Genomic DNA, 497,610 nt, shown 5'->3' on the forward strand with positions numbered 1-497,610 from the left:
GCTGGTGCCATGTAAACCGGCCCGAGGAGACGCACTGGTGGCCAGATATGTAGGGCCGGCTTCATGACATCCGGCTCAATACTCAATCTAGCCCTGCCAGTGCGGGGAGGTGGAATAACCCGCACCGGGCTATGCACACGTACAGGAGACACCGTGCGCTCTACTGTGTAACACGGTGTCTGCCCGTACTCTCGCTCTCCACGGTAAGCCTGGGAAGTGGGCGCAGGTCTCCTACCTGCCCTCGGCCCACTACCTCTTAGCCTCCCACCAAGAAATGTTTTGGGTTTCTTCACGGGCTTCCTTGCTAGTCGAGTACCCTCATAACTCCGGTTCCTCTCTCCGGTTGCCTCTGCTCTCCTAATCGCCTCCAGCTGTTCCCATGGAAGGCGATCTCTTCCAGCTCGGATCTCCTCCCATGTGTAGCAACCCTTGCCGTCCAATACATTCTCCCATGTCCACGAGTCCTGGTTACTTTGCCGCTGTTGTTGGTTCCGCTCACGCTGCTTGATCCATGGTTGGTGGGTAGTTCTGTCACAATCGTCTATGGGAGAGAGAGAGGACCAAGGCGCAGCGCGTGAAAAATACATCTTCTTTAATGAAGGAAAAAAACAACCACTTACAAAATGAACAAAACAAACGATCGTGAAGCTAAACTGAACTAAGTGCACACATGAAACATAGAACATACATAGACAACTACCCACAAAAGCCTACTGCCTATGGCTGCCTTAAATATGGCTCCCAATCAGAGACAATGAATGACAGCTGTCTCTGATTGAGAACCAATCCAGGCAGCCATAGACATAACTAGACAACTATACTCTACTCTGCCCCATACACATACAACACCCCATAGACTAGACAAAACACACAAAAACAACCCACCCCAACTCACGCCCTGACCAACTAAATAAATAAAAGAAAAAGGAACAATAGGTCAGGAACGTGACAATTACGTATTTTCAACTTTCATTCAGAACCAAAAATGAACCTGATTTTAACGTCTGGAAAATACGTCTTTCAATGTCTTCAGAACCGAAAATGAACCGAACTTCAACGTCGCAAAAATACGTATTTTCGACATCTTTTCAACGTCATTTTGCTTGCTGGATAAGGATTCTAGCTTTTGCATACACAAATTTTGTGATCAGCGTCATCGGAATCTAGGACTTGCCTGGTTAAATAAAAGTTCAATTAAAAAATATATATAAATAGGACAGGTATTTCGTACACTATAAACGAAGGAATGTTGAATTTATTGATTTATTTATTAGCATGGTGCAAGAGAGTACAAGGGTCATTCCACCAATTTGGTACCTTTGGAGAAGTGTAACTTTAACCAATTTTTACATTCTGTCACGTTTTCCCATCTCAAGAGGTTGTTAAATAAATAAAATACTATTAAGTAACAAATAAAGTAACAGGGTTGACCGTAACAGAGTTGACGATTTCTTCTTAAATCAGCCATTAATCCCCTTTGTGACAGGAGGAATGGAAGCTTGTTGTGGGCAACAGGGAGTGCCAATTAAATGCAAGAGTCACAAGAAAAAGTTAATAATTGATGAAATATTTATAGCCTGTCTATGTGTAGAGTTTTGCCCCACCCACTCAGTTTTTCTTTTAAAGACACTCTAATCCAGAGCGATTTACAGTAACAGTTAGGGTTAAATGCGTTGCTCAAGGGCACACATGAGTCAGCTCAGGGATTGGAAATAGCAACCTTTTGGTTACTGGCCCAATGCTCTTAACCCCTAGGCTACACGCCACCCCGTTTTGTGGTCTTTTCCATCACAAAATACAAAAAAATGGCCAACTAGAGTAGAACCAGGTCACCTGCTTTTACTCTATGATTTGACTATTCGATGTTCAAGTCACATTTTCTTTTTTTTGGGGGGGGGGGGGGGGGGTAGTTTCACCACATTAAAACGTTCAGTTCACTTATAAGGGTTGACCTTAAAACGAGTGACACAGGGTTGACAGAGTTGGGTGACAGAGCGACATGTCAAAATACAGATTTTTTCAATTCAATATTGGTGGACAATTTCTACTTAAAATATCAAAGGGACACAAAAAAAATAAAATCCCTTTGAGATGTTACAAGCTTCAAGAACATTATTGAAAATTACTTTATCATGTGGCCAGCATAATGCATCATCATTTTGATAGTTAGGCTACTGTAGGCAACATTAAGCCAAGTTCAGTCAAACAAAAATGTAACTTTCACTATCAAACAAGGATTGCCAACCAATGCATATGCTACCTCTCATTTATTGGAGTTTTTTAACCATCAAAATTCCACGATTGGAAACATAACCTCTACCATATCAGAAAATTGTATTTTTTAGGGGTAAGAATAACTTACTATATAGTGAAGTGAATTGGCTAAAGATGTACAAAATGGCAACAAAATTAGACTACATAAAGGTCTTGGTACTGTATGGTTGTCCTATCCCCCTCTTCAAACCTAATCTGATCAGGTGGTGTAGCACGCTTGACATTAAAATGTATCTGTGACGTTTACAGGTGAATGCGATTTTTGTGAACACAGTAAAATTGCCTTTAAAAGCTACAATGTTGACAGCGCTCATATTTTTGTGCTTTTCAGTACATAACTACCCAAAAGAACTGAGTTCAGATAGTTGATATTAATTTATGATGGATATGAGGCAATGGAATGTAGATTTATGTCCTTGTTTGCTTACAGAGTTTATATCAATACAAACAGCACAGAAGTGCAGTTCCTCTTTCTAATAGGTCATTATTTCCCCAGCTAGTACGTTTGGTTCCTTGTAAGTTCTGCCGACAAATGTTTTTAGTTTCAAATTGGTTGTGGAAACGAAGCCATATGTTTTCTGACCGGTAAAACTGATTGAGTTTCCTGTGAGGTTTTATTAACGCCATGAGAATGGAAATTACAAGTTCTTTGGAGGTTTTTGAATAACTTCCTTAAAATTTACACTGAATGTTTCAATGAGACTTTTATAACACTGCTATCTTATTTTGGGTCAACCTTTTTTTAAACTCCAAGCACAGATAGGACACATGGACATTCATTTCTTCAGGCATTAAGCATGCAAACACATTTATTTTTTATTGTGACACAGAATCAGTCAGATTCAAACCTATAATCTTCTGTTCTCTCTACATTGAATTTGTCCACTGTGCCACCAAAATTGAGCTAGCATGCCATGTTGTTTTACGCATACAAAGCTGTTAATTTGAGTATACTCAAACAGACCCCATTTCAAAGGAAACAGACACTTATTAAGATCACTTGTGGTCAATTAGTGGGCATGGCTAACACACCTAGAGGATAGAGAGAGTTTTGTTGATGCTGAGAACGTAATGTAGGTTTTTAAATAACATTCTTAGAACTTTCTGTGAACAATATTAATGTTTTCTTGTGTTTTTTGGAAAGTTTTCTTAATGTTCTGAGAACAGAATGTATGTTTTTAAATAACATTCTTAGAAAGTTCCCTGAATGTTACTAATGTTTTCTTGTGGTTTTTATGGAAAGTTCTTTCTTTCTTTCTCTCTCTCTCTCTCTCTCTGAGGACCTGAGCCCTAGGACCATGCCTCAGGACTACCTGACCTGTTCACCGGACGCTCTACCTGTCCCAGACCTGCTGTTTTCAACTCTCCAGAGACAGCAGGAGCGGTAGAGATACTCTGAATGATCGGCTATGAAAAGCCAACTGACATTTACTCCTGAGGTGCTGACCTGTTTCACCCTCTACAACCACTGTTATTATTATTATTTGACCCTGCTGGTCATCTATGAACATTTTAACATCTTGGCTATGTTCTGTTATAATCTCCATCTGGCACAGCCAGAAGAGGACTGGCCACCCCTCAGCCTGGTTTCTCTCTAGGTTTCTTCCTAGGTTCTGGCCTTTCTAGGGAGTTTTTGCTAGCCACCGTGCTTCTACACCTGCATTGCTTGCTGTTTAAGGTTTTAGGCTGGGTTTCTGTACAGCACTTTGTGACATCAACTGATGTAAGGAGGGATTTATAAATACATTTGATTGATATTCCACAAGTTACCACCGGCTAAATCTAGGACTTTAATATGCCTATTTACTCTGTTCTATCTGACTGCGCAATCCACTGTCTCACCAGCCCAGGCAGTGAAGTTATCTCCACTATAAAAAGCATCTAGACATTATCTCACATTTCTTTTAGACTAACATTTAGTTTTCAACAGTGGAGATTTATATAAACCTTGCTGTCTGTCTCTCCGACATTTGCAACATTGTTTCAATATTCAAATTCGATCTCCAACTGTCCCATAGTAATGAACATGTAGGGATCGGGAGTCGGGACGAGAGAGAGAGGCAGGCAGCGTTTCTCATCCAGTCGAAATAATGAATCAGCTGGCATAATTTTTATTGATATATACAAAGAAATGTCAATTGAAAAAGGTAAAATGCAGCTAGTTTGCAGTCTTTCCAGCTTCTGTTTGAAGTTATTGTGTTAGCTGTGTTGTTGGCTAGCTCCTCTGAACAATAGTGTCCTAATGAGAGAGCACATTTTCTATTTTTTATTTTTATTTTTTTATTTCACCTTTATTTAACCAGGTAGGCTAGTTGAGAACAAGTTCTCATTTGCAACTGCGACCTGGCCAAGATAAAGCATAGCAGTGTGAACAGACAACACAGAGTTACACATGGAGTAAACAATAAACAAGTCAATAACATGGTAGAAAAAAAGAGAATCTATATACAATGTGTGCAAAAGGCATGAGGTAGGCAATAAATCGAATAATTACAATTTAGCAGATTAACACTGGAGTGATAAATCATCAGATGATCATGTGCAAGAAGAGATACTGGTGTGCAAAAGAGCAGAAAAGTAAATAAATAAAAGCAGTATGGGGGGTGAGGTAGGTAAATTGGGTGGGTAGTTTACAGATGGACTATGTACAGCTGCAGCGATCGGTTAGCTGCTCGGATAGCAGATTTTTAAAGTTGTTGAGGGAGATAAAAGTCTCCAACTTCAGAGATTTTTGCAATTCGTTCCAGTCGCAGGCAGCAGAGAACTGGAAGGAAAGGCGTCCAAATGAGGTTTTGGCTTTAGGGATGATCAGTGAGATACACCTGCTGGAGCGCGTGTTGCGGGTGGGTGTAGCCATCGTGACCAGTGAACTGAGATAAGGCGGCACTTTACCTAGCATAGCCTTGTAGATGACCTGGAGCCAGTGGGTCTGACGACGAACATGTAGCGAGGGCCAGCCGACTAGGGCATACAGGTCGCAGTGGTGGGTCGTATAAGGTGCTTTAGTAACAAAACGAATGGCACTGTGATAAACTGCATCCAGTTTGCTGAGTAGAGTATTGGAAGCTATTTTGTAGATGACATCGCCGAAGTCGAGGATCGGTAGGATAGTCAGTTTTACTAGGGTAAGTTTGGCGGCGTGAGTGAAGGAGGCTTTGTTGCGGAATAGAAAGCCGATTCTTGCTTTGATTTTGGATTGGAGATGTTTGATATGAGTCTGGAAGGAGAGTTTGCAGTCTAGCCAGACACCTAGGTACTTATAGATGTCCACATATTCTAGGTCGGAACCGTCCAGGGTGGTGATGCTAGTCGGGCGTGCGGGTGCAGGCAGCGAACGGTTGAAAAGCATGCATTTGGTTTTACTAGCGTTTAAGAGCAGTTGGAGGCCACGGAAGGAGTGTTGTATGGCATTGAAGCTCGTTTGGAGGTTAGATAGCACAGTGTCCAAGGAAGGGCCGGAAGTATATAGAATGGTGTCGTCTGCGTAGAGGTGGATCAGGGAATCGCCCGCAGCAAGAGCAACATCATTGATGTATACAGAGAAAAGAGTCGGCCCGAGAATTGAACCCTGTGGTACCCCCATAGAGACTGCCAGAGGACCGGACAACATGCCCTCCGATTTGACACACTGAACTCTGTCTGCAAAGTAGTTGGTGAACCAGGCAAGGCAGTCATTAGAAAAACCGAGGCTACTGAGTCTGCCGATAAGAATATGGTGATTGACAGAGTCGAAAGCCTTGGCCAGGTCGATGAAGACGGCTGCACAGTAATGTCTTTTAACGATGGCGGTTATGATATCGTTTAGTACCTTGAGCGTGGCTGAGGTGCACCCATGACCGGCTCGGAAACCGGATTGCACAGCGGAGAAGGTACGGTGGGATTCGAGATGGTCAGTGATCTGTTTGTTGACTTGGCTTTCGAAGACCTTAGATAGGCAGGGCAGGATGGATATAGGTCTGTAACAGTTTGGGTCCAGGGTGTCTCCCCCTTTGAAGAGGGGGATGACCGCGGCAGCTTTCCAATCCTTGGGGATCTCAGATGATACGAAGGAGAGGTTGAACAGGCTGGTGATAGGGGGTGCGACAATGGCGGCGGACAGTTTCAGAAATAGGGGGTCCAGATTGTCAAGCCCAGCTGATTTGTATGGGTCCAGGTTTTCCAGCTCTTTCAGAACATCTGCTATCTGGATTTGGGTAAAGGAGAAGCTGGGGAGGCTTGGGCGAGTAGCAGCGGGGGGGGCGGGGCTGTTGGCCAAGGTTGGAGTCGCCAGGAGGAAGGCATGGCCAGCCATTGAGAAATGCTTGTTGAAGTCTTCGATTATCACGGATTTATCGGTGGTGACCGTGTTACCTAGCCTCAGTGCAGTGGGCAGCTGGGAGGAGGTGCTCTTGTTCTCCATGGACTTTACAGTATCCCAGAACTTTTTGGAGTTAGAGCTACAGGATGCAAATTTCTGCTTGAAAAAGCTGGCCTTTGCTTTCCTGACTGACTGCGTGTATTGGTTCCTGACTTCCCTGAACAGTTGCATATCGCGGGGGCTCTTCGATGCTATTGCAGTTCGCCACAGGATGTTTTTGTGCTGGTCGAGGGCAGTCAGGTCTGGAGTGAACCAAGGGCTATATCTGTTCTTGGTTCTGCATTTTTTGAACGGAGCATGCTTGTCTAATATGGTGAGGAAGTAACATTTAAAGAATGACCAGGCATCCTCAACTGACGGGATGAGGTCAATATCCTTCCAGGGTACCCGGGCCAGGTCGATTAGAAAGGCCTGCTCGCAGAAGTGTTTTAGGGAGCGTTTGACAGTGATGAGGGGTGGTCGTTTGACCGCGGACCCGTGGCGGATACAGGCAATGAGGCAGTGATCGCTGAGATCTTGATTGAAGACAGCAGAGGTGTATTTGGAGGGCAGGTTGGTCAGGATAATGTCTATTAGGGTGCCCATGTTTACGGATTTAGGGTTGTACCTGGTGGGTTCCTTGATGATTTGTGTGAGATTGAGGGCATCAAGCTTGGATTGTAGGACTGCCGGGGTGTTAAGCATATCCCAGTTTAGGTCACCTAACAGAACAAACTCTGAAGCTAGATGGGGAGCGATCAATTCTATGCCATGCGAAATCGTGCCTCATTAGCTCATTGTTATGGATGTATCCAAATAAATGTCACTAGAAAACAGCTTAAACAAATGCAGCTACTGATGTTATTCTGTCTGTACTGTTTGACGTGACAGCTAGGCAATTATCCATAGTTGCCTAGCTGGCAAGCAAGGGATAAGAACTTTTCAGCCAGTATGGCAATGGAACATTTAGAATGAACGACTGGGTCGCGTCCATGGATACAGAACAAAAAGACTGAACAACTGGGTCGCTTCGCTGGCAACCGAACCAATAGAACAAACGACCAGCCGCCTTGGGTAGCAACCTTAGATTTGTTTTTCGAGACTATATCTTGTGGAAGGATGAAATAGTATGAATAAATTAATCAATATAACGTTTTTAATGAAAATCTGTCAATCATTATTTGAATATTTTTATTTATTTTATTTCACCTTTATTTAACCAGGTAGGCCAGTTGAGAACAAGTTCTCATTTACAACTGCGACCTGGCCAAGATAAAGCAAAGCAAAGCAGTGCAACAAAAACAACAACACAGAGTAACACATAAACAAACGTACAGTCAATAACACATAATAAAATAAATATAGAAAAAGTGTGTGTGCAAATGTAGAAGAGTAGGGGGTAGGCAATAAATAGGCCCTATATGCGAAAATAATTAACATTTAGCATTAATACTGGAGTGATAGATGTGCAGATGATGATGTGCAAGTAGAGATACTGGGGTGCAAAAGAGCTAGAGGATAAGTAATAATATGGGGATGAGGTAGTCGGGTGTGCTATTTACAGATTGGCTGTGTACAGGTACAGTGATCAGTAAGCTGCTCTGACAGCTGATGCTTAAAGTTAGAGAGGGAGATATAAGACTCCAGCTTCAGGGATTTTTGCAATTCTTCCAGTCATTGGCAGCAGAGAAGTGGAAGGAAAGGCAGCCAAAGGAAGTGTTGGCTTTGGGGATGACCAGTGCAATATACCTGCTGGAGCGTGTGCTACGGGTGGGTGTTGCTATGGTGACCTGAGATAAGGTGAGATAAGGTGGGGCTTTACCTAGCAAAGACTTATAGATGACCTGGAGCCATTGGGTTTGGCGACGGATATGTAGTGAGGGCCAGCCAACGAGAGCATACAGGTCAAAGTGGTGGGTAGTATATGGGGCTTTGGTGATAAAACGGATGGCACTGTGATAGACTACATCCAGTTTGCTAAGTAGAGTGTCGGGGGCTATTTTGTAAATGACATCACCAAAGTCAAGGATCGGTAGGAGTCAGTTTTACGAGGGTATGTTTGTTGGCATGAGTGAAGGAGGCTTTGTTGCGAAATAGGAAGCCGATTCTAGATTTAACTTTGGATTGGAGATGCTTAATGTGAGTCTGTTACCAAGATGTTGGTAACCCGTTGTATAAAAGTGATAATGCCCTCAAAGCCAGTGTTTGGAGGATATATTGGCACGGTTTGGCCAACAACACCCGTGCCAATATATCCTCCAAACACCGGCTTCTCGGGCATCATCACTTAATTGAGGTTGAGTAGGGAGAGTGAATAGACCAGCCTAGACAGACACCCATGCTGGGAAAGGATATTATGAATCGTTTGAGCTGCCATAAGATAAACAGCACGTCAACACTTCACTATGAATGCTATACACCATGACGACAAAAACAGAAGCTGCTCCGTTGATCATGGTAACTTTGAAGTATTGGGGAGGTAATGTAGCATCCGGGTCCCAAGGATTTTCTTCCCCTTCATATGATACCTGTTCTGGTTCCTGTTGCTATCCTTCCTGTGTTGGGGGCGCCACTCAGACAGAGGGAGGTGGAAGGCCACTACAGAGGAGGGCTGATATTGCTCACTTCTTGGAACTGGCAATGTCTATCAGAGAAATATGCTCAGCCTCAAAATTGCTTTTAATATTTCCAGTGTATTCCCCAAAAACATTGGGCACCTTTCATATGGCCTTTATTGCAGTCACAGCGTTGCAGATGATCAGATCTAATAATGCTGTGTGTGTGTAACATCTCAGGAACTGCACTGATATATATGACGACCTGGAACATAACCATTGTTTTGTACTGTTAACATCCTCTCATACTTATATCCGACACACCGCAACGACAAAAAGCCAAAAGCAGGGGGTGTGTTAGCGATCACCTGCTGGGTGTCGACAAACAGTGGCTGTTTGTGCTGTTTCAACATGTAGAATTGTCGGGAAATGAACAGAAAATGAAGGATATGATCACCCTAGTTTACATGGCAGATGAATGTGTTTGTTCTACACAATGCATTAAGTTCTGAACGTTCTGTAGCATTGCACCCTCCTGAACAGGTCCCTGGACATCCCATAATAATGAACCTTTTTATCGGAAGAGGGTGGGTGGTGCCAATGAGGGCTTTGCCCCCTTCTGCAGTCAGTCAGTCAGACACACTCACAGCATGCAGCCAGGCAGAGGTTGATTTAATGCCTCTGTTTGGGTTGCGTCATTCCAGCGTAACCATGGCGATGCAGTTATCCTGAATTAGAGGAGGAAGTGGCATCATCAAACATGGACAAAAGCCACATTTTCCCCACAGATTACTACTATGAGGGAGGGTATGAGAGAGATGACTCATTGGTGCACTCTGTGGCCTGTTCTTCAACTGTTACTCCCAGAATGTACACACACACGTACACACACACACGTACACACACGCGTACACACGTACACACACGTACACACACACACGCACACGTACACGCACACTTCCTCTTCAGAATAAATATCTTTATTGCATTCATTCATTCTTTGATTTCATTCTCACCCAGCCCATTGTTTTCTACCTGTTGTGCTTCTATTGGAAGACCAATTACTCATGTCTGTCATTGAAAATAAGTCATTTTAATAACCCATGTGCCATGTTAATGGTTTTATTGAATGTATCAAATGTCACGAGGGAGTGTTCATTTTAGTTTAGACACAACAGTGTAAATTAACAAACTGAAAAAAGACTATCAAACATACAGTTAATACAACTTCAAGTTTTCATCTTAGACAATGTCCATAGTCCCAGTTCGCAAGGCATCTGAGAAAGTTTCTGTAACACCATGTTTGAATTAAACATCAAAAAGACATTTGCTATAAATCTCACTTGAATAGTTTTCTTTTGTTAATTCGCAATGAATCAGGAAAGTACCCTGTACACAAACACATTACCATATTTCCTCATCAGCTCTTCTTTTTGAGAAACAGGCCCGTCCTCAATAAGAACTACTAAACACCAACTAATCGCTGAGCCATTTCCTGTTTAAAAAACCTTTGCACATAATGCAAATACAAAAATAAAAGCCTATTCCGTTTAAGTTTGTTTCCATGGGATAGACATGTGTCCTCACAAAGGTCAGATTATTCGACAAATACCAGTGAGAGATGTAAAGAGTTGTTCTTAGACTATAAATGAAAAAAACATTCCTTCTCTCTCGAAAATAGTGTATTCTGACCAACAAAGGCTCCATCATTCAAAAAGTACAGTAAACATCACTCGTCTGGCATCCCACAAAGCACTGTTGTCTACTGCTGTGCTGTAGGCACAGATGTCACATGTCGATGACCTCACATGTCGATGACCTCACACATTGGTGACCTCGATGCCCGAGTGTTTGTGGATTGGACTCCCCTCTGTCCTGGGCGGAGCTTCGTCACAAGCCTCTCTCGGCAGCGAGCTGTAGCTGCTATGACAACTCAAGTCCCGCCCACTGTGGGCTTTGGGGCTGAACCCTAAAGGAGGCTGGGGGAGGAGAAGGAAGTCAAGCCCTGTTCAAATACTTTGAAAATGCATCCTTACTTCCTCCCTTTCTTGAAGTCATCACTGATCTGACCTGTTTGGATTGGTGAAAGCTAAATAGTGGAGCCTGCTTTCACCTATCCAGTAATGTTAGATCAGTGGTTACTCCAAAGGGAAGGAAACAAACAGGGCTTCATTTAGCTTTTCTATAGAGTAGGCCTATAGCCGAAGGAAGATAGTCCTTTACTGTGTAGCCGATATCGTCGCTTCCTCAAGGCTTCAAACTGAGAATATCAGCTACACAGTAATATCAGCTACACAGATACGTGTAGCTACACAGCTACACGTATCTCCCTTGGGCTATATGTTTACACTATATGAAAGCAAATACAAGAGGGACGAAGAGGGACATTCTGGCTTCAAGGCCTTTTTCAACACAATAAAGACTTGAAGCTAAAACATCGTTACAGGAATTTATTTGACAGGGTCAGTGCACGTTGAAGGGATAGTTCAGAGAAATTACATATACAGATATTTGTTCCCTTGCCATCAAATCTGTCTATGGACAAGGAGCGACTGCAATCCACACTTTGGGTTTGTTAAACTAGCCACGGCCAACAAATGCTAATTATTAGCATTGAATTTAACTGAACTATGCCTTTGATCAACATTTTATTGTTTACGTTCAAGTGTGACAGAGTTAACAAAAGAGCAAATTTTCATCCGCAGTCTAGGGGAGTGCCCACCTTGACGGCCCGTCTCCTGAGGGAGCCTTCGTCGTCCGGGTGTGTGTGGCGGTTGGTAGAGCTGGTGGGCCGGCCCAGGGAGGCGTGCCGTAAGGGTGTGGGCGGGGAGGCGTGGCGTAGAGGCGTTGGCGGGGTGCTCATTGTCCCCAGCCTATCATGGTTTTGCTGTAGACCTCCTGACCTGGGGTGTCAGGGTCAGGAGGGAGGGGAGGAATGGGTACATTATTGATTGATTAGGTACAGATTATTGATGAGCAGATTCCTTACTGATTATGTAGTTGTTTAAGCAGCCGTTCTTAGCCAGAGTGACTTGCATGTGATGAACCTCTCCATTTTCCACTCTGAATCTGTCCTGACTTGAATCTGTCCTGACTGAAACAGTTCAGTGTCCTGCACACGTGATCCCACAAGTCCCCTCTTGAATTAGGTTAAGCAACAGATGTTGTCTATTCATCCCTACTTTTCATCCCTTTCCTTGACAATAAGGCTGCCATTTAATCAACTGCCATTTAAATCTTACAGCGCCTGAGAGGGATGCAGACAGGTGGACTTCCACTCTGTCACTTAACCCAGCCATACTGCAGAGTGGGGATCAACGTAGATAAACCATACATCTTCACCCTTACTCTCTCCCTCTCTGTTTCTCTGTTCTTTTCTCTTTGATTCTCCCTTAAGTTATATCAATTTAATCTAACCACATTTACCTCATGACTTTGGTCTTATCCCTCCCTCCCTCCCTCCCTCCCTCATTTGTCATCTCTCTCTCGCTCTCCGTTGCCTCACCTGGCTGAACTGATGAGGACCTTCATCTCCTCGGTGAGGTGGCGGCGAATCATGTGCTTGTTACCGGGTATACCCAATGCCGTTGCCATGGAGTCGGTGTTGAAGGAGGGGTCTAGCACCATTACAGCACCGTGAACTCCACTGTTCTGGAGACTGTCAGCAAACTCCTACACAGGATGAGGAGGGAGAGGGATAAAACCATTTTTTTTAAGGGTTCCTAAAAATGTAAAATAACAGAACCGTCATTATAAATAAGAATTGGTTCTTAATTGACTTGCCTGGTTGAATAAAATGTCATGGAGATTTTAAAAAGCATACTAACCCAACATTTTCACTGTGCACGCATGCAGTGTTGTTCTATCTGCCTACAGGAACCCTCAACATTTACTGTAACATTTGATTGAATAGGGGTTTGACTGACAATATTGAGTTGGGCTCTTCAGATGAAAACATCTTTGATTTTCATAGTTGTTCTGAACTAAATGTAGTCAATATCAATAGAAGGGATATCATAAGCAAAAGCTCCTGACTACTATCCATTTATTGAAGCCGTGACTCACTGTGCGGTAACCACAGAGATGACGAGCGGTTCAGAATTGATCACAAAGGTCCTTTCCTTTATCTTTCTGCACAGACAGGGAGTGTCAATAAACCTGACGCAATTTCCTACACTCCCCCATGCATATAACAACACATAAAAGCTCTCTGTCTATTGTCAATAAACACACTATGATCTCTTAGCATGATTTGAATTGGTTTGCAGTATGCACAATTCTGTTTTAATGCATACTTTGTGTATAGAATGATTCGTAACCATTAGTAAGCAAATGTAACCATTTGTAAGCTTTTTCAGGTTAAATACTGACACCGGTCAGATCTTATCCTAAGTGTCAAAGATGTATCAATGAGAACTGAGTGTAAACGTCAGATACCATGTTCTCACAGTACTTGAGTGTGCCAGTGTTGTTGGGATGATAATGAACCCTAGACCCCACCTTAAGGTCAATGTCTCGGACCCACTTAACGACCCGATGACACGTCCATACCACGGGATCCAGGTTCTGATGCTCACACTGAGCCCGTCTGGCCTGGAGGGCCTGGAGAGAGTTGAGACGCACGCACGCACACACACACACACGCACACACACACCACATTTAATTTGACATTCAAATAAACTTTACTTTCACCCACAGATCACAGATGTGTGTATGTGTGTCCGAGTGAATGAAATGACATGTATTGTAGCCAACATGTATACACACATACATATCTGTAACGTCTACAGTGCATTCGGAAAGTATTCAGAACCCTTGACTTTTTTCACATTTTGTTACGTTACAGCCTTATTCTAAAATAAATTAAATTGTTTGTCTTTTCCCTTCATCAATCTGCACACAATACCCCATAATGACAAAGCAAGAACTGGTTTGCAGAAATGTTTGCAAATGTTTAAAAAAACAACAACTTAAAGATCACATTTACATAAGTATTCAGACCCTTTACTCAGTACTTTGTTAAAGCACCTTTGGCAGCGATAACAGCCGCGAGTATTCTTGGGTAGGACGCTACAAGCTTGGCACACCTGCTTTTGGGGGGTTTCTCCCATTCTTCTCTGCAGATCCTCTCAAGCTCTGTCAGGTTGGATGGGGAGCATTGGGGCACAGCTGTTTTCAGGTCTCTCCAGAAATGTTAGATCGGGTTCAAGTCCAGGCTCTGGCTGGGCCACTCAAGGACTTTCAGAGACTTGTCCCGAAGCCACTTCTGCGTTGTCTTGGCTGTGTGCTTAGTGTCATTGTCCTGTTGGAAGGTGAACTTTCACCCCGGTCTGAGGTCCTGAGTGCTCTAGAGCAGGTTTTCATCAAGGATCTCTCTATACTCAGTTCATCTTTCCCTCGATCCCAACTAGTCTCCCAGTCCCTGCCGCTGAAAAACATCCCCACAGCATGAGGATGTCACCACCATGCTTCCTCCAGACGTGACACTTGGTATTCAAGCCAAAGAGTTCAATCTTGGTCTCATCAGACCAGAAAATCTTGTTTCTCATGGTCTGAGAGTGCTTTAGGTGCCCTTTGGCCAGGCAGCCAGCTCTAGGAAGAGTGTTGTTGGGTCCAAACTTCCATTTAATGAATGATCGAGGCCACTGTGTTCTTGGGGCCCTTCAATGCTGCAGAAATGTTTTGGTACCCTTCCCCAGATCTGTGCCTCAACACAATCCTGTCTCAAATTCCTTTGACCTCATGACTTGGGTTTTTCTCTGACATGCACTGTCAACTGTGCGATTTCATTTAACATTTATTTAACTTGGCAAATCAGTTAAGAACAAATCCTTATTTACAATGACGGCCTACCCCGGCCAAACCCAGACGCCGCTGGGCCAATTGCGCGCCGCCCTGTGGGACTCCCAATCACAGCCAGATGTGATGCAGCATGGATTCGAACCAGGTACTGCAGTGACACCTCTTGTACTGAGATGCAGTGTCTTAGACCACTGTACCAGTCAAACGTTTGGACACACCTACTCATTCCAGGTTTAAAAAAATGTATTTTTACTATTTTCTACATTGTAGAATAATAGTGACGACATCAAAACTATGAAATTACACATATGGAATCATGCAGTAACCAAAAAAGTGTTAACAAATCAAAATATATTTTATATTTGAGATTCTTTAAAGTAGCCATCCTTTGCCTTGATGACAGCTTTTCACAGTCTTGGCATTCTCTCAACCAGCTTCATGAGGTAGTCACCTGGAATGCATTTCAATTAACAGTTGTGCCTTGTTAAAAGTTAATTTGTGGAATTTCTTTCTTTCTTAATGCGTTTGAGCCAATCAGTTGTGTTGTGACAAGGTAGGGGTGGTATACAGAAGATAGCCCTATTTGATAAAAGACCAAGTTCATATTATGGCAAGAACAGCTCAAATAAGCAAAGAGAAATGATAGTCCATCATTATTTTAAGACATGAAGATCAGTCAATCCAGAACATTTCAAGAACTTTTCAAGTTTCTTCAAGTCCAGTACTAAAAACCATCAAGCGCTATGATGAAACTGTCTCTCATGAGGACCGCCACAGTTAGGAGGACCCAGAGTTAACTCTGCTGCAGAGGATAAGTTCATTAGAGTTAACTGCACCTCAAATTGCAGCCCAAATAAATGCTTCACAGAGTTCAAGTAACAGACACATCTCAACATCAATTGTTCAGATTAGACTGCGTGAATCAAGCCTTCATGGTAGAATTGCTGCAAAGAAACCAAAACTTAAGGACACCAATAAAAGAAGATACGTGCTTGGGCCAAGAAGCACGAGCAATAGACATTAGACTGGTGGAAATCTGTCCTTTGGTCTGATGAGACAAAAGTTTAGATTTTTGGTTCCAACCGCCGTGTCTTTGTGAGAGTAGGTGAAAGGATGATCTCTGCATGTGTGGTTCCCATCGTGAAGCACAAAGGAGGTGTGATGGTGTGGGGGGGGGGGCTTTGCTGGTGACACTGTCGTGATTTATTTAGAATTCAAGGTACACTTAACCAGCATGGCTACCACAGCATTCTGCAGCGATCCGCTATCCCATCTGGTTTGCACTTAGTTGGACTATCATTTGTTTTTCAATGGGACAATGACCCAAAACACACCTCCAGGCTGTGTAAGGGCTATTTGACCAAGAAGGAGAGTGATGGAGGGCTGAATCAATTGACCTAGCCTCCACAATCACTCAACCTCAACCCAATTGAGATGGTTTGAGATGAGTTGGAGGAAAAACAGCCAACAAGTGTTCACCATATGTGGGAACTCCTTCAAGACTGTTGGAAAAGCTTTCCTCGTGAAGCTGGTTGAGAGAATGCCAAGAGTGTGCAAAGCTGTCATCAAGGCAAAGGGTGGCTATTTAGAAAAATCTCAAATCTCAAATATATTTTTTATTTGTTAAACACTTTTTTGGTTATTAAATTATTCCATATGTGTTATTTCATAGTCTTTATGTCTCAACTATTATTATACAATGTAGAAAATAGTAAAAATAAAGAAAAACCCTTGAATGAGAACGTGTGTCCAAATGTTTGACTGGTATACTGTAGATAGGTGTGTGCCTTTCCAAATCATGTCCAATCAATTGAATTTCCCACAGGCGGACTCCAATCAAGTTGTAGAAACAGCTCAAGGATGATCAATGGAAACAGGATGCACCTGAGATCAATTTTCGAATCTCATAGCAAAGGGTCTGAATACTTATGTAAATACGGTACTTCTGTTTTTGATATATTTACAAATATTTCTAAAAACCTGTTTTCACTTTGTAATTATGGGGTATTGTGTGTAGATTGATGAGGATTTGTATTTATTTAATACATTTTAGAATAAGGCTGTAAAGTAATAAAATGTGGAAAACGGGAAGGGATCTGAATACTTTCCAAATGCACTGTATGTCTGTATGTACAGTATGTAAGCTCAGTGCACTTTTGAACATGTCATGTATTGGTAATGTTTATATATAGCATATACAGTTTGCTGTTTGCATGACACCTACCTCCTTATCGAAGTGGACCGTGTGCAGCAGCTCGATGCCCAGCACCAGGCTGACCTGGTGGGCCTTCTTGGTGACATTGAGGGACCTCTCGAGGTCCCGGCGCGTCAGAGAGTTGAGCATGCGCCCATCCACCAGGTGTGTGTGGAAGGCCTGAGAGTACTGCGGCAGCCCTACGTCGCTCAGCCAGGCCTTGGCCACCCAGTGGTGGTCCATGTCTGCAGCCTTGGACAGCCTGGAGTGAGAAGAGCGAAGAAAAGAGAGAAGAAAAGAGAGAAGAAAAGATGAGAAGAGATCAAGAGAAGACAGAGGTCAGGTCTGGTAAAGAGATTATCAAAATTTTGGACGTCCTAAATTATTTTTCGGGTTGAAAAGTATAATGAACAAAAATATAAACACAACATAAAACAATTTCTACATTTTTACTGAGTTACAGTTCATTTCAAGAAATCAGTCAATTTAAATAAATTCATTAGGCCCTAATCTATGGTTTTCACATGGCTTGGAAGGGGCGTAGCCATGGGTGAGCCTGGGAGGGCAAAGGCCCACCCACTGGGGAGCCGGGCCCAGCCAATCAGAATACGTTTTTTTTCCCACAAAAGGGAAGCCGTTAGTGGAGGTTCAATTCTCTAAAATGACGTTTGAGGCGGCTTATGGTAGAGAAATTAACATTAAATTCTCTGGCAACAGCTCTGGTGGACATTCTTGCAGTCAGCATGCCAATTGGCCACTTTTTGTTGTTGTTGTTGTACCTTTACCCCTTTTTTCTCCCCAATTGGTAGTTGCGGTCTTGTCCCATCACTGCAACTCCCCTATGGACACGGGAGAGGTCAAGGTCGAGAGCCATGCGACCTCCAGAGCACAACCGTGCCAAGCCACACTGCTAGCTTAACCCAGAAGCCGGCCGCACCAATGTGTTGGAGGACACACCGTCCAGCTGGCAACTGAAGTCAGTTTTCCGGCAGCCGGCCCGCCACAAGGAGTTGCTATAGCGCGATGGGACAAGGAAATCCCGACCCGACCAAACCCTCCCTTAACCCGGACGACGCTCGGCCAATTGTGCATCGCCTCATGGGTCTCCAGGACACGTCCGGTTGTGACACTGCATGGGATCGAACCCGGGTCTGTAGTGACACCTCAAGCACTGCGATGCAGTGACTTAGACCGGTGCGTCACTCGGGAGGCCCCACTCTCTCAAACTTGAGACATCTGTGGCATAGTGTTACGTGACAAACTGCACATTTTAGAGTGGCCTTTAATTGTCCACAGCACAAGGTGCACCTGTGTAATGATCATGCTGTTTAATCAACTGCTTGATATGCCATATCTGTCAGGTGGATGGATTATCTTGTCAAATAAGAAATGCTCACTAATAGGGATGTAAAAAATTTGTGCACAACATTTTTGCGAAATAAGCTTTTTGTGCAAACGTCAGCCTAATGTGATTGCAATCAGTTTTGCTCTCTGGGGTGTAAAGAGTATATCCTCCATATTGGACCTGTATTCCCAGACAGGGGTGTTGGGGTCAGTTCATTCCAATTCCAGCCACTCCAGAGGTTGAATTGAATCCATGTCCAATTCAACATACAGGAGCTAGCCTGGAAATGACCCAAACTCTACTTGAAAGCATTAACAATCCTACTTACATTCTGGTGTTAACTGCTTTGGAACGCTTGATGGCAACGGCTCGAATTCCAAATCTGTGTTTGCCAAACCCTGTATATATCTCTAGCTCTGATGAACGTTTAACCTTGCTTACACTAGTGTGCCTGTCACATATGGTGTTATGCAGTTTGATAGAATAGTGTTATTCATGTTTTACCATCTCACACTAGATGTAGCAAACAGCTACTGTATATTTGTGAAGTAGTAGAGTAAACCTTTAACCGCAGATCCAGGGTCAGAAATTATTTTACCCTCCAAATGTTTAAGGTTAGGATTTGGGGTTGGGTAATCTGTGACGCTAGAGCTGTTTTTTTGTGTGAGAGGGAGTATGAGGAGCTGAGCATCTCACCCCCTGCCGCTCTCGGCTTCCCTGTAGTCCTCGATGGCCAGCCGGAGCTTCCTGCGGTGCATAGAGCTGGTGACCCCTAACCCCAGCTCCAGGTCCTCATCTGACAGGCCCAGCAGCACCTGCAAAGGGGTCAAAGGTCAAACCACACTCTATTGTAGCTGTAGTGGATTTCCAGATTGTGATTTCACAAGTACCTTTGATTTACGCAGCAGCATGTACTGGATGGGTGGAGTTGACAATTGATTTAGAAACGGGCAATCTCTTGACGAGAAGTCTCCAGCACACACAACCAATCTGTCCATTTCTGTATCAAATGTCAATTCTCTCCACCGTCAGGACATGCTGATGTGAAAATCAAATGAATCCACCTCTGAAAGAGATATCCAGAAAGCCACATGGGTTTGATTGAATACTGGCCTAAGTCTTCCTACAGTTTGACGTCATCTCGGATCATACCTTGCCACTCTTCACATTCTCTGAGCAGGCGCGAATGTACATGGGCATCGCCATGACGACCTCCAGCCAGGCCTGCACGGTGCCCGCCCTCCACAGCGACATGGGCATGCCACGGGCAAGCTCCACCTGCTGGAGGCGGTCCAGCTGATCCTCCCCGTCCGATAGGCTGAGACTGAGGCGGGTGGGGCTTGAGAGACTGTCTGAGTCTGGATAGGTGGGCGAGGGGGAGTGGGAGGAGAGATATGAGCAGGATGATTTTGGAAGGTGAGAGAGTGGTAGTAAGGGGGCAGTGGGTCTTCTATAAGAACAGACAAGGATCATAGTAACCAAAAGGAGACAGAGAGCCCTTGCTTTGCTGTTTGGCTTCTGTTTATGAGACAGAACTTTGGAATGATATAACACAGTTTGACTACTTGACAGCTCTAGTGCATAGCCCAACCCAATAGTTTGCCAGGGCTCAAAACAGTTTGTAAAGAAACTATTCGAAGTTTCAAACAAACTTCTGAAGTATTTACGAAGTCCATGCAAACAGTAACTGTTAAACACCGCCTGGCCATTACGTTAAAGCTGTTAAACACCGCTTGGCCATTATGCCTCATCTGTCAATATTAGCCTGCAAGACCAGCTCCTTGACAACAGAGAGGAGAAAACCTGCACTGTAATAACGATATAGTATTGTACTTTGTTATGAACGCAACTGTGTAAGCAAGTGAAGTCCCTATAGATCATAGCTGGGGTCATTAGTTGAATAAGGAGAGTTTATTAACTATCTGATCAACGTGTAGGTGTGCAGTCTCCCTCAGGAGCAATATCCCCTTTGCCTTGTTAGTGAATACGCCAGCAGGTGGCGGTCTAAGGCTTCTTTGGCATGAACTTCTACTGTATAAACTAATGGTATCGTCCCTCAGTGAAAAAAAAAGTATTATCATTATAATATGTACAACATAGAAGGTAATTTTTCCTGTAGCAATAATCACATAACTCATCAGAAATACCAGGGTTATGTTGTCCTTATCAATGAAATAAGAATTACATAAGAATAATGAGATGATCATTTCAAGGTTTTTGTCATCAGGCTTATATTGTAGCAGATTCACATTGCTTTTTTAAATTACCCACTCAACGACAATGTTGTAAGCTGTCTTCAGTCCTTCTGGAAAATTGCTGCCATTTTTGGGGGGGGGGGGGGGGGGGGGGCACCAAATGAAGAATGACTTATAATTACATTATGGCTAAGAGCCTAGTCATATCCCAAGGTAAGGATACAGAAGAATGGAGGAATTGTTCTGCTAGCTTCTTGAAAGGGCCTCCACTCTCTATGGCTGCTTTGTGTTCACACTTGGTTGCATAATAAAGATGTGAAAACATTGAAGCACAACCCCATAGCCTATACTATCAGCACAGAACAGGTGTTTCAATCTCAGTGGGTGTCGGGCAAAACAGAACAACAGGTATTCATTCTGCACAGTTTCCTCCCCAATGATTTCCTTCACCATTCCTTCAGTCTTTCTTGATTCACGGCAGGAAGTGTAGCAAAGAAAAAAACGAACTTTCAGAGATGGTACATTCATTATAGTGTTTGGTTCATGTAAACAAACAGCCAGCTAATTGGTCAGCAAAAGTTCAAGTTTGACATTGCTAGTAGACACTTTCTGTATCCCCTCCACGATAGCATGTACTGTTGCTCAAACAACCTAATAATTGGCTACGAGCTAGAGTAATGCACAAATTTGAGCACACTGTCTGTTTAGGTGCATGCTTATAATACCATATACTGTATATATATATAACCTTTTCACACTACTGAGCCAAACCAAGCTGTACCAAGCTGAGCTGTACTTCACTTGTCTGGTTACACATCGACTATAGTTGCTGGAAAGGGCAATGTGAAAAGAAGATATAAGCGCCAGCACTGTACGGTTCGGGTCGGCACGATAGTGTGAAAAGAGTATTTAAGTAGAGCAGTTGAGTGAGGTTATCTCTGGGACCCTCCCACCCAGTCCAGATGGCTGCTTCAGTTTAAACAGCATGGGAAGGAGCCAAGACGGGCACCACAAATTCAAAACCACCAGCCTCCACTGTCCAACAGACGTTTGAAGAGCAACCAGTTGCCATGGAGATGGGCCAGTCTGTCTGCGTTGGGAGCCGTTTGTGCGTGACACTGTGAAAATGTTTCATTACACCCTGCTCAACACTCACTCTGTGTTTTGAAACAATAATACCAAAGGCGCTGCACCTGGATTTATACATTGATTTGATATGCTGTACTATAAAACAGATGAATAACAACCATTGTCCTCAAAAAAGTCTCACGTGTGAAAGTGTCTACAACTGTCTACGACCCCTATTAATAAATATGAGAGCTACGGGCTACTTCTAAAACAGATTATATTACCCCATATCGACCCTCCGTGGAGATATGCGCTCCTTCTGACTTTTGTGATAAAGCTTATCAAATTAATGGAGACGTTGGAGGCAATCCCACTGGGCACAAACTGGTGACACAGCCTATACGTATCACTCCTGTGTCATCAATCCCACTGGGCACAAACTGGTTGAATCAACGTTGTTTCAACATAATTTGTCATCGTATTGTGATGTGGAAGCTATGTGGGGGAAAAGTAATCAACATACACTGTTGTTTTGAGGGTAAAAAATCAATAACAGGATTATGTCATCATGGTAATCACATTTCATCATGGACAAATTTTGTATAAAATAAGTTGAATTTGTACCTTTAAAACAATGTCAGATCGTCAACGTTATATCCACTATGAGAAAAAGAACAATAGGCTGGGCAGCACCTCCTGTTGGAGAATTGATCTATCTTCAGCTACCCTTTGGTCCCCCATCCAAGCCTTGCTCAACTATTATATTTGTCACTGACTATTACCAATGTGCTATTAAAAGAATGATTATTGAGAGATCTCCACTTGAAAATGAAATAGATTCACTGTTGCTATCAAAGTCATTCCAAAGGGTAGGTTTAACAGAGACAATGAAATGGGACCATACTTTATCACTCATGTCATCAATGATGCTATTTAGGCCTATATAGCATTTGCAAAGTAATCAACATCTATTGTGTCAATTCAACCTAGAATTCAACTAGAAAAATAGCCAATACAATAGACCTAGGGTTTCAACCTCTGGTTAATTTCAAATGTAATGATATTTAGTCATATTGAATTGTGTTTGGTTGTCAACGCAATATCTTCTGCTTGGAAAGTTCCATATGACATGACTTTTGCTGTCAATTTACTAGTGTTAACTGTTTTGAAAAGGGAATGTCCAACCTATTGCTGATTTTTCAAATGGCCTCAATGAATTTAAATTTGACTTAGTCTGGCTTTAATTCCAGTTTGTATACACATTTATAATCGATATGTTGGATTCACGTATCCATCTCAACCAAAAAACTAAGTTAATGAATAGGACTAAGTCAAATCAAACTTTCTTAAAAGTGCATATAAAGTTTGATTATGATTGGATTTAGTCCTATTTAGTCCTGGAATAAAAACCAGACTAAGTCAGTGGCACAGAAGGATCTATCCAAGCAGAAGACAAATTTCCTTCAAATATTGATATTTGGTTGCGTTAACAACAAACACAATTCAATATCACTTTTGAAGTACAATAAATAGCCTATTAACTTGCCTACAAGTTTGATATACAAATACTATGTTGGTTTCACATCTCCAACTAAATTAAAGAATGGTATTAAATCCAATCAAGCTCTTGTTATTATTTTGAATGTGCGTAATAGGTCTTGGTGATTCAATAGCCTAGTTAATCATCATGTCTTTTAACACACTATCTATGTTTTGCTTAGTCTGGCAGTAACCCAGAACTATCAAAAGGCAGAAGATCTCACTTGCTGCTGCTGACAACAACTGCATGTAAGTTGTTTTTCTACATCATAATAAATATATGTCTGCATCAATAGCGGTGAAAATCACTGGGGAAGCCAAGACAGAAAAAAAGCCAAATTGCGTTGTTTTCTCTATAATCTGTTAGTTCATATGCCTTGACACCGTGATATAAGGCCGAGGCAATAAGAAGACATAGTGGCAGAATAAATTCAACCACAGATTTATTTCATCACAAAACCGGAGCGCACCCTGTCCTGTGAAGTCCACAAAGCATATTGCATGTAACAAACAGTTACATGACCTACAGCAAGGTCAAGAAAGCTGAAGTTTCCGACATTTTCGGACCACTAAACGACTATTGATTTAGAACCCCAGAGAGTTACTACAAGTCGCAAAGTGTTAAACAGGAGCTGCCTTCACTACTCCAGCACAATTTCAACTTCAACATCATCAAATCACCTACGCTTCATCTAATACAGCGACAACTAAACGATAACAAAAACAATTTAGTCCAATCAACGTAAGCTAAATATGATGTGGCTGTGGTTCTGATTTGTGTGAAATGTTGACGTTGAAAGGGTGCTGGATCAATAGTTGTTAAGTAGTCTTAAAATGGCGGAAACATGAACTAACTGTTTGTTACATGCAATATGCTTTGTGGGCTTCACAGGACAGATGTTGCTCTCCGGTTTTGTGATGAAACAAGGGTGTGGTTGAATTTATTCTGCCACTCTGTCTTCTTATTGTCTCGGCCTTAGTCCTATATATATTACGGTGTCAAGGCATATGAACTAAGAGGTTATAGACAAACAACACAATTATCACAACAGGTTGTAATATGGCTTTTTTTTACCCTGGCTTGGCTTCCCCAGTGATTTTATCCACACACCGCTACTGTTAACATGTGTAGATCTTTGATAAACTTTCAGATAACTTTCATCACATAGACACACCATTTCATTACTAAATTGATCTTTCTTTATGAACTAGGAAATTACGAGTTGTTAAAGCCTATTTTGGAAAGTTAGGACATTAGAATCTAACTTTAAAACCAAAACATAATTTCTCTACTGTCTGCAATTGCAAAATACTTTCTGTTAAAGAAAACGTGTAAGCGTAAGCTAAACCAATATGACATGGTCTCAGTAATCTGAGCAGGTAAAATAAATATGGTCTCTTTTTACACATGCTGTCTGACATGACAGCTTTACCTGGTGCTCCAGGCCAGAACACGCTCTAGGGGGTCATGGGACATTTTGCAAATGAATGATGTTGTACAGTGTCTTTTACAACATTACACTTAAACACTTTCTTTACCAAGAAGTATTTTGCAATTGCAACCAATAACAGAATGATGTTTTTGCTTTACTTTCCTTTTATTTTTAAACAACTCCTTATTAGAGAAAGACGGATTTAGAAATTAAATGTTGTAATAAATTCTTTAGTCATAAAAAAAAATGTTTTGCGTATTTTAAATAACTTGCAGAAAATACACTTATGACACTGTCATGAAGCATTATGAGCATCCTGTGTCACTTTACTTGGACTACGAAACTGCAGTTTATGATACTGTCAAGAAGCATTTTGACCATCATAATCATATAAGCCAGTTAAGCCTATCACGTACATGCCCTTATTTCAGTCATCAGTCAAAAAGAGGGTGTCTTCTCCTGAAATCTGCTCCTGCATTCATCCCAGTCATAAGCAACAGAGCATTGGGGTAGGTGCATGTCTGACAGCAATGTGTGCGCAATTACAATGATAATTTAATATGGTCAATTTCAGAAAATGTTATATAAGATAAACATACTGTTGACTATGGTTATGGTATAATGGAATGTTTTACATTGTGTGGTAGGTTTTGTGGGTTTTGACAATCTTATGTAGGTGTCATAACCAGCCATAATAAAATAACTACCGTGGCAGGTTTTGTGGGTTTTGACACTCTTATGTAGGTGTCATAACCAGCCATAATAACATAACTACCGTGGCAGGTTTTGTGGGCTTTGACACTCTTATGTAGGTGTCATAACCAGCCATAATAAAATAACTACCGTGCCAGGTTTTGTGGGCTTTGACACTATTATGTAGGTGTCATAACCAGCCATAATAAAATAACTACCGTGGCAGGTTTTGTGGGCTTTGACACTATTATGTAGGTGTCATAACCAGCCATAATAAAATAACTACCGTGGCAGGTTTTGTGGGTTTTGACACTCTTATGTAGGTGTCATAACCAGCCATAATAAAATAACTACCGTTGCAGGTTTTGTGGGTTTTGACACTCTTATGTAGGTGTCATAACCAGCCATAATAAAATAACTACCGTGGCAGGTTTTGTGGGCTTTGACACTCTTATGTAGGTGTCATAACCAGCCATAATAAAATAACTACCGTGGCAGGTTTTGTGGGCTTTGACACTATTATGTAGGTGTCATAACCAGCCATAATAAAATAACTACCGTGGCAGGTTTTGTGGGTTTTGACACTCTTATGTAGGTGTCATAACCAGCCATAATAAAATAACTACCGTGGCAGGTTTTGTGGGTTTTGACACTCTTATGTAGGTGTCATAACCAGCCATAATAAAATAACTACCGTGGCAGGTTTTGTGGGTTTTGACACTCTTATGTAGGTGTCATAACCAGCCATAATAAAATAACTACCGTTGCAGGTTTTGTGGGTTTTGACACTCTTATGTAGGTGTCATAACCAGCCATAATAAAATAACTACCGTGGCAGGTTTTGTGGGCTTTGACACTATTATGTAGGTGTCATAACCAGCCATAATAAAATAACTACCGTGGCAGGTTTTGTGGGCTTTGACACTATTATGTAGGTGTCATAACCAGCCATAAAATAATGCAATATATGTCACAACAGGTCTACTAAATATGTGTCATGACAGTGTTATGACCATATTAGGACAGGTCATTAGGACAGGTTGGGTTATGTCAGCTGTTGACATATTATGTCATGGTTATGACCGTGTCATAACGTGTTATGACAGTGGGTGTCAAGTAAAGTGTTACTGTGTGGGTCATAGCAAGCTAAAGCTCCTTAATGTTGCTGCTGGTCAATGTCATTTCTTGATGAACTACCCTTATCATGCATTTGTCTGCTCCGCTATCGCTCATGGCTACGATGTTGTCGTCCTGTCTTCTGTCTGTTTGTTATATGTGTAACCTTGTCCATAGGTATTCCTAGTAGGTCTACTGTGTGTAGCTTACTGAACCACTTGAAGAAAAAAAGTTCCTTCATGGAAAAATGTAATTATTCTATTCCAAAAACTGGTCAACTTGAAGCAGCACTGGATTTAAAACGAGCATGTTCCTAACATCCGGAGTCCGCACAGTCTGCAACCCAGCTTGACAGTACTGGATCATGTTCATTAGGGCACACAACAGAATATGTTTTGTGAGAAAAAGATTATTGCATCTCTCCCTGTTTCAGTCCATTTTCTTCCATTTGGTGCCCAATGAACACAGCCCTAGTTTAAGGAGGCTAAATGTGCTGTCGAGAACCAATGGAAAGTACTGTAGTATTGGGTGTGAAGTCTACACACGGCTGCTTCCTGGGTTACGAGACTGTGTTGCAAGTCCAGGGGAGGTCAGAGGTCAGGCAGGGTGGCAGTAGTATTAGAGAGGTTAGAGGTCATGGGAGAATGTTACTGACACTGTGCTCACATACAGTAAGGGCTGCTTTCCAACAATCTCAAATGGCACCCTTTCCTCATCTCCTTTATGAAAAACACTCAAACTGCTTGAACAAAAACAAATATGAGATCAGGTTGAAATCAGGTCTCGTCTAATTGGCCATGAAGTGAAGGAGTCAAGAAGGACAAGCAGCCATTTGGGAGAGTTGGGACAGGGCCATGTCAAAGATGGACTCCGCCGGCTGGGGGAAGCTGCCACTCATGTGACAGAAGATGTCAGCCCCCAGCACGACAAGAGGAATTAGGATTAAAGCCATACCACAAACATACATACAAACAAACAAACAAACACAGGGAAGAGAGGAAGGCCACGTGGAAATTCAGTGTTATTTATTTTATTTTAAAATAATTATTCTCATTTAGATCTTTCGCATATTTTGTTGCCATGCCATTAAAAGGTTCTTCACTTTGCCCTCCAGTGCTAAACATCTTCTAGTCCTCATGGCTTGAGCCTCAGTTGAGACCAATTATTTTACTTGAAATAAAACTCTTTAATAGTAATTTCAATAGTGTTTCATAATTTACAAAAAAATGAAAATATTCGACCGTGAAATGAGAGGGAATTTTGTTGCAACATAAAATGATATAATGGTCATCTGATATGGTGTCCCAGCAGTAAAGGATACTTTAATATTCCGATAGAAATTCCGTAAAGCTATTCCTTTTTTTCCTAATATTACTCCGGTTTTCCAGATACTCCTTTTGATCTAAGGACCCTGAATAATAACTTCAATAAATGGACCCTTAATTACACCGTGAATCAATACACTCTCCAACAAAACAGTTATAACTGCTTATGTCAGCTACCATCCACATGGCACATGGGATGGTAGCTTATGTGGATTACCATCCACATGGCACATGGTATGCAACCTGTGGTTGTTGACATAAGCATCTGAGTGAGATGCCTATGAATGAGATAGAATTTGTACAGGGTCCCATATATAATAATCCTCTAAATGCTTATTGAGGGACCTCCAATTGCTAAAGCTGCCCTTTCATTTTAATGAGTGTTTCCATTTTCTAGCAGGTAGGATGACCCGTTAGCCAGCAGTCTTAAATGGGGGTTTCCTATAAAGCTTCTGCTCAGGGAAAAAGGGAAAAGATACTAATTTAATCTAATGTGTTTTGTTCCACAGGGTAAAACACTATTAACCTTTGGCACCTGTTTAATTGCCTTTTCAGCAATGGCTTGAACCTCCAAATCTGACTACTGTTTTTTAGTCCAGCACAGGGGTTACTAGGGGGGGTATAAGGTGTGCATTTGTTTCAATTTGATTAGCCTGGCTCAATTTGGTATTAACACGCAGGGCAACCACTCATCAGAAATACTTCCCTCTCTCAACCCTTCCAACCTCTTGTTCCCTCCACCCCCCCCACACCTGTCAATCAAACCTGAATCTGTAATGTCTGTCAGACTGACCCTCATTTCCAAATAGGTTGCAAGGTAGTGCACTTTTCAGTATGAATCAGCATTGTCTACTGTATACAATTTCAAACATGATTTTTCAATCAATTTCAAATTAGAGTATATACCATATATATTTGAGAATGGCATTCATTTATTCTGCAGAAAGTTTGGAAGACAATGGCCATTTAGAGAAAAATCGGACTGAATTATTTCTGATTTCCCTCTTAACACTGTGATAATCCTCATAATTAAAATAGGATTAACATTCTAGAGTCGAATTTTGATTTGATTTGATTTATTTAACCTTTATTTAACCAGGTAAGCTAGTTGAGAACAAGTTCTCATTTACAACTGCGACCTGGCCAAGATAAAGCAAAGCAGTGCGACACGACTTGCTCTCTGGAAGCTGTCGAAATGTTAAACTTTTAGGAATCCCCCAGAATATGAATTTGAGGATGTCACATTTCCAATACTTTTTTAAATGTATTTTTTTTTTAACTAGTTTGACAAATACATTACAGGGGGATGAGCTATCAATGACTATTTAAGCTATGAATGAAAGTTGTAAAACTAATATTTTAGAACTTGCTAACTCCATAACTCATTTGACTCTCTAGCCACGTTTATAATATGCGTCATTTGTCCTGATCTTGTCCTCATTCTCATTGTGCCCACATTTTTAGACAGGTGTAGACAATTAAAAGACGCATTGTGAACGGATTTTGATCAAATCTTATAAGTGTAAACGTGCAAGATCAGGACAAGATCGAGACAAGATCAGGACAAAGGACGCATGTTAGCAGCAGGTATTGGCGAGGCTACTAAAATGTCTGCCTTGTTCATTATCAATGGCGAAGGTGCAAAGATGACGGCTCCCATGTACTTACAACAAATTCCTCATTTGCTAAGTTCGCCCTACAGTACATTGCTCTCCGTTACTGTTTGTTGTTATGGTATTAGCACAGTAGATGGCAGTAATTAAAAAAAAACTGAAAAAGTAGCTTAGATTGTGCTGATTTACTGTCATATTGAACCATGTTGCGCTCCGCAAGAACTCTGTGGGTAGTGCTAAAACAATGACATCATATCTGAATTCCTCCATATTTATGCACCTTCGCCATTGTTATGTACCTTCGCCACAGTTGCCATGCATTTAGGAAACAGGTAGCTCTACGCATGCACATTTGACATGCTTGGATCGGGGACGATAGAATTGTTAGTCGATTTCCTCCGTTTTCAGCTTTTGTTTCATGTGGGGGATGGCCTTGTGATTTTTTTTGGGCCTGAGCCCATATTAGAAATCCAAATGTTTTGGACTACAGGTTGGAGTCGATTAGTATTCTGACATCTTAAAGGAACAATCTGCAGTTTAAACAATAACAAAGCTATCACCCCACTGCTGTTTTGGTAAAAAGCTGAGGGATGGGGCTGGATAAATGTAACCTCTCTCAAAATCATGGACAGAGCAATGAATACAAGGACTGACCATCCATAATATCAACATTCTAGTTTTAACCATGTTTTGAGGCTATACAGTAAACTTAAGATTACATTGTTTACAAAAAAAAACGTATATTTTGGGATATATATAATTAATTTAAAAGTCTAAATATTTATGTAGCAATCGCAGATTGCCCGTTTAAAATGTTGATTTGAACAACAGTCAAGAAATGTATTTGAACTTTCTTGGTGATTGGGAGGATAATGAAGATGTGGGTATTTAGGGAGTTTTAGACATCAGATCACAGGTTGACTAGAGGTTAGTTGAGGAGTCTTAACGTTAGAATAAACTTTCCTCAAAATGGAGGGAATGGACCAAGCAGGACAATGAATAGGGAGTATAAGTTAAACAAAAAGCAGGGAGGAGGTCAAAAATTATGACAAAAAAAAAGGCATTCAGGGCAAAAAATACATTTACAAGCACAAAGTGCACAATGACTGTTATTTACACATACAGCAGTCCTTCAAGTTTCCAGTTATCGAAAACAAAAGTTAAAAATATAAAGACAATTAAAAGAATCAAACACAACCACTTTTTGCTCTGCAGATACAGTAAACATCCACACGTAGTAAGGATCCCGGCTGTGGTTACACTGTTCACTCTATTTACAGTACTGTACATACAGATGCAATTTGCTTGTAATATTTTAAACTTCAGCGACGCAAGATGCGCCTCAGGCTTCTCACATGGTCTCCAACCATGGACAGGCACACACACACGGCTAAACACACACCCACACGTATGGCCAAACACACGCGCACACACTGACAGAAAACCCTCTTATGCATCACCACTCAGGGACACAGGTGGGACTCTCTGCCACCTTTTCACCAGTCTGCATCTTCCTCTATGTAATAATCAGGAGTTGAAGTACCGTCAAACAGACCCGGGTCCATTGACTTGCGCTGCTTGCCCCGGGCGAAGACACGTGACAGAGAGCCCAGACCCATCTTCTCTTTCTTCTTCTTACGCTTCTGGTCCTCCAGATCCTCTAGTGACTGCAGGGAGAGACAGATGAGAGATCAGAGAGAATTAGATGCAGAGATAAAGAGATGAGAAGAACAGAAATATACAACACATAGCCAGTGAAGGAAAGCAATCGAGAGAGAGAGAGAGAGCGAGAGAGAGAGCGAGAGCGAGAGCGAGAGCGAGAGCGAGAGCGAGAGCGAGAGCGAGAGCGAGAGCGAGAGCGAGAGAGAAGTGAAGAGGTGAGGTGAAGTGATACTGAGTGAACTAGTCAGGCATGTGTCTGTTATCTGATAGGGAGCACATTCAAAGAAATGAATACATGAAGAGAGAGTGGCAAAACCACAGTTGAAGTGGCTGGAATAACATCAACATAAGTTTCACAGGAGCTGATCTTAAGCTAGCCAGAAACCAACACATAATCTGTCAACATTTAATTTCTCCCATTCGTAACGCAACTCTATGTAGACATATTAGGCAGCTATATTAGGCAGCTATCCCAAATAAAACCTACTTTTTTAAAGACTGGCTGTTCTGGGGAAACTTCCTCAACTACAGCACAAGGAGCATGCTTTTAGAGATGGGGAGTAGAGTAGCCTGGTCCAAGATCTGTTTGTGCGGACTTGCCAACGACCATGGGAGTTGGCAAAAAGGCACAAACAAATCTGGGGCCAGGCTAGGAGTAGAGTAATCTCGGAACCCAGAACCAAATTTAGCGCCAGCCACTGGAGATATTGGGAGAGATAAGGATTAGAGTAGAGTTGTGAAGGAGTTGATTACTTGAAGGGGTGGGCAGCTCTTACATTACAGAGGGAGTGTGTCCGGTGGCGGGGGGAGTTGATGTCACTGGGGGTGGATGAGCGGTCGCCCTCCAAGGCCGAGGCATCTGAGATTATGGAGGGCTGGCGGGAGTGACACGGGCTCACCCTGACTGCAGCCACTGGTGGGCAAAGGAAGAAATGTTAAAAACAGGTTTGAAACAAGTAAATGGGTTGACAAAGGTAAATGTTTAAAAAAATATCAACCCCATATTAATCTCCAGTACCACCCCAATATCCACATGGGAACATCATGGATTTCTATGTTTTGTGGTCACAAAGATAGCAGTATTTCTGATGACATCACAAGTAAACACTTTTGACATCATCAAATCAAAGTTTATTTGTCACGTGAAGACAACGTTTATTTGTCACCTTTTTTTTATTTATTTTTTTTATTTTTTATTTCACCTTTATTTAACCAGGTAGGCTAGTTGAGAACAAGTTCTCATTTGCAACTGCGACCTGGCCAAGATAAAGCATAGCAGTGTGAACAGACAACACAGAGTTACACATGGAGTAAACAATAAACAAGTCAATAACATGGTAGAAAAAAAAAAGAGAATCTATATACAATGTGTGCAAAAGGCATGAGGTAGGCAATAAATCGAATAATTACAATTTAGCAGATTAACACTGGAGTGATAAATCATCAGATGATCATGTGCAAGAAGAGATACTGGTGTGCAAAAGAGCAGAAAAGTAAATAAATAAAAGCAGTATGGGGGGTGAGGTAGGTAAATTGGGTGGGTAGTTTACAGATGGACTATGTACAGCTGCAGCGATCGGTTAGCTGCTCGGATAGCAGATTTTTAAAGTTGTTGAGGGAGATAAAAGTCTCCAACTTCAGAGATTTTTGCAATTCGTTCCAGTCGCAGGCAGCAGAGAACTGGAAGGAAAGGCGTCCAAATGAGGTTTTGGCTTTAGGGATGATCAGTGAGATACACCTGCTGGAGCGCGTGCTGCGGGTGGGTGTAGCCATCGTGACCAGTGAACTGAGATAAGGCGGCACTTTACCTAGCATAGCCTTGTAGATGACCTGGAGCCAGTGGGTCTGACGACGAACATGTAGCGAGGGCCAGCCGACTAGGGCATACAGGTCGCAGTGGTGGGTCGTATAAGGTGCTTTAGTAACAAAACGAATGGCACTGTGATAAACTGCATCCAGTTTGCTGAGTAGAGTATTGGAAGCTATTTTGTAGATGACATCGCCGAAGTCGAGGATCGGTAGGATAGTCAGTTTTACTAGGGTAAGTTTGGCGGCGTGAGTGAAGGAGGCTTTGTTGCGGAATAGAAAGCCGATTCTTGATTTGATTTTGGATTGGAGATGTTTGATATGAGTCTGGAAGGAGAGTTTGCAGTCTAGCCAGACACCTAGGTACTTATAGATGTCCACATATTCTAGGTCGGAACCGTCCAGGGTGGTGATGCTAGTCGGGCGTGCGGGTGCAGGCAGCGAACGGTTGAAAAGCATGCATTTGGTTTTACTAGCGTTTAAGAGCAGTTGGAGGCCACGGAAGGAGTGTTGTATGGCATTGAAGCTCGTTTGGAGGTTAGATAGCACAGTGTCCAAGGAAGGGCCGGAAGTATATAGAATGGTGTCGTCTGCGTAGAGGTGGATCAGGGAATCGCCCGCAGCAAGAGCAACATCATTGATGTATACAGAGAAAAGAGTCGGCCCGAGAATTGAACCCTGTGGTACCCCCATAGAGACTGCCAGAGGACCGGACAACATGCCCTACGATTTGACACACTGAACTCTGTCTGCAAAGTAGTTGGTGAACCAGGCAAGGCAGTCATTAGAAAAACCGAGGCTACTGAGTCTGCCGATAAGAATATGGTGATTGACAGAGTCGAAAGCCTTGGCCAGGTCGATGAAGACGGCTGCACAGTAATGTCTTTTATCGATGGCGGTTATGATATCGTTTAGTACCTTGAGCGTGGCTGAGGTGCACCCGTGACCGGCTCGGAAACCGGATTGCACAGCGGAGAAGGTACGGTGGGATTCGAGATGGTCAGTGATCTGTTTGTTGACTTGGCTTTCGAAGACCTTAGATAGGCAGGGCAGGATGGATATAGGTCTGTAACAGTTTGGGTCCAGGGTGTCTCCCCCTTTGAAGAGGGGGATGACCACGGCAGCTTTCCAATCCTTGGGGATCTCAGATGATACGAAGGAGAGGTTGAACAGGCTGGTAATAGGGGGTGCGACAATGGCGGCGGACAGTTTCAGAAATAGGGGGTCCAGATTGTCAAGCCCAGCTGATTTGTATGGGTCCAGGTTTTCCAGCTCTTTCAGAACATCTGCTATCTGGATTTGGGTAAAGGAGAAGCTGGGGAGGCTTGGGCGAGTAGCAGCGGGGGGGGCGGGGCTGTTGGCCAAGGTTGGAGTCGCCAGGAGGAAGGCATGGCCAGCCATTGAGAAATGCTTGTTGAAGTCTTCGATTATCACGGATTTATCGGTGGTGACCGTGTTACCTAGCCTCAGTGCAGTGGGCAGCTGGGAGGAGGTGCTCTTGTTCTCCATGGACTTTACAGTATCCCAGAACTTTTTGGAGTTAGAGCTACAGGATGCAAATTTCTGCTTGAAAAAGCTGGCCTTTGCTTTCCTGACTGACTGCGTGTATTGGTTCCTGACTTCCCTGAACAGTTGCATATCGCGGGGGCTCTTCGATGCTATTGCAGTTCGCCACAGGATGTTTTTGTGCTGGTCGAGGGCAGTCAGGTCTGGAGTGAACCAAGGGCTATATCTGTTCTTGGTTCTGCATTTTTTGAACGGAGCATGCTTGTCTAATATGGTGAGGAAGTAACTTTTAAAGAATGACCAGGCATCCTCAACTGACGGGATGAGGTCAATATCCTTCCAGGGTACCCGGGCCAGGTCGATTAGAAAGGCCTGCTCGCAGAAGTGTTTTAGGGAGCGTTTGACAGTGATGAGGGGTGGTCGTTTGACCGCGGACCCGTGGCGGATACAGGCAATGAGGCAGTGATCGCTGAGATCTTGATTGAAGACAGCAGAGGTGTATTTGGAGGGCAGGTTGGTCAGGATAATGTCTATTAGGGTGCCCATGTTTACGGATTTAGGGTTGTACCTGGTGGGTTCCTTGATGATTTGTGTGAGATTGAGGGCATCAAGCTTGGATTGTAGGACTGCCGGGGTGTTAAGCATATCCCAGTTTAGGTCACCTAACAGAACAAACTCTGAAGCTAGATGGGGAGCGATCAATTCACAGATGGTGTCCAGGGCACAGCTGGGAGCTGAGGGGGGTCGGTAGCAGGCGGCACCTTACAGTGAAATGCTTACTTACCTAAACCAATATTGAAAAAAGATATTAGGTGAACAATAGGTAAGTAAAGAATAAAAACAACACTAAAAAAGACAGTGAAAAATAACAGTGAGTGAGGCTATATACCGTAGTGAGGCTATATACAGTAGTGAGGCTATATACAGTAGTGAGGCTATAAAAGTAGCAAGGCTACATACAGACACCGGTTAGTCGGGCTGATTGAGGTAGTATGTACATGGAGATATGGTTAAAGTGACTATGCATATATGATGAACAGAGAGTAGCAGTAGCGTAAAAGAGGGGTTGGCGGGTGGCGGGACACAATGCAGATAGCCTGGTTAGCCAATGTGCGGGAGCACTGGTTGGTCGGCCCAATTGAGGTAGTATGTACATGAATGTATAGTTAAAGTGACTGTGCATATATGATAAACAGAGAGTAGCAGCAGCGTAAAAGAGGGGCACACAATGCAAATAGTCCGGGTAGTCATTTGATTACCAGTTCAGGAGTCTTATGGCTTGGGGGTAAAAACTGTTGAGAAGCCTTTTTGTCCTAGACTTGGCACTCCACTACTGCTTGCCATGCGGTAGTAGAGAGAACAGTCTATGACTGGGATGGCTGGGGTCAATTTTTAGGGCCTTCCTCTGACACCGCCTGGTGTAGAGGTCCTGGATGGCAGACAGCTTAGCCCCAGTGATGTACTGGGCCGTACGCACTACCTTCTGGTAGTGCCTTGCGGTCGGAGGCCAAGCAATTGCCGTACCAGGCAGTGATGCAACCAGTCAGGATGCTCTCGATGTTGCAGCTGTACAACCTTTTGAGGATCTCAGGACCCATGCCAAATCTTTTTAGTTTCCTGAGGGGGAATAGGCTTTGTCGTGCCCTCTTCACGACTGTCTTGGTGTGTTTGGACCATTCTAGCTTGTTGGTGATGTGGACACCAAGGAACTTGAAGCTCTCAACCTGCTCCACTACAGCCCCGTCGATGAGAATGGGGTTGTGCTCGGTCCTCCTTTTCCTGTAGTCCACAATCATCTCCTTAGTCTTGGTTACGTTGAGGGATAGGTTGTTATTCTGGCACCACCCGGCCAGGTCTCTGACCACCTCCCTATAGGCTGTCTCGTCATTATCGGTGATCAGGCCTACCAATGTTGTGTCGTCTGCAAACTTAATGATGGTGTTGGAGTTGTGCCTGGCCATGCAGTCGTGGGTGAACAGTGAGTACAGGAGGGGACTGAGCACGCACCCCCGGGGGGCTCCAGTGTTGAGGATCAGCGTGGCAGATGTGTTGCTACCTACCCTCACCACCTGGGGGAGGCCCGTCAGGAAGTCCAGGATCCAGTTGCAGAGGGAGGTGTTTAGTCCCAGGATCCTTAGCTTAGTGATGAGCTTTGAGGGTACTATGGTGTTGAACGCTGAGCTGTAGTCAATGAATAGCTTCTCACATAGGTGTTCCTTTTGTCCAAGTGGGAAAGGGCAGTGTGGAGTGCATCATCTGTGGATCTGTTTGGGCGGTATGCAAATTGGAGTGGGTCTAGGGTTTCTGGGATAATGGTGTTGATGTGAGCCATTACCAGCCTTTCAAAGCAGTTCATGGCTACGGACGTGAGTGCTACGGGTCTGTAGTCATTTAGGCAGGTTGCCTTCATGTTCTTGGGCACAGGGACTATGGTGGTCTGCTTGAAACATATTGGTATTACAGACTCAATCAGGGACATGTTGAAAATGTCAGTGAAGACACCTGCCAGTTGGTCAGCACATGCCCGGAGCACACGTCCTGGTAATCCATCTGGCCCCGCAGCCTTGTGAATGTTGACCTGTTTAAAGGTCTTACTCACGTCAGCTACGGAGAGCGTGATCACACAGTCGTCCGGAACAGCTGATGCTCTCATGCATGCCTCAGTGTTGCTTGCCTCGAAGCAAGCATAGAAGTGATTTAGCTCATCTGGTAGGCTCGTGTCACAGGGCAGCTCGCGGCTGTGCTTCCCTTTGTAGTCTGTAATAGTTTGCAAGTCCTGCCACATAAGACGACGTCCTCGATGCACTTATTGATAAAGCCAGTGACTGGTGTGCATCATGTGATTTTAACCGACCTTGATCAGGCAAAGGTTATAGTAAAGTAAGACGCATATACAGATTTGCTTGTTCAAAAGTTACCACGCATCGTGACATCAGGAGGAAATCAGTCGTCACGTTGCTTGCTTAGCGAGTACCACTTCCCCCGGTTAGGCTCATACCTGGCTCAAACTCGGGACCTCTGCATTGCTAACACACTCCTTGAGAACGCTCCAACAGTTTGAGCCACCCAAAAGGTACCAACATTTAATGTTCGACATGGAGTGAGCTTATGGTACGTTCTTTACTCAGTTAAACATGGCTAACAGTCCCACCAGTGTCATCCTTTGTCTGTGTGTGTGCATGCGTGTGTGTGTGTGCGTTTGTGTGCCTCACCTTGTCTGTCTGTGGGGTGGCCTGTGTGGACGTGGTAGAGTGTCTGTTGACTCTGCCGGATGGCTGCGGTGAGGGGCAGGTCCGCATGCATCACCCACTCTTGGTTGTTGCCGTTGACAACCGCCTCTGTGGGCATGGCTAGAGACTGGCGCTTGGGCACATCCTTAGTCAGGGTCGCTAAGGACTGTTTCGCCTTGGAGGGAAGACACACACACACACACACACGCACGCACACACACACAAACATCAGCCCCATGCGGCATTACCATTGCCAATTTTACAATCTATTCCTACAGCAAGATGGCTATTCACGATTCTTTGCAAGTGTGTGTGAACGTTCGTAATGTTTATGTGTGTTTGGGTGCGATCAAGTGTGCACACGTATATAAAACAGCCAACTACAATAGTGACACTGCTGTGTGGGTTTTGGTCTCTGTTGGTCTTTCTCGTCTGTCTGTGTTTCATGAAAAATTCAGCCGTACGCGTGTTCCCCTTTGATGTGTGAAATCTCTCACTGACGCTGAGAGATGTACAGAATAGAAGTGCTTACAGCCAACACACAGACAGAGAAAAAGAGAGAGAGGGAGTGGGGTAGAGAGGGGTGGGGGAGAAAGAGAGGATGTGAGAGAGCGACAAAGACATGGGACAAACACCAAATTGAGAGACTGCATGCAGAATTCTGCAAAAATATCCTCTGTGTACAACGTAAAACACCAAATAATGCATGCAGAGCAGAATTAGGCCGATACCCACTAATTATCAAAATCCAGAAAAGAGCCATTCAATTCTACAACCACCTAAAAGGAAGTGACTCCAAAACTTTCCATAACAAAGCCATCACCTACAGAGAAATGAACATGGAGAAGAGTCCCCTAAGCAAGCTGGTTCTGGGGTTCTGTTCACAAACACAAACAGACCCCACAGAGCCCCAGGACAGCAACACAATTAGACCCAACCAAATCATGAGAAAACAAAAAGATAATTACTTGATACATTGGAAATAATTTACAAAAAAACTGAGCAAACTAGAATGCTATTTGGCCCTAAACAGAGAGTGCACAGTGGAAGAATACCAGACCACTGTGACTGACCCAAATTTAAGGAAAGCCTTGACTATGTACAGACTCAGTGAGCATAGCCTTGCTATTGAGAATGGCCGCCGAAGGCAGACCTGGCTCTCAAAAGAAGACAGGCCATGTGCACACTGCCCACAGAATGAGGTGGAAACTGAGCTGCACTTCCTATTCTCCTGCCCAATGTATGACCATATTAGAGACATATTTCCCTCAGATTACACAGGCCCATAAAGAATTCAAAAACAAATCAAATTTTGATAAACTCCCATATCTATTGGGTGAAATACAACAGTGTGCAATCACAGCAGCAAATGTGTGACCTGTTACCACACCATTGTAAATACAACCTACATTTATGTTGATTTATTTTCACTTTTCTACTTTAACTATTTGCACAACATTACAACACTGTATATAGACATAATATGACATTTGAAATGTCTTTATTCTTTTGGAACTTATGTAAGTGTAATGTTTACTGTACATTTTTTATTGTTTATTTCACTTTTGTTAATTATCTATTTCACTTGCTTTGGCAATGTAAACATATGTTTCCCATGCCAATGAAGCCCCTTAAATTGAAATTGAATTGCGAGAAAGCGAGGGAGTGAGAGAGAGGGAGTAAGAGGGGGGGTGGGGGTAGATGGCGAAAGAGAGGGGATGTGGGGGAAAATAGAAAGAGAGCATGAGAGCGAAATAGATCATCATCATCATCATCATCATCAACATCCTCGTCACCCCTAGGGTTGCAAAGCTAATGGTAATTTACCAAAGTTACTGGAATCTTCTGTAATTTAGGTAATTAACAGGTTATTTATGGCAATCTATGGTAATTTAAGTAATTTATACTTTTATAACGTCATTCATATTTAGTATACATTTTTTATATCTGTGTCCATATTGTCCACGAGTTTCTGGTGGATAGACCATATGGTTCAAGAGGAAATAGCCTAATTACTGAAAGAAGCATCTAATCAACAATGGCATTATTTTCAATTAACTCTGCAACTCCTCCAACTATTTTCTTTTTTCACAACTGCCACCAGTTTGGTGCCAAAACACATTGACATAGTAAAATAAATATTAAACACCAAGTTAATGGTTTATACATTTTTGTTGAAATCATCTTATTTGATTATTGTATATACACTAAACAAAAATACAAATGCAGCACGCAACAATTTCACAGATTTTACTGAGTTACAGTTCATATAAGGAAATCAGTCAATTTAAAGAAATTCATTAGGGCCTAATCTATGGATTTCACATGAGTGGGAATACAGATATGCATCTGTTGGTCACAGATACCTTAAAAAAAAGATTGCGGAGTGGATCAGAAAACCAGTCAGTATCTGGTGTGACCACCATTTGCCTCATGCAGCACGACACATCTCCTTCGCATAGAGTTGATCAGGCTGTTGATTGTGGCCTGTGGAATGTTTTCCCACTCCTCTTCAATGCCTGTTCGAAGTTGCTGGACTTAGTGGGAGCATCCCAAACATGTCTGGTGAGTATGCAGGCCATGGAAGAACTGGGACATTTTCAGCTTCCAATAACTGTCTACAGATCCTTGCGACATGGGGCCGTGTATTATCATGCTGAAACATGAGGTGATGGCGGTGGATGAATGGCACGACAATGGGCCTCAGGATCTCGTCACGGTATCTTGGTGAATTGAAATTGCCATCGATAAAATGGAATTGTATTAGTTGTCTATAGTTTATGCCTGCCCATACCATAACCCCAACGCCACCATGGAGCACTCTGTTCATAACGTTGACATCAGCAAACTCCTCGCCATCTGCCCGGCACAGATGAAACCCGGGATGTATCCGTGAAAATAACACTTCTCCAGTGTGCCAGTGGCCATTGAAGGTGAGCACTTGCCCACTGAATTTGGTTACAACGCCAAACTGCAGTCAGGTCAAGACTCTGGTGAGGACGACGAGCACGCAGATGTGAGATGGTTTCTGACAGTTTGTGCAGAAATGCTTAGGTTGTGCGAACTCACAGTTTCATCAGCTGTCTGGGTGGCTGGTCGCAGACGATCCCAATGCAAGAGGAAGTCGGATGTGGAGGTCCTGGGCTGGCGTGGTTACACGTGGTTTGCGGTTGTGAGGCTGGTTGGACATACTGCCACATTCTCTAAAACAACTTAGGAGGTGGTTTATGGTAGAGAAATGAACACTGAATTATCTGGCAACAGATCATGTATGCTCCCTCAAAACCTGAGACATTTGTGGCATTGCGTCGTGTGACAAAACTGCACATTTTAGAGCGGCCATTTATTGTCCCCAGCACAAGGTGCACTTGTGTAATGATCATGCCGTTTAATCAGCTTCTTGATATGTCACACCTGTCAGGTGGATGGATTATCTTGGCAAAGGAGAAATGCTCACTAATAGGGATGTAAACAAATGTGCGCACAAAATTTAAGAGAAAAAAGCTTTTTTGTGCGTATGAAACATTTCTGCTAACTTTTATTTCAGCTCATGAAACATGTGACCAACACCTTACATGTTCTGTTGATATTTTTGCTCAGTGTACTTTACATGTGATAAGGCCACACAGCGGGCCAGAGATAAGTAGACACCTGTGGTAATCTAAATGATCCAAAACAGCCACTAGATGACTTGTGATAAATGACATAAATCCTTGAAAGTTACCAAAAGGCTGGTACTTTACTGGTAAGCTTCGAAAGTTTCCAGTAATATACCCTTCCTTTGCAACAGTAGTACCCTCATCCGAATGATCATAATCATCAACCCCTCATCATCATCACCACCAAAAACATCACCAACCTCTTAAATTACCCGTTCACAATCCTTAGGACAGAGTGCTAAGCATTTCCCTGGTCAAACCATGAGCCCTTGTGTGGAACTCAGATGTTAGTTCATTAATTCATCAATGCACTTCCCTAACAACTACACCAGATGATCCTTCTAGTTACTCCGAGTTAGATGAAAACAAGAAAAGAGGTCAATCAGATTGAGAACATTCAAATCATTCACAAATCGACTCAAATAGGGATCATTCCGTCAAGAGGTTATCGGACCATTGGCATCAACCAGGGGGTTAGTGATGCACGTGCATACCAGAGCTGGGTTCAAATAGTATTTGATTGCACAAGCCTGTGTGGAGTGCCAGAAGGACGGGATTGGCTCTTTTCTGGACTATTCGAATGGTTTCTGTTGCGCCAGGCTAGCTCCATCAAGCACAACTAAAGCATTTGGTGGATTTCAAATACTATTCGAACCCAGGACTCCCTAAATGAATTTCACACTGGGGAGAAGATCAGGGGAATGGCGGCACGCTTTGAAATAGAGCGACGTGGGGTGGGGTGGGGGGGTCACAAAGAGAGGCGAGCAGGGGGTCCGTTCTTACCGACATGACCCTAGGGGAAGGCTCCCTGTCGACGGGGCGATCAAACACCCAGTATTCCATTTTCTGTGTCACACTGTTACTTATCTGAGGGAGGAGACAGGAAGGGCACACACACACACATACACACGTTGAGAGGGGCTGCTCTTCTCTGTGTGTGTAGAAGGAGTGTAATGGTCCAGCAACAGATGTAGCAAAACTCTGGGTTTCTTACCCTGACTTGCTGAACGGGCTCGAGCGTGTGTGTATTCTTCTGTGTGCTTCAGGCTGTATGTACAGTTGAAGTCGGAAGTTTACATACACTTAGGTTGGAGTCATTAATACTCGTTTTTCAACCACTCCACAAATTTCTTGTTCACAAACTATAGTTTTGGCAAGTCGGTTAGGACATCTACTTTGTGCATGACAAGTAATTTTTCCAACAATTGTTAACAGACAGATTATTTCACTTATAAGTCACTGTATCACAATTCCAGTGGGTCAGAAGTTTACATACACTAAGTTGACTGTGCATTTAAACAGCTTGGAAAATTCCAGAAAATGAGGTCATGGCTTTAGAAGCTTCTGATAGGCTAATTGACATCATTTGAGTCAATTGGAGGTGTACCTGTGGATGTATTTCAAGGCCTACCTTCAAACTCAGTAGCTCTTTGCTTGACATCATGGGAAAATCAAAAGAAATCAGCCAAGACCTCAGAAAAAAAATTGTAGACCTCTACAAGTCTGGTTCATCCTTGGGAGCAATTTCCAAATGCCTGAAGGTACCACGTTCATCTGTACAAACAATAGTACGCAAGTATAAACACCATGGGACCACGCAACCGTCATACCGCTCAGGAAGGAGACGCGCTCTGTCTCCTAGAGATGAACGTACTTTGGTGCGAAAAGTGCAAATCAATCCCAGAACAACAGCAAAGGACCTTGTGAAGATGCTGGAGGAAACAGGTAAAAAAGTATCTATATCCACAGTAAAACGAGTCCTATATCGACATAACCTGAAAGGCCGCTCAGCAAGGAAGAAGCCACTGCACATTGGAACAAAGATTGTACTTTTTGGAGAAATGTCCTCTGGTCTGATGAAACAAAAATAGAACTGTTTGGCCATAATGACCAGCGTTATTTTTGGAGGAAAAAGGGGGACGCTTGCAAGCCGAAGAACTCCATCCCATCCGTGAAGCACGGGGTAGCAGCATCATGTTGTGGGGATGTTTTGCTGCAGGAGGGACTGGTGCACTTCACGAAAAGAGATGGCTTCATGAGGAAGGAAAATTATGCGGATATATTGAAGCAACATCTCAAGACATCAGTCAGGAAGTTAAAGCTTGGTCGCAAATGGGTCTTCCAAATGAAGAATGAAGGTACGTGGTACCTTCAGGCATTTGGAAATTGCTCCCAAGGATGAACCAGACTCGTAGAGGTCTACAATTTTTTTCCGGAGGTCTTGGCTGATTTCTTTTGATTTTCCCATGATGTCAAGCAAAGAGCTACTGAGTACTTCCAAAGTTGTGGCAGAATGGCTTAAGGACAACAAAGTCAAGGTATTGGAGTGGCCATCACAAAGCCCTGACCTCAACCCTATAGAAAATGTGTGGGCAGAACTGAAAATGTGTGTGCGTGCAAGGAGGCCTACAAACCTGACTCAGTTACCTGACCAAACCTGACCAAAATTCACCCAACTTATTGTGGGAAGCTTGTGGAAGGCTACCTGAAACATTTGACCCAAGTTAAACAATTTAAAGACAATGCTACCAAATAGTAATTGAGTGTATGTAAACTTCTGACCCACTGGGAATGTGATTAAAGAAATAAAAGCTGAAATAAATCACTCTCTATTATTATTCTGACATTTCACATTCTTAAAATAAAGTGGTGATCCTAACTGACCTAAAACAGGGTTTTTACTAGGATTAAATGTCAGGAATTGTGAAAAACTGAGTTTATGTAAACCTCCGACTTCAACTTGTATGTGTCTGTGTGTCTCACCATGGCCAGCTCGGCCTCCAGCTCCTTGATCCTGTTCTCCTTCAGGTCCAGTTGGGAGCGTAGGGCGCCGGAGTGCTCTGTAGATTCCTTAGTCTGCCGCCGTAGGTCCCACTTCTCCCTTTCCAACAGGTCCTTCTCCTTAGCCAGCACCTTCACCGCATCCTCACTCTCCTGACAGACAGAGAGAGGGGGGGATAGTGGGCGATATGGAGGAGAGAGAGGGGAGAGTAAGAGGAGAGGGGCACACATTCATTCATCTTTTCAATTACTTACAATGACATAACAAGTTCATGACAATCATTATACTACTTCTATGATTTGTGCACTTTGTGTCTTAATTAAAGCTAATAAAGCCTTGTGTGTGTGTGTGTGTGTGTGACGTGTCATACTTTTCTGTGCTGTTCGTAGTTGCGGATGAAGTCACGGAGCTGCTCCTCTCGGCTCTCCAACGTGGCGTAGAGCTGCTGCATCTGGTTGACCAGATCTGCTTTCTCCGCCTTCAAACGCTTCCGGTCCGCCTTCATCGCTATGAAGACAATAAGAGAGTCAGTTAGCATAGTTTCTATACAGAGGATCTATGTTCAGTTCTATGTTGTTAACATTATTGTCACAGGTGTACGGTGTCCATATTAGGATAGTCTCAGAAGGACTATTCCATTCCAAAGCAGAGTTGAATATCTACTAATACTACTAGTAATATACAGTGTGAAAACTAACTACAGTACCACATTTGTTGACCTGTGAGAAAAGGCAAAGTACACAAAAGCACAATGCACTTCTTTTTAAATTCAGTTGGGGACAAATGAGCAGTATATAGAGATCCTTCGATAAGCCTGTTCTTGCATGTCTAATGCTGAGTGGGAGCTTTTTGATGGAAAAGTGAATCAGAGATGAACCTTTATGTCAATCTCTTCATCTCAACTGCCATTTAAATCTTACAGTGCCTGAGAGGGATGCAGACAGGTGGACTTCCACTCTGTCACTTAACCCAGCCATACTGCAGAGTGGGGATCAACGTAGATAAACCATACATCTTCACCCTTACTCTCTCCCTCTCTGTTTCTCTGTTCTTTTCTCTTTGATTCTCCCTTAAGTTATATCAATTTAATCTAACCACATTTACCTCATGACTTTGGTTTTAGCTGGGAGATGGCAAAATCTCTCTTTCTCCCCATCTCTCACATAGCCAAGCCTCCAGCTGGGTCTCATTAATTAAGTTCCATTGCACACGCTGCAATTGAGCGACGTTCACAGACTGCATCTGGGGGTCGCTCACACACTCGGACGGACGCATCAACCCAGCGCCAACTTTTCACAAGGACAGATTCACCCTCTTTTTACTCCCTCTGTTCACCCGCAGTCCGGGAGACCAATCACCATGCCAACGTGTTGTATGACTGAGCCACCTGGCCGGACCACAAAAACAAAGAGATCCCCCTCATTGGTCAGGCCGACAGGAAGCTCCGCTCCTTTCTGCACCTGCTACAGGAAATTATATCAAAGCTCCCTTTGAGCTGAGAGAAGAAGTGGCAGAGCAAAAAAATAAATCTCGTATTGGCAAGTATTTGGCAACAAAAACTCCCTCTACAACCCATAGAGGCAGAGCCCTGTTCATTGTCACAGTTCATGTGTGGTGCGTTCATAAATAGACAGAATTAGGAGGGATGTGGCGTTGTCTCAGTTCGTTCAGAGACCCAGAGCTTCTGCTTTAAGCCGGACAGGTGAGACAGGAAACCGCCAGGGTGCCACCTTCACTGACAACCATATTAATGACTTCCATTCTCAGAGACACGGATGGCTTCTCCAAGACTCCAGCCACTCCAAAAGTCATTATCAGATGAGACAGGGCAAACCACCAGGGAACCGGGCAAACAGACCTGGAGCTAATGTTGTGTGTAGAGTTGGAGGACAAAAAAAACGAACTGAACGGATGTCTTTTCATACACTGTCTCTATGATGAAACCAGCACCTGCTCTCCCCTCGATGTGTGTGTATGTGTGAATGTCCGTATGTGGGTGTGAGTGTGTTTATGGATGAACGCGTGTGTGTGTCTGTGTGTGCCTGTGTGTGCGCCTGTGAACATACGTGTGCGTGCATCAGCTCAAGGGCATTCCAGGTAACAGCGGGAGTGAAAGGAGAACAAAACACACTGGAAAAACACAAATGCATTACTAGCAGCGGGACACGGACCAATCTTGCTCATCTACCCACGGTTCCTGCAAAACACTTCACAGACCATAACCCTACCCCATTCGCTCTACCCTATCTCAGCATTGGCTGAGATAAAGGCATATGTGGTTTGTGACCACACATTGCACACTCATTTTTGATTACAGCTGTCTTTCTTTCATACTGTGGCACCCTATTCTCTACGTAGTGCACTATTGAGCCCGATTGGCCCTGGTCAAAAGCAGTTCACTATATAGTGGCTTCATTCATTAGTGTGTGTGGTTTGGAACATTATGTTCCTGTGGGAACTTTCGGTGACTCGAGAGGCTCCCACGTCCTGTGTGACTGAACCACAGTGGGTCCCATCATGCTTAGGGTCATGTATAAAAATGCTGGGCAGGCACAGTTGCCTATTATTTTGGCTACCATGGCTAGAAGAAGAGATCTCAGTGACTTTGAAAGAGGGGTGATTGTTGGGGCACGTTTGGCAGGAGCTTCCGTGACTAAGACTGCTCAACTTGCTGATGTTTCACGAGTAACAGTGGCTAAGGTGATGTTGGCATGGAGGTCTGAGGGAAAGGCATCATCAACTAGGGGCAACTGTGATCAATAGCGCATACTCCTCGACCGTGATGTCTTGGTTTGAGGCAAAACAGACAAGCAACTCTGAGAGGGATACATGGTCGTGTTGCAGTGCATAAATCCATTATTACACCTACAAATGCACGTTTGCGAGTAAATTGGTGCAAACAACCCAGGCAGTGGTCAACTGAGCAGAGGAAAAAATAAATATGGCCAGATTAATCGTCCTTCACCCTGTTATCAACGAGCAGACGTGTGCATGTGCGGCCCACGCCAAAAGAAACCTACAGGCCCGAGTGCTTGTTTCCCACTGTGAAGGTTCTGTCGGCTCTGTTATGGTGTGTGGTGCATTTTCCTGACATGGTTTAGGTCCCCTTACAGGCCAATGTAAACACCAATAAATGCACAGCCATTCTGAGTGATCACCTTCAACCTATGGTGAATAATTTCTATCCTGATGGGAGTGGTCTCTTCCAGGATGACAATGGCCCCATTCACTGCACACGAGTGGTCACTGAATGGTTTAATGAGCATGAAAGCGATGTACACTATATGCGACGTGGTGGTACAACACCCTTTATGTTGGTGTTTCCTTTATTTTGGCAGTTACCTGTACATAATATCATATGTTCATATTGTAAAATATTACCCTACATTGTACTACAATGGGGGGGGGGGGGGGGGGTCACTGTAAAACATAATTCCCCTGGCTGACCTTTGACCCTCACTGCTGCAGAGATCCTGTAGTTTACGAGCGAGCCAGGGGGGCAACCATTAAAAATGGATCAACCATTCCTCATTAACTGCTAGTCCGGGGAGTGTGAAGACCAGTAGCAAAGACATTTCAGTGGGGGAATCTGGGCAGAATAGCAGCAGAGACTTTGATAAAAAGATAAAAGTTGAAAATAATTCAAATTAAATTGAGCTTGTGCTGAATTTGCAAAACCCAACAAACTTGATTATTCGATTCAGTCGGTACTGTGTGAATCTGCCACATACAACTTGGCACTGCAGTGTTACTTTTAATTTGAACGCACCCACCATTTATCGACCATAGTGGAGATTTAAATTTAATTGAATTAACTTCTGATACAGTTACTTTGCTATCTTTATCTATTCAGCAGCTAAGACCAAATGTGGCACTGGTGGTTTTTCATCGAAATAAGACAATTAGCAGCAGCTACTGTATGGACACCACGATTCACAGATTCTAGCTTTTCAGACCTCTCTATGTCTGTCTCATTACTCTAGTGTAAGGTCTGTCTTTCCATGCAGCGTATATGAGGCCTGGTAATGAGGAGAGGGGCCAAGCTGATTGTTGAGGCGAGCCACCAATCACAATTCGTTATACTGAGGTGCAATTAATGAAACCTTTAAGAGTTCCTTAAAGAGGACCATCGCTGTAGAGTTTTTCTATGGATTTTGGTCGGCTGATTGGTTGTTCTCTTGATTGGGGATCGGTGGACAAAGGTACCATAGGCAACCACTAGGTGGCACTGTGAACCTAAAATACAACTCTCTGGAGACAAATTGACTGAAGATTGAACTACGAAGCAGTTCGAATATCTCTTAGACGAAACAGCTGCCAGCAAAAATAATTACATAAAGATCCTTGGAAGTTTGGAGCACATTAGCCTGACTGCATTTATGTTTTCCACTTTTCAAATTCAATTGGAGTCGTTTTGAAAGGAGCCTTCATTTGTTAAAGCCTCTAAAACTGTAATTAATTGAACGTGATCGGGTGAAGTGGTCCAACGAGAGCGTGACGACTCTTGGGGGTTGCTCTGTGGTGTTTGTGTGTATTCTACTGAGGAAGGGGTCCAGAGTGTGGGGCTGTGCAGCTTTCAAAACATGTCGTAGTGTGAAACAGCACTAAATGCACTCGGCAGATTGTGCTTTGATGATACATTGGCGTCTGAGGCTTTCATTTCTGACTGCATTGACTGGGAATCCCAGAGAGATAGTCATTGACCATTGTGGAAATAGCTAATTGAAAACTGGCAGCATGGACAAAGTACGCTTTGAATAATTGATGCTAATTAAACATCCAACTTGTTTGCAGAGAAATTGTCCAACCCAAAAGGGGCTCAGATAGACTGCTAAACACATTGAAATGATAACCGTTCAGCTGCAGTAGCTGGACTGGACATTTCAGTTCAATAGATCTAAAATGGCCCTTACTTTTTGCCAAGGTAGGTTAGGCTATGTCTAAGCTGCCCCCTTTACTTGTTTCCTTCTGCTGCAATTGTCTATATATAGCCCTATCCACTCTATGCCTTGCACCTAACTAACTTGGGTATGTTTCTTACCCTGTCCTTCTTCTGCCCACTCCTGCTAGCTTGAGCATTCACGGGCATCACAACAAACCTACAATTATGAGCGGGTGGCAATTACAGTGTTCAAAGCCCAATGACCGACATGGAGTGGGCTGAGCAGAGGGCTTCACACAGAGATGGGGCTGTGTTAGAGAGATACACAATGAGAGGGAAAGAGAGAGAGGGAAGGAGGGAGGGAGATAGCTGATAAGTGCTTAGTGTATCTGTGATTGAGAAAAGGAGGGTGGGTGGATTGAATGTGCCCTTGTTCCACTTTTGAATTAATTTACTCAGATACAAAACTTCAAACATAGGGAACTAACTCACTCAGAGCTAAGGTAGGAACAGCACCCTGTATAAAACCCAATGGAACAATATACTGCAATTCTAAGCTGTCCTCTCTAGTGGCATGCAACAGCAGAAGAAACAAGGTGCCATCCACATCTCTGTCACTCATCTGCACCCCTCCAGCCTTATTTTCCATCCCGACAGATAAACACAAAACCAAACACAAAACCGCAGAGTTGTCCTGTATCACATCAATCTTTAGGAGAGGTAATCAAAGTCCCTGTAAGAGCTTATGCTCTCAAAACTTTGGGCTCTTTTCCCCAGGCGAGGATTTAGTTTGGGTTAAATCAAACAGAAACAACAATCTGCCTCAGTTTAATTTGCAGCAGTCAAGCATCATTCTATTTGACAAGATACTCTCCAGAACACTTCTGTTTCCCACCAGAAGGTACTTCAAACCAAATGGTCCCCCAGCTTGAAGAACTAATGAGTCCTCTAGTTGGCCTACGCTACTTCGCTAACTCAGGTAACAGTAAGGAAAACAGAAGTGCTAGCTAACTGCTTTCGTGTCTCTGACTTCTTTAATATGACATGCTATTTTATCAAATTGATTACCTAACGTTTTAATTAAATCATGCAACAATTAACTCATTAATAACCTGGGGAACCACGGAAGTATTAGTTTATATAGAGCGGCTATCTCCCGAATCCACTCTTAAAGATCTTTTATATCAATAGCAGTCAGTCATTAATTATTCTTAACCTAATATCAGTGTCATCTGAATGTTGTACAATTCTTGGTTATCTGCACAAACCCAGCCTTTAGTTATGAATCATCCATACACAAATTGGCTCAATTATTTATTTACTAACTAATTAAACAATTACAGAATATACAATACATAATAACATTATACAGTAAATACCGTCCCTAGTGGACTGAACAAAAACAGTTTGTTTATAACACGATAGATTCAGAGAGAAGAGAAGGGTTTTTTGGAAGGGAGACTAAGGAACAGCGGTCTCTATTGGACCTGGGAAACTATTCTCACATAAATACATATGGCACTAACGGTCGCTCATTCGGAAAAGCAATGTATTGTATTTACATGAAGCTGGCTTCGATAGTTGAGCTGGTGATGTGAGGCTCTGGTTTGCCCAGTCGATGTCGCCATCGTCCTTTGTGACATCTTCCGGGTCGTCGTGTGAGAGGTTCGCGTGGCCTAAGAGGTTCATCTCACTCTGAAGATGCTTCCGTGTCGGTCAGTGTTCTCGTACTAGATGTGCAACCTTTCCAGCTGCAGTCTGTTAGGCTGGAATCTAGGACTCACTTCTTCTTGAGCGATCAATACTTCAGAGTTCATACCATTTCACGTGTGAAGCAAGCTCTCTCGTTTCCTGGCCTGTATAGTTGAAATTAGCCCTTTTCAACGTGGAGGACAAGTCCTCCCTTTATTTGGAACTTAGGTGACTTTGTTACGGGGGCTTTTATAGAAATGTAGAAAAGAGTTTGGTTCATAATTTCCAACAAATGTCTATTCACTTGGGAGTGGCTACTGAGTAGTTAAACTTTACATGGGAGACAATTCTAATTTTAAAGCTTAACATCACATTACATCATTTCACAAATAGTTATCTTTACTCATTTATTTTATACAATAATTAGATGCAAGCCTCATAACTGAGGAACCTGTATAAACAGAGTTAGAGTAATGTGGCTGTATTGTCTTTCATGAGGTCACAAACATGAAACAAAACAGACCGGGTCATAGCTGGCTTCTCCACCGACTGTTTACACATTCTCCAAAATAGGAATATTGTTCAATTCTCAAATTCTGGGATGTAGTAGAATTTGGTGGGAGAGTTCCTTTGTTCTACTGTGACACTCTCTCTCCCATACTACATGGTCAGGGAGACAAGGAATTTACGACGTGGTTGTAAAGTCATAAAACTGCTCCACCTCCCCTCCTAACAGGAAAGGGGGAGGGGGTTGTTCACATCTCTGTTAGCCAATTCACTGAAAGGGCTAGCGTCATGACACCGCTAATGACCTGTGTGAAAAGGTTACTATTCCTTTAACGGCGCCTAGTGTTCTAGGGTTGCCATAGTTTAAGTACACATGACGACAGCGCTTTGGCCACATAGGTCCGCTCTCCTGGGTTTAGCTCCCATCTTTCAAAACAAACCCACACACTATAATTATTCCTGCTACTGCTCGTAAGTATGCCGAACCAGAGAGAGAAAGCATTCCCGCATTTATGGAAAACAAACAGCACAATAACACAAACATTTAAATGAGCCAAAATGGGGAGAACAGATGTTTCCACGTTCTGCTTGGCCGTGGCTGAAAGTGACACCACTAGGGACGGCTTCAACATAACATGCCATTTCCTGCATCTGGGACCAGTCTGTGAGCGCTATTGACGCTCACGCTAAGACCGCAGTTCCAGTGGTAGGACCTTGACACAGTGTGGTCAGTGTGTGCTAGCCACAGATGACGTCCATCCTTTGATGGTAACAAGGGTGCCACGAGTTGTTATAGTAATGGACCCCCACCTTTAGCTCAATCATGGCACCACTCTCACAATGTGGTTTACTTTGTCATACTTAAGATCACCAGGGGTAATCAGGGGAAATTATATATCAGCCTCTGAGTCATATTTTATTGTATTTTACCCCTTTTTTTCCTCGCCAATTTCAATCTTGTCTCATCATTGCAACTCCCCAACAGGCTCGGGAGGCAAAGGTCGAGTCATGCGTCCTCCGAACATGACCCGCCAAACCGCACTTCTTAATACTGGCCTGCTTAACCCGGAAGCCAGCCGCACCAATAATTCAGAGAAAACACCAATCAACTGGCGACCGAGGTCAGCCTGCAGAAGCCTGGCTCGCCACAAGGAGTCACTAGAGCGCGATGAGCTAAGTAAAGACCCCCCGGCCAAACCCTCCCCTAACCCGGATGACGCTGGGCCAATTGTGCGCCGCCCTATGGGACTCCCGATCACGGCCGGTTGTGATACAGCCTGGGATTGAACCCGGGTCTGTCATGTTTTTGACATTTGCGAGTCACAGCGGGGCCTCACAGAGTGTCATAGTAGCGGGGCAAAAAATGTACAAGCTCAACTATGGGTGTCATGGCAACTAAAGTGGTAGCTAGCTTCTCTTTTACCCTTTGATATCAACCAAAAAAGATAGGGAGGACATATCAGACTCTGGCCTCAGAATTGATTACCCTAGTACCTGCACCAGCCTATAGTGCGGTAGATGACAAAGTACTCGCACGTCACTTTAGTTCTTTGACTATCAGTGCTGAAAGCTATTCCAGAGCAATGAAAACAAACTTCTATTAATTAAGAGATGACAACAAGCAATTTCCTTTGTTCTCCCACGCAGGGGAGCTTGATCATAGAGCAAAGCCATCCTGCTTAACTTCTCTAGACCCAGTAAGATAACAGAAGCCACTTTTAATTCAGCTTTCATTACTTGCGATTGCTCTTAGTGCCTGCAGGAGTCTGTTTGCTTTGGCTTTTATTGCAGACCACTCATAAAATATTTAAGTTCAGAGGCTGCCCACTGGGCACACACTAGTTCAATCAACGTTATTTCCACGTCATTTCAACAAAATTACATTGAACCAACGTGGAATAGATGTTGAATTGACCTCTGTGCCCAGTGTGTAGCTATTCAGAGCTAATTATAGAGGCCACAAGTGTCATATTGTGTTATTGTATTCTATGCTATTATATTCTATGCTATATTGTATTACTTTTTGTGTAAGAGTGTTGGCCGCTGCCGACGAACAGTTGTAGACACAAAATCCCATGACAACCTGTGAAGTGCTTATTTTGATATCGAATGAGATCATAATTGTTCTTTGAATATAATATAAGACAGCGTTATTTCCCTAATAAAATGATCAATAGATGTGTTACTGTCTGCACTCTATATTGGGATGTGTGTTTGGGCCGTTGCACTGTTGTCTACAACAGGGCTAGGCAACCTTGGTCCTGGATCTCTCGGTGCGTTTGTTTATTCCACTTCTGCGTTACACTTTTCACTGTTTAGCCCCCCGTCAGCCCGCTTACTCACCCTGCAGTGCCTCCTTGGCGCGGTCTAGCTCCTGCTCCTTCTGGGCCAGCTGCACGCGGAGCTCGGTGGCTGAGAGCACGTCGGCGGAGCAGCCTCCGTGGCCCTCCTCCAGGTCCTTACTCAACATGTCCTTCATCTGCCTCAGCAGGTGCACCTCCTCCTGGAGCTGGGCCACCTCCTCCCGCAACAAAACTATGGAGGGAGACAAGGAGAAAGAGAGAGGTAATAGGGATCTATTTGTTATGAAATGGTGATACTCTAAACTGTACTGTTAAGTAGGGAGGGAGGGACAGAGATAGTTAGTCCTGCATTGGTTATGAAAATTATGGTAGGCCCACTCTAAACTGTACTGTAAAACAGATAGGAAGGAAGGAGAGAGCAGGGAAAGGAGCTAGGGAAAGATAGAGAAAGAGAGAGAGGTTAGGTCTCTATTTGGAATTGATGGTACTCTAAAATGTACTGTAACACAGAGAAGGGAGGGAGAGAGGGAGGGAAAGAGAGAGACTGGGAGTTTTAATATCACAGTTAGTTGTTGGAATTAATGGTATCTCAAACTATTCCCTGCTCTTGTATAGCAACACATGGTAGGACGGAGAGATGGAGGTAGAAAGGGGGACGGAATGAGAGAGAGTTTGTTTGTTGTAAATATTACTGCAAACTGCTGCCCTTTTGCATGAATGTTAGCTGTTGAACAACACAGAGAAATTCATATCATGCCAATGAAGGGCATAGCAAGAAAGGGCTCCACTGAAATCATCACAGAAATCAACAGGACAGAGATGGTAAAGTGACTGGAAAAAAGCATACAGAAGAACAAAGGTTCAACTGTCATTATGTACAGTATTTAGATAGATGCTTCTACATTCAAACAAACTGAGAACAAGACAGTTCTTCAGAAGGTGTGCTAAGATTAAACTCTGACCAATATGCAGCTAAAACATTGAACGATTTTCATACAATGAAAAAAGTCCTACTTGGATTTAACTGAGACTAATTTATAAAAAGGAACGAGTCGAGTCATCCTGCTCAGGAGAAGCTGGAGAAAACAGCTCATGCCCATCTCGACTGCCAAATATCAAAATCAGACTATTCTCATTTCCCAGCTCCAATATCCCAGCAGGAGACAGAAACTACGCAGTAATGAATGGGGAAGTTGAGCAGAGAAACATAGGTTCAGTTACATACGCCTTGCTAAAGAGCGGAAACAACCGTTTTCAGTGGAGTACCAAGGTTAAGATGTGGCTTGACTAAAAATTATTGTGTGGCTCATTGCAGAGAGCTTACAATAGGATAATAATATTCAGATGTTGGGCCATCTCCAAGAACATAACCTTATGCCTTACATGATGAAGAAACACAAATGTCTGGATGCACATCCTCTGTAATAATCATTTGGCATTATTCCCTTTAGCAAATCCATTCCATCGACAGTTTACAAAGGGTTGCTCTATGAGTTCCACAAAATTTAATACGCTCAGAATTCACACGGGGATGACATCCTTATCCATAACTAATGTCCTTATTAACTTCCACAGTGGCCAATCAAATCAAGACACTTTGGTTGTGTTTGTTGGCTTGATTGTTCCCACCCCCCATTACTCAAATGCCACTACGGTCATGTGATCTCTTTCCTGTGGTGGGTGGCGACCTTTCCCTGGAGCGTCCATCTCAACCCTGCTCATTAGTGCCCAGTGAGCACGTCGCCCACAGCTTTCCCAGCAATCCCCTCTCAGCAACTTGCTTCTCAGCTAACAGGGCTAACTGGAGACCGCTCTAGTATGTTTCCTGTTTCAACTGGGTCATGTTCATTAGGCACCAAACAGAGGAAAACAGACAAACACGGTGGGACTACCTGTATTTGTCTAATAAGAAACGCTCCTTTTTTGTTTTCAGTTCCAAAATGTTTCCGTTGCATTCCCTAATGAACATGACCCTGCATTTGCAAACATACCACAGCATTGGCTTTACCACCCCTCACAGAATGCAGCTTGCTACTCATCACTTTGGAAGAGTCTCTGAATCTATAACAAAGCTTTCAGAGAATGTCAATGCTTTTGTGATACCTGCATCATGCTGTTATTCAGAACTTTCTGTACTTTCTATTTGTGTTCACTGACTGAAATGAACCTGTAAGTGGCTCCAGATAAGGGTGCCTGCTAAATAACTCAAATGTAATGTAAAAGGGTTATTAGGGGAGTGGTTGAATAAAACCACCGGCGTGGCAGTGCGTGTCATTATGCTGAGGTGTAGTTAATGGAGCCGATAATAGACCCACATTTTGCGGAGCATCCCAAGCAGTAATACTTCATTGGGAGAGTGAGACCACAGGCCATTTTGGAAACACAAATTCACACATTTAGTAATGTTTGAGAATTCAATTACTTATTAAGTTAGCCTCTATTGATTGTGCTTGGGCAGCACATTAATGAGTCATAAGGACGTTGCTGAGCACAGAATATTGGGTTTTATCTCGTCAACACACCACACAAATCATACGAAACAATTACAGGGCTGACTGAGGCAACGGTCACTTGGGTCGTATCCAATCGGAACTGATAAGCGCACGTTCCCGGTGGAAGGCAAAGAAGTGTTCCTGAACTGTTCACTGTAAGAGTAGTGGGTTTGAAGTTTTTTTTTTTTTTCACAGAGAAATGAACATAAAGGTCTACTACTGTCTGTAATAACCAGATACACTTTGATTAGATGTTAGGTCTCACACCGCAAAACTCTGGGTATCAGGTTGATTGAATATCATCTATGAAAACATACTATTGCATCAAAGTTGTATGTTAACTTAGTCAGAGGGGATGAGAGAACTAAGTTCACACACCCCATTGAAAGAGACCTCCGGCAAGTACCCAAGCCATTTCTGATGTGTCTGTCTGTGAATATGCTACATTGTAGTTAGCGAGAGTCGCAGCCTCTCTGCAGGCGAGCGAAGCACTGAAACATTCCAGAATGAGAGGTGGTGGTGGCAAGGGAGGAAGATGGCAGCCTATTTGTCAGCGTTTATGCTTCCTTTGAGCTATGGATGAGGCGAGCAAGCACCACAGCTCTGCATGACAAATGACACCCAGAGTGAGTCTCCCGATAAGTGCAATCGCTCCTGCTCTCCTTCCTTTCCTCCTCAGGACTATCTGGTTATTCACCATAATTGAGGCTGCCTGTGTAGTGTGTACTAAGGGGCTGGGCGTGCGCTGTGTAGCTACCCTCATGGCTATGGCCTTCACTGAGACGATAGTAAAATATGAACGCATACTCTATATGCGGATGGATGTGAGGATGGATGTGAGCTTATGAGACAAATACAGAGTCACACCTGTGATCTCAATAAACAACTCCTAGTGCAGTGCAGTTGAATCACTAAGACAGAAATGGCCTTGTGAGCAAAATAAAAACCCGCATAATAAACAATGTGATCTATAATAACCCATGCAGTCATTCAGTTTGCACAGCTAATTAGTATTCAATCACTCTGGCAGCCACACACGGATGTGACACAAAAGAACAGGGGCGCCATTGTGTCACTGACTCGCTGTTGATGCCTCGAGTGAAGAGACGTGTTTACGCTTCTCCCCACTAAACATTGAAAAGCAAATCATCCACACAATCCCTTCGAACAGGCTTTCTCACTGATCGAGACCACTATTAGCATCATCAAAAACTCTTTCAAATTCACAGGAAGAATAGTAGCCTAGCTAGCGTAGCACCTTTAGTGTCAATTCTTCACATGGACGACAATAATGTACAACAATGCAAGGTTTTTGACTGTCAGACCTGTGAGTCCACAGAATGTGAGAGGTGTGTGATAGACGGTGGATGAAGTTGGTACGATACTGAAGATAAAGAAGTAGCAGTGTTCGTTTGCTGTGGAGCAGCACTGTTAGCGACGGTGGGCTACATGCAAGGGAATGAGAGGAATCCGTCAGGGCTGTACACTCTCTCCTCAGGGTTTTGAGGAGTAATGAATCTTCCACTAGCCGAGCCTTCACCGCCACCTGTTCCCCACTGGCTAATACATCCAACTCATTTGTGCTAGCTAGCACACCTGCCAAGTGGCAGCTAGCAGCTATCTCACAAGCCAAACAGGGGCTTGCTTAGCATAGTCACAAACTTTGAGCTAGCACCTGACTCCAGCCAGTTTGAAATGAACTGCTGAAGTGGACCTAGTACACTTGTCAAATGGAACGAACTCAACTGCCTCACTTCAACTAGTACACCTGACTGCAAGAAGCTCATCGGCTCAACCATGACTTAACTACAAATTTGCGCTTTCAAAATGATCAAGCTTGCATATCATACTTGAGCTAGCACATTCATCAACTTGTGGCCAGCACCCAACCATGACTCCAAGATTGATGGAAACTTGCTCTTATACAGTCAGTATATAAGCTACTAGGTCTACAACCAAAACAGTGCTATATGATATTTTGTGTCATTCAATGCCCACAGCACATTCACGGTAAGTTTAAAGTGCATTATACAAATTCTAATCATTCGGGTGTAAATGTTTTTCTTTGACCAACATCTTATATAATTCTGAGGTTTCAAAGGGACACAATTGAGGCTAATGACCAATGAAATTCGGCTGCTTGCTTGAAACTGTGAAATATGTGCATGCATTAACACCCCTCCATCCCTCCAGCCACTCCTCTCCAATTCACCAACCAAATCTGCTTCTACTTATCGTGATTCATAGAAACAGTAAATAAGATATGTCCATGTAAATGACTGTTTAAACGAGTCTATTTGCATAATGGCAGCCATTCTTCAGTTGCTATGCAATGGGATCAGTAAATTATGGGACTGATGTTGCTATCCCCGGTGTCTCTGATGCACTGATGGAGAGATAAACATGACTCTCGCACTATATCAGACAGTAGTAACAAGTACGTGTCAGTTATAAGATGGAGGATAGTCAGGGCTGACAAGACACCAGCTATAAAAACCAAAACATCAGCACCTCTGTGGGAATTCTGAATCAGCTAGCCCTTTCCTGGTATGGAAAAGCATGGATATAGTGATATAAGAAGATAATGCAAATATCACTTCTACACAACTACACTTCTCTTGCCTGCCTATACCAACTCCTTGCTCTGGCTAACAAAATGCTACGCTACGACTGCGGACGCTAGTTTATTCTCTGCAGAAGATCTGAGCACCTACCCAACGTTTTCCAGGACGTAAACACATTCGAACCGTTCTGATTAGTCCCAGAAACAGATGGGCAACTACACATCTTTACATACCAGTAAGCTTACGTCAATGCCACATTGTCTCTATCAAGGCTCTAGTTCATTGTGTGGCTAAACAAACATTAATTCTATGAAAATGTAAGCATCAAGCTTCAAATTTTCCTGCACCACTTTAAGTCTCCATCATTGGTTAACAACAAACAATTGGGAGAGAGAGTGAACAGTTTGCCTGTATACTACCTTAACATAACCTTAAATCATTGCAAGGAGTATTTCATTCCGCTGCACCTCAGACTGTTGTGCACTCCTTTCTCTGGGTTATCTGTGATTAGCTTTCTCTCCCTTTACCTCTCTCTCCTCTTCCTCGCTCCTCCAATAGAAACAGTGGAGATTCTCGAACCTTACCTGTGTGTCTGAACGTTCTGGCAATCTGTCAGAAGGCTGAAAAGATTTGGCATGGACTCCCTATCCTGTTGCCTAGTTACTTTACCCCTACAGTGCCTTCACACCCTTTAGTTTTTCCACATATTGTTGTGTTACAAAATGCGATTTAAATTGATTTAATTGATTTAATTTTTTATCAACGATCTAAACAAAATACTCTGTAATGTCAAAGTGGAAAAAATCTCACATTTGTAAAAAAAAAAATTATATGAAAAAGAAAACACTAATATATGTTGATTAGATAAGTATTCAACCCTGTGCGTCAATACATGTTAGAATCACTTTTGTCAGCAATTACACCTGTGTCTTTCTGAGTAAGTCTAAGAACTTTGCACACTTGGATTGTACTGTCACGATCGTTATAATGAGTGGACCAAGATGCAGCGTGGTATGGTTCCATCCTCTTTATTTAGAAGTGAAACTCAAAGAAAACATTAAATCTCAAAACGAAACATGAAACTACTATAGTGCTCGCAGGCAACTATACAAAGTCAAGATCTCACAAAGCAGAAAGGGGAAATGGCTGCCTATGATCCCCAATCAGAGACGACAATAAACAGCCGGAGATTCCGGGACTGCGGACCGTCGCCGTAGGTTCCGGACCGCGGACTGTCGCCAGAAGCTCTGGACTGGGAACTGTCGCCGAAAGCTCTGGACTGGGAACTGTCGCCGGAAGCTCTGGACTGGGGAGGCGCACTGGAGGAATGATGCGTGGTGCCGGTACAGGTGGCACCGGGCTGGTGACACGCACCTCAGGGCGAGTGTGGGGAGGAGGCACAGGACGTACTGGACTGTGGAGGCGCACTGGAGGCCTGACGCGTGGGGCCGGTACAGGTGGCACCGGGATGATGACACGCACCTCAGGGCGAGTGCAGGGAGGAGGAACAGGACGTACTGGACTGTGGAGGCGCACTGGAGATCTGGAGCGTAGAGCTGGCACAACGCGTCTTGGACAAATGACCACCTTCACACGGCAAGTGCGGAGAGCTGGCACAGGACGCACTGGGCTGTGAAGGCGCACTGGGGACACAGTGATAGGAGCCAGCGCAGGATGTACTGGACCCTGGAGGCGTACTGGAGACAAGGAGCGCTGAGCCGGCACAACTCGTCCTGGACAGATACCCACTTTAGCACGACAAGTGCGAGGAGCTGGCACAGAACGCACTGGGCTGTGAAGGCGCACTGGGGACACAGTGCGTATCACCGCAAAACATGGTGCCTGACTGGTCACACGCTCCCCACGGTGAGTACGGGGAGTTGGCTCTGGTTCAAAACCTGGCTCCGCCAACCACCGTGTGCCCCCCCCAAAAAAAATGTTTTGAGGCTGCCTCTCGGGCTTCCGTCGTGGCCGCGAACCCCGGTGTTGTCGTTGTTGTTCCCTCGCTGCCTCCGTCTGCTCCCATGGAAGGCGATCCTTTCCGGCCAGGATCTCCTCTCACGTCCAGGATCCCTTACCGTCCAAGATATCCTCCCATTACCAGGATGTCTGCTCCTCCTGGCCACGCTGCTTGGTCCGTTTGTGGTGGGATCTTCTGTCACGATCGTTATAATGAGTGGACCAAGATGCAGCGTGGCATGGTTCCATCCTTTTTATTTAGAAGTGAAACTCAAAGAAAACAATAAATCGCAAAATGAAACGTGAAGCTACTATAGTGCTTGCAGGCAACTATACCTAGCCAAGATCCCACAAAGCACAAAGGGGAAATGGCTGCCTAAATATGATCCCCAATCAGAGACTACGATAAACAGCTGCCTCTGATTGGGAACCATACAAGGCAAACATAGAAATATATACAGCTAGATGACCTACCCTAGTCACACCCCGACCTAACCAACATAGAGAATAAAAAGCTCTCTATGGTCAGTGCGTGACATGTACAATATGTTCACATTATTCTTTTTAAAATTCTTCAAGCTCTGTCAAGTTGGTTGTTGATCATTGCTTGACAGTCATTCAAGCCGATTTAAGTCAAAATTGTAACTAGGCCACTCAGGAACATTCAATGTTGTCTTGGTAAGCAATTCCAGTGTATATTTGGCTTTGTGTTTAGGTTATTGTCCTGCTGAAAGGTAAATTAGTCTCCCAATGTCTGTTTGGAAAGCAGACAACCAGGTTTTCCTCTAGGATTTTGCCTGTGCGTAGCTCTATTCTGTTTCTTTTTATCATAAAACTCCCTTGCCGATGGCAAGCATACCCATAACATGATGCAGCCACCACCAAGCTTGAAAAAATGAAGAGTGGTACTCATAGAAGTGTTAAGTTGGATTTGCCATTTTTTGTAGTTTTACTTTAGTGCCTTATTGCATGTTTTGGAGAATATTTTTTTTGCTGTACAAGCTTCCTTCTTTTCACTCTGTCATTTAGGTTAGTATTGTGGAGTAACTACAATGTTGTTGATCCATCCTCCGTTTTCTCCTATCACAGCCATTCAACTCTGTAACTGTTTAAAACAGTCACTTTATGATGAAATCCCTGAGCGGTTTTCCTTCCTCTCTGGAAACTGAGTTAGGAAGGATGCCTGTACCTTTGTAGTGACTGGATGTATTCAAAGTGTAATTAATAACTTCACCATGCTCAAAGGCATATTCAATGTCTGTTTTTTGTTAAAAAAAAAATATATACCCATCTACCAATAGGTGCCCTTTTTTGCGAGGCAATGAAAAACCTCCCTGGTCTTTGTGGTTGAATCTGTGTTTGAAATTCACTGCTTGACTGAGGAACCTTACAGATAAATGTATGTGTGGGGTTCAGAGATGAGGTACTGTAGTCATAAAAAATTCATGTTAAACACTACTATTTCACACAGAGTCCATGCAACTTATTATGTGACTTTTGCAAATTTGTACTCCCGAACTTATTTTGGCTTGCTATAATAAATGGGTTGAGTACTTAGTTACTCAAGACATTTCAGGTTTTGCTTTTAATTAATTTGTAAAAAATTTGTAAAACATAATTCGACTTTGATATTATCGGGTATTGTTTGTAAGTCAGTGACAAAAAAGTCAGCCTTTAACACAACAAAATGTGGAAAAAAGGGTGTGAATAGTTTCTCAAGGCACTGTATCTACCTAAATTACCTCATAAAACTGCTCATCAACACGGTACTGGTACCCTGTGTATATAGCCAAGTTATTGTTACTCATTGTGCATTTATTCCTCGTGTTATAATTGTTTTGTATAATTTTTAGATTTTTCTCTCTACATTGTTGGGAAGGGCCTGTAAGTAAGCATTTCACTGTTAGTCTACACCTGTTGTTTACGAAGCATGTGACAAATAACATCTTACTTGATTTGATTTGTCAATGTCTGGCGGAAACGAGGCTGCTGAAATTGGACTTGGCTGGAATGGAAACTGAGGTCTAAATTGATAGAGAATGACAGCAACTGTCTAGAGGGGGGTGCATTTTTTGATTGTTTTTCCCTCTTCAGACTGAGTTCAATTGGGGAGACAAAATCAATTAATGTGCTCCATGTCCCTGTAGAGTTCTCGTTCTGCTGACTCATTGAGTGGGGAACGGGATGCTAAGGTGTAGCAGAGTGGAAATTCCATCCCAATCTGGGCGCAACCTCACAGCCCCTTTGCACACCAACACAACGCCACTCAATAAGCATCGTCAATACCTCTGAGACCAGAAAAGCCTTTTGTGGCTCTGGCGCAATGGTACTTATAGGTCTCAACGTCACTGCACAATAGCTATCAGACACCTAGTTAACTTTGAATGGGGTATGGTAGTAGGTGCCAGGAACTGCAACGCTGCTGGGTTTTTCACACGCAACAGCTTCCTGTGTGTAGGGGGGTGTAACTCAATACTAGGAAGGTGTTCTTAATGTTTGGTACACGCAGTGTAGGTCCTTGAAAGCTTTTCTGAACAGCTCAGTCTTTAGCTGTGCCTTAAATGAGGCCCGTCACTGTACTCAACTTGAGTGGGTTGAGTCACTGATGGGATCTTCCTGTCTGGTCTTGCGCCCCCTCGGGCTTGTGCGGTGGAGGAGATCTTCGTGGGCTATACACAGCCTTGTCTCAGGGTAGTAAGTTGGTGGTCTGTTGATATCCCTCTAGTGGTGTGGGGGCTGTGCTTTGGCAAAGTGGGTGAGATTATATCCTGCCTGGTTGGCCTTGTCCGGGGGTATCGTCGGACAGGACCACAGTGTCCCCCGACCCCCCGCAGCATCTATGCTGCAATAGTCTATGTGGGCTAGGGCCAGTCTGTCCTACCTGGGGAAATTCTCCTGTCTTAACTGGTGTCCTGTGTGAACTTAAGTATGCTTCCTCTTATTCTCCCATATCTCTCTCCCCCCGTTTCAACTGTTCTGCCTGGGGCTATGGAACCTGTTCACCGGACCTACTGTTTCCCTCCCTCCCTCAGAATGATCGGCTATGAAAAGCCAACTAATATTTACTCCTGAGGTGCTGGCCCGTTGCACCCTCTATAGCAACTCCAGTCCTCGAGAGCCTGATTGGTGTCACACTTTTTCTCCATTCCTAGCAAACACAGCTGATTAATCAAATTGCATTCTAAGCTGAAGATCATGATTAGGTGATTATTGGAGTCAGGTGTGTTAGCTGGGGCAAAACTGTGACACCAATCAGGCCCTCGAGGACTGGAATTACCCACCCCTGCTCTACAACCACTGTGATTATTATTTGACCCTGCTGGTCACCTATGAATGTTTGAACATCATGAAGAACGATCTGGGCTTAATGGCCATGTACTCTGATAATCTCAACCTGGCACAGCTAGAAGAGGACTGGCCACCCCTCAAAGCCTGGTTCCTCTAGGTTTCTTCCTAGGTTCCTGCATTCGTAGGGAGATTTTCCTAGCCACCGTTGCTAGCCAGCATTGCTTAATGTTTGGGGTTTTAGGCTGGGTTTCTGTATAATCACTTTGTGACATCTGCTGATGTAAAAAGGGCTTTATAAATACATTTGATTTGATTAGATTTGCAGCCCTGACAGCGATTGGAAGTGTGTTCCCCAGCCGAGGAGCCACACAACTGAAAGCCCTGTCACCCAGGGCTAATGAAAGGAGATAGACCTGGAGGAGCGAAGGTTGCGTGTGGGGCAGCAGGGTAGGATGAGGTCAGACAGATACGCGTGTTCTGAGTTCTGGATAGCTTGGTAGGTGTGAACCAGGATTTTAAAGTCAATGCATGAGAATATGGTGAGCCAGTGAAGGTTGAACAACACTGAAGTGATGTGCTCGCGGGGTGAGGTGTGAGTGAGGACACGTGCAGCACAGTTCTGGGAATATTGTAGCCTTCTTAGGCACTTGGCAGATGCACCAACAAACAGGGCATCACAATAGTCCAGACGGGATGAGACAAAGGAGTGGATAAGTCCCTCAGTTGCAGGCTGTGGCAGCATATGTCATAACCTGGCAATGTTCCATTTTTTTTATATATATTTTTTAAAACTTTGGTCACACTTTGAAGCGGGCTTCAAACGAGAGTGACTGTCAAATATCAAATCAAACTTTATTTGTCACATGTGCCTAACACAACCTTACCGTGAAATGCTTATTTACAAGCCCTTAAACAGCAATGCGGTTCAAGAAGAGTTAAATATATATATTTATTTCCAAATAAACTGAAGTAAAAAATTATAAAAAATTAACTAAATAAAATAACGAGGCTATATACAGGGGGTACCGAGTCAATGTGTACGGGTAAAGTGACTATGCATAGATAACAGCGAGTAGCAGCAGAGTAAAAACAAATGTCATTAGTCCGGGTGGCCATTTGATACATTTTTCAGTAGTCTTATGGCTTGGGGGTAGAAGCTGTTAAGGAGCCTTTTGATCCTAGACATGGCACTCCGGTACCGCTTGCCGTGCGCTAGCAGAGAGAACAGTCTATGACTCCTCTGACACCGCCTATTATATAGGTCCTGGATGGCAGGAAGCTTGACCCCAGTGATGTACTGGGCCGTACGTACCACCCTCTGTAGCGCCTTACTGTCAGATACTGAGTAGTTGCCATACCAGACGGTGATGGTGCAGCTGTAAAACCTTTTGAGGATCTGTGGACCCATGCCAAACCTTTTCAGTCTCCTGAGGGGTAATAGGTTTTGATGTGAGGGGCCCCTGAGGGGCCCCAGTGTTGAGGATCAGAGTGGCAGACTTGTTGTTACCTACCCTTACCACCTGGGGGCGGCCCGTCAGGAAGTCCAGGATCCAGTTGCAGAGGGATGTGTTTAGTCCCAGGGTCCTTAGTTTAGTGATGAGCTTTGTGGTTACTATGGTGTTGAACACTGAGCTGTAGTCAATGAACAGCATTCTCACATAGGTGCTCCTTTTGTCCAGGTGGGAAAGGGCAGTGTGGAGTGCGATTGAGATTGCATCATCTATGATCTGTTGGGGCGGAATATGAATTGGGTCTACGCTACGCGGGATGATGCTGTCGATGTGAACCATGACCAGCCTTTCAATGCAATTCATGGCTAGTGACGTGAGTGCTACGGAGTGGTAATCATTTAGGCAGGTTACCTTAGCTTCCTTGGGCACAGGGACTATGGTGGTCTGCTTGAAACATGTAGGTATTACAGACTTGGTCAGGGAGAGGTAATTGTCCGAACCAGCTTGGTTACATCAGCTGCAGTGACTGTGGTGAAGGTGCGTAGTACTGGGCAGATCACCTACAGGGGCTGGAGAGGACAGGATAGTGTTGATGTTTTCAATGTTGCTTTGGAAGAAGCAAAGGTATTGATTGCACCGTTCTGGGGAGGCTGAGGTTACAGAGTTGTTCACGAGTTGAGGGAGCTTGCTCACAGTAGAGAACAGCACCGGTAGTTACCACTGCCATTGCTGATCAGTTAGGAGTAATAAGATGTTCGAGCTGCATTTAAGGGCTCTTTGTGGTTTTTCTTATGTTTGTCATACATCTGCACATGTACTGTTAGCTCAGTCTTTTTATACTGTCGTTCTAGACAACGGCCAGTTGATTTGCGAGAGAGTAGCTCAGTGTATCAGAGAGAAGATTTGGAGAAAAACACCAGGCAGGTTTATAAAGTAGCAACTTCATCCAGTGTGGAGGCCAAGGCAGTGTTGTATTGAGCCACAGAGTCAGTAACAGGCAGGTTGGAGATGGATTCAGTAAGCTGGGTTGTGTTTATAGTTTTGAGACTCCTAAATGAATGGGGTGTTTCTAGGGCTGAGTGGGTACAGGAATAACTAGGATGAAGGTGATGAATTTGTGGTTGGACAGCCCTGACTCATGTCCATCCAGTTTGGCCAGATCCACCCCTGTAGTACAGATCAGGTCCAGAGTATGGTCTTTGTTGTGGGTGGAAAAGTCCACATGCTGTTGGAGTCCAAAGTTGGGAGTCCAGGACATCAGCCAGGAGAGTAGAAAGTGCAGTCAGGGGAGTCGACATGTATGTTGAAATCACCAAGCACTAGCATAGCAGGGCACAAGGGGCTCAGGTGTATTAGTAGCTCAGATGGTTTAGAAAGAAGGTCAGAGTAGAGCTTAGGAGGCCAATAAATCAGCACAGTTAGTACTGATGCATTTGGTTCTAACAACCAGTAGTTCAGTTTAGTGACAAATACTTCCCTTCTCTTATCATGGCGTCCCCTTTGACCAAAGCAAGTCTATATAAATTGACAGGCCCGGATTAAGAAATCATAGGCCCCGGGGCTATGTTTTAATAGTACACAAATGACCGAAATGAGTGGCTACTTTAACACTGACAAACTGAGATGAATCTCTTCTTGAATTCAAACAAACAATAGCCCAGGCCAATGAAGCAACACACAGATTGTACAATATTAGTAGACAATGTATATACAGGATATACAGTGCATTCGGAAATTATTCAGACCCATTCACTTTTCCACATTGTAACGTAACAATCTTATTCTAAAATGGATTAAATAAAACATACATCTACACACTATAACCCATAACGACAGAGTGAAAACAGGTTTTTAGAAATAAAAACAGAAATAACGTATTTACATAGGTATTCAGACCCGTTGCTATGAGACTCGAAATTGAGCTCAGGTGCAAACATTCTGTTTCCATTGATCATCCTTGAGATGTTTCTACAAGTTGATTGGAGTCCACCTGTGGTAAATTCAATTGATTAGACATGATTTGGAAAGGCACACACCTGTCTATATAAGGTCCCACAGTTGACATTGCAATGTCAGAGCAAAAACCAAGCCATGAGGTCGAAGGAATTTTCAGTAGAGCTCCGAGACAGGATTGTGTCGAGGCACAGATCTGGGGAAGGGTACCAAAATATTTCTGCAGCATCGAAGGTCCCCAAGAACACAGGGGCCTCAATCATTCTTAAATGGAAGAAGATTGGAACCACCAAGACTCTTCCAAGAGCTGGTCGCCCAGCCAAACTGAGCAATCGAGAGAAAAGAGCCTTGGTCAGGGAGGTGACCAAGAACCCGATGGTCACTTTGACAGAGCTCCAGAGTTCCTCTGTGGAGATGGGAGAACATTCCAGAAGGACAACCATCTCTGCAGCACTCTACAAATCAAGCCTTTATGGTAGAGTGGCCAGACGGAAGCCACTCCTTAGTAAAAGGAACATGACAGCCCGCTTGGAGTTTGCCAAAAGGACCAAAGTGGAAATAAGCTTGTCAGCTTTAATGTGTTATCCTTGATGATTTTCTTAATTGTATGTGGAGGTGTCACCGGCTGGAGCGCCCTTATGTATTTAAAAAAAAATAATAACTCATAAATGTGATTAATCAATCAACTTAAATGACTCTCAGACCATGAGAAACAAGATTCTCTGGTCTGATGAATCCAAGATTTAACTGAAGGAAACCAGGCAACGCTCATCACCTGGCCAATAAGTATGGTTGTGGCAGCATCATGTTGTGGGGAGGATTTTCAGCAGCAGGGACTGGGAAACTAGTCAGAATCGGGGGAAAGATGAACGGAGAAAAGAACAGAGAGATCTTTCATATAAACCTGCTCCAGAGCGCTCAGAAATCAGACTGGGGCAAAGGTTCACCTTCCAACAGGACAATGACCCTAAGCACACAGCCAAGACAGTGCAAGTGTGGCTTCACACAAGTCTAACAAAATGTGGAAAAAGTCAAAGGGTCTGAATACTTTCCAAATGCACTGTATACAGTACCAGTCAAAAGTTTGGACACACCTACTCACTCAAGGGTTTTTCTATATTTTTACATTGTAGAATAATAGTGAAGACATCAAAACTATGAAATAACACATATGGAATCATGTGTTAAAAAAAAAGAATTGTTAAACAAATAATACATATTTTAGATTTTAGATTCCTCAAAGTAGCCACCCTTTGCCTTGATGACAGCTTTGCACACTCTTGACATTCTGTCTACCAGCTTCACCTAAAATGCTTTTCCAAGAGTCTTGAAGGAGTTCCCACATTCTGAGCACTTTTTGGATGCTTTTTCTTCGCATACCGGTCCAACCCAACTCATCCCAAACCATCTCAATTGGGTTGAGGTCGGGTGATTGTAGAGGCCAATTCATATGATGCAGCACTCCATCACTCTCCTTCTTGGTCAACTAGCCCTTACACAGCCTGGAGGTGTGTTGGGTCATTGTCCTGTTGAAAAACCAATGATAGTCCCACTGAGCGCAAACTAGATGGGATGGCGTATCGCTGCAGAATGTAGTCATGCTGGTTAAGTGTGTCTTGAATTCTAAATAAATCACAACAGTATCACCAGCAAAGCACCCCCGCACCATCACGCCTCCTCTATGCTTCACGGTGGGAACCACACATGCGGAGGTCATCCATGCACCTACTCTGCGTCTCACATAGACACAGCGGTTGGAACCAAAAATCTCAAATTTGGACTCATCAGAGCAAAGGACAGATTTCCACCGATCTAATGTCCATTGCTCGTGTTTCTTGGCCCGAGCAAGTCTCTTCTTATTATTGGTGTCCTTTAGTAGCTGTTTCTTTGCAGCAATACGACCATAAACGGACAAGCCTGTCACGGATCTCTCCAGAACTTTCCTCACGCACACCTGTCCCCTATTCCCACAGATTAGTATTTGTATCTGTGTGCCCTTTGGTTTCCATGGTCTTGTCGATTATTGTTACTATGTGTGTTGGTGTGTGTGAGTAACTGTGCTGTGTGTTTGGGGTTTCGTGCCCTTGTGGATTGCGCAGATGATTACGTGTCTCATCCCGTGCGTTAATCATTGTGCGTGTGTGTTATTTATTCAAGGCACTCCTCGCTCTTTTGTTTTGGGTTTCAATCCTGTGTGTTGTGTACGTGTTTGTTTGGTCTTTGTCCCCGTGCCTTTACACGGCACGTCATAGTTTGGGAGAAATAAAAACCCTGTTACGCATTCCTGTGCCTGTCTCCTGAATCCTTTATACCAGCGTGACAAAGCCACCATGACAGCTACAGTGCCAAGAGATCATTCCTTCAAAACAAATGAGTCTTCTAAAGAATGTGACAGTGAATAACAGGAAAAGATGCAGTGTTTATGGAAGGGTTCGCTAACAGGGCTCCTAAACATTCCTCCTCTGAGATTGAGAAGGCTATCTAAGCCTTATCCAAGGCGTTCAATACAAGAACCATTGTATGAGAGCCAGGAAGAACAATAGAACTACCCAAAAGAGGAATGTATTGAATCAAAGGGGGAATGAAAGAATAGTCCGAGTCAGGAATGCGGCGAGCGGCAAGTACATTCTTGACAGGAGGTAACAGCCTACTTCCTCCTATTTGTTTTGGACTTGGCAGCAGTCGAGCTATGGCAATGCAGTGCTTGAATATCAAATTCAAACAGATGGGCTTTGTAAAATCATTAAGAGATAATCTTGCTGAGTAAAGCTTAACCTGTCTCAACCACCACTTTAATTAAGAAGTTGTTATATTCCAAATAGTCTTATGAGTTCTATCATTAAATCATTTACTTATTCATTACCATATTATACAAGAAGAAAAAGTGAATTCAAAAGATGAGTAAAGCATTTGTATTTCTAGGAAACCTTTACAACACTTCAAGTAAAGTACTTCAAGTATTTTACCCCTAGGGCTCCCAGACAACAATAGACTGAGCCATGGCCTCCCTCGTTAACTTCGTCTCTGTCTCATCGCTGATGATGCCTGAAGACTTGAAGAAGCCAGTTGCACTGTGCTGTGGGTATGTCAATTAAACCTAGATGGCCATGACAGGCTCTGTCTCCGGCCTAATTCCAAACCAATCCCTCGCTCCCTATCCCTAGGCCCCTATGGACTCAAGCAGATCTGAAATGCCTGGCAAGGACTAATACCACATTGTTGATACCTATCCAAGAGATATATGAGAAGTCAAGGGTTTAGGGATAGGGCCAAGATATTGATTTGGAATTGAGACTCTGTCTGTCTCCATGGTTGTGCCATTGTGCCAGTGCGTAGCGAACACACCAGAATACTGCACACTCACAACACAGTCACATTTCTCCCATCCCATGTGCTCTTCTCCAGCCACGGAATGCAGCCTGAGAATGAGTTATACTTCATGGATTTATCATTGATTCCACAGAACATTAAAAAGTCAGTGTTCAAACCCACGGTCAGTTAGAGGGAGATTGAAACAAAGTCCTTGTTCAAGCGTGGTGGTTTTTACATATGCAGAAGGCAATGGCTCCTTTTCAAGGTGATACATTCTACCTGCCTTGGTAATAAACCAAACAGAAACGTCTGCAATTTCCAAGGTTGGACTGCATAGGAAACACACACCAAAGCCTGGTTAGCTCTGGCAGTTGTGGCAACGTTAAGCACGCCCTTGCTCCAGTGAATGTGATTCTCGATGTGACTCTCGGAAGAGGTTAAGATGTGAAACAAATGGATGTGTCACTAGCATTTTGAACTGTAAGTAAAAGGCCTGCTCCACATTGCTCATATAGCCGTATAACTATGGTCATCTCTATAAGAGAAAAGTAAATAGACCTTAAGGTGGAATTGTTGTGAATGCCATATTTAACCAACTGGGGTGGGAAAGTTATTGAGAGGTGTGTGGTGGTGGGAGGTATTGCTTGACCATATCCCCACATGACTTGCACACAAAGACACACACACACAAGTTGGATGGGGTATTGATCAGTGTTGCCCTTTGTAGGTCAGCTGTAAGCATTAGCCCAAGGCTGACCTTTCAGTCTAGGAGGGATACATGAGGCTAGTCTGTCTACTTCAGTTTAGGGTTATGGAAGAGTCACATACTGCCGCATATACACCGTATTTGATATTTGCTTTATGCTGCTTTATAAGGGGTTACCTCAATGACAACATAACATCATGCTGTATGGGTTGATATAGATAGCATTCTGTATAATATAAATAACACAGTAATCATGACCTTACTGATCACACGTACACACTAACACCTCAACATCCCCACACACGCACAAACATATCTTTACGGGCCATTGATAGTGAATCCATCAGTGGCTGTGGATCATAGCGCTTGCTGGCTGAGCTCTGACTACTGATGAAGGCAGTGTTGCTGCATCTGGAGAGTCCTCTCTGTGGATTAGCTAGTCAATTCACATAAGCAGAACAATCAGCTGGAGACGCCTGAGGACATTACAGGGTCGGGCAGCGTGACGAAAATGAAAAGCGCAGGGGACGCAGCTCCGGGGGCACTCCATTACAGAAATGCAGCTAACATTCCTTATTGATGGAGACAGTGACGAGGGGGAGTCGGGACTCATTTGTAAGAGAGATAGGGTTGCTCACATTAACACTCATTGATGAGCTGGAGTGTGCTTTCTGCAGAGGCTACACCACTACCCCCACTCTGACATACAACCTTAACTGTATGATGACAGTCAAAACAGAGATGATGAAGATGCTAATAACATTCACAACCTGGGTATAGAGTTAAACCTGTAAAGCCAATTCATGGTGAGAAATGCCTCTGAAATTTAGCAGGCATTGATGATCATGTATGTCAGGGTTAGAACTGCAATACAGCAGGACAGACTAGTGGCCAATGCCCCATCTAGCAAATACTCCATCTAGCCCGAGAAATCTACAGTCTAACATAAAGGAATGTGACATGCCCCACACTGGCAAGCGTATTTCATGCTCCAGGTCCCCAGAGCAATGAGGGATGCACTTTTGGGAGTGTGTTTGGAGAAGAGCGTGACAGTGACTGAAAAACAGTCCAGTAGGAAAGATTAGCTATTTTCCCCAATCGCATACCTACCAAATCTACTCGCATCACCCTAAAAGCCAAATCTTGTCTGTTGATTGTATCAGCCAGACTGGCCATGGCCAGCACACGTCTCAGTGGTGTACGCACGTCCATTTTTTCTCTCAGGGACTAGTTAAAGACAGACAAATTGAATCCAGAAAGGATATGTACACTCTGAGTCATTTATACTCCCAAATAGTGAAGGTTTATTTTTGATAAACTGAGCATGGCTGACTGCGTTGTGAACCATTGCTAATTAACTATTAAGAAGGGTGCAAGTGTAGCATTACAGTACTTTTATATAGAAATGTATTGTGTAGAACAGATATGATTGTCTTTCAGGTACAATACGGAATCATGTCAGCACTATTCATTACATTTCTATCTGCAATGTTTAACAAATTGACCCCTATAGCGCAACCAGCACCTATTCTCTCTAGTCTCGACCCTCACTCTCGACTGTAATCCCTCCACACTGTTCACAGTTAGCTCCCATTTGTGACAAGCGTGACAACACAAACACTGGGATTAAAGTCATTCTGAGCCTACAGATGGACTGATACGTTGGAACTACTTTTCAACCACAGTGACGTTGTCATGGGGATTAGGGAAAGAGGATTCCATAATATGACGGTGCTCCTATTATATAATAGAGAATTAGAATACTACAATGGACATGAACCTTCTTATGATGGGTCAAAAGTCAGCCATGTGGATCAGGGAGTTGGTTAACCAGGGTTTGCCAGTGCTGTGATAAGAAATTGTGTAAAACAATGAATGTGAAGAATGTACAGTGCATTTGGAAAAACATTCAGACCTCTTGACTTTTTCCAAATTTTGTTATGTTACAGCCTTATTCTAAAATATATTAAATTGTGTTTTCCCCCCCTCATCTATCTACACACAATACCCCATAACGACAAAGCAAAGAAATCAGAACCTTTACTCATTAGTTTGTTGAAGCACCTTTGGCAGAGATTACAGTCTTGAGTCTTCTTGGGTATGACGCTACAAGCTTGGCACACCTGTATTTGGGGAGTTTCTCCCACTCTTCTCTGCAGATCCTCTCAAGCTCTGTCAGGGCGGATGGGGAGTGTTGCTCCACAGTTATTTCAGGTCTCTCCATAAATGTTATATCGGGTTCAAGTCCGGGCTCTGGCTGGGCCACTCAAGGACATTCAGAGACGTGCTTTGTCTTGGCTGTGTGCTTAGGGAGCAGGTTTTCATCAAGGATTTCTCTGTACTTTGCACCATTGATCTTTCCTTCGAGCCTGACTAGTCTCCCAGTCCCTGAAAAACATCCCCACAGCATGATGCTGCCACCACCGGGCTTCACTTTAGGGATGTTATTGGCCAGGTGATGAGCGGTACCTGGTTTCCTCCAGACGTGATGTTTGGCATTCAGGCCAAAGAGTTCAATCTTGGTTTCATCAGACCAGAGAACCTAGTTTCTTGTGATCTGAGACTCCTTCAGGTGCCTTTTGGCAAACTCCAAGCGGGCTGTCATGTGCCTTTCACTGAGGAGTGGCTACTGTCTGGCCACTCTACCATAAAGTCCTGATTGCTGGAGTACTGCAGAGATGGTTGGCCTTCTGGAAGGTTCTCCCATATCCATAGAGATGAACCCTGTCAAAGTGACCATCGGGTTCTTGGTCACCTTCCTGACCAAGGCCCTTCTCTCGATTGCTCAGTTTGGCTGGGTGGCCAGGTCTAGGAAGAGTCTTGGTTGTTCCAAACTTCTTCCATTTAAGAATGATGGAGGCCACTGTGTTCTTGGGGACCTTCAATGATGCAGACATTTTTTGGAACCCTTCCCCAGATCTGTGCCTCGACACAATCCTGTCTCGGAGCTCTACTGACAATTCCTTCGACCTCAAGGCTTGGTTTTTGCTCTTACAGGCACTGTCAACCGTGGGACCTTATATAGACAGGTGTGTGCCTTTCCAAATCATGTCCAATCAATTGAATTTACCACAAGTGGACAACCAACACCAATCAACCTGTAGAAAGATCTCAAGGTTGATCAATGCAAACAGGATGCACCTGAGCTCAATTTCGAGTCTCAGGGCAAAGGGTCTGAATTAGAGGTCGACCGATTATGATTTTCAACGCCGATACCGATTATTGGAGGACAAAAAGAGCCGATACCGATTAAATCGGCCGATTTTTTAAATGTATTTGTAATAATGACAATTACAACAATACTGAATGAACACTTATTTTAACTTAATATAATACATCGATAAAATCAATTTAGTCTCAAATAAATAATGAAACATGTTCAATTTGGTTTAAATAACGCAAAAACAAAGTGTTGGAGAAGAAAGTAGAAGTGCAATATGTGCCATGTAAGAAAGCTAACGTTTAAGTTCCTTGCTCAGAACATGAGAACATATGAAAGCTGGTGGTTCCTTTTAACATGAGTCTTCAATATTCCCAGGTAAGAAGTTTTAGAGAGAAATAGTCCAATACAACCTATACCATTTGTATTTCATATACCTTTGACTATTGGATGTTCTTATAGGCACTTTAGTATTGCCAGTGTAACAGTATAGCTTCCGTACCTCTCCTCGCTCCTACCTGGGCTCGAACCAGGAACACAACGACAACAGCCACCCTCGAAGCAGCGTTACCCATGCAGAGCAAGGGGAACAACTACTCCAAGTCTCAGAGTGCGTGACGTTTGAAACGCTATTAGCGCGCACCCCGCTAACTAGCTAGCCATTTCACATCGGTTACACAAGCCTAATCTCGGGAGTTGATAGGCTTGAATTCATAAACAGCAGAGCTGCTGGCAAAACGCACGAAAGTGCTGTTTGAATGAATGCTTACGAGCCTGCTGGTGCCTACCATCGCTCAGTCAGACTGCTCTATCAAATCATAGACTTAATTATAACATAACACACAGAAATGCGAGTCTTAGGTCAAATTTAATCCAATTTAGAATAAGGCTGTAACATAACATCATGTGGAAAAAGTCAAGGGGTCTGAATACTTTCCAAATGCACTGCATCGCTGCTACAGTGAAATAGCAGTTAGTCAGGTATAGATACTCCTAAAAATACCACCCAATGCCAGAAAACGCTCTAGTCAAATTACAGAGACAAAAAATTAAAGAAAATAATTACTCCAAACTTTTCCTGTTGTGTTTACAATGAATGCAAATGGATGCACTAATGAGTTATTGCTTTATAGCTACGGTGAGAGAGGAGATAGACATGACTGTTTTATTTTTCATTCCTCTTCTTGACAGATTATTATTCCAGGCAGAGTGCCTAGAATGAGAATGGGTTGTATTGGGTCAGGGAATAATTACTTCAGTGGGCAATGTGCTGCAGTAGAATAGTCATTTGAAGAGGAAATTGATGCTCTGCTTGATAATTTTCTATATGCTATGAAAGCGAATAACTAATCTAAGATGGCGGTATTGAGCCTTGCCACTCTACAAACTCGGATTCTGTGTCTCTCAATTTTGTTGGTGTTTTTCGTATGGAGGTCTACATGTTTACACAAATATAGTAATTTGTAACTAAAATCAGCAAAAAAAGAAACATCATCTCACTGTCAACTGCATTTAATTTCAGCAAACTTAACATGTGTAAATATTTGTATGACCATAACAAGATTCAACAACAGACAAACTGAACAAGTTCCACGGACATGTGACTAACAGAAATGGAATAATGTGTCCAAGAACAAAGGGGGGGGGGGTCAAAATCAAAAGTAACAGTCAGTATCTGGTGTGGCCACCAGCTGCATTAAGTACTGCAGTGCATCTCCTTCTCATGGACTGCACCAGATTTGCCAGTTCTTGCTGTGAGATGTTACCCAACTCTTCCACCAAGGCACCTGCAAGTTCCCGGACATTTCTGGGGGGGAATGGCCCTAGCCCTCACCCTCCGATCCAACAAGTCCCAGACGTGCTCAATGGGATTGAGATCCGGGCTCTTCGCTGGCCATGGCAGAACACTGACATTCCTGTCTCGCAGGAAATCACGCACAGAATGAGCAGTATGGCTGGTGCCATTGTCATGCTGGCGGGTCATGTCAGGATGAGCCTGCAGGAAGGATACCACATGAGGGAGGAGGATATCTTCCCTGTAACGCACAGCGTTGAGATTGCCAGCAATGACAAACTCAGTCCGATGATGCTGTGACACACCGCTCCAGACCATGACGGACCCTCCACCTCCAAATCGATCCCGCTGCAGAGTACAGGCCTCGATGTAACGCTCATTCTTTCGACGATAAACGCGAATCCGGCCATCACCCCTGGTGAGACAAAACCTCGACTCGTCAGTGAAGAGCACTTTTTGCCAGTCCCGTCTGGTCCAGCGACAGTGGGTTTGTGCCAATAGGCGACGTTGTTGCCGGTGATGTCTGGTGAGGACCTGCCTTACAACAGGCCTACAAACCTTCAGTCCAGCCTCTCTCAGCCAATTGCGGACAGTCTGAGCACTGATGGAGGGATTTTTCGTTCCTGGTGTAACTCGGGCAGTTGTTGTTGCCATCCTGTACCTGTCCACAGGTGTGATGTTCGGATGTACCAATCCTGTGCAGGTGTTGTTACACGTGGTCTGCCACTGCGAGGACAATCAGCTGTCCGTCCTGTCTCCCTGTAGCGCTGTTTTAGGCATCTCACAGTACGGACATTGCAATCTATTGCCCTGGCCACATCTGCAGTCCTCATGCCTCCTTGCAGCATGCCTAAGGCACGTTCACGCAGATGAGCAGGGACCCTGGGCATCTTTCTTTTGGTGTTTTTCAGAGTCAGTAGAAAGGCCTCTTTAGTGTCCTAAGTTCTCATAACTGTGACCTTAATTGCCTACTGTCTGTAAGCTGTTAGTGTCTTAACGACCGTTCCACAGGTGCATTTCATTAATTGTTTATGGTTCATTGAACATGCATGGGAAACAGTGTTTAAACCCTTTACAATGAAGATCTGTGAAGTTATTTGGATTTTTACGAATTATCTTTGAAAGACAGAGTCCTGAAAAAGGTTTCTTTTTTTGCTGAGTTTACTTAACATCAGGGAGAAATCGTTTGGAGTCCACAACATATTTCGTTACCAATGGAATTACTGACTAACAACATACCTGGGCAGTCACTGCCTACAGCTGGGAATACACCCGGACATGGAAGCGAGCCGGAAAACTCTACCGGCCCCCTCTGCCTGCCTTGCTATTATCAAACGTCCGATCACCCAGAACTCTGCCATATCCCCCCCGGGTTTTGACCATCTAACGAGCCAGCAGGTCAATCAAATTCTCTCTAAAATGAATAGACTGTGGTATTTGCTTCATGATTAAACAGCGTACATCCACAGGGATACCTTCAGAGCGTCATGTACCACACTCGATGAGTACATAGACACTGATGTCATACATCTGATTCTGTATAGAGACGTGTATTCCCACAAAAACTGCAACGTCATACGACAACAACAAGCCCTGGTTCTCAAAATAACTATCTTTACTTCATATGGAAAATAACGCCGTAAAATATGAACTTCAAATCAGACAAATATGAACTGTGCTCTGCAATAAGGAAGGCCAAAACAAACCACAAAAAAATAGAAGCACAATTCACTGCCAATGAATCCAGATCAGTCTGGAAAAGCTTACAGGAGATGACAAATTGCAAAAAACGACCCTCCCCCTTCAAATGAGCACTTCTCCCAGACAGACTCAATGTGTTGTATGTGCGGTTTGAGGAAACAAGCGCACAGACACTCAACCCCCCACTTCAGGTATCTCCCTCCCACCAGCATTCACCATAAAGGAGGATGAGGTCAGAACTGTTTTCAAAAAGCAAAACATAAGGAAAGCAGAAGGGCCAGATCAATTTGCCCAGCTGTGCTCCACCACTGTGCAGAACAGCTGGCTCCAGTGTTCACCAACATTTTTAACACTTCCTTATGCCAGTGTACAGTACCACAGTGTTTTAAAGTATCCTTCCTCCTTTATGTCCCCAAATCACCCAAAACAACCTAACTCAACGACTTCAGACCAGTCGCCCTGACATCTGTGGCCATGAAAGCATTTGAAAGTCCTGGCCTACTTAAAACCATGTACATCCCCATTGATGGACCCACTCATTTGCCTACAGAGCTAATAGGTCTGTAGATGATGCTGTTAACACGGCACTCCACTACACATTGCAATCCCTAGAGACACCTAACACCTACTCACGCATCCTGTTCATAGACTGTAGCTCTCCTTTCAATACAGTCAATTCCCACAAACTATTCACTAAGCTGTAGGACTTGAAGTAACAGCCATTACCAGACAAACAATATTTGCCAACACTAGGATGAAAGAGAAGAGTCAGGGCACATCATCTTCTCATGAATGACCAAAGACTGTTTCCTTCATGCTTTTTTGGCATAGCATTTGCTCAGTCACACAAATTCTCTCTCACTGTATAAAATGTAAATGTGTGTGTGCGAGCGTGCATGTGTGCATGTATGTTTGTGGGTTGTTCAAACACAACCTTTTTTCTGGTGCCAAAGGCTAATAGAGCTAGTTGTGTATTTATAGGTTGGGCCAAACATGAGGGCAGCAAACTCTGTCCCCTTGATATTTAATCAAAGAGCGCTGTTTAAGTCTGCACACATACACGCACACACACACAAACATAACCAAAGGAAATCGTGCCAACAAGTCGACCTTCCGTCAAACATGAATGATAAAGCAGCCTTTCTTGGCAGAAAAACGTGTGATTAGTTGCTCACACTCACAGGCCTTTGAAAAGTCCAGCCTTGAAAAAAATATACTATCAAATACATTTTTTCCGAGCCTTGGCAAAATAATCTCAGTAGCATCTTGAAATCCCTGGAAAACTCTTATTTTAATGAGAATAGTTCCATTTCTGTTTCCAGCGAAGATGAAAACATTGGTAGTTCAGACACACAGAACACCTGCGAATGCATACGCCGCACAGAAAGGAAGTCTGTCACTGCTCAGTTTTTTGTCACCTTTTCAGAGAGGTGTATTGTGGGAGGGAAACCCTATGTCTCTGTGTTTTGTCAACTGAGGTAGAGTTAATGGAAAATAGCGGGAGGCATACCGAAAGTCAGTGGGATGAATGTTAAAAGCCACAATGGCCAAGTACTTCTCGTTGGTGTAATAGAAATGTGTTGAACCAATGTTTAGCAAAGCCTTTTGCTTTAAAACTACATTCATGGGCATGGAAGAATTGGAGGGTGGTTGGATACTGGACTATCCACTAAAATAGTATCCTCTGTCTTACAGTCAAGAATAGAAGAAAAGGTTCAACCAAGAATGCCATTGTGAAACGATTCAACACATTCTAATGAAAAATTCTTTGACTAGATTTTACCCATCAGTGCTTCACCGAAACAAATCCAACTATCTAATAATAATAAAATGGCTGTAGATTATACACTGAGTATACCAAATATTAGGAACCCCCCCTTGCCCTCAGAACAGCCTCAATTCATCGGGTGATGGACTCTACAAGGTGCCGAAAGCGTTCCACAGGGATAATGGACCATGTTGACTCCAATGTTTCCCACAGTGTCAAGTTAGCTGGATGTCTTTTGGGTGGTGGACCATTTTTGATACACATGGGAAACTGTTGAGTGCAGCGTTGCAGTTCCTGACACCTACTACAATTCCCCATTCAAAGGCACTTACATTTTTTGTCTTGCCCATTCACCCTCTGAATGGCACAAATACACAATCCATGTCTCAATTAAAAATGCATCTTTAACATGTCCCCTCCCCTTCGTCTACACAGATTGAAGTAGATTTAACAAGTTACATCAATAAGGGATCATACTGTAACTTTCACCTGGATTCACCTGGTCGGTCTATGTAATAGAAAGAGCAGGTGTTCTGATTGTTTGTATACTCAGCGTGTATTTTCAAGTGAAACATTTACCACACCAATCAGGTATCTGCCCCTTTTTCCCTAAGCCCTGGCTTTGTATTGAGAACCTGTTGCCCAGTTGCCTGAACTTCTCATAAAAACACATGTGAACTACCAAAACACATGAAAGGCAGGCCATTCTCTTAGCCCCTTACAGTATCACACAGAGGGTCTCTTACGTCTACCCACTCCACTGACAGTCATGTAATTACAGAGGCAGGATCAGGTCACTCTCATAATTACACAGTCACACTGGACACGGCCAGCCTGCTGTGAAACACACACACACGCATGCATATGCACACACACTCCTACACACACACGCCCTGTCACTTAATTCTGTGTGATGGACAGGCCAGTGGGTGCAGCCAGGATAGGGCAGGAGAGGGAGGGTGGGTGGGCAGTGAAAACAGACACCAGGGTCCCCCACCCAGGTCCCGACTCATAGCAGGGGTAAAAGATCAGGATGGGGGTAGAGATAATGATACCATAGAGCAAATCCCCCTCTCCACCACACCTTTTCAGATTGAGTGATTGACAACTCTGACATGGTTTACTAGTAGGGGATGATCTCTTGGAGTAAATCCATTTGAATTCAATCACTTTTTTACAGCACCCCTTTTCATTTGAACGAAACCTTCCATATTTGCCCATTGTTGAAGTGCTCAGAAAGGTGCTCAAAGTTGAACGATTTTGCATACCATGAGACATCCATGTCTTCATCACTGTAAACATTAGATTGATATAATTTAAAAGCTTACTTTTATTTATTTTATTTTTTATAAAATAAAAATAAGTTCTCACCTTTAAGGTCACTGGTTTTAATACCTGAGCCAAGAAGGTGAAAAATCTGTTTGATGTACCATTAAGCAAGGCACTTAACCCTAATTTGCTCCAGGTGCGCTGTCGTAATATGGCTGACCCAATATAAACAATACATTTCGCTGCACCAATCCGGCGTATGTGACATTACACACTTGTACTGTACATGTATGAAATACTGTAAAACAGTTAAAAGCCGGGTCTCAAATAGCCGCCTGTTCCTTTTAATAGCCGGCAACCACACACATTTCAGCAAATAAACGCCTGTTTCAAATAAACCCAGGTCTAAATTAATTGTTTACAAGGTTACCATGAATTACTATTAATTGTTTGCAGGGTTTAATGTTTGTTTTGTTACATAATTCAGTAATGACTCCGAAAAAATGATGGCAATCTGTTTTTATCGGCAGTAAGAAACTGCTAACCTTTGGCTGCAAACAGCGGAATACTTCTAGCTAACTGGAAAGCATAAAAACAGTCAACAACGTTGGGAGTACAGACCCCAAGAAATCAGTCTGGCGAAAATGCACAGTCAAAGAGATGAATAATTATTCTGTCAAGGAAGTAAACAAATTCTCGAAATAGAGGCATACTAAGAGAAAAGAAACGTGACATAGTGTGTAAATGATAACACAGTGTAGGAAATGAAGAAATTTATAAAAACGCTGGAAGTGAATGCTGGAAGGTGCTGGAAGGTACAATTAACTATGCAAATGAGCAAAAGCTGTGTGCATTAAGGAAATAGATGCCTGGCTCAAATATATGCCTGGCTCAAATAAAAAGAAGCCTGGCTCAAATAAGTGCCTGTTGTGTCCAGTGATTTAAGCAAATACACACCTGGGCTATTAATTGAAGTTTTACAGTAGGACAAATATAAGTACCTACCCAATTATTATTATTATTATTATTATAGGTTAAAAAGGAGTCCATTCGATATGATGCTTTTGTAGTGTACAACTATATTTATAGTTACCACCTATCCACACATCACGGACAAACTGAATTGGTCCACCCACACAGACAGCGTTGTGAAGAAGGCGCAGCAGCGCCTCTTCAACCTCAGGAGGCTGAAGAAATTCGGCTTGTCACCAAAAGCACTCACAAACTTCTACAGATGCACAATCGAGAGCATCCTGTCGGGCTGTATCACCGCCTGGTACGGCAACTGCTCCGCCCACAACCGTAAGGCTCTCCAGAGGGTAGTGAGGTCTGCACAACGCATCACCGGGGGCAAACTACCTGCCCTCCAGGACACCTACACCACCCGATGTCACAGGAAGGCCATAAAGATCATCAAGGACAACAACCACCCAAGCCACTGCCTGTTCACCCCGCTATCATCCAGAAGGCGAGGTCAGTACAGGTGCATCAAAGCAGGGACCGAGAGACTGAAAAACAGCTTCTATCTCAAGGCCATCAGACTGTTAAACAGCCACCACTAACATTTAGTGGCCGCTGCCAACATACTGACTCAACTCCAGCCACTTTAATAATGGGAATTGATGGAAATTATGTAAAAATGTACCACTAGCCACTTTAAACATTGCCACTTAATATAATGTTTACATACCCTACATTACTCATCTCATATGTATATGTATATACTGTACTCTATATCATCTACTGCATCTTGCCATCTTTATGTAATACATGTATCACTAGCCACTTTAAACTATGCCACTTTATGTTTACATACCCTACATTACTCATCTCATATGTATATACTGTACTCTATACCATCTACTGCATCTTGCCTATGCCGTTCTGTACCATCACTCATTCATATATCTTTATGTACATATTCTTTATCCCTTTACACTTGTGTGTATAAGGTAGTAGTTGTGGAATTGTTAGGTTAGATTTCTTGTTGGTTATTACTGCATTGTCGGAACTAGAAGCACAAGCATTTCGCTACACTCGCATTAACATCTGCTAACCATGTGTATGTGACAAATAAAATTTGATTTGATTTGATACAGGAACTCATGTCCCCAGGCAATCAGAGATCAATAATATCTGGCTTTAGCCCTAGATATGGTTGCTTCTAGGTCTACTCTTGAAAGTGACACCACCACTAAAGGTAGACACAGAATAGCTTATCAGTGAGTTGTCTTTCACAAAAAGGGTATTTTAATAACGACACATAGAAGAGGTGACCTGCCCTTGAGCCTGACACCTTGACCTGTCATTTCCCCAGGTCAAACTCATAGTTCAACTCATAGTTCAAAACAGTTTCGGACAAAATAACATTTCATTTCAATTCAGGAATTAAACTGGAATTTCAGTTTACTTCCTAAATTTAAATGGAATTGAGCCCAACACTGGTCACAACTAGTCTGGACTTCAAGCTTCACATATACTGTACTAAACCTAGACTTGACTAAGCTAGAGTAGATTGGACTAGATTTGAGATAGAGGAGTTTAAAAGGGAAAACCGATCTACATTGCCTATCTGAGACATTTGTGATGAGTATTCCTGTTCTGGTTTGAACACAAAAATATGTGAGATGCTATTGGGGCAATGTTAGCATGAATGCCTCGTAATTAAACACAACTGCTAATATGTAGCCACACCTTGGATAGAAGTTAGGCTCTCAGAAGCAATGAATACCATTGAAAGTGTTTGTTTGTTTTGCTTAGGCGGCAAGAATGGTGTCAGCGACCACACCCTGTGGCTAAGCCAGCAGGAATTACTAGATGTGTTGTCACTGCACAGCTGAGTATGTCACTCAACCTACTAGCAACGCTATTGGGACACTCCAATAACCATTATAACTGCGACCCTAAACAGTATCAGCCTCAGGTGGAAGCAGTGGGGATTCAAGTACAGTAGCTAATGAATACTATGCTCTGACGGTTAGCAAATAGCCCCTATGTGGATGGTACTGAGCTGATTTTGGCCCGCATGGTTTGGAATTGATCAGAGGATTGTAAGCAGATCTGACCAGGTCAGTCCTGAAACAGAGGCGCTCATCCACTGAAGACTACAGTACCCATGAACCATCAAAGTTTAACATGTACGTGACATAGACAATGCTGTCACACACTGAAATACACAGAGTAAAATACACATTCACTCTCAGAGAAATGTGAGCTCAATAACCCTAGATGCAGCACTGTTACAAATATATATTTTTAAACAATGCTGCCTTCATGATTCAGGTACAAACACAAATGTACCGTTGTTCTGAGAAATTCAGACACATTGCTGTAGAAATAACCAAGGACAACACTGAGTCACCTATTCACTAATCCATGACAAAAGGTCTTTAGAAAACAAAAAACAACACTGCCTGAAAGAAATGCCTTCACTAAACAACCCACAATGAATTCTGCCGGTGAATTGCAATTAGATAAAACTCATTCATTCAACCATTTCCAAACTACGTTTTTTTAAATAAATGTAAAGATATTCTACCGAGTTGGTATAGGTACACCTTGTTGTCAGTCAGCCTGACACAACTACAGTTTGTTTTAGCGTTGACGTTGGCTCTAGGGTGGCATAGTTCACTCCCATGTTCAAACAACAACAAGCCGTGAGGTCATAGCTGGGTAAAGTAACTGAACGGTTCGACAATGAGTGGCAGCCGGCAGGTGACTGAACATCCCACATGACACTTTTACCCACATGTGAACTCGCTGTTTTCTGAGTTTTAATAATACACAAACACAAAAGCACAAACAGTGCTGAAAAAACAGTCCCACAGGTCTCCGCCGCAGTCCCCCATTCAAACCATTCAAAATACCAGGCCTCACCAAAAGCCTCAGTCACAAGCTCCATTCCAGTGTCAGTGTCACTTGAAACTTTTGGTCAGCACACAACTGCTAAAGGCTACTAGTCAGGGAGAGCGATGACAAGCAGCCACACTCTTCCACTACTCCACTCCTCCTCCACTCACCAGGTTTCCCCTCCTCCCTGTCCGACTTCATCCCCTCCTCACAGGAGAGTTTTCCCAAGGATTCCACTGTCAGGTCTGGGCTGGGAATCTCACAATAGACAACAGGGGAATCTGAACAACACTCCACAGGCAAAAAACACTCTTCTTCCACTGCACTGTGTCCAGGAAATCAGGAAATACTTCCAGAGATTGTCCCTCCCTCTCTCTTGCTCTCGCTCTCTCTCTTTCTGTACCTGTTCTAAGAGACTCCCACAGGTTTAGAATTACATATTCCAATCCTCCCCTCCCCCTCTGTTACAATACTTCACTGGGAGGTGGAGCTAACTAGAGCTGTCACTATTTTCCCACACTGCTCCAACACACAAACACACACAGGTTAGGGGAGGAGTTATGCCAAGGTGCGGTCTTGTAGTAGGCAGGTGAGAGCGTCAATGTGTGTGTCCTCTCACGCAGGTTGGCCAGGCAATGTAGCTCAATTTAAACAGAGCAGGTTTACAAGTTGCTCTCAAGAACCCAAGGCATTAATAAGGCATTCTTCCTTATCCCAAGGGTTCTCATCTATAAGCACTGCTTACCGGTGGGACCATGTGAACTACAATCCCAATGCTCTGTTCAAACATTTAGAAACTATGTGGTTTTCGAAACATATGGAACTTATCTAATTTCTTAGTTTATTTTAAATAAATAAAAATAGGGGCTAGATCAGCTTTAATATTGCAGATAGATTGTAGCTTCCATCAGTGTAAGTGCATCATTTCCAATCCCCAATATATTTTTTGTAAATACACACACACATATATAGACACATACATATAGTACCAGTCAAACGTTTGGATACACCTACTCATTCCAGGGTTTTTCTTTATTTTTACTATTTGTAGAATAATAGTGAAGACATCAAAACTATGAAATAACACATATGGAAACGTGAAGTAACCAAAAAAAATGTTAAACTAATCAAGATCTTATCTATTTTTGCTAACTTTCTATTAAAATGTATTGGAATTAGGTAATTTCTTTCTTTTGGGATATGTATACCGAGTATGTCCACATCCCTGTCAGAACATTTTATTGGTAAACTACACAGTAATGTAAAAGTGATTTTTTTGTGATCCAACACGTAATGTAGTAGACATCATTTGGTTTTAATCCAGAAAGGTTAGAAAAAGTATCTAGATCCTCTATGAGGCTGTGGAGGGATCCAAATTGTGGATCAGCGTACAATGGCACCTTTGTTTTTAAGCCCTGGATTTCTAACCCTTTGATATTATTGTTGGATCTGATTTTAACAGCTAACATTTCGATGGGAATAATAAATAGATATGCCGATAGTGGACAACCTTGTTTCACTCCTCTTGACAGTTTTAAACTTTCTGAGAAGTAGCCATTATTTACTATTTTAGACCTAGGGTTACTATACATGACTTTAACCCATTTCATGATATATATGTATATTTTGACCTAAATTGCTTTTGTTTTAGAGATGAGTACTGAATTGCATGGACTCTAAAGGCACATTTAAAAGTGTCCCGTACAATAAGGGGAACCACTGTACCTATGTTATGTCGAAAAAGTCAGTTGTAAAATCTTCTGTCTTAGTTCAAAACAATTTATCATCCAACAGGCTTTGATTACATTTCCAATATCATCGCCCACGTGGAAAATCTGTAAGAGTAAGACATATGTAAATTATATGATGGTCCGACCGCATTCTGTCCCCTATCAACACTTTTTAAACTTTTGGTGCCAGAGAGAATGACATAAGAAAGTAATCAAGACGACTAGCTTGATTGAGCCCCGCCATGTACACTACCGTTCAAAAGTTTGGAGTCACTTAGAAATGTCCTTGTTTTTGAAAGACAAGCACATTTTTTGTTCATTTAAAATAACACAAAACTGATCAGAAATACAGTGTAGACATTGTTAATGTTGTAAATGACTATTGTAGCTGGAAACAGCAGATTTTTTAATGGAATATCTACATAGGCATACAGAGGCCCATTATCAGCAACCATCACTTCTGTGTTCCAATGGCACGTTGTGGTAGCTAATCCAAGTTTATCATTTTAAAAGGCTAATTGATCATTAGAAGACCCTTTTGCAATTATATTCGCACAGCTGAAAACTGTTGTTCTGATTAAAGAAGCAATAAAACTGGCCTTCTTTAGACTAGTTGAGAATCTGGAGCATCGGCATTTGTGGGTTCGATTACAGGCTCAAAATGGCCAGAAACAAAGCACTTTCTTCCGAAACCCGTCAGTGTATTCTTGTTCTGAGAAATGAAGGCTATTCCATGCGAGAAATTGCCAAGAAGCTGAAGATCTCGTATAACGCCGTGTACTACTGCCTTCACAGAACAGCGCAAACTGTCTCTAACCAGAATAAAAAGAGGAATGAAGGCCCCGTTGCACAACTGAGCAAGAGGACAAGTACATTAGAGGTACTTGGTCACCGACAACGAAGAGACAGCCTATAGGGAGGAGGTCAGAGACCTGGCCGGGTGGTGCCAGAATAACAACCTATCCCTCAACGTAACCAAGACAAAGGAGATGATTGTGGACTACAGGAAAAGGAGGACCGAGTACGCCCCCATTCTCATCGACAGGGCTGTAGTGGAGCAGGTTGAGAGCTTCAGGTTCCTTGGTGTCCATATCACCAACAAACTAGAATGGTCAAAACACACCAAGACAGTCGTGAAGAGGGCACGACAAAGCCTATTCCCCCTCAGGCAACTGAAAAGATTTGGCATGGGTCCTGAGATCCTCAAAAGGATCTACAGCTGCAACATCGAGAGCATCCTGACCGGTTGCATCACTGCCTGGTACGGCAATTGCCCGGCCTCCGACCGCAAGGCACTACAGAGGGTAGTGCGTACGGCCCAGTACATCACTGGGGCTAAGCTGCCTGCCGTCCAGGACCTCTACACCAGGCGGTGTCAGAGGAAGGCCCTAAAAATTGTCAAAGACCCCAGCCACCCCAGTCATAGACTGTTCTCTCTACTACCGCATGGCAAGCGGTACCAGAGTGCCAAGTCTAGGACAAAAAGGCTTCTCAACAGTTTTTACCCCCAAGCCATAAGACTCCTGAGCAGGTAATCAAATGGCTACCCAAACTATTTGCATTGTGTGCCCCCCCCCCCCCAACCTCTCTTTTACGCTGCTGCTACTCTCTGTTTATCATATATGCACAGTCACTTTAACTATACATTCATGTACATATGTACATACTACCTCAATTGGCCCCCACCAACCAGTCCTCCCGCACATTGGCTAACCGGGCTATCTGCATTGTGTCCCGCCACCCGCCACCCACCACCCGCCAACCCCTCTTTACGCTACTGCTACTCTCTGTTCATCATATATGCATAGTCACTTTAACCATATCTACATGTACATACTACCTCAATCAGCCTGACTAACCGGTGTCTGTATGTAGCCTCGCTACTTTTATAGCCTCAATACTGTTTTTCGCTGTCTTTTTACTGTTGTTTTTATTTCTTTACTTACCTATTGTTTACCTAATACCTTTTTGCACTATTGGTTAGAGCCTTTAAGTAAGCATTTCACTGTAAGGTCTACACCTGTTGCATTCGGCGCACGTGACAAATAAACTTCGATTTGATTAGATTAGAGTGTCTAGTTTGAGTAACAGATACCTCACAAGTCCTCAACTGGCAGCTTCATTAAATAGTACACACAAAACACCAGTCTCACCGTCAACAGTGAAGAGGCGACTCTGGGATGCTGGCCTTCTAGTTCCTCTGTCCAGTGTCTGTGTTCTTTTGCCCATCTTAATCTTTTCTTTTTGTTGGCCAGTCTGAGATATGGCTTTTTCTTTGCAACTCTGCCTAGAAGGCCAGCATACCGGAGTCACCTCTTTCAAAAACAAGGACATTTCTAAGTGACCCTAAACTTTTGAATGATAGTGTAAATCTTACTAGGTCAGGAAGGGAACTTATCTATCATATCAGCAAGAAATAATCTTTCAAATAAAAAATCCACACTTCTGTAGAAGGTTTTTACAGATCCTTAAGGCTGTGTGCCTCTAGCTGACAAAATACACCTCCGCTACACTTCCTGTTCAGTTACTCTTACGGCGTTTGAGGCAGTGTTTCGAGCATGCTAGATAACTAATTAGCACAGGTGGTCGTCTATGTCTTCTGTCAGACATGGCAGATCTGCTTCTAGCTCCGAAGAACCTTTGCAGTATTTTGTTTGTGTTTTTATTTCTTACATTATTAGTCCAGAAAGTTTTTTGTGTTATTACATACAGCTGGAAATAACTTTTGGATATCAGCGCAACGGTAACTCACCAGTATTTAACCAGGAATACGACTTTCCCGAATTGGATCCTTTGTTCGTACCTCCCAGGGCAATTGAACTTATCCTGGAGGCTTCTCCAAGACACCGCCGGCGGAGAATAGGTATTCGGAGTGGACTTGTAGTCCGACTCAGGAGGCGTGTACACCATCCACCACTTCCGAGTATACTACCCGCTAGTGTTCAGTCTCTGGACAATAAAGTAGACGACCTCAGGGCGAGGATCTCCTTCCAGAGAGACATCAGGGACTGTAACATACTCTGTTTCACGGAATCATGGCTCTCTCCGAGTATTGTCCCCATCCATACAGCCAACTGGGTTCTCAGTGCATCGCACAGACAAGAATAAAGAAATCTCCGGGAAGAAGAAAGGCGGGAGTGTATGTTTCACGATTAACTACTCATGGTGTGATTGTTATAACGTACAGAAGCTCAAGGCCTTTTGTTCACCCAACCTAGAATTCCTCACAATCAAATGCAGAGAGAGAATTCTCTTCGGTTATAGTCACAGCCGTGTATATTCCCCTCAAGCCAATACCACAACGGCCCTCAAGGAACTACACTGGACCTTGTGCAAACTGGAAACCACATATCCTGAGGCCGCATTTATTGTAGCTGGGGATTTAACAAAGCAAATTTTGAGGAAAACGCTACCGAAGTTCGATCAACACATTGACTGTAGCACTCGTGCTGCTAAAACACTCGACCACTGCTACTCCAATTTCCGAGATGCCTACAAGGCCCTCCCCCGCCCTCCCTTTGGCAAATCAAATCATGACTCCATTTAGCTCATTCCTTCCTATAGGCAGAAACTCAAACAGGAAGTGCTCATGCATGTCTATTCAACGCTGGTCTGACCAATCGGGATCCATGCTATAAGATTGGTTTGATCACGCGGACTGGGATATGTTCCAGGTAGCCTCTGAGAATAACATTGACGTATACACTGACACAATGACTGAGTTAATCAGGAAGTGTATAGCGGATGTTGTTCCCACCATAACTATTAAAACCTACCCAAATCGGAAACTGTGGCTTGATGGCAGCATTCGCGCAAAACAGAAAGCGCGAATGACCGCATTTAACCATGGCAAGGTGACTGGGAATATGGTTGAATACAAACAGTGTAGTTATTCCCTCCGTAAGGCAATCAAACAGGCAAAACGTCAGTACAGAGACAAAGTGGAGTCGCAATTCAACAGCTCAGACACAAAATGAATGTGGCAGGGTCTACAGACAATCACCGATTACAAAGGGAAAACCAGCCACGTCGCCGACACTGACGTCTTGCTCCTGGACAAATCAAATCAAAATCCAATCTAATTTATTTTTCGCCTGCACCAAATACAACAGGTGTAGGTAGACCTTACAGTGAAATGCTTACTCACAAAAAATAAGACATAAAAGTAACAAATAAATAAAGAGCAGCAGTAAAATAACAATAGCGAGGGTATATACTGTGGCTTGCGAAAGTATTCACCCCCTTGGCATTTTTCCTATTTTGTTGCCTTACAACCTGGAATTAAAATGGATTTTGGTGGGTTTGTATCACTTGATTTACACAACATGCCTACCACTTAGAAGATGCAAAACATTTTTTATTGTGTAACAAACAAGAATTAAGACAAAAAAAATGAAAATTTGGGCGTGCATAACTATTCACCCCCCCCAAAGTCAATACCTTGTAGAGCCACCTTTTGCAGCAATTACAGCTGCAAGTCTGTTGGGGTATGTCTCTATAAGCTTGGCACATCTAGCCACTGAGATTGTTGCCCATTCTTCAAGGCAAAACTGCTCCAGCTCCTTCAAGTTGGATTGGTTCCGCTGGTGTACAGCAATCTTTAAGTCATACAACATATTCTCAATTAGATTGAGGTCTGGGCTTTGACTAGGCCATTCCAAGACATTTAAATGTTTCCCATTAAACCACTCGAGTGTTGCTTTAGCAGTATGCTTAGGGTCATTGTCCTGCTGGAAGGTGAACCTCCATCCCAGTCTCACATCTCTGGAAGACTGAAACAGGTTTCCCTCAAGAATTTCCCTGTATTTCACTGTGGGGATGAGGTTCTCGGGGTGATGAGACGTGTTGGGTTTGCGCCAGAAACAGCACTTTCCTTGATGGCCAAAAAGCTACATTTTGGTCTTATCTGACCAGAGTACCTTCTTACATGTTTGGGGAGTCTCCCACATGCCTGGTGGCGAACACCAAACGTGTTTGCTTATTTATTTCTTTAAGCAATGGCTTATTTTCTGGCCACTCTTCCGTAAAGCCCAGCTCTGTGGAGTGTACGGCTTAAAGTGATCTTATGGACAGATACTCCAATCTCCGCTGTGGATCTTTGCAGCTCCTTCAGGGTTATCTTTGGTCTCTTTGTTGCCTCTCTGATTAATGCCCTCCTTGCCTGGTCTGTGAGTTTTGCTGGGCGGCCCTCTCTTGGCAGGTTTGTTGTGGTGCCATATTCTTTCCATTTTTTAATAATGGATTTAATGGTGCTCCGTGGGACGTTCAAAGTTTTGGATATTTTTTTATAACCCAACCCATATCTGTACTTGTCCACAACTTTGTCCCTGACCTGTTTGGAGAGATCCTTGATCTTCAATGGTGCCGCTTGTTTGGTGGAGCCCCTTGTTTGCGGTGTTGCAGAATCTGGGGCCTTTCAGAACAGGTGTATATATACTGAGATCATGTGACACTTAGATTACACACAGGTGGACTTTAACTAATTATGTGACTTCTGAAGGTAATTGGTTGCACCAGATCTTATTTAGGGGCTTCATAGCAAAGGGGGTAAATACATATGCACGCACCACTTTTCCATTTATTTATTTTTTCATTTTTCATTTCACTTCACCAATTTGGACTATTTTGTGTATGTCCATTACATGAAATAAAAATAAACATAAATTTAAATTAAACAGGTTGTAATGCAACAAAATAGGAAAAACGCCAAGGGGGATGAATACTTTTGCAAGGCACTGTACAGGGAGTACCGGTACAGAGTCAATGTGCGGGGGCACCGGTTAGTCGAGGTAATTGAGGTAATATGTACATGTAGGTAGAGTTATTAAAGTTACTATGCATAGATAATAACATAGAGCAGCAGCAGCGTAAAAGGGGGGAAATGCAAATAGTCTTGGTAGCCATTTGATTAGATGTTCAGGAGTCTTATGGCTTGTGGATAGAAGCTGTTTAGAAGCCTCTTAGACCTAGACCTGGATGGCAGGAAGCTTGGTCCCAGTGATGTACTGGGCCGTACGCACTACCCTCTGTAGTGCCTTGCGGTCAGAGGACGAGCAGTTGCCATACCAGGCAGTGATGCAACCCGTCAGGATGTTCTCGATGGTGCAGCTGTAGAACCTTTTAAGGATCTGTGGACCCAAGCCAAATCTTTTCAGTCTCCTGAGGGGGAATAGACTTTGTCGTGCCCTCTTCACGACTGTCTTGGTGTGCTTGGACCCTGTTAGTTTGTTGGTGATGTTGACGCCAAGGAACTTGAAGCTCTCAACCTGCTCCACTACAGCCCCGTCGATGAGAATGGGGGCGTGCTCGGTCCTCCTTTTCCTGTAGTCCACAATCATCTCCTTTGTCTTGATCGCATTGAGGGAGAGGTTGTTGTCCTTGCACCACAAGGCCAGGTCTCTGACCTCCTCCCTATAGGCTGTCCCGTTGTTGTCTGTGATCAGGCCACTGTTGTGTCATCTGCAAACTTAATGATGGTGTTGGAGTCGTGCCTGGCCATGCAATCACGAGTGAACAGGGAGTACAGATGGGACTGCGCACGCACCCGAGGGGCCCCCGTGTTGAGGATCAGCGTGGTGGATGTGTTGTTACCCTTACCACCTGGGGGCGGCATGTCAGGAAGTCCAGGATCCAGTTGCAGAGGGAGGTGTTTAGTCCCAGGGTCCTTAGCTTAGTGATGAGGTATGAGGGCACTATGGTGTTGAACGCTGAGCTGTAGTCAATGAATACATTCTCACATAGGTGTTCCTTTTGTCCAGATGTGAAAGGGCAGTGTGGAGTGCAATAAAGATTGCATCATCTGTGGATCTGTTGGTGCGGTATGCAAATTGGAGTAGGTCTAGGGTTTCTGGGACAATGGTGATGAGGTGGGTGAGTGCTCAAGCTAAACACTTTCTTTGCCCGCTTTGATGATAACACAATGCCACCTATGTGGCCCGCTCCCATGGACTGTGGGTTCTCGGTCTCCATGGCCGACGGCAGTAAGACATTTAAACGTGTTAACCCTCACAAGGCTGCCTGACCAGATGGCATCACTAGCCGCGTCCTCAGAGCATGCACAGACCAGCTGGCTTTAGATTTCGGACATATTCAATCACTCCCTATCCCAGTCTGCTGTCCTCACTTGCTTCAAGATGTCCACCATTGTTCCTGTATCCAAGAAAGCAAAGCTAACTGAACTAAATGACTTTCGCCCCGTAGCACTCACTTCTGTCATCATTTAGTGATTTGAGAGGCTAGTTAAGATCATATCATCACTACCTTACCTAACACCCTTCAATTTGCATACCGCCCCAAAAGATCCACAGACGCTGCAATCGCCACCGCACTGCACACTGCCCTATCCCATCTGGACAAGAGGAATACCTATTTAAGAATGCTGTTCATTGACTATGGCTCCATAGTACCCTCCAACCTCATCATTAAGCTCGGCCCCTGGGTCTGATCCCCGCCCTGTGCAACTGGGTCCTGGACTTCCTGATGGGCTGGCTCCAGGTGGTGAAGGTAGGAAACAACTCTTCCACTTCGCTGATCCTCAACACAGTGGGGCCCCACAAGGGTTAGTGCTCAGCCCCCTCCTGTACTCCCGGTTCACCCATAACTGCATGGCCACGCATGCCTCCAACTCAAAGTTTGCAGATGACAACAATTGTAGGCCTGATTACCAACAATGATGAGACAGCCTAGTGAGGGACGAGACAGTAAGTGAGGGCCCTGGCGGAGTGGTGCCAGGAAAATAACCTCGCCCACAACGTCAGCAAAACGAAGGACCTGATCGTGGACTGCAGGAAACAGCAGAGAGAGCACGCCCCTATCCACATCGACAGGACCGCAGTGGAGAAGGTGAAAAGTTTGAAGTTCCTCGGCGTACACATCACTGACAATCTGAATGGGTTCTTCCGCACAGGCAGTGTGGTAAAGAAGACGCAACAGTGTCTCTTAATAACCCTTGGGAGTCTGAAGAAATTTGCCTTGGCCCCTAAGACCCTTACAAACTTTTACAGATGCACAATTGACAGCATCCTGTTGGGCTGTATCACCACCTGGTATGGCAACTGCACTGCCAGCAACTGCAGGGCTCTCCAGAAGGTGGTGCGGTTTGCCCAACGCTTCACTGTGGGCACACTGCCTGCCCTCCAGGACAACTACAGCACCCGATGTCACAGGAATGCCAAAAAGATCATCCAGGACATCAACCACCCGAGCAACGCCCTGTTCACCCTGTTACTATCCAGAAGGCAAGGTCAGTACAGGTGCATCAAAGCTGGAACCGAGGGACTGAAAAATAGATTCTATATCAAGGCCATCAGACTGTTAAATAGCCATCACTAGCTGGCTACCACCCTGTTCCTCAACCCTGCTCCTTAGAGGCTGCTGCCCTATATACATAGACATGGAATCACTGGTCACTTTAATAATGGAACACTAGTCACTTTAAAACTTGTTAGGGCTAGGGTCCTTTTTTCAGAAATTCCGCATGACTGACGTGCCCAAAGTAAACTGCCTGTTACTCAGGCCCAGAAGCCAGGATATGCATATAATGTTAAAATAATGTATGAGACTATAACACAATTGATATGGTAGGAGAAAATCCAAAGAGAAACCAACCAGAATTATTTTTTTTGAGATCCCATGCTCTTGCAAAGCTTTTACTTTTCTATTGAACATACTTCTTTCCGTATGAAATATTATAGTTTAATTACAGGTACCTGAGGATTAAATAGAAACGTAGTTTGACATTTGTATTAACAAAGTTTAGCGGTAGCTTTTTGGATTCCTTTGTCTACATGTTGAACTCAAATCAATGGCGCCAACTAATGTTATCTAACAAAACGACCATGCATGTTGTAGCTGGGACCCTTTTGATTGCAAATCAGAGGAAGATTTTCAAAAAGTAAGTAATTTGTGATTTTATGAAGCCTGTGCTGGTTGAAAAATATGTTGATGTGGGGCGCCGTCCTCAAACAATCGCATGGCATGCTTTTTTATTTAATTGAATTGCGCGCCCTCCAATTTTACCGGATGTTGTCGACATGTGTCCCGCTGACGGGACGCCTAGCCCTAAAGTTTACATAATGCTTTACTCATTTCATATATATATACTGTATTCTATTCTACTGTATTTTAGTCAATGCCACTCTGGCATTGCTCGTCCTGATATTTATATATGTCACACACTGATCTGTTTCACCTGTCTTTGTGATTGTCTCCACCCGCCTCCAGGTGTCGCCCATCTTCCCCATTATCCCCTGTGTATTTATACCTGTGTTCTCTGTTTGTCTGTTGCCAGTTTGTCAAGTCAATCAGCATTTTTGTTCTCAGCTCCTGCTTTTCCCAGTCTCTTTTTCTCGCCCTCCTGGTTTTGACCCTTGCCTGTCCTGACTCTGAGCCTGCCTGCCTGACCACTCTGCCTGCTTCTGAGCCTGCCTGCCGATCTGTACCTTTTCCCCACCTCTGGATTATTGACCTCTGCCTACCCTGACGCTGAGCCTGCCTGCCGTCTGGTACCGTTGCCCCACCTCTGGTTCACTGACCCCTGCTTGCCTTGACCCGTCTATTGCCTGCCCCTGCTGGATCATTAAACCATTGTTAATTCGACGTGTATGCATTTGGGTCTTACCTTCATGCCTGATAATATATTTCTTAACTCCATTCTTTTACTTTAGATTTGTGTGTATTGTTGTGAATTGTTAGATATTACTGCACTGTTGGAGCTAGGAACACAAGCATTTCGCTACACCCGCAATAATATCTGGTAAATATGGTTAATGTGACCAATAAAATGTGATTTGTAAAGAAGCACTGTAACATGGAGATATAGCAGTGTTGGAACACTAAGCCTAACCATATAAAGGTGTGTAGTAATTTAACCTTTTGAAAAAATGTTCTTGCTGATATGAAAGATGCGTTCCTTATGTTTCCAAAAACGTACCGAAAGTGACGCATGTTCAGAGTGAGCGTCAATATCTTAATTTATAGATGCTAAAGGTAGTTCAAGTCTATGAAGGGCCTAGTCTACCGGCTGCCAGTATGCCAGCTGCTACTGCTAGTGTCACTGAATTAATTTAAAATATCGATGGGAGACTCTGTTACAGAGGAGTGTAAATGCTTTTTTAGGCTGGATCATGTTCTTGTATTGTTATATGTTTTAATTCTGTAATGTATTGATTGTTGCTGCCTTCTTGGCCAGGTCTCCCTTGAAAAAGAGACTCTGGGTCTCAATGGGATTTTCCTGGTTAAATAAAAGGTTAAATAAACAAATAATACAGCTCTAATACACACACACACACAGAGGTGATGCTGCTCACATAATGGCCAATATTGGACGCAAGTGTGCTCAGCTAAGCGACTTTGGATCAATATGAAGCATTGAGCATTAAGAGATGTACACTCACAAATCTACAGTAGATTAGTGGTTCAACAACAGAAATTATAGAGGACATCACTAAAGGATTTACACAGGATAGCTTATTCAAACAGTAATGAAACACTATACAGACTAGCTGGACATGTGTAGTCCCCCATTCACACACTGTACAGTCCCACCAATAGACATCCATTGTTTTTTTTCATACCGCCAACATGTGTGTCAGCAACACTGCATCCAGCCTCCACAGAACGTGGGCCATTTGAGACCCTTTCGATGCAGGCATCTCAGCACCACTATAAAGGAGGCCCAAACCAAGTAAAATGTTGTAGTGTGTTGTCTGTGCATAATGGACAAAGTGAGGAAATGTAATACTGCCGGCTGAAAGGGGGGGGGGGGGTTGTTCAGCCTTACTATCCCCCACACCTCGCCCCGCCAAGCACGACTGATTTGCTACTGATTAAAGTGGAATTCATTGGAACAAATTCCTGCTTTCTGGGGGACTGGGAGAGTTGGGAGGGGATGCTCTGTGCTGATTTTACTCTGTGATAATGCCCTAGGGGGCTGAGGAGATATGGAGGAGGAATGCTAAGGCCCAGGATGTCAGACCAGCATAAGAAACACACATTTTAGTTGTCCATTGCAAAACGTTTTAAGTTGCGTGCCCTGAACACAAACCGGTTGTATTATGGCTACGGGGTCTGGGCCTCAACACTGAGAATGTATTTCTAAGTAGGTCATCCTGGAAAGTGGACAGGACATACAGTGCATTCGGAAAGTATTCAGACACCTTCACTTTTTCCAAATTTTGTTACGTTACAACCTTATTCTAAAATTGATTAAATTGTTATTTTTCCTCAATCTACACATAATACCCCATAATGACAAAGCAAAAACATGTTTTGAATATTTTGCAAAAACAAACAAAAAAAACTTGGATTCATCAGACCAGAGAATCTTGTTTCTCAATGTCGGAGAGTCTTTAGGTGTCTCTTGGCAAACTCCAAGTGGGCTGTCATTTGCCTTTTACTGAGGAGTGACTCAACCATAAAGGCCTGATTGGTGGAGTGCTGCAGAGATGGTTGTCCTTCTGGAAGGTTCTCCCATCTCCACAGAGGAGCTCTGTCAGAATGACCATCGGGTTCTTGGTCACCTCCCTGACAAAGGCCCTTCTCCCTTGATTGCTCAGTTTGGCCGGGCGGCCAGCTCTAGGCAGAGTCTTCATGGTTCTAAACTTCTTCCATTGAATAATGATAGTGGCCACTGTGTGTTTGGGGACCTTCAACGCTGCAGAAATGTTTTGGTACCCTTCCCCAGATCTGTGCCTTAACACAATCCTGTCTCGGAGCTCTACGGACAATTCCTTCGACCACATGGCTTGGTTTTTACTGTGGGACCTTATATAGACAGGAGTGTGCCTTTCTAAATCATGTCCAATATATTGAATTTACCACAGGTGGACTGCAATCAAGTTGTAGAAACATCTCAAGGATGATCAATGGAAACAGGATGCACGTGAGCTCAATTTCGAGTCCCATAGCAAAGGGTCTGAATATTTATCTAAGTAATGTATTTCTATAAAAAAAAACATTAAAAAAAACATTTTTGCTTTGTCATTATTCGGTATTGTGTGTAGATTGATGACGGAAAAAAATATTTAATACATTTTACAATAAGGCTATGTTGTTACAAAATGTAGAAAAAGGGAATACTTTCCAAATGCACTGTATCAATATGAAGATATAGCTTTAGGTTTTGTGATTTATATGAACTATAAATGACCACAGTCACTGCAAACTGTGTCACGTCAGCCATTTTTAAAGCTTGAGAAACCTGTTGAGGAGAGATAAAATAACTACCCAAAACACCGAGGACGAAAGTGGGGTAAGATGGGCTATTTAGTTCATTCAGCATAGCTCCATCAAGGGAAATATAGTACTGGTTCTAACAGAGATATCTACATATATTTCAGGATCTTGTGTATCCCAGGGAATAAATAATCATGTAAACATTACAGTTTTGAGAACATAGCTTGTCCCAAAAAGTGGTCTCTTGGCACAACTTACCCCGGGTATGGAGTAAGTTGAGCGGCGGGACAGCCGAATAGACATTTCTGTACTGAATGAAAGATTACCACAACATTTTTTAAACCATGTCTATCTTTATTTCCCAAACACAATTCAACACAATATTTTTTTTAGATTTTAATCAGGGGTTGGATCAAAAATTACTTTCCAATCGTTTCGTTCCACTGTTCTGACCAGCAAAATAAAGTGGTTAACTGATTTTGGGGGGAAAAAAATGGTTTATATAGTTAATTTCTGTTCCTTTTTAAACCTCTGAAATATATATATTTTTTTTCGTATTTCGTTTTGTTACATGCAATCTTTTGGTTCAACCTTAATATATATTGAACATCATCAACAGGGGAGACATATATGGTGTACGGTAATAAGCTGTAAACATTTTTTTTCAATTCATAAGACTTGTTCAGGAAAATGTAGACACTAGTAGACACTAGTCACATGCTCTCATTGATAGAGGGCTTAGGAAGGATGCCAGAGGGCACCCTGCTGGCCACTTTTGATGTGGAGAGCATGTACACTAACATCCCACACACTGGAGGCTTGCAGGTGCTACAACACTTCCTTCAGCAGAGAGACTCTACCCTTGCTTCATCCAATGATTGCATCTTACAACTTACTGAACTGGTATTATCCCATAACTACTTTGTCTTTGAGTCAGACTTTTTCCTTCAAATTTGGGGTGTAGCCGTGGCTACCCTTTTTCCCCCAACTATGCAAACCTGTATGTGGGACAATTTGAAGAAGCATTCCTTTTTTTAAACAGAGACACACCCCTTACTTTCTAAAATACTTCTATGGAAGAGATACATAGATGTCTTTGTGCTCTGGGAAGGAAGTCAGCAGGAACTAAATTAATTCCAAACTCTACTAAAGGAGAGCTCTGAATACCTCAAATTCATCATGCAGACTGATGAGAGAAAAATAAACTACCTGGACTTATGGATTATCAAAGAAAATGATGCAGTACACACAGACTTATACACAAAGCCCACAGACTGCAATACCTTGCTATGTGCGGATAGTATACATCCCCTTCCCCTCAAGAAGGGGATGTATCCTTCTAGACCTATCGGCTGCCTTTGATACTGTGAACCATCAGATCCTCCTCTCCACCCTCTCCGAGCTGGGCATCTCCGGCGCGGCCCACGCTTGGATTGCGTCCTACCTGACAGGTCGCTCCTACCAGGTGGCGTGGCGAGAATCTGTCTCCGCACCACGTGCTCTCACCACTGGTGTCCCCCAGGGCTCTGTTCTAGGCCCTCTCCTATTCTCGCTATACACCAAGTCACTTGGCTCTGTCATATCCTCACATGGTCTCTCCTATCATTGCTATGCAGACGACACACAATTAATCTTCTCCTTTCCCCCCTCTGATAACCAGGTGGCGAATCGCATCTCTGCATGTCTGGCAGACATATCAGTGTGGATGACGGATCACCACCTCAAGCTGAACCTCGGCAAGACGGAGCTGCTCTTCCTCCCGGGGAAGGACTGCCCGTTCCATGATCTCTCCATCACGGTTGACAACTCCATTGTGTCCTCCTCCCAGAGTGCTAAGAACCTTGGCGTGATCCTGGACAACACCCTGTCGTTCTCAACTCACATCAAGGCGGTGACCCGTTCCTGTAGGTTCATGCTCTACAACATTCGCAGAGTACGACCCTGCCTCACACAGGAAGCAGCGCAGGTCCTAATCCAGGCACTTGTCATCTCCCGTCTGGACTACTGCAACTCGCTGTTGGCTGGGCTCCCTGCCTGTGCTATTAAACCCCTACAACTCATCCAGAACGCCGCAGCCCGTCTGGTGTTCAACCTTCCCAAGTTCTCTCACGTCACCCCGCTCCTCCGCTCTCTCCACTGGCTTCCAGTTGAAGCTCGCATCCGCTACAAGACCATGGTGCTTGCCTACGGAGCTGTGAGGGGAACGGCACCTCCGTACCTTCAGGCTCTGATCAGGCCCTACACCCAAACAAGGGCACTGCGTTCATCCACCTCTGGCCTGCTCGCCTCCCTACCTCTGAGGAAGTACAGTTCCCGCTCAGCCCAGTCAAAACTGTTCGCTGCTCTGGCACCCCAATGGTGGAACAAACTCCCTCACGACGCCAGGTCAGCGGAGTCAATCACCACCTTCCGGAGACACCTGAAACCCCACCTCTTTAAGGAATACCTAGGATAGGATAAAGTAATCCTTCTAACCCCCCCCTCCCCCTTAAAAGAGTTAGATGCACTATTGTAAAGTGGCTGTTCCACTGGATATCATAAGGTGAATGCACCAATTTGTAAGTCGCTCTGGATAAGAGCGTCTGCTAAATGACTTAAATGTAAATGTAAATGTAAGAATGGTCTACCATATAGCCTGTTATGTAGGGTTAAACGAATCTGTGGCCACCAGTCAGATTTTGACAGCAATGCTAAAAGAATGACAGATAAATTCAAAATGAGAGGCTACAAGGACAAAACTCTTGATGCTGCAATGATGAAAATATATCAAAAACCAAGAGCGGAATTACTAAAAACTCAACCAAAGAAGAAAAAACGTATTTTGCACTAAGTACACCAATTTTTCGGAGAAAATAAAAGCAATCCTGAAAAAGCACTGGCATATTCTGCAATCAGACAAAAAAATCGCACACCTCTTCAAGGAACCCCCACTGGTGGTCTATAAGCGTGGTCGCAATATTGGAGATAGTTTGGTGAGATCTGACATGCCCCCTGAGCCCCCTTAGCGCCCTGAGCCGACTCAGACACTCCCTGTTAGGGGTATCATCTCATGCAAGACCAAGGGAGTAATCTATCTCATCACCTGTTCATGTGGAAAAGCCTATGTAGGACAAACGAAAAGACAGTTAAAACAACGCATAGCTGAGCACCGCAGCTCAATCAGGTGTAAGAACATTGACTATCCAGTAGCAGCTCACTTTGTTGAAGCTAACCATCCCATCTCCTCCCTCAAATACACAGGCATTGAGCGTGTTGCTCTACAAAGGAGAGGGGGTAACATCGAGATCCTACTACCACAAAGAGAGGCTTACTGGATATCCTATCTAAAAACATTGACCCCTAGTGGTCTGAATATTGACTTTGATCTCTGGCCCTTCTTATGAACACATTTTCCTCTACGAACGAAGTCTTATAAATTGAAAAATTTTTTTTTACAGCTTATTAGCGTACACCTAATATGTTCCCCCTGTTGATGATGTTCATTATATATTAAAGTTGAACCAAAAGATTACATGTAACAAAAATAAATACGAAATTATTATGTGAAATTGAATGAAACAATAATGTATGTTGATGTTAATATGATGTTTCTATATGATAATAGCATAATACATTTAATGTCATATACTATTTTTTAACAGTTTCACTAATTAATTTTAATTAACTTAATCATTATGACACACCCCTCACTACTGTCATTAGTTACACTAATTGCACTGTGTGTCTACATAACCTGGTTCAAGTATTCATGACATTACCCTGAGGAAGGCACAGTGGTGCCGAAACGTTGGTAAATACACATTCAATTGCTGGGAGATTTTAAATGGAGTGTGCGACTTTCTTTATTTTGATAGTTTATTTGCCGTTAGTCAGCACCTCCATACAAACTATTATTCTGGGTGTGCGCCAGATCAATTTTTTTTTTTTTTTTATCTGCTAAAACTATTAAGAGCATTGTACACTGTTATTGCTAATTGCACCACCATAGACAGAGAACAGACTGTGGTAGCCTAAATGTTATCTACAAGAGCTACATAACATGCCTATAAGAGTATTGAGGTTTATCTGGATATTGAGGTTTATCTTTGCATGTTGCACTACAATTGCTAATTCCACCACCATAAACAGAGTACAGGCTGTGGTAGCCTAGATGCTAGCTATAAGAGCTACATAACAGGTCTGTAGCATATCCTACATTGAGGGTATTGAGGTTATCTTAGCATGTGACGTCAGTAGGAACACTTTCAGCTTCAGATCAGGCCCGGACACTCATGAAGATGGATTGCTAATCAAGTCTGCTGGGCATACTAATTAAAAGGCATTTAGTTGGCATGAGCCTGCAATTTACACTGCATTAAAAGGGCATCAGAATGTGCATCGGCGACAACGGGAGAACAGTGAGCATTCTTTTCAGGAAGCACTGGGCTCAGCACCAGTGAACAATGCCCAAGGCCTGTGGCTGGAGTGTGGCTGGATACATAGACCATGTGGGTTAGCAATAGCTACTGCTAACAACATGCATTTTTCATACACAACCTAGTGGGACTATGCTAGCCACTGCTAACAACATGCATTTTCCTACACAACATTGTGGGTTTATGCTAGCTAACAAAATGTGTTTTCATACTGTAAACAAACTTGTGGGGTTAGGCTAGCTACTCCTATCATTTCCATACACAACCTTGTGAGGTTACACTAGCTACTGATAACATTACCATACACAACCTTGTGGGGTTACACTAGCTACTGATACCATTTCCATACACAACCTTGTGAGGTTACGCTAGCTACTGATACCATTTCCATACACAACCTTTTGAGGTTACACTAGCTACTGATACCATTTCCATACACAACCTTGTGGGGTTACGCTAGCTACTGATAACATTACCATACACAACCTTGTGAGGTTACACTAGCTACTGATAACATTACCATACACAACCTTGTGGGGTTACGCTAGCTACTGATAACATTTCCATACACAACCTTGTGAGGTTACACTAGCTACTCATAACATTACCATACACAACCTTGTGAGGTTACACTAGCTACTGATAACATTACCATACACAACCTTGTGGGGTTACGCTAGCTACTGATAACATTACCATACACAACCTTGTGAGGTTACACTAGCTACTGATAACATTACCATACACAACCTTGTGGGGTTACGCTAGCTACTGATAACATTACCATACACAACCTTGTGGGGTTACGCTAGCTACTGATAACATTTCCATACACAACCTTGTGGGGTTATGCTAGCTACTGCTAACATGTACAATCACAATGGGATGTGGTGGCTCAAGACATAAAACAGACATATTGTCATACTGTAGTAGGCCAATGACATACCTTTGACTGCTTACTTGTGTGCAAACGTGTGTGCAGGTGGTGTCTTCACTGTAATCTATGCACTCTGTATTCACTTTGAAGTGTCTCCAATTATGTCAGATACAATTTTGATCTCAATGAGCACATCTAGACTATAGAGGTCAGATATGAAATGAGCCTCTCTCCCCTCAGTATGCAAATATATGTAAATTTCTACATTAATTCGAAAACTGTGGCGTGGGTTCTATACTAACGGGTGCTTTCACACTGTTGAGTGCTGTTGAGGCACACTTGGGTGCAGTGGCTGGGATGGAGAGAAGAATGATACAGCATTTCCCTGTCCTTGCCCATCTGTAAGGTCAGGCTACGTACCAACTACACACACACACAAACTTGCAAGCAGGCACACGCATACACGCACACACACAATCTTTTGTAGACCTAGAGGTGATGAGCTGAGAGCACAATCCCTTAAATGAAAATCAATGCAAGCAGCCAATCTGTTTTACTGCAAAGTCTGTTTACACAATGACTTTACAGGACAGTAGAACTGCCAAGTCCTGCCAAGAAGATGTCAACTGAATCTCATTGTGTGTGTGTGTGTGTGTGTGTGTGTGTGTGTGTGTGTGTGTGTGTGTGTGTGTGTGTGTGTGTGTGTGTGTGTGTGTGTGTGTGTGTGTGTGTGTGTGTGTGTGTGTGTGTGTGTGTGTGTGTGTGTGTGTGTGACTGTGAGCATGTGTGTGTGACTCTAAACATTTGTGTGTGTATGTAAATGCCCTATGTACATAGTCATTGAACATTAGACACTTTAATTATGTTTACATACTGTTATACCTACTTCATATGTACAGTTGAAGTCGGAAGTTTACATACACCTTAGCCAAATACATTTAAACTCAGTTTTTCACAATTCCTGACATTTAATCCTAGTAAATATTACCTGTTTTAGGCCAGTTAGGATCACCACTTTATTTTAAGAATGTGAAATATCAGAAAAATAGTAGAGAGAATGATTTATTTCAGCTTTTATTTCTTTCATCACATTCCCAGTGGGTCAGACGTTTACATACACTCAATTAGTACTTGGTAGCATTGTATTTAAATTGCTTAACTTGGGTCAAACGTTTCAGGTAGCCTTCCACAAGCTTCTCACAATAAATTGGGTGAATTTAGGTCAGGTTTGGTCAGGTAACTGAGTCAGGTTTGTAGGCCTCCATGCTCGCACACACTTTTTCTGTTCTACCCCCACATTTTCTATAGGATTGAGGTCAGGGCTTTGTGATGGCCACTCCAATACCTTGACTTTGTTGTCCTTAAGCCATTTTGACACAACTTTGGAAGTATGCTTGGGGTCATTATTCATATGAAAGACCCATTTGCGACCAAGCGTTAACTTCCTGACTGATGTCTTGAGATGTGGCTTCAATATATCCACATAATTTTCCTCCCTCATGATGCCATCTATTTTGTGAAGTGCACCAGTCCCTCCTGCAGCAAAGCACTCCCACAACATGATGCTGCCACCCCCGTGCTTCACGGATGGGATGGAGTTCTTTGGCTTGCAAGCCTTCCCCTTTCTCCTCCAAACATAACGATGGTCATTATGGCCAAACAGTTCTATTTTTATTTCATCAGACCAGAGAACATTTCTCCAAAAAGTACAATCTTTGTCCCCATGTGCAGTTGCAAACCTTAGTCTGGCTTTTTTATGGCGGTTTTGGAGCAGTCGCTTCTTCCTTGCTGAGCGGCCTTTCAAGTTATGTCGATATAGGACTCGTTTTACTGTGGATAGAGATACTTTTGTACCTGTTTCCTCCAGCATCTTCACAATGTCCTTTGCTGTTGTTCTGAGATTGATTTGCACTTTTCGCACCAAAGTATGTTCATCTCTAGGAGACAGAACACGTCTCCTTCCTGAGCAGTATAACGGCTGTGTGGTCCCATGGTGTTTATACTTGTGTACTATTGTTTGTACAGATGAACGTGGTACCGTCAGGCGTTTGGAAATTGCTCCCAAGGACGAACCAGACTTGTGGAGGTCTACAATTCTTTTTCTGAGGTCTTGGCTGACATCTTTTGATTTTCCCATGATGTCATGCAAAGAGGCACTGAGTTTGAAGGTAGGCCTTGAAATACATCCACAGGTACACCTCCAATTGACTCAAATGATGTCAATTAACCTATCAGAAGCTTCTAAAGCCATGACCTCATTTTCTGTAATTTTCCAAGCTGTTTAAATGCACAGTCAACTTAGTGTATGTAAACTTCTGACCCACTGAAATTGTGATACAGTGAATTATAAGTGAAATAATCTGTCTGTAAACAATTGTTGGAAAAATTACTTGTGTCATGCACAAAGTAGATGTCCTAACTGACTTGCCAAAACTATAGTTTGTTAAAACAAGAAATGTGTGGAGTGGTTGAAAAACGAGTATTAATTACTCCAACCTAAGTGTATGTAAATGTCCGACTTCAACTGTATATACTGTATCACACTTCACCATCTGGCAGTCCGATGGACGAATCTGTGTTTGACGGATGCCAGGAGAACGCTACCTGCCCGAATGCATACTGCCAACTGTAAAGTTTGATGGAGAAGGAATATTGGTCTGGGGCTGTTTTTCACGGTTTGGGCTAGGCCCCTTAGATCCAGTGAAGGGAAATCTTAATGCTACAGCATACAATGACATGCTAGACAATTTTGCGTCTCCAATTTTGTCGGAACAGTTTGGGGAAGGCCCTTTCCTGTTTCAGCATGACAATGCCCCCGTGCATAAAGCAAGGTCCATACAGAAATGGTTTGTCAAGATCATTGTGGAAGAACTTGACTGGCCTGCACAGAGCCCTAACCTCAACCCCATCGAACACCTTTGAAATTAACTGGGAAGCCGACTGCGAGCCAGGCCTAATCGCCTAACATCAATGCCCGACATCACTAATGCTTTTGTGGCTGAATGGAAACAAGTTCCCACAGCAATGTTCCAACATCTATTGGAAAGCCTTCACGCCCATGATTTTGGAATAAGATGTTCGATGAGCAGGTGTCCACATACCTTTGGTCATGTAGTGTATATATGGTGCCTTTGGAAAGTATTCAGATCCCTCGACTTTTTCAACATTTTATTACGTTACAGCCTTATTCTAAAATGGATGAAATAAATAAAAATCCTTAGCAATCTACACACAATACACCATAATGAAAAAGCAAAAACAGGTTTTTAATTTTTCCTGCACCCCAAAAATAAAATACCTTATTTACATTAGTATTCACACCCTTTGCTACAAGACTCAAAATTGATCTCAGGTGCATCCTGTTTCCATTGATCATCCTTGAGATGTTTCTACAACTTGATTGGAGTCCATCTGAGGTAAGTAAAAAATGTTGGACATGATTTGGAAAGGCACACACCTGTCTGTATAAGGTCCCACAGTTGACAGTGCATGTCAGAGCAAAAACCAAGCTACGAGGTCGAAGGAAATGTCCGTGGAGCTCCGAGACAGGTTTGTGTCGAGGCACAGATCTGGGGAAGGATACCAATACATTTCTGCAGCGTTGAAGGTCCCCAAACACACAGTGGCCACTATCATTATTCAATGGAAGAAGTTTAGAACCATGAAGACTCTGCCTAGAGCTGGCCGCCCGGCCAAACTGAGCAATCAAGGGAGAAGGGCCTTTGTCAGGGAGGTGACCAAGAACCCGATGGTCACTCTGACAGAGCTCCTCTGTGGAGATGGGAGAACATTCCAGAAGGACAACCATCTCTGCAGCACTCCACCAATCAGGCCTTTATGGTTGAGTCACTCCTCAGTAAAAGGCACATGACAGCCCACTTGGAGTTTGCCGAAAGACACCTAAAGACTCTCTGACCATGAGAAGCAAGATTCTCTGGTCTGATGAATCCAAGATTGAACCATTTGGCCTAAAGCCAAGCTTCACGTCTGGAGGAAACCTGACACAATCCCTACGGTGAAGCATGGTGGTGGCAGCATCATGCTGTGGGGATGTTTTTCAGCGGCAGGGAGACTATTCAGGATCGAGGCAAAGATGATGTTCATCTTAGCGCTTGATGGTTTTTGCGACTGCTCTCGAAGAAACTTTCAAAGTACTTGAAATGTTCCATATTGACTGACATTCATGTCGTAAAGTAATGATGGACTGTCATTTCTCTTTGCTTATTTGAGCTGTTCTTGCCATTATATGGATAAGGCTTTCTTCTGTATACTACCCCTGTATACTACCCCTACCTTGTCACAACACAACTGATTGGCTCAAACGCATTAATAACAGGGAAAGAAATTCCACAAATTAACTTTTAACAAGGCACTCCTGTTAATTGAAATGCATTCCAGGTGACTACCTCAAGAATCTGGTTGAGAGAATGCCAAGAGTGTGCAAAGCTGTCATCAAGGCAAAGGGAGGCTACGTTGAAGAATCTCAAATATAAAATATATTTTGATTTGTTTAACACTTTTTTGGTTACTACATGATTCCATATGTGTTATTTCATAGTTTTGATGTCTTCACTATTATTCTACAATGTAGAAAATAGTAAAAAATTTAGAAAAACCCTGGAATGAGTAGGTGTGTCCAAACTCTTGTCTGGGACTGCATATGTTCCGGACTCGGACATTGCTCGTTCTAATATTTCTATATTTCTAAATTATTTATAAAAAAAATTGGGATTTGCGTGTATTTTAATATTTTTTTAGGTATTACTGCACCGTTGGTGCCAGGAACATAAGCATTTCGCTTCACCCACAATAACATCTGCCAAATATGTGTACGCGATCAATACAATTTGATTTGATTTGTATGTGCTCTGCTGTGTGTGTGTTGATCACGGCAGCTCTCAAACCTGTGGCCGGAAACAACACGGTGGCCATCTCTTTAAAGCTTGTCTACCTGTCACCTGCACCGGCTAAATGACACTACCGTCCCCGAGGAAGGGCTTGTCAACACGTACAATGCACCTGTCAGTGGCAAACATACATCAAATCCCTCTTTACCCACTATACCGTTTCCCCAACCTGGCCAAACAAACTTCTTTGAGATAAACACAGGCCTGTTTTTCTTGGTTATTTGCTCTGGGGGTAAATCCATCCTCTTGCAAAGTAGGTGTCTCTTGCAAAACTGGCAACCCTACACATAGTCCAAAGTCCATCAGGCAGTATGGCCATGTGAAAACTACTCTACTGAACGGAAAAGTTACTATAGAAATAGAAAAAAAAACACTGATCTTGATTCTGCCTAAAAGTTGCATCTTCTAATGTGGAAGCACCATTGAATCTTGTTCCAGGTTAGCAACAATCTACCGAGCATGCCAAAACAGCCCTCCAAGATTGCATTTTTTTTATAGCATGTGTCAGTTCTACACACTCCATCTCTATGTTAATTATCACTCCCTCATAAGAAAGGGGCATGCATTTGGCTCCATTGCTTGCTGACCCGTGTCATTTTAAATGGACAGGCAATAGACTGGTCGGTTGTTTAGCAACAAAACCGAAATGTGCGCAACTATGGGGCAAAACAGATGGGTTGGCTTAGATTGTTGACAACATGTAAACTATATATCGTCTCCAATATTTACTAAAAACATAAATACATTTGCACAATGAGCACTTGTTTCTCAAATAAGTTGTTACAGTTGTTGGTTAGCTACCTAGCAAATGTATGCCATATTAGCATAAACACCTCAAAACAAGACATGGTATCAAGGACAACATAAAACTAGCTGCAATGAGCCACCTACGATTCCCCACATGGCAGCTTCTTGTCATTGTTGCCAGCCATCTTGCAGTTCAGAATCACAACAGACCGCCTTCTGCCTCATTGAAGCGCGTGCATCGTTATCGTGGCGTTGCCACCTAACCCATCTAAGGATACTTCATCACTATTAGGGTCAGCCAGGGCTAACTGCATGGGGTGAAGAGGAATGCACAGGTCCCAGACCTGTTGTAACCTCACAGTTGGTGATTTCCAGACAAATAACTGGTGAAGGTGGGGTAGGGTTTACATCTGAAGGTGAAAAATAGTACTAGCATAATATCTTTGTGTCTGTGTCTTGTGAGCAGACGCAAGTAAAACAAAAATGTAATTGTTGAGCCATATCAGTTAGCCCTGGCTTTCTTTCTCTCTGGTCTCTCTCACTCTCTTCTTCTCTCTGTCTCCGTATCATCTCCTATATTCCTGTACTTCGCCCTCCCTGTCCTTCCTCCTTCTCATCTCCTCCTTAGCCCATGCCGTTCTCTCTCTCTCTCTCCCTCACGCTCTCCAACCTTTTCGCTCTCTCATACGCTCTCTTCTTCTCTTTCTCTCTCACTCCCTCACTCTATATATCCTTCTTTCTGTCTTTCATGCAATCTATACCCAGCTCGCTCTCCATCTCTTTCTTTCTCTTGCTCTGTAATCAGCACAGGGGAGCCCTAATCCAGCCGTGCGCCTCATCGCAGCTGCCACTCAGCCAAGCTGCCAGACTGCCAGACAAATCCAGCCCCTGCCACCCCTGCCATCCCCACTGCCGTCACCACACGTCACCCAAGATTAGCTGCCAAGGGCCATTTTAACAGCCACTTGAAGTGCAGGGAAGAAAGGAAGAAGAGAGGTATTAAGAGTAGAATGGGCCTGTCTGTCTGTAGCGTGTGGGGGCAAAGCATTGCACAAAAGAGGGAGGGGGAGAGGGAGAGGTAGAGTAAGGTCAGAGCCACTGACTGGACCGGATGGCCATGTTGCACACAGACAAACTGACAGAGAACTTAGAACTGACAGACGGATGGATGGACAGGCGAATGGACAGATTAACAGATGCTGGGATGCAGGCACACACACAAACACACACCACATAGTGCTCAAGGTCAGAGTTCACGGCCTCCAATGGAGAGTAATACTTCAACCTTGTCTTGACCAGACAGGGAGGACGACCTCTTACACCAGAGTTCACCTTTAACCTTTGACTATAGTCTTCCAGTCTCATTGGGTTCTAATACCATCTAGTGCCATGTAACGCCTGGTGTCTATTTACGATCGGCTGAGGACACACAGGCCGATGCATTGTGACTGGACACTTTTCACTAGATATTAATGATGAGTTTAAATCACACTGGAGGTAGATATTACTGCCACAAGGCAATTAAAATGCCATTCCCCCACTGACTGGTTATATGAGAGGACTGAGGAGGGGTAGACTATGTGGCACATGTTACCATGTCAAAAATGCTAGTACTCAGCAACATCTCTCTCTCTCTCTCTCTCTCTCTCTCTCTCTCTCTCTCTCTCTCTCTCTCTCTCTCTCTCTCTCTCTCTCTCTCTCTCTCTCTCTCTCTCTCTCTCTCTCTCTCTCTCTCTCTTTCTGTATGTACAGTATATGTTTGGTACTTTGGCAGGTATCATACTCTGAGCTATCCTTCCCCTCCCCCCTTTCTCTTTCTCTCTATCTCTCCCCTTTCTTTTGCTCAGAGTTCCTCCACTACCTCTTACTTTCTACCTTACCATTACAGCATGCAGATAGCATACAAGGGTCAGTGGCCTACCATAGAACTCACACACTTTAATGTGCAGATGCAGCACCTGTCTCCTCGTGCTACAACGCTGCCAGTTTAAGGCCCTCCTCCTCTCTCTAAGGAGAAAGCAAAGGTGAGACGGGGAGAGAAAAAGAAGGAGCAAGAGACAGTGGAGTGAGAGAGAGAGGAAGAGGAGAGAGCGACGGAGAGAAAGTGTGAGAGAGAAAGAGGACGAGAGAGAGTGTCAGTGCGTGTCCGTGATGAATTTGCTGATACCACGGCACCCTGTTCCCATTCCGAGGAAACTCACAGTGATATACGATGCCTTTGCCGCTGTGTGTGTGTGTGTTTGTATGTGTGTTTCCCTGAGCTTGCACATTTACAGCACCCCGGACCCAAAATGAATACAGCAGCTGGGTAAAGCTGCTGCTGCTCCTGCAGAGGGATGTGTGTTCCCGCGTGTGTTCTTTCATATGTTTTTATGTTTACATTCTTATGAGTGTGTGCACTAGTAGGCAGCTTGATGTGGCCTATGCTCTACAAGGACGTAGGCCAGTACACCACACTACTTTGCTTCAGTTGTGACAATAAATCACATCAATAACACATGCTCTCTGTAGAAAATGGGAGGTACAGTACAGTATATAGGTGCCCCAAAGCATTGACCCAAGGTCAGTTTTACTCATTATGTCACGTTCCTGACCTGTTTTCTGTTGTTTTGTATGTGTGTGATGGTCAGGGCGTGAGTTTTGGGTGGGCAGTCTATGTTTTCCGTTTCTATGTTGGTTTTGGGTTGCCTGGTATGGCTCTTAATTAGAGGCAGGTGTTTTGCGTTTTCCTCTAATTGAGAGTCATATTAAGGTAGGTTGTTCTCACTGTTTGTTTGTGGGTGATTGTCGCTGTGTCTGTGTATTTTGCACCACACGGTACTGTCTCGTCTCGTTCGTTCGGTCGTTCCTGTTTATGTGTTCCTCGTTTCATGTAAGTTCATAGTTTAGGTCTGTCTAGTTCGTTTTGTTATTTTGTTAATCATTCAAGTGTATTTCGTTTCGTGTTTTTCCATCTTGTCAAATAAACATTATGTATTCATCACCCGCTGCGCCTTGGTCTACTCACTCACCGAGGGACGGCCGTTACAGAATCACCCACCAAACCCAGATCAAGCAGCGGGTTAACGGACAGCCACGACAGCAGCAGTGGGAAAAGGAGGATTGGACATGGGAAGAGATCCTGGACGGTAAAGGACCCTGGGCAGAGCCAGTGGAGTGTCGCTGCCCCAAAGCGGAGCTGGAGGCAGCGAAAGCGGAGAGGCGACGTTATGAGGAGGCAGCACGGAAGCAAGGCTGGAAGCCCGCAAGTACTACCCTAAAATTTCTTGGGGGGGGGCTAAGAGGTAGTGGGCCGAGGGCAGGTAGGGGACCTGCGCCCACTTCCCAGGCTAACCGTGGAGAGCGGGAGTACGGGCAGACGCCGTGTTACGCAGTAGAGCGCACGGTGTCTCCTGTACGGGTGCATAGCCCAGTGCGGGTTATTCCACCTCCCCGCACTGGTAGGGCTAGATTGAGCATTGAGCCAAGTGCCATGAGGCCGGCTCTACATATCTGGCCACCAGTACGTCTCCTTGGGCCGGCTTACATGGCACCAGCCTTACGCATGGTGTCCCCGGTTCGCCTACATAGCCCGGTGCGGGTTATTCCACCTCCCCGCACTGGTCGGGCGACGGGGAGCATTCAGCCAGGTAAGGTTGGGCAGGCTCGGTGCTCAAGGGAGCCAGTACGCCTACACGGTCCGGTATTTCCGGCGCTACCTCCTCGCCCCAGCCCAGTACCACCAGTGCCTACACCACGCACCAGGCTTCCAGTGCGTTTTAAGAGCCCTGTTCCTCCTCCACGCACTCTCCCTATGGTGCGTGTCTCCAGCCCAGTGCCTCCAGTTCCGGCACCACGCACTAAGCCATCTGTGCGTCTCCAGAGCCCTGTACGCACTGTTCCTTCTCCCCGCACTCGCCCTGAGGTGCGTGCCCTCAGCCCGGTACCTCCAGTTCCGGTACCACGCACCAGGCCTATAGTGCGCTTCGAGAAGTCAGTGTGCCCTGTCCCTGCTCCCCGCACTAGCCTTGAAGTGCGTGCCGTCATCCCGGTTCCGGCACCACGCACCAGGCCTATTGTGCGCCTCAGCAGGGCAGAGTCGGCCGTCTGCCCAACGCCTTCTGCACTGCCTGTCTGCCCAACGCCGTCTGAGCCATCTGTCTGCCCAGCGCCGTCTGAGCCATCTGTCTGCCCAGCGCCGTCTGAGCCATCTGTCTGCCCAGCGCCGTCTGAGCCATCTGTCTGCCCAGCGCCGTCTGAGCCATCTGTCTGCCCAGCGCCGTCTGAGCCATCTGTCTGCCCAGCGCCGTCTGAGCCATCTGTCTGCCCAGCGCCGTCTGAGCCATCTGTCTGCCCAGCGCCGTCTGAGCCATCTGTCTGCCCAGCGCCGTCTGAGCCATCTGTCTGCCCAGCGCCTTCTGAGCCATCCGTCTGCCCAGCGCCTTCTGAGCCATCCGTCTGCCACGAGCCATTAGAGCCGTCCGTCAGTCAGGAGCCGCTAGAGCCGTCCGTCAGTCAGGAGCTGCCAGAGCCGCCAGCCAGTCAGGAGCTGCCAGAGCCGCCAGCCAGTCAGGAGCTGCCAGAGCCGCCAGCCAGTCAGGAGCTGCCAGAGACGCCAGCCAGTCAGGAGCTGCCAGAGACGCCAGCCAGTCAGGAGCTGCCAGAGACGCCAGCCAGTCAGGAGCTGTCAGAGCTGCCCTACAGTCATGAACTGCCCTACAGTCATGAGCTGCCCTACAGTCATGAGCTGCCCTACAGCCCGGACCTGCCAGAGTCCCTCAGCCAGGACCTGCCAGAGTCCCTCAGCCAGGACCTGCCAGAGTCCCTCAGCCAGGACCTGCCAGAGTCCCTCAGCCAGGACCTGCCAGAGTCCCTCAGCCAGGACCTGCCAGAGTCCCTCAGCCAGGACCTGCCAGAGTCCCTCAGCCAGGACCTGCCGCCCCTTATCCCGGTGCTGCCCCTTATCCCGGTGCTGCCCCTTCATTTAGGTGGTTTTAGTTGGAGGGTGGTCATTGGGAGGGGGATACAGAAGCGGGGAGTGACTATGGTGGTGTGGGGACAGCGTCCGGAGCCTGAGCCACCACCGTGGTCAGATGCCCACCCAGACCCTCCCCTGGACTTTGTGCTGGTGCGCCCGGAGTTCGCACCTTGAGGGGGGGGTTCTGTCACGTTCCTGACCTGTTTTCTGTTGTTTTGTATGTGTGTGATGGTCAGGGCGTGAGTTTTGGGTGGGCAGTCTATGTTTTCCGTTTCTATGTTGGTTTTGGGTTGCCTGGTATGGCTCTTAATTAGAGGCAGGTGTTTTGCGTTTTCCTTTAATTGAGAGTCATATTAAGGTAGGTTGTTCTCACTGTTTGTTTGTGGGTGATTGTCGCTGTGTCTGTGTATTTTGCACCACACGGTACTGTCTCGTCTCGTTCGTTCGGTCGTTCCTGTTTATGTGTTCCTCGTTTCATGTAAGTTCATAGTTTAGGTCTGTCTAGTTCGTTTTGTTATTTTGTTAATCATTCAAGTGTATTTCGTTTCGTGTTTTTCCGTCTTGTCAAATAAACATTATGTATTCATCACCCGCTGCGCCTTGGTCTACTCACTCACCGAGGGACGGCCGTTACAGAATCACCCACCAAACCCAGATCAAGCAGCGGGTTAACGGACAGCCACGACAGCAGCAGTGGGAAAAGGAGGATTGGACATGGGAAGAGATCCTGGACGGTAAAGGACCCTGGGCAGAGCCAGTGGAGTGTCGCTGCCCCAAAGCGGAGCTGGAGGCAGCGAAAGCGGAGAGGCGACGTTATGAGGAGGCAGCACGGAAGCAAGGCTGGAAGCCCGCAAGTACTACCCTAAAATTTCTTGGGGGGGGGCTAAGAGGTAGTGGGCCGAGGGCAGGTAGGGGACCTGCGCCCACTTCCCAGGCTAACCGTGGAGAGCGGGAGTACGGGCAGACGCCGTGTTACGCAGTAGAGCGCACGGTGTCTCCTGTACGGGTGCATAGCCCAGTGCGGGTTATTCCACCTCCCCGCACTGGTAGGGCTAGATTGAGCATTGAGCCAAGTGCCATGAGGCCGGCTCTACATATCTGGCCACCAGTACGTCTCCTTGGGCCGGCTTACATGGCACCAGCCTTACGCATGGTGTCCCCGGTTCGCCTACATAGCCCGGTGCGGGTTATTCCACCTCCCCGCACTGGTCGGGCGACGGGGAGCATTCAGCCAGGTAAGGTTGGGCAGGCTCGGTGCTCAAGGGAGCCAGTACGCCTACACGGTCCGGTATTTCCGGCGCTACCTCCTCGCCCCAGCCCAGTACCACCAGTGCCTACACCACGCACCAGGCTTCCAGTGCGTTTTAAGAGCCCTGTTCCTCCTCCACGCACTCTCCCTATGGTGCGTGTCTCCAGCCCAGTGCCTCCAGTTCCGGCACCACGCACTAAGCCATCTGTGCGTCTCCAGAGCCCTGTACGCACTGTTCCTTCTCCCCGCACTCGCCCTGAGGTGCGTGCCCTCAGCCCGGTACCTCCAGTTCCGGTACCACGCACCAGGCCTATAGTGCGCTTCGAGAAGTCAGTGTGCCCTGTCCCTGCTCCCCGCACTAGCCTTGAAGTGCGTGCCGTCATCCCGGTTCCGGCACCACGCACCAGGCCTATTGTGCGCCTCAGCAGGGCAGAGTCGGCCGTCTGCCCAACGCCTTCTGCACTGCCTGTCTGCCCAACGCCGTCTGAGCCATCTGTCTGCCCAGCGCCGTCTGAGCCATCTGTCTGCCCAGCGCCGTCTGAGCCATCTGTCTGCCCAGCGCCGTCTGAGCCATCTGTCTGCCCAGCGCCGTCTGAGCCATCTGTCTGCCCAGCGCCGTCTGAGCCATCTGTCTGCCCAGCGCCGTCTGAGCCATCTGTCTGCCCAGCGCCGTCTGAGCCATCTGTCTGCCCAGCGCCGTCTGAGCCATCTGTCTGCCCAGCGCCGTCTGAGCCATCTGTCTGCCCAGCGCCTTCTGAGCCATCCGTCTGCCCAGCGCCTTCTGAGCCATCCGTCTGCCACGAGCCATTAGAGCCGCCCGTCAGTCAGGAGCCGCTAGAGCCGTCCGTCAGTCAGGAGCTGCCAGAGCCGCCAGCCAGTCAGGAGCTGCCAGAGCCGCCAGCCAGTCAGGAGCTGCCAGAGCCGCCAGCCAGTCAGGAGCTGCCAGAGACGCCAGCCAGTCAGGAGCTGCCAGAGACGCCAGCCAGTCAGGAGCTGCCAGAGACGCCAGCCAGTCAGGAGCTGTCAGAGCTGCCCTACAGTCATGAACTGCCCTACAGTCATGAGCTGCCCTACAGTCATGAGCTGCCCTACAGCCCGGACCTGCCAGAGTCCCTCAGCCAGGACCTGCCAGAGTCCCTCAGCCAGGACCTGCCAGAGTCCCTCAGCCAGGACCTGCCAGAGTCCCTCAGCCAGGACCTGCCAGAGTCCCTCAGCCAGGACCTGCCAGAGTCCCTCAGCCAGGACCTGCCGCCCCTTATCCCGGTGCTGCCCCTTATCCCGGTGCTGCCCCTTCATTTAGGTGGTTTTAGTTGGAGGGTGGTCATTGGGAGGGGGATACAGAAGCGGGGAGTGACTATGGTGGTGTGGGGACAGCGTCCGGAGCCTGAGCCACCACCGTGGTCAGATGCCCACCCAGACCCTCCCCTGGACTTTGTGCTGGTGCGCCCGGAGTTCGCACCTTGAGGGGGGGGTTCTGTCACGTTCCTGACCTGTTTTCTGTTGTTTTGTATGTGTGTGATGGTCAGGGCGTGAGTTTTGGGTGGGCAGTCTATGTTTTCCGTTTCTATGTTGGTTTTGGGTTGCCTGGTATGGCTCTTAATTAGAGGCAGGTGTTTTGCGTTTTCCTCTAATTGAGAGTCATATTAAGGTAGGTTGTTCTCACTGTTTGTTTGTGGGTGATTGTCGCTGTGTCTGTGTATTTTGCACCACACGGTACTGTCTCGTCTCGTTCGTTCGGTCGTTCCTGTTTATGTGTTCCTCGTTTCATGTAAGTTCATAGTTTAGGTCTGTCTAGTTCGTTTTGTTATTTTGTTAATCATTCAAGTGTATTTCGTTTCGTGTTTTTCCGTCTTGTCAAATAAACATTATGTATTCATCACCCGCTGCGCCTTGGTCTACTCACTCACCGAGGGACGGCCGTTACAGAATCACCCACCAAACCCAGATCAAGCAGCGGGTTAACGGACAGCCACGACAGCAGCAGTGGGAAAAGGAGGATTGGACATGGGAAGAGATCCTGGACGGTAAAGGACCCTGGGCAGAGCCAGTGGAGTGTCGCTGCCCCAAAGCGGAGCTGGAGGCAGCGAAAGCGGAGAGGCGACGTTATGAGGAGGCAGCACGGAAGCAAGGCTGGAAGCCCGCAAGTACTACCCTAAAATTTCTTGGGGGGGGGCTAAGAGGTAGTGGGCCGAGGGCAGGTAGGGGACCTGCGCCCACTTCCCAGGCTAACCGTGGAGAGCGGGAGTACGGGCAGACGCCGTGTTACGCAGTAGAGCGCACGGTGTCTCCTGTACGGGTGCATAGCCCAGTGCGGGTTATTCCACCTCCCCGCACTGGTAGGGCTAGATTGAGCATTGAGCCAAGTGCCATGAGGCCGGCTCTACATATCTGGCCACCAGTACGTCTCCTTGGGCCGGCTTACATGGCACCAGCCTTACGCATGGTGTCCCCGGTTCGCCTACATAGCCCGGTGCGGGTTATTCCACCTCCCCGCACTGGTCGGGCGACGGGGAGCATTCAGCCAGGTAAGGTTGGGCAGGCTCGGTGCTCAAGGGAGCCAGTACGCCTACACGGTCCGGTATTTCCGGCGCTACCTCCTCGCCCCAGCCCAGTACCACCAGTGCCTACACCACGCACCAGGCTTCCAGTGCGTTTTAAGAGCCCTGTTCCTCCTCCACGCACTCTCCCTATGGTGCGTGTCTCCAGCCCAGTGCCTCCAGTTCCGGCACCACGCACTAAGCCATCTGTGCGTCTCCAGAGCCCTGTACGCACTGTTCCTTCTCCCCGCACTCGCCCTGAGGTGCGTGCCCTCAGCCCGGTACCTCCAGTTCCGGTACCACGCACCAGGCCTATAGTGCGCTTCGAGAAGTCAGTGTGCCCTGTCCCTGCTCCCCGCACTAGCCTTGAAGTGCGTGCCGTCATCCCGGTTCCGGCACCACGCACCAGGCCTATTGTGCGCCTCAGCAGGGCAGAGTCGGCCGTCTGCCCAACGCCTTCTGCACTGCCTGTCTGCCCAACGCCGTCTGAGCCATCTGTCTGCCCAGCGCCGTCTGAGCCATCTGTCTGCCCAGCGCCGTCTGAGCCATCTGTCTGCCCAGCGCCGTCTGAGCCATCTGTCTGCCCAGCGCCGTCTGAGCCATCTGTCTGCCCAGCGCCGTCTGAGCCATCTGTCTGCCCAGCGCCGTCTGAGCCATCTGTCTGCCCAGCGCCGTCTGAGCCATCTGTCTGCCCAGCGCCGTCTGAGCCATCTGTCTGCCCAGCGCCGTCTGAGCCATCTGTCTGCCCAGCGCCTTCTGAGCCATCCGTCTGCCCAGCGCCTTCTGAGCCATCCGTCTGCCACGAGCCATTAGAGCCGTCCGTCAGTCAGGAGCCGCTAGAGCCGTCCGTCAGTCAGGAGCTGCCAGAGCCGCCAGCCAGTCAGGAGCTGCCAGAGCCGCCAGCCAGTCAGGAGCTGCCAGAGCCGCCAGCCAGTCAGGAGCTGCCAGAGACGCCAGCCAGTCAGGAGCTGCCAGAGACGCCAGCCAGTCAGGAGCTGCCAGAGACGCCAGCCAGTCAGGAGCTGTCAGAGCTGCCCTACAGTCATGAACTGCCCTACAGTCATGAGCTGCCCTACAGTCATGAGCTGCCCTACAGCCCGGACCTGCCAGAGTCCCTCAGCCAGGACCTGCCAGAGTCCCTCAGCCAGGACCTGCCAGAGTCCCTCAGCCAGGACCTGCCAGAGTCCCTCAGCCAGGACCTGCCAGAGTCCCTCAGCCAGGACCTGCCGCCCCTTATCCCGGTGCTGCCCCTTATCCCGGTGCTGCCCCTTCATTTAGGTGGTTTTAGTTGGAGGGTGGTCATTGGGAGGGGGATACAGAAGCGGGGAGTGACTATGGTGGTGTGGGGACAGCGTCCGGAGCCTGAGCCACCACCGTGGTCAGATGCCCACCCAGACCCTCCCCTGGACTTTGTGCTGGTGCGCCCGGAGTTCGCACCTTGAGGGGGGGGTTCTGTCACGTTCCTGACCTGTTTTCTGTTGTTTTGTATGTGTGTGATGGTCAGGGCGTGAGTTTTGGGTGGGCAGTCTATGTTTTCCGTTTCTATGTTGGTTTTGGGTTGCCTGGTATGGCTCTTAATTAGAGGCAGGTGTTTTGCGTTTTCCTCTAATTGAGAGTCATATTAAGGTAGGTTGTTCTCACTGTTTGTTTGTGGGTGATTGTCGCTGTGTCTGTGTATTTTGCACCACACGGTACTGTCTCGTCTCGTTCGTTCGGTCGTTCCTGTTTATGTGTTCCTCGTTTCATGTAAGTTCATAGTTTAGGTCTGTCTAGTTCGTTTTGTTATTTTGTTAATCATTCAAGTGTATTTCGTTTCGTGTTTTTCCGTCTTGTCAAATAAACATTATGTATTCATCACCCGCTGCGCCTTGGTCTACTCACTCACCGAGGGACGGCCGTTACACATTACCTCATAAAACATGCAATTTGGTATGGTACACTCATTCTAGATCCCCTCACAGTACAGTAGATGCAACCTTGCACTGACAATAATACAGGTTTACAAGACCTCTCCTTCCTCTGGAGGCCGCCAAACTATATATGCATGCTATGATCTTCTCACATTGGAGATATTGCCTCACATGCTGGTCACAAGCAGGAGCTACTATTCTGAAACCAATTGAATCCCTCTACAAACAAACACTTAAGATGTTTGATAACAAACCAAACAGTTACCACCATTGTCATATCATTTATAAACATAATTTATTTAGTCTGGATAGCTTTAAGCAGTATGTAGATACAAGCCTTGTCTTTAAGATCCTGCATGGTGTTGCCCCTCCATGCCGGCATATCATGCTCAAGGAAAGCACCTCCAGGATAACAAGGGCAGTAACTAGAGGGGACTGCGGTGTCCCTTTTCGACACAGTATAATCGGCCAATCGGCCTTCTCTGTTAGAGCTACAACATACTGGAATGCAGCGCCCATGGACTTGAGAAGCTGCACTGATTATTGTACTTTTACATTTGAATTGAAAACATGGCTAAAATCTGTACACATGAGTTATCTGTCATATGTAAGACGACAGTTGATGATAGTGTTGTTGTTGTTAGAATTATACATGATATATTATTGGATGTAATGTATTTGCATTTTGTATTGTTTTAGTGTGTATGTGTATTGTATAATTGTCCTTAGCTGCCCTGGGGCTACGGGTGCAAATTAGCTTTTGGCTAACCCCGGCACATTTACATGGATGTTGCATTATTGTAATATTGATGTTGATTAATGGGCATTGTCCCCTATAAATAAATAAAACAAACAAACTAGCAGTGAGCATACAAATATTTACACATGTTACATTTGCTGAAAATAAACACAGTTGACAGTGAGAGGACGTTTCTTTTTTTGCTGAGTTTACATGAAATATATTAACGTCACCAAATAATGGATTAAAATACAGTGTTTTGCAAGGAAGGCCTACAGTAGCCTCAACAGCACTCTGTAGGGTAGCACCATGGTGTAGCCGGAGGACAGCTAGTTTCCGTCCTCTGTGTACATTGACTTCAATACAAAACATAGGAGCCTTGTGGTTCTCACCCCCTTCCATAGACTTACACAGTAATTTTGACGCCCTCCAACCTATCACAGCTCTTGCAGCATGAACTGACATGTTGTCCACCCAATCAAAGTATCAGAGAATGCATCTAGTACTGAAAGCATAAGACACAGCTAGCTAGCACTGCAGTGCATAAGAGAGAGAAAGATAATAGTTAAACAGTTTTGAAAATATGAATTTTTTCAAAAATGAAGGAAAAGCAGAGAGAGAGAGAGAGAGATATTTTGTTGTATTTTCTTTCACAATTCACCTACTTAGCTAGAGCTTGCTAGCGATTGCTAGCGATTGCAGCTAGCGTTAGTTTAGCCTACTCAAACACCCGGCTCAAACAGAGAGGGATGCTATGCTAGCTAGCTGTCTATGGCTATCCAACACTGGAACTCTTCCAAGCCAAGGTAAGCTTTTATTTTTATGAATTTTTTTGCACCAGGGCCTGCCGTTGTAACTGCTAAACTGCTTGTTGCTGACTGTACACTTTACTGCATAATTGTAGTGGGTTTACTAACATGTTAGTTCGAGTAGCTATGTTGAATATGACGTTAATATGGTGACAACGATGTAGGCTGTGTGTAGCGGTTAGCAGTTATGATATGAAGGTTTGGCTTGGAAAGTATTTTTTTCCTGGTCACAGACAGCTAATGTGTTGTGCACTGAAGTCCACAAGCAAAGGGAAAAGGTGAGAGGAGGAGAAAGCGTAGATGCGAGAAGGAAGTATACAACAATCAAAGGGATCATGCTGTTTGTATGTGGCTGCTATGAAAGTGAACTGTGTTTGCATGTGATCAGGGGTGTATTCATTCCGTCAATTCTTTTGAAAAATATTTCTTAAGCGGAAGAAAACCGAACGAAACGGGGATAAACATACCTGAATTTTTCCAATAGAAACTATCGCTTGCAATTGTTGGACTAATGACTACACCCTAGATCAGCTAGATGCAGGCAAGAGTATGCAAGGCGGTATTGAATGTGTCAATGTCTGTCACCTTGATTACTCCCATTTCTCTTGACCTGTGCACCTACGTTGTAAACTTTCATTCATAGGCTAGGTTGTAGCAACCTCTTGATGGGTATAGGGAGAATTGAAGTATCATGTACTAGCCCAAACCTATCAATGTTACATTAAGCTGGGTGAATGGAATATGAATGACAGTCATCCAGTGTGTTGCAATAGAAATAAAAGAATCATCCTCCCTAAATCTTAAACGGCACCTACAGCCACTGCTTGCCAGTTACTTCCATTTCAAATTATGTGGTTTGTAAGAGTTGGCATGCTGGCTGTTAAGAAGCAATTAACGTTAGTTATAGCGGTTAACTTAGCTAGCTGGCTAGCCGACAATTACTCAAGTCAAAGCCGATCCTCCACACAACAACAATCTTGCCATTCCCTTCTATTTTAAATCCTGTGGTTTGTAGCTAAAAGTTTTATGTCAAGAGGAAATCTAGTAAGCTGTTGTTGACTGACATATTTAGCAGCAGTAGCTAGCTAGCTAGCTTCAGGACTAGCTAGCTAACAAGTTAAGTAGATAACAACAAAAATATTAGGAATATAGTGACAAATCAAAGGACAGAAATTACTCAAACTTGTGAAATAATCCATCTGCATTTATTGCTGTTATAGTAAAGTTCCAAAGTAGTTCCATCGTGAGTTTCCAAATCCATCCATACTATTTGGCTTGGTGAAGCTGGGCTCTGGCAGTCTTGCCCCAGTGCCCCCACAAGGGAGGTCATTTGAATATCCAAGTGTATGCGTGTCACATTGGCTGAGCTGTCAAATCAGTTTTTTCAGTACACGCCCAAACCACTCCGTTGTTTCCTAACAGTCCAAGCAGGGGCATAGAGAAAAGCTGCTTTTTAACATCCTTAATTATCATTTTTTTGGAAGGACAACTATTTAATTCATATTGTAATAAATGTTATTTAAATTTAACATAACGATTACAAGTATACCCATAACATGATGCAGCCACCACTAAGCTTGAAAATATGGAAAGTGGTACTGTGAGTAATGTGTTGTATTGGATTTGTCCAAAACATAACACTTTGTATTTATGACGAAAACTTAATTGTTTTGCCACATTCTTTGCAGTATTACTTTAGTGCCTATTCTGTACAGGCTTACTTCTTTTCACTCTGTCAATTAGGTTAGTATTGTGGAATAACTACAATGTTATTGATCCATCTTCTGTTTTTTCCTACCACTGTGGAACTGTTTTAAAGTCACCATTGGCCTCATGGTGAAATCCCTGGGCGGTTTCCTTCCTCTAGTTAGGAAGGACGCTTGTGCCTTTGTAGTGACTGGGTCTATTGATACACCATTCAAAGTGTAATTAATAACTTCACCATGCTTAAAGGGGATAGTCAATGTCTGCTTTTTTTATTACCCAACTAGCAATAGGTGCCCTTCTTTGCGAGGCATTGGAAAGCCTCTGTGTTTGAAATTCACTGCCCGACTGAGGGACCTTACAGATAATAGATAAGTGTATGTGTCAGGTACAGAGATGAGGTACTAATTCAAAAATCATGTTGAACACTATTATTTCACACAGAGTGAGTCCATGCAACTTATTATGTGACTTGTTAAGAAAATGTTTACAGTTGAACTTATTTAGGCTTGCCATAACAAAGGGGTTGAATACTTATTGACTCAAGACATTTCATTTTTACATTTTTAATTCATTTGTAAACATGTCTAAAAACATGTGGGGGGAGTTGCACACTATCATATTCCCATATAATACTTGATAGAATGAACCAGTGATTTGGCATTCAGTATCTATGCCAGGGTTGTCAGTTTATAATGCAATACCATGTGTAGGCGGAGGGTGGCTAGTGGCTTACCTTTGTCCAGAGAGGAGTCTGGGGTGCTGAAGTCCATTAGGCTCTTGATGTCACTCTTGTAGCAGAGATCGGTCGCTGGCTGCTTCTGCCTCTGGTGTACAGAGGGATCTGTAGGAGAGGATAGGACAATTGGTTTGAACACATTTGGGTTCTGATAGGAGGTGTGACTATGTGTGTATATACGTGTGTGTGTGTGTGTGTGTGTGTGTGTGTGTGTGTGTGTGTGTGTGTGTGTGTGTGTGTGTGTGTGTGTGTGTGTGTGTGTGTGTGTGTGTGTGTGTGTGTGTGTGTGTGTGTGTGTGTGTGTGTGTGTGTGTGTGTGTGTGTGTGTCTACATGCGAGGGGGGGGACTATTCTTCATATTATAATTGTTCTATTATTTCTACTTTTTTCTCTCTGCATTGTTGGAAAAGGCTCGTAAGTAAGCACACCACTGTCAGTCTACTCCTGTTGTTGATGAAACGTGACAAATTACATTTGATTTGATTTGATAACCGTAGCGGTAGATAGATCAATGGCATTAACAATTTTATCCACAAGAGTTATGTGTTGGTTTGCTTTTGAGTGACTTCAACAGATAAGGATTTTCAAAAAGGAAGGATGAAGAGAGTTTGCGTGTAGATGGGTACATAAAGTGTGAGGGAGGACATGAGAATTTGTTCAAGAAGTACAGTGCCTGTGTTATAGGAAGGAAGTAATGAATGCAGCCACACTAAACACTCCTCATCATGAACGACTCCTCTCAAGGCAAATGCAATGGCCAATAACTCTCCCTCCTCTCAAATCAACATGCACGTACAGTATTTACACTCATAGGCTACTAAGTAGTGTTAGCCACAATGCTGCACCAATATTAATCGGGATTACTGCCAGAGTACTCCTAAAGACTTATATCCACTGGTGAGACATAAGCAACATTAGCATTTCATGACCAGAATAGCACATTTGACTTGTTAGTCATACATACAGTATAATATGTATGTACAGTAGGTAACATGAACACACAAACATATGTATGTTCGCGCTCACATGCACGCATGCACAAACACAGACACACACAGACACACACCATTGCTGTGATTTTACATCACCCAGGATGATAGTTATAGCCACAGTAACATCTGTGTCCTCTTTCTGCCCTTCTCCTCGTCTTCCCTCTCCTCCACCTCCATCCCCATCCCTTCATTATCTACCCACCACTGCCTATTAAGGCCTCGTTATCTGGCTGAAATGAATTGCAATAATTGAACACAGATGTGTGAGATGAATAGATAGGTCTGGAGGCTACATCATGTTGTCACTATGGAGAGATCACTCGTCTTGCCGTTCTATGTGGATATTAAAGAGCTATCAGCCTGTTTGTGCCCTTGGCGACTGCTCTTCATAAGGGAGCATGAGGTGGATGAGGTGAAAGTTAAGTATGGCCGTATTGAAGTGAGTGGTCTAAGGAAAACAGCACCACCTGGCTGGAGGAGCAGACCCTATGTGAACGTGCACTGGATAGTGCCCTAGATGAGGCTTGAAAGTGTTCTAGAGGGTGCTCTATTTGAGATAGTAGTCTCTCTAGACATCTGGGTTACCTCCCACCATTTTTTAATGCTACGGTTTTAACGTCTTTCCCCAATATAATGTCAGTTTGGCATAGAGAAACTATGTTACTGCCTATGTCACTACCTTATCCGCTTGAATAAAATACAAAATAGTAGCTAGCAAGATGGAGATCACAGAGGTTATTCAGTGCCTTTCGCAAGTGGCTAGTTTGCATCAACTACCTTCACTAATGCCAGCAAACTTTGGTTTCGAATCATGAAATTCTGGCATGTCTGCCTTGTGATTTGTTGAGAGAGTTGTCTGTCTGAAGAGGACCCACCCCGGAACACATTTAGTTACCTTATATATATATATATATATATATTTTTTTTTACCTTTGAAGTTGCCAGAAGAGTCCGTCATGGAAAGCAGACCCTAGTCACTGTTTCCCAGGGTTGGGTTTTCGAGACTAGTGAAAAAGTGTCCTATGTGTCAAGAATATTTTGGTGAGGTTCATCCACAGATGTAAATGAATGTAGATGAAATACAAACAAAAAGGTGTGGGGTTCAAGAGGCCTAGGGGCACTGGCCTACGTAAGTAGAGCTAGCTTAGCTAAAGTGTTTTTATTATTGTCCAATATATCCACAGACCTTCTAGGTCTATGAAAGAATCCCATTTTGTGGCAGATGGACTCATTGTGTACCCTCTTGTATTGTTTTCCAGGTCACCTGGATATGTCTCCTGGATCAATGTTTTTTCAGCAAATTGCTTTTTTGTGAGTGTAAATGTCTTAAGGTCTCACTGCTTCATATTGATCTGAAGCCACGTAGCTGAGGACACTTGCGTCAAGGATTGGCCATTATGTGAGCAGCATCACCTGTGTGTGTGTGTGTGTGTGTGTGTGTGTGTGTGTGTGTGTGTGTGTGTGTGTGTGTGTGTGTGTGTGTGTGTGTGTGTGTGTGTGTGTGTGTGTGTGTGTGTGTGTGTGTGTGTGTGTGTGTGTGTGTGTGTGTGTGTGTGTGTGTGTGTGTGTGTGTGTGAGAGAGAGAGAAACAGTAAGTGCAGGTAGGGCTGTGGCGGTCACTAAATTTCGTCAGCCGGTGATTGTCAAGCAAATAACTGTCGGTCTCATGGTCATTGACCATTAATTAACATAAACACATTTAGCATCTCCTGGCATGCATATATAGGACTGTTTCTGTCTGTGGACGTGTGTATGCATGTAAATGTGCAAACAAGATGGAATAATGTGCTCGGTGTGTGCAAAAATGTGTCTACTCTGACAAGTCAAAATCCCAACCAAAACACTAGACCTTTATTTATAGCAAAATAATGTAGGCTGTACATCAAACTATTGATTAGAAACTCAGATTGAGTGGGGGGAGGATAACTGCGTAAAAGTGGGAGCACGTATGGAGGATGATTAGATAGTTAGTCTCTCCCTGTTACCTTGTCTTCTCAGAGCGCCTACACAAGGCTGCGAAGAAGTATTACATTTTATTTAAACCTGATCTGCAGCCGATTTCGCATAAATCATGTTGTTATGGATGATCTCTCTATCTGTCCCATGTTTACCCAACAGGGCAGGCCCGTCTTGTCCGACAGTGGAGGCCAGATAGACATGTCAGCCCCCGGCAACAGTAACCCGTAGAATCTCCCTCGTCCCCTTCCCTTGGCGACACATTGAACTGACAGCTTGCGTCTCTCTCTCTCTCTCTCTCTCTCTCTCTCTCTCTCTCTCTCTCTCTCCCTCTCCCTCCCCCTCTCCCTCTCCCTCTCTCTCTCTCTCTCTCTCTCTCTCTCTCTCTCTCTCTCTCTCTCTCTCTCTCTCTCTCTCTCTCTCTCTCTCTCTCTCTCTCTCTCTCTCTCTCTCTCTCTCTCTCTCTCTCTCTCTCTCTCTCTCTCTCTCTCTCTCTCTCTCTCTCTCTCTCTTCTCTCTTCTCTCAGCAGCTGTAATATTAACCTGCAAAGACGCTGCTCGCCTACTATCTCCGTCGAGTGTGGATATCTGCCACAGGGAGTTAAGGCAGATAAGTCATTTTTGGCAGCAGGCAGCAAACGACAAACACACCCATATCTGCGTGCTTTCAGATCACTAACAATGCATATATTACACGTATGGTAATTCAAGACAAAAGAAAAAGAGAGAAATCTGCACTCTTTGAGTTCCCCTGTTTGTGTTTGTTTGTTTTTTTGTGTGGAAGGTGCAAAGCAAATGAAAACAGCTCATCTATCTCTTTGCTTTTATTCAACTGATTGAAAGGCTTTCAAATCAAAAATAATATTGGTTTCCCAGAAATTCAATCAACTGACTTCAAACAGTCACATCTAAATGGTTCTGACTTCAAAGGCTGTTATGTCACAAAGAAAAGCTGATAAAGGGATAATGTATCTTCAAATGCATAGAACAACATTATTTCAAATCTTTTTCAACATTTCACTACCCATTTTTGTCCTCAACATATTTTTATGATAATGTAATTTCACCAGAAGCTAGAAATGTATGCTTGAAAAAACGCCATACAGATGTAGGATCTTAATTTGAGCCAGTTTGCTACTGCAGGAAAATAATCCTGCAGCAACACAAAATGTGAGTTATTATATGGATTATGATTAATTACCATTTTTGTAGGGGTTGATACATTTTTTTGTAAGGGAAAATCAAGTCTGATTTCAAAGTGGAAATTATAAACTTTGGAAACCTTTTTAAACCTCAAAGACACCACAAGTCTAAAACTTACTTCTCCTGCAACATGGTGACGAAATGAAGATTTTCTTCCAGACCAGCATACTATATATTATAGATACAAATATGTGTCTGCAGAGACATAAAATAATTGTAGCTAACTGTGATTGCGTGATACTGATTTAAACAGAGAGAATTATCTATGCTCTACAAAACAGGGTGCATCACTTCAATGGCAACCCATATATTTCTTTATTAATAATGGGCTATTTAGCAAGTCAAGCACACGACTGAGAGAAAAAAGTTATTTCTCTCTAATGAAATACATAATGATGTCCTTACAGTGAGATAAACTTCATAATGCAATTATGTAAATTGCTGGATCATTGCAGAACAGTGTCAGAGAATATTCCTATTCTCCCTATTCTGTCGAAACTATGCTAGCTACAGAAACAATCTTTTGAAATGACATGACATACATTTTCACATCATGTTGCAAAGGTAGAAAGTACAGATGTAGGATCTTAATTTGAGCCAGTTTGCTACAGCAGGAAAATAATCCTGCAGATAAAGATTCAGCTCTCAGCCACAAGGACCCTTGCTGCCTCAGTTTCACTGAGCCACTTCACGGCTGGAGGAAGATTAAAAAGAGACAAACAGTCACAGAGAAAGAATTCAACAATTTTCCAGAAACAGGCGATCTGTGCCTCCTTTTCCTCTCACAATAAACTGTATGGTAGGGTTGGAGAAAGAGAGAGAGACCAGTTCCGTCAGCTGCATTTACTACAGGTTTCCAGGTTTGGATTTGCCGTTGTTGGGGCTTGGACACCAACAGATCACTGTAACAGATACCAAGAACTCGCTTTAATGCAGTTTACGCAGGCCAAATGACCCACTGGGCACACCACGTCATTTCAACGTGGATAATTAGGTAATATTTGGTTGAGACGTTGATAAATGAGATTATAATTTACAGTATATTCACCCACTCAAAACACCAGACAAAAGTTAGTTGAATTTATAATGTGTTATATGCTTTCAACCATCTAAAAGCAAATTCCAATGGGAAAACAATGCCTGTTTTTTGGTTTAGTTGTCAGGCAAATGTGACCCGCTTCAGGAAACTAGGCGTATAACGCGGGCCACTACTTCACAGGAGAGCCGTTTCAACGTAAACGAACATTGTTCGAACATGTGAACTTTCATGTGCCTTAATAATAAATGTGTATGCCACCTGTAAATACGAATAGAATTGTTAAATTACAAGCCTAGTTGGTTTAGCCACGGAAAAAGTCAGCAACCTTCCCGCTAGCTATGATTGGCTGAGATAATGAGTGGTCTGGACATGCCGAGAGATGAGTTTGGATTGGTCTGCCATATAGCACACTTCTGTCTATAGGAGCTGGTCGGTATATGTAGGTAATCCTGTCTAACGCGGCTTTAAAAAAAATTGTATCACGTAGTAAAACTGCGTAAGTGTTGGTCTCCACTTTCTGGAGGACCAAGTTTTGAAATCAGTGGAATTCGAGTAAGATAGCTAAGAAGATGGAGAAAACACCTGTCTCCGGATTACATCTTCAAACTAAGGGCAACCATGGCATCCGTGACAGGAGACGCATCCATCCATGATGTATATGGGTAAGATAGTCTAGCTACCTACATTTTCAGATATTGTTTCTTATTTTGACAGAAAGTGGTTTCATTTCAAGTTAAAGTGTACTGTTAGCTAGCTAATGTTAGCTGGCTGGCTCGCTAGCTAACGTTACGTGTATGATCTTATTATTCGTATCTCAGAACCATTTGCTTGGCTAGTTATAGCCTAATGTTAGATAGCTAACATTGAACCTGGTTGGTTAGCTACCTGCAGATAGTAACATCATGCAAGGTAGTAACATCATTAGTTGGGATTATGGTTCATTGTTTAGCTAGCTACCTAGCTAGCTACATGTCTTAACAAAAGACTCCACTAATCAAATAACCATTTAGGGTGCGTTCGTAAATTCAGTCTGGCCATCTACTCCAATTTCAGAGCACTCTCGTCTGAGTGTGCCAGAGCACAGAACAACTGATGAATTTACAAACGCTCAACGCTCAGTGTCAGTAAACGTCGGCAAAAAAGTTTAATTAAATTGTTGCCAACAGCACAGTTACAGTCACCAGTGCTCTGGATAACATGATAACAGCCTAACCAGCTCTGCTATGGCGAGTAAAATGGTCAGAGTTTGGGTGGGGGCTAAAGCTTAAGAGGGTGTGAATGATGCTGAATGGGTGTAGACAAAGAAGAGCTCTCCAGTAGGTACCAAAACATTCAAAGCCCATTTTCTCAAAAGCGTGGTTACAAGTTTTTCAACTTTCAAAGCAGAATTACTTTCTCATTGTTCCTCAAATGCAGTGTATGATATACCATGTTGTAGTTCTGTGTCTTTGCTTTTATCCAATGTAAAATACAACATTTTGCTACATAAGACCCAATCAATGGGGTCGATCAAAAATGTCTATCGCTGCACTTTCAACCATTTAAAAGCACAGCAAAGTTCAAATGGAATACAATGTCAGATATTTTGTTTATTTATACAACAGAATAATCACTTTGCTTCATCTAATAGCAGAACCAAATGACCTGGATTGCAGTTGAGATTACATTACATTGTGTAAGTGATCAACGCCATTCAAGATTATTTCAGCAATTGTGACAATCTCCAAAGACCTGCAACGACCTATGCATGCTATCTTGAACATGCCCGCTTTACATGATTAGACCTACATAAGAGGAAATGTATAATGTAGTTACAGTAACCTCAAAATGTTACTCATTCCTAAGGTTGAATGTTACATAGTTTGTAAGAACTTTAGGCTATTCATTGTTATTTAATTAATATTGAATTGTGTTTGGTTGAATCAATGATGTTTCAATGCAATTTGTCAACGTATTGTGACGTGGAATCTTAGTGGAAAATACATTAGATTCGAAAAAAGTCCTCAACATAAACTGTTGTTTTGAGGGTCACAGGATTATGTCATCGTGGTAACCAAATTTCAATATAGACAAATCTTGTTTCAAAATATGTTGAATTTATAACTTTAAAACAACATCAGATTTTCAACGTTATATTCACTATCAGAAAAAATGTATAGGCTGCTCAGCACCTCCTACTGGAGTATTGATCTATCTGCAGCTACCCTTGGGTCTTGCATTCAGGGTTTTAACCAAGCCCTGCTATGATATTTGTCCCTGACTATTACCAATGTGCTATCATGAGAGTGATTGTTGAGAGATCTCCACTTGAAAATGAAATAGATTCACTGTTGCTATCGAAGTCATTCCAAAGGGTAGGTTTAACAGAGAGAATGAAATGGGACCATACTTTATCACTCATATCATCAATGATGCTATTTAGGCCTATATGACATTTTCAAAGTAATCAACAGTTATTGTTTCAATTTAACCTAGAATTAAACTAAAACAGACAATACAATAGGCCTAGGGTTTCAAGCTCTGGTTGATTTAAAATGCAATGATATTTTGTGGTATTGAATTGTGTTTGGTTGTCAAGGTAACCACATATCAACATTTAAAGGAGCTGTATCGTCTGCTTGGATAGTTTCATATGTGCCGCCTAACTTAGTCTGGCTTTCATTCCAGTTTGTCTACAAATTAATAATTGACATGTTGGATTCACGTATCCATCTCAGCCAAAACTCAAAGCTAAGAATAGGTCTAAGATTAAAGTGTATTTACATTTTTGATTTGATTTAGTCCTATTTTTTTATGTTTGGTTGAGATGGAGACGTGAATCCAACATATACATTTTGAAGCATGTCATATGTGCACTATTGGCCTACCACTGGCCAATTAGATAGCTCATGCCCCGATCACACCTACAACGTCATTGCGCAAATGGTACGCAGCATCATCTGGATATGTGTGCAACAAAAGTTCAATATTCACCTTCTGCTACCATTTCTGTCAAGCCTTCTACACATACAATGTGATGCATATGGTCGATAAATCCAACGTATGCACCACACAGAACGCACTGCAACTGCCTCTGCAACGCAATGCTGCAAGGCAAATGCAGCGTTCTATTGGAAACCAATGTATTTCTGGTGTACTAAAATGCAATGACGCTGTCGGTGTGAATGAGGCGTCTGATTACCGTGGCTGCATTACCTGTCTTCAGTATCGTAGCAGGCGTAAAAGAAATCTACAGCAAAGTTGATACTGTGAGATCTTTAAACCATGACTAGAGAGAGACTCAACGAATACAGCAAAGAGCTGCTGTTTTTATGAGTGAGTTCAGGTTTAAGTTTTTACTCAGCACTGTCTATTCAACACTTTTATAAACCATAAAATGCACGTTCTCCCTACTTCCGCTCACGCTGCAACCAGCACTGCAGCTGCAATGAATGAGTAGGAAAGTGTATTGATAGGTTTGCGTTTAATATTGAGGAATATTTCACTTTCTCTGGTCATAGGAGTAACAACACAAATTTGTGCATGAGGCAGAAGTAATGCGGTGCGACTCGAATTTCGCCATCATCTGGAAGACGGTTTCCCTTTTTGGTCAGAGTCAGTGGAAGAAAGGGAGAGGATAGGGACTTTGAGAGGCGGACCCTCAGTCCGCTGCCCTCTCCCTCCACTGAGACTGACCATCAGGCTCCATCAGCACACTGACCAGCAGGCTCCATCAGCACACTGACCATCAGGCTCCATCAGCACACTGACCAGCAGGCTCCATCAGCACACTGACCATCAGGCTCCATCAGCACACTGACCAGCAGGCTCCATCAGCACACTGACCAGCAGGCTCCATCAGCACACTGACCAGCAGGCTCCATCAGCACACTGACCAGCAGGCTCCATCAGCCCACAAAAAAGGTAATTATTTAAATGTATGCTAACTCAGCTGTGTGATCATATAGCCTACCTCAAATGTTTAATTATAATTTTACAAATATGGTCTGATATATATAGCCTACTGCACAAACCTAATTACTACAGTACTGTTTTTAATATGTTAATGTTGCCTAGATTTATGTCATGTCCCCCAACAATTGGGGGGTAGATCTCGACTTGCATTTTGACTCAGAAAGTGATCTCGACTCAAAAATAGGTTGGTGACCACTGCTCTAAATGGTATTCAATGATTGGAGGGCTATCTTCTTATGTATCCCATTTACATAGCAGCATATGGTTCTGTTTGAGTATGCATACAGAACCAGGCAACACGGTACCTGTGTCAAAATAAGCTTCTGTATAATCCTCCTGAAGACATGACAATGATGCTGACCATTGGCAAACGGACGGATAAACTTCCTTGTAGGTGCCCTGACTTCAATGTCCCCCTCTCTTGCTGTCTCTCTGTCCTTTCACTCTCTTTCTCTTTCTGATTACACCATTACATTTCTCTATATCTCCTCCCCTCTCTCTCCCTACCTCTCTCCCTCCCTACCTGCCTCTCACGCTCTGTGTCCCACTCTATCTCTTTCCATCTTTGTTACCAGCTGCCAGCGGGCCCGACTGTTACCACATATATACTTCAAGCCCCTGTCATCTCCGTGTCCCCTCTACAGGAGCCAAATAGCACACAGTGAAGAGACCTGAGTTAGACAGTCAACACAGAGCCACACCAGTAGTCCCATTCTAAAGCTGTAGACTAGTAGAGGTAGTAGAGCTAGAGTCTGACTGCTAACGTCTAAAAGGAACACCCTTGGACAAAGAGTAAAGTTGTGTGATTTGTAGACTAGTCAGGGGTGTTTCCAGAAAATATCAAACTTGTCACTTAATTTCTCTCAACATCCCAGCCAAATACAAAATGACACGTGTCAGCGTTTGTGTGTAATGTTTTTCTGTGTATGAACAAACAGAAGCAGGGGCATCATGCACCCCAAAACTCTGAGGACACAAAGTCTGAGGATGGCTCGGTGGTGGTCCAGAGGGGGGCTAGAATTTGTTGTTTTCTTTTTTAACAAGATAAATCTGAGGGGGCACGCGCCCCTGTGCCCCTTATGGGTATGATGCCTATGAACAGAAGTACCATGACGTTAGCTACGAAACTTTAACAAAACTCACTCCAGACTGGTAAGTCAGGCAGTAAGACTGGAGTCACTGATAGACCCACTAAAACAGTCAGTCAGAGAGCTGTAGTAAGTTGGGTTGGAGTTAAGAGGTTGTGATGGCCGATGGGTCCTGTTATAAGTATCAAGGCCCACGGACAGTAGAACCATTAAACCACTTCTATAAAGCCCCCTAATAATAATTCCTTTCTTCTCGCTCTCCTCTGTACCCGTCACCTCTCTCCTCCCACGAGACATTGCTTCTTCCTCAGCTGACTGACTTTCCCATGCCCCCTCCTCCCATCTCCTCCTCTTGTCGTTCCTCTCCCACAATTTAATGAGGTTTCTCAAAACCGCCATCCGCCGAAGCCCAAGCAGCTCGGCGTTCTGTCTTCTACTTTTTCGAGCTGCCATATTTTATCCGCCCGTACAGGCAAAAAAAAAACATGAAGACATGAGAAGTGGAACAAAAGCAGCTCCTAATGAGAAGTGGAGGTGATAAACTAATTGAATTGAGCGGAGCCTTCTCCAAGAAACATTCCCAACCCTGTCTGTAATCTGCAGATAGTCATAGCCTCTTTTTCTTCCCTCTGCCATGGCTTTAATTGCATTGACACTGGTCCTGAAGCTGCCGGACTCCTGATAATCCCCACTGGATTAAGGGTATTAATCACTGCTAGCGGGACAGCAACGAGAATCACCTGCCGCATGACCACATTCAAGGTGCCCTATAAATATCCTGCGCGTAAATAGGCTTATGGACCCGCTTGTGAGCAGCTACAGCTAGCCACCCACGCTAACCATGTCCGTCCAGCCTTACAAATGGTTGTCAATTCAGATACTAATAAAAGGTTGTCAACAGCACATCAGAGAGTAGTATTATGGAAGGTATTTAAAGGGATGGTGTACGTAGGTAGAGATAATACTGTATAAGCAACCATTCTGTGAGGAGGAATCATTGGAAAATAGGCCTGTGAGTCTGAATGAGTCAATCTAAGGCACTCTTTTTTTGACACACAAATGTAATTTCACAGTTGCCTGGAGAGGGATGAGCACATGGTCAACCCTGTATGTTAAGTATTACTAGCTTTTTAAAAACCTTATACATTGACAAAGAACTGAGCTGCCAGTGAGTAATGTAACCTTGAATGAATTCTTGGGAAATTGATTGGTGTAGTGAACCATTAATAAACACACCCCCAATATTGATCTGTTTGCCAAGTAAGCGGTAGCACTTAAAATCAAGGAACTATGGAAAATATAGGTGTCACACTGGTGTAAAGGATTTGGAGAGAGGCGCAGGAATACATCATCTGTGCTTTTAATACACCCAAAACAAACACGTATACAAAAAACTGGGATGTACCCAAGCAAAAGAGCCAGGGTAAACCTCATAGCACGATACGGAATGAGACCCGTGCAGCACAGGCTGAGACAATGCATAGGTACTCACACGACCAACAGACATGGGAATAATGATCGACAGCCCAATGGGGACACAAAGGGCACATTTATACAAACACAATCAGTGAGGAATTGGAACGAGGTGTGCGTAACGACACAGTTCAGTGCAGCCTAAAAGGACGGTGACATCAACCTCCGGAACTGGTGAACAGAATGAGCAGCAGTACCGGGGGATCTGTGACAATATGGGCGAGTTAGTAACAATAAGATGGCTCAAATTATGAAATATCTGGGAAATATTGTGTTTTTGTTTGACAAACAGGCTGCACTTAATTCCATCTCCAAAGCCTTGGATTAGTATGTGGGTTCAAAATACTATTTTATTTATTTATTTATATATATACTGTACCTGTGCTTGATTGAGCTTGCCTGATGCAATGGAACAAATAGAAAAGTCTAAAAAGTGCAAACCCCGCCCACCTGGCACTCCAGGTAGACTACAACAAACAGTACCGTACTGAGCAGTATTTCAAGTTTCAGAAAGTACAGTAGCTACAAGTCTTATCTCGACACTGCAGTACTGTATAGCTGTTGACGTTGAGTGTTTATGTTGACAGCAGAGATGATGGTAGCAGATTAAGAAAGGAATACTGTGATGACATGGAGCGTAATCTCTTCAGTCTATAGTCTATACAGTCTATAGCTCAGATATCTCTCACTGTTGTTGACATGATGGCTATCATTAAGGCATGATTAATGTGATGTTCTGATTATACTATTAAGAGATTAAATACAGTATTCATGCCATTTGGAGGATGATAATCTGCCTAATAAACACACCATAACCACCAGACGAGAGCCACCATATTCACAAGTGTTCACAAGTGTCATTCATAAAGGGTCAAATCAAGAGAAAACAGTATCGGTTCTGTTTATCAAGTAAAACAGTAAGAGATACTACTATATATGATGGTTATCTATATAAAATATATACACATCAAATCTACATCAAATATTAATATTGAGAGCAAATTACAACCGATTTAGATGGGCAAAGAATAAATGTGTAACAACAGCCCAGTGTTTTTTCATAGTTTACTACAACAATGGTTTGCTCAAACTGTCAAAATAACAGACTGCTTCCGGCTCCGACTGAACACTGTCTTGGTCCTGTGTTTCTTTAATCAATTAATTAATTAATTGACAGTGAATTAGAGTTGCTTTCATGCAATTAACCTCCTAACGAAGCCTGAACAGCAGGGAATATACCAATGCTAAATTAAGACGTTCTACATTTGCCTTGAGAATAAATAATTATGTGGAAATGTGAATAATCCTGGGAGGAAAACAAAATGGATAATAACTTATTTTGAGCTTTGTTGAAACAAATGATTACTATTAACCTACTTATCATCCCCCATTGTATTTCATAAGAGGCTTTTAACAACTCAGGACTCAAAGCGAAAATGTCCCTGAGAATTCCTGTCCTCAGAAAGCTTTGTAGGAAAAAATCCAACAAAAGGCATCAACAATGTGTATTTACCTTTATAAACTTAGAGTATATTAGTCTGTGACTAATGTGCATGTACAGCTAGTAAATCAATGATATATGTTGAGTATGGTTAAGTGAAATCTCTGGAATTGGGCATGGTATTGACAACACCATGGTTGTGGGTTTTATTTCCACACTGAATATACTAAATATATGTTTTATATAGGCAGTGATATCACTGACCATGGTAAGAGACAGACAGATCAGCCTCTATGTATCAGCATCTCTGTCACGTTCCTGACCTGTTTTCCTTTGTTTTGTATTCATTTTAGTTGGTCAGGGCGTGAGTTGGGTGGGTTGTCTATGTTTGTATTTCTATGTTGGGATTTTGTGTTCGGCCTGGTATGATTCTCAATCAGAGACAGCTGTCAATCGTTGTCCCTGATTGAGAATCATACTAAGGCAGCCTGGGTTTCACTTGTGTTTTGTGGGTGTTTGTTCCTGTGTCAGCGTTTGGGCCACACAGGACTGTTTCAGGTTAGTCACGTTTGTTGTTTTGTTAATTTGTAGTGTTTGTTGGTTTGCCATTAAATCATGAATACTTACCAATCCGCATCTTGGTCCGATCCATGCTCCTCCTCGTCTGAGGAGGAGAACGACATTGACAGCCGTTACAATCTCATCATGTATCCACACAGCAAATTGGCCAGTGTTGATTCTTCTAGTGTTGATTCAGGAGTTAAATTAACTCGGTAAAAGTGAAATGAATACTCAGTGGTGTAAATAACCAGAGTTACTGTTTTACACTTTGGAGAGTAAAACAGTCCTATCAAACCATACCCATCATTAACATATTTTCCAGCATGCTCTACGGCAAGTAGATTTTTTAGGATTGTTTTTAATATCTGTGTTTTTGCGTGTACATTGATTGATTAATCTTATGCTACACAAAAATAAATAACATACCTTTTTCTAAACGAATTCAATCAGTTAGTTAGATTTATTGCACTCGTTACTGAAATGGTTGTTCCAGTTTAAATGGTTTAGGTAGTCTTCTTATCAACTTTCCTAATCCTGACAGTCACTCTGAATGCAGGTTGCAGGTGAATAAAAATATATCCTAACTCTAGCTGGATTCCAACAGGAATTACACATCACTTTGCAAGCCAGCATAACATGATTTGCAGGCATGTAAACCAGGAGTTTCCTAGCACTACTGTGTTAGGAAAAACCTAGGCCATAAAACTAAGGCCTTAGGATGTATGTATTGTCATAGAGCTTCATTTTAATTATAGCATTCACCTAGGTACTTACTTGATGAAAGCCACAGGCCTTTAAAATTAAATAATTCAATAACCATGTCTCTGTCACTAACAAATAGTCATGGGGTGGTAACTCTTCACTCGAAAAGAAAATGCACCCTGGGGAATATGCTAATTAGGCTTTACACCATACTGTGTTAAAACACAATTCTTTTACTGTAACACTACAGGTGTTAATGTCTTGAACTGAGAAAGTGTAACAGTGTCAGCACTTAAAGAGAGTCCAGTTTACTTTAAATCAAGTGTTATGTTTTACACTGTAGATGTTACGTATTACTCTACAGTAGAGCTGTGCAAACACCACAATCAAGTTCATTTGAACACTTTAAGAGTTGAATGGGGAACACTGCAACAGAGTTAAATATTTAACACATTAAGTGTTATTTTAACACCAGTTCAGTGGGACTCATAAGTTAATTTACAGTAGTATACATTTGACACTTTCAGAGTTAAATGTAAACTATTGATTTCGCTGTGTAATCTCAACTCACTCCTAATCGCATTGGCCTGGGAGATTCATAGCCAGGCCACATGAGGACTGACTGAAGCAGGTATCATTCAGGTACTGTAATTTTAGAGGGGTTAGCGTTAGTGATTAGCTTAAGTGTTCGACAGTCTGTGGAGGACAAAGCTATCACTAGACTAGCGAAACATGGCAGGAACAAACACCACCTAGCCAGAATAATGCTATGCAAATGAATCCGCTTCCCTGGTTCCCTGATTCACTTCCCTGCTTCCTCATCAAGCTCCCCAGCAGTGTTATTGTATGAGATTGTAATGCTCAAGACAAGTCTGTGGTTCACTACTATCCTTTGGTGAGCTAAGCTTTTGGTGAGCTAATTTCCAGGGGACTGTATGTGCTCAAATTCACATCTGATGCATACACATGACAGAGTGTGCAGAGGTCATATTTATTTAGATGAAATTGCCTCTGTGAAAATTAGCTCTCTCTAAATCAGGGATTTGATATAGTGATTTGGGGTGTAGAGGGGCTCTGTGAGAGGGTTTGACTTTGACTCTTACCGCATGCCTCTTACATTTACATTTAAGTCATTTAGCAGACGCTCTTATCCAGACTGACTTACAAATTGGAAAGTTCATACATATTCATCCTGGTCCCCCCGTGGGGAATGAACCCACAACCCTGGCGTTGCAAGCACCATGCTCTACCAACTGAGCCACACGGGGCCTCTTGGTGGCTGGTACAGAGACAGCTCAGTTATGTACTGGGTGCAGGTTGACGACACTCACACTTCACTTAGAATCATAAGTCATGAAGCCTGCGTAATGTTATCGCAAATGTGGCATGATTTTAGGGACGGCAGAACAACCTAATGATGTTTGGATGAATTCAGACTTATGCTGTGAAAACAAAGTTATAGCCAACTTGTTTTATCTATGGGTCATGACTAAGGTTGCAAAAGGTCGGAACCTTTCCGGTAAATTTCCGTACTTTTTCTGGACATTTTCTATGGGAAATTAAGCCCGGGAATTTTGGGGATTTTGCTTAAATTTATCAAAAAGTTAGCTTATAACAATGAACCCTTTTTGTGGGATACAGATAAGGCAATTCTTGGTCTTGTGGCATATTTTGGTTAAACTATCCCCAATTGAATTGAATTGCAGTCCTCTGTGTGCACAGTCCATTCTTCCATCACACATGCAGTGCACTCCTCCATCACATGTACAGCTGATTCTCAAGATCTTGCACACTAATGACATGCTATTTAGCCCACACTACTACACTGTCTGAGCCAAGGACTACATGCTTTCAGGTAAGTTTTGATTACAATACTGGGTGGGGTGAATATATTTTATATGACGTGATTTTTGTTAACTAGTAGCCTACAGCAAAGTGTGTTTAAATAATTTCTAACTTGTTAGCAATTTCTGCTAGTTAGTTTTTGCTACCATGTGGGGTTTAGCTTGCTTGTGTCTGCTAACTGAGGAGTGTTAATTCACCTGTTTTCATACATGTTTAATTTTAAAACATTTATCTTACAAAGGAGTTGTTTAATCTAACTGCTTAACTATTTATCTGTAAATGGAATTGTATTTGTTTTTTTAAACAATTTTTTCCCCCTCAGCGCTCACAACAAGCAACCTGTGACAAAAGTCCCTCTACTTCTGAAAATGATGAGTCAGACACCTTATCGATAGCAACAGCTCATGGTCCTCCTAGAATCAGAAGGTTTTTTCACTCAATGAACGTAGTCAGAGGAATGCTGTTGAATGTCTTGCTTGAGTTGTGAATGCAACTGGTTCACCACTGATGGTCACAGGCAATATGTATTGGAAGAGATTTCTGAATGTTCTTCACCCAGCATACACCCCTCCAACCAGACATGCTTTATCTACTCATTTGCTGGATGCAGAGTTCAACAGAGTTCACGTGAAGGTCAAGCAAATCATAGAGAAAGCAGACTGTATTGCAATCATATCTGATGGGTGGTTGAATGTTCGTGGGCAAGGAATAATTAACTACATCATCTCCACCCATCAACCAGTATTCTACAAGAACACAGACACAAGGGACAACAGACACACCGGTCTATACATTGCAGATGAGCTGAAGGCAGTCATCAATAACCTTGGACCACAGTAGGTATTTGCACGGGTGACAGACAATGCTGCGAACATGAAGGCTGCTTGGTCTAAAGTGGAGGAGTCCTATCCTCACATCACACCCATTGGCTGTGCTGCTCATGCATTGAATCTGCTCCTCAAGGACATCATGGCACTGAAAACAATGGATACACTCTACAAGAGAGCCAATGAAAGGGTTAGGTATGTGAAGGGTCATCAAATTGTAGCAGCATCTACCTCACAAAGCAAAGTGAGAAGAATAAGAGCACCACATTGTAGCTGCCCAGCAACACCCATTGGGGTGGTGCTGTCATAATGTTTGACAGTCTCCTGGAGGGGAAGGAGCCTCTCCAAGAAATGGCCATATAACAGTCTGCTGATCAAGAGGATCCACCTGGATGATGTATTTTGGGAGAGAGTGGTAAGCAGCTTGAAACTCCTGAAACCTATAGCAGTAGCCATTGCACGGATTGAGGGAGACAATGCCATCCTGTCTGATGTTCAGACTCTGCTTGCAGATGTAAGAGAAGAAATCCGTACTGCCCTGCCCACTTCACTGTTTCTCCAAGCAGAGGAAACTGCAGTTCTGAAATGCATCAAAAAGCATGAAGACTTCTGCCTGAAGCCCATACAGCGTACATGTTGGACCCCAAGTATGCTGGCAAGAACATCCTGTCTGGTGCAGAGATCAACAAAGCCTATGGTGTCATCACTACCGTGTCTCGCCACCTTGGCCTGGATGAGGGCAAGGTTCTTGGCAGTCTCGCGAAGTACACTTCCAAGCAAGGGCTTTGGGATGGAGATGCAATATGGCAGTCGTGCCAACATATCTCATCAGCCACCTGGTGGAAGGGACTTTGTGGATCTGAAGCTCTTTCCCCTGTTGCCTCCATCATTCTCCAAATCCCACCAACATCAGCCACCCCAGAACGCAACTGGTCCTTGTTTGGGAACAAACACACCAAAGCACGCAATAGGTTGACCAATACAAGGGTTGAACAGTTGGTGGCCATCCGGGCAAATTTGAGGCTTTTTAAGCCTGACAACGAGCCATCCTCAACAAGGTTGGAAAGTGACAGTGAAGATGCCTCAGAGTCTGATGTTCAAGAGGTGGCCATTGAGGAGGTCCAGGGAGAAGACATGGAAGCCTGAGAGGAAGACAACCAAAGCTTTAGTTTCTAGACTATCATTTTACAGATGTATGTCGAAAATGTTTTTGGGAGATGCGATGGATCATTCAATATTCCCTTTCTTTTGTTGTCCAGTGAAATCATCCCATGTGAAGAGTCAATTCATTTAATTAAAGTTCAATTTGTAACTAAAGTAATTTTTATTTCTATTGGAAGGATTTAATCATTTGCAATTATGTCTACTTATGATAAGGTAAAAGGTTTATGTTTGTCTCCATATGATATGGTAAATATGTCCAATGCAAAAAACATCCACATTTAAATGGTGTTAATAATCATTTGCATATATTTCCGTTAATTCCCGTATATTCCCATTAATTTCCATATATTCCCGTTAATTCCCACGGAAAGTTTCCACCTCTGAATACTCCCCAAAATGTGCAACCCTAGTCATGACTATTTGTCATAGAAAAAGATTCATTGCTGTTGTGGAATAAACTATTACAAGAGTTAAGGCTATAATTCGAAGTAGTTTAATGTGTCCACTATAATATACAAATGTCATGATGTTGGCCTGTGGGTAAGGTTTATGACCCCCCCCCCCCCCCATAAATACCTTTCTCCCTTCCCTCTCTCTTGACTCTACAGAGGGACTCTTGAATAGCCTTTGTTAAACATAGAGAGTCTGGGAACATCAAACAAGTGGTGGGGAAAGGAACCATAGTTCGGTAATAGAACCAGTTGAAAATATGCATTGGTACTTAATGAATATGATGTCAGTTTGGTTGTCATCTGAGACATTATGACTGATGACAGGACGACCTAAACTGTATCTGGGAAAGTCTACACATTATAGTTATCAGATCCACATGGAATTGTTGTGCAATTCAAATGTTTAAATATAAAATTATTGGTGAAGAGATTAAATGTAATTTTAGCTTCCAAATGAGAGATTTGGGTTTTCATAAGGTTAGGGCTCTGCTCAATCAGTGGCCCGCCCCTGTGAAGAGACATGGGCTGTAGACTGTGAAACACGCCCTTCTCCCTCCACTATATAAGCCCTTGACGAAAATGTAACCTCCTGTTCCTGGTACATTAGGATGACGATCCGATGTCAGAAGGGTTCAGATAATAACTACAGAACGAAGCCAACCTCAGCGTGAGCTTTAGTTGCGAATGGTATGAACTTTGAACTCTTATTCGCTACAGAAGTGATACCTCCTAGCCGTTGAGTTAGCAGCGGCCGCTGTAAACTGGGCTAGGAGAGGACAGACAGAGTATCCCGTCTACCACACAACGACGACACTACAACGTTTCCCGTTCACCACCAGAGACACTCTTCAAAGGACGAAGGACTCTGTTGGGCAACGCGGGCTTCCATCTACCACCAACCGATTGAAGCGCAGCTCAGAGTGAATATTTATTGCATTTTCCTTTTCCAAATGGGCGGTAATTTAGAATGCATAAGATTCTGTATTTACAATAGAGTAGCTGCCTACGGCCCGATAGAGACATCGCTTCTCCCTTTGTTCTTCAGTCTTCCCGCTCTTTCACTCAAACCCAGCCCCCTTTTCTTCGTGTAACCAGCTGTCATATCTGTTCTGTCCGCTAAGGACGTTTTCCTTTATGACAATTTGTAATCAATGTATTATCTTTTCGATATATGTAATTCTGTGTGATTAGTTAGGTATTTAGTAAAAAATAATGAAACCCATTTTTGTATTGCTGATTTAACTTGTTAGCTAGGGTTCGTGAAGATAACCAAGAATTTACCACTTTCAGATGAGACTGAATAAGGTGCCGATTTAAATATTGACTGCTAATTGACGTAAAAGATTACCAGGTCTTTAAGAGTTTATTCGGAAGATAACAGCTCTATAAACATTATTTCGTGGTGCCTCCACTTTCTAGTTAATTATCTACCTGATTAGCTGCATCAGGTATTATTAATTTACTGAGAAATGATTTTATAGAATAGCAGGTCATATCACTTAATCTGGCATAGTTAACAACACGACACAAATTACCTTTATAACATAGGAGAACGGTAGGCTATATGTAAAAATTATTGGAAACCTTTTCAATAGATAAGATGAGGCAACACTCTTCAGTCAACACATGATTGGCTAAGGGCCCGTGCTCCGGCGCCCCACACTTTAATGTTGTCAGGTTTGATTGGTTCTGGCTTTAATAACATCATGTCTTAATTCCCCAGCCTGTCTGAGACAGAAGGTTAATGTGAAATGCCTCCCGGCCAGACCTTCATCACCCAGAGTAGTACATCTCAGAAACAGCCCTCGTCATCATTAATACTCTCTGCTCGATAACATGATCTTCCCATCTCCCGTCTCTCACTTCTCGGAATGATGAAGAGCAAGTGGGAAGAAAGGAGCACTGCTCCAGGGCTTTTGGGAATGCTGGCAAACGGGAAGTGGATGGATAGAGAGAGAGAGGGGATAGGGGAGAGAGAGAGAGAGACAGGGAGAGAAAATGGGGGAGAAAGAGAAATGGAGAGAGAAATAGAGGAATGATAAAGGAGTGAGAATTTCACCATCACTTCTAATATCTGTACGTGTGTGTGTGTGTGTGTGTGTGCGCAAGCATGAGTGACTCCACTTTCAGTCCTACATTGCACCAACCACTGACATCCCTACATACTCCTACTGCAGCAAGTCCAAAGAGCAGTTTATTAGGGCTCTAAACATTCTGTTCAGGCCTACACTAATCCTATGTGTAACATTATAAGCACTGACCTTGGGTGAGATTGGGCATGCTATTACTGTACGATCTTCGACTGCTTCAGGGATCACATACAGTGAGTCTGTTCAAGGGCACACATTAAGTCACATAATGTGTAATGTAACATTTATGAAGCCACCTTGTCTGGTGAAGAGCCCATTATATTCTTTTTTTGCTTATAATCTTTTGCTGAAGTGAAGAAACAGACTGATCCCACTGGTTGAACCACTGTTTTTTCCATGTAATTTCAACAAAAATAATTCTGTGATGACATTGAATCAACATGGAAAACTGATTGGATTTGACTTTGGATCTGTCTTTTTATCATCTACCTTTTAACCTTAATCCAATGACATGTTGAAATGTTTTGTTGATTTCACGTTCAATTCAGATTATTTGACAACTCAACCAAGTATAAATCAAAACTAGACGTTGAACTGACGTCTGTGACCAGCGGGATGCCTGAAGCATACTGTAACCTCAAAAGATGATGTGCATGGTATGGTACGGCAATGATTTATGCCTGCAATTATACAGCTGATGCAACATCACCTTTCTGTCACCAATGCATTCAGACACACACGCAAGCGCACCATAATTATTTTTCATTAAAAAAGTCCCTCTTTTCCCAAGCTTGTCAATTACATGTGCTGTACAACTTTCTTCTCTCCCTGCCCCTCTCCCTCTACCTCTACAGTTTAACATTAGCATAATGTGTGTGGGGGGGGGCATTTGGCCATTGGTCTGTGTTTGTCTGTGTTAACTTTAAATTATCCCATTTAAAAGATCTGTGACCAGGCTAACAAATGTTGACAAAGCCTCCAACAGTCTCCCTGTAGGAAGTCCATCAGCCACCCTCTGTGACATCAGAGGCTCAGAACCTGGTCCCACTGCACTGCGGTGCTGGTCACCGAAAACTTAACCTCTGCCTTTTCAGCAGAGTGCCCTGGCCACACGGCTCTTTAAATCCACCTGGAGAGGGCAACTGAGAACAATGCAGCTTTCAGCTTTACTCGGCTGCAGCAAGTTGCCTTCTGGGTCTATGTCTGGGTGGGTTTGATCTAAAGCAGAATGTCTGAACCCAACAGGACTGAGAGGAGGTTAAAGAGCTCACTATACTGTATGTACAGCCTCTTTGCAGCAGATTGGCCAGACCAGACCAGGCACTATCCTGCTCAGATCTGAGGTTTGTACTGTGTGTATGGTACTTAGGACCCTGTTCAGTCAAATCTGGGATTTTCTGTTGTAAGACGAAAATTCTACTTATCACCGGTAAGGATTGATTAGAGCTCCAACTGACTAGTAATACATTATAGGGAAAGAACTCAGAAGCATATGTACATCAGAATAGGAAGAGAAATAGCAGAAGGGAATTTTGTGAATTTTCATCTTAGCTGTTAGTGATAGTAATTTTCTGTCTGCTTTAATATATTGGATTTTTTTCTCCTCAATTATAGGCTGTTTAAGGCAGCTAGGGGAGTCTGGCCATGCTGTAATGATTATGCCTGACTGTGTGTGTGTGCGTGTGTGGTGTATGAGAAGTGTGACAACAGCACCTAGAAGCAGTTGCAAATGTTAAACCATTTAAATAGCACAACATGAGAAAACTGGCTAGGGAGAGAAGCAAAAGAGAGAGGCAGAGAATGGAAGACGTGTGTGTGTGTGTGTGTTGTGGTGCGCTGCGCTGCGTGATGGAAAGGCAGTGTCTAGCAGCTGCATCTTAAAAGGACCACTTTAAACTGAGTGACATTCAAGCATATGTGCAACTATGTAATAAGACGTAGAGTCATTTGATCAGTAATAATGACTATAGTGTACCAGAGCAGAGGGATGTTGTGTTGTTATCATAATACAGTGCTGTGTGGTTTATAGAATGATAGTCATACCGTATTGTGGTAGTGTAGTTTGGAGCTGAGTAGGGGTGTACTCTAGAGAAGTCCAGACAGTACAACAGAGCTCTGAGTTCACCAAGGTCTAGCCTCTTAAGCTGAGAGAGCAGGAAGATGTCTTACGCACGAGTACTTCTACAATATTTTAGCCTGAAAACCAATTTGGCAGTTAAGCATGGCTTACGCAGCCTCCTTCAAGGCCAACCAGCTGTATGGGTTTAAAACGATGCTTAAGGCATGAAACATCCAACGCGTGTTTTCATAAACTCAGCATTTTCCCTTCGACCAAGAATATTCAGCGTCATGCATACGAAATGAAAAATATCTTAGTAGAGGAAAAGAGGGGTTGTGCCATTCTGGGGTTGCTATGTGATGACTGGCTTGAGATGATGATTAGAAAAAGGACATTTTCTCTCATTGACCAAAATGTTATCTGTAACAGTATCCATGTGATGACAGCCTCAAGCGTTCAGACAAGGCTACATTTACTGTAAGTCTACTTTGCAAGGCAATGAGTCAGGGTTGGCACCAGCTCATGTAATAAGATCAACATTCCTTGGCAAATTTGTATTTTCTCTTTCATAAAGTTGAACTGGGGTTGGTTTGGATGAAATACAGGCAGTGGCGTCATGCACATAGGGGGCACAAAGGGACGTGCCCTCTCAGATTTGTACAGTAAAAAAAAAAATATGATGTTGAATTAATTACAAAATGTAATTTTTAAGCCTGCGTTTTATCATAATTATTTATAAGATCTGTCAGTGGTATTTTGCAGAGGGGGCAAACTGACTGGACCAGGCAAAGAGTGTCCCCCCTATTCTCCCTAGTAAGTGGTTCCTTCCAAGGTGCACGGAGAAAATAAATGCCTAGGCAGGATGCCAGATATTCTAGTGCATTGTCAGTGGAGGAGGAGAGAGAGTGTAGTGATACACCGAGTGGTTGATTTGACTTTAGCTGCCAGTGATGAATTTGATCAAGTTATGTAGCCTATTGATTCCTTCTTGATGAATAAATAAAACAAATATGTTTTTGTTGTTTCTCTGTAATACTAGCCACCTAGCAATTTTATGAAGTTAGCTTTAGCTAGCCAGCTAGATAGGTTCCCAGTCTTCCCAAACTCATAACTAGCTACTAAGCCATGTCAGACTATCAATCAAGTTATAGAAGCTTGTCTAGCTATCTTAGCTGTCAAGGTTGCTAGACTTTACTAAATGTACTGAATAAGACATAGAATTATGGCTCTAGATTGTAGGAAAAAGCTATTTCAGGTGTTTGAAAAATGCTAAATTCTCCAACTCTACAAGCCTCTATCTGAGTTTTCCTTCTCCCCCTTCTCTCTCTCTCACTCATGTTTTCAATTGGCCTTCGATTCACGAGGTAAATAAGTTGAATTGTGCCAATAAAGGATGTTTTAAATTCTCTCACACATACCAAATAAGGTACACCGAAGAAGAGCATTGGCGTGCTCTGCAGTGATCGTTTAAGAGCAGAGGCAATCTCCAGGTGCTTGTAAGATGGCCGTTATTGTTCCATAAAGCTTGACAGAGCCTCTCCATCACCTGCCAAAGCAGCCCGGGACACAACCACTCATGTGTGCCATGGATGTCTATCGATTGGCTACTGTGGAGGGGTGGGTAGGGGCTTCTATGGTCTGGGGCTTGTAGAGAGATCAGCAGGGGGGTACTGAGGCGGTACAGATAGCGGTCAACACCAATCAGCATCAGAGCTTCAGCCGAGCTCTCAGCCATTATGGATCAATCCATATTAGCGGATTAAAGCACAGCAGTAAACTAACAGTTACTTATCTAACTAACAACATGTACACTGTTTATTTCCAATGTACATTAAAATAAGGACAATGGACTCACAAAAACATATCTGACCAGGAAAATATGACCCATGTTGAAAGATGCATAAAAAGTTATGATTGAAGACTGGCGCACTCAAACGTAACAACAAAGCTCAACATTAACCCTCATTAACCCTACACTGTAAAGCCTAATTCAGAAACAGATAAACAATGCACAACAAGAAGAGGTCAGAGAGGTCAGAGTGTCTGTAAAAGCTTTGCTCAGAGCTTCAAGCTGATCCTACAAGGCATTAAAAAGAGCTGCTAAAAAGGTTCCAATCGGTTTTGAGCACCCAGGGAAAATTAAAGATCTATTGGGTCAATTCAGGGATGCAAGCTCATGTGAGACACATTGGTGGAGAGTGGATGGAGAATGGCCAAACGTGTCAGTCGATGTTATAACAGAGAAAAGACTAATGTGGAAAATTGCTGTAGTTCAAAAACCCAGCTCTCGCTTTCCACAAAGACTAATGTGTAGAGACTTGAACCCAAACGTTGAAATGGCCCCACAGCATGATGCACCACAACCAAGGCATCACAGTGGATCACAACACTCCTATCTCAGCCAGGGGTAACATTGAGGGGAAACATGCCGGGACCAATTTCCAAACCTTATTTTGAAATGTATGTTTTTGAGCTGAATTCCCATGGATTTTTACAGTGATGAGTTCTCGGAGGGATATTTTTCTCATTAACACCTGATCTCAGTACTGACAATAAGATGATGACTAAGACACATAGTGTGTTATAAAGTGGATGAAGACACTCTTGGATTGCTGGATAAGACGAGTGACAAAACTGACATTATTACCAGAAAAAATTGCTACATAAGACAATGTCTCTAGTCAAGAATCCACAAAACGAATGTGTTTTGAAAAGGCAAAAGTCACCCCTGTCATACTCAGCTTTATCTCCACTTTCGTATGAGGACATACAAGCCCGGAGAAATATAATGACTAGAACGGGCATAGCCAGTCCATCCATTACGGCACTTGAATGGGAAAGCCCAATCTAGAGATTATATTTCTATGTACAAACCATCAGGAAATGCTGACATCATGTAGTGTTAGGTTGCATTATGAATAGGTTAAACCACAGCACCCCATACCACATCAGACAGTGGTGGCATTTACTGTCCTGTCCTTTCAATTAGGGTTACAGTCACACTTGCATAGCAGATATGTCTCACTGAGATTTTTATATAGCATGGGCCTCATACACGATGAGCTTCATATTACACGAGCCCACATGAGCCTCACATTGCATAAGCATCAAGTATAGCCATGACTGGATGAATGTTCCACTGCACATTGACCTTCTAATACTCATATAACAGCATAATGAGGGGATGAGAAAGTATGTTGGCAAATTAAATGGTTTACCTTTTGAGGAGGGAAGTAGAAGCAATGGAGGTCCACAGCAAGACATGGCTCAATTAGAGCTAATGAAAGATGTGTTCCCTGTGTTCCCTAGGTGTTTATCTAATAAATGTCTCAGAGATGTTGAGTTACTGATGTAGGAAATAACAGGAGATGTCATTTCCGATGACTCCTGAAATAAACTATACCCTTGTGGATTAAAGTAATTTGATTAAATTCACAACACACACACACATACAAAATATCAACAAATGGTAGACAACAGCAGAATGGATGTTGTGTGGCATGAATTCAGACAAATGATCAGTAGAGATGTAACATTTGGAGTCCCACTGGCAATACAATTCACTAAATGGGCCTAATTGTTGGCCGCAGGAGGCAGTTTTAGATAGCTTGTCACTTCTTTGTATTTCCCAGGCTTTTATTTTCCTTCCATTTCTGTCAGATAGCCACAGACAGCTTGTTGGTGAGGAGACAGTGTTGCTGTCTGTAATTGGGCTTGTGATGTAAGCTGTCAGTTCAATGTGTCGCCAGGGAAGGGGACGAGGGAGTTTCTACGGGTTACTGTTGCCGGGGGCTGACATGTCTATCTGGCCGCCGCTGTGGGACAAGACGGGCCTGCCCTGTTGGGTAAACATGGGACAGACAGACAGACAGACAGACAGACAGACAGAGAGAGAGAGAGAGAGAGAGAGAGAGAGAGAGAGAGAGAGAGAGAGAGAGAGAGAGAGAGAGAGAGAGAGAGAGAGAGAGAGAGAGAGAGAGAGAGAGAGAGAGAGAGAGAGAGAGAGAGAGAGAGAGAGAGAGAGAGAGAGAGAGAGAGAGAGAGAGAGAGAGAGAGAGAGAGAGAGAGAGAGAGAGAGAGAGAGAGAGAGAGAGAGAGAGAGAGAGAGAGAGAGAGAGAGAGAGAGAGAGAGAGAGAGAGAGAGAGAGAGAGACGCTTTGTGCTCTTTGACCCTGTCAGACTGCTCCCCCCCTCAGATTTCATACTGGCCAATATTTTAAATAGTACTGTAGAGCAGCCAATGAGCAATCCCAGTCACAGGTCACCTAGCGGGGATGCTAAAAAAAGCTTCCTGAAACAGATACTGTAACAGAGGAACTGTCCATGATTGCAGTTTCAGACCATGCATTTAAAAAACAAGTACACATCAGTGTACAGCAGGGGTGGGCAACAGGTGGCCCGCGAGCCAAAACCGGTTCGCACGTGTTGTTTTTGCTAACTTAAGTGTATGTGGGGTGGGGGTTCATTTTTGGTAAAAAACAGGAATTCAGTTAAAAATGAGTTTCATTTACAAAATCCGTTCACCAAGTATTCCCAGGAATAAAAAAAGAGACGTAATCGTGTCTCAATGTAATCAAGATATGATTGTTATTTTGACATATAGTTATTTTCAATTTGACGTGTACACATTAAAGTTATGTTAAAGTTATGTTCCAGACCCCCGATTATCCGCTCCGACCAAAATCGTCCCACGGCTGAATCTTGTTGCCTACCCCTGGTGTACACTGTACATCATCATAGTGTAACAATTTGTGCCCTTGATAACAGGCTTACCTAGAAACATGAATATACAGAAGCTTCTCCATGGTTTCGACCCTGCACAGTGAGGGGGCAGTCAGTGTGTCTGTGGCCTGGGCCATCGCGCTATATCACCCCCTTTGCTCTCCCTCCCCCTATTTACTCCTTTTAACCACTCTCTCCCTTCCTCTCCTCTCTGTCTCCCCCCTCCTTCCTCTTCATCTCCACTCCCTCTCTCAATGTAATGTGTGGTGAGTGCAGTTGGGGGGACACTGGCTCCCTCTCCCCTCCTCCCCCCTCCCAGTCTATGGGGGTGGGTACTGGTCGTGGGCCCTGGCTACCTCTCTGTCTAGCAGGCGAGCCGGCCGGCTTCATTACTGCTCTGGAACCAGCTGTGTGTTCTGGGTAAACAAGCCCGGGATCTGACCTCACATCATTAATCCCTCCGCAGTATCGCCCCATGCCTCCATGCCGCCCTCTCTTTCTCTCTTTCTATTGCTCGGTAGCTTTCTCAACTCTCTCGCTGTATCTCTCTCTTTCTTACCCTCGCTCTCTCTGTCAATTCAAATTTGAGGTGCTTTATTGGCATGTTATGCATTATGAAAATGCTCCAACATCTCATTCCAAAATCCTGGGCATTAATATGGAGTTGGTCGCCCCTTTGCTGCTATACAGCCTCCACTCTTCTGAGAAGGCTTTCCATTTTCCCCAGTGGCGCAGCGGTCTAAGGCACTGCATCTCAGTGCTAGAGGCGTCACTACAGACACCCTGGTTCGAATCCAGGCTGTATCACAACCGGCTGTGATTGGGAGTCCCATAGGACGGCGCACATCTGGGTTTGGCCAATGTAGGCTGTCATTGTAAATAATAATTTGTTCTTAACTGATTTGCCTAGTTAAATAAAGGTTAAATAAATAAAAAAAATTATATTGGAACATTGCTGCGGGGAGTTCCATTCAGCCACAAGAGCATTAGTGAGGTCGGTCACTGATGCAGGGCAATTAGGCCTGGCTCATAGGCTGCGTTCCATTTCATCCCAAAGGTGTTCGATGGGGTTGAAGTCAGGCCACTATACAGGCCAGTCAAGTTCTTCCACACCAATCTAAACAAACAATTTTGGTATGGACCTCGCTTTGTGCACGGGGGTTTTGTCATGCTGAAACAGGAAAGGGCCTTCCCCAAACTGTTGCTACAAAGTTGTAAACACAGAATCGTCTAGAATGTCATTGTCTGCTGTAGTATTAAGATTTCCCTTCACTGGATCTAAGGGGCCTAGCACGAACCATGAAAAACAGCCCCAGACTATTTTTCCTCACCCACCAAACTTTACAGTTGGCACTATGCATTCGGGCAGGTAGCGTTCTCCTGGCATCCGCCTAACCCAGATTCGTCTGTCAGACTGCCAGATGGTGAAACGCGATTCATCACTCCAGAGAACGCGTTTCCACTGCTCCAGAGTCCAATGGTGGTGAGCTTTACACCATGCCAGCCGACGCTTGGAATTGCACATGGTGATCTTAGGCTTGTGTGCGGCTGCTTGGCCATGGAAACCCATTTCATGAAGCTTCTGACGAACAGTTCTTGAGCTGACGTTGCTTCCAGAGCCAGTTTGGAACTCGGTAGGGAGTGTTGCAACCGAGGACAGACGATTTTTACGAGCTACTTCAGCATTCGGCTGTTCCGTTTTGTGAGCTTGTGTGGCCTACCACTTTGCGGCTGAGCAAAGTTGTTGTTCCTAGATGTTTCCACTTCAGCTCTAGCAGGGCAGAAATTTGATGAAACAACTTGTTGGACAGGTGGAATCCTATGACGGTGCCATGTTGAAAGTCACTGAGCGATTCAGTAAGGCCATTCTACTGCCAATGTTTGTCTATGGAGATTACATGGCTGTGTGCTCGATTGTATACACCTGTCGGCAATGGATGTGGCTGAAATAGCCAAATCCATTCATTTGAAGGGGTGTCTACATACTTTTGCATATATAGTGTTCATCCTCCTTCTCCCCACAAGCAAAGACAGACATAATCAGGCCTGGATACTGTATCTCAGTTTCTAACTCACCAGGCTAGTAGGTTACATAGCAAAGAACAGAACGCACCTTGACAAGACATGTTGGAGTTTCATCTCTACTAATCATAATTAGCACACACATACAAACACACCTATGCACACACACACACACTGGATAATCTATATCTTAGCTAACTAACAGCAGCCTCAGGTGGGATAGGATGAACTGATGCAGTGGCAGTGGGTCCCTATATTGCCACAAGATTTTTGAAAGCAATTTAAATTAGCTTTAAATGAGTCACAGTCTGGTATTAGTTTGCTGCTGACAGACAGGTGTATGTCAGAGCCTGCGGCTCAAGTTGCTCAATATCACAGACTAAGGACAAGCTAACAGTGGAGCTGACACTTAATGTGAAAGACTGTTGGGAAGACAGCCACAATCCTCTCTCTCGACCATACTGCAACACACAAACACGTGCATGCAAGCACACACACACAATTCCTCTCTCTCTCTCTCATGCACACACACACATCCCATCTCTTATTCTCTCTCTCAGTCCGACACATCCCGGCTGGTTCACTCCAGGGATGGTGTGTGTGTGTGTGTGTGTGTGTGTGTGTGTGTGTGTGTGTGTGTGTGTGTGTGTGTGTGTGTGTGTGTGTGTGTGTGTGTGTGTGTGTGTGTGTGTGTGTGTGTGTGTGTGTCTTGTTTTCAGGCTGAGGACAAACCTCCACGCATGACCTGGGTTAGCCCTTCTGCCCGTCACCTGCCTGACCCCAGAGTGGCATGGTACGTATGGGTGAGGCTAGGGCAAGAGAGAGAGCATAGCGTGATAAACACCCTTTTACAGATTATCGTGAAATAGACACACATTTTCTTCATAACGCATACATGTCCAGTAGGCCTACATCCTTCATAAAGAATTCCAATTTGTTGGTACTAACTTGAGCTAGATAGCTAATGTTAGCTAAGCTAGGGGTTAAGGTTACTGGTTAAGGTTAGGGTTAAGTTTAGGGTAAGGGGTAGGGGTTTTAAGGTTAGGTAACATAATAGCTAAGTGGTTAAAGGGTTAGGGTTAGCTAACATGCTAGCTAAGTATTTAAAAAGTAGTAAGCAGTTGCTAAGTTGCTAATTAGCTAAAATGCTAAAGTTGTCCATCATAATTTGAAAATGCAATGTTTGGTTTGCTAGACCTTTGCGTTATACCCCCCTGACCAACCTCCCATCTATCGTTTCTGTTTCAGTCATAATCACTAATGGCTCCTTAATATGTCGCTAGAAGTCGCTAGATTACGTTTTGTCGGAATGAGGTCACAGCACCAATTTGCCTTACTGAGCACAACTGCGGTCCCAGACGTAGCGTTTTTGCCCCCTTGTCCTTCTCTGCCTATATATGCTGCGTTGCTGTGGCTTCTGCTGCACAGCTTCTCCCACTCTCGTGTGCAACATTATTGAATGGGAAAAGTCGCTAAATGCTATCAAAACCTTAGAAATCCTTGGTGTCAAAACTCCCCAAAGGCAGCTTGAAAAGTAGCTGAATTTGTCGCTAGCCTCTTTACCAATAAAAGTTACTGGAAGGGTCTGAAAACTTGCTAAATATAGCAACACTATTGGCAATAATGTGTCTGTAGTGAATTTTGTATAAGTAATTTGTGTCTAATTGTGATAGTGGGTTGGCATGAGTGGAGGAAGCTGTGAGTGGAGGTCAAATGATGTCGATGCAACACGAGACAAGACAAGGAGTTGAGTACACACACACACACTTTGGAGTATAGAGCATGCACAGACACACTAACACACATACTTACAGAGACAGACACACACACACACACACACACACACACACACACACACACACACACACACGTGCCAACAGAGACACACACACTCACAAGCACACACACTCACACACTCGCAGTCACACACACACACACACAAACGCTCACACTCACGCACGCACGCACACACACCATAGATCAGATCAATCCAGTTATCAACTCAGAGAGAGAGAGAGAGAGAGAGAGCAGTCCAACAAACAGATCAAATGAGAGAGGGGTTAGAAGAAGAAAAAGGTGTAATGAAGTTTTGAAGGGAAGACATGAGTGTTTGAGAATCAACTGCCAAGCCTATCAGACTCAAGGGGGTCTCAGGGGAGAGGGAGAATGCTCCAAACCTCTTTTCCCTTTTGCTTTCACGGCTCTTTTAATGGGAGCCGACAGAGCGCCACGCTGGTAAAAGGGGAATTCACAGAAAGCGGTGAAAACTCCACAGGCAACAAGAAGAAAGGAAGAGTTCAAACACAACACTATCAAAAATTAAACATACTTCTCTGATCCTGAGAGAATCTCCGAAAGAGAGTGTCACTCATTAACTTTGAATTATACCACAGATACAACAGATCGCTGGTGTGGAAGGAAAAGATAGTGAGTAAACCTTGTGAGTGACAGACTTGTGAGGTCCCTAGTTAACAAACACCTGCATATGAAACTAATGTCAGTGTGCTGCTGACAGTGTAGCTTCCTCCACTGTCCCTGTCCCATACCGAGCTCAATCTAGTGATCCTCTGCTCACAAACACATGTGACCGCCCTCCTTGACAACGTACCAACCGATTGAGCTATACAAAAAGATCCAATTGGATAATACCATCGGCGCCATTTAAAGATAGCTGTGGAGTGAGCTTACAGTACGTTCTTAACTCCTTTACACGTACCCTTTTCACATGACTGAGCCGAGCCTAGCTGAACTGTGTTGGCCTGTTTACGGATCCACCATAGTTGCTTGAACAGTGCTGGAAAGGACAATATGAGAGGAACATATCCAAGCTAGTACAGACAGCCAGGGTCTGAGAGTTCTAAGGGTGAAGGCAAAACAACTTTCTTCCATGGGCATCAGAGAGCTGAATTAATATGCTGCTAGTTTCTGTCTGATTCAAATTGTAAATAAAGTGCTGTTGTTTACAGTATATGCATCCTAACTTGTACTTTTGCGTCACAAGGCAAATATTGCTTTTACTCACCCCAATAACCTAGGTAACCATTTTTGATTGATACGGGCCCAGAGTCAATATCATCACATTGCTTTCTGCAAGTATGTTTGATAGTTTCTTTCTGTAAGAGTGGGCTTTTGCTTGAGACTATGTTTGCTGCAATTTGAAAATGTTCTGCATAATATTTACAAAATTGTTCCAACTGTTTGTACTAGTGTTTCCAATTTATTAGGTGGCAAATATGTTTAACAAATTGCTTTTGGCACCGTCGACAAAGGCTGACATTCTAAAAAGTATCTTCATTATCAACAAAAAGCAATTTACTTTCTATCAGGACCCTTAAATTTACAAGGACTTCAAACTCTTGTGCAAAAGAGGCTTTGTGCAAGAGAACTACAACTCCGTTCATACGACTTTGGATGGCTGTAGTCATCTCGTCAATGGATGTGTGATGATGCGGTCAGTCCGTCTAGCAGAGGGTACGGGAGCTACCTGGCAATACCATTCCCTTTAATTGAGTGCTCGGAGAAGTCGATGCATTTTTTTCCAGCACTGCCACTGAGGTTAAGCAATGTACCACATTACAAGGATCGATATCTTGGGGTTGGCCAAGCGCAAAAAAAATACATCAACCCTATTTACTGAGTATATCCTAGTGGCGGCCATTACTCCGGACAGGGAGGGCTAACGTTATATGGAGGGGGTGATATATCGCAGGTGATGATCGATGACAATATGGCCGCCGCTATAATGCCTGATGGAGTGTGATGGTGGGCTTTGGCTCGCTCTTCAGTACCTGTGAAAAATGTGGCAATCTCTCCATCAGAGCCAACTATTAGATCCTGCATTGATTGTTTGAGGAGTGCTATCAGAATGATGGGACAGGCAGAGAGAAGGCCATAGGTCTGAATGTGGCGTAGTCAGTCGAAACCAAAACAAGTTCAATAGGCCATTATCAGCCTTAGCCAAGCCTTAAACAAAACAAGAAATGATACATAAGATGAATGCCCTTGGCACAGCAAAAGTCACCCATCTCATTTAGGCTTGTATGTAAGATCCCTCACCTCTATTTCCTGTATTCATACGGGCATCATCCACATGGCAATCATATAGAAATGTACATGTCAACTCCCTCACTCTCTTTTGAAACCATCGAGCACACAACATTCTGAGACCATGTTTCTTAGAACTTGGTGAGAGCGAGGTTGTCCTATGGTTATTTTGCATACAACCTTCCCCCAACTTTCTGGGAATGGTGAAGGATAGATGCTTGGCTTTGGAACATTCTCAGCACATTTAAGGAACAAAAAAAGCATTATTTTCATTACTTTTAACAGAATGTCTCCTAAAGGTTCAAACATGGTTACATTTAATTTGGATTTTGGAAATGTTCTAGGACTGGTTTGACATTGGGAATGTTCTCAAATACACTGAACAAAAATATAAACGCAACAGGCAACAATGTCAAAGATTTTACTGAGTTAAAGTTCATGTGTATGGAAATCAGTCAATTGAAATAAATTAATTAGGTCCTAATCTATGGATTTCACCAGACTAGGAATAAAGATATGCATCTGTTGGTCACAGATACCTTAAAAAAAAGTTAGGGGCGTGGATCAGAAAACCAGTCAGTATCTGGTGTGACCACCATTTGCCTCATGCAGCGCAACACATCTCTTTCGCATAGATTTGATCAGGCTGTTGATTATAACCTTTGGAATGTTGTCCCACTCCTCTTCAATGGCTGTGCGAAGTTGCTGGACATTGGCGGGAACTGGAACACGCTGTCGTACACTTCGATCCAGAGCATCCAAAACATGCTCAATGGGTGACATGTCTGGTGAGTATGAAGGACATGGAAGAACTGGGACATTTTTCAGCTTCCAGGAATTGTGTACAGATCCTTGCGACATGGGGCCCTTGCATTGTCATGCTAAAAACATGATGTGAAGGCGGAGGATGAATGGCACGACAATGGGCCTCAGGATCTTGTCATGGTATCTCTTTGCATTCAAATTGCCATTGCTAAAATGCAATTGTGTTCGTTGTCTGTAGTTTATTCCTGCCCGTACCATAACCCCATCACCACCATGGAACACTCTGTTCACAATGTTGACATTAGCAAACCGCTTGCCATCACAACACCATACACGCTGTCTGCCATCTGCCCGGTACAGTTGAAACTGGGATTCATCCGTGAAAAACACACTTGTCCAGTGTGCCAGTGGCCATCAAAGGTGAGCATTTGCCAACTGAAGTCGTTTACTAAACTGGAGTCAGGTCAAGACCCTGGTGAGGACGTCGATCAAGCAGATGAGCTTCCCTGAGATGAGTTTCTGACAGTTTGTGTAGAAATTATTCAGTTGTGCAAACGAAGCCGGATGTGGAGGTCCTAGGCTGGCGTGGTTACATGTGGTCTGCGGTCATATTTTCAAGCATGGTGGTGGCTGCATCATGTTGTGGGTATGCTTATCATTGGCAAGGACTAGGGATTTTTTTAGGGTAAAAAGAATCGGAATAGAGCTTAGCGCAGGCAAAATCCTAGAGGAAAACCTGGTTCAGTCTGCTTTCCAACAGATACTGTGTAGTGTCTTTGGCATCATTAAATTGAAGACTGTTATTTTATCAAATAAATTCTCTGTAATTATTATTATGTGATTAAACCAATCATGTAAATGTAATTAACTAGGAAGTCGGGGCACCAAGGAAAATCTTCAGATTACAAAGTTATAATATCAGATATTTTAATATCTGACCAATTAGTCTTCTAATTAATTAATCATAACTTACCTCACGTTAGTCTCATTTCAAACATCGAAAGTTGTTGGTTATCTGCACAAACCCAGTCTTTGCTATGAATCATCCATACATCAATTGTCTTAATCATTTATTTACTAACTAACTAAATAATCACAGAAATGCATAAACAAACGACAATATATATGGTTACAAGGAAATGATAGGGGATGTGGGTGTGGACTGAGAAGGTCGGAAAAGACAAGAGACACTACACAGTTGACAATTATAATAATTGAAATGCTAATCCTTTGCACATGAACGCTCACTCATTCGGGAATAATTGCAATCAATATATATATTTACGCTCAGTGTATCGTCATGATCTCTGTTGGAATCATACGTCTTTCTGTTGGAAAGTTCATCTGAACTTCTCTTTGCGTCCCTGGAGTCTTTCGTGGTTAGTGAATACTTCAGAGTCCCATTCAGAAATGTTCTTATAGAATAGATGTTTCGGTGGTTGTCGGTCTTCGCATTCCAGGTCGACATAAATTCTAGCTGCAGACTAGTAATTAGTATCGAAGATTTAGTATCGAAGATTTGTTCTTATTCTGTCGGTATTGATAGTCTCAGAGTTGAACCATTTCCACCAGTGTAGCCAATGCTCCATGTGGTTTGGTTAGGAATTCAACTACCGTTACAACCTTAGCTCCCTCAGATGACCAAGGAATGCATGGTCTCTACTCAAACCTTAGCCCTCTCGGTAATCGAGGTACACATGGTCTCAGTGGGCTTCTCCAGGTGGGGTTTATATTCGGAACAGAGCTGTCCCATGACGCCAGATCAATGTCTATGCTCATGGGGCGGGCCAATGAGTCAGTTAAACTTTAAAGGGAATTGGATTCTCTTTCATTAAGCAGTTTAAAATCACATTACATAATTTCACAAATAGTTTCATCTTTACTCATTATTTTTATACAATAAAAACTCATAACGGAGACTCTTGTATAAACAGAGTTATGGTAATGTGGCTGTATTGTCTCTCACGAGGTCACAAACATTATGGACCGGTCGTAGCTGGATTCTCCACCGACCGTTTACACATTCTCCAAAACATGGACATTGTTTAATTCTCAAGTTCTGTGATGTAGAATAAGTTCCTTTGTTCTACTGTGAACCTTTCTCTCTCTATACTGCATGAGGGAGAGAGTCTCCTCCAGGAATTTACGACCTGAGATAACAGAACCTGGGTTCTCGCTATACCCAAAGAGGGCCACGTCATGACAAATGGCAGACAAATTCACCTTTCAGGAGGACAATAACCCAAAACACAAGGCCAAATATACACTGGAGTTGCTTACCATGAAGACATTGAATGTTCCTTAGTGGCCTAGTTACAGTTTGGATTTAAATTGGCTTGAATATCTATGGCAAGACTTAAAATGTCTGTCCAGCAATGATCAACAACCAACTTGACAGAGCTTACATTTGTTTTACTAATAATGTACAAATATTGTACAATCTAGGTGTGCAAAGCTCTTAGATACTTACCCAGAAAGACTCACAGCTGTAATAGCTGCCAAAGATTATTCTAACCTGTATTGGCTCAGGGGTGTTAATACCTAAAATTTCAAAAAACATATTTTCACCTTGTCAATATGGGGTAATGTGTGTAGATGTGTGAGATAAAAAAACATCCACTTAATCCATTTGGAATTCAGTCTGTAACACAACAAAATGTTGAATAAGTCAAGGGGTATGAATACTTTCAGAAGGCACTGTATATTCCATTGTCAGCATCAACAAAACTCTCTCTACCCTCTAGCTTGTTGAGTGTGTTCAGGTGTGCTGGCCACACCCACTAATTGGCCACACCTGATCTTAATGTGTGCTTGTTTTATTTGAAATGAGGTCTGTTTGAATAGAGAACGGGATCGGTGTCCCTTCCACGGGACAGTTGAGCTAACGTAGGCTAATAAGATTTGCATTAGGTTGTAAGTAACAAGAAAATTTCCCAGGACATAGACATATCTGACAATCTAACTGCACTGTCCAATTTTCAGTAGCTATTACAGTGAAATAATACCATACTATTGTTTGAGGAGAGTCCACAATTTGGAACATTAAAAGTTATTAATAGGCCTCCCGGGTGGCGCAGTGGTCTAGGGCACTGCATCGCAGCACCAGCTGCGCCACCAGAGACTCTGGGTTCGCACCCAGGCTCTGTCGCAGCCGGCCGCGACCGGGAGGTCCGTGGGGCGACGCACAATTGGCCTAGCGTCGTCCGGGTTAGGGAGGGTTTGGCCGGTAGGGATATCCTTGTCTCATCGCGCACCAGCGACTCCTGTGGCGTGGCGGGCCGGGCGCAGTGCGCAGTGCGCGCTAACCAAGGGAGCCAGGTGCACGGTGTTTCCTCCGACACATTGGTGCGGCTGGCTTCCGGGTTGGAAGTGTTAAGAAGCAGTGCGGCTTGGTTGGGTTGTGTTTCGGAGGACGCATGGCTTTCGATCTTCGTCTCTCCCGAGCCCGTACGGGAGTTGTAGCGATGAGACAAGATAGTAATTACTAGCAATTGGATACCACAAAAATTGCGGAGAAAAGGGGGTAAAAAATTACAAATAATATTATTAATTAACAAATTAGGCACATTTGCGCAGTCTTGATACAACATTTTGAACAGAAATACAATGGTTCATTGGATCAGTCTAAAACTTTGCACATATACTGCTGCCATCTAGTGGACAAAATCTAAATTGCACCTGTGCTGGAATAATACATTATGGTCTTTCTCTTGCATTTCAAAGATGATGGTACACAAAAAATACAAAAGAACGGTTGGTTTTTTCTTTGTATTATCGTTTACCAGATCTATTGTGTTATATTCTCCTACATTCCTTTCACATTTCCACAAACTGCAAAGTGTTTCCTTTCAAATGGAACCAAGAATATGCATATCCTTGCTTCAGGGACTGAGCTACAGGCAGTTAGATTTGGGTATGTCATTTTTGGAGAAAATGTTAAAAAAAATTTAAGAGGATTTATTAATATGAGTTAAAAAATATGGTATGCTAGCTCTATCCTTGTACACAGTGGACTAATTCCATGGATAGAGAACAGGGTTTGCTTGATTAATGCCTAAGAAATTACCGGTCAGGAAACTCATGGCTTCATTCCCAGAACAAATGAGAAACCAAGAATTTACGTTCCCACAACTTCAAAGGAACCAAATATGCTAGCTGGGATTCTTCTTGCTCTAACATTTGGTAAACACTACAATACATGACGCAGACTTTAGATTTTTTTGTACACATGAGTAAGAGGGCAGATAAAGTGAGGAAGAGAGAGAGAGGGAGTAAATGTGTGTGAGGGAGAGAGGTAGGTAAATTAGGCTTTATCACCACAGGAGGTTGGTGGTACCTTAATTGGGGAGGAAGGGCTCGTGGTAATGGCTGGAATTAGTAGAATGGTATCAAATAGATGGTTTCCATGTGTTTGATGCCATTCCATTTGCTCCGTTCCAGCAATTATTATGAGACTTCCTCCGTCTGCAGCCTCCACTGTATATCACATACAACACATTGTGAGTATCCAAGATAATATTTCCTATTGAGATGCACAACTTTCCCCCTGTGCTCCTTCCAGCTGTTCATATGAACAGTCATTTATTTTAATAATGTAAAGGTTTTCTTCCTGGGGTGAAGGAGAGGACCAAAATGCAGCGTAGCCAGTGCTCAACATGTTTAATTATAAGAACAAGTGAACACTACAAACAACTTACAAAATAACAAACGTGCAAAACCGATACAGACCTATCTGGTGCAGAACACAAACACAGAGACAGGTAACAACCACCCACAACGACCACAGTGAAACAACCTACCTAAATATGACTCTTAATTAGAGGAACGCAAAACACCTGCCTCTAATTAAGAGCCATACCAGGCAACCCTAAACCAACATAGAAACACACAACATAGAATGCCCACCCAAAACTCACGCCCTGACCATCACACACATACAAAACAACAGAAAACAGGTCAGGAACGTGACAAATAAAGCGAGTGTGATCTCCTGTGGAGAGAGAGATAATGTGGACAGGCAAGGCACATCTGCACCCTAAATAAGAATCCTTGATATTTAACTAGACCCCAGAGGGGACAGCGCAAAGGCAGCCCAAGACTAAGCTGGCCTCAATAACCAGAACATTAATAATCATTCAAATGAGATCCAAAAATGTCCAGACTCCTTTGGTCACTAGGGTACCCTCCTGATTCTTTGTGACCTCTGACCTCACTGATAAAACTCCTGGTTCGTGTTCATTTGGCACCAAACAAAATAGGGAGTGACTTTTGAAGTTGCCTTTCGAACTGTTATTTTCATTGCCTGTTACAAATCATGCTGCAAAATGTTTTATTCATTGCATATCCTAATGAATCCAACCCTGCTAGCTAACTAACAAACTAACTAGCCTAATATTAACCGCATTTCAAGTCCAATACAAGTCCAATAGTAATTAGTTCCCAAAAGGAAAATCACGTATCTTGTCTGGGACCAGGAAGAAACATTGTCTATCTTTCTAAAAAGCACAGCCAGATGAGAGCAGGATCTAAGATAATTATATTTAATAAAAGAGTCTATTGACCGTGCGTCAATCTAAGTAACGTAATAAAATAATCCCCATAAAAATCTGTCAGTTTAAACTAGAGATATCCTTTTTTGCATGAGCTGCATCTCAATCCATTGCATCCGTCTATGTCGGCCTTTTCGCATCTGCGGTGGAAGGCGGCCGAGCTACAGCGCCGTTTGTCAGACAACCCGAAAAATGAAAACGTCTGTACTGTTTAGCAAACCATAACATGACCCCTCTCTGGAAAGATGAGACTCTCACGAACACGATGGTGTTCTCTGTTTTGCTCTACGACCCCCACAAGCCCCACAGGACTCGTCTGAAGTCGGTAACACTGTCTGTAGTGTCCGAACCGTTTGGGCTACACACTAATATGACCCCACAGTGGAAAGGGGAGACTGACGAACACGATTATCCATTTTGCTCTACGACCCCCACATGGGACTTGTCTGAAGGTAATCCATACAAATGAATGGAAGTATGGAGGTAGTTCTGTGCCAATAAAAATAAGGGGTTAAATATGTGTCAAATATATTATTATTTCCTGAGGTTTCTTACATCTCCTAGATATAGGACAAACGGTTCAAAAACATATTCCTTATGATTATTTTTTTTACATTTATGAATGGGCTATAACTTTGATACCTAAACGGGTCCTAAAATTCAAAATCCATGGTATGCATGGTATGACCATCTTTAAACAATTAATTTATGAAATATAATTATCTTAGATTAAACATTTTACTGTCTTTTTTGCCATTTATGAACGTGTTATTCAATACGTTTCTGTAGGCTATAGTAGTAGAGGCCAAATTAAATATTTTATTAAATAATTTTGATACCAAAAGGGTCCTAATTCAAAATCTAATATTGATTAAATTGGGATCTTGACAACAAGTTACCATTTTACATTGAATACATAATATTTGCACTCAAGAAAGAAGACACTCGAATTGAAGTCAAAAAACATTTTCTAACTGAAACGTTGGATGATTCTGTGTGGGAGGAGATCAAAAATTGACTAGCATCTGCTTGACGTTCGCCAAGCAGATCTGTCTGGCATTTCAAAAGATGTTCTATGGGAGCGTATCAGTGCTGTTGACATCTTTGCGTCATCAGTGATGATGTTAATCACAGACAGAGAAAGAGAGAGAGACAGACAGACAGGCAGGGTTGTCACATACAGGGATGACTGAGGACGAGCTTGCTTATAACGCAGTTTGTTCTCAGTGCTTTATCAGTCAATCTCTGTTATCTTGTATAGGACAGGCAGCGGGGGTAAGAGGATCTGATAGACCTGTCTGTTTTCAAACTGATTATCAGACAATCTGTTTCCTGACTAGTTATCAGACTTTTTGACTGATAGCCAATCAACAACATTGAATGTGTTATCGGGAAATTTTGCGTGTACAGCTAATACTGCTGGTGGTACGTTTTGTTATGTTATTGTCAGGGCATTTGAAATTGTGTTTCACCACTTTTGTGTGCATTATTCTTGCTGACTCCTTACCAGGTCTCCATCACAAAAGAGGTGTCAACTCAAGCGATCTACCTATTTAAATAAAGGTTAAACAATAAATATGATTGACAATAAACACATTTTTCATTATTTTTCTATTGCTGGGGGTTAGATAGGGTAAAGACAGACAGAAATAGTGGGCTGTTGCCAGAGTAACAGAGAGTGCTCTCGCTGAAAGACAGAAATATCTGAAGACAAATCAGTATGCTGATCACAGCAGCCACACGGTCACCTGATCTGAAAGAAAAATAGAGTTGACTGTCTGTAGCTGTGTAATGTTTCTCGTTGAAAATACAGAGGTCTTATTTTTGACCAAATCACATAATGTGTCATGTTTAACACTGGAAGCTAAAACTGAGGTTGATAGATATGACACGGTACAATAAACCACTCTTTGTCAACTTCTCAGAAGCAAAAAAACATAAAAACTGGTTGTGTAGACCCACATAGCCATTTTGTAACAAAGGTAATTGGAAGGCAGTAGCAACAGACAAATAGGCTTTGCTTTAATTCAGCTTTGCAATTGTCTCACTATCTCATACACCTGGAGACAATGACTTTAGGAAAACAATTTCCTTGCATATATACACTGAGTGTACAAAACATTAGTGTACACACATCCCTTATTCATGTCACTTGTTAAATCCTCTTCAATCAGTGTAGATGAAGGGGAGGAGACAGGTTAAAGAAGGATTTTTAAGCATTGAGACAATTGAGACATGGATTGTGTATGTGTGCCATTCAGAGGGTGAATGGGCAAGACATACTCTCTTTGAACAGAGTATGGTAGTACTGTAGGTGCCAGGCGCACCGGTTTGAGTGTGTCAAGAACTGCAGCGCTGGTGTGTTTTTCACGTTCAACAGTTTCCAGTGTGTATCAAGAATGGTCCACAACCCAAAGGACATCCAGCCAACTTGACACAAATGTGGGAAGCATTGGAGTCAACATGGGCCAGCATCCCTGTGGAACGTTTACGACACCTTGCAGAGTCCATGTTCCGACAAACTGAGGCTGTCCTGAGGGCAAAAGGGGGTGTAACTCAATATTAGGAAGGTGCTCCTCATGTTTTGCACTCTCATTGCACATGCCATTCCGAAGACGCTTTTATCCAAAGTCGAAATGTTCACATTAGTGGTCCAAGCTGGTATCGAAACCCACGACCCTGCTGTTGTTAGCACCATGCTATTACCAATTGAGCCACACAGGGCCACCTTGGGTTTATGCTTTACAACAGCTTATGATAATGTCTGCATTACATCTGCAACCATGCTTATGGAAGTGTTTGAAAGTGCTACTTCAATTTGCTTCTGTACCCATGCTTGGTGGTACCGGTATAGCAGTCAGAGAAAGATTAGCCCTGATGTTCATCGCTAATTATTTCATTAATGCCTGGCTGGCTAGCATGGTTGGAAGCTGGGTATTGATGTCCCTCTAATGTACACTGGCGTGGTGAGGGGGTGCCAGGCTAATGGGATCCCAACATCGGATTTGATAGGAGGGGGAGCTTGAACCTGTGCCAGAGGAAGCGAGCGGTACACAAACAAACGGGCTAACAAATGACCGGCTCATTAGTGAGACCCCAGAGTGGGACCGTGACTCACACACACACACACACACACACACACACGCACACGCACACGCACACGCACACGCACACGCACACGCACACGCACACGCACACACACACACACACACACAGGCTTTGTACACAGGAAAAGGGGAGCACACAGAGGAGCCCCAGGAAAATCACAAGCTCTGTTCAATTGACTACTTAACACGTCCAGAGTAGACTAGGGAGCTAGCCTAGCACTGTGCTGTGCCTTGGATGATACCACTCTATAGAATATAAGAGAGCCTTTGCAAACAACACTTGCAAGCTGGTTCATCTGAACTTAAACAAGGCTAACTGGCTCAGCTGGAGCATTAGCATTGATTTCTTTGAATCTGGCTGTGAAACCCCTAGCCCCCAGGTGGTTTACACCATGCCCAATCTCTGTTCACTACCCCAGAACTGACCAGGGGGGAGTTGAGGGTTGAAGCCCTTTCCCGCTGGGACGAGTCGATGAACAATCTTTACCAGCATTTTACCGGCTGACGCCCTCCCATTATCTCAATAATGCATGGAGTTTGTGTGGACTGTCTGTCACTCAGGCCCTGCAGTCATTACTGGCAAGTAACATGCTGACTACACTGTTGATTTTGTCCATCCACACAAGATGCGATCAGGACACGCAGGTTGAAATATCAAAACGAACTCTGAACTTGGGGACAGTTCGAAACACATGAAACACTAATGGAAATGTTGATAGCTAGTTTGCTGTTGCTAGTTAATTTGTCCTGGGATATAAATATTAGGTTGTTATTTTACCTGAAATGCAAAATATCCTTTTTTTTCAAGGATCTTTGTAGAATTTGGACCAATTTTGAGTCACACAAAATCTTGTGTTACTCTATGTAACCCTCTCACAACAGGCTCAGATAAATCAATACAGTAGGTATGGTGAAAAGGACACTCTCAGTATATATTAAACCTGGTGTGACTTAACTCGCTTGGGAAAAACCAGAGAGACCAGAGTTCTTACCTACAGAATATTTATACAGAAAATAATGAATAATGAATGATGAATGATACACTTGCATACAATCTGCAATACACATGACACAATACAATTTTAAGACAGCCTAAACCTGAACCGAAACCCGGGTGCTAAACTACAAATGTTTGCTGACGCAGTTGGAGCGCCAACAAACATTAGGCTAACACACGGTTTCTTAGAAACCCCTTGAAATCAACAGTTCCACGGCCGTTGCCTATTTGGAATCTAATTAGCAGAAAGTGCCCTGCATGCATTCGAAAACTGTCCCAACATATTTAAAGTAACAGTGCATAATAATTTAACCAACATAGGCCCAACAGGGCAGGCTGTAGTAAAACGTAGAGTTTATGAAAATAAAAGAAATCTGATTAAATGTATACAAAGTATACAAAATATACATCCACATATTATTATTATTATTTAACCATAGTTCCAAATACATGTTTTAACAGGGGATTATATCTACTCTGACAATGAATCCACAGATAAACGTGGAAACCTAGTTCGTTTCGAGTAATCTGTACTCCTTCAGTCTTCTTCTATGGGCTTTATATGGTGGTTGGCAACCAACTTTAAGGTGCATTACCACCAACAACTGGACTGGAGTGTAGACCTCAGTTCAGCTTTCAATCACCCGCATGGGTATATGCTCCTAAAAACCAATGAGGAGAAGGGAGAGGCGGGACTTGCAGTGCATCCACCGACAAAGTGCCCAGAGCAGGTGCAATTTGGATGGAGGCTCAGTTCAAGACAAAGCAAACTTATAACCCCTGGCTTGTCAAGCAAAATTCAAAGACTGGAGGGATGGAACTAGAAAAATAATAGGTGGAATGTACAGTAACATCCTCTGCCTCCAACGTAAAAAAAAGCAACAAAGAACCCTCAGAAAAAAGGTTTTTGAACATTCCCAAACCAAGGCCCATTTAGTGGCAGCAAGCATTGTAGACAAGTCTAAAGAGGACACCTTAACACAGGTTGTAGTTAATGCTCAAAATAAAAGCACAGACACTACAGCCAGAGTCTTCAGAACAGCTTACAAGGAGGCTAAACGTCACAGACCCACTCACAGTTTTGAGCAACAACTTGACTGTCATGCTGGAACGCAAGAGAGGAGTAGCAACAAGGCTCCAGGCCCTCTTTCTTAATATAACTGTTTGGCACTGCTCGGCACACAGGCTTGAGCTCACAGTAGGAGATGTGGTAAAAAAGATGGGAGCTATCATTCATTTAAAAAATAATTATGGACAAGCTATATGCGCTTTATAGCGTATCCAACAAAAAATGGAGCTGAGGAAGTGCACAGAAAGTTTAGACATTCAGCTGTGCAAAATCGGCAGGATGTTGGACACTAGATGGGTGGCATCCAGTTTTAGAACTGTAGAGCCTGTGTGGAAAAATGACCCGGCTCTTCACAAGCATTTCATTACTGCAGCTGAGGAAGCCTCCCGCGATGGTGTATCCCGTCAGAGCTATAGTGTCCTTGCCATGCGCATATCCTCGCATAAGGTTTGTTAACAATCTAGGCCTTATGTGTGATGCCCTTCAAGAACTATCTGAACTGTCACTCATGCTCCAAAATAGAGACTGCACAATTATTACTGCACACAGGGCAGTCACCAGGGAAGCGAGGGTGTTCAGTGCAATTGCAGAGCAGCAACTCAGTCAGAGAGTGATTCAGGAGAACTCTTTCCAAGGAGTCAAACTGAATGGTGGAAGACCCAGTGACAGTCCTTAATCAGAGGGAGTTTTTCAAGAGTTTGGCGAGGAACATGGAGGCTGGCTGCTGACGGGCTGGTCCTGGGGCTGGCTGAGGGTCAATCTGATCCTCTTCTTCCAACTCACTGTCAGACTCCGAGTTGACAGAGACATGATCCTCATATTCTGAAAATGATTCATCTTCCAAAGTGGAAGACACTCCTTCCATACTAGCTTCTCTCTCTGCAAAAAGTATTTCTGAAGCCCACTGAGCAGAGATTCTTTTTGCCATACTGATTGATTGTAGTAAGGAGCCACACATGCAAAGCTATTTATTTGTTGTGTCCCTCCCCCAATTTGCACCTGGGTATGGGAAAATACAGATTTTTTTTTTTATAATGTATCGAAATAATGTAATGTACTGTAACATTGTGCAGGTTGGCGCAAGACATTATGTAGTTTCACACACTACAAAGGGTAAAAGCGGGAGACAGGCAGACAGGCAGAGAGACAGACAGGTTATTGGTGCTATGTTGAAACAGCAGGCCCAGGGAGGAGGATGGCAGAGTGAAACAAACATTTTTGTTTAATTTTACTTGTTTTCACCTACACACACACTTTCCCACACTTTTATTACCCTTGGGTCCAGTGGACCCGGACACCACAAACTGCATGTGATATAAATGTGTAGGAGTGTGCACAGTGTGCAATCAATGAAAATGTGTTATTTTACGTGTTCTTCACAGAAAATGAGCCAATGTGTGCAACTTCTGTTTGTGCCTCTACTCTACTGCTCTATGACATTACGGAAATGTGATTATATGAATGCAATGCTTTATTATAAAGGAGTTTGTAACATTTTTACGCATTCCAGTAACTCAGAACTCCCCAGGTCACCCCCCTCTCATGCTCACTGTTTGTTCCGACACCTCCCGATTTACAAATTAAGCACTGGGTACCGGTTATCCCGAATTGAACTCAGAGTTGACCAAAGTTACCTCGGTAACTCCTCAAACCTGATTCGTAGTATAGGGCTCTGGAGATGTAGTCTGTTGATGATTGGTTCAGGGCCAACATCAGATTGGCATGACATCTTTAGGAGGAAGAAATCAGAGTGGACCAAATTATAGTTGGCATAGGGGCACTTTCACACACACACCTTTACCTGGCACTGACTATCTCTATACAAATATTCACTGTGTGAATGTACACACACACACACACACACACACACACACACAAAACACACACATTTTAAATACTTAAATCCACCAATCAAAATAAGATTAAAAAAGGATCCAAACATTTCAAAGGTCCCTGCATGCATGGACACTCAAGGATACAGAAAACACATCCTTCTCCAAACAGCTAGGCTGCCAACGACAGCTGAAACAGAGCAGTACCTAGCCAACTGCTTTGCCCTAGTTTTTCTCAGGCCCGCAATCTGGAGAGACCACACACTGCAAGCCTGCGTACGTGGCCGAGACTGCCAAATATCAGTGCCACCAGCTTGCACCTACACGCGAGGCTGTCCAAGCGTGCCACAAGGGGCTTGTATTTAAAAAAAAACTTGTCTGCAAAGGCCTGCTCCACGTAGCCATCAAATGAGCAGCCCACTTCCAAAATGAGCACCTCCCACTGGCCTCCCCCCACAACGTTTGGCACACAGGAAAACACATAATCAACATCAAACTAGCTTCCTCTTCCACAATAATGTTTATGGATGTGTGCTGTTGGTGAGACTACCTGTCTCACCTTGCTGACTATCAGGTTGACAAGGCAGTCATGTCAAGCAATTAACAAATGATTGTATGAACAGCAACCATTCACAACATCGGCAACAGACTCCATTACATTTGACTCATGTAGAAAACAAAATGGATCATGGTTTGCAGGGTACCAGAGTACAAGGTAATATGTTGTTGGTAGAACTTTCAGCCTCTCAAAAATGTTTTCTTGCCTAACATCATTATTTGGAAACGGTATATTGATGATATTTTTGTTCTATGGAGGGGTGATGCAAAACAGCTCCAGGCATCCATGCTTTTCTTAACTCCTGTTCTGAGCATCTGAGATTTACTATGCAATCTGATACACAAATCAGTTTTCTTGATCTTCTGATCTTGTGTGAAGATAATGTTCTATACACTGATCTTTACAGGAAACCTACTGATCCTAACAGTTTGTTGAGGGCTGATAGATGTCACCCACTTCCCTTGAAAAACAGTTTGCCCTACAGCCAATTCCGTCGAATCAAAATAATTTGTAAAAAACAATCAGATTTCGACAGAAATATGGCTGAGACGCAAAGAAAATTCAAGGAGAGGGGTACAAAAACGGTCAGATTAATACTGCCATTGAGAAAATTCAAAACAAAACGAGACATGACCTTTTTCAAGGTCAGTCTCGCAAAAATAAGCACTCTTGTGTTCTAACTACCCGCTATTCAAAGTGCTCTGAACAAATTAAGGAAATTGTTCACAAACATTAGCACATTCTAAGATCCGATGATAGTATCGGTAATGTGTTTTCGGACCTTCCCTTGGCCGTATTCTCGCGGGGCAGAAACCTCAGAGATCAATTGGTAAACTCTGGTTTACCACCCCAAGATATCCCTGCACAACGTCTATTTGCGCCCCTACTGGATGGAAACTACAAATGTAACGGCTGTGCTCAATGCAATGGCACTTATATATGTAGATCCTTCAAACACCCCCAGACAGGGAAACAGATTAAAATCAAAGGTGTTATCACGTGCTTCACTAAGGCAGTTATTTATCTTATAACTTGTCCTTGTGGTAAAAATGATGTGGGTAAAACAAAGCGCGAATTAAAAGTACGAATCTCGGAGCATCGTAGCACCATTAGGTGCAGAAACGCGGCTTACCCAGTTGCGGCCCACTTTTTGGAAGAAAACCCTTCGATTTCGTCTCTACGTTATATTGGCATCGAACATGTCACCCTCCCTAGGAGAGGGGGTGACCTCGACTATTTATTGTTAAAACGAGAGGCTGCCTGGATCTTTAACTTAAAGACCCTTGCTCCCTTCGGTCTCAACGTAGACTTTGATCTGAAGCCATTCTTGTGATTATTCTGATTTTGCTATTGTAAATGTTTGTAAGCTTATGTAGCCAAATTGTATCTATGATCGTACGCTATCCATTTATGTTTTTTGTATGCTATTTTAATATATGAGAATTAACCAATGATATCAGGCCACACCTGGGCATGATTACAGACACCTGTGTGAGTCTTTTGACACTATATAAATAAGTCTCGCAGTGTTTGTCATTATACCCTGATGAAGACAGCTTGTCTGTCGAAACGTTGGACATAAATATTTTTGCATCTGAGCTCCTATAGTGTGCGGCTCTCCTTTATTTTTTAAGTGTTCTACTCCGCTAGCCAGCACCTCGCCTAAATAGGTGTGCGTTTCTTTCGCCTCTAGAACTTTCAGCCTCGCTTTAACAGTAAAGGTGAGTATGTCCTTGCCAATGGCAGCATTCTGGTACATGGAATGGGAGAGTGGTCATTACAGTCCAGAGCAGCGAGTTTCCCCTGAAGCCTCAGGCCAGTCCAGTGCTGCAGTAGCTGCATCTGTCTGATACCGAGGAATGTTGTCCTGGATGTAGGATGAGATGTTCCATCATGGGTGACAGAAGTCTCCACAATTGCATCAGAGGCAGTCACTGGCTCGGTTTGTGTTAATCTGAGCTGCATTCCAGTCTTCTTGCACAGGTTGTTGAGATCAGGCCAGTCTGACCAGACTCCAAAGCCCACAGCACGAGTGTCCAGTTTTCCATTGGCCCTCCTCCTGAAGCCCAGGAAGTTGTCCTCAGTGGCCTTCTTCCTCCGTATGTCCAGAAGGAGGAAGGCTCTGGCTAACTCCCTAACTGTCACATCGTCACTGTTGAGCATATTCAACAGGTGAGTCAGTGTGGTAGCAGTGTAAATCCACTCAACATTCGGGACACCCAAACCCCCATCTCTTTGGCTCAGGAAGAAAATGTCACGTGTGGTATGTGTTTAAGCATAGCCACTTTCTCACCACTTGAACAGTTGTGTTATTATTTTCCCTCAGAGCGTTCTGTGGGATATGCACATTGGCAAACTGTGTCTTTCATAGAACACTGCATATTTTGTGTCTTTCACTTCCAGCCCAGACCATTTCAAAAAGTAATTTGTGCGAGGGAGCATGTCTTTGATAACAAAGTCATCAGCTTACCCCTGTACTGGGTTCGGTAACCACACATGGGCTGGGACACACTGGCATAGCCATTTCAGCTACTGGTTGATGGCTAGGATGAAGTTAACCGGACTCCATTGCCCACCTTGAGTGGGATTGGAACAGTCAGCTGCTTCCCACAGATAACTTGGAGAAAAGAGCTGTTGTACACATCGTATATAATAAGTCTTGGGAAGTTGTATTTCCTCATTACACCATGTGACAAAGTACTAAGGTCGAAAAACACAGTGTCAAACTTTGTGGATTCATGCTTGAAGTCATCAGTTCCAGTTTTTTGGCAGACAATGCATGTACTGTCTGCCTATATATACACCTGTTGTTTGGGAGAGAAAATGCTTGTATCTTCAAGCCATGGTAGAATCTTGGGAGAAAGCTTTTCATGAACACTTTATTTTTTATTTAACTAGGCAAGTCAGTTAAGAACAAATTCTTATTTACAATGACGGCCAACCAAAAGGTAATTTATTGTCAGAGGGCAAGAGGGAGATGTCTCTCCATGTAGATGGATCCTCTGGAACATTGTATTTTGGGTGTATTCTGTGGATAAGAGCACCCTTCCATGAGTCAGGTACCTTTAATCTGATCCACTTGCCTTGTTTGGTATGGAAGTCAAAATATTATCTACCTCCTTAAGGGTGAAATTGCATGTCTCTGGGAAATAGTCTAGTCATACCATTTCCATAGTTTCACACCAAGGGGGCATGGCCTTGGTACACTATCAGGCAGGGCTTGGCATTTGTCATTATAGTAGTTCTGTACATTAGCAACATTACTATACTGGGCGGGAGGCTGGGGTATGCACTATTGTTCAATTTAGTTTAAATCACTTTAGATTTACGATGTTGCCATAGGTATGCCAATTTCTCCCGGCATACCTGTTTCTGATGGTTGAATGGTATCCCAAAAATCCTGCGCTGTCTCCTCCGCTGGGTGATCCTCGCGTGTAAGGAACTTTCTCAGGATCCGTGCAACATATTTCAGGAGGGGAGCACCGAAGGGTATCCCGTCCCAAAGTTTTGCATAAAGGATGCCGTTCTTGTAGAAAGCTCCATTCAGAATAACCGCCAATTTATTCAATTTCCCTGGATCCCCAAAGGAGATAAAGTTTGTATTCTCCTGGAGCAGTTTAGTGTTTAGGCTTTTTCTGAAGGCTCTTTCTTGAGTCTGGAATTGTCTCCATTCATGTTGCGACAGCCGATATTCATACTCTGAGAAATCTGGCCCGCTAACCCCGCCCGCCAGGTGAAATGGGGACGGGTCATGAATATTCCATTGCTGCTGGTAGACTCGGCCAGTGGATAGGGCTTGTTTGAATGCCGATTTTAGCTTTGCGACAAGGCACATTTGTACCGAAAGTGTTCAAAACATCATCGGACCTTTACTGCATTAACGGTGGCAGTTACAACGTGCATAAGTTATATTGGTAAATAACCATGTTTTGGCACTGAGCTGGGAAAGGAAAACCTAGTCAGTTGCACAACAGGATGCATTCAACCGAAATGTGTCTTCTGCATTCATCCCAACCATCTATTCCATTCCAGCCATTACAATGAGCCTGTCCTCCTATAGCTCCTCCCACCAGCCTCCACTGATATCTAAGCATAGCTCTTGAGCTGTCTGTATCCTCTTGACTGGTGGTTCTAAATATGCTTCTCTGCATCTGTGCTAAAATATGGGTAAACAATTGAAAGGAATGTGAGTCTTATTCAGTACATTTAGTAATTGCTTGCTTTTCTCAAGTCTAGCCACCTTGCCAGCAGGCATGCCAGCTAAGATAGCTAGACAAGCTACTCTAACTTGATTGATGTGGATAGTATTACAGAGAAACACCAAAACATGTTTGTTTAATTCATTAATCAAGAAGGAATCAAAAGACTACATAGCTTGATCAAATTAATTTACAAAATCCCTCCTGCGTGTCCTGCCCATTCCCAGCAGCTAAAATGAAATTAAACGCTGTGTGTGTCACTCAACACGCTCTCTACTCAATGTCTAGCATCTTGCCTAGCATATCTTTGCTCCATGTAGGAACCACTTACTAGAGAAAATATGAGGACTCTTTGCCTGGTCCGGTCAGTGTGCCCCCTCAACAGTGGCAATAGGGAGAGAAGTGTAAGGAACTGGTACTCATCTGGTACAGATAATTATGAATTCAGTTTAGTAATTAGTTAAGACTTAAGTTAATAATTAATTTAACACACTCACTCACACACATGCCTGCATGCTTACAGGCTCTTTCATTATAGTGTGTTTTGAGCTCTGTCACTCTTTAATGAATAGGTTTTGTATCAGGAAAGATACCTGGTGCTATTCATACCTATATCCAAGAATGCCTGAGTGAAAAGATTGTGAACCACTGCAATAACAATATAACTTTTTAATGACAAACAAACCATTGTTTGGCAATGAAAATTCCCAGCTAAATTGGAAGGGGTCTCTATGGATGTAAAAAAAAACTCTACCCCCATATTTACACAGGCAATCAATAGACACATTTTGTCTGACCCAAGAGTCTAAGAGCATCTGATTATACAGCATAAACTTGAAAACTAACTTCAGAGCATCTATTTGATGTGGATGAGCTTTTGAATGCAACAGAAATCCAATGTACTTCTACACAAGTATAGTCCAGGTGGTCAGCAGGGGAGGCTTTGGATTGGTTGGCCTATAGGCTTTGATTTGTGAGTCTGGGCCAGAGTATACACAATATTCCTCATGTAGAGCACTCGACAAGCCACTGGAAAGTATTGTAGTGCACTACATGGGAAATACACCATTTGAGACAAGTCCAGTGAAAAATTGAACCTAGCTTTCCATGTGGGTTCCGTACATGTATGTGACAACAAGTGTCCCGTACTGGAAAAAAGAAACCCAGTCTAATTTTATTTGTAACGTGCGCCGAATGCAACTGGTGTAGACGTAACTTTGAAATGCGTACTTACGAGCCCTTTCACAATGATGCAGAGTAAAACAAATAAATATAGAATTAAGCTATATAAAGGGAGTACCAGATCAACTTGTAGGGGTATGAAGTATTTGAGGTAGATATGTACTGTACATATAGACAGGGTATAGATAATAATAATAGAAGTCAAAAAGGAACAGAGTAGCAGCAGCGTATAAGATGAGTGTGAAAGTACAAAATGTGTGTGTGTGTGTGGGTGGGTGGATGGGTAGAGTCTTGTGAGTGGGCATAGGGTCAGTGCAAAATAGAGTCAATGCAGATTGTCTGCATAACCATATGATTAACTATTTAGCAGTCTTATGGCTTGGGGATAGAAGCTGTTTTGGAGCCTGTTGGTCCGAGACCCGAGGCTCCGGTACCGATTGCCGAACGGTAGCAGGGAGAACAGCCTATGGCTAGGGTGGCTGATGTCTTTGGCAATTTTTCAGCCCTTCCTCTGACACCGCCAGGGATGTGTTGGGCCATCCGCACCACCCTCTGTAGCGCTTTGCGGTCGAGGGCGGTGCAGTTGCTGTCACGTATGCTCTCTCTCCGGCGCTCCAGGTCGCCATGCTCCCACGCCTCAGCCAGATCGACAGGTTCCCGCACTTTAGATGACCGGTCCACTCCTGATCCCCGGGATCGTCATTTGGTCGGCGTCCTGCAGCTGGGGCCGCGCATCGGGGAGGGGTTATTGTCACGTGTGCTCCCTCTCCGGCCTCTAGGTCACCAGGCTGCTCGTTATGGCGCAGACCTGTCACCATCGTTACGCGCATCAGCGCATAATGACGCTCACCTGTTATCCATCACCTCCTTGATTACCTGCCCTATATATGCCACTCCCTTTGGTTCCTTTCCCAGGCGTCATTGTTTCTGTTTCATTTTCCTGTCTGTGAGTTGTTCGTGTTTCTTGTTTTGTTCATGTTCGTTTATTTCTTAAATTATTCACTCCCTGAACTTGCTTCCCGACTCCCAGCGCACACGTTACAGTTGCCATACCAAGCAGTGACGCAGCCAGTCAAGATGCTCTCATTGGTGCAGCTGTAGAACCTTTTTAAGATCTGAGGGCCCATGCCAAATCTGTTCAGCCTCTTGAGGGGGAAGAGGCGCTGTCATGCCATTTTCATGACTCTGTGTGTATGTGTGGACCATGTCCTTAGGGATGTGGACACCAAGGAACTTGAAGCTCTCGACCCACTCCACCACAGCCCCGTCAATGTAGATGGGGCATACTCGCCCGCCTGTTTCTTGTAGTCCACAATCAGCTCCTTGGTCTTAATGACAATGTGGGAGAGGTTGTTGTCCTGGAACCACACTGCCAGGTCTCTGACCTCCTCCCTGTAGACTGTTTCATCATAGTCGGTGATCAGGGGCCCCTGGGTTGAGGATGCTCTGATGAAAACATAACTGCTGAAACGTGCTAGCCTGCCCGGCCACAAATAAAAAGGGGAAAAGAGGTGACGTCTTTTTGGAGTGTCGTTATTTCCCAATGTTCTTGAATTTGGGATTTCATTTGAACCCCGCGTTGAGGGTCAGCGTGGCAGTGTTGTTGCCTACCCTCAGCAACTGGGGACGGCTTGTCAGGAAGTTCAGGATCCAGTTGCAGAGGAAGGTGTACAGTCCCAGGATCCTGACCTTGGTGTTGAGTTTGGAGGGTACTATGGTGTTGAATGCTGAGCTGTAGTCAATGAACAGCATTCTCTCATAGGTATTGTTCTTGACCAGATGGTAGAGAGCAGTGGGAAGTGCAATTAAGATTGCGTTATCTGTGGATCTGCGAATTGGAGTGGGTCCAGGGTGTCTGGGATGATGGTGTTGATATGTGCTATGACCAGCCATTCAAAGCACTTCATGATTACAGATGTGAGTGCTACGGGACGATAATGATTTAGGCAGGTTACCTTGGAGTTCTTGGGAACAGGGGCAATTTGGTAGTCAGCTTGAAACAGGTTGGGATTACAGACTTGGACTAGGAGAGTGACATGAAGTGACACCGAAGAGACCCGAGCATGTTCCCACTACCTTCAGAGCAGAAAACAGTATATACTGTTCTACCCGCCCAGTCACAGTCCAGTACCTTAATGTTGTCCACTAAAAGCCTGTGTTTAGCAGCAGAAAACATACACATATTAGGAAAAAAGTACCATTCCAACTACAAGGGCTGTTTTTGATGTCAACAAAGTCCAGATACTCACTGACTGGAAGGCAGTAGATAGAGGAAAGCTTTTAGGTGTATATTTGAAGTAAAAACTAACGCTGTAAACATGACGGCTCTTTGAAGTGCTAGTTGATATTCCTCTGGCCAACTTTTAACAGAGCCGTGTTCCACAATAACATTTCTGGCCCAGAAATGTCAACCTGACAAAATGAGACAGGAGGCTTGTGAAAATGTTTACGGTTGATCGTTCAAGAATCTTGCACAACACTCAAAAGATTTATATGAAACAGCAAATTAGCATACTGAGTGTTCAAAACAGAGCCTTAAGCCAAAATCCCACAGATAATAAAACTAAAGTGGATTTAAAATACTATAATTCAACAAATAGCACAAACCTAAACCGTTACAAGCCTCGCTGCTAAATTCGACATCAACTTTTTTTGAGAGAGAAAAAGTACAAAATATAAATAAATCGTAAATATGTGGCTTCAAGCAAGCACTGCCACAACAACCATTCAGATAACACACCCCCAACAATAATTACCTCTTCTGTCTGTTCATAACTGACTGTATCAAGATTAGACGTTCTGTCCTCTAATGTATCATATCATAATACCTCTGGATAGCATTACAGCATGTGACGCGCTCTACTTTGCTTCAGGATCTACACATCTGTTCCTATCTACTGTACTGTACTGTACTGTACTGTACTGTACTGTACGCTTCATGACAACATAAAAATGCTCTAAAAACGTTCTTGGAACATTATTTCAACAAGAAATAGTGACTGCACAAGATTGTTGTTCTATTAAAGAAACTTTAATAGAACACTATTTCAACATACAGGACGACACAAGACAATTAGCCGTAGTATATTGGTCATATATTGGTCATATACCACAAGCCCCCGAGGTGCCTTATTGCTATTATAAACTGGTTACCAACGTAATTGAGCAGTAAAAATAAATGTTTTGTCATACCCGTGGTATATGGTCTGAAATACCAAGGCTGTCAGCCAATCAGCCAGCATTCAGGGCTCGAACCTCCCAGTTTATAATTAGCGATTAACCACACTTGCTGTCTGAGATAAAATTAACAGTAGGTAGTCTCCCAGAACATGAATGGGAAACTGTTGGCTATTGGCTACATTATAGTTTGTTAACCGTTACCTCCATGTGTCCCTGCTGCTCCGGGCTCCTGTCTGATACATATCCAAAGTGGCAACCGATCCCCGGCACTGTGCCGGGACGAGAACTCCATCCTCCTTTTTCTCTTCCTCTCTCTGTCCCTCTCTCCTCTACTCTCTCCCTCCTGCGGATGTTGTTTGCTCAGCTGTTCCCCTCTCTGACCGCATTTATCCCGGGCGAGTTGTGCAGCTTAACACTGTTAATCTGTGTGTGTCTGTGTGTGTGTGCATCCTCAGCATCCTCTACTCTGAATGGCCCCCCACTATGCTTCTGTTCCTTTACCAGAAACACCCTGATCGGAGCAGCACACTCACACGCACACACAAGCACGTACACACACGCACACACAAGCACGTACACACACGCACGCACGCATGCACGCACGCACACACACTATGAGGTCAGAGTCAGGCATGTCGAAGACACAGTGAGTGTGAGTAACCCTGATTGAAGGGTCATATAACTCTTATGTACGTGTCATAACAGTCTAATGAACACTCATAGGAACAATGTAAAACTGTGAGTAGACATACTGCATAACCTCACCAGAGAGCAACCAGCAGGGCTCCAATAATAAAGCATTAACTGAAGGTGGGTGGTCATTTGGGGATGGGGGGAGTTAGGGAAGCATCAGGAGGTGGAGGAGGGACCCTCACCTCCATTTTCCATTGGGCTGGCAGCTGGTTTATGGTGGTGGTAGTCCCAGGGGAGTGAGGGAGTGGGGAGGAAACCTCCCTCTAGTCCCATCCATCAGGTCAAACAGGGGTCACTCAGGGCCAAGGTCTCTAATGCAGATAACTCACTAGGCCTAGCTACAAAATGGATTTGTGACCTGCCGGGTATCACATGGACATCTACAGACAATTTATCTACCTATCGATATGAGAACAGAGCAAATGAAGCACAGGCAAACAGCGAAAGTCCAAATCAAATTATCCCACAGGAGCACGACACTGCTCTATCAGTTCCATCTCTCCAATATACCCCCACTCCCACCAGCTACCAGCCTCGGAGCCAATCCCCAAGGCAGGGTCAATGAGCTCCAGGTCCAGCAATACCATCCCCTAGACACCCAACAAAGTGAAACAAATGACTCATCTCACCCCCTTTAAAGAAAACACTTTGAAGGCACTACTAACATTTATACCACGGAGGGAAGAAAATGGACGGCAGGTATCTTTGAGCCTAAGTGTTTGCTTTGTTTTTCTTGCCGGTGAATGTTTTAGAGTTATCCATCATGGCTGCCAATGAGAGGTATGATAGGACAGGTTCTCCTGCCGATTCCTTGCTTGGGAGGCGGTGGAGGGTGGTGTGTGTGTGTGTGTGTGTGTCCCTGGCCCACAAGGTAGTGTAGAGCAAAATTCTGTGTTACTAGGAAACAGCCTTACAGGCTCACTTGAACGTTGGATCGATTTGCTTCAAGGCTAAAAAGTCAGAAGATCAGAAGCTCAAGCTAGCCAAAGACTGCTGAAACTAACTAAATAAGCCAAACTGTGTACTTCGTGACCCGTGAGAAGAGTCTAGGTAATTGGAGAACTGTGTGCATTTGTAATTTTGGTGAACTACTCCTTTAAATGTACACCCCAACCACTTGGCCAATCAGAACAGGTTTTAACCTGATTATTAAAAAGTTCAGCGAGTCAGCCAGGTTAGTGGTGTGACAAGAATTTAACACTCAATCTTTTCTGGAAGACCACTAACGCCTTAAATGATGACGTATTACGATGCAATGGCCTCTCCTCACTTTTAATTGAGACTGATAGAGGGAATAGTATTACCCTCTGTTCACCAAGTTAACTTTCCGCATTAGGAGTTGAAGGAGTTTCCGGGAGATTCTATCAGCGTGGCAATTAGGATTAAAGAAAATGCTTTCAAAAGAGTAACACTCTCGGAAGCCCTATAAAGAAGGGAAATGTCAGTCAATCAAACGTGTTTTGATGTTTTGCGCATGTTACCAATCTAAATGTCCACTGAAAAAATACACTCCTGCATGCATACATGAACAAACAAATACACATTTTCAGAGTCGTGTCAAGCATTGTGAGAAATGATTGACAAATCAAACTCTTGACTTATTCCACATTTTGTTGTGTTACAGTCTGAATTCTAAATTGAAAAAATAGAGTGTAAGCCCGGTGGTTTACATACACTTAGGTTGGAGTCATTAAAACTCGTTTTTCAACCACTCCACAAATTTCTTGTTAACAAACTATAGTTTTGGCAAGTCGGTTAGGACATATACTTTGTGTATGACACAAGTCATTTTTTCAACAATTGTTTACAGACAGATTATTCCACTTATAATTCACTGTATCACAATTCCAGTGGGTCAGAAATGTACATACACTATGTTGACTGTGCCATTAAACCGCTTGGAAAATTCCAGAAAATGATGTCATGGCTACAGAAGCTTTTGATAGGCTAATTGACATAACTTGAGTCAAATGGAGGTGTACCTGTGGATACATTTCAAGGCCTACCTTCAAACTCAGTGCCTCTTTGCTTGACATCATGGGGAAATCAAAAGAAATCAGCCAAGACCTCAGAAAAAAAATTGGAGACTGCCGCAAGTCTGGTTCATCCTTGGGAGCAATTTCCAAACGTCTGAAGGTACCACGACCATCTGTACAAACAATAGTACGCAAGTATAAACACCATGGGACCACGCAGCCGTCATACCGCTCAGGAAGGAGACACGTTCTGTCTCCTAGAGATGAATGTACTTTGGTGCCAAAAGTGCAAATCAATCCCAGAACAACAGCAAAGGACCTTGTGAAGATGCTGGAGGAAACAGGTACAAAAGTATCTATGTCCACAGTAAAACGAGTCCTAGGCCGCACAGCAAGGAAGAAGCCACTGCTCCAAAACCGCCATAAAAAGCCAGACTATGGTTTGTAACTGCACATGGGGACAAAGATCGTATTTGGAGAAATGTCCTCTGGTCTGATGAAACAAAAATAGAACTGTTTGGCCATAATGACCATCATTATGTTTGGAGGAAAAAGGGGGAGGCTTGCAAGCCGAAGAACACAATCCCAACCATGAAGCACGGGGGTGGCAGCATCATGTTGTTGGGGTGCTTTGCTGCAGGAGGCACTGGTGTACTTCACAAAATAGATGGCATCATGAGAAAGGAATATTATGTGGATATATTGAAGCAACATCTCAAGACATCAGTAAGGAAGTTAAAGCTTGGTCGCAAATGGGTCTTCCAAACGGAAAATGACCCCAAGCATACTTCCAAAGTTGTGGCAAAATGGCTTAAGGACAACAAAGTCAAGGTATTGGAGTGGCCATCACAAAGCCCTGACCTCAATCCTATAGAACATGTGGGAACTGAAAAAGCATATGCGATCAAGGAGGCCTACAAACCTGACTCAAATACACCAGCTCTGTCAGGAGGAATGGGTCAAAATTCACCCAACTTATTGTGGGAAGCTTGTGGAAGGCTACCCGAAACGTTTGACCCAAGTTAATCAATTTAAAGGCAATGCTACCAAATACTAATTGAGTGTATGTAAACTTCTGACCCACTGGGAATGTGATGAAAGAAATAGAAGCTGAAATAAATAATTCTCTCTACGATTCTGATAGTACTATTACAATTCTCTATTATTCTGACATTTCACATTCTTAAAATAAAGTGGTGATCCTAACTGACCTAAGACAGGGAATTTTTACTCTGATTAAATGTCAGGAATTGTGAAAAACTGTGTAACGGCAGCCTTCCTCCTCTTCACGAGAAGAGAGGGTGTAACAGGGATCGGACCAACACGCAGCGTAGCCAGTGCTCAACATGTTTAATAAAACGATAAACAGTGAACACTTACAACGAATACAAAATAACAAATGTGGCAAACAGATACAGCCCTATCTGGTGCAGAGAAAACACAAAGACAGGAAACAACCTCCCACAAACCCCAACACAAAACAAGCCACCTATACAGTGGGGAGAACAAGTATTTGATACACTGCCGATTTTGCAGGTTTTCCTACTTACAAAGCATGTAGAGGTCTGTAATTATTATCATAGGTACACTTCAACTGTGAGAGACGGAATCTAAAACAAAAATACAGAAAATCACATTGTATGATTTTTAAGTAATTCATTTGCATTTTATTGCATGACATAAGTATTTGATCACCTACCAACCAGTAAGAATTCCGGCTCTCACAGACCTGTTAGTTTTTCTTTAAGAAGCCCTCCTGTTCTCCACTCATTACCTGTATTAACTGCACCTGTTTGAACTCGTTACCTGTATAAAAGACACCTGTCCACACACTCAATCAAACAGACTCCAACCTCTCCACAATGGCCAAGACCAGAGAGCTGTGTAAGGACATCAGGGATAAAATTGTAGACCTGCACAAGGCTGGGATGGGCTACAGGACAATAGGCAAGCAGCTTGGTGAGAAGGCAACAACTGTTGGCGCAATTATTAGAAAATAGAAGAAAATAGAAGAAGTTCAAGATGATGGTCAATCACCCTCGGTCTGGGGCTCCATGCAAGATCTCACCTCGTGGGGCATCAATGATCATGAGGAAGGTGAGGGATCAGCCCAGAACTACACGGTAGGACCTGGTCAATGACCTGAAGAGAGCTGGGACCACAGTCTCAAAGAAAACCATTAGTAACACACTACGCCGTCATGGATTAAAATCCTGCAGCGCACACAAGGTCCCCCTGCTCAAGCAGGCGCATGTCCAGGCCCGTCTGAAGTTTGCCAATGACCATCTGGATGATCCAGAGGAGGAATGGGAGAAGGTCATGTGGTCTGATGATTCAAAAATAGAGCTTTTTGGTCTAAACTCCACTCGCCGTGTTTGGAGGAAGAAGAAGGATGAGTACAACCCCAAGAACACCATCCCAACTGTGAAGCATGGAGGTGGAAACATCATTCTTTGGGGATGCTTTTCTGCAAAGGGGACAGGACGACTGCACCGTATTGAGGGGAGGATGGATGGGGCCATGTATTGCGAGATCTTAGCCAACAACCTCCTTCCCTCAGTAAGAGCATTGATGATGGGTCGTGGCTGGGTCTTCCAGCATGACAACGACCCGAAACACACAGCCAGGGCAACTAAGGAGTGGCTCCGTAAGAAGTATCTCAAGGTCCTGGAGTGGCCTAGCCAGTCTCCAGACCTGAACCCAATAGAAAATCTTTGGAGGGAGCTGAAAGTCCGTATTGCCCAGCGACAGCCCCGAAACTTGAAGGATCTGGAGAAGGTCTGTATGGAGGAGTGGGCCAAAATCCCTGCTGCAGTGTGTGCAAACCTGGTCAAGAACTACAGGAAACGTATGATCTCTGTAATTGCAAACAAAGGATTCTGTACCAAATATTAAGTTCTGCTTTTCTGATGTATCAAATACTTATGTCATGCAATAAAATGCTAATTAATTACTTAAAAATCATACTCCGGCGGCTCCGGCGCTGGACGAGGACACCACTCCACCATTGTCTTTGTCCCACTCCTTAGCGTCCTTTGAGTGGCGACCCTCGCCGCCGACCTTGGCCTAGGAACCCTCACAAAGAGCCCCATCAGACTGAGGAGACAGCTCCGAACCGAGAGGTAGCTTAGGACAGAGAGGTAGCTTAGGACAGAGAGGTAGCTCAGGACAGAGAGGTAGCTCAGGACTGAATGGCAGCTCATGACTGAATGGCAGCTCATGACTGGAGGGCAGCTCATGACTGGAGGGCAGCTCATGACTGGAGGGCAGCTCATGACTGGAGGGCGGCTCATGACTGGAGGGCGGCTCATGACTGGAGGGCGGCTCATGACTGGCGGGCGGCTCTGGCAGCTCCTGACTGGCTGGCGGCTCTGGCAGCTCCTGACTGGCTGGCGGCTCTGGCAGCTCCTGACTGGCTGGCGGCTCTGGCAGCTCCTGACTGGCTGGCGGCTCTGGCAGCTCCTGACTGGCTGGCGGCTCTGGCAGCTCCTGACTGACGGACGGCTCTAATGGCTCGGGACTGACGGACGGCTCTAATGGCTCGGGACAGACGGGCGGCTCTGACGGCTCGGGGCAGACGGATGGCTCAGATGGCGCTGGGCAGACGGATGGCTCAGATGGCGCTGGGCAGACGGATGGCTCAGATGGCGCTGGGCAGACGGATGGCTCAGATGGCGCTGGGCAGACGGATGGCTCAGATGGCGCTGGGCAGGCAGATGGCTCAGATGGCGCTGGGCAGGCAGATGGCTCAGAAGGCGCTGGGCAGGCAGGCAGCTCAGACGGCGCTGGGCAGGCAGGTAGCTTAGACGGCGCTGGGCAGGCAGGCAGCTCAGACGGCGCTGGGCAGGCAGGCAGCTCAGACGGCGCTGGGCAGGCAGGCAGCTCAGACGACGCTGGGCAGGCAGGCAGCTCAGACCTGCTGAGGCGCACAGTAGGCCTGGTGCGTGTTGCCGGAACTGGTGGTACCGGTTTGTAGACACCACCTCAAGGCTAGTGCGGGGAGCAGGAACAGGGCATACTGGACTCTCGAGGCGCACTATACACCTGGTGCGTGGTGCCGGAACTGGTGGTACCGGGCTGGAGACCACAGGGAGAGTGCGTGGAGGAGGAACAGAGTTCTGGAGACGCACAGGAAGCCTGGTGCGTGGTGTAGGCACTGGTGTTACTGGGCTGGGGCGAGGAGGTGGCGCCGGATATACCGGACCGTGAAGGCGTACAGGAGCTCTTAAGCACCGAGCCTGCCCAACCTTACCTGGTTTAATGCTCCCCGTAGCCAGGCCAGTGCGGCGAGGTGGAATAGCCCGCACTGGGCTGTGCTGGCGAACCGGGGACACCATGCGTAAGGCTGGTGCCATGTACACCGGCCCGAGGAGACATACTGGAGACCAGATATGTTGAGCCTGCTTCATGGCACCTGGCTCGATGCCCACTCTAGCCCGGCCGATACGTGGAGCCAGGATGTACCGCACCGGGCTATACACACGTACAGGAGACACCGTGCGCCTTTCCGCACAACACGGTGTCTGCCCGTACTCTCGCTCTCCACGGCAAGCCCGGGAAGTTGGCGCAGGTCTCCTACCTGACTTCGCCACACATCCCCTTTAGCCCCCCCCCCCCCCCCCAAGAAATTTTTGGGGTTTCTTCTCGGGCTTCCTGGCCAACCGTGTTCCCTCATAACACCGGTTCCCCTTCGCAGCTGCTTCCGCTCTCCTAGCTGCCTCCACCTGTTCCCATGGAAGGCGATCCTTACCAGCCAGGATCTCCTCCCATGTGTAGCAACCCTTTCCGTCCAACACCTCTTCCCAAGTCCATTCCTCCTGGTACCACTGCTGCTGCTGCTGCCGCTGCTGCCCGTTGCTACGCTGCTTGGTCCGAGATTGGTGGGTGGTTCTGTAACGGCAGCCTTCCTCCTCTTCACGAGAAGAGACGGTGTAACAGGGATCGGACCAACACGCAGCGTAGCCAGTGCTCAACATGTTTAATAAAACGATAAACAGTGAACACTTACAACGAATACAAAATAACAAATGTGGCAAACCGATACAGCCCTATCTGGTGCAGAGAAAACACAAAGACAGGAAACAACCACCCACAAACCCCAACACAAAACAAGCCACCTATATATGATTCCCAATCAGAGACAACACAAAACACCTGCCTCTGATTGAGAACCATATTAGGCCAAACATAGAAACAGACAAACTAGACACACAACATAGAATGCCCACCCAGCTCACGTCCTGACCAACACTAAAACAAGCAAAACACACAAGAACTATGGTCAGAACGTGACAAACTGAGTTTAAATGTATTTGGCTAAGGTGTATGTAAACTTCCGACTTCAACTGTTGATTTTTTTGTCACCCATCTACAATACTCCATAATGACAAAGATAAAACATGTTTTAGGATTTTTTTTTAAATGTATTGAATATGAAATACAGAAATATCTAATTTGCACAAGTATTCACACCCTTGAGTCAATACTTTGTAGAAGCACCTGTGGCAGTTATTACAACGGTGAGTCCTTCTGGGTAAGTCTCTAAGAGCTTTACACACCTGGATTGTGCAACATTTTTTTCTAAATTCTTCAAGCTCTGTCAAATTGGTTGTTGATCATTGCTAGACAACCCTATTTAGGTCTTGCCATAGATTTTCAAGTAAATTTAAGTCAAGACTGTAACTCGGCCACTCAGGAACATTCACAAACATTCAATGTCTTCTTGGTAAGAAACTCCATTGTAGATTTGGCCTTGTGTTTAGGTTATTGTCCTGCTGAAAGGTGAATTAACCTCCCAGTGTCTGGTGGAAAGCAGACTGAACCATTTTTTCCTCTAGGACTTTGCCTGTGCTTAGCTACGTTCAATTTTTTATCCTGAAAAACTCCCCAGTCCTTATTGATTACAAGCATACCCATAACATGATGCATCCACCACTACGCTTGAAAATATGGAGAGGTACTCAGTAATGTGTAGTATTGGATTTGCCCCAAACATAACACTTTGTATTCTGGACAAAAAGTGAATTGCTTTGCCACATTGTTTGCAATATTACTTTAGTGCCTTTTTGCAAATATTGGAATATTTTTATTCCGTGAAGGTTTCCTTCTTTTCACTCTGTCAATTAGGTTAGTATTGTGGAGTGTTGTTGATACAATGTTGTTGATCCTTCCTCAGTTTTCTCCTGTTACAGCCATTAAACTCTAACTGTTTTAAAGTCACAATTGGCCTCATGGCAAAATCCCTGAACGGTTTCCTTCCTCTCCGGCACCCGAGTAAGAATGGACGCCTGTATGGTTGTAGTGACTGGGTCTATTGAAACATCATCCAAAGTGTAATTAATAACTTCACCCTGCTCTAAGGGATATTCAATGTCACTTTTTTTTACCCATCTAACAATAGATGCCCTTCTTTGCAAAGCATTGGAAAACCTCCCTTGTCTTTGTGGTTGAAATTCACTGCTCGACTGAGGGACCTTACAGATAATTGTATGTGTGGGGTACAGAGATGAGGTACTAATTCAAAAATCATGTTTAACAATATTGCACACAGAGTTTTATTTTACCGTTATTTAACTAGGCAAGTCCGTTAAGAACAAATTCTTATTTTCAATGATGGCCTAGAAACAGTGGGTTAACTGCCTTGTTCAGGGGCAGAATGACAGATTTTTACCTTGTCAGCTCGGGGAATCGGTCTTGCAACCTTTCAGTTACTAGTCCAACACTCTAACCACTCAGCTACCTGCCGCTCCATAGTGAGTTCATGCAACTTAATATGTGACTTGATAAGCACATTTTTACTCCTAAACTTATTTAAGCTTGTCATAACAAAGGGGTTGAATGATTATTGACTCATTTCAGGTTTACATTTTTTATTAATTTAATAAAAAAAATCAAAAACATAATTACACTCTGACAATGGGGTATTGTGCGTAGGTCATTGACACAAAATCTCAATTGAATCAATTTTAAATTCAGACTGTAACACAACTAAATGTGGAAAAAGTCAAGGAGTGTGAATACTTTCTGAAGGCACTGTATGTCTCCGTCTCTCTTGGCGCCATGTCCTCACTCTCTCTGCTCCCTCTCGCTCTTTCTCTCTCTCTCTCCTTTCTCTGTATCTGTTTCCGGCTCCCCCTTCCTCTCCTCCCCTGCCTTTGCTGCAGTGCAGATGTAAGTAAACCCTGGAAATCCTCCTCATCACCCAGAGCAAATACCATCTGTGGCGGGTTAGACCTCAATCCCCCAAACCTCCATCAACAGTTACATACTGTATGTTGTTATCTAGGACAGCCTAAGACACTTTCGTGGAGGGAAAATACAACATAAAATGTAGTTTTGTGGGATGTTACTGGACCACTGTGCTGTGTTGTCATTGAAATGAAATGGGTTCATGTAGGGTTAATTCTTCTGGGCAGGTTAATGAGCAAAGAGCCTAAGGGTAAATCTCAGGTTTAGAGGGAGTATCGACCGGACAAGAGTGGTCCAGGTGGAAGCATTAGCACCTAACCACAAGGGCCACCATGGGCATGCTTTGGACGAAAACAGATATCAAACTTCCACAACCAAACTTGCAGAACCCAAAACATAACAACAATGCTTTAGCCATCGATGCAGTGATGGAAATTATTAGGGAAAGATTTATTCCAATCTTTTCATCCAACGAATCAATCATGGACACTCCACAGTTGTGGCTGCTTTGCGTGATGTATTGTTGTCTCTACCTTCTTGCCCTTTGTGCTGTTGTCTGTGACTAATAATGTTTGTACCATGTTTTGTGCTGCTACCATGTTGTTGTCATGTTGTGTTGCTAACATGCTGTGTTGTCATGTGTTGCTAACATGCTATGTTGTTGTCTTGGGTCTCTCTTTATGTAGTGTGTCTCTCTTGTCGTGATGTGTGTTTTGTCCTATATTTATATTTTATGTATTTTTTTATTTTTTATCCCCGTCCCCACAGGAGGCCTTTTGCCTTTTGGTAGGCCATCATTGTAAATAATCATTTGTTCTTAACTGACTTGCCTAGTTAAATAAAGGTTAAATAAAAAAATGTAAAATTAAAAGGCGAATGACATACAAAGATGACCTCTGATGACCTCAAAGTTATTACATGCCTATGACTAGATCGAAAAGTAATTTAGGGAACCAGTAGCTACAGTATGTTAGCACAGTGATAACATAATTTGAGTAGGACCATAAACACTACTGTAGTACCATTAGGAGAAAGGATTCTGTGAATTTGTTATCTGTCCGACATCGAGCACAAAGGCAGAAAATGAGTGGACATAGCAGCTTTGTTCCCCCTGTCTAGCATTAAAATATTAATAATTAAAGTGAACAATAAAAGGAAGCAGCCTTGGGAAGAAACTGGGGAGCAGTTTGAGAGGCGCACACAAAGAACAAGCAGCTGCAGGAGGACAAAGAGGGCATTTAATTCCACAGCAGACATAGAAAAACCTCCTCAGTGAAGTTAAGTGAACATGTACACAAAAAGTTAGAGCACCAAAAATGGTGGGCGTCTAAAGGCTTGCTTTGGCAACAGAAGAGCTACAGTGTTGTTACTGGAGTTCATTTCAAGATGAGAAAAAAAGTAAATGTATGGGGGGAAAGGGTGAGAGGAAGAGAGAGAAAGGTAAAGAGAGTTGATAAAGAGAGGTGGTATGTCAAACTTTGCTCAAATAAAGGGCAAGAACAGAGAAAAATATAAGGCATTCCCGAGACATTCTCAGCACTTAGTGCGCCTTTCATACACTGACCAAAATCCCCCTAATTTACAATGCCTGCATTTTTATACCAGCTTTTTCGTATATTGGGGTAGGTGGTAAAAAACATGGAAAAATAAAAGCCACCTGAAGACCTATGATTTCTGCATTTTCACAGACCCTGTAACCAAAATACAGGTATGAATAGTTATCTTCTTTTCTGCATTAATTAATACTTCCATTGTTTAACACCTCTCTATTTTGAACTACAAACAGCCCCCATGGTTTAATAACATCAACCCACTCCTCACCCCTCCCCATTTGCCAGTTACCCACTGATATGTATACTGAACAAAAATATAAATGCAACAATTTCAACGATTTTACTGGGTTACAGTTTATATAAGGAAATTTGTCAATTGAAATACATTCATTAGGCCCTAATCTATAGATTTCATGACTGGGCAGGGGCACAGTCATGGTTGGGCCTGGGAGGGCATAGGCCCACCCACTTGTGAGCCAGCCAATCAGAGTTTTTCCCCACAAAAGGGCTTTATTACAGACAGAAATACTATTCAGTTTCATCAGCTGTCCAGGTGACTGGTCTCAGATGATCCCACAGGTGAAGAAGCCTGATGTGGAGGTCCTGGGCTGGCATGGTTACACATGGTCTGTGGTTGTGAGGCCGGTTGGAGATACTGCCAAATTCTTTAATTAAGGATCGGCATCCCGTCAAGATCGCAGATTTTAGAGTAACAACAAATGTCAGTACATAGAAGTGTCTTATATCGACTGAAAGCTTAAATTCCTTTTAATATAACGGCACTGTCCAATTTACAGTAGCTATTACTGCGGAAAAATGCCATACTATTGTTTGCTCTGATATATCATCCAAAGGGTCCCAGAGATAATATGAAGTGTAATTTTGTTAGATAAAATCCTTTTTCATATCCTAAAAAGGTCCATATAGCATGCACGATTGATTTTGTATTTCCACTCGTTCAATTTGCAAACAAAGGAATCTGTGAAAATCTCACCCTAAACGTTGTTTGAATGAGTCAAATCACGTTCCCATCGATTTCTCAGAGATCCTAGAAGGTAACAAGACTTCACTATTTCATTAGGGTTGTAGTATATCCTATAGGACACCATATTTGATCAAAGAGCGAAGCCTTCATGGCACGCCGATGGCGCGGGCGGCCATCTCTTGAACGACTGTATCTTTGTCAAATAAGCACCAATCGGGGTCAAACAAAGCTAGCTAGATAGCCAATGAAATCATGTATATGTTGTAAAATGTAGCTTCTAATCTTGTATGACAGCATGCCTTTTCATTTTGGACAAAAATTATAAGGATATTCAGAGTTATGAAGTTATGAAAACTGGTTGTTTTGCAAATGTTGAACTTATAATATGGCTACTAATACTTGGAAAGCTAAATCAAAGTCCAAGTATACAGATTTGACGATATTCTTACAGAATTGTTTTATATGAATGCAAATGTCTCTCACGATTTGCCCAAATGTACATGGGGACTTCACACTAAAAGTCTTGAAGATCAGTCATTCTCCAAGTTATCCATCTGAAACTTTGCACATACACTGCTGCCATCTTGTGGACACTATAGGATTTACAACTAGAGTGATGCTTTAACAGAGACCTTTCTCTTGCATTTCAAAGATGGTGATAAAAAAAACCTGGTTGTTTTTTTCTTTGTATTTTCTTCTACCAGATCTATTCTATTGTGTTGTATTCTCCTACATTCAATTCACATTTCCACAAACTTTAAAGTGTTTCCTTTCAAATGGTACCAAGAATATGCATATTCTTGCTTCAGGTCCTGAGCTACAGGCAGTTAGATTTGGGAGGCATGTCATTTTGGCAAAAATTGTAAAAAGGTGGTCTATTATGTTAAAATGGCGCCGGAAGAAATGGCAGCAGTTTTATGAGCGCCCAACCAATTGTGCTATTGTGCGGGGGGGTTTTGCGCTATTTGTAACTTATTTTGTACATAATGTTTCTGCAACCGTATCTTACGGCAAAAAAGAGCTTCTGGATATCAGGACAGCGATCACTCACCTCGGATAAGACAAAGATTTTTTATTCAACAAGCAAGACGCACAGGGCATTCTCCAAACACCCGACAGGGCCAACATCCCCGTTATTTGCAAGAGGAAGCGACACAGGTACAGAGTACAAAGAGCCGGATGCCTGGTCAGGACCCGGAAAAAGCGAGTTGGAAAGCTGCCGTTACCGATAATACTACTCGCCAACGTGCAATCATTGGACAATTAACTAGACGAGGAATGATCACGAATATCCTACCAACGGGACATCAAAAACTGTAATATCACAGAATCGTGGCTGAATGACGACATGGATATTCAACTAGCGGGATATACGCTGCACCGGCAAGATAGAACAGCGAACTCCGGTAAGATGAGGGGAGGCAGTCTGTGCATATTTGTAAACAACAGCTGGTGCAAGAAATCTAAGGAAGTCTTTAGATTTTGCTCGCCTGAAGTAGAGTATATTGTGATAAATTGCAGGCCACACTACTTGACTAGTGAGTTCTCAGCTATACTTTTCGTGGCTGTTTATTTACCACAACAAACAGATGCTGGCACTAAGACCGCACTCAGTCAGCTGTATAAGGAAATAAGCAAACAGGAAACCCCTCACCCAGATGCGGCGCTCCTAGTGGCCGGAGACTTTAATGCAGGGAAACTCAAATCAGTTCTACCAAATTTCCATCAACATGTTAAATGTGCAATCAGAGGGAAAACAATTCTAGATCACCTGTACTCCACACACAGAGATGCGTACAAAGCTCTCCCTCGCCCTCCATTTGGTAAATCCGACCACATCTCTATCCTCCTGAATCAGGAGGATAGAGATGTGGTCTGCTTACGTCTGCTTACAAGCAAAAATGTATGCAGGAAGCACCAGTTACTCAGTCTATAAAAAAGTGGTCCATGGATTCCAGGCAACATTCGCACAAAGCTAAAGGGTAGAGCTGCCGCTTTCAAGGTGCGGGACTCTAGCCCGGAATCTTACAAGAAATCCTGCTATGCCCTGCGATGAACCATCAAACAGGCAAAGCGTCAATACAGGGCTAAGATTGAATCATATTACACCGGCTCCGATGCTCGTCTTATGTGGCAGGGCTTGCAAACTATTACAGACTACAAAGGGAAGCACAGCCGCGAGCTGCCCAGTGACACGAGCCTACCAGACGAGCTAAATCACTTCTATGCTCGCTTCGAGGCAAGCAACACTGAGGCATGCATGAGAGCATCAGCTGTTCCGGACGACTGTGTGATCACGCTCTCCGTAGCCGACGTGAGTAAGACCTTTAAACAGGTCAACATACACAAGACTGCGGGGCCAGACGGATTACCAGGATGTATGTTCCGGGCATGTGCTGACCAACTGGCAGGTGTCTTCACTGACATTTTCAACATGTCCCTGATTGAGTCTGTAATACCAACATGTTTCAAGCAGACCACCATAGTCTCTGTGCTCAAAAACACAAAGGCAACCTGCCTAAATGACTACAGACCCGTAGCACTCACGTCCGTTGCCATGAAGTGCTTTGAAAGGTTGATAATGGCTCACATCAACACCATTATCCCAGAAACCCTAGACCCACTCCAATTTGCATACCGCCCAAACAGATCCACAGATGATGCAATCTCTATTGCACTCCACACTGCCCTTTCCCACCTGGACAAAAGGAACACCTATGTGAGAATGCTATTCATTGTCTACAGCTCAGCGTTCAACACCATAGTACCCTGACAGCTCATCACTAAGCTAAGGATCCTGGGACTAAACACCTCCCTCTGGAACTGAATCCTGGACTTCCTGACGGGCCGCCCCCAGGTGGTGAGTGTAGGTAGCAACACATCTGCCACACTGATCCTCAACACTGGAGCTCCCCAGGGGTGCATGCTCAGTCCCCTCCTGTACTCCATGTTCACCCACGACTGCATGGTCAGGCACGACTCCAACACCATCATTAAGTTTGCAGACGACACAACAGTGGTAGGCCTGATCATCGACAATGACGAGACAGCCTATAGGGAGGAGGTCAGGGACCTGGTGATGCCAGAATAACAACCTATCCCTCAACGTAACCAAGACTAAGGAGATTATTGTGGACTACAGGAAAAGGAGGACCGAGCACGCCCCCATTCTCATCGACGGGGCTGTAGTGGAGCAGGTTGAGTGCTTCAAGTTCCTTGGTGTCCACATCACCAACAAACTAGAATGGTCCAAACACACCAAGACAGTCGTGAAGATGGCACGACAAAGCCTATTCCCCCTTAGGAAACTAAAAAGATTTGGCATGGGTCCTGAGATCCTCAAAAGGTTCTACAGCTGTAACATCAAGAGCATCCTGACTCGTTGCATCACTGCCTGGTACGGCAATTGCTCAGCCTCTGACTGCAAGGCACTACAGAGGGTAGTGCGTACGGCCCAGTACATCACTGGGGCTAAGCTGCCTGCCATCCAGGACCTCTACACCAGGCGGTGTCAGAGGAAGGCCCTAAACATTGTCAAAGACCACAGCCACCCCAGTCAAAGACTGTTCTCTCTGCTACCGCATGGCAAGCGGAACCGGAGTGCCAAGTCTAGGACAAAAAGGCTTCTCAACAGCTTCTACCCCCAAGCCATAAGACTCCTGAACACGTAATCAAATGGCTACCCAGAATATTTGCATTGTGTGCCCCCCCAACCTCTCTTTTTACACTGCTGCTACTCTCTGTTTATCATACATGCATAGTCACTTTAACTATACATTCATGTACATACTACCTCAATTGGGCCGACCAACCAGTGCTCCGGCACATTGGCTAACCGGGCTATCTGCATTGTGTCCCACCCACCACCCGCCAACACCTCTTTTACGCTTCTACTCTCTGTTCATCATATATGCATAGTCACTTTAACCATATCTACATGCAAATACTACCTCAATCAGCCTGACTAACCAGTGTCTGTATGTAGCCTCGCTACTTTTATAGCCTCGCTACTGTATATAGCCTGTCTTTTTACTGTTGTTTTATTTATTTATTTACCTACCTATTGTTCACTGAATACCTTTTTTGCACTATTGGTAAGTAATAATTTCACTGTAAGGTCTGTTGTATTCGGCGCATGTGACAAATAAACGTTGATTTGATATCCCTAAGAAATACCCCTTAAAACAATGTTGGAGGTGGCTTATGGTAGAGAAATGAACATTCAATTATCTGGCAACAGCTCTGGTGGACATTCCTGCAGTGAGCATGCCAATTGCACGCTCCCTCTAAATTGAGATATCTGTAGCATTGTGTTGTGTGACAAAACTGCACATTTAAGTGGCCTTTTATTTTCCCCAGCACAAGGTGCACCTGTGTAATGATCATGCTGTTTAATCAGATTATTGATATGCCACACCTTTCAGGTGAATGGATTATCTTGGCAAAGGAGAAATGCTCACTGACACGGATGTAAACACATTTGTGCACAAAATTTGAGAGAAATAAGCTTTTTGTGCGTATAGATCATTTCTGGGATCTTTTATTTCAGTTTATGAAACATGGGATCAACACCTTACATGTTGCATTTATATTTTTGTTCACTATATAAAAGGATTATACCTGCAAATAACTGCTAAATAATGGGCTGTTTGAAAGGTGGTCATATAAGCATTGCCTTATATTTTTTACAGGTAACATACCACATCTTCTGTCTGAAATGGGTATAACGTCAGACGACAGACATGTTAACCTTGACTGTGTTTACTCTGGATACGGCCTTCAAAGAAGACTAGGAAGGGGGAGTGCCAACAGATTTACTCCGTCGCCATAGCGACAGGGCACTTTTGGCAAGAAACTTTCTAGGCTCATTACCGCATGAGTAAAAGGTTCTACCTCACTGCCTCGCTCTCTGTTTGCTCCCCCCATCCACACAGCACACAGGACAAAATGCCATAGAGAGAGGAGGCAGACAGAGGGAGGAAGAGGAGAGATAGGGAGAGAGAGAATAACTGGAGGCAATGTTTCTTAATGTCACCCACCGAGAGTGTTTCACAAGGGCAATCAGCCAACCACCATACTAATGGCTCATTTTAAAAGGAGAAGATAGAAGGGAGAATAGGGAGGGAAAGTGGACTTGTGTATTCCTTGCTGAAGTATCAGATCCAAAGTTTGTAGTAGGTCGCTACACTGACATGTTGCCTCTCGGCTATGGCTATCAGATTGACAACTAAGGTAAGAGAGTTAAAGTGATACAACAGAGATTTTGTATACTTTTAAGCCAGTACTTTTCAAAGTAGCGCTCTAGAGCCAAAAATGGTTCCTAAAAATTGTGCACATATGTGTATTACGTCGTTGTTCTCGAGCCCTGCAGGGTGTTCAAAAAGAGAGTAAAAATACTGTGCTGTGCATGGCGTTTGTATGTCCATGGACCACCCCGCAAACCTGATTGGACAATAATGGGCCGACCTGATTGCGCCCCACACTTTAACCATGCAACCTCATTGAGCATGATTCTACCTGCCAATAAACATTGAGGGTGTTTGATTAATCTTGAACATGTAGGCATGCTTCGCATCGGTGAAAGTTTGCATTTATTTTGGAATCTGAGTTTCACATGCAAAAGTGATTGCTTTTGAGCTTTATCTGCCTTCCCAATGAAAATGAGTTAGAAAATTCGAACATTGATTTTATGGAAATTACATTTATGTTTCTTGATGCACCATGCTGGCTTGTTGACCAAATGACCAAGCGGCACAAATTACTGTTCCATTTGAGAAGGGTGCTCCTCTCTCGCCGCTTTCGCCCGATGGCGTAACTGATGCAGTGGACATGAGGTGGGGCATGGGGTGGGGTCCTTTTTGGCAGGAGGGGGGATTCTTATTCATTCAAAGAATGTTTTAGGGCGACTCTCATATTTATTAGGCTAGGTGTCACAACCGTCAAATCATTTCTGACCACGAACAAGAAAAATCCTCCTCAAAATAATTTCATAATTGGAATACCTGTTGTGAGTAATCAAGAAAAAAAGGGCAAAAGACACTATGTAATTATTCATTTGGATGGTTGACATTACAGTAATTTAGGCCGCACAGTCCTTATCTATACGTGGGTGAAAACAGTTTGCTGCTGTAGAATACATTTATTGAGAAAATAAAAAGTTGTGCGTATAGGAACGGGATATCTATGGAGGTATGCTGGAATCCTTATCGTGACATATCGTCCCCAAATTCAACGAGATAGCTAAATTGTGACACCGTTTAGGAAATAAGATTGTGACCAAGATAGTTCTGATCAGGTTGAACACTATCTAGTCATTTATTTTCAGCTGAAACGTCATCTGTAGGCCATGCTTTTCAGTTAGATTTTTTTTGTTCTGGTCCAGCTAGCAGCAGCAGTACTTCATTACTTGTTTCCGAGGAAATGCATTGAAAGAGAGAAATAAAAAATATTGTGATGCTTCTAACTTCTGATGCATTCATATAATAGAGGGTTGCCAGATGACATACAACGTCTCATGGCGGCCATGTTGGAAGACCCCCGAATTATTTACATTTATGTAATTTAGTAGACGCTCTTATCCAGAGCGACTTACAGTAGTGAGTACATACTTTGTTGTACTGGTCCCCTGTGGAAATCGAACCCACAACCCTGGCCATGCTCTACAAACTGAGCCGCAACAACAGCTGAGTGGTTACCCCAAGCTGCATGATAACAGTGCCTAAAACTACCTGATTCATCACCATGGTCAATTTCTGTGCCGTATTTGGCTGCTCTAACAAGCCAGGAAAGAGAAAATATTTTTGATGATTACTGACAATCATCAAACACCAAAGAGACAAGACTCAAGAACTGTCAGAAAAGTGAAGAAACCTTTTTGCCCGTCAAGACCTGAACCCAGACAACTGTCAGTACAGGGTTTGCTCCGATCATTTCATTACTGGTAAGTGATTTCGACTTTAGTTTAGCTGTTAGCTAGCCAGGAGTTAACAACTATAATAAGTAGCCAACATTAGCGCCGCATGAGTTTCAAGTTTTGGGGAAGCAATTTCTTTCACTATAAAAATGCATCTTTATAATAAAGCATTGCATGCATCTGTCATCGCATTTGTAGACTAATGTAAGCCTCCTATTACTAATGTGATGAGTAGATTGGACAGTGTTTCTACTCTTTTCTTTGCACGGGAATAATGTGGCCTTTGATAAACACATTTCATGCAATTCTACTACACTTTATATGACTGGAGACATTAGTATAATCTTTTTTAATGCTACAAATCACGGGGTAGCCTTTCTCTGCTGATGCTGACAAACAGATTATTAAAAACGACCTTGTCTTGAATGCAACCATCTAATCTAGGCCCACGAAAAGGTGAGATACACATTGTTCAATATGACGTCTCTCTAGCCTGGAGGAGGACATTATTGTCCCCAAAAAACTCAGTGTATCTGAAATTTGTTTATATACAGTGCCTTCGGAAAGTATTCAGAACCCCTTGACCTTTTTCCACATATTGTTACGTTAGACTTATTCTAAAATTGATTAAAAAATTACAAAAATCTTCAGCAATCTACACACAAAACCCCATAATGACGAAGCGAAAACTGTTTTTTACAAATGTTTGGAAATGTATAACAAATTTAAAACAGAAATACCTTATTTACATAAGTATTCAGACCCTTTGCTATGAGACTCGAAATTGAGCTCAGGTGCATCCTATTTCCATTAATCATCCTTGAGATGTTTCCACAACTTCATTGGAGTCCACCTGTGGTACATTCAATTGATTGAATATGATTTGGAAAGGCACACACCTGTCTATATAAGGTCCCACAGTTGACAGTGCATGTCAGAGCAAAAACCAAGCAATGAGGTCGAAAGAATTATCCAGAAAGCTCTGAGACAGGATTGTGTCTCGGCATAGATATGGGCAAGGGTACCAAAACCTTTCTGCAGCATTGAATGTCCCCAAGAACACAGTGGCCTCCATCATTCTTCAATGGAAGAAGTTTGTAACCACCAAGAAAAACTCTTCCTAGAGCTGGCCGCCCGGCCAAACTGAACAATTAGGGGACAAGGGCCTTGGTCAGAGAGGTGACCAAGATCCCGAAGGTCAATCTACTAGAGATCTAGAGTTCCTCTGTGGAGATGGGAGATCCTTCCAGTAGGAAAAGCATCTCTGCAGCACTACACCAATCAGACCTTTATGGTTGAGTGGCCAGAAGGAAGCCACTCCTCAGTAAAAGGCACATGACAGCCCACTTGGAGTTTGCCAAAAGGCACCTAAAGACTCTCAGATCATGAGAAACAAGATTCTCTGGTCTGATGAAACCAAGATTGTACTCTTTGGCCTGAATGCCAAGCGTCACATCTGGAGGAAACCTGGCACTATCCTTACGGTGAAGCATGGTGGTGGCTGCATCATGCTGTGGGGATGGTTTTCAGTAGCAGGGACTGGGAGACTAGTCAGGATCGAGGCAAAGATGAACGGAGCAAAGTAAAGCGAGATCCTTGATGAAAACCTGCTCCAGAGCACTCAGGACCTCAGACTCGGGCGAAGGTTCACCTTCCAACAGGACAATGACCCTAAGCACACAGCCAAGACAACGCAGGAGTGGATCGGGACAATTTTCTGAATGTCCTTGAGTGGCCCAGCTAGAGCCCAGACTTGAACGAGATCGAACATCTCTGGAGAGACCTGAAAATAGCTGTGCAGCAACGCTCCCCATCCAACCTGATAGAGCTTGAAAGGATCTTCAGAGAAGAATGGGAGAAACTCCCCAAATACACATACAAATATGTGCCAAGCTTGTAGCGTCCTACCCAAGAAGACTCAATGCTGTAATCGCTGCCAAAGGTGCTTCAACAAAGTACTGAGTAAAGGGTCTGAATACTTATAAAAAAATATATATACATATCACATTTACATAAATTAGCAAACATTTCTATAAACCTGTTTTTGCTCTGTCATTACAGGGTATTGTGTGTAGATTGATGAGAAAAACAACAACAATTTAATCAATTTTAGAATAAGGCTGTAACGTAACAAAATGTGGAAAAAGTAAAGGGGTCTGAATACTTTCCGAAGGCACTGTAGCATAGGACAAAGGCCTCAATGGGAATGGGAGCAATCCTACGGTAACATAATTATGATTACCTATTTATTTTTTTGGTATACAGTACCAGTCAATAGTTTGGACACATTTACTCACTGAAGGGTTTTTCTTTATTTTACTATTTTCTACATTGTAGAATAATAGTGAAGACATCAACCCTATGAAATAACACATATGGAATTATGTAGTAACTAAACATTTTTAAACAAATCAAAATATATTTTATATTTGAGATTCTTCAAAGTAGCCACCCTTTGCCTTGATGACAGCTTTGCACACTCGTAGCATTCTCTCAACCAGCTTCGCCTGGAATAGTTTTCCAACAGTCTTGAAGGAGTTCCCACATATGCTGAGCACTTGTTGGCTGCTTTTCCTTCACTCTGCGGTCCAACTCACAACAAACCATCTCAATTGGGTTGAGGTCGGGTGATTGTGGATGCCAGGTCATTTGATGCAGCACTCCAGCACTCTCCTTCTTGGTAAAAATATCTCCAGGCTGTGTTGGGTCATTGTCCTGTTGAAGAACTAATTATCGTCCAACTAAGCGCAAACCAGATGGGATGGCGTATCGCTGCAGAATGCTGTGGTAGCCATGCTAGTTAAGTGTGCCTTCTTTGCGAGGCATTGGAAAACCTCCCTAGTCTTTGTGGATGAATCTGTTTGAAATTCACTGCTTGACTGAGGGACCTTACAGATAATGTGTGGGGTAAAGAGATGAGGTAGTCATTCAAAAATAGCTTGAGAACATATAGCTGAACAATATGTAAACAATGTGTGAGTTAATTAAGCTATTCTCAGCTTCAGATGCACAATGCCAAGGGGTGCCTTGAAAATGCCCATAAGGCTAATGCCATCATACTGTATGCCTATGGCTGCATTGTTCCTTTGCATGCCATTTTCATCAGCTGCAAAATGTGTTCACATGGCTGATATCCTGAGAAAGAGAGAATGACAATCAAATAAAACTAATTGGAGAGCTTACAACTGAACAAAAAGGTAATGTTCATTTGAGAATACAACACAGAACATTTTGAGACAGATTCCGTTCTCCTCTTTATTGTAGAAATTATTGATCTGTGATTAATCAACATTGACACTAGTTTATCTTGAATAATAGTTTTAAGTTAACGATAAAGTTTAAACACTTCCCTTCAAAGAATCAACACTTTATTTCATATCATTTCAAATTGTACTCATATGTAAAGGCTATACATTTTACTAAAGCATAATTTCAGGTGAACAAAGAAAAGTTCATACCTGAGGTGACCAACCTCGCTCCACTGATCCCTGATCTACTTGGTGAGCAGACTTCTATTCCAGCCCAGCAATAACACACTTGATTAATAACTAATTCGATTTTATAAGTTGAATCAGGTGTTAGTGCTGGGCTGGAACAGAAACCTGCACACCCAGCAGGGTTGGCCTGTTCCAGTTGTGATAGGTTTATACACTGTGTGTGACTTCTAAACTGTATTTCTGTTTCAACATATGCTAACTTAAGTACACATATAACTCATAGTATACAATGATGTACCCTTATTCTCTTGGGACTTCTCTCTGCATCTGAGGACATAAAATATCACAAGGAAACCGGCTTCATCATACTCAAATTATACAGCACTGAATATTATGTTGCTATATCTCTCTGTCCTCATAGTTTTCCTCGCTAGGGAGTAGAACTGGAGACTGTTTCAATAATGTCCTCCCACAAAATGTAGCTGCCCTTTGCAGAGTAGCCTACTCTCTCCCTTCTCTGAAAGCTGGAGCTGCTAATCCTTTCACCCTCTTCCATGGCTGGTAGCTATCTAGCTAGCTACCTAGCTACAAATCCATTTCGAGTTGGTGTTTTTTTATTTACAATGATACATACATCAAGATAGCTAGCTAGCTAATATGAAGTTAGCTAGATGGTGATATATAATTCACTTAGCTTGCTAGAATTACATTAGAAGCTCAGTTGAGTTAACGTTAGCCTGCACAGTAGCTAGGTAGCTAGGTAATAATGCATTTGTTTTTCTCAATTGTTCTAAATATGTTTACTTAATTGAATAGGTTCTCCTACTGCCTCCGTTTTCTGGGTCTTTAGAAAAATGAATTAATGGTCAATCTTTTTGATTTTTTTCAGTGGTAGCAAAACGCAGCCAGCCATGTGGCCGATTGGAGGAAACACAGTGCAACAAAGTTTCAGCAGACTGACTCTGATCTTACAATATGGCGACTGGTGTGGTTGCTAGGTGATTTGTGACGCAACTGCTACCGCTTTATAGTTTGTATTAGATTTATTCTTGCTGTCCATTAGCTGGTTGTTGCATAGGCTTGTGTCTTCTTGTGTCTATTGTTGCTGTTTCCATGCATAGCACGCGCCGCTAAATGAATGAACGCGCATGGATACGTGCACTAAATATTTTAAGAATTGAATGTAAGGATTATTATTATGTGAGCTTTACTCAGAAACACTTTAATTAACTAGCATAGGCCTACAATTTATTCATTTTATCTCAGACTTTTATAGCCTACTGGACTCAGAGAGCTACTCTCTCATGTTATTTTGCTGGGACGAGAGACTCTTTGAACTTGCAATGGCTAGCTCCAAGTCGTTTTACATTTTTCATGTGCTTTGTGCTATTTGCTCCATGCTTTGTTGACTAATAACTTGCTCGTTTACCTGACCACTCGTGACTCTGACTCTCTATCGGTTACACGGACTCTTGGCCTCCCATCCTATTCTAACCCCCTCTTGCTGGCTTCATGTTACCTGATGAAATTGCTGTAGAAAATGATCTTATTGCCATCTGATGCACATTCAAATGTCATCAAACATCAACACTGCAAGCTCTCCTTGTCCTCTGCTGTGCCCTGATTGTATTACTGCTGATGATATCTGGAAATGTGCATGTACACCCTGGCCTGTCTGCTGTTGCTAGCCCCAATTCTGACTTGTGCTCTGATGATTTCTGCTTCCCTGATTTCTACTCCCGTAAAAGCCTTGGTTTTCTGTAAGTTAACCCCCTAGAGTCAAAGTCCACCCCCCGTGGAAATATAATCAGCATAATAAAAAATCTGTAAATTCAAGCTAGAGATATCTGTTTTTATGCATTGAATGTGTCACAATCCACCATATTCACTGATGTCGCACTTCCGCATCTGCGGTGAAAGGTGACAGAGCTAGAGCAGTGTTTTCCAGACCATGAGACATCCTGAAAATCTGTCTTCTCACAAAATTGGCTGTAGCGTCCAAACGGTTCGGGCTACACACTAGTATGATCCCTCTATGGAAAGATGAGACTCTCACAAACACCTACAGATTGTTTTTCTCTAGGATGTCCAGACTGTTCCCCGGTAACAGTTGAGAAAATTAATGGAAGTATATGTGGAGACTGTTTAGTGCAAAAAATGTAATAAAATGTTCCTGATCTTTCTTATATCTCTCAGATATGACACTTCAGAAAAAACTTCCTTTTGATGTTTTTGGGGGGACTCTGTTGTTCCATGTAGTGAATCTGTTATTCAATGCGTTTGTATGGGTTACAGATCAGGGTGTGACAAAAGCGTTGGAAAAACGTGTTAATATCTTTTTTCTCAATTTTTTTTTTATTTGGCATTTTTTATGATAATACAAATAATATATACAGAACACATAGAAGGAAAAACACACACGGATCTCCTACCAGATCAAACCCATCCCAACCCCCCATGCTCTGGAGAAGGTTGAACGTTTTAAGTTCCTGGGTGTACACATCACAGACAAACTGAAATGGTCCACCCACACAGACAGTGTGGTGAAGAAGATGCAACAGCGCCTCTTCAACCTCAGGAGGCTGAAGAAATGTGGCTTGTCACCCAAAACCCTGACAAGCTTTTACAGATGCACAATCGAGAGCATCCTGTCGGGCTGTATCACAGCCTGGTACGGCAACTGCACTGCCCTCAACCACAAGGCTCTCCAGAGGGTGGTGTGGTCTGCACAACGCATCACCGGGGGCAAACTACCTGCCCTCCAGGACACCTACAGCACCTGAGGTCACAGGAAGGCCAAAAAAATATAAAGGACAACAACCACCCGAGCCACTGCCTTTTCACATCGCTACCATCCAGAAGGCGAGGTCAGTATAGGTGCATCAAAGCTGGGACCGAGAGATTGAAAAACACCTTCAATCTCAAGGTCATCAGACTGCTAAACAGCAGTCACTAACTTAAAGAGGCTGCTGCCTACGCTGAGACCCAATCACTGGACACTTTAATAAATGGATCACTAGTCACTTTAAACAATGGCACTTTAAATAATGCCACTTTAATAATGTTTAAATACCTTACATTACTCATATCACATGTATATACTGTATTTTATACCATCTACTGCACCTTGCCTATGCCGCTCGGCCATTGTTCATCCATATACTTATATGTACATATTCTCATTCACCCCTTTAGATTTGTGTTTACTAGGTAGTTGTTGGGGAATTGTTAGATTACTTGTTAGATAGTACTGCACTGTCAGAACTAGAAGCACAAGCATTTCACTACACTCACATTAACATCTGCTAACCATGTGTATGTGACCAATCAAATTAGATTTTATTTGATTTTGATTTCTAACAAAGCCCCACCCCAGAACCAGACACGATATAGAAGTTGAGTAATAAAGTAAAGAGTAAAAATAGTGATACAAATTCAAATTTGGGTTGGTTTAAGGAGTTGTGAAATTAGCTGAGTCCATGTCTTCTACAAAGGATAGGAAAGTGTCACACCCTGATCTGTTTCACCTGTCTTGTGCTTGCCTCCACCCCCCACCAAGTGTCTCCTATTTTCCTATTTTTATCACCTGTGTACTTATACCTGTGTTTTCTGTTTGTCTGTTGCCAGTTCGTCTTGTCTTGTCAGGTCTTACCAGTGTGTTTTCCTGTTTTTCCAGTTTCTGTTTTCTAGTCCTCCCGGTTCTGACTATTCTGCTTGCCCTGACCCTGAGCCCGCCTGCTGTTCTGTCCCTGTTTGACTCTGCCTTGGATTACTGACCTTTGCCTGCACTTGTACTGCTGTTTGTCTGCACCCTGTTTTCTAATAAACATCTGAGATTTGAACTGTCTGCCTCCTGTGTCTGCATCTGGGTCTTTTCCTGAGTCTTGTCATTACGAACTGGCCATGACTGACCCAGCAGACTCGTACCATCTCCACAACGCCGTCTCATCCCAAGGAGCAACAATTGAAAGACACAAGGAGTTACTTCAAAATCTTGGCGAAACATTTCAATACATTGCTGGAGCAATTCTGCGGATTATCTATTAGGCAGCCAGCCACAACAGTAACCTCCCAGCCTATCAGTAACCCCGCTGTCAGCAGCGCATCTCCCCAGCCCACCCCGGCTCCCCGAGAACCCAGCTTACCTCCTCCAGAGTGCTACGCTGGAGATTCAGGAACCTGTCGGGCGTTTCTCTCCAAGTGCGCCCTCATCTTTGAGCTACAGCCCTCTTCTTTTCCCTCAGACCTCTCGAAGGTAGCGTACCTTATAACACTGACGTCCGGGAGCGCTCTTGCCTGGGTCACGGCCGTGTGGGAGCAACAATCCACCGTGTGCTTCAGTCTGGAGGAGTTCATGGCAGAGGTACAAAAGGTGTTTGATTCTCCGTTGTCCGGGAGAGAGGCTGCTCGAAAGCTACTCCTACTACATCAAGATGCCCGTAGTGTGGCAGACTATGCGGTTGATTTCCGCAAGTTGGCCGCAGAGTGCCTGGAACCCAAAATCCCTGTTCGACACTTTCCTTTTTGGATCATCGGAGGAGGTTAAAGATGAGCTCGCAGCCCGGGAACAGCCCATGGATCTCGACTCTCTCATCGCCTTGACCATACAGATCAATGGGCAGCTATGCGTACCGTCCACGGATATCCCCTCACCCCCAAGTAATCCCGGAAGGCCCTAGCATCTACATTACCATTATTTTATAGTATTTTATAGTATGAAGAATACAATTGAACATAGCTGAATAAAATCAAAAGGATATTTTCTCTAAACAATTTGAGAGAGTACGGCTATTCTGTGTTGAGCGGTTAACAAAGAAGAAGGTGATGCTCCTATAGTATATATTTAATTTAGAGTTATTTATGTAGCTTTAGTTGTAATACAAATGTTGCGCTATATGTTTTGATTTGTAATACCATCTAAGGCTGCATGATGTGATTCTAATGATGATTTGAAAAAAGTTGCATAAAAGGCATGAGCTCTGCTTTGGTTTTTTGAGCAGGCTGTACACACGTCATCAGTCTCTCATTCACAATTTGACAAGGACTTCATAATGCCTCGAAATTCCCGGCTGCATCCCCTTTGTGGAGGTATAATGTACCCCCAAAAAAAATCCATGCCTTTTGCAGCCGTTCTACCTAAATGCTGGAGTTGTGAAATCTGTGAATGTATTGTAATGTTTTTAAAATGGTATAAACTGCCTTAATTTTGCTGGACCCCGGGAAGAGTAGCCAAGGCAGCAGCTAATGGGGATCCATAATAAATACAAATACAAATAATGGTTAAATAAAACACAATTTTAAAGAGAAACAAGACAAGAAGAGGAAGCTAATTTACAGTATTGAGACAAAGAAGATAATTTAGACATTTGAGATCAGCCCCAAGCGGATAAAGGAGTGTGGTAAGAAGAAGAGTATGATAAGTAGAGGATGAGGTAAAGAGAGATGAAATAAAAGGAGGTAGAATGGAGAGTAGAAAGGTAAGAGGACAGATAGCTAGCTTTATGCTACTGATGTGATGCAAAGCAGCCAGTGGCATTCAGTGTGGGTAATGGAGCAGAAAATAGAGGAGTCACACGAAAGAGCCTTTCTATCTCCCCTAATCTCAGTCTGGATGGTACATCTCTGCTCTTTCTCCCGGGATGGCCTGCCTCCAAGACCTCCAATGCTCAACTGAATGCTCACCAGTCAGGCTTTATGCCAGGACACAGCACCGTCTCAGCTGCTTCCCTGGTTATAAATGATATAGTGAACTCACTGGTTAGGAAGCAGCATTGTGCTGCCCTCTATATTGATCTAAAGCATTTGATACTGTCGATCATGCACTTCTGCTACAGAGGTTATCCGACATTGGTTTAGACCAAGTATCCTGCAGTTGGTTCAAGAACTACCTGCATGATATAACTCAATGCACATCTGTTGATGGAGTTCAGTCAAAGGTCCAATGCAGCCGTTATTTCTCTATATCAAATCACTTCTGGTTAACAAGTAAGCACCTTACTGTGATTGTTTTCAATTAAAATGGTCAAAAAGAAACAACTGCTCAAATGTTCTTAAAGGTCCAATGCAGCCATTTTTCTCTATATAAAACCACTTCTGAGTAACAATTAAGTACCTTACCGTGATTGTTTTCAATTAAAATGATAAAAAAGAAACAGCTTCTTAGCAAATAGCAATTTCTCAAGCAAGAATTTTGCTAGGACTGTCTGGGAGTGGTCTGATTGGGGAGGGGAAAACTGAAAACTAGCTGTTATTGGCAGAGAGGTTTGGAACTCTCTTTCTTATTGGTCTATTGACTAATTTACTGCCTAGTGATGTCACCAGGCAAGCCAGAACTCCATCCCACCAAAACAGGCTGACATTTTTGGTGGTCTTTTCAAACAGCTTTTACACTAAAAGGGCATTATCATCTTCACAATTTCACAGTATAATGCCAACCTCATAGTGTAGAAATATGTATAAAACACAGTAAAAAATGTTTTTGCCTTCACTGGACCTTTAACATCACCAAATGAGTGCCACCTAGGCCCCTTACTGATCAATATTTACATTCATATTGTTGCTTTGTCCCTGAATAATAATAATTGTGGGTTGCATCTCTTTGCGGATGATGAAGTTATTTAGGGCAGCCTAGCGTTTAGAGCTTTGGGCCAGTAACCGAAAAGTTTCTGATTTGAAAACCTAAGCCGACAAGGTAAGAAATCTCTCCATTTGCCCATGAGCAAGGCACTTAACTCTAACTTGCTCCAGAGGCATCATACTACTATGACTGTACTACTATGGCTGCCTCTGCAAAACAACACATTTCACTGCACCTATCCAGTGTATGTGACAATACATCAATTTTTTGTGTGTCACCCCAGTACAGACCATAGCACCAGTTCCAATCCAAGTGTCAATGCAGTTTATCAAAATCCAGGCGGCGCTATGGTCAGATGACATGAAAGAAATGGGCCTCTTTGGCAATGCACACCAGTGGTAAGGTTGAAATTGAAAAACAGAAGCATATGTACCTCATACTAGAGTAAAACTTGGTGGTGGATCTTTGATGTTATGGGACTATTTTGCTTCCACTTGTCCTGGGGCCCTTGTTAATGTCAACGGCATCATGCACTCTACTAAGTACCAGGACATTTTAGTAAAAACCTGGTTGCCTCTGCCAGGAGGTTGACATTTGGCCACAAGTGGATCTTCCAGCAAGACAATAAACTGAAGCTAATCAAAATCCACAAATAAAATGTTAATTTACCACAAAATCAACATTTTGAAATGGCCAACTCAGTCCCCGGACTTGAACCCCATTGAAAACCTGTAGTTTGAATTTAAGAGGGCAGTCCATAAGAGCAGACGAATGATATCAAGGATCTATCAAGGATCTGGCTCAGTGTCATTATCCTCGCAAGGGGAGGGTTCTAGAGTAATGAAAACAGTGGTGCCAAAAATGTTGACCCCTATCTTGTGTAGATTCTTTTTTATTACTTGTTAAACAAAATCTCTTTCTCTTAGCAATTGTATTAGTATAAAATAACATAATTTCCCAATTTATTTGAGCATACAATACAGCTCAGTATTAGTATCATTTATTTTATACGGTCGTTTTTTGCTCATCTTTATCAAGCCAATCATTTTGGACCTGACTGTAATTCTGTTGGATGGGAGTCTCTGACTGCCAGAAGTGCCCAACATTCTCCAGAAACTCCATACTACATCACCTCACTTCATAATTGGCTGGTTCTAGAGGTTCCACGGGTCTCCTCTGAGTTGAGGAAGACTGCATTTAGTTACTGTGCCCCTCACTCCTGGAATGACCTTCAAGTCACTTTAAAACTTGGTTCTCAGGTCTGAAAAGGTCGGTTTAAGACTCGAATGAGGAATGTGATCAATGAGAACTGCACTTGTTTTCATTAAAGTATCATTTGTATCTACTGCTCCCTTTTGAATGTAATGTCATTTATTTGTAATGTTGTAATTGTCATTTTATATTATTTTATTGGAATGATCATGCTTGAATTGCTGTTCTCAGGGCACCATTGGAAAAGATACCCTGGTCTCAATGGGTTCCCCTGGATAAATAAACCTCACCCTCCTACCACCCCATTACCCTACCAAACCTACCCATACCCCCACCATGTTAATCCTTTCTGCCTTTATTAGCATTGTTAAGCACCTAATAAAACTTTGAACTATCTGAAACCTTGTCATCAAGCTATTAAGCTAGCTAGTATCATCTTCCTACTACTCTATCTGGAGCTGAGGCAGCTCCATTTAGCATATCCATCCTCATGAGGCCTACATTCCTTCCCGCCTGCCCAGCGGTACTTTGGACTCCATGCTCCGCTCTGATCTATTTCTGCTCCTCTGCTGCCTCTCCTCTCATCAGCTCTTCTCATCTCCTCCCGACTCGGTGACTTCCACAGAATCTTAATTAGAAAAAAATCCATCTCTTTCTCTCTCTTTCTCTCTCTCGCTCTCTCGCTCTCTGAGAGGTTAGTGTAGCATTAGCATAGCATTAGCGTTAGCGGTTATGGAAGGAAAAAAGTGTCACTGTGAAGGAGTGCTCTCCAACGGCAGCCGCTCACATCTTGTTGTCCTGTTAACATATTTTAAGCTCTCGTGCAGGACAGTCCTGAAGCGGGGGTAGGAGGCTTTGATGCCTTTATCGTGCGGCTGTGATAATTGCATCGCCTGGTTTGGAAGCTAAAGCGTGGAAATCTGTCATTAATCTTCAAAAGATAGTTCTGATCTGGTGCTGCAAGTCAGAGCCCTAAAATGTGTGTTCACTGGCTTTACAGTAAGGTTTTTGCAGGTTTTTGCTTGGTTGATAAGATATCCTGTTTGCTTAATATCCCTAAAATTGCAGTTCAAATCTAGATTAAGGTCTTTTAAACCACTGTAATATGATTATAGTCTTTCAAAGCAGAAAACGATGGGGTATTGATGTCCCTGTTTCTGAAACATTATACGCTTCCCTGTATTGTATGGGTAAGTAAGCTCTAGGGCTATGATTAAAACTGTACCCATGGCAGAGATGGTATGGAATACATTCAGTCATACATTTTCAGTTGTATATCCGTTGGGGGACCACAAAGCTGTGACACTGAATAAACTTGCGATGAAAAAGATACAGTAAAACTTTGGTGTCATGCAGTGAAGCAGCTTAAATAGAGGAATCCCAGCTTTCCTGTTTTGGTGTGTGTGTGTGTGTGTGTGTGTGTGTGTGTGTGTGTGTGTGTGTGTGTGTGTGTGTGTGTGTGTGTGTGTGTGTGTGTGTGTGTGTGTGTGTGTGTGTGTGTGTGTGTGTGTGTGTCCTAGGTCTCCGAGGCATTGGAGAGGGGCAGAGACGTGGGTTCTTAGGTCTGTAACTGGGTTCTTAGGTCTGTAATAGGTCTGTAACTGTGCTGTGCCGCCCAGTCTATACTCTTAACAGGGCAGTTTTAACTTGTTGAGCTAAAGCCAAGGCTAGCCCCTTCAAAGCAGTACCATGGTAATAAGTAGTACTAATGTGCGCCTTTGGCTTTTCACAAAGCTGGCAGCACAATGATGACCTCACACAGCTGCCCATTTGACCATGTCAACCTCTGAGAAAAATTATTTACTCAGAGACTTTGGCTAGCTAGCTTTCCGGCGGCTCCTGCGGTTCCTCTATTGTGTGAGGGGAACATTGCTCTGTGGGCAGGTCAGCTATGGCCCAGTCTAAAAACGGGAGTCTCCAAGGGAAACTGTAGACCACGGCGACCTGTAGGAACAATGACTGTGACTATGGTACAAATAGAAGCAGACCCCTTCTCCACCAGACCTGGGTTCAAATACTATTTGAAAACATTCAAATGCTTGGAGCATTTGTTTTAGCCTGCCTGGAGTGCCAGGTGGGCAGGGTTTGCACTTTTCTATTGGTTCCATTGTAACTGCAAGCCTAATCAAGCACAGCTTAAAGAGATTGAACAGGATCTTAAACACTTACAAATTCGTAACTTATTGTATGAATTAGAATTCGTAACATGTCACACAAATAGTAGGAATTGTATTTATATATTTTTTTAGCAGGAAGTAACATATACGAAATGGATGACGATTTACACGATTGTGCACAGTTTTCAGGGACCCATTTTGGCACCTGAGCGCTACTTTCAAAACTACTGGCTGAAATTATACAAAACATTTTTAGCATTTAAGTATTTTAAATGATTTCAAATAGTATTTGAACCCAGGTCTGGTTTCCACCAATATTTATACTTTAGTAGACCATGAAGTCATAACATTTATTCTATTTCTAGAATATCATTTGATGGGGGAAATCATTAATTTTTTTATTGGCGAATTCAAGAAAAGTGTGTTGTTTCTTATGTGGTTTGCAGCATGTGAGTGTTCTTCAAGACACATTTGTTCCAATGGCTCAGATAGTTGGCTGGAGCACCGGGCTTCCAACTCCAGAGTTGTGGGTTTGAGTCCTGTTAGGCCACCCTGAATGTCGCAAATACTGAATAAGACACTTTGTTAAATAGCATCTGCTAAATAAGAAGACTACATTCAATTCCTTTTCCACAACTGTCCTTGAGAATTGGTCTCCTCAAACTTTGCACACATCAACAAATGCCCTTAATGTAAAGAAAGGCCAATGACAAATTCAGGCACAACTTGAAACCTATGAAAATACTAAACTCACAAAGGCACATATCAAATAACATAAATACAGGAAACATATTGACAGTGCACTGTGACCCTAGTGTAACAGCTCGAGAGCTTGGGTCTATAAGGTTCTATCTGCAAAAAGGTGATTCTGAGATAATTGGCTTTAAAGTTCCGAACCCTCATTGGTTTGAATGGTGTCAGTAATTTTGATATTGTATTCTTTTGAACTTACCAATATGAATTGGGCTATTTAGAATACTATATAGGTAGAGAACATTGAACAGAAAAAGGCTATGTCAATAACTCAATTTTGACAAAAATGCAGATAGAACCTTATATGCTCTCGAGCTCACTAATCCAATAGCAATATCAGGGCTAGAGTCTATTATAAACGGGTAGTTTGGGTCCTGGATGTTTATTTGCTGAAACAAAATTCCAGGCGTGTTTATATCAGACAATATACCATGGGTATGATGCAAAACAACTTGTTTACGGTGCTTTAAGAAGGTATTCACACCCCTTGATTTTTTCAAAATTGTGTTTTGTTACAAAGTGGGATTCAAAATTATTTAATTATATACTTTTTGGGTCAACGATCTACACAAAGTACTCTGTAATGTCAAAGTGTAAGAAAAATTCCAAACATAAAAATAAATAAAATAAAACATAAGATAAGGTAAATATTTACCCCCCTGAGTCAATACATGTTAGAATCACCTATGGCAGCAGTTACAGCTGTGAGTCTTTTTGGATAAGTCTCTAAGAGCTTTCCACATCTGGATTGTGCAACATTTGCCCATTATTTTATTCAAAATTCTTCAAGCTCTGTCAAATTGGTTGTTGATCATTGCTAGACAACCTTTTTCAGGTCTTGCCATACATTTTCAAGCAGATGTAAGTCAGAACTGTAACTCGGCCACTTAAAAACATTAACTTTCTTCTTGGTAAGCAACTCCAGTGTAGATTTGGACTTTTGTTTTAGGTTATTGCCCTACTGAACGGTGAATTCATCTCCCAGTGTCTGGTGGAAAGCAACCTGAACCAGGTTTACCGCTAGGATTTTGCCTGTGCTTAGCTCCATTCCGTTTATTTTTTATCCTAAACAATTCCCCAGTTCTTAACTATTACAAGCCACCACTATGCTTGAAAATAATGGAGAGTGGTACTCAGTAATCTGTTGTATTAAATTTTCCCCAAAAATAACACTTTGTATTCAGGACAAAAAGTGAATTGCTTTGCCACATTTTTTGCAGTTTTACTTTAGTGCCTTGTGGCAAAGAGGATGCATGTTTTTTAATATTTTTAATCTGTACAGGCTTCCTTATTTTCACTCTGTCAATTAGGTTAGTATTGTGTAGTAACTACAATGTTGTTGATCCATCCTCAGTTTTCTCTTATCACAGTCATTAAACCCTGTAACTGTTTGAAAGTCACCATTGGCCTCAAGGTGAAATCTCTGGCGGTTTCCTTCCTCTCCGGCAACTGAGTTAGGAAGGACGCCTGTATCTTTGTAGTGACTGGATGTATTGATACACCATCCAAAGTGTAGTTAATAACTTCACCATGCTCAAAGGGATATTCAATGTCTGCTTTTTTTTACGTATCTACCAATAGGTGCCCTTCTTTGTGAGGCATTGGAAAGCCTTACTGGTCTGTCATGGTTTAATCTGTGTTTGAAATTCATTGCTCGACTGAGGGACCTTACAATTATCTGTATGTGTGGGGAAAAGAGATTAGGTAGTCATTCAAAAAGGATGTTAAACACTATTATTGCACACAGAGTGAGTTCATGCAACTTATTATGTAACTTGTTAAGCAAATTCTCAATTTAATCCATTTTAGATTCAGACTATAAAACAGAAACAATTGGAAAAAGTCAAGGGGTATGAATGAATACTTTCTGATGGGACTGTATATGTTGGTAACCGGTTTATAATAGCAATAAGGCACCTTGGGGGTAGGCGTTGTGCCTAAGAATAGCCTTTAAAGTGGAACTCACAGCGTTTTAGCAACATGAAATCTTATTAAAATCTGTTCATATACACCCCCAGGAAGACTATGAAGCCTTTTTTTACATTTTCTGACAAGCGAAAACTTAGATATGGTTATTTTCACAGTTGCATACATTCATTGAATGTTTGTGAATGACGTACTGTAGAGTAAGGCATTTGTGAAAATTTTATAAAAATATTTAATGGGAAACCGGCCATGCGTTTGGTCAATTAATATATTTTGCAGTAAATAAAACGTAATAAAAACATATGCCTTGTCCAGGGCCGGAGTCTACACAGACCGATACCCATATGTAGGCCTATTTGCAAATAAGCCATTTGCCACATGGGCAGTGTTGCCAACAATATTTAGTGAGTTTTCAGACCCTTCCAGTGACTTTTATTGGTAAAAGATTCTAGCGACAAATTCAGCTATTTACACGGGCCTGCCATCATTCACGTTGTACTGAACTGTGTGTTTACAGGCAGTAGCAACAGTGTGACTTTAGATCACCAAAACAAAAAGTATTCACCAAAAGCCCCAAAGTACACCTGAAGGGATTTGTGCAAATATGTAAATACCACGGGAGTCCTCTTACATTTGGTAACTTTACAGTCCTATTGATCAAACAACCATGAAAATGTAGTCTCTCTCCCCCCCAGTTGCCTATGCACATCAACAACAACAAGAACAACAACTAATGTTAGCCAGAGCAAGATAAGCTAAAATCTAACGAGGGAACAATAGATAAACCCTCTCAAACTTTTTCAGCTTGTAAGTTAGTTGGCCGTCAAACTTGCACTGATAAACGATGGGGAATAGTAGGCAGCTCGCCCTTCTGCAGCTTGCCTGCCAATGCATGCTTGTCCCAACCCATGTTTTGACAACTGAATGGGAATTTGCCTGCCTGCCCGCCCATTTGATCGATGTCAAGTACATTTGATTGACAACTAAGAGATATTCTAACTGTAACAGTCGTTCAAGTTCAGCATAGCTAGCTAGCCAAATGAGTCACATTTCCTGCATCTCTAGCTGTAGCCACAGAAAAAAATGATATTGGGGGGAAGTCAGCCACTCACCCACTAGTCCAATGACAACATCCTCCAAGCAGCTAGCTAGCCACGTTATGACTGACTTGTGATCATTGCCCTTGTTAGTTTGATTGTATTGACATTCCCAGCCTTGGTTACATTTGTCAGTTTTTGTCAGAAATGTTGAGTCATTGAAACTGAAACAATACATCCCGAATGGCTGAAGGAAGCAAACAATGTACCAGGCCAGCTGTGATTTACAACCTGATAGCAATATTTGTTGGACTACTGTGCTTATATTTGTTGGACTACTGTGCCTATACATCTGCATTGCTTGCTGTTTGGGGTTTTAGGCAGGGTTTCTGTGTAGCACTTTGTGACATCTGCTGATGTAAAAAGGGCTTTATGTTATTTTATTTTATTTGACTACCAAGAAATGTATTGGCGAATTATATTAATCATGCATTGAAATGCATCCATCTATTATACCAACAATGCTGTACTCTACGCAATGGAATTTTGAGTCAAATAGAACCTATTTTAAAAGCCTCTTATAAAGTAGGTTTTGTAGAATAAACTGCAAAGTAGTTAAAATGCTGTCAGTTCCACTTTAAGGGTGGTATATTGGCCAATTTACCACACCTCCTCTGGCCTTATTGCTTAAATATAAACCAACATGGCGGAGACAGCCACTGCTTTGGTTTTCCTATTACTCACGACAGAGATGGATTGTCTGTGAAGAGATAGACTTTGTTCATCTTCAGCTTGCTTGCCTGTCTCTCTGAGGAGCACTGAGGCTGTCTATCCAGACCCCATTTGCAAAGAGAAATTGATTGAATTACAAGCTGAGGAATCATGTAGTATTATGGGGTTGAAAGAAGAGGGGTCTGTCTGTCATTGAACGCTGCACTGGCATCAGTGTAAGAGTTGCATGAGAGGGATGATTATGGATCGTGAAGCTAAAGCCAGAGATTGTGTTGGCCGATCTTGAGGATTTGAATCTCGTTATAAGAGGAGTCTATTGCTTTAGAGATCTACATAGCCTAAGCAAGTGCATTTGTGCACGCACAAATACAAACACATGCTAAACACGTGTATGTGACCAATACAATTTGATTTGATGTGGACACTAATACAAACATGCATGCATACATTAAGGTTTAATAATCCATTTAATCAGCCTATAGTACTTCCCAGAATAACTCTGTGGATTCGGTAAGTGGAAAACATGGCATTGTCCTTTATGGAGTTGCACCAGGAATCAATTTCATTCACAGCCAGCAACATCTATTAACAGGGGAGGATGATTCCTTCTCCCAGCTGTTTACTAATGGGTGTTGCAGTGCACCATCAAGCCCAGTAAATTACCTATGGCCTTCGCTCTGCTGTGTGTGTGTGTGTGTGTGTGTGTGTGTGTGTGTGTGTGTGTGTGTGTGTGTGTGTGTGTGTGTGTGTGTGTGTGTGTGTGTGTGTGTGTGTGTGTGTGTGTGTGTGTGTGTGTGTGTGTGTGTGTGCGCGTGCGTGCGTGCGTGCGTGCGTGCGTGCTGGTTGGTTGGTTCTTCTACCCTTGTGGGGACCTCAAATCCCCAAAAGGATAGTAAAACAAGGAAAATTCTCCCTTGTGGGGACATTTCCCACGTCCCCATAAGGACAAAGCTATTTTAGGAGTTAGTTTTAGGTTTGGGTTACAGGTTAGGGCCAGGGTTAAGGTTAGGGTTATGGTAAGGGTAAGGCTTAGGATTTTGAATGGAAATACATTTTAGGTCCCCACAAGGATATAAGAACATCATGTGTGTGTGTGTGTGTGTGCGTGTGCATCTGACTCCTCAAGCCTCCAGGTCCTCTATAACCTTGTAATATTATGGTATAGTTCTATACGTAGCAAGAGCTGAATTGATGTCTCCCCATTATGTGCACTTCTACTCTTATATTCTACTTGTTCTACTCTTTCTTATATTTTCCCTCCTCACCTCAGCAGAACACTTAGGTGATGTACCAAACTGCTGTGCATATTCCAGCCTTCAAAGCACACTTGTTCCAACTTCCACACCCAGGTCTTGTTTGGATTTATAACACGACATCTCTAATAACAGGCAGGCTGTCAAAACCTCTCTTATCTTATCTGGTAGAAAAAAGGCAGAGTGACTGCCACTGGTCTCCCTTACTGTACTGTTCCCTTTAAACTCTAACTGAACTTTTCTTGTTTTGGAGAAGTCGGAGCCTTTCCACTCATAAGAACTGTAGTTATCTCCTCTCGACTGACAGCTGATCTAGTATAACATGCAGCAGATCTACAACAGGTACATTTGTGTTCTAAGTAGAACCATATAGGGTTCTTCGGTTTGTTCCCATAGGGGGACACTTTTTGGTGCTTGGTAGAACCCTTTGCAGTTCTTCATAGAACCCCCCTGTAAATAGTTCTAGTTAGAACCCTCTATTAAGGGTTCTTCCTATAACTCTCTACAAAGGTTCTACCAAGATCCCTTTTATAAACTGAAGGTTAATTCTAGAACTCTCTGAGGGGTTCTACTGAGAACCCTTTTATCTTTGAAGGGTTCTTCCTAGGACACGCTATGAATGGTTCCACAAGTCTCTTTATGACCATACATTACATTATCATAAGGCCTTTTTTTGAGGGCCTAGTTATACCTTAACAAAGTGTTGTTTACAGGCCACATCAGGCCTGCAAATCACGTTATGCTGGCTTATAGAGTGGGAAACACATGTTGCATCTCTTACTGCTCAGTTGAGGGATCATTTGAGAGTTATTCTGCTTGGTTTGTTTGAGTTGTTTCTAAGAACCAACAATGTTTTTGGTCTTCACAGGGAAACCCAAATCTTAATGTGGGTCATCGAAAACAGATTTTGGGAGCCTCTGTATTAATGACTCCATATTGATGTGTAATTTCTTCTAGGCTATTTCTTCTATAGTCTAAGGGTATTTAAACAAGCATGGCGGTGACAAATTCAGCAGTTTTCAATGGCAAGGTCCAGGAACTGACCCCAGGGGTGAAAGGTCACGTGGCTAGGAGTCAAGTGGGCTCAACAGACGTCTGTTGGTTTCCCCACAGATGCATCGACCCCAGAGTAACGTACTTCTCTGTCAGATAAACCTTGACAAAATGTGTATAACCTCACATGAAATAGTTAAATGCTGTCAAATAATGAATCAAATTAAAGATGCATACACGCAAAGATCATACTGTATATCACAAACAAAATACCATACATCTTCTTACAAAAAATAGTACAACTTAATCTAATACAAAGGCTAAAGTAGAATGGTACGGCTGTGGTAGTGTAAGTCTAGGCTTGTTCCTACATGTGGCCTTGTCTGTGCAGCGTTGTTTATCTCCCAATCAATAACATGAAAGACGATGAGAAGACACGTTCTTAAGCCAAGAACAAGCTTCTATTAGTTATACAAGACAGTTGACACCTTAGGTTGGCACGTGTGTTCCCATATTTTGACTTCCGTCAGCTTTGTCCGAGCAACAGCCAATCTCCAGTGAAGACATTCACGGAGAGAATACAAAGTGGAAAGACGAGATGAAAAGATGAGTTACGTCCCGTAAATATTGAACTTCAGCTCTTTGACTGCATCATGTTCGGTACAGCTATTTTGGTTTGATTCAATTTTGAGGGAAAGTGTTTCTCTGTTACTTTGTGCTACTAAGTTAATACCAAGTAAGATTGTCACCATTGGTAAAACAGTTTATCCCAGATCTCAAAAAGAAATGAACACCAGGATTGTGGGTTCGACTCCCAAGGCAACCTATACGTAAAATTGTATGCATGCATGACTGTACTGTAAGTCGCTTTGGATAAAAGCATCTGGTAAATAGCCCCAAATGGCAATTCTCCAATTAAATACTTGACTTCCTAGGATACATAGAATAAAATGGAGAGTTGAGTACAGCCTCTCTTAACAGCAGTCTCTAACTACCTCATGAGCCAAGAGTCGATTGCATTTTAAAGCAGAGACAAGTCATATTTACAACTTTCTAAACCACACTGTAGCTTTTAAAGTACATGCAATTCAAAATATTTCACCTGAGAGATATACTGAACAAAAATATAAGTACAACATGCAACAATTTCTAAGATTTTACTAAGTTACAGTTCATATAAGGGAATCAGTCAATTGAAATTAATTCATTAAGCCGTAATCTATGGATTTCACTTGACTGGGAACACAAATATGCATCTGTTGGTCACAGATACCTTTAAAAAAGGTAGGGATGGGGATCAGAAAACCAGCCAGTATCTGGTGTGACCACCATTTACCACATCCAACGCGACACATCTCCTTCGCATAGAGTTGTTGCGTGTTGAATGTTGTCCTACTCCTTTTTAATTGCTGTGCGAAGTTGCTGCATATTGCTGGATATACACGTCAATCCAGAGCATCCCAAACATGCTGAGACATTTTCAGCTTTCAGGAAATGTATACGGATCCTTGCAACATTGGGCCGTGCATTATCATGCTGAAACTTGAGGTGATGGCGGTGGATGAATGGCACGACAATGGGCCTCAGGATCTCGTCACGGTTTCTCTGTGCATTAAATTACCATTGATAAAATGCAATAGTGTTCATTGTATGTAGCTTATTCCTGCCCATACCATAACCCCACCGCCACAATGGGGCACTCTCTTCACAACGTTGACATCAGCAAACTCCTCACTCACACAACGCCATACACGTGGTCTGCGGTTGAAAGGCTAGTTGGACGTACTGCCAAATTCTCTAAAGTTGGAAATGGCTTATGGTATTGCGGGCTACCTCAAAACTTGAGACATCTGTGGCATTGTGATGTGTAAAAAAACTGCACATTTTAGAGTGGCCTTTTATTGTCCCTAGCACAAGGTTCACCTGTGTAATGATCATGCAGTTTAATCAGCTTCTTGATATGCCACACCTGTCAGGTTGGTGGATTATCTTGGCAAAGGAGAAATGCTCACTAACAGGGATGTAAACAAATTTGCGCACAAAAGTTTTGAGCTTATTTTTTCTGGAACATTTCTGGGATCTTTTATTTCAGCTCATGAAACATGGGACCAACACCACATGTTGTGTTTATATTTTGGTTCAGTGTAGATGAGGTATATCATTAAATTGTCAAAGAAGAGCTAGACCTTTTTTGTTGTTGATTGTTTTTTATTTTTTTATCCCCTTTTCTCCCCAATTTTTCGTGGTATCCAATCGCTAGTAATTACTATCTTGTGTTATCGCTACAACTCCCGTACGGGCTCGGGAGAGACGAAGGTCGAAAGCCACGCGTCCTCCGAAGCACAACCCAACCAAGCCGCACTGCTTCTTAACACAGCGCGCCTCCAACCCGGAAGCCAGCCGCACCAATGTGTCGGAGGAAACACCGTGCACCTGGCCCCCTTGGTTAGCGCGCACTGCGCCCGGCCCGCCACAGGAGTCGCTGGAGCGCAATGAGACAAGGATATCCCTACTGGCCAAACCCTCCCTAACCCGGACGACGCTAGCCCAATTGTGCGTCGCCCCACGGACCTCCCGGTCGCGGCCGGCTGCGACAGAGCCTGGGCGCGAACCCAGAGACTCTGGTGGCGCAGCTAGCACTGTGATGCAGTGCCCTAGACCACTGCGCCACCCGGGAGGCCCCCCATTGTTGATTGTTTTTACATAATTTCCTGTGTTCTGTATTCTGTCTGTCATGTCTGGTTGGAGATAGACACTTCTTACTACAGGGCATACCACCCCACAGATGGTAGCACAGCTCTACGTTGGCTGAGATGAGAGCAGTCATGTTTGTGTGTGTATCAATGTGTACATGTGGACGTACTGTATGTAATATATTTGGATGTGTGTATCTGAATCCGTGTGTGTTTGTGTGTGTATGACTCCTGTCTCTGTCATTGTGACACCGGAGCTTTGATAACACACACACATCTTCTCTCTAACCTCCCCCTTTCGCCCCATGTCCCCCTCGCCACCCCCTCTGCCCTCTCCCGCTCTCCCTCTTCTCAACACATCCTCTTCATACAATATGTCATCCCACACGCCCATCCAAGCTGCTGGAGGCGTTATCCAATTTGTCTGCTGCTTCAGAGGGTCGGGCTCATGCCCACCGCTTTGAGGCCTCCCTCTCCTCCTCTTGTGCTGCCCCGTGCCCATCCCACCCGTCTTACCCTGTCACATGGCTCTGAGCAGGGCCAGTCTGTGCCAGCGGGCTGCCATGGCACCTGATTGCAGTGCCCTGCTGCCACCCAGCCCTGCCCAATCTACATCTCTGTGCCACCCGCCGCCAGCTGGCCCATGTCACTGATGGATAGGCAACCGTGATCCACACACACATTCACAGCCGGAGCGGACGGTTTAAACGTGACACATGGAGGAAGTGTGCATATTTGGTACAGCAGAAAGAGCAATAGGATATCTATGTATGTGTGTGTATGTCTTGGAAGACAACCAAAGCGTCAGGTCAGACCAAGCGGCAGATGGTAACTGACATAGACCCATCCACATTGGTATAACAGAACACCACTCTGCCCAGTCTTCTTACCTGATCAGACAAACACCCTCAGAATCTCACTTTTCTATTGTCTGCACATCCATCATCTCACTGCTGAAGCCTACAGTATCTACTGAGGAACAGAATTAGAATGTAGAAGCTCCACAAACAAAAACAGAAAGAGATGCTGTCCTCCCCTGTTATTGGTAAAGGTGAGAGTTTAGAATTTCTTTGGGGTATGATCTTGGACCCTCTGTAACTTTCTCACTCATCATTATTCACGATTCATTCAGGATTATCCGTATGGTAGCATCCACATGAATATATTCTATTCTTATTTACAATAAAAGAAACACAATGCATTATTTACTATTCATTTCTATTGGGGGAAAAATATATCTGAAACACAACCAAAACCAACTGGGAAAGCATCCAACAAGTTTGTCACAAGCTTGATGTAGTCATTGTGTGCTAGGAATATGGGACCAAATACTTTACTATTTTATTTATAAGAATTTGTAGGGGTAATAATTTTGACCGCTACCTATTTGAGAAAAAATATATATTATTTGTTAAACAAATTCTCTTTCTCTGAGAAATTGTATTGGTATAAAATAATGCAATTCCCAAAATGTTGTGAGCGTACAATGTAGCTCAGAATTTGAATTATTTATTTTTTATGTTCATAATTGCTCATCTTTATCAATGGTGTCACTCATTTCACGCACTGGTCCCTAATGGCATTTTTGGCTTGACCCCTGTCTTGTTCATGAGCCATGCTCCTTAGACAGAGTTTAATTTAGGATCCTAGTCAGGGGGTGCATGTGTAACCCAAGAGGTTGGGGTATTTTGGGCCGAGGAAGGCGAATGGAATTACTGCACCGCAATCAAGACGATGCAATCGCCACATGAAATTGCTCCAGTTATAGTTCAGCTTACTGTTTCAGTTAGACAACTTTTGATATTTTTCCTTTTCTATCCAGCCAATTCAAACATTTGTAAAATACAGCGATACAGTTTAAATTTGAATATGTATGACAGTGAATCTTGTTCATGAAACCATCTCCCACACTTTTGTCACTCCAAATCTCCACCTCTCCTCTCTCTGTGCCTAATGCCTTGTCTGGAATGTTGCCCTTACGTCACCGTTCCGATGGTGTTGAGTCTAGCATGTGTGCGTGTGATTTCTGGTTATGTTTGTGGAGCTTCTATCTTCCCCTGTTATTGGTAATGGTGAGAGGTTAGCATGTCTTGGGGGTATGATATTTGACTCTCTGTAACTTTCTCAGGATTATCCGTAATCATGGTAACAGCCACATTCATGTCTTATTTACAATAAAAGTAATAGGAATATGGAAGCAAATGCTAAACCTTATGAGTACTTTATTTATAAGAATCTTCAGGGGTGTCAATAATTTTGACCCTTACCTTTTTGAGAGAGAAAAATATTACTAAACAAAAATCTCGAGACAAAATCTCTTTCTCTGAGCAATTGTATTAGTATAAAATAATATAACCAAATTTTTTGAAGCATACAATATACAGTTGAAGTCGGAAGTTTACATACACCTTAGCCAAATACATTTAAACTCAGTTTTTCACAATTACTGACATTTAATCCTAGTAAAAATTCCCTGTCTTAGGTCAGTTAGGATCACCACTTTATTTTAAGAATGTGAAATGTCAGAATAATAGTAGAGAGAATGATTTATTTCAACTTTTATTTCTTTCATCACATTCCCAGTGGGTCAGAAGTTTACATACACTCAATTAGTATTTGGTAGCATTGCCTTTCATTTTTTTAACTTGGGTCAAATGTTTCAGGTAGCCTTCCATAAGCTTCCCACAATAAGTTGGGTGAATTTTGGCCCATTCCTCCTGACAGAGCTGGTGTAACTGAGTCAGGTGTGTAGGCCTCCTTGCTCGCACGCGCTTTTTCAGTTCTGCCCACAAATTTTCTATAGGATTGAGGACAGGACTTTGTGATGGCCACTCCAATACCTTGACATTGTTGTCCTTAAGCCATTTTGCCACAACTTTGGAAGTATGCTTGGGGTCATTGTCCATTTGGAAGACCCATTTGCGACCAAGCTTTAACTTCCTGACTAATGTCTGAGATGTTGCTTCAATATATCCACATAACTTTCCCTCATCATGATGCCATCTATTTTGTGAAGTGCACCAGTCCCTCCTGCAGCAAAGCACCCCCACAACATGATGCTGCCACCCCTGTGCTTCACGGTTGGGATGGTGTTCTTCGGCTTGCAAGCCCCCCCCCCTTTTCCTCCAAACATAACGATGGTCATTATGGCCAAACATCTTCTTCCTTGCTGAGCGGTCTTTCAGGTTATGTCGATATAGGACTCGTTTTACTGTGGATATAGATACTTTTGTACCTGTTTCCTCCAGCATCTTCACAAGGTCCTTTGCTGTTGTTCTGGGATTGATTTGTACTTTTCGCACAAAAGTATGTTCATCTCAGAATGCGTCTCCTTCCTGAGCGGTATGATGGCTGTATTGTCCATTGGTGTTTATACTTGTGTACTATTGTTTGTACAGATGAATGTGGTACCTTCAGGCATTTAGAAATTGCTCCCAAGGATGAACCAGACTTGTGGAGGTCTACAATTTTTTTCTGAGGTCTTTGCTGATTTCTTTTGATTTTCCCATGATGTCAAGCAAAGCGGCACTGAGTTTGAAGCTAGGCCTTGAAATACATCCACAGGTACACCTCCAATTGACTCAAATTATGTCAATTAGCCTATCAGAAGCTTCTAAAGCCATGACATAATTTTCTGGAATTTTCAAGCTGTTTAAAGGCACAGTCAACTTAGTGTATGTGAACTTCTGACCCACTGGAATTGTGATACAGTGAATTATAAGTGAAATAATCTGTCTGTAAACAATTGTTGGAATAATGACTTGTGTCATGCACAAAGTTGATGTCCTAACCGACTTGCAATAACTATAGTTTGTTAACAAGAAATTTGTGGAGTGGTTGAAAAATGAGTTTTAATGACTCCAACCTAAGTGTATGTAAACTTCCGACTTCAACTGTAGATCAATATTTATTTTTGTACAGTCATTATTGCTCATCTTTATCAAGGGTGTCAATAATTTCAACCCCACTATACTTCATGATAAACTGGACCGAATGTGGGAAAAACACACTGGCTTCATTCTTAGCTCATGTTCATTTGGCACCAAACTGATAAAAAAACAGAAACAAGGAGACTACCTGTAATTGTCTAATAAAATATGCAAATGTTAGTTTTCTGTTGCAAACACTTTCTGTTGTGTGCACCTAATGAACATGACCCAGGAAATGTTGCAATGTGACTCCTACCGCACAGCTTTGCATTGCTTCTAACGTGATTATAACCAATGACAGTGCAGGACTAGTGACCTGTCCAGGGTGTGTACATCAAGCTGCCTCACACAACAGAAACAGAAGATATGCTCCTGCCCCATGGGCCATTATAGCTCAGACAAGGTTTACTTACTGTGCAAGGACAATAGATTTTCTACAAATCCCATAGCAAATCCCATACATGCAGACAGCATACAGTGACATCAAAGTCATCAAAATTGCTCACTAAACACATACACACACACACACACACACACACACACACACACACACACACACACACACACACACACACACACACACACACACACACACACACACACACACACACACACACACACACACACACTGATGCCCTCTGGACTGTACCGCTCAGACTAGCAAATGTCCTGTTCCACCCAGAGACCTCAGTGAGCAGAAGGACATAGACAGAAATCACATCCGTTAAGCAACTGCCCCAGAAATGAGAATGGAACAGAAGAAAATGCCATTTCATCATCGGCCCGCTGCCACAGGAGATCTTCTCCCTGCGCCTCATCTTGAATAATTGCTGTGGTGACAATATCCCCAGCCCTGCAGCAGACACACACACCATCAGCTCACATCATTCCCAAAACACTGGGGGGTTGGCTGCCACACGCTTCTCTATATCTCCCATCTCAGCCCATTATTTCAGTAATGCCCATTCTCTTGGCTAGGAGTGGCTTCTTTAGGAGTCTTATGGTGCAGAAGCAATAGCATTCAATTGGTGGTGTCCTGATATAGCCCTTAATAACATCCTGTCCTCTTTCCTTGTCCCCTTTCCTTGTCTCTTAAAGCTGTTTCAAGCCCTTTTAGATTGGTGATCATGAAGTTAGTAAAGACTAGGAGGATAATTGAAGACTTTTGGCTAGGCCATTAGCAAACATCTTTAAATGGAGGCTATCTAAGAATGAATGTAGAAGCTTAGAGCAATTCTTCACAATGAATTAATCCTTTCATCAAATGAATGAGGGTTTTAATGATTTGTTGCCAGTGGTTTAGCCGAGGATACAAGTGGGAAAAACATGGTCCGTTGAGTGATAGCATAGCCTAACAGTGCCATCCTCCTTCAAGCAACTTTCTCCAGGAAATAAAGGGACTTTTCACTTAGTGAGGGAATTTGCACTCACATTTCTTGTCATAGAATTGTTTTAGAACAGGGCGTTCCTCTCCTCTCTCCCCCCTCTCTGGTTCAGCATGACAAGCCCTCGCTAGGCAGTTGCAGTTAATGGCAGCGGAATATGTGCAACAACATCACTGATTACCGAGCACAGGCGGACTGCGCAAAGGCCATCTGTCCCGGACTAGGAGAGAGCCATCAGTGATCAGCTGTTACATCCGACAGCTGAAGGACAGAGGGCCAATCGACACACTGGAGACCTCTGGGCCTCATTAACGTAAATAATATGTTAATATAACCAACTCAAAACATCTGAGACCTGGAGGACCTTTACTCACTGAAGCCCCTCAAATACCGTCTCTGAATACACTGTAACAAACCCACAACACATGTCAGAGAAGGGTGGGCAGATGTGTGTGTGTGTGTGTCTGTGTGTGTTGCCCACATGCGTGGGTGTGTGTGTGATTGCCCCGCTGTGATTGGTTGTCTAATGAACCCACTGCAGGTGTGCCATGGCCTTCTGGTGATTGGGCACTTTCTCCAGTCCTACTCAATAATCCATGGATTGGGGATGCGGAGAGTTACTGGATGTGTCACACAGAGCAATGTACACACTCAATAACCAAGCATATGCTTCATACACAAGCTTACCTAGTAAACGTAAATGAAGATTCTCATGCAAGTAATAAGAAAAACATAATCAACATATCTTTTCTAATGCTTTTAATCCTACCATTTTGGACCATTCCATTGAAACACAATTTCCGATAGGTAATCATTTCCTCTTTAGGTTCATTATGTACTGTATGTTAATACAGTCAGCATCAGGAGAGTTATAATGCAGTCAGCATCAGGAGAGTTATAATGCAGTCAGCATCAGGAGAGTTATAATGCGGTCAGCATCAGGAGAGTTATAATGCGGTCAGCATCAGGAGAGTTATAATGCGGTCAGCATCAGGAGAGTTATAATGCAGTCAGCATCAGGAGAGTTATAATGCAGTCAGCATCAGGAGAGTTATAATGCGGTCAGCATCAGGAGAGTTATAATGCAGTCAGCATCAGGAGAGTTATAATGCAGTCAGCATCAGGAGAGTTATAATGCGGTCAGCATCAGGAGAGTTATAATGCGGTCAGCATCAGGAGAGTTATAATGCGGTCAGCATCAGGAGAGTTATAATGCAGTCAGCATCAGGAGAGTTATAATGCAGTCAGCATCAGGAGAGTTATAATGCAGTCAGCATCAGGAGAGTTATAATGCAGTCAGCATCAGGAGAGTTATAATGCAGTCAGCATCAGGAGAGTTATAATGCAGTCAGCATCAGGAGAGTTATAATGCGGTCAGCATCAGGAGAGTTATAATGCGGTCAGCATCAGGAGAGTTATAATGCAGTCAGCATCAGGAGAGTTATAATGCAGTCAGCATCAGGAGAGTTATAATGCAGTCAGCATCAGGAGAGTTATAATGCAGTCAGCATCAGGAGAGTTATAATGCAGTCAGCATCAGGAGAGTTATAATGCGGTCAGCATCAGGAGAGTTATAATGCGGTCAGCATCAGGAGAGTTATAATGCGGTCAGCATCAGGAGAGTTATAATGCAGTCAGCATCAGGAGAGTTATAATGCAGTCAGCATCAGGAGAGTTATAATGCAGTCAGCATCAGGAGAGTTATAATGCAGTCAGCATCAGGAGAGTTATAATGCAGTCAGCATCAGGAGAGTTATAATGCAGTCAGCATCAGGAGAGTTATAATGCAGTCAGCATCAGGAGAGTTATAATGCGGTCAGCATCAGGAGAGTTATAATGCGGTCAGCATCAGGAGAGTTATAATGCGGTCAGCATCAGGAGAGTTATAATGCGGTCAGCATCAGGAGAGTTATAATGCAGTCAGCATCAGGAGAGTTATAATGCAGTCAGCATCAGGAGAGTTATAATGCGGTCAGCATCAGGAGAGTTATAATGCCGTCAGCATCAGGAGAGTTATAATGCGGTCAGCATCAGGAGAGTTATAATGCGGTCAGCATCAGGAGAGTTATAATACAGTCAGCATCAGGAGAGTTATAATGCAGTCAGCATCAGGAGAGTTATAATGCGGTCAGCATCAGGAGAGTTATAATGCAGTCAGCATCAGGAGAGTTATAATGCGGTCAGCATCAGGAGAGTTATAATGCGGTCAGCATCAGGAGAGTTATAATGCAGTCAGCATCAGGAGAGTTATAATGCAGTCAGCATCAGGAGAGTTATAATGCAGTCAGCATCAGGAGAGTTATAATGCGGTCAGCATCAGGAGAGTTATAATGCGGTCAGCATCAGGAGAGTTATAATGCGGTCAGCATCAGGAGAGTTATAATGCGGTCAGCATCAGGAGAGTTATAATGCAGTCAGCATCAGGAGAGTTATAATGCAGTCAGCATCAGGAGAGTTATAATGCAGTCAGCATCAGGAGAGTTATAATGCAGTCAGCATCAGGAGAGTTATAATGCAGTCAGCATCAGGAGAGTTATAATGCAGTCAGCATCAGGAGAGTTATAATACAGTCAGCATCAGGAGAGTTATAATGCGGTCAGCATCAGGAGAGTTATAATGCGGTCAGCATCAGGAGAGTTATAATGCGGTCAGCATCAGGAGAGTTATAATGCGGTCAGCATCAGGAGAGTTATAATGCAGTCAGCATCAGGAGAGTTATAATGCAGTCAGCATCAGGAGAGTTATAATGCGGTCAGCATCAGGAGAGTTATAATGCGGTCAGCATCAGGAGAGTTATAATGCGGTCAGCATCAGGAGAGTTATAATGCGGTCAGCATCAGGAGAGTTATAATACAGTCAGCATCAGGAGAGTTATAATGCAGTCAGCATCAGGAGAGTTATAATGCGGTCAGCATCAGGAGAGTTATAATGCAGTCAGCATCAGGAGAGTTATAATGCGGTCAGCATCAGGAGAGTTATAATGCGGTCAGCATCAGGAGAGTTATAATGCAGTCAGCATCAGGAGAGTTATAATGCAGTCAGCATCAGGAGAGTTATAATGCAGTCAGCATCAGGAGAGTTATAATGCGGTCAGCATCAGGAGAGTTATAATGCAGTCAGCATCAGGAGAGTTATAATGCAGTCAGCATCAGGAGAGTTATAATGCAGTCAGCATCAGGAGAGTTATAATGCAGTCAGCATCAGGAGAGTTATAATGCAGTCAGCATCAGGAGAGTTATAATGCAGTCAGCATCAGGAGAGTTATAATGCAGTCAGCATCAGGAGAGTTATAATGCAGTCAGCATCAGGAGAGTTATAATGCAGTCGCTATCAGACATTTACAGTTCTTGCATTTTCAATAGAGCTGTTGAGGGCTATTTTTTGTGAGCCTCCATCTGGTTTATACCAGTTTAAAGTAAATGGCTATAAAACGCGCCATAAAATCTTGAAACCTAAAGAGGACAATATAAATGTCCTTTGCACAAGTCATTAAATTCATCAGCAACTATTTAGCCAAAAACATCCCAACTTCATCAATACCGGAAGTAATTTGAGTCTGTGCTTTTTGAACAGAAGGAGCTTCTTCAATATACAGTAGGTAGTACAATAAAATATACAAATGTCAGCTACATCATTGCTTTCATTCAGCGCCGGAAACTTTGGAGCCAATCAAGCACAAAGAATGCCAGCAGACAACAGCTCCCCTAGAGTAGTGGAATTGAACATCCTCTTACATATTGACAGTGCTGGACTATTAATAATAAATAAATAAATATATATAGTGCTTTATCATACTCTCAAAGTTCAGATGGGAGTCATGGCCAAACCTGTGCCTGGTATCAACTGTGGCATTCTGCACCTAACTCTGATAAGACTGTGATAAAGCCACGCTCGTTCCTAAGGCCATAGGGCAGTTTAGTTAAATGCCAGATGGGCTGGCCAAATTTTTGTCCAGTGGGCCGGTCTAAATTGGGGGTTTTGCAAGAAAGTATTATTATTTGGCTAATAATGGTGGCATCTAGAAAAAAAATGGGCCGGTGTTGGGGCCTCAAGCCGATTTCTGGTCCCAGTTCATCCCGGCCTCATTCCGTCTGCTGCAGTCAATACCTATGTGGAAAGTGCTGTGGGTACTACAGTGCTGAACTGACGAGCACCTGTTTTCACAGTGCCAGTTAAACATTAAAGGTCAACTAATGATGAGGTCATAAAAATGTGTCAAAATAACATGTTTCCTGATTTTGCATACATGTCTATAATTTACCAGTGTAAAAGACATGGATACGGATTTGAACTGTACAGTTACAAAAGCGTAGCATATTATGTAACTGTATTAAGTACTGTACGAGTAAAATCATTAAACACCATTTAAAGTACATTAGAGAACCTGAATTTACGATTGTAACAATGTTTTAAAAATACATTCCAGACATCACTGTTGCCCGTTAATGTGTGTCTAAATCAAATCAAATCAAATCAAATTTTATTAGTCACATACACATGGTTAGCAGATGTTAATGCGAGTGTAGCGAAATGCTTGTGCTTCTAGTTCCGACAATGCAGTAATAACCAACAGTAATCTAACCTAACAATTCCACACTACTACCTTACACACACACACAAGTGTAAGGGATAAAGAATATGTACATAAAGATATATGGATGAGTGGTGGTACAGAACGGCATGGCAGATGCAGTAGATGGTATAGAGTACGGTATATACATATGAGATGAGTACTGTAGGGTATGTAAACATAAAGTGGCATAGTTTAAAGTGGCTAGTGGTACATGTATTGCATAAAGATGGCAAGATGCAGTAGATGATATAGAGTACAGTATATATACATATGAGATGGGTAATGTAGGGTATGTAAACATTGTATTAAGTGGCATTGCTTAAAGTGGCTAGTGGTACATTTTTACATAATTTCCATCAATTCCCATTTTTAAAGTGGCTGGAGTTGAGTCAGTATGTTGGCAGCGGCCGCTAAATGTTAGTGGTGGCTGTTTAACAGTCTGATGGCCTTGAGATAGAAGCTGTTTTTCAGTCTCTCGGTCCCTGCTTTGATGCACCTGTACTGACCTCGCCTTCTGGATGATAGCGGGGTGAACAGGCAGTGGCTTGGGTGGTTGTTGTCCTTGATGATCTTTATGGCCTTCCTGTGACATCGGGTGGTGTAGGTGTCCTGGAGGGCAGGTAGTTTGCCCCTGGTGATGCGTTCTGCAGACCTCACTACCCTCTGGAGAGCCTTACGGTTGTGGGCGGAGCAGTTGCCGTACCAGGCGGTGATACAGCCCGACAGGATGCTCTCGATTGTGCATCTGTAGAAGTTTGTGAGTGCTTTTGGTGACAAGCCGAATTTCTTCAGCCTCCTGAGGTTGAAGAGGCGCTGCTGCGCCTTCTTCACAACACTGTCTGTGTGGGTGGACCAGTTCAGTTTGTCCGTGATGTGTACACCGAGGAACTTAAAACTTTCCACCTTCTCCACTACTGACCCGTCGATGTGGATAGGGGGGTGCTCCCTCTGCTGTTTCCTGAAGTCCACAATCATCTCCTTTGTTTTGTTGACGTTGAGTATGAGGTTATTTTCCTGACACCACACTCCGAGGGCCCTCACCTCCTCCCTGTAGGCCGTCTCGTCGTTGTTGGTGATCAAGCCTACCACTGTAGTGTCGTCCGCAAACTTGATGATTGAGTTGGAGGCGTGCATGGCCACGCAGTCGTGGGTGAACAGGGAGTACAGGAGAGGGCTCAGAACGCACCCTTGTGGGGCCCCAGTGTTGAGGATCAGCGGGGTGGAGATGTTGTTACCTACCCTCACCACCTGGGGGCGGCCCGTCAGGAAGTCCAGGACCCAGTTGCACAGGGCGGGGTCGAGACCCAGGGTCTCGAGCTTGATGACGAGTTTGGAGGGTACTATGGTGTTAAATGCTGAGCTGTAATCGATGAACAGCATTCTCACATGGGTATTCCTCTTGTCCAGATGGGTTAGGGCAGTGTGCAGTGTGGTTGCGATTGCGTCGTCTGTGGACCTATTGGGTCGGTAAGCAAATTGGAGTGGGTCTAGGGTGTCCGGTAGGGTGGAGGTGATATGGTCCTTGACTAGTCTCTCAAAGCACTTCATGATGACGGAAGTGAGTGCTACGGGGCGGTAGTCGTTTAGCTCAGTTACCTTAGCTTTCTTGGGAACAGGAACAATGGTGGCCCTCTTGAAGCATGTGGGAACAGCAGACTGGGATAAGGATTGATTGAATATGTCCGTAAACACACCAGCCAGCTGGTCTGCGCATGCTCTGAGGACGCGGCTGGGAATGCCGTCTGGGCCTGCAGCCTTGCGAGGGTTAACACGTTTAAATGTTTTACTCACCTCGGCTGCAGTGAAGGAGAGCCCGCAGGTTTTGGTAGGGGGCCGTGTCAGTGGCACTGTATTGTCCTCAAAGCGGGCAAAAAAGTTGTTTAGCCTGTCTGGGAGCAAGACATCCTGGTCCTCGACGGGGCTGGTTTTCTTTTTGTAATCCGTGATTGACTGTAGACCCTGCCACATACCTCTTGTGTCTGAGCTGTTGAATTTCGACTCGATTTTGTCTCTGTACTGAGACTTGGCCTGTTTGATTGCCTTGCGGAGAGAATAGCTACACTGTTTGTATTCGGTCATGCTTCCGGTCACCTTGCCCTGGTTAAAAGCAGTGGTTCGCGCTTTCAGTTTCACGCGAATGCTGCCGTCAATCCACGGTTTCTGGTTTGGGAATGTTTTTATCGTTGCTGTGGGTACGACATCGTCAATGCACTTCCTAATGAACTCGCTCACCGAATCAGCATATTCGTCAATATTGTTGTTGGACGCGATGCGGAACATATTCCAATCTGCGTGATCGAAGCAGTCTTGAAGCGTGGATTCAGATTGGTCGGACCAGCGTTGAACAGACCTGAGCGCGGGAGCTTGTTGTTTGAGTTTTTGTTTGTAGGCTGGAATCAACAAAATGGAGTCGTGGTCAGCTTTTCCGAAAGGGGGGCGGGGGAGGGCCTTATAAGCGTCGCGGAAATTAGTGTAACAATGGTCTAGTGTTTTTCCAGCCCTGGTAGCACAATCGATATGCTGATAGAATTTAGGGAGTTTTGTTTTTAGATTAGCCTTGTTAAAATCCCCAGCTACGATGAATGCAGCCTCAGGGTGTGTGGTTTCCAGTTTACAAAGAGTCAGATAAAGTTCGTTCAGGGCCATCGATGTGTCTGCTTGGGGGGGAATGTATACGGCTGTGATTATGATTGACGAGAATTCCCTTGGTAGATAATGCGGTCGACATTTGATTGTGAGGAGTTCTAGATCAGGTGAACAGAACGACTTGAGTTCTTGTGTGTTGTTATGATGATCACACCACTTCTCGTTAATCATAAGGCATACCCCCCCGCCCCTCTTCTTACCGGAAAGATGTTTGTTTCTGTCGGCGCGATGCATGGAGAAACCAGCTGGCTGCACCGACTCCGTTAGCGTCCCTTGAGTTAGCCATGTTTCCGTGAAGCAGAGCACGTTGCAATCCCTGATGTCTCTCTGGAATGCTACCCGTGCTCGGATTTCATCAACCTTATTGTCAAGAGACTGGACATTGGCGAGTAGTATGCTAGGGAGTGGAGCGCGATGTGCCCGTCTCCGAAGCCTGACCACGAGACCGCCACGTTTTCCCCTTTTTCGGCGTCGCACAGGGTCGCCGGCTGGGATCAGATCCATTGTATTGTGTGGAAGGCAAGACACTGGATCCGTTTCGGGAAAGTCATATTCCTGGTAGGAACGATGATGAGTTGACGTTAATCGTATATTCAGTAGTTCCTCCCGACTGTATGTAATGAAACCTAAGATTACCCGGGGTACCAATGTAAGAAATAACACGTAAAAAAACAAAATACTGCATATTTTCCAAGGAACGCGAAGCGAGGCAGCCATCTCTTTCCGGCGCCGGAAGTAATAGATAGTAATAGTAATAGTAATAGTCTCTAACTCATTCGATGCAAACACAGTCCCCTCAATAGGAAATACTGCTGACATTTAAAACAGCCCTGACAAAAGACATTTCAAAAATTGCATTTGCAATTGAAGAGGATTCCAGAGCGGTGGAGAAAAACTATCTGACGTTTTGAAAGAGGCAGGATTTAAAAGCCTCATTCCAAATGACTTTTTCGATGGGGATGCATCCTTGTCTGGAATGTGTTAAAATATATTTCAAGATAACGATGAGCGCCAGCGTATAAAAATATGTACTTACTATTTATTCCATTGAGTATATACAGTTTATTATAAACCGGGTAGTTCAAGCCCTGAATACTGATTGGCTGAAATCCGTGGTATATCAGACAGTATACCATGAGTACATTTATTTTTACTGTTTTAATTATGTTGATAACCAGTTTATAATAGCAATAACGCTCCTCTGGGGTTTGTGGTATATGGCCAGCTAACGTCTGTATCCAGGCACTCCACCTTGCATCGTCCTTAAGAATAGCTCTTAGCCGTAGTATATTGGCCATATACCACACCCCCTCGTGTCTTATTGCTTAATTATACACCTATAGAGGGATGGCAGATGCTGTTACTTATAAATGTGTACACAGGTGCACAAAAGAACAAGATAGACATCTCTCCACTCTTCTCCTCAATGTTTATGCTGTAGACTCTCCCCTGGATGTGTTGCTTTTCACAGAATGAAGCCCTACTGTGAATAGTGGTGCTCTGTACTCGCATAGAAATCACACTTACTCAGAGAGCAACAATCTCAGTGAAACAGCATGTTACCCAACGCTACTGGACACCAATATTGGTGTGTGCGTGTGTGTACATGTGTGTGTGTGTGTGTGTGCGTGTGTGTGTGCATGCGTATGTGTGAGTGCGTGTGTGCATGCGTATGTGTGCGTGTGTGCATGCGTATGTGTGCGTGTGTGCATGCGTATGTGTGCTTTAGAGTATGAAAGGTAAGAAGACGTCAAACAAGCTGCACAGTCAGTCAAGCAACAACCAATTAAAACCTCTTTCAACCAATCACCCTTCTCCCTCTGATGTATCTGTCAGGTTAATTACAGTATAGCAGCTAATGCTAAAACCGTTAGCAATTACAATTACTTTTTTCACTACATTTCCTATAGCCTGTTGCTGCCTACGCTTCATGTTTCACTAAGCACAGCGGGGCCAGCTATCATTAGAATCATGTTAAATAACCAATGAACAATGAAAAGAAAGCCTTTTCGTGAGCAGAATAGCAGCTCTATAGTATTAGCATTAGCATCCACCATTGATCCTCTACAGAGACACCCACTCCTCTACACTAAATGATTTAATAGACCTGATTCTGCTTTGATCACCTTCTAGAAAGATTAAAATGTCTTTGCACTGTTTCTTTATTTATCGTCAAGATATGCTCTACTCCGTTGCTCAAGATGACTAATTGCCGTGGCAACATGTACAAGTATTTAATGAGTTCCGATTCACATTAAGAAATAGTTGGCAAGATATTTTTTCAAAGCAGGCTGGCTATGAATCACAAGGAAGTCCATCGTCACAGCCTATCAGAGTAAAGGCTCGAACAACTGAGATGGTGTCACACGGTCAAGTGAATATTTATTCAGTCCGCATTTATTCAGGGGGTTTCGTCAAAAATGCCATGCTTGAAAACGCTTGAAAAGCTACAATCAAGGCAGACATACAAGCACACAGAACAATGCAATCCTGTGTGCTCTGTCACCGATGTTCTGAGAAACGTTTCTGACCAAAAATTTGACAAGAAGCTTAGGTACAATCGTGTGTGCGAGAGTTCAATATATTTTCGTTTTATTGTACCCCAGAGAACCTCCAGCAGGTTATTCAGAGAGCAGGCGAGGCAGAGTATAGTGAACCAGGGCAAGGTGCCCGTGAATGCTCTTCCAGCTACTAAGCAGCCAGGCAGCCGACCCAAATTAGTCCAATGACGTCTTGAGGGAGGCAACCCCCCCTGGGTGTGTGAGTGTGTGTGTGTGCGTGTGCGCGCATGTGCATGTGTCTGCGTCCGTGCACATGTTTGTGCATATCTACATACAGATCTTAACACATATTAGGTTGGGTAGGCGCCCCCCCTTGGGTTGTGCCGTGGCGGAGATCTTTGTGGGCTATACTCGGCCTTGTCTCAGGATGGTAAGTTGGTGGTTGAAGTTATCCCTCTAGTGGTGTGTGGTCTGTGCTTTGGCAAAGTGGGTGGGGTTATATCCTGCCTGTTTGGCCCTGTCTGGGGGTATCATCGGATGGGGCCACAGTGTCTCCTGACCCCTCCTGTCTCAGCCTCCAGTATTTATGTTGCAGTAGTTTATGTGTCGGGGGGCTAGGATCAGTCTGTTATATCTGGAGTATTTCTCCTGTCTTATCCGGTGTCCTGTGTGAATTTAAGTATGCTCTCTCTAATTCTCTCTTTCTCTCTTTCTTTCTTTCTCTCTCTCGGAGGACCTGCGCCCTAGGACCATGCCTCAGGACTACCTGGCATGATGACTCCTTGCTGTCCCCAGTCCACCTGGCCGTGCTGCTGCTCCAGTTTCAACTGTTCTGCCTGCGGCTTTGGAACCCTGACCACCGGACGTGCTACCTGTCCCAGACCTACTGTTTTCAACTCTCTAGAGACAGCAGGAGCGGTAGAGATACTCTCAATGATCGGCTATGAAAAGCCAACTGACATTTACTCCTGAGGTGCTGACTTGTTGCACCCTCGACAACTACTGTGATTATTATTATTTGACCATGCTGGTCATTTATGAACATTTGAACATCTTGGCCATGTTCTGTTATAATCTCCACCCGGCACAGCCAGAAGAGGACTGGCCACCCCTCATAGCCTGGTTCCTCTCTAGGTTTCTTCCTAGGTTTTGGCCTTTCTAGGGAGCTTTTCCTAGCCACCGTGCACCGTGCTTCTACACCTGCATTGCTTGCTGTTTGGGGTTTTAGGCTGGGTTTCTGTACAGCACTTTGATATATCAGCTGATGTAAGAAGGGCTATGTAAATACATTTGATTTGATTAGGTCCTTATGATTCCAGGTTCATTATATGTATCACTACACTCACCGTTGTTCGATATAGAATATCCACATTTGTATGATACTGTATGTGTATGGAATTGGAGGACCCGTGCAAAGGTGGCAGTGTGCAGTAGTGAATCCCCAGGCGCTAGCCGGCTAGCAGGGTCGTCACAGTGAACCAACAGTCTTCCCCACACACTTCCTTCCCCTCTGCGATAACTAGTGATGAATTAAACCCCCTTTTTACACAACTCACCAACCAATGTTCATAACTCAGGCTAGGAAGAGAGGATTATAGGAAGAGGGGAGGAGAACAAGAGAGGGCAATGGAAGAGTTAAGACACAGTCCACGTACACAATACTATCGCCCCTTCAACAGTAATACTCAATCAAATTAACTAAAACCATTTAATTGTACTGCACATGGAGACGTTTTTAACTGCTATACAAGATTATAACAGAAATTCCGAAAGGTATTGTTTAATTGTGAGTAAAATCCCCAGTAATCATATTTCTGTTTAATAAATGAGCATGCTTGTGGTCTCTCAGCTGAGCAGTGAAGAGACATTCCCATTCAAGTCAATTGGAGTCCATTTCTATGGTGAGGCCTCTATGAGGGAGGGTGACATCACCATTTAAACACGCCCGGCGGAATGCTTGTTGTCACTTTCAGAGGCACCTTTCTCACACACACACACACACACACACACACACACACACACACACACACACACACACACACACACACACACACACACACACACACACACACACACACACACACACACACACACACACACACACACACACACACACACACACGCATATATTCCTCTCCCTCCCACACACACATATCCACCTCACACACACACACACACACACACACACACACACACACACACACACACACACACACACACACACACACACACACACACACACACACACACACACACGCACACGCACACACGCACACACGCACACACGCACACACACACACACGAGCTGACAGAAATAACTGAATAACAAAGTGACAGCAGAGTCCATTCAAAACAATGCTGACACACGACCAAAGCATTCCAGGCAGGCACAGCGGAGTCTGTGTCAACGGTGTGTGCCTCGCCACTGCCAGAATGTACACACACACACACACACACACGGTGAGTGATACAGAACATGTAGAGTCAATAAACTTTGAACAAAACTTCAGGCAATGAAAAATAAAGACTTGTTCCATTGAATAGACAAAATAGTAATGCAGGACAATGAAGACAAATTTTTCACCATGTAACAGAATTTGTCTTTCAGTTCACTAAGATTTTGGGAACTGGCTGTGACTGAGAGTGGAAAGTCTGACCTACAGAACACTGCCAATAGCATGATGGAACATATTCCTTCAGGGAGAGTTCATTGCTACTGTAGCTTCCAGGCAAGGAAACAGCAGGAGCGTGTGCGTGTGCGTGCGCGTGTGTGTTCGAGGGGTGGATGGGACATAGCAACGCATCCACATGCTCTCAACCCAGCCACACCGTAAACAAAGCCAAGATAGGGCAAACACACACACACATTCTGCAGCATGGGCAGCCATTCAAACAGTACTTGGAAACAGTAACCCTCAGCAACCCTCACAACCCCCCCCCCCCCCCCCCCCTCACACCAGAGTGAGAGATCCATTGCCCAGCTTGGGGAATGTATTGAACCAGCTAGTGCCAGCAGAGAAAGTAGAGAGTATGAGTATGGAAGGGAGGGTACTCACTTGCCACTCTCCCCCCACCCTTCTCTCCACCACTACCCCTCCAAAGTGCACCACTCCTGCTCTCCAGGGTTCAAATGGAGGGGTTAATTATTTAACAGTGAGGGAGATGTGAGTGGACATCAAACAGTGGATTGACCCCCGCTCCTCTCTCTGGTCCATCCCATTTGTAGCCAACTGTCACCCCTTCCTTCTCCCCCCCAAACACCAACATTACACACACATACTATAAATCCTCAAAGGCACAGACACTCTCTCTTAAACTGTGAGTCAAGGCTTTTTCACCCATATAAGGACACACACACACAAACACACACACGTGAAGCAGCGTACACATGAGACAATTACACGCACACTCATTCTCTTCCCTCTCTCACACACTCTCTCTCAGTCCGTCTCTGTTACCATGGTGGTGGTGGTGGCGGATGTGTTGTTGGTGGTGGTTCTCTATTGGGGGGTCACGCTCCCGGTCGGCGGCCCCCAGCTCGGCCAGCCTGCGGCTGGTGGCCGTCAGCTCAGAGCGCAGGTTGGTCACCTCCTGGCTGGCCGACTGGACTGCCCCTTCGATCCTCTGGGCCAGCTGCTTGTCGTCATCCATCATTTTCAGGATTTTGGCCTGAGGAGGGAATCCAAACAGGAGGGTGTCATGCTGTTGTCAAGTTGACCATGTCCAGGAACAAAATGAAACTGTATCGTGTCTTCGGTTGTATTCCTCCGCACTGCTCTACTAGACTATTTTCTTAAGAAAAAACTGCGAGTAAAATCCTTCAGAAGCAGTGTGTCCTTTTCCTCAAATTAGCTAAGGGGAAATGTTCAGTGTAACTGTTATCCTCTGTGGTGCATGTGCGAGTCTGAGTGTGTGTGTGTGTGTGTGAGAGAGAGAGAGTTCTTTAACAGAATGAGATAGAGAGTGTGTGTGTGAGAGAGAGAGTGGAAGAGCGAGTCAGAGAGGAACAGAGAGAGGAAGAGAGAGGGAGAGAGAGAGAGAGAGAGAGAGGAACAGAGAGAGTGTGTCTGTGAGAGAGAGAGAGCAGGCACTCCCTCTGTGAAATGTGCTCCCTGCAGCTGACTGCTGAAAGGACACAGAGCACTGGGAGATGACAAGCACCTTTTTAAATGGACTGTACCAAGTCCAGGGAAACCATGGGGGGGGGGGGGGGGGGGTAGTGCTGCTGCATGGACTTTTGGTGTCAGCCGCATGGACTTTTCCCTTACGAGGTTTTAGCTCGTTGTCTTTGACAGTAAGGAAAAGCAGAACTCACATCTGCTAAGGCCTAAATCCTTGTGAGAGAATCTGGTGAGAGAATAATTTCTTGAAGAAGGAATAATAAATATGGGGGGACAACAAAGAGCGTTGCATAGTCACCAGTTCCCAAATGAATTCTCCTTACTCAGGCTGAGGCTTTGTCTGGTGTAGCTTGCAGCTGGCTTTTGTCCTGCAGTGTTAATGTGTCAGTGTCACAGTCCTCTGGATCTCATGTGTTAGTGGCTGAGTGAGCAAAACTAGAAGCTTATTAATTGGGGCAATATATAGAATGTGTTAGATAGAAATGTACTGTGTAAATCTGACATGATTATTTTCTAATAAATAATAACTTTAAAAAAAATAAAGTTACATGAAATATTGATCTCTAAAGGACAGAGAAACATGTACTGTACTGTATGTTACGATATATTTCTATAAGAAAGATCCATAAGAATGTTTTCCTGGAGAAGCCTCTGCTCTCTCGCTTTCCCCCACTTCCTTATATTCTTCTCTTCGCCTCTCCGCACTTCTACCCCTAATTTCTTCCGTTCATTTAAGCGAGGAATAAAATACTACAAATACAGGAAACAGCTGCAATGACTAACACCTGCTTTGAGATCTGAGGGTAATTGATCATGTTGAAAAGCATTTTTTCCCTTCCAATGCAACAGAGTTCATACATACAGTACAGTACATCATACAGTTGATCAACATATCTGCAGCAATTGTATCAAAAGAAGTTGTGTTTTACAGATTGCAGCTTCAAACTTTCAATTTCAGTCACAACTGTAACTGAAGATATTTTGATTGATTTGCTTTTAAATGCTAAATGTTTCACATACATCTAAAGCATTTTGAAAGACAAGCAGACAGATAGAAATTGGTTCAATTTCAAGTGTTAAACAGACTTGTTGTTGAGAAAACTCATTCACAATGGTTTTGATATGAAATTGAGGATTAAAAAGAGTGATAGGACAGCAAACAGTAGAGATCAACTCAAACCGAAAAAAAATTATAAATGGTTACATGTTTACTTTCACTGTATTTTGGAAGATGTTAAATGACCAAGCTTGACTGGCAGGTTAAAGCTGTCAGGCTGGCTGTGTAATGAAAATCCCCAGCACATACAGTGGCAAAGTGGTTTCCTTTATACGGTACAAACATGCCACACACACACACACACACACACACACACACACACACACACACACACACACACACACACACACACACACACACACACACACACACACACACACACACACACACACACACACACACACACACACACACACACACACACACACACACAGACTTACATAAACACACGTTCTTACAAACACATTGAACACACACACACATTCAAGGTCATGGTCAGTTTAAATGGTTTCCTTCTTTTTTCATCAACGCTACATTTCCTCTCTGTTTGAGTAGTACCCCGGCCACCTGAACACACTACACAGTGTGTGTGTGTGTGTGTGTGTGTGTGTGTGTGTGTGTGTGTGTGTGTGTGTGTGTGTGTGTGTGTGTGTGTGTGTGTGTGTGTGTGTGTGTGTGTGTGTGTGTGTGTGTGTGTGTGTGTGTGTGTGTGTGTGTGTGTGTGTGTGTGTGTGTGTGTGTGTGTGTGTGTGCGTGCGTGTGTGTGTGTGTCCACTGCAGAGTGTTACCACAGCAGGCCACCTCATCACCAACAACACAACATGTGTCACATTTTCCCCAAGTTTGCAATTGCACACTCCACGTCATGGATATAAAGGCATCCCAGCTAGCATATTTGGTTCCCTGGATGTTCTGGAACGTTGAGTGGGGAATTATATGGCATTTGACAAATAAGAGATTATCTGCCTCCAATCCACACATAAGTAGTAAATTGCTTGAATGGGCTGTCATAGTAGCCAATTTCCCACAACAAGCTACAGTATTCATATAGTAGTCAAATAAAACACAGTGGCACCGCAATAACGTCCATTGGTTACTGTCTACTGGGATTCATAATGTCAACTTTGACACTTTTCCGGCTGTGTCATAAGTGGAACTCATCCAATGTGTAGAAGTACAACAGCTGTGGTATCAATATCATACAGTTGAAGTCGGAAATTTACATACACTTTGGTTGGAGTCATTAAAACTCGTTTTTCAACCTCTCCACAAATTTCTTGTTAACAAACTATAGTTTTGGCAAGTCGGTTAGGACATCTATTTTGTGCATGACACAAGTCATTTTACCAACAATTGTTTACAGACAGATTAATTAATTTATAATTCACTGTATCACAATTCCAGTGGGTCAGAAGTTTACATACACTAAGTTGACTGTGCCTTTAAACAGCTTGGAAAATTCCAGAAAATTATGTCATGGCTTTAGAAGCTTCTGATTGACATCATTTGCTAGTTGACATCATTTGAGTCAATTGGAGGTGTACCTGTGGATGTATTTCAAGGTCTACCTTCAAACTTAGTGCCTCTTTGCTTGACATCATGGGAAAATTAAAAGAAATCAGCCAAGACCTCAGAAAAAAATGGAAACATCCACAAGTTTGGTTCATCCTTGGGAGCAATTTCCAAAAGGCCTGAAGGTACCACGTTCATCTGTACAAACAATAGCACGCAAGTATAAACACCATGGAACAACACAGCCGTCATACCGCTCAGGAAGGAGACGCGTTCTGTCTCTTAGAGATGAACGTACTTTGGTGCGAAAAGTGCAAATCAATCCCAGAACAACAGCAAAGGACCTTGTGAAGATGCTGGAGGAAACAGGTACAAAAGTATCTATATCCACAGTAAAGTTAGTCCTATATCGACATAACCTGAAAGGCCGCTCAGCAAGGAAGAAGCCACTGCTCCAAAACAGTCATAAAAAGCCAGACTATGGTTTGCAACTGCACATGGGGACAAAGATCGTACTTTTTGGAGAAATGTCCTCTGGTCTGATGACACAATAATATAACTGTTTGGCCATAATGACCATCGTTATGTTAGGAGGAAAAAGGGGGATGCTTGCAAGCCGAAGAACACCATCCCAACCGTGAAGCACAGGGGTGGCAGCATCATGTTGTGGGGATGCTTTGCTGCAGGAGGGACTGGTGCACTTCACAAAATAGATAGCATCATGATGAGGGAAAGGTATGTGGATATATGGAAGCAACATCTCAAGACATCAGTCAGGAAGTTAAAGCTTGGTCGCAAATGGGTCTTCCAAATGGACAATAACCCCAAGCAAACTTCCAAAGTTGTGGCAAAATGGCTTAAGGACAACAAAGTCAAGGTATTGGAGTGGCCATCACAAAGCCCCGACCTCAATCCTATAGAAAATTTGTGGGCAGAACTGAAAAAGCGCGTGCGAGCAAGGAGGCCTACAAACCTGACTCAGTTACACCAGCTCTGTCAGAAGGAATGGGCCAAAATTCACCCAAGTTATTGTGGGAAGCTTGTGGAAGGCTACCTGAAACATTTGACCCAAGATAAACAATTTAAAGGCAATGCTACCAAATACTAATTGAGTGTATGTAAACTTCTGACCCACTGGGAATGTGATTAAATAAATAAAAGCTGAAATAAATCATTCTCTCTACTATTCTGACGTTTCACATTCTTAAAATAAAGTGGTGATCCTAACTGACCTAAGACAGGGAATTTTGTACGAGGATTAAATGTCAGGAATTGTGAAAAACTGAGTTTAAATATATTTGGCTAAGGTGTATGTAAACTTCCGACTTCAACTGTATACCCTGTGAACATCTGCCTTATGGCATGTGTGATACAGTATGTTATTATAGAGTGACAACATTACACCCCACAGATCGACCCCATATAAACTACAACAACAGACACGGACAGTTACAGTCACAGTCCGACTGCTCATCCATCTGTCCAGTAAGACACACCAGACACCCTCCTGCTCTGTAAATTAACATACCTCCGGGCGTTATTTATAGATGACCCCCTCAGCCATGTATGACACATTACTCATTATTGAGAGAGACCGAGAAAGAAAGAGAGACGGGGGGAGAGAGAGTAAAGAGAGAGAAAAAAATTGAGGGAGAGGGGGGAGGGAGAGAGATTAGAGAGAGAGAGAGAACATTTGAGAGAGAAAGAGATAGCAGAGAGGGAGAGAGAGTAGAGAGAGAGAACATTTTAGAGAGAATGAGAGAGGGGAGGGAGAGGGAGTAGAGCGAGAGAGAGAAAACATTTCATAGAGAAAGAGAGAGGGGGAGGGAGAGGGAGAGGGATATACTGAGAGGTTAATAAACAATAACCCGACCCAGATGAGTCCGTCCTCATTAATTAGGCTGAAATTCATCTCACGTCCGGTTGGTGTCATGGAGCCTTGGACCCTTCTGGGTAATCAACGTGAGAGAGGGGGTAGGAAGTGGGGAAATGCACTCGACCCCTGAACCCAATGCAGAGCAGACATCCCCTGGGGGGGATCTGAAGTGGTCTGGTTGGGGACACTGGAGCAGAGCTGGACACAGCGGCCGAATAGGATCAGTAACTGGGCGGCGTGCGGGGGTTGTCATTAGCACATGAATAGAGCTAAGGAGGTATAAGTGCAGTGCAGTGGAGTGGAGGTTGGAACGAAGGCTGCCTCTGTCCTGTCCTGCTAGTCTTGTCAGACGTACAGACAGGGGCTCAATGTGGGCAGTGGACCACAGCTCTGACTCACCAAAGATGCACATTGTTCAGAGGACACCTATAACCTTATAGCTGAGACACTGGCTCCATTTAATTATTATTATTATATGGAAGACATGTACATATGTTTCTGTGTCCTGCAAAACTGTTATGGGGTTTAAGCATGGAGAACCAAGGTCCAGCCTGGTCCAACATCAGATAGCCCAACTTACAGTGGCAAAGCTATCCTGAGTTACGGTTGGGCATTCACATGTGGAAATGTGGTTTTGATTAAAAAACAAATACTTGCCATGTTTACTTTTTAGGACAAGCCTCGGCAATGCTTGTTTAGCAGTGGACATGCTTCTAAGCACATACAGTGAGTGGACTGTGGCAATCCCTCATTTAGAGACTACCTTTGAAGGAAGAAAACTAAGCCGTCCAGCAAGCTGTAATGGTGAAATTGTGTTTCTACTCAAGACTGGGTAGTCTGGGCATTACAGTCAAGGTCGAGGCTGAGGAGAGAATTCAACCTGAATGTAAAGATATGCACAGGCCACTGATTTCTCACACGTACAGTTCAGGGATATTCAACACCTCTGCAATGCAGCCTCTGCCTGAACTGCCAAAAAATCCCCTGCACTTTAATCTTATCTGAAAATTCAAGTTACTGCTTTTGAAAAGAAATTACCACACAGCCATTGCTTGTGACATGAAATATATCTATATTCAAAGCGGAGCAATTGCCATCGGACTCCAGAGGAGGAAATTGTGGGCAAATTGCAGTTTGCACTATTTAAATTTTTTTGGTCGCTGAATGTTGTCTTCTCTGCTGTCATCTTATCTTAGGAAAAATAAGGCCAGGTGAAAAGTGTTTTCTGCAAACTCACAGCGACACAAAAAAAGAGAATGAGAGAGAGCGGGAGCGGGAGAGAGAGAGAGAGAAAGACTTTAAGAACAGGAAAGAGGTTTTCTACCACCTTTTTTAATGTACAGTGCATTCAGAAAGTATTCAGAACCCTTGACTTTTTCCACATTTTGTTACGTTACAGCCTTATCCTAAAATGGATTAAATAAAAAACAATCCCGATCAATCTACACATAAAACCCCATAATGACAAAGTGAAAACAGGTTATTTTCACTTATTCAGACCCTTTGCTATGAGACATCGAAATTGAGCTCAGGCGCATCCTTTTTCGATTGAACATCCTTGAGATGTTTCTACAACTCGATTGGAGTCCACCTGTGGTAAATTCAATTGATTGGACATGATTTAGAAAGGCACACGCCTGTCTATATAACATCCCAGAGTTGACAGTGCATGTCAGTGCAAAAACCAAGCCATGAGGTCGAAGGAATTGTTCGTAGAGCTCCGAGACAGTATTGTGTTGAGGCACAGATCTAGGGAAGGGTACCAAGAGGGTTCCTGCAGCATTGAAGGTGCCCCAAAACACAGTGGCCTCCATCATTCTTGAATGGAACAAATTTGGAACCACTAAGACTCTTCCTAGAGCTGGCCGTCTGGCCAAACTGAACAATCGGGGGAGAAGGGCCTTGGTCACTGTGGTGACCAAGAACCCGATGGTCACTCTGACAGAGCTCCAGAGTTCCTCTGTGGGAGAACCTTCCAGAAGGACAACCATCTCTGCAGCACTCCACCAATCAGGATGACCAGACGGAAGCCACTCCTCAGTAAAAGACACGTCTGCCCGCTTGGAGTTTGTCAAAAGGCACCCAAAGGACTCTCAGACCATGAGTAACAAGATTCTCTGGTCTGATGAAACCAAGATTGAACTCTTTGGCCTGAATGCCAAGCATCACATCCGGAGGAAACCTGGCACCATCCCTACGATGAAGCATGGTGGTGGCAGCATCATGCTGTAGGGATGTTTTTCAGCGGCAGAGACTGGGAGACTTGTCAGGATTAAGGGAAAGATGAACGGAGCAAAGTACAGAGAGATCCTTGATGAAAACCTGCTTCAGAGCGCTCAGGACCTCAGACTAGAGCGAAGGTTCACCTTCGAATAGGACAACAATCCTTAGCACACAGCAAAGACAATGCAGGTGTGGCTTTGGGTCAAGTCTCGGAATGTCCTTGAGTGGCCCAACCAGAGCCCAGACTTGAACCCTATCGAACATCTCTGAGAGACCTGAAAGAGGTCTGAAAATAGATGTGCAGTGATGCTCCCCATTCAACCTGACAGAGCTTGAGAGGATATGCAGAGAAGAATGGGAGAAACTCCCCAAATACAGGTGTGCCAAGCTTTGTAGCGTCATACCCAATAAGACTTGAGGCTGTAATCTCTGCCAAAGGTGCTTCAACAAAGTACTGAGTAAAGGGTCTGAATATTTATGTAAATGTGATATTTCTGGTATTATTTTATTTATTTTTGCAAAAATGTAACAAAAAACTGTTTTTGCTTTGTCATGTGTGTAATTTGATTAGGGGAAAAAAACATTTAATAGGTTTCAGAATAAGGCTGTAACGTAACAAAATGTGGAAAAAGTCAAGGTGTGTGAATACTTTCCGAATGCACTGTATGTATTCATAATGCTTGTCCTCTGCCATGTTGATTATATAAAATAAAATTGACTTAAATACAGAATTACCATGAAAATGGTGTGTTATTTTCATTTCATTATTAATTAACGTTCCGCTGGTTTTGCTTCCTGGCATTTAATCTACATATTCAGCATTTAATTACTAATGATATAGAAAAATCAACAACAGCATGCTCAGTTGTTCATGGCTCTATATTTACGAATATGAAAAATTTACAAAATGCAGCCTAACGAGCTTAACTTGGTGTGAGTAAGCAATTATGCTTCAATACTGTTGAAATAAATAGGTAGTATTGAGGGCCATAGATAAATAGGCAGTATTAGTAAATCCCTCATAAGTCTTATTGAAATGGAAAATGTTAATTGTTTTGGAAAAAGAATGAAACAGATGATAAAAATAAATGATCTAATCTTCAAAGTTATAATAAGCAGGGGCTAACTCTCTCAAATCTGTAAATTGAAATGAATAACTTTCACATTCACTGGTTTGCACCGTTAAATGTGGGGCCTAAATGCAGCTAATTTAAGTCAATTTTGCTCAATTCAATTGGCTGTTAGTAGCAGTGTTGGGGCGTAGTGTACTACATGTAGTTCAACTAGTAATTTAACTACATATTGTAGTAGTTTGGTGATGGTTGAACTAAATTAAAATCTTGGTAGTGTTTTCAGTAGTTAATTACTTTTTTTTGCCATGTAGCGGTGTAGCTGGAACTACAAACTACAATATTTTGGCTAAAATAAAAAAATTTGCAAAATGTAAGATCCCACTGATTTTCAATGTGGAAATTTGGGTAATATTTGGTTGAGACATTAATCAATGAGGTTTCAACCTATATTCACTCACTCAAAAACAGCCAGAAGTTTGTTGAAATACCAATGTGTTATCACTGCACTTTCAACCATTTAAAAGCACAACAAAGTTAAAATGGGAATACGTTGTGAGACATTTTGTATTTATACAACATTTGTGTATGTTATCACTGTGCTAATAGCACGACAAAATTACCTTGATTGCAGTTGAGATTAGGCTACATTAAAAGTACATAGTACAGTGCCAGAAAGTATTCACACCCCTTGACTTTTTCCACATTTTGTTGTGTTACAGCCTGAATGTATTACATTGAGATTTTGTGTCACTGATCTACACACAACACCCCATAATGTCAAAGTGTAATTATGTTTTTCTAAGTTACATTTTTTAAATTAAAAATTAAAAGCTGAAATGTCTTCAGTCAATAAGTATTCAACCCCTTTGTTATGGCCTGAATAAGTTCAGGAGTAGAAAATGCTTAACAAGTCACATAATAAGATGCATGGACTCACTCAGTGTGCAATAATAGTGTTTAACATGATTTTTGAATGACTGATCGCTGTACCCCACACATAAGATCCCTCAGTCGAGCAGTGAATTTCAAACACAGATTCAACCACAAAGATCAGGAAGGTTTTTCAAAGCCTTGCAAAGAAGGGCACCTATTGGAATATCCCTTTGAGCATGGTGAAGTTATTAATTACAGTTTGGATGGTGTATCAATACACCCAGTCACTACAAAGATACAGGTGTCCTTCCTAACTCCGTTGCTGGAGGGGAAGGAAACTGCTCAGGGATGTCACCATGAGGCCAATGGTGACTTTTAATCAGTTGCAGAGTTTAATGGCTGTGAAGGGAGAAAACTGTGGATGGATCAATATCATTGTAGTTACTCCACAATATTAACCTAAATGACAGAGTGAAAATAAGGAAACCTGTACAGAATAAAAAATATTCCAAAACATGCATCCTGTTCGCAATAAGGCACTAAAGTATAACTGCAAAAAATATGGCAAAGAAATTAACTTGAAGCCCTGAATACAAAGCGTAATGTTTGGGGCAAATCCAACACAACACATCATTGAGTACCACTCTTCATATTTTCAAGCATGGTGGTTGCTGCATCATGTTATGGGTATGCTTGTCATCGACAAGAACTAGTGAGTTTTTGGGGGATAAAACGGAATAGAGCTAAGCACATGCAAAGTCCTAGAGGAAACCCTGGTTCAGTCTGCTTTCCTACAGACACTGGGAGACAAATTCACCTATCAGCAGGACAGTTACCTAAAACACAAGGCAAAATATACAGTGGAGTTGCTTACCAAGACAACATTGTATGTTCCTGAGTGGCAGAGTTACAGTTTTGACTTAAATCGGATCGAAAATCTATGGCAAGACTTGAAAATGACTGAATAGCAATGATTAACAACCAACTTCACAGAGCTTGAATAATTTTAAAAAGCTAATATTGTACAATCCAGGCGTGCAAAGCTCTTAGAGACTTACCTAGAATGATTCACAGTTGTAATAGGTGCCAAAGGTGATTCTAACATATCAGTCGTGTGAATACTTGTGTAAATTAGATATTTCTGTATTTCAAATTAATTTGCAAAAATGTCTAAAAACATGTTTTCACTTTTTCATTATGGGCTTTTGTGTGTAGATGGGTGAAAAAATAATATGTAATCCATTGTGAATTCAGGCTGTAACACAGCAAAATGTGGAATAAGTCAAGGGGTATGAATACTTTCTGAAGGCACTGTACATAGTTTTACAGCTGCACCATTGAGAGCATCTTGACTGGCTGCATCACTGCTTGGTATGGCAACTGCACCGCCCTCGAACGCAGGGCGCTACAGAGGGTGGTGCAGACGACCCATTACATCACTGGGGCCGAGATCCCTGCCATCCAGGAGCTCTATACCAGGCGGTGTCAGAGGAAGGTCCAGAAAATTGTCAAAGATCCCAACCACCCAAGCCATAGACTATTCACTCTGCTACCACACGTCAAGCGGTACCAGAGCGCCAAGTCTGGGACCAAAAGGCACCTGAACAGCACAACCCCCAAGCCATAAGACTGCTGAACAGTTCATAAAATGGCTGCCCACATATACACACACACAAAACACACATGCTTATTGACGCCATACACACACATACACACACTATCCACGCAGGCTGCTGCTACACTGTTATCTATCCTGATTGCCTAGTCACTTTAACCCCAAATTACATGTACATATTACATCAACCCTGCACATTGACCCAGTACCGTTACTCCTTGAATATACTGTAGCGTCATTACTGTTATTTATTGTGTTACCATTTTCAAATTTATTTGCACATTTTCGTACTTTTTTACTCTGCATTGTTGGGAAAGGGCTCGTAAGTTGTTGGGAAAGGGCTCTTGTATTCGCCACATGTGACAAATAACATTTGACTTGATTTGCAAGTGATCATTGCTGTTTGAGATTCTGCACAGATTATTATAGCAATTCTGAATATCTCCAGAGACCTGCGGCCTTTGCATGCTATCTTGAACATGCACCGCTTTCTATGATTACATTAGAAGACATTTATAGTTAGGCTGCTATAGGCTAAGCTCAAAATGTGGCCATGGACGTGTTTCTCATCTTAAAGTTGAATAAATGCTGTTAGGCCTAGTCTGTAGGATAGCTTTAACTTTAGGATATTAACTGTATTACAAAAGTAATATTGAAATGTGTTTGGTTCTCAATGCAACCAAATATAAAAATGTGAAGGAAATGTATATTTTGTGCCACTGACTTGCCACTGAGTCTGGCTTCAATTCCAGTTTGTCATCATTGTATCTTAATTCCCATCAATGCTTCTTTGGGACCCCTCTTAGTGCAGCCTTAAGTGTATATGATACCACACAGGAGGATGGGCATTACAGCTGTACTAAAGATGATGTCTCCCCGTTGGCCGTCTTGCGAATGTGACTTATGGGAACGTTTGGGGACTTATGAGGACATACCTGACATGAGGGGACATTAGGGCTTTGAGGAAGGGATCGGAGGGAAGGTTTATCCAAGTGGAGTTGCACTAGGCAAGGGAGACCTCTTATTCCTTAGAATGGGAAGATTGTCTGTGTGTCAACACACGCTTGTTTGTTCGACCCAGTCTTTGTATTTATTGCAGAGCTCAAGGTACAATGGCTGACAGCAAGCAAGGACAGCAGAGACATCAATACCCACTCGGTGGGACTTGTTTGTTGTTAACACCGGTTGCTCTCCTCACTGGGGCAACATTATAGTACTTGACCTCTGAGAAAAAAAAAGAGACAGTGGCATGTGGCTTTTCAGTCAAATTGAAACTAGCCTACTACTCCGGACGGCCAGCTCTAGGAAGAGTCTTGGTGGTTCCAAACTTCTTCCATTTAAGAATGATGAAGGCCACTGTGTTCTTGGGGACCTTCAATGCTACAGACATTTTTTGGTACCCTTCCCCAGATCTGTATCTTGACACAATCCTGTCTCGGAGCTCTACGGACAATTTCTTTGACCTCATGGCTTTTTGTTTTTTTGCTCTGACATGCACTGTCAAATGTGGGACCTTATATAGACAGGTGTGTGCCTTTCCAAATCATGTCCAATCAATTGAATTTACTACAGGAGGACTCCAATGAAGTTGTAGAAACATCTCAAGGATGATCAATGGAAACAGGATGCACCTGAGCTCGATTTCGAGTCTCATAGCAAAGGGTTTGAATACTTATATAAATACGGTATATCTGTTTTACATTCTTATAAATTTGCAAAAATGTATAAAAAACTGTCTTTGCTTTGTCATTATGGGATATTTTGTGTGTAGAGTGATGAGGGATGAGGGATTTGTGTCTGTGGTGTGTGTGTGTGTGTGTGTGTGTGTGTGTGTGTGTGTGTGTGTGTGTGTGTGTGTGTGTGTGTGTGTGTGTGTGTGTGTGTGTGTGTGTGTGTGTGTGTGCGTGTGCGCGCGTGTGTGTGTGCGCGTGTGTGTGTGTTTGTGTCTTCTCTGGCCTGAGAGGCTGTTTCTGTCTTCTCTGCTCAGTATTCAGAGGCCGTAGCACGTAACGATTGAAAGGCCCTCAGTGTCACGCCCTGACCTACTACACCATAGAGAAACAATGGCTCTCTATGGTCAGGGCGTGACACTGAGGGCCTTTCAATCGTTACGTTACGTGCATGTGCACCACGTAGTCACGTTTCGTTGTTTCTTTATTGTTTTTGTTGTGCGGTTCACTTACTTTAATAAAAAGATGTGGAACCCAGATCACGCTGCACGTTGGTCCGAGTATGCTTATTAACGAATATCATTGACAGAATATCCCACCACAACAGAACCAAGCAGCGTCCCAAGAAGGAGAAGGTATCCTGGACTTGGGAGGAGATATTGGATGGGAAGGGATCTTGGACTTGGGAGGAAATCCTGGCAGGACAGGATCGCATTCCTTGGCGGCAGACGCAAGGAGAAAAGGGAGGACAGCGACGACGCCGGGCTTCGCGGCCACATGGAAAGCCCCCAAAAAAGCCCCACATTTTTTTTGGGGGGGGGGGGGGGGGCATAAGGGGTGGTAGGCGGAGCCGAGGAGTGAACCAGAGCCAGTCTGGGAGAAGAGGGACAAACTGGAGGAGAGTAAACAGAGAGAGTCAGAGACCGTCAGTGAGTGGATGGAGGTATTGGAGGAGAAAGAATGGAGAGAGTTGTTGAGTTGGTGGAAGATGCACGACATTTGCCCTAAGGAGCGTGTTATCAATTTAATGCCACCTGAGTCAGCTCCCCGTACTCGTCCTGAGGAGCGTGCTATTAGTCTGGTGAAATCTGTGCCGGCTCCACGCACCAGGTCTCCAGTACGCATCCACAGCCCAGTAAGTCCTGTGCCAGCTCTCCACACTCGCCTTGAGGAGCGTGTCATTTGTCCGGCGCCATGTGTGCCGGCTTTACGCACCAGGTCTCCAGTGCGCCTCCACAGCCCAGTACGTCCTGTGCCAGCTCCCCGCACGAAGTGTGTCATTGTTCCAGTACAATTTGTGCCGGCTCTACGCACCAGGTCTCCAGTCCACCTCCACAGCCCAGTACGTCCTGTGTCAGCTCCTCGCACTTGCCGTGCGAAGTGTGTCATCAAACCGGTACAATTGATGCCGGCAATACACACCATATCTCCAGTACGCCTCCCCAGTCAGGTACGTCCTGTACCTGCTCCAGGCACTAAGCCTCCAGCAACGGTTCACAGTTCAGAGCCGCCAGCGACGATTTCCATACCAGAGCTTCCGGCGACAATGCCCAGTCCAGAGCTTCCGGCGACAGACGGTTCCCAGTCCAGAGCTTTCCCGGCGACGGTTCTCAGTCCAGAGCTTCCGGCGACGGTTCACAGTCCAGAGCTTCCGGCGACGGTTCACAGTCCAGAGCTTCTGGCGACGGTTCACAGTCCGGAACCTCCTGCGACGGTCCACAGTCCGGAACCTCCTACGACGGTCCACAGTCCGGAACCTCCTACGACGGTCCACAGTCCGGAACCTCCTACGACGGTCCACAGTCCGGAACCTCCTGCGACGGTCCACAGTCCGGAACCTCCTGCGACGGTCCACAGTCCGGAACCTCCTACGACGGTCCACAGTCCGGAAGCTCCTACGACGGTCCACAGTCCAGAATCTCCTGCGGGGGTCCACAGTCCGGAACCTCCTGCGACGGTCCACAGTCCGGAACCTCCTGCAACGGTCCACAGTCTGCAACCTCCTGCGACGGTCCACGTTCCGGAACCTCCAGCGAGGGTCAACAGTCCGGAGCTTCCAGGCAAGGCGTCCAGTCCAGCTCCAGGGCAGGAGCCTTCCTCTGCGCCAGTGCCCAGTCCAGGAAGCGTCCAGTCCCGCTCCATGGCAGGAGCCTTCCTCTGCGCCGATGCACAGTCCAGGCACGGTGTCTAGTCCCGCTCCATGGCGGGAGCCTTCCTCAGCGCCGGTGTCCAGTCCAAACACGGCGTCCAGTCCTGCTCCATGGCCGGAGTCTTCTTCTGCGCCGGTGCTCAGTCCAGATACGGCGTCCAGTCCCGCTCCATGGCAGGAGCCTTCCTCTGCACCGATGTCCAGGCCAAGGCTGGTGTCCAGTCCCGCTCCATGGCAGGAGCCTTCCTTGACACCGAAGTCCAGTCCAGGCACAGTGTTCAGCCTGGTCCATGGCTGGATCCGCGGGATGAGCGGGTTCTTCGGCCCGCACTAGAGCTGCCACCAAGGCTGGCGGATCCGCGAGCGGAGTGGGTACTTCGCCCCGCACCGGAGCCGCCACCGACACTAATCAGCCCCCCTACCCTCCCCATTTTGTTTCAGGTTTTGCGGCCGGAGTCCGCACCTTTGGGGGGGTGGGTACTGTCACGCCCTGACCAAAGAGAACCATTGTTTCTCTATGGTGTTGTAGGTCAGGGCGTAACTGGGGGTTATTCTAGTTGATTATTTCTATGTGGGGTTCTAGTTAATTTTTTCTATGTTGGTGATTTGTATGATTCCCAATTAGAGGCAGCTGGTAATCGTTGTCTCTAATTGGGGATCATATTTAAGTAGTTATTGTTCCCACCTGTGTTTGTGGGATATTATTTTGTGTTTTTGCATGTGCACCACGTAGTCACGTTTCGTTGTTTCTTTATTGTTTTTGTTGTGCGGTTCACTTACTTTAATAAAAAGATGTGGAACCCAGATCACGCTGCGCGTTGGTCCGAGTATGCTTCCAACGAATATCGTGACACTCAGTTTATGTGCTTGGGCTGACGCTGCCTGGTTGGCAAGTTTTATGCATCCGATAATACTAACAAGACCAACTGTGTCATAGGGATAGAATATTCTATATACACCATTACATGCCAACTTGCTCAGGCAACTAATGAGGTTTCAAGTCACAAGAGTTATATCTGTTAAATTAGATCTTGCAACGTTTCGACAGTGTGCTGAAGAGTTTGTGGTGCATTTCAAATTATATTGCCATGTTGTATTGGAGAAACAATACAATTCATACAATTGAATCATACAATCATACATTTCTTCACATGCAATTGAAGCACCATACCACTGTTATTATGATCATGTACAGAAGAGGTGATAATGACATATGACATACAGTAGCTACTAGCTACATGTAGTAGTGTAATATCCCAATAGGGTATGCCTCCAGCAGATACCTTTTCACTCCACAGATGCTGTGAGTCATACGAGATGAGACAGGATGTCGAATGATACCAGAGAGGATGGTGCGTTACCGCCACCAACAGCAATGTTGGTGAAATTGCATATAGAATAAATAGACGCTACTTACTAGCTAGCCACTACCTACCTAGCGCTAGTAGGTAGATGCTAGCTTGCCACTAGGCTACTAGCTAGTGACAGCTAAAGGACAAGCAACAGTGGTTGTAATGATTTTTTACATTATTAACATTGTAACGTTAGTTGAACGCGGAACGAGGAAGAGCTTGGTTTTGTTGTTTTGAACAAGTTTGTTTATTGTTTTGAAAGTGTATTGGAAAGTTCTTAGTAGCTAGCTAACTTTTTAGTTTGGATCCCGCGACGCAGTTGGCATCAGTTGCTGGGACTGCTAGCCTCTGTCCAGTTGTACTGCCAACCAAGGACGGGTCTGAGGAGCTATTTGGGCTTGCAGCTAGCCTAGCGGTCAAGCTAGCGGGGTTAACTTGAGGGCTTGAACGCAGCCCGCTACGCGGTTAGCCATTGTGGCTGGGACTGCGGATTGTCTCAGGTTTGTGGCTGTCTAGATCCCTGCTGTTTGTTGTTTTCAATCTTCAATCTCTGTCTGGAACTGCGATGAGTAACAGAGTAACTAGCCTACGTTGCTAGCTACCATGACAAAGACCAAAGCCGGCAGGAGTACCGTCCCTATCACACGTGAAGGATCTTTTAAACTAACAAAAAGAGATCTGCAAGTAGTTGTTACAACAACAAGAAAATAGCTTCAAGTGTTTTGTCTAAATACTGGTGGATTCAACTAATAAACTAATGGACGACCTGACCAGAGAGGTCCAGGTCCTGAAGAACAGTTTGCAGTTCTCCCAGGGTCAGCTCGATGAGTTGAAACAGGAGAACAGCAAGATGACAGCAATCTGTAAGTCAATGAGAAAGGACATCAGTTCTGTGTGTGAATCCATGACAACAATAATGGATAAATCTTGAGGGACAATCAAGGTAATATGGTTGTGGACGGAATTGCAGATTCTCCACGAGACCTGGACGGAGTCTGAGGAATAAGCGAGGGGAATGATCTCTGAGAAATTGAAGATGGACCACAGGAAGATTGAGGTGAAGCGCACCCACTGGACTGGAAAACCCATCACCGGCCCAGGTGACAGGCCCAGGCCAATAGGTTCCTGAGGTTCAAAGACAAGGTAGCTAATCTGTAAAGAGCCAAGAACTTGAGAGGAACGTATGTCTTCCTCAACAAGGACTATTCTGAAGCTGTGAGCCAGAAGAGGAAAGAACTAATCCCAGCCATGAAAGTCGCCTGAGCGTGTGGGGACATTGCTTACATCCGATACGACAGGCTCATTGTCCACCCTCCCTCCCAGAAGCCTGGAGGGGATGAGAGAGCCAAGCCTATGGGTGCGCAGCTTCAACCCTGCAGCACGCACACAATTGATTAATGAACTGCTGAATGTATATTTTTTTCTCTTGCTTTGTTTGCTCTTTTCAGTATTATGTCTATCTCTGATAAGATAGCTATAGTGGGGCAAAAAAGTATTTAGTCAGCCACCAATTGTGCAAGTTCTCGCACTTAAAAAGATGAGAGAGGCCTGTAATTTTCATCATAGGTACACTTCAACTGACAGACAAAATGTGAAAAAGAAATCCTGAAAATCACACTGTAGGATTTTTAATGAATTTATTTGCAAATTATGGTGGAAAATAAGTATTTGGTCAATAACAAAAGTTTATCTCAATACTTTGTTATATACCCTTTGTTGGCAATGACAGAGGTCAAACGTTTTCTGTAAGTTTTCACAAGGTTTTCACACACTGTTGCTGGTATTTTGGCCCATTCCTCCATGCAGATCTCCTCTAGAGCAGTGATGTTTTGGGGCTGTTGCTGGGCAACACGGACTTTCAACTCCCTCCAAAGATTTTCTATGGGGTTGAGATCTGGAGACTGGCTAGGCCACTCCAGGACCTTGAAATGCTTCTTACGAAGCCACTCCTTCGTTGCCCGGGTGGTGTGTTTGGGATCATTGTCATGCTGAAAGACCCAGCCACCTTTCATCTTCAATGCCCTTGCTGATGGAAGGAGGTTTTCACTCAAAATCTCACGATACATGGCCCCATTCATTCTTTCCTTTACACGGATCAGTCGTCCTGGTCCCTTTGCAGAAAAACAGCCCCAAAGCATGATGTTTCCACCCCCATGCTTCACAGTAGGTATGGTGTTCTTTGGATGCAACTCAGCATTCTTTGTCCTCCAAACACGACGAGTTGAGTTTTTACCAAAAAGTTCTATTTTGGTTTCATCTGACCATATGACATTCTCCCAATCTTCTTCTGGATCATCCAAATGCTATCTAGCAAACTTCAGACGGGCCTGGACATGTACTGGCTTAACTTCTTGCAACTATAGGGGGTGCTGTTCTGCATTAGCATATTTGGGTCTCCAAATTAAACTGCCTCGTGCTAAATTCTTGATCGTACAATATGCATATTATTGTTATTATTGGATAGAAAACACCTTCTAGTTTCTATAGAAGTTGGAATTTTGTCTCTGAGTGGTACAGAACAATATCTACAGCACTTTTCATGACAGGGGTCAGATTTCAGAATTTTTTACCCCTGATCTGGAGTCTGTTTTTAAGGCGACAGTGAATGCTATGAAGAAACCGACACTGCCTACGTCTTCCTCTGGGTGTCTGTACGTCATCACGTTTTGAATGGAGTCTATTGCACAATCCCAGCCCATATAAAACCACAAAACGTGGGACTACCTTTCTCTCTCTCCGCGCGCCACAAGCAAGATAGGCATCGGACCTGCCTCATTCCAAATCGTTGTTTAACTAGTTAGATTTCTCCGGTCATGTTTTCAGTCGTTATAGTTGTTAAAAACATCATAATGTAGTTAATTTGAACCGTTTTATAGCAATTTATATCCGTTTAGTGCGATTTTGAGGAATTTCTTTGTCGTGCCCTTTTTAGCTTTGGAAACGTTTCGGGGTGTCGGTCGTTGGTGGTGGACATTTCGAAGGACAGAGGACATCTATCGACCAAAAGACGTTTATAACATAGAAAGGATACATTGCCCAAGAATATGATGGAAGAACAGCTCAAAGTAAGCAATATTTAATATGATAAATTGTTGTTCTGTCGAAATATTTTAAACGCATATTTCGCCATTTTGTTTGTTATCGCGTCACTTGGCGAACCCTGTATTGAAAAGTAAGGATAATTTTAAAAATGTAAGTCAGCGGTTGCATTAAGAACTAATTTGTCTTTCGATTCCTGTCAACCCTGTATTTTTTTGTCAAGTATATGATTAGCTTTCAATTAAACTAGATCACTCTGATAGATGACGTCAGACATATTGAGGCTTGATTTCCTAGTATTTTTATTGTGTAACCACGGTTTTGTATGGCTAAATATGCACCTTTTCGAACAAACTGTATATGTATGTTGTAAAATGATGTTACAGGAGTGTCATCTGAAGAATTCTGAGAAGGTTAGTGAAAAAATTAATATATTTTGGCGGTGATTACGTTATAGCGCTCTTTGGCTGGAATCGATGCTCTGGTAACGTTTGCACATGTGGTATGCTAACTTATCGATTTATTGTGTTTTCGCTGAAAAACGCTTAGAAAATCTGAAATATGGTCTGAAATCACAAGAACTGGGTCTTTCCATTGCTATGCTTTGTCTATTTTTATGAAATGTTTTATGATGAGTAAATTGGTCATACACGTTGCTCTATCTAGTAATTCTAGTCGATTTGTGATGGTCGGTGCAATTGTAAACTGTGATTTCTACCTGAAATATGCACTTTTTTCTAACAACACCTATCCTATACCATAAATATGTTATCAGACTGTCATCTGAAGAGGTTTTTTATAGGTTATTGGCTATCAATATCTTAGTTTAGCCGAATTGGTGATAGCACCTGAAGGAGTAAGAAACTGATGGAGTTAGAAAAGTGGTGTATTTTGCTAACGTGTTTAGCTAATAGATTTACATATTGTGTCTTCCCTGTAAAACATTTGAAAAATCTGAAATGGTGGCTTTATTCACAAGATCTGTATCTTTCATCTGGTGTCTTGGACTTGTGATTTAATGATATTTAGATGCTACTATCTACTTGTGAAGCTATGCTAGCTATGCTAATCAGTGTGTGGGGGGGGTGGGGGGTGATCCCGGACCCGGGGTAGAGGCTCGTGAAAGGTTAAGCAGGGGGACACGTCTGGCACTGCAGGATTTGAGTCCCTGGCGGCGTAGTGTGTTACTGATGGTAGGCTTTGTTACTTTGGTCCCAGCTCTCTGCAGGTCATTCACTAGGTCCCCCCGTGTGGTTCTGGGATTTTTGCTCACCGTTCTTGTGATCATTTTGACCCCACGGGGTGAGATCTTGCATGGAGCCCCAGATCGAGGGAGATTATCAGTGGTCTTGTATGTCTTCCATTTCCTAATAATTGCTCCCACAGTTGTTTTCTTCAAACCAAGCTGCTTACCTATTGTAGATTCAGTCTTCCCAGCCTGGTGCAGGTCTACAATTTTGTTTCTGGTGTCCTTTGACAGCTCTTTGGTCTTGGCCATAGTGGAGTTTGGAGTGTGACTGTTTGAGGTTGTGGACAGGTGTCTTTTATACTGATAACAAGTTCAAACTGGTGCCATTAATACAGGTAACGAGTGGAGGACAGAGGAGCCTCTTAAAGAAGAAGTTACAGGTCTGTGAGAGCCAGAAATCTTGCTTGTTTGTAGGTGACCAAATACTTATTTTCCACCATAATTTGCAAATAAATTCATAAAAAATCCTACAATGTGATTTTCTGGATTTTTTTCCCTCGTTTTGTCTGTCATAGTTGAAGTGTACCTATGTTGAAAATTACAGGCCTCTCTCATCTTTTAAAGTGGGAGAACTTGCACAATTGGTGGCTGACTAAATACCTTTTTGCCCCACTGTATATATGTAGCCTTAGAAATAAGGTTCATGAAATCAATAACTTGCTAACATCATATAACATTCATATATTAGCCATTTCTGAGACGGACTTAGATAATTCATTTGATTATACAGCAGGTCTACTTTCTTGGGGACCTGAATATTGACTGGTTTTCATCAAGCTGTCAACTCAAACATGTATCAATCATATTTTTACTAATACTGTAGAACTTTATTCTAAAGCTGTATCCGTACCCATTGGATGCAGTGATCCCAATGTAGTGGCTATATCCAGGAAAGCAAAAATTCCAACAGCTGGGCCTAAAATAGTGTATTAGAGATCATACAAAAGATTTTAGTGTGACTCTCATGTGGATGATGTTAAAAATATTTGTTGGTCGGATGTGATTAAAGAGGAGTATCCAGACATTGCACTTATTGGCATTTATGAAATTGCTTCTTCCAATTATTGATAAACATACACCTGTTAAGAAACTGACTCTTAGAACTGTTAAGGCTCCATGGATTGATGAGGAATTGAAACACTTTATGGTTGAAAGAGATGGGGCAAAAGGAGTGGCTAATAAGTCTGGCTGCACATCTGACTGGCTGTCTCTACAAATTGCGAAATTTACTCAACAAAAAGAAGAAGAAACTGTATTTTGAAGCCAAGATCAATGACGTAAAGAATGATGGTGTAACGACGGGTGAGTGAAATGAATGAGGAGTCAACTGCAGAGAGCGAAATGTACGGGAAAACGCTTTAATGTCCTTCGAAAAACGTAACAGGTCCAAACATGGGTGAATGCCCAAAACACTGGCGCTACACAAACCCCAAAACCTTGTTACAAACACTGGACAGCGAAACCCAAAAACAGACACCACACGTAACAACTAAATAAGCCCGCACAAACACTAGCGGGCAAAACAAACCTAAATAGTACCCATCCCAAAACCCCAACAAGGAACAGGTGAAAACAATTAGACAGACATAAACAAAAAGGATAAAGGGATCGGTGGCAGCTAGTAGACCGGCGACGACGACCGCCGAGCGCAACCCGAACAGGAAGGGGAGCCACCTTCGGTAGTATTCGTGACAGATGGTAAAAAACTTTGGAGTGCATTAAATTAAATTATGGGCAGAAAGACAAATTCAACTCCATCTTTCATCGAATCAGATGGCTTTTTCAACACAAAACCATTTGATGTTGCCAATTATTTTAATGATTACTTAATTGGCAAAGTGGGCAAACTTAGGCAGGAAATGCCAACAACGAACATTGAGCCATTGTATTCATGCATAAAAAAACGAATGATGAAAGAAAAGCACTGCAAGTTTGAATTTTGTAAAGTTAACGTGGGAGAGGTGGGAAAATGATTGTTATCGATCAATAATGACAAACCTCCTGGCATTGACAACGTAGATGGAAAGCTACTGAGGATGGTAGCTGACTCTATAGCCACTCCTATCTGTCATATCTTTCATCTGAGCCTAGAGGAAAGTCTTTGTCCTCAGGCCTGGAGAGAAGCCAAAGTAATTCCGCTACCCAAGAATGGTAAAGCAGCCCTCAATGGTTCTAACAGCAGACCTATAAGCTTGCTTCCAGCTCTTAGCAAACTGTAGGAAAAAATTGTGTTTGACAAAATACATTGCTATTTCTCTGTAAGCAAACAGACTTCCGGCATGTTTATAGAGAAGGGCACTCAACAGCACTGACACAAATTACTAATGATCGGTTAAAAGAAAGTGAAAATAAGAAGATTGTGGGAGCTGTACTGTTAGATTTCAGTGCAGCATTTGATATTATTGAGCATAACCTGTTGTTGAAAAAAATTGTGTTTTGGCTTTTCAACCTCTGCCAGTGGATTCAGAGCTATCTATCTAATAGAACTCAAAGGGTTTCCTTTCATGGAAGCTTCTCTAATGTCAGACATGTCAAATGTGGTGTACTGCAGGGCAGCTCTCTAGGCCCTACTTGTTTCTATTTTTACCAATGACCTGCCACTGGCATTAAACAAAGCATGTGTGTCCGTGTATGCTGATGATTCAACCATATACGCATCAGCAACCACAGCTAATGGCGTCACTGAAACCCTAACAAAGTTTTGGAATGGGTGGCCAGTAATAAACTGGTCCTGAACATCTCTAAAACTAAGAGCATTGTATTTGGTACAAATCATTCCCTTTCTAGACCTCAGCTGAATCTGGTAATGAATTGTGTGGCTGTTGAACAAGTTGAGGAGACTAAATTACTTGGTGTTACCTTAGATTGTAAACTGTCGTGGTCAAAACATATAGATTCAGTGGTTGTAACGATGGGGAGAGGTCTGGCTATAGTAAAGAGATGCTCTGATTTTTTGACACCATACTCCAAAAAACAAGTTCTGCAGTCTCTAGTTTTGTCTAATCGTGATTATTGTCCAGTCGTGTGGTCCAGTGCTGCAAGGAAAGACCTAGTTAACCTGCAGCTGGCCCAGAACAGAGAAGCACGTCTTGCTCTTCATTATAATCAGAGGGCTGCTATAAATACTATGCCAGCCTCTCTTGGCTAAGAGTTGAGGAGAGACTGACTGCATCACTTCTTCTTTTTATAAGAAACATTAATGTGTTGAAAATTTCAAATTGTTTGCATAGTCAACTTACGCATAGCTCTGACACACACACTTACCCCATCAGACATGCCACCAGGGGTCTTTTCACAGTCCCCAAATCCGGAACAAATTCAAGAAAGCATACAGTATTATATAGAACCATTATTGCATGGAACTCCATTCCATCTCATATTGCTCAAATAAACAGAAAACCTGTTTTCAGAAAACAGATAAAGCAACAACTAACGGCACAACGCCTCTCCCTATTTGACCTAGATAGTTTGTCTGTTTGCATTTATATTTTGGCTATGTGTGCCTTTAAAAAAAAGAATTATGTAGTTCTGTCCTTGAGCTGTTCTTGTCTATTAGTGTTCTGTATTATGTCATGTTTCATGTTTTGTGTGGACCCCAGGAAGAGTAGCTGCAGCTTTTGCAACAGCTTAATGGGGATCCTAATAAAATACCAATAAAATACCAATACCAAATACCAAATATCCACACTAACATAACGCCCTGGACCAGAGCTATTGCACCGACTGGTATGTGCGTAGCACACTGACGCCCTGGAACACATCAAGAGTTCAGGTTGCACATGCACATACCAACTGATGCGCAAAAATACCACTCACGCGCATGCGCTTTGCGTTTCGCAGACCAGGAGGCGAGTATAATCTGCAGCTGGCTGCTTCTCTAATATCCAGGGCTTGTATTCATAAAGCATCTCAGGGCACGATCAGCCCCCCCCTATTCATAATGATTTAAAAGGCAAAACTGATCCTAGATCAGCACTCTTACTATGAGATGCTTTCTGGCCTCATGGGTGGAGAAAAGCAGCTGAAAATCCAAACTGTTTTGTTATATTTCAGTCTTCTGTGATGTATATAAAGTGTAATATTGGGACGCAAACTCAAAATTGAATACATTACAACTCTGTATCTGACATGGTACAGGGGTCTTCTTTTTTTAAGCCCATAACCATGTGTGAGGCGTATACTTTTGTTTCAAATTAGATTTGTTTAAGACTACCAAGAAACACTCTGTGTGACTCTGATTTAGCTCACTGCAGTAAAAGGTTAACTAGATTTTGCAATAGGACTGGAAAGCTATATATTATACTGTGGCTAACTTATAAATCAAGCCCAGATATCCTTCATCAGCGCATGTCAGGGAATGCCATTGTAACAGCTAGAAGAGTCCAATCATAATCAATCGTTACTGGTGTCCCAATTCCAATACTCCTAACCGGCTTCCTATGACCAGAGATAGGGAAGGAGTTGAGGAAAAGAAGCCCCCTAAATACTGGGAATCAGCTATCATATCACTCTTGACTGTATTCCATTGCTTTGTCTCAAAAATATGCAGATGGCTGCAAATTAAGCCTTATTTCATTACCTCGACTATCACATTAGCACAAAGAGCATGCAGGCAGCCTGAAAGCTGATCATGAGTAACAATTGGATGTGGAACCTAAGGATACAATACCCAAACATTTAGTAACAGGCCATAAACAACACCTGCCCCATGTGGATAAGTGTCATGTATCATTGTAAGGCATAATTAAGAGGTATGGAATGGATTTTTAAAAATGTATTACAGATTTAGCTAAAACGGTTTATGGAAATTTGACAAGTCAATGTCAACTTGTACTTAACAGGCTGTTAATGTAGCTATCTAGCTTTTCTGAGATCCGAGATTCATGTTAAATACAAAAAGGAATTGTTTATCTATGAGCAATACCTTTACCAAAGGTAAGTGTATTTCATTAAGATGTGCTCTTTGCTTAACCCAATAAAAGGTCAGCTCTAGTTGAGGGGGAGCTGTCAGTATGAGGGGTATGCTGAGGGGTATGCTGTCTTCCAAGGCCTTTCAGATGGGTTAGCGATAGTGAAGAAAAGGTTGCATTGATGGAGTGGTGGTACAAAAAAAAGTGGAAGAGGGAGTGCTATTTAAAAAAAAACAAGGCTGGCAGAGATGGATGTGAGGATGCAAGCAGAGTGAGGCACCAGTGTTTAGGACACCTGCAGCTGTTACCAACATAGGCTACAGTTACTGGGCTAAATTAGTTTGCTGGTTGTGTATTCAAATGTGATTTTCTGACTCAGTGAGTACACTTCGCCCCCGAAGTCGATTGTAATGGGAAAAGTGGAGGGATGAAAAAATGTAATGGGCATCAGCACGGAGAGAAAGGTAAGTAACAGCTTGTCACAGTTATCTAGCTTGCGCAATGTCTGTGTGTGTGGGGGGAGGAGGGGTGGGGCCAGAGCTGCCCCGGTCAATTTTGAGAAATTGACCTGTTGAAAAGGTGGCATCCTATGATGGTGCCACATTGAAAGTCACTGAGCTCTTCAGTAAGGCCATTCTACTGCCAATGTTTGTCTATGGAGATTGCATGGCGGTGTGCTGTCAGCATCGGGTGTGGCTGAAATAGCCGAATCCTCTCATTTGAAGGGTTGTCCACATGCTTTTTCATGTATAGTGTATTTTCTGTGATCCTGCTCACAGTTAATGATAGTCAAATAGTAATACGTGAGTCGTGGTTGCCAGGAGAGGAGAGGAGAAGATAAAATATGGTGACTGAGATGTAGCAACGAGAGAGTCAATAATGATAGTCTGTCTTAGAGTCAATAAATATGTGTCGTGTGTTGAGAAACATGAAGGTTTAATAGATTACACAATAGGAGGTGGAAACACTAGGAGGTCAGCTATGCCCCACCAGTCTTAAAGCCCCCATGCAGTGTTATTAATTATACTTTTTGTATGTCACTGTATGTCTAATAAATCACTGTGTGTGTTTATTTCATGAAAATAACTCCAAATATATATATATATATTTTTCCCCTTGAGCCTCCTTTTGCTATTGAAATGCTCAGTCGGATCTTCTGGGTGTATCGATACAAATAAATATATATTTACATACACAGCCCTGATTGGCGGATAGGATTGTCTACTCTAGAGCATACATACCCACCCCCCTTATACCAATCGTATCAGTTCAGACCCTTACCTGCTTGAGCGGAATGTTATATTTTTTACTGGATCGTGACTTCTAAGTGCAATAATGAGCTTAATTTGCTGGTGTCAAACCTTGATGAAAGCCTGATGCATATTTTGAAAGCCGAGACACCCTTTCAAATGATATGATATACAATATCATTGCATCAATCAAAATCGTTTAATTAAAAATACCTGAGAAATGTGTATCTTATATGAAAATCCGTTTTTTTACTAAACATCTGTCATCTACACAACTTTCTAAAGAAGATAGAGAACAACATAGAGCATATTGAGTTCTTTATTTTGTAAGGATCCGAATAGAATACATTTTACTGTGAACAAGTTTTAGCTGTTTTAGTGACTGATGGTAGTTTTCGAAAATTGTATGAAAATGTCTGTGATCGGCCACTTTCTTATCCGCATAGTAAATTAAACACATACTTTATCTGCACCAAAACATATTACAGAAAGAATTGAGTCTTACATATGGTAAGGAAAGACATACACAGGGGTTAATCCTATACACTCGTGGGAATTGTTCTAAACAGATAGGGATAAATTGAAATGTTTTCTTGCAGAAGATATATGAAAATGCATAACCATGGTAACAATGGGAAGGGAACAGTTTGGAGATTATGGGGAAATGATTACACCAAAGGTGAGGACACAACTATTCAGCTGACACAATACTGAATCCAAATATTGCACCATTGATGTTATGTACATTTTACATTCACTGTACTTTTGGCCACATTTGTTGATAACAAAATCTGAAAATACTCTGGATACATTCAGTAGCACAATACAAATATTCCTGGAAAATGTGGGGTAGGTGCAAGATAAGACAAACAAATTACAAGGCTTTGAGTGAGAGGACTAATTGGTATCTCCAAATGGACACACACCTTTCCAAAGTGTGCACAGTTCCGAAGTAATTTCAATTCACTTCTATGACTCAAAGAAGAGTCTTCAGCTCCTCTCCCCTGTAACTATTCCCCAGGTCGTTGCTGTGAATGAAAATGTGTTCTAAGTTAACTTACCTGGTAAAATGAGGGTAAAGTATTTTTTTAAATATAAGGTAGTTTTTTTTTAGCTCTCCTAGCTCTGCCATTGAGGAACTAGAGCACAACCCTGCTTCCCCACCATCACACAATTACTGTTGTTGTTTACGCAATCCAAAAACGCTCCATTATAAATCACAATCTGGGTCAGGCGCACATCATTTGAAAGCCTGTTCAATTGCCAACATGACTGGATACGTTATAAAATATGATCTTAGGATTTGACAATGCATTTCAGGGAAATACAGTGGATTCGGAAATTATTCAGACCCCTTCACTTTTTCTACATTTTGTTACGTTACAGCCTTATTCTAAAATGTATTAAATACATTGTTTTCCTCATCAATCTACAAACAATACCCCATAATGACAAAGCAAAAACAGGTTTTGAGCTCAGGTGCATCCTGTTTCCATTGATCATCTTTGAGATGTTTCTACAATTTGATTGGAGTCCACCTGTGGTAAATTCAATTGATTGAACATGATTTGAAAAGGCACACACCTGTCTATAAAAGATCCCACAATTGACAGTGCATGTCAGAGCAAAAACAAAGCCATGAGATCGAAGGAATTGTTCGTAGAGCTTCGAGACAGGATTGTGTCGAAACACACTGTGTTCTTGAAGGTCCTCCATCATTCTTAAATGGAAGAGGTTTGGAACCACCAAGACTCTTCGTAGAGCTGGCCGCCCGGCCAAACTGAGCAATCGGGGGAGAAGGGCCTTGGTCAGGAAGGTGACCAAGAACCAGATGGTCACTCTGACAGAGCTCCAGAGTTCCTCTGTGGAGATGGGAGAACCTTCCAGAAGGACAACCATCTCTGCAGACTCCACCAATCAGGCCTTTATGTTAGAGTGGCCAAACGGAAGCCACTCCTCAGTAAAAAGGCACATCGAGGCACACGGGACAGCCCACTTGGAGTTTGCCAAAAGGCACCTAAAGGACTCTCAGACCATGAGAAACAAGATTCTCTGGTCTGATGAAACCCATATTGAGCTCTTTGGCCTGAATGCCAAGCATCACGTCTGGAGGAAACCAGGCACCGCTCATCACCCGGCCAATACCCATCCCTAAGGTGAGGCATGGTGTTGGCAGCATCATGCTGTAGGGATGTTTTTCAGCGGCAGAGACTGGGAGACTAGTCGGGATCGAGGGAAAGATGAATGGAGATCCTTGATGAAAAACATGTTCCAGAGCGCTCAGGACCTCAGACTGACCTTCCAACAGGACAACGACCCTCAGCACACAACCAAGACAACACAGGAGTGGCTTTGGGACAAGTCTCTGAATGTCCTTGAGTGGAACCAGCCAGAGCCCGGACTTGAACGTAATCAAACATCTCTGGAGAGACCTGAAAATAGCTGTGCTGTGACTCTCCCCATACAACCTGACAGAGCTTAAGAGGATCTGTAGAGAAGAATGCAGCCTATGTGGCCTCGTCAGCAGCTAATTGGGGATCCTTGTAAATACTAGTAAATACTACTAAATACACAGTGTGAAACGGGAAGAGACCAGTGGTTCAATGTCTGTATAGCCGAGTGAAATGTCTGTGGCTCACGTGGCTAAGGTCATTAATGATCTTCTTGGCCAGTTTTTTGGTTACTACATGATTCCATATGTGTTATTTCATAGTTTTGATGTCTTCACTATTATTCTACAATGTAGAAAATAGTAAAAATGAAGATTTTTTTTTATTGTACCAGTCAAAAGTTTGGACACGCCTACTCAAGGGTTTTTCTTTATTTTTTTTACAATTTTCTACATTGCATAATAATAGTGAAGACATCACAACTAACACATATGGAATCATGCAGTAACCAAAAAAAGTGTTAAACAAATATATTTTAGATTTTAGATTCTTCAAAGTAGCCACCCTTTGCCTTGGTGAGAGCTTTTCACACTCGTAGCATTCTCTCAACCAGCTTCACCTGGAATGCTTTTCCAACAGTCTTGAAGGAGTTCCCACATATGCTGAGAAATTGTTGGCTGCTTTTCCTTCCCTTTGCGGTCCAACTCATCCCAAACCATTTCAATTGGGTTGAGGTCGGATGATTGTGAGGCCAGGTCATCTGATGCAGCACTCCATCAATCTCCTTCTTGGCCAAATAGCCCTTACACAGCCTAGAGGGGTGTTGGGTCATTGTCCTGTTGAAAAACAAATGATAGTCCCACTAAGTGCAAACCAGATGGGATGGCGTATCGCTGCAGAATGCTGTGGTAGCCATGCTGGTTAAGTATTTATTCTAAATAAATCACTGACAGTGTCATCAGCAAAGCACACCATCACACCTCCTCCTCTATGCTTCACAGTGGGAACCACACATGCGGAGATCATCCGTTCACCTACTCTGCGTCTCACGAAGACACGGCGGTTGGAACCAAAAACCTCAAATTTTGACTCAGATTTCAACCTGTCTAATGTCCATTGCTCGTGTTTCTTGGCCCAAGCAAGTCTCTTCTTCTTCTTGGTGTCTTTTAGTAGTGGTTTCTTTGCAGCAATTTGACCATGAAGGCCTGATTTACGCAGTCTCCTCTGAACAGTTGACTTTCAGATGTGTCTGTTACTTGAACTCTGTGAAGCATTTATCTGGGTTCCAATCTGAGGTGCAGTTAATTGCCAATTTCTGAGGCTGGTAACTCTAATGAACTTATTCTCTGTAGCAGAGGTAACTCTGGGTCTTCCTTTCCTGTAGCGGTCCTCATGAGAGCCATTTTCATTAAAGCGCTTAATGGTTTTTGCGACTGCACTTGAAGAAACTTTCAAAGTTCTTGAAATTTTCCACATTGACTGACCTTCATGTCTTAAATTAATGATGGGCTGTCTTTTCTCTTTGTTTATTTGAGCTGTTATTGCCATAATATGGACTTGGTCTTTTACCAAATCTTCTGTATACCACCCCTACCTTGTCACAACACAACTGATTGGCTCAAATGCATTAAGAAGGAAAGAAATTCCACAACTTAACTTTTAACAAGGCACACCTGTTAATTGAAATGCATTCCAGGTGACTACCTCATGAAGCTGGTTGAGAGAATGCCAAGAGTGTGCAAAGCTGTCATCAAAGCAAAGGGTGGCTACTTTGAAGAATCAAAATCAATTTTGATTTGTAAAAAAAAAAATACTAGAACATTCCTATGTTCTTTCATAGTTTTGATGTCTTCACTATTATTCAACAATGTAGAAAATAATACAAATACAGAAAACCCTGGAATGACTAGGTGTCCAAACTTTTGACTGGTACTGTATATGTCATTTATAAGTCCAAAAATGTATGTAGAAATTACAGTTTGCCTCTTGAAGCCTATCAAATGTGTGCAAGTTTGAGCATGTGTCCTTTAGGCCTATTAGGCCTTTACCACTCTTGGACAGAGGAATGACTTTGGCTTCCCTCCAGGCCTGAGGACAAACACTTTCCTCTAGGCTTAGATAAAAGATATGACAGATAGGAGTGCCTATAGAGTCAGCTACTATCCTCAGTAGCTTTCCATCTAAGTTGTCAATGCCAGGAGGTTTGTCATTATTGATTTACATCTTTTTTACACCTCTCTCCCAACAACTTCACAAAATTCAAACTTGCTTTTCCTTCATTATTATTTTTTTTATGCATGAATAGATTGTCTCACTGTTTGTTGTTGGCATTTCCTGGGCTGGTGGTGGGTTTTCCAGTCCTGTGGGTGCGGCTCCACCTCAATATTCCTGTGGTCCATCTTCAGTTTCTCCGAGATCATTTCCCTCACTTTGTCCTCAGACTCCATCCAGGTCTCATGTGGAGATTCTGCAATTCCATCCACAACAATGTTGTTCCGCCTTGATTATTCTTCAACATAATCAGATTTCTCCATCATTGTTATCATGGATTCACACACAGAACTGATGTCCTCTCTCAATGACTTACAGATTACTGTCGTCTTGCCATTCTCCTGTTTCAACTTATCTAGCTGGCCCTGGGAGCACCACAAACTGTTCTTCAGGTCCTGGACCTCTCTGGTCAGGTCGTCCATTATTTTGTTAGTTGACTCCACCAGTATTTGGGCACAACACTTGAAGCTATTTTTTTATGTTGTAACAACTGCTTGTGGAATAATTTTTGTTCATTTAAAAGATTGTTCACGTGATAGAGAGACACCACTGTCCTCAACGATACTCCCATTGGCTTTGGTCTTTGCCATGGTAGCAACATAGGTTGGCTGTTACTCCTCACAGTTTCAGACATGGCAGGTCGCAGGGAAGATGGAAACAGCAACAAACAGCAGGGATCTAGACAGCCACAAGCCCGGGACAATCCATGGTCCCAGCCACAAGGGCTAACCTTGAGGGCTTGAATGCAGGCTGCGTTCAAGCCCTCAAGGAAACCCAGCTAGCTTGATAGGCAGCTAGGCTAGCTGCTCTGCCATGCAGCTCGTTAGACGCTTGGTCGGCAGGATCCCTGGACAGATAGCAGCGGTCCCAGTAACTGATGCCAACCGCGTCACGGGATCCAAACTCAAAAGGTAGCTAGCTAGTAACCAAACTTTTTCAATAGAAGACTTTTTCAGAGACTTTCAAAACTTTCCATAACAACAAATCGAGCTCTCCCTCATTCTCATTAACAGACAGTTGTCAGAGCCGAATCTCGTAGTCTTTGTGTGCTTGAAAAGTTTATAAATTGCATGATATGTTCTTCCTTAAGGCGGGCTGAAGAGTGAAGAATTGAGGGAATGAATGTGAGCCCCGGTATTATAGCCAGGAACGTGGGGCTTCTTCACGTGAATATGATTAGTCGTTGACTCGCCATAGTATATTATACCGAGTGATTGACTTAAAGGGATCTAGCTAGCTGTTTAGCTTGCTAGGACACCCACAAACTTGTTTTTAGACATATTAACCAGCTTGCTAGCACAGTATCCTGTTAAACTGTTACATTGATAGCAAGCAAGCTACAAGTCTACAGTAGCACTTAAGTTGTGCTGTGCAGAATGCAAACAGCGTAGTGCTGAGAACTGGCAAACTTTGGGGAGGATTTTCTCTGAACAGCTGATCAGGGATACCTCCGTTATAACTAGCTCTAATAAGCTCAATTTGGAGAGCTGATACACAAGTTATACATTGTTTTGTAGCTTATAGCCTCCTCTTTTCAGAAATGTATAGAGCTAAAAATGTATGTTGGGGTTAATGTGACTGATAATGATGGAGCAAGTCACATATAACAACACATTTTGACCACTTTCCCAGCACTTTAGACATAAATGTAGAGCGTATGACATCGTCTACTTCTCTGCTATTCAAATCTGTAATCAGAACATAATTATCTTTGACCAATCAAGAAGTATAGCTGTTTTAGGAACATCACCAACTACTTTCACTAACCTAACTTCCCACTATTGAATAAACTACCACTTTATACAAAAATGTAGAGGCTATGACATCTACATCTACTTCTCCACTCTTCAAATTTGAAATTAGAACAGAAATATCTTCTACCAATCAAACGTTACAGCTGTTTTAGTAACCACATCAACTACATTTCACACTTTCCCAACAATTTCGTCAAAAACAGAGTGTAAGAAATCTTAGTCTAATTCTCTGCTTTTCAAATCTCAAATCAGAACACTTTTTCCACAACCTGTCACGCCCTGACCGTAGAGAGCTTTTTATGTCTCTATTTTGGTTTGGTCAGGGTGTGATTTGGGTGGGCATTCTATGTTGTATGTACACGTGGTCCCGTGTGGCTCAGTTGGTAGAGCATGGCGCTTGCAACGCCAGGGTTGTGGGTTCATTCCCCACGGGGGGACCAGGATGAATATGTATGAACTTTCCAATTTGTAAGTCGCTCTGGATAAGAGCGTCTGCTAAATGACGTAAATGTACTATGATTTTGCATTTCTATGTGTTGGGCTGGGTGTGGTTCTCAATCAGGGACAGCTGTCTATCGTTGTCTCTGATTGAGAACCATACTTAGGTTGCCATTTTCCCACCTGTATTGGTGGGTAGTTGTCCATGTTTAGTTGCCTGTGAACACTACGTTGGCTTCACGTTTCGTTTGGTAGTTTGTTATTTTGTTCGTTTGTTAAGTGTTCTTCGTTGAATTAAAATATGTATTCCAATCGCGCTGCACCTTGGTCCACTCCTTTAAACGGCCGTGACACAACCACAAAAATACTTTTAAAGAGCTAAGGCAAGCCCCACAATTGACTTAATGTAAAATGACCTAGTTAAGTAGTGCACTTGATAGCTATATCACAGGCATAAAGTGACAACATCAATATCCATTAATTACCACTGAGATACACTACATAACCTGTGGGCACCTGCTTGTCGAACATCTCATTCCAAAATCATGGGCAATTATATGTAGTTGGTCCCCCCTTTGCTGCTATAACAGTCTCCACTCTTCTGGGAAGGCTTTCCACTAGATGTTGTCACATTGCTGTGGGGACTTGCTTCCATTCAGCCACAAGAGCATTAGTGAGGTTGGGCACTGATGTTGGGCGATTAGGCATATTACAGTAGGCTATGTACTTATGGCAGTAAGCCTTATGGATTTTTTGTATTTCTCCATTTGTAGTTATTCATCCAGAAAAAAAGGGCCAAAAAATGCACAGAGAAGTGACTAGGAAAGTCTATATTTTCACCTAATGTCTCATCTTCGCCAGTCCGACAGCAATGAGGATAGTTAACAACCAGATAAAACACCAATATTTGTCACAGAAAGATTGATTCTTCCCTTAGGGAGTTGTTGGTTGGTGCGCCAGATAGCCTGACCTTCTGCAAAACGGCTCCACAGCATGCCATCCAGGGAGAGGAAATTTCATTTAAAACTGTTCAATCGTATTATAACTTGGCAGAAGCCTGTCCTCAGACTATAATTCTGAAATTCTGAAATCCCTTTCATCAAAATCAATGCTAAATTTTAACCAACCAAAATGAATAGTTGGAAAGGAAGCCTGTGATTGGTTTATCAACTGTCTACCAGACAGAACTTAGTGTATCAATGTGGAGAGACAAAAATCTAGTTTCCTGGACATCACAAATAAGTTCCACAAGTCTCCATTTTAGAACCTGTTTTGTTCACCATTTACAATATATTTAGGCAAAGTTGTAAAAAAACTTCAACTTCTACTGATGACACTTGTATATTCATGCTCATATATTTATCTTAATTTATTTGATAGAAAAAGTACCAATTAAGGTCTCTTCACAAACCCTTCATTTGAATGTACAGTATATTCATGATTTCCTGAATTACAGGAATTAACCTATTATTCAATAACAACTGGTGTTGTCTAACCAGTCACATTGCAGCTTAACAGTCGAGGACAGAATCATTGCCCTCAGCTAAATCACTCTGTCCTCGCTAGGTGAGGGCTGGCTGCTTCCAGCTCGTGCCAAGAGGACTAGATAGATTGTCGCACACAGTGTCCTTTGCAAACCTCGTTCTTAGTGTGAACCTGTCATGCTTACTAAGTAGACAGTCTTACATTCAGCAGCAGGACAAATAAAGAGACCCCTGGGGGAAAATCAACACCCCCTCACAACAACCCGCCTCTTCCAATCTAAGCCTGCAGTTTCCACACAGACTGGAGCAGCGGTCCGGTCACTGACATTTTATGAGCTCAGAGGTTTGACAGAGCAAGTTAAGAGCACTGACATTATTGCTTGAGCAACTTGTGGAAATGCACTTTTTTTGGTCAATGGATGATAATGTCATGTAGAATGACATGATATACTGACACTGCATGAACTGTATCCTCAAGATCTTAAAAGGAAAATGATATAAACAATTACACTGAGTAAGCTGCCAATCAATGCTTTATCACAACCAAAACAAACAGCAAATTCATACAACAAGCTTGATGTAATCATTGCGTGCTAAGAATATGGGATCAAATACAAAACTTTTGACTACTTTAATACACATAAGTGATTTTTTCCCAATACTTTTGGTCCCCTAAGATGGAGGGACTTTGTACAAAAAAATGCTGTAATTTCTAAACAGTTCACCTGATGAAAATACCCTCAAATTAAAGCTGACAGTATGCACTTTAATATCATAGTCATTGTATCATTTCAAATCCAAAGTGCTGGAATACAGAGCCAAAACAACAACAACAAAATGCACTGTCCCAATACCTTTAGAGCTCACTGTATGAGGATAATTTAGTTGCTAATGGCAGCCTGCTGTACCCTGGTCGGCCTTCAACTTGAGATACTCAATGAGAGGGCGCAGCACTGAGCTAGCCTGCAATGTCACTTCCTGGAGAAGCTCAAACTGCACATGTTATGTCTCCATGAGATGGCATCTTAACCGATTTCCTTGGCTTCAAATGCGCTATTGAGTCTTCACATAGGAATGAATGGTGTCACATGATCGATGGCTTTGTCCATTCATATACAGTCATTGGGGTAGCCAGACCAGGACACAAACCTGGGTCCCTGTAACTGTCTGTTACACCAAACCTCTGGGTCGGTAGGTGTTAAACTAAGGTCGCTATGATATGATGGTCAACAGTTATTTTCAAAATGGTGATGGACTATGTGGGGAAATTAGAGGGAAAACAACTAAATCCATACATGGCAATGAAGTAGATTGATAGAAAGTGACTTCCTCCCACAGTTGTGTACACCAAGCCAAGAGCTATCGATGTGGAGCTAGATATAAGCTAACTAGCTAACAAACTAGCTAGCTATCACATTTCCCAATTCACAGATATTAGCCTACCCCTGAGTCCATTACCTGAATACACACACTGTTACAGGGAGAGCTTAAAACAGCAATCAAACCCACCCACTACCTATGCCATCCAAATCATGTTACGCTAATAATGTTACAAGGTGAAACAGGCTTATGAGATTACAACCTTCCCCGGAACCTTGGATCTGTCTCCGTGCTAAAAACAAACATGAAAAGGACTTTTTGTCCTTTTCAAAAAAACTCATTTTATGAGTCACTCTGCATTGAAAAAATGTCAAGCTCGTATTCCATTCTCCAGGTTATTGGTGGATAATATTGATTAACGCAGATAGGAAAAAATGTGGTACTGTTAGCTGTGAGGCCACTTGCGGAAGAGGAACAAATCTGAATAATGGCCAGTTTTCCTAAAGAGACAGCTGGTTGGTTAATATTGATAATGCGAAGGACATTCATTTAAAGAGTTCACAGGAAGCGGGTGGCTTCATCCAGTCCTAATTACAGATAGTGGCAGTCCTTGTTTAGCTGACACTAAATGCCTCTGGGGGAGAGGATACAATTGCCTGCCGAGAATGTGAGAGTAATTTATTATAATTTAATATTTATCTATTGGAGGAGGCTGAGTTATCAGAAAACGCTAAATTGAAAGACAGCCAAGCGAGTCAGCAGAAAAAAACAAGCTCTGATGACCCTCGAAGAGAAAGTGAAAAAGAGTGATGGAGAGATTGAACACATTTTGCATTTTGTAAAAATGTATGTAAGGACAGTCTGAATTTACTGAGTCAGAGAAGATAATGCTTACTCCATTATTGAAAAAGCCAAGACCCATTAAGTCTAAAAAGCTGATGGGCAAAAATGGCTTTGATATGCATGGTAGCGTCTGAGTTAAAGGGCTCTACATCCAACTTCTTTCACTTGAGAACTAACTGTATTCCAGAAACCAGGGACAAGAAGCTGGGTTAGGTCTGGACATGATGGTGCTGGATAATTATGCACAGGAGGCAAGGAAATGGCCATCATTAAGCTGAGCTGCCATCAGAGAGAAGGCTCACAGCTGGACCCGGCTGGGAAAAGAGGGTGAATAACCCCTTAACACATTCCTCCTCTCCACCAACCCTCCTAGTAAAGCATGATTCACAGCTGTACATGTATTATACTGTATAATGCAGAGCCATGGATAGAGATTATATATGGCTCTGGTTTAATGTCAAATGGTGGTGCCGGAAGTGTATATGATAATGACAGATGGCACATGCATACCACCCTGCATACCACTGCTGGCTTTCTTCTGAAGCTAAGCAGGGTTGGTCCTGGTCAGTCCCTGGATGGGAGACCAGGTGCTGCTGGAAGTGGTGTTGGAGGGCCAGTAGGAGGCACTCTTTCCTCTGGTCTAAACAAAGATCCCAATGCCCCAGGGCAGTGATTGGGGACACTGCTCTGTGTAGGGTGCCGTCTTTCGGATGGGACGTTAAACGGGTGTCCTGACTCTCTGAGGTCATTAAAGATCCCATGGCACTTATTGTAAGAGTAGGGGTGTTAACCCCAGTGTCCTGGCTAAATTCCCAATCTGGCCCTCAACCATCACGGTCACCTAATAATCCCCAGTTTACAATTGGCTCATTCATCCCCCTCCTCTCCCCTGTAACTATTCCCCAGGTCGTTGCTGCAAATGAGAACGTGTTCTCAGTCAACTTACCTGGTAAAATAACGGTAAAATAAAAAATTAAAAAAATTAAATAAACATGTGAATATTCATACACGTGTGACAAAGAAAAAAGCCCTGGTCATTGGCTACCAACTTACATACAGTACAACAACACAAGGGACAAGCAATATAAAACGACAACATTTGTGTTAATTTATTACACAATCACCTGTAAATATTGCAACTTCACATCTTGCTTTCATAGTGTATCAGACTTTTATAATTTTGTTTATCATTCTGAAAAAGCTCAAATATATGATTGCTTTTTATTCAACAGATAGTTATGGCAGAACAAATCAAAATGACTTGAACCCTATCAAGATTTGAAAGCAGTCCTCTTCAATAACATTACACTTCTCCACAGTAGTGGCACTGCTATCGAGGACCATACACATGAGTAGGCCATCCTCTTTGTAGCCGCCGCTACGCTAAAATCCTGAGTGCCTTAATCAGACTGATGGCTTCCCCTCATAAGTGTCTGCTTCACCTAATAAGTGTGCGCTTGGCAGCTTTGCTTTGGCTGTATTCATCAATCTAGCAAGAAGGCTATGGCCCAGAAAGATATGACCTGCTATGGCCCAGAAAGATATGACCTGCTATGGCCCAGAAAGCTATGAAAGCTATGGCCCAGAAAGCTATGAAAGCTATGGCCTATGTCTGAGAAGAAAAAAACCTTTTCAACCCATTATGATCTAGTACACAATAAAAGTATAATAAAACATATAGAAATATGATATCTTAGTGAATTCATGACATGTGAATAAACAACCATTTTCATACTTTATAATCCGTTTAAGTAATACCCAAAATATGTTATCTTCTTTATTACTTTACCCAAAATATCATGACATTAGTGATAGTCCAAATTTGTGACATTTGTGAATGTCTTATTCAACATTTTGGTCATTTAAACAGTGTATCTCCACCCTATCGACAAGGGGACGTGCACTTTTTAAAAGGGAGCTTTTCCGTCTCCGATGTAAAAAAAAAAATTGGACTTTCCACACAAAATTGCTTCTTTACTTATTTTAGGTTTAAGGTAGTGTGTAGGTTGCTATCTTTATCGTACAGCTATGAAAGTTATATATTTAGAACTGCCTGTTAGTTCGGTAGGAACCCAATGATGTATGTGGCATGTCTGTATTGTAAGCGAGTCGACTTAAAGAGCTGCTTTTCTAAGGACCGCCCCTTTGACGTGACGTGGCAAAGAGCTGACAAAATGGATTGTAATGACGCATCCGACCACTGTCTAGTTTTTTGTGTTCTGACTTAAAAATGGTGGGAAATGAATAAATTAAGTAATGTAAACATTCAATCAGTAATTACCAGTAAATCTAGTGCCAGAAATTGGACACTGTAGTCTTAAGAGTCTAAATCCTATGATGTTTTGTTTTTTACTTCTGGCACTATTCACCAGTATAGTATAGTGTCTGACACCAAATCCAAGTGACTCTGACACCAACTCCAAGTAACTTTGACACACCTTCAATGGACGTATGACTGTCCAAACATGGTGACGTACAGAGTCAAATGTTTCAAATGTTAGTATAGGGAGGATGAAAAAGGAGGAATAAGGCAGGACCAATTACAACAAAATGATGCCATAATAACACTGCTCATCCAATTTAACTATTCGAGCCAATACTCATTCTTGCCAACACATTTTGCTCAGCATCTCTTGATCTAGATTTCTGTAATATCTGTTTCTGGTGTAATGCTTCCGGCCTAAGTCTAAAGATAGTCCATGCACTAATTGTTTAACCCGGGGTCTCGGAAATCAATTTGAACTCTTGACAGAACGCCTCTAAGTCAATCAGCTCCTCCGCCCAGGTATAAGCCATTTCAAAAACAATTAGTGGGTGTATGGAATGGAATAAAATCTGATCTGCTCTTGGTTGATGAGGGTTGTGAAGAGAGCCAAAGCAATGTTATCTTTTAGCGTTTCGGCTGCTTCCTCCCCTGTGTGCATTTTCTCACAGCGGGGGCTACGTAGGCCTCACGTACGACCGACACCCTAATCACATTTACTTGGATATTTAACCAGAAGGATATCTAACCCTCGTCTCGTACAACCATCAGTAATCAATGATGGAGATCAAAGATGAGTCTAATGTCACTCTACGTTAGGCATGACATTGGCATAATGTCTCCCCACAAAAAACAGGGAGGAGGAAAAGAGGACCTAAAAGTGAACAAGTATAAGACCTTGTCCAAAAAAGACAGGATAAGGTATTTGTGAGGGTGTTTACTTATCTATTTTGATATTAAGAAATGGGCTTGACTGCCTATGCAGCCTTGTAGCTGTGAATGTCATTGTGCATTTGAGGCTAAGCAACTCAGTAGAATTAGCTGTCTGCCTCACCAGTCAACCTGGTATGACCTGGTGCGACCTGAAAAAACGTGCCCCAAATCGAGTGAGATGGACAACATCATCAATGGCATATACTCTATATAGGAGCGAAATGCTTAAATCAGGTAAATCAAGTCTTAGCATTCAACGGGTATTTCTCATATGTATACTACCATGCTCCACACTCTCATGCTCCGAGTGCATTCTGGATGTTCTCTTGAGTGCTTTCTTGTGAGGACGAGAGTGTGGAGAAAGCATAAAACATTACATTTGAGAAGCACTCACACTCCCCCTACTGTATTACCTAACACTGCATCTCCCCATTCACTGAACCTTCTTCCAGCCAGGACAATGGCAACAATAGAGACCAAACAAGATATACACAATGCAAACGTTTTACTTCATAACAATCAGATAGCTATATGTAAATCGTAATAATGTAGCTAACCAGATAGTTAAACAGGCAAAAATGACTTCAAACTAATGTTATGCAAGGTGATGTCAATTCTTCATGGGTAGCCAGCTAGCTAACAATTCTCTAACAACAGACAACAGTAGCTAGCCAGGTAGCCCTATTGACTTATTATGGGCTTGTGATCTACACACACTACAGTGGGTATTGTAGTCAGGTAAACATGCCCAAATTAACACAGCACATATTTATTACGTATCAAGATAAAATATTGTAGTCAGGCAACATATGAGATATGAATAGGCAACATTTCATTCCGAAGTCAGAGTGTATTTTCTCTCGCTTCAGCTCAGATAATGTCCGCCATTGTTTTCAAGAAATTGTGTGTAATTTTTTATGTGGTTGCGTCATATTTCTGTGCATACTTTCCGTTGAAGCCTGCATCGATGCACGCTTCAATATATGTACAAACGGAGTACGCATTCAAGAAGTGTCCTCCGTGCTCTGTTGAGCATTTGATTTGGAATCATACTCCGACCCAGCCGTACTCCAATTTGCATGCTCGGAACAAAATAATATGCATTTTGAGAAACACCCAATGACCGAACAGTCTTTAGAATCTAGCAGATTTCTAGTGATAACTGTCTGTACTGGCTGTAACCCCCTGACATAAAACCTTCATAAAAACACCATATTAAAGTGTCTTACAACCAACCATACGTGTGTGTTTGTGTGTATGTGCCCTAGTGTGTGTGGGGCGTGCAAAGATTTAAACTTGCTTATGACACAACAGATTAGGCAGCAAAACAGGGGAGGGTTCCCGAAGCGGAATGGACCTCAGTGTGAAGTGGTAGCTTTTCTAGTCGATGATTCGATGAATCAAGGAGAAGAGCCACACAGGATTCAATTAACTTCATCAATCATCTATAGTAGAAATACTTTGAGTGTGTCAAGTGTGTATTCAGGGCTTTGAGAGGAATGAAACAGTAATTGAATATATTCCCCAAGATTTAGTCAACTCAAAATGCTCAGAGTGTGCAGAAATGGTGCTAACACAGGGGTTTGAAGGCATACAGTGTCCCCCATGTTGGATTATGCCACAATAAAGGCAGTTGTGAATGGATTTAGAGAATGCTTTTGAAGCCTGGAAATAAAAGGAACACATTCCATAAATATGTACTGTACCGATCCTTCAAATAGACCATTCTTTATTTATAGTGAACACTAATATGGAAATATCTGGCTTAAGAACATCAAATGTGGCTCAGAGAACAGTATTATTATACTTTTTTTGTTCCGTGGTAAGAATGCAAAAAACTCAAAGTCAGCGAAAATATTAAAACCACTATACGTGGGATAATTAAAAGTAATATAATGCATAATAATCTAAAAACAAAAGCCAACAACTACTAGATGTTGATTCTCTTATCTCAGGCCTTTTACAGTACCCAATTAGCCTTTTCACAGTGGCAGAGGATAGATAAACCCCTGACAACTCTCCAAATCAAGAAGTGGCCTCATTTCTCATTTAGCTGAAATGCTAATGATTCTTAAGATAATTCAAGGTCTAATTATAATTTTTTCATTAAAAGCCCAGGCTTAGTAATTAAAGGACTGTTAACTTCTCGTCGGTCCTATTGATTATTTTTAACCTCATTCAGGAGAGAAACCCAAAGTAAAGATAAGGTTGAGAGAGAAGCCCTGCAGCCAGTCAAAGAATGGATTATACGAGGGGTCGGGTTATTTGCAGTTTCCCGCCATACCATCTTGCTCTGTTGACAGAGATGGCACGTGTCGAGAGCAAGTGCCCTCACCTCGTTCAATCGCCCAGTTACAAACACAGTCAAATTAAAATTGTATCAACATTTGATGAGCAGAAAGTCTAAAGCAATCCCCTGCATTATTATCCCCCCGCCGTGAAGCAAGCTGTCTATGAAATGAGCAGCTGCCGGCTAAACAGGGTCTATTGTGATTTTTTTGAAAGTGGTTAGTCTCTGCTAGAACATCAGATAAGTGGAAAAAGTCATTTTGCCTCTGCACCATTAATGAAACTGAAAACCAAGTGATGAGTTCAGAAGGCGGAAATAAAAAAAACATGAAAATTCCAAATCATATAACTTCCCTCCTCCAGCCAGAATCTGCAACTGCCAGAACTCAGCGGTTCACACACTCCCATGGAGGAAGAGGACTTGTCTTGACCACCTGTGGTGGTGTGACGCCCGCTGTGCAGACACTTAGGGAACACAGCGAGGGGGCAGAGAGGGAGACAGCAGAACCCTGGAGAAATGCATCCTTCCTAGGCTTACCTCCATGAAGTTATCACAGATCTAAATGGGTTGGATTGGTGAAAATAATAGGCTGGTAGCCTTGTTTTCAATGATCTAATCTCTTACAGATCTGTGATAATCTCAATGAAATAAGGAAGGGAGGATGCAGGTATTCCGTATTCGTACAGGACCCATGGTTCCATCCCAGTAATAAGTCCTTTCTACATCCCAAAGATCTAAAATAATTGGATTGGTGGAGGCATGGGGCTAGTGGCTAGTGGGAGTTTCCACTATATATTTTTTTATACCAGTCCTTTTCTTTTAAGTCAGTGAAGGGAAGTGCACACTTTGAGATGAATAAGAGATAATTGGGACAATTGGAACATACAGTATATTTGCTGTGCTATACCTCACTCCTATACACATAATAATTTACAGTAATTTTCCACAAACCATTTTTCAAATGAACATGTCATCCAATGTATCTAAAATTATGAAAATCAATGAATATATATAAAATAGGTAGCGACAGGGAAGAGGCAGGTGTCACGTTCCTGACCTTATTTTCCTTTGTTTAGCTTTGTTTAGTTGGTCAGGACGTGAGCTGGGTGGGCAGTCTATGTTATTTGTTTCTATGTTTTGTTAATTAGCCTTATATGGTTCTCAATCAGGGGCAGGTGTTTGACGTTTCCTCTGATTGAGAACCATATTAAGGTAGGCTGTTCACACCGTTTGTTGGTGGGTGATTGTCTTCCGTGTCAGTGTTTGTACCACACGGGACTGTTTCGTTTGTCTAATCTGTTCCTGTTCGTGCGTTCTTCGTTATATGTAAGTTCTCATGTTCAGGTCAGTCTACGTCGTTTGTTATTTTGTAATTTATCAAGTGTGTTTCGTGTTCGTCTTGTTTCAATAAAATCTCATTATGTATTCCACAAAAGCTGCGTTTTGGTCCGATCCCTGCTCCTTCTCAGACGAGGAGGAGAACAATCGTTACAGCAGGCTGCTGGTTTGACAGTGAAAAAATGTCTTGCCTCCGACTGGCAGCTGTAAAAGGTGCTATCTAGAACCTAAAAGGGTTCTTTGGCTGTCCACATAGAAGAACCCTTTGAATAACCCTTTTTGGTTCCAGGTAGAACGCTTTTGGGTTCCATGTAGAACCCTTTCCACAGAGGGATTTACATGGAACCCAAAAGGGTTGTACCTGGAACCAAAAAAAGGTTATCCTAACGGGACAGCCTTTTGGAAGCCATTTCTCTGAGTGTAGTGTCGCTGGTCGAGAGATGGGCTGTGTTTGGGAAACGGCACGTCAGCGTCAGGAGCACAACTGCCCCATGACTCAAGCGGCCTATCACGAGCGCCCCACCAGTGAGGCCGATGGGCAATTAAGATCACTCTGGAGGGCCGCCTGCCTCCCAAGTGCTGATTGCTAACTGGGTAACAGCTCTCCCAACTGAATTTGTCTCTCTCTCTCTCTCTCTCTCACACACACACACACAGACAAAGACCAAGACACACACAAACACCTTATTTTTCCGTTGGGACTAGTAGGCTTAAGCGGTGTGTTTATTCTCTTCACAGAGCCACAGCTTAGGGCCACAGGATTCATCTCCAGTAAACAATCTTGACGTCAAACTGGCAGAGCATACATCTGAGTAGGAGTCACAGACACCCCCCCTCTCACATCTATGACACCTGTCCCAAAATTGAGAGCATAATCTTTGATCTGAAGAGAGAACTGGCTCAGCCAGGTAATATGGGGAGAAATCAAAACCAAATCAAGAGGAGAGAGAAAGGAAACAGAAATGTAGATGAGGGAGGAGTAGAGTAGAGTAAGCAGGAGTCCTGCGGCTATCACCATGCTGTGTGTACATATGTACTGTATCTGCACACAGTGCTATCTGGACCATCTTCTGATGCTCTGTTTCCATAGTAACACACACACAAACACACACAGACTCACACGGACACACACAACGCCCCAAGGCGTCTGTTCCCCTCGACTGATGTTTTTCAGTTGGACCGTATCAATAGATAAACATGTGAGATTATGAAGCCATTTTATCGAACTGATCTGTGATCAGGCAATGCTGTGAGTGCCTACATCAGTGGCTACACACCAGGGTTGGGGTTAAATTCCCTCTCCCTGTAAATTCCAATTAATTCAACAAAAACTCCAGGTCGGTCTTTGAATTCAGAGATAATTAAATTCTTCTCAATTCCAATGTTAGGTAAATTCCAAGAATGAAATTCCCAATTTAATATTATCCCCAACAATTCCCCAAATTCCAATTCGAATTAAATTCCCTCAGGCTTTCAGGCTGATCATGTTACTGTTCAGATAGCCTAGCTATACTCCTAAATATATAAATATAAGATTAAACAAATACCGCAGTCCATTTTTTTATACTGAGTGAGTTAATTCCATTCATTGAGAAATGTACAAATATTGAATTCCAATTAAATTCCAAATACATATATTTTTACACTCGCAATTCAATTCAAACAGTCAACACAGTCCAATTACATAACTTAGAGATTGTTGAAATTTGAATTGAATTCAATGTACATTTTCCACTTCATGATTGAATTCAAGAGCGGGGCTGCAGGTAGCCTAGTGGTTAGAGTGTTGGGCCAGTAACCGAAAGGTTGCTAAATCGAATCCCCAAGCTGACAAAGTAAAAACCTGTCGTTCTGCCCCTGAAAAAGGCAGTTAACCCATTGTTCCATTGTAAATAAGTATTTGTTCTTAACTGACTTGCCTAGTTAAATTTACTGAATTGGAATTTCAAATTAAATTGGAATTGACCCCAACCACCCCAACCACACTGCCACACATTATCCCTTCCTGCATCAGGAGATCACTTAGCTGCTGTAACTGTCTCCAGGAGAACAGAGCATTGCCTCTGATCCCAAGCATTGATTGGACTTTGATCAAGAAGACAGGTGAACTAGCATGAGGGCCTATGAAAATAAAGGTGCAAATTGGAACCAAATAGGGTTCTTGAGAGCGATGCCATAGGGTTACCATTTTAGGATCTCTAAAAAACCATACATGGGATGGTTCTTTGAAGAACTATTCAAAAATCCAAAACCAGAACTGATTCGGCCCTCCAGGACCTGAATTGAATAGCCCTGCTGTAGGGTTTTAAGCCGTATTTGCATATTTCCCAGGGTGCCTTTCGAGTGAATTTTTGAGTTACCAGTACAACCCATGACTGTGTTTGCTAGTGACAGAGACATGATTGTTGCATTAATTTTCTGTCCTGTGGCCTTCAATGATTAAAGACAATACAATACATAAGGCCTTTTGACAGCCTACTTTTACACCTGTACAGAGGCCTGAAATTCATAGTTTCACCTGCAACTCACATTATGCTGGTTTGCAAAGTGATGTATAATTCCTATTGGAATCCAACCAGAGTGGAGATATCCAACATTTGGAATTTGTTGGATATCGCCAGTATTTAGTATTCCTTAGGATCCCAATTACAACCTGCATTCAGAATACAATGTTTTATTATACGTAAGTATTCAAATAATATTTTTAGTAGCATAAGATTGATTCCTCAATCAATGTGGATGTAAAAACAGAACTCGGATAGTAGGAAAACGGAAATGTCCGACTTGCTTGTAGTTACACACATGCTGCGTTCAACCAGTTAGCAAAATCAAAAATGTCAGTTTCCTAGTTCCGACTAGCACATGAGCGCGGCATTAGCTCAAAGGTTCTTTATCGGGCAAGAGTTCTCCAAGGAACCATAAGAGTTGAGGAAGAACCATTTAAGAACCTCATCCATTCACTACACACAGTAGTTTGGAGCAAATGTATAATGTAACTGCAGATAGTGTTATTTCTTACTGTTTGAGGCAGATCCAAGGATAGAGATAGTGAAGTGTGTTTTGACAAAATCAACATAAGGGATGAGGGGATGTTGCGACTACAGAATGGACACTAACTTATCTTTAATAGGACAGCATAGAATCAACTGCAACTGCACTATACTTGCTGAGAAAAGTGCTTTACAGTACTCTATGTCTACAACTCTGTTGGGAGCTGTGGGAAGATTTCACTCAAAGAGGCAGCGTTTACACATGCAGCCCAAATCTGATATTTTGTCCAATTATTGGCAAAAGATCTGATCTGATTGGTCTAAAGACCAATTAGTGACCAATAATTGGGCTGCCTGTGTAAACGCAGCCGTCGCGTCACAATTCCTCTTATTTAACCAATGGAAGACCACACAATCCAGGTAAACTGAAAAACACTGATTCCATCACACACACAAACCTTTGGTGTGTGTGACGGGCCTGTCAAATGATTGTTGCCTAGCAACGTTCATCTCCAATGCCCTCAGTAAGGTCAGCCTATTCTTTCCTGAGTGTTCCATCCTGATCGTCATTAGGAGTCTGACAACCCTCACCCTGTGTGTGTGTGTGTTTGTGTTTGTGTGTGTATACAGTATGTGTGCAATACTGTATGATACCTTTCTTTTTATCAACTAGCACAGGTGAATCACAGATACTGTACCACAATGTACAGTCCTTAAACATTTTACTGCAGTCAAGGACATTCTAAAAGGCTTTTCATTGGCATAGTTGTTGTGTGGGTTTGTGGCTCCACAGGATTTAGCCTGCATAGAAGGTCATTAACAAACCATATATCCAATTTCCCCAATGGATGAACAGAATCGGGTAATTAGCTTATTCATTATAATCCCTTTTCATCTAAAACAGCTTAACTAACAACTCACAGCCAAATCAAACAGGACTGATTCAGAGATCAAACCTAATCAAACCAAATGCCCCGAAGTGGACCAGACCTGTTTTCAGGTCGAAGAAACCTACTGATCTAGAATCAGGAACTATTTGTCCCCTGGTTAAATGGCTTTACTTCTGTGATCGCTGGAAATTGACCTCAGTCCCGTGTTTCACCTTGAAGGGCACACATTTATCTTGGCCGCCCCCTGGGGGAACAGAAAGGGGATCAGACGGGGGTGTTATTACTCCTCAGCCACCGCTGCTCTGGGATCAGTGTGGGCGCTAGTGGTCACAGGGTCCCTTAGGCACTATCGCTCTCCCACTGTGGATCAATGATGACACTATTAAACGCTAGTGTTGAGGCCACGTTGGCTGGATCCACATCTCACAGCCAGCTGCAGCCTGCGTTAAAAAGGGGTGAGGGAATGGGAGTGGATGTGCAAGAGTTGCACAATCACTTTCCCCCACACCTCTCCCCCATCTACCTGCCCCCGCCCCCGCACCCTTTCCAATCAATAGCCCAATCATTTTCAGTTTTCCTAGCAAAGAGCTAGTTGGAGATGCGTTGTCAGTTATTCCTCATGGTGATGGCCCTTTGGATAGGGGGAGTGTTCGGCTGTTCTAGGTCCCCTGTATTTCCGCTGTACAGGCTGGGAGTGCTTATTGATCCAGCGTGGGCAGAGATCTTTACTGGTGTTGATGAGCCGCACATTAGCCTCTTATACGCACACACATGGACTCGCACACACGCACACAAACATACACACGGACGCAGGCACGCACACATGCCCAATCACAAACACACGCACACACACATACTTGCATGCACACACAAACACACACGGACACACACACACATTGCCCCCCGCACTGCCCCTATGGATACCTACTGTATGTATCCACACATAATGCACAAGACTATGACCACACAAAAAAACTACTCCATTGGCTCCATTCAAGGCATTGAAAAACATAATTCATGCATGTCATAAAACAGATGGCTACAGTAGGACTAATCCCCCCCTGTTGATTAATCAGTATGCTAAAGACAAATGGGTCAATCAATGCTGCAGCAGAGAGACAACAGAGGAAACATGGGGAGATTGTTTGGGGATCATGCACTCATTTGGATCTGTGATGCAGATCATATTGAAAGATAGTATTTTATAAATGTTCGAAAAGAGTAGTGGCTTGAGTTAAAGCAATAAACCAATGAAAATAAGCAAAAATGGATGCTAAACTCTTATCCTTTTACATATTTACAATGTGATGAGGATTTAATCAGACCTTTTAGTTTTTTTAATCAAATCTCTATACTAAAATTAGCAGTAGGCTTACATAATGATGATTATTATTCTTTTTACAATCTAGCAACTCTGAAATATAATACCCATCCTTATATTTTTATTTTGCGTGCGTCTCTAAAGTGGAATAGAACATTACAGTATGTCAACAGTCTATTTCCCACCAGAACACAACCATTTCCATAACATTATTGTGTCTCAATTGGTCGTGGCAGGGGAACTGAGATTTTCCAAAAGCTGCTATTTTCTCAGCAGGCAGGATCCAGCCCCACTGTATCCAATTAATGAAATGTTTTTTCAATGTATTCCTTACAAGATACGCTGCCATCTTCAATCTTCCCAACAGACAAGTCCGGCAGCTCCCAGAAATAATATGATGTACAGTATTTCAGGGGACAATTCAATTTCTGTGTGACCCAAAACATTTATGGAAACAACAGAAAAAGAGTAGGAATACTATACACTCAATGCATAGGCTATCCTGGGGGGGCGATTTATTATTAACTAGTGACCTCAGCTGAATAACTAAAGACAAGGTATGACCTTCGTACTAAAAGGACTCATGGATGTGCTTACTGGGAGCTAAATCTACAATGAGTTAGATAACACTTGATAGACAGAAGTAGATTTTGAGAGAAGCTCTCTATCATAAACTCGGCAAAAATAGAAACGTCCCTTTTTCAGGACTCTGTCTTTCAAAGATAATTCGTAAAAATATAAATAACTTCACCGATCTTCATTGTAAAGGGTTTAAATACTGTTTCCCATGCTTGTTCAATGAACCATAAACAATTAATGAACATGCACCTGTGGAACGGTCGTTAAAACACTAACAGCTTACAAACGGTAGGCAATTAAGGTCACAGTTATGAAAACTTAGGGCACTAAAGAGGCCTTTCTACTGACTCTGAAAAACACCAAAAGAAAGATGCCCAGGGTCCCTGCTCATCTGCGTGAACGTGCCTTAGGCATGCTGCAAGGAGGCATGAGGACTGCAGATGTGGCCAAGGCAATGAATTGCAATGTCCGTACTGTGAGATGCCTAAGACGGCGCTACAGGGAGACAGGACAGACAGCTGATCGTCCTCGCAGTGGCAGACCACGTGTAACAACACCTGCACAGGATCGGTACATCCGAACATCACACCTTTTGATTTTGACCCCCCCCCCCCTTTGTTCAGGGACACATTATTCCATTTATGTTAGTCACATGTCCGTGGAACTTGTTCAGTTTATGTGTCAGTTGTTGAATCTTGTTATGTTCATACAAATATTTACATATGTTAAGTTTGCTGAAAATTAACACAGTTGACAGTGAGAGAACGTTTCTTTTTTTGCTGAGTTTATGTGCTGAAGGAGTCAAGGAGATGAGAGGATTACATACACTATACATACAAAAGTATGTGGACACCCCTTCACCCCTGAGTGTATTCGGCTCTTTCAGCCACACTTGTTGCTGACAGGTGTATAAAATCGAGCACACAACCGTGCAATCTCAATAGACAAACTCTGGCAGAAGAACGGCCTTACTGAAGAGCTCAATGACTTTCAAAGTGACACCGTTATAGGATGCCACCTTTCCAACAAGTCAGCATCACATTTCTGCCCTTCTATAGCTGCCCCGGTCAACTGTAAGTGCTGTTATTGTAAAGTGGAAACATCTAGGAGCAACAACAGCTCAGGCTGGAAGTGGAAGGCCACACAAGCTCAAAGAACGGACCGAGTACGCGCCGAGTACTGAAGTGCATAGCGTGTAAAAAGCGTCTGTCCTCAGTTGCAACACTCACTACCGAGTTCCAAACTTCCTCTGAAAGCAACATCAGCACAATAAATGTTAATCAGGAGCTAAATGAAATGGGTTTCCATGGCCGAGCAGCCTAAGATCACTGTGCGCAATGTCAAGCGTCGGCTGGAGTGGTGTAAAGCTCGCCGCCATTGGACTCTGGACCAGTGGAAACGCGTTCTCTGGAGTGATGAATCACGCTTCACCATCTGGCAGTCCGACAGATGAATCTGTGTATGGTGGATGCCAGAAGAACGCTACCTTTCCGAATGCTGTAGGAGGAATAATGGTCTGGGGCTGTTTTTCATGGGCCCTTAGTTCCAGTGAAAGGAAATCGTAACACTACAGCATAAAATGACATTGAAAACGATTCTGTGCTTCCAACTTTGTGGCAACAGTTTGGAGAAGGCCCTTTCTTATTTCAGCTTGACAATGCCCCTGTGCACAAAGCGAGGTCCATACAGAAATAGTTTGTCGAGATCGGTGTGGAATAACTTGACTGGCCTGCACAGAGCCCTGACCTCAACCCCATCAAACACCTTTGGGATGAATTGAAATGCTGACTGCGAGCCAGGCCTAATCGCCTAACATCAGTGCCCAAACTCACTAATGCTCTTGTGGCTGAATGGAAGTCCTTGCAGCAATGTTCCAATATCTAGTGGAAAGCCTTCCCAGAAGAGCTGTTATAGCAGCAAAGGGGGGACTCAAGGTAAACCAACTTATATGTTTTGGAAACATTCCAAAATATTTGGTCTAGAGAGCCTGACCCAGCCAACATCCAATTCCCTGAGAAAATTAACACAACTCTCTTCTCGGCGCCAAACTGGCAAATTTTTCCCCATTCAACCCCTATTAGTACTGTGCCAGATTTGAGATGGGCTGTGATAGGCCATAGGGGGATGGGGTGGCAGCAGGGGCAGATGGGACCAGGTTGATGTATTATGCATGGGTGACAAGAGACCTCAGGAGGGCCAGCTGAGGAGAGGGAAAGGGGGACAGATTGATCCAAGGACACCGTGGGGCACCCCGCCACCACACCAGCCCTCCCTCAGGCCTCAGGGGACCTGGACGGACCTCACTGGCTCTGTGACCCTGGGCATGGCTCCAAACGACCTAATATATATAGGGTAGTTGGTCTATCTATTGTGATTAAATATTCATTGGAGGACTCAGGATGAACATTTGCAGGTCATTTTTCAGGAGTAAGTCCGCAAAACAGTACCAGCAGACAGAGTTTGGAACTCATAACAAATACTGCATTTCACTCATAATCAAACACACCTTCGAAGTATTTATTTCTGTTATTGTAGCTATATTATACACACTAGTACTATTACACAAAAATGTTGTTCAAAAAAAGAAATAAAAAGGTGTTGTTCCACCGACCATCTGAGATTACAACATTTGCCCCAAACCCAATGAGCATGAAAGAACTATGGACCTACTGTAAAGCCTTTAACCTTACGTGCCCTTTTCACCCCCTGCACAACATATCGGATCATTGAGGAACCGGAGTTCTATTGATCCATTAGGGGTGTATTCAGTGATGCAAAACATTCAAAACATTACAGATAGAAATAGAATAAATAGAGCTGACACCATTGCCTATTCTATTAAACACACAATCATATCTGTTCTACACAATACTTTTCTATCTCAACGTTCTGTAATGTTACATGCTCTTGAACAAGCCCTTGTTGTCTTTTCAACTCTGTCATTATCAGCTCCACTGTTAATTGCTTTGGGGACTGACAATGATTAGATACTGTTTTGTTATAATGCCTTCGATGGTTTTCAATTTAGGATAGGATGACCTTTAATGTCCCAAAGGGGCAAATTGTCTTAGACTACTGTGTACAGTACAGACACTGTACAATATACACTCAACATACACCTTCCTAATATTGAGTTGAATCCTCTTTTTCCTTTTTCCTTCAGAACATTCTCAATTCGTCGGGGCATGGACTCTGCAAGGTGTTGAAAGCGTTCCAAGGGGATGCTGGCCCATGTTGACCCCAATGCTTCCCACAGTTGTGTCAAGTTGGCTGGATGCTGTTTGGGTGGTAGACCATACTTGATACAAACGGTAAACTTTTGAGCGTGAAAACCCCAGCAGCGTTGCAGTTCTTGACACTCAAACCAGTGTGCCTGGCACCTACTACCATACCCTGTTATCTTGCCCTTTCACCCTCTGAAGGGTACACATACACAATCCATGTCTCAATTGTCTCAAGGTTTAAATCTTTTTAGTTTCCTGATGGGGAATAGGTTTTGTCGTGCCCGCTTCACGACTGTCATGGTGTGCTTGGAACATGTTAATTTGTTGGTGATGTGGACACCAAGGAACTTGAAGCTCTCAACCTGCTCCACTGCAGCCCCGTCGATGAGAATGGGGACATGCTCGATCCTCTTTTTCCTGTAGTCCACAATCATCTCTTTTGTCTTGATCACGTTGAGGGAGAGGTTGTTGTCCTGGCACCACACGGCCAGGCCTCTGACCTCCTCCCTATAGGCTGTCTCGTTGTTGTCGGTAATCAGGCCTACCACTGTTGTGTCATCGGCAAATTTAATGATGGTGTTGGAGTCGCCTGGCCGTGCAGTCATGAGTGAACAGGGAGTACAGGAGGGGGCTGAGCATGCACCCCTGAGGGGCCCCATGTGTTGAGGATCAGTTACTGATGAAGCCAGTGACAGATGTGGTGTACTTCTCAATGCCATTGGAGGAATCTCAGAACATATTCCAGTCTGTGCTAGCAAAACAGTCCTGTAGCTTACCGCCACACCGGCAGTCATGCGTTATGACTGCAGTAAAATTCCACGGTAATCTCCTTTTATGCAGTCAGGACATGCATTGGTGGTACCCAACTTAATAACGACCTTCAGATCCTAATGGCCTGGTACTCAGGGCTCTATTGTCCCTCCATCAGGTCCTAATGGCCTGGTACTCAGGGCTCTATTGTCCCTCCATCAGGTCCTAATGGCCTGGTACTCAGGGCTCTATTGTCCCTCCATCAGGTCCTAATGGCCTGGTACTCAGGGCTCTATTGTCCCTCCATCAGGTCCTAATGGCCTGGTACTCAGGGCTCTATTGTCCCTCCATCAGGTCCTAATGGCCTGGTACTCGGGGCTCTATTGTCCCTCCATCAGGTCCTAATGGCCTGGTACTCAGGGCTCTATTGTCCCTCCATCAGGTCCTAATGGCCTGGTACTCAGGGCTCTATTGTCCCTCCATCAGGTCCTAATGGCCTGGTACTCAGGGCTCTATTGTCCCTCCATCAGGTCCTAATGGCCTGGTACTCAGGGCTCTATTGTCCCTCCATCAGGTCCTAATGGCCTGGTACTCAGGGCTCTATTGTCCCTCCATCAGGTCCTAATGGCCTGGTACTCAGGGCTCTATTGTCCCTCTAACTACTCTGACATCAATGCAAACAGTTATCATCAAAACAGTGTGTGCTTTTAAAACTCACCTCACCGCTCTAGATAGCACCTTTTTTTCTAAGAGTGTAGTCGCAACATGCAACCCATATATGTTTTGATTTCTAAGACATTCTAAGGTTTGTGTCATTCACAACTAAAGTTGCCAAATAACTCTAAATCTAGCATACAGGACCAGTTTCAAATGATCACTTTTACGCTCAACATAGCCACTTCATATGCACACTCCATCTGGAATGGAAAAAATATCCTTTTGACTATAAAATCATATAATATAAAATATTGGCACGGGAAGAATATCTTGTCTGCTAAATGAAGGTATCAGCCTATGGCAAGTAGCATTGCCAGATAACATAGGCCAACTCATATCCTCGTCTTCTGAAATATATGTTCTTTATATGATAATTTCTTTAGACCTGCCTAAAATGAATACGAATTTATTGTGATGATGTATATTACATTTCTATATTCTACGTTTTTAAATGTAGATGTCCCATCAGCGGCTTGTATGCGTGGAGACCTGGAGATGCAAAACGTGTTTCTGTTCATTTACGGTCAATTACCGTGAGACCAGCAGTCTTTGCATGACAATAACCGTCTGACAAAATTGAATGACTGCTACAGCCCTATAGCTACATACATAGTACTTTGCACATTCCCTTATTCTGTCAGTGGCGTACTAACACAGCTCAGCTTTACTTACAGCAGTTTAGGTATTTGATGGACATGGGAATGAAGGAGTGCTTATACCTGTTCAGCTTATACGTAGGGACCCTACAGCATCTGTCTGAGGGGAGGAGGGACCCTACAGCGTCTGTCTGAGGGGAGGAGGGACCCTACAGCATCTGTCTGAGGGGAGGAGGAACCCTACAGCGTCTGTCTGAGGGGAGGAGGGACCCTATAGTGTCTGTCTGAGGGGAGGAGGGACCCTACAGCATCTGTCTGAGGGGAGGAGGGACCCTATAGTGTCTGTCTGTGGGGAGGAGGGACCCTATAGTGTCTGTCTGTGGGGAGGAGGGACCCTATAGAGTCTGTCTGAGGGGAGGAGGGACCCTACAGTGTCTGTCTGAGGGGAGGAGGGACCCTACAGCATCTGTCTGAGGGGAGGAGGGATCCTATAGTGTCTGTCTGAGGGGAGGAGGGACCCTACAGCATCTGTCTGAGGGGAGGAGGGACCCTACAGCGTCTGTCTGAGGGGAGGAGGGACCCTACAGCATCTGTCTGAGGGGAGGAGGGACCCTACAGCATCTGTCTGAGGGGAGGAGGGACCCTACAGCATCTGTCTGAGGGGAGGAGGGACCCTATAGCGTCTGCCTGAGGGGAGGAGGGACCCTACAGTGTCTGTCTGAGGGGTGGAGGGACCCTACAGCATCTGTCTGAGGGGAGGAGGGATCCTATAGTGTCTGCCTGAGGGGAGGAGGGACCCTATAGTGTCTGCCTGAGGGGAGGAGGGACCCTATAGTGTCTGCCTGAAGGGAGGAGGGACCCTATAGTGTCTGTCTGAGGGGAGGAGGGATCCTATAGTGTCAGCCTGAGGGGAGGAGGGACCCTATAGCGTCTGTCTGAGGGGAGGAGGGATCCTATAGTGTCTGTCTGAGGGGAGGAGGGATCCTATAGCGTCTGTCTGAGGGGAGGAGGGACCCTACAGCGTCTGCCTGAGGGGAGGAGGGACCCTATAGTGTCTGTCTGAGGGGAGGAGGGACCCTATAGTGTCTGCCTGAGGGGAGGAGGGACCCTATAGTGTCTGCCTGAAGGGAGGACGGACCCTATAGTGTCTGCCTGAGGGGAGGAGGGACTCTATAGTGTCTGTCTGAGGGGAGGAGGTACCCTATAGTGTCTGTCTGAGGGGAGGAGGGACCCTATAGTGTCTGTCTGAGGGGAGGAGGGACCCTATAGTGTCTGTCTGAGGGGAGGAGGGACCCTATAGTGTCTGTCTGAGGGGAGGAGGACCCTATAGTGTCTGTCTGAGGGGAGGAGGGACCCTATAGTGTCTGTCTGAGGGGAGGAGGGACCCTATAGTGTCTGTCTGAGGGGAGGAGGGACCCTATAGTGTCTGTCTGAGGGGAGGAGGGATTCTATAGTGTCTGCCTGAAGGGAGGAGGGATCCTATAGTGTCTGCCTGAAGGGAGGAGGGATCCTATAGTGTCTGTCTGAGGGGAGGAGGGACCCTATAGTGTCTGCCTGAGGGGAGGAGAGACCCTATAGTGTCTGCTTGAAGGGAGCAGGGACCCTATAGTGTCTGCCTGAAGGGAGGAGGGATCCTATAGTGTCTGTCTGAGGGGAGGAGGGACCATATAGTGTCTGCCTGAAGGGAGGAGGGACCCTATAGTGTCTGCCTGAAGGGAGGAGGGACCCTATAGTGTCTGCCTGAGGGGAAGAGGGACCCTACAGCGTCTGCCTGAAGGGAGGAGGGACCCTATAGTGTCTGTCTGAGGGGAGGAGGGACTCTATAGTGTCTGTCTGAGGGGAGGAGGGACCCTATAGTGTCTGTCTGAGGGGAGGAGGGACCCTATAGTGTCTGTCTGAGGGGAGGAGGGACCCTATAGTGTCTGTCTGAGGGGAGGAGGGACCCTATAGTGTCTGTCTGAGGGGAGGAGGGATCCTATAGTGTCTGCCTGAGGGGAGGAGGGATCCTATAGTGTCTGCCTGAAGGGAGGAGGGATCCTATAGTGTCTGTCTGAGGGGAGGAGGGAACCTATAGTGTCTGCCTGAGGGGAGGAGGGACCCTATAGTGTCTGCCTGAAGGGAGGAGGGACCCTATAGTGTCTGCCTGAAGGGAGGAGGGATCCTATAGTGTCTGTCTGAGGGGAGGAGGGACCCTATAGTGTCTGCCTGAAGGGAGGAGGGACCCTATAGTGTCTGCCTGAAGGGAGGAGGGACCCTATAGTGTCTGCCTGAGGGGAAGAGGGATCCTATAGTGTCTGCCTGAGGGGAGGAGGGACCCTATAGTGTCTGCCTGAAGGGAGGAGGGACCCTACAGCGTCTGCCTGAAGGGAGGAGGGACCCTATAGTGTCTGTCTGAGGGGAGGGGGGATCCTATAGTGTCTCCCTGAGGGGAGGAGGGACCCTATAGTGTCTGCCTGAGGGGAGGAGGGACCCTATAGTGTCTGTCTGAGGGGAGGGGGGATCCTATAGTGTCTGCCTGAGGGGAGGAGGGACCCTATAGTGTCTGCCTGAAGGGAGGAGGGACCCTATAGTGTCTGCCTGAGGGGAGGAGGGATCCTATAGTGTCTGCCTGAGGGGAGGAGGGATCCTATAGTGTCTGCCTGAAGGGAGGAGGGATCCTATAGTGTCTGCCTGAGGGGAGGAGGGATCCTATAGTGTCTGCCTGAGGGGAGGAGGGATCCTATAGTGTCTGCCTGAAGGGAGGAGGGACCCTATAGTGTCTGCCTGAAGGGAGGAGGGATCCTATAGTGTCTGCCTGAGGGGAGGAGGGATCCTATAGTGTCTGCCTGAGGGGAGGGACCCTATAGTGTCTGCCTGAAGGGAGGAGGGATCCTATAGTGTCTGTCTGAGGGGAGGAGGGATCCTATAGTGTCTGTCTGAGGGGAGGAGGGATCCTATATTGTCTGACTGAGGGGAGGAGGGATCCTATATTGTCTGCCTGAAGGGAGGAGGGATCCTATAGTGTCTGTCTGAGGGGAGGAGGGATCCTATAGTGTCTGTCTGAGGGGAGGAGGGATCCTATAGTGTCTGTCTGAGGGGAGGAGGGATCCTATAGTGTCTGCCTGAGGGGAGGAGGGATCCTATAGTGTCTGCCTGAGGGGAGGAGGGACCCTATAGTGTCTGCCTGAAGGGAGGAGGGATCCTATAGTGTCTGTCTGAGGGGAGGAGGGATCCTATAGCGTCTGCCTGAGGGGAGGAGGGACCCTACAGCGTCTGCCTGAGGGGAGGAGGGACCCTATATTGTCTGCCTGAAGGGAGGAGGGATCCTATAGTGTCTGTCTGAGGGGAGGAGGGATCCTATAGCGTCTGCCTGAGGGGAGGAGGGACCCTACAGCGTCTGCCTGAGGGGAGGAGGGACCCTATATTGTCTGCCTGAGGGGAGGAGGGATCCTATAGTGTCTGCCTGAGGGGAGGAAGGACCCTATATTGTCTGCCTGAGGGGAGGAGGGATCCTATAGTGTCTGCCTGAGGGGAGGAGGGACCCTATAGTGTATGCCTGAGGGGAGGAGGGACTCTATAGTGTCTGCCTGAGGGGAGGAGGGATCCTATAGTGTCTGCCTGAAGGGAGGAGGGATCCTATAGTGTCTGCCTGAGGGGAGGAGGGATCCTATAGTGTCTGCCTGAGGGGAGGGACCCTATAGTGTCTGCCTGAAGGGAGGAGGGATCCTATAGTGTCTGTCTGAGGGGAGGAGGGATCCTATAGTGTCTGTCTGAGGGGAGGAGGGATCCTATATTGTCTGACTGAGGGGAGGAGGGATCCTATATTGTCTGCCTGAAGGGAGGAGGGATCCTATAGTGTCTGTCTGAGGGGAGGAGGGATCCTATAGTGTCTGTCTGAGGGGAGGAGGGATCCTATAGTGTCTGTCTGAGGGGAGGAGGGATCCTATAGTGTCTGCCTGAGGGGAGGAGGGATCCTATAGTGTCTGCCTGAGGGGAGGAGGGACCCTATAGTGTCTGCCTGAAGGGAGGAGGGATCCTATAGTGTCTGTCTGAGGGGAGGAGGGATCCTATAGCGTCTGCCTGAGGGGAGGAGGGACCCTACAGCGTCTGCCTGAGGGGAGGAGGGACCCTATATTGTCTGCCTGAGGGGAGGAGGGATCCTATAGTGTCTGCCTGAGGGGAGGAAGGACCCTATATTGTCTGCCTGAGGGGAGGAGGGATCCTATAGTGTCTGCCTGAGGGGAGGAGGGACCCTATAGTGTATGCCTGAGGGGAGGAGGGACTCTATAGTGTCTGCCTGAGGGGAGGAGGGATCCTATAGTGTCTGTCTGAGGGGAGGAGGGACCCTATATTGTCTGCCTGAGGGGAGGAGGGACCCTATATTGTCTGCCTGAGGGGAGGAGGGATCCTATAGTGTCTGCCTGAGGGGAGGAGGGATCCTATTGTGTCTGCCTGATAGGAGGAGGGATCCTACTGTGTCTGTCTGAGGGGAGGAGGGACCCTACAGCATCTGTCTGAGGGGAGGAGGGACCCTACAGCATCTGTCTGAGGGGAGGAGGGACCCTATAGCGTCTGCCTGAGGGGAGGAGGGACCCTACAGTGTCTGTCTGAGGGGTGGAGGGACCCTACAGCATCTGTCTGAGGGGAGGAGGGATCCTATAGTGTCTGCCTGAGGGGAGGAGGGACCCTATAGTGTCTGCCTGAGGGGAGGAGGGACCCTATAGTGTCTGCCTGAAGGGAGGAGGGACCCTATAGTGTCAGCCTGAGGGGAGGAGGGACCCTATAGTGTCAGCCTGAGGGGAGGAGGGACCCTATAGCGTCTGTCTGAGGGGAGGAGGGATCCTATAGTGTCTGTCTGAGGGGAGGAGGGATCCTATAGCGTCTGTCTGAGGGGAGGAGGGACCCTACAGCGTCTGCCTGAGGGGAGGAGGGACCCTATAGTGTCTGTCTGAGGGGAGGAGGGACCCTATAGTGTCTGCCTGAGGGGAGGAGGGACCCTATAGTGTCTGCCTGAAGGGAGGACGGACCCTATAGTGTCTGCCTGAGGGGAGGAGGGACTCTATAGTGTCTGTCTGAGGGGAGGAGGTACCCTATAGTGTCTGTCTGAGGGGAGGAGGGACCCTATAGTGTCTGTCTGAGGGGAGGAGGGACCCTATAGTGTCTGTCTGAGGGGAGGAGGGACCCTATATTGTCTGCCTGAGGGGAGGAGGGATCCTATAGTGTCTGCCTGAGGGGAGGAGGGACCCTATAGTGTATGCCTGAGGGGAGGAGGGATCCTATAGTGTCTGTCTGAGGGGAGGAGGGACCCTATAGTGTATGCCTGAGGGGAGGAGGGATCCTATAGTGTCTGTCTGAGGGGAGGAGGGATCCTATAGTGTCTGTCTGAGGGGAGGAGGGATCCTATAGTGTCTGCCTGAGGGGAGGAGGGATCCTATAGTGTCTGCCTGAGGGGAGGAGGGACCCTATAGTGTCTGCCTGAAGGGAGGAGGGATCCTATAGTGTCTGTCTGAGGGGAGGAGGGATCCTATAGCGTCTGCCTGAGGGGAGGAGGGACCCTACAGCGTCTGCCTGAGGGGAGGAGGGACCCTATATTGTCTGCCTGAAGGGAGGAGGGATCCTATAGTGTCTGTCTGAGGGGAGGAGGGATCCTATAGCGTCTGCCTGAGGGGAGGAGGGACCCTACAGCGTCTGCCTGAGGGGAGGAGGGACCCTATATTGTCTGCCTGAGGGGAGGAGGGATCCTATAGTGTCTGCCTGAGGGGAGGAAGGACCCTATATTGTCTGCCTGAGGGGAGGAGGGATCCTATAGTGTCTGCCTGAGGGGAGGAGGGACCCTATAGTGTATGCCTGAGGGGAGGAGGGACTCTATAGTGTCTGCCTGAGGGGAGGAGGGATCCTATAGTGTCTGCCTGAAGGGAGGAGGGATCCTATAGTGTCTGCCTGAGGGGAGGAGGGATCCTATAGTGTCTGCCTGAGGGGAGGGACCCTATAGTGTCTGCCTGAAGGGAGGAGGGATCCTATAGTGTCTGTCTGAGGGGAGGAGGGATCCTATAGTGTCTGTCTGAGGGGAGGAGGGATCCTATATTGTCTGACTGAGGGGAGGAGGGATCCTATATTGTCTGCCTGAAGGGAGGAGGGATCCTATAGTGTCTGTCTGAGGGGAGGAGGGATCCTATAGTGTCTGTCTGAGGGGAGGAGGGATCCTATAGTGTCTGTCTGAGGGGAGGAGGGATCCTATAGTGTCTGCCTGAGGGGAGGAGGGATCCTATAGTGTCTGCCTGAGGGGAGGAGGGACCCTATAGTGTCTGCCTGAAGGGAGGAGGGATCCTATAGTGTCTGTCTGAGGGGAGGAGGGATCCTATAGCGTCTGCCTGAGGGGAGGAGGGACCCTACAGCGTCTGCCTGAGGGGAGGAGGGACCCTATATTGTCTGCCTGAGGGGAGGAGGGATCCTATAGTGTCTGCCTGAGGGGAGGAAGGACCCTATATTGTCTGCCTGAGGGGAGGAGGGATCCTATAGTGTCTGCCTGAGGGGAGGAGGGACCCTATAGTGTATGCCTGAGGGGAGGAGGGACTCTATAGTGTCTGCCTGAGGGGAGGAGGGATCCTATAGTGTCTGTCTGAGGGGAGGAGGGACCCTATATTGTCTGCCTGAGGGGAGGAGGGACCCTATATTGTCTGCCTGAGGGGAGGAGGGATCCTATAGTGTCTGCCTGAGGGGAGGAGGGATCCTATTGTGTCTGCCTGATAGGAGGAGGGATCCTACTGTGTCTGTCTGAGGGGAGGAGGGACCCTACAGCATCTGTCTGAGGGGAGGAGGGACCCTACAGCATCTGTCTGAGGGGAGGAGGGACCCTATAGCGTCTGCCTGAGGGGAGGAGGGATCCTATAGTGTCTGCCTGAGGGGAGGAGGGACCCTATAGTGTCTGCCTGAAGGGAGGAGGGACCCTACAGCGTCTGCCTGAAGGGAGGAGGGACCCTATAGTGTCTGTCTGAGGGGAGGGGGGATCCTATAGTGTCTCCCTGAGGGGAGGAGGGACCCTATAGTGTCTGCCTGAGGGGAGGAGGGACCCTATAGTGTCTGTCTGAGGGGAGGGGGGATCCTATAGTGTCTGCCTGAGGGGAGGAGGGACCCTATAGTGTCTGCCTGAAGGGAGGAGGGACCCTATAGTGTCTGCCTGAGGGGAGGAGGGATCCTATAGTGTCTGCCTGAGGGGAGGAGGGATCCTATAGTGTCTGCCTGAAGGGAGGAGGGATCCTATAGTGTCTGCCTGAGGGGAGGAGGGATCCTATAGTGTCTGCCTGAGGGGAGGAGGGATCCTATAGTGTCTGCCTGAAGGGAGGAGGGACCCTATAGTGTCTGCCTGAAGGGAGGAGGGATCCTATAGTGTCTGCCTGAGGGGAGGAGGGATCCTATAGTGTCTGCCTGAGGGGAGGGACCCTATAGTGTCTGCCTGAAGGGAGGAGGGATCCTATAGTGTCTGTCTGAGGGGAGGAGGGATCCTATAGTGTCTGTCTGAGGGGAGGAGGGATCCTATATTGTCTGACTGAGGGGAGGAGGGATCCTATATTGTCTGCCTGAAGGGAGGAGGGATCCTATAGTGTCTGTCTGAGGGGAGGAGGGATCCTATAGTGTCTGTCTGAGGGGAGGAGGGATCCTATAGTGTCTGTCTGAGGGGAGGAGGGATCCTATAGTGTCTGCCTGAGGGGAGGAGGGATCCTATAGTGTCTGCCTGAGGGGAGGAGGGACCCTATAGTGTCTGCCTGAAGGGAGGAGGGATCCTATAGTGTCTGTCTGAGGGGAGGAGGGATCCTATAGCGTCTGCCTGAGGGGAGGAGGGACCCTACAGCGTCTGCCTGAGGGGAGGAGGGACCCTATATTGTCTGCCTGAAGGGAGGAGGGATCCTATAGTGTCTGTCTGAGGGGAGGAGGGATCCTATAGCGTCTGCCTGAGGGGAGGAGGGACCCTACAGCGTCTGCCTGAGGGGAGGAGGGACCCTATATTGTCTGCCTGAGGGGAGGAGGGATCCTATAGTGTCTGCCTGAGGGGAGGAAGGACCCTATATTGTCTGCCTGAGGGGAGGAGGGATCCTATAGTGTCTGCCTGAGGGGAGGAGGGACCCTATAGTGTATGCCTGAGGGGAGGAGGGACTCTATAGTGTCTGCCTGAGGGGAGGAGGGATCCTATAGTGTCTGCCTGAAGGGAGGAGGGATCCTATAGTGTCTGCCTGAGGGGAGGAGGGATCCTATAGTGTCTGCCTGAGGGGAGGGACCCTATAGTGTCTGCCTGAAGGGAGGAGGGATCCTATAGTGTCTGTCTGAGGGGAGGAGGGATCCTATAGTGTCTGTCTGAGGGGAGGAGGGATCCTATATTGTCTGACTGAGGGGAGGAGGGATCCTATATTGTCTGCCTGAAGGGAGGAGGGATCCTATAGTGTCTGTCTGAGGGGAGGAGGGATCCTATAGTGTCTGTCTGAGGGGAGGAGGGATCCTATAGTGTCTGTCTGAGGGGAGGAGGGATCCTATAGTGTCTGCCTGAGGGGAGGAGGGATCCTATAGTGTCTGCCTGAGGGGAGGAGGGACCCTATAGTGTCTGCCTGAAGGGAGGAGGGATCCTATAGTGTCTGTCTGAGGGGAGGAGGGATCCTATAGCGTCTGCCTGAGGGGAGGAGGGACCCTACAGCGTCTGCCTGAGGGGAGGAGGGACCCTATATTGTCTGCCTGAGGGGAGGAGGGATCCTATAGTGTCTGCCTGAGGGGAGGAAGGACCCTATATTGTCTGCCTGAGGGGAGGAGGGATCCTATAGTGTCTGCCTGAGGGGAGGAGGGACCCTATAGTGTATGCCTGAGGGGAGGAGGGACTCTATAGTGTCTGCCTGAGGGGAGGAGGGATCCTATAGTGTCTGTCTGAGGGGAGGAGGGACCCTATATTGTCTGCCTGAGGGGAGGAGGGACCCTATATTGTCTGCCTGAGGGGAGGAGGGATCCTATAGTGTCTGCCTGAGGGGAGGAGGGATCCTATTGTGTCTGCCTGATAGGAGGAGGGATCCTACTGTGTCTGTCTGAGGGGAGGAGGGACCCTACAGCATCTGTCTGAGGGGAGGAGGGACCCTACAGCATCTGTCTGAGGGGAGGAGGGACCCTATAGCGTCTGCCTGAGGGGAGGAGGGACCCTACAGTGTCTGTCTGAGGGGTGGAGGGACCCTACAGCATCTGTCTGAGGGGAGGAGGGATCCTATAGTGTCTGCCTGAGGGGAGGAGGGACCCTATAGTGTCTGCCTGAGGGGAGGAGGGACCCTATAGTGTCTGCCTGAAGGGAGGAGGGACCCTATAGTGTCAGCCTGAGGGGAGGAGGGACCCTATAGTGTCAGCCTGAGGGGAGGAGGGACCCTATAGCGTCTGTCTGAGGGGAGGAGGGATCCTATAGTGTCTGTCTGAGGGGAGGAGGGATCCTATAGCGTCTGTCTGAGGGGAGGAGGGACCCTACAGCGTCTGCCTGAGGGGAGGAGGGACCCTATAGTGTCTGTCTGAGGGGAGGAGGGACCCTATAGTGTCTGCCTGAGGGGAGGAGGGACCCTATAGTGTCTGCCTGAAGGGAGGACGGACCCTATAGTGTCTGCCTGAGGGGAGGAGGGACTCTATAGTGTCTGTCTGAGGGGAGGAGGTACCCTATAGTGTCTGTCTGAGGGGAGGAGGGACCCTATAGTGTCTGTCTGAGGGGAGGAGGGACCCTATAGTGTCTGTCTGAGGGGAGGAGGGACCCTATATTGTCTGCCTGAGGGGAGGAGGGATCCTATAGTGTCTGCCTGAGGGGAGGAGGGACCCTATAGTGTATGCCTGAGGGGAGGAGGGATCCTATAGTGTCTGTCTGAGGGGAGGAGGGACCCTATAGTGTATGCCTGAGGGGAGGAGGGATCCTATAGTGTCTGTCTGAGGGGAGGAGGGATCCTATAGTGTCTGTCTGAGGGGAGGAGGGATCCTATAGTGTCTGCCTGAGGGGAGGAGGGATCCTATAGTGTCTGCCTGAGGGGAGGAGGGACCCTATAGTGTCTGCCTGAAGGGAGGAGGGATCCTATAGTGTCTGTCTGAGGGGAGGAGGGATCCTATAGCGTCTGCCTGAGGGGAGGAGGGACCCTACAGCGTCTGCCTGAGGGGAGGAGGGACCCTATATTGTCTGCCTGAAGGGAGGAGGGATCCTATAGTGTCTGTCTGAGGGGAGGAGGGATCCTATAGCGTCTGCCTGAGGGGAGGAGGGACCCTACAGCGTCTGCCTGAGGGGAGGAGGGACCCTATATTGTCTGCCTGAGGGGAGGAGGGATCCTATAGTGTCTGCCTGAGGGGAGGAAGGACCCTATATTGTCTGCCTGAGGGGAGGAGGGATCCTATAGTGTCTGCCTGAGGGGAGGAGGGACCCTATAGTGTATGCCTGAGGGGAGGAGGGACTCTATAGTGTCTGCCTGAGGGGAGGAGGGATCCTATAGTGTCTGCCTGAAGGGAGGAGGGATCCTATAGTGTCTGCCTGAGGGGAGGAGGGATCCTATAGTGTCTGCCTGAGGGGAGGGACCCTATAGTGTCTGCCTGAAGGGAGGAGGGATCCTATAGTGTCTGTCTGAGGGGAGGAGGGATCCTATAGTGTCTGTCTGAGGGGAGGAGGGATCCTATATTGTCTGACTGAGGGGAGGAGGGATCCTATATTGTCTGCCTGAAGGGAGGAGGGATCCTATAGTGTCTGTCTGAGGGGAGGAGGGATCCTATAGTGTCTGTCTGAGGGGAGGAGGGATCCTATAGTGTCTGTCTGAGGGGAGGAGGGATCCTATAGTGTCTGCCTGAGGGGAGGAGGGATCCTATAGTGTCTGCCTGAGGGGAGGAGGGACCCTATAGTGTCTGCCTGAAGGGAGGAGGGATCCTATAGTGTCTGTCTGAGGGGAGGAGGGATCCTATAGCGTCTGCCTGAGGGGAGGAGGGACCCTACAGCGTCTGCCTGAGGGGAGGAGGGACCCTATATTGTCTGCCTGAGGGGAGGAGGGATCCTATAGTGTCTGCCTGAGGGGAGGAAGGACCCTATATTGTCTGCCTGAGGGGAGGAGGGATCCTATAGTGTCTGCCTGAGGGGAGGAGGGACCCTATAGTGTATGCCTGAGGGGAGGAGGGACTCTATAGTGTCTGCCTGAGGGGAGGAGGGATCCTATAGTGTCTGTCTGAGGGGAGGAGGGACCCTATATTGTCTGCCTGAGGGGAGGAGGGACCCTATATTGTCTGCCTGAGGGGAGGAGGGATCCTATAGTGTCTGCCTGAGGGGAGGAGGGATCCTATTGTGTCTGCCTGATAGGAGGAGGGATCCTACTGTGTCTGTCTGAGGGGAGGAGGGACCCTACAGCATCTGTCTGAGGGGAGGAGGGACCCTACAGCATCTGTCTGAGGGGAGGAGGGACCCTATAGCGTCTGCCTGAGGGGAGGAGGGACCCTACAGTGTCTGTCTGAGGGGTGGAGGGACCCTACAGCATCTGTCTGAGGGGAGGAGGGATCCTATAGTGTCTGCCTGAGGGGAGGAGGGACCCTATAGTGTCTGCCTGAGGGGAGGAGGGACCCTATAGTGTCTGCCTGAAGGGAGGAGGGACCCTATAGTGTCAGCCTGAGGGGAGGAGGGACCCTATAGTGTCAGCCTGAGGGGAGGAGGGACCCTATAGCGTCTGTCTGAGGGGAGGAGGGATCCTATAGTGTCTGTCTGAGGGGAGGAGGGATCCTATAGCGTCTGTCTGAGGGGAGGAGGGACCCTACAGCGTCTGCCTGAGGGGAGGAGGGACCCTATAGTGTCTGTCTGAGGGGAGGAGGGACCCTATAGTGTCTGCCTGAGGGGAGGAGGGACCCTATAGTGTCTGCCTGAAGGGAGGACGGACCCTATAGTGTCTGCCTGAGGGGAGGAGGGACTCTATAGTGTCTGTCTGAGGGGAGGAGGTACCCTATAGTGTCTGTCTGAGGGGAGGAGGGACCCTATAGTGTCTGTCTGAGGGGAGGAGGGACCCTATAGTGTCTGTCTGAGGGGAGGAGGGACCCTATATTGTCTGCCTGAGGGGAGGAGGGATCCTATAGTGTCTGCCTGAGGGGAGGAGGGACCCTATAGTGTATGCCTGAGGGGAGGAGGGACTCTATAGTGTCTGCCTGAGGGGAGGAGGGATCCTATAGTGTCTGTCTGAGGGGAGGAGGGACCCTATATTGTCTGCCTGAGGGGAGGAGGGACCCTATATTGTCTGCCTGAGGGGAGGAGGGATCCTATAGTGTCTGCCTGAGGGGAGGAGGGATCCTATTGTGTCTGCCTGATAGGAGGAGGGATCCTACTGTGTCTGTCTGAGGGGAGGAGGGACCCTACAGCATCTGTCTGAGGGGAGGAGGGACCCTACAGCATCTGTCTGAGGGGAGGAGGGACCCTATAGCGTCTGCCTGAGGGGAGGAGGGACCCTACAGTGTCTGTCTGAGGGGTGGAGGGACCCTACAGCATCTGTCTGAGGGGAGGAGGGATCCTATAGTGTCTGCCTGAGGGGAGGAGGGACCCTATAGTGTCTGCCTGAGGGGAGGAGGGACCCTATAGTGTCTGCCTGAAGGGAGGAGGGACCCTATAGTGTCAGCCTGAGGGGAGGAGGGACCCTATAGTGTCAGCCTGAGGGGAGGAGGGACCCTATAGCGTCTGTCTGAGGGGAGGAGGGATCCTATAGTGTCTGTCTGAGGGGAGGAGGGATCCTATAGCGTCTGTCTGAGGGGAGGAGGGACCCTACAGCGTCTGCCTGAGGGGAGGAGGGACCCTATAGTGTCTGTCTGAGGGGAGGAGGGACCCTATAGTGTCTGCCTGAGGGGAGGAGGGACCCTATAGTGTCTGCCTGAAGGGAGGACGGACCCTATAGTGTCTGCCTGAGGGGAGGAGGGACTCTATAGTGTCTGTCTGAGGGGAGGAGGTACCCTATAGTGTCTGTCTGAGGGGAGGAGGGACCCTATAGTGTCTGTCTGAGGGGAGGAGGGACCCTATAGTGTCTGTCTGAGGGGAGGAGGGACCCTATAGTGTCTGTCTGAGGGGAGGAGGACCCTATAGTGTCTGTCTGAGGGGAGGAGGGACCCTATAGTGTCTGCCTGAGGGGAGGAGGGATCCTATAGTGTCTGCCTGAGGGGAGGAGGGACCCTATATTGTCTGCCTGAGGGGAAGAGGGACCCTATATTGTCTGCCTGATGGGAGGAGGGATCCTATTGTGTCTGTCTGAGGGGAGGAGGGACCCTACAGCATCTGTCTGAGGGGAGGAGGGACCCTACAGCATCTGTCTGAGGGGAGGAGGGACCCTATAGCGTCTGCCTGAGGGGAGGAGGGACCCTACAGTGTCTGCCTGAGGGGAGGAGGGACCCTACAGCATCTGTCTGAGGGGAGGAGGGATCCTATAGTGTCTGCCTGAGGGGAGGAGGGACCCTATAGTGTCTGCCTGAGGGGAGGAGGGACCCTATAGTGTCTGCCTGAAGGGAGGAGGGACCCTATAGTGTCTGTCTGAGGGGAGGAGGGATCCTATAGTGTCAGCCTGAGGGGAGGAGGGACCCTATAGCGTCTGTCTGAGGGGAGGAGGGATCCTATAGTGTCTGTCTGAGGGGAGGAGGGATCCTATAGCGTCTGTCTGAGGGGAGGAGGGACCCTACAGCGTCTGCCTGAGGGGAGGAGGGACCCTATAGTGTCTGTCTAAGGGGAGGAGGGACCCTATAGTGTCTGCCTGAGGGGAGGAGGGACCCTATAGTGTCTGCCTGAAGGGAGGACGGACCCTATAGTGTCTGCCTGAGGGGAGGAGGGACTCTATAGTGTCTGTCTGAGGGGAGGAGGTACCCTATAGTGTCTGTCTGAGGGGAGGAGGGACCCTATAGTGTCTGCCTGAGGGGAAGAGGGACCCTACAGCGTCTGCCTGAAGGGAGGAGGGACCCTATAGTGTCTGTCTGAGGGGAGGAGGGACTCTATAGTGTCTGTCTGAGGGGAGGAGGGACCCTATAGTGTCTGTCTGAGGGGAGGAGGGACCCTATAGTGTCTGTCTGAGGGGAGGAGGGACCCTATAGTGTCTGTCTGAGGGGAGGAGGGACCCTATAGTGTCTGTCTGAGGGGAGGAGGGATCCTATAGTGTCTGCCTGAGGGGAGGAGGGATCCTATAGTGTCTGCCTGAAGGGAGGAGGGATCCTATAGTGTCTGTCTGAGGAGAGGAGGGACCCTATAGTGTCTGCCTGAGGGGAGGAGGGACCCTATAGTGTCTGCCTGAAGGGAGGAGGGACCCTATAGTGTCTGCCTGAAGGGAGGAGGGATCCTATAGTGTCTGTCTGAGGGGAGGAGGGACCCTATAGTGTCTGCCTGAAGGGAGGAGGGACCCTATAGTGTCTGCCTGAAGGGAGGAGGGACCCTATAGTGTCTGCCTGAGGGGAAGAGGGATCCTATAGTGTCTGCCTGAGGGGAGGAGGGACCCTATAGTGTCTGCCTGAAGGGAGGAGGGACCCTACAGCGTCTGCCTGAAGGGAGGAGGGACCCTATAGTGTCTGTCTGAGGGGAGGGGGGATCCTATAGTGTCTGCCTGAGGGGAGGAGGGACCCTATAGTGTCTGCCTGAGGGGAGGACGGACCCTATAGTGTCTGTCTGAGGGGAGGGGGGATCCTATAGTGTCTGCCTGAGGGGAGGAGGGACCCTATAGTGTCTGCCTGAAGGGAGGAGGGACCCTATAGTGTCTGCCTGAGGGGAGGAGGGATCCTATAGTGTCTGCCTGAGGGGAGGAGGGATCCTATAGTGTCTGCCTGAAGGGAGGAGGGATCCTATAGTGTCTGCCTGAGGGGAGGAGGGATCCTATAGTGTCTGCCTGAGGGGAGGAGGGATCCTATAGTGTCTGCCTGAAGGGAGGAGGGACCCTATAGTGTCTGCCTGAAGGGAGGAGGGATCCTATAGTGTCTGCCTGAGGGGAGGAGGGATCCTATAGTGTCTGCCTGAGGGGAGGGACCCTATAGTGTCTGCCTGAAGGGAGGAGGGATCCTATAGTGTCTGTCTGAGGGGAGGAGGGATCCTATAGTGTCTGTCTGAGGGGAGGAGGGATCCTATATTGTCTGACTGAGGGGAGGAGGGATCCTATATTGTCTGCCTGAAGGGAGGAGGGATCCTATAGTGTCTGTCTGAGGGGAGGAGGGATCCTATAGTGTCTGTCTGAGGGGAGGAGGGATCCTATAGTGTCTGTCTGAGGGGAGGAGGGATCCTATAGTGTCTGCCTGAGGGGAGGAGGGATCCTATAGTGTCTGCCTGAGGGGAGGAGGGACCCTATAGTGTCTGCCTGAAGGGAGGAGGGATCCTATAGTGTCTGTCTGAGGGGAGGAGGGATCCTATAGCGTCTGCCTGAGGGGAGGAGGGACCCTACAGCGTTTGCCTGAGGGGAGGAGGGACCCTATATTGTCTGCCTGAGGGGAGGAGGGATCCTATAGTGTCTGCCTGAGGGGAGGAGGGATCCTATAGTGTCTGCCTGAGGGGAGGAAGGACCCTATATTGTATGCCTGAGGGGAGGAGGGATCCTATAGTGTCTGCCTGAGGGGAGGAGGGACCCTATAGTGTATGCCTGAGGGGAGGAGGGACTCTATAGTGTCTGCCTGAGGGGAGGAGGGATCCTATAGTGTCTGTCTGAGGGGAGGAGGGACCCTATATTGTCTGCCTGAGGGGAGGAGGGACCCTATATTGTCTGCCTGAGGGGAGGAGGGATCCTATAGTGTCTGCCTGAGGGGAGGAGGGACCCTATAGTGTCTGCCTGAGGGGAGGAGGGACCCTATAGTGTCTGCCTGAGGGGAGGAGGGATCCTATAGTGTCTGCCTGAGGGGAGGAGGGACCCTATATTGTCTGCCTGAGGGGAAGAGGGACCCTATATTGTCTGCCTGATGGGAGGAGGGATCCTATTGTGTCTGTCTGAGGGGAGGAGGGACCCTATAGTGTCTGCCTGAGGGGAGGAGGGACCCTATAGTGTCTGCCTGAAGGGAGGAGGGACCCTATAGTGTCTGCCTGAGGGGAGGAGGGACCCTATAGTGTCTGCCTGAGGGGAGGAGGGATCCTATAGTGTCTGCCTGAAGGGAGGAGGGATCCTATAGTGTCTGCCTGAGGGGAGGAGGGACCCTACAGTGTCTGCCTGAGGGGAGAAGGGACCCTATAGTGTCTGCCTGAAGGGAGGAGGGACCCTATAGTGTCTGCCTGAGGGGAGGAGGGACCCTATAGTGTCTGCCTGATGGGAGGAGGGACCCTACAGCATCTTTCTGATGGGAGGAGGGACCCTATAGTGTCTGCCTGAGGGGAGGAGGGACCCTATAGTGTCTGCCTGAGGGGAGGAGGGGCCGTGTAGAGTCTGCCTGAGGGGAGGAGTTGATACTCAGAGTGAAGTACATTGGAGGGCTCTGCAGGGAGGGATGCTGCCTCACACTGATACAAACTGCCATGACCTTCATGGCAGTTTTATCAGGCGGGCAATTTGAGATTTCAGTGGGATTGATAAATTGCCAAACCAGACTGTGATGCCATATCTCCAGATACTCTATAACCGCATGGACAGTCTACGTAGGAAATAGAGGCGTTGTTGGACTCTGGAGCAGACACTCTCTCCTTTGGTGTGATATTTCACATTGGTTGGAAACACAAATAAATGATAGCTGTTCACTCTCAAGATTTGGAAACGTATAAAGTATGAAGATGTAAAATGTATAGCCCTTTATAGTTTAACACAATTGATTGTGTGTGTGTGTGTGTGTGTGTGTGTGTGTGTGTGTGTGTGTGTGTGTGTGTGTGTGTGTGTGTGTGTGTGTGTGTGTGTGTGTGTGTGTGTGTGTGTGTGTGTGTGTGTGTGTGTGTGTGTGTGTGTGTGTGTGTGAGAGAGAGAGCCTAGTCCTCTGTGGTGGTGTGTCTGCTGTTGCTCTGATGATTAAAGCAGAGTGGAGGTCAGAGCGATGGACAGTCTCCTTCATCAGTGTCTCTCTGCTGTGAGTATCAAAGTCACCCTCACTCCCACTCTCCCCACTCCCTATGAATCCCTCGCTCCCTTCTCTCCCCCTCTCCTCTCTCCCACCTATCCCCCCTTCCCCGTCCCTCCCTCTCTCCATCTCTCCCCACCTCCCCCGTCGTTCCCCCTCTCGCTGAGTGACAGCTCAGCCAATGCAGTCACAGTCAGTCATGGAAAAGGAATAGGGTAAGGGACGTAGGGGAGGTGGCAAAGACTCAACTTCCCATGTCTTTCCAGCTTGACGGGAGGATGCTCGCCAGATGGACCTTTGGAAGAACAGGATCAGATCAGGGGGAAGCAGGCTCTAGTTTGCCTGACTACCCAGATTTCATGCTCCGGCCAAACGCTAAGCCACGCCCACGGACGTTAGTTTCTTCTCCGCAGTGAGTCTGAATCTGAGCACCTCCCTGACCCTTCACCGAATGCGAACACATTCAGGGCCGTCTGAATGATGGGTTGGGCAAAAGCCGGAACACACGTGGGTAAAGCGGCGGTTTGAAAATTCGTCATTGGCTTTGATACTTTGATTGGTTAGAGAAGATCCAATCGCTGATTACTTTGTTTTGTACAACGCCTTTCGTGCCCCTCGTCAACACAAACGTTTCTATGATGGCAGTCTCAGACTTACGTATGTAGCGAACGACCGAGCAGCCGAATAATTTAGTGTGAGTCCTCAGGCTTGGCTCTAGTGTGATGTTTTTGCATGCTAGTGCCATTACAAGTTGGTGCAGGTATGTTAGCAAGAACAGAAGAACGGTATACAAAACCAAATGAAACGACAACATACTAGTGAATTAAGATACATTAGAAGTATCAAAGTGGAATGAAATTGTTTACTATAAGCTGAATGGACATACAGTATCTAGATGAAGGTAATAATACTTAATGATACCCACAAATGATACCCACAGTGGGTATCATAAGTATTCACTCCCCTTGGATTTTTTTCTCGCATTTTGTGTCATTACCATTTTGTCATTGATCTACACAAAATAGTCTGTAATTTCGAAGAGGAAGAAAAAATCTATACATGTTATTATTAATGAGAAATAATATAGCTTGATTGGATAAGTATTCAACCCCTGAGTCAATACATGTTAGAAACACCTTTGGCAGCGATTACAGCTGTGAGTCTTCTTGGGTAAGTCTCTAAGCGCTTGAACACCTGGATTGTGCAATATTTGCCCATTATTATTTGCAAAATGCTTCAATCTCTGTCAATGTGTTGGCGATTAAGGCACACAGCAATTTTCAACAAGTCTTGCCATAGATTTTCAAGCAGATTTATGTCAAAACTGTCACTTGGCCACTGAGGAACATTCATTGTCTTCTTGGTAAGTAACTCCAGTGTAGATTTGGCCTTGTGTTGGAGGTTATTGTCCTGCTGAAAGGTGATTTCCTCTCACAGTGTCTGGTGTAAAGCAGACTGAAGGAGGTTTTCCTCTAGGATTTTGCCTATGCTTAGCTCCATCCCATTTAATTTTTTCTGGAAAAACTCCCCAGTCCTTGCCAATGTCAAGAATACCCATACCATGATGCAGCCACCACCATGCTTGAAAATAAGGAGGCAGTTACTCAATGATGTGTTGTGTTGGATTTTACCCAAACATAAGGCTTTGCATTTAGGCCAAAAAGCTCATTATTTTGCCATGTTTTTTTGCAGTATTACTGTAGTGACTTGCTGCATAAAGGATGCATGTTTTGGAATATTTTGATTCCATATATTTTGATTCTACTTTTCACTCTGTCATTTAGGTCATTGTTGTGGAGTAACTACAATGTTGTTGATCCATCCTCAGTTTTCTCCCTTCACAGCCATTGGACTCTGTAGCTGTTTTAAAATCACCAATGGCTTAATGGTGACATCCCTGAGAAATGTAATTCCCGTCCTGCAGCTCAGTTCAGAAGGATAACTGTATATTTGTTGTGTCTGGGTGGGTAAATACATCAGCCACAGATTATTTATTAACTTGACCATGCCTAAAGAGATGATCAATGTCTGATTTGTTATTGTTACCCATCAACCAATCACTGAACTTCTTTATGAGGCTTTCAAAAGCTCTCTGGTCTTTGTAGTTGAATCTGTGCTTGAAATGCAATACTTGACTGACGGACCTTACAGATGTTGTATATATGGGGAACAGAGGAAGGGGTAGTCAAAAATCATGTCAACCATTGTTTCACACAGAGTGAGTCCAAGTAAATTATTATGTGATTTGTTAAGCCACATTTTACACCTGAACTAATGTAGGCTTGTCTAAACAAAATGGGTGAATACTTTTGCAACAACTACAGTATATTTCAGTTATTTCATTTTTGTTCATTTGTTAACATTTGTAGAATTTTCTTTTCACTTTGACATCATTAAGTAATTTGTGTAGATCAATGACAAATAAATCACAATTAAATTCATTTCAATCCCACTTTGTCATGAAACAAAATGTGAAAAAATACAAGGGGGGTGAATACTGATGATACCCACTGTATACCTGAGGCATCTACTGTACGGAAACCAAACACTACTCTAGCTACAGTATCAACAGTACAGTAACTACTTAGTTTTACTTTTTTAGAGTTATTTGACAGGGATAATGCATATCCTCAACATTTTTGTAAGTATTTTGCCAAAGGCGTAATTCTATCTGTCCCTGGGCAGGCAATTTTAAACATTTATGGAATTGTAGCCACACAAAAATCACTATAGAAGTTTAGTTGTAAAAGCAATCCCTGACCGATTCAGTTGAACCTCAGCCATGACCAAATACCAGGAGACGGTGGGATGAAAAGAAGGAGAAAAAAGAGGAAGTGAAGGGCCCTTATGGCTGACACGGAATGAAAGAAGCCAGAGCCAGGGTGGGGTCCCTGGGAGAGAAATGACCACCTGTCTCAGTCGTGCGAGACAGATGACAGAAAGGGACAGAGATACAGAGAAAGAGCTTCCAGCATCAGCCAGCAGACACTCAATAGTCACCCCACGTCTCCGCTGGCGTGTAAGTGGATTTTCTCCTGGCTTTGAACATTAAATACGCTTTTTAGCCTCAGAGAGAGAGAGAAAGAGAGAGAAAAAGGAAGAGACGGAAGGAGAGAGAGAGAGATGGGGGAGCAAGGAAGAGGTGAAAGCAGATGCTCTCGCTTAGAGTTTTGGTGATCTATTGCAAACAGCATGCTTTCATACCGTTGGGGTTGGCTTGTCTTGACAAGGAAAGAGACTCATGGGCTGGGGCAAGTGTGGTGTGGTACACTATGGCACAGTGTGGGCTGCTATATGCTGCAATGCTATGCTATGTAGGAGCTCATACTATCAAATAAGGTTCTCAATGGCAAACAACAACTAAAACAGCTTGTATACAGACCTAAACTGGGTTATCCAGAACCACACATACAGTACACACACGTAGTTACCTACGACATTACCCCTATATAGCATGGTGAAATGCTGATAATACCAGTCACTCCACCTATCCATCAGTCTTTGTCAAATCACTCTCGCAGGTAGACGGTTTCATTAATGGTGAGAGTTCAACTGCACATATAGCTCCATCAGCCTCATGACATCACCGCTTCACTTCAGCTCATCTAACCCCTGTTTCTCGTCTCGACCTCCTCCTCCTGTTCCTCCATCTCCTCACCCCCCCCCCCCCCCCAGTCTGTAATTTGCTCCTCCTCCTTCTCATCTCACCAGTCAGTCATCAGTAAGATCTCCTCTTCCTATGCCTCTACCCCTCTTTTATCTAATCCTCCTCTCACTCCTCCTCTCATCTGAATGACAGTGTCCTCAAGGTCACAGAAAATTATGTGCATGAATGACAGAGAGAGACATAGAGAGAGACCTAGAGAGAGACATAGAGAGAGAGAGAGAGAGAGAGAGAGAGAGAGAGAGAGAGAGAGAGAGAGAGAGAGAGAGAGAGAGAGAGAGAGAGAGAGAGAGAGAGAGAGAGAGAGAGAGAGAGAGAGAGAGAGAGAGAGAGAGAGAGAGAGAGAGAGATACAGTGCAGGACAGGAGAGGGGCGATAACGGCGCTCGCCTCTCATGTCTCCATCGTCTTTATCTGACACGCCCGTTAAGGCGGGGTAAATGTGTTTGCGCAAATTCATTAGATTATTAACAAAGCCGCCGTGCTGGCAATCGACAAACCTCAATTGCCGGCCCCCAAACAATCTCACAGTCAAATTTCTCCCTTCCTTCCCTTGAGTGATTGATGCCCGGCAAAATCACTTGGCCATGACACCTCAGCCAATCTCGGATAATAATGATTCACGTCGTCAGAGAAGACCAGGGAGGAGAGAGAAAGAAATTAGCATATGTGTTAATGCTTCGAGCCAACCAGTCTTATAATGACCTTTGAACCCCCAAATGATCTTGTAAATAACAAGATAGATCCATCTTAGCCTTGCGAGCTGTGAGCTATGATGACGGCCAATACACATTGACGACACACTGACGAATGAAATGTAACCTTGTCCTCGCGCCTGTACAGTTTACCATCCCATCAATATTTACAATTCCCCTGAAGCGCATATTAAGGCCACTCTGCAACGGCAATCTATGTTCTCTTAACAATTTGCACAGGTGCAGGACGAAATGTGATTGAAAACAGTGATTGCTTTGATTTCCGTTAAGAGGTCTGGTTGGTAAACGTGTAGCTTAAGGCCCTCTTGAAGTATGAGGGTGCATATGTCACTGCAAAAAGATGACAAGGCAGGTTGTTTGTTTACAAAGAAGGAGTGTGTCTGAATTCCTCCTAAATCTTAGTGAATCTATGGTGAACCCTAAACCCTAAAGCCTCTAACCACTGGACACAAACTTTAGCTAACGTTCCTCTCCTTGCCACTCCTTGTCATTGCCAACGAAACCTTGTCCTTTCAGCAATCTTTAATTATGAACATTCTATCATTAATGAGCTCAAGGAGATCCGAGGATTTGATCCTGATTCGATAACCCTCACAGCTTTCATCGTATCACAATGTTTATGCAAATTAAACTGATAGGATAACGTTCTAACTTAATTCATGAATTTGATTAGAAACATAACATTGGGCATTCTGACATGATACATTTCATTGTAAACATAAACATTGGGCACAGGGAGAACAGAGGACTCACATTTATTGCATTTTTACCACCAGCCAATGTGATCACATCACACCAGAGAAACTCTCGCCATTCAAACTTCTCCGCCAGTTCATTGTGAATGCTGTAGCCTATTTTATATCCAACAAGCAAGAGCAAGGTACTTGGAACAAGTTGGAACAAAAATATGAACGCAACAATTTCTACGATTTTACTGAGTTACAGATCATTAAAGGAAATCAGTCTATTGAAATAAATTCATTCGGCCCTAATCTATGGATTTCATATGACTGAGAATACAGATATGCATCTGTTGGTCACAAATACCTTTAAAAAAAGATAGGGGTGTTGATCAGAAAAAACAATCAGAATCTGATGTGACCACCATTTGCCTCATGCAGCACGATACAGTTCCTTCGGATAGAGTTGATCAGGCTGTTGATTGTGGCCTGTGGAATGTTGTCCCACTCCTATGGGCGGGAATTGGAACACGCTGTCGTACATGTCGGTCCAGAGCATACCAAGCATGTCTGGTGAGTGTGCAGGCCATGAAAGAACTGTGACATTTTTTGCTTCCAGGAATTGTGTACAGATCCTTGCGACATGGGGCCGAGCATTTTCATCTTGAAACATGGGGTGATGGAGGCGAATGAATGGCACGACAATGGGCCTCAGGGTCTCGTCACGGTATCTCCGTGCATTCAAATTGACATCGATAAAACGCAATTGTGTTCGGTATCCGTAACCCCACTGCCACCATAACCTCACTGCCACCATGGGGCACTGTGTTCATAACGTTAACATTAGAAAGCCACTCGCCCACACAACACCATACACGTGGTCTGCGATTGTGAGGCCGGTTGGACGTACTGCCAAACTCTCTAAAACAATTTTGTGTGGCGGCTTATGGTAGAGAAATTAACATTTCATTCTCTGGCAACAGCTCTGGTGGACATTCCTGCAATCAGCATGCCAATTACATTACAATTACATTACATTACAACTTCATCAATTCTTGAGACATCAGTGGTTTTGTATTATGGATTCCACCAAGTCAATTTGTCACATTTCTAACCCTTCTAGAGCTGCCCCGGTCAACTGTAAGGGCTGTTATTGTGGAGTGGAAACATCTAGGAGCAACAACTTCTCAGAGGCGAAGTGGTAGGCCACACAAGCTCACAGAACGGGACCGCCGAGTGCTGAAATGCGTAGCGCGTAAAAATCATCTGTCATCGGTTCCAACACTCACTACAGAGTTCCAAACTGCCTCTGGAAGCAACGTCAACACAATAAATGTTTATCCGGAGCTTCATGAAATGGGTTTCCATGGCCGAGCAGCCGCACACAAGCTTAAGATCACCATACGCAATGCCAAGCGTCGTCTGAAGTGGTGTAAAGCTCACCTCCACTGGACTCTAGAGTGGTGAATCGTGCTTCACCATCTGGCAGTCAAACGGACAAATCTGGATTTGGCAGATGTTTTTCATGTGCTAGGCCCCTTAGTTCCAGTAAAGGGAAATCTTAATGCTACAGGTTACAATGACATTCTAGACGATTTTTTGCTTCCGACTTTGTGGATGGAAGAGAGGATGGAAGAGAGAGATGCAGCGGAGTTGTTCCATTCTTGCGAAAGAATGGAACAGTGAAGACAAAGATGTGTAAATTTGAAGTAAATTCATAGGCTGGGATATTAATCTACCATTCATATGCTAGCCTATATATTAGGCCTAACCTACTACAGTGAATTTAAGCGACGTTTTGTGCCAATGAATTGAAGTTGAACATCGCCAAAGGCGTCAGTTTAATTAAATGTGCTATAAAAAAAAGTGTAGTGCCTAGGCCTATTTAATGAAACACTGGATGTAGGCAACACATCAGATCGCAAAGCAGTGAATCCCCATTCCCCACTGAGCTCATTTTTGGAAATGGCAAGGTCATTTTCTCATCCATAAATCCATATCAAGTGCAAGTGTGCTGTCCAGCAGCTCACATCAGCAGGATGGGGTGCCTTTTCATTAGGAAGGACATCTAATATGGATCGCTAAAATAATGATTATGATCATTCCCTCAATATAAATATTAGACCTATTGGGACACCTACACATTTGTCAGCCAAGCACAAGTGATCATTGTCGTCTTTTATTGTCTAGACATGATGTTGAAATACCTTCACTTCTTGGAATAAAACCACCAGCATTCTGTCATAGACTCAATTGAATAACATTTTTTTTAAACAACTACAGGGGGCAGTTTTGGGAAACGAATCCCGTGCAAATCTTCCTCTGGAATAAGGCACATGCTGGGATAATAATTACATAACCAACGTTTCTAGTAGCCTAATACAATAGCTGTCTCTCTCTCCCCCTACAAAATGTCCTTGTCAATTAATTTGATAAGCAATATTATTTTAGCATTAGGCAATGCTATAATGTAGCCTAGGCCTACTTTCTGATGGACTACAGCCAATATTTGAAGGTGAGCCTAGGTTTTGAATTAGAATAAGGGTAAGGGTTAGGGGTTAGGGTTAGGAGTTAGGTGTAGGTTTAGGGGTTTGGGTAGGGTTACAGGTTAAAGTTGGGTTTGGGTTAGGGAAAATAGGATTTTGAATGGAAATCAATTGTAGGTCCCCACGAAGATAGAAGAACAACATGTGTGTGTGTGTGTACATGAGTTCCTATTTTACCTGGGAGTCCATGATCAGTCGTCTCATCAGGGCCATGGAGGTTTGCAGGGTCTCCATCTCGCTGGGCAGAAAGGCACGGTCCTCCTCCGCCAACGCCTTGGGCCCGTTCACCATGAAAAGGGCAATCTGGTCATTCAGAATGTTCAGAGATTGCACCGCTGCAGGAGGACACACACAAACCTTGCCATGAACAGTCTGACTTGATCAAAAACTGGATGAACAGGTTTCTGGAAACTGTTCCTGAAAAAGCTGGGAGTAAACTTGCACTTATCATTTGGATGTGTAACATAACAAGCTTTGGTACTTCATTGCCACTCCACGGACAAAAAACAGGATGCTTAGTCATAGCAATAAATGGATTCCCAACAACTATGTATGCCTACAACATGCAAGTCAGTTAAGAACAAATTCTTATTTTCAACGATGGCATAGGAACAGTGGGTTAAATGCCTTGTTCAGGGGAAGAACGACAGATTTGTACCTTGTCAGCTCAGGGATTTGATCTTGCAACCTTTCAGTTTCTAGTCCAACGCTCTAACCACTTGGCTACCTGCCGCCCCGAGAGTCCATTGGTTTGGCAGGGTAGACCTGATTGAGGCTTTCGTATTTTATTTAATTACAACCAGTGTTTTGACAGTATTTGAGAATCTGTCTATTTTGTAAATATTTTTTGTAGATCTATGTAAATATCCATTGGATTTCGTCTTTCACCTGTACCACCTTTTCACTGTGATTAAACTGGCCAGTATTTTGCACCTGCTATTTATTATGTAAGTACAATGGAAAAAACGAGTTACATTATTGTAACATAAATACTGATATCTAAAACACTGATGGTCAGATGATTCAAAGTGCGTATGAGAAATATTGTTCTTCCTCGTTCAGGGTGGAGGGAGGTGGACTCTTTCTGTTTATGTACAACACAGTGGAAGAACACCGTTTCCAAACTGTCACTCTCAACGACTTCTCCATTTCTGGCCCAGAATGTTCTGTGTGTCTGTCTGAGACCCATCCTGTTTTTGTTTCCCTGCTCTTGCTCTGTGGGACCCTGGCAGCCTCTCCCTTAGCTTTCCTCTGGCTAATATTTTACATCAGCAGTCAGAAAGACTGGAGTCTGTGTGAGAGAAAGAGAGAGAGAGAGAGTGAGTAACCAAGTGTTTGTGTAGTTTCTATGAGAGTGTGTGTGGGGGGGGAGAGAGAGCGTGTGTGTGTCCGCTCAACAACAGGGCTTCCTCAGCCCACTTCCATTTACCATTAATCCTTCCTTAGTCTGCGAAAGGTCGCCACAACTTTTCCGGAGGCCGCCCACATGGTGGAATTCTTTGATAACAGCTATTTGCTTGTTCTTGTGCCTTCGCATTTAAGCTGCTACACTGGCTGACACGCACAACTTTCATTATCTTTTTATTTGTTGGAACTTTATTCAGCTGGGTAGGTCAACATACAGGTAACTGCCAAAAATAAAGGGAACACCAACATGAAGTGTCTTAATAGGATGTCACCACAAGCTTGCAGAACAGATTCAATGCACCTTGGCATAGAGGGACGCGACACCATTCTTCCACGAGAAATTCCATTGTTTGGTGTTTTGTTGATGGTGGTGGAAAATACTGTCTCAGGCGCCGCTCCAGAATCTCCCATATGTGTTCAATTGGGTTGAGATCTGGTGACTGAGACACACACTCACATACAGACACACACCCTATAAGGCCCTATGCTAGTTTGAGACACTTCTTTTTCTAGCCATGGTAGCCAAAATAATGGGCACCAGGGCATTATTATACATGGCCCTAATCATGATGAGATGTTAATTGCTTAATTAAGTCAGGAACCGCACCTGTGTGGAAGCGCCTGCTTTCAATCTACGCAGTATCCCTCCTTAACTCAAGTGTTTCCTTTATATTGACAGTTACCTATATGTCAATAGGACCAGCTCTCTATTTTCAATAACGAGTCATGGACTCTCATAATTCATAGTTGAGCAGTGATCATAGGGCTGTCACCGAGATCACCTGACGTGACCTGGTGATGTGACATTGTCAGTACTGATGTGACTTCCTTGAGACACATGCGCCATGTCTCTGTGACTGTTGGGTTTAAAAACATAAACTGCTAGTCTGTGAAAACTAGGGTGACTGTGTGGCTGAAAATTCGGAGAGGGCATTTTTTCAGGATGCAAATGAAAAGCCTCTTGCACATCGAGCCCACGCATAACAGGAGCATAGATTAATCTGTTACGTAATCAGGATTATTTCACAGCGCCTGACATTTTCAAGCAAACAGGCAGTCTGGAAATTTGACAAGTCTGCACCAGAGGCACCACCGATAAGAAGTGAGGGGGCTGGAGAAATCATCTTGACAGACAACTGAGACAACTGAAGGCGAGAGAATTTTACAGGCATGACCATGAGGTCTTTGAAGGTAAGTAGTACAGTAGCTGTCTGGATCTATATTAGCCTGGTTCCAGATCTGTTTTGTGCTGTATAGCCAACACTTATGGTTGTTTGTATGGCAATGACCATAGGCGTTTGCAAGACAGCACCAATAGGCTAGATCTGGGATCAGGCTATATCTAAATCGGTTCCTGCTGAAATGGTAAGGATGAGAACAAGTTGTAGACACTATAGCTCTAAATGGCTCAAACTCAAGTTGTGTACAGTGAGCTTTCCTCACTGCTTGAGTGCCCTCCACTGGGCAATCCTTGAACCTGCTAACCCAGAGAATAGCACAGGACCTTAAAGATAAGACCAAATTTGCCCACTTTTTCTACTCTTATACTTTCTATATGGTCGGGGGGGAGCAGCATTGTAGGAGGGAGCAGCATTTTATGCAAGTCCCTGAAAATGTATGGTTGGTGTCGGTCAAATGTATTGGGACTCCAAGCCTGAAATGATAGTTCCCAGGGAGAATGATGATGGGGTAGCCTAGATGTGCATTCCAAAACAGATGCACATCACAACCCTGTGAGACAGCCGCAAAACCACTGAGCAGAGTGAACAAGAGCAAGGTAGATAGAGAGAGAGAGAGAGAGAGAGAGAGAGGTATGGAGGAAGAGAGTAAATTACTTATGTTACAGCAGTGGTCTGTGAGGTATTATTAAAGTGAGAAGCTAATCGAATGAAATATTTTTATTTTCCTTTTTCCTTCCCCTTTTCTCTTTTTTTCTCTCGTAAGCAAATCTCGCACTGCCTTGCTCGTTCTCATAGGGCCTATGGAGGAGAGATGACGAATTAGTAAACTAAGGAGGAAGTAACACAGCATCAGCCCTTTATCTGTTCTGCTCAGAGCAAAATTATCAGGGGAAATACACTCTTAGAAAAAAGGGTTCCAACAGTGTTTTTTGGCTGTCCTCATAGGAGAACCTTTTTTTGTTCCACATAGAACCCATTTTGGTTCCACGTAGAACCATTTTGTGTTCCACGTAGAACCCTCTGTGGAAAGGGTCCTAATGGAACCCTAAAGGGTTCTACCTGGAACCAAATGGATTCTTCCTAGAACCAAAAATAATTATTCAAAGGGTTCTCCTATTGGGACAGACGAAGAACCCGTTTAGCTTCCAGTGTTAGAAAGCAATTTTTTTCTGAGAGTATAGGAAGCAACACACATGAGAAATGGCTGAGAAAATATATGCACTGACTAATGGGAGAGATGGTATATAGGCTTAGTAGATGCTCTCAATATGAAAAGTGTCTCAATGTAAAAAGAGCCTCAAGATGAAAAGTTTTCTGCACGAGAGGATGCTTAAACATTTAGTATGCAGTTGTTTATTATTATTATTATTATTATTTTTAGACAGAATACATTGTTTAATTATTACACAAATAGTGTTTATTCTCACATCAAAAAAAATCATTATTCCATCCACAGTGATACTTTCTTCCATTTCCCCCAGATAGGGACAGGACCAAATTAGCATAATGATTCTATTCCAACTCCACCAGCAGCTGCCAGTGATAACACTTCAAAGAAACACCAGTGCCACATTTCCACACACCATTTGAGAATACCAATGACTTTCTCAGGTTGAATCGGAACTGTGCATGTGAAAAATGTCATGACTTTAACAGCAAACCTGAGGATGAAAACAAAGAAAGGTGTTAAGGCTTGAGATGCGTTCAAGGCCTACTTTTCGTGTGCTTTTGAGACAGGTTGCCAATTGACATGGCATCAGCCCATTCTGTTCAGTAGCCATAGCGAATAGTTTACCTATCTCCATCCCTCGGGAATATAAGCAAGGTAGAACGTAAATGAAAAATACAAATATTTGAATGTATCTTTTTGCTTTCATCCCTACCCCCAAAGACAGAAACCCTTGATCATTTTTGTGGGTTAAGTACCTTTCTCAAGGGCACAATGGTATGATATGGCCTCTAACTAGGATACTGATGACAGCAACTCTCCGATGGCCGGCTTACTCCCCACCACATTTTCCCATCTGACCTTAGATTTGAACTTCCAGTTCCTGGCTTGCCTCGCTAGGTTACCTGCCACAGTGCTGTTCTGCTGGTAGTCATTCCTTTCTCCTCAGGCCATTCCATAGAAAATCTGTCATCTGGTTCAGTGAATGCACCATTAACCACAATATGAAAATTAGGCACAACAGACATCTGGCAAATTGAGCTCATTTGGTGTGAATGTCTGTATAGTCGACGAGCAGGAAACACAAACTAATGAAATATCTGCAGTCTGTTAGGATATTCAACACCACAGTGTTTTACAAAAATAGGCTGATTTCAATAAATGGGAATGCATCATAGGGTTTTTTGTTACGAGATCGCCTAAATAATTTCAGTTGCATTTCTCATACAATTAAGTAAATTAACAATGATGAAGACAAATGATTGATTTTGCATGATCCAAACGGTAATTGTTGAAGTGTTATTATCAGGGCCGGCAAAGAAAAACATAGAGAAGGACCAATGTTGAAGAGATGAAGAAGGCAGAGAATAGTGATGGCAGACAGGACCAAATCATGTTTACATGCCAAGTCCTTCCATATTAGCATTGTTGGAGTAGAGGTGACCAGAATATGAAGTTATTCAAGACTATTATGAAACCGTTAGAACATCTCTGATGTGTAGGGTAGGTATTTGTATTTGATTCGTTCATGATGCTGTACTGTCACCAGGTCCATGTAGATTGAAGAGACAGAAGTACTGCACCTGTCATTGCAAATATTTCCTTTTTTATACAAATAGAAAATGAATCATGCTTCAAAGATTTGGACAGGAAGTCCAAACACTACCAAAGGGCTCGTTTAAGTCTGTGTTTTGACAGGTGTTTTGTTAGACATGAACGTTTGAGTTTCTGAAGGATTATTACATTTCAGTTTATTTATATGATGGAAGTAGATGGTCGCTGCTCTGGGGCTGATACTCTGCTGATCCCGGCATAATGACAGCCAAAATTATTACAAATTATACATTTCCATTGAAAAGTATCCATCTATCTAATTAGAATTTGAAAATCCATCTTTGGATTGGAAAACCATTGCACTCTCCAAGCCTTATAGATCTCTTAATACAGTTTTAGAAAAGGGCGAGGACACTTGCAGACTAGATAAAGCACCGATTTATACTTGACACATTTGACTGCATTTTGAGGATCAGGCCAGTGTCATCCCAGTCCATTACCACATTCATGAACTGATTTCAACCTCAGACCATATAAGAGGATGCAAGGCCTTGAAAAGGATTTGGGCCCAATCCTGAACCAGCCCCTTGTCCTTATCAACTCGCTCCGAGGTCCTTGTCACACTTGCATGACTTCCAGAGCAGTGACTAAACCCATCAACTTCGGGACACACTCATGACTTGAATGTGTTTTATTAACAAATCCCCACTGTTGTTTTACAAGATGTCAACTTTAATAATAACTGGACATTTCATTTGGTAGGTATCATTTGTTACATGAGTCACGTCCCGAAATCAGACACAGACAAATGCACGTGGCACGCCTCTGCATAATTATTTTTATGAAATTTAGCAAATTCAAATATGTTGCAGTGTGTGTTGGGATACCACTTCGCTCTGAAGCCTGCAACCTAAGCCTGGCTGGGCCAAAGTGGCTGCCGGAGGGTCTAATTTGCACCCCACACCCTCAATAATTTTCAGATCCTGAGCTTTGAAACATGCACTTGTACATATGGCGGAGGGGTGCATGAACACGCAATTTGAGGGACGAAGGAAAGGGACTGGTTTGGCATTCAGCCAATGACCACTTGACTGGACTTCCTGTCACATTTTACCAAGACAGGAAGCCATGAGGACAGCCAGTTCAGGAAATGGAGAAAAGATAGGTCAGGAGTTGGGAAGGAAACGAGGGATACACTGACCAACATTGGTGTCTATCCAGATTTAGTGAGGCACATCGCCTTCGTACAGTATACTTCTGTGATACCATACCATGCTGACAGCACAGACAGAAGTATTTACAGAATGGGCCTAATAGCCGGATGGCAGACTGCGACCATTTACTCACATTTTGCGACCCTTTAACTTGGCTGTGCGAGTAAAAAGTGTAAATGGTTGCATCGATGCGAGCTGCACATTCTACATGCTGCCTCACTCCCAACGTCCTATTTTTTCATGCTACTAAAGCAATGATTTGGTCAAACAGTAATGTGCGCTATCCTCATGATTCCTGTAATAAAAGTATCAGGCCTGCCCCTGTGCCTGTTTTGCTGGGACCTGCTGCTGTGATGAGCTAGCCACTCACTCCCTCTCTCCCTGCACTCCAAGATTTAAAAAAAGAATCGGATTGTAGGCTGTAACATTTCAACAACAAAAAAACTGAGCTTTGGAAGCAACTACTGTTGTCACGTTTGAGGAGATTCTAAGCTTAATTTAGGTATAATTGTTATTTCTTAATATTTAGCTCTATAGCAACTGTTTTACAACCAAAATATTTGATATGGCTTTGAGATACGGTGTGAGCAAAATTCGCATCAGCATAGCGAATGCAGACCTCTTTGTGTAGTAGCCTAGGCAACACCTGCAATTTTTTTGAAGGACATTGTACATACTGTTAGATTAATACATGGCCACCAGAAGTGCTGGGCTTATTATGTTTAGAGTGAGCAATCTAGCTAATGTGTTTTGCGGTTCCTCTTACTCAGGTAGTGAATTCATCTCAAATAAATACGCCTATGATATTAGTTCTGTCACACCCATGTCTATTTCACCTGTCTTGTGCTTGTCTCCACCCCCACCAGGTGTATCCCATTTTCCCCCCATTATCCCGTGTGTACTTATACCTGCGTTTTCTGTTGGTCTGTTGCCAGTTTGTCTTGTCAAGTCTTACCAGCGTGTTTTACCGTTTTCCAGTTTCTCTAGTTTTTGTTTTGGAGTCCTCCCGGTTTTTACCATTCTGCCTGCCCTGACCCTGGGCCTGCCTGCCATTCTGTCCATGATTTACGCTACCTTGGATTACTGATCTCTGTCTGCCCTGGACCTGCTGTTTGCCTGTCCCCTGTTTTGTAATAAACATCTGAGATTCGAACTGTTTGCATCTGGGTCTTATCATGAGTCTTCTGGAGAACCAGCTTTTTGTTAAAGTTGATTAATGCAAATGTCATTGCTCCACCATCTCCTTCCTAGGATACATCATCGCTGCAGGAAATATGCAGATGATCCTGGCAGGGTGAGAGCGGTGGTGGATTGGACTCAACCCACATCCAGAGTGCAGCTGCAATGCTTCCTGGGGTTTGCTAATTTCTACCTCTGTTTCATCCGGGGTTACAGCATCCTGGCTTCCTCCCTTTCAGCACTCACCTCTCCCAAGGTCCCGTTCACATGGTCTCCAGCTGCCTGACCGGGCATTCTCGAACCTTAAGCATTGGTTCACTATAGCTCCCATCTTAATCCATTTGGATCTGTCCCGTCAGTTTGTGGTGGAGTTCGACGCCTCGAACATCAGAGTGGAGTCTGTCCTGTCCCAGCATTTTGCCTAGGACAAAAAGCTGCATCCCTGTGCTTTCCTTTCCCATCGTCTTAACACCACAGAGGAATTATGACATGGGAAATTGAGAACTACTTGTGGTGAAGATAGCGTTGGAGGAGTGGAGTCACTGGTTAGAGGGGGCGGAACATCCATTCATAGTGTGGACTGATCACAAGAACCTGGAATATCCCCGCACCGCCAAGTGCATTAACTCTACGCAAGCTCTATAGGCCCTGCTATTCACTCAATTCAACTTAACCATCTCCTACTTCCCGCGGTCCAAGAATGTGAAGCCTGATGCGCTCTAACGCCTCTATAGCCCCGGGGCTAACCGGTTGTTTGTCCCAGACTCTGCCCATTCCCCGATCCTGGAATGGGCTCATTCCTCCTGACTTGCCTGCCATCCTGGCTCCCGTCGGACTCTGGCCTTTGTACGACAATGTTTTTGGTGGCCCACCAGGGTCCCTGACGTCTCTGTGTTCATTGTCACCTGCACTGTGTGTGCTCAGAATAACACTCCGCGGCAAGCTCTGGCTGGCCTCCTTCAACCACTCCCTGTTCCTCACCGCCCCTGGTCCCATATATCCCTGGACTTTGTTACTGGTCTCCCTCCATCAGGTGGCAACACCACTATCCTTGCGGTGGTGAATAGGTTTTCCAAAGCCGCCCATTTCATTCCATTTCCCTAGTTACCCTCAGCCAAGGAGACGGCCCAGCCCATGGTGCAGCACGTCTTCCAGATCCATGGACTTCCGTTGGACATGGTCTCCGATTGCGTTCCTCAGTTCTCGTCCCAGTTCTGGAAGGCATTCTGCACCCTCATTGGGTCGGTGGCAAGCCTGTCCTCGGGGTTCCACCCTCAGTCCAACGGCCAGTTGAAGCAAGCCAATCAAGACCTGGAGACAACTCTTCACTGCCTTGTCTCCGCCAACCCCACCACCTGGAGCCAGCAACTCATGTGGGTTGAATACGCCTGCAACACCCTCCTCTGCTCTGCCACCGGGCTCTCATGTTTGTCAGCCGCTGTCGCCGTACCTGGATGGCACTTCTCAAGACTACCTCCAGGTATAGGCGACAAGAGGACCACCACCGGGTCCCGGCTCCCCGGTATTGTCTCGGGCAGAGGGTATGGCTTTCCACTTGAGATCTGCCCCTCCGGGTGGAGTCCTGCACACTTTTCCCCAGTTTTATAGGTCCTTTCCCCATCTCCAAGATCATTAGCACCTCTGCTGTTCATCTTCTGTTGCCCAATACCCTCCGTATATATCCCACTTTTCATGTGTCTAGGATTAAACCTACACTACCGTTCAAAAGTTTGGGGTCACTTAGAAATGTCCTTGTTTTAGACATTGTTGATGTTGTAAATGACTATTGTAGCTGGAAATGGCAGATTTTATATGGAATATCTTTATAGGCGTACAGAGGCCCATCATCACAACCATCACTCCTGTGTTCCAATGGCACGTTGTGTTAGCTAATCCAAGTTTATAATTTTAAAAGGCTAATTGATCATTAGAAAACCCTTTTGCAATTATGTTAGTACAGCTGAAAACTGTTGTCCTGATTAAAGAAGCAATAAAACTGTCCTTCTTTAGATTAGTTGAGTATCTGGAGCATCAGCATTTGTGGGTTCGATTACAGGCTCAAAATGGCCAGAAACAAAGACCTTTCTTCTGAAACTCGTCAGTCTATTCATATTCTCAGTAATTAAGGCTATTCCATGCGAGAAATTGCCAAGAAACTGAAGATCTCGTACAACGCTGTGTACTACTGCCTTCACAGAACAGCGCAAACTGGCCCTAACCAGAATAGAAAGAGGAGTGGGAGACCCCGGTGCACAACTGAGCAAGAGGACAAGTACATTAGAGTGTCTAGTTTGAGAAACAGACGCCTTACAAGTCCTCAACTGGCAGCTTCATTAAATAGTACCTGCAAAACACCAGTCTCAACGTCAACAGTGAAGAGGCGACTCCGGGATGCTGGCCTTCTAGGCAGAGTTCCTCTGTCCAGTATCTGTGTTCTTTTGCCCATCTTAATCTTTTATTTTTATTGGCCAGTCTGAGATATGGCTTTTTCTTTGCAACTCTGCCTAGAAGGCCAGCATCCCGGAGTCGCATCTTCACTGTTGACGTTGAGACTGGTGTATCCCAAGTGATTCCACACATTAAAACTTGTTAGGTGGAATTGCCCTTTTCCTCTTCTCTCTCCCTGCAGTCTAGAACTGGAAAGCGGCAAAAATGGGTCACGTGTCTCGTGAGCTTTCTTTGTGCATAGATAGCTCTGCTCTGTTGTCAGTCAAAGATCGATTGAGAAATTTGAACAAATTCTTTGTTTTATTAAACGCATACGGCCAAATGAGCTAATTTTATCAACAGTACTATCGGTTTTGTCTGAGTTTTTTCCCCATAATTTCCGATTGTATATCTCTTTTGTAGTCATCGTCGATGAAGTGCTTAGGCTACTGCACGAACATAGGTTTGCAAGATTGGCTATAGGAGTGTTTAAATCATATTTACAGTTTTTTTTATCGCTACTAGCCATCTTTTGCATCTGTCGGTATCTTTCAATGGAAAACAGTGACATTTTGTGCCTTCTCCCCTAGATTTCTTGCAGCCAGGTACTGGACACCAGCTTGCTCTTGCTGCCATCTCTTCGGGAACTAACTTTAGGCAACCTGTCTTTCATCTTTTGTGCCAGCTCCTTCTCCATGCCATTAAACTAGCATATGTGACATCAAGCTCCAAATAAGGGCATATGAGCACACATGCGCATATGTTACCCATCTCCGCTGTTGTTGCAGTCGGCCACATAAAATTACATAAAATAATCGCAATCAAACCGATAGTACTTATAATAAAAATATCTAATTTGGCCGTATGCTTTCAATTAAGCAAAGAATTTGTCCACAATTTCGCTCTTTGACCGACAACAGAGCAGAGCTAGTAGTGCACCAAGAATCATCACAAGTCACATGACCTGTTTTTTCAGCTTTCCAGGTCCAGACTGCAGGGAGAGAGGTGAAAACAAACTACACCTAACTAGTTTCAATGTGTGGAATCACTTGGGAAATCTGGATTTTAGGTAAACTTCCCCTTTAAAGCTAGAATCCTTAATTGAAACGATAACAAAGTGGTCACCACACCTCTGTTTTGGTAAAAAGTTGAGGAATTGTCCAGGAGAAATGTAACCACTCTCAAATGCATAGACAGACCTATGGATGCAAGGACTGACCATCCATGGTATATATTTTTTTGAAGCGAGTAGACAAGATCCTAAGTAATTAAAATGCAAACACCACCATTCATTTTTATTCTGTCTATTCTGCAATGTATGACACAATTACTGTTTCTCTTAATGTTAGGTGACACAATTACTGTCTATCTCCTCAACCCCCTTGTCATAAAGACAGGGCACATACTGTATGCTAACTGGTAGACTGCCTAGGCTATGTCTACATGATATGGTGCAATGGTTACAACACAATAAGATACACTCAAACTGCTAATTAGACTGCACGTTCATCATTTTCTCGAAAGCGCCTCTGTATTTTGGCATGGGCACCAGATCCAGTCCATGGGAATACAGAAAGAACAGCTGTGTCTGAGTTTTCAGTGTTTTTTTTCTCATATTTTTTTGGTCCCTAGCTGCAAGAAACATTTCATGCTTTTAACAACTGTATAGCCTTGCGTGAAATACATGGCCTCAGGAACCTCCTGGCGTAGGCCTATTTGGTTACATGTAGTCTGGTCTATTGTGTATTTGTAACCCCACCTCCACTGTCGATAGTAGCCATGTATCAGGATAAGGTAAGACCCCGATGCAGACCTTGTCGAAGTAACAATGTTTATTGCAGCAACAGGGGCAAAGGTACAGGATGGCAGACAGGCTCAGGTCAGGCAGAGGTCGGTAATCCAGAGACGGGGCAAAGGTACAGGGCGGCGTGGCAGAGTGGTCAGGCTCAGGGTCAGGACAGGCAAGGGTCAAAGCGAGACTGAGGAAAAGCAGGAGCTGATACAAAAATGCTGGTTGACTTGACAAACAAGACAAACTGGCAACAGACAAACAGAGAACACAGGTATAAATACACAGGGGATAATGGGGAAGATGGGCGACACCTGGAGGGGGGTGGAGACAATCACAAGGACAGGTGAAACATATCAGGGTGTGACACCATGAGCATAAAAAATGTATTACAAATTATTAACATGGTATCACATTATATTTGTGTCAGGATGGACTTTTTTCTTTGTCAATACACAAAACAATAAAAATTTGGCATATAACCCATACTATATCAACTGTCAATACCTTTCACGTTTAGAATTGTATGTATCAGAAACTCCCATTGTGTCACAAATAACTGTGAGGTCATTTTCCCCATCTCACTTGCAGGTTCTGGCCTCAATAGATTGGTCTTCAAAGTATCCTTACAATATAATTACTTTTAGCACAAAGGAGTTAACAAAAACCTGTTTTACAGGTTACTAAACATGGTATCACTTTTTTATTTTATTTATCTGTTATTTTACCAGGTAAGTTGACTGAGAGCACATTCAAATTTACAGCAACAACCTGGGGAATAGTTACAGGGAAGAGGATGAATGAGCCAATTGTAAACTGTGGATTATTAGGTGACCGTGATGGTTTGAGGGTCAGATTGGGAATTTAGCCAGGACACTGGGTTAACACCCCTACTCTTACAATAAGTGCCATGGGATCTTTAATGACCTCAGAGAGTCAGGACACTAACATCCCATCTGAAAGACAGCACCCTACACAAAGCAGTGTCAATCACTGCCCTGGGGAATTGGGATATTTTTTTGACCAGAGGAAAGAGTGCCTCCTACTGGCCCTGCAACACCACTTCCAGCAGCATCTGGTCTCCCATCCAGGGACTCAACAGGACCAACCCTGCTTAGCTTCAGAAGCAAGCCAGCAGTGGTATGCAGGGTGGTATGCTGCTGGCTTAAAACACACTTGACATGTGTGTTAGGGTGTAAGTTTTTCTTTGTCAATAGACATAACAATAATAATTTGGCATATAACAATGAAAATATGGGCAGGGAACAAGCTAAAACTGCCACTGGTTCTTGAATAACTTGAATTAACGAATAAACCCAATTGACTTTATATGCAGTACCTGTCAAAAGTTTGGACAAACCTACTCGTTCAAGGGTTTTTCGACAATGTAGAAAAATAGACATCAAATATACGAAATAACACATATGGAATCATGTAGTAACCAATAGTTTTAAACAATTAAAAAACATTATATTTTAGATTCTTCAAAGTAACCACCTATTGCCTTGATGAGAGCTTTGAACATGCTTGGCATTTTCTCAACCAGCTTCACCTGGAATGCTTTTCCAACAGTCTTGAAGGAGTTCCCACATATGCTGAGCACTTGTTGGCTGCTTTTCCTTCACTCGGTCCAACTCATCCCAAACCATCTCCATTGGGTTGAGGTCGGATGATTGTGGAGGCCAGGTCATCTGATGCAACACTCCATCACTCTCCTTCTTTGTCAAATAGTAGCCCTTACACAGCCTGTAGATGTGTTGGGTCATTGTCCTGTTTAAAAACAAATGATAGTCCCACTAAGCGCAAAACTGATGGCATTGCTGCCGAATGCTGTGCCACCAGGGGAAAATGTTAGTCTGGAGCCCTGCTGTAACACTACTGAGGCAAATATTTTACTCTACATGGTGACATAATAGAACTTCAATGTTCAAATGGAGATGACTATTTATATTCTTGTGCATTTGATGGAGAGAAATGGAGAAGAGAGAGAAGTGAACAAGAAAGAGCAGAGTTTCTTCTTCTGTTCACATTTGAATACTATATATTTCCTCTACAGCAGCAAGGCATGAACAACATACACCAGTCAGGAACATTGATTAAACAACATTCCATCTTCCCTGCCTCAGAGGCATCCTCGGAATCAGATGACAAGAACACATTCCCAACACCACAGTCCTCAACAGCCAACATCCCAAGCATGTACACTCTTATTAGCCAATGGCACTTTAGATGGGTTGGACATGTGTGTAACACGGAGACATCTTATACGGTGAGCAACAGGCACAAGACCCACCGGACGCCCCGGGACTGCGCTTCAAAGATGCCTGCAAACAGGACTTGAAGGCTTGCGACATCAACCCAGGGAACTGGGAGCGAACAGCCGATGACAGCCTCAGCTGGCAGCAAGCAGTGAGGATAGGCCTCAGGAGAACCCAAGAAAAATGACACATGACCTGGCAGACAGGGAAAAGCGGAACAACAGGCACCTCTGCATCTGCCACAAACTTAATTTGCAATGGCTGTGGCAAAGATTGCCATTCAAGGATTAGCCTATTCAGTCACACAAAGTGTTGCACAACCTCCAAACACACAACATATTGTATTTCAAGGGCCTATATATTTCCCCTTCAGTTGTTATTTTAATAATGTAAAACAATACTACAATGATGTCAATTGCAGAATGCAGCACTTGGTCAAAACTACATGCAGTGTATCAGCTATACATAAAGGTTATCGTGCATATAATGCCAAGGGTAGCAACAGCCAATGTTTTGAGAAATGTATTTACCATACAACACTGCCCTCTTCTGACAAAAAGGTTGAAAAACATAATTTGGCCACCATTACATTTAAGTCATTTAGCAGACGCTCTTATCCAGAGCGACTTACAAATTGGAAAGTTCATACATATTCATCCTGGTCCCCCCGTGGGGAATGAACCCACAACCCTGGCGTTGCAAGCGCCATGCTCTACCAACTGAGCCACACGGGACCGTGTGACATCATACAGATCCATATCAGCCACATTGTAAGCCTTACAATGTAAGCCCTGCTGCAAGTTTTGGATAGGAGTACAGGACAGAATATCTCTGATTAAATATCCTGATGACATACAGAAAGGTTCTGACTGTGTTGACATCCCATCTTGAGTGAGTCATGTTTTATTTAACTAGGCAAGTCAGTTAAGAACAAATTCTTATTTACAATGACGGCCTTCCCCAGCCAAACGAAGCTGGTCCAATTGTGTGCCGCCCTATGGGACTCACAGCCAGATGTGATACAGCCTGGATTTGAACCAACACCTCTTGCACTGAGATGCAGTGCCTTACACCACTGCGCCACTCAGGAGCCAGGAGTTTAGAACATAACCATTTATCCAACCTGGTCTCAGAGCATTTTATATTATTCTGTATGTAAATCCGAGACATTCTATATAGTATGATACAGTATGTTACATTTCATATGGTATGTATTAATTTGTGAATGCCCATTAGCCATTTCGTATGATATGTTACAAATTACAATTAGTATAATATGTTATGAATTTGCAAAATGTACAATATGATACAAATTTGCAAAGCAAACAATATGTTAAGAATTTGATAAACCTATAATATGTTACAAATTCTAGCTAGGTGGCTAACGTTAACTAGTTGGCTAACGTTAGCTAGGCTAGGGGTTAAGGGTTATTGTTAAGGTTAAGTTTAGGAATTAGGTTAAAGGTTTAAGTTTAGGGTTAGGGTTGGCTAAAGGGGTTAAGGTTATGGGAAGGGTTAGCTAAGATGCTAAGTAGTTGCAAAGTAGCTTAAAAGTAGTAAGTAGTTGAAAAGTTACTAATAAGCTAAAATGCTAAAGTTGTTATACATGTGTAACGTTCTCGTTATACATGTGCCCATCCACCATGACCAACCATATCATACTAACTTCAGTGTCCCAGATTTAAATTTACTCTGTTAAGTCTAGTCTGAGACCAGGCTGATTTATCTGAATTACACCATAAGTGCCAAGAAATCAATCAAATCAATGAGGCGAAACCACTGTAGGCATCACGGCATAATTTGATAAGGAAGAGCGTGACAATCTCTAACCTTGTGCCGACGTTTGAATCGTACCAGATGGAAATGTGACATTTGCACGGCATGTTAACACCAAATGGGCTCCACCCAGTGTTATCATTATCTGCCTGTAGCATTTTGTATCACATCATAGTCTTCAACGCCTTGACTAACTGTATTAGAGAAATCCATGTGCATATCAGAGAATAACCATGTATTTGCTGTGGTTAGGTGTGTTTGTTGGTTAATTGGTCGGATTGTTGTTTGAAGGTTCAGACCAACCGTGGTGCTTTGGTCCCCGGGGCAGTAGTCAAGGATGACTAGTGTAAGAGCAAATAGTTAGGTGGAATGATCGGCATCATAGGATCCAAGGCCTGATACAGGCACGTGTGCACATGCACACACCGTGAAAACACACGTTTGAGCACACAGCACATTACTTTCCACCAACACAAATTGTCAAGCATATAGCACAACACACGAAAACCATTAACACACTCTCACGCAAAGAGAGTCTTTCAAACTCCCAGCCCCCCCTGCATGTCTCTCTCATTTTGCCAGTCTTCCAATTACAGCAGTAACATAGATGATTAGTGCTGTTGAGAAATCAGTACCATGGACAGCCGCATCATATTTAGCTTACGTTGATTGAACTAAATTGTTTTTGGTATATTTTAGTTGTCACTGTATTAGACTAAGCATAGGTGATTAGATGATGTTGAAATGGTACCGGAATAGTGAAGGCAACACCTGTTTTCTTTACAACTTGAGTTAACTCTCTGTAGTTCTAAATCAATAGTTGTTTAGTAGTCAGAAAATGTCAGAAGCATTAACTTGCTTAACCATGCTGTAGGTCATGTGACTGTTTGTTACATGCAATATGTTTTGTGAACTTCACTGGACAGATGTTGCTGTCCGGTTTTGTGATGAAACACAAAATGTTTTCTACCATTGTCTCTTCTTATTGTCTCGGCCTTAGGCCTCTATATCACGGCAGCAAGCATATGAACTAACAGGTTATAGAGCAAACAACGCAATTATATAGGTTGTAATATGCCTTTATTTTCCTGGCTTGGCTTCCCCTGTGATTTTACACACACACCGCTACTGATGAGCTTTGCAGGGCTGAGAGTTCTGCTCCTCTCCCTGCTCTGTAGACTTCAGACAACCCCAAGGGTAGGTCTCACATATGATTCATGCTTCTCACTGTCTACTGTGTGCTGTGCGTGTGTGTGGACAAGAAAGAGATGTGTGTGTGTGTGAATGAGGGAGAGAGAGCGAAAGAGAGAGTGGGTGTGCGCATGGATGTCAGTTTGTGTGTGCACACATTTTGTGTAAGGTTGAGGAACAGCGTCTCTGAACAGCAAGGCAGCAGAGAAATCGAACAGCTTCCCGTATCTGTCTCACAACCTCTCCGCCTGAAAAAGCATCCCGTCAAGCAGCTCTCTGTTTCTGCTGAAGTGCACAAGTTGTAAATTCTCTCTTTTCGCACTTCATTCATATCCTTCTCAACTGCTGCAGTGCAGAATTCAGAATACTGCCACCTTGTTCCATGTCCTCTGTGCAGCAATTCTTAAAGAATAATGGAATGGAGATGGTGTTTGAAGAGGTGCAACCTGTTGACCTGTTTTGGAAAGATGGTGTTTGTGTGCTGAGCTCAAAATGGGTCTTGAAATGAGGTGTTATCGAGATTGTGATTGTTTTTCCATCAAGTGAAAACAAAATGTGGCTCTGCACAGTCAAACAACAATAAAAAAAATGCAGTGTTGAGGATAGAGGACACTCAGGACAGTGACTGGATGAATTGTGAATTCCCGCGCTTCCTGTTGTTTACTTTGTATTCTGGTGCTTCGGTTCCGGCGTGATTTGATCTGTGCCAATACAAAGAAAAGCCCAGACAGGCAAGATTCTAAAGACACATCTCTCTGCCAAACTGCAGATAAGATTGCAAGATCTTTTTCCTTCTTGGACATTTGACACATTCTTTGAATGCTGGATGGTCTAGGGGTTGAACGTGAGGTTTGATTCCCACATGGGCCACATCCAGGGCTCCCGAGTGGTGCAGCGGTCTAAGGCACTGCATCTCAGTGCTAGAGGCGTCACTACAGACCCTGGTTTAATTCCAGGCTGTATCACAACCACAATCATTGTAAATAAGAATTTGTTCTTAACTGTCTTGCCTAGTTAAATCAAAAATATAGTACATGTACACCACAGATACTTTTTCACTATGAATTGTAAATACTCACTTTGGATCACTTTGTATAAAAGTGTCTGCTAAATGACCATGTTCTTTTATTATTATTGTTATTAACATGTTAGAACCACCTCTAAGACATAGGCATCAATTTTTTTCTTTCTGTGCTTTCCAGAGCCAAGAGGCTCAAGTGTGACAAATATAAAACATCTCTCAAATCATCCTATGTTTGGTGTGAAAATGCACTTACACTTTATCTGTTGATTGAAGAGTAAATCTCCAACTGCCCTAAAGATTCCCAAATGTCAAGATCATGATCTAAATTGGATCACTTTTTTGTTCCCGGGAATTTTCCTGCAAAGCAGGAAGTGCAAACTTGTGGTGTATTTTACAAAAAAATTACATTAATTATAATCCACGTAATAATTCACATTTCCTGTTACTGCAGGATTATTTTCCTGCTGTAGCAAACTGGCTAACGACAGTGATATACAGTTTTACTGACTATTTTACTGGTTTTATTACACAAGGCAAGTTCAATCAAGGGCAGCTAAAGTATCAAAGAAACAAATACTATTTGAACCCAGGTCTGTTACACACACCACATACTGTCTCTTCACATCTGAACCCTAATGGAAAATATGGCATTCAGGAGAGTGCTTTGCAGCATTAGGTGGTGGCCAGGGTTGAATCGGAAACATGGCCGTCCATAATGTGTGCCGACACAGCATTAACTCAGCACCCCTAGCCTCTCAGTCTAGAATTGTGAAGTCTGATTATCACCCCGGTGAGTGGGAGAAGACATGAATCGCGCTTGACAGGACCATTTCCTCTCCCTGTCATTCACAATGATGCAGCCTCAGGCGCCAGACGCTGCTGCTTACCATCAAAACAAAAACAAGAGGGAATGCTTAAAGGAGCGAATGCATAATGAGCCTGCTCTGTCAGGGTTGGATGTTAAGAGGAAATAAAATGTACCATTTCATCAGAAGACTGTCATGTCTTCTGATGATTTCCCGTCTCCCTAAGAGACCAATGTTGCTACAGTGTATACTAAATCCAATGGAGCGCTATTGTGACTTGCCTAACTCCATTGCAACATTGCCCCTGGTCAATAACAGCAGTAGATATCTGATATCCTAATATACTGTTTTTGTCCTTTCTACATAAAAAAAACTGTTTTCAGCTCTCTGAATGGGAAACACAAAGTTCCACCATCACTTTGAAGTTACTAGAGTCCATGCACCTCCTACATCTGAATCTGTGTGCCCTTGCTGAAGCAGGCGCTCAACAGTGCCATCACCTCTCCCAGCGTGAGAGATAACTCCCTGTGGCAACCCAACTAGCCAACCAATTAGGATGATAACCTCACGTTTCGGCATGGAAGAGAAAATATTATTCTGTTAATATATGTTTATTTGAGACACAATTTCAACACAGTTGATAAGAATCCATTCTTTATAGTATACGTAGTGTCACTGCCACTCCTACCCATGCATTTCCAGACTTAACCTCAGTTGTGTTCAAGTCCCTAACTTCATTGTCCTCTGTGTCATACTGCGACATTTGCTGTCCCTCTACCCATACTGGTTATTCTAATCCACCATCTGTGTTAGGGAACAAAGCCTACATTTTATTGCATATAATCTATCTGCTTCCTCGTGGAGAAAAGCATACGTGATGATGATTTGTCTAGATGGGAGAGTTTGGATGCCTGAGGGGAGGATTTAGAGGCAGGGAAGTGGAGGATTAGGCCTGGGATTGACACTGACAGAGTGAGCCCTGCAATCACATGCTCTCAGGGCTTCTTCCACCTTCCTCCACAGATAACAACAAACAGCCAACACCCGGGCCAAATATAGACATGAAAAACAACAGCAGCCCAGCGAAGAGAAAGAACGTCATACACTGGAGAGATCACACAGACTGGAAGACAATCGCTACAACCCCGATTAAGGAGGACAAGATCCGTCAGAAGACCAAGTCGGTTTCTCTATGAAGCCTTGTGAACTACAGCATAAAGATGACAACCAAGTTTATAAGTAAATGCTGCAGCGCTCAATGTAAAAGTTAGGTTCATGCGGCTTGATTTGTAATTAAAGCGGGTAAAAACAGACGGCTTCTGGAATGGATCATCAAGTTGGCTTTAATTCTGATTCTTATTAGCATTAACCTCTACAGCATGAAACTCTGCAGCTCTCCTTGCTTTTCCAAAGTCCGATCAAGGATATCCTCACTCAACCTGTGCAATGAACTCGCTGATCACAATAAACATATTTTGGTCTACGATAGTCCTATCTCCATTGTTAATGATGACCTGAATCTATATCCCCCGAAAATCCCTTTGGAAAGAGGAGCCCACTGAAAACTGTATTCACAATGACACCTCTGTCTGGAAGATAAGAGGGGATCAGCTCATCTGGTATTGGTGTTTGTATTACAGTTTGGCCTCAGTGGAGGACATAGAGAAGAGGATACCTGCACCAGTCTGAAATGGTCCTCTGTCTTTGGTCGCGGTAAATTGGCGGAGTGCTCACTCATAGGATGGAAGAGCTCGTACAAGAGGAGCCATTGTGAATTCTTCAAGGGCAATAAATGTCTAAGCCCATTTATTTAATCGAAGCCAAAAGTGTAATGGATTCGCAATCAAACAGACGTCGCATAAAGCTTACTTCATTATTAAATTGTTTTTATTATTTTCACTGCATCAGGGTTAGCGTACTTTTACACACCAGCCAGGCTTCTGGCAGAGCATGATTGTTCTTTGTAATTTTTTGGTTTAATCGAAACCACAAAATTGCCCTGATAGCAGTTTCCCTCTAGAATAGCTTTTCTTCTTGTCCACTCCTAATTTGCCATTTACGGCTGAAAAATTGCTTACTTTTTCTTATCTAGTTACGGGGTCATAACATAAACTACTTGTCAAAAGTTTTAGAACACCTACTCATTCAAGGGTTTTTCTTTATTTTTACATTGTAGAATAATAGTGAAGAGATGAAAAAAACGATGAAATAACACATGGAATCATGTAGTAACCAAAAAAGTGTTAAACAAATATATTTGAGATTCTTCAAATAGCCAACCTTTGCCTTGATGAGAGCTTTGCACACTCTTGGCATTCTCTCAACCAGCTTCATGATGTAGTCACCTGGAATGCATTTCAATTAACAGGTGTACCTTCTTAAAAGTTAATTTGTGGAATTTCTTTCCCTCTTAATGCGTTGAGCCAATCAGTTGTGTTGTGCCAATGTGTGTGTGTGTGGGGGGGGGTATACAGAAGATAGCCCTATTTGGTAAAAGACCAAGTCCATATTATGGCAAGAACAGCTCAAATAAGCAAAGAGGAATGACAGTCCATCATTACTTTAAGACATGAAGGTCAGTCAATCCGGAAAATTTCAAGAACTTTGAAAGTTTCTTAAAGTCCAGTCGCAAAAAACATCAAGTTTTATGATGAAACTGGCTCTCATGAGGACTGCCACAGGAAAGGAAGACCCAGAGTTACCTCTGCTGCAGAGGGTGAGTTCATTAGAGTTACCAGCCTCAGAAATTGCAGCTCAAATAAATGCTTCACGGAGTTCAAGTAACAGACACATCTCAACATCAACTGTTCAGAGGAGACGGTGTGAATCAGGCCTCCATGGTCGAATTGCTGCAAAGAAACCACTACTAAAGGACACAAATAATAAGAAGAGACTTGCTTGGGCCAAGAAACACGAGCAATGGACATTAGACCGGTGCAAATGTGTCCTTTGGTCTGTAGTCCAAATTTGAGATTTTTGGTATCTTTGTGAGACGAGGTGTGGGTAAATGGATGATCTATGTGTATTTCCCACCATAAAGCATGGAGGAGGAGGTGTTATGGTGTGGGGGTGCTTTGCTGGTGACACGGTCTGTGAGTTGTTTAGAATTCACACTTAACCAGCATGGCTACCGCAGCATTCTGCAGCGATACGCCATCCCATCTGATTTGGGCTTAGTGGGACTATCATTTGTTTTTCATAGGACAATGACCAGGCTGTGTAAGGGCTATTTGACTAAGAAGGAGAGTGATGGAGTGCTGCATCAAATGACCTGGCCTCCACAATCACCTGACCTCAACCCAATTGAGATGGTTTGGGATGAGTCGGACCCCAGAGTGAAGGAAAAGCAGCCAACAAGTGCTCACCATATGTGGGAACTCCTTCAAGAATGTTGGAAAAGCATTCCAGGTGAAGCTGGTTGAGAGAATGTGCAAGCTGTCATCAAGGCAAAGGGTGGCTATTTTAAGAACCTCAAATATAAAATATATTTGTTTAACACTTTTTTGGTTACTACATGATTCCATATGTGTTATTTCATAGTTTTGATGTCTTCACTATTATTCACAATATAGAAAATAGTAAAAAATAAAGAAAAACCCTTGAATGAGTAGGTGTGTCTAAACTTTTGATTGGTACCGTAGTTGCTCTTGTATTTTCTCTCAGGGCTCTTCAAAGAGATCTTCAACTGTTTTTAGGGAATTTCATAGACATTGTTCCATTCTGAACCAATTTTGGTCCAACTAACAGATTGTCAACAACACGGTGTGCTAATGACATGGTGTGCTAATGACATCCTCCCTCACCTGACAAACTGTTAGAGGTGTTTTGTTTATTCCATCACCCTCTTCAGAGGCTCTGACTCACCTGGTGCAAATTATGTTACGCTGCAGCACACACTGCAGACAACCAGTACAGATGAGCGTTAATCATTCTTCTTGAATAGCGACACAAAAAAACATGAAGCTAATCTTCTACAATCTCAGGAAAGCCCACTGGGGATGTCACGTGTGCTAGGACTAAACAAGACGCACTAACGCAGAGGGGAATTAAGCTAATTACGGAGGACATGTGAAAAAGTCGAAAACATGGTTTATACCTGCAGCGTTCACTAGCTTCAAGCTTCTATTCACTTCTCGTAAACAGGGATTCACTGAGGGCTCTAAGGAATTATGGAATAAGGTATAATGATATTCATACAAAGGTTACAGGTCAAAAGTATTTAGGAGTTTAGGGATAGATAATCTCTAACTTTTTGTTATACAAAGGCTCTGTCTCAATAATGTCCGTTACGTGCCCTTCAGTGGGGGAGTCGCACTCGAAAACAGAGCAAAAGTGGTAGGGAGAGATAAATGGCCCTACGAATAGGGACATCACCATATCACTCGCGAACATCAGAAGCCGCAAAAACAGATACCACACAATTCATTGATGATGAGCATTGTGTTTTTCCACAATGCCTGTACTGGCGGCAGTAATAGCTTTCCTTATATTTCATGCAACAAATACGTACTTACCATATGAGCAACAAATGAGAACAGCAGAACAACAATGTACCTAATGAACCCATCCTCCGGCTGTGGTTCAATGTGGAGTTGGAACTGAAGCAGGACCATAATAGCAGTTTCACATGTAAGAGTCACATTCACTTCAGTCATTTCTGCAATTTCTTGGGGATTAATTATTAACTAGTGGAAGCATTATAGAACAACTCCAACTACTTTTCTGAACTAATCTTTATACCAATTGTTTAGGGTCCATAAAAAATCGTCTACATACAGTGCATTCGGGAACATATTCAGACTCCTTGACTTTATCACGATTTTGTTACATTACAGCCTTGTTATAAAATTTATTTAAACAAAAAATCCTCATCAATCTACACACAATACCCCATAATGACAAAGCAAAAACGTATAAAAAATTTAAATTTAAATATTACATTCAGACCGTTTACTCAGTACTTTGTTGAAGCATCTTTGGCAGCCTGGAGTCTTCTTGGGTATGACACTACAAGCTTGGCACACCTGTATTTGGGGAGTTTCTCCAATTATTCTCTGCAGATCCTCTCAAGCTCTGTCAGGTTGGATGGGGAGCATCGCTGCACATCTATTTTCTCCTCTGATGTTTGATCAGGTTCAAGTCCGGGTTATGGCTGGGCCACTCAGAGACTTGTCCCGAAACCACTCCTGTGTTGCCACCACCATGCTTCACTGTTGGGATGGTGCCTGGTTTCCTCCAGACGTGACGCTTGCCATTCAGGCCAAAGTTCAATCTTGTTTCACATGGTCTAAGAGTCCTTTAGATGCCTTTTGGCAAACTCCAAAGGCTGTCATTTTTATTTTACTGAGGAGTGGTTTTCGTCTGGCCACTCTACCATAAAGGCCTGATTGGTGAAGAGCTGCAGAAATGATTGTCCTTCTGGAAGGTTCTCCCATCTCCACAGAGGAACTCTGGAGCCCTCTCAGAGTGACCATCGGGTTCTTGTTCATCTTCCTGACCTTTCTCCCCCGATTGCTCAGTTTGACCGGGCGGCCAGCTCTAGGAAGAGTCTTGGAGGTTCCAAACTTCTTCCATTTAAGAATGATGGAGTCCACTATGTTCTTGGGGACCTTCAATGCTGCAGAAATGTTTTGTTACCCTTCCACAGATCTGTGCCTCAACACAATCCTGTCTCTTAGCTCTATGGACAATTCCTTCCACCTTAACGGCTTGGTTTTTGCCCAAACATGCACTCTCAAATGTGGGACCTTATATAGACAGGTGTGTGCCTTTTCAAATCATGTCCAATCAATTTACCACAGGTGGACTCCAATCAAGTTGTAAAAACATCTCAAGGATGATCAATGGAAACAGGATGCACCTGACCTCAATTTCGAGTCTCATGGCAAAGCGTCTGAATACTTATGTAAATAAGATGTTTTTAATGTTTAATACATTTGGAAAAATGTGTAAAAACCTGTTTTTGCTTTGTCATTATGGGGTATTGTTTGTAGATTGATGAGGAAAAAATATATTTGAATCCATTTTAGAATAAGGCTGTGACTCGAAAATGTAGAAAAAGTGAAGGGGTCTGAATACTTTCTGAATGCACTGTAGCTACACATCCATAGGCTTACCTTGTATTTTTATACTCCACTACACTTTAAGCAAGGAAATAGTTAACTAATACATGCATTGGCAAATATGATCAATCACTAACAACATTATGATAAAGAACAGTGGCAAGTGATAGACTTTGAAATATCTTTTCAGGGAAGAGCAAGGCAAACGTACAAAATTGTACATTCAATTTGCAGTACATTTTTTGCTAGATTTTTTTATTTTTTACGACCAACGGATTTACCAAGATGACAGCCTGGTTAGCTAGTTTCCTCAGGATTTCCTAAAAAATGTAACACAGATTACAATTAATACAAATGCACATATACACTGAGTGTACAAAACATTAAGAACACCTTCCTAATATTGAGCTTTCACCTGGATTTACTTGATCAGTCTGTCATGGAAAGAGCAGGTGTTTGTATAATGTTTTGTGCACTCAGTGTAGCTAGCTACAGTTGAAGTTGGAAGTTTACATACACCTTAGCCAAATACATTTAAACTCAGTTTGTCACAATTCCTGACATTTAATCCAAGTAAAAATTCACTGTCTTAGGTCAGTTAGGATCACCACTTTATTTAAAAAATGTAAAATGTCAGAATAATAGTAGAGATAATGATTTATTTCAGCTTTTATTTATTTAATCACATTCCAGTGGTCAGAAGTTTACATACACATAATTAGTATTTGGTAGCATTGCCTTTAAATTGTTTAACTTGGGTCAAATGTTTCAGGTAGCCTTCCACAAGTTTCCCACAATAAGTTGGGTGAATTTTGGCCCATTCCTCCTGACAGAGCTGGTGTAACTGAGTCAGGTGTGTAGGCCTCCTTGCTCGCACACGCTTTTTCAGTTCTGACCTCAAATGTTCTATAAGATTGAGGTCAGGGCTTTGTGATGACCACTCCAATACCTTGACTTTGTTGTCCTTAAGCCATTTTCCACAACTTCGGAAGTATGCTTGGGGTCATTGTCCATTTGGAAGACCCATTTGCGACCAAGCTTTAACTTCCTGACTGATGTCTTGAGATGTTGCTTCAATATATCCACATAATTTCCCTTCCTCACAATGCCATCTATTTTGTGAAGTGCACCAGTCCCTCCTGCAGCAAAGCACCCCCACAACATGATGCTGCCACCCCCGTGCTTCACAGTTGGGATTGTGTTCTTCGGCTTGCAAGCATCACCCTTTTTCCTCCAAACATAACAATGGTCATTATGGCCAAACAGTTCTATTTTTGTTTCATCTGACCAGAGGACATTTCTCCAAAAAGTTTGATCTTTGTCCCCATGTGCAGTTGCAAACCGTAGTCTGGCTTTTTATGGCGGTTTGGAGCATTGGCTTCTTCCTTGCTGAGAAGCCTTTCAGGTTATGTCGATATAGGACTCGTTTTACTGTGGACATAGATACTTTTGTACCCGTTTCCTCCAGAATCTTCACAGGGTCCTTTGCTGTTGTTCTGGGATTGCACTTTTCGCACCAAAGTACGTTCATCTCTAGGAGACAGAATGCGTCTCCTTCCTGAGCGGTATGACGGCTGCGTGGTCCCATGGTGTTTATACTTGCGTACTATTGTTTGTACAGATGAACGTGGTACCTTCAGGCATTTGGAAATTGCTCCCAAGGATGAACCAGACTTGTGGAGGTCTACAATTGTTTTTCTGAGGTCTTGACTGATTTCTTTTGATTTTCCCATGATGTCAAGCAAAGAGGCACTGAGTTTGAAGGTAGGCCTTGAAATACATCCACAGGTACACCTCCAATTGACTCAAATGATGTCAATTAGCCTAACAGAAGCTTCTAAAGCCATGACATAATTTTCTGGAATTTTCCAAGCTGTTTAAAGGCACAGTCAACTTAGTGTATGTAAACTTCTGAAACACTGGAATTATAATACAGTGAATTATAAGTGAAATAATCTGTCTGTAAACAATTGTTGGAAAAATTACCTTTGTCATGCACAAAGTAGATGTCCTAACCGACTTGCCAAAACTATAGTTTGTTGACAAGAAATGTGTGGAATGGTTGATAAACGGGTTCTAATGACTCCAAACTAAGTGTATGTAAACTTCCGACTTCAACTGTAAATATATAGCTAGTTAGCTAGCTAGCCTGTTAGCTAATGTTAACTATTCATCCAGCATGCTAAATAGCCATTTTCATAAAATGAATATGCATAATCGTGTTTCTCTGCATTAACTAACATATTCCTCTTAACTGTAAAATGTTTGCATGATTTGATATGAAGTTCTAATTACTTACATTTGGTTTCATCCTATTATTTTTGGCAGCCATCTTTCCTGCAGAAACTTTCCAGCCTGGGTCGCAGAGCTTCATGGGTAGTTTGATTACAACTCGCTAGGAAGTCTGCAACTCGATTCGCTTCATTTGGAGGGCCAACTAGAGGGCTGAAAATGCACTAAACCTACTTTAAAGTTGAATCGAGACATCACTCCCACTTCAGGCGGCTCACAGGATTGCGCAAAATGGAGGGGAGGGGCTAAGGGGGAGGGGCTATGGGGGGGCATTGGAATTGAGCCTTACTCTTGTATCAGTAGATGGAACTAAAGTTTGGACCTTAACAAGACCTTCAAAGCCGACAATAATAACGCAGATTCACTGCAAATTGATAATGTGGTTTGATCTTGACGTGAAATTGTGAGTTTTGTTAATAATTTTCAGGGGGAAATTATTCAATTTAATATTGACTTAAAGGGAATACTAGAGTTAGAAGCGATGGGTGGGAGGATTAAAATCAAGCTGTGCGCTAGATTTTTCTTAAAAGATGGAGAAAGAGGGAGCCCAAACAGATGTCATCATTTTCTGTTAAAAAAAGAAGGAGTTTGATAGCTGTTTCATAGCTTGAGAAAGATGTCGTATTTCCCTGCCAGGTATTGTATGATCTAGGGACTTGAAATTATAAGGACACAGCAAAAGGTAATACCCTCGCAAGAGAACAAAGAACAGAGAAAGAGAGAGCCCTTATAGCATAATGAATCTGATATACCAGGGAGAACACCTGGCAATACATTGTGAATGTAAAAAAATAAGCATTTAATTAGGATTCCCAATTAACTGCTGCCGAAGCATCGGCTACTCTTCCTGGGGTCCAAACAAGAAACAAAAACACAACAAATAAAATACACAAAATACATAATACAATGCAAAATATAATACAAAATACATTCAAATGTCTGTGTCTATTCACAGTCCCCGTCGTGCCGTAATGTGTTATTTTACCTGGTTTTTGAATCTGGTTTTATTGCTAGCTTGAGTTCCATGCAGTCATGGCTCTATTTAATACTGTGTGTTTCTCAGCCTCTGTTCTGGACCTGGAAACTGTGAAAAGACCTCTGGCTGCATTTCTTGTGTGGCACTGATGAGTGTCTGAACTGTGTGCCAAGTGTGGCGTCAAGTTGTTCCTCATTACACATATCAGACCACCAAATATTTTTCACATCTTTGACATAGGAATCATTGTTAAACCTCTTGTATGAAGTTAATACACAATTTTAGGTCCAGTCTTTGGAACTAGATATGGCTACTATATTAGGATCAATACATCCAATGGGTGTGGATACTGCTTTAGAGCAGATTTCTGCCACATTAGTAAAGATGGCCATCAAGGAACATACTAGTTGCAAGATGGCGCCGATAGAGATGGCAGCTTCGCTTCAAGTCCTTAGGAAACTGTGCAGTATTTTGTTTTTTTATGTATTATTTCTTACATTGTTAGCCCATAAAACCTTAAGTGTTATTACATACAGCCGGGAAGAACTATTGGATATCAGAGAGACGTCAACTTACCAGCACAACCAGCACTACGACCAGGAATACGACTTTCCCAAAGCGCATCCTTTGTCTGCACCTCCCAGGGCATTTGAACTGATTCCAGAGGCCGACCCAAAACAACGGCGTCGGAGAAGTTGCCGGAGCGGTCTTCTAGTGAGGCTTCATATGCGCGCACACCACCCATCGTTTCCAAGTATATTACTCGCTAATGTCCAGTCCCTAGTTAACAAAGTCAACGAAATTAGGGCAAGAGTTGCTTTCCAAAGAGGTATCCGGGATTGTAACATACTCTGTTTCACGGAGACATGGCTAGCTGGGGACATGCTGTCGGAGTCCGTACAGCCAACGGGATTTTCAGTGCATCGCACCGACAGAAACAAACATCTCTGTGGTAAGAAGAAGGGGGGTGTATGTTTCATGATTAACGACTCATGGTATAATTGTAACAACATAGAACTCAAGTCCTTTTGTTCACCTGACCTAGAATTCCTCACAATCAAATGCCAACCATTTTATCTCCCAAGGGAACTCTCCTCGGTTTTCGTCACGGCCGTGTATATCCCCCCGCAAGCGGATACCAAGATGGCCATCAAGGAGCTTCACTGGACTTTATGCAAACTGGAAACCATATATCCTGAGGCTGCATTTATTGTAGCTGGAGATTTTAACAAAGCTAATATGAGAACAAGGCTACCTAAATTCTATCAGCATATGGATTGCAGTACACGAGCGAGTAACACACTCGACCACTGCTATTCTAACTTCCGCGATGCATAAAAGGCCCTCCCCCACCCCCCCTTTGGCAAATCTGACCATGACTCCACCTTGTTGCTCCCCTCCTATAGGCAGAAAGTAAAACAGGAAGCACCTGTGCTTAGGTCTATCCAACGCTGGTCTGACCAATCGGATTTCATGCTTCAAGATTGCTTCGATCTGTCACATGGAATGACGCTGGAGAGGCGAAGCAGGTACGAGGTATAAAATATTTAATAAATTATGGACATGGAACGAGACAGGAACAGCGTCAGCAAACAGGTAACACAAACAAAGAACAATCAATGCAGAAGCGGAAACAGAGCTGGGGAACTGACAAATATAGGGGAGGTAATAACAGGTGATGAGTGGTGTGGGGCTGTGCTTTGGCAAAGTGGGTGGGGTTATATCCTGCCTGGTTGGCCCTGTCCGGGGGTATCATCGGATGGGACCACAGTGTCTCCTGACCCCTACTGTCTCAGCCTCCAGTATTTATGCTGCAGTAGTTTATGTCGGGGGGCTAGGGTCAGTCTGTTATATCTAGAGTATTTCTCCTGTCTTATCCGGTGTCCTGTGTGAATTTAAGTATGCTCTCTCTAATTCTCTCTTTCTTTCTCTCTCTCGGAGGACCTGAGCCCTACGACCATGCCTCAGGACTACCTGGCATGATGACTCCTTGCTGTCCCCAGTCCACCTGGCCGTGCTGCTGCTCCAGTTTCAACTGTTCTGCCTGCGGCTATGGAAACCTGACCTGTTCACCGGACGTGCTACCTGTCCCCTGTTTTCAACTCTCTAGAGACAGCAGGAGCGGTGGAGATACTCTCAATGATCGGCTATGAAAAGCCAACTGACATTTACTCCTGAGGTGCTGACCTGTTGCACCCTCAACAACTACTGTGATTATTATTATTTGACCATGTTGGTCATTTATGAACATTTGGTTGGTCATGTTCTGTTAAAATCTCCACCCGGCACAGCCTGGTTAGTCTGGTTCCTCTCTAGGTTTCTTCCTAGGTTTTGGCCTTTCTAGGGAGTTTTTCCTAGCCACCGTGCTTCTACACCTGCATTGCTTGCTGATTGGGGTTTTAGGCTGGGTTTCTGTACAGCACTTTGATATATCAGCTGATGTAAGAAGGGCTATATAAATACATTTTATTTTATTTTATTTGACGAGTGAGTCCAGGTGAGTCCAATATCGCTGATGCGCGTGAAGAGGGAAGGCAGGTGTGCGTAATGGATGATAGGAGTGCGTGATGCAGGGCAGCCTGGCACCCTCGAGCGCCGGGGGGGGGGGGGGGGGGAGCAGACGTGACCCAACCACGTGCACTGGGATATGTTTCGGGTAGCCTCAGACAATAACATTGACGTATACGCTGACTCGGTGAGCGAGTATATAAGGAAGTGTACAGGAGATGGTGTACCCACTGTGACTATTAAAACCTTCCCTAACCAGAAACAGTGGATTGATGGCAGCATTCGCACAAAACTGAAAGCACATACCATCGCATTTAATCATGGCAAGGCGACTGGAAACATGACCGAATACAAACAGTGTAGTTATTCCCTCTGTAAGGCAATCAAACAAGCAAAGCATCAGTATAGAGACAAAATGGAGTTGCAATTCAACGGCGCAAACACGAGACGTATGTGGCAGGGTCTACAGACAATCACGGATTACAAAAAGAAAACCAGCCCCATCGCGGACATCGACGTCTTTCTCCCAGACAAATTAAACAACTTCTTTGTGCTCTTTGAGGACAATACAGTGCTACCGATACAGCCCATTACCAAAGACTGTGGGTTCTCCTTCAACATGGCCGACGTGAGTAAAACATTTAAACGTGTTAACTCACAAGGCTGCCGGCCCAGACGGCATCCCTAGCCGTGTCCTAAGAGCCTGTGCAGACCAGCTGGCTGGTGTGTTTACGGACATATTCAATCAATCCCTATCCCAGTCTGCTGTCCCCACATGCTTCAAGATGGCCACCATTGTTCCTGTTCCCAAAAAAGCTAAGGTAACTGAACTAAATGACCATCGCCGTGTTGCACTCACTTCTGTCATCATGAAGTGCTTTGAGAGACTAGTGAATGATCATATCACTTCCACTCTACCTGTTACCCTAGACCCACTCCAATTTGCTTACCGCCCCAATAGGTTCACAGATGATGCAGTCACCATCACACTGCGCACTGCCCTATCCCATCTGGACAAGAGGAATACCTATGTAAGAATGTTGTTCATTGACTACAGCTCAGCATTCAACACCATACTACCCTCCAAACTCATCATTAAACTTGAGACCCTGGGTCTCGACCCCGCCCTGTACAACTGGGTACTGGACTTCCTGACGGTCCGCCCCCAGGTGGTGAAGATAGGAAACAACATCTCCACTCCACTGATCCTCAACACTGGGGCCCCACAAGGGTGCGTTCTCAGCCCTCTCCTGTACTCCCTGTTCACCCATGACTGCGTGGCCATGCACGCCTCCAACTCAATCATCAAGTTTGCAGACAACACTACAGTGGTGGGCTTGATTATCAACAGCAATGAGACGGCCTACAGGGAGGAGGTGAGAGCCCTCGGAGTGTGGTGTCAGGAATATAACCTCTCACTCAATGTCAGCAAAACAAAAGAGATGATCGTGGACTTCAGGAAACAGCAAAGGGAGCACCCCCCTATCAACATCGACAGGACAGCGGTGGAGAAGGTGAAAAGTTTTAACTTCCTCTGTGTACATATCACCAACAAACTGAAATGGTCCACGCACACAGACAGTGTGGTGAAGGAAGCTGAATTCTCTTAACTTGTCACCGAAAACCCTCACTAACTTTTACAGGTGCACAATTGAGAGCATCCTGTTGGGCTGTATCACCGCCTGGTATGGCAACTGCACCACCCCTACAACCACAGGGCTCTCCAGAGGGTGGTGCGGTCTGCACAACGCATCACCGGGGTGGTGCGGTCTGCACAACGCATCACCTGCCCTCCAGGACACCTACAACACCCGATGTAACAGGAAGGCAAAAAGATCATCAAGGACAATAACCATCAGAGCCACTACCTGTTCACCCCGCTTCCATCCAGAAGGTAAGGTCGGTACAGATGCATCAAAGCTGGGACAGAGAGATTGAAAAACAGCTTCCATCTCAAAGCCATCAGATTGTTAAACAGCCACCACTAGCACAGAGAGGCAGCTGCCTACCTACAGACTTGTTATTATTGGCCACTTTAATAAATGGAACACTAGTCACTTTAATAATACCACTTTAAGAATGTTTACGTATCTCGCATTACTCATCTCATATGTATATACTGCATACTGTATCCTTCACTATCTATTCTTTACTATCTATTGCATCTTAGCTGCTCTGTCACTGCTCATCCATATATTTTATACTTATATATTCTCATCCCATTCCTTTACTAGATTATGTGTATTAGGTTTTGTTATGGAATTTGTTAGACATTAGATTTTGTTGTGGAATTGTTAGATATTACCTGTTAGATACTGCTTCTCTGTCGGATCTAGAAGCATAAGAATTTCACTACACTCGCAATAACATCTGCTAACCATGTGTATGTGACCAATAAAATTTGATTTCATTTTAATACACGTGGATGATTTAGTTCCTGTTCTGTTAGTTAATACCCTGATAAATTGACTGATAACCTGAACCAGATTTCAGGCATTGGTTACAGATTGAAGCTTCTTTTTGAGTACATAGCTTGATGACAACCGGTCAATATTTAGGTCACCCAGAAAATATACCTCTCTGTTGATATCACCTACATTATCGAGCATTTCACACATATTGTCCAAATACAGACTTTTAGCACACAGTAGTCTGTAGCAACGTCCTACGAGAATACGCTTTAGGTGAGGCAGATGAACCTGTAGCCATTTGACATGAGATCCTTTCTCAGCCTAACAGGAATAAGACATGCATAGCAACACCTCATATATTTGCATTTCTATCTTTCCTATATATTCTATAACCATATATAGCTACTAGTGCATAATCAAAGGAATTATCTAAGTGTGTTTCAGAGATGGCCAGGATATGAATGGTTTCTGATGTTAGTAGGTTGTCAATTTCATGGACCTTGTTTCTCAGGCTACATATTTTAATATGGGCTATTTATTGTTCTTTTCTGGGTTGCTTGTTTGTTATAGATACTATTCTGAGAGGCTGATCCAAGGTAGTGACATTTGTAAATGTAAATGTCAGTGACATTTACATTTGAGCCAATGGTACTGAGTGGGCTGCCTACAGTAGGCCTCTTCCTTAGACAGACAGTTTCAGTGCAAACAGTGGAATTCAATTCTACAGGCATATGATTATTGCTGACAATACCCTCGGAGCTAACAGTTAAAGGAACATAGATTAGGTTACTTACATTAACTGCATTTCTATTTCTCTCTGTTGCTTATTATGATAGGGAGGACTGGAGCGCTCCCAAACCCAGACCATCAGTCTCTTTGTTGACAGTTCGCAATGTTGATGAAGATAATCAAATCAAATCAAAATCAATTCAAATGTTATTTCTCACATGCCCCGAATACAACAGGTTTAGACCTTAAAGTGAAATGCTTACTTACAAGCCCTTAACCAACAAAGCTTTAAGAAGTTTTTAAGATAAAAAAGTGTTAATAAAAGTAACAAATAATTAAACAGCAGCAGTAAAATAACAATAGCGAGGCTATTTATAGGGGGTACCGGTACAGAGTCAAGAAAAGAGTGTTGGTTGCTCTCACAGAAAGTCAAAATTGTCACAAAAGGAGACATTCCTGTCTTTGCAAAAAAAAAATCAGGAACTTGTTTAGGGCAGTGAGGCTGCTGTAACGTTCTGAACCCCTTCTATAGCACGGAAGGGGGCCAGAGATTATATTATCTTCCCTGTGTCACTTTCAGCGTTAATGTTCAAGTCATTGTGCGTAACACCTACATTATACACTTTCTCCTTTCTGCTGTAGCAGAAAGAATGCACAGAAGTTCCTGATGCACAGGAACTTCTGATCCCATGATGGGTGATAGCTAAAGATGAAAACGTTAATTACTGTTCAGACATTACGAGGCCGCGTCACTGTGGATTATTCCACCAGGCGACTGTGTCGACGCATGTGAGGGGAACGCTAAAAATAGAAGAAATCATCTCTTATTAAAAGAGTTTTCCTTTATCCCAGTCTCTCTCTCTCTCTCTCTCTCTCTCTCTCTCTCTCTCTCTCTCTCTCTCTCTCTCTCTCTCTCTCTCTCTCTCTCTCTCTCTCTCTCTCTCTCTCTCTCTCTCTCTCTCTCTCTCTCTCTCTCTCTCTCTCTCTCTCTCTCTCTCTCTCTCTCTCTCTCTCTCTCTCTCTCTCTCTCTCTCTCTCTCTCTCTCTCTCTCTCTCTCAGCTCCGACACAGACGTGTAGCAAAGTCTTCAAAGAACACGGATAGAGCAGAGATGCTGTTCTTACAAAGGCAGCCCAATTCTGATCTTTTTCCACAAATTGGTGTTTTGACCAATCAGATCAGCTTTTTTGCCAACATTTGTGTAAACACAGCCACTGAGACTCACTCAGTCACAGTAATGGGAAACTTTGTAGAGAATGATGTCACACTCACTTTGGCTGCTTTTACACAGGCAGCCCAATTCGGATCTTTTTATTCACTAATTGGTCTTTTGACGAATCAGATCAGTTCCCGAAAAGATCTGATGTGAAAAAGATCTAATGTAATTGGTTAAAAGACCAATTAGTGGAAAAAAAGATCAGAATTGGGCTGCCTGTGTAAATGCAGCCTAACACAGACAGACACTCAGGCTTACTGCACCAAACACTGGTTGTGTTCCCCTGCTCAGACGTTGCATGCATCAACCAATGGTTGCGTGATATGTCATTGACTGTGCCGTCTGGCACCAGATTGTTATAACATGATGTGGTTAGCTGATAGGTAAAATACTTATCCAGGCGTTGTAAGATCTGGCATGCGTTAGCAACGCCCACTGAGTGATGGGAGAGAGGCATTGGAAATGAACCCTGTAAACGCATTTGTTTATTATAAAAGCTAAACATTTTATACAAACACCTGTCATTGAAATAACAAAGTAATTTGTGTAATATTAGGTTTCTACATTATGTAAAAAGCACTGTTTCCTATGGAGAAGCGTTACTGAGAAAATGGTATACTGTCTCTTTAAGAATGTCAGCGAAGTTCTGAGTGATGACATGCGAATCTGTCATTCATTCATTGCTATGATCATTGATCTCCTGAAGAAGCAATCCCTTCTCCATTCTTTCTTTGCCCCCAAATGTTTGTTAACTAGCTAAGTAATGAGGTAACGTCATTGAACAAGGTGTTAACGGCGTTAACGGCCAAGAGTAGTTTTAGAACAACAAGCTCTCACAGTCTCACGTCAGAATTAGACGTTCATCCATTTTCTCAAACGTCAAATTTAAAAATGGTTCAAAACATCAAATTTCAAAGTGTTTGGTTACTTCTCTGTATCGTTCAAGGTTAAGTTTAGGCATTAACTCAGAATTCTTAAGGTTAGGCATTAACTTCTTATTCTTAAAGTTATGCATTAACTCTGAGTAGTTAAGGTAAGGGTTAAGGTTTGGGATAGGCTTAGAACAAAAATAACTTTTTATTGCTGGATTTGAATATGAAACCTTTGGAACCTTAGCAAAACCAAAGCCTACTTGAAGGCAACAGCACTCACTGTTGTCTCTAATAGCCGATTGCCAAGTGGCCCGCCAATGGATATGCATCCAGCTGCAGCACCAATGTGCAATAGAAGGAAGAAAACGTTGAGCAGGTAATATGGGTCTAGAGACAATGCGTGATGACACTATATGCAAATAAATAAGAACAAATAAAATAAGACAAAAGAGGGGGATGTTATCCTGAGGACAAGCAAACATCAGAATCAAAAATGTACCTGTGAAAACTCACATGCCACCATAGTCACAGGCAGGTCAGCCATGACCCAGGAGCCTGTATGTGTTAGAGGGTTTGTGACACTGTATGACAAAGTTCTGTGGACAGACTTACACATTCAACAAAAATGCAATGGTTCATTGGATCAGTCTAAAACTTTGAACATACACTGCTGCCATCAAGTGGCCAAAATCTAAATTGCACCTAACCTGCAATACCACATTGTGACATTTCTCTTGCATTTCAAAGATGATGAAAAAAACTAAACAAAACAAAAGTTATTTTACCAGATCTAATGTGTTATATTCTCCTACATTACTTTCACATTTCCACAAACTTCAAAAAGGGTTTCATTTCAAATGGTATCAAGAATATGCATATGCTTGCATCAGGTCCTGAGCTACAGGCAGTTAGATTTGGGTATGTCATTTTAGGTGAAAATCATACCGCTTGACTTATTTCACATTTTATTGTGTTACCGCCTCAATTCAAAATGGATTAAATAGATTTACACACAATACCCCATTGTCAGGTTTTGGCCAGGATTGTTCCAGTTTTGGCCACTAGATGCCCCCATGGTGCTTTTTTGACCCTTTTGTTTTCCCTTGTTTCCAGTTATTATTTTCACCTGTGCCTCGTTTCCCTTGAATGTATTTAAACCCTTAGTTTTCCTCAGTTCTTTGCTCTGTGTTTGAATGTTAGCACCCAGCCTTAGCGATGCTGTGAACATTTGTTGCTCCAGTTGGACTCTCCAGTTGGACTCTCCAGTTGGACTCTCTTGTGGTACTCTGTTTTTGTTCTCGTTTATTTCTTTTTGATTATCTTTTGAGGCTTTTTTCTGCTGTACCTACCACCTTGTGGATTTACCTTTTGACTTGGAGGATTACCTTTTTCTCTTGGAATTACTTTTGACGTTGTGGATTTATATTTTCGCCTGAAGAACTTTCTTTTTTACTTTATTAAAACACCGTCTCAAGTACTGCTGTGTCTACCTCATCTTCTGGGTTCTGCCGACTATTAGTGGCTCAGTTTGCTAAGTGACTTTTTCTCACACCGGAGACCCGAGTTCGTTACCGGGTCCTGACACCCCATAATAACAAAGTGAAAACATATTTTCAGATTTGTTTGCAAATTTATTGAAAATTAAATACAGAAATATCTCATTCATATAAATATTCAAACCCCTGAGTCAATACATGTTAGAATCACCTTTGGGAACGATTACAGCTGAATCTTTCTGGGTAGGTCTCTAAGAGCTTTGCACACCTGGATTGTACAAGGTTTTCACATTATTATTAAAAGAATTCTTCAAGTTCTGTCAAGTTCATTGTTGATCATTGGTAGACAGCCATTTTCAAGTCTTGCCATAGATTTTCAAGCAAATTTAAGTCACAACTGTAACTAGGCCACACAGGAACATACAATGTTGTCTTGGTAAGCAACTCCAGTATAGATTTGGCTGTGTGTTTTAGGTCCTGCTGAAACGTGAATTGGTCTCCCAGTGTCTGGTGGAAAGCAGACTGAACCAGGTTTTCCTCTGGGATTTTGCCTGTGCTTATAGCTGTATTCCGTTTCCTTTAATCCTAAAAAAACTCCCTTGCCGATGACAAGCATACCCATAACTTGATGCAGCCACCACCATGCTTGAAAATATGAAGAGTGGTACTCAGTGATGTGTTGTGTTGTATTTGCCACAAACATAACTCTTTGTATTGAGGACAATAACTTAATTTCTTTACCACATTTGTTCCAGTATTTCTTAAGTGCCTTGTTGCAAACAGAATGCATGTTTTTGAATAATTGTATTCTCTACAGGCTTCCTTCTAGGTTAGTATTGTGAAGTAACTACAATACAATTTTGTTGATCCATCCTCAGTTTTCTCATATCACAACCATTCAACTCTGTAAATGTTTTAAAATCTTTAATGGCCTCATGGTGAAATCCCTGAGCAGTTTCTGTCTTCTCTGGCAACTCAGTTAGGAAGGACCCCTGTATCTTTGTAGTGACTGGGTGTATTGATACACCATCCAAAGACTAATTAATAACTTCCCTATGCTCAAGGGGATATTCTTCTTGTTTTTTTACACATCTACCAATCTTATTTGCGAGGCATTGAAAAACCTCCCTGGTCTTTGTGGTTGAATCTGTGCTTGAAATTCACTACTCGATTGAGGGACCATACAGATAATTGTATGTGTGGGGTACGGAGATGGGGCAATCATTCAAAAATCATATTAACCACTATTATTGAACATGGAAGGAGTCCATGCAGCTTATTATGCGAATTGTTTAGCACATTTTTTACTCCTGAACTTATTTAGGCTTGCCATAACAAAGGGTTAGAATACTTATTGACTCAAGACATTTCAGCTTTTCATTTTTTATTAATTTGGAAACATTTCTAAAAACATAATTCCACTTTGACATTATGGGGTATTGTGTGTAAGCCAGTGACACACAATCTCAATTTAATCGATTTTAAATTCAGGCTGTAACACACTAAAATGTGGGAAAAGTAAATGGGTATGAATACTTTCTGAAGGCATTGTACTTGACACATCCATACTGAGGAAATAAATTGCGTTTTGAGAGGACAGGTTTTTCTCTATGTGAATAAAAATCACGGACACTGATTCGAAGGGGCACATTCTATAGAACACAATCTGAAATCTGCTTCACTGACTAATTTGTATAACTTTGCCTCAGGCTTTTAATTTTCTCTAAGGTTAATTAATTAACACTGTTCCGGTGTCTGATTACTTTCGGTATCTTGTCATATTTTGGTGTCCTTGTTAAAAACGACACCCATTAAAAGGATGAAACAAAAACCAGACAATTTGCAATCTGAGGTTTGCCAGGTTGACAGTACATTGTTGTACATGATAGCGTAACAGTTTTGAAAATTGCCACATTTATATATTTTAGTGTAAACATAGACACTGCTTTGTAATTTCAAATTACCTGAGGTGTTTTTGAATGGATAAGAGAATTATATGACAAGAAAAGGTTGAGAATAAATCCCACTAATTAGTATAAGTGAAAGAGAACATAGCATTCCTACTGTGTACCATGTTGCCACTAATGTTGTTGCATTCCGCAGCACATTCCAGCATCAAATCCCATATGTATCTGTATCCACTTCACTAAAGAAAGCTTCAGAGTTGCGTCTGGCCATAGACTCACAACAACATTATACAAAAACTCATAACAAAAAAACAGCCCAGACTCATTAGCATCTCCAATGATTTTTCAACAGCTATTCCATGCTATGCAGACCAGTAAATGATGCATTAAACCTAATTTATACAAAAAAATGACTATAGTCTACATTGCTTGTCATTACTCACAGATAATCCAATCAACTCCCATCAAGAAACACTTCTATAAGTCATTTTTAATACCTTCAAACTAGACAAAAAATGTGAGTGAAAAAAACCCTAGTCTGAGTCAGACCTCAGTAAAGCTGAGAGAATGTGTGTGTGTGGGGGGGTTGATGAAGGCATCACAACCGAAACGTTGATGTAATGTAACAGTGAAATAAATCACACCGCAATAAAGAATCGGAGTACGACTTTCATGTTTTCATGTGGAGTTTGATACTCACTGGCTTGCATAAGTTGCCCCTGGCGACCAAACACCTGGGAGAAGGTGGTGCTGCTGAGGGTGAGTATGTCCTCCATGGCTCAGGTCTTCAGGGGGATGGTCCTCCTGCTGTACCCAGGGAGGGTGTGCCGTAGGTGAGCCTGAGATGCAGATTGAAAGTGGGTCACGACAGAGCTCCTTTCCTTCACTGCTTTCACACTGGGGTCTGAGAGACACAAGCTCCCGTCTGGTTTACAGCTGCTTCGGACTGGTCTGAAATCAGTGCTGTTTCGCTGTGCACCTGCTGCTGTGTGAAGTACCGCTTTTCTTCATCTGTTCTGAGATCTCTGCCGTCCTGTTCTCCTTCCTCGTTTGTACCTCTATGAGCCGCTGCTTCAGAGTGAGTGCACAGCTAAGAAGGCATGAAGAGAGAGAGACTAGAGAACCCTGCTGCAGTCAGCAGACAAACACTCCTCTCTATGGTCTCTGCTGAGAGAAACTCAGAGAACATGTATAAGGAGAGAGAATATGAGTGTGCGTGTGTGATCACCTCTAATGTTTATGCTGCTGCTGCTGTTATTTATCTCTGTCTCATCTTCATTTATTACTCTTCTTCTGACAGTCTCTCGAGCTGAGCTGAGCAGAAATACTGACCGGCATCCTATATACATAGCGATGGCTACTCCTGTCTCAATCCACATAGCCAATATCTCTCTTTCATTCTCTCTCAACATTTAGAGGCACTCAATATTAGCTACAAGTACTTAGTGCAAATATATATGAGAAAACAATTGGCATTTTAGAAATACCTATATTTACAGAGCCTTCAGAAAGTATTCATACCCCTTGACATTTTCCAAATTTTGTTGTTTACCAAATGGGAATAAAATGGATTTAATTGTAATTTTATGTCAACGATCTACTCAAAATATTCTGTAATGTCAAAGTGGAAGAAAAATTTGAACATTTTTTAATGTATGTATGGAAAATAAAACACAATAATATCTTGATTATATCCTGAGTCAAACAATGTTAGAATCACCTTTGGCAGCGATTACATCTGTGAGTCTTTCTGGGCTTTGGACAAAGTCTTAAAGAGCTTTGCACATCTGGATTGGACAATTTTATCCCATTATAATTTTTTTAAATTCTTCAAGCTCTGTCAAATTGGTTGTTGATCATTGCTAGACAGCCATTTTCAAGTCTTGCCATAGATTTTCAAGACAATTTTGTAACACAACAAAATACAGAATAAGTATATGGTTGTGAATACTTTCTGAAGGCACTGTATGTCTGTTACATAGGCAGGAGACACATTTTATTTTCATCACACAGAAAGTCAACAAAGTCTGTGTTTTTCTTTACATCCGTTGCGAATGACAACAGTTCCTCTCTCAATTCTAAAAATCTTTGAAACACTCTTTCCCTTGATAACCACCAAGCCTCGGTGTGAAATAGCAAATGATCATGCTTTGATCCCATATCTCCACACAGTTTTGCAAACAGGTGTTTGCCTTCTGCAGTAGGCCTATATTTCCGAGTTCTGTGCTCAGCTGTTTTGCCACCAGTTGCTCTCCGTGTATCATACAATGTGTCCATGTGGCAGAGGGAGGAAGACACATTCATAACTACGTAGTGGGGAGGAGGCCTGCCCGCCGTCCCGCCATAGATGGAGCCCCATCTGTGTAACAGCCATTAGATTCCATGGAATATGTTTTTCGTCAATATAGCCACGCAGCACACTGAACGGGATGTTCAGGAATCATGTGCGGTTTCATCCTCGGGAATCGTGAGACAGAACAATATGTCCTCGTAAATAGCATCCCCCGACATGTATAGCAAACAAAAGTCAATGCATGGGCATCTTGGCCCTCACAGCTAACATCCATTTGGAGAGCATAAGCTGGGGAGTTTTTGAGTAGTTCGGTCAGTTTTTTCTTGATTGCTAGCAATGGCATCAATTCTTATTTTCGCAGTGTTATCTGACAAAGATATTGATTAAGTTTATATGTCTTTGCCTCCCCACACTTTTTTTCACCATATAAATTGTGGCCAGTAATATTAAGGCACATTTATTCTACAGTCTTCTACTGTGTGTGTGTTTTGAAGTTTAGGAGTCAGGATTTGGGGCAGCCACCTCTCAATAGAAATAGGTGTATAAACAATAACTTTGTACTATATTAATTTAACAATATGTTTGTTATTGCCTTAGATTGAATTAGAACATATGACGATGCAAATACATTTCATAAGTTTGGAGACTTAACTATTTTTTGTAATCGTTTTCTGGGAGATGGGACTGTAATTTGCACCACTTCCGTAGAAAAATAACTCTAGGTCATAACCTCGAAAAATGTATTTCCAGTCACTGTGACCTTGACCTTCTGCCAAGGACATATTCTTTAGACATTTGGAGTCTGTCCAATGGCCTTGCTTCTTTGTGCCAAATATGATCAAAGTACCTTATGTAAATTCTGAGATAAATAACCACTTATTCAACTGAGAAATGTGTTTCAGGTGATTCACTATTCAATAATGATTCAATATTTCAGTGGGTCTGAGGCCATATAGTCTAATGTTACATATTTTAACCAATCATTGTAAAAGAAAATGCAATTCGGGCTGCTGTAATATTCACAAAAGGTCAAGGCCATAGTGAATGAACATATTTAGGAAGATGCTGAAATAATCAGCATTTTCTACTTTATAATAAGCCTTTGTGCCAAATTTGATTGAAATGGGTTCCGTGTGTATTGAGGGAATATAGGGTTGAGGGACCATAGATTGAGGGAAGATAGGGCTGAGAAAAGTAACTGGAAAAAGTACATACACCACCACCTACTGCACTGGACAGGGCCTGAAACAAATGTTTTGGTCCACCAGCCACTGTGGCAGGTATACTGAACAAAAATATCAACACAACATGTTTCATGAGCTGAAAAAAAAGAAGCTTATTTAGCTCAAATTCTGTGCATAAATTAGTTTACATCTCTGTTATTGAGCATTTCTCCTTTGCCAAGATAATCCATCTACCTGACAGTTGTGACATAACAAGAAATTGATTAAACGGCATGATCATTACACAGGTGCACCTTGTGTTAAGGGACAATACAAAGCCACTCAAAACATTGCAGTTTTGTCACACAACACAATGCCAGTGATGTCTCAAATGTGTAAGGAGCTGCAATTGGCATGCTGACTGCAGGAATGTCCACCAGAGCTGTTGTCAGAGAATTTAACGTTCATTTCTCAACCATAAGCCACCTCCAATGTTGTTTTAGAGAATTTGGCAGTACGTCCAACCGGCCTCACAACTGCAGACCATGTGTTTGGCGTCATGTGGACGAGCGGTTTGCGTGATCATAGTGCCCCATGGTGGTGGTGGGGTTATGGTATGGGCAGGCATAAGCTACGGACAACGAACACAATTGCATGTTCTTGATGGCAATTTGAATGGACAGAGTTTGGGATGCTCTGGATCAACATGTACGACAGCGTGTTCTAGTTCCCGCCAATATCCAGCAACTTCACACAGCCATTGAAGAGGAGTGGGACAACATTCCACAGGCCACAATCAACATCCTGATCAACTCTATGCGAAGGAGATTTGTTGCGCTGCAAGAAGCAAATGGTGGTCACACCAGATACTGACTGGTTTTCTGATCCACACCCTTACCTTTTTTTAAGGTATCTGTGACCAACAGATGCATACTGTATCTGTATTCCCAGTCATGTGAAATCCATAGATTAGGCCGTAATGAATATATTTTCATTGAATAGTTTCCTTATATGAACTGTAACTAAGTAAAATCTTTGAAATTGTTGCATGTTACGTTTATATTTTTTTTCAGTGCATCATTGAAGCCTAGTTTGTCAACCCATTGTAATGTTGAGAACTACCAAAAGGTGAAGACAAACGCTTATGCAGGGAAGACGGGTCCACAGCTAACGTGCACAAGGGCTGATTATTCCACTTAACTAGGTTGGGTTGACTTTATGCCTTTGTTTTTCCCCCAATTATTATAACCCAGTGTTGGTGTTCATAATCAGAGCTGAGTGTGACTGTGTCATTTTTATAAAAACACTTCAAATCATGCCTCTCATTTTCATATTCCCATGCTCTATGGCAGGTAGATTTTTAGAATTGATTGTTACAATATCTGTGTTTATGCATGTACAGTTGAAGTCGGAAGTTAACATACACTTAGGTTGGAGTCATTAAAACTCATTTTTCAACCACTCCACAAATTTCTTGTTAACAAACTATAGTTTTGGCAAGTCGGTTAGGACATATACTTTGTGCATGACATAAGTAATTTTTCCAACAATTGTTTACAGACAGATTATTTCACTTATAATTCACTGTATTATAATTCCAGTGTTTCAGAAGTTTACATACACTAAAGAAAAAAACTGTAGACCTCCACAAATCTGATTCATCCTTGGGAGCAATTTCCAAACGCCTGAAGGTACCACTTTCATCTGTACAAACAATAGTACCCAAGTATAAACACCATGGGACCACGCAGCCGTCATACCGCTCAGGAAGGAGACGCGTTCTGTCTCCTAGAGATGAACGTACATTGGTGCGAAAAGTGCAAATCAATCCCAGAACAACAGATGCTGTGAAGATGCTGGAGGAAACAGGTACAAAAGTATTTATACCCACAGTAAAATGAGTCCTATATTGACATAAACTGAAAGGCCGCTCTGCAAGGAAGAAGCCATTGCCCCAAAACCGCCATAAAAAAAGCAAGACTACGGTTTACAACTGCAAATGGTGACAAAGATCGTACTTTTTGGAGAAATGTCCTCTGGTCTGATGAAACAAAAATAGAACTGTTTGGCCATAATGACCATAGTTTTGTTTGGAGGAAAAAGGGGGAGGCTTGCAAGTCGAAAAATACCATCCCAACAGTAAAGCATGGGTTGGCAGCATCATGTTGTGGGGGTGCTTTGCTGTAGGAAGGACTGGTGCACTTCACAAAATAGATGGCATCGTGAGGAAGGGAAATGATGTGGATATATTGAAGCAACATCTCAAAACATCAGTCAGGAAGTTAAAGCTTGGTCGCAAATGGGTCTTCAAATGGACAATGACACCAAGCATACTTCCAAAGTTGTGGCAAAATGGCTTAAAAACAACAAAGTCAAGGTATTGGAGTGGCCATCACAAAGCCCTGACCTCAATCCAATAGAAAATGTGTGGGCAGAACTTAAAAAGCATATGTGAGCAAGGAGGCCTACAAACCTGACTCAGTTACACCAGCTCTGTCAGGAGGAATGGGCCAAAATTCACCCAACTTATTGTGGGAAGCTTGTGGAAGGCTCCCCAAAACGTTTGACCCAAGTTAAACAATTTACTGGCAATACTACCAAATACTAATTGAGTGTATGTAAACTTCTGACCCACTGGGAATGTGATGAAAGAAATAAAAGTTGAAATAAATAATTCTCTCTACTATTATTCTGACATTTCACATTCTTAAAATATAGTGGTGATCCTAACTGACCTAAGACAGGGAATTTTTACTAGGATTAAATGTCAGGAATTGTAAAAAACTGAGTTTAAATATATTTGGCTAAGGTGTATGTAAACTTCTGACTTCAACTGTATATTGATTGATTGATTGAAAAATGACACAGTCACACTCAACTCTGATGATGGACACCAACACTGGGTTTCTTTTACACTCTACTTAAAAACTGATCTGGGACCTTTGTTATTACACTGCTGCTACTTGCTGTTTATTATCTATGTATAGTCACTTTACCCCTACCTACGTGTACAAAATAACTCGACTAACCAATTACCCCCGCACATTGACTCAGTACCGGTACCCCCTGTATATAGCCTTGTTATTTTTATTTTTATTGTGTTACTTTTTATTTAAATTTTACTATTTTTTACTTTAGTTTATTTACTACATTTTTTGTTAACTCTTTTTTTGAACTGCATTGTTGGTTAAGGGCTTGTAAGTAAGCATTTCACGGTAAGGTCACCTGCTGTGTTCGGAGCATGTGACAAATAAAATTTGATTTTAATTTGATTGATTGATCTTATGCTACACACAAATTAATTGTAAAAAAAAGTATAATCTAATCCATTCTGTTAGCAGTTGGATTTATTGCACCAGTTACTGAGATGGTTGTTCCTGTTTTGATGGTTTGGGAACTCAATCGGAGTCTCAATTTACTGTTGAGAGTTAGAATAGTAGAATACACAAGGTACAATTGGTTGTGCATCAGCAGTTTTCTTTTGTAATTTCAGTCACTGACAGTCACCAAAAAAATGTTTTGTATTTTTTTTTAACCTTTATTTAACTAGGCAAGTCACTTAAGAACATATTCTTATTTACAATGACAGCCTACCCCGGCCAAACCCTAAACCAGATGATGCTAGGCCAATTGTGCGCCGCCCTATGGGACTCCCAATCACAGCCAGTTGTGATACAGCCTGGAATCGAACCAGGGTCTGTAGTGATCCCTCTAGCACTGCTTTAGACCGCTGCGCCACTCGGGAACCCAATTAGCCATGTCAACAATTTTTTATTGGTAAATTAGTCTAGCCAGCTTTCTAAACTTGTAGTAATCATGGGCGAATACCGACCAGGCATGTAGAGCATTGCATACTATGTCACATATGTGCAGATATGTGCACCACGTCATTGTGCTCTCTGCTGTGTGTGCATCTTGCTAGCTGTCACCCCAATGGGGAGGGTCTGTAGCTCATTGGCTAGAACTCGAATTGCTAGGGGGCTGGCCCACATGGGGGAACATTTGGGGAAAATTGAGCAACACAGCTTCCAGAAAAACAGTCACTTTCAATCTAGGGATTTCGTGGCTAATTGAGGTAAAACAGTAATTCAGCTAATAGATTATGCATGTATGAACTTCACATTGACACATCCAGCCCAAAGCGGAGGTTTAAAAAATAATTAGTAGTCGCCACATTTCCAGAGCAGGTCTTTGACTTTAAAACGTACATTTTTCATTACACTGTCAAGATGGGGGCATCAAAATGATTTGCCCGCAAGGTGGGGGGGGGGGGGGGTACCCCAATCAAATCTCACTTTGGGCCTGCAAAAGGCTAGGCTCAGCCTTGGCTACTGGTATAAAGCATTTCCTTAATAGAGTTAAGTAGTTTAACTGCACAAATGGATTGATTGCACAAATCAGTTGACTGCATGTGTGGGTATGGATGTGGTTACGCAGACCTGCAAGCCACTGCACCCCCTCATGATGAGTTCAGATTTGTTTGTGGCTCCCATCCCCATCAAAGTTGCCCATCCCTGGTTTAGGTAGTCTCATTTATCAATCTTCCCTACCTTGAAAGTAATTCTGAATGTGGGTGGCAGGTGATTAAAAGTTCCAATTGTTGGATATCCTCACTCTATATGCAGGTTTATCTATATTATACCTTAACGCAGAGCTTTCCATGATTCTAGATTGTCTTTAGCCAAAAGTGTTTAATTTTGAGTAGACTTTGTTGCCAGGTACAGGTGTAGGGCCTAGCCCACCTTCATTTAAACCGCAACGTCTTTAAATATGTTTCATAACAGCCACATTTAGGGCCACTGGTTTACAGTCTTTCAAATACAGTTAGAAATTGACCCCAACACTAGTGGGCTGCCTTTGTTGTACAGTACACAGTATTATGTCACTAGATGGCGCTCTAGACTAATAATTAATATTTCTGTATAAGACATTTTTACAGACACTTTTCCAAGACCTGTTTAGTCATTATTAGTTCATCACCCATTTCACCAAAATAATGAAGATAGTAAGATATGACATCTGGTGGAACCCGCCCATGATTGTCTTCTATGAATCACAAAAGAAAAACAGTCAAATCTAAATCAACAACAAAAAAATCAATATAACTGAATTGTTACAACAAAAAATATTGGGGTTTCTCACACAAGAAACAAAAATGATTTAGTTCATATGTCTTTAACACTTAATCTTTAACTCATTGGTTCAAATAGTGTGGTTTTGGTGCAATGTAATACATTATTGCTGTTATTATACATTGACATATTAGCTCACTATTTGACATGCACCAAAATGATCATTCCACAATTTGTATGACTTATGTTTGAGTTAAAACTATGAATCAGTTATTATAAACTACATGTCGACTAAAACTGTTTATTGACTAGTCTAGGATAAAACCATAACAATCCCCTTAGGGTACCCCTAGGGATAAAGTAACATCTAACATTGATTGCAGCCATGAGCTTTATGGCTTTATGAAGCACAATTAAAGGGGCATGACCTTTCATTTCATGTCTTACAATCAAATTCACTTCAAAAGGCACACACACTTTTAAAAAGTGTCTTGTGTATCTTACAACATTTACAACAAAAGTCTAATCTGGGCATCTCAGTGATTCACAGTTGTTAGTCTATTTTGCAGAACTTGAATGTAAGAAATATCATCATTCCATTCAGCAGTGTCTTGCTCTGCTCACATTGAAGGATGAATGTGTTCCTCCTCGGAAGTCTGATTGGTCAGTGGAGCTGGCCAGGCTGTTTTGTCCATGATGGATGTGATTCAGCTGGAAGAGGTAGTGCTATTGAACGAAGGCAAGAAAGATGTGTTTGTCTGTCTTGTGATTGTTTTGGTACAACTGACCTGGCTTGGTTCTTACATTGGTCTATTCATTCTGCAGTTCCACTTGTGTGCCTGTCCAGTCTAGAACTTAATCATCCATTTTCAGAATTCTACAAGAAACAAATCTCATGTTATAAGACACCCAGAAATGCCCTAAAAGTAACATTTAGACATATCCTAAAGTACTTCAAAATGGGGGGATCGGGAGTGCTAGGGGTGTCATATTGGTTGTGAACAATCAATAGTGTTGTCCTTATAAAGTCTGAATAAGGCGATTGTCTGAAAAACAATACATATCCAAATTCATTGAACACGGCCTGCAACAGCTCTCCACTCCCTCCCTTTCTCGGAAATAGCTCATTGTGAAGGCATCATTTCGCCCGTGATGATCACATGTGTTTTTAATCTGTGATGCACAGCAGCCAGTCACACACAAACCTATACGACCAGTCGATTGATAGACCATTTGTACTCTGTAAAATAAAGCTCATAACAGAGCATATTAGATATGTTTGTTTTTAAGCGTCGACAATAGCCTCCAAAAAAATTGTATCGTTGAAACGGTTAGAAAAAGCCTACAAAGGAACGACTCTGACGTCCTCTACCAGCAAAACTATGCGAGATCTTGTTTCTTGAAATCATATACACTATTGCTTTTGCGAGGATAAGTAAGCTTCGGACCGTTACAGCAAAGATTACCTGTAACTAACCCAATATATTTAATCAGGGTCGTTTCCAATGAGAGCAAACGAAGGCAAGCAAGCATTGTGGGGAGAACAAGCAAGGAGGTGGACAGAGTTAAGCACGAGCTAGCGAGATCCTATTGGCGTAATTTAGTATGTAATTGCATATATTCGTTAGGGAACGCCTTCTCCGTGATTCGCCCTTGAAATCCTTCTAAACAACGAAATTTCTTGAAACTTTGGCAAAGGGTCGAGTCTACAAAACGTAGTGCAATCTGTTCGTAACAGAATATAGTTTTGGGAACCAAAAATCCTATTGAGATCGAAAGTTTAATCGATGAGAGAATTCGTTTCCCGCCACTGGACTTCCTTTCATCACCATATTTGGTGGTGAGTGGAAGCTCTAAACGGATGCTTCAGATGTATACATCCTGTGAGACATCTGGCTTCTTTCTATTTTTGTTTATAAACTGTCGACCAGAATTAAAGTATCGCATAATTGGTCAAATGCTAGTCTGTCCAGCAGAGATTTGCTGTCGATCAACGTTTCGATTAGGCTACAGCTAGCTAAGAAAACCAGTTTGACCATCCAATTGTTGAAGCTATGTTATAATTCCTTACATTTCAGCATCACAACATGGAGACAGAGGCGTTAGTATTCACCAAACCTCCCAGCACCCGGTCTGAACCGGTTCGGGTGATGCGCAAACTCGTGATACTGAGTCCCCCCCTCTGTGCTGTAGCTTGTATGACACGCACTAAATCACAGCATTTGCGCGCCCACGTTGGCCACACCCCTGTGTTAATTCACGCATTGTCATTGGCTCACATGCCTTGCGAGCCTCCACAGCGTCAGCATCCTGATTGGACAATAAAACAGATTGCACTCGTTCTCGTCTGGTTCCTCGGATTTCACTTTAGAACCAATGAAATTGTATAAAATACGCAAACTCCGCCCATAGAGCTAAACGAAAGCACATACTTCAGTGACCGTTGGTTTATAAACTGCGATTGGTCGATATTATGGCATAAACTCGATTATCATTGGCCATATATTGTCCGGGAACGAGGAAAATTGAGTTGTAAACGAGGCGCGTGCTTGAAGCAAAACGCAGGACTGAAAACAAGCGTGCACCTTTTCAGCACTGATCCTCGTGGATAGCGGTACAGGGCCATTCCACCAATTAATCAGACCAGACAAGCGTGGGGATACGAGCAGCATCGGTTTCTTCGATAATCATAGAGCTACCACAATTGTGTTATTCAGCCAAGCGGCTGCTGTGTTCACTGGATAGTAGCTGTTGAGTTCCATGAGCGGTGGATTCGAAGCAAAACGGCACAAGCTTTGTTTGCCCTAAGGGCTGCAAGTGCAAGGAGCCATAGCTAGTACTGCTACCAGTATTGTTTTTAGAAGGGGATAAACTGTGGTGCTCATTGTGATTCAGCGGGTTCTTGGATCGAAAGGGACCAGGAATAACGGCCTGCAAATGAAGGGAAGCAAGTGGAAATCGAGTAATTAATCGACCATTAAAAGAACAGCCGTAATCGTGGTGTTTGATTTTTTTTACCCACATTGCTTGTTCGTGTAGCTGCACTCTATTGTGTGAGCATCTTTGTATTATTCGCACCAATCTCTGACTAGGATCCCGCGCTATCGTTCGCCCGCCCGCCGCCCTCTCGGCCACAGCTGTGTGTATTCGGTACTATTTTCAATCGGCACGACACAGTTTGATATAAATATGTATTCTCGGGTTTGGTTTGTGACCGACCGGCGTATCCACCAGGAGTATCCGCAAGTCCAGATCCTTCGGGCTCTGAAACAGCGATGCGCCGAGGAGGATGTTGAATTCCGCTCTCTTCTCATGGACCAAATCGTGCTCACAATCAGCGAGGGACAATTAGGCAAGTATCACTAGATTTGAAGTGAACTACCACCGTAATATTAGTCGTGTCATTTTTCATTTTTTAATCGTGTATTCTTGTTTTCTATGGTGGGGTGTATTTCAGTGTAGTAGTATACTAGCGAGCCTAGCAGTAGCAGGTATTGTTCCGCACCGAAACACACACACAACCTCGCTAGCGCGAGCTGCTGGCTAGCTAGCTAACTCTGTGACGTGACCGCCTAAACCTAGGTAAAATTAGTTTACATTGGATTTGTGGTTTTCTTTCGTCAATAGTTATTGAACCAAGCATGCAATGACTATTAGAATTGTATATTATGAACCAGGGAAGGATGGAAAACAATATTACATTTTTTGAATAATAATAAAAAAGTACGTTTCAGATTTAAATCTTCAATAGCTCTTAAACAAAGTGTACCATGACTATGAAAATGATATATTCTGTATCAGGGGAGGATGGAGAACAATCCACACATTTTATTTTGGGGGAATAGCCTGATTCAGAATATATGGTTGTCATAGTGATGGTACACTTAGTCTAAGAGCTATTGAAAGATTGCAATGTTTAATAAAATGTGTGGATTGTTGTTTAAGAGCTACTTAAGATTTAAATCTGAAACCGTACCCATGTTTTATACAAAATAAAAAGGTTTTGATGGTTCTCCATCCTCCCATGATTCAGAATATACTACCTTTTTCATATTCATGACATGCTTGATTCAATAGCTATTGGACGAGTGAACCGAATATTCACTATCAAAACCGAATATCCAATATAAAACTACCTTTACTTAGGTATAGCACCAACCCAGTTTCCAGACGCCCTGGAATAGTCAGACAGAGATACTCCATGATGCCAAGCCAAACAGTTGCTAAATCGAATAGCTACTTTATTATATGCGTAGGTGGAAAATATTGTCTACATTATGGAAACGTATAAAATTAGCTAGCTAGCGTTATGCTGGATAGCTTTTGTGAACAAGTCACATTTTATTGGTCACATACACATAACGTTATTTAGCAGATGTTATTGCGCTACACCCGCATCGTAATACAAAGAGAGTGGCAAGCTAGTAGCTAACGTTAGTAGGTTATGGGGTATTCTTCATGGGCCAGCACAGCTATGCTACCTAACATTAATTCAATAGAAGTATCTAATAACGTTAAGCAGTAGAAGAAGATGTAGTACAATTTTCATTGATTTGACTTGTAATTAGCTAAGTGACGTGTGTAGTGGGTTTAGCTAGCTAGCTATATTGATTCACTTTTAACTGTCTTCTCTTTTTTTTTTTTTTTGAGTCGACACGAGTACAACAACTGCAAATACATAGGAGATATTGGAATTCTCACGAGGCGCTTGCATGCAGGGACAACAGACACAGGCATCAGAGCACAGACTCTAGCACTGATGGCTGGTGGTACAAGTCCAACAATAGCTACTATAAGTTTATCGCTAAACTGTTTGTCACATATTAATATCCTTGGTTGCTTGATTTGAAGAACGTGAGTACCCTTGTTGTGTGGAATTTGGTAGTCAGGCGTGAGCTTGGGTAAGGGAGGTGCATTTAGCTCAATGAGGTGGCAGGCTGTCTTATAGCACATCTTACATGATGGCATTGACTGAAGGGAGGGGGCAAGCTGACTCAGACCAGGAGGTGGGGATGGAGCTGTCTCTTTGACATGTGGCAGTGAGATTGGGAACGGCTTCCGAATCCAGAAGCCGCTTCCTCACGTGGGATGGAGCACGTACGATCTAGAAACTAGTGTACATTCTCCTCATCCTTCACGTAGGCTACATGTTGAATCTGTTACTCTACAGCAGTTGAAAAAAAAAACGTGGCTTACCAAATGACTTGCCTTACAAAATGGTGGTAAAGTCAAAGCCAGTAAGACACCCACTTTAACAATGGCCTACTTGGTAGATAGCCTAGTCTTCAATGCTGAATAATCTGTGACACACCCAGGAGGAAGAGAGGGTAGGACTATTGGCCAACGCCATAACTGGAGCACAGCTGTGTTTTGTGTGGCCTGCCTTTTTTTTCTCACAGGGAGTCATACATGCTCGTGACATGACAGGCCTTACAATGCATTGTAACCACATCATAATGCATTAGGCCTATACCTGCAGTGCTATCTAATAAACAGTATGAAATGACAGCAGGCGTGAAATGGTTCAGTATGTATCAGCCCTGTATTGTGTAAATAACTTTAGTAGCAACAGACCACGGGCAAAGTCCATTGTCATAGCCTGTTCCATGCAAAAGTGTTTAATGGATGCTCCACGTCCTCTGAACAGGCTATGTGCTCACTAGCTTGTCTGGAATACCAAAGATGGACCTTCACGTAAAGAGGCCAAACCCAGTGATCAGCCAAAGGAATCTCACATCCCATGATTCAGAGATATAGAGTTGTGCGAGGTTGCACAGGTTACGAATCGACGCCGGATTCTTTGGCCTTCCACGTAGAGGCGACACACACACTTTTCACCACTAGATGAGAAATATAACACGTCCATAATATTATCGAAGGCAACAGGACACAGGATCTCTCGAGCCATGGCCAATTGAACACATTGTGATTTTCCACCACCACCAGTAATATGATGTAAGACGCATCAGTAATAGACCAAGAGCACAGTTCCCTATCTTTCCATAATCATAATCTTGGCACCGGAACACTGAGGAAAGACTCCCCATTGACGAACCATGCTGATCCATCAGTTTCAAGTTTTATTGTCTCATGCACAGGATACAGCAGGTGTAAATCAGTACAGTGAAATGCTTACTTGCGAGCTCTTTCCAACAATGCAGAATAAAAGTAATAATATAGTTAAGAAAAAAAGAAATGCAAGAGAAGTAAAAATAAACACAAGAATGTAAGTTATATACAGGTCAGTGCCAGTACTATTATTACAATGTGCAGGGATACTGGAGTGATTCAGGTAAGTATATACAGTGGGATCTATAATTACTGGCACCCTTGATAAATACTGAGCTATGTTGTTTGTTTCAAAAAATAAGGGGAAATTGTATTTTGTACTAATAGAATTGGTTAGAGAAAGATATTTTGTTTAACAAGTAATAAAAAAAATCTCAAACATGGGGGGGGCAAAATTACCCCTGTTTTCATAATGACACTGAGCCTTTTTCAAAAATATTTTCTGATATTGGAGAACACATTGGGAAGGATCTTAGACCATTCCTCCATACAGAATCCTTCCAGATCCTTGATATCCTTCACCTGCCCTCTTCAATTCTTCACAGGTTTTCAATGGGGTTCATGTCTTGAGACTGAAAAGGCCATTGCAAAATTTTGATTTTGTGGTCAATTAACCATTTCATTGTTGATTTTGATTAGTGATTAGGGTTATTGTCTTGCTGGAAGATACATTTGCGGCCAAGTGTCAGACTCCTGGCAGAGGCTACCAGGTTTTTGGCTAAATGTCCTGGCTCAGATGCCACTGACCTTAACAAGGGCCCCAGGACCAGTGGAAGCAAAATAGGCCATAACATCAACGATGTTGACTATAGCACCGGTTCCGATCCAAGTGCCAATGCCCCCAGGCGGAGCTATGGTCAGATGACATGAAAATAGAGCACTTTGGCCATGCACACCAGTGGTGGGTTTGAAGCATATGCAGAAAAGTGATGTAGAGGCACCTTGAGAAAGTTCCTCTAGTCTATGTCATCTCAAGGGAAGGGTTCGGTATGATATACACTCCCTTCTAGATCTGCTGGGTGGTACCACCACAAGGCTTACTATTAAAACAGGTGACAGCTCGCTTTACTTGGCAATGGTCTTGGTAAGTGGAGTGTGCCAATAATATATACTAAACGCAACATGTAAAGTGTTGGTCCCATGTTTCACGAGCTCAAATAAAATATCCCCGAAATTTTCAATGCACAGAAAGGTTATTTCTCTCAAATGTTCTGCACAAATTTGTTTACATCCCTGTTAGTGAGCATTTCTCCTTTGCCAGAGTAATCCATCCACCTGACAGGTGTGGCATATCAAGAAGCTGATTAAACAACATGATCATTACACAGGTGCACCTCTGTGACATTGTGTTGTCGCACAACACAATGCCACAGATGTCTCAAGTTTTGAGGGAGTGTGCATTTCAAATCAAAATCAAATTTTATTTGTCACATGCGCCGAATACAACAGGTGTAGACTTTACAGTGAAACGCTTACTTACAAGCCCTAACCAACAATGCAGTTTTATAAAAATAAAAAAACATGTTATGATAAGAAATAAATGTAACAAATAATTAAATAGTAGCAGTAAAATAACAATAGCGAATCTATATACAGGGGGTACAGGTACAGAGTCAATGTGTGGGGGCACCGGTTAGTCGAGATAATTGAGGTAATATGAGTTATTAAAGTGACTATGCATAGATAATAACACAGAGTAGCAGCAGTGTAAAAGGGGGAGTCTGAGGACCCATGCCAAATCTTTTCAGTCTCCTGGGGGGGAATAGGTTTTGTCGTGCCCTCTCCACGACTGTCTTGGTGTGCATGGACCATGTTAGTTTGGTGATGTGGACACCAAGGAACTTGAAGCTCTCAACCTGCTTCACTACAGCCCGGTCGATGAGAATGGGAGCGTGCTCGATCCTCCTTTTCCTGTAGTCCACAATCATCTCCTTTGTCTTGATCTCGTTGAGGGAGAGGTTGTTGTCCTTGCACCACACGGCCAGGTCTCTGACCTCCTCCCTATAGGCTGTCTTGTCAGTGATCAGGCCTACAACAGTTGTGTCATCGTCAAACTTAATGATGGTGTTGGAGTCGTGCCTGGCCATGCAGTCATGAGTGAATAAGGAGTACAGGAGGGGACTGAGTACACACACATGAGGGGCCCCCGTGTTGAGGATCAGCGTGGCGGAAGTGTTGTTACCTACCTTTAGCACCTGGGGGCGGCCCGTCAGGAAGTCCGGGATCCACTTGCAGAGGGAGGTGTTTAGTCCCAGGGTCCTTAGCTTAGTGATGAGCTTTGAGGGCACTATGGTGTTGAACGCTGAGCTGTAGTCAATGGAGTGGGTCTAGGGTTTCTGAGATAATGGTGTTGATGTGAGCCATGACCAGCCTTTCAAAGCACTTCATGGCTACAGACGTGAGTGCTACGGGTCAGTAGTCATTTAGGCAGGTTACCTTAGTGTTCTTGGGCACAGGGACTATGGTGGTCTGCTTGAAACATGTTGGTATTAGACTCAGACAGGGAGAGGTTGACAATTTGGCGTGCTGACTGCAGGAATGTCCACCAGAGCTGTTGCCAGATAATTTAATGTTTATTTCTCTACCAAAAGCCACCTCCAACGTCGTTTTAGAGAATTTGGCAGTACGTCCTGTCTGAGACCAGCCACCCGGACAGTACTTTTGTAGGGAAAAACTCATTCCCATGCCCTCTCAGGCCCCCATGGCTGCACTCCTGCATAGTCATGTGAAATCCATAGATAAGGGCCTAATTTATTTATTTTAATTGACTGATTTCCTTATATGAACTGTAACTCAGTAAAATCGGTGACATTTTTGCATGTTGTGTTTATATTTTTGTTCAGTATACTTTGCATGATGCTTCCTTAACTAGACTACTGACTTTCCGCATATGACCTACCGGTTCATACACATCTATGTGTTTTTACAGAATGTAGGCTATGCGGCTTACGGGTTCATATTAATCATCAAAATAAATAGATGACAATGGTGGTCGTGTCAAATTGTTGTATTTTTCCCCAACTGCTATGATTGGTGGTGCAGTCCGTTAAGACAGTTCAATGGTGGTGAGTTCTAATCCCAGATCGGCAGATATACAGTACCAGTCAAAAGTTTGGACACACCTACTCATTCAAGGGTTTTTCTACATTGTAGAATAATAGACATAAAAAATACGAAATAACACATATGGAATCATTTAGTAACCAATAGTGTTAAACAAATCAAAATATTTTATATTTGACATTCTTCAAAGTAGCCACCCTTTGCCTTGATGACAGCTCTGCACACTCTTGGCACTCAACCAGCTCCACCTGGAATGCTTTTTCAACTGTCTTGAAGGAGTTCCCACGTATGCTGAGCACTTGTTGGCTGCTTTTCCTTTACTCTGCAGTCCAACTCATCCCAAACCATCTCATTTGGGTTGAAGTTGGGTGATTGTGGAGGCCAGGTCATCTGATGCAACACTCCATCACTCTACTTGGTCAAATATCCCTTACACAGCCTGGGGGTGTGTTGGGTCATTGTCCTGTTGAAAAACAAATGATAGTCCCACTAAGCCTAAACCAGATGGGATGGTGTATCGCTGTGGTAGCCATGCTGGTTAAGTGTGCCTTCAATTCTAAATAAATCACTGACAGTGTCACCAGCAAAGCACCATCACACCTCCTCCTCCATGCTTCATGGTGGGAACCACACATGCGGAGATCATCCGTTCACCTACTCTGTGTCTCACAAAGACACAGCGGTTGGAACCAAAAATCTCAAATTTGGACTCATCAGACCAAAGGACAGATTTCCATTGGTCTAATGTTCATTGCTTGTGTTTCTTGGCCCAAGCAAGTCTCTTCTTATTATTGGTGTCCTTTAGTTGGGATTTCGACCATGAAGGCCTGATTCACGCAGTCTCTTCTGAACAGTTGATGTTGAGATGTGTCTGTTACTTGAACTCCGTGAAGTATTTATTTGGGCTGCAATCTCTGAGGCTGGTATCTCTAATGAACTTATCCTCTACAGCAGAGGTAACTCTGGGTCTTCCATTCCTGTGTCGGTCCTCATGAGAGCTAGTTTCATCACAGCACTTGATGGTTTTTGCAACTGCACTTGAAGAAACTTTCAATGTTCTTTAAATTTTGACCTTCGTGTTTTAAAGTAAGGATGGACTGTCATTTCTCTTTGCTTATTTGAGCTGTTCTTGCCCTAATATGGACTTGGTCTTTTACCAAATAGGGCTATCTTCTGTATACCACCCCTACCTTGTCACAACACAACTGATTGGCTCAAACGCATTAAGAAGGAAAGAAATTCAATAAATTAACTTTTTAAGACGTTACACCTGTTACTTGTGCAAAACTGTCATCAAGGCAAAGGGTGGCTACTTTGAAGAATCTCAAATATAAAATATATTTTGATTTGTTTAACACTTTGTTGGTTACTACATGATTCCCAATGTGTTATTTCATAGTTTGGTGTCTTCACTATTAGTCTACAATGTAGAAAAAATGTCAAAATAAAGAAAAACCCTTAAATAAGTAGGTGTGTCCAAACTTTTGACTGGTACTGTATGTACTTTTTCTTCTTCAAATATTTTATTTACAATTTTCATCCCGTGCCCACACACTTCTAATTTTTAAAGTGAAAGCATACCTGTAAGAGGGATCACCCTGGTAGTACAGTAGATGTAGGTTTCATATTGTACCCAAGACCGATCTGTGAATTAAGATGTCCATTGGAAAAAGAGCCACCGTAGAAAGCAGTCTCACAACAACTCATTTGCAAATTGGAGTGGGTCCAAGGTGTCTTAGATGATGGAGTTTATGTGAGCCGTGACCAGCCTTTCAAAAGCACTTCATAATTAAAGATGTGAGTGCTACAGGGCGGTAGTCATTGTGGCAGTTTTCCTTAGTTTTTGAGAACAGGAATGGTGGTAGTCCGGTTGAAACATGTGGGGATTACAGAATGGACAAGGAGCGGTTGAAAATGCCTGTGAAGACGCCTGCCAGCTGGTCTTCACATTTCGCGATGACGCACCCTAGAACTCCGTCTGGCCCCACGGCCTTACGTGTGTTAACCCGTTTAAAAGACTTAGGCCTACTCGCGTCGGCTTCAGAGAGAATGAGATCACTCAGTCCTCCGGAACAGCAGGTGATATATATATATATATATATATACACACTGAACAAAAATATAAACACAACATGTAAAGTGTTGGTCCCATGTTTCTTGAGCTGAAGTAAAAGATCAGACATTTTCCATATGCACAAAAAGCTTATTTCTCTTAAATTTTGTGCACACATTTGTTTACCTCCCTTTTGGTGAGCATTTCTCCTTTGCCAAGATTATCCATCCACCTGACGGGTGTGGCATATCAAGAAGCTGGTGCACCTTGTGCTGGGCACAATAAAAGGCCACTCTAAAATGTACAGTTTTGTCACACAACACAATGCCACAGATGTCTCAAGTTTTGAGGGAGCATACAATTGGCATTGTCAAGTGTCAATGTGCAGCGGTTAGGACAGAGTCAGGCGCAGGACACAGAACTGAGTAAAAGACGTACTTTACTCGAAAAGAAACCAGCTCACAGAAGTCTTGAACACTAAACAAAGAACAAACACGCACAAAACCATGTGGGAACCAGAGGGTTAAATAGGGAATAAATATTAACGTAATGGGAACCAGGTGTGTACAATCAAGACAAAACAAATGGAAAAGGAAACGTAGATCGGTGGCAGTTAGAAAGCCGGTGACGATGACCGCCGAACGCCGCCCGAACAAGGAGAGCCACCAACTTCGGCGTAAGTCGTGACAGGCATGCTAACTGCAGGAATGTCCACCAGAGCTGTTGCCTGAGAATTAAATGTTAATTTCTCTACCATAAACCGCCTCCAACGTCGTTTTAGAGAAATCCATTTACATTGACTGGAAGGTTATATGAACGTTTTCTGAATGTTCACATGGTACTATAAGTGCACCCACTCGCCCCAAATGAATGAACGGATTCATTGAGGTTTTCAATGTGCTCTGTGTAGTTCCCTTGGAAACCGAGACAAGTGATCTGGACACTGTCTTGGCCGGTGTCCTTTAATACTTAATTGTAGCATGGCTCGCTCAACGGCTGCACAATCAAAAGTGTGATTGGGGAGAAAAGGGTGTGTATGAATCATCCCCCGATTTGAATACTGAGAGTGAGGGGAGGGCTGACAGACTGTGCTATTCCTAAACAAACGCTTTCCACTTCTCAGAGTCATCCCCCGCCACACACACACACTTTTCCCCCACCGCCCCTGCAGTTCTTTATGCATACATCTCCAGCCTTTTCCATTTTTAATTTCTCTGACCATCGTTTGAACCAAAAATGACCTATGTCCTTCCCTTTTTCTGTGCGCTCCTTTTAGCATCAGGAGCCAGTATTTGAGAAGCCTGTCACCTATCCTTTGTTTGTGTGCCTCAGTCACTGCGACCTCTGTCGATCCAGCGTTGACGCTGTCGCTTTGGTGAGTGGAGATCTTAAGATGGCTGAAAAGCAGGTCACGGTGGATTGAAGAGTGCTGCGTCAGTGACAAGCCTCTCTCCTCCCTCCCTCCTTCCCCCGCTCCACCTCGCGTACCATCATCACCCCATCTGCCTCTCCTTATTGTTCTTTCTTCCCGAATTAAAATGGCTGGTAGTAGGCCAAAATGGACTGTTAGTTGCCAGTTCAAATCTCACAGTGAGTAACCTCGTGCACAATAAAACGCTCAAACACGCAAACTATGTCAATATAAATACACATGTTTGTACACAATCTATAGATAGGCTATATACATAGCTATATCTTGTATACCTTCTCAAACATGTGGTGCAAGATCATTCAGAGAATAGGTGCTGGTGGTACATCTTGTGTCCATGATCGTAGAAATCTCTTTTGTGTATTTAGGTTCAATCTCCCCTATTTGTGCTGATACCTTCCTATATTGGGAGCATGCAATGAACTGTAAGCTGTATTAAGTACACTGCTGGGGATCGGTGCTCCTCCAGGGGCGACGAATCTTGGCCCTGAGGCCAGAGAAGTTGGCAGTGCCACGGGGGAGCATGAGGATGTGGGCAGGTTGTGATGTGAGTGAGCGATGCAGGCAGGACCCAGTCCAAATGAAGCACTTGCACCACTAGGCTACAGTACCCTACCTGGACCCACGCCTCTGCTACTCACAGCCAGCTCAGAACTCGTACATCCAGAGCAGCTCCATAATGACGAGCTGCATACACAAACACAGTAGTATCCGATCGCAGCTAGACTAGGCACTACATTTTTGGTGCAGTGGGAACAGATGTATGGGCGTGGCCTGAATGTTCCAAATGGGCACTAGCTACTCCTAGGTTGTCTGGGCTTCTGTTGTGTGATACAGACAAAGCCAAGCCACTGTCGCTACCTGAGTTGCTCAGAAAAATGTTGATGTTTCCGTTGGCGTTCATGAGTAAAAGTGTAGCCTGCATTTCCATATCGGTAGAAGATTGCGAAACCTGTCTATGTGATCAATCAATAATTGCCAAAGCTGTCTATATGAAGCTATGTGACGTGACATTGGGAATATTTTAAGATAGCGGCCTCTCTTTTCTCTCTCCCCCCCTCCTTTCATCCCCAGGTCTGCGGGTGGAGCAGGAGGTGGTGACGTCATACCCTCAGGTGGCGGTGGTGCGGGTGCCCACCCCCTGGGTGCAGTCGGACAGCGACATCACGGTTCTGCGCCACCTGGAGAAGATGGGCTGCAGGCTTGTCAACCGGCCCCAGGCTATCCTCAACTGCGTCAACAAGTTCTGGACCTTCCAGGAGCTGGCCGGCCACGGGGTCCCCCTCCCGGACACCTTCTCTTACGGTGAGCTCCAAAGCTTGGTCCATATTATTTCTGATTCTTGAGCTTAGAAAACCCATAATCCCTTGACTTTTCATGTTGTGTTGATTACATCCTTGATTATAATGATTTGCTGAAATGTATTTCTGTAACTGAAATTGGATAACTAACTACACTGAACAAAAATATATAAACGTAACATGTAAAGTGTTGGGAAAATGTTTCAAGAGCTGAAATAGGAGATCCCAGAAATGTTCCATAAGCACAAAAAGCTTATTTCTCAAAAATGTTTCTCCTTTGCCAAGATAATCCATCCACCTGACAGGTGTAGCATATCAAGAAGCTGATTAAACAGCATGATAATTACACAGGCGCACCTTGTGCGCTGGACAAAAAAAGGTCACTCTAAAATGTAGTTTTGTCACACAACACAATGCCACAGATGTTTCAAGTTTTGAGGGAGCGTGCAATTCGCATGCTGGCTGCAGGAATGTCCATCAGAGCTGTTGCCAGATAATTTAATGTTCATTTCTCTACCATAAGCCGCCTTGAACATCGTTTACAGTCTTATTCTAAAATGGATTTAATAGGTTTTTCCCCTCATAAATCTACAGTCGTGGCCAAAAGTTTTGAGAATGACACAAATATTAATTTTCACAAAGTCTGCTGCCTCAGTTTGTTTGATGGCAATTTGCATATACTCCAGAATGTTATGAAGAGTGATCAGATGAATTGCAAAGTCCCTCTTTACCATGCAAATGAACTGAATCCCCAAAAAACATTTCCACTGCATTTCAGCCCTGCCACAAAAGGACCAGCTGACATGTCAGTGATTCTCTCGTTAACACAGGTGTGAGTGTTGACGAGGACAAGGCTGGAGATCACTCTGTCATGCTGATTGAGTTTGAATAACAGACTAAAAGCTTCAAAAGGAGGGTGGTGCTTGGAATCATTGTTCTTCCTCTGTCAACCATGGTTACCTGGAAGGAAGCACGTGCCGTCATCATTGCTTTGCACAAAAAGGGCTTTACAGGCAATGATATTGCTGCCAGTAAGATTGCACTTAAATCAACCATTTATCAGATCATCAAGAACTTCAAGGAGAGCAGTTCAATTGTTGTGAAGAAGGCTTCAGGGCGCCCAAGAAAGTCCAGCAAGCGCCAGGACCGTCTCCTAAAGTTGATTCAGCTGCGGGATCGCGGCACCACCAGTACAGAGCTTGCTCAGGAATGGCAGCAGGCAGGTGTGAGTGCATCTACACGCACAGTGAGGCGAAGACTTTTGGAGGATGGCCTGGTGTCAAGAAGGGCAGCAAAGAAGCCACTTCTTTCCAGGAAAAACATGAGGGACAGACGGATATTCTGCAAAAGGTACAAGGATTGGACTGCTGAGGACTGGGGTAAAGTCATTTTCTCTGAATCCCCTTTCCGATTGTTTGGGGCATCCGGAAAAAAGCTTGTCCGGAGAAGACAAGGTGAGTGCTACCATCAGTCCTGTGTAATGCCAACAGTAAAGCATCCTGAGAACATTCATGTGCGGGGTTCCTTCTCAGCCAAGGGAGTGGGCTCACTCAATTTTTCCTAAGAACACAGCCATGAATAAAGAATGGTACCAACACATCCTCCGAGAGCAACTTCTCCCTACCATCCAGGAACAGTTTGGTGACCAACATTGCCTTTTCCAGCATGATGGAGCACCTTGCCATAAGGCAAAAGTGATAACTAAGTGGCTTGGGGAACAAAACATCGATATTTTGGGTCCATGGCCAGGAAACTCCCCAGACCTTAATCCCATTGAGAATTTATGGTCAATCCTCAAGAGGCGGGTGGACAAACAAAAACCCACAAATTCTGACAAACTCCAAGCATTGATTATGCAAGAATGGGCTGCCATCAGTCAGGATGTGGCCCAGAAGTTAATTGACAGCATGCCAGGGCGGATTGCAGAGGTCTTGAAAAAGAAGGGTCGACACTGCAAATATTGACTCTTTGCATCAACTTCATGTAATTGTCAATAAAATTATTCGACACTTATGAACTGCTTGTAATTATACTTCAGTATTCCATAGTAACATCTGACAACAATATCTAAAGACACTGAAGCAGCAAACTTTGTGGAAATTAATATTTGTGTCATTCTCAAAACTTTTGGCCACGACTGTACACAACACCCCATAATGACAAAGCAAAAACAGGTTTTTCTAAATGTTTGCAAATGTATAATTTCTTTTACTGAAATATGACATTTACATAAGTATTCAGACCCTCTAATCAGTACTTTATTGAAGCACCTTTGGCAGCGATTACAGCCTCGACTCTTCTTGGGTATGGCACTACAAGATTGGTACACCTGTATTTGGGGAGTTTCTCCCATTCTTCTCTGCAGATCCACTCAAGCTCAGTCAGGTTGAATGGGGAGTGTCGCTGCACAGCTGTTTTCAGGTCTATCCAGAGATGTTCAATCGGGTTCAAGTCCGGGCTTTGGCTGGGCCACTCAAGGACATTGAGACTTGTCTCGAAGCCACTCCTGCATTATCTTGGCTGTTTCCTTAGGGTTGTTGTCCTGTTGGAAGATGAACCTTCGCCCCAATCTGAGGTCCGGAGCATTCATCTTTCCCTCGATCCTGACTAGTCTCCCAGTCCCTGCTGCTAAAAATCATCCCCACAGCATGATGCTGCCACCACCATGCTTCACCGTATGGATGGTGCCTGGTTTCCTCCAGAAGCATTCATCTTTCCCTCGATCCTGACTAGTCTCCCAGTCCCTGCTGCTAAAAATCATCCCCACAGCATGATGCTGCCACCACCATGCTTCACCGTAGGGATGGTGCCTGGTTTCCTCCAGAAGTGACACTTAGCATTCAGACCAAAGAGTTCAGTCTTGGTTTCATCAGACCAGAGAATGTTGTTGCTTATGGTCTGTAGAGTCTTTTAGGTGCCTTTTGGCAAACTCCAAACGGGCTGTTGTACCTTTATCTGAGGAGTGGCTTCCGTCTGGCCACTCTACTATACATGCCTGATTGGTGGAGTGCTACAGAGATGGTTGTCCTTCTGGAAGGTTCTCCCATCTCCACAGTAGAACTCTGGAGATCTGTCAGAGTGACCATCAGGTTCTTGGTCACCTCCCTGACCAAGTCCCTTCTCCCCCGATTGCTCAGTTTGGCCGGGCGGCCAGCTCTAGGAAGTGTCTTGGTGGTTCCAAACTTCTTCCATTTCAAAATGGAGGCCACTGTGTTCTTGGGGACCTTCAATGCTGCAGAAATGTTTTGGTACCCTTCCCCAGATCTGTGCCTCAACACAATCCTGTCTCAGAGCTCTACAGACAATTCCTTTGACCTCATGGCCAAATGGTGTTCACTCCAGATACTGACTGGTTTTCTGATCCATGCCCCTACCTTTTTTTTAAAGGAATCTGACCAACATATGCATATCTGTATTCACGGTAATGTAAAATCCATAGAGTAGGGCCTAATGAATTTAGTTCAATTTACAGATTTCCTTTTACAAACTGTAACTCAGTAAAATCTTTGAAATTTGTTGTATGTTTAGATTTTTGTTCAGTATATTTAGTTATATACCTTTTAATGAGCTACTGCACCACTGGCAGGTAATCAACAGGTACAGTATCTTTGTTCAAGTCAGTATGCACCCACACTTAAGACAGCTTGTAAGGAGTCGACTCGAGGAATCTCGGACAGTTTGTCCAGGTTCAATTGTTTAATTCACCGCGATGGAAGGGTTGCGCTTCAACCAATACCAGGGAAGCTTGAGTTTTTTTTTACATGGCTTATATACTGTCACATGATGCACTTCTTATTGGTCGGTACAGAACTACCCATACTTTAAATATGGCATTAACATGAGGTTAACAGAGAGCTGACTGACATGGTACTTAAAAACAAATGGTTCAAACTGGTCAACAACTCAACTTATCCCCTCCAGGAGAATGTGTATTGCTCAGCAACCTTACTGCCCAGAATAGGCAGCGCTCTCTTCCAAATGAATTCCTCAGCAGAGTGGCCCTTTATAGCGCAGACATCTGACCACAAGTGAAGGGTTAAAACACACACACACACACACACACACACACACATTACTTGAGATCTTCTATGGATATATATTGGACTATAATAACTAAGGATATACTGCTTCAAATCTTGATCTACAACATTATCACGAATCAAAAGTCCTTACACTCTACCGCAGATTGTACATAAAGCGGAAGACTACTAAATCAAAGCACAGCTGCTCTCTTTGTTCTTGGAGTGAGGGCAGTGATAATGAATTGGGTGCATCCTTGTATCGGAGATATGCCTTTTAAAATATTTTACTAGGCATGTCAGTTAAGAACAAATTGTTATTTACAATGACGGCCTACCGGGGAACAGTGGGTTAACTGCCTTGTTCAGGGGTAGAATGACATCTTTTTACCATGTCAGCTCAGGGATTCGATCCAGCAACCTTTCGGTTACTGGTCCAATGCTCTAACCACTAGGCTACCTGCCTTGCAGAGAATGATTCGCCAAGCATGCTTTTAAATGCACTTGAGTTGGTCTGAGTGTAGACGTAGTCTAGACATAGTCATGACAAACGGTTCTACAACCAGGATTAACATAAAAAGTCACCCGATAGTTGATCTTAAGAATCAAAACAGAAAGAGCATCTCACACCCAATCCCCTCCTCTATCATCATCCCTTTCTCCGACACAAATAATCTGTGTCATTTTGGGGTGTTTGTCACATTTTCCATGGAATTTCTTCCTTCTTTACGTTGGACAAAGCAGGATGTGTAAGAACACAGGCAGGCAACAGGGCCTGTACGTCCTAAGCCAAAACCACACATTCGCTGTGTTTTTGTTTTGTTGTTAGACTACATCAAATCTGACAGCGACTGGATTTTGATTTGTTTTTTGCCACTGCAAAAAATCGAATGCCGTGTGTTTTGGCAAGGGCAGCAGGGATAATCTTTCCCGAATAGCATTCAGAAAAAAGAGGCCAGGCAGACCAGGCGGTGCAGGGAAGCTGGAGCGCTTATGTAATGTGCCCCTCCACCTTCATGACTTTGAAAAGATCCCTCCCTCTTGCCCCTCCCCTCCTCTGGCTCTAACCCCGCCGCAGCAGCCAGTGACATGGTAGAACTGAGCTTTAAAGTGTATGTGCTGCTCTCACTCTCTCTGTGTCTCTCTCTTGTTCTCTCTCTCTTTTTCTGTCTCCCTCTCTCATTCTCACAGCAGTGTGGACGTGTGCTTTTTGAAAAAGGCATGTGCAGGGCAGCTCACATCTGGTTCTCTGTTAAAACGCCAGACCAGAGACCGAGAGCACAGAAAAAATCTAAATGATCCTGTGTTTCCTTCTCGCTCAAATTTCAGTGTTCAATATTCCAAACAGTTCAGTCCCAGACAGAGCAAACTGAAGCAGAGCTCTCTCTCTCCAAATGACGTTTAAATGTCAATAGTGTTCTTAATGGTCAATTGTTTTAGAAGTATTATCAGATATAGTCACATGAAAAGTCAGAGACGATAAAACAGCCAAGTATAAACACAGAATGACATACCCACAGCAATCCTCTTCCAATGGCAATCATTTCTTATCAGCCACGAGTCATCCGTAAGGCGCAATCCATTCTGAAGGACTCCCAGCATCCCTTGTTTGATGAATTTATCTTGCTTCCCTCAGAGGGCAGGTACAGGCTCTCCAAGTTTAAAACGAATATGTCTGAAATACTGTTAGTTGTGTACATATTGCTCTATTTATTGTTTTGGTGTGTATTATTGTCATGTGTTCAATGTGTTTTTACTACATGCTGCAAAATCAATTGCCACCCTGGGATAATAAAGACTACACTACTCTACTTCTTGCTTCACAAGTCACAACATGGATCCTATAGCAACAAACCCCATTCCACACGGTCAAATGACTGAGGTACACGGAGGGTTAATAGAGAGGGTTTGATCATTGGACAAATTGTAATGTGTATGTGTGTCTGTCTTGTGTGTTTTGTAGGAGGACACGAGAACTTCCGCAAGATGATCGACGAGGCGGAACCGCTGGGCTACCCCGTGGTGGTGAAGAACACTCGTGGTCACAGAGGTCAGTCTGACTGCGACCATCCCTCCCCTCTCTCATTGCTGTCTCTTTACAGCCCAGGCTTCTGTGTTTATGCAAACCTGTCTCTCTCTAATCCTCTTCCACCATTTATGGGCTTCCGAGTGGCGCAGCGGTCTAAGGCACTGCATCTCAGTGTAAGAGGTGTCATATTACCTGGTTCGAATTGAGGCTGTATCGCATCTGGCCGTGATTGGGAGTCCCATAGGGCGGTGCACAATTGGCCCAGTGTTGACTAGGTTTGGCTGGGGTAGGCCGTCATTGTAAATAAGAATTTGTTCTTAACTGACTTGCAAAGTTAAATCAAGGTCAAATATGCATTGTGGCCAATGGCACCTTGGTCCACCTAATATAATTCGACAAAGGAGTGCTAATTGTTTGAGGAAAGCACCAAGTACGAATCTTTGACAGCTTATTTAAACCCATATTAATCACGGTCCCTTTCTTTTCATATTTTATAGAAGGATTGCCAGAGACCTTTTTTAGAACCCTACCATTTTGGGAAGAGATTGACCCCGGGCTATTACACAGAGGCCTACCGGCCCATCAACCTATCTATTCATAGTCATTGACACTTGAGTTGGCCGTCCATTGTCTGTATGGATAATAGGCTTTGGGTAGCGACAGAGCATAGACTATCAAGACAAGGCATTGTTAAGGAAAGTGACCATTGGTGGATATCAGCCAATGAGCCATTTCTTGAGCATTTAACAGGACTTAAGAATCAAATACCTAGCCAATAGCAATGCCAACGGGCAGAGTCGTTCCTCCTTTTCTCACATGTAAAGCTAAGTGATCCTCTTTGTTGAGTGTGTAATCTGGTTGGCTGGTTGACACTGGTTTTTAGTGAGTGTGCCCCCTCTCTATCTCATTGGACAGCTGTCTTGCTCCTGTTCCATGGGGCCTTGCTATGTCCTGTTGTTTGATCTCAGCTATGAGGTGTCATGGCTACCATTTTGTCCTGTCTGCGTGGTGTAAGCAACGCAACCTATTCGAATATCTCTACACACACCCCACCACACTCACATGCTCCTCTCACAGGTCTCCCTCCCTGGTCCCTTAGTCAACGCTGACCTGTGTTGGGGTTAGAGGACATGCCACTGAGCACGAGGACAGAGTCTGCACTAATTAAAATGGGCCCTGGCATTTTTGCTAGCCAGTGCGAGAGGCATTCTGCTCTCCCCACCATGGCTTCTCAGTCAGCGTCCCGAGTGTCTTGAAAGATGACTACATTTAAATTGTTACATGGCCTTTCATGTGAGAGGTGTCAGTGTTCACACTATCACTGTCAGCTTCGGAAAAATACTGAAAGTACGCACAGTGTCTTCAGAAAGTATTCACGCCCCTTGACTTTTTCCACATTTTGTTGTGTGACAGCCTGAATTTTAAAATTGATTAATTTGAGCTTTTGTGTCATTGGCCTACACACAATTCCTCACAATGTCAAAGTGGAATTATGTTTTCACTACATTTTTACAAATTAATTAAAAATGAAAATCTGAAACGTCTCGAGTCAATAACTATTCAGCCCCTTTGTTATGGCAAGCCTAAATAAGTTCAGGAGTAAAAATGTGCTTAACAAGTCACATAATAAATATGTACAACTGACTAGGTATCCCCCTTCCCTTACAAGCCCTCAACCAACAATGCAGTTCAAGAAATAGAGTTAAGAAAATATTTACTAAATAAACGTAAACATTTTTAAAATAAAAAAATCTACAAGTAACACAAGAAAATTACATAACAATAACGAGGCTATATACAGGGGGTACCAGTACCGAGTCAATGTGCGGTGGTACAGGTTAGTCGAGGTCATTTGTGAAGTGACTATGCATACATGTAGATAATAAACAGCGAATAACAGCCGTGTAAAAACAATGTAAATAGTTTGGGTGGCCATTTGATGAATTGTTTAGCAGTCTTATGGCTTGGGGGGTAGAAGCTGTTAAGGAACCTTTTGGTCCTAGACTTGGCACTCCGGTACCACTTGCCGTGCGGTAGCAGAGAGAAAAGTCTATGACTTGGGTGACTAGAGTCTTTGACAATGTTTTGGGCCTTCCTCTGACACCACCTAGTATATAGGTCCTGGGTGGCAGGAAGCTTGGCCCCAGTGATGTACTGGGCCCTACGCACTACCCTCTGTAGCGCCTTACGGTCAGATGCCGAGCAGTTGCCATACCAGGCAGTGATGCAACCTGTTAGGATGCTCTCGATGGTGCAGCTGTAGAACTTGTCTTTAACATCATTTTTTTATGACTACCTCATCTCTGTACCCCACACATACAGATAATTGTAAGGTCCCTCAGTCTAGCAGTGAATTTCAAACACCGATTCAATCACAAAGACCAGGGATGTTTTCCAATGCCTCTCAAAGAAGGGAACCCATTGGTAGATGTCTGCTTTAAAAAATTAAGCCGACATTCAATATCCCTTTGAGCATGGTGAAGTTATTAATTACACTTTGGATGGTGTATCAATACAGAGTCACTACAAAGATACAGGCATCCTTCCTAACTCAGTACCCAGAGAGTAAGGAAACCGTTCAGGGGTTTCACCGTGACATCATTTAATGGCTGGGATTGGAGAAAACTGAGGATGGATCAACAACATTGTAGTTACTCAACAATACTAACCTAAATGACAGAGTGAAGAACAAAGCCTGTATAACAGCCTGTATAACAAAGCACTAAAGTAATATAGCTAAAAATGGGGCAAAGCAATGAACTTTATGTCCTGAATACGAGGTGCAGCGTGGTACGAGGTGCAGCGTGTTCATGCTTCTTTATTAGAAACCGAACACCAAACAAAACAACAAAAGAACAACGAACGTAACGTCTTGAAGGCTCACCAGAGCTAACAAAAACAACATCCCACAACCTAAAGTGGCAAAACAGGCTGCCTAAGTATGATTCCCAATCAGAGACAACGATAGACAGCTGTCCCTGATTGAGAACCATACCCGGCCAAAACAGAGTCACAAATCATAGAAATAAAGAACATAGAATGCCCACCCCAAATCACACCCTGACTAAACCAAATAGAGACATAAAAAGGCTCTCTAAGGTCAGGGCACATTTTCCATATTTTCAAGCATAGTGGTGGTTGCATCATGTTATGGATATGCTTGTAATTCTTAAGGACTGGGGACCTAAAACCTGGTTCAGTCTGCTTTCTACCAGACACTGGGATATCAAATTGTATTTGTCACATGCGCCGAACAGGTGTAGACCTTACAGTGAAATGCTTACTTACAAGGCCTTAACCAACAATGCAGTTTTGTGATTAATAAATGTTAGGTAAAAAATAGATAAGAAAAAAAAAAAAAAAAAAGCAAATAATTAAAGAGCAGCTGTAAAATAACAGTAGTGAGGCTATATACAGGGGATACCGGTACAGAGTTAATGTAAAATATTACATTTTGTGCACCAGCTGTTTACAAATATACACAGACCGCCACCGGATATATACACAGACTGGATGAATTCATCTTTCAGCAGGACAATAACCTAAAACACAAGACCAAATCTACGGTGGAGTTGCTTACTAAGAATGCAGTGAATATTCCTGAGTTGCCGAATTACAGTTTTGACTTAAATCTGCTTGAAAATCTAACAATGATCACGAGCCAATTTGACAGCTTGAAGAATTCTTTAAAGAATAATGGGCAAATGTTGTGCATTCCAGGTGACAATCCCGAAAGACTCACAACTTTAATCTCTGCCCAAGTTGATTCTAACATGTATTGACTCAGGGTTTCAATACTTATCTAATCAACATATATTAGTGTTTTATTTAGGGCTCCCAAGTGGCTCAGCGGTCTAAGGCACTGCATCTCAGTGCTAGAGGCGTCACTACAGACACTGGTTCAATTCTAGGCTGTATCACAACCGGCCGTGATTGGGAGTCCGCCGTCCGGGTTAGGGTTTGGCTGGGGTATGCTGTCATTGTAAATAAGAATTTGTTCTTAACTGACTTGCCTAGTTAAATAAAGGTAATATTTTTTTACGGAGTATTTTGTGTCGATCGTTGACCAAAAAAAAGACATTTAAATCCATTTTAATCCTACTTTGTAACACAACAGAATGTGGAAAAGGTCAAGGGGTGTGAATACTTTCTGAAGGCACTGTGAGCAGAGTATTACATGGTCAGGAGGGCAATGGTCAGAGGAATGAATGATGACCTTTGTGACTGAAAACCTTTGCTCACTTTCTGTTTAACTCGATCATTGTCCAGGCCATGAACTATCAATAGCCTAATGTTTCTTTTTCTTTTTAAAGCATCTTTGAGATTCTTGAGATGCAATGAAAAGTTCTACATTTCTCCCTACCCTCCACTCCTCAACAAACCCCCCCCACCCCCCACCCCTCTCTCACAGGAAAGGCAGTGTTCCTGGCCAGGGACAAGCACCACCTGGCTGACCTGAGCCACCTGATTCGCCACGACGCCCCCTACCTCTTCCAGGAGTACGTGAAAGAGTCGCACGGTCGCGACGTCCGAGTGGTGCTGGTGGGCGGCCGTGTCATCGGCTCCATGCTGCGCTGCTCCACCGATGGACGCATGCAGAGCAACTGCTCCCTGGGTGAGTGATGCTGGACAGAGGAGAGAAGGATATTATTCTTGGACAATTTGTTTTTTATTCTTCTTTATTAAAACCGACACGTTTCGTTCGGCATGTAGCCTTCATCAGGGTTTTACAGACAGAAAATAAATGAGGTTTATGTGATGCTGTTTATGTGATGCTGTCACCACAGTGTCTATAGACTGGTTATCGCTAGAGAAAACCAAGGTCAGAGTCAAATCTGTTTTTTTATGGAGTTCTAATCTCTCGTGGACAGATAAAACGGCAATAATCTGTCAAGGCTCACGTAGAATTATGTGATTACGAGCAGGAGTGTTGATTATTTTAATGAATCGGGATTGGGCGAAGACGGTGCTTAAACTGGTGCAGAGATTTTTAAGCCTGTGTGTGTTTGATAAACGGTTTCCGCTAGATTCCACAGCCACAAAGTCAAAATTGTCTGTTTTGTAAGAATGCATGACTACAAAATACCGGCGACGGGAGGGGTTTGGCCAAGAGATTCCGTGTGCGAGGGAGGAGATTTCGCTTCCTTCCTTTGCACAAAGGTAATCACAATTAACGGCATTCCCCCCCAGAAGTAAATCAGAAAATTTTAAACTTTCTCACAGAAATGTACTTCTGAGTAACCGAGATTAATGGAGTTCCATAAAACAAATGTTGCTTTGTTATGTTATGTTATTTTCAATTAATGAGAATTTCTTTAGTTGGCTAAGATTTTTTTTATACCCTGAACGTGCTATTTCCATTAGTTTTGTTAATTTTGTGGTTCACAAGAGGATTCCAGTGGATTTTGCAGAGTCATAGTTTGTCTATGTTAGGAAACCACACCATATCATAGGGGACAGTAAGAGGAGCAGTGCACTTGAATTTGACCACAGAAGGACAATATAGTTAGTTGTCTTGAACGTGACTTTGTTATTGATGACAGACATGATTATGCTTGTCATAACATCTGCAGTTTTAGGCTAGCCGACACACTCATGTCTTGTGACATTTTGGGGTCATCGGTCATCAATTGTTCCACAGTTATATGACAAGTGTCACATGATGTTATAACAAGATTTGGTTTTGTCTTATGCAAGCATAGATTCTCAGTTGCTCTGGCTGGGTCATATAGTATATGATGTATGTGTTTGTCCATCCTATTTCTATCTATTTCGCTAAAATAAACACGAATAATTCCACATTTCACAAGACATCAAGAAATAGTTGTCCTGAGAATTGGTCACTGTTTTCTCTGTCCTTCTGTGATTCCTCGCTATAGAGGCCTCAGAATGTGAATAATGTCCATGTATGGCACACAGTGAACAGTCCACAGATAGTGGTGACGTGTGCGTGTGTGTGTGTGTGTGTGTGTGTGTGTGTGTGTGTGTGTGTGTGTGTGTGTGTGTGTGTGTGTGTGTGTGTGTGGTGACTGACGTCCCTTTCCGTTGTTCCCTTCTTTCCCATAGGCGGCGTGGGGATGATGTGCCCGCTGAGCGAGCAGGGCAAGCAGCTGGCGGTGCAGGTGTCCAACATCCTGGGCATGGACGTGTGCGGCATCGACCTGCTGCAGCTCAACGACGGCTCGTTCGTGGTGTGCGAGGCCAACGCCAACGTGGGCTTCATCGCCTTCGACCAGGCGTGCGGCATGGACGTGGCAGGCATCGTGGCCGACCATGCTCTCTCGCTGCTGCCCAGCCGCCTCACGCGCAAGATGTCGCTGCTCTCGGTGGTGTCCAGCGCCAGCGAGACGAGCAGCGAGCCCGAGGTGTGTCCGGCAGTCAGCAGCGTGCTGCCCGAGGCCGTGTGCAACATGAGCGTGGGCTCTACTTCTAGCGAGAGCGACCCCGAGCTGGCCGATACCACCCCGCAGCCCCCGAGCCGCCAAGCTGGCCCCAGCCCGGTGCTACCCGACCTCCCCGACCCGGCCTACAACTTCAACACCCTCCTCGCCAACGAGATCAAATTATTGACTGAGTGAGCTGGACACAGCCAAGGCACGCACGCACACTCACACACACTCAGACACACACACACACACACACACACCCACAGACACACACACTTACAAACACACACGTGAACATTTGGCGGTGGACATTCCTGTTGCAGAGCACAAACACAAACTCCAATACACGTTACACAGGCAGGATGTTACATGCAAAAGCATGAGCTGAACAAACAAAAATGTAATGAAAAATGCCATGACCACATAAACTGACATGACGAACAGATGTAGACGCACGCGCCTTCTCATACTAACTTCCCCCATAAACACATAGAGATCTAAGGCTGCTCCCCTGACTCTTCTCCCCCACTGCAAACAACCCAGTTAGTTTACAACTGCAGTTGGTGGCAGAAGTGGGATCCAGAAGGTTAGCTGAATTACGGAATCTTTTTGTTTTCAATTGCTTTGTGAGGGTGAGTTGAGCAAGAGTGTTTTTTTGGGGAGATCCCTAAAGAGCGTTACATACACCAGCACATAGTCAACGGAAATCTGTCCATCCTATTGAGCGAGCACACACTACAGAACTGTATTTTGGAGAATGAGATTGATGCGTGGTCGTCGTTGTAGATCAACCACTGAGGACGTAGCCAGGCTTGATTTACTGTTGGTGAAATGAATTGTTTTGCATGGGATTTTCTCCATGACTGGGAGAGGGGTACACACAGAGGACTAGATAGACTGCCCACCAGCTCCATGTAGCAGAGGACAGACAGGTTACACTGTCACAGGGACTATTAAGTGCAGATTGGGGCCAATTCCATCTTCTACCTCAGTTAATTCTGGAAATAGGATGATTGAAAATCATCAAATACAAATCGTCATCACATTTCATTTGCATTAAATTCATGAATTGTCTGGAATCAAAATGGAACTTACCCCCCAACACTGAGGAGGAGCTCCTAAACACTGGATCTATGGTCTGACTTCCCTTCCCCTAACTCTTAATTGAAGATGTCAGAACATCTTAGAGCTCATTAGAATAACAGAACTGACCTAGGACCATTGCTTAGGAGCACCTTGTATAGTAACAACACTACACTATTTCCTCTCAAGAGAATCCATCTAGAAACACATAAGCATAGGTCAAGCACAATTGACCCAAAACCGAGCCTACAGTCACTCTGTTTTCAATTTCATGTTTTTAGGGGCTTCTTTTTATTCGCTTTTTTTTTTTAAAGCTTTTTACAGGAACAATAGTCAAACGGAGACTCTCTTATGAGACACAGTTTATTTTTCTTCATTTTATAGTTCTTGGGAAGAAAGTTGGATCCGTCTAGGAACAGTGAGTTACAGTGCGGAAGCTGTCACTACACCTACAAGAATAATATACCTCAAAACAGAACTTCTCACTGCCATAGAATAAACTACTTTGAGTCACACATATCTGCCAGCATCCTTGTGGTTTCAAGTGAGCCTTGACTTTACAAGCTTTGATCCCTCCATAGGACGTAAATATAGTCAAGTAAATTGTTTGTAAATAATAATTTTAGAAGTGTCCATGCTTACTAGTATCGGGCTGATATGAAAATCCTAGGGGCTGAAATAACTGTAAACTGTAACTTTCTAAACTTAAACATTTTGGTAAGCTATTGTGTACAACAGATTGGTTTGTACAGAACATGCAATGTCAAAAATAAAGTTTTAACAAAGAACATGCGTGCTAACATTTCTGTGGATTTGGCTAAATGCGGTTAATCGGCCTAATGTTTTGGCCGATGACAAATTACTGTTTATTCTTCTCAAGATAGCTAAACTTCATAAACTTGTACAAATAAAATGCAAAACAATACTATCTTTTTTTTTACAGTGTGTTTGATAGAATGTTACCGTTTCATTCCTCAAAAGGAAAACTTCTCCAGGGATATCTGTGGCCTAGAGCTTCTCTCTTGAGCTGTTGGTTAATTGCGGTAAATCTTCTACCACTCAGCCTTAAAAAAAGACCTATCCACTACGTATCAACTCTGGGGCATCCGCCATCAACCAAAAAGCATTCGCAGCAATCATCCAAAGCACAAGCCACCCTACTTTGTGCCACTTAGTGACTAGACATTATTGTTGAGGCCCATAACCCATATGTAGAAGGCTTCTATGTCAAACAGTTGACTCTCAAACATAACTCAGGGAAGCAGCCTTGATCTCATCCCCACTCCTAAGGCATGTGACATATCCATCCTAGCTACAGATCTGCCTAAAATGTGTATTGATGACAAACAAAAAAATAAATGTTAAACTATTAAAAAATGTGGTGTACCATGAAGGTTAACGTGCACTTTTTTTCCTTGCTTGTTTTATGATGTTCAGTGTTTTTTCCGCTAATCTATGGTATTTTTTAAGGAAAAAAGTGGTTTGTGTGCACTAATCTTGTCTCAAATAAAGTGAGGCCGCTGTGAAGCTTGATTTTTGTGGGGGGCGATTTACTAACGGTCTGGAATCTAACAGGGGTCTGAGGCAGTAATCACAAGCGCGCCAAATGTGAACGTGGCAAAGAATTTGTGACTTTTTGGGGAAAAGCTGTCAAGTATCTCAGCGGCTCCCCTGGGATTTAACACCATTTACAGTACTGTGATTTTTCCAGCATTATGAAGTATCCCTCTGAGAACTGTGATTCCCATGTACTTGACATAGGGCCACGGGGTCTGTTCATCACCATAAGTCTAAGTCACCCTGCTTCCTTCCACAGCTTTTGGGTGATTGGTCTACAATTGTTGTCCCTTTTTTTTTTTTTTAAGGTTACGTTTATTGTGTTTTTTATGAAGCCTGTGTCATTCCACATTCATTCTTTTTTAGATTAATGTAAAGCGAACACATCCTCTAGACCTTAAGACTAGCCATAGGAAAGAATTCAAGGACGGCCATTTTCTCCAATTTATGCATTGTTGGAATAATATCCCTTTTCACTACATTCATATAACCTACAGCATATCTAGATTCATTTACTCAGTATGGTTCAGTATGTGTCCAAAAACACTTAAAATGCCTTATCATCCCAATTCCTTTGTGGACACTGATAGGAAATCACGGTTCAAACTGGCCTGGCAGCACCCCCAACTAGTCATTGATTTCATCTATCCGGTCTTTTCCGATCAGTGCCCATCATAGGAAGGAGACAAGGAACCAATTGACGAGAACAGGTTACACTGGCTATTCTATTTATGACATGGCTAAAGCTATCAAATTGGTGCTGGTTTGACGATGTAACACTCCAAGCCTGTTCTGTACTGACCTCTGCTGTGTGAAGGGTTTGTGACTATCCTCATTGGTGACTGTGTACACAACACTACTTAAAAGTTACTATTTATTTCTGAATTGCTGCTAATGTGTATTTGGCTCATATATTTGAAAGGGAATTGAGGAATCCAATGTGTCTCTGAGTTTCTCTGCCTCTCAACACATAGGAAATGAATCTGAATGCCAAAAACAAGCATTGTTGTAAAAATTCAATACTAATAATACTAGTAGTGAAATGATTTTAACATTTATTCTTTGTGTTTTGATATAAATAATAATAAAGACATGTCTGAAATGACCTGTACATATGTAGGACTTGAAAGAGTTCCTTAGGGTGCTTTCATCCATCCATTGTTTTCAGAAAATAACCTGAATTTGCTCTAAGGTTTACAATATTGATTGATATATTTAGTTGATCAATAAACTGCTACTGATATGCCCTATTTTTTTTCATGATTTGATTAAACTTTGTGGGTTCAAATACAAATTCAATATAATCCATAACACAAGAAATGTCACCTTCAAACCATCTGTGTATGATGAAATATTAAAAACATATATAAATGATGACGTTTTGGACCACTAATGCCATGCATCTGCAGGCTCGAGTCATGCAAGAATTTTGTGTGAAGAAATAGGGTCAATCATTACTCTTATCATTATTATGTGAACCATTTTGACAGCATGGCAAAAATGGATCCTAAATTTGGTTGTAGCTGATATATTTACTAATGCAAAAATTATGTAAAGACACACCTCTTTTTTTTATTCAAATAAAATGAGTCATTATTCAAAACAGACATGTGTTCTGTCACTATTCAAGTAAAGTTTCACTTACGTACAATGAGATGTCAGTATTATCTTATTAATGAAAACGGGGTGACGCTAATTTTGACAGACCGCCAGTTACCTGGTATTTATTTAGAAACTACACGGCAACAGTGTAATTGCATACTTAATACCCACAAATGGGAATAGAAGATGTCTCAAGTGTGGACATATATGAGCCTGAACGTCACATCTGAAATGTACCTCTCCCAACATGTCTGCATCATGGGTCTTTTGTATTCTCAACTCAAAAACACACATACCGGTATGACACATCCTTACTGTTCAGTCAAATCCTATCAGAAGTTACCATGGAAAGTCACAACATCTTTTATTCTGTAATGATTCTACTATGGCCCATTTTTTCATGTATAGAGCGTGCTTCTTTTGTGTTGAGTTGAGGAGGTAGCCGGCAGGTGGATGGACAAGCAGTCAAGAAGACAGGCGGTCAGGCAAACGGGCAGTCAGCTTGCGATGGTAAGGTGTGGGCCTCTCTCTGCTGCCAGCTGCAGCAGGCTCTGGATGGGCTCTGTCAGGCTATGGTCTGGGACCAGCTGGCTGGACTGCAGGGCCTTCCTGCCAAACTCCAGTGCCTGACAACACACACAAACACACACACACACACACAGTAAAGCCATTGCACCCACTGCCTGTTGTGTGTATAAAACAGTATATTCATTTATATACGTAATATGTATCACTGTAAAACTGGGCTTTGCCCCAACAGTCTCTAAAAGCTTCCTTAGCACCATGCTCACTGATCTGAAAGGACAGTTGAAAACATATCCAGTCCTTTGATCTATCAGCGGCTATGAAGGAATGAAGACGAGGAAAGAAAAGTATTTGGAACTACTGAGACACTGCCTGGGACGTTTTACAAACCAGACAAAATACATACAAATCTTCTGATGTTAATGCACCATGATGAAAGGTATTGAACTGAAATGATTCAGGCAATATCTAAAAATGTTTTGTTTATTGACAAATGTAGCAATGGAAATTAAGTGCAGTCAGTATTTTGGATAGATTCAATAAAACCTGCCACAGTAAGGCTTATTCAGTATCTTCATCCATACCAATGCAGCCAGTTTACACACATGCCTAATTCTGGAAGCATCCAACAGTAAAGGGAATCTAACTTTTTCCAGTTATTACGGACAATAGGGAAAATAGATATGTTTATACACCACTACTGAAATATGGTATTGAATGAAAAATGTGTCCTTGGTTTTCCTGCTTTTTCATTGTCTGTCATGCCTAGCCAGACTATAGGTGAATTTCAGTCATCTCTAATAGTGGCTTCCTGTCCTCATATTTCTCCTTCAACCACACTGATCTGAAAGAACATAGCATTTAAAACCAAGTCTCCTCTCTGGCTTCTCCCACTTTCCTTTTCAGATCAGTGCAGATGAGGTATAGGTGACAAGCAACTGTCATTAAGATGCACTGTAATGGCTAGCCAAGCTGAGCTTCATTCAACCCCCATTGAAGGTCGATCAATCATAGCCTGCTCCAGATCTCTACTGCATGTCCTTTAGACAACTCCTCTTGCTATCTTTGTTGTCATGTGACGAGAGCTGCTGCTCCTGATCCCTGCAACAACAGCGAGGGAGGGACTGGAGAGATCGAAGCAGACATGGGACAGTGGGAGACGTTCAGGGTTTGTGTGTTATTTACTCTCGCCAAGACATTGTGTCCTATTGAACTAAAGACCATAACTCAGGGTTTTTCCAAACTCATTCCTCAGGACCCCAAGTGGTGCACGTTTAGATTTTTGCCCTAGCATTACTCAGCAGATTCAAATAATAAACAAATCATCAAGCTTTGATCATTTGTATCAGCTGGCACTACTCAGCAGATTCAAATAATAAACTAATCATCAAGCTTTGATCATTTGTATCAGCTGGCACTACTCAGCTAATTCAAATAATAAACTAATCATCAAGCTCTGATCATTTGTATCAGCTGGCACTACTCAGCTAATTCAAATAATAAACTAATCATCAAGCTCTGATCATTTGTATCAGCTGGCACTACTCAGCTAATTCAAATAATAAACTAATCATCAAGCTTTGATCATTTATATCAGCTGGCACTACTCAGCTGATTCAAATAATAAACTAATCATCAAGCTTTGATCATTTATATCAGCTAGCACTACTCAGCTGATTCAAATAATCAACCAAAACGTACACCCCTTGGGGTCCCCAGGACCAAGTTTGGGAAACGCTGCCATAACTATAAATACCTTATCCCCCCTGACTCCCTTTCTGATGCATTAAACTCAGAGACTCCCTCCTTGGGTAATTCGTTGATCAATGGGATTGAGTGACCTTCACGAGGTCAACTATTAAACTTCTCCTGGCAAATCATTCTCTCCATTTGCATGACCTTTCTCCTTTCTCATAGATATGCATACTAGCTACATCCCTGGATAACACTCCCAAAATCCCCCACTAAGCACCAGCATACTTGTGAGATCAGAGAGAAGTTGCCTGGCCAGAAGCCCGAGGAGGGCAGTTAGAGTATAAGGCCAGTCGCATCGAGTCCCACTAAATCCCGCCAGAGTAATAATCTTTAAAGCTTTACCAATTAGAAACTAATCCTGTCTCTAGACAGCGCTCCATGGGAAGCACACGGTGGAGGGAAATGTATCAGGGTGTCACCAGTAACCACCAGATCACTGGTCATCATAACACCTCACCTTGCCTGGGGATCCTCCTAGGAACCACAGCATGGCCAGAGAGTGGGCCACTAGGGTGTTCTGGGCCGTAGCCTGCTTGGGGCTACTCTCCTGAACCTTCAGCATGGCCCTTAGCATCTGGTCCGCTTCCGCCTGCTGAGCTTCATCTGCATGGAGATCAATACAAAACACACACACATTTATGCTAATGAATTCACTTCCAGGTCAAAACTAAACCTAAACCGCACAGAACTATGGGCCTACAGATCAGCGGTAAGGGTCTCAACATCATGAGTTTTCAGGGCAGAATTATTGACTGTGACCACTGAATACTAACTGAAATATAGGTTTCCTGCTTTTTCATTATCTGTCATGCCTATAGAAGAATTTCATTTATTTCCAATAGACTCTCACACAAATCATGTATGTAAATGGAAGATTTGGGGTGGTGGGGGGACTTTATATTTCACTGACAACAACCAAACTGTAAGGAATTCCAGTAGGCATAGCCTAAAACAGATCTTCCTGATTCATTCCCATTGTTTAAGTGAAAGACGGACAATTTATGGCTGGGCAAGTTAAGCCTGCTATGTGGTTGTCCCATTAGGCAGGGGCTTTATGGGCATGGGGATCATTTGAAAACGCACACACACACACACACACACACACACACACACACACACACACACACACACACACACACACACACACACACACACACACACACACACACACACACACACACACACACACACACACACGGATTGGTTTTGTATAAAGCGCTTTACATTGTTTATGTGTTTGGGGTGGCCGTGGCAGGGTCAACCTACTTCATCCACCACCAATGAGTAGATGTAGCCTACAGTAGCACCCAACCTGGGGCGCGCATAACAGCCATCCTGTGCCAGAATGCTCATAATAGAAGAGAAGACACATCCCAGCAGAAACTGACCGGTGTGAGCTAACAGCAAGCTCATTCTCTGCAGTGGTGGCTCGCCTGAAAATCCTGGGGAATTGCATTGCCGCTAACAAGCTTAGCATCGTGACTAGGGCAGGGCAGCAGCAGAGAGGCGGTGTCGGATGCTGCGACAGCCAGAGATGTGTCATGAATGGTCTTAGTCAGCCCCCAGCACTGTCGATTTAAAGCTGGGGTTTAGCTCTAGGATAGCACGTCAGGGTAAGATGCTAAATTTAGCGCCACTGACCTTATTTTCAGTGATCCACGAATGAAGCCAAATGCTGTTGGGCTGGTGGAGATGATGATGCCTACTGATGTCATCAAGCCACTTAGAGCTGGCAGTTGTGTTGTTTATTAAGTGTGTGATTGGCTGCAGCATGTGGCTGTTAGTGAGCCCACAGAATTAAATAGACCAATTTAATTTAATGTATCTCTGTGTGTCAACAATTTATTATCATCTACCATCAATCTGTTCACAATGGTTCTTGGTATGGACTTTGACTGAAGGAGCTGAGGCTAATTCAACAGCGTCATAATCTTCATTTATTTTTTATTTACCTAAATTTAACTAGGCAAGTCAGTTAAAAACAAATGCTTATTTACAATGACGGCCTACCCCGGCCAAACCCGGACGATGCTGGGCCAATTGTGCGCCGCCCTATTGGACTCTCAATCACGGCCAGTTGTGATACAGCCTGGAATCGAACCAGGGCCTGTAGTGACAGCTCTAGCACTGAGATGCAGTGCTTTAGACCGCTGCGCCACTCGGGAGCCATTATCTGATCAAGTTTCCATTTTAATTTAGTCTTGGTTTGAATGATTTGTCAAGACATAAACCTGTTGATGCACTACACATATGCGCACCACCAAAGAATGTATACATATTTCTCAGCAGTGCTTGGTATCTATTCGATATGAAGCTGTACCCACCAAAAGAGTGCTCCAGCATCATGGATCCTGGAGTATGAGTCTCCAAAAGTTTGGTGAGGTGAGAGTGCCATGTACTTGCTACCTGTAAAGTCAGACACAAAAAAGTAGTCAGGCAAACTAACACACCAAAACACTATGTTTTCATGGACGCATTTGCTGTTTTAATGCTACTAGACCAGTAATATAATCACGATAACACTACAGTCAGGCACTTATTACTGTCAGGCACTTATTTAAATTTTACCTCAGTGTATAAGGAACTGGCAATATCCATCTTTTCTTGCTTGATAAAGACATTGGCCATCAGAAAGTAGCCACCACAAGTGACAATGTTATCCAAGCCATACTCCTCACTGGCATAGTACACCTGAAAACCAAAGACACAGGTTCAGATGTGGAATATTGCAGCATATTATACCGCTATTCAAATAGGTAGTCAAAGTGCATTCATAATTCCTGAGATTCTCCACTGGTACTTATGTTTGGCATGGGGATAGCAACCTTCAGTGAACACGGAGCTAACATTTTGGACATGCAAAAGAGCATATGTATCAAGCGTCTCAGAGTAGGAGTGCTGATCTAGGATCAGGTTAGCCAGCACTTCTACTCTGAGACGCTTTGTGAATACAGGCCCTGATTGGTTAAAAACAATATTGTAAAACTCCTTATAATCTGCACTGCGATCATTGCGTTTTCAGATTTTTAGGGTTGGGTATGTTACTTTCTAAATGTAATCCATTACAGTTACTAGTTACCTGTCCAAAATTGTAATCTGTAACAACTTTTGGATTACACAAACTCAGTAATTCAATCTGTTTACTTTCAGTTACATTTAGATTACTTTCCCCTTAAAGGTCCAGTGCAGTCAAAAACTAGATTTCCTGTGTTTTATATATACTTCCACACTATGAGTTTGAAATAATACTGTGAAATTGTGAAAATGATGATAATGCCCTTTTGGTGTAAAAGCAATTTAAAAAGACTACCTGAAATGTCAGCCTGTTTTGGTGGGATGGATTTCTGGCCTGCCTGGTGACATCACCAGCTGCTAAATTAGTTAATAGATCAATAATAAAGACTGCCAATAACAGCTAGCTTTCAGTTTTCCCGTCTCCACTCAGGCCACTCCCAGACCGTCCTTGCTGAACACAAATTGTTATAAATTTTTTTAAACAATTTTAACTGATAACAATTACAGTAAAGTACTTAATTGTTACCCAGAAAGTAGTTGATATTGAGATAAAAATGGCTGCATTGGACCTTTAAGAGGTGCAGGTTCTGTTTTTCGACATTAACCTTGTTCTGGAGGCAGCTCTGCACAGTGGTTACTAGCTGGCACAGCCACAAAGTCAGAAAATCAGATTTTAAACTGAACCCTAACCTTACCCCTAACCTTGACCACACTGCTAACCCTAATGCCTAACCTAACCTTAAATTAAGACCAAAAAGCAAATGTTGGTTTTCATACATTTTTACATAGCCAATTCTGGCTTTGTCGCTGGCCCATCTAGCGGAAATCGCTAAGTTCTGCCAGCAGTGTGATTCACATCAATGCGCTATGTAGATATCAATAATAACTGATATCAGTATCGCCCGTAGGCTACACCACTGCTGTCGTCCTTACCTCCAAATGTTTATTTAAACTGGATAATCTTTGGATGCAGACAGCAGTTGCACCTTGGAAGATATACTTGGACTGTAGCCTACAAAAGCCTATTCCTGCTCTTTTCCCACGATCCATAAAACACACTTGGTGTGTCATCATAGTGGTCTCTGACTTGTGGTTTAAGTTTGTTCACTCAGGTGGAACAAACTTAAACTTGTGCCTTTTTTCAATGCTGATTTGAGTGTCATTGATAAAACAGAAAGTTGTCAAGTTATCATCTAGTTTTTCAAAAGTATCTATAATCTGATTACAATATTTTTGCTGGTAATGTAACGGATTTCAGTTCGTTTTTTTTGTAATATGTTACATGTAATCCGTTACTCCCTAACCCTGAAATTAGTAAATATGAAGTAGACCCACTAAATCCCATCTTTTCACCAAAAGAAACAAAGAGAGGAAGCCACTTTATACAATTGAAATGCACCCCTATAGTTCGACTGCCATAGTAAATCTGTGGTTTTGAAGCACTGGTAGATTTGACCACTGATAAGCTTTGACACTCACGTCGTTGGCAAAGTGCAATAGCGCTCCCTCCAGGTTTTCCGTGGCGGTGTAGAGGCGACCCAGGTTGCGGTGCAGCTGGTGGCGGACGATCTGGCTACACTCGGGCGTCTTCATCACCGTCCACTCGGCCTGAGACAGGTACCCCTCTGCCTGGGCCAGACTGCCCAGACCTGGGGGGAGGGGAGCAGAGGAATGGGTCATACGCAACACAACAACAGTCTACAGTTCAGTGGCATTGGTCACTCTACAGGTCAGAGTCATGTAGCAGGGTCAAGAGTCACATCCAGGTCAAAACTAAACTTAAACAGCACAGAACTATGGGCCTACAGATCAGAGGTAAACATCTAAATCTCAACATCAAATCATGAATCTACAGGGCAGGACTATTGACTGTGAATGCTGAACACTAGCTTGAGATCCACGTGCATATCTCTGACTTTCGCGTAAATGGGAGATTTGAGAGGGAATTCAAATCAAATCAAATTTGATTGGTCACATACACGTGTTTAACAGATGTTATTGCGGGTGCAGCGAAATGAAATTGCACGGTTCCCAAGTAAGATTCGGCCCGAAAGGAACGGATCACAGTGTTTCAACAAAGAGTTCGACACAGATCAGCAATGATTTGAGTTCAACACAATGCTGAAAATGGACTGAAGACACAGTGCAGGTTCTCTAAAATCTAATGTATCCACTACTACCCTTGCACGAATAATGTAAACACAATAGTATCTCATAGCTGCATTTGAATTGGTTTGGTCTCTGCCTTCCTGTGGTTCTTTGGTAAAACTGCCAGCTCATGGGGAGTTTCCTCCATCTTGTGACTCACCCACGTTTGCCTCCGCCAGCAGGAGGTATGCAGGGACCAGCTGGACAGCACTGGGGCCGTAGACGTCCATAGCACAGCGCAGGGAGAGCTGGGCGGCAGGCAGTGACTCCTGATACTTCCCTTCAAACAGCTTCTTCTGAGCCACAGCCCTGGAGATCTCAATCAGCTCCTCCTAAACAGAGGTTACACCAGGAAAAGACATTACAGTTACAGTACAGGGCATGCATTTCAGTAGGTTGTTTCCGCACAAAATCAAAGTTATCAGACATTTCTACAGACATCATTTGCGATTGAGGGCTACAGATTTCAAAAATTTTGTATAGGCTCTTATTTAACAGATGGCATGAAATCATCTTGTACTCAAATAACTCTTTAGGTATGCAAATGTCTGACAAAACATTGATTTGAGGTTCAGCTATCTCTATTCAGGTTCATATTCATTAGACAACAAACAGTAGAAAAGGACTGAAAGAGCCTCCCTAACTGGACTTGTCCATAAGAATCGATGGTTTTTGTTTTCCTTAAAAAAAAAAAAAACGTTTCGCTTTGGTGTGCCCTAATGAATGAGACCCTGGTGAGTGTCTGATCCTCACTTGTCTGTGCAGTATCTGGGCACGGTGGTGGTCTCTGTCCGCCTGCAGGCTGTGGAAGGGCGTTGCGGTGCGGATGGGGATGAGCAGCTGGCAGATCTTCTCATGGATTCCTACCCAGTCAGCCTGCTGGTGTTCCTTGTCACTGAAAAAAAGAAAAAAGAGACATGGGCTGCATTCCAATCTCCAAAATGGGCTCCCTTCCCTTTGTCCTAGCTGACCCCGCTGTGCGAATCACACAGGACTGGATGTGAGCAATGTGGTTTCTCACAGTACTTACTTTCACCAAATGGCATTTCTTGTTTTCAGGAACTTTGTTTTGAAGACATTATAGCTGTACCTGTATGCATTGGCATGTAATGCGCAGATCTGTCTACAGAAACATTTTAAAGGACACTAGACTAGATAAGACATCAGTCTGCCTGCATAAGTCACATTGCCTTCTCTAACAGTTTAATAAGAAGGCATAGGCCTAAGCTATGATTTGAATCCTTCCATGTGCAACATCTTTCAATTCCCCTAAAGGTATCCTAAATTGTATGCCATTAAATAACAGGTTTATAATTTCATGCATCTTGCTATTTTCCCAATGCGTTGGAACTGTCTGAGTTTCCTCATGTTTTCTTTCTGCGGTGCTTGAACATTCCAATGTGTTTTTACTGGTCTGGAGTATCAGTCACGTCATGGCAATAACACAGCATATGGGCTGGCTCACAAGGGCTGAAATGTGCATGCACTTACTATGCACTCACACAAGAGTCAAGGGGATCCTAAGGACACAGACCTGTACTTTCTCATTCATTGAAGGTCCCTAACTCTGAGTCTGTAGACCATAATGTATGGTGTGTTTGGCTAGTTGGGATTGTAGCTGTTGCTCCGCAGCATGGCAATGTTTATGCAGCCCCTTGGCACGGAGACGTGTATTAAATCGGGACGTAGGCAGACAGCTGGCCCCAGAAGTAGGCTAGTTTTTCTCTTGTTTTGGAGAATACTTGCAGGGTGAGAGAAATGCATTTTAAAAGAAGAGATGCAGCAGGGGGAATAGAGCCAGGGATATAACACACTTTTAAGCTCCCTCAGAGGGAATGGATTTAGTGTCTCATCCCTTAAAGCTTAGGCCTAGTGGAAGGCTGTCACCAAGCACTAGGCCATATTATGTATAGTGCTTTCAGAAAGTATTCATACCCCTTGACTTATTGCACATTTTGTTGTGTTACAGCCTAAATAAAAAAAATTATACAAAATATTAATGTCTCACCTATCTACACACAATACCCCATAATGACAATGACATAATGACATGAAAACATGTTTTTAGAAATATATTGAAAATGAAATATCTCATTTATATAAGTATTCACACCCCTGAGTCAATACATGTTAGAATAACATTTGGCAGCAATTACAGCTGTCTTTCTGGATATGTTTTTAAGAGCCTTGCACACCTGGATTGTACAGTCAAATTGATTATTGATCATTTCTACATAACCATTTTCAAGTCTTGCCATAGACTGTGAAGTATATTTAAGTCAAAACCTAACCCGGCCACTGGGAATTTAATTAGATTTATTTAACCCTTATTTTAACAGGTAAGTTGCTGAGAACAAATTCTCATTTACAGCAACGACCTGGGGAATAGTTACAGGGGAGAGGAATGAGCCAATTGGAACCTGGGGATGATTAGGTGGCCATGATGGTATGAGTACAAGATTGGGAATTTAGCCAAGACACTGGGGTTAATACCACTACTCTTACGATAAATGCCATGGGGTCATTAGTGACCACAGAGAGTCAGGACACCCAGGTCACACCTGTACCAAACATAGACCTTTGTATTCAAGACGAACTTAATATCTTTGCCACATTTTTTAAAGTTTTACTTTAGTGCCTTATTGCAAACAAGATACATGTTTTGGAATATTTTTATTGTGTACAGGCTTCCTTATTTTCCCTCTGTCAATTAGGTTAGTGCTGTGGAGTAACTACAAGGTTGTTGATCCATCCTCAGTTTTCTCCTATCACAGACAAACTCTGTAACTATTTTAAATTCACCATTGGTCTCACAGTGAAATCCCTGAGCAGTTTCCTTCCTCTCTGCCAACTGAGTTAGGAAGAACGCCTGTATCTTTGTAATGACTGGGTGTATTGATACACCATCCAAAGACTAATTAATAACTTCACCATGCTCAAAGGGATATTCAATGTCTATTTTTGTTTTTTTACCCATCTACCAATAGGTGCACTTCTTTGGGAGGCATTGGAAAACCTCCCTGGTCTTTGTAATCACTGCTCGACTGAGGGACCTTACAGATAATTGTATGTGTGGGGTACAGAGATGAGGTAGAGGTCATTCAAAAATCATGTTAAAACACTATTATTGCACAGAGTGAGTCGATGCAACTTATTATGTGACTTGTTAAGCACATTTTTACACCTGCCATAACAAAGGGATTCCATCCTTATTGACTCAAGACATTTCAGCTTTTCATTTTGTATTAATTTGTTAAAAAAAAAAACGAAATAAAAAAACTGAAGACCGCTTTGACATTATGGGATATTGTGTGTAACAATGTGACCTAAAAAAAATCGCTATTTAATTCATTTTAAATTCAGGCTGTAACACAATTTCTTGGGGAAAAAGTCAAGAGGTGTGAATACTTTCTGAAGGTACTGTATTAGTAAGAAACGTAGCTCTCCCAAAAGTGACAAATTCAGCAAATACAGCAAACCAAGTGGCGAGGCTGTTTGGATGAAGAACGAATTAAGGAATGTGCTTTTAAATGTAGCATATCAAACTAGAAATTCAGTAGGACTTGCTATTACATAAGGGTGCACTCTTTCAGAGACCACATGATAGGGCTTAGGCATAATTCACTTGACATTATTCTCTTAAAAATAGCTAACTTGCTAAGCTAACTTGCTTTCCAACTGTTTCCAGTACCACATTTTGACTGAGGCAAACATAAGTCTGCTTTTAGTGTTATCTGACAATCTAGTAATACGTTTGTAGCTAGCTAAACACTGCCACCTAGTATTGAAACTGGTGAGATGTATTTTTCATAAAACTTAAAGTCAGAAACTTTTAACTACTGTAGCAAGTTGTTGTTCTTGTTGTGTAGCTAACTACTGGAGTCCACTAGTTACACAACAAAAAAAGTGGAGCCATATTAAAACAATGGCAATAATTATTTATGGTAATTTAAGTCCTATCTATGCTAGCTAGGTATGTCGACTACTAACGTTACTTCATAAACTTACCAGTAGAAAGTTACTCGACATTTGGTGCATTGCAGGTACGCAAGGTTTTGACAAAGCTCACATAGCTTTTTCGCTCCTTTTGGGTTTGCAAGTGGATTTATCGCTGACGTCAGTACCGAAACATGAGATTTACTCCTCGTTATTGAGCTCATGATATAATAAATACAAGTTTAGCCTATCTGCTATTGTCCGGTGAGAAAAACATGTTTTACAATTTGTTTCCTGAACGCTTCAAGTTGCTATGGAGACGACCTTTGCTTGTTTAAAAAAGAGAACAGCACAGAAACATAGGCATCCAACAAATAAAAACAGATTCGCGTATTTAAACGTTTGTTCTGTATAAACATATTGAACTTTTAATCAGAGAGATAAATAATACATTTTCCTGAATAAAAATGTGCTTGCTTCAGCTGTCCAAAAGTATTTTTGTGATAGTGGAATAAAGTTTACACTCAGAACGTGCAAATACTTGGATTATAAGGTTTTATTTTGTATCATTTAAGACACTGATGATTATGACAAAACTGAACATTTGTTTTTAATTCTTATACGGGAACTTTTTTGTACACTGAGTGTACAAAACATTAAGGACACCTGCTCTTTCCATGACATAGACTGACCAGGTGAATAAATGATCCCTTATTGATGTCACTTGTTAAATCCACTTCAATCAGTTTAGATGAAGGGGAGGAGACGGGTTAATGAAGGATTTTTAAGCCTTGAGACAATTGAGACATGGATTGTGTAGGTGTGCCATTCAGAGGGTGGACAAGACAAAATATTTAAGTGCCTTTAAACAGGGTGTGGTAGTAGGTGCCATGTCAACTAAGTCACACATAGCAGTCATTGTGGGTTTTGTCAATTTTGACTCATCTTGCTGAGCTCCACTGAGCATTTGACCTCTTTAACCTTCTCCATTATCTCCTGGATCATCTGCTGCATTTCTGACTTCACTTTCTTAACTGAAACAAAAATACATTTACAAAGAGATGTCTCATTGGTTTGTTCCTTACTAATGCATGTGTCCATCATCCACACACAGTACATACCAACTTTTCTCCCCACTCCCCCAGTGGTTTGTCAGGCTCCAAGTGAATATGTGGTTACGGGTTACCAGGGTGATGAGATTCCATCCAGTGAAAACACTGCCAGGCTCTTCTTCTCAATGTCTAGCTGTGGCTGGGGCCGAGGTTAAGACTTCACATTGGGCAGTATGTCTAGCTTTAGATTTCTCAACAACGTCTCTGAGTGTTGTGTTGACATCTACCTCATGTCTTTTCTGGAATCTCTTATTACAGAGTGGACACCGGTACTGGTCACTACTTCCCCAGTATCTACCGATACAAGCCAAGCGGAAGCTGTGGCCACATGTGGTGGTGACTGGGTCTGAGAACATCTTCAGGCAGATGGAGCACACTGGTGGACTGCTGGTGGCTGCCATAGCCTGGCAAGAAAGACACATGTTGCTGTTATTGTCATTGTTGTTGTTATTATTGTTGTTGTTGTGTCTACCCCTAAATTTCAATGACTCCAAGACAAGTTCCAAAGACTATGAGACCAGTGTTTTCCATGTATTGTTTTATTGCTTGTACATTGAACAGTTCAAAGTATGACAGCTTGCTTGCGTTGAAAGATCAGTAGATAGCTGTATTCAGACCTTTGAAGGGGTGTCAGTAGACAAAGATGTTGTCAACAGAAAATGTTCAAACAAGTGATAGAAATATAATAGTGTTTTGTTTGAAGTTTGAGTCATTATTTGAAGATCTACTCTGTGGGCCAATTACATATTCAATTAAATTACATCAAATGTTATTTGTCACATGCTTCGTAAACAACAGATGTGGACTAACAGTGAAATGCTAGTGAAATGCTTACTTACGGACCCTTCCCAACAATGCAGAGAGAAAGAAAATAGAGAAGAAAAGTTAGTGCAAAACAGGTCAATGCAGAAAGTCCGGGTAGCTATTTGGTTAACTATTTAGCAGTCTTATGCTGTGGGGTACAAGCTGTTCAGGGTCCTGTTGGTTCCAGACTTGGTGCATCGGTACCACTTGCCTTGCAGTAGCGGAGAGAACATTCTATGACTGAGCATAGACTGAACAGCACTCTACTCCTCTATCTTTTCTCCCTCCTTCTCTCCCTTTCCCCTCTTTTCCTTTCTCTCTCCTCTCTCTGAGATTCTCAATTGGAAAAAAGTCTGTCCTCTCTGCGACTCCTCCGTCCTCCTCTCCTACCCGGAAAACGATAAGCGGTCGCCATAATAGGAGTGTCAATTTGTTTATGAAGCGAACAGAGGAGTTTTCTCCTCTCCTCGATAGCCTCCTTCGGCCGAGGATTCTCACGTTTATCTCGAGGCTCCCTATCGAGGAAGCATTTTGAAATCCGACACACCCTCTTTGAATCAGCTGTTGTTTTTCGCAGAAGAGAAAAGCATGCACATGTTCAAAAACAAAACGCTACTTATCTTTTATGTATGCTATGTCTGGCACCACATCAAATCAAGTCTTTACTGTAACTCTATATCCAATCTGCATCCCTTATGCCATTTTGGCACATTGAATGTCAAGTGTCTAGAGTGGACGTGCATGCACACTAATGATTCAACTCTGTCTTTGATCCTTTCCTGACATAAGTCCATTGAGTTGAATTGTGTAGTGTTATCTGTTATCCTAGGTCCAGGAAAACAACTTCACCTATAGTGACCTTGCTGCTATCTTCATGTGTGGATAGATCATTTCTGGGACAAAAACAACAGGATATGATCACTACTGGTAACTGTTACTGAATTAAATATAAAAGATGTACGTGGCGTGTTTTGTCCTGCAAACTGAAAATAAGAGCATTTCAATCAAATAAATGAAAGAGAATATAATAAGAAACAACTTCAACGCATATTCTATGTGTTTTATTTAGGAAAGTTAGAGCAGCTCTAGCTGATAGGACTACATATTGCAAGTACAAAAATATATTTCCCTATTCATATACATACATTTCAAATCAAAACAAGCTTGATTCTGCAATATATCAGGAACACTTCTTTGGCTGTTGTCATCATTGGCTTCATAAGTCACCCAGATTTACAATAAATACTGATTTGGAGCTTTCAGACTTTTTCAGACATAGATATTTTGGAAATAGGAAAAATATATATAATTGCCTGTAGCACTGTATACCGATGCTCTATAGGCTACTAAACATGCTATATTTAAAAGCTTCACCAGATTCGCTTTTATCCCAGATCCAATCAATATTTGGATTGACCAGAAATAGCTGCTTCTAAATGCCAACAAAGTAACAGACCCAGATCTGTACTCATGTGGTTGAGCTCCATCGCCTCTGATATTATTATAGCTCAATGTCAACAACTATGCTTTTCTGTTTGTGCTCAGTATTCACCTCTATTCCATGGTCACTCTTTCTTACGTAGGTGGATGTACATGACTCCACTGATGAGTAGCAGCGGCACACACACCCAGGCCAGTATGAAACAGTAGCCAAAATGTCCCTCGGTCAGCTTTCGTGAGTCCTGGAGGATCTCTTGGTTGTGCAACGTGTAGATGAGAGCAGCCGCAAATGCAGTGAGACCTAAGAGAATCAAAAGCCAGAGCTTAATTAGGGGTGTACTCACTGCTTAACTTGGACTGAAATAGGTGCCGCTACTCATTTTGGGTGGAGTTACTGTTTATATTTAGGTGCAGGAGCTCCACAATAGTTTGTAGCTAATATTCTGTAAGAGGCGCAGGAGCTCAAGCAGTAGAAAAGTTGAGGTGCCAGTACTCAGCTCCAGTGAGATCCTGCCCAAGTCAAGCACTGGGTGTACTGTGACAGCAAAATGACACATGTCTGTTGAACAATAGACAATAAAGCATCTATTCTATTCTTTCCTGTAACCCTCTTAAATGAGTCACATCAAGATAACTCTACTGTATACTGTGTTATGTTGTTGTCCCTGCCTGTTTCGGAGTTAAATTATTCTGTGTGCATTACCTCCCCATAATCAATGAAAAGGAGCATCAGGTGTGAGTATGTGCCCACACCAATCAGAGTGATGAATTGGCACCTCCCATCAGGTATAAAGAGCCTGAGTATGGACTGTTCTGATGAGCTGTCAATCGGTGACTGAACCAGGATAAAGATATCTGCCTATTCATAGCCACAGGAAGTAGGGGTGCTGAGGGTGCTGCAGCACCCCCTGATAAATAAATACATACATTACAGCACCCCAGCACAAAACATCTGCCCGCGGCCATGCGTCTATTCCAAGTTCGCATAAATCATCAGTACGAGTTTGCTTCCAGCTGAAAACGATAATTTGGACGAAAAAGTCACTAAAATGATATCCTGGATGTCCGCACGCATGGCAACGAAACGCCATGCACAATTTAGGATCACTGTTTATTTTATAGTGTCAAGAAAAGTCTAAAATAAAGGAAAGAAAAAATGAAATTAAGGGGGAAGTTAAGCACCCCTATGATTTGATTGATTCCATACTGAAGAGGGCTCTGCTGAAGAGGCATTTGTTATTGATGTTGTCGTAGGCCTACCGTGGCATGTACTCATGAACAAGCTAATGGTTCGTCTTCTGGTTATTGCAAAGCGGTTGACTTGGACTGTAACAACTGACACTCTATACTAGTGTTGAAATAATCTTATACTAGACTTTCATCAAATTGCTATATTAAAACAACCGTAACACAGCACGTAAAAATCTTTCAGAGGTAGGCTGAAAGGATTTGGAGACTGCAGTATTTCACCATAAGGGGACCTCGTTGGTCTTTCACAGCACGTGTGAATGTTTGTAAACATTATCTAGCACTGGTGGTTAGGACCATGCGCTTTTTCTGACCACATGATTTTAAAAACAACTACAACAGTCCTAGTGGCAGATAGAGATGGTTCATTGTTTCACTTCATTACCTGCAAAGACTTGACATAACCCGGTGAAGTAGAATAGCCCCCCTTTGGACATTGTGAAGAGCTGCCCAAGGAAAACCAGAAAGGAAACCGAAGAGAAGACCACAGACAGCACCATCAACACCTGGACTGATTGGAGCCACTCTGAGGAAGAACAAGGAACGATGTATCAATATGCACCTCAAACTGTCAGAGAAGGGAAGATTTCAATGATTTCATGGGGTAAAAAATATGTTTACCAGTCTCCTTGGAGGAGGCACACAACCAGGTTCCAGTGTCATTGTCAAATCTACAGTTATACCATAGATCTGAGTTCTCCATCCCATCCCATACCCACCAGGACTAAGAGGGAAAGAGAGGCAGTAAGTAAGTAAATGTGTTGTATGGTAAACACCTATTTTTTAAGAAAGGCTGAACTACTTTTATCACACATTTACATCTTAACTAACAATAATGAAAATATATATTGGTGAAGTAGAGCTCTCACCTTCTCCATGGTGGCAATGAAGAGCATGGCCAAGGTGATTAGATGCAGCAGGGTCACAAACATCAGCAAGTACGCCATCTGAACAGGGTCCCTGTCAGAAAATGGAGATTGAAATGTGGCTGAAATCACAGATGGTTTACACATAATAGGCAACATTTACTGTTTCAGTTTTGGCTTGGTTGGTGTTTTTATTGGTTTGAGGGCAGCCAAAACAATATTTTGATTATGGCAAAAAGAAACATGTGGTCTAGAATTAGTTCTTAACTGACTTGACTAGTTAAATGAAGGTTAAATTAAAAAACTTTAAAAACATTTTTAAATATAAAGTAATATTTGCAAATGTATGTTTTTCATCAGGTTCACATAACTGCCCCACCCCCACATCCACTTCATAACATAGTTATGCTTTCAGGGGTGTAACGTGTTTAAGTAAAAATACTTTAAAGTAAAGTTTTTGGGGGTATCTGTACTTTTCCTTTATTATTCATATTTTTTACTCTACTACATTCCTAAAAAATATTGCCTACTTTTTAATCTGATACATTTTCTCTGACACCAACATTACATTTCGAATGCTCAGGCAGGACAGCAATATGGTCCAATTCACACACCTATCAATATAACGTGTTGTCATCCCTACTGCCTCTGATCTGGTGGACTCACTAAATACAAATACTGCGTTTGTAAATTATGTCTGAGTATTGAATGGTGCCCCTGTCTGTCTGTAAATAATAAAAACAAGAAAATTGTGCAGTCTGGTTTGCTTAACATAATGAATTTAATGTATAGCATTTACTTTTACTCAGGTATCACAATTTAGAATGTTTTCAACTACTGTACTTAAGTACATTTAAAACCAGCTACCTTTAGACTTTTACTCAAGTAGTATTTTACTGGGGTGACTTTTACTTGAGTCATTTTCTATTAAGGTATCTTTGCTTTTACTCAACTGTGACAATTTTGTACTTTTTCCACCACTGTGTGCTCCTGAGCTCGAATAAATGTCACCCCAAACGCAAATGGAAAGTCTGAGCTGTGAAAATACAGGATACTCTCTTACATAAGGCCACAAAACAGAGAGCTATTTAACTATTTCTAAAACTGCTCTTTGACTGGTCTGTGTCACTGTAATAAACATCTATTTAAATGAGAGGGCGGGGCTGGTTGAAATAAAAATTGTGACAAGTTGTTTACTGAAGTAACCTCAAACTTCTGCTATGATGGAAAAGGGGAATAAGTGCTTCATAATTTGGAGGAGAAAACCGTTTGCGACTGGGATAACAAATGGTTTTAACATTAGCTTTATAACATTTAAACTTGTAACGAGCAAATCCAGGTTAATAGATCATACTCACATTATTACAACAACACTGCAAACATTGAACATAGTCATAATATAGTAGTTCTGTAGTGGTATGCTAGTTATAAACATAAAAATATAATTTTACCACAGGGGACATGATGAATTAGCCCAGCAAAAAGGGTAGAAGGATGAACACGTCTGTATAGATCTCTATCTTTAGGAGGGGCCCAATTTGGGGTGGGTATATCGTGATTGTCAAATTATACTATTAAATGAAACCAATTCCATCTGACAACTGAATGAAGGTCTTTGATGTGACGTAATGGTTGAGTTGAATGAGAATTAGCATGGAAATCAAAACATTAATAGAAAATGGTTAAAGTCACAAGCTTTCTCAATTCCATGCGTTATGCTCTGATTACTTCAGTCTGGTGATTTAAGAACATGTTTTTCTTGAATCTGAATCTGAAAAGTAGGCCTATAAAACATTTATGTAACAAACCTCTCTGGTGAATGTACTCCAGAAAGTCAGAATTATCATTGAAGAATCTCTACGCACCTTAGTTTGTGTATTTCACGCTCCTCTGAATCAAGCCTCTCTGTAAAAGTTTCCCCTCTGGTGGTCCTCTCCTTTCCTCTCTTGCCACGCCCCCTTTATTTTTTTCAATCACTCCATTTCCAAAGTTTCCATGAGGAGGAAAGGAGGAGGAATGCTGTAGAGTTAAAAAAAAAGAAACCCTAAACGCCCATTTCCTTTTAGTTGAACAGAGCTCCCTTTGCTCTGCTGACTCCCTTCAGTCCAAAATCACCATCTAAAAATGACTCAAACCAAACCCACCCTTGAGCGGTAGAACAGCAAGCCACATGAAAAGTTGTCTACTGTAAACCTTTCACTTTGAGTTAAAACCACATCTGGTGTCTGTCTATATGATCATAGTGCACTACTTATGCTCACCCCATCTTTAACTCCCAAAGAAAGATATATAAGAAAAAAGAACATTTAAAAAAAACTATTTTAGAGTGGGAGTGTGCTAGGCCTAAATGCGGCTGTACAGTACACAAACCATTATGTTAATTTTCATGGGCGTGTGGTGAGTTACAAAGTTGACTGGCAACAATGATATAGAAATGCAAATCATGCCACAAAGCAATTCAATTAAATGACACACAGAAGGCTAAATACAGTTATAAGGCATTCATTTTCAGAGGAATTTACTGTACTGACCGAAATAAATGTGGGTGCATTCTGGCCCTGCTATTCCACATGTTGGTGTTTTCAGGTTTATATAGATACAGAACAACTACATGTATAGAACGTAGTTTTTTGTACATAGTTTTATTGTTACCATTTCCTGTTTTGCATAAAATGATAAGAGCCACATATTTCTCCCCATCATACAATAGATAGATTTCCCCATGTATCCCCTGTATCGCCTGAATGGTATATTCCGTTGCCTAGGTGCTTGTAGAAGCGACCAAACTTGTCCACCCCTGCTGGCTACTGGATACACCAGTGAGTGTCTGCTGCACCTGGGCTTCGGCGCTAGCTAGCTAGCTAGCTAGGAATGTATGTATGTATGTATGTATGTATGTATGTATGTATGTATGTATGTATGTATGTATGTATGTATGTATGTATGTATGTATGCATGTATGTATGTATGCATGTATGCATGTATGTATGTATGCATGTATGTATGCATGTATGTATGCATGTATGCATGTATGTATGCATGTATGTATGCATGTATGTATGTGTTGCCTGGTGCTGGACGTGGCGGTGCAATAAGTTTGATCGAGCCAAGCGTCCAAGATTTGAAGTCGCTCAGTTGTGTCTACAACTATTAATTCATAACTTTTTGGCATGCATGCAGTCAGCGATCATTCGTTTTGCTGACGTTAGCAAGCGTTAACTCTCTGTGATTGCTAACGTTAGCAAGTCTTTCCTCTCTGGCGTTGTCAGACATTTTGGGCAGGATTAGGAATTTCATTCAACTCCAGCTGGCTAACGTTGCACTGCCTCTATTTTATAGCTAGCTAGTTAACTAAGGTTGTTAGCCTACTTGTTGTGAGACATTGCACCCTGAAATGTTATCAGTCAGACAGATATTAGTGCAAACTTCAGAGTTTCGTTCTCTGTAGTAGCTAACGTAACGTCAGTAACGTTAGACGATTCATAGACGCTAGCTAGTTAACTCGAGTCTAGGGATAAAGGCAGTAGAATGCCACCTTGGGTTTCTCAAGAGCAACTAACGTAGTAGCTGCTGCTGGACCATCATGACAGCTCCTCAATATATGTTTTTAGGGGGCTAACGTTAGCTAGCTAACTATAATCGTCTCGACTAAGCCTTGCTTAGCTGTAATCGTTTGCTCATTCCTTGCTCTGTTTATAGTTGCCCTGTCATCTTTTTCAGGTGATTGACTTGGGATGGAAGTTCTAAACTACTGTCTATGGATTTCACTGGCTTGCAACCATCGTTCTCATGCCTTTCAAACCACAATCTGTTCAACAGTATACCATGTAGCCTGCTACTTGGTAACTTTTTACTGAAGGAAACAGTTCATCACTTGCAGATGCAACTCCCTTGGATCTAGCTAGTGTATGGACATGGATCATGATGAGGTAAACTCAACCCTGAATTTGCTTATTTAAACGAGATAGGCATATGTATGAAGTGAGCCAGCTTGATAAGATGTTAATTTTAAAACTGCATGTCATGCAATGCAAATGTTTTAGTTGCTAAACTTCAGTAGCTAGTTCTTAGTCTAGCCCAGGGCCCTATTTGCCCTTATCCACATTCCTTTTGATTAGCTGAAGGGATTCAAGTGTGAAATGCTCTATCTAGAAACACGAATCCTTGATTGCGATACACTTTTGCAAGCCTTGATTGAATACAACTTAATTATCATCCAAAAATTACTTTACAAATACAAAAGATACACTCACTCTTAGCTGTTTTTACAGATTTCCACTAAGGTTTTTTGTGTAATACAGCTACACGAGACAACGTTTTTGTTGTTGTTCCCTCCCGAGTTTCCATTAGTTCACATTAGTTCAGGTAAATGTGCAATGCAAAACACCTCTGTGGGATTCTATAAAAAAAACGAACAGTTATGTTTTTGTATAATAATTTTTCTGTGATATGAAAGTTAAGTTCCAAAGGTTTCCAAAACCGAATCTCAAGCAAGTTTTATTAGCGTTTCTAAATGTAAAAACAGAGTGTCGGGATTGTAGTTCACATTGCCCAGCTGACGTCCATACCTCAACCCTAGGGCTGGCTGTATGCCCTCTTGGGTACTCTAGAGATAGGGCCCTATGTGATAGCAAAGTATGAGAACAACTGACAGTTCAATTGACAGTTCAATTCCATTGCAGTTTAGTCATTGTGAACTCACAACTAGCCTAACAGAACAATTTTGACTTGGCAGTAATATTTTCTGTTAGAACACAACAACAGGTGGGGGTGGATGAGACCTGATGCTCTGTGGCAGTTTCTTGAGCCATTCTGCCAACTAGCATGTTGAACAATGTCTTAGCCTTGTAGTCTCATCGTTGAATGATGAGCCGTTTCAGGTTACGGGGCTTGCAAATTACAGTATTGAATTCTATTTTAGGCAGTGTTTAGCGTTGGCAGGGGTCTCTTTGCGCATCTTCCCATGTGTCACAAAGGAGATCACATTACAGTTAAACTGACTGCTTTGCCGTTAAATCATTCAATCACACCAAATTGTACGACATGGCCTCACCTATAAAAAAGGAAATAACTATGACGTATAATTTTGTTTGTGTTTTGTTATGGCGCTCAGGTCCCGTCGGAGTTGGATCAGATTGCCCTGCGTCTGCAGGAGGGCGGCCTGGCTCCCTCGGCAAGTGCGGAGGAGTGTCAGCGGCACCTGTGGCGTCAGCTCCTGCATTGTGAGGGAGACCTGCGCACAGCTACCCAGGAGCTGCACACACTGCGCACACAGCAGGCCACCGAGATGAAAGAGGTGAGGCACGGAGCTCAGCAGACACCACACTCTAATGACTATGAACTGACTTGGGATCAGCAATTCCCACCACAGTTATCCCACTAACCGTTTTGAAGTAAATTACACAATTGGTTCTGGAACAGTTGCCTAAGATGTAATACACATAATAACACACCAGTCGCCACAGATGGTAGGCTAGGATCGGTTATCTGATGCCTAGTTCTAAAGAATGGTTAATGAGGCGTTCATATAACATTTGTGGTGAACCTCTGGTGAATAGTCTTGCCCATAGCTATCTAGTTTTAAATCAAATCTATGACCTACTGTATTCAGTCCACAAATTGCATTCTACATTTATTTTACATTTAACTCATGGTAGGTAGCAGTGTTTAGAACTGAAAACAGGCACCAAAAGTTCCAATTGGATTCAGTCAGCTCTGTCCAATTTAATACTGGTACTAGGAAAGTACTGGTCCGGTTCTCAATCCCATCCCTAATGGGGGGTAGCCTCATCCATGGTCCAATGTCATTCATGGATGGCTGTCGGTCTGTCTCAGGTGGAGAACTATGTGGAGCACATCCGTGGCCTGCTGGAGGAGCGTGAGTCTCTGACAGCCGAGTATGAGCAGGACAACGAGCAGCTCCATGCAGACCTCCAGCAGATTAGGCTCCAGCAAGGTATTTAGGCAAGACCAATGGAAGATGTCTTCACTGGCACGCACTGTTGTCACTTAGCACACTCTGTAAAAAGCTGGCTGAACAACAGTGTAGACGCAGAATCTTGCTTATTTCTATCTCCACAAATACCTGGGCGGTTGGGATTAATATCCGTTTGGGATTGGGCAAGATACTGCATTGACCCAATTGCTCTCCTTTCCACTGTCTGACAGATTCCCAGAGGAAGGAGGTGGTGGAGATGCTGGCCCAGGAGGACTTGGGTGAAATTGGCCTCAGTAGCACCAGTGAGCAGGTGGCCTACCTGCTGGTGGAGAGGGCCACGCTGTTGGAGAGACTGGAGGCTGCAGAGAGGAGGCTGGACACGCAGAGCCTCACAGGCAACCTCAGGGAGGTCCACCTGCAGGTAACGGACTATGTTTTTTTTTGTTATTTTCTACCTCGTTGTGTTACACAATGAAAGCTGTTTTCGAATACAGTCAATAAAATGTATTTCCAAGTCACGGTGTGGAGTTTTACATGTATGCGACTGTCCTGGGGTGTGGGGTTGCTGTGTTTCACAGGACGAGCTGGATCATATTCGCCACACTATGGAGGAAGAGTTAAGACAGCAGAGGGAGACCATGCAGCGTACCAAAGAAAGCATGAACCAGGTAAAGAGGGATAACTGTAGATATCTGGGTGGAAAACCTCCTTGCTTTAGACTAGTCAGCATCTCTCTCAGGTTGTGAAAGAAAAGAGATAAGGAAGTGAAGTCTGACTTTGAAGGACCAATCTGCAATTGCTACATAAATTTTTTGACTTTTAAATTCATTATATATACCCATTGATTATTGAATGATATAAGTTATAAATGCCTCATGAGCTTAGTTCAATTGTCGTACCCCATCAGAACCCAAAAATACAAACTCCTTAGTTTGTAAACAATTTGATTGTAAGCCAACACTGTATAGCCTAAAAACATGGTTAAAACCATAATTTTGATATCATGGATGGTCAGTTTAAATGGTTACATTTCTGGGTGTCACTTTCTTTATTGTTGAAACTGCAGATTGATCCTTTAATAAATAAATAAAAGTTTCCCTAACTCGGTCCTCTGGACCCCAAGGGTTACACATTTTGTTTTTTGCCCTAACACCACACAGCCGATTCAAATAATCAACTAATCATCAAGCTTTGATCATTTGAATCAGCTGTGTAGTGTTAGGGCAAAAATCCCACTTGGGGTCCTGAGGACCGAGTTTGGGAAATGCTGATTTAGCGTTTAAGTTGATACCGCTTTGACGCAGCTGGCATTGATCCTGGACAGTGGGGATACCCTCATAGGGTCTTTTGTCAATCCTTCTGCCCCGTGGTCTTTCTTCCGAAGGAGCAGCAGTCTCCAGCTCAGAGGCCTTGGAAGAAGCTGTTTGGCCTACGCAAGTCCTCACAAGGCACACACAATGGTGCACCTGTAGGTCCCCATCTTATCTGCCATATCCAACTGACCATGATACTGTAATAACTTGAGGCAAGACTGCATGGGTCAACTTTTCTGTGGTTCTTGTTTTTCAAGTCCTATTTCAGAGCCGTACTGGCAAGGCATCCACAAAACTGCTCACATTGCTAACCCCGGAGCCTCACTAACTGTTTAAATTATTTTCCTTTTAAGACTGGCATTTTGAATGGCATGGGCATGGAGAGTTATGGGTCTGGTGGAAATTGTGCACTTTATATGAAGCTCTGTAAACGTAATTATTACCAAGAGAAACAAAGTGTCAATATGTGGTTTTTAGTTGGGTTTCAGCTTCAGTACATTTATGTACTCTTTCAGATGCAAATATCCATAATTTTTACCACATGCATTTGTTTAAAGTTCTAACACAGACATGGTATCTTGAATCTGTAGTCTTTGCTCTCCCTCTGTTTCAGGTCCACAATGAGGACGTATCCCAGGAGCACTCCGAGCGCCAGCGGCTGGAGAGGGATCTGGAGGAGGCATCTCGGAGGCTCTCCATGGCCCACGAGGACATCCGCAGACTGACAGACAAGCTGGAATCTGCCAAGAAGACCCAAGCCATGTGTGGTATGAGAAAACAATTATACAATATTATCTTTCTCATTATATTGTACATGTAACTGCCCATATAAAATAAAACACCAACATAAAGTGTCTTAATAGGGCGTTGGGCCACCACGAGCCAGAACAGCTTCAATGCACCTTGGCATAGATTCTATGATTCTAAGTGTCTGGAACTCTGTTGCAAGGATGTGACACCATTCTTCCATGAGAAATTCCATCATTTGGTGTTTTGTTGATGGTGGTAGAAAATGCTGTCTCAGGTGCCGCTGCAGAATCTCCCATAAGTGTTCAATTGGGTTGAGATCTGGTGACTGAGACGGCCATGGCATCAAACCATTCAGTGACCACTCGTGCCCTGTGGAGAGGGGGACATTTTCATCCTATGGGGGCCTAGCCATGGTAGACAAAATAATGGCCAAAACAATGGCCTGCCCAGCATTTTTATACATGATCCTAAGCATGATGGGATGTTAATTGCTTAATTAACTCAGGAACCACAGCTGCTTTCAATATATTTTGTGTTCTTCACTTATTCAAGTGTTTCCATAATTTTGCCAGTTACCTGTAGTACCAAGCAATAACATGAACATCTTCTCAATTCTGAGGATTAATATAAATGAGAATTTAATTGATATTCCCCTACACACTTTCTTAGTACACTATTTGCTGGGCAGTTCATGGTGTAATCCTGCAGTCACACGAATACAATTAGCATTTGGTCTTATCAATCTGTGTTACGGCCCAACAATAACTGGAAGAGATACCATAAGTCAAACACATCAATACATCCCAAGTCAGAAGTTTGGCTTCTTGTCATCAGATGATTGTTGGAAGGGTGGATGGTGTAAGTTGTTTGGCGTGAGTGGTGGTGGCAGCAAGAGTACAGAGTAGGAGAAAGTGGTTGAGTTGCCACCCTGGCTGCACATTTGTGGTACCTGAAAATGGCAGAACCCCTGTAGTGGACAGATCGGTAAGCCAGCAAATGACTGAGGATAAACAGGAGAATGCAGCAGGAAATTCCGGAAAGGAGGCGAGGCCTATCTTTATCAATGGATTGGATCATTCTGAACCCCACTGTATATATCAAAAAGGGCTATAAGAAAGACTAGGAATTTAGGTAGCATACTGTATAATTAAGCAGTAAGGCCCGGGAGGGTGTGATATATGGCCAGAATACCACGGCTAAGGGCTGTTCTTACGCACAAGGTAATGAGGAGTGCCTGGACACAGCCCTTAGCTGTGGTATATTGGCCATATACTACAAACCCCCGAGATGCCTTATTGCTATTATAAACTGGTTACCAACTTAATTAGTGCAGTAAAAATAAACGTTTTGTCATACCTATGGTATACGGTCTGATATACCATGGCTGTCAGCCAATCAGCATTCAGTGCTCGAACCACCCAGTTTATAATACATGTTTAACACTTACTTTTAAATACTCCTACAATATTATAATAATAACACATTGATTTCTTATGATTTTCACACACAACGGGAAAAAGGAATATGCCGCAGTGTTGCATCACCATGAAAGGATTGCTAATGTTCAGGAGGGAAGTTCATCCCTTTACACCATAACATGAGAAATGTTGGGAATTTAAAACAATTATTTTTAAACAATTTAATCAGTGTGATATTAGTGAGAGAAATGCTGGCGTAATATAAGTGTGTAGCCTGCTCTTAAAATCATGTCACAATTTGTCATTTGTAAAAAAATGTAGGACCTGAGCTTGAGCGAACTGGTCAAGAGGTGGAGAGCCTGAGGAAGGAGGTGGACAAGCTGAAGCAATGTGGTGCGATACTTGTGTTGCCTTGACCTTGATAGTTCCTCTTCCATCATTTTTTTTCACAATCCATATTAACGCATTAAGCATCCCGGAGTCGCCTCTTCACTGTTGATGTTGAGACTGGTGTTATGCGGGTACTATTTAATGAAGCTACCAGTTGAGGACTTGTGAGGCGTCTGTTTCTCAAACTAGACACACTAATGTTCATGTCCCCTTGCTCAGATGTGCACCGGGGCCTCCCACTCCTCTTTCTATTCTTGTTAGAGCCAGTTTGCGCTGTTCTGTGAAGGGAGTAGTACACAGCGTTGTACGAGATCTTCAGTTTCTTGGTAATTTCTCACATGAAATAGCCTTAATTTCTCAAAACAATAATAGACTGAGGAGTTTTAGAAGAAAGGTCTTTCTTTCTGGCCATTTTGAGCCTGTAATCGAACCCACAAATGCTGATGCTCCAGATACTCAACTAGTCTAAAGAAGGAAAGTTGTATTGCTTCTTTAATCAGGACAACAATTTTCAGCTGTGCTAACATAATGGCAAAAGGGTTTTCTAATGATCAATTAGCTTTTTAAAATGATAAACTTACATTAGCTAACACAACGTACCATTGGAACACAGGAGTGATGGTTGCTGATAATGGGCCTCTGCACGCCTATGTAGATATTCCATAAAAAATCTGCTGTTTCCAGCTACAATAGTCATTTAGATTTTTTTTATTTTTTTTTCAAAAACAAGGACATTTCTAAGTGACCCCAAATTTTTGAACAGTAATATGCATACATATAGTTGAAGTCGGAAGTTTACATGCACTTAGGTTGGAGTCATTAAAACTCGTTTTTCAACCACTCCACAAATTTCTTGTCAACAATCTATAGTTTTGGCAATTCGGTTAGGACATCTACTTTGTGCATGACACAAGGAATTTTTCCAACAATTGTTTACAGACAGATTATTTCACTTATAATTCACTGTATCACAATTCCAGTGGGTCAGAAGTTTACATATATTAAGTTGACAGTGCCTTTAAACAGCTTGGAAAACTCCAGAAAATAATGTAATGGCTTTAGAACCTTCTGATAGGCTAATTCACATATTTGAGTCAATTGGAGGTGTACCCGTGGATGTATTTCAAGGCCTACCTTCAAACTCAGTGCCTCTGCTTGACATCATGGGAAAATCAAAAGAAATCAGCCAAGACCTCAGAAAAAAAATTGTAGACCTCCACAAGTCTGGTTCATCCTTGGGAGCAATTTCCAAATGCCTGAAGGTACCACGTTCATCTGTACAAACAATAGTATGCAAGTATAAACACCATGGGACCACGCAGCCGTCATACCGCTCAGGAAGGAGATGCGTTCTGTCTCCTAGAGATGACCGTACTTTGGTGCGAAAAGTGCAAATCAATCCCAGAATAACAGAAAAGGACCTTGTGACGTGGCCTGAATGCCAAGCGTCACTTCTGGAGGAAACCTGGCACCATCCCTACAGTGAAGCATGGTGGTGGCAGCATCATGCTGTGGGGATGTTTTTCAGCAGCAGGGACTGGGAGACTAGTCAGGATCGAGGGAAAGATGAACGGAGCAAAGTACAGAGAGATCCCGGATGAAAACCTGCACCAGAGTGCTCAGGACTTCCGACTGGGGCGAAAGCTCACCTTCCAACAGGAGAATGACCCTAAGCACACAGCCAAGACAATGCAGGAGTCTCTGAATGTCCTTGATTGGCCCGGACTTGAACCTGATCAAACATCTCTGGAGACAACTGAAAATAGCTGTGCAGCGTGTCTACCCATCCAACCTGACAGAGCTTGAGAGGATCTGCAGAGAAGAATGGGAGAAACTCTCCAAATACAGGTGTGCCAAGCTTGTAGCGTCATACCGAAGAAGACTGGTGCTTCAACAAAGTACTGAGTAAAGGGTCTGAATACTTATGTCAAATGTGATATTTCAGTTAATTTGTTAATAAGGCTGGAACGTATCAAAATGAGTCAAAAGTGAAGGGGTCTGAACTTTCCCAATGCACTGTAATAGCACTTATTAAGTAGCACTTTATCTGTGGAGGTCCATGTGAAGCCCCTCTACACAATGCTTGTTTGTTTTCCTTAGATATGCTGGAGCTGCAGAGGGCGAAGGAGCACAATGAAAGACTGGATGGGGAAATCCGGGTTCTGAGAGAGCGAGTGCGCTCCCTGGACTCTGAGAAGAAAACCCTCTTACAGATGGTGCGCATTGACTAAACATATAAGCCTACTTTTGGGCCCTAAAATATTGGGTTACCACATATTACCTAGCTGATTCTTTGTAAGCTCGAACAGTAATGTCACAGACTGACAGACTCCCATCACTATGGGATGTGGTTAGTACTTTTATGAGCCTTGTGAAGTAGAGTGAGGCTGTGTTTCCTGTACAGAAGGAATGATGTGTGTACAACAATGTTTGTATTTGTCAGGGGGAGGGCAGAGAGCACCCTAAAGATCTGCCTACGCTGTTGTTGACAACATCGATACCTGAGGAGCAGGAGCAGATTCATAAAAGGTATGGATGCAACCTCAGCCCCATTGCAATAATTACGTTTATCCTGCATCTGTAGAATCATTCTGTTCAGAGGTCTTTCTCTGGTTGTGCTGACCAGGAGTCACCTCATGTCAGTCATGTCCACATGTCAGTCATAAGAAGCATTCACTCTGTTCAATCAAATGTATTTAATGAAGCCCTTTTACGTCAGCAGTTGCCATTCATCAATGATCTGACATCTTTCTTGTTCTCTCCTTCTGACACTCTCCCTCTCACACATTTATCTTACTCCCTTGTGCCGTCTTTCTCTCTCCCTCCCCTTAACCTCCTCGCATATCTCACACTGTCTTTCTTTCTCTCCCTCCCTCTCTCTTACACACTTTTCTCACACGATCTCACTCTCTCCCTGACTCTCTCACCCTGTCCTGCAGGTGTCGCGAGGCTTTGGAGGACGTGGGCTGCCAGCTGCGGGAGCTGCAGCGGCGCATGCAGAGGCAGCAGCGGGAGCAGGAGGAGCTGGTGGAGAGGAACGAAGAGCTGGAGGCGCTACTGGGAGAGGCCCAGAACGCCAGCAAGGAGGAGTGCCAGCGCCACGAGGGTGAACTCGAGGGACTGCACCGCAAGGTGGGAGAGGGGGTTGAACGAGAAGAGACAGAAATAACATAAACAAGAGAAAAATTCTCAGTACTTTTTGCCAACAAAACATAGAAAATCTCTTCACAGATTTAGACACTGTTATGGTGCTGGAGATAATGAATATGAGGTTATAAAGTGTTCCTTTTAAACGTCCACTCACAGATTAAAACCCTAGAGGCAGAGCTGAAGAAGATATGTGCTCAGGACCAGGTACTGAAGGATGGTGGTGTTGTCGGCAGAGAGACCGAGACGTACTTACATCAGGTAGGAAAACCTTGTGCTGTTAGCTTGTAAATTTCCACTCTAAACTAACTTGCCTGTGCCATTGTTTTGTCTTATCAAACTACTTTCTCAAAAGTGTCAGTCACCCATGAATGGTATTCATTTAAAACCAATGTAGCAGGCCAAAGAAGTTCTTCCCAGGCACCCAGAGACACCAAGACTGGCCATCACCTAGAGCTATTTGATTGCCAGTGAACTATTGTACATCTTAACGGTTTGTGAACTTTGAGGACAGGAGCTGGGCTTGAGTTACAAGTTGCCCCTAACCACAAAACAGGAAGGACTATCAAAATTAATTGAACTTTCATCAGTGAATAAGTACTTTTACCCACTGTAATTATGTTTTTCTGCCTCCCCTACCTAGTTAAGGGACAGCAGCCAGGAGAGGGTGGCCCTGCTGGAGGCTCGTCTGACCGAAGAGAAGGATTGGAGGAGACAGCTGGAGGTAGACCTCGGCGCTGCCCAGGCTGCACTTAAAAATAACAAAGAGGTACACTGCATTGTATGCTTGGTAGAATACTGGGTTTTGCGAAGTCCAATGATGTTCAGTACCCGTCAAAAGTTTGGATACACCTACTCATTCAAGGGTTTTTCTTTATTTTTACTATTTTCTACATTGTTGAATAATAGTGAAGACATCAAAGCTATGAAATAACACATATGGAATCATGTAGTAACCAAAAAAAGTTAAACAAATCAAAAAAATATTTTATATTTAAGATTCTTCAAAGTTGCCACCGTGACAGCTTTGTACACGCTTGGCATTCTCTCAACCAGCTTCAACAGTGTTGAAGGAGTTCACACATATGCTGAGCACTTGTTGGCTGCTTTTCCAATCTGTGGTCCAACTTATCCCAAACCATCTCAATTGGGTTGAGGTCAGCTGATTGTGAAGGCCAGGTCATCTGATGCAGCACTCCATCACTCTCCTTTTTGGTCAAATAGACCTTACACAGCCTGGAGGTGTGTTTTGGGTAATTGTCCTTTTGGAAAAAAAATGATAGTCCGACTAAGCGCAAACCAGATGGGATGGCGTATCGCTGAAGAATGCTGTGGTAGCCATGCTGGTTAAGTGTGCCTTGAATTCTAAATAAATCACCAACAGTGTCACCAGCAAAGCACCATCACACCTCCTCCTCCATGCTTCACGTTGGAACCATACATGCGGAGATCATCCTTTCACCTACTCTGCATTTCACAAAGACACGGTGGTTGGAACCAAAAATCTCAAATTTGAACTCTTCAGACCGAAGGACAGATTTCCACTAGTCTCATGTCGATTGCTCGTGTTCCTTGGCCCAAGCAAGTCTCTTCTTATTGGTGTCCTTTAGTAGTGGTTTCTTTGCAGAAATTTGACCATACTATATATAAACCCTGGATTACAGAATTGCTGCTGTATTACTCATTGAGAGGCTTTGAAGCCACTGGTCGGCCAATATGGCACTCCCCAGTAGGAGCAATCGTCCATAGGAATGAATGGAATTCTACAGTATTTCAATTAAATGTTTCAAGGGCAAAATTACATGTATTTTTGTTGTTGTAGTGGGGACAGTAACGTTAGTACTCCAAAAAATATATACTTTAAGGAAAATGTTTAGATATTTTCTTTTTAATGTTTAGTTCACACAATATAATTTAAGTATGCTTTAAAGTGTCTGTAGTAGAATATACTTGGCAAAAATGTATGTAGACATAAATGCATTTCTATCGCTTCCAAAGTCTTTTTTACAGTGGAGGAGAACCAAGATGGCTGTGCGGTGGGTTCAATACAGCACTCCCTGTCAGTCATCCAGGGTTTATACACATCATTGGTTACCTCCAATGGTTGAATTGGTCAGACTCCTCCATTGGATAGCTATCTATCAGGGGCCTACTTTGTCCCCTGAATACATCTCGCATGGTTTTAACCTAAAGCATGTGGAAAGGTTACAACAGCCTATCTCATTCATTTGGAAATACACAACAGCAAGATATTTTTCCTTTGGTTTCATAGCTGTAGTTTTATCTGTAGTAGTATAGCTTTAGCAACTATAGTTGTTTATTGATAATACTGTCATTGTCTGTCACCTCAAGACACTGCAGAGAGATGAGAGGGAGCTGAGGAAGTTGCGATTGGAGCTGCAGGGCCTGCAAACTGAATGTCAACAAGGGAAAACGCTCATCAAGAGCCTAACGCAAGTTAAAGGGGAAAAGGGAATCTTGGAAGAGAAAGTGAGTTGAATTCACCAAATTGCCCCTGCCATCGTTCATCACTGAATACAGTCTGTACACCATTGTTATACGTTCATCAAAAACACAAACTCTGATTCACACTATAGGGCCAAGCTGAGATATACTGGGCTGACCTGGTTAAATGCTGAAACTGCGCTGAAAAGGACAAGATAAAAGTACAGTTTGGGCCAGCAAAGTACGGTTTGAGACGGCCCTATAGTGCGACTTGGGCAATAGTGTTGGGTTTGTGTTGAATTTCAAATCTATCCTTCATTGTATTCGACTGCACTGATCAAGAGACTATTGTGGCGTAGGAGTGAAGCTGCCAAACGGAAGACCATCCACTGACCTAATATAATTTTCTCTTGATCTGAATGGACAACATGTCTAGTGAAAGTGTTTTTCATTCACGTTGTGCTCACGGCAGGTGGCCCAGTTGGAGCGAGCTCAGAGCAGACTCCAGAGTGACCGGGAGCACCAGACAGAGAGCAGCCGGACCCAGGAGGACCTGAGGGAGAGCAGGACGCAGGTGGCAGAGCTGGGAGCGAAAGTGGAGCGACTCACTTCGGTGCTCTCCTGCTTGGAGGAAGAGCATTGCACACTGCGGTCATTATCTAGAAAATAGATTGTGTGTGTGGTCATTATCTAGACCAGTGGTCACCAACCGATAGATCTTCTAGGCATTCCTAGTTGATCACCAAACATTTCTGTAGAAAAGCCAACGATAAAGGCTTGCGTTCCTTTATACATTTTTTATTTTGACTTTGCGCTTTTGGTGGAAGTGCACTTGATTCAGAAGCCTTGCGCGCCGGTTAGGCAAAGTGTTCCCATGTTGAACCATTTAATTTGTCTGAAGGGGCAAACTCCGCCTAATCAAGTGCGCCTACTGACCTGGCCAATCGCATAGCTCAAATCAACGTGTCTAGTACAGCTTCCGCGACCCCACAGCAAAGTTTGATACCAGCCTACCAGAGAGCAACTGTCAAAGAATACAGCAAAGAGCTCCTGTTTTTATGAGTGAGTTCATGTTTTTATGAGTGAGTTCATCAACAAAGTTTTTATTAAACATAAAACGCGCTTCTCCCGACTCTCGCGCTGCACTGAATTAGCAGCCAAGTGTATCGATAGGCCTGGGTTTTTATTGTTAGCAGCTCGTTATGTCTGTTTTAATATCAAGGAATATTTCAGTTTCTCTGGTCATAGAAACAACGTTCAACGTTTGTTCATGCGGCAGAAATAATGCGGTGCGACTCGAGTTTCATCATCAGTAGGAGGACGGTATCCCTCTGGTCAATAAAAAATAAAATTATTTCCATTTATGCTCCGCTGTGCCTCACAAGTAATACAACTGATCTGTTTTGTTGTCAAAGCTCAAGTTTTGAAATCTAATATTGCCTGAGAATAACAATATTAGCAGGCCAGGCACATAGCCAATATTCTGTGAAAATGTATTAGGCCTACTGCACAAAGATTATTCCTACAGAACTGGTTTTTATTAATGTTGCATAGGATTACATTTTTCACGTTTAAAAAGAAAAAAGCGGTAGATCTCGGCTTGCTTTTTGACTGTGAAAGTGATCTTGACTCAGAAAAGGTTGGTGACCACCACTTTAGACTGACCTTTTCTTTACATAGTCATTTTGTGACTGGAGGTTTGAAATGTGATTTTTTTGTTATGTGGTACACATGATTATACAGTGAACCTTGTTGCGGCACCGGTTGGTGTAATTGTCCTCTACAGAGTGCAGCTCTATCCCTATGATTCCTTGTACCGTTCCCTCCAATCTGTCGTCCTCACACTCCCCCGTATGGCCTTGCGGTTGTGTACTGTTAGGTTGCCATACAGTCATGCGTCCTAGTCAGGTCACACTCAATGATGCCACGGTAACAGTTCCCACGTCTGCCTGTCCATGCCAAATTTCAGGGATGAGACGGTGCAGGAGAGGAGGCGCGCCGCAGACCTCCAGGCTCAGCTGAGTGAGCGGGTCCGGGAGAAGCTGACCGCTGAAGGGGAGAAGGAGAGACTGGGCATCGAGCTACTCCGGCTCAGGGAACAACTCCAACTCTCCACCCAGACCCGACAGGAGACCGCAGGACCCACCAGGCCCAGACAGGATACCCCAGAATCAGACTACAGCTTCCTCCTAGCAGAGAGGACCAAAGACGAATGCCTCAACCAGGTACCTGGATAAGCATTCACATAGAAACATAAGGTGAACATGGTTACTTTCATAGGATCTTAAATAGAAAAACATCTTATCTGATTTACGACAAGCCAAAGGATGTATGAATATCGAATTGTGTTGCCACATACATCAATTATCAGTAGATTGTTTATGTATCTTCCATAACAAAGATTTTGTGTCTCTGTCTTTCTGTGTGTTCTGTGTGTGTGCGTGCGTGTGTGTGCTCTGCGCTCCCCTCCTAGCTGGCGTCTCTGAAGTGTGAGCTGAGTCATCTGCACGCCACCCTGGAGGAGGAGCGGCAGCTGGCCAATCAGCACCAGCTGGCCCTGCAGGCCCAGATCAACGAGGCCCAGGCCCGCACTAAGGTCAGTACCCAGTGTCCCCTCAACGGCCTGTCAGTGTAACTCAATCAATACTGTCACACATAATGCACTGAACAACGATAAGCCAATATTACTCAACGTTATCCCGCGACGTTAAGCCAAAATTACTCAATCAAATTACTGTCACACCTGATGCTCTAAAGTCTAAGAAACAAACAGTCTCTAATATAAACTCAAATATAAAGCCAGGGAAAAAGTGTTTCACGCGGCACTTTTTGAAATATTGGCTGATATTCTCCTTTTTGAGGTGAACCAGCCCTTCCAATTCAGTGGCGTATCTGTTCCCCCACCATCCCTCTTCCACAATGCCTCCCCAGTCCCAGGACTCCGTGCTGGGGCAGAAAGCTGAGGAGAGCAAGCAGCTGAAGCAGGACCTCCAGAGAGCCCAGAGTCTGTTCACCTCGGCTGAGAGGGAGCTACGCTACGAGAGAGAGAAGAACCTGGACCTCAAGAGACACAACGCCCTCCTGGACCAGGAGAAGATCAAGGTACACTTAACACAACCACATGTTCACTGACGGCCAATTCTAACTTTCACTGACAGTTTCACTTAGTCATGCATTGATGTCAATGGGACTGAGACTTAAATGCTTAAGTGGAAGTTAGGATTCGCCCGTTAATTCGTACCATCATCGAGCCTAGACATCATTTTGTTATCCTCTTAAAACATTGTTTTATTTATATATATATATATATATCATATACAGTCATGGCAAAACGTTTTGAGAATGACACAAATATTAATTTCCACAAAGTTTGCTGCTTCAGTGTCTTTAGATATTTTTGTCAGGTGTTACTATGGAATACTGAAGTATAATTACAAGTGTCAATTTTTTTTATTGACAATTACATGAAGATGATGCAAAGAGTCAATATTTGCAGTGTTCTTTTTCAATACCTCTGCAATCCGCCCTGGCATGCTGTCAATTAACTTCTGGGCCACATCCTGACTGATGGCAGCCCATTCTTGTATAATCAATGCTTGGAGTTTGTCAGAATTTGTGGGTTTTTGTTTGTCCACCCCCCTCTTGAGGATTGACCACAAGTTCTCAATGGGATTAAGGTCTGGGGAGTTTCCTGGCCATGGACCCAAAATATCGATTTTGTTCCCCAAGCCACTTAGTTATCGCTTTTGCCTTATGGCAAGGTGCGCCATAATGCTGGAAAAGGCATTGTTCGTCACCAAACTGTTCCTGGATGGTTGTGAGAAGTTGCTTTCGGAGGATGTGTTCGTACCATTCTTTATTCATGGCTGTGTTCTTAGGCAAAATTGTGAGTGAGGCCACTCCCTTGGCTGAGAAGCAACCCCACACATGAATGTTCTCAGGATGCTTTACTGTTGGCATGACACAGGGCTGATGGTAGCGCTCACCTTGTCTTCTCCGGACAAGCTTTTTTCCGGATGCCCCAAACAATCGGAAAGGGGAATCATCAGAGAAAATGACTTTACCCCAGTCCTCCGCAGTCCAATCCCTGTACCTTTTGCAGACTATCAGTCTGTCATGGATGTTTTTCCTGGAGAGAAGTGGCTTCTTTGCTGCCCTTCTTGACACCAGGCCATCCTCAAAGTCTTCGCCTCACTGTGCGTGCAGATGCACTCACACCTCCCTGCTGCCATTCCTGAGCAAGCTCTGTACTGGTGGTGCCCCGATCCTGCAGCTGAATCAATTTTAGGAGACGGTCCTGGCGCTTGCTGGACTTTCTTGGGTGCCCTGAAGCCTTCTTCACAACAATTGAACCACTCTCCTTGAAGTTCTTGATGATACAATAAATAGTTGATTTAGGTGCAATCTTACTGGCAGCACTTTCCTTGCCTGTTTAGCCTTTTTTGTGCAAAGCAATGATGACAGCACGTGTTTCCTTGCAGGTAACCATGGTTGACAGAGGAAGAACAATGATTCCAAGCACCACCCTCCTTTTGAAGCTTCCAGTCTGTTATTCGAACTCAATCAGCATGACAGACTGATCGCCAGCCTTGTCCTCGTCAACACACTGTGTTAATGAGAGAATCATTGACATGATGTCAGCTGGTCCTTTTGTGGCAGGGCTGAAATGCAGTGGAATTTTGGGGGGAGGGGGGGATTTGGTTCATTTGCATGGCAAACAGGGACTTTGCAATTCATCTGATCACTCTTCATAACATTCTGGAGTATATGCAAATTGCCATCATACAAACTGAGGCAGCAGACTTTGTGAAAATTAACATTTGTGTCATTCTCAAAACTTTTGACCACGATTGTACACTACTGTTCAAAATTTTGGGGTCACTTAGAAATGCCCTTGTTTTTGAAAGAACCCTTTTTTTGGTCCATTTAAAATAACATCAAACTGACAGCTTCATTAAATAGTACCCGCAAAACACCAGTATCAACGTCAACAGTGAAGAGGCGACTCCGGGATGCTGGCCTTCTAGACAGAGTTGCAAAGAAAAAGACATCTCAGACTGGCCAATAAACAGAAAAGATTAAGATGAGCAAAAGAACACAGACACTGGACAGAGGAACTCTGCCTAGAAGGCCAGCATCACGGAGTCGCCTCTTCACTGTTGACGTTGAGACGTTGAGGTGTTTTGCAGGTACTATTTAATGAAGCTGCCAGTTGAGGACTTGAGGCATCTGTTTCTCAAACTAGACACTCTAATGTACTTGTCCTCTTGCTCAGTTGTGCACTGGGGCCTCCCACTCCTTTTTCTATTCTGGTTAGAGCCCGTTTGCGCTGTTCTGTGAAGGCAGTAGTACACAGCGTTGTACGAGATCTTCAGTTTCTTGGTAATTTCTCACATGGAATAGCCATCATTTCTCAAAACAATAATAGACTGACGAGTTTCAGAAGAAAGGTCTTTGTTTCTGGCCATTTTGAGCTATAATCAAACCCACAAATGCTGATGCTCCAGATACTCAACTAGTCTAAAGAAGGCAAGTTGTATTGCTACTTTAATCAGGACAACAATTTTCAGCTGTGCTAACATAATTGCAAAAGGGTTTTCTAATGATCAATTAGCCTTTTAAAATGATAAACTTGGATTAGCTAACACAACGTGCCATTGGAACACAGGAGTGATGGTTGCTGATAATGGGCCTCTGTATGCCTATGTAGATATTCCATAAAAAAATCTGCTGTTTCCAGCTACAATAGTCATTTACAACATTAACAATGTCTACACTGTATTTCTGATCAATTTTATGTTATTTTAATGGACAAAAAATGTGCTTTTCTTTCAAAAACAAGGACATTTCTAAGTGACCCCAAACTTTTGAACAGTAGTGTATATTTTTTAACATTACAAAACATACACATACAAACGACAACATACAGACACACACAAACATTTACATCACCACCCCTGCCCAGATCCATCTGCTCATCCACTTATTGTCATTGTGTGTTCGTGTGTGAGATGTAATTATCTTCACCACACTTACATTTGAAGTTTCAGTAAACAATCATTTTGTGCTTGGGGGTTTCGAAATGTGGACTTCTTTTCCCAGGTGTGTGCGGAGCTAAAGCAGGCCCAAGCAAAGCTTTCCCAGGCAGAGCAGAGTGGCTCGGGGCAGGCTGCGGAGACGGAGCGGCTGCAGCACAGGCTCCGAGAGCTGGAACTGGAGCTGGCCCGCAGCGGGCAGAGCCGCAACACCAACGCAAGCCTGCAGGAGGAGCTTCAAGCAGAGAGAGTTCGCGTCATCTCCGCAGACAAGAAGGTTCCTCAGTTCTCACTCAATACTGAGCCATCATGATTGCTTAGCGATAGTGGAACATGCCATTTAGGGTTTTTGATTCGTCATATTTTACAGAAACATTTGTCCTTTCAGTGCAAACACATCAACACATCCTGCTCTTCAACAGTTTAAGCTAGACACACCAATCTAACTGTATAATATGCAGCTTGGCTCAACTTAGTTTGCCATTAATTTTTTTTGCTAATATTTATTTTAAAAAATTAGTGTTCTTTTTTTATATTTTTTTTTAATTGTAGGAACACAAATAAAGTAAAAGAAAAGAACAACAAAAAAGATCTGGCAGTTACAGTGATCAAACCTTCATCATATTAGTTACATTGACATCTTTGAATTAGACCTTTTTCAAGTACGAAACTCATTTTCCCCAGTATTCCTGACCTCTCTCTTGTGTTCTTAAAGCAAAGGTCATACGGCTCCATATGGTGTATTTCTTTTACGATGTCTATCCATTGTGTCACTGTGGGAGGGTCTTTTTGTAGCCATTTCCTAGTGATAGCCTTTTTACTGGCTGCCAGTAGGGACCTTCAAGAGGTACTTTTCTCTATTGTGTAAGTTTTCAGGTATTTCACCCAATATTTATACTTTTTAAACTATAAAGCATTTTGGACCCTCCCAAAAGTATGTATATTCTTTCATGTAAGTGAACCCATTGCTGTGACCTGACTGTGTTCTATAGGTGTTGGAGCTGCAGCAGAAGCTGAAGAGTGCCCACCACCAGCTTCGTCTGGAGGAGGCCCGGGCCGGGGAGACCAGCCGGCTAGAGAGGGACAGTAGGGACATGTCCGACACCCTCTCCTCTCTCCGAGCCAGACAGCTGGAGGACCAGCTCCAGAGGTGATTACTAGTGTAAAGAAAGCAGAGGCATTGGATAGCTGAATATCCCATTGACCCGCACTGGTCAAGGGGCGATTGGTAACTTCCACATAAGTCAAATTTTTCCTTAGTCTTGAATTGATGTCAATGGATTTGCCCCCAAGTGGTTAACTCATTTCAATTCAATTTAGTCTAGTTCCTCTTCCAACTCGTAGTGTGTGTGTGATAGTGAGGGTTAGTGCAGAGCCACACATTGGAGGTGTCATAATACCCATAAAACCTAGCGGTCAAACACCATACATTTTTCCCATAGGGGATTTTAGAAACACTTAAAATAAGGGCTGTGTTTGTGTAGGCTTACCCTGGCGTGACGTTTTGATAAGTATGTAAATCTCTCTCGGACAAGGCGACTCTTTTATAAATATATTTGGCTCTATTTACTCTGATTCGAAAATGCTAATTCGCATCAAAGTAGACATCATCATGTAAAACTACAAATCCCTGCAAGCTCCTGCATGTAATCTCTAGCTGACACCTTTGCTAACAGGTGTTGTGTCAATTTAAAACTTGCACAAAACATGGCGCTGCATGGTCAATTTACGGTAATATGTCTACTGCAGAAATCAGGGCATTCATACTGTACTTCCTGCTGTTGTCAAGGAAGTGAGTTTGTGTTTATACAGGATCTCCCGCCCTCACCTACCATCAACCAATCATGTCAATGCAGAGCTATACGGAGCCCTCTGCATTGTTACAAAATTTGAGAGTCGGTGCGGAGCTCAATTTGGCCTCTGCGTGCCTCCGGAGGCTCCCAATTGCGTCACCACCGTCCATACGGCGCTTTAGACCACATTTTTCGATCAAGCATAAATTGGCATTTACACGGTTATCAAAACATCACGCCAGGGTAAGCCTACATGAGAAGCAGCTCTTATTTTAAGTGTTTTTAAAATCCTCTATGGAAAAAATGAATGGTGGAAAAATGGTTTGACCGCTATGTTTTATGGGAATTATGACTCATACTGTGGTACTCTACAGTCAGAGAATAATTGTCTGCTGAGGCACACCAGGGCACTTTATAAAATACACTACTTTGGATCTTTTCTCTCTCACTCACTACTATATTGCTTTTACCCCCACAGCCTTTAAAGATCATTGAGTGAGCTGTAGGACAGAAGAAAAGGCCTCCAGGGATCACATTGAAAAAGCGACTCGTAGCTCAATCAGATTTTATTCGTCACATGCTCCAAATACAACAGGTGTAGACTTTACCGTGAAATGGTTATTTACGAGCCCTTTCTCAACAGTGCAGTGTTAAAAAGTAAGAAAAGTTTAGTAAGGAAGTAGTAACACAATAAAATAACATTAACAAGGCTATATACAAGGAGTACCGGTACCGACTCAATGTGCAGGGGTACGAGGTAATTTAGGTAATATGTACATGTAGGTAGGGGTAATGGTGACGAGGCACTCAGCATAGATGATAAACTGTAGCCGCAGCATATGTGAGGAGTGTGTGAGTGAGTGGCATCAATATGTTTGTGTGTGAGTGTATGTAGTGTGCGTCTATGTTTGTTGGAGTGTCAGTGTAGTGTGTGTGGGTAGAGTCCAGTGAGTGTGCATCGAGCCAGTGCGAGAATATCAGTGCAAAAAAAAGTGGGTCGATGCAAATTATTTATATTAAAAAGGATGCCACTTTTAAAAGTACCATCACCTAACACAGAGTGCCTGATCTCACTATGGCTGGATCTCATGTCCCCACACCACTGCCCCCTTGAACAGGAAGCTGTTGGAGCAGAGGGAGGAAGAGCTGCAGCAGCAAGTGCGTTCTCTGCGGGGGAAGGAGGTATCGCTGGGACGCAGCAACTCAGAGCTCAAACACCTCACACAGCAGCTAGAGACACGCCTAGCCGTCCTGGAAGCCGAGCATGGCAAGGCCAGAGAGGAGGTCAGTGATACTGGGCCCAGACGTGGGTTCAAATACTATTTGATATTTTTTTTAAACTTTGAGCTTTTGTTTTAGTCTGTCAAGAATGCCAGGGGGGTGGGGTTTGCACTTTTGGGACTTTTGTATTTGTTCCATGGCAACAGTCACTGGTGACCAGCTAATGTTTTTGAAATTATCTCAAATAGTATACCTACAGGATCTACCTCTGAAGCGAGTTTCCAATCCCATAGTTCAGTTACTTTTCTCTGCCCTCATTCATCTTTACTGGGTTTCTGCGCCCAGAAAGGTGGAAACAATTTGACCAACACTTTAATTAAGCTAATGTTTTGATTAGTGTATGTATTTTTAAAGGCCGAGCTTCATGTTAAAAATGTCATTTCGCGACTATTCAAATCAGATAATTTGTATAATTTGATATTCATCAATTCGACTCCATGGGGTCAACCCTAGTAATAGGAATACAGATTGAACGTTGTGTTTTGCGTATGCATGCTCTGCTCTGCAGCAGAGAGAGAGCCAGAGGTCGTGTCTTCAGCTGGGACAGGAGTTGGTGGCCAGTCAGCAGGAGAGTGAACGGCTCCAGGAGGAGCTCCAGCAGGTCATCACACAGCTGGACACTTACATCAGGTCAGAGCCTGTTCATCAAGTAGCCTATAAAAGGATTTTCACAGTACTGTACCAAACTGGCCTGGCTACGTATCTCACCACAGTTGCTGGAACTGTGCTGGAAAGGAAATATCAGTCAGCACAGTTCGGGTAGTTTGTGCACAATAGTGTGAAAAGGGAATATATATATACAGTGGGGAGAACAAGTATTTGATACACTGCCGATTTTGCAGGTTTTCCTACTTACAAAGCATGTAGAGGTCTGTAATTTTTATCATAGGTACACTTCAACTGTGAGAGGCGGAATCTAGAAAATCACATTGTATGATTTTTAAGTAATTAATTTGCATTTTATTGCATGACATAAGTATTTGATCACCTACCAACCAGTAAGAATTCCGGCTCTCACAGACCTGTTAGTTTTTCTTTAAGGAGCCCTCCTGTTCTCCACTCATTACCTGTATTAACTGCACCTGTTTGAATTCGTTACCTGTATAAAAGACACCTGTCCACACACTCAATCAAACAGACTCCAACCTCTCCACAATGGCCAAGACCAGAGAGCTGTGTAAGGACATCAGGGATAAAATTGTAGACCTGCACAAGGCTGGGATGGGCTACAGGACAATAGGCAAGCAGCTTGGTGAGAAGGCAACAACTGTTGGCGCAATTATTAGAAAATGGAAGAAGTTCAAGATGACGGTCAATCACCCTCGGTCTGGGGCTCCATGCAAGATCTCTCCTCGTGGGGCATCAATGATCATGAGGAAGGTGAGGGATCAGCCCAGAACTACACGGCAGGACCTGGTCAATGACCTGAAGAGAGCTGGGACCACAGTCTCAAAGAAAACCATTAGTAACACACTACGCCGTCATGGATTAAAATCCTGCAGCGCACGCAAGGTCCCCCTGCTCAAGCCAGCGCATGTCCAGGCCCGTCTGAAGTTTGCCAATGACCATCTGGATGATCCAGAGGAGGAATGGGAGAAGGTCATGTGGTCTGATGAGACAAAAATAGAGCTTTTTGGTCTAAACTCCACTCGCTGTGTTTGGAGGAAGAAGAAGGATGAGTACAACCCCAAGAACACTATCCCAACCGTGAAGCATGGAGGTGGAAAAATCATTCTTTGGGGATGCTTTTCTGCAAAGGGGACAGGACGACTGCACCATATTGAGGGGAGGATGGATGGGGCCATGTATTGCGAGATCTTTGCCAACAACCTCCTTCCCTCAGTAAGAGCATTGAAGATGGGTCGTGGCTGGGTCTTCCAGCATGACAACGACCCGAAACACACAGCCAGGGCAACTAAGGAGTGGCTCCGTAAGAAGCATCTCAAGGTCCTGGAGTGGCCTAGTCAGTCTCCAGACCTGAACCCAATAGAAAATCTTTGGAGGGAGCTAAAAGTCCGTATTGCCCAGCGACAGCCCCGAAACCTGAAGGATCTGGAGAAGGTCTGTATGGAGGAGTGGGCCAAAATCCCTGCTGCAGTGTGTGCAATCCTGGTCAAGATCTACAGGAAACGTATGATCTCTGTAATTGCAAACAAAGGTTTCTGTACCAAATATTAAGTTCTGCTTTTCTGATCAAATACTTATGTCATGCAATAAAATGCAAATTAATTACTTAAAAATCATACAATGTGATTTTCTGGATTTTTATTTTAGATTCCGTCTCTCACAGTTGAAGTGTACCTATGATAAAAATTACAGACCTCTACATGCTTTGTAAGTAGGAAAACCTGCAAAATCAGCAGTGTGTCAAATACTTGTTCTCCCCACTGTATATAAAAGGGCACATTTGCTCACACACACACACCACCAACCTCTCCAGCGACTTACTGTACACATACACAAACATTAAGATGACTTCCTCCATGAATACCATAAACACTATAGACTAATATTAAACTATAGACCTTAATGACACATCATGAACGCTCCAACATCTCTCCCACCTCCCCGTTCCACATACAGGAAGTACAATGAGAAACAGTCGCAGCACAAGACCAAGCTGAGGAAGGCCAAGCAGATCTTCCTGATGGCCACGGCCCAGAGAGACCGCACCATCCAGAAACTGGAGAACGACCTTGCCCTGGCCTCAAGCCTCTCCCACAAGGTCAGTCTGTCTGTCAATCAGTCTGTCCGTTTGTCAGTCTTGTCATTGGTTTCATGGTTCATTTCATGAATAGGGACAGGTACAAACACATTGACACATTGATGTAACAATCATCCGGTGCTATATGCTAGTTTTCAACATCCCTAGATGGGTTTGTCTGCCCTTTTTGAAAGAGTGACATCTGTAGTGTCATGGTGTCTGTTGTGTCTGAGAGGGCATTGAGATGTGGCATGAGCAGTTGCTGTAGTAGTAATAATAGTGATGATAGCCTTGAAGGACTCTACCTCTCTGCCTCTCTTATGGTATGCAGGAGAAAGACTGGATCAGGACAGTTATGGAGGAGAATGAAAAATTGCTGGTAGAGAAGAGAGAACTTCTGAGGAGGATGAGCGAGGCAGAGGAGATGGGGAGCAACGGCCTGAGAAAGGCCTCCAATGTTCAGCACAGGTACTGAGTACTCTATCTATGAATTTGAGTGTGGTTACATTCCTCAAGCCCCATTCCTTATTTTTGTAATAAGTAGTTAAAGCAAGGTGGGGCTGCCAAATTAAGGAGTGTGTCTTTCGGTCAAGTGTTGATGTGAATGTGTTCACCACACGCAACTCCGGCTGTAACATAGTCACCTGGGTAAAGTTAAGCGAAATTAGGGAAAGTTCCACAAAACCAACGTGTGAATTTCAGTCACTGCTTCTCCATAGACTGCTTTCAAGGTAAGGAAACAAATATCTAAATACCGTAAAACTTCAATTAAAAGCCTTTTTAAAAGCCGGGCAACGGCACGCATTTCAGCAAATAAATGCCTGTTTCAAATAAACACAGGATCTTAATGTCAATCATCCATTTTTATCGCCAGTAAGAAACAACTAGCCATTGGCTGGCAACAGCTGAGAACTTCAAGCTAACTGGCTAGAAGAAAACAGTCAGTAATTGGCAGATCGCCCTCTAGTGGTGAAAGTACAATTGCAGGAAATGCAGTCAGTCAAATTATTCTGTCAAGGAAAAGTAATATATTATTTTAATTTTTTTATGGCGGTATACTAAGACAAAAGAAAAGTTACATTAACTAGGTTTCCATTAAATTGGCGACAGATTCATGTGAATATTTTTTTTAAAGCATATAGAAAATATTAGCATTTTCCCACCAGTGGTGTTTCTCCCAAACGGACTGGTTTTGGATAAATAATCACTGCGTGATGCTGTAGTGCAGACAAAATGTTTTTTTTTGCTTATGTTTTCATGTACCAAATAAAATCTAAAGTTCAATGTCTTTTCATCGCATTTTCAACAGCTTTTGTCACAAAAACTGTTGCGTTTAATAGCAAATGTGCCTACTATGGTCTTGGTACGTGTGCTCTAGCCAACAGCTCGCAGATACAGTGTGGGTAGGCTGTGCAGGTAGTCTAGTCTACATGATGAGATTATTATGGATAGCCTAACATGCTGGCCAGACCGCTCATGCGCCGCCATCGTGCATATGTTGATTTTGTCCACCCACAGCAGATGCGATCAGGACACGCAGGTTGAAATATCGAAACGAACTCTGAACCATCTGTATTAATTTGGGGACAGGTCAAAAAGCATTAAACATTTATGGCAATTTAGCTAGCTAGCTTGCTGTTGCCTGAAATGCACAAGGTCCTCTACTCCGACAAATAATCCACAGATAAAAGGGTAAAAGTTTGTTTCTAGTAATCTCTCCTCCTTCAGGCTTCTTCTTCTTCTTTGGACTTTATTTGATGGTTGGCAACCAACTTTAAGGTGCATTACCACTACCAACTGGACTGGAGGGTGGACCTCAGTTCATCTTTCAAACATCCACATGGGTATATGCTCCTAAAAACCAATGAGGAGATGGGAGCGGCGGTACTTGCTGCGCATCAAGCGTCACAAAGAGAACCAAGTTCTATTTTAGCACCTGGCTACTCCGACGTTTGTTGACGCGCGCGAGCAGTGTGGGTGCAATGATTGAATAACATGTATGACTACATTTATTTTGCAACGCAAGTGTTGTGGTCAGCATTTTTTGTGGGTCAAATGGCAGTCAAGCATCGAACATGTCAGTAAAATAAGACCCTAGATATTTATTGGAAAGGAGCATCAAAACCACCATTCACTTTCACCACCCTGTGAAATTCATCATGACTTATTTCTTCTGTAGCCTAATAAACTGCATGTTTTCCCGAGTTCTAATGGGAGAACGACACACCATATCATCGCGTGCCCCAAAGCTTACTTCTATATGATTATTATTTCAATATTTTCCACCACCATTTTTCACACAATTCATTTTACAGACATAAAGATGTTGAACAAACAAGTTCTGTCAGCATTTAAAAATGTTTACTGAAACTTTGGGATTGTTTTTAAATATGGTATGACTCGCATAAACTCTGGATGGAGACGTGGTTACAGTGTGTAAATGATAACACATTAGTGCAGGAAATGAAGAAATGTATTAAAATGCTGGAAGTGAATGCTGGAATTAAACAATTAACTATGCAAATGAGCAAAAGCTGTGTGCATTAAGGAAATAGAAGCCTATCTCTAATAAATGCCAGTTGTGTTCAGTGATTTAAGCAAATAAACTCCTGGGCTATTAATACAAGTTTTACACTATGTAATTTTGCCGACCTGTCCCTTTTTAAGGTACAGTACCAGTCAAAAGTTTGGACAAACCTACTCATTTAAGGGTTTTTCTTTTCTTTTTACTATTTTCTACATTGTAGAATAATAGTGAAGACATCAAAACTATGAAATAACACATGGAATCATGTAGTAACCAAAAAAAGAGTTAAACAAATAAAAGGGTATTTGAGATTCTTCAAAGAAGTCACCCTCTACCTTGATGACAGTGTTGCACACTCTTGGCATTCTCTCAACCAGCTTTACCTGGAATGCTTTTGCAACAGTCTCGAAGGAGTTCCCACATATGCTGAGCACTTGTTGGATGCTTTTCCTTCACTCTGCTGTCTAACTCATCCCAAATCATCTCAATTGGGTTGAGGTCGGGTGATTGTGGAATCCAGGTCATCTGATGCAGCACTCCATCACTCTCCTTCTTGTTCAAATAGCCCTTACACAGCCTGGAGGTGTGTTTTGGGTCATTGTCCTGTTGAAAAACAAATGATAGTCCCACTAAGCGCAAGCCAGATGGGATGGCGTATCGCTGCAGAATGCTGTGGTAGACATGCTGATTAAGTGTGCCTTGAATTCTAAATAAATCAATGTGTCACCAGCAAAGCACCATCACACCACCTCTTCCATGCTTCACGTTGGGAACTACACATGCTGAGATCATCCGTTCACCTACTCTGCATCTCACAAAGATACGGCAGTTGGAACCAAAAATCTCAAATTTGGAGATCAGGCCAAAAGACAGATTTCCACCGGTCAAATGTCCATTGCTCGTGTTTCTTGGCCCAAGCTAGTCTTTTCTTATTATTGGTGTCCTTTAGTAGGGCTTTCTTTGCAGCAATTCAAACATGAAGGCCTGATTTCACGCAGTCTCTCTCCTCTGAACAGTTGATGTTGATGTATCTGTACTTGAACTCTGAAGCATTTATTTGGGCTGCAATTTCTGAGGCTGGTAACTCTAATGAACTTATCCTCTGCAGCAGAGGTAACTCTGGGTCTTCCTTTCCTGTGGCGGTCCTCATGAGAGCCAGTTTCATCATAACGCTTGATGGTTTTTGCGACTGCACTTCAAGAAACTTTCAAAGTTCTTGAAATGTTCCACATTGACTGACTTTCATGTCTTAAAGGAATGATAGACTGTCATTTCTCTTTGCTTATTTGAGCTGTTCTTGCGGTACTATGGACTTGGTCTTTTACCAAATTTCTCTTTCAGGGTCAACTTTCTGGAGGTGGAGAACAGACAACTTCAGGAAAGAACTTTAAAGTTGGCCAATCAAGTCGGAACGCTAGAGCGGGCTCTGAGGAACGTCCAATCACAATCGCTCTGCAACCTAGAGGTACCAATCCCATGGTCCCTGACATTGGCACAAAAGAGCATCATGTTTTCCTAACTAATTTTTCATCTGCTTTCCCCCCCTCAGGATATCAAGAAAATGTTTCCTTCTGAAAGTCTTGCGAACGACAGCGTCCTTCATAAGTCAACATTAAGGTACAAATTGCATAGATGCATACAATATATTGCATATATTTATAGTTCATATATTATATATGGAACAAAAATATAAATGCAACATGCAACAATTTCATTCATTTTACGGAGTTACAGTTCATATGAGGAAGTCAGCCAATTGAAATAAATTCATTAGGCCCTAATATGGATTTCACATGACTGGGAATAAAGATATGCATCTGCTGGTCACAGATACCTTAAAAGAATTAGCCTCACAGGATCTCGTCATGTTATTTTTGTGCATTCAAATTGCCATAGATAAAATGCAATTGTGCTCGTTGTCTGTAACTTATGCCTGCCAACACCATAACCCCACCGCCACCATGGGGCACTCTGTTCACAATGTTGACATCAGGAAACCACTCGCTCCGACACGACGCCATGCACATGGTCTGCGGTTGTGAGGCCGTTTGGACGTACTACCAAATTCTCTAAAACGATGGTAGAGAAATTAACATTCAATTATCTGGCAATAGCTGTGGTGGTCATTCCTGCAGTCAGCATGCCAATTGCACGCTCCCTCAACTTGAGACATCTATAGCATTGTGTTGTGTGACAAAACTGCACATTTTTGTGGCCTAAAATTGTCCCCAGCACAAGGTGCACCTGTGTAATGGTCATGCTGTTTAATCTGCTTCTTGATATGCTGCCCCTGTCAGGTGGATGGATTATCTTGGCAAAGGAGAAATGCTCACTAACAGGGATGTAAACAAATGTGTGCACAACATTTGAGAGAAATAAGCTTTTTGTGCATATGGAACATTTCTGGGATCTTTTATTTCAGCTCATGAAACATGGGACCAACACTTGTGTAAAGTGTTGGTCCCATGTTTCTTTTATATTTTTGTTCATAAATATACTCAGGGCATTCTACATTATTTGTTTGTATGTTCTTATTTGAAGCTGCTCTTCAACATTGTGACTGCTCTGGGCTTGAACAAAATTTTAACTGCACTTGTAGCAAGGTCATTCATAACTTCTTGCACCATTCATCCATTGTTCTTACAGTAACCACCTGTCTGTCTGTAGTCTGACATCAGGTGCGTGTGACCCTCTGGGCATCCTCAATGCCATCTGCCGGGTGAAGGTGGGTGAGCGCGTGGAGGGCATCCAGACGTCGTCCTCCACGCCCCATTCCCAGTTGCAGTCCTTTGAACTGGGCTACCTGAACCTCACCTCCCCTGTAGCTCCCCCAGACTCCAAAGACCCAGAGGAGAGTGACCAGTGACCAGAAAGTGATCAGTGTGGGGAGTGACTAGGTATGAGGAAGGGGTTAAAGGGTGGTGAGGACCCTGGTATACAAAATGACTGCTCCATTGACCACAGGAGAATCTGTCACTGTTACTCTAGTCTTGCGTTACCATTCTTCCAAGTCTCTAAGGAAGCCTGGAAGCTGAGGCTACTGTTACTTACCTTTGAGGTGTTGACCTGAATGGTGATTTTACAAGACAATCATGTCATTGTGTACAAAATAGACAGCTGTGAGAATTTTGAATGCAATGTAACGACAATTCATGGTCTTTTCTGCTTTGCCCGTGGAACACAGTTTGAATTGTGGAATTATACCACTGACTCCCTCATTTGGCTTGCAGCTGCTGCCTTCTCTCCCTTGTGTTCACAGTGGGGTGTTTGAAAAGTGAGCTTTTGGGGGTTTGGCTGGTTAAGTCTGTGGGAGTGTGTCAATGGCAAACATTGAAAATCGTATTTTTAACAGTGACTTGTGTGATTTGAGCTTCAGTGCAACTATTCGATTGGAAGTGGAAGTAACTAGTTAAGATATGGTCTTTTTTGGATGCACTAAATGTGGATGCACCTAATTTTAAATCCTCCAAATGCTACGATGGTCTTTATATTCAGAAAATAAGGCCAAACTGACCATGGAGCCTTATGAAGGTCTGGAGGTGGTATGACTACATTTACATTGAATCAAATATGTGTCTTTGTATTCAAGGAAAAGACCGGTAACTTTTTAAAAATTGTTCTAGATACTAGCATCACAATTTCTACACTAATACAGTGAGGTCCAAAAGTATTTGTAAAGTGACTCATATTTTGTTGTTTTGGCTCTGTACTCCGGCACTTTGGATTTGAAATGGTACAATGACTAAGGTCCAAGTGCAGACTCTCAGCTTTAATTTTATGGTATCTTCATCCATATCAAGTGAATCGTTTAGAAATTACAGTACTTGTTGTACATAGTCTCCCCATTTTACGGAACCAAAAGTATTTGGACAAATTCACTTGTGTGTATTAATAGTCAAAAGTTTAGTATTTGGTCCCATATTCCTAGCACACAATGACTACATCAAGCGTGTGACTCTACAAACTTGTTGGATGCATTTGCAGTTTGTTTTGGTTGTGTTTCAGAAAAGTTTGTGGTAAATAATGTATTGGTTCATTTTGGATAAAATGTTATTGGTAAATAAGAATAGAATATGTTTCTAAATATTTTTACATTCATGTGGATGCTACCATGATTACGGATAATAATTTAATGAATCATGAATAATGATGAGTGAGAAAGTTAGAGGCATAAATATCATAAGTACATTTTCCCCAAAACTTTTGGTTTCCTAGAATCATGGGACTATGTACAAAAAGTGCTGGAATTTCTAAACGGTTCACCCAATATGGATGAAAATACCCTCAAATCCAAAGTGCTGGAGTACAGAGGCAAAACAACAAAACATTTGTCACTGTCCAAATACTTTTGGACCTTACTGCATGTGTCTGACATCAACGTACAATAGTGACAATTAAATGACAGTGGTGTGAAAGAGCCGTTTGAAATTATCACTTTTTTTAGAACATGCTCGAGTTGGTTTACATTCTGAGGAAAGTGGCAGTGAAACGGTAGCTGTAGGATTTAACTTAAATCCATTGTTGGCTTTTTATTTTCTATGAAAACCTCATGCCTTTTGGGATTGTAATATGTTTTAGGATGTTTTCTGAGATTAAGTCTTAACGTGGTTCAAGGCGTATCTGTTAAGTTTACAAACGTGTTTTCTATCGAGTGGAACATTGGTGTTACGAGGGTGAGAATGTTACATACAACTAGATGTGTTGTAATGAGGAAGATACAGTATGTGTGTGTAGCCTAATGCTAAGAAACAGATTGTTGGCTTTCAAATAGCCATTAGCAATCCTAATATTATCACTCAAACCACTACAAACCTGTACTCTGGTGTAGGCTATACTATACCTCTGTTCATTATGTTCTTAACTAGAACACGTTTTAATATGGAGGACAATACAGTTTGTTGTCTCTTATGTAAGAGATTCTCCCGAGTGGCGCAGCATCTCAGTGCTAGAGGCGTCACTACAGACCTTGGTTCGATCCCGGGCTGTATCACAACCGGCCGTGATCGGGATTCCCATAGGGCGGCGCTCAATTGGCCCAGCGTCGTCCAGGTTAGGCCGGGGTAGGCCATCATTGTAAAATAATAATTTGTTCTTAACTGACTTGCCTAGTTAAATAAAGGTTAAACATTTTAAGAAAGATAGCAAGTTTTACAATAGTTTGTTTTGCTTTGAATGGGATCCACTTGCATGCCCGTTTAGAGGTCAGGGTTTTTAGGTACTTTATCATTAAAGGTGGTAGTCTTGGAAAATACCATATTCACAGTATACACTTTTTCACTATAGATTTTTAAGTTTGTGTAGTATGACTCTTAGATGTTTTAACCACAAAGCGATTATTTAATTTAGCAATGTTTTATAAACTTGGAATTTTAACCTTTTATTTAGCCACTGACAACTTACAATCATTCACTAGCCTTTAGAGATTGATTCAGCAAGGAATGTATATGATATGGTATGATATGCTTTGTAATCCTCCATTTTGTCTTCAACGTGCCTGTAATGATAAAGTGTAATGCTCTGTCCTGCTGCTAAACTGAGAGGGAATATCAATCTACAAATAATTCTTTCTATTAACTGTCATATTCATTAGAGTAATTAACATTAACTTTTAGGTACTAATGTAAATGTGATTTTTTTATAAAGATAATAAACATGTATTTTCATAAATAAAGGTCATTCAATCTTCCCATGTGTATTTGATTCCTTTGTTTAGTTTAAGCGCACCTGGGGTGTATTCATTAGTGCCAAACAGAAGCAAAAGTTTGGGAAACTGAAAATTTGAGTTTCTTATTGGACAAGTTCAGGTTAGTCCCTCCCCGTTTCGACTGTTTGCTTATGTCTGGTTCCTAATGAATAAACTCCAGGTCATATCTTGGAACAGAAGGTCAAACAATCATGTTGTTGATGATAAATGTTGCAATATTGAATGGCGAATACAATAATTAACCCATGTTTTACATGCTGTGGCTGCAAACGGTTTGGTTTTAAATTATTCATCAAAGTTATGCAGTACAATTTTTTGTTTAACTGTCTGTTTATTAAACAAGGTAAAGATAAAGTTTTTTTTAAACATTGATATCCTTAGTTTTACTTCTCAGTCTTGTGTGCATATTAAGTTGTCTAAAAACCTTATGAAATCACAAAGAAAGAGGTGTAATAAATCTACACATAATATCTTTTCATAGAGAATATGGGTTAACAGTTCATTAATATACAGATTACAGTTTGGATATTCCATGCGGAAAAATAAAAATGTTTACTAGACTGAATACTGAAGAACACAATACAGAATATGGAAATAAAATGGTTGTTCAATGATAAAATAGTTAAGGCGTATACATAAACTGAAAACATTAATATTAATAACAAATTATCAATATTCTGATAGACTAAAATCATTACAATAAGTTCATACATAAACATACCTGTACAAAACTCTAACCCAAAACAACAGTTTATGAAAATGGTACTAGAATGAGGATCATTACAATACAGCAACATGTACATTTCCCTATAATTTTTCTCAGAAGAGACTAAATTGAAGAGGCAGGGTCTGTTGGCATAAATGTTTGTTTCCAGGCCAGTGGCTTGAATTATAGTTTTTTATTATTATTATTATTAATTTTTTTTTTTACATACTATAAATGTATTTAACAATCTTCTCAGCTCCATCTCAAATAAACATCTAGCCTTAGCACCTTTTCTTAAGCAACTTGGAAGAATACAAGCTACTAGTACCATCCAGAGCAACCAGAAGGTAAAATTACAGTAAAAATACAACAAACAATACTGTGTATACCATGATGAAAGAAACACTTGCAGTAACACTGCCAGTTCATATGAAGTTATATATGGTATGAACCTTTGAACAAATTCATACTGACTATACTTTACGGTAATTAAATGTAAACCTGTTGAAAATCAAGATGAATCTATCCTGAATGTAGTGGGCTTAGGGGTTAATATTAGTTCACTTTTTGGTCCACTTTCAAATACTATTGTCATGTTTAAACTGTTTTATTGACTGACTTTCTATTGATGAAGCAGCACGGGCCTCTGTTACCGGGCTGGGCAATAGCTTTAAGTTGACTTGATAAGATTCTGAAGTCACATGTGACACAAGTGAGAGTATAACAATCTAGAAGTCAACATAAATACCAAATACTTAACCTCCAGTAAATGTATGCTCGCTATATATTTCTCTATATTTGGAGTAGAAATGTTCTACTCAAGTAACATAGACCTAACAACATTAACAACGTGGCAACACTTGATGCCCCCTGTCAAGGCCTGCCTGACTCGGTCACAATCATGAGAGCCATCATCAGCTGTTGTGACTTATTATAGAACTATCGTGACAAAAGCATTACTCTCTGTTATTAGCACCCTAGCTAACAGTAGCTTGTATTATGAGGACCATCGGAAGTTACTCGACAAAAGCTGGCATGACTGTAAATGACAGTTGTAATGCTCATCGTGATGGCTTTGCGTATGCCTATTGAGGGCAGTGCCAAGTAATACCGTAAAGCTGGCACACTAGCTAATGTTAGCTTGCTTTCCTAATGACTCTTGACTTGGCTCACATAGGTGCAAAGCTGCCATCTGTACTACCTGGCCGCAAGGAAAACCGGTGAAATGTTCTGTTGATTTGAACAGTTCAGTTGATTGAATTAGTGTCTGGTCATATAACCCATATGATCTTGATTCGATTAACCATAAACAATGATTGAAATGATCTAGACAAAACAAACATTCGTTCCTTTTTTACATGTTGGTGCACTTGAGTTTGTTTCATCATTCCCCCGAGAGAAACAACCTTACAATCGAATTGTCCACATAGTTCCAATTGCTTTCCGCGTAAATGCCACTTTTATAGTTTGACCCTGTATACTTGCATTGAACAAAAATATAACCAAAAAAAACAGACTTTCGATTAGACACAGTCAATACTCTTAGCTGCCTCAAGCAATGCTTTTGCATTTCCATTGGAAAAGATGGAAACATTTGGAGTCAAAACCACAAAGGCTGAAAGTGCTTTAAAGGGACAATCCGCAGTTGAAACAATAACTAAATGTTTTTCCCGCCACTGTTTCAGTAAAAAGTTGAGGGATGGGGCTGGAGAAATGTAACCACTCTCAAATTCATAGACCGGGCTATAGATGCAACGACTGACCACCCATGATATCAAAATGGTAGTTTTAACCATGTGTTAAGGGTATACATTTACCTTGTTTACAAACATTGGTGTAAAACAAGCTTATATTTTGGGTTCTGATGCGGTATGAAAGTTCACCTAAACTTATGAAGCATTTATAAGTTATAATCTTGAAGAATCAATGGGGATATAGAATACCTTTATACATCCAGAAATGTATGTAGCAACTGCATATTGACCCTTTAAGATGCTCTTTGGATGTCACCAGAACACACCCAGATTTTTTCAAATCTATTTATTTTCCGTATAAGGGCAAATATTGTCTGGCACATTTTGTAAATCCATTTAATGGAATATATACAGTACCAGTCAAATGTTTGGACACAACTACTCATTCCAGGGTTTTTCTTTATTTTTACTATTTTCTACATTGTAGAATAATAGTGAAGACATCAAAACTATGAAATAACACATGGAATCATGTAACCAAAAAATTAATTAAAATATATTTTATATTTGAGATTCTTCAAAGTAGCCACCCTTTGCCTTAATGACAGCTTTGCACACTCTTGGCATTCTCTCAACCAGCTTCATGAGGTAGTCACCTGGAATGCATTTCAATTAACAGGAGTGCCTTGTTAAAAGTTAATTTGGGGAATTTCTTTCGTTCTTAATGCGTATGAGCTGAGCTTGTGTGTGACGAGGTTAGGGTGGTATATAGGAGATAGCCCTATTTGGTAAAAGACCAAGTCCATATTATGGCAAGAACAGCTCAAATAAGCAAAGAGAAACGACACTCCGTCATTACTCTAAGACATGAAGTTCAGTCAATACGGAACATTTCAAGAACTTTGAAAGTTTCTTCAAGTGCAGTCGCAAAAGCCATCAAGCGCTACGATGAAACTGGCTATCATGAGGACCGCCACAGGAAAGGAAGACCTAGAGTTACCTCTGCTGCAGAGGGTGAGTTCATTAGAGTAGCAGCACCTCAGATTGCAGCCCAAATAAATGCTTCACAGAGTTCAAGTAACAGACACATCTCAACATCAACTGTTCAGAGACGACTGCATGAATTGGGCCTTCATGGTCGAATTGCTGCAAAGAAACCCCTACGAAAGGACACCAATAAGAAGAAAAGACTTACTTGGACCAAGAAACACGAGCAATGGACATTAGACCGGTGGAAATCTGTCCTTTGGTCGGATGAGTCCAAATATGAGATTTTTTGGTTTCAACCGCAGTGTCTTTGTGAAACGCAGAGTAGGTGAACGGATGATCTCCGCATGTGTGGTTCCCACCATGAAGCATGGAGGAGGTGGTGTGATGGTGCTTTGCTGGTGGCACAGTCTGTGATTTTTTTAGAATACAAGGCACACTTAACCAGCATAGCTAACACAGCATTCTGCAGCGATACCCCATCCCATCTGGTTTGCGCTTAGTTGGACTATCATTTGTTTTTCAACAGGACAATAACCCAAAACACACCTCCAGGCTGTGTAAGGGCTATTTGACCAAGAAGGAGAGTGATGGAGTGCTGTATCAGATGACCTGGCCTCCACAATCACCTGACCTCAACCCAACCGAGATGGTTTGGGATGAGTTGGACCGCAGAGTGAAGGAAAAGCAGCCAACAAGTGCTCAGCATATGTGGGAACTCCTTCAAGACTGTTGGAAAAGCATTCCTCATGAAGCTGGTTGAGAGAGTGCCAGAAGTGTGCAAAGCTGTCATCAAGGCAAAGGGTGGCTACTTAGAAGAATCTAAAATATATTTTGATTTGTTTAACACTTTTTTCGTTACTACATGATTCCATATGTGTTATTTCATAGTTTTGATGTCTTCATTATTATTCTACAATGTAGAAAATAGTAAAAAGAAAGGAAAGAAAATGCTGAGTAGGTGTGTCCAAACTTTTGACGGGTACTGTAAATATATATATATATATAAATCACTGTTTGCAAAACGCCTTTGTAAGTGCTCAGTTTTATTCGACGCGAGACATTATCCGACATTTGTTTCCTTTGACAAAACCTTTGCAAAGAATGTGTTCATTTTCATTTAACCGACCCAATCTGTGTCAAAATAGAACAAGGGGTTTGGAAATGAATGTCAGGTGTCATGTGATGCATACAGTGTTTTCGGAAAGTATTCAGACCCCTTGACTTTTTCCACATTTTGTTACGTTACAGCCTTATTCTAAAATGTATTAAATTGTTTTTTCCCCCTCACCAATCTACACACAATACCCCATAAAGACAAAGCAAAAATGGGTTTTTAGACATTTTTGCAAAAAAACGGAAATATCACATTTACATAAGTATTCAGAACCTTTACTCAGTACTGTGTTGAAGCACCTTTGGCAGCGATTACAGCCTCAAGTCTTCTTGGGTATGACGCTACAAGCTTGGCACACCTGTATTTGGGGAGTTTCTCCCATTCTTCTTTACAGATCCTCTCAAGCTCTGTCAGGTTGGATGGGGAGCGTTTCTGCACAGCTATTATCAGGTCAAGAGATGTTCGATCGGGTTCAAGTCCGGGCTTTGGATGGGCCACTCAAGGACATTGAGACTTGTCCCGAAGCCTCCCCTGCGTTGTCTTGGCTGTGTGCTTAGGGTCATTCTCCTGTTGGAAGGTGAACCTTCGCCCCAGTCTGAGGTGCTGAGCGCTCTGGTGCAGGTTTTCATCCGGGATCTCTCTATACTTTGCTCTGTTCATCTTTGCCTAGATCCTGACTAATCTCCCAGTCCCTGCCGCTGAAAAACATCCCCACGGCATGATGCTGCCACCACCATGCTTCACCGTAGGGATGGTGCCAGGTTTCCTCCAGATGTGACGCTTGGCATTCAGGCCAAAGAGTTCAATCTTGGTTTTATCAGACCAGAGAATATAGTTTCTCATGGTCTGAAAATCTTTAGGTGCCTTTTGGCAAACTCCAAGCAGGCCGTCATGTGCTTTTACTGAGGAGTGGCTTCTGTCTGGCCACTCTACCATAAATTACTTTGAGTCTCATAGTAAAAGGTTTGAATACTTATGTAAATAAGGTATTTCTGCTTTTTATTTTATTTAAATTTGCTACAAATTCAAAAAACCTGTATTCAATTTGTCATTCTGGGGTATTGTGTGTAGATTGCTGAGGATTTTTATTAAAAATCAATTTTAGAATAATGCTGTAACGTAACAAAATGTGGAAAAAGTCAAGGGGTCTGAATACTTTCCAAAGGCACTGTATGTAGGCCTTGTGTCGATGGCCTTATATGCAGGGTCCCTAAACTACAGCCTTACATAGAAAATGAATACAACAACATACAGTAATGCTGTGTGGGTGGAGAGCTCAGATGAGGGAGATGCGTATTGGGATACTGGGAGACTCTGTCCTCTGGGGGGACTGGTGGCTCACTAGGTGCTCAACCACTGTATGTTTGGACATGTGCTTCATAAGGTAGGTTTCCTGCAAAGACACAAAATGGACGACTCAAAACCTGTTAGTTTTCCCACACAAATGCCTAAACACAGGAATAGGTTGGCAACCCTAGTCCCAAAATGCAGTAATCGCCTGCAGGTTTTTTATAAAAGTCAGTAAGCAAATTATTAATTCATGCTTAATTATGTTGTGGTTTTATGTGCGGCTTCTGCAAATGTTTACAGACGCTATAACTGACCAGGACTATAGCAATGCCTTGGATTTGCTTACACTACTACTAACATCTAATACTGAACAGAGGGATAGGATACTCACTGAGGTGTATGCCCGGCCACACATACTGCAGCAGTAGGCCTTAGCGTTTTTGATGGCGTGCGTAGACAGGTGGATCTGTAACGATGCTGAATCTGAGTAGGCACGGTAGCAGTTGGGACATTTGTACGGCTTGTCCTTGTTGTGCTGCCTCTGGTGAGACTACATAGAGAGAGAGAGAAGGGGAGGGGGTGGGCAGAGCGAGAGCGAGAGCGAGAGAGAAGAGATAAGCACAACTCAGTCACTCATTAGAGGATAACTATTACATTTACATTTAAGTCATTTAGCAGACGCTCTTATCCAGAGCGACTTACAAATTGGAAAGTTCATACATATTCATCCTGGTCCCCCCGTGGGGAATGAACCCACAACCCTGGCGTTGCAAGCGCCATGCTCTACCAACTGAGCCACACGGGACCACGGGATGCTCTGAACTATCATTCAGAGCATCCCAGGAAAGTAATTATTGTATGGTTTAGTAGACCATCTTTTTCTCTTATGGAATCTTATACCTTCACTTCTGCAGTATGCCATTTAGGGCTACATTCAGTTAGAATTTGACTATGTAGCACCTTTAATATTATCAATAGGCTCGGAGCCATTCAGCACAGATGGACTGTAGAGCATAAGTAAGTAATCCTGCTGTGATGTAATACTGACCTGTAGGTTAGAGAGCTGGGTAAAGGCCTTTTCACATCCAGGGGCCGCGCATTTATAGGGTCTGTCACCAGTGTGGATTCTAAGACACATGCAGAGGAAAATAGATGCATGTTGGAGAGCGAATGGACTGAAATATTATGTTTTATTTAGCAATGATGACAGGAAATATAATGTAATGACAATGTAAAAGAATATGGTGTAAAAAAAATAAAGAGTTATAAAACAATGGATACATAATCATACATTTCTCAATGCTGCCCAATGTCAGGGTCACTGATGCAAATCAAATGTTATTTGTCACGTGCCAAATACAACAGGTACCAATACAACCTTACGATGAAATGCTTACTTACAAGCCCTTATCCAACAATGCAGTTCAAGGCTACTGTACATTCCAGCAATACACGGAGAGTTCCTATTTAAAATATGTTTTTAATGTTGTCATTGCCATTGTGAAGCCACAAACACATTTTAATATGGTGTGGATTTTGGTGGATGACTTTTTTCCCTATTCCTTCCTATTCCATGAAGTTGAACTCAAATGACCTGGTGTGCTGCTGCAGGTGCGAGAGCTGACGGAAGGAGTTCTCGCAGTAGGAGCAGTGGTAAGGCTTGATGCCCAGGTGAATGCGGAGGTGCTGGGCCAGGTAGGACGCATTGGCAAAGGACTTGGAGCAGTGGGGACACTTGTGGGGCTTGGCCTCCGTGTGGGACTTGGAGTGGATCTGCATCTCCGACTTGGACAAGAAGGTAAGCGGACACACTTTGCATCTGGGTGGAGGTATACATACAAATGGGACTGGGTCATATCATATGTCATGGATGAAGGTTGTGTTATGAATGATACTGCAACACTCAAAAAGGTGTCATGACAGATTTTTGAGGGTGTTATGAATGTCTTATGCATAACACTGTGTTACCAATAACACCGTTACCGATATGTGCATGTGACTAAAATGTCTCTAGGTCTACAACCACTGAAATGGGTGCTTATTGAAGAAATAAGAATTATTATGTAGACTTGAAACTAAGCTAAATTGAATCCGTTTTACAAACATTGTCCATACCTGTACGTTTTGCCCTCTTTGGCAGGGAAGGTGATGCAGCCCTGGTCTGCGCCAGAGGCCATGATGGGGTAGGGCACCACCAGAAGAGGCCCTCCGCTCTCCGCTTTGATCTTCTTCCGCCCGCGGGGTGTCTTGGGTGGAGGGCCGAGGAGTCCGGCCAGGCCCCCGCTCTTCATCTGCTCCATGCCAGGCCCACTGGCCAGCCCGGAGATGATGTTGACCGATGGGGCCCCTCCCAGTCGGTTCTGGCTGCTGGAGGTGGGTGTGGTGGGCGTGAGGGCCTCGGAAATGCTGTGGCCGTCTGGCCGGGACGACGGGGCCAGACCTGTGTATGGGCACATAAAGACTTACAAATGATAAGCCATGCAAAAGGTTAGCGATTTAGCTTGCTGAGAGACTGAGCTTTGACACAAACTAATTAGGGAAGGTGTCAGAACTTAAGAGGCACACTGAAATGTATTTGGCTCTTGTCTAACCCTTGTGAACTACACAGCTTTTTAATGTTTTCATTGACGATTGTATGTTTCCAATGAGAAAGGTGGTGTGGTTATTACCTGACCGATGGTTAACTCTAGAGGGCTGCTCTACGATCTGTCGCATGTGCCACTCATCCCACAGTCCTTTGGCCTTCACTGCTGACTTGTCATCCATATTCACGTCTGCATCATCGACATTGAAGGTAATAAAATTAACTGATCTAACTGAGGGACAAATGAGAAAATAACTTTATAAATAGCACCAATTTATACTCAACATCCATCCTGAGATCTTGCAACGCTCCATAATACAACGGGGGTGATTAAAAATGTCTACATCTATGGCTGCATTTAAGCTACATTTTTGACTTACTTTCAATCCTCTGCACCGATATGAAAGAACTACACTGGTAGGCATCCACCATATGACTTTCATCTGTGCTTTCCTAATCAATGCAGATGACGGAGAGGAGATGCGAAGGGGAAGGCACTTCAGACTATTGAGATTGAGACCATTGAACAGAATATAGGTCTTTAAGTATGACCAGAGCCAGGTGGTGTCTCCAGTGTGCACTCCAGTGTGGTGAGCAGACAGCAAACGCTGTTACAGTACCTACCTGGCACAGAGCTGGAGGCTGGGCGGGCGTGCAGGGCGATGTCGGGCTGCTGGACCGAGCCCTGAGGGTGGTGCTGCCCCTGCTGGTGCTTAGGCATGGGCATGCCATGCGGCTGCTGCCCCCCGTCCGAGGGGGAGGAAGCCACCAGCAGGGTTTGCTGAGAGGGGGCTGAGTTGGGTGGCAGGTGCAGGGGTCGGATCTTCTCAGCCATCAGCTGCTCCTTGATCTTGTTGATGAGCACCAGGTTATCCAGCTGAAAGGGTTAACCGGTCATGTTCAACAGAAAACAGCTCCATTGTATCAACCATCAAGCTAAAGATGATCCCATTATAGTCATACTTTTGTTGCCATTTAATACCTTAGTTGTTAACCTCTTCTGATGGGCATTTACCTAGATTTAAATACTTTTAACTGAGAAAATAATGAGCTGAGTATGCATAACCATGTCAGCCTAGATGGAAGGACATAAAAAATTAAGATGTCCTTACCTGGCCAGGCATGGAGGGAGGCGGAGGCCAGAAGTAGGGGTTGTTGAACCGAGGCTCAGCCATCCTGCGATAGAAATGCACGTTTTATTGTGGTATTTTATCATTTTCCAAATACCATTATCTACAAAGCATTATCCCATGTATTGGGAGGTTAAAACGTATTAGATTTAAACTAAGAATAAAATGGACAGGTATTCTGATGTTTTATGTGACTGTTTTGTTTTTGAGCATCCCTCCTATTTTCCTTTGTACAGAGCAGAAGTAGTAGAGTGGAAAAAAGTACAATAGCCTTAATGGGAGGCAGACTCAGGTCTCTACCTCTCAAGACAAAGAGACCAGTTTTGTACCATATGGCTTATGAAATTAGATTGTGACTGTGTGAATTGGGCTGTTATCATGAGTTTATTACCTAATAACTTACGTTATATTATTCTTTCTACTATATTACATGAATACTTCGAAAAAATATATGATATACCAATAATGAAGTATTATACAATAGAGTAACTTTGTCGCATTCGGATTTGGGTAATTAACAGGACAAACAGCACAATTCACACATAGTCACAATAATACATGTTCATAATTATTGTATAAAAACCTAGTATGTTCAGTTCAAACTGCAGTCAATCACAGGCCTCAAAAGACATTACAAGAATGCAATCAAACATCCAAACTTTCACTGAATACGGTCACACCTGTCAGTCATTTTCGATAGGCCTACCTTCAATATTCTTTATCCCATTCCCAAAGGTTTATGCCAGAGGTTTTATGCCTAGACAGTTTAGCACACATTGTTGGTCTACGGAAATCAGAATAGGCTCAATGTCAACGTTTTATTATTTACAAAATATATTTCCTGTAAAATATTAGTTACGTCCCCTTCCAGTAATAATTAATTTAGGCAGCATTTCATGTTTCCTTTGGTAGTCTAGACTTTTCATAGCATGTGTGCCCCTCGACAGTTCTGAAATTCAGTCACATTTGGCGATGCGACAATCCGATACGATGCCACACAGAAACATTCTCAGACACATTTATTAAAACATTTTCAGACAAAAGAGAAACAAAAATGGCAGCCTGACTTATTTTTATAAGGCGGGACGCCATATTCTGCAGACCCCAAAATTAGGAGCATCTCATTTTCTCCTAAAAGGAGGCCGCTTAACACAAATGTGTGTTTATGTCAAAAACATGAATCAATGTTTACGACGAATTGCAGGTTTGAATAGCCCGGCCTCCCCACCTCTTAAAAAACGGACACTTCCTAAACAGACCATGCCCTGCAAATAGCACGGAAATAGGTCAAATGCTCGAGCTTTGCGCTTAAATGTTTTTATAAAACATCATCAATGCGTAAAGGTCACAATGTAACAACCGCACGCTGACAGAAAGGTATTCTAAAAGACGTTATGCCAGTCTTTTCCAAAATGCGTTCACTTTGGTATTTTTTACATTCCAACTTTTTAACGAATCGAGGGGCATAAATGATATTATCTGCATAATACATACGTTTGGGGTTTATCAACTTCCAGAAATGTACATTTACAAACAAATTCCATGAATTGCACACAGACCTGATGTCCCGATTGCAGATTTTGTCTTGCTTTATTATTAAAGATTGGTATTCTTTCTGCCTGCCTCTAATTGGTTCAGCGCTTCCGGGTCGCTTTGTTCGCTTCTGGGTGCCGCTACACACTGTACGTAGCTGCTGTTGCCAAGCTGTCCGAAGGCTGGACATTTTTAAAAGTAGGCTAATCTGAATCCAACTGCAGTGGTTTTTATTTTAACTTGGTTATAATGCAAAACGACGCACAAAGCATTGATCTAATATCCATCAGGTGTCAATGGCAAACATTACTCAAAAATAGCATTTTTCGATACATGACTTCTTGATCTTATCACACGCCCAAAACGTGTTACATTGGCACTTGATTTTTGTCCACTAGTAATGGTAGCCAAGTGACTTTTGTTTATTATGGAATTGTTTCATAATTAATGTTAGAGGGTGTACAGTCCAATGGCAGTGGATATAGCATCCCTGGGGATACTACAATAATGATTTAGTCAAGTATTTCACCACAATACACAAGGAGACCCGCAATATTGCTGTTTGCTACACTGGTGTCAGAAGTGGGATGGCATAGCAAACGGTGACAGGGCAACTCCCCCTGCCAGTCTCGAACGTATGTCTCCTAACCAAGGTTTTTATAGTAAATGAAAACTGAAACAAAAACTTGTCAGGAAAAAACAAATAAATAAAATAATTAACAAACCGGTTTGAAAAACGAAAACTATTCTGCAACTATTATCTTTGACTCAAACTTACTAAAAAAACTGTATTACGTTTATTTTTTCTTTAAGCTGCAATATATAACTTTTTGGGCGACCCACAATGTTGCTGTTCGCTACACTGGTGTCAGAAGTGTGATGGCATAGTATAATGCTTGTTTTGTCGCATATACTGAAATTAGGCACACTATTCTAATTTGAGCAACCAGGAAATGGTGGATCGATTTTTGCATAATGCATCTTTACCTTTTTTTTTACCCCTTTTTCTCCCCAATTTAGTGGTATCCAATTGGTAGATACAGTCTTGTCTCATCGCTGCAACTCCCGTACGGACTTGGGAGAGGCGAAGAAGGTCGAGAGCCATGTGTCCTCCGAAACACAACCCAACAAAGCAACTTTTCAAATAGGCCTAGCTTGTGTATCGCTAGCTATCACAAGCTAACAGGGAATTTTTTAAAATATTTTATTTAACTAGGCAAGTCAGTTAAGAACAAATTCTTATTTACAATGACGGCCAAACCCTAATCCAGACGATGCTGGGCCAATTGTGCGCCGCCCTATGGGACTCCCAATCACGGCCTGTTGTGATACAGCCTGGAATCGAACCAGAGTCTGTAGTGACGCCTCTAGCACTGAGATGCAATGATGCAGTGCCTTAGACCGCTGCGCCACTCAGGAGCCAACTTTATTATTTTTGTCCTACTAAAGTTTAAAAGCATTGGATTGGTGTAAACATATTTTTTAGCATCAGTCTCTGCGCTATTCTTTTTAAATCCAAGTCACATTGAGATTGACTTTATAATTTACAGAGCTGCTGCGGATCTGACTTTTACTGGACCTCTCTTCCCGACAGCTAAAGGTCAAAGAGGGCTTGCGCATGTGCGGGATAGTCTACGTATAATTTTTTACGTACAGTTGATGTCGGAAGTTTACATACACTTAGGTTAGAGTCATTAAAACTCATTTTAACAAACTATAGTTTTGGCAAGTCGGTTAGGACATCTACTTTGTGCATGACACAAAGTCATTTTTCCAACAATTGTTTACAGACAGATTATTTCACTTATAATTTCCTGTATCACAATTCCAGTGGGTCAGAAGTTTACATAGACTAAATTGACTGTGCCTTTAAACAGCTTGGAATATTCCAGAAAATTATGTCATGGCTTTAGACGCTTCTGATAGGCTAATTGACATAATTTGAGTCAATTGGAGGTGTACCTGTGGATGTATTTCAAGGCCCACCTTCAAACTCAGTGCCTCTTTGCTTGACATCATGGGAAAATTAAAAGAAATCAGCCAAGACCTCAGAAAAAAAAGTGTAGACCATCGTTATGTTTGGAGGAAAAAGGGGGAGGCTTGCAAACCGAAGAACACCATCCCAACCATGAAGCAAGGGGGTGGCAGCATCAGGATGTGGGGGTGCTTTGCTGCAGGAGGGGTTGGTGCACTTCACAAAATAGATGGCATCATGAGGGAGAAAAATTATGTGGATATATTGAAGCAACATCTCAAGACATCAGTCAGGAAGTTAAAGCTTGGTCGCAAATGGGTCTTCCGAATGGACAATGACCCCAAGCATATTTCCAAAGTTGTGGCAAAATTGCTTAAGGACAACAAAGTCAAGGTATTGGAGTGGCCATCACAAAGCCCTGACCTCAATCCTATAGAACATTTGTGGGCAGATCTGAAAAAGCGTGTGCAAGAAAGGAGGCCTACAAACCTGACTCAGTTACACCAGCTCTGTCAGGAGGAATGGGCCAAAATTCACCCAACTTATTGTGTGAAGCTTGTGGAAGTCTACCTGAAACGTTTGACCCAAGTTAAGCAATTTAAAGGCAATGCTACCAAATACTAATTGAGTGTATGTAAGCTTCTGACCCACTAGGAATGTGATGAAAGAAATTAAAGCTGAAACAAAGCATTCGTTCTACTATTATTCTGACATTTCACATTCTTAAAATAAAGTGGTGATCCTAACTGACCTAAGACAGGGAATTTTTACTAGGATTAAATGTCAGGAATTGTGAAAAACTGAGTTTAAATGTATTTGGCTAAGGTGTATGTAAACTTCCAACTTCAACTGTATATGCAAAACACCTTCCTAATAATGAGTTACTACACCCCCCTCTCCCATTTTGCCCTCAGAACAGCCTCAATTACGCCAGGGCATGGACCAGGATGTCTTGCTCCCAGACAGACTAAATAACTTCTTTGCTCGCTTTGAGGACAATACAGTGCCACTGACACGGCCCGCTACCAAAACCTGCGGACTCTCCTTCACTGCAGCCGACGTGAGTAAAACATTTAAACGTGTTAACCCTCGCAAGGCTGCAGGCCCAGACGGCATCCCCAGCCGCGTCCTCAGAGCACGCGCAGACCAGCTGGCTGGTGTGTTTACGGACATATTCAATCAATCCTTATCCCAGTCTGCTGTTCCCACATGCTTCAAGAGGGCCACCATTGTTCCTGTTCCCAAGAAAGCTAAGGTAACTGAGCTAAACGACTACCGCCCCGTAGCACTCACTTCCATCATCATGAAGTGCTTTGAGAGACTAGTTAAGGACCATATCACCTCCACCCTACCTGACACCTTAGACCCACTCCAATTTGCTTACCGCCCCAATAGGTTCACAGATGATGCAGTCACCATCACACTGCGCACTGCCCTATCCCATCTGGACAAGAGGAATAGCTATGTAAGAATGTTGTTCATTGACTACAGCTCAGCATTCAACACCATACTACCCTCCAAACTCATCATTAAACTTGAGACCCTGGGTCTCGACCCCGCCCTGTGCAACTGGGTACTGGACTTCCTGACGGGCCGCCCCCAGGTGGTGAGGGTAGGTAACAACATCTCCACCCCGCTGATCCTCAACACTGGGGCCCCACAAGGGTGCGTTCTGAGCCCTCTCCTGTACTCCCTGTTGACCCACGACTGCGTGGCCATGCACGCCTCCAACTCAATCATCAAGTTTGCGGACGACACTACAGTGGTAGGCTTGATTACCAACAACGACGAGACGGCCTACAGGGAGGAGGTGAGGGCCCTCGGAGTGTGGTGTCAGGAAAATAACCTCACACTCAACGTCAACAAAACAAAGGAGATGATTGTGGAATTCAGGAAACAGCAGAGGGAGCACCCCCCTATCCACATCGACGGGACAGTAGTGGAGAGGGTAGTAAGTTTTAAGTTCCTCGGCGTACACATCACGGACAAACTGAATTGGTCCACCCACACAGACAGCGTTGTGAAGAAGGCGCAGCAGCGCTTCCTCAACCTCAGGAGGCTGAGGAAATTCGGCTTGTCACCAAAAGCACTCACAAACTTCTACAGATGCACAATCGATAGCATCCTGTCGGGCTGTATCACCGCATGGTATGGCAACTTCTCCGCCCACAACCGTAAGGCTCTCCAGAGGGTAGGGAGGTCTGCACAACGCATCACTGGGGGCAAACTACCTGCCCTCCAGGACACCTACACCACCCGATGTCACAGGAAGGCCATAAAGATCATCAAGGACAACAACCACCCGAGCCACTGCCTGTTCACACCGCTATCATCCAGAAGGCGAGGTCAGTACAGCTGCATCAAAGCAGGGACCGAGAGACTGAAAAACAGCTTCTATCTCAAGGCCATCAGACTGTTAAACAGCCACCACTAACATCGAGTGGCTGCTGCCAACATACTGACTCAACTCCAGCTCACTTTAATAATGGAAATGGATGGAAATTGATCAAAAATGTATCACTAGCCACTTTAAACAATGCCACTTAATATAATGTATATGTACAGTATATACTGTACTCTATATCATCTACTGCATCTTGCCATCTTTATGTAATACATGTATCACTAGCCACTTTAAACTATGTACTTTTATGTTTACATACCCTACATTACTCATCTCATATGTATATACTGTACTCGATACCATCAACTGCATCTTGCCTATGCCGTTCTGTACCATCACTCATTCATATATCTTTATGTACATATTCTTTATCCCTTTACACTTGTGTGTATAAGGTAGTAGTTGTGGAATTGTTAGGTTAGATTACTCGTTGGTTATTACTGCATTGTCGGGAACTAGAAGCACAAGCATTTCGCTACACTCGCATTAACATCTGCTAACCATGTGTATGTGACAAATAACATTTGATTTGATTTGATTCTACAAGGTATCAAAAACGTTCAACAGGGATTCTGACTAATGTTGACTCCAATGCTTCCCACAGTTGTGTCAAGTTGGCTGGATGTCCTTTGGTTGGTGGGCCATTCTTGACACACACGGGAAACTGTTGAGCGTGGAAAACCCAGCAGCTTTGCAGTTCTTTGAAAAAACGTGCCTGCCTATGGAAATCAAAGGCCTGATCAAGCAACTCAAGAGTAAATGTCAGTTGGCTTTTCATAGCCGAGCATTCAGAGTTTGAGACAGCAGGTGGGGTAGAAAGAGAGAGAGTCGAAAACGGCAGCTCCGGGACAAGGTAGCACGTCCGGTGAACAGGTCAGTGTTCCATAGCCACAGGCAGAACAGTTGAAACTGGAGCAGCAGCACGACCAGGTGGACTGGGGACAGCAAGGAGTCATCAGGCCAGGTAGTCCTGAGGCATGGCCCTAGGGAGAGGGAGAGACAGATAATTAGAGGGAGCATACTTAAATTCACATAGGACACCGGATAAGACAGAAGAATTACACCAGATATAACAGACTGACCCTAGCCCGCCGACACATAAACTATTGCAGCATAGATACTGGAGGCTGAGACAGGAGGGGTCAGGAGACACTGTGGCCCCGTTAGACGAAACCCCCAGACAGGGCCAACAAGGCAGGATATAACCCCACCCACTTTGCCAAAGCACAGCCCCCACACCACTACAGGGATATCTTGAAACCACCAGCTTACTACCCTGAGACAAGGCTGAGTATTGCCCACGAAGACCTCCTCCACGGCATGAAAATTGATAATCAAGAAGACCGTGAATGTTCCTGTGTGGCCGAGTTACAGTTTTTAATTAAATCTACTTGAAAAATCTATGTCAAGACCTGAAAATTGTTGTCTTGCAATGATCAACAACCAATTTGACAGAGCTTGAAGAATTTTGAAAAGAAAAATTGGCAAATGCTGCACAGTCCAGGTGTAGAAAGCTCTTAGAGACTTACCCAGAAAGACTCACAGCTGTAATCGGTGCCAAAGGTGATTCTAACATGTATTGACTCAGGGGGTTGAATACTTATCTAATCAAGATATGAGTGTTTTATTTGTCATATTTCTTTTTACAAATGTTAGAATTTTTCTTCCACTTTGACATTAAAGTATTTTGTGTAGGTTGTTGACAAAAAATCCATTTGAATCACACTTTGTAACACAACAACATGTAGAAAAAGTCAAGGGGTGTGAATATTTTTTGAATGCAATGTACAGTAAATTGCAGCTTTTCAGACTTAAACAGAACTGCTTGCTTACGTATGGTTGTACCAGCAATGGAAACCAGTATTTTATCTGACTGAGTTTCCTGTTGCCTTATCAGTTCTCTGAAGTCTTGAAAGAGCTGACACTATAGACTTCCTTTGACCTACTTCTAACTCATCGCAGCGTATTAAGAGCCATTTTAGCTTTTTTGTTCAAATTTCTACTAGGAAATTGGCAAATGGCTAGCTAGAATGCCGCAAACACTTTGTATTGACTCGCTATGTATTTTTTGGGTGTTATAGTCTTTTTCATATTGATCTTAAGTTTTGTTTTATGATTGAGTTGAGTACATCCATTTAATTCAGATGAGAGAAGCAAATCACTGGCTACACTTTATCATTTTAAATTATTTTCAAAATGTGGTTCTATGTGTTGGTAAGTATTTACACAATCATTATCTAAATCTAATTTCTGTATATTCTAGTTGTGTTCATTCAAATTCCTCTACTTTGATTGAAAAATCACATTTTGCTTTACATTAATTTGGTTAATTTTTTGTTGTTATTGGCCTGTCATAATGCTTATATAACGGCATCATAACGGATATGTAAAGTGATATCATGGCAGATTATTTATATAATGACACAATTATTTAATGTTACTGTCAATGGATTAGGTTTAGGTGCTCGAAATGTTTACTATTTCATGTTTGGTGATAATAGTTGTCATAGGTGTTAGCAAGGTTGTGAAGTGGAAGGCAATATTTCTAAATGTGTTGACTGGCCAGTTCTTATTAAGTGTTCCTAATTATCACATATCGTTTGCTCATATGTAGACACTGGTATTGTGCTGGAGATAATGAATATGAGGTTAAAACCCTGCACAATGCCCCTTTAATTGTGGGGCATTAGTGAGGTAATTTCCAAATACACATAAATGTATTTTGGAAGAGTATATCAGTATGTTGGCGTTGTAAGCTGTAGCAGTTTATGCACTCCTCAAGAACAAATGCCATATCACTAATGACAAACCTCTGTCTCTCCTTTGTCTGCCAGGTGTTGACACTAGCCTCTTCTGACTCTGTGCGGAGATGCACAGAAGAGATGCTAAAAAATCACCCGGAAAGTACCTGCAATGAATGTCCAGCAGGTAAACATCACTGAGTAACACAATTCGAATCTGAGCTTGAACAGAAGTGGGACTAGTTAGTCCCGAACTACACTACAGTATAGTGTATACCAGCCATACTCAATAGGCTGACAGCGGTTCGGTTCTGGACCCAGAATGGTGTCAAAACGGACAGCGGGTCACAACTTTTTTATTTATTTTTGAAACTAAGTCGGGCTTTCAACTTACTGCTATTGAGAGTTGTAGTAGTAGGTGCAATTTTGAAATGTGGTAGTGCATGGGCAGTTTTCCTCTTGTTATGTAATTTACTGACAGAGCTATTGTATCATATGAACACACACAAGACATGGCAAAATGTGTAGAATTGCCGGAAATTAGCTTAAAAGATGGAATCCGCAGTAGTGTGAAGAAGCTGAGGAGCAGCATGATCAAAACAAGTTGTACATATTGTGCTCTTCTATTGCTCGTGCAATGATGTCCGAGGTGTTCGTTGTTTGCAGTAACTTCTTTTTTGTTATAGTATTGCAAACAGACATGGCTGTTTCACCATTAAGGACTCCAGCTTTAAAATGGCTAAATGTTCTCTCCACCCCATGGCAAAATGTGTAGAATTGCAAGAAATTTGCTTTAAAACTGCAAAATTGTATCTCTGCCAACAAGAGTGGTATAAACAGTTTGAACAATTTGGGGATACATGGTTTGTGAGGTGGGGGTTTGTTACTACGCTGATAAAATACAATATCCATCCGGACCTTTGCCACCTAGGAAATTTGTGTGACCGGACCTTCTCCGATAGTATTTGAGTACCCCTGGTGTATACAGTATTGTCGCAGCTTTGTTCACAATCTTGATGTAAGACCGTAGTTAAATTGAGACACATTACAGTGCATATAATACAATGTTTGTGCATCACTTGGCGAAAGATACATATACATTGCACTGTATTTCAACATGTCTTTCAGGCTTTCACATTGAAAAAGGAACCTCCAAATGCATAAAATGTATTGCGGGCAAAGAATTCGCTGCAATACGAAATTATGATGTAGCTTGTAAACGCTGTAAAGCATGTGATGAAAGAGGTAAGCATTCTTCACTCCTATTTACGTGACCATTTACTGTATGGACTGCAGTCTAATAGTGCTAATAGTCTAATAATAGTCTAATAGTGATGCAGTTATTTTTCAGACATGTGTTCATGTTTGTGTGAAGAACATCTGTGTGCTTATTTATGGTGTGTGACTTGAGCGTATTCTGTCAGCAGAACCACACTACCAGTGTGCAAAGAGAACAATTTAAATATTTTACACTGCTAGAACTGTTTCTATCAACAGAGGGTGGGTGTGTGTGTGTGTGTGTGTGTGTGTGTGTGTGTGTGTGTGTGTGTGTGTGTGTGTGTGTGTGTGTGTGTGTGTGTGTGTGTGTGTGTGTGTGTGTGTGTGTGTGTGTGTGTGTGTGTGTGTGTGTGTGTGTGTGTGTGTGTGTGTGTGTGTGTGTGTGATAGGAGTGAGACTGTGACAGTGTCTTTGCTTTGTCTTTGTGTCTTAGCCTCTCAAATGGTGGTGAAGAGTTGTGAGCCCAAGAGTGACACTGAATGTGGCTGCATGAAGAGTTACTACCCAAAGAAATCCAGACATAGTTTGCAATGCTTCAAATGTCAAACGTACGACCACCAGATTCCAGCTTCTACAATATTTATACATTTAGTAAGCTGAGCATATGCACCACCTTTTCTGTTTAGCTCTGACAATACAATATTCTGTAGTGCCAAGGAGTAGTGCTCACACACGTCTTTAGTCTCACAAACCCATCACATTTTGACAGAGGCAATGACCATGGAACATCCTAGAACATTTTTGAAATCAAATTTGTATTCTTGCCAAAGTACCTCATACACATCCACAGTGTTTCACATTGAGACCTTCATGCATCCCAAATTGCATCGTGGTCCCTATATAGTGCACTACTTTTGATATGGGCCCTGATCGAAAGGGCTCCCGAGTGGCACAGTGGTCTAAGACACTGCATCTCAGTGCAAGAGGCGTCACTGCAGTACCTGGTTTGAATCCAGGCTGCATCACATCCGACCGTGATTGGGAGTCCCATAGGGCGGCGCACAATTGGCCCAGCATCGTCCGGGTTTGGCCAGGGTAGGCCGTCATTGTAAATAAGAATTTATTCTTAACTGACTTGCCTAGTTAAATAAAGGTTACATTTTTTTTAAATTACAAAAGTAGTGCAATATATAGAGAACATCTTCAGTATAACCCCTCAAAACCCACAGTTTTTGTCGATGTAGACTTCATTTCCCTGAAATGACTCAGCCATGGGTTTTAATCCAGTGTACTAGAGAATTAATGCGCTCTGTTGTTGACGTCAACTAAGGGAGCACAGTTATTTGTTGGATGCTGCTGAAAGATCAATCAGATCCTGTAATGACATATATTGAGGTCAGTGGGTTGAGGACTTCCTCTCAGAGTGGTGCTTTATCAGATTTATAAGGTCTGAAGTTCCTGAACATCCCGTCTATGTTTCTGAGGTACTCTTGTGTTTCTGGTAATCCATGTTCTAAAGGCACGCCCACTTGTCACAGATACAATATTTATTTTCATCCCTCTGTTTTAAGTCAAAAATCGTTGTGACACTAAGATTGAGGAAGTTTAAACTTCTAGACTGGATTGGGTACAACGCAAAAGCACAACATACAAAAAAACATCTGTATCTAAACCTTCCTTTCGTTGAAAGTTTTCTAAACATTGGATCCATCTGACGTTCCCTTGTCCAGTCTTGAAATGTATACATAAGTGTTGTTGGTATCATATAAAACAATTGTTATGAATGTCAAGGTGATAGGGTTTTCTGGGAAATCCCCTCTGTTTTTAATGTGAGTGACCTTGAGTTTTTCTGTCTTCATGTTTCAGTAAAGACTGTTCAAACTATTCAGAATGTACTGGCACCCCCTGCACCAGTACTACGACTCAGAGACTCCCAACCTTGACACCCAACCCCAGCATCATTCCAACAGGTCCAGACCATTGTGAGTTCCACCAATAACTTGGCTTCCACAGATCCTTCTTTCAGTCATCTCATGAAGCCTTTGTAATCCTGTCACAGTGCCTGTCATTAATGGTCAGACAACCTTACCTTTTTACAATTCTAAAATGGTTTGTTTGAATCCTGGATGCTGATTGGACGAGCAGCGTTCCAAGCCGTCCTGTATTCACCGACACAGGCACACCTATATGCCTGCTAACAGTTCCATCTGAATTATCACTGCACCTCCGTAAGAGTATCATCATGTTCATGTTGCTGTCCAAATCATCTGGCACTATTGCCGCTGAATTGATAGCATGAATCTATCTACAGCGTTAGTGCATCATACTGACAAATTCTATGATGTACATTTTTTTTTTTACAGTAACTTGAATTTCTCCTCCATGCAAAAAATGGTGCTCTAGTTTAATCTTGTTGCTCTCTCCCCTTCATTCTTCTGAACCTTAAATGTAGTCACATAGTTCAGTTGTTTTTGTGGTATGAAAAACACCACTGATGGTTATATTTATTAATATCCTCAACAGATCCCCTTCTGACCATCGGGTATGTCTTTGTGGTTGTCCTGGTGACCACTCTGTTAATTGCCGGTCTCCTTGTCCTGACTAAGGGTGGATGGATGGTACATGGCTGTTGTGCGACCCCTGAAAAGGACCTTGAGTTGCCTACAAGGGACACATCAGCCAACGGTAATGATAAACTATCCAGTAACCCATTTGACAGTGTGGGCTCTGGCTTATCAGTGGCCTACTGAGATTGAACACCTTAGAGCAATTCATATATAATAGAAAGTTATTTTATTTTTTGAAGTGTTGAATGTAATACTTGGTTTACATGAAAATATGGGTCAACTGTTGTTAGCAGTAATTGTAATTATTCATCTTAAAGAGATCTGATGTGAATACACTTTACAAGTTATTCACTGCAACAGTTGGTGCAGGAAACGCTGATAGTCTGTCTTTAACTCAAACAGGTCAGCCAAATGGCCCAACATCACTGGTAAGTATCAGTTTATTGTGTTACATTTGGATCATGATCAGTGATAGTGTGGGAAAGGAAGCAAATGAGAAACGATAAAGAACATGAGAAAAATACATTTTATTTACCTGTAGACCAATCCTGACTAGCACGTGCATTATGAACACTACTAGCACGTGCATTATGCACACTACTAGCACGCGCATTATGCACACTACTAGCACGTGCATTATGCACACTACTAGCACGTGCATTATGCACACTACTAGCACGTGCACTACATTACGGGAAAAAAATTTATGGACTCACTACTGTAAGTTACTCTGAATAAGAGTGTCTGCCAAATTACTAATAATATCAAAGCTTACATCAATATATTTTTTTTTTCTTCCGATTATTTGTCTTTATCCTCTTTTTTATCCCTGTAAGGACTTATCTAGTTAAGAAAATGACCTGTATCTATTTTGATATGTTACCATATACATATACTGTATGTGCGTATGGAAACTTTTCTGTACTGCTTAGAGAGACAGATGCTAAGGACTTTTGTCTGTCTGCCTGTCCCTTCCAAGACACTGAATATTACTCAAGGGATTCCCATGACGACATTCTCTCACAGTGCTGCCAAGACGGAGTATCACACCCTTGTCACACCCCTGTTGCAAGGCAGAGAGCCCAGAAGTAAGTCTTTAATGCAGTTTGTTGCTTTGCCATCAGCCATAGTTGGGCAACATTGCATTTCAGCTTCTTTAGCAAGCTACAGTATCAATCAATCAATCAATTTTATTTTATATAGCCCTTCGTACATCAGCTAATATCTCGAAGTGCTGTACAGACACCCAGCCTAAAACCCCAAACAGCTAGTAATGCAGGTGTAGAAGCACGGTGGCTAGGAAAAACTCCCTAGAAAGGCCAAAACCTAGGAAGAAACCTAGAGAGGAACCAGGCTATGAGGGGTGGCCAGTCCTCTTCTGGCTGTGCCGGGTGGAGATTATAACAGAACTATGCCAAGATGTTCAAAAATGTTCATAAGTGACAAGCATGGTCAAATAATAATCATGAATAATTTTCAGTTGGCTTTTCATAGCCGATCATCAAGAGTTGAAAAACAACAGGTCTGGGACAGGTGGCGGTTCCATAACCGCAGGCAGAACAGCTGAAACTGGAATAGCAGCAAGGCCAGGCGGACTGGGGACAGCAAGGAGTCACCACGGCCGGCAGTCCCGACGCATGGTCCTAGGGCCCAGTTCCTCCGAGATCAAAGAAAGAGAGAAGGAGAAAATTAGAGAGAGCCAAGATTTTCAAAATGTTCATAAATGACAAGCATGGTCAAATAATAATCAGGAATAAATCTCAGTTGGCTTTTCATAGCCGATCATTAAGAGTTGAAAACAACAGGTCTGGGACAGGTGGTGGTTCCATAACCGCAGGCAGAACAGTTGAAACTGGAATAGCAGCAAGGCCAGGCGGACTGGGGACAGCAAGGAGTCACCACGGCCGGTAGTCCCGACGTATGGTCCTAGGGCTCAGGTCCTCCGAGAGAAAGAAAGAGAGAAGGAGAAAATTAGAGAGAGCCAAGATTTTCAAAATGTTCATAAATGACAAGCATGGTCAAATAATAATCAGGAATAAATCTCAGTTGGCTTTTCATAGCCGATCATTAAGAGTTGAAAACAGCAGGTCTGGGACAGGTAGGGGTTCCGTAACCGCAGGCAGAACAGTTGAAACTGGAATAGCAGCAAGGCCAGGCGGACTGGGGACAGCAAGGTGTCATCATGCCCGGTAGTCCTGACGTATGGTCCTAGGGCTCAGGTTCTCAGAGAGAAAGAGAGAACGAGAGAATTAGAGAGAGCATACTTAAATTCACACAGGACACTGGATAAGACAGGAGAAGTACTCCAGGTAACCAACTGACCCTAGCCCGCCGACACATAAACTACTGCAGCATAAATACTGGAGGCTGAGACAGGAGCGGTCAGGAGACACTGTGGCCCCATCCGAAGAAACCCCCGGACAGGGCCAAACAGGAAGGATATAACCCCACCCACTTTGCCAAAGCACAGCCTCCGCACCACTAGAGGGAAATCCTCAACCACCAACTTACAATCCTGAGACAAGGCCGAGTATAGCCCACAAAGGTCTCCACCACAGCACAAACCAACCCAACCTTAAGTAGTACAGTAGTACTACTTAAGGTTGGGTTCAGAAGCTTGGATTTATACTAAATGTATATGATATATTGTAATAACGTTAATGTTTCAAAAATCTGAAGCAAGAGTCCCTGTACTCTTAAGATAAAATAGGACTGACATCCCATCAAGCACATTTCTGAGTAGTGTGTACAGCATAGTACTTACTACCTGTTCCTGTTCCTGGTGTGGGTAGCATCTCTGTTGTGGTTTGTTGTGTTCTCAGAATGAAAACAACCGCCTTTCCTTCAACACCTCAGCGTGTCAGCGTAAAACTTATCTCTGGTCAGCCACGTGGTTGTGGCATGCATGTGTAGGAGGAAACTGGGAAACTTTGATGATATGAATCAGAAATTAGCCGAGCTTCAGAGAAAATGGCAAATCAGATACCAAGAAGTAGCCAGCTGCTTGACCTTTAACATTTGAGCGTGTTGCCTTATCCATCTTACAAATTACACTCTGATTCCAACATCCAATCCACTGAAAATATGCACCTGATAAGCGTGATATTAGTTAGCGTAGTTTTAGCACTGTGAGAGTAAGGGTTTGTCTCGAGTCTTTCCACCCGGGTCTAACCTCAAATGTTAGGTTTACTTGTTGATATTTCAGTCAGAGTCTCTTTATGATGAAATAGTCTGCCCACGTTTAGTTTACATGAAGATTGCTCATGGTTGTCGACATCAGAATTCCCCTGTGGTGACGTTATAAGGTTATGAAGCATTTGTGTAGCTCAGTTTGCGTGTCATTCCCATCCAGACTGAGGCTTCCCCCACAAAAACAAATTAATTGGACTGAGATTTTAAACTATTATCCAAATTAATTGGATAATTTTAAACTATCAGCATCACACTTACCAGGTCTCATAATTTACACAGACTAGACAGAGATATGTTAATGTTGATAAAAAACATTTATCTCTCCTAAAAACACAACCTCACAGTGTTTTCTCTCATCCCAAAAAATTATCTGATACCAGTTTTGATGGAATCTCGCCCACACTCTCTATTACTTATAGTGCCTATAGAAAGTGTACACCTCCCTTGGATTTCTTCACATTTTATTATGTTACAAAGTGGGATTCAAATGGATGTGTCATTTTTTTGTCCACGATCTACACAATAGTAGTTGAATCTGTGCTTGAAATGCAATACTTGACTGAGGGACCTTACAGATGTGGTATGTATAGGGGACAGAGGAAGGAGTAGTCATTCAATCATTTCAACCCCTATTATTTCACCCAGAGTCCATATAACGTATTGTGATTTGTTAAGCCTAATGTTACTTCTGAACTAATTTAGGCTTGCCTAAAGCCTCTTAAATGTAATGGCAAAAATGTAGCTTTCCGTCGAAATAGACATACTCAAAAGTAACTGCTTTTAATAAGCAGTTATGTCAAAAGGACATGCGTGAACTTGGTATCATTAGAAAGAAAACACCTGGGAGATAAGGAAATGGTCAGAACATAGATAGGAATGGCACAGTTCAGATCACACAAGATTAAGCACACACAAAGTAACTGTTTTTTTGCTTACCTTGTAAGTTGTTTGATGTTTAGTGAAAACGACTCTCTGGGCTGTGAATCGACAATGGTAGGTCACAGACTGACAAATAACATATCCCTATCGTCTGTGGAGTCTTCACTATCAACACATATCAACGTTGTTCAAGATTTGTATAGTTTTGGCTTCTTGAGTCGCAGCCATCTAAAATGTAAAAATGTAAAAATGTGTAGAATTGTATTTTTCAAGAATCTCTCTCACCTATTACAGTACCTTTCGGATTGCCTCCCTCCCCTTTTTCTCTGTTCCTCAGTCGAACAAATGGTTTCCTCATACCATAATGTCCTGATACCAGTTTTGATTGAATATTCACCACACACTCACCACACCACCTTGCTCACCTGAACACTACAAGAATTTCTTTCTTCCCCACCTTTCCCCTCTCTTCCTCAGTCCCTCGACAGGAGACCCAGGAGGAGCGCTGGCCCGCCAAGGTGTTGTACGCCATCATCAAGGAGGTGCCTCTGCGGCGCTGGAAGGAGTTCCTGCGCCTGCTCGCTTTGCCCGACCGACATCTGGAGCGTGTGGATCTGGAGCCGGGCCTAGGCTCCATGGAACGGCAGTACCAGATGCTGCGGCTGTGGAGCCAGGGCCCGGCTGCAGGCCTGGAGGATGTCTACTCTGCTCTGCTCTACATGGACCTGGCCGGCTGCGCCCACCAGCTGCAGGACAGCCTGGAGCAGCTGTAAGCGCTCCAGTCGATAGCCCCAACCAATGACATCACTGCAGAGAACCACAGAGTCTGGAGGCTTACTTAGCCCGTGTCACATCACCCCAGCACCACCACATAGGAGGCTGTGGAGGCTGCTGGGACATCACTTATGACTTCACCCCAGAATAAGATCATACCCAGATGTGAATATGACATCATGACAGCATCATAAGACCATGAAGGCTGTTCTTTTCTTCTTCTTTTGAAATAGATTTGAGTCTTTTTATATTTTATTTACAGTAATTCACGAATGAGAATGAGAGACTGATGGAGAGAGTGAATTAGACATAGATCAAACCCCCACCACCAAGGACCATGTGACATCAGGAGTCGGCAGTTCTACCACTACTATAGTCACCGGTGCCCTCACCCACCGAACTGTAAATATGATGTCACCACCTGGACTGTAGTCTTCCTGTTCAAGTCCCACTTCAGAGACTGGTTACCTGCAGGGTTTGGCAGGTTACTTTCTAAATGTAATCCGTTACAGTTACTAGTTACCTGTCCAAAGTTGTAATTATTAAAAACTTCTTGACGCACGGATCCCTTTAGCGGGATCATTTTCATCAACAACCGCTGAATTGCAGAGCGCCAAAATAAAAAAAAATTGCTACAAATATTTATATTCATGAAATCACAAGTGCAATATAGCAAAACACAGCTTTACTTGTTGTTAATCCACCTGTCGTGTCAGATTTTGAAAATATGCTTTACAGCGAAAGCAATCCAAGCGTTTGTGTGAGTTTATTGATCACTAGACGAAACATTAAGAACACCTAGCAGCAATGTAGATTGGTCACGAAAGCCAGAAAAGCAATAAAATTAATCGCTTACCTTTGATGATCTTCGGATGTTTGCACTCACCAGACTCCCAGTTACACAATAAATGTTATTTTTATTCGATAAAGATTATTTTTATATCGAAAAACCTCCATTTGTTTGGCGCGTTATGTTCAGTATTCCACAGCCTTAGGCAGTTCATCAAGGCTTGACGAAAATTCCAAATAGTGTGCGTAAAGTTCGTAGAAACATGTCAAACGTTTTTAATAATCAATCCTCAGGTTGTTTTTAACATAAACAATCGATAATATTTCAACCGGACTGTAAACTATTCAATACTGGAGAGAAAGAAAATGTCTAGCTACCAGTGTTGTGCGCATGAACTAATGGAAGGACATCGGCCATCCACTGACGCGATTTGATAAATCTCGCTCATTTTTCAGAATAAAAGCTTGAAACTATGTCTAAAGACTGTTCACACCCTGAGGAAGGGTGAATCTGGTTGATATCCCTTTAAATGGACGAAAGGCAGGCAATGGAACAGTGATTTTTCAAAATAAGAGTCACGTCCGGGTTGGATTTCCTCAGGTTTTCGCCTGCAAAATCAGTTCTGTTATACTCACAGACAATATTTTGACAGTTTTGGAAACTTTAGAGTGTTTTCTATCCTACTCTGTCAGTTATATGCATATTCTAGCATCTGGACCTGAGAAATAGGCAGCTTACAATGGGAACGTTATTTTTCCAAACATAAAAATTCTGCCCCCTAGCTTCAAGAGGTAACTTTTAGATTACCCAAACTCAGTAACGTTATCTAATTGCTTACCGTTACATTTTGATTACTTTCCCCTTAAGAGGCATTTGAAGAAGACGAAAAGGATCCATCAAACGCATTTGGTGTGTCATTATAGTGGTCTCGGACTTGTGGTCAGACTTGCTCAGGTTGAACAAACTGAATCCCGACCCTTACACATTCATTACTATGGAACAGTTGGAGATATTGAAACAATGTTGCAAATGTCGGAGAAACAGACAGTAAGGTTTATACAAATCTCCTCTGTTGAAAACTAAATGTGAGATAATGTTTAGATGCTTTTTATGTGAAGTTTAACTTCCCTGCCTAGGCTGATGAGACAGTGGATTGCGCAGTCATTTTAACGTCATAGATTTAGCCGGTGGTAACTTGTGGAATAGACACCGGCTGGAATGCGCTTTTAACCGATCAGCATTCAGGATTAGACCCACCTGTTGTATGAAGGAAAATAATGCATGCTCTAGAATGCCCTTCAAGCCAATCAGAAATGAGTGTTCAACAATGCCATGGTATAAATGGAATTAATACTAAGTACACATAGTATTATGTATAGATTCTTAGATTCTTACCTTGTCACCTCAGGGATTAGATCTTGCAACCTTTCGGTTATAAGTTTAATGCTCTAACCACTAGGCTACCTGCTGCCCCAAATAATGACATCATGGCAGCATCACAAGACCAATCAAGAGGACCATTTCAATCCCCAAAAAACTGAATCAAGCAGTGGAACAACTTAGTATCTTATAGAAATGGGTTTGTTTGGGGTGATAATGTGTCAGCTATTATGTAACCTTGGTGAAGACTGTATCAGAGGAGTAAGGCAGTACGCCGAGACACAAGAACAATATCAACTAGTGAGTGAACCTGGGAGAATGACATATAAAGGGGAAGATATGATGAAGGTAATGGAGTCCAGGTGATTCACAGGTGCGCGTAATGATGAGTGCCAGGTGTGCATAATGATGAATGCCAGGACCAGTGGTTGGTGACAGATGTGACAATCGTAATACAAGCACACTATCCCTTTTCCGTAATTTAAAAAAATTATATATATATATATATATTTGATTTGAGATTTTTTGTGTTATCAGTAATGTTCTGGTATTTTTTAAATGTGTTTACCCATTTCTGGTGATAAGTATGTTAATAACATAAGTATGTTAATTGTCAGAGAAAGATTTGTACTGCATATTGCTACATAGAGTAATAAAAGTGAATATTTTTTAAACAATTCCAAACCCTGTAGGGCATGATATTTTACTTTTTTTGTATTATTCTCAATTACAGCAGACATTTCATTAAAGCTAGAGTCCTTAATTGAAACAATAACAAAGTGTTTTGGTAAAAAGCTGAGAGATGGGCCTGGAGAAATATAACCACTCTCAAATTCATCGGGAAAGATACCTAGTTCTTTGCACAACTGAATGCAAATGTGTGTTCAGCACCTCTGAATCAGAGAGGTGTGGGGGCTGCCTTAATCAATGTCATCTGCGCCCGGAGAGCAGTTGTTGTTGGGCGTTAAACTGCCTTGCTCAATGGCAAAATGGCTGATTTTTACACCTTGCCGGCTCAGGGTTTTGAACCAGCAACCTTCCGGTTACTATCCCAACGCTCTTAACCGCTAGGCTACGGATGCAAGGACAGACCATCAATGATATCAGAATTATACTTTTAACCATGTTTAGAGGCTATAGTGTTTGTTTACATTTACATTGTTTACAAACATTGGAGTAAAACAAGTTTATATTTCTGTTTCTGATGAGGTACAACAGTTGAACTAAACTCATGAGGCATAAATTACATTGTTCAAGAATCAATGTGTATATATCATTAATTTATAAGTCCATTATGGATGTAGCAACTAAGGATTCTAGCTTTAAATATATGCACAGCACTATGGTACTCAAGGTAAAATAATTATATGCTTAATTGCTGTATGCTGGGGTGTAAAAATCATCACTAATAATCTGAAGTTGAATTACAAATGCCAACATGCAAGCGTCATTGCATCAGGCATGTTTTTTACACTTATGACGTAATCTGGTCCACATAATGTCAAATGAACATGAGTTCATGAACATGAGTTCTTAAGTAAGTGGTTAATCACAGAGTCAGTCAGTTGGTCTGTCACTTCAGCCAGGATGCCAAGTCAGTCACAGAGCCAAGTCAGTCACAGAGCCTAAAGTAATCAATAATCAACAAGGAAAATGCAGGGGCCTCCATTGGTTTCTATGTAACGCCGTGGGCAGATTCGGGAAGGGACGGGCACGTGTGGGCAATTCTTCTCTGCCGCTTCGCTTGCCACACGTACCACCCCTGTTACCGCAAGAGTTTTAAAGGATTTTTATAAACTACAGTTTCGCCTGCGTTTGCAGCTCCCTCTTCAAGTGTTGCTGAAAGCGCGCTTTGAAGATGAACACCCACAAGGACGTCAAAGAAAAGTTAGGCAATAATATTAGCTAGGCATATGTACATTTCTGTATAACCTGAAAATGCATGAATATTTAATTGAGTTGTGGAACTAAGATACATTTGTTTATAATCAGACTACTCCATTCTGAAAATGTGTGAATACATTTAGAAGATTGAGAGAAGTGGTCCAGAAGAGTCCCCTGAGAAGTCTAGGTAGCATTTCTAAACAGAGAGCCAAATAGAGAGATGGATGCATCTCAAATTGTACCCTATTCTCTGTCTAGTGCTCTACTTTTGACCAGAGCCCTATGTCAAAAGTAGTGCACTACAAATGGAATAGGGTGCCATTTGGGACGTATGCATAGATAGATGTAGAATAGATCTAGCCTAGATAGACATTATGACCACTGACACTCAACAACCAAATCTCAATGGTTAACTGAGTCGTGCTGTAGCCCACAGGGACCCGTCTCTAACACCACCATATATCTCCCGCTCCCCAATGAGGAAGGAGAGGACCATGAAGTGTCCTTTCACTTTGTTCAATAAACTGTAATTTCCTTTTAAATGTTGTATTTATTTAACCTTTATTTAACTAGGCAAGTCAGTTAAGAACAAATTCTTATTTAAAATGACGGCCTACACCGGGCAAATTGTGTGCCACCTTATGGGACTCCCAATCTAAGCCGGTTGTGATACAGCCTGGAATCCAACCAGGGTGTCTGTAGTGACGCCTCAAGCACTGAGGCGCCGTGCCTTAGACCGCTGCGCCACTCGGGAGTCCATTAGTGAAATGTAGGGGAGACTAGTTTCTGAGATTGTTTATGGTAGTGTATTCAAAACTTGATACAAACCTACAACTGTCCTTTACACATTGGTGTGGTTATGATATATGTAAATCAAACTGCAAATGCATGGTGTTGTCTTAATGTCACGCCCTGACCTTAGAGATCCTTTTTATGGATGGTTATTTTATTAAATTACAATGAACACTTACGACGCTGCGTTTTGGTCACCTTCTTTCCAGGACGATCGTTACAGAACTACCCACCACCAAAGGACCAAGCAGCGTGGTGGAATGGACTCCTGGACATGGGAGGAAATCTTGGACGGCAAGGGACCCTGGGCACAGCCGGGAGAGTACCGCCGTCCTAAAGAGGAGCTGGAGGCAGCTAAAGCGGAGTGGCAACGCTATGATGATCCATGGCACAAAGCCTCCAGTGATGATCCATGGCAAGAAGCCTCCAGTGATGATCCATGGCACGAAGCCTCCAGTGATGATCCATGGCAAGAAGCCTCCAGTGATGATCCATGGCAAGAAGCCTCCAGTGATGATCCATGGCACGAAGCCTCCAGTGATGATCCATGGCACGAAGCCTCCAGTGATGATCCATGGCACGAAGCCTCCAGTGATGATCCATGGCAAGAAGCCTCCAGTGATGATCCATGGCAAGAAGCCTCCAGTGAAGATCCATGGCACGAAGCCTCCAGTGAGGATTCATGGCACGAGGCCTCCTACAAAGGTCATCAGTCCGGAGCTTCCAGCGACGCCCTCCAGTCCGGAGCCTCCAGCGACCCCTTCAGTCCGGAGCTGCCAGAGTCTCCCTCCTGTCCGGAGCTGCCAGAGTCTCCCTCCTGTCCGGAGCAGCCAGAGTCTTCCTCCTGTCCGGAGCAGCCAGAGTCTCCCTCCTGTCCGGAGCTGCAAGAGTCTCCTTCCTGTCCGGAGCTGCCAGAGTCGCCCTCCTGTCCGGAGCTGCCAGAGTCGCCCTCCTGTCCGGAGCTCCCAGAGTCGCCCTCCTGTCCGGAGCTGCCAGAGTCGCCCTCCTGTCCGGAGCTGCCAGAGTCGCCCTCCTGTCCGGAGCTGCCAGAGTCGCCCTCCTGTCCGGGGCCTACAGCAAGGGTCCCCAGTCCGGGGTCGGCGGCAAGGGTCCCGCGCCAGCGCCGCCACCGCGGATAGATGCTCACCCAGACCCTCCCCTATAGGTTTAGGTTTTGCGGCCGGAGTCCGCACCTTTGGCGGGGGGGGGGGGGGGGGTACTGTCACGCCCTGACCGTAGAGATCCTTTTTATGTCTCTATTTTGGTTTGGTCAGGGCGTGAGTTGGGGTGGGCATTCTATGTCTGGTGTTCTATGTTTTCTTTTTCTGAGTGTTTGGCCGGGTGTGGTTCTCAATCAGAGGCAGCTGTCTATCATTGTCTCTGATTGAGAACCATACTTAGGTAGCCTTTTTCTCCAGCTACCTTCCAGGCCACTCCTCCAGCCACTTCACAGGGCACCTTCCTACATGTATCAGGTTGTCGCTGGGAAACACCTGATTACTCTTCTAATTTCAACCCAGTTGATGTACGGCCAAAAGCAGGGCCCAGGAAAAGGGGTAGGAAGAGGAGAAACACCCATTGATGAATACACCCATCAAGCAGGCACTGGAAGAAGAGCATAAAACACACACACACACACCACAAACGTTCAGATGTTTAGTTTAGCCAAGTTGTTGTTTGGTTGAGAAAGACCAGGATAACTTCTCATCTTTCCAGGATAACTTCTCATCAATTAAAACTCAGAGGAATCTATTGGGGAAAGTTGAAAGGGAGATACTTAGTCAGTTGTAAACTAAGCAAAAAAAGAGATGTCCCTTTTTCAGGACCCTGTCTTTCAAAGATAATTCATAAAAATCCAAATAACTTCACAGATCTTCATTGTAAAGGGTTTAAACACTGTTTCCCATGCTTGTTCAATGATCCATAAACAATTTATGAACATGCACCCGCGGAAGGGTCGTTAAGACACTAACAGCTTACAGACGGTAGGCAATTAAGGTCACCGTTATGAAAACATAGGACACTGAAGAGGCCTTTCTACTGACTCTGAAAAACACCAAAAGAAAGATGCTCAGGGTCCCTGCTCATCTGCGTGAACGTGCCTTAGGCATGCTGCAAGGAGGCATGAGGACTGCAGATGTGGCCAGGGCAATAAATTGCAATGTCCGTACTGTGAGGCACCTAAGACAGCGCTACAAGGAGACAGGAAGGACAGCTGATCGTCCTTGCAGTGGCAGACCACGTGTAACAACACCTGCACAGGATCGGTACATCCAAACATCACACCTGCGGGACAGGTACAGGATGGCAACAACAACTGCCCGAGTTACACCAGGAATAAAAAATCCCTCCATCAGTGCTCAGACTGTCCGCAATAGGCTGAGAGAGGCTTGACTGAGGGCTTGTAGGCCTGTTGTAAGGCAGGTCCTCACCAGACATCGCCGGCAACAACATTGCCTATGGGCACAAACCCACCGTCGCTGGACCAGACAGAACTGGCAGAAAGTGCTCTACACTAACGAGTCACGGTTTTGTCTCACCAGGGGTGATGTTCGGATTTGCGTTTATCGTCGGAGGAATGAGTGTTACACTGAGGTCTGTACTCTGGAGGGATCGATTTGGAGGTGGAGGGTCCATCATGGTCTGGGGTGGTGTGTCACAGCATCATCGGACTGAGCTTGTTGTCATTGCAGGCAATCTCAACGCTGTGCGTTACAGGGAAGACATCCTCCTCCCTCATGTGGTGCCCTTCCTGCAGGCTCATCCTGACATGACCCTCCAGCATGACAATGCCACCAGCCATGCTGCTTGTTCTGTGTGTGATTTCCTGCAAGACAGGAATGTCAGTGTTCTGCCATGGCCAGCGAAGAGCCCGGATCTCAATCCCATTGAGCACGTCTGGGACCTGTTGGATCGGAGGGTGAGTGCACGGGCCATTGCCCCAGAAATGTCCGGGAACTTGCAGGTGCCTTGGTGGAAGAGTGGGGTAACATCTCACAGCAAGAACTGGCAAATCTGGTGCAGTCCATGAGGAGGAGAGGCACTGCAGTACTTCATGCAGCTGGTGACCACACCAGATACGACTGTTACTTTTAATTTTGACCCCCCCCCTCCCCCCTTTGTTCAGGGACACATTATTCCATTTCTGTTAGTCACATGTCTGTGGAACTTGTTCAGTTTATGTCTCAGTTTTGAATCTTGTTATGTTCATACAAATATTTACAAATGTTAAGTTTGTTGAAAATTGACAGTGAGAGGATGTTTCTTTTTTTGCTGAGTTTACAACTGAATGCCTTCAACTGAAATGTGTCTTCCTCATTTAACCCAACCCCTCTGAATCAGAGAGGTGCGAGGTGCGAGAGGTACCCTCTAAGTTTTTGTGAGTATCTATAGCAACGGCTCTGTTTGGGCTGCTCAATGACAAAACTGAGGCTGTGTCTAGACTTGATGGTTCATGCGGCTTTAGTATTCTGATCATAGAGTTCTGATCATGGAATTCTGGACTCCCTTTTCTCGCACTATATTGAAATGCCAGTATGCATTCTACAAATGGTGGAATAGGCTAAATATGATAACACAACAACAACTGATGGCAGTAGTTAACTGTAGCTAACTAGCCAGCTAACCTATGTAGCTAGCCAGCAACGCTAAAGGGATTGCAAACAGGTTAGCATAATTCTAGCCAAAAAATGTGTTTCTAAATATTGGCTAGTATTTATGAGTACCACAAACACGTTCCTCACACGCTAGGAACGTATTTCCTCCAACGTTATAATGAAACGGTGCCTCTCTGTCCCAAAACACATGTTTTCTGGAGACTTGTGAGAGGTATGCTGATGATGTCGCCCCTACTGTATGCGCTTTTGGTTGCATGATTGCGTCCAGACTGAGGAGAAATACGCACACAATGCATCCCTGATCAGCTCCTGAAGTGGTCAGACAAATCTGAAACACAATTAGAATACAAAGTGACTTTTGTGCGTCTAGACCCATCTTGTCAATGCGACCTTCGTGTTCTGATAGCAGAAGTGTAGACTCAACCTGAGAGAGCACTTTTCGTCTATGATGCCATATCTTGTCTAACGGGTTGCAAAAGTTTTTAAAATGTCAGTTGTTTGTAAAAAGTTGGATTTTGTATTTATTTTATTACTAAACAACTGTATCGTTAGATTGGTATCATATATTTATTTGTCTGATTTCAGATTTGAATAGCAGAGCAGTAAAGGAAGATTTCATACTCTCTAACTTTTTATATAACTTGTTGGGAAAGTGGTCAAAGTAGGTGAATTGTGTCATAAGTTGCATTGTTGCATTCATAGTGAATGGAATGTTGGATGTCATGATGTTACAATGGAAGCTTTAGAACGTTGAAGAAATGCCATGAAAGTGGATGAGGTTTAATAAGTTTAAAAGTTTAAAAAGTATAAATAGCAGTGGTGTAAAGTACTTAAGTAAAAATACTTTAAAGTACTACTTAAGAAGTTTTTTTGCTATCTGTACTTCACTTTAGCTAACTAGCTAGCTACTAGTAGCTGCTAAGTGTGCTACCTAGCTACTACCATGGAACTATAACTACCCACTGGTAACAGACGTCAATTCAATGTTTATTACACGTTGGTTTAATATAATTTCATTGAAATAACTTGGAAACAACATTGATTCAACCAGTGTGTGGTAGTAACTGAGGTAAGGTTATAAAGACTAGCAACCCTTCATTTTACGAAAACACTGACTGCAAATTGACCGCAAGAAGCCCAAACAGATATAATATTTGACGAAAACATAATAATTTCAAACCTTGCTTACATTTGCATATAATCAGTGTGTGCAAAGCTGTCATCAAAGCTGTCATCATAGATTACTTGTTAGATATTACTGCACTGTCAGAACTAGAAGCACAAGCATTTCGCTACACTCACTTTATTATCTGCTAACCATGTGTATGTGACCAATGAAATTTGATTTTATTTGGCTACTTTAAGAATATCAAATATATTTTGATTTGTTTAACCTGTGTGCAGCTGCTTGGCAGTGGAAACCCATTTCATTAAGCTCCCGCCGAACAGTTCTTCTGCTGATGTTGCTTCCAGAGCCAGTTTGTAACTCATTGCACATGGTGATCTTAGGCCTGTGTGCTGCTGCTCGGCAGTGGAAACCCATTTCATGAAGCTCCCGCCGAACAGTTCTTGTGCTGACGTTGCTTCCAGAGGCAGTTTGGATCTTGGTAGTGAGTGTTGCAGACAATTTTTACGCGCCACGCTCTTCAGCACCCAGGGCTCCCCTTCTGTGGGCTTGTGTGGCCTACCTCTTCGCGGCTGAGCTGTTGTTGCTCCTAGAAGTTTCCACTTCACAATAACAGCACTTACAGTTGACCAGGGCAGCTCTAGCAGGGCAGAAATTTGACTAACTGACTTGTTGGAAAGGTGGCATCCTATGACGGTGCCACGTTGGAAGTTACTGAGCTCTTCAGTATGGGCCATTCTACTGTCAATGTATGTCTATGGAGATTGCATGGCTGTGTTCTCAATGTTATATACCTGTCAGCAACGGGTGTAGATGAAAAAGCCAAATCCACTAATTTCAAGGGGTGTCCACATACTTGTGAATATATAGTGTATATCTCAGTAATCTATCGTCAATGTGCGTTATCATTCATTACAACTTAAACATACAGCTTTTAAATCTTTTTTCGCAATAATTTGACAGTCTTTCTTGTTACTTTAGTAACTTTAGCATACTCTTATATTTGGTTGACAGCTTTAATTTTTGCCCATACTATTTCATCAAGATATTCCTCTATGATGACAACGCCGTCACCAAAGACATCCTGTCGCTCAAAGACAAGACCAGGAAACTGGTTTGTGATTGGCTGCAGCAAGGGCACATTTTGATGTTGTTTGATAAATATGACCTACCGTGGCTTCTATAAGATGCCGTTGGAACACTTGTTAGGAGAAGATACGAAAGCATTATGACAACAAAAATACCTTTCATACTGATAGTCACGTATTATGCATCAGCTACACACAGTTGACCTGGCCCTATGCAACATGTATTCAAATGATTTAAATGTTTATCAATTCACACCTGACAAGTGTTGTTTCAGCTGTCCAGAATGGAAAATGTTGAAATCGTTAACTACTTCTCCCAAATGTGCTATGATAAACTAATAAGCTAATAACTGTTATCAACTCTGTGCTCGGGACCTTTCTATTCTGTTCTCTCTCCAGCTGCTGAAGAAGCTGATCCAGTGTGGCAATATAAGCTGCTTGCACCCTCTGCTGGCCTTGGTGTCTCCCAAGGACCGGCTGCTGCTGCAGGGCCACTGCACATGAGACGAGAGCGCAATGAGACGAGAGCGCACTGAGGGAACCCGTGGCCTATCTGTTCATCGCCATCATGGCCTCTGTTGACCATGACCATGTAGAGGCCCTCTGTGGACGAGGCTTCACCTACCTCATACTAAACCAGCAGAAGGTACTAGGACCCAAAAATGGGAGATTGTTATTTACATCAGAATTAAAGCAATTGGTTTAAGGCTGCTATATCCACATAGACAGCTTCTCATTGACACATGATCTTGATGGGTCAAATTGGGGTCATGATAGGGGTTGCACCAAATGTTTGATGTATTATAATAATTTATTATAATATGTTGTATTAATAGAGGGGGAGGGGCTATGGGACCCCTCCTCCTCTACATTTATAAGGTCCTAGACTACAGATTAACAATATATCAAATCAAATCAAATCAAATCAAATTTTATTAGTCACATACACATGGTTAGCAGATGTTAATGCGAGTGTAGCGAAATGCTTGTGCTTCTAGTTCCGACAATGCAGTAATAACAACAAGTAATCTAACCTAACAATTCCACAACTACTACCTTATACACACAAGTGTAAAGGGATAAAGAATATGTACATAAAGATATATGAATGAGTGATGGTACAGAACGGCATAGGCAAGATGCAGTAGATGGTATAGAGTACGGTATATACATATGAGATGAGTACTGTAGGGTATGTAAACATAAAGTGGCATAGTTTAAAGTGGCTAGTGGTACATGTATTACATAAAGATGGCAAGATGCAGTAGATGATATAGAGTACAGTATATACATATACATATGAGATGGGTAATGTAGGGTATGTAAACATTATATTAAGTGGCATTGTTTAAAGTGGCTAGTGGTACATTTTTACATAATTTCCATCAATTCCCATTTTTAAAGTGGCTGGAGTTGAGTCAGTATGTTGGCAGCGGCCGCTAAATGTTAGTGGTGGCTGTTTAACAGTCTGATGGCCTAGAGATAGAAGCTGTTTTTCAGTCTCTCGGTCCCTGCTTTGATGCACCTGTACTGACCTCGCCTTCTGGATGATAGCGGGGTGAACAGGCAGTGGCTTGGGTGGTTGTTGTCCTTGATGATCTTTATGGCCTTCCTGTGACATCGGGTGGTGTAGGTGTCCTGGAGGGCAGGTAGTTTGCCCCCGGTGATGCGTTCTGCAGACCTCACTACCCTCTGGAGAGCCTTACGGTTGTGGGCGGAGCAGTTGCCGTACCAGGCGGTGATACAGCCCGACAGGATGCTCTCGATTGTGCATCTGTAGAAGTTTGTGAGTGCTTTTGGTGACAAGCCGAATTTCTTCTGCCTCCTGAGGTTGAAGAGGCGCTGCTGCGCCTTCTTCACAACGCTGTCTGTGTGGGTGGACCAATTCAGTTTGTCCGTGATGTGTACACCGAGGAACTTAAAACTTTCCACCTTCTCCACTACTGACCCGTCATCTCCTTTGTTTTGTTGATGTTGAGTGTGAGGTTATTTTCCTGACACCACACTCCGAGGGCCCTCACCTCCTCCCTGTAGGCCGTCTCGTCGTTGTTGGTAATCAAGCCTACCACTGTAGTGTCATCCGCAAACTTGATGATTGAGTTGGAGGCGTGCATGGCCACGCATTCGTGGGTGAACAGGGAGTACAGGAGAGGGCTCAGAACGCACCCTTGTGGGGCCCCAGTGTTGAGGATCAGCGGGGTGGAGATGTTGTTACCTACCCTCACCACCTGGGGGCGGCCCGTCAGGAAGTCCAGGACCCAGTTGCACAGGGCGGGGTCGAGACCCAGGGTCTCGAGCTTGATGACGAGTTTGGAGGGTACTATGGTGTTAAATGCTGAGCTGTAATCGATGAACAGCATTCTCACATAGGTATTCCTCTTGTCCAGATGGGTTAGGGCAGTGTGCAGTGTGGTTGCGATTGCGTCGTCTGTGGACCTATTGGGTCGGTAAGCAAATTGGAGTGGGTCTAGGGTGTCCGGTAGGGTGGAGGTGATATGGTCCTTGACTAGTCTCTCAAAGCACTTCATGATGACGGAAGTGAGTGCTACGGGGCGGTAGTCGTTTAGCTCAGTTACCTTAGCTTTCTTGGGAACAGGAACAATGGTGGCCCTCTTGAAGCATGTGGGAACAGCAGACTGGGATAAGGATTGATTGAATATGTCCGTAAACACACCAGCCAGCTGGTCTGCGCATGCTCTGAGGACGCGGCTGGGAATGCCGTCTGGGCCTGCAGCCTTGCGAGGGTTAACACGTTTAAATGTTTTACTCACCTCGGCTGCAGTGAAGGAGAGCCCGCAGGTTTTGGTAGCGGGCCGTGTCAGTGGCACTGTATTGTCCTCAAAGCGGGCAAAAAAGTTATTTAGCCTGTCTGGGAGCAAGACATCCTGGTCCGCGACGGGGCTGGTTTTCTTTTTGTAATCCGTGATAGACTGTAGACCCTGCCACATACCTCTTGTGTCTGAGCTGTTGAATTGCGACTCTATTTTGTCTCTGTACTGGGACTTAGCCTGTTTGATTGCCTTGCGGAGAGAATAGCTACACTGTTTGTATTCGGTCATGTTTCCGGTCACCTTGCCCTGGTTAAAAGCAGTGGTTCGCGCTTTCAGTTTCACGCGAATGCTGCCGTCAATCCACGGTTTCTGGTTTGGGAATGTTTTAATCGTTGCTGTGGGTACGACATCGTCAATGCACTTCCTAATGAACTCGCTCACCGAATCAGCATATTCGTTAATGTTGTTGTTGGACGCAATGCGGAACATATTCCAATCCGCGTGATCGAAGCAGTCTTGAAGCGTGGAATCAGATTGGTCGGACCAGCGTTGAACAGACCTGAGCGCGGGAGCTTGTTGTTTTAGTTTCTGTTTGTAGGCTGGAATCAACAAAATGGAGTCGTGGTCAGCTTTTCCGAAAGGAGGGCGGGGGAGGGCCTTATATGCGTCGCGGAAGTTAGTATAACAATGATCCAGGGTTTTACCAGCCCTGGTAGCACAATCGATATGCTGATAGAATTTAGGGAGTTTTGTTTTTAGATTAGCCTTGTTAAAATCCCCAGCTACGATGAATGCAGCCTCAGGGTGTGTGGTTTCCAGTTTACAAAGAGTCAGATAAAGTTCGTTCAGGGCCATCGATGTGTCTGCTTGGGGGGGAATATATACGGCTGTGATTATGATCGAAGAGAATTCCCTTGGTAGATAATGCGGTCGACATTTGATTGTGAGGAGTTCTAGATCAGGTGAACAGAATGACTTGAGTTCCTGTGTGTTGTTATGATGATCACACCACGTCTCGTTAATCATAAGGCATACCCCCCCGCCCCTCTTCTTACCAGAAAGATGTATGTTTCTGTCGGCGCGATGCGTGAAGAAACCAGCTGGCTGCACCGACTCCGTTAGCGTCTCTTGAGTTAGCCATGTTTCCGTGAAGCAGAGCACGTTGCAATCCCTGATGTCTCTCTGGAATGTTACCCGTGCTCGGATTTCATCAACCTTATTGTCAAGAGACTGGACATTGGCGAGTAGTATGCTAGGGAGTGGAGCGCGATGTGCCCGTCTCCGAAGCCTGACCAGGAGACCGCTACGTTTGCCCCTTTTACGGCGTCGCATAGGGTCGCCGGCTGGGATCAGATCCATTGTATTGGGTGGAAGGCAAAACACTGGATCCGTTTCGGGAAAGTCATATTCCTGGTAGGAACGATGGTGAGTTGACGTTAATCGTATATTCAGTAGTTCCTCCCGACTGTATGTAATGAAACCTAAGATTACCTGGGGTACCGATGTAAGAAATAACACAAAAAAAAACAAAATACTGCATATTTTCCAAGGAACGCGAAGCGAGGCGGCCATCTCGGTCGGCGCCGGAAGTAGGGTATATTCAAGTATATTCAAGTATATTCATTGTAAAGTTTTAGAATTGTTCCACAATCTTTTCTAAGTCTCTGCCTCTTATAAAGAAAATGGTCTGTGAGAAAGAATTTCAAAGATAAACAAAGAGCCCTGCTGGAGAGTAGAAGAGATAAGAGACTAGTCAGACATACCTCTATAAATCAACTTGGGGGAGTGGACATTTACTGCTGAGGCCTTAGAATACACTGGAACTATTGTATCTCTTGCAAGTTTGTATAGCTGTGTATGCATGGGCTTGGTCTGAGGAGTAGCAGGTAATGACATATGCAGTGACGTCACAGGGGGTTGACTACAAGCATGATAAAAGCAACTTGGACTTTTCCTATGAGGCAGAACTCATGAGAGACATCAGTTGTATGTGTGATGTTTGATCTTGGACTTCTGTCTACAGCTGTATTTTGATAAAAATTGTTATGATTTATAAGTGTACATTTTGAGTGTTCCTTATTAAGTAAATAAAACGGAGCACAGAAAAACGGAGCCAACAATCTCAACATGATTGTAAACATGTCTTTGAATTCCAGGAATGTACTCAGGATATACTGTCCGAGCATCAACTAAGCGCCAACGCCATCACCAAAGACATCCTGTCGCTCAAAGACAAGACCGGGAAACTGGTCTGTGATTGGCTGCAGCAATACTGCAGGACCTATCTGACGGAGATCCTGGCGACTAAGGCCGTCACCTGCCAGGAAGAAGAGCTCCGAGAGGCCTGTCATGACTGGCCTGTTCGGGTCAGGATACCGTGGACCATAATCCTACAGAGATATCTCTCACACCCACCAGCGGAGGAGAGATGGAGAGGTATGGAGGTGGGGAGGTTTTATGACAACATTGTAAATCTTAAGGCAGCAGACAAAATCCCTTTGTCCTCTCAGTATGGAGGGAGGGAATGTATGATGGACCTATGGAGAATCTACATCAGAACAGTAACATGCAATAAATGGACTTTGGGATAATATGTTTCGTCAGCCGAAAATGGTAGTAGTGACGATAGATGGAATATGAAAATGAATGTAATTTGTGTTATGTTATTAAAAGTTAAATGACGACGTTATAACGAAAACATTGTAACTTGAGGAGTTTTCACAAGATATACCTGATGTTTGCATATTGTACGTCGTGTGGAAAATGTCCAGATCAAAGATAATGTTTTTGTAAAGATGAAATGTGAAGTTAGTTGTCTAAATTGGATCTGAGTAAAATCCAGACATTGCCTCGTAACTCGTTACACCCAGAGAACTTGCCCTAAAGGCAGAAACGCCCATTAAGAAGTAACATCAGACTAAGTGACCACGAGCTGCAGCCAAGGTTCGAATTAGTTGTAACCCAAAATTGAACACGAGGTTGAAGAAGACAAAGAAACCTTTTTACAATCTATGCTACGGATGAGTAGCTGTGACTAAGAGGGTTAATTCAAGCAGGACCACCCGGTTACCACTCTCCAAGGAATCATGTGGCTACACTGCTTTCATTCCCACGCTGGAAACATCTACACGGCTGATTAGCCGTCCTCCGAAGACCCCTTTTCAGAACAAGGGTGAGGAAACAGACCCCTAAGAGAAAGGACACTGACATCGTGTGGACAAACAGAGAGTTACACCCGGTAACCGAAGACGTGCCGTCATCAGAGAAGTCGGAACCGAGTCCACGAAGAGACACCCCATCGGAGACCTTCAACACGTAATTACATCATTGTATTCTGACCCATAAGAGCAGAAGTTCGGGGCAAGGTTAGGGTTAAAATAAGCATAGTTGACAAATGTACCCAAGTGTGCCTTTCTCTCGTGCACTCTCTCTCTTTCTCCCTCTTTTGAAATCCCCATTTTGTGTAACACGTGTCATATTGTGTTGGCCCTCTAGGGACCTGTTTCATTGTACTAAGTTCTAATCAATAGCCTCAACTGTGTGTTTGTGTATGTATATCTTATATTATCATTTTAGCTTGTAAGTAAATTAATAATCAACTCAATTGGTGTGGTACGGATTTATTTAGTGAGACTCGGGTTTGTGCAGATTCACGGATTAAGCGACGTTCAGAATGAGACTGTAGAGGAAATTAATAAATTAGCGACTGTTATAAAATCAATATTCTGATATTCTTTGAGTTAATTTGGGAAATAGAAACTCAATAAAGCCAAAACTTTCCCATGGTGCCCCAGGTTGATGAGTTAATAATTACCTGATTCATTTAATCACGTAATTATAAACCATTAATCATTCGATGAGCAGCAGTTGTCACATTAATCAATACAACGTTACGACAGGCCTTTCTAATTGGAGGAGCCCTGATGAGGACAGACTGCCGAGACTCCAGATGGCATTGCCTCTATGTGGATATACTACTGACCAAAGCTGATATCATTGGCACTTGGCCAACGGACGCTCCCTTATCTATCATCAGCGGATACTCTTTTTTTATTAATTTGCCATATTCCCTAGACCATATGGCCTATGATTACACCTTAAACCTGTCAAGTTATCTCAGCTCTCCAGAAGTACATAAGGGCTCAGGTTTTATGGGTCGATTTGGGATTGGGTCTTTGTCCTGTTCTGCTCTGCAGATGACACAGTATGGGCACCACTATCTAAGCAGATTAACTTTTATGAAGGTTTTGTTCAAAACGTCTGCTGGACTGTGCACAGTTAGTACATGCAACTGTTTTGTAATATCTGCCTCTGTGAACCAGGTGAGATGAAAGCAGCAAGAGCTCACCTGACTCAGGTGTTTTGCCAGGAACCCCGGGAGGCTGCAGCTCAGGCCAGGATAGACGTGGTGGAGGCCTGGCAACAGAAGTACCGCAGGGCGGCTGGCCGAAAGAGAACCCTCCACTCTCGACTTCCTGCTGAGCCTCATTCCCCCAAGTCACAGGAAACGCATGGCACAAGTAAGACCAAATACATGACAACTATTTAACTAGTTACAAGACGAAACATGTAAGGACAAACAATAAGGACAACTAACACCTCCCGACCAATCAGATTGCTTGGTCAGAACTAACCGTTTTATAATCACTTTTTTCATCTCACGCAAGACAAAGTTATCAACTCTTATTACAAGACAAAACAATAAACTCTTATTGCAAGACAAAGTAATCAACTCTTATTACAAGACAAAACAATAAACTCTTATTACAAGACAAAACAATAAACTCTTATTACAAGACAAAGTAATCAACTCTTATTACAAGGCAAAGTAATCAACTCTTATTACAAGACATAGTAATAAACTCTTATTGCAAGACAAAGCAATCAACTCTTACCACAAGAAAACACAATTAACTCTTATTACGAGACAAAACAGTCAACTCTCTTCATAATACGTACTAACACAACTGTCTGTGTTACTGTAGGCAGCAGCCCAGGAAGCAGGGAGTGCCCTTGCTCTCAACCACAGTACCTGTGCCAACGGGCCTCTTGCTTCACCCAGCTTGAATTGCATGAACAGGCCGTGGCTGTCCTGGATTGGGTCATCCAGAGCCATGGGGGCCCCTTCGACGCTGCTTGCCGAGCCTCAGAGGAGCCGCACATCTGGGCCGAGGCCCTGTGCCAGCGAGGCCGCAGCCTGGTGCTGTGCTCCTGTAAGGGGCCTACACCCGATGACTTCACCCGGGCCCTGGCGCTCCATCGAGGCAAGGCCCTGCAGTGTGTGGAGGCCGGGCTTGTGACTTTCAATGTGGCACCGTCATAGGATGCCACCTTTCCAACAAGTCAGTTCTTCAAATTTCTGCCCTGCTAGAGCTGCCCCGGTCAACTGTAAGTGCTGTTATTGTGAATTTCGAAACGTCTAGGTGCAACTACGGCTGAGCCGCGAAGTGGTAGGCCACACAAGCTCACAGAATGTGACCGCCAAGTGTTGAAGCGCGTCTTCGGTTGCAACATTCACAACCGAGTTCCAAACGGCCTCTGGAAGCAAAGTCAGCACAACAACAGTTTGTTGGGAGCTTCATGAAATTGATTTCCATGGCTGAGCAGCCGCACACAATTCTAAGGTCAACATGCGTAATGCCAAGCGTCGGATGGAGTGCTCCAAAGCTCGCCGCTATTGGACTCTGGAGCAGGGAAACGCTTTCTCTGAAGTAATGAATCACGCTTCACCATCTGACATTCCGACGGACAAATCTGGGTTTGGCGGATGCCAGGAGAACGCTACCTTCCCCAATGCATAGTGCCAACTCTAAAGTTTGGTGGATGAGGAATAATGGTCTGGGGCTGTTTTTCATGGTTCGGGCTAGGCCCCTTAGTTCCAGTGAAAGGAAATATTAACGCTATAACATACAATGACATTCTAGACAATTCGGTGCTTCCAACTTTGTGGAAACAGTTTGGGGAAGGCCTTATCCTGTTTCAGCATGACAATGCCCCCATGCACAAAGCGAGGTCCATGCAGAAATGGTTTGTCGATATCGGTGTGGAAGAACTCGACTGGCCTGCACAGAGCCCTGACCTCAACCCCACCGAATAGGCCTCATTGCCCAACATCAGTGCCGACCTCACTAATGCTCTTGTGGCTGAATGGAAGCATGTCC

At 43.4% G+C, this 497,610-nt stretch overlaps 7 protein-coding genes across 24 annotated transcripts; 3 read left to right on the forward strand and 4 right to left on the reverse strand.

Moving 5' to 3' along the window:
* Positions 1 to 10,273: 10,273 nt before the first annotated feature.
* On the reverse strand, positions 10,274 to 360,777 carry LOC139557207 (kazrin-like). 7 transcript variants are annotated; one of them, XM_071371696.1, is made up of 18 exons: positions 360,498 to 360,777; positions 320,532 to 320,689; positions 240,883 to 241,093; positions 124,277 to 124,384; positions 53,559 to 53,750; positions 44,505 to 44,641; positions 44,116 to 44,286; positions 42,136 to 42,219; positions 37,676 to 37,868; positions 31,928 to 32,064; positions 31,033 to 31,156; positions 19,660 to 19,865; positions 19,204 to 19,322; positions 17,193 to 17,424; positions 13,666 to 13,767; positions 12,671 to 12,837; positions 11,888 to 12,068; positions 10,274 to 11,144 (listed from the first exon to the last, which is right to left on the reverse strand). In XM_071371696.1, exons 1-18 carry the CDS (start codon positions 360,571 to 360,573, stop codon positions 10,986 to 10,988), a joined length of 2,757 nt encoding a protein of 918 aa, XP_071227797.1. In that variant the 5' UTR covers positions 360,574 to 360,777; the 3' UTR covers positions 10,274 to 10,985. The 7 variants fall into 7 exon arrangements, with proteins under 7 accessions (XP_071227797.1, XP_071227798.1, XP_071227799.1 ...); XM_071371697.1 differs by lacking the exon at positions 42,136 to 42,219 and having other exon boundaries at positions 360,498 to 360,771; XM_071371698.1 differs by lacking the exons at positions 320,532 to 320,689; positions 360,498 to 360,777 and having other exon boundaries at positions 240,883 to 241,544.
* A 10,598-nt stretch (positions 360,778 to 371,375) lies between these two features.
* On the forward strand, positions 371,376 to 397,150 carry LOC139557192 (beta-citrylglutamate synthase B-like). The gene is made up of 5 exons (XM_071371667.1): positions 371,376 to 371,677; positions 382,014 to 382,244; positions 388,223 to 388,309; positions 392,700 to 392,903; positions 394,355 to 397,150. The coding sequence occupies exons 1-5, from the start codon at positions 371,515 to 371,517 to the stop codon at positions 394,864 to 394,866; spliced, it is 1,197 nt and encodes a 398-aa protein (XP_071227768.1). The 5' UTR covers positions 371,376 to 371,514; the 3' UTR covers positions 394,867 to 397,150.
* A 1,860-nt stretch (positions 397,151 to 399,010) lies between these two features.
* On the reverse strand, positions 399,011 to 410,623 carry zmynd12 (zinc finger, MYND-type containing 12). Its single transcript, XM_071371668.1, has 8 exons — positions 410,368 to 410,623; positions 407,113 to 407,254; positions 406,520 to 406,691; positions 405,691 to 405,860; positions 403,765 to 403,887; positions 403,521 to 403,602; positions 401,654 to 401,799; positions 399,011 to 399,542 (listed from the first exon to the last, which is right to left on the reverse strand). Exons 1-8 carry the CDS (start codon positions 410,517 to 410,519, stop codon positions 399,414 to 399,416), a joined length of 1,116 nt encoding a protein of 371 aa, XP_071227769.1. The 5' UTR covers positions 410,520 to 410,623; the 3' UTR covers positions 399,011 to 399,413.
* A 2,634-nt stretch (positions 410,624 to 413,257) lies between these two features.
* On the reverse strand, positions 413,258 to 417,760 carry emp3b (epithelial membrane protein 3b (MAM blood group)). Of its 2 annotated transcripts, none has more exons than XM_071371670.1 (5): positions 417,631 to 417,760; positions 415,769 to 415,859; positions 415,521 to 415,623; positions 415,285 to 415,425; positions 413,258 to 413,952 (listed from the first exon to the last, which is right to left on the reverse strand). In XM_071371670.1, the coding sequence occupies exons 2-5, from the start codon at positions 415,844 to 415,846 to the stop codon at positions 413,777 to 413,779; spliced, it is 498 nt and encodes a 165-aa protein (XP_071227771.1). In that variant the 5' UTR covers positions 415,847 to 415,859; positions 417,631 to 417,760; the 3' UTR covers positions 413,258 to 413,776. The 2 variants fall into 2 exon arrangements, with proteins under 2 accessions (XP_071227771.1, XP_071227772.1); XM_071371671.1 differs by having other exon boundaries at positions 417,574 to 417,672.
* Positions 417,761 to 418,557: 797 nt separating this feature from the next.
* ccdc30 (coiled-coil domain containing 30) lies at positions 418,558 to 451,191 on the forward strand. Of its 3 annotated transcripts, XM_071371703.1 has the most exons (28): positions 418,558 to 418,638; positions 419,486 to 419,694; positions 420,879 to 421,061; positions 421,601 to 421,721; positions 421,934 to 422,124; positions 422,282 to 422,371; positions 423,088 to 423,171; positions 423,630 to 423,783; positions 425,506 to 425,577; positions 427,675 to 427,790; positions 428,018 to 428,103; positions 428,514 to 428,706; positions 428,881 to 428,982; positions 429,365 to 429,490; positions 431,074 to 431,211; positions 431,639 to 431,817; positions 433,136 to 433,391; positions 433,640 to 433,762; positions 434,098 to 434,268; positions 437,269 to 437,478; positions 438,194 to 438,351; positions 440,113 to 440,278; positions 440,784 to 440,905; positions 442,859 to 443,000; positions 443,311 to 443,447; positions 446,848 to 446,971; positions 447,056 to 447,123; positions 448,174 to 451,191. In XM_071371703.1, exons 2-28 carry the CDS (start codon positions 419,674 to 419,676, stop codon positions 448,370 to 448,372), a joined length of 3,732 nt encoding a protein of 1,243 aa, XP_071227804.1. In that variant the 5' UTR covers positions 418,558 to 418,638; positions 419,486 to 419,673; the 3' UTR covers positions 448,373 to 451,191. The 3 variants fall into 3 exon arrangements, with proteins under 3 accessions (XP_071227804.1, XP_071227805.1, XP_071227806.1); XM_071371704.1 differs by lacking the exon at positions 423,088 to 423,171; XM_071371705.1 differs by lacking the exon at positions 443,311 to 443,447 and having other exon boundaries at positions 448,174 to 448,305.
* A 330-nt stretch (positions 451,192 to 451,521) lies between these two features.
* Positions 451,522 to 462,456, reverse strand: LOC139557209 (zinc finger protein 362-like). Of its 9 annotated transcripts, none has more exons than XM_071371715.1 (10): positions 462,278 to 462,390; positions 461,425 to 461,502; positions 460,701 to 460,764; positions 460,213 to 460,438; positions 459,674 to 459,820; positions 459,120 to 459,465; positions 458,599 to 458,823; positions 458,053 to 458,131; positions 457,396 to 457,554; positions 451,522 to 457,107 (listed from the first exon to the last, which is right to left on the reverse strand). In XM_071371715.1, exons 3-10 carry the CDS (start codon positions 460,761 to 460,763, stop codon positions 456,991 to 456,993), a joined length of 1,362 nt encoding a protein of 453 aa, XP_071227816.1. In that variant the 5' UTR covers position 460,764; positions 461,425 to 461,502; positions 462,278 to 462,390; the 3' UTR covers positions 451,522 to 456,990. The 9 variants fall into 9 exon arrangements, with proteins under 9 accessions (XP_071227816.1, XP_071227815.1, XP_071227812.1 ...); XM_071371714.1 differs by having other exon boundaries at positions 459,120 to 459,444; positions 460,213 to 460,465; XM_071371711.1 differs by having other exon boundaries at positions 460,213 to 460,465.
* A 6,099-nt stretch (positions 462,457 to 468,555) lies between these two features.
* On the forward strand, positions 468,556 to 480,815 carry LOC139557195 (tumor necrosis factor receptor superfamily member 25-like). Its single transcript, XM_071371672.1, has 9 exons — positions 468,556 to 468,844; positions 469,465 to 469,558; positions 470,500 to 470,616; positions 471,083 to 471,197; positions 472,456 to 472,571; positions 473,113 to 473,274; positions 473,559 to 473,584; positions 474,136 to 474,244; positions 477,705 to 480,815. Exons 1-9 carry the CDS (start codon positions 468,827 to 468,829, stop codon positions 477,998 to 478,000), a joined length of 1,053 nt encoding a protein of 350 aa, XP_071227773.1. The 5' UTR covers positions 468,556 to 468,826; the 3' UTR covers positions 478,001 to 480,815.
* The last annotated feature ends 16,795 nt before the right edge of the window (positions 480,816 to 497,610 follow it).

The sequence above is a fragment of the Salvelinus alpinus genome, chromosome 28 (genome assembly GCF_045679555.1).
Source record: "Salvelinus alpinus chromosome 28, SLU_Salpinus.1, whole genome shotgun sequence".
Lineage (NCBI taxonomy): Eukaryota > Metazoa > Chordata > Actinopteri > Salmoniformes > Salmonidae > Salvelinus > Salvelinus alpinus.

Coding starts and splice junctions, on each gene's coding strand:
- ccdc30 (XM_071371703.1), top strand. CDS start 419,674: ATGGACATGGATCATGATGAG. Junction 431,818..433,135: donor GAAGAGCATTGCACACTGCG/GTCATTATCTAG, acceptor GCCAAATTTCAG/GGATGAGACGGTGCAGGAGA. Junction 440,279..440,783: donor ATGGCAAGGCCAGAGAGGAG/GTCAGTGATACT, acceptor TCTGCTCTGCAG/CAGAGAGAGAGCCAGAGGTC.
- emp3b (XM_071371670.1), bottom strand. CDS start 415,846: ATGGCGTACTTGCTGATGTTTGTGACCCTGCTGCATCTAATCACCTTG. Junction 415,426..415,520: donor TGCCTCCTCCAAGGAGACTG/GTAAACATATTT, acceptor GTTCTTCCTCAG/AGTGGCTCCAATCAGTCCAG. Junction 413,953..415,284: donor GTTATGTCAAGTCTTTGCAG/GTAATGAAGTGA, acceptor TGATTCTCTTAG/GTCTCACTGCATTTGCGGCT.
- zmynd12 (XM_071371668.1), bottom strand. CDS start 410,519: ATGAGCTCAATAACGAGGAGTAAATCTCATGTTTCGGTACTGACGTCA. Junction 405,861..406,519: donor GCTGGCGGAGGCAAACGTGG/GTGAGTCACAAG, acceptor CCCTCCCCCCAG/GTCTGGGCAGTCTGGCCCAG. Junction 399,543..401,653: donor TAGGAGGATCCCCAGGCAAG/GTGAGGTGTTAT, acceptor GTGTGTTGTCAG/GCACTGGAGTTTGGCAGGAA.
- LOC139557209 (XM_071371706.1), bottom strand. CDS start 462,441: ATGTCCAGCCTTCGGACAGCTTGGCAACAGCAGCTACGTACAGTGTGT. Junction 457,555..458,052: donor CCCAGCTCTCTAACCTACAG/GTCAGTATTACA, acceptor CTCTCTATGTAG/TCTCACCAGAGGCAGCACAA. Junction 457,108..457,395: donor GTGGCCGGGCATACACCTCA/GTGAGTATCCTA, acceptor GTGTCTTTGCAG/GAAACCTACCTTATGAAGCA.
- LOC139557195 (XM_071371672.1), top strand. Junction 470,617..471,082: donor TAAAGCATGTGATGAAAGAG/GTAAGCATTCTT, acceptor TTTGTGTCTTAG/CCTCTCAAATGGTGGTGAAG. Junction 474,245..477,704: donor GCAAGGCAGAGAGCCCAGAA/GTAAGTCTTTAA, acceptor TCTCTTCCTCAG/TCCCTCGACAGGAGACCCAG.
- LOC139557207 (XM_071371696.1), bottom strand. CDS start 360,573: ATGGAGGACATACTCACCCTCAGCAGCACCACCTTCTCCCAGGTGTTT. Junction 42,220..44,115: donor TGGAGGCCGAGCTGGCCATG/GTGAGACACACA, acceptor CTCCTCCCTCAG/ATAAGTAACAGTGTGACACA. Junction 19,866..31,032: donor GGACCCGGGTCTGTTTGACG/GTACTTCAACTC, acceptor CCACCTATCCAG/ACTCAGACAGTCTCTCAAGC.
- LOC139557192 (XM_071371667.1), top strand. CDS start 371,515: ATGTATTCTCGGGTTTGGTTTGTGACCGACCGGCGTATCCACCAGGAG. Junction 382,245..388,222: donor CCCGGACACCTTCTCTTACG/GTGAGCTCCAAA, acceptor TGTGTTTTGTAG/GAGGACACGAGAACTTCCGC. Junction 388,310..392,699: donor GAACACTCGTGGTCACAGAG/GTCAGTCTGACT, acceptor CCTCTCTCACAG/GAAAGGCAGTGTTCCTGGCC.